Source organism: Narcine bancroftii, chromosome 10, assembly GCF_036971445.1.
Source record: "Narcine bancroftii isolate sNarBan1 chromosome 10, sNarBan1.hap1, whole genome shotgun sequence".
NCBI classification, from domain to species: Eukaryota; Metazoa; Chordata; class Chondrichthyes; order Torpediniformes; family Narcinidae; genus Narcine; species Narcine bancroftii.
Window position 1 is genome coordinate 12,968,032 of NC_091478.1, and position 528,377 is coordinate 13,496,408.

Here is a 528,377-nt window from a genome sequence, read left to right on the forward strand (position 1 = left end):
TTTCTTATTAAAATAAATGTTTAATAATAGTTTTGGATAAACTCTTTCCAGAAGCATTAACAAATGAGAAATAAAATATTCAATAAATAATATTTCTCTATAGAGGATTTGTCAAATGTTGCTAGTGTGCTGTCGAATAGTAAAATCTGAGGGCTATTGAGAATGTGGGAGAATAACATGATTCCTGAAACAATCCAATGGGTGACTGATTGTGGGCATGAACTCTAGCAGGGTTATTTGCCATGCCCTTTTTCCATTGGTACAGATATCCTTTGATTTACACACTTTTCAAGTTTTATGCCTAATGAGCTTGTATCCAGGTGCAGGACCATTTTTAACCAGGAATATATTTATCACTGTGACATGAAACTATTGGAAGATCGTTTTATCCTGAGATTAAAGTTCATAATCCTTACTCAGGCCTGTGTGCGGGAGGGCGGGGTTTGCTGGCGATGGGGTTGGACCACGACAGTGCGGGGGCATCGGCTCTCGCTGCAGGGCGGCATCTCGGGGGATCAGCGGCCCCGTCACCGTGAGTCGCGGGTCGGCCTGTGGCAGGGAGGGGGAGTGGGCAGCAATCCTGGCGAGGTCAGGCCCGAGGCCTCCGGTTCCGGGCGCTGGGAAGCCAGAGTCCACGGTGAGACCCTGCAATGTAAACAGAGGAGGTGGGGGCGATTAGCAGGCTGACGCCAATGCATTCTGGGATTTGTTGTATTACTGTGCATGTGCTATACTGGCGCGGCGGCCAGCGGGCCACCTCTAATACATTTTTGAAATAATCTTGTGGGCCAAATATAATTATATCACGGGCCAAATTTGGCCCACGGGCCAGAGTTTGACATGTGTGTTGTATCGTGTTTTTGTTTTCAATAAATGAAGAGTGATATGAAAGCCGATTTAGATTTGACAAGTGTGGTACATATCTAATCCCGAGTGGAGACATAGCTACATTCAACTTTAATGCTGTGATTCTTGCTGCCTTCATTGTTATCGGCAAGGTTGAAAAAGAGAGACCTTTCTGAATCTCCAAATGTCTGAATTTTGCCTTTCTGAAATGATGTGCAGTGAAAATTCCTCTTTTGATGCGTGCGGTTGCGCTGAAATGAAATGTTGAGTAAAAATAAAACATTTCCATTGCCAAACAAGGGTAGAATTAGCTTTTATTTACCATTATTAACATGAAAAATATCCCTAGAAGGGTCAATGTCGAACTGGCTTTCATCCCAAGTGACATTAACTTCTGGATGGGGGTGGGGGGGGGGGGGGGTAAATAAACCAGCGACAGAAAGATTAAATGCCAGAATAAAATGTTAAGAGAACGACGACTCCTGATTTTTGATGAAGGGCTGAGGCATGAAGCGTTGGTTATGTATCTTTATCCTTGCTACATAAACTACCTCCCGAGTTTCCTCAGCATTGCGTTTATATTTCTGTATATAATTTGCTGCTTAATTGATTCTACAAGACAAATTTACTGATTTGGTGTAACTGTGCATAATCTAAAGCTTGTTCTCAATGTCTAGTCTGTGTCTGTATTTAGTAGTAGTCGACCCAGTTTTGAACAAGTATATGGTACTGAAATAACAACACTGTATCAAAGACATGAAAGGTTCATTTCAAAATATTAAGATTCTTTATAGGTTTATGTATCCATGTTTAACCCATGGGTTCTTCTGGAAAGTAATTGTAGAATCTTGTATGTAATTTAGTTAACTGAAATGGTTTTTTCTGTTCTAGATGGAATTTTATCATGATGTTCCATGACTGAAACTGAATCCACCAACTTTGCTGGTTTTACCCAAACAATTATGACTGCTGCCCTTCAAAGGCAGATTTAAGCTGATTGAATATGAAATGCCCGTGGCTCTTGTTAGTACTTGGGGTGATTTTTTTTCGCTGAGGTAAATGACTAAATCATTGCCGTTTATAATGGGCAACATTATATCAACTTTCTATAGGAACTCTATCGAGAGTGTCTGGGCTGGCTGCAATGCACTGTGGTATGGTTGCTGCAGAGAAATGGAGGTCAGTCCACAGGACCAGAGGAGTGGCAGAGAGGATCACTGGAATCTCTCTTCCCCTCAACACCACCCCCCCCCCCACCGCCCATCGATGGGATAGTTGTCTGAAGAGAGCACGCAAAATCATTGAGGATCCCCTTCCACCCTGCACTCAGCATCTTTCAGCTGCTCCCGTCAGGGAAGAGATACAGGAGGATCAGAGCCCGCACCACCAGGCTGAGGAGCAGCTTCTTCCCACGGACAGTGAAAATGCTGAACAACCAAAGAAATTGCTTCCACAAACCATCTGGTACTCGTATTCATGAAATAATATTTATTTATTTTGATTGATGAAAAACTTGTCCTGCATAGGTATTGCTTGTCTCTATGTGAGCTGTCTGGTTGTATGTCTCCACATTTTGCACAGAGCGCTGTTTCATCAGGTTGTACTGTACTTTTATAATCAGATGACGACAAATTTGAATTGAACTTTAACATAAGGAACCTCAGCTGATATATTAGCTGAATACAATAGCAGCAATATCATTGGATCATCTCAAACGCATTTTCTATTGGATGAAAATTGTCATCAACAATAGATGAAGTGGGTAAATCTTCATTTTAAAAAAGGTTATTGTACTTGAAGTTCTCCTTCTTGAACATGAAAAAGCGAGGATTCAGTTTAGTTAACAGTGGCAAAATGACAGTGGCTTTTTGACAGATGAAAATCAAAAAAACTGGAGAAAATAACCTCTGCCATAGTTTGGTATGGTTGCTGCAGAGTGGTTGGTCAAAATGAAAGGTTTGCAATCCTTTGACTATTAATGCAAGTTCAAATTTGGTGTGTTGTTTCCAAATATTTCCTTTAATTTTTTTTGAGAATTGGATTTTTCTTCAGTTCATGAAGGGGGTGTTTAATCTATGTTACCCTTGAATATTTTAGAGTTTTATTTTCCAACTATCCATTAGTGTGGCTTCACCAGTTTGGCCTGTAATATTTTTTAAATTTTAGAGATACAGCACAGTTCAAGGCCCTTCCGGTCCACATGTCTGCACCACCCAAATATGCCCATGTGACCAATTAACCTACAAGTTCCCTATGGCTTTGCATGGTGGGAGGAAACCCACATGGGTCACAGGGAGAATGTTCAAACTCCTTGCAGACAGCACTGGAGTAGAACCTGGGTCACTCGCGCTGTAATAGTGTCGTGCAGGTAAGTATATCTTTAACATTCCCAATCTTAAACATTTCCTTATCTATTTGTGCTGTGGTGAATTTCAGACATTTTTAGTGCCCAAGGGTGGATTTTTTTACTACCAACTTATCTACTAAAATAATCACAATGTCCAAGCTCTTCTCTGGATGTGCTGTGATGTCTCGGGTATGCTGTGATGTCTCGGGTGTGCTGTGACGTCTCGGGTGTGCTGTGACGTCTCGGGTGTGCTGTGACGTCTCGGGTGTGCTGTGACGTCTCGGGTGTGCTGTGACGTCTCGGGTGTGCTGTGACGTCTCGGGTGTGCTGTGACGTCTCGGGTGTGCTGTGACGTCTCGGGTGTGCTGTGACGTCTCGGGTGTGCTGTGACGTCTCGGGTGTGCTGTGACGTCTCGGGTGTGCTGTGACGTCTCGGGTGTGCTGTGACGTCTCGGGTGTGCTGTGACGTCTCGGGTGTGCTGTGACGTCTCGGGTGTGCTGTGACGTCTCGGGTGTGCTGTGACGTCTCGGGTGTGCTGTGACGTCTCGGGTGTGCTGTGACGTCTCGGGTGTGCTGTGACGTCTCGGGTGTGCTGTGACGTCTCGGGTGTGCTGTGACGTCTCGGGTGTGCTGTGACGTCTCGGGTGTGCTGTGACGTCTCGGGTGTGCTGTGACGTCTCGGGTGTGCTGTGACGTCTCGGGTGTGCTGTGACGTCTCGGGTGTGCTGTGACGTCTCGGGTGTGCTGTGACGTCTCGGGTGTGCTGTGACGTCTCGGGTGTGCTGTGACGTCTCGGGTGTGCTGTGACGTCTCGGGTGTGCTGTGACGTCTCGGGTGTGCTGTGACGTCTCGGGTGAGCTGTGACGTCTCGGGTGAGCTGTGACGTCTCGGGTGAGCTGTGACGTCTCGGGTGAGCTGTGACGTCTCGGGTGAGCTGTGACGTCTCGGGTGAGCTGTGACGTCTCGGGTGAGCTGTGACGTCTCGGGTGAGCTGTGACGTCTCGGGTGAGCTGTGACGTCTCGGGTGAGCTGTGACGTCTCGGGTGAGCTGTGACGTCTCGGGTGAGCTGTGACGTCTCGGGTGAGCTGTGACGTCTCGGGTGAGCTGTGACGTCTCGGGCGTGCTGTGACGTCTCGGGCGTGCTGTGACGTCTCGGGCGTGCTGTGACGTCTCGGGCGTGCTGTGACGTCTCGGGCGTGCTGTGACGTCTCGGGCGTGCTGTGACGTCTCGGGCGTGCTGTGACGTCTCGGGCGTGCTGTGACGTCTCGGGCGTGCTGTGACGTCTCGGGCGTGCTGTGACGTCTCGGGCGTGCTGTGACGTCTCGGGCGTGCTGTGACGTCTCGGGCGTGCTGTGACGTCTCGGGCGTGCTGTGACGTCTCGGGCGTGCTGTGACGTCTCGGGCGTGCTGTGACGTCTCGGGCGTGCTGTGACGTCTCGGGCGTGCTGTGACGTCTCGGGCGTGCTGTGACGTCTCGGGCGTGCTGTGACGTCTCGGGCGTGCTGTGACGTCTCGGGCGTGCTGTGACGTCTCGGGCGTGCTGTGACGTCTCGGGCGTGCTGTGACGTCTCGGGCGTGCTGTGACGTCTCGGGCGTGCTGTGACGTCTCGGGCGTGCTGTGACGTCTCGGGCGTGCTGTGACGTCTCGGGCGTGCTGTGACGTCTCGGGCGTGCTGTGACGTCTCGGGCGTGCTGTGACGTCTCGGGCGTGCTGTGACGTCTCGGGCGTGCTGTGACGTCTCGGGCGTGCTGTGCTAGTGGGTTGTATTTTTTAAAAAGTCAATGAGTCAGCAAACAGGAGGGAGATTGAAAATTTGGCTGAATGGTGCACCGAAGAAATCCTTGCATTCAAGAAGCTGATTATTGGCTTCAGGAAAGGGAAACCAGAGGTGTGTGTGATTCAGTGATCATTGGGGGATTGGAGTGGAGAGGGTGAGAAAATGTTAGTTCTTGGGAGCAACTGTCTTGGAGGATCTTTCCTGGACCCAACACACTAATGGCATCATGAAGAAAGCATGTCAGTGCCTCTACTTCCTCAAGAGTTTGCAGAGGTTTGATTTGACATCAGAAACCCGGGCAAATTTTGACAGATGTGCGGTGGAAAGTGCTGACCAGCTGCAAGATGGTCTGGGCCAACTAATACCCCTGGACATCACAGGCAAAACCCTCCCCACCATTGAGAACATTACAGGGAACACAGCCGTTGGAGAGCAGCAGCAATTGTCAAGGATCCACATCACCCAGCACACGCATATTCTTTAAAACACACCTGCTGGAGGGACTCAGCAGGTCAAACAGTGTCCTTTATAGAGCAAAGGTAATTATACAAAACTGATGTTTCGGGCTTGAACCCTTCAAGGTAAATCAAGGAACATGGTCTGTTCTTGCTGCTATCATCAGGAAAAAGGTCTTGGTGCCACAATCTTGCAGCACCAGGTTCAGGAACAGCTGCTACCCCTCCACCATCAGACTCCTCAACGACAAACTCAATCAAGATCTCGTTTCAGGACTCTTAGTTTTGCACTTTATTGATTTAATTTTTTTTCTGTATTGCACAATTAGTTTCTTTACATTTCTTTATCTGAACATGTGTTACGAGATGTACAGTTTATTTTTTTTGCATTACCAATTAGTGGTAATTCTGCCAGACCTGCAGGTAAAAGAATCCCAGGGTTGTATGTGATATCATGTATGTAATCTGACAATAAATCTGAAATGCTTTTCAAATCATTCTTTGCCTTGATGTTGATAGGCCAATGGCATTTGTCCCACAAGAAAAAATTAGCACGAAGAAGCACAGGCAGCTCTACTTTTCAAAAAAATATCCACAGCAAAATCCATTTTTAATGTGTCTGTGTCTCTTTCAGCTTTTGTTTTCAACCCACTTTTAAGCTGTGGCAAATAATGAACCTTCTTTTAGAAGGTGAGGTTTGGATTGCAAAAGACAAGACTTCCTGTGCTGTTGGAAAGGGCATGGTGGTGGATATGAAATAACTTGCAGAGAAGGCAAGTCGGAATTTAATTTGAGCCGTGGCCTTTCTAGGTAGAAAAATGCAGGTGATGTCTCTGTATTGGACTTCTGGTTGAGATAAGGCAATAGTGTTTTTCTTTAAGGGATGCTGCAGTAATTGAAGGTTGAAATTGCTGGCAACCATTAGCACAGCATTGATTTAAAAACAACAAACAAGAGGAACAAATAAACATATCCTTTTGTTCAAAGAAGCACAAAGGAGTGATAGACAGCTCTGAACTACTAAGTTCTCCAATGACACACCATTTAATCAGGACTTTTAGTCATTCAGTCAGAGCTCCCCTGGAGCTAACTTCTTTCAGAGGTATTGAATTGAGGTTTCCCATAGTAACCCAATGTTATTGATGTGGCTCGTTCCTATTTGTTGGTAGGGGAGCAATGCTTTCCAAATTATCGTGATTTCATACTTGTTCAGATAAACCTAATCAACATGGCCCTGGTAAGTATTACTAGATCTGCCTCACATTTTGGTTTGTCATCCAGGTTTCCTGAATTACAACATCCTTTATCGAGGCTGGGCGATCCTGAAACAATTTCAGTACAGGGTGTTTCCACACGGTCAAGCCAAGGACTGTGCACCGGAAGATCTGCTTCTCAGAAAAATAGTGGGATGGCTTCAAAATTTAGTAAGAATTCATCCGAAAGGAGTGGATGTGGATCTGCTTCAGAGAATACATTAAAAAAACACAAAATGGAACAGCTGGATAACTGGAGGAAGCTGGATCGTTGGCTAAATCTCAGTAAGTGGCAATATTAAATTAAATTTTATTTATAGGTTGAGTTAAGTGTGCACCGTTTTGTGAATTGTATGTTTTCAGAGATGCATCTATCTACCCACACCGAAAATTTGAATTCCTATCACGTGTGAATGAGAAAAATACATGAAGAATGTTCTCTCAGAGCAATCAGAAAGAACAGCTCTTTAAAAAATGCTTCAGGAAAACCTTCCTTCCCAATCAGGGTGATTTAATCTGGCCATCGCTTCTTAAGATTCTGCACAGGCCACTATTGACAAAGCCTGCTTAAAATGAAATGTGATCAGGATGCTTTGCTAATGTTGTCTGATAACCCTTGGAGATGGGCTGGCGTTTGCTCTTCTCCTGAATAATGCAGGAACACAAATGGCGTATTCAAGGATCATACCCAACAGTGCTTGCCAACACTGGGGTTAATGGGAGACTACAAACCAAGTGCGGGGAAGGGATCTGCGCTGCAGCGTGCAACTTTGCCTGCTCATCACAAACCTTCTGCCCTTCGTTTTAGTGTTCTATAAATAACTTGGTTTGTGTAAAGATAAATGAGACGGCTGTTTAGGAATATAACTGGTAGCAGTATAAATTTACCTGAATCAGGATGTAACACTAGAATTTACATTTCCGCCTCTTTAGAGGGCATGGTCAGCACATACTCCACATAGACACGTATTTACCAAACTCGATTGTTAGCAAGAATGGGGTTCCCTCCTTCCCTTTCATTCAACGAGCTGCCTATTGTTTACTGACCATGACCATTGAACCAGTCTGCAGCTCTTCTGAAATGCCAAACGTGAGTGGCCTGAAACTCCACATTAACTTGTGAACGTCATTAGTTTGTTACCTCAAACGTACTGCATCACAAATGAAGAGTTTGTCTCCGAATGAAGTTTAAGGTTGCGCGGAACAAATGCAAATCACCAAACATCTACGGATATTCCTAATTTGTTTTTAATGTCGTTAAGTATGTTAGTTTTTGTTTATATTTCAAGATGCTTCAATTTTTTGACAGCCAGTGAACAAGATGGCAGCAAGTGCTTATCATTTCTTACAGCAGTTTAATATGTGAGGCTTGGTCCAGCCTGCATTAGCAATGCTCTGGCATTATACAAAGTCTAAACAATGAGGATTGGTTCATCATTACCAAGGAAGCTGATAACCGTAGATTCAGTTTAAACTGACCATGCAGGTCACTCACCTGTGTGAGGGCAATTCCCTGCTGGCAGCAAGTTCCGGGCCCTTGTGTTCCTAAATGAACAATGAAGCACAGGCGCTGCCTGCCTTTGACTTTTTTCCTGCACTATTTTTATTTATTTATTTTGTAAGGTGATTTGTACAAATGACGCTGCTGCAAAGCAACAAATTTCACGACCGGCTCATGACAATAAATTCTTGTGCTTTTTTCAATCCATGGTGGTCTTTTTGCAGATTACATACATGATATCACATATAACCCTGAGATTCTTTTACCTGCAGGTGCGGCAGAATTACCACTAATTGGTAATGCAAACTTAAAGCAACTAAACTGTAACCTCATATTTTATTCATTGGAAGCTTCAATTCATAACTTTGTAGCCCTACACATGATAATGATAACTTTTGATTTTGTTAGAAAAGCATTGGGCTTGTGACCCCAGAATAGTTGATTGTGATGTTCAAACAATTACGTTATCAAGACCTGGGACACAGATGAGACTAAAAATTGATGAGGTGAGAACTCTTTTTAGATTGTATATTTTATGTTGCAACGACGCAATTCTCAAGAAAATACTTCTTTAGGCAATGACAAATCTTGAATTGTTGTGGCAAGCTGCAAATATCATTGAGCAGTACAGTTTAATTATAAAATCTGACAACATTGAAAATGGAATTTTGCCTTTATCAAATGTATAGGGGGCAGGTGTCCTTAAAGCAACAGGACAGAAAATATTTATTGTATGGCAAGCGGGGACCAAAATATCAGGCAGAAGTTCATGCCATGAGAAATTTGCTCAAATGATGCACTGTATATTCTGTTCAATCCTTCGTGATAATTTACACTATTTCCTTGTATTCTTTATTTTAATCTATTAAAATGTTTTTTTTTAAATATTGGTGAGGTTCCAATGACCTGGAATAAATTCCCAGTGATATAACAAGGCACTGAACAATAAGGTAATAGGTGCCAGCTTTATATAATTGGCTGTGTATGAATATAACTGGTTTCAGAATAATTATGCCTGAATTAGGATGAGAAAGATATATGCTTTTATCAGGAATGGATGTCTTCATTGGCTGTAACTTCAGGACTTTCAGAATAAAAACTTTTGAATACATTTCAAATCATTGCATTTAAAGAATCAAGGTGTAAAAGAATATCTTCCACCTGTCTGGTTCCAAACAGTTCGAATTACATTGAAGAAACTTGAGACCTTCTTTGACAAAGCAGGTTACTCGATTTGGTACTTTAGTAACCATATTAAACAATCACTCCTCCACTCTCGCTTTTCGTGCATCTACAAGACCAGTAAATGGGAGACGGAATTTAATGCAGACAAGTGTGAGGTGTTGCATTTTGGAAGGACAAACCAAGGCAGGACTTGCGCAGTAAATGGTCGGGCACTGAGGAGTGCGGAGGAACAAAGGGATCTGGAAATACAGATACATAATTCCCTGAAAGTGGTGTCACAAATAGACAGGGTTGTAAAGAAAGCTTTTGGTATCTTGGCCTTCATAAATCGAAATATTGCAGATAGGAGTTGGGATGTTACAAAACATTGGTGAGGCTAAATGTGGAGAATTGTGTGCAGTTCTGGTTGCCTTTCTTCAGGAAGGGTATCAGTGCGATTGAAAGAGTACAGAGAAGATTTACTAGGATGTTGCCAGGTCTTCAGGAGTTGAGTTGCAGGGAAAGGTGAAACAGATTTGGACTTTATTCCTTGGAGCATAGAAGAATAAGGGGAGGTTTGATAGAAATTTACAAAATTATGAGGGGTATAGACAGAGTAAATGTGAGTAGGCTCTTTCCACTTAGATTAGGAGAGATAAATACAAGAGGACATGGCTTTCGAGTGAAAGGAGAAAGGTTTAGGTGGAACTTCACGTAGACAGTGGTGCGAGTGTGGAATGAGCTGCCATCTGATGTGGCAGCTCATTCTTAAGAATAAGTTGGATAGATACATGGATGGGAGAGGTCTGGAGGGTTATGAACTGGGTTCAGATCAATGGGACTAGTGAAATGATGTTTCGGCATGTCAAATTTGACTTAATCACATGCCCTCAACCTGGAAACTTATTTTTGCATCTTGATTGTAGGTGGGTCAAAGTTTGTAAATGCCTGGGTGACTTCCTTCTGCTGAAGGATTACAAGATTGCTGACCAATAACATTTCATCTCTACTGTTCAAATAGAATTCAAATACATTTCTTCCCATCTGAACTGGTTACATATTATGAATATTGTTAATTATTTTCAAACACTTTGGATACCTTGTGTCAGAATCAGAATCAAACCTTAACATCTCCAAACTGCAAGACATAGGTGACTGGTCCCCCCACCCCCTCCCCACTCTATACCTGGATCCTATACTTCAGACCTGCAGACTGTAAATAGCAAGAACTAATTAGGGTTTTTAGATTGTAGGCATGTAACGCTACAATCAACGAAATTTGCTGTTACTTGGGCAGTCTAAAAATTGTCTTTCATTATTGTACCAGGAGCTTCTGCTAATAAAAGCCATGATTATTGTTTGACCACATCGTCTTTGTCTACTTCATCAACTGGCACTTCAATTTTATTAGCAGAAATGGATGCAGCACTCAAGCCAGAGCGGCTGATAATCGACCAGTCTGCCCCGAGGGCCAGAGAAATTTTCAACCACTGGATTGCTTGTTTCGATTAGTACATGGCTCGAAACAACGTGGTCGATGAGGTGATACAGTGGGGCCACCTGAACTCTCTGCTGGGTGAGGTCCTTTTCACCATAACGCAAGGAGCTACCACTCGGGCTATAGCCTGGGAACGTCTGTCTGCTTACTATGCAGTGCCATGGAACGTGGTGCTTGCTTGACACCAGTTGCTGACTAGACGCCAGAAACCCGGGGAAAGTGATGGTGCCTATGCACTGGCCCTCGACTCGCTGACAAACGAATGTGATATCAGGGCAGTCAATGTGCAACAACACCACAATGCCTTGAAGCTGGATGCTTTTGTCAACGGGATTAACTCCAGTTACATCCGACAAAGGCTGCTGGAGACGGAGCCCTTAACCTACGACCGGGCAGTCACTCTAGCCAAAACACTGAGAAGTGCCATGCGGTCCAGTGAAATGCTAGAAAGAAACATCCAGGAGTGCTGGAACCCCGAAGGAAAGAAAAGGGTGAACTCCTGAAAAATGCTACCTCTGTGATAAGAGCTGGCACCGCAGACAGAAGTGCCCGGCTCGATTTGCAACCTGCAGCTATTGTGGGAAACTCGGCTACTTCGCTAAAGCGTGTAAAGCGAAAAGTACTCCCACTGATAAGAAGAAGAGAAGCACCAAGAAAATGAGTCCTGGAGCTGCAGGAATGGAAGACAACTGTGAAAAGGGGGAATCTTCAGACGAACAGGTTGAATTAACATCAAGTGACAGCGAGGTGAGATCCCCTGTGATAGCTCAATTGACTGTAAAGCTTGGGGGATGTTATGGACTGGAATGGTCGACTATGAAGGGGGAGGTGAATGGTGAGACTCCTGATTGCCTAATAGACTCTGGGAGTACTGACAGCTACATCCACGAGAAAGTTGCCAGAGTCTTAAATTTGCGGAGATATCCAGTGAACCGAAAGATATCGATGGATTGTAGTGAAATCTGTATGGGACAAGTGTAAAGTTACTTTAAATTTGCAGGGACATTGCCTTGCTGATGTTTGGCTCTTTATTATGCCGGAGCTCTGCGCCCCCGTGTTATTGGGGTTAGATATTCAATCTCAGATGAACAGTGTAGTGTTAAATTTTGGTGGGCCACTACCCACACTTACCGTCCCCCGCGCTAGTAACTGCAGTCTGTCCACATTAAAGATCAAAGCTCCTTTTCAGTGACTTATCCCCTGAGTGTCAACCGATTGCCACTAAGAGCCATTCTTACAGCAAAGAGAATTGTGAGTTTATCAAAGCGGAGACCCAGAGACTGCTTAAAGAGGGAATAACTGAACCTAGTAAGAGTCTGGCGGGCCCAAGTGGTAGTCGTGAAAAATCACACTAAGAGACGACTGGCTATTGACTACAGCCAGACAATCAACCGTTACACTAACCTGGATGCTTACCCCCTGTCACGCATCAATGAAATGATTAATCAGATAGTGCAATACAAAGTGTTGACCACTATCGACCTCAAAGCAGCTTATCACCAAATCCCCATTAAGAAAAGGGAACAGCCCTCTACGGCTTTTGAGGCTGATGGGGGGTTATACTAGTTTAAAAGGATACCTTTTGGGGTCACTAACGGTGCGTCGGTGTTTCAGAGGGAAATCGATAAGATTGTTAGGACGTATGAGTTACAGGGTACGTTTCCCTATCTGAATAATGTCACTATCTGTGGGAAAACACAGGCTGAGCACGACAACAACTTAAAGACATTTTTAGCAACAGCTAAAGAACTCAACCTTACATTTAACGAGGGCAAACGTGTGTTTAACGTGACAAAGCTACCCATTCTGGGCTACATTGTCCGCAAGAGCAAAATCCACCCTGACCCAGAAAGAATGGTCCCCCCTTAAGAAGTTACCACCCCCAGACTCAGCAAAAGCCCTTAAAAGGTGTATGGGATTCTTTTCCTACTACTGCAAATGGGTTCGGGTCTACGCCATAAAGGCAGGCCTTCTGTTTGACACTAAATTTTTTCCTCTCTCTCCAATGGCCTTGAAGGCTTTCGAGTGAATTAAAGCTGATATTGCCAAAGCTGCACTCTTGTCCATTGACGAGGATATCCCATTCCAAGTGGAAACTGATGCCTCAGATTGTGCCTTGGCAGGAACCTTTAATCAAAAGGGCAGACCTGTGGCATTCTTCTCCTGCACATTACACAGACCTGAACTTAAACATCCTGCCATTGAAAGAGAAGCCCAGGCTATTATTGAAGCTGTTTGCTACTGGAGACACTTTCTAGCTGCCAGAAAATTTACTCTTGTCACTGATGAGAAATCTGTAGCCTACATGTTCAGTACTAAACACAAAAGTAAAATCAAGAACGATAAGATGGCACGCTGGCGAATAGAACTCTCAACTTATAATTATGAGATCCAGTACAGATCAGGCAGGTTAAATGATCCATTAATCTGATGCATTGTCACAATCTGCTGCTGGTGCTCAGCTAGAGGGGCTAAAAGAGATCCATAGCAGACTGTGCCACCCAGGAGTCACGAGGTTCTTCCACTACATAAGGGCTAACAACCTTCCTTACTCTGGAAGAAGTCAGGAAACTGACTAAAAGCTGTCCCGTTTGCGCAGAATGCAAACTGCAATACTTCAAAGCTCCGGAGGCCACTCTCATCAAGGCAACCTGACTTTTTGAGAGAATTAGTTTAGATTTTAAAGGACCGTTACCTTTCAACAACAAAAATGTATATTTCCTTACTGTAATTGATGAATATTCCAGGTTTCCCTTTGCGATGCCCTGACATCTCGTCAGTGTCTGTCATTAAGTAACTTGACAGAATTTTCAGCATTTTTGGTTTTCCCAATTACATTCATACCGATAGGGGCTCAGCATTCATGAGCGCTGAACTGCGGCGAGCCCTGCTACAGAAGGTGATTGCCACCATCCGTATCACGAGCTACAACCCACAGGGCAATGGGCAGGTTGAAAGGGCTAATGCTACAGTCTGGAAGACTGTTAATCTTGCTTTAAAAACACGTGGTTACCCTGTTATCCGGTGGCAGGAGGTGCTGCCTGAGGCGCTACATTCTATTCAGTCATTATTGTGTACTGCAACAAATCAAACACCTCATGAACATATGTATGCCTTTCCTAGAAAACCAGGAACTGTGATGGACTGGCCAGCCTGTTTATCTGAGCCTGGAACCGTGCTGCTGAAGAGCCAAGCTCGGGCGCGTAAAACAGACCCCCTCCCTAGTCCAACCAGTTCAGCTACTGCACACCAACCCCAACTACGCTCATGTTAAATTCTCAGATGGGAGTACTGACACTGTACCCCTAAGAGATCTGGCCTCGCCTGGTTCACCCCTTCCTCACACCCCTACTCCGAGTGAGCCTGAGAGATTGGGCTCACCTCCCCAACCTGTGACCCCTAGTAAGCTTTCAGATGGCCATGTTGAGACTCCACTGCCTCACGCTGGCGATTCTGGAGTGGGTCCAGAAGTCAGTCCTTCCCATACTACAGACCCAGGACCTGTACCAGTTCCCAAGGTTGCAAAGGAGCCACCTGTTTTGAGAAGAAGCACCGGAATTTGTAAACAACCTGATAGGCTGACATATTCGTAAAACATCTCATTATATTTTGATTGCTTGCTAGATACTGGCGTAATTTGGCTGTTAGAATATTCTCAATCCCAAACATGGTATCCATGTATCGCTTGCTTCAGTCTTTCCTAGCAATTGTCCTTTTGATTTTAACCCTTCTTCTGCCGGGGGAGACTGTGGTGAATGTCTGCCAAGCTGCCTGTCTCCCCTCTGGCGAGCCTTGCTATACTAACATTGGCTGTGCATTATCTCTACTGTTACGGACACTCCCCTTGGGTATAACTGTGTCTACTCCTATTCTCTTTCATTATTGTACCATGAGTTTCTTCTAATAAAAGCCATGATTATTGTTTGACCACATCGTCTTTGTCCACTTCATCAACTGGCCTAAATCGCACTGCAAAACTCACCTCATGAATTCAATATCCAGATCAGGCAGGTCATGTTGCTCCACATAAAAGCACCGGGACTAACGCGCACAGGAACTTGAGGCATTTAGTGTAAATGACCATAAGGAGAGTAATTATGTTAATTTATGTCAAATCTTTCAGATTTTCCAACATTGCTGTCTAAAAAAACACTAATGACAACACTTCCTCCATGATAATCCTTAACAAAGGTGACCTGCAAGGCCATGTACTCAACCCTTTACAATACTCCCCACATGCTCATAGCTGTGTGACATACTGTTCTGTCTCCATCTTTAAGCTGGCAGATGACTCCACCACTGTAGTCCAAATCTCAAACGACGGTGAGATAGAAGATGCTTTCAGACAGCTGTTTCATTCTGGGAGATTTTCGGCACTTTGACGACATATTTGCTCTCTGAAAAATGCCGACCCAGAATGGGGAGGGGAGGTCCTTTCTCTGCTGGCATTAGACTGCCAGCAGACCTTGTCACAGCTCCTGAATGTCACATTGTGTGAAAGCTGCTTACTGGGACGAGCTCTGGTATGGAAGATGGCATTGACGCTATTGCGTCAGATGACCCTCCTCCTTTGGTCCAGGAATGCCAACCTTCTGTGTGAAATTGCACTCTGACCCAGCGTTTTGCTAACTTTGCTCAGTTCTGTGTGAATGACCGGGTCAAGCTTGATGCCGTCCTCCTTACGGCAATATCATGGCATTTCTGTGTGAGAATGGCTAGAGTTTAGTGGCAGTCTGTCAAAATGATCTCTCTCTCTCTCTCTCTCTCTCTCTCATTGTTGCAAAAATAAAAGACCTGAGGGGAGTGGGTAGTGTATGTAAATCGTGCTGCTGAGGCAGAGATGGTGGCGAGCTTCTAGTTCTTGGGAGTCAATATCACCTTGTCCAAGAAAGCACATCAAATACTCTATTTTCTCAGAAGCCAAAGGAAATTTGACAAGTGCCCAAGGTCACTTACTAATTTGCATAGATAGTATCCTGTCCAGATGCATCAGAGCTTGGTACAGGAACTGCAGAGAGTTGTGAATGCAGCTCAGGCCATCACACAAGCTAACCTCCCCTCTAACAAGAGTAAAACCCAAAAGTCTTTAGAGACTGATTGAAGTAAAAATTCAATGTTGGAGAAACTCAGCAGGTCAAACAGTGTCCTTTTTGTAGCAAAGATAAACTTCAATCTTGATCTTTGCTACATAAAGTATACTGTTTGACCTGTGGGTTTCTCCAGCATTGTGTTTTTATTCCCCTCTATCAACTCTGTCTGTATCTCTCGCTGTATCAAGAAAGTATTAAAGGATCTAACTGTGGTGATATGACCACCAGCCTACTGGAGGGGGCGATCTCTGTACCTGCAGGAAGACCACCTAAGGGGCTGACTCCACCTGGCCGGCTGTCAATCAGCCAACCTGAATATAGACCTGAGCCAGTCACACGGGGAGTCACCAAGGCTTGAAATGGTGTTCATTCCTTTACTGGAATAAAGCCTGTTGTACAGTCTTTTGAGTTTTGTGCGTGCTTGCTTGTTGCTACCTCAGCGCACCACACTATCTCAGACTGGTAACATTTTTCTTTCCCCGCCCTGTCACCTTCCTTTGATTTGGCAGAAGACAAACAAGCTTAAAAATAGCTCCAGGTTCAAGCGAAGGTTCCTTCCTGTTTTTTTTAATCAGACTCTTAAATAGACCTCTTATTGATAAAAGATTATGTCCATGCACTGCTTTAAGTGTACTTTATTCTTCACCCTGCCCTTTGTCTGTGTAAGACGATACCCTAAACTCATGAACTTAATACACCTTGCATTTTTATTATTGCAGTACCAACTGTAGTGAAGTATATATTCACTTGCCTGGATAGCAGCCAAAGCAAAGTATCTCTGTGCACATGGCAATAAACAGTTCAATTTAATTAATGATATCTGTCGCAATAACCCACACATTTTGGTCCATGACAAAGAAAGTTACCCATGGAAATCTAGTGATTTCTGCAGTTTGTATTTCTTGTTTACTGACTTCAAATACAGGACATCTGACATTAGGCAGGAGTGATGTTATCAGGCAGACCAGGGAGTTGATCAGAGAAGTAATTCTTACCGATAACAAACCAGAAAGTTGCAGGTCCTAACAACTAACCAACCTTTTCAACATTTTGAAGAGAGCAAAATAAAGATCGAAACACAGAATTAAAATAGAAACTGAAATAACATTTCAAAAAGTTAAATATAACTGCAATGGAATTTTTGAACAATTATTGTGGAGAATTGTAGTCTATTCATATTAAATTAGCTCTTTTAGAATTATTCAGCGTTACTAACTTTGCTACATTTTATCCGAAGAGGCATAATGTTTTCAGAGATTAATTTGCCATTGTAATAATTTCTAAATAGTTGAAATTCCCGAGAACTCAGCAATGGTGCTGGTTGCACCATGGAAGGTGGCAAACGAGCAAGACGTTCACTAATAGTAACTTCCAGATGCCATATTTCATTACGTACATATTCCAGAAACTACTGTCGGGTTTCCTCTCTTACAACTGCAAGTCCTGTTTATCTCACCACAAAATCTGGGTCAATGGTATTTTTTCAAAATCTCAGAATGGATTTTCTTTTCAGTAATGTACTTAACTTACTGAGGCTTTGCAGCTAGTTCATTTAATACTCTTGACCTGAACACCAAATTTGATTCAGCTCACAGAACTGATGAATCTAATCCTATCTATTCAGAGACAAAATAAATTGCTTCTTTGGCAATGACAGACCAGGATTTTCTATTATTATTTTCTGATTTTCAGCGTGAATACGCTTACTTCCAGGAAGATTGCTGGGCATCTTGCTAGAACAGAGACTGACTGATTTCTTTTCCCTCTCTGCTTATAATGAACTAGCCCAGAAGCAGCATTTGTAGCTGAACGATTTATTCCCAAGATCTATCAATTTGACCGAGATCCGCAGCATATTCAACACAAAATGCACTTAAGCCATGAACTGAGACCTCTCCTGTCAAGCAGTAGAAACAGGCCTCTTCGATGGAGACTTAATTTATAAGCTGGCAATCGTCAGCAATATGGAACTGACATATCAGCTGTTCTGACTTGTCTAAATGGAAACAAATGCAGCTATCTTAAAGCTTTCTGTCTGGCTGTAAAACTCAGAAGAGAGATGCTTTCAAGTGACAGGCATCCTGTGGTTGAAAGACATTGTGACCTTCTGAAAATAAAAACCAATACCATAATGATCTATAATTAAGGATGATGACAGGGTGGTGAAGAAGATATTAGTCAGGCTTGCTTTCATTAATCAAGGCATTGAGTACAGGAGTATGGACGTCATAATGTACAGGACATTGGAGAGACAGCCCTTGAAGTAATGTGCGCAGTTTGGGTCAGCCAGCTGTACGAAAGATATCTTTATGGCTGGAAGGGATGCAGAAAAGGTTCACAAGAATGTTGACGGGACTTGAGGGGGGGGTGGGGTGGTGGGGAGCTTGAATTGTATGGAGAGGCTAGGATTTTTCTCCCTGGCGCATAGGAGGCTGGGGTGGGGTGGGGAGGGGCGGGGGAACTTGAGAGAGGTTTATAAACTCATGAGGGGGCATAGACAATGTAATCATAGCCTTTTTCCCCAGTGCTGGTGAATTTAAAGGGCAAAGATTTAACATGAGGGGTCAAGATTTAAGAGACCTGAGGGACACCTCCTTTACACGGAGGGTTGTGGGTAGATGGAATGAGCTGCCAGAGGAAATGGTAGAAGCTGGGACAATTGTTGTGTTCAAAAGATATTTCGACAGACGTTCAAAAGCTATTTAGACAGACACATGGATAGGAAAGATTTAGAAGAATATGGCTTAAACACAGGCAAATGGGACCAGCTTGACAAAATGGGCTGAAGGGCCTGTTTCCATTCTATTGAAACCTGACCTGAAGGAGTTTATTGTCAAAGACACAAGCACAAAGTGCAAATGCACTGAAAAAACATTAAGTACAAGTTAAAAAGATGATTATAAAAGAATAGACAATATTCAGTTGCATACAGATATGATATTACAACAGTGAAGACCGATCTTCGGTGGCCCTGGAGTAATGTTATGGTTAGGGTTACAGAGGGAGGTGAGGAACCTGACTGCCATGGGGGAAAAAAATACTGTTCTTGAACTAGGAGGTGCTGGATTTTCTGCTTCTGCACCTGCCTGAAAGTAGCAGTGAGAAGAGTGCCTGACCAGACACTGGTGGCTGCCTTCCTGAGGCAGCATCTCACGTAGAAGTGGTGTCTGTGATGGACTTGGCTAGGTTTACAACTTTCAGCAGGCATTTGGATTCAGGATTTGGGTTTTCAAAACAGGGTGTGAGGTGATGTACCTTCCTTGGTACAGTAGAAGACTAGAGTATTCGGTGACATTCAAACCTTCTTGGCGTCCTTAGAAAGTAGATAAGTCGGTGTGTCTTGTTCACGGTTGTCCAGGAATGGGCACTGATATGTGGATGCCCAGGATCCTAAAGCTACTGACCAACTGTCCCATCAATGAAGGCCCTCCCCTTCCTGCAGAATTGTAGTTAACGAACAACAGCCTGACACAGATGTTCTTGTGATCTAACGCAGAGTGGAGGGAAATGAGATGGTATCATTGTGACAGGAACCAAATTGAGGTGAGATTGAACTGTGTAACATTAATGTTAACCTCAGAGGGAATTCAGTAAGGTTGGAAACAAGGCAGGGAATGGAAATAGGAATAAACTAAATAGCAAGAGAAAAGGCAAGCAGTAAATTGGGTCAAAATGGGAAAAAATAAAATGGTGAAGATTGTTATAAAGATTCCTTTTATTGAACAGGAATGTTTTAAAATTCTTCATCACTAGTTCCATCTGAAGATAAGTCCTAAACCTAAACAAAGGAAACTACAAAGGTGCAAGGAGAGAACTAAGACAGATGAAGGACCTTCAAGAAAGACCTAGTAACTGGATAATGGCTAACATTTAGGTTCAAATCCAGTAGTGGCAACAGTTATACATCCTGTTCTGACACCAAAACGCTAAAGGTAATCCAACCATAGCTTGCAATGAAGGTTAAGGATAGTGTACCAGATTCAAAGAGGAGTCGTTGAAGTGTTCTAGGAAAAATAGAATGTGGGTTGGGAGCAGTTCAGAATTTAGCAAAATAAAACCATAAAAGTGGTAGAGCAAAAGTGGAATCTGAGAATGAACGTAGAAGGAAAATAAAAACAGACCATTCTAGTGTATTGTAAGAAAAAGATTATCGAAGGCAAATAAAGGTCCCTTTTGCAATTAAATTCATGATGTGAAACAAAAAAAAGTACAAAAGCAATTACATTTGAATTTAGACCTACAGCACCGTAATGGGCCATTTCGTCCATGACGCCCAATTTATACCCAATTAACACACCCCTGGTACGTTATGAACGGTGGGAGGAAACCAGAGCCCCTGGGGAAAACCCACGCAGACACAGGGAGAACTTACAAACTCCTTACGGAGAGCGCGGGATTTAAACGCTGGTCCTGGTCGCTGATGCTATAAAGGCGTTGTGCTAACTGTACTGCCCTCTAAACAAATACTTTGGTTCCCTTTTCACAGAAGAGGGCACGCAGTATTTTAGTGCCTTCACCAAGATGACAAATGAAAAGAGAAATTAAATGAAGTTAGCCTTGGATTTAGAAAAGTGCTAGAGAGATTGATTGTTCCATAAACTGCTAAATCTCCAGGGCCACGTCATCTGCAGACAAAGTCGCAGTGAAAATAGTGAGGGTGTTGAATGTCAATTGCTAAACTTACATACTATAGAACAGACATGGATTTTGGAGGGTAGCAAATGAAAATTCATTGTTTTTAAAAAGTTGGGAAAAACAGTCAACTCAACATCATTTGTAGGGAAAATGTCTGAGAAAGGATGTGATAACATATAAACAGGGTTAGACTGTCGAATGGATTTAAGAAATGAAAATTGACAAACTTGCTGGAGTATATTTGAAGATCTGGCTGGTAGAAGAGATGAGGGAGATCTTGTGCATGTGGTGTCAATGGTATTTCAGAAGGCCCCTTTGATAAAGGCCTACTTAAGAGTTGGGGAACAAATTTAAATTCCATGAAAATGGTATAATGAACAGGCACTCCCCCAATCTAACTCCCAACGTGGCAGCAGGGATGCCGTGCTTCTGGAGTTCACCAGAATGCCGCTCCATCTGCTGTCACAGTGGCAGCTCAATGCGGGAGTAATGGCCGTCTTCGTCACCCATAATCCCCCATACAGCTGGAACTGCTCTGCATTTCCCTGGCGCTGGCACGTGGTTCCAGCTGCATGGGGGATTACGGGTAACAAAGGCACCCATTGAGCCAGCTGCCATCACCACCATGAGTAAGTTTTGTTTTAACAAAATATGTAAGTGAGTTTTAACAGGGGAGGGGAGGGGAATTTCAGCGCGAGTGCAAAATATGTAAGTTTTATTCGGGGGGGGGGTGGTGGCGCTATGTTCCCTAGATACGCCATTAGTGATCACTGAATATATAGTGATCTGAGAAAGCTAGCATAATTTTGTTAAGAATAATTGAGACTATTTCAAACTTGCCAAAACAGACATGCGGGGTCAGCCTCAGAAACTCTTGGGGGAGGGGGTGGGGGGGTGCCAGTCACGCTTCCCCTCATTGCTCAAGCACTAACGGTGTGCTGCTGTCACACTTCCCTCTCACTCACTGTGCATGCATGAGCTGGTATGATTTAAGATCCCTTTAAAATAAATGTTACAGTCCCTGTACTACCTTAATCTGGCACTGTGATTCTCCCTGCCATACTTATGATCCTGTGGATTGACCTCTGATCCATTTCTCTGCAGAAACCGTACCACACTGCGATCCAGCCAAGACACTCCTGTAGAAGGTTGAAATAATGGTGGCCGGTAGTCTTCCCCGCTTGTCTTCTCAGGAAGTGCAGTCACTGTTACGCCTTCCTGACAAGTGAGGAGATGTGGAGTGTCCACGATAGGACACTAGTTAAGTGAACTCTAAGAAACTCGGTGCTCTCCACACTCTCCACTACAGAGCTGTTGATGTGTAGTGGGGGGGTGGTTGTTCCTGGCCCTCCTGAAGTCAACAATCAGCTCCTTCGACTTGTCCACGTTGAGACTCAGTTTGTACTCTCACATCATTTCACGAGATTTCCCACCCCTTCTCTGTCCTGGGACTCAATGTTGTCGCTGATGAGACCAACGACTGTTGTGGCATCTGCAAGCTTGAATTGACGAGGAAAAATGCTTCATTTGGAAGAGGTGAACTTGAAGGCAGAGGACAACTTGTTGTATATACTTAAGGAGGAGTTAGGAACCCAAGGATCATTGGGAGTGAGCAGGTATATGGCACTGAGATGGAGCAGCCATGATTGGATTGAATGGCAGAGAAGGGGCAAAAGTGCTGAATGCCCCACTCCTGCCCCTGTTTTGCTGTTTCATATTTGAATCTGGCAAAGCCAACTGTATCGGCTCTCCAATGGAAAGATTGGTATTTGCTTGATTTGCCCCAGAAATTTGCACGTTCTGACCTGAATGCCAATTCTATTGGCGTACATTTACAATAATTACCTTGGCCTCATAATAAATAAAGAATGCTTTATTCTATTTTAAATCATTTTTGCTTTGATTTGATTGCGAGAGCAAATGTTCAATTTCAGTCATGGTTTCAAAAAAAAAACAATTCAATCACTAAATCAGTGGTTCTCAACCTTTTTCTTTCCACTCACATAGGACTTTAAGTAATCAGTGCTCTGTGATTAGTAAGGGATTGCTTAAGGTGGTGTGTGAGTGGGAAGGGAAGGTTGAGAATCACTGCTCCAGACCCAATTGTTACTGAAATATTTTCCTTGAGAAAAATTGTCATTGGCCTATTTCCTTTGGAGTTCTGAAACCGTGTACATAACGAGTCAATTAAGTACGATTGAAACAGTGTTTTTCAAACTTTTCCTTTCCACCCACATCCCACTTTAAGTAATTCCTTACTAATCACAGAGCACCTATAGCATAGGAAATACTTAAAGAGGAATGTGAGTGGAAAGAAAAAGGTTGAGAACCACTGCACTAAATATACTAACTGCATAAGTCGTAAAAAAACAACACAATCGGCAGACACAAAGTGTATTATTACAGTTTATGATTTAAAAGGTGACAGGTTTGAAAAGGACACCTGGCCCCTTAACCAGGGTCACGAGTTAGTTCCACGCTGGGGTCTCATTTCTGTGAGGGGTGCTTGACAGTGGTGACTCTCTGTCTTCTCTATGGTAGACAAAGTAAAAGCATTTCATATTACATTCTTTATTCTTCTTTGGCTTGGCTTCGTGGATGAAGATTTATGGAGGGGTACGTCCACGTCTGCTGCAGGCTCGTTGGTGACTGACAAGTTCGATGCGGGACAGGCAGGCACGGTTGCAGCGGTTGCAAGGGAAAATTGGTTGGTTGGGGTTGGGTGTTGGGTTTTTCCTCCTTTGTCTTTTGTCAGTGAGGTGGGCTCTGTGGTCTTCTTCCAAGGAGGTTGCTGCCCGCCGAACTGTGAGGCGCCAAGATGCACGGTTCTAAATGTAGTATTACATGACCAAATTAGAACCTTAACCTTAAATATTTAACTTTAGAGCAGCTTAAGGAAGGAACAGACCCTTATGTTAATTCCAGTTATCTGTATAATCACACTCCTTTAAAATGGGTTGTGTCTCAACGTCAACCAGAGTAGTATATTTGATATAGGCAAAAGTACAAAGTACTTGGCACTTTGAGATGCTAACAGTTAAACTTGCGTCATGCTGCCTGTTCATGGTATATGCAAATAGTATGTTTCTGATTTATAAGATGCTGTGGATTTGCTTACCGTTGTCTGTGAATGAATGTTAGGAGGAAGTCAAAATTAAATTTTCATCTGCAGAATAAGGCTTTATAAGCAGCATTTTGTTCAGCCTGATGTTCTATGTTTATGTTTCTCCCCTCCAGCTGCAATATGTCCTGCATGAAAAGATCCAATCTGGTGGATTTTACACTCTCAAACAGCTTTTCGAGGCAAATGACCCAACGGGTCGAGGCTGTCTGACAAGGTGAAGCACTGTACCATTTTTCCCGCAGTGTAAATTACTTTCAAAGAGAGTCTAACAGAGTAACTATTCTTCATTTCATGTAGCTGGTGACATATTTAGAGAGGATTCACCGATGTCCAAAACTCCGTCCTGTGCCGTACTGCCTGATTTATGCAGCAGGCAGCAAGAATCCAATACAACTTTTCAGTCTTATTCAAGTATTCTGAACTTTAAACTGTTCTTTTCCAACAGTATAGTTCAGATGTTTACACACATAGGAAGTATCCCTGCTAGTGGAGAAATCTGCAGGCCAGAGGCATATTTTCCTTTTGAAACAGAGCATCAAGAAGTTTTGATGGCAGCATTTTATAAACACAAAGCCCTATGTTTTCTTCTCATAATTTCCTTTCATTTGATATAAATTAGGGAATTGTGATAACGTTGAGGCCCTAGACGTGATGCTCATTCCCAATGACTGAATAGCAAAGAAATTTCAGGTGGAAACTTGATTTCCATGCTGACTGATGTTGAGGGGTGAAACAATTGCTAATTTCATCTCATCATAGTCGTAGAATCATTCTGCTTGGAAATGGGCCCATGTTAACCAAAAATGCACCACCCACACTAATCCCACACGTGTGCATTTGGTCCACCTATCCTATCCACGTATCCATCTAAATATTTCTTCTACAGTACTACCTGCCTCAGGTACTTCCTCAGGCAGCTTATTCCATACACCCACCACTCTTGGTTCCCTGCTGTCCACGTGGGCAGGATGCTGTGAAATGGAAATGTTTCAGTCATTTCACTATGAGTCATTATGGAGGTGAAAATAATATTTGTTTGGTATTAAATGCTCGTACATCTCTGCATCTGATTTTATTGCATTCTTCAGAGTCCATATTCCCAAAAGGTTCACCTTTAATGCTCTATTTTTGCTATTTTAATTTTTAGAAGTATTCCAGGTTGCTTTTAATTTTACAATAGGATCATTAGGGGAGCAGTGGTTTTCCCAGGGAACCTGACCTTTGCGAAGGAGGAAATTGAAATCAAGGCCATATTTTTGGTCTTCTAATTATCCTATTTTTGTTTCATGGTGGAATCTTTTGATCTTATCACTCGGTAACCTCCTTTCCTGGATCCAAGTTTGTACCTTGAGCTACAAACATGACAATCAACTAGCCACAGAAAATTGCAACCAACATCTAACATTTGGTGTAGCTTTGGGGAAGGGGTTGGGGGAAATTGACCCTTTTCCCCTTTACCGAGGGGAAAGTCACAGCCAAGAATGATGTCTAAAAGATTCGGACAGCGTAGCTTCCGGAAGAGGAAATCATGTCTGATTTATTGGAGTTCTTTGAGTAAGTATCTGAGGGGGTAGAGGAGAACCAATAGATTGAATGTATTTGGATTTTCAACAAGGTGCACATAAAAACTCTTTTTCATGACACTGAAATTCTTGGTGTTGGAAGTAATATATTTGCATGAATAAGTACTTGTCTAATTACCAAAAAGCAGCACGTAGTGAATAGGGAGGAAGTGGGCATTTTCAGGTCGACAACCTGCAATTGGTAAGGTGCTCCAGGGATTATACGTGAATGAGTTTGAGAAAAGATTGGTGTTGAGGTTACTGCAACACTATTACAGTGCCAGGGTCTCGGATTCAAATCCAGCTCTATCTGTAAGGAGTTGATATGTTCTCCACCTGTAAGGAGTTGATATGTTCTCCACCTGTAAGGAGTTGATATGTTCTCCACCTGTAAGGAGTTGATATGTTCTCCACCTGTAAGGAGTTGATATGTTCTCCACCTGTAAGGAGTTGATATGTTCTCCACCTGTAAGGAGTTGATATGTTCTCCACATGTCTGCATGTGTTTCCTTCAGGCGCTCGAGTTGTTTTTGATTCCCCCCCCCACATTCAAAAGACATAAGGGGTTAGTCGGTTAATTGCCCACATGGGTGCATTTGGGCAGGGCAGGTTTGTGGGCTGGAAGGGCCTGTTACCCTGCTGTACCTCTCTTTTTTAAAAAAAACTATATATAATATCAACAAATTTTGCAGATGAAACAAAGGTTTAGGGAAAGGAAGTTGAGAGAAGGATGTGGGTTAAAAAGTTGCCAAAAGGAGTCAATGAAGTTTCACTTTGGACAGATTAAACGGAGGAAGGTGCAGCACCAAGGGATTTGAGGGTTCCAACACAAAGCCCAGAAAGTAGTCACACAGGCAGTAGGGAGTCAGTGAGGGCAATGGAATGTTTGCAACATTTTTCATGAGGGTTGGAGTGCAAATGTCGGGAAGTCTTTCTGAAACAGTATTAGTCACTAGTGAGACCACAGAGTACTTTGTACAATTCTGGTCCCCTTAGTAAAGGAGTTCCGAGAAAGTTTACCATGCTGATCCTTCCTTGCTCTAGAGTCTAGATTAATTATTTCATAAGGAAAGATTGAACAGGCTAGTTCTTTACTCATTGCAGCCAAGAAGAATCGTATGAAATGTTATTGAAATACCATAAAACGCCTGGTATCTGGCACATGGGAATTAATAGATGCCGGATAAGTGAATTATCCGGTTCTTGAAGTGCGCCAATTTTAAACTTCCACGTTTTTTACCTATTTATTTTTTGCTAGTTGCTTGAATTCCAGATAACAGGAGTTTTACTGTATATCTGAATCTTTGGGGACTTGACGGAGTAAATGCTGGGAGAATGTGTCCCCTTACGAACGAGTCCAGTGCAAGAGGGCATCTTGTCAATAAAAAGATGCCCATTAAGGAAGAATTTCTTTTCTCAAAGAGTTGAGTCTTTTTAATCCCTGACCCCATGAAGCTATTGAGGCTGTATTTGTTCATAGATGAAATAGAGAGATTTGATCAGCACTGAATCAGAGTCATGGGGAAAAGGTGGTAAGGCTGTCTAGAAAAGCTGGATGCACCATTTACTTTCTTTAAATTTAGAGATGTAGCATGGTTACAATTCCAGCCCACGATGGTGTGCCACCCAAATACACCCATATGCCCAAAACATATGCCCAAATTAACCTTCTAACCCCAAGTGTCTTTGGAATGTGGGAGAAAACCAGAGCACTGGATGAAACCCTCGCAGACATGGGGAGAAGATACAAAAGCCTTGCAGAATCGAACCCAGGTCACTGGTGCTGTAATAGTGTTGTATTATATGGACAGTGCTACCCTAACCATGATCTTATTTGATGGACCAAATGGTCTACTCCTGTTCCTATTCCATACCTCAAGTGGTAATCATGAGTTTGCATATTTCCAGTAAGACTATTAGTGATAACCCATTCAGAGCCAGCTCTTCAGCGCTTGACGTCCTGCTTTGCGGAAACTGCCAAAATGTTTGGCCTGGAAGTCAGCCTGAAGAAAACTGAGGTCCTCCATCAGCCAGCTCCCCACCATGACTACCAGCCCCCCCACATCTCCATCGGGCACACAAAACTCAAAACGGTCAACCAGTTTACCTATCTCGGCTGCACCATTTCATCAGATGCAAGGATCGACAATGAGATAGACAACAGACTCGCCAAGGCAAATAGCGCCTTTGGAAGACTACACAAAAGAGTCTGGAAAAACAACCAACTGAAAAACCTCACAAAGATAAGCGTATACAGAGCCGTTGTCATACCCACACTCCTGTTCGGCTCCGAATCATGGGTCCTCTACCGGCACCACCTACGGCTCCTAGAACGCTTCCACCAGCGTTGTCTCCGCTCCATCCTCAACATCCATTGGAGCGCTTACACCCCTAACGTCGAAGTACTCGAGATGGCAGAGGTCGACAGCATCGAGTCCACGCTGCTGAAGATCCAGCTGCGCTGGATGGGTCACGTCTCCAGAATGGAGGACCATCGCCTTCCCAAGATCCTGTTATATGGCGAGCTCTCCACTGGCCACCGTGACAGAGGTGCACCAAAGAAAAGGTACAAGGACTGCCTAAAGAAATCTCTTGGTGCCTGCCACATTGACCACCGCCAGTGGGCTGATAACGCCTCAAACCGTGCCTCACAGTTTGGCGGGCAGCAACCTCCTTTGAAGAAGACCGCAGAGCCCACCTCACTGACAAAAGGCAAAGGAGGAAAAACCCAACACCCAACCCCAACCAACCAATTTTCCCTTGCAACCGCTGCAATCGTGTCTGCCTGTCCCGCATCGGACTTGTCAGCCACAAACGAGCCTGCAGCTGACGTGGACTTTTTACCCCCTCCATAAATCTTCGTCCGCGAAGCCAAGCCAAAGAAAAATTAGTGATAAAAGGAGCAAGGCCTCTGTTAGATCCTCGGCTCAGAACAGGTACTCCACATGTAAGTCAATAAATTGTCTAAGTTTCAAAGTATAGAAAGGAATAATTAATATTTGTGTCTTTTGCAGGTTATAAAAATCATTAAATAAATTTGCTTTGTTAAAATGCATATTGCAAAAGTTTAATGTAATGGAAAACAAAATTCTTCAAACACAGGTAGAATGTGTTTCAATTTATTTTGTGTGTTCCACCATTTTTTAAATTTTATAGTTCATCAATGCCTCCATTATCACTTTCTGCCTTTCTACTTCCTTTGCATTTATTTAGTTTTGTATTACAGGTCATCAGGTTGTCCCAGTAGTTTGCAACCAAATATCTCGATAAGTAATGTTTAAAGCAGGTCTTTTAATTTCCTCCCTTTATATTGGTTTGTTTCCTTTTTTTCTTTATATTGGTTTGTTTCCCTTTTTTTCTTTATATCGGTTTGTTTCCTTTTTTTTCTTTATATTGCTCGCATTAAAAGTTTCAGGTTTCGGGAATCTCTGCAATAAAAATAAACCAGTGACCATCAAACTTGTCAGTGTAGTAATGCACGATGTATCATGTATTCACTTGAGAAGGCAAATGGAATCTAAAGACCAGATTAGTACAAACTTAGTAACAGGCTTGATGGCCCGAATGGCCTACTCCTGCTCCTATTTCTTATGTTCTAAAAACCTGTGACCCAATGCAATTCAGCATTATAGAAGAATTATAGTTATTAAATGTGCTTATACAACACATAGAATAATATTCATTTTTCTTTACCTCAGGGAAGTGTTGTTGACGGTTCTGACTCAATTTCTGAAACGATTTATTGCTACAAATGAGTTCTATCATCTTTTGCTCAGGTACATCCTAACATATTAGTATTGTTGAAGTAATACAAAGAATTTTAATTTTTTATTGCACTGAGGACATGCACTAGTATGTGGTTGTAATCAAGTTTTATTTTTCCTATCATGTATGTAATCAATTTTGTACTTTTTTAACAATTGTACTGTTATAATAGTAGCCCACCTCACTGACAAAAGGCAAAGGAGGAAAAACCCAACCCCAACCAACCAATTTTCCCTTGCAACCGCTGCAACCGTGTCTGCCTGTCCCGCATTGGACTGGTCAGCCACAAACGAGCCTGCAGCTGACGTGGACTTTTTACCCCCTCCATAAATCTTCGTCCGCGAAGCCAAGCCAAAGAAGACTGTTATAATAAGTGTATGGAATTTTAAATAATATTTTTTAAAGTTTTATTTTTCCTAATAAATTGTGTAGATATTGATAATATGTGAAAACCTTTCTGTACATAAGATGGGTAATGTGAACTCTGATTCCAATCAGTTATTTAAAAAAAATCCTGTTTGTAAGTTTAGATGCTGGTGATGTAGAAGTTACTTTTATAACTATCAACCAACCTGGCTGGTACAATAGAGACATTTAAAAGCCTCTTAGACAGGCACATGGATGCAAGAAAAATAGAGGGTTATATGTGTGAGGTAGGGAAGGTTTAGCTTGTTGAGCAGATTGATATGGGTCAACACAACATCATGTGCTGAAGGGCCTATATTGAGCTGTAATATTTTATGTTCTACGTAGAAGAGCTAATAGGAACATAATCCAATGACAGAATCCAGATTGTAGGGTTCCTGTCTATTGTATGATTCAATGCTCAGCTTTTCCATTGATGGTTCAATATTGATCAATCACAGGCTTAAACTTCATGAAAAAGCCATCATTACTTTTGAAAACTTTTATTCGCATTTCAAAGAGCAAGAAGCGAAAGGTTACCCGGCTTGGATGGATCCTGTGAAAAGACCTAATGAAAGCAAAATGATGAGTGCAAAACAAGCTCATTTCCAGCTGGAAGCCAAGGTTAGGGAGAGGTAATATGACAAATATATCATGTTACATGGCATTATATGAATAATGGAAAATTATTGTCTTAATGATACATCAAATAAAATATTCCCGTTAAAGATGAGCTCCACCTTTCACGTTGTCTACTTTCAAATGGTTTGGTTTAATTAACTACATAACCATGAGATCCAAAGGCCTCTGCCATCCTATAAAGCAGTACATTTACAATAATGTTGAATCCCCATCAAGGATCCACACCACCCAGGACACGCTCTGTTCTCGCCGCTACTATCAGAAAAGAGGTACAGGTGCCACAGGCCCATACCACCAGGTTCAGGAAAAGCAGCGACCCTTCAATCATCAGACTCAACGACAAACTCAATCAGGGACTCCAACTTTTGCATTTTATTGATTTTTTTTCTCTCTGTATTGCACAATCAGTTTGTTTGCATTTATATATTTGTTTACATGTGTACATTGAGTACAGTTTTGTTTTGCACTACCAAAGTGGTGCAAAGTGGTAATTCTGCCTCACCTGAAGAAAAATTAATCTCAGGGTTATATGTGATGCCAGGTATGTACTCTGACAATAAATCTGAAAATCAGAAATCTTGAGGAATTGGCTCTAAAGTTTGCCAAACTGATTGTTTTTTTCTTTGTTTTCTTGGGAAGAAGCCAAACAAAAGCAGAAAAGGAAAGAAAACTGACACTAGACATTGAAAACTGGTTGAAAGAAAAATTTAGAGAAGGTTTCAAGAGCATGATGACTAATTTCTGTCACCAGGACCAAGACAATTCTGGAAAGGTAAACTACACTAATCATTCGTACTTCGCTCTTGGGCAATTTTCTTTTTCTGTTTTTTTCCCCTTGATTCCCAAGGAATTGTGAACATTAGATTTGAAGAAGAATTAATGAACCTCAGTACTCCTATGTAGGAAACATGATTATTTTTGTCCAATTTCCTTTCAGTTCATTGGGGAATGTACCAAGAGGTCATAACACCAATTTTCATGTAACATTAGAACAGAATGTGGACTTAAAACCCTAATTTCATAGAGTTATAGAGTCAATTCAAATAAATGATGCTATCTTTAAAGGAAAATATTGGAGAAAATGTTTTAATATTTGAATGAGTGCATCCAACAGCTATTAGATAGTAGTCAGATGATTTAAAAGTGCTATGACCACGATCTTTAATACCTTTCACATAATTTAAAGGAATCCCAGTTTTTGAAATAAACTATGGCAGCAAAATAAGGGTGATATAAAGAAAGGTTGGTTGAATCCAGTCTAGACAAAAAGGATAAATGTCTTGTGATTTATGTAAGGTAGAAGCAAATAATTCTGACACAATTCCCAATAAAGTTAACGTTATTTTGTTTTCAGGTAACCAGGGAGAACTTTTTGCGTGTCCTGAAAAACTTTGACCTACAACTCAAAGAAGACCAATTAAATACTTTCCTTGTGCGTTGTGGCCTTCAAGAAGATACACCAAACATAAATTATATACAATTTCTTCACAATTTCCAAGACAGAAGTGGAAATGGAATACCTCACAGGATAATAAATGATGAAGCTCACAGGTGAGAGAAGTAAGATTATTTATTACTGCATATTTATTTTTTTCTGCATTGCCCTGTGTGTTTGCATTGCTTTCTTTGTTTACATTTCTCTCTTTTGTTTACCCATCTCTTTTTTTTTCCTTCCTGAGCATGGTTTACAGTAGAAATTCTGCTTAGGCCACAGGACAAAGAATCTCAGGGTTGTGACGACAATAAATTTGAACTTTGAATTTGAGAGTCAGGTCAACACAGATATAACCTTTTCATTTTTAAACATTCTGAGCACAGTTCCTGAAATGGACCCTTACTGCTGCTTCAAGGATATTATTCTGAAATAATACAGTGCCTTTCTATTTTTGATCATTATCTATTGTTCCTCGCAGATTTAACAAGCTCAGTAGCTTTGGTTCTCGATCGTCAGTAACTGCTTTAGAAGCAAAGATAATGAACCTTCTGCATTATGAATTCCTTTCTCTTTTAGGAGAATTTCAGTAAGTCAATCTTATATTTCTATTAATAATCATAAACCAATATAGTAATTTATGTCTCCAGGAGATTCTAAATCATTTCAGTCTAATTAATAACTTTTAAGTTGGAATCACAGTTGTTAATATTTTGCAGGCAATTTATATAATCAAAATCCCAAACTGGGCAAGTAAGTTAACCAGTGGTTCTCAACCTTTTTCTTTCCACTCAAATACCACATGCCATCGGTGCTCTGTGATTAGTAAAGGATTGCTTACGGTGAGTGGGAAAGGAAGGTTGAGAATCACTGCTCTAGACCCAATTGTTACTGAAAATATTTTGCTTGAGAAAAATTGTCATTGGCCCATTTCCTTTGGAGCTCTGAAGCCGTGCACATAACGAGTCAGTGAGGTACGATTAAAACAGTGGTTTTCAGACATTTTCAGACACTCTTCTACTAATCACAGAAGCACCGATGGCATAGGGATTACTTAAAGTGGAAAGAAAAAGGTTGCGAACCTCTGAGTGAAACGGTTAGTTTTGCTGGAGTTAGTTGAGGAATGACTGTCGGCAGGAAGAACAAAGGTTTCTCTGCTCTCTTTTAAATGTTACTGTAGGATTTTCTTTTGCATCTTTAGATTTTTAACATTTGTCCAAAAGTTAGAACTTTTCCCAGTGACCCATATTGCAAATTTTTTTTATGATTCAAAGACTATCGTGTGAGCAATGTGATACCAGAAATCTTCATGTTCATATAACAGAACGTTACATGCATTTTTATAAACCAATAAGGTCATGATATTATCTTGCTTTGCAGCAAAAATGACGACAAGAAGCTGGATGTGATCAGTCTGCAGACCTTCTGGGGAATCTTGAACAGCAGGTAAATAATCAGATCAACTAAAGAATAGTTAACAATCCTTAAAAAAAAAATTGGAGGTTCAGCACAATTAGGTTTACACTACTGACATCTGAATTGTAAACTCTAAGATTGTGTACACAGTTTCCAAATCAAGCAATCTGCCTCATTTCAGTAGAACCTCTCAGTGATGGTTTGTTGCTTAAAATTTCATCCAGAATGATCGTGAAATGATAAAGGACAACAATTTTGCAAGAAGATTAAATTCCACATATTTTGTTTTGACCAACCACTTTTACAGCTGATGTGGTGGGCTTGTTAAATTGTTCATGTTCATCATCTGGGATGAATATGCTTCTCTACTCATCGAATCCCTGCACCAGGTGTGTAGGGGTCAGGTAATTAGGGACAGTGACTTACCCAGATCCTTGGAATGATGGGGAAATTTCTGGGTTATTCCAATTTTCCCATCTAGCCCTCAAATATAGCACCAATTCTGAAATATTTTTTGCTAGACCAACAGAGCAAAAGTTGTTATTTTGACCTATTTGATTAAAGAAAGAGGAATAATCAATGTGTACAATTTAACACCATAGAACTCTACAGCACAGAAATCAGGCCTTTAGTCCCTTCTAGTCTGTGCCGACCATTATTCCGCTAGTCCCAATGACCTTCTCCCATTCCGTAACCCTCCCGACCTCTCCCATCCACGTATCTATCTAATTTATTCTTCAAACTTAAGATCGAGCCACACCAGATGGCAGCTCGTTCCACACTCCCACCACTCTCTTGAGTGAAATTCCCCCTAAACCTTTCTCCTTTCACTCTAAAGCCACGTACTTACCTCCACCAATTGGAGTGGAAAAAGCTTAGTTGCATCCACTCTGTCCACACCTCTCATAATGTATCTTCTGTGCTACAGATGCCTGCATTATTCATTATTCACTGAAATGGATCTCTGAAAAGAGGTTAAAACTACATTGTATTTTAATATTGCAGTGTATATATATTATCTAATATGTGTCTGTCCTACAAGGTTTGGCATTAACATGACAGATGAAGAAATGAATTTCCTGAAGAATAGGGTACCACTTGATCGTCAAGGGAATGTAAAATATCTTGAATTTATGTCCACGTTTGACAGTTGGTAAGTTGGTCTTTGCTGTGATATGTTGTTAATGAGTAGAGAAGAGGATAATTTTTAAGATCAGACAAGCAACATAAACATTGTACCTGACATTCATTTCTCAATTTTGACCTGAATTGATAAGAATTAATAAATGTTGAAGCTCGCAGAGTTAACTGGTTTTGCTCTCGCTTTCTATCAAGTACATGAATGGATATCTCGCTCACCACAACTGATTTCAAAATATGATTAAAAATGGCTTATATTATGCAGTCAGTAGCAAATGATTAAAGCATGTCATTCAGGTCACACATGCCGACTTTCAGTTAATGAGTTTTTGATTGGCAGTTTGCTTTCAGATATCTGCTCCAGTGTAGTATTCTTTACAAAGTATTTAGAACAAGAATGAGCAGTGAAAGCATTACTCATCAACCAATCAGAGATGCATGCAGCGCGTCGAATGAACCAAAGACTTTTTAGCTCAAACCGAGGCTTTCATCAGCAAAAGGCTGGAGCGTAGTACAGCGCGGTCGACCAGTCCAGACTGACCTGGGTCTGGTTAGGGGTAGCCCTTTATGACCTGCCAGTAGGCGTGGCTACGACTCTCAGCCAATCACAACAGCTATAAGCAAATATATACAAATATACATTGGTGATAGGATCCTGTACTATTTCAATGCACAGTCTAAATCATCCTTAAAAAATTGGGGATTATGATGGGCCCCCTTCAAGCTGAACACAAAGATAATTTCAGATTTGATGCATCACATATGAAGTTGGAGAAACATCAAACCTTTATGAAATTTACTTCCAAGAACATCTGATCCAAGATCTCAGGAGGTTGTACAACAAATATGAGGATCCCCGTACTGAGTCACCAATATTGCAACAAAAGTGTAGCTCATAAGAGGGGGAATAAAGAGATGGGAAGAAAAAATGCAACATTATTTTGAGAATAATTTCTGAAAAAGATTGGGGGCGGCATGGTTAACGTAGCGGTTAGCATAACAACGTAGCGGTTAGCGTAAGGCTATGACAACACCAGTAACCCGGTTTGAATCCGGTGCTATCTTTAAGGAATTTGTATGTTCTCCCCGTGTCTGCATGGGTTTTCTCCAGGTGCTCTTGTTTCCACCCACCCTTCAATAAACCTACTGGGATTGTAGGTTAATTGGGTGGCGTGGGCTCATGGGCCAGAAGGGCCTGTTACTGTGCTTTACGTCTAAATTGTAAAAAAATTAAATTAAAAAATATAAACTCCTTATTTATCAGATTAAATTTTCAGTTACATTTAGATTGTCAGTTATTATTTCTCTTTCTGGTGTGCTTTGTGAGTCAGTAAAATAACGTGATGGATTAATATAAACATTAAAGACCTGTCCGTCAGCAAGTCAGTGAGACGGTTCAAGAAATGGGTATCTCTGACTTGAGTCTCCATGTTTAACTACATGTGTCAAATGTCGAAAATTGCCGTATAATACACCTTGTTGTTCAATGGTTTTTTTTAAACACTATCTTTGATGCAAAATCTTGGCTCAAATTATGGTTTTCCTTAGAAAATTACATCAAAAGTTATCTTTGTAGGCATCAAGTTTCAATCTAATAATTATGTAGTGCAATAGTGATTTTGTTTTTTGAACTCCATCATGAGGTGCAGTCATTCATTGTTATTAGCAGAGCTTTTGTGCAATGGTTCACCACTAAACATTGTTGTAGATGAACTACAGTCTAATGGGGAATACCATGACTTTAAAGCTCACAGCTTATAAAGTTGATATAGTCACGAAATACATCAATTGATCAAATTGCCATAAAATGGCTAGTGCAACAGTTGGTGCAATGCAATGACCTCACCTGAGACTTGGGTTTGAATCTGATATTGTCTGTAAGGAATTTATATATTCTACCTATGTCTGCATTGGTTTCCTCCAGGTGCTCCTGTTTTCTCCCACCTTCCAATGACGTACAGGTTTAGTAGGTGAATTGGTCACCTGGCATGTGCTTGTCACCTAGAAGGGCCTGTTACATCTCTAATTGTGTCTTTAATAAATAAATACAAATTCATAATACATCCAGCCCTGGTGATGTGCTGCCTTGCTTTATGCAGACCTGTGTAATTGAGAAGTCAGCCATGAATTACTGGGAGTATTGGTGATATTATACATTCCTATAGCCCTTTTCAAAGTGCTTGGTGGTTCTTGTTTGGCAGTAGGGTGTATTCGACATCTTGAGCTGGCAAGTAGTGAAGTATCAATAGTTGGTGTGTGACTTGAGCCAGGATTGGTATGTATCTGTTAATGTTAATTATTGATTACCCATGGTTTTAACTTTGACTTTGGTTTCATGTTCGGAGAATAGTCTTTGCATAACACATTGGGATGGTTTCATTGCAAGGACCCTGTGGTCTCAAGAACAATGAAAAGTGACAGAAATCAAATAAGTCTATCTATTTTATAACTCTATCAATTCTGAGGCAGTTAAAACAAACTGTCTTGTTATCACAACTTGTTGCACATTCACATCGCATTGAAAGACTCTTGTCTTGGATGTTCAACAGCAAAGAAGCAAAGAGCCTTTTGGGGGACAAGTCCATGATGACAAACCTCAGCAAGCAACGGTCTGCAAAGAGAGGACATAGTTTGGGAAGAACTGCAGATCAGGTAGAATTTATAACTTTTCGTTTGGTGCCAGTTTTATATTATCCTCTAAAATCTTGTAAAGATTCAGAGCTTAATCAACAAGTTTATTATGACGGTTATCACCCCCCAGAATGGCCAGTATCCAAGTGCATTTTATATTTAGATGAGCTCCATAAACTATTAATGGATAAAGTATTGTTGAATTCACACTTAGAGTATCTCAGTATGTGTCTTATTGGATTAGATTCCTGTGGTGAATGTCTGCCAAGCTGCCTGTCTCCCCCTCTGGCGAGCCTTGCTGTACTAACATTGGCTGTACATTATCTCTACCGTTAAGGACACTCCCCTTGGGTATAACTGTGTCTGCACCCATTGTCTTTCATTATTGTACCGTAAGTTTCTGCTAATAAAAGCCATGAATATTATTTGACCACATCGTCTTTGTCTCCTTCATCAACTGGCACTACAATTCCATACGAAGCGAGTGCGTTCAGTAAATTGACTCGATGGTGGAGAGTAATTGAAGGGGACGTGAAAAAGCTGCAAGTTAGATCTCAATGGTTTGATTACCAACTTTTGCTCAAATGAATGAAATTCCTAATAAGCAAAATAAATACTTATTTTTAGCCTGACTTATATAATCTGGCTACATGACTTTTTTTCTGTAAATGTGAAGAAATTTTGAGCTTGAGTTTCAGAAAGCAAGTGCAAACATGTATTTCAGAACCGAGTTTAGCAGAGTGTGATTTTAAAATACTGGGAAGTAATTGAGATTATAATATTTGCCACTCTATTTCATCAACACTAGATCTCAAAAATTATACAGAATCTCTTGAGGAAGCATTATGCAATGTTGGAAGAAAGGTTTAATAAGCTGGATACAATGAACACAAAGCAACTTTCTCCTGAATCGATGTACCAGCTATTGAAACAGTTAAGGGAATAGTTCCTTTATTGAGATGTATTTAACAGAATTGCACATTTCCTAGCCAGTTTTTAAAAAAAAAATTCCAGTAAATTGCTCACAGAGCATTGTTTTACACAGGTTTGACATTCATCCGCCAGTATCGAGAAATGAAGTCGGGAGACTCTGGAGGACTTTAACTACCAGCCAGAATAATACTTTGGATTTTCATCAGTTTGTCCGTCACTTTGGCTTCTCACCTAAATCAGCTTGTTTCCCAAATGCAAAAATCTGTCCACCAGTTAAAGGTGACAGTGACTTTCTGATTCGATCTAGAAAACTGAACTGTGACACCAATATCATTGAAGATAACCTGCAAGCTAAGGTCAAGTATATTATTGCTATAACTCCCATTTATACTGTTCAATAAGAATGCACTCAGATTCAGGAGACAAAATAGATGCCGTTGATTTTATTGTTTCTTTGATCTTGTCTGTTTTTCCACAATGCACCATCACCTTCTGCTGTCGATTGTAATTTGCAGGGAGAATGGACAAGTGAGGAATTTTTCTGCCAACAAGTATGGTGTCCACACTGCTATGAATGGATGAGATTGTTTCTATGCCCAGACAGCACAAGTCTGAAAAATCCAGATCACCCGAGAAGCCAGACTTCTCAAACTTTCAGCTTTGATGATGTTTGAATCACTCAGTTCCTCCTGTGTGTGCAGTCTTTAGGATAGGTTTGTGTAGTGGTTAGTACAACACTGTCAAAAGACAAAGGAGGAAAAACCCAACAGCCAACCCCAACTCACCAATTTTCCCTTGCAACCGTGTCTGCCTGTCCTGCATCGGACTTGTCAGCCACCAACGAGCCTGCAGCTGACGTGGACAAACCCCTCCATAAATCTTCGTCCGCGAAACCAAGCCAAGGAAAGGAGTACAACACCGTCTAAATTAGGGGCATGGCTGTCATAGCAGCTTTACTGCTGGTGAAGACCTGCAGAGAGCAGGGACAGAGCCACAATGCTCTCCCGCGGCGTCCAACTGTCCAGTCCTACTGCCGTTGGCTCGATGTGGACTTTAAATGGCCTATTAAAGGAGCCGACGGTGGTTTTATTGAAAATCCTGTGTACTCGGATTCTGGGCCAAAGATGGCGACGCCTATGATCGGCAGTGGCCCCGGGGGGTAGGGGGGGTGGGGGTGCAGACTCCGAGGAAGCAGAGGAGTGGTGCAGGCAGCAAGGTACCAGGAAATGGAGAGACAAAACCTTCCTCCCCCCCCCCCCCCCCCCCATTTCAGGAGGAAGCAAAGAAGACGACTCTATGGGGTGGTGACCACAGCGGTGGACCTGTGAAGGGCTCTGCAGCTGAGGGGCATTGTGTGGATGTTGTCTTATGCCCACACGTGCATTGCATTTGTGTGCGCATTGCTTAAGCGCCACAGATGTTGTGCTGGAGAATCCAGAAAATCTGGACCCACCCATTCACCGAGCAGTCCAGATTTTAAGACTTTTTATTTGAAATGTTTTAATACTATATTTACTCCATTTAATGTGAAACTACTCAGATTTGGCTGAACAATGTCATTTTTGTTTCTCTGTTCTGAAAAATCTGGATTTTTATAGAAGAGATTAGTGGAAGTCATAACCCTCATCCCATCAGTTATTGATTTACTCACTTCATCCTTCCATTAACAATTGGTGATATTACACCCAACACGGCACCTCTAATGCAAAACTGATTAATCAGTTGTTCATTCTGTTTGTGAAATTACACGAATCAATGCAACAAATCTTATCAAAAATTTCCACTAAATCTACCACCTTATTTTAGGTTCAGTTTGTGCTGGATGATCTTTGGACAAACTTTCAGGAGTTGGACCAATTTAATACTGGCTTTGTTAGCAAGGAAGAATTCAAAGACACCCTTATGGATCTTTGTGCGGCACTGAATGACCAGGCGTGTGAGATGATCACCAGCAAGTTTGACCATGGACAGGACAGGTTAGTGAACCTGCAGGTGACAAAACTATTTCCTCATCTGCCCTTCTCTTTCACATTAATAAAGTTTCACCAAAGACCTATTGTCAACAATAAATAAACAATGCCTTACAGCAATTATGTACGAATCTTTTTCTAAATTTAGCGATACAACATGATTAAGACCCTTCTAGCCCATGAGCCTTTGCTGTCCAATGTGACCAATTAGCCTACTAACCCTATGGAATGTCGGGGGGAACCAAAGGAAACCCATGCAGACTGCCAGATTTGAACCCACGTCTCTATATGTACATGACATTGCCTTTGTATGCTGTTAGGCAGACAGATTCCTCATCAGGACAAATTCTTGAAGTGCCTCTTACAGTCAGAGAAAAAGAGGCTCCTCGGAGTCACAGTGTCCGTGGAATCACCTCCAGCGCTTCAGCCACAGAGACCCCAGTCCAAACCATCGTCAACCTAAAATCCAGATCTGAACCTCCAACATCATCAGGAACCCTTCAGCGCCTCTCACATCCTAGTTCTGATATCTGATACCCCCTTCAGCCAGTCTCAAGCCAATCTCACATTCAGCAGCCCGTTGCGAGTCCCTTAACCACCATCTCCAGCAGCCTGTAGCCAGCATGGGTTCATCGTCTTGTGTCACCAATAGCCCACCGCCTGTGTGTTCCTCAGCCTCAGAGCTCCTTCCTGGCCTGCCACCGTGGTCACTATCCCTTAGGGTCATCTCCTCTGTTTCCTCTTCTCAAATGATGGGGACAGGGGATGGTCTCCTCATTTTCTGGTGCCCTGGAGTCTGCAATCCCTCATGGCCACTGCCAGTCATAGGTGTAGACCCTGAATACACCACTGCCATTTAAAAGCTCTACCGAAACATTGACAGTCAGACTGGGTGGTTGGATGCCGGGGGTGGGGGGGTTTGGTCACTGTGCCTCCCATCCCTCCTCTCCGCAGGTCTGTGGCAGCACCACCATTTTCTTCAGCGGTCTGCAGTAGCACCGCCATTTTCTTCAGCGGTGTGCTAACCACTGCACTAACCATGCTATCCTAAAGAAACACAGGAGACTGCAAATGCTGCTTGAATCAATTGGTGCTTATGAACCACTGCATCTGGGTAGCCCTCCTGGGACCCAGGGGCGTTAAATGGGTCAATGGTGCTCCTAGCACCTTTCAAAGTGGGGCGGGATTGACCCAGTAAATTGCCAACCCAGCGATTTAAGGGGGATCCCGCCCTCCCGTGATGACACAAACTATTGGTAAGTCTCTCTCCCCCACCGTTCCCCCCACCAGCTGTCAATCGCTCCTGCCTCTCCCCCCACCCCCGTAGCAGCTGACCCCTCTGCCCCTGTGGCATCTGCCCCCCCCCCCCCCCCGCAGCCTGCTGATCATGGCATCCCCCCCAGCCTGCTGATCGCGGGGACCCTCTGCCCTGCTGGTGACCCCTCTCTCCCCTTCTTCCGGCGATTCCCTTTGACGTCAGGTGCAAACACTGATGTCACAAGAACAACTGGGTCGGCCATTTTCATTTTCAAGGCACGGGAGGACGCGATCTGGGTAAGTTTTAATGGGTTCCCTGACTCTCTCCGAGATAGGGCATGGACCCTGTTGATTTCTGAAGTGCCTAACCGTGTCAGACCCTTTCAAACTGCCCTGTGAATGGGGTGCGAACTGGGCAAATTGCCTGGTTAACCCCATTTTACAGGGCGGTTTAAAAACACCCTCTGAGTTCATCCAGTATTGATGGGAGAAAAGGAAAGGCTTTATCATGGCTGAGGAAATGAAATCAAGATGCCAGAGTAAAGGCAACAGGGTGGGTGGGGTGAAATGTGACGGACAGAGGCAGAGGATTGGCAGGTACCAGATAAAGGGAGAGACATGTAAGGAAAGCAAAGGGATCTGGTGGAGGAAGATGAGACAGAAGCCCCTTTCACACTTGCATCCCAGTAAATTGGCCGTTCAGTGTCCCAGATAGGAATGGGAGTTTGGCCACTCGTAACCGGGACAGTGAACGCTTTCACACTTGCAAGGGTTTATCTCCAGCGTTTGGTCTGTCCTACCTTTAATAGAAAGTACCCCAATGTTGCTGCCCATTTCACACTAGCCTGATTGCAACGCCGGCATCTCTGGACGTCAGGGATTGTACTAGGGGTCGAGGCCGTCAATCCCCGTCATGAGCAGATTTTGCTTTCAGACTTGCCACTTTAAAGGCCAATTGGTGTTCGATTGCTAGGATCACTGGCAAGTGCGAAAGGGGCTGGAGTGTGGTGGGTGATGGATGAGAAGACAAAGTGCTGGAATCTGACAACTAGAGAAGGTGAAGTATAAAGAGGGAGCCAAGGGGAAGGAAGGTGGGAAGAGGCGAGAGTGGAAGAATCCTATCGCCAAGTGGAATCCGAGTTGGTCAGGACAGGTTCTCAGACAAAATATGATGAAAAATATATTAAAGTGTCATGCTTTTTTTAGGATGTTAGGAAAATATTAATTTCCAGAAATCCACGCATCTTTAAAAAAAAGGTTTTCTCAGATTGAACCTCAATTTTTGTAGCTAGAGATGGATGGAAGTGAGGTTTGTAAAACAGATGTTTAACTTGACTACAACCAAGGTTATTGGTTGCATTACTCCCAAAAATAGAAGTTCAAACAATTCTAGAAAAAAAGTATCAGTTTTAATGATTGTTTGGTTAAAATCGCAAACGTCCATCATCTTGTAACAAACAGTGTGCCTGAGTGAACTGGAAAATGCTCCCGAAGACAGGTTTTGGTGTGGGGCTTATCGCAGCCTTGGATAATAAGCGGAATTATTTCCCAATACACATCGTTATGTTCACGGCAATCCAGTGAGCCAAATGATCTACATGGTCATCAAAAAGTCCTAGTAATTGTTATATGAGCAAAAATAATTACAGTATCACTTTTGATTACATATGGTATGGCACACATCTTATTGCATAGCTAAACATGGTTAGTGTAGCAGTTTGGTGCAACGCTATTACAGCGATCAAGGTTTGAACCCGGCGCTGTCTGTAAGGAGTTTGTGCATTCTCTCTGTGACAGCATGGGTTTCCTCTGAGTGCTCTGGTTTCCTCCATGTTCTAGAGACGTTCAGGGTTAGAGAGTTAATTTGGTCATATGGGTATATTTCATCAGTGTGGGCTTGTGGGCCAGAAGGGCCTGCATATCTAAATGTTAAAAAATAAACGTGGGCGACATGGTCCAACATTAACTTTAAACTTGTATGTAGTTGTTAATTACCAATAACTTTGACATTAATTTCATTAACATTGTTCAGGATTTCCTATGTTGAGTTCCTCCAGCGATTTGAAGATCAAAGGAAACCATTTAAACTTGACAGCTTAAAGACTCAAAAACGGCGGCAACCAGAATTTGCGATGTACACAGAATCCATACACAAAGGTCTGGGCGCTGTTACAGAAAAGCTTCGGAGGAAGGTAATGGAAGGATTAGCAATGACTTATACTTGACTTTCTCAGCTATTATATGTGTTATCAAGCGAGGTATTGTCAGAGTTATATAAACACAAAAACAATCCCTTCGACAACAGTCTGTCAATCTGTCATCAGATTCACAGCACGTGGCAGATTCAAGCTGCAAATCACTTGGATTTGTAGCCATGCTGTTTTGATCAATGTGGTGGAACACGGTAGTGCGGGAGGTGACCTCACTACACTGTCGAGGCTGGCCTGCCTCTGACCCTGTAACTCCTCTCCGTAAGATTCCCAATAAAGGCTAATAGTCCTAGTCTCCTCCTTCTGTACGTGCCTTGGATCCAGGCCAGCAGCAGGTAAAAACGTGCCTTTAGTTTCAGGTTATTAAAGCCTTTAATCACTGGCTTTGAGTCTGCTTGTGGTTATTGATCGCGCTATAACTTAATAACCTGAAACTTCAGGCGTGTCTTTACCTGCTGTTGGCCCGGATCCAAGCTTGGTATGGAGGGAAGGAGACTAAAGCCCTAGTCTCTTCCTTCCATCCCTTATTGGAGTTATAGCGTCGGAGGTGGGCCAGACTCTACAGTATAATGAGGTCACCTCCTGCACTGTTCCATCACAATCAATCAATTATTGTGGAAAAACACCACAGTCTAAATATTAAAAGACTGTCATATCTAGTTGATAGGCTGAGCATTCTTCTTGTGATTGGAACTAAGCTAAAATGATATTCCCTGGAATAGCAAGATGTAAGCAACATTTTTCTTCTGTTTACCTGAATGACAAAATAATGCCATCCACAAGACTGTCCTTTAATATAGAGTGACAATTGAAAGTTTGAAAATGTTATATAAATGTATTAAAGGCACTGATAGGGTCAGAATATTGGACTGCCTGGCAGGGGTAATGGTTGAAGCAGATACAATAATAGCATTTAGAACATAAAACAGAACATTATAGTGGAGAAACCATCCCTAGGGGTGTGGATCAGCTGTAGCCAGCAGAATCTTAGTTTAATTTGTGCAGATGTTTGGCGCAAGACTTGAACCAAAGGACTGTTCCTCTGCTGTAGTGCTCTATGTTCTAAATGGACAAAGTAGTTTGCTCAAGTTTGAACAATGCATCAATCTGCCAAGTGAAAATTAGAAATTTGGAATAAATGAGGTGTATCCCAGGAACCTTTATTATTATTTACAGAAAGCAGCAACATGATAACATTGGACAACTTTTTTCAAAAGATTCGCTTCCAGAGCAAAAATTGAGGATTATGATAGATAACTTCAAACTGAACACAAAGATAATTTCAGATTTTCTGTATCACGAGGGAAGTTGAAGAAACGTTAAATGAACATTTATTGAATTGAGCACGTTTAATCGCATCGTGACGCTGGGACTGATCTAAAACAGTTTTACTGTTGATTTTCGTTTGTACTCAGCATCTGATGCCTCTCGTGTCAGTGTCCAACGATAGTTGGCCAGCACTGATGGATTCCAGTTACCCTGATACTACTTACCCGTGGTCGCAATGTCCTGGTGAAACCTTTTGCCGAGTTTGTCACGGACTGCACCCAGAGCAGAAGTGCAAATACAGCAAATGAATCTTCAAGGACATGCTGCACTTGGTAGTTTTATAGGCTTGAAGTAGACTTAGAACCTATTTTTGTGATTTCTTGTCATAGTTTATCTAAAAAATGGTACATGATAGGAAACTATTCGGGTGATTTTTCATGATCAGCAGCCCAAAATCCAGAAAATACACCAAAAAGTGTTCAGAAAGCAAAATCTTTGTTGTCCATTGTAACCTGTTAAACTGCTTGGCTGTTTCCCAAGTCCTGTTGCAGGATCCTGACTTCAACCATCGGCCATTTCTTTGCCTCTACAAAAGCCGAATTTCTCCAGCAGCTCATTTTGTACTGGTGTTTAAGATTCTTTTGTCCTTTCTCTTGCAGTTAGCTGGTAACTGGAAAACTTTGGACAGAGTTTGCAAAAAGCTGGACAGTGGGAGCACTGGATTTCTCACGCTGCCTGAATTTCGATCAGTCCTTCAACTCTGTAATGTAGTGTTGGATGAAGATGAAATGTACCATTTAATGTCAAAATATGATGAGGACATGGTTGGGAAAATTAAGTATTCAAAAGTAATCAACAAAATTTTCAAAGCTCCGTAAACAATGTATTTTAATTGTTTTAAACTGGAATATTCCACAACAGCAAAATAAATGGAAATCAAACAAAGATGTAAGAACATTTATTTCTGAGATATTTTGGGCTCTTTCTAACAACTGATTGCTGATATTCACTCAATTTTATATATAGAAAATAAGAATCCCACTATTTCTGGATTATTCGTGTGAAGAATATAGTTATTAGAGTGCCTTCCTCTCAGGTCTAGAGAGTCGGGCTCGAGCCTAACCTTGGGAGTGTCCATGTGGAGTTACATGTCCTCCCAGTGACCATGTGGGTATCCATCAGGAGATCCAGTTTACTCCTATATTTGGTAGGTTCCCTGCCCACAATATGGAGGTTTTGGAAGCAGTTGAATGGGAATGTGAGGAAAATATCTAATTTTTAATTTCTAATATAGTTTTTAAAATTAGGTATACAGAGCAATAACTGCCCTTCTGCCCGCAAGCCCATGCTCCCAAATACTCCAATTAACTTACAACCTCCCATACATTTTGAAAAGTGCGAGGGAACCCACGCAGACGGGGAGAAAATGTACAAATTCCTTACAGACAGCGCCGGATTTGAACTTGGGTTGCTGGAGCTGTAATAGTGTTGTGCGAAACACATGTTAATAATGAAATTAGCATAAACGGATATTTATTGCTTAATGGAGAAGAGATAGACCAAGGTGCTTCTTTCTGAAAGTCTCTAATATTTCATTGCATGTCAAGGTAACAGTAGAAAATATTGCATCAGCAAATTAGTTAGAGGACCCAATGAGAGAGGTGACATTTATGCTTCAAGGATTGTCTTTTAAATTCTCTGTAGGATTTTCCACTTTCATAGAAAATGACATGAATAAGATGAAGGATACAATCTTTAGGATTGCTCTGAGTTAGTGCATTGATGCTGGTGAACTTGGAGGGCAAAAGTGTACACGAGGCAGAATGAGGTTAATGGAATAGATCATATCACAACACCCACCCAAGGGTGCATAAGGAGCATGCCAAGGATCGGCAGGGGAGGGGGGTCCAGGGTGTGCGGTGGGGAGGCTGGTTCCGTGCATCTGATGGGGAGGTGGGTCTGGTGACTGTATGAAAGACAGGATGACATATATAGCACCTTGTTACAGGAAGACTGGATCTTGTCACCAACATGGATCACGAGGGAGAATGTTGACCAAGAGGTAGAGCAGTGGTTCTCAACCTTTTTCTTTCTACGCACATACTACTCTAAGTAATCCCTATGCCATCGGTGCTCAAGGTGGGATGTGAGCGAGAAGAGAAGGTTGAGAACCACTGCTCTAGACCCAATTGTTACTGAAATATTTTGCTTGAGAAAAATTGTCATTGGCCCATTTCCTTTGGAGTTATAAAACTCTACACATAACAAGCCAATTATGTATGATTAAAAGAGTGGTTTTCAAACTTTTTCTTTCCACCCACATACCACCTTCAGCAACCCCTTACTAATCACAGAGCACCTATGGCATTGGGGCTACTTAGAGTGGTACGTGAGTGGAAAGAGAACCACTGTTTTAATCCTTGATGTTTTCCTAAGCTCCAGGATATGAAGACTTCTTCAACTGCTACAGCGGTTCTCAAGCTTTCTTCACCCTCAGACAACCAGCTTAATCATCTCCGTTCTTCCATCGGGCCACCTATAACAAACTCCCTAAAAAACACCAATTGGGGTGGGGAAGGGATCAGTCAAGCTCAAGCCTCTTCACAGGACACTGGGGTTTCTGTCTGTTTTGGTAGAAAACTTGGCTCGAGAATTTTTTTTCTGTTTTCAAATTTACAGCTTTGTTTTGGACATTTGCCACGTCACCATGAATTATCCCAGGGTGGCCAACCTTTTAATTTTTAATTTAAACATACAGCACATTAACAGGCCATTTCAGCCCACGAGTACGTACCGGGGGTGTAGGTTAATTCGGCCACACGGACCCGAAATGGCCTGTTACCATGCTTTATGCCTAAATTAAAAGGTTGGCCTCCCATGGATCACTAGCGATTCTGCTGACCACAGCTTAAAAAATATCAGACATGGCCTCAGTGAAATGGATGCAAGATCCTGAGATCAGTACTGCCTACCTATCTCGGCAATGCCCCCCCCACCCCCCCACCACCAATCTGGACACTGAGTATGCGCAATAGTTAGTTCCAGCATTCCTTCATCTTTAAAAGTCATGGTTTAGTTTAACTTTTGAAATTACTCACCTCACATGGTAATGGGGTTCAGAGAAGGTGGGAAGGAAATCAAGACTAGTGTTCTCTAAACATTAAAGTTCTTACACAAGTTGCACGCATGAACATCAGCATAAACCAGCACCGTTTGGAGGATTTTTTTCATCTGCAATTCAATTTCTTGGCCACGATGTCTCCATTCAAGTCTCATCTCCATCACTTTGCCTAACGATATACTCATTCCATAAAATGCTTGCAACTTGGGAATCAATACAGCTGTTTTACAATTCCAATTGCATAATCTGTATGAGGCCAGCACCATCATAAAGATCTTGTAACTGTCTGGTATTAACAGATTAATTGCGATCTTGAGAGGAGATTTTATGTTTACATTGTTGAGGTGAGAAGTCGATGCAAGTTAATGTCCCTAGCAGTTGGCCCAGCAATAACTTTGTTTACAATCCTGAACAACTCAAATAGACTAATGGAGGAAAGATTAGATTAAGCGTGCTTGTAAAATTCTGTCTTATCAGATACTGTGCCTCGAAAAGAGTACATACGCACAATACTGGACAAGCATTCATCCTTTGGGGTCCACTACTGCAGACAATGGCAAATGGAGCCAGTTCATTAGCCCAGGAATGGGGAATCACGAGGGGACACACAAAAGAAACCACCTCCCCAGACGGTTCAGATTTGATGGCTGGCATTTGATTTTGCAGCAGAGAAGTGAAGAGTTAAGTACTCCTGCCTTGTCCACTAGGAACATGACAATGTATTCTCAGAGGAGTGAAACATGAAAGCCTGCACATGCTGTAATTGCAGTCAAAATACAGAAACACTGGAGGAACTCAGTGTGTCTCACAGCGTCCATAGGAGGTAATGTATGGACACTACAAGATTGGCTGAATCCCTCCAGTGTTTGTGTTTTGAATGCATTCTAAGACTCAGCTTTCCCCCCTGAAAGGAAAATAAAATAAAACTGAGTCCAGCACCTGGATGACAGAGCACCCATTGCAGTGGCCTCCGTCATATCTGATAATGCGCTATTTGTAAATTGGGTCTGAAATGTGTTGCTGTCATTTCAGGCTGGATCAAAATCCACTGATCCTGGGTCATGTCACCGTGGCAGAGTTTTCCCTTGAGAATTGAACTATGAATAAGTCATGGAGGCACAAAGGACAGCAGATACAGGTCTCAACCCAAAATATTGACTACCCGCTTTACCTCACAGACACTACTGCCTGGTTTATTGAGTTCCTACTGTAGCTTGTAGCAGCAGAGGCGGGAGACTCTATTGTGAGCTTTGAGTCAGAGGTAATTTTGCACTCAAACTTTTCTGACAGCAAGCTGCAATATTAGTAAAGGATATGGTCATGGAAAGGTTACTGATGGATTTTATTGGTATGCAACCAATGGAGGGGGATGGGGGAGTAAACTGTTGAGCTGCTATAATCCAATCTTGTGGCATTACACAAAATTAAAAATCCTGCACAAAACAGTTTAAAAGAGCCTCACATTTATAACATTCTTCAGCACAGCTTCATATAAAGCAGAGGTTTTCAAACTGCTCCCCCCCCCCCCCCAACTCACATTCCACTTTAAGTATTCCCTATGCCATTGGTGCTCTGAGATTAGTAAGGGATTGCTTAAGGTGGTAGGTGGGTGAAAAGAAAAAAGTTTGTAAACCACTTTAAATTGTACCTCATTGACTCGTCATGTGCACGGTTTCCGAACTCCAAAGGAAATGGGCCAATGACAATTATTCTCAAGCAAAATATTTCAGTAACAATTGGGTCTCAAACCTTCCCTTCCCACTCACATACCACCTTAATCAATCCCTTACTAATCACAGAGCACCGATGGCCTAGGCATTAGTTCAAGTGGTGAGTGGAAAGAAAAAAGATGAGAACTACTCTTCTAACATTAATCCTCTAATTGAAAATGTAGCACTATTGCCGGGAATGTGTCTCCTTGTAGCTACCCCCCTCAACCCCCGCTGTTTGAAGGCATTCCCTTCTGATCTCAGCTCCTCGATGCTCAGTAGTGGGAGGAGCTTAGACTGTGGTCCTTCCCCCCCAGTGCCCTCATGTTGGCTGAACCAAGCCTTATATAGACAATAGACAATAGGAGCTGGAGTAGGCCCTTCGGCCCGTCGAGCCAGCACCGCCATTTTACAGATCATGGCTGATCACTACCATCAGTACCCCTTTCCAGCCTTATCCCCATAACCCTTAACTCCTTTGCCCACTAGAGTCTTAGTACATCCCTCAGCACATACCTGTACTCCTGCAGCCTGGAGAGTGTCAGTTGGCAGCATTCCTTCAATGACATCTCAGTGCGCTTGAAGACCAAAAGGCATCTGAATGAATGATCTTCAGCAGCTCTGGATGTCTGCCTCTGCATGCATCTCTGGGAACAGCCCATAAATTAGAGAGTCCTCCTCTGTCACACTGCTGCTGGGGATAAACTGTGGCAAGGACCCTTGCATCCTTCTCCACACACACTTAGAAAATCCACAGTCTGCAATCGTATCACGGCAATGTACGTTCGGGTGATACAGGAAGGATCTGACCGGGAGGGTTCCTCAAATCACCAGCCAGGACAAGTCCTGGTGCTTATTAGTTAATTCTGCCAATAAGGCATCCCACCAGATGACATGAACAGTTTGCTTGGTAACCACCCACGTTTGAGTCTTCATCTTTCAGAGTCTGCAGGAAGTTCTATGCTGACCACTGCCTGATGGATTTATAGTTAAAGGTTTTAATTTGGAAAAACTTTTCCATGAAGGATAGGTGGTGTGTCAAAGTCCAGCTGACTGGGTCTTGCATGGCAACGAAGCCAGGCCCATCCTTCACTACACCTGGGACAGGTAGAACCTCAGCACATAGTGAGATTTAGCACTTGGATATTTGGCTCCATACACAGCCTGATGACTATGAAGAGGATGGTGGACCAGCCAGGCATTACCCGAGTATTGCCTTGTTCTTCTTCAAGCTTACCCTGGCACCTGACACCAACTCAAACTGGCCCCAGACACTGATCAGTCTGCGGACTGAACATAAGACGGTGACATCACCAATGCACAGGGAAGTATGACCTGAGTGCCTCCGCTGCCTGGCAATGTCACTCCTCATGCCCTTCTCCGTCCTGATGGATTTAGCCAGTGGCTCCATGCAGCACACAAACAAGACAGGACTTCAGAGGCAGAGAGCAGCTCATTTATGCACGTCCAACAAGAAGCCTATAATCAACTGTGAGGTGAATGATCAGTTATAGGATTTTGGGAAAGGTGACAAGGGAAAAATGATGGATAGAGGAACCTCTGAGAACATTTCTTTGAAAAGTGCTGTGTGGTCAACAAACAACTTTATCTTAAAATCTCATTCTGATGGCAATGTTCCTGCACTTTTCTACTTACTAGCTTATGTTAGGATCGTCCATTAATAGAGGGGGCTCTTGTCTTGTAATGATCAGAATCAGAATGAACCAAACTCAGATGTCGTAGAATTGATCCTAATTTGGACATAACAACAAACAGACTTTAATTTTCACAACAACAAGATATCTTACTTATTAAGGAGCTATCCAACAGATGGCATGGTAATCCTAACAACACCACAAGTGTCCACTTTTCCAATTCGGCTCATTCATTTCCAAGATGCATTGAAATGTCGGAAGTGTGGCAGTTACCATTGGGGTCGGTTTGCTGTGAGGCAATGAATTTATTTTATTCTTGTGCCTATTGTAATTTTAATCAGCTTTCATTAATAATGAAACATCAGAGAGACTTCAGATTGTTGATCACACCCAAGTATAAATCAGCATGGAGAACATTTAATTAGTTGATAATAATGGAGCATTAATGGAAAAATAGCAGGATGTTACATTGGTGCTTCAGCATTTAATTATTGAATAAATATATTTCACTCAAGAGCTGATGAATGTCAATAATATTTTGCTGGAAGAACTTGCATATTCACACATTTTGTAACATGAATTTACTTTACACGATACTTCACAAAGAAAACTGCATTATGCTAATAATCTACTCACTGAGGTGGGAATAGTGGTTTAACCAGCTCCTGGTTCTCTGATTACTGAGTGATGCAAAATATGTGTGAGCGCTCTTGTGAATGATAGCTACTGCCCGGCCACAGTAAATGACATAGATGTTGCAATAAATATTCTCTAAATGAGAAGACAGAGTTCAAACACTCCAAGCTCATAATCGGTGTGAGGCACGTCGGGAGACCTGCACTGCCACATGGGTGATTGAGCATCATTTTGTGAACATTGATCAATTTTTAAATGAGCCTCAATCATTTTTTACTAGCTGGGCTTCAAAGGAAGATAAAAGCTATCATCTTTTATTCCGCCATTAATCTGTAGCCTTTCTACCAACTCAGTGCCCTTCCTGCATCACAGGCTGAACCACAGCACTTACAGACACAACACCCTCTGTGATCAAGGACTAAGCTTCCAGATTCATTTTGTTTTCCACACAGAGGTGGCCTATCTCTGCCTTGAGTAACAGATGGAATGGAGCAGTTCCCAGTCCCTGATCGACACCATTCTTCAGACAAGCAAGGGGCAGATACAAAATGAAATGGTTATTAATAACTACAATACTATCTATCATCACCTCACACCAGCTGATTTAAGATAACTTCAAGACAACGAAGTCCTGACATAAGGGTGGCTCTACTTGGTGCTCTTCCAGCTGTTGCCGCCGTGTCTTTTCCATTGTCCATTTTCCCATCATCCTTTTTTTCTTCCACTAATATCCAATTTTTACATGGCTTTCTTCAGCTCATCTGTTATAATCTTCTTAATTTAGCCACTTCTGATTCCAAGTCTAGCTTCAGCTTTTCAGTCTGTTGAGTTCGCTTCCCTTGGAATTTTACTGTTCGATTCCTCTCGTGCCAAGTCTCACTCACTCCAACAGCCACAAGTAAAACACTTCAACTTCTGCAATTACACCACTAGGTCACCAGGGGTCATCCCGGTGACCTTATATATAAACCAGTCCAGAGCTACAGTCTAGCCTTCCAGGTTTGTCTTGCAGAGTCAAGACCTCTCGGTGTACATATTAGTTTATTAAAGCTGTCTTATACTCACCCTTTTTATTATCATGTGCTAAACCATTGATGCGAGCACATAGCGAGGATCCTGTAAAATGTCATCACCTTTCTCTCAGTTGTCCAAAGAAACATTTGAAGGAGGAAGAGAAGCAAGGAACTGTAATCCAGTAAGCCTCACATCAGTGGTAGAGAGTATGCTGAAAGTTAGATACAGCACGGTAACAGGCCTTCTGGTCCAAGGGCACATGCCCCCAAAATACACTAATTAATCTGCTACCCTGTACGTTTTGAAGGGTGGAAGGAAACTGAAACACCCGGAGCAAACCCACGGAGACACAGGGAGAATGTACAAACTCCTTAAGGATAGTGCCAGATCTGAACCCGTCACTCGTGCTACAATGGTATCACGCTAACTGCTACACTAAGCATGCCACCTGAAATCAATGCTGGGCATAGAACATATGAATATATGAAATGATACTCACATTTGATATGCGATGGAGTTTTTGGGACTTCTAAGTAGAATAGATCAGGGAGCGCCAGTTAATGTAATGCATTAGGACCGACTACAGTCTTTGAAAAGGTACATGTAATGTTGAAACAATATAGTATTGGCAGGGATTCTGATCTAACCAAGTTCAAAGCTTTATCATTCGAGAACTCCACCAAAACAACATTCCTTGTTTTATATACTTTAAACTATTGATTTCAGGTTCTTGTGCTGCTTTCATTCTAAACATCTTTCCTAAACTCCTCTCCCTTTCTTTCAGACTCTGCAGTACCCACCTATTTCACCAACTCTGCTTTGTTTTATATATTTGCTCATTTCACTTCAGCCAAGCTACTCAAATTGTATTTCCACATGAAAGCCAGAGTACATATACAAGAGAACCAGAGTAGAAGTCAAGTCAACATAAAGCATTTATATCTTTCAATTTAATTATTGTGATTTGCATACATTAGTAACCTATGTTGCTGGATCACAAACAGTAGTCATTTTTTTTTTCATCGTTCAACATTTAGATCAGATCCAGTAGAAGTTTCTCAAAGCAATGTGCTCCCATCTGCCCCTGTCCATTAACAGCATCTATTTTTTCAATACCTGTGCCACCAAGATACACAGGTTAAAAAAAATCAACAGTGTTTAATTCACAACCTTAGTATATTTGAAACACTAAATGATTCAAATTTTCCATTTATAGTGAAACCCCTGTTATCCGGAATTCAAGTAATTGGCAAAAATATAGAAAAATAAATAAAATTGAAATAAATAAAATATTAAATAAAAGTTTAAAATTGTGAAAGTGAATGTTCTCTGAAGCAACACATAAACCTCTGGTGAAGATAGGAGCAAATATTCAGCCAGAGGAGGGCCATGATCGTGTTTTGCTTGTAGTAGATGTTTGAATAAAGTTGTGTTTGAATAAAATGGCATCACCAGGATGAAGAGCTTTGCTCATAGCAGCTGTTTGAATGAAGTTGTGTTTGAATAAATTGGAGTTGCCCATCGATGTCGCCCACCATTGGGTTTACTCTCTTAATATGTCTCCATATCGCTGATTAGTAGAAGTCCTTATCTTTATTAGTATATTATTAAGTGTACTGTATTAGTCAGGCTTTATCTGTAAATTTGGAGGAGGGGGAGTTAATTCTAATGTTATTGTTCTTTTCGGGCAGATCTGTGGAGGGGAGGAACCTTCAGATGCATTGACAGTTTTCAAAGAATGTAACTTAAAAGTAAAATGCCTTAAAGTTTATATAAATTCATGCAAGTGAGGTTTGTTCAATGTAAGTACAGTTTAGTATTTTTGTCTCTTAAACTGTTTATTCTTAATGTAGGTGTATTAGATAGGCATTGTAAGAGTGAGCCTCAAGCAACCGGAAAACTCACTTATCCTGCATCTACCAATCCTCAAAGATATCAGGGATTTTACTGTATTATATTTCTTATTTCCAACATGCTGGAGAAATTCAGCAGGTCATCCAGCATCCATAAGAAATAAAAGGCATTGCATGGGAGACAGAGAAAATTCCATTATCTCCTCAAAATAACAAGCAATGTTAATGGTAATTTGATGTGGAATATACCAAGGTTACCCTGTTGGTAAACTGATACAGTAGTTTATTTTTAGTTTTTCAGTCCAAAATGTCTTCATTTTTTTCATTGAATGTCTTGTGTCAGTCAGGAAGGTTTCTTTTCTAAACTGGATCCAAGGAATATGTACATTTATTTTCTGTAAGAATTAATGTTGAATTTCTTGGTCATTGCGATGAATTAGATGTTGCTGTCTGTCGGCAAAGTTAGTTAGAAACATGGTCACATTTCGTCAGTCATTGTACGATAGACCCAGAATAAGACCAGCAAACGATGTAGCAGAGTGCCGCCAAAAATTTTTAGTGGCTGGGTAGAAGTATTGAGTCCTGGTCCAAAGACCACCACTGAAGGGGAAGGGTCCTCAAGGTTGTATTTGAACCACAGAAGGGGCAGAAATGGGAAACCAATGAGAACCATTAGGGAGTCGGGGGGGGGGGGGAGGGGGAGGGTCAGCAACCTATCTAATGGATGCTGGTAAGCACACAAAATTTCTGGAGAAATCCAGCATGTTCTGCAGTATCCATAGGAGGAATAGATATACAACTCATGCTTTGGGCCTGAGCCCTTCATTAAGGTATGAGCAAAAAGTAAACTGAAGCCTAATATTAGATGAAGGAGATGGATGGGGAGGAAAGGATTGGTGAAATGAACAGTCAAGGAAATGTATTTTGTTTTGAAGGTACTTTCCCTATGGTGCTGGTAAGATTGGAAACACACCAAAGGCATATCCATCATAGAATGGGAAATGTTCCTGATGTTAACAATTGCATGGTACTAATGCGATTTGCAGACAATTGGTGTGCAGAGACCTTCTGACTTTTCATGCCAGTTGGAATAAGGAGTTCCTGTCAGGTTTTGTGGGAAGTAACTCTACGATACAATTCATTACATCATAACACTAATAATAGAACTCCTTCTGGAAGACCCTGACATTTCAATGTCTTAGATCACAGCAGTAACTGATTACATTTTATTATTGGACATGGAGCTTGGAGGATATGGAACACATTGTAATAATTCCAGGCTTTTCTTACATAGAAATTAAACTTTCAACATTTGACCATGAAAAAAGGCAATCCCAACGGATACTTTAAATAAAATCTTAAAATCAAAATATTTAAGCATCTAGTGTTCACTACACTGGGTGAAATTTACCTCCAATTAGTCAATTCCTGCCTTATCCAGTGAGCTATTGCAATCATCTTCTATATTAGAATCGAATTTTGGTAAAGGCATGTTAAATCCTTCTTTGTTTTTGAGCCAGTATGTTGCTTGCGTTCCTTTCCCCTGAGGAAGAATACAAGGGAGTTACTTTATAAATTATAAAAATTGAAATGGAACTTTTATTTATGAATTGAGATATACACCTTGTCACAAGAATTAATTTTACCAAATGGAGTGGATGAGGTTCAATATATAACAATCATATCTTAATTTGTTGAAGGGAAATGGAATGCTAAGACTTTCTTCTTTGTCACTGGAGGATTCTTAGGTTCCAGACTCTGAGAAGAGGGAACTGCAGTGAAGGTCAAGATTGGGGTAAGCATAGCGGTTAGCGCAACGCTATTACTGTGCCAGTGACCCGGGTTCAAATTCAGCACAAACTGTAAGGAATTTGCACATTCTCCCCATGTCCGTGTGGGTTTCCTCCGGGTGCACCAGTTTTCTCCCAACCTTTAAAACGTACAGAGGATGTAGGTCAATTGGGTGTAATTGACCAGAAGGGCCTGTTACCTTGCTGTATGTATATGTCCAAATTAAAAATATACAAGTCCTTCATACAGTGTACTTGTCATGTATTTTATTGCAGGAAGGAAGGAAAAATGAGAAAGAATCAGCTTAGACCCAAGATTAATGATCTCGTTTAGTACATACAGACTTGTCAATCAGTTCACCATCCAATGCGGGTTATAGGTCAATTGCACAGCAGTTTCTGTGCCATGTGCCATTATTTTCAGACTGGACTGATATGGAAAGGACAGACAGGGTGGTTAGGTTCACCACCTTGGAGATCTGTAACAGATTGTTTAGAGGCAAAAGTTTTGTCTTCTGATTATGACAAATGGTACAAAATCAGCTTTGGAAAAAAAAAATCAGATATTCAACTAGCTATTACATTTGAATGAGGATCACAGTTTATATTAATATATTAAATTAATGTTGCAGAGTAGAGCTCAATGCAGCCATCTTATCGAACAAGTGCAGAACCATATGGAAATATGAAATCTGAACAACTATTAAAATAATTTTATGTTGAAAACAAACTTAAAACAATGTTCTAGAAATGTTTACAATTCGATTTCCAACCTTTACTTTTATTGTCCCTCTTTCCACTATTTCGTATCCTCCAAATCCTCTCAGTACATCAGCTGTGCTTTGCGACAAGTGTATTTTCATGGCTAAGGAAGCATAATATAGGCTGCAATTCTTAAGGATGAAAGACATAGCTTACATTTCCCAATGAGCATTCTATTAACTGCCATGTCAGCATGCCATTGTTCAGTTTAAGTGTGGGTAAATGTAATGAATGAAGGATTTCGTACTTACAGTTAAATACAAAAATCTGCAGATGCTGTGGTTGTAGCTTTAATATGCAAACATGCTGGAAAAACTCAGCACTTCTCTTTGGCTAAGATGTATAACCAACGTTTCAGCCCAGGGCCCTTTGACAAGGCGTGAGCAAAATGCAGGCATACCTCGATGACCTCTTTCCTGCTGGCTTGTACTCCATCCCTGACCCCCCCCTCCCCCCAGTTTTAATTCTTTATGCTGTTTGTTCATACCTTGAAGAAGGGTTCAGACACAAAACATTGGTGATAAGAACACTGCATGACATGCTGAGTTACTCCAGCACTTTTGTGCATTAAATTTCAAACAGGTATTACAAGTTTAACCTGTACTGAATGAGCCAATCTCACGCTCTGTGAACTACATTGGCTGGGTTTGCATACTTTCTGTTCTATATCTATTGAATACAGTGAATTTTTTTCTTCATTACAGGCACTACTGCCTTTGCCTTTGCCACCTCACTGACAAAAGGCAAAGGAGGAAAAACCCAACACCCAACCCCAACCCACCAATTTTCCCCTGCAGCCGCTGCAACCGTGTCTGCCTGTCCCGCATCGGACTTGTCAGCCACAAACGAGCCTGCAGCTGACGTGGACTTTTACCCCCTCCATAAATCTTCATCCGCGAAGCCAAGCCAAAGAAAGAAAGAAAAAAAGAACAGGCACTACTGAAACACATGCTGGTAATGAATATGAATGCAAACATTCTTAAAGGATTTCCCCATTAGATATACGCAAGCACAAGTATAGACTGCTTTTCACTCATTCACTAGTGCAAGTAACGAAGGTAAAAATTGAATTAAAGGGCAGTTGCTCTAAAATCAGAATGGAAATATAAAATTTTAAAAGCAATTGCCATTGAGCATCAATGGTTAAAAGGTTGATTACTTTTACATATAAATAAGACTCGGTTGTAAAAACTGCTTCATTTAATTTCTGAGGAAATCTCTTCCTAGATAGGTCGCTTTGAGCCCAGCTATGCTTCATAGCCCGAACCGTTCTGACCGCGTAGGTCCGAATGCATCGATTGGCTCGCCAACGCAATCTTTCTGCAAGATGCAGTGGGCAGTGATTAGACTGCAGGTGGCCTTACTGGCAGGAAATAAAAGCCCCTTCCATTGAAGGGCAGCACAGTTGGCATAGAAGTTAGCGCAACGCTGTTACAGCGCCAGCGACCGGGATTCAAATCAGGCACTGTCTGTAAGGAGTTTGTATGTTCTCCCCGTGGCTGCGTGGGTTTTCTCTGGTGGCTCTGGCATTGTTCAAAACATACCGGGAGTTGTATGTTACTTGGGTGTAATTGGTGTAATTGGGTGGCACAGGCTCACGGGCCTAAAGGGCCTGTTACCATGCAGGATGTCTAAATCAAAATTTAATCTAAACAGATCAAAACGGGAACTCTCAGACCAATGCTTCAGATGTGGCATTGTGACCAGGACGTTCGTGCACGCAACCTGGTCATGTGCCAAGGTGGGGTCCTTTTGGGTAGATATAGGCCAAGTCCTGGACAAAATTATAGGCAGGCGATTCCCACAGGACCCAGAGTTGTTCCTGCTGGGAAACATAATTGCCATGAGGCTTACAATGAAGCTGACAAATTTCAAATTGAATTTGTGTTAATCGCATTGGCAGTGGCCAGGAAGTGATTTTGGGAGACTGACTAGTCTTAGTATCGAATGACAGAACAGGGAAATGCAAAGCTGCGTTCCCCTGGAGAAAATAACTTATAACCTGAGAAACAAGCATGGTATCTTTCGTAAGATCTGGCAGCCGTACATGCACTACATAGGCGCGTGGCGGTGATTGGTTTTCCCGTTCCTTGCTGCGGCTTCATCTCCCTTGCACTGATCCCGATCAAGGAAAGTCAGGAATGAATATTGGCCCAGAGGCCACCCACTGAGCTGCGACAATCCCTGCCCCTTGTTATTTATTTCCCTGGTGTTAAAGTTTTGTTGTTGTTGGTTGAAATTTGGTTGAAATTTATTTTGTGTGTGTGTGTGTGTGTGGTGGGGGGGCTTGGTAGAGACATGGGCTTGTACATATAGTCATAAAAAAATGAACATATGCATCTTGTGAATGTGAATTGCCATTGTTGGAAGGACACTGTATAAGTTTGTGTGAAAATATAAATAAAATAGTTTAAAAAAATCATCCTAATGGCTTGTGCTGGGAAAGGGCATTCCCACCATTTCCAAATGTCCCTGATAAACATTTATAAACAATGACATTAAAAATAAGTCATTTAGACACATAAAACTGCTTTTAATTAAGGAAAGAAAAAAAAGTATACAATAAAATAAAGGGTAAGCAAACATTAAAAATGACAAAAGTGTTCAATGAAGATCACTGATGTCATTCAAATGAATGGGGCTGTACTATTTCAGCCAGTTATAGGCTGACATTAAGATTCAAACTGTGTCTGACCCCATGGCTCTGAAACCCTTGATGAATGCAGGGGCCAAGGGCAAAGTCCAATATGCCTACATCTAACCTCCAGGCTTGTTCCAACAATTATCATGGTATTATCTATCCTTGGCATTGCAGCTAGCGCACAATTCTCTGTGGAACCATACAGAAATGGCAATATACATTCTTCAGCTCAACTATTCTCTGGAGCCTTCCAGAACAAGGTGGTTGGCACAGAATCTGCTGCAACTCCTCTTCATGGAGGATTCCACATTTATATTACAGGAAGGACAGAGCTCTACCACCTTGTGCACGGTGCTTGCTCAAACAGAAAAGCCAGGTTTGTGTCGTGGACATGCTGGGAACTTGGAGCCACACACCAAGTGCAGGAGGAACTCAGCAGGCCAGGCAGCATCCAGGGAAAGCAATAGGCAGTTGAAAACCCTCAGCTCAAATCGATGACTGACTATTGCTTTCTATTCATGCTGCCTGACCCACTGAATTCTCCAGCAAAGTAGCTGCAATCTGTTGAGACTGCTTAATGTTTATAAAGGTAAGTTTTAGTTGTTAAGATTTTCGGAGATCCAAGTTAATGACCATGAGTCAGAAAGCAGGATGGAGATGAAGAATCTGGTTGTGTGGTGCCAGGACAACAATCTTGCTTTCAATTTCAATAAGATTCCACCTGCATTGAATTCGTCCATCATTATTGAATGAAGATCTACCGGGACCAATGCCTGAAGAGGGCGCACAAAATCAGTGAACCGGTGCAGGCTCGAAAGGCCAACATGGCCTGTTTCCGCTCCGTAAATGGTTATATGGTTATGTTTTGTGTTGTTCCAGGTTTGTGATTAATTTTATAGATTTATTTTAACAAAAAAGATATTTATATAAAAAAACCCCCAAAATTGGAACTCTGGATACTTTTTCCAAGTGAAGCAGCTATTAACTTGCACCCCTTTCATTCTAGGATACTAGACTTGTTGCTTTTAAAGTTGAGTTAACACAAGAAATCTGGGCTTGAGTGCAATACACAAATGTGCTGGAGAAACTCAACAGACACCTAACAGACAGCATTCACACTAACCTCCAATCTCTGTTCACCCCTTCCCCTGTGTTTCTCTTTCCCTCCCCCTCTCTCTCTCCTTTCCTCCAGCTCCCAACCCCTTCCCTTCCTTTTCCTATCGGAGAGGTGCCCCCTTCACCTATCACTCTCAGCTTTTTAAAAATCTTCTACCCTCCCACCCGTATCCAACTATGACCTCTTTCCTGCTAGCCTATGCTCCTCCTCCCTGCCCCTTCTCTTCTTCTCTCCTTCCTCTCTCTCTCCCCTCACCTTTTCTTCAGCTTTTGATCATTCCTCCCCATCTATTTCCCTTCATCTTAAAATTTTGGTTAATTGTAATGTTTTCCAGTTTTGATGATAGGCTACGGATCTGAAGCATTCCTTGTCTTTCTCTCTCCCCAGACACTACCTGATCTTCTGAGCATTATGGCTTTTTTTTAAGGAAGAAAGACTGAATACTTACGCAAACTGTTGCTTTCCATCCTTGATGCTACGTTGACAGTGTCTCCAAAGAGACAGTATCTGGGCATAGTTACTCCAACCACACCAGCAACCACTGGGCCTAAAGAAGCAAATCAACACTGTAGTGTAATTCAACATCCGTGATCAAACTACTTTCAAATCTATTTTCAGCCCAGATCAGTTTTGATGGTTGACTGAAATGTTGCAAGACCTTATTGGTAGGAATAGGCTACAGCAGGAGAAAGAAAGAAATGGTGTTACCTGTGTTGAGACCTATGCGAAGCTGTAATTGTACATTGCTGATGTGTTTTATCTTCACAGCTGCAATGGAGCTGAGAAAATGCAATGACATTGTGGCAATTTCCCCAGCATGCTGCATTCCGTTGCGAATTGGAAGTCCACTTGCTACCATGTAGGCATCACCTATTGTTTCAACCTATAGTCGTGATACAAATAGCAGAGGAATTAAGAGTGGTACGAATAGTAGAAACTAACCAAAGCAAACAGGTAACAAATTCATATTCTGCTTTTTACATTGGATTTCTACATTACAAAGCTTAAAGTACCAGGCCTGATTACACTATATTCTATGCTATTTTAACTTGCTGAGTGTTGTCATTGCTCTAGATACCATATTCAATTCAACAGCCGTTCACTGCCAATATTAGGAATGTTTAAATGCGGTGAGTGGTTACACAAGCCTTAGACAATCCTATTCCAGGTTTAAAACATTTTAAATAAAATCCCCATCATGACCTTTTAATTGGGGGTTCAAAATCCTGGACCTTCTTTCCCTGCATCACCCTGGAGTCCAGCACCATCACGCTGAACACTTGGCACACCTGAGGGCTGTGCTCAGCCCCACTCCTGTTCACGTTACTGACCCACGACTGCATCGCCAGATCCAGCTGCAACAGTGTCATCAAGTTTGCAGATGACACCAGTCGTTGGCCTCATCAGTAACAATGATGAGTCGCACGACAGAGAAGAGGTGGAAAATCTTGTGCTGCGGTGAGAGAGTAACAATGTGAGTCTCAAGGTGGGCAAGATGAAGGAGATGGTTGTGGACCAGGAGGTCGAGGAACGACTACCCTCCGCAACACATAAACAAGTCTATCGTGGAGATCACATAACCAGTGACCAATCATGGACACACAACTTGTCACTTGTCAAGGGAGGCACAACACTTCCTGAGAAGATTGAAGTGGGCAAGACTACTGGCCACCACTATGCCAACCTTCTACAGGAGCTCCAACGAGAGCGTTCTGGCTGGCTGCATCCCAGTGTGGTAAAGTTGCAGCAGGGAAATGGATCGGAGGTCAATCCATAAGAGTGGCAGAGAGGATCAATGGAGTCTCCCTTCCCCTCCATCAAGGTGATCTGTACCAGGATCATCGTCAGAGAGGGTGCGCAAAATCATTGAGGACCCCTTTCACCCTGCACACAGCATCTTTCAGCTGCTCCCACTGGGACAGACATACAGGAGTATTTGAGCCAGCACCACCATCTGAGACTCTCATATTCACAAAATAATATTCATTTATTTAGTTGTATAGCATATTATTTGTCTGTATGTGTTATGTCTGGTTGTGTGTCTCCGAGTTTTGTACAAAGGACTAGAGAACGCTGCTTGATTACCTTCCACATGTGGACTGTAGTGGTTAACAAGGGAACCCAACTCAACTTCTTCAAATTAGTGATTAGCAAACCCCACCAGTGATGTTCACATCCCACATATGAGTAAATGGTAGCTGGATTTATTGTAGACAAAAATAGTTACCATATATCCTCATGTAAGCATTGATACCATGTCATAGTTTAACCTCATTTTTTTGGCCTCAAATCCCATTTTTCATATGACCTGTATAAAAGTAGACCCCTTTTTTTTGGCCCCAACCTCCTGCCCACCTGAGATCCCGACACCCTGTACTGCTACTGATTTACCACAACAAATAAAGAGTACACTCACTCGTTTCTTACAGCACACCATGAAGTCAACTTTCTATTATTCACTAGACACAACCTTGCATTCTTCAATTCCCCAAACACCACCCACATAAATTCCTCTGACCTTCTCATTAGTTCTTTGCCACATGGGTGATCCTGAAACTCTCATTCTCCTCCTCCAGACGAAGGTAAGTGCATGACCACAACATCCCCGACTGACTGCCTGCCCATTCGAGCTTCTGACGCTCCAGTTACCCGCCCATCTGAGCTCCCAATGCCCCGACCACAGATCCTCTCCTTGGCTGCCTGACTTCTGGAGCTCCTGAGGTCCTGACTGCACATCCATCCGAGCTCGTGATGACCCAACCGCCCACCCCTCCAAGCTCCTGACGCCCCAACCAAGGAACCTCACCTCAGCTGCCCACCCACTGGAGCTCACGAGTTCCCGACCACCTGCCCATCTAAGCTCCCAAGGCCCTGAACGCAGTTTCACCACTGGATCATGGCCATCTGAGCTCCTGATGCCTTGGACGCTGCAGGTACTTACCACGGTCAAAATTTTGACCAGTATAAAAGTTAATGTCTCCAAAATTGACCTGAAAAATTGGACCAAACTTTCGACGATTATTCGAGTATAACAGTAAATATGATGGAGGAGCATCGTATCTTTATGGGTGAATATCAGTACCATTTGCCCAGATGCAATCATTATATTGTAATGTCAGCTTCAGAAGGACCAGGAATGACCACCCTCCACTATACATTAATACCTCTGTAGTGGAGAGAGTAGAGAGCACCAAGTTCATTGGAGTACACTTAACAAGTGACCTATCATGGACATCTCCTCACTTGTCACGAAGGTGCAACAGCACTTCCTGAGAAGACTGAAGCAGGAAAGGCTACCAGCCACCATCATGTCAACCTTCTACAGAAGCTCTACCGAGAACGTCCTGGCCGACTGCATCATAGTGCGGTACAGTTGTTGTAGAAAATTAGATCAGAGATCAATCCACAGGACTACAAGAGCGGCAGAGAGGATCACTAGAGTCTCCCTCTCCCCCATTGACGTGATCTACTGGGATCGTTGTCTGAAGGGGGTGCGCAAAATCATTGAGGACCCCTTCCACCTTGCCCACAGCATCTTTCAGCTGCTCCCATAGGGAAAGAGATACAGGAGGATCAGAGCCAGCACCACCAGGCTGAGGAACAGCTTCTTCCCATGGGCAGTGAGAATGATGAAGAAGTAGATGAACTGCTCTCAGTAGCCCTCCAAAGCACTACAATTTATATTAAACAGTGTTCTTGCTGTCTGATAGCCAACAGGTCACCCTTGGGCAAGGTGTTGTAGCTCTTTAGCCTCCTAATCAGGGTCATGTGAAGCCATGGGCTGCAGATGGAGTGATGGTTTTTAACAAGCAGACTCTACAAATCGGAATTTACTGTTGTAAAACTAAAAACGCTGGCCAGATGAATCTGCTGATCAACAGCCAGAGTTACCCATCCAGTACGGACACTGCAACTGAAGGCAGCAACGGGAACCCACTTCAGTATTTTTTCCCTTGTATAATCATGAACTCAACATTGACTACGGTCTCAGCTCAAAGATGGAGCCTTCACTGAAGGAGAACAGGGGAGACAACAACTACTATTCGGAGGGTCAGAGATCGTGACGGGTGGAGAGACATGATCACTCACGCCAAACAGCAAGGCACTTGAATGATTTATTGCTTGTCTGGATGTGTTTTATGGCAGGTTGTGTGCTTGAATGTTTTTGCACTGAGGACCAGAGAACGCTGTTTCATCGGGTTGTACTTGTGCAACAAGTTGGGTTGATTTAAAAAAAAAATTATCTGATGTGTCATGAAAGCATTAAAATTGGATTCTGAGCATCTAAAATGTGATATGAACGGACGATTGTGCAATTATACTTTTGGTTTAGGTTTACTGCAGAATGCGAAGAAAGGTCGGGGAGAAATTGCTGGCATTCACTCAACATTTTATCTCAAGAACATTATCCGGCAAGCATTCTCCTACCTTGTATACATCGTAAGACTTAATAATGTCATCAAATAAGCTGTATAAGTCATTGAGCACATCCACAACCTGCAGAGGCGTGCTGATGGAGCAAAGCTTCGTGAAGCCAACAATATCTGAGAAGAAGATGGTAACGGATTCAAAGAACTCTGGTTCCACGGCCTTTCCCAGAATAAGTTGCTCAGCAATGAAACTGTTGGTAAATAGAATGGCAACCATCATCTGGCGACTGCTCCATCACACAAAGATGATGAGAGCTTATTGAATTTCAGGGATGAATGTATGTGATGTCATGTATGTTCTCTGACAATAAATCTGAAATCTCATTGTCATATACACAAGTACAATGCAGAGATTCAGTGACATTTTGGTGGCTTCAGCTTCACAGGTACGTGAAACGGCCCATCAAAAATAAGCATTAATTAAATGATCACAATGTAGCATGAAAGAAAATAGACAACAAATAGATCAGGATAAATAGATAAATATTCACACTTGCAGTAGTGAATCAGTGAATTGTTGAAGTCGTGAGACCTGAAAGATTAAAAAGATGATCTTCAGGCTTTCAGCTCCACTATCAAGGGGATCAATAAAGACACTAATGTGTAATGTAATTAACTGGGAAGTTTGGGTGATATTTATGCCTCACTTGTAATTTTTGAGTCCGCATGCAGCAAGGGTGAAAGGTGACCGATGAGTCAAAGCTGAAAATTGTTGAAAGGTATTTAGTCATCCCTTGAAACAGAATGGTGCCTGGACAGACACATTAAACAGCTGGTGAATTAGTCAATGAAAGTTCTGATCCAGGTTCATGCTGCTGCCAAATTCTATAATTTACAAGGCCCCAGGCATTGTGTTCCACAGAATAGACTGTGTATGCTCCGAGAACTTTCATCTGCACACCTTGAAGGAAAATAGATGGTCTGGAAACTGAACACTGAGGGGATGGAGGTTAAAATGGGGATGGAGATGTCAGTCACTTGTTGGGGGTGGGGTGGGGCATGGACACTGAGGGTGGGCCTGGATGTGGGGGTGGGAGGTTGGAGTGGGAGAAGTTGGATGATTGAGTAGGATGTCCATCAATTCAGATGGCAAGACTTGGACTTTAAAATTTAAATTTAGACGTACAGCACGGTAACAGGCCATTTTGGCCCATGAGTCCATGCCACCCAATTAACCTACACCTCCTGTACATTTCGAACAGTGGAAGGAAACCAGAGCCCACACAGACATGAGGAGAACGTACAAACTCCTTACAGATAGTGCAGGATTTGAACCCCAGTCCCGATCGCTGGCACTGTAAGGCATTGCACTGTTCTGCCAACTGTGCTGTGGTGGGTGGGGGCTGTTATGTCAATACCCACTGGAGATGAGTGTGGATTGTGGGAGGTCCGAGGGAGATCCGTCAAGCAGATGAAGTGTTAAGATGGGATTTCCTCAGCCTGAAGCAGGCCTCTGCATTACAGTGCGAATGGCCCAATATCTGATCACGCAAAAATCCCAGAAGCTACATTCTGTTGGTCACACCTGCAGTCCCCTGCACTCCTCCTTGTGTTAGGGTATCAGATGCATGAACGGGATAGCTTGCAAACCAAAACTGCATACCTCTTTTAACGAATAGTAAAACAACAATTTCAATCACTTTTTTATTGCAAAGGCAATGAATTTGTATAATGAATTTGTATGTATATATGCCCATTATACCATATATAGCATGTTAAAATATGTACAAGAATCTGGGCTTAGAAACACCATTGGTCCCTTTTGATAGGCCACCAAAATCAATTGATCCTCCACTGAAAACCATGGTGGCTTCATGACCTTAAAAGTGCTCTGCAGATGTGCTGTGTATTGCAACCTCAAGTCTTATTGAATTGATTCCTACATAGTTAATTTTCCAGTTCACTCTTCCAGTAATTTACAATACAAATAAAAAGGTCTACACAAAGGAAGAAAAATCTAGCTAATGTCAGGCCCTTATAGGTGCCATGCTGGAGTTGGGGGGTGGGGTGGGGGGGTGAGTGGGAGAGAGGGGTGTGCGTGTGTGTGGTGTGTGGGTGCAATTTTACATGTGAAGGATTTAGGAGATAGACCAAATGCAGGCAAAGGGGACTAGCCCAGAATGCCACCTTGGGCGGCATGGATAAGTTGGATTGGGGAGCCTGTTCCATGCCTCTAAATGTGGTTGTGAAGTGACGGTGTGGTGTATTTCAGAAGGACCTGGTGCTCCTGACAGTGATGACATAATTATTCCCAGTTCCCCTCATATTATGAATAGTTTTACATACCATAAATAATAATGGTACGAGGATCATTTTGTGCATTTCTCTGATACCATAAATCCCAGAAGACAGTACCTTGGCAATAGGTTGGTCAACAGCTGGTCAATTTTCCCCTTCTCCATTTGGAGCTGGTGTGTTCTTTCTTCAACCACTTCTTCCAAGTGACTGGCATATTTTTCCAGTTTATCCACCATAGCATCGAGAACGTTCACTTCACTACAAGAAAGAAGAGGATATTTATTCAGAAGAAGAGTTGTTCCTGAAACTCGCTTAGTTTGTTTTTGTCTGTCTCACTGATTGGAATCCAAGGAGTACTGAATACCAATTAGTGGATCACATCCTGGCATATGTTGTCTGTTCATTGGCTGAGATTATCTTAAATTGAGAGCAATGTGATCAACTTTAGGATGTGTCAACAAGAATTCACAATCTTTCAGCTATTAGTCAAGTGAACTCCTAATATGTAATGAAATAAAAATACAAAAAAATATATTTTGGAAAACAGAATTTAAACTTGAGCAAAATACAGTCAGGAGGCCAGGCGGCATCCTTGGAGTGGGATTGACCCTGGTGACAAAGCACATGTGCCTGACCTAAACCTTCTAGGATTGGCTCCTAGAATGTCACCAGCAAGCTCATGTTTCCTTCGCATTTAGGCTGGAATGTGGGGCAGGAAACAGAAGATGCAGGTCCTCACTTTAAGGCACCTAAATGGGTGTGTTCAACATGTCCCACCAAAGAAGGCCAATCTGTCCATTTTTGTGTTTCCTCTCATGACCTTTGAGAGGTTAACCTGCAGATTTCTTTGCTGGTTTATTAAGAGAAAGTTTTGCAGAAAGATTCATGACCTTTCATCAGAACTAAAGGGCTGTCAATTTAAATCAGAGAAATTTCTTTAGCCAGAAGGAGGCGAGTCTGGGGAACTTGTTGCCTCAGGCGGCTGTGGAAGTAAGGTTGTTGGGTGTATTTAAAGCAAATATTGGCAGGTATTTGATATGTCAGGGTCTCAAGGATTACGGGGAGAAGGCTGGGGTTGGGTTGAGTAGGAGGATTGATCAGCTCATGATAGAATGACGGAGCAGACTTGATTGGCCGATTGACCTACCTCTGCTCCTAGATCTTGCGAATGAAAACATTCCACCTCATTCAGCAGTTGTTTTAGGCAGTGTATTACTGACAGAATTCTTCAAGAAATTAACAGCACAACAAGTTAACCTCCTTTGGACAAGAAAGGTGGAATAGCTTCTCAACTGCGATCGGAAATCATTGATTTTTACAGCGTTTTCGTGAACAATTAACTAATTACACTGGACAACGAAAATATTGCTTCCTGAACAGTTTTGGGTGAATTTTATGGATTTGAGCTGCTGATCATGAAAATCACCTTAAAAATTTCCTATCGCACACTATTTTTTAGATAGAACATATTTTTGTGCTTTCCTATCATATTTTAAGTCTACTTCAAACATACAACACCACGAAGTTCAACACGTCATTGAAAATTAATTTTCTGCATTCGCTCTTGGACGTCTTCCCTGCTGATCTTGGTGAAGTCAGTGATGAACATGGTGAAAGGTTTCACCAGGACATTGCGACCACAGAAAAGTGACATCAGGGCAATTGGAATCCGTCAATGCTGGCCGACTGTTGTTGGACACTGACACGAGAGGCATTAGATGCTGAGTACCAATGAAAATCAGCGGCAAAACAGTTTAGGTCAGTTGTACTAACGCAATCATTATGCGATTAAACATACCAAATTCAATAAAAGTTAATTTAATGTTTATCCAACTTCCTACGTGATACAGCAAATCTGAAATTATTTTTGTGTTCAGCTTGAAGTGGTCTAGCATAATCCCCAATTTATTTTCAGGAAGCAAACCTTTTGAAGAATATTTGTCGTCCAGTGTTATCGTGCAAATCTATACTCAACAGAAGCAAAAAAACTTCCATCAGAATCAGGTGATACATCTTTAAGACTCACCATTCAGGACTGTCCCTTCGCAGTGTATGTTTTATTGTATGAAAGCTTGGTCTTCTGTCTGCACATTCATCCCAACAGGCTTTTATCAGGGTGACAATTTGTTCATTACATTTTTCAGCTGACATTGTGGGTCTCAGCAGCTTCTCGGGGTTTACAATTTTACTGATAATTTCTAAATACAATCAAATGAATAGTGAATACTGTGCGAGCTATGTCAGATTTATTTCTTCAAACTTTGCCACAGGTTTCATTGACAATTTCAGGAACGAGAACCAGCGTTGAACCAGAGAGAAAAAAATGGGTTTGAAAATTGAGGTTAACTGCTTTTAAGACGCAGAGGAAAAGGACAGAAAAGTTAGAGGAGAAAAGGGAAGGGCCATATGGTAAAAGAGATATGTTTTTTCACATAGCCGCTGCGTTCCAGAAAATTGTTCCCAAAATTCTGGAACACAGTCTGTGCAAAAGGTCCTGGAGGTAAAATATCCAGTATTTTACCTCCTGGACCCCTAGAGAATTTTACGGAAAGCCTGCAGGCTAAACACAATTGCAGGCGCTCTTCAGCACCAATGGGATGTTAATAGATGACGCGAGACTCTGTAGGTTATATGTCATGGTTGACCAAAAATATCGCACCTCAGGTATTTAATGTAAATGCACAGCGAGATCTGAATTTTTGGCGTTCTGGTCATTCCAATGTGAACGGCCACTCCGGAAAGTAATTGTGATCATTTCCAATGGGAAAAAAATGTCAGTTATATGTAAAAAAACATAAGTGATTCAATGGCTACAAGGTCTGTGTGAGAGAGGGCGATAATGGCTCTTCAAATCTGTTACATCTCTAACAATGGAGTGAAACACGAAAGTCTGCAGATGCTGTGATTGCAGCAAAAAAAACACTAATTCTGGAGAAACTCCAGTTCTTGCAACATCCATAGGAGGTTAAGATATATTAACGATGTTTCGGTCTTGAGCCCTTCTTCAAGGTATGGAAAAAGCAGGTCGGCTCCGAATAAAAAAAATGGCAGGTGATAATTGGATTATGGAGAAGAGGCCAAGAGAAAGGAAAGGTCAGAATTGATAAGGAGAGAGGCAAAAGAGACTGAGGGAAAGGAAAAGAACTACAGGAAAGCAGACACAAGTGGTTGTGGGGAGGGGGGGGGGTTGATGTTAATGCCATCCAGTTGGAGGGTACCCAGATGGAATACGAGGAGTAGTTCCTCCAATTTGCAGGTGGTCTCAGTGTGGCAGTGCATGAGACCGTGGACGGACACGTCAGCAAGAGAATGGGGCGGGAAATTCAAATGGGCGGCTACAGGGAGATCCATGTTAATTGGGCAGACAGAGCCAAGTGCTAAACAAAGCAATCTCTCTGTCTGCATCCAGCATCTCCCAGTAGAGGATGCTATGGTCCGTAGCTCTGTCCCTCTACCTCCTTTGCATTCACAGAGCCAAACCCCTTTCCCCTATCAATTCTCACCTTCCCTTTCTCCTGGCCTCTTCCCAATATCCACTCATTAACTTTTTGTCTGTTGATCTGTACTCCTCTCCCTGCCATTTATTTTATTCAGACATTGCCTGTTTTATCCATATCTTGAGGATGGGCTCAGGTCCGAAACATCAGCAATGCAGTACATCTTTACCTCCTTCGGATGCTGCAAGACCTGTGTTTTTACATCTCGAACATTTCCCAGTTGCACTTACAGTTTATTACCTTTAAGTTGTTGCGGCAGCTACACTGCTAACTGAAATAACACACAACCAGATGTGTTGAGGTCAGTGAGCAGAACTGATTTATTTGAGGCTGCCTGGCTAGCCTAATACTTCCAGCCCGGACCTGGCTGAGATCCGCGCTAGGGGTGCTGATGTCACCAGGGAGTCACGTGGGTCCCCAAGCGCGGGCTTCTGAGTCCGGTGCTGAGGTTGAAGGGGAAACCCCTGACGGCACCATTTTGGCTGGCTGCCCCGCTGCGTGTGTTACAAGCGGGACCAGTTCGCCTGCCTAATGGCATGCCACCACACAGCCCCCCCAGAACCGGCGTTGATGTCCTTTATAGGCAGGCGGCCTCGCTTCTTGGGCTGGGCCACAACTTTTGGTTCGGTGGGGTCGAGGTGTGCTGGCTTCACCCTGTCCACTGTAAACAATTCCCTCCTACCCCAATGTCCAGCATGAACGTGGACCCTGAACGCTGGACGACTTTGTATGGCCCTTCGCAAGGCCTCTGCAGAGGTGCCGTGGATGATCCTCGCCGAATAAAAACGTACTCCACGGAGTGCAGCTCGCTGGGGATGTAAGAGGCCTGTGTGCTGTGTCTGGGCAGCGGTGGGGGTGCGAAGGAGCCCAACTGGGCCCAGAGGTGGGGGAGTAGCTCACGTGGTGATTGCTGGGGATTGTGAGGTGCGTTGACAAACTCACCGGGTAGTGCTAGCGGTGCGCCATACACCAGCTCAGCTGATGACACCTGTAGATCTTCTTTGAGTGTCGAGCGGGTGCCCAGGAGCACCCAAGGCAGTTCGTCCGCCCAGTCGGGACAGGTGAGGTGGGCCTTAAGTGCCGATTTAAGGTGGCAGTGTAGTCGCACGACCAGCCCATTGGCCTGCGAGTGATAGGCCGTGGTGCGGTGTAGTTCGATATCTGGGCGCCCCAATCGCTCGTGAGGTGATTCGGGATGCTGATCCGGGCGACCCAACCCTGCAACAGCGCTCAGGAGCAGTAGTCTGTGGAGGGTCTGGCATCGGGATCGCCTCGGGCCAATGAGTGGTGCGGTCCACCACCGTGAAAAGGTAATGGTTACCCCGGGAAATGAGTAAGGGCCTGTCGATGTCCACGTGAATATGGCTGAACCGTTCCCGGATGTGCTCGAACTCCTGTATGGGCGCTCTGGTGTGCCTGTGCACCTTGGAAAGCTGGCAATGGGTGCAGGTTCTGGCCCAGCCTGTGATCTGCTTCCACAGCCCGTGCCAGACGAAACGCTCTGCCACCATAAGGACCGTGGACCTGATGGAACAGTGCGATAGGTCATGGATATGGTGGAAGACTTACCTGCGCCACTGCTGGAGAACCACTGGTCGCGGGGTGCCCATGGAGACGTCACACAGGATGGTGCCCTCACTGCTAGGAGCCGGGAGGTCCTGGAACTGCAGGCCCGTGATGGCAGTCCTGAAGGATTGTGTCTCCTCATCGGACTTCTGGTCCTGGGGGAGCTGGTTGAAGTCAAGGCCGGGTGTCAGCGCACAGATGGCAGGTTGTGAGAGTGCATCGGCGACCACATTTTCCTTCCCCACCTTGTGCGGAATGTTGATGGTAAACTCCGACACGGAGAGGTGATGCTGCTGGCGGGCCGACCAGGGATCCTTTGCCATGAGTGAGGGGTTTGTGGTCGGTAAAGATGGTAAAAGTCCTTCCCTCCAAGAAATAGTAGAAATGCCGCACTGCTAGGTACATGCCCAGTAACTCACGGTCGAAGGCGCTATACTTGTGCTCTGGTGGGCGAAGAAGTCGGCTGAAGAATGCCAGTGGCTTCCACTGTCCATTCATTCACTTGTGGCTCCATGATGGTGCCGATGGCTGTGGCAGAGGCATTTGCGGAGATCGTCATATGCAAGTCAGTGTGTGGGTGGACGAGCATGGCAGTCTTCGCGAGGGCATCTTTCTTGGCCTCGAATGCCCTGCAGGCCTCTGGAGTCCAGGCAAGCATTTTGTGTTTGGCCACAATGAGGGCGAAGACCGGCTGCATGATGCGCACAGCACCTGGGATGAAACGATTATAAAAGTTGACCATACCCGTGAACTCCTGCAGCCCTGTGAGGTTGTCCGGTTGTGGGAACTCCTTGATTGTGGCGACCTTCATAGCGGCAGGCGTGGCTCATTTGGCCGTGATGGTATGGCCCAGGAACTGCATGGACTCTTTCCCGAACTGGCACTTGGCTGGGTTGATCGTGAGGCCAAAGTTGGCCAGTGGAGAGAAGAAGGTGCGCAGGTGGGCCTTGTGTTGCACCCGATCCCTGCTGGCAACAAGGATGTCATCCAAGTAAATGAAGATGAAATCAAGTAAATGAAGATGAAATCTAAGTCCCTGCCCACTGAGTCCATAAGGCGCTGGAAGGTCTCGGCGGCATCCTTAAGCCCAAGCGGCATGCGAAGAAATTCAAACAAGCCGAAGGAGGTGATGATGGTCATTTTGGGTATGTCCTCGGGGTGCACTGGGATTTGGTGATACCTGCACACCAGGTCGACCTTGGAGAATACCCTCACGTCATGCAGGTTGGCCGTAAAGTCCTGGATGTGAGGGATCGGGTAACGGTCAAGAACTGTCACCTCATTGTGTCCACAGGGGCGCCAGCCACCGGAGGCTTTCAGGACCAGGTGGAAGAGTGAGGCCCAAGGGCTGTCAGAGCGCCGAATGATCCCCAGCTCCAGCAGATGCGAAAACTCTTCCTTCGCCACCTGGAGCTTATCCAGCAGGAGCTGACATGCCTTGTCGTGGACTGGTGGGCCTCAGGTGGGGATGTGATAGAACACCCCGTGTCGCGGTGAGGCAGCGGAGAACTGTGGCTTGAGGAGGGCCGGAAACTCGTCCAGGAAACTCTGGAACTCGTCCTTGGGCGTGCTGATCTTGACCATCTGCGGCTGCTCTGTGCGGGAGGCGCTGAGGCAAATGGCCTCGTAGGTACGGGCATCTACCAGGCACCTACCCCGAATGTTAACCAGGAGCCCGTGGGCGAGGATGCCGGTCGGAAGGGACGAGGTGGTGAACCTCCACAAGAACTTTTGCCGGCCGATCTGGAAGTGGATGGTCTTGTTTCCATACGTCCAGATCTCCATTGCATTGGCTGCATTGAGGGGAGGTTCTTGAGGCCGGTTCCTAGACTCGATGGTCATGGCCGGAATGACGCTGATCTGGGCCACAGTGTTGACGAGGAAACGTTGGCCGCTGACTGAATCCCGCAGGTAGAGAAGGCTGTGTCTCTGGCCAGCCGCCGCAGCCATTAACATTGGCCGGCCTGCTCATTTCCCTGGAATGAGCAGGGCCGACGACACTTCCGACCCTTGGCTCCCCAGCGCTGGTGGTAGAAGCAGATGCCCGGAGCAGATGTTTTGCCCTGTAGGGACCAGGTGTTCTATCGCAGCGCTAGAGGAAGGCTTGGAGCAGTCGTGCCTGTGACTCGCAATCTGCCGAGCCTTCCAGCAATCACTCGAGCCATAGCTCTTGATCCTTCTGAGGAACCTTCCTCGGGTCAGCAAAGATCTCGGGCCAGTAGTGGCTGAATGTCCTCAGGCAGATGGTCGAGAAAGATGCGCTCAAAAAGTGGTCAGTTGGTGTGATCGCCCATGAGTGCAAGCCTCTCGTCCATTAGCTCAATTGGGGACCTGTCCCCCAAGGCGTCGAGGTGCAGCATCCGAGCTGCACGCTGGTGCCTGAATAGTCCGAGGGACCCAATAATGGACCCGTATTTATCTTCCGCGGGTGGGTGTTGAATGAGGTGCAGCACACGTTTGGCGGTGGCCTGGTCCAGGGCAGCGACCACATGGTAGAACCTGGTTGTGTCTGAGGAAATCGGGCAGAGGTTAAACTGAGCCTCTGCGTGGCTGAATCAGGTCTTCGGCTCCTGCACCCAGAAGTCAGGGAGCTTGATGGCTATAGCTCTGACCGAAGGGTTGCTCATGTTGGGTTCAAAGGCGTTTGAACCTGTTGGGGTCACCAATTGTAGCGGCAGCTACACTGCTAACTGAAATAATGGGTTGAGCTCAGTGAGCAGAACTGATTTATTGCAGACTGCCTGGCTGGCCTTATACTCCCAGCCCGGACCTGGCTGAGAACTGTGCTGGGGGCGCTGACATCACCAGGGCGTCATGTGGGTCCCCAAGCGTGGGCTTCTGAGCCCGGTGCCGAGGTCGAAGGGGAAATCCCCGGCAGCGCCATTTTGGCCGGCTGCCCCGCCGCGTGTGTTACAAGCGGGGCCAGTTCGCCTGCCTAACGGCGTGCCGCCATAAAGTGTTAATTGTTTCTCCCCTCAGCCCACGCTGTTCTGAATCTGTCCAACATTTTCTGTTTTAATATGGATGCCACATTGTGGAACATTTTGTACTTTTTTTCCTGGTTTTTCTAGCTGCTATCAAGTATCTACCTGCTTCCTATTTCTCTACAAGTACTTCTTGTGTAGAGGTTTTGTCCATTTCCCTTCCACAGCACAAGGACACCTGGTTTGGTTGGTCAATTGGCCACTGGAAGTTTCCCCAAATGTGGGTGCGTGCCTGAAGCTGGGGCCATTGATGGGATTGTGGGGAAAGTGGAATCAGATTAGTGTAGTAAAAGGGTGCTTGATAAGTCTTTGTGGGCTCGATTGGTTAAAGGTGCGGCTCTGGCACCGCATACCCTGTGACGCTAGGTGAAGACACCGAGCTCAGTTCAGCCTGCTCAAAAGAGTCTGAAAGATCCCATGAAGTAATCTGATCATTTTAATGGCTTTCTGGAGAGCTTTTCAGCTTTAGGGGATGCGCCTCTTATTTTGTGGATCAGAAATTTGATGGCAGGAAGTTGAAAAACTCATGGTCTTATTTAAGAGCATCGAAGGTTATGGGGAGAAGGCAGGAGAATGGTGTTGAAAGAAAAAAATACATCAGTCATTAATTGAAAGGTGAAGCTGACTTGATGGGCCGAATCGCCTCATTCTGCTCCTAAATCAACATTGGTCTACCTTGGGAGTGCTCTTACCCTGGGAGTGGTTGTTGTTGTCTTTTGTATGGAAAGCTCCTCAATACTAATGCATCTAACGTTATGCTAAACGTTAACGTTTAACATGCTGAAGCATTGTAACAGTGAGAAAGACAGACTGCGAGAAAGGTAAAGGAGAAATTTGGATTCAGAACAGGAGAGGCAGGAGGCATTGAGAGAGGGAAGAAAACATGAGCAATAGATGGAGAAGGGAGGGTGAGAACTGGATTGACCATGGCTACTGAGAGGATTATAATTCTCTGTCTACAGGCAGCGTATAGGGGATGTTCAACTTTTGCATGTCAGAAAATGGACAGCATAGTATCTTCAAAGTTCCAACACTTCCAAGCAATGGGAATAGTTTATTGTTTGTTTGTATGTAGCATTTAAACTGGAATATCAGATGACAAATGATAAGAACTGAGCAACACAGTTGCGCAGCCAGTGGAACCTAGCCTCACCCTGCCGGAGACCCAGGTTCAACACTGCCCTCGGGTGTGAATGTATGGGTGTTCTCTGAGCCTCCAGTTTCCTCCCACATTTCAAAGACATGTTGGTCAATAAGTTAATTGGCCACTGCAAATTATCCATAGTGTGTAGGTGAATGGTAAAATCTGGTGGAAGCTGATTAGATGTAGGGAGGAAGGGATTAATATAGGAATAGTGCAAGTGGGTGGGTGATGGTCTTTATGGATGATAGGGTGCAGGAAAATACAAAAGCTGCAGATGCTGGAAATAACTTGAGCTGGAGAAATTCAGCAGGTCAGATAGCATCCATAGGTATGGACCCTTTATTGAGGCTCAAAAGACTTTATCAAGGGTTCTTGACCCAAAATATTGACTATTATTCCCCATGGATCCTGTCTGATCTGCTGAGTTTCACCACCAATTCTCTGTCTTCTTTTCTAGACTGTTGGATCTATTTCTCGGCTATATCTCTCCATGAGATCCAAGAGCAGCACGGTTAGCAGAATGCTGTTACAGCACTAGCGACCGGGATTCAAATCTGGCGCTGTCTGTAAGGAGTTTGTATGTTCTCCCCATGTCTGCGTGGGTTTCCTCCAGTTGCTCCACTTTCCTCCCACATTCAAAAAATATGTACTGGTTGTAGGTCAATTCAGTGGCATGGACTTGTGGGCTGAAAGGGCCTGTTAACATTGCTGGATGTCTAAATTAAAAAACAATTAAAATGACTATGACTTTTAGAAAGGGGATTTATTTCTATAGAAGACAAAAAGCCAAAATAGATTCTGAGCAACGGGCATGTTAGCCAACACTGCATTATCTTGAAACAAAACAGCATATTGAAATCTATTGTAGCAATAATACGGGATATAAGTGGCTTAACCATTTTACCTTTTGAATCCATATGAAAATCATGGAAGGGGCCTTTTTCACCATGGTATATCATCTCTTTCATAATAATGGCAAAACTATAGACATCTCCTTTCTGGGTTCCATTGTATGGGCATTCTTCGAGGCGTAATAGTTCTGGGGCAGTCCAGTATAGATCTGGCAGAAGACAAATTGGATGCATGTGAGAACATACTGCAAATTTTTAAGTCCTTATTTTCTTTAAGCTACAAAGAGGTTATTTGTACCTGAATAATCCATATCTTCAGCAAAGATCATTTTCCTTTTGTTTTCATATTGAAGTTCCCAGAGTCCAAATCCAGATATCTTAACTTGCATTCGACTGTCTATTAGACAGGTTTTAGGCTTTAAGTTACCGTGAGATTTCAGTGGGCTATCATGTAAAAATACCATCCCCTAATTAAAATACAAAATGTCATTCGTTCTCTCTCCAACATACGTTAGAACAGTTGAATGTAATAAATCATTCGTGGTAGAGAATCTGAGAATAGCCAAGAAAAACCACAAAGATTGTGCAACTAAAACTTGAGTTAATTTGGAGTCATCGAGTCAGATAGCACAGAAACAGAATCTTTGACAAACTATTTCTGTGCCCAACATTTTCACAAATCCCATTTACCAGCATTATGTCTGTGGCTTTCTATGCCTTGGTGATTCATGCTGGTCCATATAATTTTTAAATGCTGGGATAGCATCATTTCAGGCAATTCATTCCATAGCTATTCCCTGGGAGAAAATTATTTTTCCTCAAATCCTTTCTAACCCTCTTACTTTGAACTTAAGCCATTTGTGTTTTGTGGAAAAGCTCCTGACGTTTACTCTATCAAAGTCCCTCATAATTTTATATACCTCTGTCCAGTTATCCTGTCAGCCTCCTCCGCTCCAATGAAAGTAAATTCAGCCTCTCCAGTCTCTCCTCATACATGTCCCATCACGGAAAACATCCTGAAAGATCTGCTCTGCATCTTCTTCACTGCAATCTTGTCCTTACTTTTCTCAATGTTCTCCAGGGCTTTACCATTTATAATGTATGTTGGACCTTTTGTAAACTGCCCAAGATACATCACCTCACATATCGGGATTAATTTCCTGAAATGTACCATCTGATCTACATAATTGGTAATTGAAGTCCATTCTCCTTACTGTCAATGCCACTGCAAATATTTGTGTTATCTGCAAAGTTACTAATCATCAGATTCAGAATATATCGTCATGAAAAAGTCATGAATACAAGCAATATTCATAAGTTGTTAATACACATGCCAAAGGATCCTGACACCAATCCTTTTCATATGCCACTCATCCCAGGCTTACAATTGCAAAATCAACACTCTGTCTCCGACCACCAGGCCAACTTTGGATCCAATTTGTCAATTTGCCTTGGATCCCAAAGTCTTGAAACTTCTGAACCATTTTCTCCCATGGACCTTTTCATAAGCCTCATTGAGGTCCATAAAAACCATATCAGTGGTACTGTTCTCATTAATATATTTTGTTATTTCTTTAAAAAAATTTACTCAAATTAGTCAGAGAGGATTTCCCTACCTCTCTAAGTGAAGATTAATCCTGTTCTTCAGAATTTTAAAAATATCTGACATTGGACTCATTGCCCCTGTAATCACCTGTTTTACAGTTGTTGGTGCATCTTGAATAAAAGTTTTGTCCAGTCATTTAGACCTCGTGTGTTCAGCAAAGATTTAAAATGTCATTCAGGGCTTTAGCACTCTTCTCCCTTCCCATAGAAACTAGCAAAGCATCTCATCAGGGCTTTGGGGAGTTATTCGCCTTTGTGCCAAGGAAAAGATCTGATACATCCTCTTTTCAATGTCAAGAAGCTGAGGAGTATCCCTGTACAAAGTCTTTGTCCTTTGTGAGAATCCAGATGAGAACTATTGATGAGACTTCATCGACATGGGCTCTCATGGATTCTGCTCTTTCCTCAATTTAGTATATTAGGATTTTCCTTAATCTTGATCTCCAGTGATTATGTTCAAGGTCATTTAAGCAAATCTGGGAGTTACTATGTTGGATGTTCTTACCTGGACCCAACCCACTAATGGGATCATGAAGAAAGCACATCAGGACCTCTACTTCCTCAGAAGTTTTCAGAGGTTTGGTATAATACCAGAAACCCTGCCAAATTTCTAAAGATGTGTGGTGGGAAGTGCGCTAACTGGCTGCATCACGGTTGGATGTGGGGACACCAATACCCCTGAACATAAAGCCTGGAAAAAGGTAGCCCAAAATATCACAGGTAAAACCCTCCCCACCATCGAGAATATCTACAGGAAATGCTGCCATCGAAGAGCAGCAGCAATCGTCAAGGATCCACATCACCCAGCACGTGCCCTGCTCTTGCTGTTCAGGAAAGGATATATAGGTGTCATAAGACTTGGACCACCAGGTTCATGAACAGCGGCTACCCCTCCACCATCAGACTCCTCAACAACTCAATCAAGGACTCTTTTTCACTTTATTGATTTTTATTCTTTCTGTATTGCAGTTTGTTTATTTGTTTACATGTACACACTGTGTTCAGTTTTTTGTTTGCACTACCAATAAAATGGTAATTCTGCCTCACCAGCAGGAAAAAGAATCTCAGGGCCGTATGTGATACCATGTATAAACTCTGACAACTGGAGCCCTTCTAATTTCTTTTTAAAATAGCTCCCTCTATCTTCGATTCTCCTGATTTTCAGTGCTTTTCTTTTCATCTTCAGATCTTTGATATCCCTTGAAATATCAATAGTTGGTGTAGCGGATAGCGCAACGCTGTTACAGCACCAGGGTTGGGGTCCAGGGTTCGAATCCCGCTCACCTTCCACAGGGGTGTAGATTAATTGGGTGTGAATTGGCAGCAAGGACTCGTGGGCCGAAATGACCTTTTACTGTGCTGTATGTCTAAATTAAATTAAGAAATCCAGGATTCCCTTACAGGAATCATTTAAGAGATGTGGGAGTGGGTTGGGGCTCAGTAGGGAGATGGTGGGGAGAATGGGAATGCAGAAGGACACGGCTGAAACTAGATCACAACCAGCCTTACTATGGTTGACAATAGATGAATATATTTGGTGAACATCACAGTGAATCTTTACTATTATCGAAATATTTCTCGAGGTACTCACGTTAATTATATCATAAGCGAGTGAGAACTTGAAAATCCAGTCTAGTTCAAAGTCTGTTTTTTTCAGAATATCCTAGTAAAAGAAAATGAAATGCTTTCAATAAACTTAGGAAATTGCACAGATTTTAATGCCTATTTTATTCATTGAAAAATTGACTTAAATGCTAAATATTTTGAAGCGTTGAGCATGCTTAATCAATCTCTGACCTCTGGAAGCTGTAATCAGTAACTCTGCATGGCTTTGTTCATTCTCTGCTTAAAACCACAACAAACCACACCCTGACATTATATACTTCAAAATATTAAAAAGAAGAATTTTAGCTAAATGGATAAGTTGTGGGTTCAGAGGAAGGTATGGGAGATTTCTTTTGGCAGAGAGGGTGAAATGAAGGAAATTTAGGTCATGAAGCAGATCACCTGAACTTTCAAGGACGGGAGGTATTAACCTGACATACACTCGAGAACACTCAGCAATTCCCAAACAACTCCCGCACACTTATTTGAAATTGCTTACCTTTAAATTTCCCCTTTTGCAGTATTGTGTAATGATAAACACTCTTGTTTCATTGATACACGCACCAAAGAAAATGACTACATTTTCATGTCTTAGTTCTCGCAACTGGGGGAAAAAAGCATCAATGATTCATATGTCTGACAGAAATCGAATGCATGTATTTTTCCTTCCAATTAAAAAACATGAACAAGCAAAGTTTCCCAGATAAAACCTTTCTTAGTGCAAATACCAGTATATCCAAATCATGAACTTGTCTTTGTTCTTTCGACTTCTTTGACATGTACATGGATAGGGAAGATCTCAAGGGAAATGAGCCAAATGTGGGCAAGCTTGGATGAACCCTTGGTTGGCATGTACCACAAGTTGAAGGGTGTGTTTCCATGCTGTAAACATTAGGAATCTAGAATTGCGCAGTGATTAGTGCAACGCTATTCATTAGCCTGGGTTCAATCAGGCGCTGTCTGCAAGGATTTTGTATGTTCTCCACGTGAGTTTTCCCTGGGTGCTCTGGTTTCCTCCCACTCTCCAAAAATGTACAGGGGTTGGCACATTAATTGGGTGGTATGAGTTTCAATGGGCAGAATCGACTTCTATCGTGTTTTGTATAAATTAAATTAAATTTCATTAATATAAACGATCTGATTTATGATTTAACTAAATGGAATGTTCAAATTTTTTTTTCCTCAGCTTGTTTGTGAAGTCCATCACTTCAAAGTTATCTGATAATTCTGTCCTTGGCCCCGATTTTGAAGGGAAGTTGGTGGGGATAATGGAGAAGAAAGGGGAGAGTGGAGGGAGATTGTTTTTGAAGTTACAAAAGACAACAGGAGAATGGGTGAGAATAACCAGAGTAAACAAAACTCGACTTTCTATTCCCAATCATTAGCTTGGGTTTCCTACTCCTTTTAATGGATCCTGTTTTATCTCAAGAGAAACCCGGCTCGGTGGCAGCCTGACTAGACACCAACACAAAGACCAGCACGTAGGCTGAAGTGGCAGGGAGCGAAAGAACTAGAGGCCAGAAAAGGTACACAACCTCAGAAGGAAGAAGGTGGACAAAGCAAAACCCTCAAGAAAAAACAAAGGCTTCTTGTAGCCACTTTTCATTGGGGTTTAATTGTGCCTTTGTAAATACAAACATGTTTATCATACCACGCGCATTTCCTGCAGTATTGAGTGTTTGCACATATCTGGAGCAGTTTTTCTCTCAAAGCTCAGAACTGTTACGTGACTTCCCTGTGGAAACATAAAAGAATAAGTGCAACAGGACTTGGGCCACCACAGTCAACATTTGTTTTACTTTCAACAAGAGTTTTGTCCGTGGACTTGACATTTCACCTGGGGTGGTGCAGAGGCAGCCTCATAAAATCCCATGATAATTGATAAAACATGTGTTTGCCACAGACCAACAGGAAGTAGACCTTGTCAGGATCTGACAGACATCTACTGTGTGTATTGTCATGGGAAGTTAACCACACAAAATCCTTTCTGAGAGACTAAATCCAATTTTCACCCATGTTATACGTGGAGTACTCTCTGTGCTTCCAGTTACATGAGAATGTTTAACAATTCTGAACTTTCATACCTGGACTTGTGGGCAGTAACTATCTACAAGAGGCAGTGTCTCAAGAAAGCAGTGTCTATCCTCAAGGACCCTCACCCCCCCCCCCCTCTTCTCACTGCCTCCATCAGGAAGGAGGGACAGGAGTCTGAAGACAAAAACCAAACAGTACATAAACAGCTTCTTCCCCTCTGCCAACAGATTTCTGAACCACAGACACCACTTCCTATTTTCCCCTTTTTTTTGCACTAATTTATTTATTCTCTTTAAATAATGTATTTGGAAATTTTATCTTTAGAAATTTTTCTCATATGTAATGTACAATGACGCTGCTGACAAAACAATGTATTTCCTGACACGTTCATGACAATAAATTCTGACTCTATTCATCTTCTGCTTATCCAGCCCCATAGGATCACGGATGACTTCCTTCCACTCGGATTTTGTGGCTTCTAATGTGGTCAAAAAGGGTGCAAATTGAGCTAAAGGGTCTTCCAAAGAGTAGGCAATAGGTTTTGAATTAGTATGGCTCATGTCACTGATGCAAGCCTTCTCTATGTTCCTGATGGCTGGTCACATGCTTCTCAACACCACCCCAAATTCATCTTTGCCACATTGTGTGGTACTGGATCAGTGATTTCCGGGCATCAGTGAGGGTGCTGCATCTCTTCAAGGAGGTAAATCCCAGGATCTCCTCCTCGAACTACCTTCACGTGACAGAAGCGGAAGGGTGAGTGTTTCCAGAGCATAGTGTTGGGTCCGAAAACAAAGTGCCCTGCCCAAAGTAGCTGGGAGTAGTCCGGGCCTTGATGCTGTAGAGGTTGACCTGGGGGAGGATGCTGAGAGGTTTGTTTACATATCCACTTTCTTGGAGAATTATGTGAAGAAAAGCAGAGTCTTGAAATGCCTGCTCTAGGTATCAGAACCATATAGGAGGATAAAGATTGCAGCTGACTTTTGCTAGCTCTCAGACCTTATTTTCTAATAACCTTTACCTCAATTGGCAAATAGACCTTGTTGATGGATTGAAGGCAGCAATTTCTGAGATATATGAGGTGGTCCATGCTTTCTAGGGTCTCACAATAAACCTTTACAGTTAGAGGGTGCAGTGGGAGCAGATGTTGAACTCGAGGCCTATCTTTCATGTTCATTGCAAAAATGTATTGTTGCACATGTTGGTGAAACCAACAAACCAGCAGACCACAAGCTGATGTACTCATTGTAGAGCCTCCAAAGATAGTGGAATCTATGTGAGATCAGTTACTATTTTGGCTGAAACCAAGCACTGAGGGTAATGAGAACAGGTAGCTTTGTAGAAAAGCCATCATGCTCCATCTACACAACTTATGTGGTGAAAGGCATTTTTATTTGGAAATGTGCCTAAAGAATGAACAGTGGCAATAATTCTAAGCTTGTGTCATCAAATTCAATTGAACAACATGATCAAGAATCTCTTGTACATTACATTTCCTGAATGCATCAAGATACTCCCTTGGAAATGCATGTAAAGGTGACACTGCCTCAACATGTAATCTACAACTGAGCCAGTACCATTCAATGGATCGATACAGAAAGGCTCAGAATGTTTCCGATTTCCGTAGCTGCAGAAACACATTCAGATTTATCTCAACCGTGGATGGCGTGCAGGCAGGATCCCCTTTGAACAATGGCAGCAAAGCTAAGTGGTTCGTTGTTGTTTCATATAATTTTGTGAACATTTTAATGACTTTGAATCGGGACAACTGCAGGCAAACGGGATGCACTCAGGAATGGATCTGTACTCTTTATGAGATCAGTTTAGAGTCTTTAAATAACTTTTACATTGGTGAAATATATTTAAACTATTTCTGAATGCCTTTGAATGTTTGGAGAACTGTGGAAGGCCATTTGATGACATGAGCTGCCAAGGTATTCTGGGGATGGGCTTCAGTTTGCCTATCTCTAATCATTGCTTGTGGGCTGCTCCATCTCCAGAACATTGGGAGCCACTAAAGGCAAGTGTAGCAGATGAATACAGCATGAGGGCTGGGTAGGATCCTTTTCACTGTGGCTGTCCATCGATAAATGTTAGCCTCAGGTTTGGAGCAATATTTTTTTCCCTCGATCATGCTGTTCCCAATCTTCACCACCAGGTGGTTCTGCTGTGCTTTGCTCCAATGCAGGCTTGTGAAGTAAGATCAGGTGGTGACCACTGGGCACACAAGGCTTAGAAGGCCTCTGATCAAATCCTTCTTTATGTTTAGTTCCTGGAAAAACTATGGTCGGCATTCTTTGGGAAAAACGGAAGGATTTAAGACACAGTGTTGCAACTTAGTAACTGCTAACCAGAGTCAGCACTGCCACTCGACAATCTGTCATCAATGACATGGAGTCATACAATGACACAGCATGACGACAGGCCATTCTGCCCAGCTCTTCCATGCTGACAAGTGGACACTCTCCTGTATTAGTCCCATCTCCCAGCACTTGGTCTATCGCCTTTTTAGTGATTCAAGTGTTCATCTCTAGACCCTTTTTAAATGTGTCAGTAACCCAGCTTCAACCATCTCTCAGCAGTGCATTCCAGATAGTCCCCTCATTTGAGGGCACCATAATGTTTGGGGCATCTGGCTTCACAGATGTATGTGATTTCTCAGGTATGTTTAATTGCTTCATTGGCACAGGTGTAAGAGCTAGGCTTGCTTCTGTGGTTGTCATTTTTTTAACATGAGGACCAGAGTTGTGACAAAGAAGCCATTGTATTTCTGTTCATAAAGTCTTCTGCAGACATTGACAAATCCACACCTGCCTTCTGAAGAGTGTTTCTGATCTTTTGAATCTACGTTTGGGGATTTTTCTTTATTACAATAAGAATTATTCTGCCATCAGCAGAGGAGCCTTTCTTGGAACACCAGTCCCTTTGTGATTACTGAGCTCACTAGTACACTCTTTCTTACTAAGGATGTTCCAAACTGTTGATTAGTGTAATCCTAACGTTTGGATGAGGTCTCTTACTGTTTTATTCTTGTTTATCAGCCTCATAATGTCTTCTTTGACTTTCATTGTCGCAACTCTGGTCCTCATGTTGAAAAATGACAACTACAGACTCCAGAGGTCATCAAAAGCTTAGAAACAAGCCTAGCTCTCTTATACCTGCACCAATGAAGCAATTAAACATACCTCACAAACACCTGTGGACCCAAATGTCCCAAACATTATGATGCCCGGAAATGAGAAGATTATGTATAAAAAGTGCTGTAATTTCCACAGGATCAAACCAAAATGTATACAAATACTCTTGAATAAAATCTGGCATGTGCACTTTAATGACACGTGAATTATTTGATTACAAATTTGAAACAGGGGCAAATAAAGGAAAAGAATCTCTGTTCCAAATATTACGGAGAGCTCCGTACGTGTGTTAGTTTTCTGTAAAAAAAAAGGGGCGCAATGTATATAATGAAAACGAAGTTGCTTTGTTGCTCATTAAATATATTTTGGAAAAAAATGATGTTTTAATTAAATTGGAGCAAAAAAAAGTTCTAAATGAAATTATTTTTAATATTTAGAATATCTTTCAGTAGTTTCAGAGAGATTGTGATCATCATTCGAAGTGAGCTGTCAAAAGAACATCAGTGGTTAGGTTCCCAAGTTCCACTCGTGAGCGTTGGTTGTCCTTTGTGGCCTGCTCCACGAGTGAATCACAGCAGCATAATTTCAAGGCTGCTTGAAGCCACACTACTGCCTGTGCAGGAATTCACTGGAAGGTGAAGGCAAGTGTGGGCTACGTTGGCCACATTAATTAGGATTAGATGAACTTTGCTTATCTGCCTGGAAGCGGGGTTGGGAATATTATGCAGGATACATTGTATTAATATATGTTAACAGTACAAGTGGAATATATTTGCATATAATTGTGATTGAAAATATAATTTCATTGACATGACATTCCAGCATTAAGAGCAGTTAACATCAAATAGTTAGTCACTATTGTTCAGTGAATAATGATCACAGTAGCCTTCTGGACAATGGTAGCTAACACATTGTGTACCATAAAATTTCCAAGAAGAAATAATACAAATTTAGATCAGGAAGCAGCCTAGATAAAGTGCTTGGAAAGTTAAATTAATTCAGGAACATGCTCAAACTGCATGTGGAACTGTGAAATACTTTACATGTGGTCTTTCCTTCATTCTCCAACTTGCAAGTTTCTAAAACCCAGGACAGGCCTTTGATTGTGAGAATACTTCATTTGTGTTCCTCTGACTGTTTCGAGTCCACATCCTGGGCTTTTCATTAATGAAAGAACTGTGGAGACTTCAGTGCTGTGTGCGAGGCGGTAAAACTCCCCGCAGGGTTTTCAACTGGGACATGTCAGCTTTTCAAAATTGCATCAAAAATGCTTGATGTACAATCTTTCGATGTATGCAAAATCTCATATTGTGAAGCCAACATTCCACCGGGATGAATTGGCGCACATTTCAAGGTTATGCTTTAAATACATTTCAAATACTATTTGAATCAAATTTTGTTAATCCTCTCTGGAAATGATCTGACCTTGAACAAGGAATACTTTTTATCAATGACGCAAGAATTCATGAAGTGAACTCACCTGGTAAAGTGCAACTTTAGTAAAACCAGTTTTGTTTTCCATTTTTTCTCTAATACCGCTATTCTGACGACTTGAAATGTTACTTATGGACCCATTGCTGCCACCTTCCATCATTGATCGAACCTCAACATTCTTCTGTGTATTAGCATTAAAAAAAAACGTTGTTGAAGAATATTGCATTGGTTTAAATCTATTTTAATTTAAAATAACAGCAAAATGATTCCATTTACAGCAGACTTTTACCTTACTATCTTTCAGAAAAATGAGGTCTTCATAATTTATTTTCCACCACGTATCCTGGAGATAATTCGGGGATTTGCGCTTGCGTGTCACTTGGAAACCAATGGCGAGAGCTGCAGTGAACGCTACGGCCACGACAACGATGATTAAAATAAGCACATTGTTACCTGAACAAATGAGGAGTAAACCAGATCAACAAACTGACAGTAGTCCCTGAGGATGAGTGTGCCCAGTGTGTGTAGCAATGCTATTGAAGGCTATATTATGGCAGGGGTAATTTTATCCCCCAGATACAAAGCTGGAGGCAAGGATGAGCTTCTCCATATGCATTATAATGAGAATATTGCTCTTCAATGATCTGTTCTCAAAAACGCCCTTCTTGAAATGATGATCCAGAACTATTTTTCTTCCTTTGGATCACAAATGTCAGTCTGCCTTTCTGTCGCACTTACTCTGCACTTTTACTTGGCAAAACCTATGGTACTCAGGATAGATTGACTTGCTTGGATAGCTCTCAAAACAAAGATTTTCACTGGATCTCAGTTCATGTGACAATAAACGGGATAGGAAAGGTGACAGATCAAGGTGGCCATTTTATTCAGTCCGTCATTTGCTGAGGTAAAGGTCTGCCTAGTGTTGACTGATGTAGATTGATCAATTTTAATTACTGCCCACATGCGCCTTGTTGCTTTGTGAAAGAAAGCTGGAAGGTTGTAAATACTTTAGAAAAGTGAGGGGCCCCATGACGTGTGTAGCCCGGCAACCCCAGCTTAGCTAGTAAATTTCCATGAGGGCAGTGGATCTCAACCTTTTCATTCCCACTCACATACCACCTTAAGTAATCCCATACTAATCTCAGAGCACCTATGGGATCCTAGGTCATAGGTTATCGATGGTTAATAAGGGATTACTTAAGGTGGTTGGTGTGGGGGGAAAAAAAGTTGAGAACCACTGTGATAGGTTAATGCTTTCTCGTGGGAGAAGACTGTTTTGTGATTCTTGTCAGATTGCAGCAGGGTATATAAACCCTGGCATTACTATGTTTGAGGAGATCCTAGACCCACTATGGGGGAGATGAACCTCGCAAAGCCCTGTGTATTAAATAAAGGGAATTGGCAATAGAAAAGCCTGAGTTCTCCATTCCTCAGGGAGTAAACTGTTGATTGAGATCTCACCCCAGAACCTAGATCGAGGATTGACACCGATCTTCCACACATTATGGTAGTTCGATTTGGGTGAATGCTTACCTAGCTCTTCCTGACAACTCTCATGAAGCCCACACTCAGGGAGGTCTTTAATTGGGCTTCCATCAGGCCATGCAATGTTAGCCAATTCATCAGTTGAGCTGAAAAATGAGAGAACATCATAACTTTACAACTTATTCTGTGTCACGGTTTTAAAATAATCTGCCTTGCGTGATATTATCCAGCTTTTCATCAAGACACAGGGCAAAAACATACCGATGGGTCCATTGAGTTTGCACCAACCGAAACAATCGAAATGTGTTTCACTTCACACAGAAGGAATGCAATTTTCTGGATGGTGGAAAAGTCAGGGTAAAAGGGAAGTGTGCCTGCTTATCCTACAAAGCCTCATAAAAACACAACGCTGGAGAAACTCAGCAGGTCAAACAGTGTACTTTTTATAGCAAAGACAAACATTTACAGTATAACTGAATTTTCGGGCTGGAGCCTTTCATCAAGGTAGGATGCCTACTCTAAAGAAGTTCTCCTTTGACTACTACAAAGCCTCACCTCCTGATTTTTTTTTCTGGGTTGACGTTCCATGTGGTGAATTGATACCAACAGGAAAGGTTGGTCAGGTCTGCTACCTGTGATATTAGCCTAGTTTTTTTCTCTCTCTACAGATGCTGCTGAGTATCTCCTGCAATTTTTGTTTTCATTTGAAAAATACCTACCCACTGTTCACTTAAGAGCCATTTTGCTCCATTCCTTTCAATGGAACTGCTATAGAGGGAGCAGGTTAAGCTGGAATGTTAAGCAAGTGACCCGTGATGCTCCCTGGACTCTACGAGTGGTTCTTCATCACAGAGCAGGTTTCCTGGGGGGTCAGTACACATACAGACCAGAAATCTATGATCAGAAATCCCAAGTTCCACCCAGTTAACCCTTTAAGAAAAGTTAGCGCGTCCGAGAGGAGGATGCGAGGGCGGAACAGTGAGCAGCACTCTATTACAGTGCCAGCGACCCGCGTTCAAATCCAGCACTGTCCGTAAGGAGCTTGCACACTCCATATCTGCGTGGGTTTCCTCTCACCCTTCAAAATGTGTGTGGGTTGTGGGTTAATTGGGTATTTGGGCGGCGTGGGCTGGAAAGGCCTGTTACCATGCTGTATGTCTAAAAATGCTATTCCCCATTAAAACCGCTGTACGCAAGGAAATGACAGGGATTCTGGCTGTGAAAATCATTGCTTTTGAAAGAACGCACTCTCAAAGAGCGTTATTAAATATTGACATCAATTTACCCAAAAGTCAAAAAGTCACTGTACATGTGTGAAAAAGAAATAGTGTATATCATGGCTAATGTGATTTATGGTGTGAAAAATAAAAAATTAAAAAAAAAAAAAAATCACTAATCATCCTGCACATTAAAGATTTGTTTGTAAATGTGCATGATGTGTGTTTATCACTGCAATTCCAAAGAAAGCAATTTTTCAATTTCAGATTTACTGCCAGAGAACATACATGACATCACAGACAATCCCGTGGGCCAGGCAGAATTACCATTTATTGGTAGTGCAAAAAAAACGGACTCAAAAGTACACGTGTAAACATATAAAGAAATGTAAACAAACTGTGCAATACAGAGAGAAAAAAACCAATAAAGTGCAAATGTAAGAGTCTTTAAAAAAAAAATTACCCAAAAGTCATTGGATCATTCAAAAGCAATATTACTGTAATCAGAGAGGGATAAATTAATTTGACAAAGGCTTTTGTTCTGAAGCCTTCATAGTGAAGAATCTTGGTTTTAACTTGGGTCTGGATATGAGAGAATGTTCCAACAATATTCACCTTATCCCATAATTAGTAAAACCTACCTGAGCAACTTGCTGCAGCTGTCATATTGCAGAACAGGAACAAACTTTGTCTCATTGGTGTACATTTGCATGTCATACACTGAATAATTCAAGTATCGTTTTCCAGAGCTATCAATATTCACCAAGCCAGTTAAACCTATTCACAGAAAGGAAAGAGTTGAATTTGTCTGCTTCACATGGATGGACTTCATGTCCTCTTCATTGAAAAAAAATACTTATTACTGTTGCACCATTGATACAAATATTGTTGCAATAAAATGCAATCCAGTGACATTTCCAAACATGAATGATACTCAGCAATTTATCGTTCATTCACGATGGAGCCTTCACTTGCAACAACAGTCGGAAGTCACCACTGACAGATGTGTTCGACAAGGCAGTGATTGGGAAACTGGGGACTTTGGGGAATAGTGGTCCTGTAAATAGGTGTTTGAGAGCTGGGTCTGGGAAACTGGATGACGGGGAAATTTGCCTCTGGAAAATTAGATATCTGGACAATAGGGTATCAGGGAGAATGGATCTCTACAAACAGAAAATAGATTGTGTGGACAGTACCAGTTCTCCTGTGGATACTGACATCATAGTCAATCCCTTATACAGCAAAGAAAAATGACCAGAAAGCAAATCTGGTGATTTAAAGATTACTGTGGAAGCCACCTTACATTTCCAATTGGATAGGATAGTAGTCATTACCAATAAGACAAAACCATGAGAATCAAGATACGTAATACAGCACAGACATAGGTCAAGTTGCCTAACTGAGCTGGTTCCATTATTTTGTTTTCATTTGGTCCAGGTCCCTTTTAATCTTTCCTATCTGTGAACCTGTCCAAATGTCTTTTAAATCTTATTTTATCTGAAGCTAGTTCCATAAACACATCTGTGTTGGCCCACAGGTCTTCTTTAATTCTTTCCCCTTTGACCTTAAATCTCTGGTCTCTCGACTCCCCTATCCTGGGATATAGATTCTGTAAACCTTGATAAGATCGCCCTCAGAATCCTATGCTCCAGGGAAAAATGTCCTAGTCCCCAGTGTCTCCTCATCATTACAAAGCCTCACCTCCTGATTTTTTTTTCTGGGTTAACGTTGCATGTGGTGAAAAGTTGATCAGGTCTGCTACCTGTGATATTAGCCTAGTTTTTTTCTCTCTCTACAGATGCTGCTGAGTATCTCCTGCAATTTTTATTTTCATTTGAAAAATACCTACCCACTGACAGTAGTCCCTGAGGATGAGTGTGCCCAGTGTGTGTAGGAATGCTATTGAAGGCTATATTATGGCAGGGGTAATTGTGAGGCCAACAGTAACATCCAAGCCCCAGTCACATTCGTGTGAATCTTCTCATGCCCCCCTTTTGAGCTTACTCATCAGAACTGCACGCAATGATTGAAACTTAAAACCTGCCCTGTTTCATTTCCGCCAGGCATGAGGTACTTGGGAGTTGGAATATCTTACCTTGAAAGAAAAAGGGCCTTTCAGCCTTTGACTCACACCTGAATGCAGACTTACACAGTGTCTACAGTCATGTGGGTTTTATAACATTCCTCCAATCTGCAGGCAACCCTCGGCCCATTGAGCTTCCACATGGAGGTAGCCCAACCCTAACCCTGACCCTGACCCAATGAAATAGGTTTTGTAGATATGTATACTTGTCGATGATATTGCAATTCTGCTAAAAATATATTAATCAAAATATTTTTCAATCAAAGTTTTTAAAAAATACATTCTGAGCCAAATGGATACAGAGCAGAATCTGTATTCCATGCTTAATAATGCAGTACAATCTGCTGCCATTTTAAGGCAACAATAAAATACAAGAAACTTATCTAGCTATTTCAATGGTAAAATATAGTTTGCAAGACTTTCCATGGTTACTTAAAAAGAGTAACTAATAGAACATTATTCCTATAGAAAGTGAATCTGGGATATCAATAATGGAAAAAAGTAAACAAAGATTTTTGTATTAGGTCTTCCACATGGAGAAATATAAATAGTGGTAATTAGGGAATTGAAAGTTACTGATGCAAATTGGAAATGCTGTGCAGCTAAGCAATTGTAGAAAGGAGGTGTTAATTTTTTTTTAAAAACTTACCATAAAATTGTCTTTTACCATAACCTTTCAAATTCTTGACAAATGTTCTTCCATCTCGTGGATCCATTCCTGCTTCTAACATTTCTTGAACCCCCAAAGCATACAGCATTACTGCATCATGAAGGTAAGCTGAATCTGAGCTCATCTGCAATAAAACAACACAACGATGAATTCAAACCACTTCATTTCTCATTCACTTGCTCCCTCTCTTGTCTCTTTTCAGTGAAACCTGTTGAATTGTCTGGGTCATAGTGTGCGGCAAGGGAGAGGTGGTGAGAGGGAGCAAGAGGAACAGACTTGGTGGTGGAGGCTGGTGTGAACAGGAAGGGCCCGATGACAGAGGGGACCCCCCGCGGGGGGGAGGGGGTTGGGGTGGTGAGCAGACTGGAGCCAGAACCATTACGGAATTATGACTGGAGTGGCATTCATGCTCAATTCTCAACAAGAGGCTATTGCTATTATTGCTTACATTTTGACATTTGATTTGCCTGTTAAGTTAATGCTAATGTTAAAGTTAAATGCAATTAATGACATCTTTTTACTGATTGCTGTGAAAATATTTTGTGGATCCAATGTCACGGTGGATCATGACAACCTTTTGTTACCTGCTGGCATGGCACGCAAAATGAGGCTTTTCACTGTAACTTTGCACACGTGGCAAAAAAGAACTCAATTCATTTGTTCTGGGACCTTTGCTCTTTTGTGATTTTTATAAATGACCTAGATGAAGAAGTGGAAGGATGGGTCAGTAAGTTTGCATATCATACAAAGTTTGGAGGAGTTGTGGATTAAGTTGATGGTTGACATAGGTTACAAAAGGATAAAGAGGCAGATGGAGTTTAATCTGGATAAACGTGAGGTGATGCATTTTGGAAGGTCAAATCAGAAGGCCTAGTACAGGGTTAATGGTTGGATACTTAACAGTGTAGATGAACAGAGGGATCTTGGGGGTCCAAATCCATACATCCCTCAAGGCTGCTGTGCAGTTTGATAGGATAGTTAAGAAGGCCTATGGGATGCTGGGCTTCATTAATAGGGGGATTGAGATCAAGAGTCAAGACATCATGTTGCAACTCTACAAATCTCTGGTGAGACCACACTTGGGAGTATTGTGTTCAGTTCTGGTCACCTCATTGCAGGAAGGATGTGGAAGCTACGGAGAGGGTGCAGAGAAGATTTACCAGGATGTTGCCTGGATTGGAAAAAAAAAGTCTTACGAGGCAAGGTTAGCATAGCTGGGACTTTTCTCATTGGAGCATCAGCTGCCTTTTCCTTCCCATGGATGGTGCGTAACCTGCATAGTTTCTCCAGCACTTGTGTATTGCATTAAAACCTCAACATCTGCAGGTTCCCTTGTTTAACTCTCATTAAAAAGTAGCTAAGTGACAAACAAATAAAAATGTTGGTGGACAAGATCATGAAAGTTGTTTTAAATGCAAAATATTGCAGCAGCTGAAACTCTGAAATAAGCAGACGTATTTGGAAGGCCTCCGCAGGTCAGGCAGCGCCTTGGAGAAAAAACAAAGTCAGCGAACTTTCAACTAGGAAAATATGAAGGTTAAAAAAAATTTAATAGGAGGAGAAGAAGACAATAAAGAAGAGGCTCAGGGATTAGAATCTATATGACAGATGGAGTGAATTGAAAGAAAACTGTAAAGGCACTACTGCATAACAGAAGCAAGATCATTTTCCAGTTCGGTTTTCTCTTCATGAATGCTTCCTGACGTGCTTTCTCTGTATTGTTTAAAATTCATTTCCTTTCTACTAAGGAATAAAATTGTTTTATAACAATGAAAGTAAGTTTAATTATAAACCTCGGTCACTGAAGACAAATTACTATAAAAGGGATGTCCTTTAGATCGCTGGTAGACTTCTTGTAAAAAGGCATAATACTCATGTTCGTTGTATGACTGCAGAGCAATTAGAAACACAGGCTCATATGCCCTAAAGGTCACCTCATTCTTCTTATCCACCAAATCTGACTTCCAAAAGTTATCCTGTGGAGAAAATGAAAGCATTAAATCATTCTCAACATGTTTAGGGTCAGCGATATGGAAATAAGTAAGAATTAATCAAGTTGCAATTACTTTTGTGTAACAGACTTACCAAATGTAACAGAAGCCTGATAACAGGTTGAAGATTAGAATGTCCACGATTGTATCACCTTCAATCTCTGCCATTATCAACAGCTGTCCAATAGGATCGTTACACAAGTGCAAATGGATACAGAGCAGAATCTGTGTTCCATGCTTAATAATGCAGTACAATCTGCTGCCATTTTAAGGCAACAATAGAATACAAGAAACTTATCTAGCTATTTCAACGGTAAAATATAGCTTGCAAGACTTTCCATGGTTACTTAAAAAGAGTAACTAATAGAACATTATTCCTATAGAAAGTGAATCTGGGATATCAATAATGGAAAAAAGTAAACAAAATTTTTGTATTAGGCCTTCCACATGGAGAAATATAAATAGTGGTAATTAGGGAATTGAAAGGAATGAAACAAATTGAGGAAATGACAATCAATGGGTGCTGAACAAATTGCTGGAACTCAGGCCTAACATGTCCTTGGGTCCTGATGAACTTGGTCTCTGTGCCATAAAGGAAACAGCTAGACTTAAAGGGTTTAATTTTGCAAAATTCCTTTCATTTGAGATTGGAATTGAGCAAATGTAACTCCATTATTTAAAAAGTTAAGTTAGACAGAAAATAGGAAATTACTGGCCAGTTGGTTTAGCATTTGTTGAAGAAATGTGAAAACTTTTATGAAAGATGTTACAGCAGAGGGAGTTAGAAAAGTTTCAAGGTTATCAGGCAAAGCCAATGTTGTTTTGTGAAAACAATTATGTTTGACTAATTTATTGGAGCTCTTTGAAGAAGTAAACTGTGCTATTGACCAAGGGGGATACACGATTTCTAGATTTTAGAAGACAAGATAAAATGCCTTCTGAAAATAAAAGCTCATGGTGAGGATGTAACACATTGGTGGGATTAGACAAGGAATTGATTGACAAGAAATAGATAACTAACACGAGTGCCTTTTCTGGTGGGCAAGGTTTGATGTGCGTTGTGCCACATGGTGAATATTGGGGCCTCAACCTTCCATTATCAAAATGACATAGAGATGATATAGTAGCTACGGTTTATCCGTATAACAAAAATAGGTAGGAAATTTAGTTGTGAAAAAGCTGCAGAGGGATCTAGATAAAGAAAGTGGGAAAAGATCTGGAAATGGAGAATAATGTTGGAAAATATGACATTTTGACTGGATAAAAAATTGTAATCCATTTAATTAGGTTACTTCAATCAGATCACAATGTAAATGCACACATTAATTGAAAACATTATTTGCGATATGTTTCAAGTTCAGAGATGGAATCTTACAACAGGTGCTCTCACTGGGTTTGCGCTATCCAGGAGGTTAGTATATAATGACTCTTAGGAATAATTTTGACATTGAGTGATAATGTTAAATAGGCTATATTGGATGATCTAATAGAATATATCCACAAAATTTAATCAATAAAAAAAAATCCTATGTGGAAGGACTTATGTATTCATCCAGGTTTCACTCTATCATGAACTGAACAGCAGCAATCAAGGGTTGTTTTGCATGCACCGCTGAACATTTGGTTTACTTGGAGAAAATGATGGATTAATAAGCTTTCGTTACAAATACACCATCAACTCTGTGGCTTTGAGATTCTGAAATGATGGGAACAACCAAAATCTCCGATTTGCCGTTTCATCATGAGTAATGATTCTCAACATACAAATTATGTTAACATGCTAATTGTCATTACAAACTCATTCTCAACATGTACTCACCACATAACTGCTGAGTTCAAACAGCTGAATAATAAAAAACACGTATTTCCCATTTGCCATGCCGAGACGATACGCTTCCAACATTATGGACTTTGCCACCCCAGGAGCACAAATTAAAATGATAACTGGAAATTAAATGTGAAATGGTGTTAATTATAATCATAAGGAAGGGCCTAGCACATTATTATAATACTTGCACTGACCATCATCCAATTAGTTTATCTTTTAAGTTTTTATATCCTAAATAATCTTTGAAATCTTTAACCACGTTAAAGGTTGGCACAGTTAGCACAAGGCTGCTACAGTAACCTGTGTTCGAATCCAGCACTTTCTGTAAGGAGTTTGTACATTCTCCCTGTATCTGTGTGTGTTTCCTCTGGGTGTTCTGGTTTCCTCCCACCCTTAAAAAATGTACAGTGGTTGTGTTTAATTGGGCAGCATGGGCACATGGGTCAGAAGAGCCTGTTACTGTGCTCTAGATCTAAATTGTGCCACAGACTAATTAGAAATCTATACATGGGCAGCGTGAGCAGTACGGAAGTTTTTTGGGGGGGGGGGGGAAGGAAAAACAAATGGGCAGAGGAAGCCTCAATATAACGCTGCAAATAATGCTTTAGCTTTTGACAAAATCCCTAATGGCAGGCTGATTCAGAAAGTGCAGATGCACAAGACCTAAGCTGAGCTGAAAGTCTGGATATAAAATTGGCTGGCTCATAGAAAACACACTATCATGATGGAGGGGTGTTATTCAGTCAAGAGGCCTGTTACACAGGGATTGGGACCCTCTCAAGTATGTGACATGTATAATTGATATGGGTAAAAAAAAGGTTTGTAATTTTTCAGGTGATGCAAAGTTTGGTGGGGTTGTGGACAGTGCTGTGGGATATCAAGAAATACAACAGAATAATGATCAATTACAGATATGGGCAATACCCCCAAGCAAAAAGCCCTGCAAAAAGTAGTGGGTAGAGCCCAGGACATCACCAGCATATCCCTCCCCACCATCGAGAACATCTATTGGGAACACTGCAGCAATCATCAAGGATCCACATCATCCAGCACACACTCTGTTCTCACTTCTACTATCGGGAAAGAGGTAAAGGTGCCACAAGACTTATACCACCAGGTTCAAGAACAGCTGCTCAGGATTCTGATGGTGGAGGGGTAGCAACAAACTTAATCAGGGACTCCTTTCAGGACACTAACTTTTGCATTTAATTATGTAATGGGGGGGGGGGGTGGCGGTTGTATTATACTGACTGCTTTTCTTATATGGAGTTGCTTGCTATTGGCTATGGCTTTAGAGATGCTCCACTCTACTGGTAGAGCAGATGGAGATGCTTTTCCACTGGCCAGTATAGTGGTGGCTGAGAGTCTGTTAATAAAAGCCCTGTATTAGTATAACACTTGTCTGGTCCATGTCTATGGCATATCAATTTTATTAAGTCAGTTGTTTACATTTATTTGTTTACATGTGTACAGTTTTTGTTTTGCACTACCAGTAAGTGGTAATTCTGCCTCACCCACAGGAAAAAGAATCTCAGGGTTGTATGTGACATGACAATGTATGTACTCTGACAACAACTCTAAAATGGCGGAGTTTAATCCGGACAAACATGAGATATTGCACTTTAGAAGGTCAAGTGTAAAGGGAATGTATAGTTGATGATAGGGCTCTTAAAAGTATTGATGTCCAAAGAGGCCTTGAAAATGGCCGCGCAAGTAGACAGGGTGGTAATGGACACATATGGTATGCCTGGCTTCAGTGAGCAGGGGTTTGAGTATAAAATTTAGGAAGTCAAGTTAAGCAATGTAAAATTTTGATTAGGTTGCATTTGGAATGCTGTACGTAATTCTGGTTGTCTCATTACAGGAAGGAGATAGAGGCTTTAGAAAGGATAAAGAATAGGTTTCCCAGGATGTTGCCTAGTTTAGAGCATGTGAATTATGGGGAGAGATGGACAAACCTGCAGTGGAGGAGCCTGAGGTGAGACATGATAGAGGCTGCAGGCTGATGGGTCCTGCTTTTGGTTCCAGAAGTTTCTTTTTCATTGTGACTGGGATTTTTAGCCATTCCTACCTGTTATTTGTAATTACCCCAGCTGTCCAGATACATAGACAAGTCATCATTCTGAGATGGATAAAGTGCGGGCAGTGTGGAGGCAGGGTGATGTTACCTAGGTGGAAATGGGCATTCATAGTGATGGGATAGGTATGTGGCTACAGTTCAATTTGCAAAAAATCAAAGACGATTGCAAGGAGAAGAATATAGTCAGTGATTACAAATCTATGTGTGAGCTAGGGAACTATATTTTTATGGCCACAATCAGGGTGGATATGGTCAGCCTGTGTATTGAGATTGGGGGGGGGGGGGGGCGGGGAAAGAGAAAGGGGAGAGCAAACTACTCATTTAGAAGAAGGATGTCTAAAAATATTTGTCTTTAAATGCAAGGTATTTTAATTTTCTTTTTAAAATTGTGAGAGATCAATTTACTTATCTTAATATTAAAATTACAAAGAGTTATAAACATCTTTTTAAGGAAAATGTTCTACTTTACTTAAACATATTAAATTATTCTTAACGAGATGGTCACTTGTATCTACTTCTATGATTGGTCCCATTAACTGTATTAAAAATGAACATTTTATCTAAATTAGGAATGTTGGTTTGGCATTTCCTAATTTCAGATTTTATTACTGGGCAGTCAATATACAGAACTTAATTCTTTTATTACAATTTGATAACCTATAATGGCTTGACATCTCTTATTTATGACAAACTGGCTGGTCTAAGACAAGCCCCATTAATTAAAATCAAGCATGCCTGGGAGCAGGATTCGAACCTTTCACTGTCCACTGAAGTTTGGAATTCTATTTTTAAACTGATTAACACTACATTCCTTTGTGCACAACATTGTTGCAATGCAAAGTGGTACACAGAGCACATATGTCTAAAATTAAAATGCCTCATTTTTATTCAGACATAAATCCCCAATGTGATAAATGTAAAACTGGTTATGCTTCTTTAATTGATATGTTCTGGACCTGCCCTAGCTTAGAAAATTTTGGAATCAGGTTTTTTCAAACATTAGCAGTGATTCTCAATTTAAAATTAGAACCTAGGCCTTTAATTGCACTTTTTGGAACATTCCGAGAAGATAGGGTGTTACTAACTTCAATGCCACATTTTATCTTTTACTTCGTTGATAGCCAGACATGCAATTTTGATTAAATGGAAAGATAATACCCCACCAACACATGCACAATGGCTAAGGGATATTATCCCTTGTTTAAATTAGATGTGCAATCAATGATTCAAATATTAAATTCCAAATGATTTGGGGCTCATTCGTGGACTACTACAATAACCTTAAGATTTACTGTTGATCTGGAATCTTGGCATCGTGTTGTCATTCTCTAAGATTGTGCCATTTGGATTTACGAACGTTAATCTTCACCTTGTTTAGGGGAAGGGGTTTTGATTTTTTAAAAATTATGTTCTATTTTATTATCCTGATTGGAACTTGTACATGTGATCATTTTTATAACATTTTTCTGGTCTTGTAGCACACTCCGTAATTGTATTGTTTAACTTTTATTATTGTAAATAAAAATCAATAAAACCTTTTAAAAAGGATGTCTGCTTCCATCACCCATGTTTCCATTAAGGTCATGGCATCAATGCAATCATCCACATTAAGGTGGAGAAGTCCAAGGCAGTTATCCATGACTGAATGGAAGGAGGGAGGTGTGGGGAGGAATGATGGAAGCAGATCCACATGTGGAGTCAATGATACATTGCTGGGTGAATCAGTAAGGAGTCTGATAACATTGATTCTTCATGGGTGGCTGGTCAAGAACGTTGGGGTGGAAATAGTTGAGACTGCTGCTCAGAAGGAGCAGACATCTTGTGTGCACATTGATGGAGCACATGCCACAGTGGGGGTGTAACTTTTCATTTGTCAAGCAGAGTGTGAGCAGGAACATTCCGAAGAAATCACTTGCATCCATTAAAAGTCTGTGTCCACTCTGTGCTGGATTAAACTACAAATGATGTGAGGCCTGTACTGTTGGTGGACTGACTTCTTCTTGGAATGAACTCAGGAGTCAAAAGGCCAGCATGGCTCCAGAGTGAAACACAAAAGGGTGCAATAAAAACACACAGAAATGCTGGAGGAACTCAGCCAGTCACGCAGCATCCATATGAGGCAAAGATTCGAGCCTGAGCCCTTCTTCAAGGTCTAAACGAAAAGAAGACAGGCATCTTAATTAAAGAATAGATTAAGAGGGAAGGATGGAAGGGGGAGAAGCCCAGACCAACAGCCAAAAGATGTTAATGATTCCAGAGTTGTTTTTCTACTTTCCCTCTTAGACTGCGCTGGAGGGAGCAGTAACGTCACTATCGCTGGCTGTTTATGCAGATATAATTGCTTTTATTTGTGGAATGGGAACATTGCAGGAAATGCTGGCATTTGTCGTCCGTTATTAATTGCTCTTGGACTGAGGAGATGGTTAATGAGTTCACCACTTTAATAGGTCTGGAGTTACATGTAGGCTAGATGGGTAAGGAATGAAGGTTTCCTACTCTAAAAGATATTGGTGAACCTGATGAAATCTTACAAGTAAAAATTAGTGCTTTTAAGAATATCATTCAAATGACAAACATCTGATCCAGCAGTTCTCAACCTTTTTCTTTTCACTCACATACCACTTTAAGTATTCCCTATGGCATAGATGCTCTGTGATTAGTAAGAGATTGCTTAAGGTAGTATGTGGGTGGAAAGAAAAAGTTTGAAAACTGCTGTTTTAAATATACCTAATCGACTCATTATGTGCATGAGTTCAGAACTCCAAAGGAAATGGGCCAATGACAATTTTTCTCAAGCCAAATATTTCAGTCACAATTAGGTCCAGAGCAGTGGTTCTCAACCTTCCCTTGAAGTTTCTCTACTCTTTTTGAAGGGAGCCCCTCTCTTGCTGCTCCCACCCCCTCTGTAATTTCCTAATTCTCACCCTGACTACCTCACCACCACTTCCCACCCACGGCTCCACTAATCTCCTTCCTTCAGCAGCTATATCTACCTTCACCCTCCCTTCCCTCTCTCTGCCTCCATTTTTCCCCCCTTTGTCTGCTTCCACCTCTTGCCATCTCCCAACTCCATCCCAGCTGGTTCATCAGTCTACCATTCTTCACCCCACCATGCTGCACCTATCACCTACTGACCCCTTCTGGTACAATCTCATGCTGCTATCTTCGGAAAGAAGTCCAGCACCTCTCGGTTTCTTTCTGATAACTATCAGGCTCTTGATCCTCTGGTTACTAGACTGATGGCAAAATATTCTGTCTGTCTGCACTACTGTAATGCCACCTTTTGCTTGCACAATGATAAATGTAAATATTATCATCTTTTTGTATTTATTATCTTTTTAATTTATTGTAATTTTTTAACGCAGTATCTGTTCAATTGTAGCAAATATGAATTTCAACGTATATGACCAGTGTACAATACAAATGACAATAAACTCTTCACCTATCACTTACTTCTCTGCCTCTTTTCCATCTCTTTTCTTCGTCCTGAACCAGGTTTTCAACCCAAATCCATTTTCCTCTACCTGCCCTGCTGAACTCCTCCAGCAATTTGGTTCTGGTGCTGCCATTTCAATTGGTATTGTCTCAAATGTTTGCATTTCAGGAGTGCTCTCATGTTGCAGATCGTTTTTTTTTAAAAAATCTTAGAAGGCTTTGATGAGATTGATCATTTCAAAGCAGGAGGAAGAACAGGTTAACAATGTACGGGTTCTTATCATCAGTAACACTTACTTCTGGCTAAAACGGCAACTTTCTTGAGCTTCTCCCGGTGAAGGGCCGTGATGCCACTGTCATATCGGACTTGAGCTAAAATGGTGAAGTTTGCTTCCAGCTCTTCCACAATGATTTTCCAGAGCTGGTCAGTCATGTCCCATGCAGATTGCTCAGCAGATCCCCCCAACAGAGCAACATTCTTCCAGCCAAAGAAGTGTAATGTTTTAGTGAGGACATTTCTCATGTTCTGCAGTGAGGACAGCAGATTCACATAGGTGTCGTACACATAGAGATCATCAAGTGCCTGACCAGCAAATCCAAAGATGGGGATATTCCACTGAGAGGCAAGGAGGCCTGTAATCTAAACAGCAAATCCCAGGCAAGGTTAAAGGACTGATCAAAAAAGTCAAGCTCAGACAGAATAGTAAATGATTTAGTTCCTTTGCAATGATGGGTCAATTCCGTGCGGCTCCTTCATCTACCGATATTTCTCTAACTACTTTAAATGTTCTCCTTGACTGTGCATTAGAGAAGAAAGAAAATCAATGAAGTGCAACGAGCCCCTGATTGAATTTGTCGTGGAGGAGTCTGGTGGTGGAGGGGGTGCAGCTGTTCATGGACCTGGTGGCGCGAGTCTTGTGGCACCCAGACCTCTTTCCTGACGGCAGCAGCGAGAACAGAGCGTGTGCTGGGTGGGGTGGATGATTGCTGGCTAGCCTCTGACGGCAGCGTTCCCTGCAGATGTACTTCTTTAGTTAAACAGTCTCTAATCATTCTTTGGTCATTTGCAGAAGAACTCTCCTCTTTAAACTGGTCCTCATTCCTTCTTTCATATCAGCAAATAATTACAAGGTTCAGGATGTTGCATCAGCCACATGACAAAGGAAGGCATTTCAATTTCAGCATCTTTATTAAGATAATAAGAGCCACCAATGCAGCACCCTTTTAAAAATTCTTATTTTCAATTTGATCAAAATATTAAAAAGTTAAGATTTGATTTTCCTGCTCGAATACAAGATGAAATACAAGATATTTGGTGAATCTTTCAATGAAATAATATTTATTTATCTTCATTTTTCAAGAGACAACATTTAACAGAATATCATTTATTAACTACTAAACATGAAATGCACTGCAACCGATCTTACCTCTGACACATCTGGACAAGCTGGCCCAAAGAGAGCAGAAATATTGTACTTCTGAACTTGGTATACGAACTCACGGAGGGATACCTTGGGGTCGCAGTCACTGTCGGCATACACAAAATCCAACGTGTGATTCGGCAGGAGGAGGGGGTCTGAATTTATTTTGTCTATGGCAATCTGAATGGCAGATCCCAGTCTCAACGCACTGAAGGGGAAGGAGATGTTTCTGGGGACCTGCAGTCCTAAGTAGTATTTAGAAATCCCAACGCAGTTATTGGGACAAAGAAAATAGTAAATTAAAAGGACAAAGAAAAGTGCAGCGGACATAATCTTTATGTGCTGATCACAGTAAGGATATAAAATATGGAATGCTTAAGAATAATCTCCCAACTATTGAATAATGAAACTAGTTTGGTTGGGCATCACAGGCAATGATAATACCAGAATCACTTGTATTTATAATAATCCACCAGGGCATGGATTAATCCTCAAGTGTCTTTGGCAGGTCAGATTTTGTCATTAATTAACAAAACTTCCTGACTTTCATGCAATGACTTTGATCTAAGTGTTTGGCTTAGGTTAAAACTAATAAGCTTCAGAAAGTGCACCTGGGTACAATGTTATTTCCCCCTGGTCCAGTCTGTTCCTCTGCTTCTCTGATCATTCCTGTTATCAAGTTCAACTTAATGAGACTTAACTGGTTACAGGTTCTTCCAGAGACATAATCAATATGATGGAGTGAAACAAATCACTTCATTGAGCACCTTTGGTCTGTCCGCTGTAATAGCAGGAATCTTCCAGTGGCAACCCATTTCAATTCCACGCCCCATTGCCATGCCGACGTGTCTGTCCATGGTTTCATGCGCTGCCCAACTGAACCCACCTCTTACTCCATCTGGGCATTAACATTGACCTATTTTTGTTAGGCTCCCTCCCCCCTCCCACTCACTATCCCTCTTGCCTCCTTTCCTCTAACTCCCCATCCCTTGTTTCCCCCCTCTCTCTTTCCCTATCACCTCCTTTCCTTTCGCTCTCCATCCCTTGTTTTCCCCCCCCCTCTTTTTCCCTATCCCTCTTGCCTCCTTTCCTCTAGTTCTGCATTCAACTGCCTCCCCTGATCAATTCTCATCTTTCTCCTCCTGTTCATGAAGGGTTGCTTGGCTGTTGATCTGTGCTCCTTCCCCTGCCCCTTCTCCCCCCCCCCCATTACCTTTTTTATTCAGCCACTTGCTTCCTTTCTGTGCACATGTTGACAAAGGGCTCAGGCCCGAAACATTAGTTATATATCTTGGCCTCCTTTGGACGCTGCAGGACCTACAGAGTTTCTCCAGCACTTTTGTGTATTAATCATCAGCGATGGGTTAATTGGCCTTGAGGCACAGTCATACCCTTTATGGTATTGTCTTTAAATAGTATTCATTTATACTTCGTATTCTCCCACATTTCACCACCTTGATCTATTTCCCTTTAAACCTTGGGATTTCCTTTTATTGTGTGCTTACGAATAGAGTCTCGTGCACCCTTCTTGCCTTTACAATTTAATTTTTAGTTTCACCCCGACCCCTTTTGTCATCCTCCAGCTCTCCTTTTCTGCATAAACTTTCTGTCTTTGATTAATCTACCCCTCGCCATCCAGGGCAGACTAAAATGATTTCAGTTAACCAATTCTGCAATCATCCATTTCTTTATTTTTATTTGTACAGAAAGTTTAAAATTAAGCTGAGCTCACTTTTGTTGACTGGGCGATTTCGTAATAAAAGATTATATGGATCATTTTGCATTGCTGATTATGTGCTTTCATTTCTACTCCTCTCACTTTGGTAGAATGCAGTTACAATCAAGCTCAAGAGAAGAATCAGGGGTAAAAATTTAAATGTCCACGCTTAGAAGAACAGCTGACCCTGTGATCCAACTTATTACCAGGGCAACTCCTGCTGCCATCATGGATACATGGAAGATTTATCACTGAGGTAGAAGTAACAGACAAATCCTCTTTGCATGACTGGAAAGGAATGTGTGGACAAGTAAATGCAGGTCCTAAAGTTGGGACTCGAGCACAAAATCAGTGAGAAATTCTTGCAGTTATTTATTTTTCCAAGGAACACTTTCCATTTGAACTCTTGAAGGAATTTCCTCCCAGCTCCTCTCTCTGTTCAGGATGGACAGCATGAGTGGCAGATATCATAGAGTCGTAGTGCGAAACAGCCCAGAAACAGGCCCTTTGGCCCATTTCATCCTTGCAGACTAAGTTGCTGACCTGAGTTAGAAGTTTGAAGCTGGGAATGCAGCCTGTGGTACTAAATAACAATAAAAATAAATGGACCAAAGAAAATGTAGAATGAGTAACAGAATGATCCAAAAATAGCTCAAACAATAATAACAATGGATATTGTTGTTTAAAAAGCAAACTTCCAGCAGGCATTAGTTCATATGTGAGCAGTGTAGTTTTATATTTAAATGATTTTACTAGCCTTAGTGAGTGGTGCATTGGTTACCAAAGCCAACCTATCTTATTGTAGCAATATAATAGTTGCACTAAGAACCATCTGTACCTGCCTCATATCTGCAGCTTGTGCTTACCTGTAGCATGATGCAGTGGCATCTGCAGACTACCAGAAGAACTGACTGACAGTGAGGCCGAAGTCCTCATTGATAGCACCACGTTCCCCCCCACCCCAGTTTCCATTCATTGAATAACCAAACGTGAATATTCCACAGTTTGATCCATGAATTAAGTCCCCTCCTGCCATTTGGTTCTACATGCACTTACATTGCCATTTTATTTTGTGACCTTTGCCTGCATTAACAAGTTCTCTTTCACTTTGCACTTAAGGGATCTCCTATAACCTTTTTATCTTACCTACTCTTACAGTAATCCGGTAAAGATAACAAAGTTAAGAGTCTAGATTTATTTTGCTTTGGTGAATAGAAACTTTTGGATCGTTAGTAACTAATTAACAGCAAACTTTCATTCAGTGTTTGCAGTCATTGCAAAATAAGCCGAACAAAGGGTAGTCCATTAGAAAACGTGTACAAAATGAAGCAAAGTGCATTTGGACAATAGGAAATGACAGCGAGAGTCCGAGAATGTGACTTCACAACCGGAAAGAGGAGCTACCAAGTAAATCAAGTGAGTAACAAAAGCGGTCTTGCCCATTTTAAATCAGCTTATTAATTAAGGGAAAGAATGAAAGTTGGGTCATGCACCAGTACTGCAGTAAGTGGGAACCTGTAGATAGGACACTCTATTTTCTCCATCTGCACTCCTGCAGATCCAGATTCAGAATCAATGACTGTGAAGTTTGAGGCACTCTGAAATATCAGGGAAGGGGAAGACGATAGTTTGATCTCGGGTACAGATACACTTAATTTATAGATGTCTTTAATTTTTTTTCTATGCTGGTTTATAGTTTAAACAGATATCAGTTTTAATAATTAAATTTGGGGATCTGTGCATGACTTTATTTGTTGGAATGATTCCACAAGCTCTTTAAATTCCAAAGGTTCACTTAAAGCAATCTCTTTGTGCTTTATCAGTGGAATGGATTCATACTTCAGTGTCCATTCAGATATCCCATGATAATGATGCAACAAGATATCAAAGAGCAATGTTGCCCAACACTACGTTGTCCTTAGATAAAATTTCACACAACCATTATTTTTCCCCGATTCAAGTAATTCAGTACAGAGAAAGAAGACCTTTATTTATATTTTTTATCTTTCATGACCTCAGGGCATATTAAAACATTGTACAGTAAATGAACAATATGTGGCATATACAGTAAAATCCCCATTAACATGGGTGTCAGATATGCAAACTTTCCAGTTGACTGAGACTCAACTCCAATGCCTAAGTCAGACATCTACATTAAGACTATACCATTTAAAAGACAAAAGATGTGTAAAATGACAAATGATTTGGGGAAAAGAAAATCAGTATTGTAGCCTTTAATTATGTAAAGTTCGCTTTAATCAGCTAATTCCCGTAACTTAAAAAATTCGAACCCCTGGCCCACTGGCTAGCATTATGCTAGCCACCACATTAACCCTGCCGCCATCATAATTAGCCCCCTACCCTCATGCTGACAACCTGACTCACCTCCATGCAAGTGTCCTAGTCAAAGCCTTGGTGCACCTTCATTTGAATTCACTGGCGCTGTAACAGCATTGAAATAGCGCTGCGCTAACTGTGCTGCTGTCATATAATTAACCCTCCTTCCCCTAAGTTTATAGATAAAGCCGCAACATTTTCAGATACTTAATAATATACTAATAAAATTAAAGACTCTTACCAGGCAGGAATAGGGAGATACTTTGGAAGAGTTGCCCAGTGGCGAGTGGTCATCCTGGTTCCGACATTTTATTTAAATACAACTTTATTCAAACAGGTGCTGTGGGTGGGGGGGGGGGGGGCACGAACGGGGCACTCCACTGTCTGAACGTTTGCTCCAAAGGGGCTGTGTGTTGCTTCGGAGAACATTTACTTTTACAATTTTAAACTTTTCTTTAAAGCTCCATTTATGTATTTCCTCGACATTTTTTGCTGCCGGTTGAGTTTCTGATTGATGGAGTGCCAAATACCAGGGATTTTTACTGTATTTACTGTCTTGAAGAAGGAAAAGTGAAAAGCGACAAAAGGATGCGATGAATATATGTGGCGGCTCACCACTAGGCAGGCGGACCGGCCAAGCAGCGGGGCAGCCGGCCAAAATAGTGTTCCCTTCCTCCCAGCACGGGGCTCAGAAGCCCTCACTGGGGGACCACATGACACCTGGGCAACGTCAGTGCCCTCCAGCATGGTTCTCAGCCAGGTTCGAGCTGGGAGTACAAGTACAGCCCAGCAGCCTGCAATAAACTAGTCTGCTCACTGAGCTCAACCCATCTGGTTGTATGTGTTCTTCCAGGAGCAGTGTAGCTGCCGCTACACTTGGTGACCCCGACTGGTTCAAACGTCTTTGAACCCATCATGAGCGATCCTGGGATCAGCGCTATAGCTGTGAAACGACCAGGCTGGCTGCTGTTAATGGCTGTGGCGGCTGGCCAAGGACACAGCCTCCTCAACCTACGGGACTCAGTCAGTGGCCTGCGGTTCTTTGTTGACACGGGAGCCCAGATCAGCAACAACCCGGCCACAGCCATTGAGTCCAGGAACCGACCTCGTGGACCTCCCCTCCGTGCGGCCAACGCAACAGCAATCCGGATGTACGGAGACAAGACAGTCTACTTCCAGATCGGCCAATGAAATTTCGCGTGGAGGTTCACCATCTCGTCCCTCCTGACTGCCATCCTGGGTGCAGACTTCCTTCTCACACACGGGCTTCTGGTGGACATTCGAGGTAGGCGCCTGGCGCCTCCCACTCAGAGCAACCGCAGATGGCCACGATCAGCACGCCCAGAGACTAGCTCCAGCGAATCCTGGACGAGTTCTCAACACTCCTCAAGCAACAGTTCTCTGCTGCCTCGCTGCGTCACAGGGTGTTCCACCACATCCCCACCCAGGGCCCACCGGTTCACGCCAAGGCACACCGGCTCCTGCCTGATAAGCTCCAGGTGGCAAAGGAGGAGTTTTGGCACCTGTTGGAACTGGGGATCATTCAGCGGTCTGACAGCCCATGAGCCTCGCCGCCCCACCTGGTCCCGAAAGCCTCCGGCAGCTGGCGTCCCTACAGAGACTATCAACGGCTCAAAGAGGCAACAGTTACCCCATCCCTCACATCCAAGACTTTACGGCCAACCTGCAATGGTGCGAGGGTTTTCTCCAAGGTTGACCTGGTGCGTGGATATCACCAGATCCCGGTGCACCCTGAGGACATACCCAAGACAGCCATCATCACCCATTTTGGCTTGTTTGAATTTCTGCGTATGCCGTTCGGGTTCAAGAATGCCTCTCAGACCTTCCAGTGCCTCATGGACTCTGTGGGCAGGGACTTGAATTTTGTCTTTATTTATTTGCATGACATCCTCATCGCCAGCAAAAGACCAAGTGCAACACAAGGCCCACCTACGTGTCTTTAGCTTCCGGCTGGCTGATTTCGGCCTTACCATCAACCCAGCCAAGTGCCAGTTCGGGAGAGAGTCCATGCAGTTCCTGGTCCATATCATCATGGCCGAAGGAGCCACGCCTGCTGCTATGAAGGTTCCCGCCATCAGGGAGTTCCCACGCCCAGACACCCACAAGGGGGTGCAGGTGTTTGCGGGTATGGTCAACTTTTACAACCGCTTCATCCCGGGAGCTGCGCGTATCATACAGCCATTATTCACCCTCATCGCAGGCAAACACAAAATGCTTGCTTGGAACCCAGAAGCCTTCACCGCATTCAAGGCCCCCATGCTCGCCCACCCACACATCGACCTGCATGGCACTCTCTGTCGATGCCTTTGCCACAGCCATCAGTGCCATCCTGGAGCAGCAGGTGAATGGACATTGGAAGCTGCTGGCATTCTTCAGCCGCCTGCTTCACCCACAGGAAGGCAAGTATAGTGCCTTCGACCGCGAGTTACTGGGCATGTACCTGGCAGTGCGGCATTTCCGCTATTTTTTGGAGGGGAGGACTCTTACCATCTTCACCGACCACAAACCTCTCACCCAGGTGCTCGTGATAGTAAGGGATCCCTGGTCGGCCCGCCAGCAGTGTCATCTCTTCTTCGTGTCGGAGTTCACCACTGACATTCGGCACAAGGTGGGGAAGGACAATACGGTTGCCGATATACTCTTACAACCGGCCATCTGCGCGTTGATGCCCGGCCTCGACTTCGATCAGCTCGTCTGGGACCAGGAATCTGATGAGAAGATGAGGACCTTCAAGACCCCCATCACGGGCCTGCGGTTCTGAGACCTCCTGACTCCAAGCGGTGAAGGTACCATCCTGTGCGATATCTCCATGGGCACTGCACAATCAGTGGATCCGCAGAAGTGGCGCAGGTAGGTCTTCCGTCACATCCACAACCTTTCACATCCGTCCATCAGGTCCATGGTCCGGATGGTGGCAGAACGGTTCATATGGCATGCGCTGCGGAAGCAGATCGCGGGCTGGGCCAGAACATGCACTCATTGCCAGACGTCCAAGGGGCACAGGCACTCCAGGGCACCCGTGCAGGCGTTCGAGCACATTCAAGAATGGTTCAGCCACATTCTCATGGACATCATCGGGCCCTTACCTGTTTCCCAGGGAACTGTTACCTGTTTACGATAGTGGACCGCACTACTTGCTGGCCTGAGGCGATCCTGATGCCAGACGCTTCCATCGACTCCTGCTCCCGAGCACTGTTGCATGGTTGGGTCGCCCGGTTCGGTGTCCCGGGTCACCTCACCAGCAATCAGGGCGCCTTGTTCACAGCTCGCCAACAGGTTGGGGATCTAGCTACATTGCACCACGGCCTACCACCCGCAGGCCAATGGAACTGGTCGAACGTCTGCACTGCCACCTTAAGTCAATATTTATGGCCCGCCTCACCATACACGACTGGGTGGACGAACTACCTTGGGTGCTCCTGGGCATCTGCTCCACTACCAAGGAAGATCTGCAGGTGTCATCTGCTGAGCTGGTCTACGATGCGCTGCTGGCACTAACTGGTGAGTTCATCAACGCACCTCACAATCCCCAGCAGTCGCTGTACGAACTACTTCCTCATCTCAAGGCATGCTTGGACTTGTTCGAATCCCCACCGCCACCCAGGCATGGTACCCACCCGTCTACGTTCCTGGCGAACTGCTTTCCGCGGAGTACGTTTTGTTTAGTCAGGTCCGACCACAGCACCTCTGCAGCGACTGTACGAGGGGCCGAACAGGGTTGTACAGCGCTCCGGCTCCATGTTCACGCTGGACATTGGCAGTAGGCGGGAGCTGTTTACCGTGGACAGGCTGAAGCCAGCGCACCTTGATCCCACTGAGCCCATGGTCGTAGCGAGGCCACCCGGCGAAAAAGGACATTGGTGCTGGTTCTGGGGGGCGCTGTGTGCTGGCTCACCACTAGGCAGGCAAACCGGTCCCGCTTGTAAGCCATGCGGCAGGGCAGCCAGCCAAAATGGCACCATTGGGGGGGGGGGTTCCCTTCCTCCCAGTATGGGGCTCAGAAGCCCCAAGCTGGGGGATCACGTGACATCCAAGCGACGTCAGCCCCCTCCAGCACGGTTCTCAGCCAGGTCCGGACTGGGAGTATAAGTACAGGTCAGCAGCCTGCAATAAACTAGTCTGCTCACTGAGCTCAACCCGTCAGGTTGTGTGTGTTCTTTTAGGAGGACTGGAGCTACCGCTACACACACATATATATAAATACCACAACTGAGTATTATTGATTAACCATCCAAAAATCTCTAGGGTGGAGAATTTCAAAGATTCTCAAACTTATGAGTCAAGAAATTTCTCCTCGTTTGCTTGCTTATTCTAGATGACAATGCCCTGCAGTTATAGGAACTGCAGATCGGGGGAGCATCTTCTCAACATTTTCCCTATCAAATATTTAATGAGTTTTATGTTTCAATGAGATCATCGCTTATTCTTCTAAATTAAAACAGTCCATTCTCAGCAATTTCTCCTCAACGAGCATAAAATCTAATTGATCTAATTTTAGTATAGTATTAGCAGATCCTCATTATACTGCCTTCATAAGAAAAAACATCCTGCCTTAGAGATGCTGATCAAAACTTCACCAAACCTGTGGATTGCAATATTTCTTCAAACCTATACTTCAACAAGTTTGCAATAAAAGTTAACCTAATAATGGTCTTCCTAATTGGTTGCTATATCTACAGAGTAACTTCCTTTGATTTGTTTCCAAGAGTCCTGAAGTATATCCGCAAGCCAATATTTACTCATCGTTCCTCACTGACACTTCATTCTTCTTAGATAAGTGGACAATTTCAAACTTCCCTGCATTATATTCGAATTGCTATGTACAGCTTTGCAGCATCTTAATGTCTTCCTCTAAGAATATGTCCACACCTGGATTTGTATTGTCAGCAAATATGGAAACATTACACTCATTCTACTCACTTGAACCATTGATAGAGACTGTAAATAGCTGATGTCTGAGTACTGATCCTTGTGCTGCCCCACCAGTTACCCATGTGGATCTGTACTAAAGTCATCCTGGCTAAAAGAGGTTAAAGGTAAATAAACCACTTAAGATTAACTTTCCGATTGAGATAATGTTGCAATCAGCCTTGTTTGAGCTAATTGAACCTTTGAACTCATCTCAGCAGAGGTTCAAAGATTATCTGGGTGCAGTGGCCTTTTTAATTGAAAGTCGACTACTGGAGTGAAATTCCACTCTGAAAGAAATGATCTTCAGCAATTGCTGTGTGAGCAGTATGTCTATATATGTATACAAATTTTAAACCCAAATGATTGCTTACAGTACCTGCCACAAAACAACTCCAGCAATAAAGATACGAGGCTCAGACTAGTGTTTGTCTTCTATTTCAAGTCACAGTTATTAACTGTTCAACTAAATAGGTACGTAAAATTGCTTTCTTCCTGTTATTTTAATGTAGCATAGCTAACCTTCTACGAATAATCCCAGAATTCTGACATTTTAGTCCAATGGTCATAAGAAGTATGGATATTTTTTCTTCTGCTCCTTCTCGTTTTGATTTAACTCAGCACTGCATATATGTGGCATTCAAAGGGTTTTTTTCCTGGGCTGAGGGAAATATTTTCTTTAAATGTAGCCCTTCAGTTCCAACAAATCTAATTCTAACTTTAAGATCCTTTGCCCGAGATTTTGAGTTCATAAAATTGTATTGACATGTAAAATCTAGCCGTAAAGTTTTAAATCTTTTTGTAATGGCAAATATCAGGAGTCACGTTAACAAAATGTTGATGCCCGTTTGCCTTAGTGTGATGTTTTGGGAAAACAGAATTACGATTGTTCAATGTTTAGATTAAAAGACTATAATTATCAGAGTTGGATTCCATTGTATTAATATAGTATTGTCTGAATATAATTGGCAAACCAAGCAAATGATTTATGACAAAAAAATTATACAAATGGTAGAATTGTATAAAAACTCCAAAATTGCTAACTCCACATTAAACTATTTATTTTGATGTTCTTCTTTGTCAAAGTAATTACCTAAATTAATTGAGATACTGTCTAGTAAAAACACTATCAGACATATCCATGCACGGCTCGCAGACAATTTTTTGATTTCTTAATAAATGTGTTCTATTGGTTTTTGTTCTTGGTAAATATTGCGTTTGCTTTTACTTTACAGCCTTAATTTTAAAATGTATCTCTCACGTCTGCTTTGGTGTAACATCAGTACACTAGACTGGAACATGGGTTGCTTTCAGATGTTTTTTCTAACAGTATGTAATCATTGCGTTTTTAATTTGTAATACACAAAAGCGCGGAGAAGCCCTGCAGAGCAGGCAGCATCTATAGGAAGTCAAGGGTAACCAACGTTTCGTGTCTGAGCCCTTTGTCAGGGCCATTTAGTTGTGCACCATTTATGTCCACAATCAAAATCTGTAGAACAAATTCTCATCAGATGAAATATATTCCTTGCTGGATTGCAATGATTTTTAAAGTTCCTACTTTTATCTTGAAGGTATCTTTATTTTTACTTTGAAAGGTTTGCATCAGTGAAGATTTCTAACTGACTCTAGACTTTTGTGCCACATTGTAATGTTTCATAAAAATAAGCCAATGCCAGTAATTGAATCTTCTGTCAACAGAATACCAAGATTTTGTTCTCTGAGCTTTGCAATTGGTGAAGCTTAAACAATGACATAACATATCTGGTCATCTCCACTGAAATAACATACATGTAACTGATTACCCTTTAAGTAAAACTGCTATCGCAAGCCGACGATCAGTTAGGCACAATTTTAAGAGCTAAAAATCAAAGTTTTGATTTACTTGGATCTAGTTTTATTTTGTTGACAGAATTTTGAGTTTGCTCTCAGCACATTTGCCGCTGTTGGCTCTGTCAAAATTTCAAAAGTTTACCTTTGTGGTGAATGAGTTAGCCAATCAGAATGCAGATCTTTTATCTAACTGCTGAGAAATGGCACTCCATATGAACATCAGGGCAAGGTTTAAATAGAGATTGTTTTTGTAAATGTTTGAAAAAACATGACTAGAAATGATGACTTTATTAAAGGAATTTGAAGTAAGTAAATAAAACATTGTGATTGCACAAAGTATTTCTCATTAGGTTTCATATGTCATGATCTATTTTACGATTATATTATTCTTTAAGCATTGAAATTCTTTTCAAGGTTTTAACACATTTACCATCTTGGATCATTTTCCTTTTGCAAACACTTGTGTTCTATCGATATTACAAAATCAATAACGAGGCGATCTGGAGAACCGTGGAACCACAGCACAGAAGCAAGCACTTTGGCTGTTCTAGTCCACATGGAACTATTTATTCTGCCTAGCTGGCACAATCACAATTTAAGGGTGGGCTGTCATTTTGCGGGGCTGATTGGCAGCCCCATTCCTAGCTGTGACGGTAATGGAGGTGTCGCAGGGGCTCATGCTGCTCCTTCTCCCCCTGCCTCCCCCCTCACCCACCCTCTGCTCTGCCCAGACCGCTTGCGGCATAGCCTGATAGCGGATGCATGGCACCGGCCATCTGACAATCCACTGGGCAGCGAGCCAATGAAAAGCGAGCTCAGTGCCAGCCCGGCCAATGGGAAGTGTGGAGGGGTGGGGCCACGATCATTCGGAGGGCCCTTGCAGACTGAGCATGTCCAAGTTAATCCTTGGCCTATGTCTTAAGGATGGATTTTATCTTGTATTTATTTCAAGAAGCACAATACGTGAAGGCCAAATCAGATCAAACAATTTTATTAACATTAGTTTTCCCGTATTCCCACGTCCCATCCCCGTGCAACTGTATTTGAATAGAAAATAAAAATTCCTGGTGTATGGGTTATTTATACTTATCTGTGTTATGATAACAATTGTTGGAATTAATGCTATAAGGACAATTAGGTACATAGTTACGGACAGAAGGCAGGTGACGACAGGCAGGCACGTTTCCCTTGTCTCACTCTCACAAGTGGTTATTTCAGAAATATTGTGTTCGTTGAGGAAAAAGAAACCTTCTTGTGCAAATTAGACCATTGGACAAAAACATGCAAAGGGGAAGGAATTTAGGGAAATGTTTTAAGGGGAGGGGAAAACTGGGAAAGGCATTGCCGTTAATTGTCACTGGAAGTTGATAAAAATAGTAAGTGTTCTTGCTGAAAACGTCCTACTTTATGGAAAGTGAATGTTTAAAGGAGGTTAAGCCTTATCTTTCAATCTTTTTATTGCAAGATACATTGGTACAACAGTGGAACCAATATATAGCATTAGCCCTGTCTGTACAAATGTACTGCATGGGCTGGCCCTCCCCTGGACCTGTGACTCTTCCCCCAGAAATCCCCATAAAGGTTGTTATGTACACACCCCTCCCTCAGTACCTGCCTTGGAACTGGGCCAGCAACATGTGAGCTGTGCTGATGTCTTATGGTGATTAAAGCCATAAGATTTAATCACAACTCACAGTCTAATGTGGTTAATCGATAACGCTACAATTACAGGTAGGAATAAGAATATTAATGTAAATTAATGTCAAGTTGCAAGCATCAAATTTCAATGAACAAGGTACATATGAATCCATGTTATTAAATAGGAAAGGAAAGAGAGAAAAAAACCATATATTCCTAAATTAAGAATCAAATTCCACCGCTTGAGGGCTTCTGGCCAAGTTAAGGAGTCCACCACTAAGAGTAATAATAACTAAGAGGTTATGGAAAAAAAAGACCAGAAATAATTAATCTACAAATTTTGAAAGTAATTGAGAAAAGGACCCCAAAGAGAAAGAAAATTAAGCTCCACTTCAGTAGCAGCAGACTCAATTTTCTCTCGAGACAGGTATGCCATCACATCCGACAACCACTGAGTGTGACTGAGAGGGACAGCATCTTTCTATCTGAGCAAAATGTCCTTTCTAGCGATAAGGGAAGCAAAACACACTACTGGGGATTGTGAAAAGGTTAGTATCAAATCCATTGGCCCCACTCACTCCAAAAATAGCCATGAAAGGACTAAGAGTCAAGTTAACGTTAAGAACCAACGACAAGGTGCAAAATACCCCTTGCAGGAAATTAAAGAGAGAATTGATAGAGCCAAAACATAGATACAAAGTACCTTACTCAGTTATGCATTTATCACATTTAGAGGAGATGTTAGGATAAAATTCAGCTAACTGAACCTCGGGACTTTAAATTGAAATAATTAATGGCTAGCACAAAGAGATGATGAGTGAGCACGTTTCAAAAAAAAAAAATCTCATGTAGGTTCGGCAAATGGCTGTTAAAAGTCTGTTCAGCCATTATCTTTCTGAGCTACACTTCAATCTGCTATCATGACATCATGGTTCCAGTTATTAGAATGCACAACATGCCAACATTCATCAATTACAGAGCTTGAAGTGGGGGGTGTTCAAAATACTCAAGAGATCCATGGACTTTTTCAGTGGTGGCAGCTCAATGAACACTTGTAACTTTTACAAGTTACTCATCCTGCTTCACTCGACTTTTATGCTCTTTGAAGATCATGAAAACTGAACAACATCATAAGATTTCCAAATTTTTGTGTTTGGATGAAAACAAAATTAGGTTCCTTGCAAATCAAGATTGGTAAATAAAGTGAGAATGTGGATATTGTAAAATGATTGAGTGACTGTTTTGTATGCATGTATTACAGCTACAACTTTGCAACAGAACTTAAGCAATGGTCTTCTTGTTCCTGACCTCTTCTGTGCCAATTCTCATCTTGATTGGTACCATTCTTTACTGGCTGAGAGCCAAGTCTAACCCTGTCAAACCATTATGTGATCTCTCCAGGCAATCTGTGCAAACGAAGGTGAGTGGAACAAAACTTGCATGATAAATATGACATGTGCAGATAAAAGGGCGTTTAAGGAGTTAAGTGTTGCCTACCAATAACTTCTCAGCCATACATAAATATTACTTATTGAAGTCAGTTTTAATGTCTCCACCCCGGAGAGTGCTTTTTCTTAATAACACGGATTCAATCTTGGTTAATATAATTTGTTATGCGCATTAAGTGATGAATTTGTGTATTATGCTGAGGATTTTTTTCTTAACTTTAATATTTTAATACAGTGGGTTTGTTCTTTTTCCTCCACTGGTAGGTGAAGGAGTTAAGGAGGATACAGAGGGGAAGGGGAATGGCTTATCACTCTCAACATTGAATTTATTCTGGTTAAGGTTGTGTATGAAATATTTTATCTCCATCAGGCAGAAGGTTTTTAACTTCAGCAGACTCTTACAACTTTTCTGAACTCATTGGGATGCTTAGAAGATCTTTCTTTTCTTTGGCTTGGCTTCGCGGACGAAGATTTATGGAGGGGTAAAGTCCACGTCAGCTGCAGGCTCGTTTGTGGCTGACAAGTCCGATGCGGGACAGGCAGGCACGGTTGCAGCGGTTGCAAGGGAAAATTGGTGGGTTGGGGTTGGGTGTTGGATTTTTCCTCCTTTGTCTTTTGTCAGTGAGGTGGGCTCTGCAGTCTTCTTCAAAGGAGGTTGCTGCCCGCCGAACTGTGAGGCGCCAAGATGCATGGTTTGAGGCGATATCAACCCACTGGCGGTGGTCAATGTGCCAGGCAACAAGAGATTTCTTTAGGCAGTCCTTGTACCTCTTCTTTGGTGCACCTCTGTCTCGGTGGCCAGTGGAGAGCTTGCCATATAACACGATCTTGGGAAGGCGATGGTCCTCCATTCTGGAGACGTGACCTACCCAGCGCAGTTTGATCTTCAGCAGCGTGGATTCGATGCTGTCAGCCTCTGCCATCTCGAGTGCTTCGATGTTGGAGATGAAGATTAATGAATGTTGAGGATGGAGCGGAGACAACACTGGTGGAAGCGTTCTAGGAACCGTAGGTGATGCCGGTAAAGGACCCATGATTCGGAGCTGAACAGGAGTGTGGGTATACGCTAATCTTTGTGAGGTTTTTCAGTTGGTTGTTTTTCCAGACTCTTTTGTGTAGTCTTCCAAAGCCGCTATTTGCCTTGGCGAGTCTGTTGTCTATCTCGTTGTCGATCCTTGCATCCAATGAAATGGTGCAGCCGAGATAGGTAAACTGGTTGACCGTTTTGAGTTTTGTGTGCCCGATGGAGATGTGGGGGGGATGGTAGTCATGGTGGGGAGCTGGCTGATGGAGGTCCTCCTTAGAAGATATAAACTGTTAAAAATTGTAGTTAGTCTTCCAGTCATCCATTACATTTTCTAGATTTGTACGATTAAGAGGTGGTAGGGTTTTGTTTCATCAGAGCCCACTGTTAGCTGATCTGGGAGGGCTCCTAGTTAATTTTTAAAAAAAATTTTTAATATCTGATACATGATAATGTTTCATGAAAGGAAGCTTATTTTAATTCTTTTTATTTGCAGAAAGATGAAACTGTAAGAAGAAATGCAGTGTTGAAGAACGATGATGTGATATCTTACTTTTACGATGATGTCCGAACACTTTATGAAGCTTTCCAAAGAGGTTTACATGTGTCAGGTATTAAGATCCTCCGAAAACTCTGAATGCGACGACTATTGCGCTTTTTTATGCTTTTTCACTATTCAACAGAATGAAATGTTTCTCCTCTTGTCAGGTAATGGACCTTGTCTGGGTCACCGCAAACCTAACCAGCCTTATCAGTGGCTCTCTTACAAACAGGTATATGTTGAATTAATAATATCCGGGAAATAGCACCCAAGTTCAAGTTGCGGGTGAACTTGGGGAAATGGGACGACATGATTTGCAGTCAATTAGGATTGGATATGGATTCAGAGAAGGTGATAAATAAGAATTTTTTAAATATATGGCGGAAGCAATTATGAGCTGCCATCTCTCATCAGCTTGTTTAGATTCATCAAATGCTGAGGGACCTGATTCACACTGAATTATATTTGATTTGCAAAGGTGTGCAGTTGAACTTTGGACCACAGCTTCCCTTTGCACGAGTTGCAAAATGACTGTGAAGTAAAAGTGAATAATGCCAATATAATGTATCCAAAGTGCCATGGAAAGACCAAAAATTCCTATTCATAAACTTAATTAGATTGAAGCTGTCATTAAGTAGAATGTTCTGGTGCCTCTAATGGCAATGCTACATTTCCATAGTAGATGCAAATAATACATTCCCATTAAATAGGATTCCATTGTGCTGCAGTGAGACACCTTGCACTTTGAAGGAGGGTGAGGACAGGGCCAGGGTGGGGTGGGGGGGGGGGGCGTAAGGAGGGGCTGGGGTGTAATTACAAGAGCATTTCACCAGCTCTAAGAGCTTTGAGACAAACGTTCACACTCCATCATCCAACCTTTCATCAAAACTTATTCACTGTTCACAGTTCATACAGTCTTCTACCCTCATCCTAATCCTTCTCACTTTCTTCTCTTCTGCTGCCAATATTAGAGCCAGTACCCCTCCTAGAGGACGATAGAACACTATAGCCCAGAACCAGGCCCTTTGGCCCATCTAGTCTTTGCCAAACTATTGTTCCAGACCACATCCCTCTGTACCCCTCCCGTTTGTGTACCTGTCCAAATTTTTATTAAATGTCAAAAAATGAGCCAGGGTTTACCAATTCAGCTGGCATCTTGTTCCACACTCCCACCAGTCTCTGTGTGAAGGAGTTCCTCATAATGTTCCCTTTAAAATTTTCCCCTTTCACCCTTAACCTATGTCCTCTTGTTTGTATCTCTCCTAACCTCAGTTCTTATAAACACTCAATTATTTTCCATCATACTACCAGTACCATCCTTTCTCCTCTCCTTGATTCCCATCTTCCCTCCCCTGGTCTCTCCTGCTGTTTAACCTCTTTTTCTGCCTATTAACCACATGTTCCATGGTAATGCTTTCCTCCACACTTAATTGAATCTAGAGGCTCAGACCTTTTCAAATGTCGCATTGCTAGTGGCCTCAGTTGGCACCCCTTCCTTTCTAATTTAGGGTCAGGGAGTCTCATTCTTTGCCTTCTTCCTTTTAACTGCAACAGTTGACAACTTGGACATTGGAAACAAATTCAGGGCAATCTTGACATTTGTCTTCACAGTTGCTGGGTGGAGCCAGAGGGCCATGCTTAAATGTGGGACATTAAATATTGACAAGATATGATGTAGCTGGGAGCAGCAGGTTGTCTAATGCCTAATGGATGGAATGGGGGGGAAAAACATGAACAAGTGTTCCATGTAGACTTAAAACTCTTATTTACCTGTAGGTGTCCGACCGAGCAGAGTACCTCGGATCAGGCCTTTTACATCGTGGATGCAATCCATCCCCAGAGCAGTACATTGGTGTATTTGCTCGGAATAGACCCGAGGTAAAGAATAGTGGAAATATGATAGTACAATGGTTCAGCATCAATAAACTATGCTTCACGGACCCATAGTAAAGGGCTTTATTCGTTTTGGGCAAGTTGTAGCATTTTTCTGAAGTGGACGTTGCAAATTCTCCCTGCCGTTAAATTATAATGTATAAGATTTAATGTACAATTTCCTCTCATTGACTTCCACTTCCACTGTAAATTGTCTCAGAAACTTGAAAGGTCAATGGTAACTTTAGCCACCAAGATAAGCGGGAAAAGTACATCATTTGAACTTGAACTTGCGTCAATATTTTCCTTTCAAATTTGAGTGAATAATAGTCCATTTTCTACCTGTAACTGATTAAATGAAAACAGATTGGGCTGTATTCTGTGTTCATGAATAGTTAGCAGATAAGACAAATATAGGCTTGTTTTTTTCCTCCTTTAAATAAAGTCTTCGTGCGAAAACCTCAAATAATATTGCTCTTAAATCTTGTTCACGAGAGGCAATAAAAGCATGAGAATAACTTGGTCTCCGTGGCCAGGATTTTCACAGGACTATAACAGAGATCAAATATAACCCTAAAAATAATTTAAAAGGTAATAGACACTTAAACCCTTCAAATTTATTTCCAAATCTCAGAAAACTTTGCTTTTTCAGATGTATATGCATTACATATACCTACTCACATAGCCCTATTTGATGAATATTTGGCTATTTATACCTTCCTGCAGCAAATATTTTTATCCTGAATAATTGGACTTAGGCCTGTTTTCAAAACATTGTTTTCAAGACATAGCCTGTATATCAACAATTTTGTCTTGAAATTGACAACCAAAGCAGTTTCTTACTAATTCCATTGTAGAAGACAGGTTTATAAATGAATATAATTACATTTCAGGCCCTACTTTGGGCATCTAATGCCATGCATTTTACTTTTTTCATTAGTGGATAATTTCTGAATTGGCTTGCTATACCTACTCCATGACGGTGATACCTCTGTATGACACTTTGGGACCTGAAGCCATTGTGTACATTATTAATAAAGGTAGGTTGTAAGTGAAGAACAGTATCAAAATTATTTTTGACTTCATCAACAAAATTTAAAGAGGATTGTGCCAAAGATTGACGTTCCTATGGATAGTTATACAGCAAAACCCCTGGTATCTGGCACCTATAGGGATGCCGGATAAGTGCTTTTCTGGTTGCTTGAGACTAATTCTTACAAGGCCTAACTAAAGCACCTGCATTAAGAATAAACAGTTTAAAAGACAAAAATGCAATATTGTGCTTACACTGGACAAACTTCACCTACATGAATATATAAACAAAGCATTTTACTTTATTATCAGTCACATTCTTTAAAAACATTAAACCATCACTGCATCTGCAGGTTCCTCCCCCTCCATGGAGCCTCCAGAAAGGCAAACAATAACTGCCATGTTTCTTTTATTACAATAAAGAAACCTGGGTTCTTTTTAAACAACACTATTTATTAACTAAAGCAGAACTTACTCAGACAACACTTCATGGAGGCATCCATCTTGAATCTACCCAAGATGCCACAAACTCATCTCCAACTCCCCCTAGTGGCAGTCCTCTACCACTACATTACAGATAATTAACCCCTCCCTCCCCCAAGCTGACCAGGGTTGACTCCTACTCAGCAGGGATAAGCAGACACTTGACGAGAGACACCTCAACGGTGAGCAGCCTCCACCAGCACAGCTCTTCATCTCGGGCGACACCACTGCTTTTGTAGCAACTGCTACAAACAAAGCATGACCAAGGCTGAATATTTGCTCCCATCTTATGTGCCACCTCAGAGGAGATTCATTTTACAATTTTAAACTTACTTCATTTTAACTATTATTTTATTCTCATTTATTTTCATTTGAAAATTTATTTTCCACAATTTTTTTTGCCAATTGCTGGTTGCTTGAATTCTGGATACCAGGGATTTTTACTGCATTATATGGCTCTGTGCCTCATGACCTGCTCCTGAGCTTGTATCCGCCAGCTGAAGCAAGTGAAATAATAAACGATTGACCAATTTATTGCAACATTCAGGGCTGATCAACTTATACTTTCTTTTACTCAAAATCTTTTTGCAGCCAATAATATGTGGCAAAGGAAGAATATGTTTATGTATGGAAGCAATGGATAAGGCTTGTTGCAGACAAAACCAAAAAAAAAATTCTCCCTCTGTTCCCAACTGTGAAATGGCTGAACTCCAGTAAGATTACGATCAGCATATTTGTGTGAAATTTAGTGGCAAAGATTTTTGTCAATTTAATAAATGGTCAATTGATCAACACACTCTAATGGTTATGGAGCTATATTATAATGACTGATAAGCAAAAAAAAAGTGGTGAGTGCTGGAAATCTGGGAAAAAAAACACCCCAGAAATACACAGCAGGTCAGGCAGCATCTGCAGAGAGAGAAAGAGTTAAAATTATAATTTGATCACTTTTCATCATAACTCAGTATTTCTGAAAATTTAGCCCTTCCGGCCCAAATGCCCCATATGACCTACAGCCCCCACATGTTTTGAAGGGTGGGAGGAAACCGGAGCACCCAGAAGAAACCCAAGCAGATACGGGGAGAACCTAAAATCTCCTTACAGACAGTGCCGGATTTGAACTGCGTTCACTGGTGCTGTAACAGTGTTGTGCTAATTGCTAACCTTGCCATCGCTATAAATAATTTAGTAAGGTTAGAAATAAAGCTTGTTTTAATTTGCAGAGAAGGGTGTTTAGAGAGAAGGGGATAGATCTGTGACTGAGTGAAAACCAAGAGAGAGTAAATGACACATGTGGTGCTGGTACCTGTTGAGAGAGGGTGGTGAAGGCTTGTTAATTGCAGATGATCTCTCAGAATGAGATAGGATTAGAAGGATCTATATATTTATAACAGTAGAGAAGGAGAGAAATAGAATGAAAACTAATGCTGGAACTGGTAAAACAATGTTCTGGAGTAGGAAAACATTATGGATGCTGGATATCAAATAAAAACAGAAGCTAGTAAATGCTGAACAATTCAAGCAGTAACTGTTGATAAACTATATTAGCAGAACAGGTTTTTACATTTAAAATATTAAATTTAGACATACATTCGGTACAGTAATAAGCCCACAAGCCCGTGCTGCCCAATTACACCCAAATGACCTATAGCCCCCAGTAGATTTTGAACAGTGGGAGGAAATCGGAGCCCCTGGGGAAAACCCACACAGACACTGGGAGAACGTAAGTTCTTCTTATAGACAGCGCGGGATTTGAACCCTGGTCTTGATCACTGGCACTGTAACAGCGTTGCACTAATCACTACGCTAACCGTGCCTCCCCTTGTTCATGGGCTTTAATCAAAACTTACACATACTGAGGACTGGAATATGCCAAGTCACTGGAAGAGGTGCTGTTCCTCAAGCCTATTTTGGGTTTTGTTGGAAGGGTGAAAGAGGCCAAAGGTTAGAGAGGATGGAGAATTGAAGGGAGAAGTAACTGGAACTTCAAGTCAACCTTGTGGACTGACAGAAGTTGTTTGACAAAGCAGGCACTTAGTTTCTCCAATGTGGAGAGATTACATCATTAGAAAGAAATGCAGCACTCTAAATAGGAAGAAGTAAGTGAATCGTGACTTCACCTGGAAGTCTCTGGATAATGGGAAATGACGACATTTTTAAATTAAATTTTTTTTCAATTAAAAATTTTTAAAACATTTAGGCATACAGCACAGTAACAGGCCATTTAGGCCTATGAGTTTGTGCTGCCCAATTAACCTATGTTTCGAACGGTGAGAGGAAACTGCAGTCCCCAGGGAAAACTGACGCAGATGTGGGGAGAACATACAAAGTCCTCACAGACAGCGCGGGATTCGAACCCCGATCGCTGGTGCTGTAAAGGGAGTTGCGCTAACCGTTGCACCAACCGTGCCAACCCCCCCCAACTTTTCACCCTATTGCTGACAGGTGGAAAATAATGTTAATTTTATTCGATTTCTTAATTGCAAATATGAAACGCAAGTCATCACACTTACTATCAGTCAGGACACTAGGTGATCAGCATCTTGCTGTTCTTTTGAAAGTAGAAAGGTTAATGACTAAATTAATTTCCATTTAACACTTGAGCAGGTGCCTTAACTGCCAACTGCATTATACAGCGATTATTCAAAACTCTAATTTGGTTATGAGTTGTCTGGAGTATTTTATGATGAAGTGAAGTGCTTTAAAATTTAAATTTGCTTTATGCAGCTGAAATTCGGACTGTGATCTGTGACAACATGAGTAAAGCAATCAGTCTGTTGGAAAGCTGTGAAGCAAAGCTCACAAAATTGTTGTCAACAATTGTTCTGATGGATACACTCGATGATGCGTTCAAAGAACGTGGAACAAAATGTAACGTTGAAATCCTCACCTTGAAAGAAGTTGAGGTAAGACTGCAAAACGTACACAGGGGCTGGTTTGAGGCGACTGTGGGCAACTTCAACAACTGTGGCATCCTCGTCGGGGAAGAAGTGTTGGGGACACCACAAAGACCATGTCCTCTGAGTGAATTAAGTAAATGTATTTAACTTGACAATTCTTAGCTCAATTTATTTGCCTTGCTTCTTTTCTCGAATCTCATTAACTGTCATGTTCTGACTCTCGAGCGGCAATGTGGAAGCTTAATATGATTAATGTGTGTTTTTTCATAGGATCTTGGGAGGGAGCATCTTAGAAAACCTATTGTAAGTATATTTGAGAAATATACTGTGTTGCAGGGCAGTTGTTTATAATCCTTAATCCCTTTCGTCTGGATTTCTCTTGAGATTTGTCACCTCATCGAAAGATTATTTAATGCCTAAAACTGCAATGTGATTTGAGCTGTGACAGATCTTGAAGTACTGGATAAAGAAACTCACTCAGTCTAAACAAAAATATGACTGTGACTGAGTCACTGGGATGGAAACTGCTGGTCATGAGTGGGGACAAGTGGGGACTCTTTTGGAAACATTCTCAGTGGAATCTCTCCAAAATGGTTTCAATACAATTTCTGTAACTTCAGTGCTATAATTTTCTTTAGTATTTTGATTCTGACAAATGGTTCAGTTGAATTACATATTTATAAATTTAAATTTTAAATTTAGACATACAGCACAGAAACAGGTCCTTTTGGCCCACGAATCTGTTCCACCCAATTGACATCAAATTAACCTACACCCCTGGTACGTTTCGAATGGTGGGAGGAAACCAGAGCCCCCGGGAAAAACCCACGCAGACATGGGTTGAACCTACAAACTCCTTACAGACAGACGGGATCCGAGCCCAAGTCCTGATCGCTGGCGCTGCAAAGGTGTTGTGCCCACCGTGCTGCCTCTATGAGTACACTGCAACCTGACAGCACACGTCTAAATTAAAAAGCACCTTTGCTGGGACAAAGTAATTTACATCGATGGTCTAAAAAAGCTTCTGAGGACAATGAACCCTGACACCAAATTAGTGTTGTGAGGCAAACTTTCTGGATGTATAAATATCTATTATTGATAGACAGTTCAAATATGTTTGATGTACCAAGTGACAAAATAAGTCTGGTCTGGAACCTTCCTTGATCTTGGTCACAATGGTGCAAAATGACTTAGCTCAAGGTGTCTGATGCCTGGTTTGATTTTTCTAGGCCAATTAACATAACCCCTATTGCCCGACATGATGCTAAGGTTTCAGTTTGCAAATTATATCTCTTGAGCAGTAATGCTTTTTTAACTCCAAAACTCATTACTGCTTGTAGCTTACATTAAAACATTTTTAAAAAAACGCAGGGTCACATTTGTATAATGCCTGCTCTCCACATAATCCCTCAAGGATATCCAATGTCTAACAATCCCTAACAAATGCACATGAGCAAATGGCTCAACCAATCAATGATGTTCATCCACATGAGCATTAATAATGTTCTAATATTCTTTACTTTGTACCTATATTTCAAGCCCTTCCATGACATAGTCTAGTTATATTCCTATGTGGCCTGTTTTCTTTTTTCTTGTCACAAATCAGTTGCATTTAATTTGAAGTTTAGCATTCTCTTTTTTCACCACCGGAATCAAGTCTGTTTCCAGGAGTCTTGCATATACAGTGTATCATTTAAATATATTACGATCAACTTATCCTTTAAATTACACTGTTCCATTAAAATACTCTTAAATTTTCCTTTTAATGCCTTATGCTGAATTATCTGAGAGAATTTATTGTATCCTTTCAATTACCTCTACATTCTTGCAAGCAGAGGTCCAAATTGCAATGTTTAACAACTGTGAAATTACTTAGATTATCAAGTAGATCTATCATTGCATTTCATTTCTATATTCTGAATTTTTAGGCTGAAACCTTTGATTCAATTCATTTTTTGTAAAGGGCTTTATCCTAATGTTAATGCTTTGCCTTTTTGCTCTTGATTTGAGGGAATGGTGGATTATTTATTGAGGTCCAAATGCTATCTTTTTTTCTAATATCTTGTCAACTATTCTTTTGGAATTTCCTTCTGGGTTCTTGTGTCTTTATCTTAAAATTTCAGACTTGATTCCCAGATGAATCAAAGAAATGGTTTATTAAGTTAATGATTAGATGTCGTGCTGGAAAATTCCTACCGATTCTTCCCTCAACAATCAGTTTTATGTGTCCCCCACATTCTCCTTTACATATATATCATCTTATTTATCTTTATGAATATCACCATGCAGTGCATCTTCATTCATCCACAATATGTTGCTATACCGTCTAATCATTTTATAAAGATTCCATACGTAGCCACATTCCAAACCTGTGTTACAAGTGGAATGACTAAGTTAAAATACATAGTTTTAAGTGCATCATCAGATAAACTAATCAAAGAAATGTAGCAAGAATAATAAAAAATATCTACACAGGAAACAGACGAGTTACATTACTGGGAAGTTAATAGCTTTCAGCCATAAAACTATTCAGGTGCATTTAAAATTTGCTTCTGAGCTCATCATTTTGACCTTTTACTTGAAATTGATGAAATCGTGTTCCACCACATCAATTAAAATAGATCTGCGCCCTTGATTCATTATACGGCACATCTCCAAACGAAGCCTCGACAGTGTTTCTATTACTTTCCGGACAGTAGTTTCAAGTCTTTTTCCAGAGTGTTTGAACGCAAAATCTCAACTGCAACTCCAGTACACTATATCCAGTGTGATTATTGAAGGTCCAGTCTTTCAGATGAGACAGTAAGGAGGGACTCCATGGGTGCTTGTGTTAGTGTGTTTTACATAACAGGGAAGTCATCTCTGTGTCTTTAGATTAATGGTAACTTAGCACTTATTCAAATATCTAATCTTTTTCTTCTATTTTGCTTGTATTGACCCTTTGTTTCTCCCTCACTGAATAAAAACATGAATAGTTTCTTTGTGATTCTACTTATTTTAACTTGTATTTGTTATCAAGTTCATATTTCTGCTGGTTCTCTTTTTACAGAAAACTTTTGCTTCACATTCCTGATATTTGATTTGGGTATAAAGCAACACAGTTTTGTTTTATTTCAGATGAAATTTATTTTGATCCAACGGGGTCTCTCTTCCATCATTCCACCCACAACACCATGTTTAAGTGACCATTCTAGATGTTTGCAGGGAAATTTTTACCTTCTTGATCTTTTATCTACCTCCAAATTATTCATTACATTCTTTATAATTCAGAGTTGTTATTTTGTTGCTTTTTCATTTTAATTAAGTTAATGAATTGCTTCCTTTTTAAGATCAATTTTAGGCAGAGAGTAAATTGTATATTTAATGTTTCTTTTCAAAAGAAACTTTACTCGCTGTTTTCTAGCCACCAAAACCTGATGACTTGAGTGTTGTATGCTTTACAAGTGGAACGACAGGTATTTAAATTCTCAAGTTCAAGTGATTTCTATCATCAAAGCTTAATGTCTTTTGGTTGTAACTGCTTATATGATGGGATGATCACACGTTCCTTGGATTCCAAGAAGCTTGATTTCAATCTAGCCAGGATACTTGCTAAGCTCTATTTGGAACGATTTGGGGACGTTGATCTATTTCCATACCTCATCAAATTAATATCATTTGGTCATGTGGTTTGAAGCTCAAGGCTGGTAAAAGTTAACTATGGGATTTTAGCATCATGGAATCCAAGTCTCAAAACAAAATGCCAGAAATCAATCAATGGAAGTGACACTGCTTGACTTTAAAATTGAGCTCCCCAAAGTTCTACAATAGCATTTGAGATTGCCCCATTTTTTGAGGATTGTGGATCAGTTTGGAAGAAGACATTTCCTTCTCGTCAACTTATTTAAAACAAAAAATAAAAACAACAGCAGGTGCTGGGAATCTGAAATGAAATCAGAAAAATGTTGGAAAACCTTTCAGCAGGTCTGACAGCATCTGTGGAAAGTGAAATGGTTAATTGTTTCAAGTTTGTGATCCGACATCAATTCAGAAGCTTTACTCAAAGTTTCTCTTTCCACAGGTGCTGTCTGAACATTTCTAACAATTTCTGTTCTATTTTGTAAACAGATTTTAATTTCTCTGCTACGCTGGGCAAATGTATAAATTAAAATAATCCACCCAGATCTATGAAAGATACTTTCTGACATGAATAAATTTGGGTATGGAGAAGAGCAGTCCTGTGTAACGGAGAGTTCTTAACTTGCATAAAGGAAAACATGGATGGTAATATTTTGTACTTTCTGAAACAGGGGACCCTAAAGGAGCAATGTTAACTCATGGAAATGTGGTGGCCAATTCAGCAGCGGTGTTTAAGATAATGGGGGTAGGTAAAATGAAATTACAGAGGTTCAGATATCTGTGAAAGTTCAGCTTTCAGTAGTCAAGGATAATTTTGCAATGATATTTTGTGGAATTTAGGATAAAAAATGTATAATGCTTCATGTCATGCTCTGGTTTGCTTCTTACATACTCCTTTGAATTTACATCTGACCTTCTGTTTGATATTTCCCCAAACTTTCTTTTCAGGTTGCGTGGTACTGCTTACCTAAGCCGCCTCTTGCTTTCTCCTCTGCAGCTGATGGTGTCTGTCTCTATCTAGTGGAATGAGGTCCCTTTAGATATAAGGGAGAGGCAACCCTTACAAACCCTGAAAGAAATCCAGAAGCATGCCTTCAGATGGTCAAAGGCTGTGTTAGAACATCATCCCTGTTTTGAAATCTGGCAAATTGTTGGCCCTTATTTCACTTTCATCAAAGCTATTGACAAGTCTTAGGCTTACTCTACATGCCTGACTTAAAGCAGATTTTTTTTTCTCAATACTGCAAATGGGTTTGATTTGGAGAAAGTATGTGGCTGCATTTAATCCATTAATTCCCGTGTGAAGAGCCGCAGCTGTTTTTAAAGTACTCAGACTCTGAATTGATTAATTTTTCTTTGAAGGATCTCAAGCTGATAGGTCTTGAAAATTGACGTTTCTCTATATTCTAATGACCTTCCTCTTATCTGTACAGTCCACCTTTATCATCAACACTGAGGATATTGCGATCTCCTATCTTCCCCTTGCACACATGTTTGAAAGAGTGGTGCAGGTAAACATATACATTTTCTTGCAATTTCTAGGGTGAGATCAAACCTTAATTCTCCAGCAATCCAACAGTCTTGAGATAAAAGGGGCTAATTTTGTGGTGTTAAAATTTAGAATTAATATTGTTTCAAGGATTACAAAGAACAGCAATACTCTAAAATGCTGGAAAAGCTCAGCAAATACCTCTTTGAATGTGGTAATGAGCTAACTTAGTTATTCATTTGAATTCAGTAGCTTTAATGTCCCGTTCAAAGTTCAGATTTTTTGTCAGAGAACATGACATCACATACAACCCTGAGATTCTTTTTTTTCCGTTGGCGAGGCAGAGTCACCATGTATTGGTAGAGCTGTACTCAAGAAGTGTAGATAAGATAAAATAAACTGACTGTGCAATACGAAGAGACAATAATCAATAAGGTGCAAAAGTAAGAGTCTTAAATGAGTCTCTGATTGAGTTTGTTGTTGAGGAATCTGATGGTAGAGGGGTGCAAGTCTTGTGGCACCTGTACCTTTTTTCTGATGGAGGCAGTGAGAAGAGTGTGTATGCTGGGTGGTGTCGATCCTTGATGACTGCTGCTGTTCCCCTGTAGATGTTCTCAATGATGATGAGGGTTTTGCCTGTGATATTCTGGGCTGTGTCCACTACCTTTTGTAGGGATTTCTGCTCAGGGGTACTGGTATTTCATACCAGACTGTGATGCAGCCAGCCATTTTGCATATATCAGTACCCTTTTTGACAGTAGTAGAAATCTAATTATGGGATCTTGCTGAAAATAGCTTATTAAATGGATGTAATTGCATTGTATCAGACAGCACTGTACTGCAGTGGTTCCAGAGTGGGCTTCTTCCAGGGCGACATTCGATTATTGCCAGATGATATGAAGACCCTCCAGCCTACAGTCTTTCCTGTTGTGCCTAGACTACTGACCCGAGTCTACGATAAGGTTTGAAACATGAAAGTCCGCAGATGCTGTGATTGCTGTAAAATCACAAAAGTGCTGAAGTTACAAGACCTGTTGGATTCCTCCAGCACTTTTGTGTTTTTACTGCGATAAGATTTGTTCTTTTTATGGCATGTCATATGGAAGAAGTTGAATATCTTAATTTTCAAAACAATGATAAGAAGGACTTTGCATTTCCTACCTTCTCTTCCCCTACCACTCTCCAATAAATGCCACCGGGTGGACAAGTTTTCTCAGACCAATGTCTGATCTATGTCTTCACCCTACCCACCTTTTTGTTTTGTTTTTGTAACCTCTATTCTATTAATATGATTTCAAATCTTCAATTTCTTGGCAAGCTCAGAAGATCTCCAGGTCGCTACAATTATTTTAAATTTTTAGCCATGCAGCACAGTAACAGGTCATTTTGGCCCACAAGTCCATGTTGCCCAATTACACCCAATTAATCTACAACCCCTTGTATGTTTTGAATGATGGGAGGAAACCAGAGGTCCTGGGGAAAACCCATGCAGACACGAGGAGAACATATAGACAGCGCAGGATTCGAACTCTGGTCCCGATCACTGGTGCTGTAATGGCCTGGCACTAACTGCTATGTTGATTATGTTGCGATGTTTTTCCTGTCTTCAGCACTGAACGACCTGGAGATTCCAATTTAACGTTTCGGTTCTGGCTCTAAACATTCTCACCACATTCACAGCTTTTCTCTCTATAGTTAATCAACTCCTTTTTAATCAAATTAAACATCCAATTGAATCATCTTTAATGTTAACATTAAAGGCCTTTCATTATAAATTATAAACTAGTTCTAGTTAAACAATAATTGTGTGATTTGTTTTTGAAGTTCTAAAAGTTGATTACACCTTTTATCTGTTAGGATTTTAATTTTTAATTTAATTTAATTTTCAATTAACCTTGAAAATGATCTGTTCTTTTGGTAGATTTATTTGAGAAGGACACACATTTCTTTTTAGGTTGATGATTTGCAATGTTTCAGGCCCCTCAAACAATAGAAAAGAATTGTAAATGTGACATTTTATTAAAACCTTTATTGTTTATTTCTTGCTACTTGAAATTAAAGTCCCAAATTAAGTTACTGAAAGACTTGCATTGAGAATCAAACACTTATAAATTATGTTGCTTTTGTGGAGAAAATTGCTGACCACTGTTATTTTAATAGGGCATCTATCATTCAAAAATAATGAGCCTACATTGTGCTTGATCCCACCTGCTCCTTGCACACCTTGGTCGCTTCACCAGCCCCTTCTCCATGCTATTCGTGTAATTTTGCAGCCCCACAATTTATGGAGGCCCTTCAAAAAAGCTGAGTGGGTTTGGAGGGAGTGCTGGGCTTTGGCCAGTGGCTCCCAGACTGATCTGATGATCTGCTGCTGTCAAACATATGAACAAAGATGACGATTGGAAGCAGATTAAGCCCCTCAGTCCCTTGACCTGTGCCACAGATGAATAAAATGATTAATAACCCAATTGCAGGCCTGTCTGCCTATGATAACCTCTCACCACCCCACCTTGCTTATTAAGGATCGATCCATCTCTGCCCTTCACCAGCCTTGTGGATTAAAGTTCCAAAGACTTGTATTCCTCAATGTGGAACATCTTGAAACATCACTGTCTTAAATGAACAATCCTTTATTTTTAAACAGTGAGCCCCTTGTTCTGGATACTACCACTAGTGGAACTCATCCTACCTATTCACTTTTTATGCTGTAGAAGGATATCATTGGGTCTGCTCCAGTCCTCGAAAGAGCAATTCCATCTGCTTATTTCCCTCTTCTCTCATCTGTGCCCAGCAATTCCCCCTATATTATTTTGGCATTTAACGACACTAAGGAATAATTTACAGTCACTAATTAATATACTGGCACATTTTTGGCATGTTGACAACGGGCAACTTGGGAGAAATTCATACAATTCCAGGGACAAGCAAACTTCACACAGGCAACACTTGATGTCTGATTAAATCTATGGGGTTTGAGCTGTAGCACCGAGTGGCGTACCAAGTAGTACCAGTCCGCCATCCTGTCAATGACCCTGTCAGAGTCCTCATCATCTAATCTGGTGCTATTGTTCCCCTTCTCTCTTGTAAACCATACAAGCCTTGTCTCTCTAACCTTTCTGCCCACCTGCTAAAGGTATTAGTTCAGTTAGACTTGTCTGAACTGCTTCCCAGCACATTAACATCATTCTTTAAATAAGAAAACAGTGTCTTGCAGATGTTGTCCCACCAATGTCTTATTAGAAGTATTCAATTCCCCTCAGAAGTTAATTGCATAACTTGGAAATAAAAATCCTCTTGCATCTCCGATCCTCCAATCTCTCACAACGTAGATAATTATGCTCCTTTTTTTTAACCTTTCTGCCAAAATGGACAATTTCACATTTTCCCACGTTATGATCCATTTGCCGTTCTCTGTGCTGTTCTAGATTTTCTTGCAGCTTCCCAATGTCCCCTTCATAACTTGCTTTCCTACCTTTCCTTTGTCACTAGCAGTGTTAGCGAACCACACCTGGGGCCCCAGCACCGATCCTTGAGGGACAACACACTTTGCAGCTTGCCAACCTCCAACTTCAGCCAACTCTTTGTTTCCTGTTAGACCAGGACTCCTCTATCCACACCAATGTCTTACCTTCTACACGATGGGCTTTCTCTTTTTGAAATAACCTTTGATGCAAATCTGACTATAGTGTATTTATCAATCTCTCTTCGTCCTCAGTAAATATTATTTCTTGGTAGGACTCCAATAAATTGGTCAAACTTGATTTCCCTTCCATAAAATTTTGATGATTTCCTCTGATTACCTTGAATGTTTCTAAAGACTTGAATACTCAGATGCATTTGAAAAAAAAAACCTGTTGCATTTAATGCCAATAATTACAAATTCCTCAAAAAAAAGTTTAAATGTTTAAAGTTACAGAAATTAATTTAAACCACTGAGCAAAATTATGAAAGAATACAATTTTCCTTTTCAACCCATTTAGGTGACTCCTGTCAAATGAGTGGCTTGTCCTCTCTATGCCAGCTATGGCAGGTCCAGAGTGAATAGGCCACCTGCAATGTGTGTCCAGCCCCTCAGTTCAACAGGGCAGAGCTGTGCCCCCAATCTAGTGCAACTCCTGACAGTGATGGAGTTCTGTTAAGAGTTAGATAGAGCTCTTAAAGAGAGTGGAGTCAAGGGATATGGGGAGAAGGCAGGAACGAGGTACTGATTGTGGATGATCAGACATGATCACAGTGAACGGTGGTGCTGAATGGCATACTCCTGCATCTATTGTCTAATGTCCATCATGCTCCTTATTCCATAATAAAGAGAACCCATTGGATAGCACAGTTCAACTTAATAGCCCTCTTCACCTGCTGACCTGTAATTGGATGCCTATTTTTCTTTCTTCTCTCCTTTGATTTAAGCTGACCTAAGTGTAGTACAGGAAGACGCCCCACAAACTGATGGCTTCTTCCTCCTTGAAAATTATCCAGCTATTTCTTTTAATGACTACTTGAGGGAAATTAAATTGCCCCCTATTTCAGAGCTGGTGTTACGTTCCATTTAATCAAATGTTAGTCTGGCCATTCACTGAGCACTTAATGCTGAATCTTCGTGCAATTTTTAACAAAATGCAACTTCAATGACCAGAGTTTCTTCATTCAAAATAGCATTCTTCATTCATGTAAATTACACATGATTGAGTAATTTTAAGATTCGATACGCCATGTAAAAAGGTCTGATTTTATTTTATGGTTTAACTATCATAGGTACAAAATGAGTTTCAATCCCCTTTAAGGAGATGGCTGTTAAATATTGCTGTTGGCAGAAAACAAGCTGAATTATCCAAAGGGATAATTAGAAATGACAGCTTCTGGGACAAACTGATTTTCAACAAAATTCAGGTATGTATATATTCTCTTACGATGACCAGAGCAGAAGATAACTTAGCTGACATTTGTTTGGTTATAGGAATGATAATGATAACTGCTGATAAAAATGGTACCTTGTCAGAGTTCTGTTGTCCTAAAAGAACACTGACACATATATCCAGATATTTTTGGTAATAATGAATGCAAGTGCTTGCAAATGTGTTTTTTTTTAAATTTCTAGCAGTATCTGAGAAAATATGATGTAGGTAAGGTTTATTTAGATCTGCAAACATTGTTTAGCAGTAACTAATTCACCACAGGCTTCATGGTAGAGTAAAAGCAAACTGCTCCAAGATCTCAGTTGGTCGAGCAGCACCTGTGGCTGGTTGACTTTGGGTTGAGAGCTCACCGAAGGGCTCAGCGTTATCTACTTGTTTTGCTAAAATTTCTGGCATCTGCAATTACTTGTGTTTTTATAGTAGAGTATGTTTTATGTGCATCAAAAAGGAGTTCGTTAAGTAAAGGTAAAGCAGATTAACCTTTCCCTGGAACATCCAGGGCACAAAACCTACTTGTCTGTTTGCCATTCAAAATGTGTCCATAATGAAGTACAGTAAAACCCATGGTATCCGAAATTCAAGGAATTTATGGCAAACAGACAAGTAGGTTGGGTACACTGGATGTTCCAGGGAAAGGTTAATCTGCTTTATGGCAGCCTCAAGCAAGCAGCAAAAAAAATTTGAAAATAAATTTTCAAAATTAAAATAAATAAGAATCAAATAATAGGTTAAAAAGATGTGTTTAAAATTGTAGAAGTAAATGTTCTCTGAAGTAACACAGAAACCTTTGGTGAAGATGGGAGCAAATGTTCAGCCAGCGGAGGAGGGCCTTGGTATACTGGCTGTTTGAATAAAGTTGTGCGAAACAGCAAAGGTGTCGGCCAGGATGAAGGGTTGGTTGGTGCTGCTCACCATTGGTGTGACTCTCTTAAAGTGTCTCCTTATCCCTGCTCAGTAAGAGTTGCCCCGTCAGAAGCTTTAAATGTAAACTTTGGGGAGGATGGGTTAATTATCTGTAATGTTATTGTTTGTTTTTTGGGCAGCTTGTGGAGGGGGAGGAGCCTGCAGATGCAGCGACAGTTAAATGTTTTCAAAGAATTGACCGAAAATAAAGTAAAACTCATTAAAGTTTATATATTCATGCAAATGAAGTGAGTACAGTGTAGTATTTTTTGTCTTTTATGCAATTTATTCTTAATGCAGGTGTACTAGTTAGGCATTGTAAGTCTCAAGCAACTGGAAAATACACTTATTCGACATCCCCCAAGTGCTGGATGTTTACTGCACAAAGAAGAGATAGATTTATTTATTGATTGTAAAATCTCTGCCAATGGATGATTGAACAGGGAAAGGATCTTTTTTGTTGTAATCATACTTTTGCTGCTAAATGACAATTGATGACTCCTGTTCAAAATATGAAATAGCGGTTATTTATCCCAATGCATTCAAGAATGTCTTTTGAAACTCTTGACAATAGTCGGCCTGTACCATGTCCACAGTTCCCTTCTTCACTGGCTTGTGGCTTACAATGAGACAAAACTTCACTAGATCTCAGAAGAATGCTCTTCTTGAAGTTGTAATAACTACGGTCAATTGAATTTTGGATGCTGAATGATATGGGGACAGTATGGGAAAGTGATGTTGAGGTGGAAGATCAGTCATGGTCTTATTGATCACTGGAGCAGACATGAGAAGTTGAATGGACTTTTCCTACATCTCTTTGCTTATGCTAACCAAATGTTCTGCAAACTTTGCCCGACATTTACCCTATGAAGTATCCTCAGATTTACAGAATATTGATTGTCCTATATAAAATTGTTTGTAGGGATTTCACAGCTCTTGGACTGTATTCCTTGGTGTTCAGAAGCATTGGGGGTGGATGGGAGGGGGTGTGCAGACTTCATTTTAGCATTTTGCATGTTGAAAGCCTTGGACAGAATAGATATGGCAAAGTTGGTTCACATGGTAGGGGAGTCGAGGACAAGAGGGTACAACTGCAGGAATGAAGGGTCCCCATTTAAAGCAGAGATGCGGAGAAATTTCTTTTTCCAGTGAACCTCTGGAATTTGCTACCACGGTAGGCTGTATTTTAGTCAAGAAATTGATAGGAATCTGGATAGTCAGGTGATTAGAGGTTATGGGGAGAGTGCAAGGGAATCGGCCCAAGTGGGAGAATGGAAAGGCGGAGCAGACTCAATGGGCCGAATAACCTGTTTCTGCTCCTATATCTAATGGTACATGGATACATCGAGAGCTGTAACAATTTCCTAACATCTAGAAAAATACTATTAACTGAGAACTCATTGCATACAAGTTGCAGTATTTAATCTAGTGCTGAAAGAAACAACTCATTGTGTCTTTATTTGCAATAAGCATTTAAAAGGTTTTTTCCTAATTCATTTGTATGCTGAAGGCAACCTTGGGAGGCCGTGTCCGGATGATGGTGACGGGAGCAGCTCCAATTTCCCCTGCAGTTCTCACATTCCTTCGAGCAGCCTTGGGCTGTCCAGTATGTATCAATTTATAGCCTGCGCTCTCATTTGAGTAGTTGATTGGCTTTTACCTCACATTTACATTCTGGCCTGCAAGTGGTTTAATAACCTTGGGTCTGCAAAGTTTTCATGTAAGATGTTTAAATTGGGGAAGCTTTGGAATAAAATTTAATGAGGTGACTACATGGAGCACATTGTTACTTCAAATAATCACACATCTGTTATTTGATTTTTTTTTTAAAAAAAAGCAGATGAACTGGGATCTGGTTTGTTTATCTTGATAGATTTTTGAAGGGTACGGGCAAACTGAATGCACTGCTGGATGTACCTTCTCAATGGCTGGAGATTCTGCTGCTGGTAACTTGTTTATCCCTTACTCTCCTCTTTCTCTCAAAGGAGTTAATTATCACCTTCCATCCTCATTTTCAAATATTTGACAAAATCTGCACATGGATATGGTTTGTCCAACTTACAAATGCTTACCAATGACCAATGAGACGTCTGCGGGGGTTACAACTTCAAATTTAAAAAGTGATGGCAACTCTATGTTCTCAGAGAGCTGAAATAATGGATATTTTGGAAGTGAAATTAGATCTTGGTTCTCTGAGTGAGGAGCTCTTTTATCTTTGGCTTTCTTTTAATCAGCCAAACAATGCGGTGATGCTAATAATAAGGGTTGGTTGTGACTGAGCTGGCATTTGGGGAAACTTAACTGTTTCAGAAACTGAAGCTGGGAAGGCAGATATGGTGACAGCAAAATTGGTCTCATCAAAAACAAGCTCATGGATGTTCTTCAACTTGGTCACACCAGTGAAGGGATGTATCCTGCAAGGAGGAGTTAGTGGCGGTGTTAAATTGAAAGCAGAACCAAAGCTGGCAGTTTAGTATGTAAACAAAACACAACCCGTTGGAAAAGAAAGAGAAAAGGGCTGAAATAAGGGCACCTGAGTTCATAAAGGTGACGGAAACTATTGGGAGGGAATGATGGAAATGGAAGCAGTTCTAGATACCCGAATGATGTATTGTTCTAAATCTGTCCCCACTTCCCGCTGGAAGATAGAAACCATGATGAATTTCACCAATACTTCTACAAATAAAGTCCTAGATTGCATAGCTATCTACAGTTATTATCCAGGCCACCCAGAATCCAGACTGTCAAAACCTTTTAAATTTAGCGGGTTTTTGTGTGGGCTTGTGCATGAGCACCACAGATGAACAGTGGCAACAAGCAACTGTGCTTAATACAGATAATCTTATCACAAAGAAATTCATTTGTACACTATAGTTTTCTTTCAGTTTTAAACATTATTTTAAGAAATAGACACATTTTTGCAGTGAAAAAAATTATGTTTACATTTTTGTCAAGTGTTGACTTTATTTTTCTTTAAAACTGCGCATTTTGATAAACGAAGCATGGTGTATTTGGTCATGAATCAACTATCAACATTTACCTGTTCATCTCTTCTTTATCCCTTCCTTAAATTTGAATTTTAAAAGTACTGCCCAAGAATCTGGAAAATCCTAAAATTCAGACTGACCCAATCCCTGACAGGTCCAAATTTTAGGACTTAAATGTTATCTGCCATAAAAGCTCAGTATCTTTTTCATGAAGAATTAAAAAAATATGTAGAGCACTAATCTACCTTGAGTACTAAAAATCATCAAATAGCCTGATTAAGAGTCTCATATCACCTTTAAACATTGATGTGAGATCCTGCCAGGTGGTCTGCTTCAAGGGATGATATAGTAGATGATGTGATCATATCCACTCAGAAATCAATTGGGCAGTGGATTTTGGCAAATGACGAACAAACATAATCAAGAGGATTTTCCCAGTGCACTAGATCAGGGGAAACCAAGGCACATTTAAAGGGGGGGGGGGGCAGCGAGGTGGGGAAGGCATGAACTGAAATCATAAATTTTAAAAAATGTTTTCTATGTAGTCGGTAGAAGTGTGGAAGAAACCATCTAAATGACCTTCACAGAGAAGGGGCCCCATAAACTTTGAGCAGAGTCCGAAGGGGGCCATAGCCAAAAATAAAACAGGTTGGGAATGGCTACACTAAGTGTCCAACTTTGGGGAGATTACAATCATAAGGCTTTCTTTTTTTTAAATTGATCCAACATGCACGATTTATTTTTCGTTGTAGGCCATGTTGGTCCACCACTTCCTTGCAACATTGTGAAATTAGTTGACGTTGAAGACATGAATTACTTTGCTGTTAATGGGGAAGGAGAGGTAAAGGAGAACACGCTGTCATCTGCTTTGATGTGCGTTTATATACAAATCTGCAGATCCTAATGAGCTCTTCCATTTCTAGATCTGCATCAAAGGCACAAATGTGTTTAAAGGTTACCTGAAGGACCCAGAAAAAACATCTGAAGCTATAGATGCTGATGGATGGCTACATACAGGGGACATTGGAAAATGGCTACCTGTAAGATGATTAATATCTCAGAAAATATCTCAGATGAAAAAGTTTTGCATTTTTTGAGTAATTAATAGTTTGTGCATAGCCTTTTAGAATCCCTGCTCTCTTGTCTGTTTTCAGAACAGACTCTTAAATGGCCTGAGATTGACTCACTTTGGACATATTTCAATTGGTTTTTAATTGTAGTCAGACAATTGGCTCACCTTTTAATTAAGAACCTGTTGAGCCACCATTTCTGTTTCTCCCTTTAGAAATTTGTCCAAAATGAAAACTATAATTGTTTGTACCATTTTTTTAATGAATGCTAATTTGTCATATTTTCCATTAATTCATTTTACTTGCTATGAGCTTAATGGTTAATTTTGCTTGACCTAAAGTCAGTGCAAGAACTGGGAAGTGGGGTGAGGGGAGGAGGTGAGGATGGGGGAAACAAGTATTCCAAAGTGTTGCCTAAATCATATCTTGACTAAAAGCCAAAAAAAAAATACTCAATGGTGCTTTTAATCAAGGATCTCTTCTGAGAATCGCAGATTTGAGAATTATGAAGGATTGGAAAAAGATTTGACCTTAAACTTTGTATCTGGCATTTATTTTTGATCTCAACTGAATTAATGCAGAGTCATTGCACCGGAGCTAATTATCTCCAAATGCGGAAGGAAAAAAAAGCTTTTTGTCTAAATCTGATGAATCGATTGCTTATTAACTGTCAAAGGAGCTTGTTTGGGCTTGGACAATTAACTGATCCCGTGGATGTAGTTGCAATTCACTTGTTCAGACATGTTTAGGTCCAATGAGTGTTTCATCATTACATAGAAATTAATGAAGGATGGCAATTGAAAAAGTTTTGGATTTGTTGAGGTCATGAATGATTTGCGCTGCTCACATTTCTAATTTTAAGAGTAAATTGTTTTTTTTTAAAAAAAGGAGAATCTTCAGCTTTCTTGTCGTTTCAGAATGGAACTCTGAAAATAATTGACAGGAAGAAGAATATATTTAAACTGTCACAGGGTGAATATATAGCACCTGAGAAAATTGAGAATGTGTACATTCAGAGCGGAATGGTAGCCCAAGTTTTTGTCACTGGAGACAGCTTGCAGGTAAATCTTTATTTCTTACATTTTATTTCAGTTCCATAACCATTTTAAACAAAAGAGTGATGTCTATACTATTATGCAAAAATCTGACCTTAATCAAAAGTTTTTAAACTTTTATAGTTGAACAAAATGTTTCTTTATAAGTTGATTTAATTTTGGAATGAACACCCTTTCTCGTTTTACCAAATCACATTGTTAACTTTTTCTCCCCCCCCCCCAGTCTTATTTGGTTGGGATCGTGGTGCCTGACTCAGAGGTGCTTCCAAAATTTGCTGCAAGTAAAGGATTCAAAGGATCTTATGAAGAACTATGCCAGATTCCGGTACAATTAAAAAAAAAACTTTTACAGTGCCAGCGATCAGGACCGTGTCTGTGTGGGTTTTCCCTGGAGGCTCAGGTTTCCTCCCACCGTTCAAAATGTATCAGGGGGTGTAGGTTAATTGGATGTCACTTGGGTGGGCTGAAATAGCCTGTTAGCTTGCTGTATATCTAAACTAAAACCAATTATTTAAAAAAAATAAAAAATTATACTTTCAAGATGTTTATTCACCAAGATAACTCATTTTCATAGATCTTGTAGTCTGGTTGATGTATAATTTCTTGGGTGCTGTGATTGTTAAAGGATTTATATAATATATTGAATAATATAGTATTGAAGTAGTTACAACCATCCTTACTAACACAGAAGGGTTGCACCAGGAATTAATTTAGCCCTTTTTAAAACTGGTGTGAATTGTGTGTGGATGACATTCTGTCTAGTATTGCAGGTAATGAAGATGGTTGTCAAAGATTGCAACAGGATCGATTGACTGTGTTGGTGGGCAGAGAAATGGTTGATGGAATTTAATACTGTGAAATGTATGTTTTGAAAGGCCTAACATAGGTAGGACCGATAGAGTGCAAAGTAGAGGGATCTCTGAGTACAAGTACATTGTACCTTGAAAGCACCTTTACTAGTAGATAGGGTCATCTAAAAGGCTTTCAGTGCAACTGGCCTTCATTAGGCAGAGTATTTGAGTATAGAAGTTGAGCGGTCACATTGTAGTTGTAAAAAAATGTTCAGGAGACTCCATTTGGGGTATTGTGCTCTGTTTTGTGTTGCAGGCAAGTTCTAGAGGGTACAGAGATAATTTGCGTGGATGTTGCCAGGATTTTGGAAGGCCTGAACTATAGGGAGAGGTTGAGCAATTTACGGCTTTATTCTCTTGGAGCGCAGGAGGATGGCAATCTCAAATAATGAGAGGAATCGATTGGGTGAATCCAGAGTCTTTTTCCCAAAATAGGGGAATTGGTAACCAGAGATTATGTATTTAGTGAAATGGGAAATAGATTTAACAGGAAGGGTAACCTTTTTACATAGAGGCTGGAGAGTGTATACAATGGGCTACTGGAGGGGGGGATATGGGTCAAATGAAGGCAGAAGGGACATCTGGGTGAGCATTTTGGTAGGAATGGGCAAGTTGGGGTGTTGGGCATGTTTCCAGGCGTATGACTCCATGTAGATATTTGTAATTACTAGACCAACGTTGTTCTGATTACTTTTAAGAAAATTATATCAGGAAGTTTACTGTTTGTAAGTTATATTTGTGACACTGAGTATTTTATGATTTTTTTTCCAAATAAATTGTCAGTGCAAAAATTCACAGCACATCTTTAGACATACAGCATGGTAACAGGCCCTTCCGGCCCACAAACCCGTGCCGTCCTATGATCCTGATATGTTTTTAAGGGTGGGAGGAAACTGGAGCACCTAGAGGAAACCCATGCAAACTCCTGGAGAATGTACAGATTATTTTCAGACAGCGCCAGATCTGAACCTGGTTTTCTGCCGCTGTAATAGAATTGCGCTAACTGCTACACTAACAGTGGTGCCCAAGATAAGAAATATCTGAACCACCATGTTGGGCAAAGTACAGTCAAATCCCTGTTATCTGGAATTTAAGCAACTGGAAACCTCAAGCAACCGGCAAAAAAAAAAATCACAGAAAACAAATTGGTTTCTTTTTACCTATCTTTAAAATTGGCAATTGTTTGCCAATCCATGCAAACTCAAGCAACCGGAAAATTCACTGGGATTTACAAATCTCTGTAGGTGCTAGAGACTAGGGGTTTTACTGTATAATTAAATAGGCTAATGTAATTTTTTTCCCTGTTTGTTCCCACCCACGTTTCAGGAAATAAAGAAGGCTATTCTAGAAGATATGGTTAACCTGGGAACAAAAGCTGGACTACAATCATTTGAACAGGTTTGTAGCAAAATAGGCTACTGTGTGAACTAGTTATGGTGGCCAACAATTATTAACACTGCCTTGGGTTAATGATTGGGTGTTTTTCAATGTACAGAAGACATTACAAAATCAGGTTTATTGTCTTGAGCATGTATCACAAAATTTGTTGTTTTGCATCAGTGTTACTGTGCATTACAGACACAAAAATTGCTATAAATTACATATCTGTAAATACACTCTGATATTAACTTAGTTATTTACATATGCACCATTCTATCCTGTCTTCAGGCTCTAAATTGAGTGTCAAGTACCTATTAAATTCTAATAGCTGCAAGTTCCTTTTTTATTTAAGGCCAAATGATATCTTCGTAAATTCAATCTCGTACTAATCACAATGTATCAGTAGGGACAGAGGTTTTCTCATGTCTGTTAAACTTGATCGACTTTTCCAGTATCATAAATGAATTCATCTACAGAATTTCATCTTGTATACTGTTGACATATTCCTGTTGTCCCATGGCAATATTTGTGAATGCATCTCGTCTTCCATTGACTGTACATCCATATCCTAGCCTTTAGCCATACAAAGTGGAGATATCTTGCCTCAGGCTTGATGACTTTAAAAGAACCTTTCAGCTCTGCACTCCTCACAAGCTTGTGTTTATAACAAAGTACTCAGAGCCACAGAAAAGCTATTCTAATGGCTAATGTGGACAAAGAAGAACTAGTTAAAGATGAATGGCAAGCATTTCCTTCTTCCACTTGTATTTTAACACCTTTTTAAAAAGTTGTTTAAAGATTCCTTTCTTTGTTAAATTCAGGTTCAGAACAAAGTGTTATTTCTGATGAACTGTATGAAATATTCCATATGTGGTCTCATTGTACGCTTTTTTTGATTTTGCAAAAGCTCCTCCCATTTGTCTTCCAACTTGCGCGATCAATTTTAATTTAAACATGTTAAGAATATTTTTTTAATATAATGTACACTTGTGTTGAGTATATGTATCATTTGTCTGTAAATGCTTTGGAAAACACTGTTTTGTCAGGATGTTCTGCTACAATTGGATGAACTTGATAATTTCTAGTCTGAAAGATTTCTTGATTTTTTTTTTAAAAAGGTAAAGAACTTGTATCTGCATGCAAATATGTTCACTATTGAAAATGGACTCTTGACCCCAACTCTGAAGGCCAAAAGATCAGAACTCAGCAAATTTTTCAAAAAACAGATTGATGAGCTCTATGGAAACATACAGGCATAGCATCATTCAGTTACAATTAAAACCATTGGATTTTTATCCTGGCCATATCGTAATGTTAAAAAGAACATTGAAATGTAGCCCACAATGCTAAATAAAAGACTTCCAAAAACCTCTTTAGTTGATTTTTGTTTTCCAGAATGAAATGTTTGTGCTTGAATATTTCAAAACACATTTGTTAGAATTGTAGCCCAGTAATGAGTGAGGTTAATTAGGGGCAGCAGGACTTGTGATGCACAGGAACCCAGCAGAGTTTACATCCCTGAACTTTAAAACTGAATGACCTTGATCCTATGTATCAAGGAGGTCTGATCAAGCAGAAGACCCCAAGAGATGGGCAAGTTTTGGGACATATACCATTGAGCCCCATCAGAAAATGTCTTGACAGCCTCTGATGGGTGCTTGTTGTCAAAGTTTTTGAACTGTTTTCAAACGTATCGTGGCAATTACATTTTGGATCAAATTTGAATTGCTTTTAAATTGTGTAATTTCAGAACACCATTTAATTGTTAAAGACTGCTTATCCACAGGATTACTGGTGATGTGCTGCCTGGAGTTGGTATCAAGCTGAAGTACCAACACAAATCCACCTGATACTGGAAAAATCCAGATGCTGGAATCTGGAGCAAGACCACCACCTATTTGAACTTGGAGAAAATACTTCTCTCCAGCTGATGCTGCCTGACCTCCAGCATTCCTCCAAATTTATTTTTTGTTCTTGATTCCAGGCTCTTGTGTCTCCAGTTTATTATTCCACTGCAAGTCTCTTCTAGGTCTGCCAGCTTTGAAGCATTCCTCTCTTTGAAGGGTGTTCATCAGCTCCCCTCTCACCGTTTCTTCTGCTCTCTGAACATCATCTGACCAAGACTTGCTATTACAACGATGTGGCCTTCCTCAGTGCTCATCTTTGCTGCCTTGACAACCATTATTTTTCTCCTGCTGCTGCAATTTTTGTTTTGGTGTGAAATGCATCTGGTTCTTCAATGCTGAGTCAGTAGCTGAGTTTTTGGGTGGCAGATGGTAAGCTATTAGTTTGATTTTGGCCGAAGGAAGTTCATTCTTACCAAGCTACTTCACCAAGTGAAGTAACTAAATGAATGGATCATGTTGTTGTGGAAGTGCAGCAGTGTCCTACCCATCAATATTGCGTTCTAATTCTGTTAAGGACACTGCATCAGATTTCAGAGGAGCTTTAGTCCAATTGAACTAGAATGACTTTAATGGAACTGTAACATTTGGAATGAGACTGCAGCCTACCAAGTCTGTCCCAACAATCAAGTACCCATTCAAACTTGTTCCTTTTTATTCTCCCAATCAACCCCTCCTCCCAATTCTACCACTGACTAGAGGTCATCTATAGTGGCCAAATAACTCATCAACTCACCTGGAAGGTCGAGAGTGCCAGGATCAAACGTGGGTCTCTTGAGCAGAGGCAAAAATTCTACAAGCTGTGCCTTGATACTGCTTTGGAAGAGAATGGCGCAGAAAACTCCACTGGCCCAAGGAATTGAAGAACCAAACATACAAAATGTACAAGGAAGCAAACCCAGAAAAAAAATCTTGTCAATTGTCCCCAGAAGTAATGTGAGCATACGTACTGGCCAAATAGTTAAGTCATCTTTGAAAGCTGGGTTGTATTGGAACTGAATGTTTATATTCTCTTGTAACTCACTTCCCCCAAGTTCTGTCACCTAATATTAATATAGATTCGAAGGCCAAATACACCAATATTTATAAAGTACCAATGAGACAGCAACAGTTGTCTGTGAACCAATTCTCAACCCACACTGAACATCAATGCTACAAGCCCCATTTTTTGGAAAGTACAAAGTGCATTTTGTAAACTTTAACAAATATCAAAATATTTCAATTAAGCTAGAAATCAGTATTATCTATCAAGATTAAAAACAATAATGGGGTTATGATCTTGATGGGCCAGTTACAGAATATTTAGCCATGGCCTTGCTTTGGATGAGACAGCATTTTTTAAAAATTGGGAATCAAAAGTAGGGAGACAGATTTGGTGCAGCAGATCTTCAGCTACCTACTGATTTCATACAAGTAGAATGGCAATGAATTACTCTTATTCCATAGTTTCACAGCAAAGATGGATCATAAATCCATTTGAAAGGAAAGACTATTTATTATTTTATAAATCATGAATCACCTCTCACCATTATTAGGTTCTTCCACAAACATTGAAAATCAGAAGTTTTTTTTAGATTATAAAAGAAATGCTCCGGAAAACAATTACATTATCAAAACTGGTCAAGTACAAATTAAATGTGGAAAAGAAATTTTAAAGCAAAGGAAAAGAGAGCCTGCAGTAGGGCATCAACTCTGCTGTCAAAAGAAATGGTGTCAATAACTATCAGAAATTCTTTTTTTCCTCTTCTGTTCTATCTGTGGCAGGGCTGTTCAAGTATTTCTCTACACATTTTCTTGGGAACCAGCCTCGTTCATGCTTTCCAACTGTTTAAATAAAAGTTGAGGATTATTGAAAGTAATTTAAATGTCAAAAATAGCACATCTTGCTCTCTCCTCCAAGAAATTTAAAATTTGGGTGTAATTGGGTGGCACTGGTTTCATGACATGAAGGGCCTTCTAGCATGTTGCATCATTAAACTAGAAAAAAAATTGGCGTTTTTCTAGATTTCTATGTACTTTTTAAAATTTGAAACACAGTTTCTGGTTGCATAATTCTTCCTAAACTTCTCCTTAAGAGAAGCAAATTATGGGTTGACACCTAAAACAAAGTGATAAAACATTAGGGTTTATTGTGCAGGACTACAATTACATTGCAGGTAGGCAAAATATTTTAGTCACACTTCAAACAATTAGAAATGCAATGAAGAGAATCAAATTTAGAAAAGGCTTTTCCAACTGTCAAATGTACTTACCATGGGCATTTTTCTTCAAGTTCTTGTCACCATACATCCAGTGCCTGAAGAGAATTTTTTTATTGAAAGAAAATTAAAACGAAAATACTATTTTCCCCTCTCTTGTTTCAGTAACCACTTAGTTTGCAATTTTTTTTAAAAAACTTCAAATATTCTGCATTTTATTTTGCCATAAGTATTTCACTTCAGCTAATGTCAAGGATCAGTGCAACATTAGAAATTACTTGAGTTGTCCAGAATGCTTAAAAAACAGGACTAGTACAGGTAAAATTACCAAAGAGTACAGCACAATTACAGGAGACCAAAAAGTGGAGATTTGCAGATACTTGAGTGTATGCAAGGACGAAGCACACTTTTGATGATCCTAATAATTAAACCAAACCAAAAGGAATGTAAAATGCTACTGATAATAAAGATGTTGTAAACATCTCAAATACAAATAGGAAATTGACAATTAAGTTTATAGCCCCATTAAATTCCTTTTTATTAACAAAGTAACATACCATTCCTTATCAACATAACTCCACTAGCATCTACTATTATAAATAATGTTCTTTATCTCCTCCTGCCCCTGGTCACAATAGCTACCACGGATCCACACAGTGGGTCTGTAGATCCTTCTGCCCTTTGCCCAAGATTACATTCATGTTCAGGAGTCTCTAGAGAGGGAACACCCCATGTCCACTGCCCGCTGAATTCCCATTGAGGCATCTTATTTATTAGTACTTTTTTTTTAGTTCTTTGTTTGACAAATTTCTTAGATTTAGAATTTATTGCATTTTCAGAATAGTGAATAATAATGAGATCCCACAAGAGATCTATCAACCACTGAAATGTGTTAAGACATTTGGGGAACAAAATGATTGTAATGGTGGGGTTCCAAAAAGGTGAAGGCTAACAGAATACTCTTGTAATTCAAACACAGCGAGTTGCAAGTAGAGATTAATTAAAGCCATAGCAATAATTTTTTTTACATTGAGTCAGTTTGCAAGTTAAAAAAATAACTTTACTAAAGCAAACAATAGCTTGTAATTGTATTGCACTTTTAACAAATGCCCACAAGAGATCAAATCTAACAGAAAATTTATGCCTGGTGCCAGAAGTGGGCAAGATACTAGATGTGTGCATTGCATTAGTAATCACCAAGGAAAAGGACATGGAGGGATTTCAAGGTCTGAGTTACAGGGAAAGGTTGTACAGACTGGGGCTTTTTTCTCTGGAGCGTAGAAGATTGAGAGGGGACTTGATAGAGGTGTTTAAGATTTTAAAAGGGACAGACAGAGTAAATGTGGATAGGCTTTTTCAATTAAGAAAGGGGGAGATTCAAACTAGAGGACATGGTTTAAGATTGAAGGGGGAAAATTATAAGGGGAACATGAGGGGAAATTTCTTTACGCAGAGGGTGGTGGGGATGTGGAATGAGCTTCCGGCAGACGGGGTCGAGGCGGGATCATTGGTTACATTTAAGGAAAGACTGGATCGTCACATGGATTGGAGGGGACTAGAGGGTTATGGACCGGGTGCTGGTCAGTGGGACTAGGAGGGTGGGGATTTGCTAAGGCACGGACTAGTAGGGCTGAACTGGCCTGTTCTGTGCTGTAAGTGGTTATATGGTTATGGTGGTGAGATCAGAGAGTGTGCTAATATCAACGTGCTATTGAGTCTTTTGAAGAACACAACCGAAACATTCCCACGGCCTGATGGGATCTTTCCCAAGTTAGAGAGAGGCAAGAGAAAGATTTAAATGATTTGACAGATCTCCAGCGACAGATGAGGTGGCAGAAGATAAAAGAATAGCCAGTTGTTTCTAGAAGGGCAATAAAAACAAACCGGGACATTACTGGCAGCAAAATTATTGGAAGATTGAGGGCTCGGATTTGCTCACGCCCAGTAATGCATGGTTTTATGAGGCAGCTTTATGTGGAGGAAGGTTACAAGTTTAACTTAATTTGAGGTTTTTGGATGATTGAGCGCAAAGCAGTGGATGTTTTTTTTTAAAAAAAAGGACTTCAGTAAAGCATTCAGCAAGATTCCAATTGATAGACTATCGAGAAGATGAAGGCACATGGTGACTTTAGATTGGATTGAAAATTGGCTTGGTAACGGAAGAGATATTGTTCTGATTGAAAGTGTGACCAGTGGTGTTCCACACGTATTTGTTCTGAGATCTATTGTCTGAGATGTACCAAATAGTTTGTGGGAATTTAGGTCAGCTGATTGTCAATATGCATGTCATCAGCAAATTGGCTTAAGTTGTGGATTGTGAGGAAAGTTGTGAAAGTATATAGCAGGATATTGATTGGTTGGAAATATGGGTCAAGAAATAGCTGATAGAATTTCAACAGGAAAAGTGTGAGGAGCTGGACTCTGGGAGGTCAAATGCAAGAGAAAAGTACATAGTAAATGGCAGGAACCTTCAGACCACTGGTGTACAGAGGGACCTTGCAGTTTGCCCAAAGTTCCCAAAAAGTGGCAAAACAAGTACCAGTAGATGGGGTGGTAAAAGTAGCATATGGCATTCATGCCTCTATCACTTATGGCACAGAGTTCAAAAGTTGGTAAGGCACAAATTTTATTTACGCCACATTTCAAGCATTGTGTACGTTTTTGGTCACTGCATTACAGGAAAAGATGTGGGGTCTTTGGAGAGGGTGCAAAAGAGGGTGATGCCTGGATCAAAGCATTTTGCTTCAAGGTTTGAAAAAAAATTTGAAAAATTTTACTTGGAAATTGGAAGCGGAGGGTAGACCCAGCTGAGATAAAAATAAGTGGAGGGGTTCGAAAACAATGAGGATTTTAAAGATGGCAAATTGCTTTGTGGGAAGCCTCTGGATACTGAGCATTACTCTGAACAGGGCTTGTCACAAATAGAGTTCTGGATGATGTAATTTACTTAGCATAGAGAGTAGAAAGCAGTCACCTGACCACATTGGAAAAAGAGCTTGAATGCCAAATTTTTGCTACAAATTCCACGTCAAATAACTTTTGCTCAACTTACCGCAAACCCCTTGTGGCCAAAATCAATTCTCCTTTTTTGAGCTGAATTCTAGGCTCTTCAGTACATGGTGTGCTATAAAATGCTTTGAAACCTTTGGTTATAGGACAGCAAGCTCCATTGTAGTCTTCAATTGCTCGGTATTGAACCTATTAGTTATGAGACAATTACAAATCAAACTAAGCAGATTTTCAGTGTGAACTGATAAACAGATCCCAACCGGTCGGTCAACCTACCTATAAAATACATTAAATTTGTAAAAATTGCAACTATAGGTCTAATAATTGAAGACCATTTGTAGATTATTGCAGTGACATCTCATGGTCAATAGTTACTTGTACAAACAAGGCAGGCATTTGACAGTTCTCAGGAAGTGAGGAGAGCGACTGTTCAATAGATGATTAAATAATTCAAGGCAGGTCCCCTTTGCTTTTCCAAAATTGTGCCTCTTGCCTTTTGTAAATAATACAACTCCTAGCTACTTTCACTAAAGCTGTTCTCAGCTTTATAAAACCATGCTCCTAAACTAGTTTAGTCCTTTAGATTAAAAAAAAATCCTTATTATTTTAATATAACCATCATTATTACAAGTAACTATTAATGTAGATATGCACACTTTATTACTTACTCGTTTTTTCCTCTCCCTTTGGTATGTATTTACCTGTATACAATTGATTCATGTAATCATCATTATGTATGCTTTTTATGTTAAGCTCAATAAAAGTGTTAAAAAGAAAACCATGCTCCTTCAGCAGGCAATGGATCAAGTAGTAGCCATTTTGTTTATGTCTCCAAATTCATAAAAGGGAAGATTTTGACAAGATTTGTTAAGGAACCTGGGACCATTCCTTCTCCTGCCCTGTATTCTCTTTCTATAACCTGCAATCCAAATCTGTGGTGAGCTGAACCATCGCCTTGCAAAAAAAAAAATGCTGTGTTCTCAACTTAAGGATTCAAAGATTCAGTTTATTTTAAGTCACCTTTATCAGGAGTAAAACTCTGTAGACATCATGGTTGAAGTAAAAACATGAAATGCTGGAGAAGCTCAGCAAGTCAGACAGTGTCCTTAACGTGGCAACGGTAAAGATACAGAACCGACGTTTTGGGCTTGAGCCCTTCATCAAATTATGAGAAAATCCCTCCTCCCCCTCATTGCTGCAGTCCCCTCCCTCCTTTCACCACCTATCATCTCCTGCCTTTGTCACACCCCCCTCCCCCACCCCAACTCTTTTGTTCGGACACCTGCCGGCATTTTCTCATACTTTGATGAAGGGCTCAAGCCTGAAATGTTGGTTTTATATCTTTATCACATAAAGGACTCTGTATGACTTGCTGAGCTTCTCCAGCATTGTTTATGTTTTTACACCTTTATTTATCATTCATACCATAACTATTAATAGCTACAGTAAATTTGAGACAGCATTTCTCCAGGACCATGGAACAGATTTACATAAATAGGAATTACATAACAAGTCATAATTTAAAAAAAATCTTAGGATATACTAGCACACACACATTAAGAAGCCTGATGCCTTGGCGGATTTAAAAAAATGTTGCACAATCTGGAGTGTGGGCCCGAATGCTATGGTACCTCCTTCCAGACAGCAAAAGAAAAGGGGTGTGTGAAATCCTTCACAATGTTATTTGGCCCTCCGCATGGATCACGTCTTATAGATGTCCATCAAGGTAGGAAGACAGACCCCAGTGATCTTCTCCGCTGACTTCACTATTGTCTGAAGGGTCTTACAGTCAGAGGTGATACAGTTTCCAAACCAGGCAGTGATGCAATTGCGCAGGATGCTCTCAATACATCCTCTGTAGAATCTAGAGGATGGACGGTGGGAGATGAACTTTCCTCAGCCCTCACAGGAAGTAGAGGCACTGCTGGGCTTTCTTGGCTATGGAGCTGGTGTTGAAGGATAAGGTGAAATTCTCTGCCAAGTGCACACCAAGGTATGCACTTGGTACTCTTGAGGACCTCAACGGTAGAGCCATCAAAGGTCAGTGGGGAGTGATCGCCTGGGCCCTCCTGAAGTTGATAACCATCTCTTTTGTTTTATCAACATTCAGAGACAAGTTGTTGGCTCTCCACCAGTCTATTAGCAACTGCACCTCATCTCTGTACACTGACTCATTATTTGTGCTGATAAGGCCCACCATGGTTGCATTGTCAGCCAACTTGATGTGGTTCGAGCTGCGTTTTTACAGGAGTCATGAGTCAAGAGAGTGAACAGCAGTAGACCAAGCACAAGGCCCTGGGAGGCCCACCTGCTCAGTGAATGGTCCTGGAAGTGCTGTTTCCGAATCAGACTGTCTGAGATCCAACAGGCTCAACTTCCCTATCAGGTATGATTGTGTTGAATGCCGAAATGAAGTCAATAAACAGCATTCAAACATATGTGTCCTTATTTTCCCCAATGGGTGAGGGCTAGAGGGAGGGTGGTGGCGATGGATCTGTATGCGAACTGTTGGGGCGGGGGGGGGGGGGGGGGGGTGGAGGCAGTGAGGAGGGCAGCAAGAACTTAATGTGCCCCATTTCTATACTGAAGCCACAGCATTCAAACCTGCCATTACTCTCTTCTGCCACATTTTCTTTGTCATTTAAACTCCGATTAATCAACCCACAAATTATATTTTAATTTCAAAGGAACATCACAATTGGTAAAAGCTATCACCCCTCCCCTTTTCCTCTTATCCTTCCCTCCTTTATTCCCCAATGACTATCTCTTGCCTATGCTTCTCCCCTGCCCCCCCCCCCCCCCCACCATTTTATTCACAGGCATCTGCCTACATTTTGCTCATACCTTGATGGCTCAGGCCTGAAACACTGGTTATGTATCTTCATCTTTGCAGCTTAAAGTACACCGAGTTTCTGCAGCATTATGTTTTTACTACCATCACTCTGTCTGCAGACTTTTGTCTTTCACTTCACACAACTCATTACTACTTGCTTTTTGATTTTTTTTAAAAAACAGGACAGCATTTCATTCGTAACTTCCCAATTGCAATGCAGAAGTACTTATTCCTCAAAACTAAACCCAAATTGGGAAAATTAATGAGCCTATAACGTTACGAAGTTCACTCAACATATAGCAGCAATAAGTGCCAGTCTACTTTAGCAATTTGGAGGAGGGCGGCGCAGAGTGCAAGTTTACTGACATTCATACTAGGGCATGCTGCCACGGTGTTACTTGAACTCCACAACTGATGTAGAAAGCTTGAGCAAGTGAACAAAAACTTTGGCAAACTAGTTTAGTGAAGGAAAGTGAGATCGTGCACTTTGATTGGAGGAACTAAAAATTAGATGAACTAAATGGATGAAGACCATGAGAAGAATACATTGGGATCTAGGTTTTCTTGGTGCATGAAACAAAATCATGCGGGTTAGCATTTAAATAAAAATAAGGAAATGAAGTGTGTTATTAGTAAGAATAGATGGCAAGTTTTAAAACTGAGCATGTTCAGATTTGCTTTCCAAAGGAGTTGAGAGATTAGGTGTTCTGGTTATCATCTTCTAAGTATTCTTGATTATGGAATTGTTCCTGTGGATTAGATGGTAGAAAACATGATTTTTCCAAATTCGGAAAGGGGGCAAGGAGAAAACAAGGAGCTATCAACAAATTAGCTAGATATTAGTGGTTAAGCAAATGCTGGAATCCACAATGAAGGAATGTGGTAACAGAATACCTTAAAAGGATGTGACTACCAGAATGGAAAAGGGAACCAGCAGATGTAGTGTATTTCAACTCTGGAAGGCGTTCCATATGATGCGGTACTGGTTGGTCAACAAGCTTAGAGCACAGATTAAAAATCCACTTGCAGACCAATCAAAATACAGTAAAACCCCTGGTATCCATCACCTATGGGGATTTGTAGATGCTGGATAAGTGAATTTTCCTGTTGCTTGAGACTTACTTTTACAATGCCAACTAATATACCTGTATTAAGAATAAACAGTTTAAAAGACAAAATACTCTACTGTACTTACACTGAACAAACTTCAATTGCATAAAAATATAAACCTTAAAGCATTTTACTTTATTTTCAGTCACATTCTTTGAAAACATTTGACTGTCGAAGCATTTGCAGGTTCCTCCCCTTCTATGGAGCTGCCCGAAAGATGAACAATTACATTATAGATAATTAACCCCCTTTCCCCAAATTTACAGATAAAGCCTCTGACCGGGGCGACTCATACTACGCACGAATAAGGAGACACTTTAAGAGAATCACACCAACAGCGAGCAGCATCCTGGGCGTCGCCATTACTGCTTCACATAACTTTATTCAAACAGCTACTACGCGCAAAGAATGACCAAGACATGCTGCTTCACATAACTTTATTCAAACAGCTACTACGCGCAAAGAATGACCAAGACATGCTGCTTCACATAACTTTATTCAAACAGCTACTACGCGCAAAGAATGACCAAGACATGCTGCTTCACATAACTTTATTCAAACAGCTACTACGCGCAAAGAATGACCAAGACATTCTGCTGGCTGAATATTTGCTTCTGTCTTCAAAGGTTTATATGTTACTTGAGAGAACATTTACTTTTACAATTTTAAACTTGCATTTTTAACCTATTATTTCATTCCTTTTTATTTTAATTTTTAAAATTTATTTTCTTCAAATTTTTTTAACCGGTTGCTTGAATTACGGTTACTTGGGGTTTATCTGTACAAGAATGCATTGATTATTCTCATTGAGGGGGGCAGGATATAGTGGGGCACCACAGTGGTCAGAACTTGGGGCTATCTATATCATATTAGCTGAGGGGTGGGAAGAAATCAAATCTCAATTTCAAATCTGCTGACAATACTAAATTAAGTGGGATTAGGAGTATTAAAGCTTCAAGGGAACATGAAGTACTGAATGAGGAAAGGAGAACATGGTGGAGAAATGAAGTCATCCACACAGGTGCAAAATAGTAGAGTTTTGTCAAATGATGTGTGAATGGAAAGGGTAGATTTTCAAAGTGACCAGGTGCACTTGCACAAGTGTCTCTGAAGGTCATTTAAAAAAAGGTGCTGCAAGAAACAGGAGAAAAGTTGGCATGCCAGCCTTTATTACAAGAGGATTTGAATACTAGAGTCTTTAAACAATGGAAGGAAGCTACTGGAATTATACAGGGAATTCTTAGAGTCTTGTGCAGTTTTGGCCCCTTCATCAAAAAAGGAAGCAGGCACCCAGAGTAGCCCCTGGGATGTAGGTTTTTTTTGGCACAAGGAGAGATTTAGGAAACTGGGATCATATTCTACAAAGTTTACAAATGAGAGATTTCATCAAAACATTCTAAATCCTTAACAGACTCGATAGACAAGATAGAGGAAATCAGCTTTCCCTGGCACGGTTTCAGTACAAGGGGTAGACCACTCAGGATGAGATGAGAAATTACTTCAAAAGGGCGGTGAACTGTTCAAATTTTCTTCCCCAGTGGCTGTTTCAAGGTTATATGATAGTTGTGGGAAGGGGTGGGGAAAATCAGTTCAGATCTTAATGAATGACAAAGCAGGTTCAAGGGTCAGGTGCCCAACTCCTGTTCCATGTTTTTATTTATTCATTTTTTAAAATTCCTATAGAACCAGTTTCTAATCTCCTTTTAAAGAACCTATAAGAATGAACATTGTCCCATTGGTAAAGGATGCCCCAGCATGATTTTAAACTGTAATTTTCTCTATACCCTGCATTGCCTTTAACACTGGGCCCTGCATTGCCTTTAACACTGGGCCCTGCATTGCCTTTAACACTGGGCCCTGCATTGCCTTTAACACTGGGCCCTGCATTGCCTTTAACACTGGGCCCTGCATTGCCTTTAACACTGGGCCCTGCATTGCCTTTAACACTGGGCCCTGCATTGCCTTTAACACTGGGCCCTGCATTGCCTTTAACACTGGGCCCTGCATTGCCTTTAACACTGGGCCCTGCATTGCCTTTAACACTGGACCCTGCATTGCCTTTAACACTGGACCCTGCATTGCCTTTAACACTGGACCCTGCATTGCCTTTAACACTGGACCCTGCATTGCCTTTAACACTGGACCCTGCATTGCCTTTAACACTGGACCCTGCATTGCCTTTAACACTGGACCCTGCATTGCCTTTAACACTGGACCCTGCATTGCCTTTAACACTGGACCCTGCATTGCCTTTAACACTGGACCCTGCATTGCCTTTAACACTGGACCCTGCATTGCCTTTAACACTGGACCCTGCATTGCCTTTAACACTGGACCCTGCATTGCCTTTAACACTGGACCCTGCATTGCCTTTAACACTGGACCCTGCATTGCCTTTAACACTGGACCCTGCATTGCCTTTAACACTGGACCCTGCATTGCCTTTAACACTGGACCCTGCATTGCCTTTAACACTGGACCCTGCATTGCCTTTAACACTGGACCCTGCATTGCCTTTAACACTGGACCCTGCAATTGTTTTATTTTTGCACTTCCTGGGTTGACCTCTGGATAGCACGTTTTCAGGGACAACCAACACCACATATACTCAGTGTTCCCATTTTCCAGGACCAGTTTTATACTCAAATACCAACTGGTTCATACTGTTGTTTGTACTGTAGCTTACCCATGAACCCAATCTGGAATATACATTATGAAAGGTTAAAAGTGGCAGAGTTAAAGTACAAAATATTTAGAAAATCTATTTTGTACTAGGAAACACTGCCACCTGCCAAAATCTATAGGTACTGCAATACTTACACTTCTCACTCTTTTATCAGCTTTCTGTTTCAGCTGTTCTATCTGTACAAAAAAAGTTAACATACACTGTCACATCAGCTTATTCACCATTAACTGATATTAAGTGCAGAGAAGTTATGACAATATAGCAATGTTGTGGGTAAAAGTTCAAACATTTGCTATTCAAATTTCAACAACAATTCTTCCCACTTTCATCCTAATACTATTTCAATCAGAAATTTAACCTGCAGTTGACCACAAAAGAAAATGAATTTTGTGCATTGATGCTTTTAATATGCAAATTGATCATGCAGCAAGAAATAGATTTGCACTGTTAATTCATGTAGTACACACAGGTGTCAAATGAAGTCTAAATGTTTTTTTTCCTGGGTAAAGTGGGCTTGGGGGAAAGGAATTTTAACAAGTTTACAATGAGTTGTTCCCTTTGGTATTCTCAACCAGCTGGTTCAAAACCATCAGAACACTTCTGATAATGCAGTGTTACAATTCTGAAATGCAGTAGGTCTCTTATTGCAATGCATCCCAGAACAACGCTCAAGCATAGAACGCAACATGATTTCAAAGTATTACCAAGTGAGCCGATTAGAGTTTTTAAAAAAAATACAAAACTAAATTAAAAAACCCAAATCAAAGTGACATTTTTGAAGTGTGCTCTAAATGGCTGAAAGGATATCTTTTCTTTTTAAAGTTCAAAATTCAATGCAATAACATTTTAATAATTACAATATTTTATTGTATAATTACATTAGCTAATGCACCAAAATGCTTACTTGTGCCGAAGATACACCAACTACCATAGTATAGATTAAATCATCCCAGAACAAAAAGAGACATTAAACATTAAAGAAAGATAAATATTCAGTTTTGAAAGGGGTCACCGCCATAATCATAAAATCTGGACTGCTTAGGGATCGAGTCCGTCTGGATTCTCAGACAGTACATCACACATGTCATGCATGCATGCAAAAACTGCAAGTTTGAGAAGTCCAGATTCGCAGGTGGCCCTGATTTCAGGCATCTGGATTTTTGGGAGTTTTACAGTATTTGCCAGTGAACATTTTGTGCAATTTTGTTTCCATGGCCTATTAAAAGAAACAAATTTACCGTCAATGTGAATGGGTGGCTGCCTTCACGAACAGGCCAGACAATTCCATCCGTTTCAGGAATACCAGACCACGTAAACACCTGCCTGAAGTTCTTCCACTTGCTTCCAAGGTCGTATGGAAAAATGAACTGCTCACCAGTTTGATAATACTGGATTCTGTCTTTTGCCTATGAAGAGAGAGAATTGGTAAACTTTGACAACTTAACTTCCCAGTAGCTTCAGATACATTTCTTGAGAAGTGGGTATCTGAATTTTATAAAGTGAACCACTCAAACATGTTCCACAGATGACACCATGCACTGATTTCCACTTTGCAGATGTAATGCAACATTTACTATCACTACAATTAAGAGTTTAAAAATCAATCTGTCAAGTTTAAATGTTTAATATAGAAAATACCACCACTACAGGCCCTTCGGCCAACTATGTTGTGCCGACCCATATACAACTACCAAAAAAAACCTCCCTACCTCGTAACCTTTTATATTTCTTTCATCCATGAACCCAAGAATCTCTTAAATGCTCCTATTATACCAGCCTCCACCATCACCCCTGACAATCTATTCCAGCCACCCACAACTCGCGGTGTGTAAAAGGGGTGTAAAAATCACCCCTTAACTTTCCTCCCTTCATTTTGTACAGATGTTCTCTGGTATTTGCTACTCCTGCCCCGGGAAAAAGTTGCTAAAAGTTGCTGACTTGTCTACCTTATCTATAACTCACATAATCTTGTACACCTTTCGCACGTTACCTCTCAGCCTTCTTCGCTCCGAAGGAAAAAGCCCGAGCTCTGCTAACCTTGCCTCATAAGACGTTTTCCAATCCAGGCGACATCCTGGTAAATCTCCTCTGCACCCTCTCCATAGCTTCCACATACTTTCCATAATGAGGCAACCAGAACTGAACATAAAACTCAGCTGCAACATTACCTCATGAACTCAATCTGCCAATTAATGAAGCCCAGCAAACTCGTACGCTTTCTTAACTGTCCTATCAATTTGCATGGCGTCCTTGAGAGATCTATGGATTTGGACCTCAAGGTCCCTCTGTTCTTGCTTATTGTCAAGTATCCAACCATTAACCATGTACACTACCTTTAATAAGGAACTTGGAACTAGAGAAGTCTCCATAAAACTACTGCATTAAAACCCAAACTGGTTAACATATCCCTCAGGAGAAGGAAATCTGCACCTGTACCCAGTTTAGCTGACATGAAATACCAAGCCTATTAATATGCTGGACTCTCAAATTCCCTCTGAAATATGCAAACAAAGGATTGTACCATTATCAGTGAACTGAAAGGAGAAATAACAAAACCATACAGACTAGTCAGCAGTACAACATTGAATTCAGACATGACATCAAAATGAGCTGGGAAATGTTTCACAAACATCTGGGACTGTTGTCTAAATTGGGGAATAAATCTGCAGTGGAATCAGGCAATAACTAGTCACAGAATCATATTTTTACAATCAAGCAAAATTCTCCATCATCATTTCCACATGGAGGAGTTCTACTCCAATAAGGCAGACCCACCAGAAATGGCAGTTGTGGAATAAAGGAAGATTGCTGAAGGGATTCTCAACTATTACTCGACATCCTAGGAAGATTTAGAGCATCCAGATCAAATATGGGTAACTACAACTTATTAACCATTCTCAGCTGACGAAGCAGTGCTCTACCAGGCACTGAAAATAGCAAGGGTAAGGGACTTGCTTTTTTTTTTTTTTTTTTTAAATTTTTTTATTTTTCACACCATAAATCACATTAGCCATGATATACACTATTTCTTTTTCACACATATACAGTGACTTTTTCTCCCCCCCCCCCTTTCCTCCCAAACCACCCCCCCACCCCCCCCTCTCATCCATTTTAGGTATACAATCTAGGTTGCATTAAGCCAGTCAGACAATGTTGTCATTCAACAAAATTACACCAGAAATTCTACTGAGTCCATTCTTTTCTTTCCTTCTCCTTCCATCAACTTAGGTAATGTTTGTCCCCGGTAGGTTTTCGCTATTGTATTTAATGTAAGGCTCCTATACTTGTTCGAATATTTCAATATTATTTCTTAACCAATATGTTATTTTTTCTAATGGAATACATTTATTCATTTAAATTTGGTAGTTTCTTCCTTTTAATTTGGTTATGTATTCCATTAATATTTAAAGACATATAGTTCAGCGTAGCCCTTTTACATTTTGTTTATCTTCTCTTTCCGTTTTTCCATCATTACCTTTCCTCCTTTTCCATTTCTGTTTTCTTATTTTCAACTCTTTATAAGACAACATTCCTACAACATCTAACATTTTCCTTATTCTCCTATTTCTATCTTATTTATCCCCAATCTCCCCTTCACCTCCTGAGTTGTCCTTTATCCCTTGTCGGACAACCACATCTCCCCTCTCCATTTGGATTTGCGAATCCACTCGCAAGCGTCAACTGATTTTGCAGTGACCGCTATTTCCCCCCACCCCGCCTCCCCAAGAAAAGATTTCACTTTTCATATGTCACAAAGGTCCCTCTTTTAATTCCCTCCTTATTCTCTCTATTCCATTACCTTCCCTTATTAATTCTTGTCTATACTATCTATATTTTCCTCTAAGTACAGATACATTCATGTATGCTCATTGTCTCTATTCACTCTTATACCTCTTTACCTGCATACATATCAATCGTGATCATTTTTACTCTCATTACCCGTCTTCATCCCTCAGTCTATTTTTGTCTTTACCCACATACATATCAGTCGTGATCATTTTAAATCTCATTACCCGTCTTCCTCCCTCAGTCTATTTTTGTAATTGTTCTGCAAATTTTCGTGCTTCTTCTGGATCCGAGAATAGTCTGTTTTGTTGTCCTGGAATAAATATTTTCAATACCGCTGGATGCTTTAGTATAAATTTATACCCTTTCTTCCATAAAATCGCCTTTGCTGTATTGAACTCTTTTCTCTTCTTTAGGAGTTCAAAACTTATATCTGGATAAATGAAGATTTTTTGCCCTTTATACTCCAGTGGTTTGTTGCCCTCTCTTACTTTTTCCATTGTCTTCTCCAGTACCTTTTCTCTTGTAGTATATCTTAGGAATTTTACTACAATAGATCTTGGTTTTTGTTGTGGTTGTGGTTTAGAGGCCAATACTCTATGTGCCCTTTCTATTTCCATTTCATGCTGTAGTTCTGGACATCCTAGGGTCTTAGGGATCCACTCTTTTATAAACTCCCTCATATTCTTGCCTTCTTCATCTTCCTTAAGGCCCACTATCTTTATGTTATTTCTTCTGTTATGGTTTTCCATTGTATCTATTTTTTGAGCTAGTAGTTCTTGTGTCTCTTTAGTTTTTTTATTAGATTTCTCCAATTTCTTTTTTAAGTCTTCTACCTCCATTTCTGCTGCTACTGCCCGCTCTTCCATCTTGTCCATTTTTTTTCCCATTTCTGTTAAGGTCATCTCCATTTTAATTATTTTCTCTTCTGTGTTGTTTATTCTTTTTCTTAAATCCTTAAATTCCTGTGTTTGCCATTCTTTAAATGACTCCATGTATCCTTTAATAAGAGCAAGTATATCCTTTACCTTGCCTATCTTTTCTTCTTCTATTTCACCATACTCTTCCTCTTCTTCTTCCTCTGGGTTGACCATCTGTTGTTTCTTTGGTGCCCTTTCCTCCTCTTCTATCTTGTTTCTATTGTCTTCTGTGGTCTCTTCTTGCTGCAGGTGTTCTGCAGCTGTCGTTGCCGGCTGTGGAGATCGACTCCCCAGCTGGTCCCCCCTCCCGTCGGTGTGTTTTTTTTCATTCGCATCGCGCATGCGCGAAACTTCGCGCATGCGCGGTTGCGCACTTTTGCTCGGCTCTGCGAGCCATTTTTGTAGTCCATTATTTACCGACCTGAGGGAGCGGGTTTCTCTCTCTGCAGCGGGCCTCTTCGGACAGGTAAGGCCTTCACCTTTTTCCTCCTTTGTCTTCTCTTCCTCTCTTCTTACCGTTGCTTTCGACTTTTCTTTTTTTGTCGCCATCTTCTTTCCACCTTTATACTCACTTTTCTGTAACTTTTATTTCTGTGCCTTTGTGTTTTCTCTTGTTTTTCCCGACTTTTCTGGAGAGGGCTGGAGTTCACCGTCCGGCCACTACTCCATCGCGTGACTCCCCCGGGTAAGGGACTTGCTGATGCCATGCTGACCCTAGCTCGAAAGGGCTTCGAGCAGTTGACTCCTAAGGCGACTTGCCTGTATACCACCGATTGTCCTGGCCCAGCCTGAAGGACATAGCTGCCAGACCAGGTCTAACAGGAAGCAAATCAACATGAAGAATAAATCCACCTAAACTCTTCCTCACTAATCTATCTGCTGTTGATGCTCATAATAACAAGGGCTGGCTGAAGTGACTACCTCTCAAATCCCTGTGAAAATAAAATCTAGCCTTCACATTGAGAATGCCCATCATGCTTGCAGGACTATAATTAGACTGGCACAGAACAGATCCAGCAGCTCATAACTGGGTGTTCATGAGAAGCATCAACAGTAGAAATGTTCACCATCATTCTATGCAAACCTTTTGGCCTGATTTGACCCTCAATAAATCATTGGAATGATGCCACGAAATCAATACCAACCAGCACAGTTAGTGTAGCAGTTAGCGAACACCAACAACCCCAGGGTTTGAATTCAGTGCTGCCTGTAAGGAGTATGTATGTTCTTCCCGCATCTGGGTTTTCTTTCACCGTTCAAAAAAAAACATACTGTGGGTGTAGGTCAATTTGAGTCTAATTGGGCGGCATGGGCTGAAAGGCCTGCTACTATGCTGTATGACTAAATTAACAAAATTAAATATGGAGCTCAAGACAAAATTAAAATTGACCACCCTTTCATCAAGGAGTTTTAGTAAAATGGAAAGCAAACAGGTAAAAGGGAAAATATTTTTAATAGATTAAATCTCAAACAAAAGCAACATGGATGGGAAGGTTATCCTAACCCCAAGACGGTACCGCAGGAGTTACGCATGATCAATCTTTCTGCTACCTCTTCAGCAGAAAGGTGGGCATATTCATTGATATACAATATTCACAGTTCTTGCTTACATTCACCACTACTCAGAAGTGAACAGTTCATACCTATATGCAGTGAAACCAGACAGCCTTCTACAAGTAATATTCATGTCATGAAAATACCAGACTAAGACCATCTAATGCAAGTGAGAATCTAACCTTTACATTTAATTACATTAGTGCCACCAACATCCTGAAACGCCCACTAACCTGAACTGCATATAATAGTCACTGCAGAGATCAGTGGCTGGATATGACTTTATTACTGACAGGAGTTAGAAAAAGCTCTACACTTCTCTACTTAACAAGATCCATTAGTGCTCAGCTTGATGCACTATACAGGACAAGCAACCTAGAATGAATGACACTGTCTCCCATCCTAAATATTCCTTCCCATCACCAGCAGATGACAGCAATTGCAGCGTACAATCCATAAAATGCATGGCCACGCAAACAGCACCCCTAAAACCAATGACATCTAACACAAAGGAACACCACTGCTTGAGCTTGGGAGTACATTGCTGTTCTTTCATTAGGTCAAAGTCTTGGAATTCCTAACCTTGGGAGCACTTAAAAGAAAGATGCTCATATAATAGATTTTAAAGTTATTTATAAAGAGCTCCACGTAGGCCATTAAACATTATTTTTCCCCAAAATATCTTACATTTTCAAACTTAATTTAAAACTATCGTTTTAAATGTTTTTAAAAAATCATACCAAGTCAAGGAGCATGTCATCTATTACTTTTCATTAATTTTGAGAGAGGAGGATCCATAAAGAACTATTCGTGAAGAATCTACAGGATTCGCTGCAGCAATGAATCAAGGTGACATTGGCAACATACAAATGCAAAGTGGGCACACCTACCTTTTCTTCTATCCAAACTTCAATTGATGTTTTGTTTCTTAGAATCACTTTCATCTATAAAAATGGAAATCAAATAATGAAGCAAACACCGATTGTCAAAGTTTAAAGTTAAACAACAGCAAGTCTATTGAAATATAGGAAATTCACTAATAGGCAGCAATTTTTAGTAGAGTTCAAGGATTTGTAAATTTTTTTGCAATGGGAATTGATAACTTGTTAGTAAAGCAGCTTTTAACATAATTAGACTCCAGAATAATGTTCACTGGATAAGCAAGACTTTTGGTTCCCATTTTCACATTTTGGAGTATTTAATATTTAAATTTAGACACAGAGCATGGTAGCAGGCCCTTCCGGCCCATGAACTCGTGCCACATAAATACCCCAATTAACCTACAACAACTGTACGCTTTAAAGGATGGGACGAGACTGCAGTCCCGGTGGAAACCCATGAATAAACTGGGAGAATGTACAAACTCCTAACAGACCGCGCCGGATTCAAACCAGGGTCACTAGTGCCCTTCAGTTACACTATTCCTCAAGAAGGTGAATTCTTGGATGTTGATCAAATATTTTTGTATTTTCAAACTTAAAAAAAAGTGACCTTAAAATAGTGAGAGTTTTAATGAAATGGAAAGATGAACTCTCACCGACTCGTGTCATGTCATATCTAAGCTTAGAGAAAATTAGGAATAATATTAAAGATAAAAAAAGTTTCAGTTTGGAAAGGTATGGGGCTCTAATAGAATACTATCATAATTGGTGGTTTCAGGTGATGTGGGTCTTCTCGCGCTGATCCATCGGTCTTCTGGAGTCGCACTTGATTCACCTTTGTATTGTAATCTTGATTAGAGGGAGGTGTTAGATTAGTATTAGTTTTAGGGCTTTTTTTCTTTTAGATAAATGGATTTATGGCATTTAATTATGATAATCCTGGATAATATCCCTTTTTTTCAGATTTTATTATATGTTTTGTTATTTAAATGATTTATACATATAATTATTTTAACAATCACATTTAATAATAAGGGATGAAATTAAAATTTGTCAAATTGTGCATTTACTTTAAATGTTATGCTATGCATGTTATTATTTTGCCTTGCTTTATTAATAACTTGTTTATGGATTATGTTAAACTCAATAAGAATATTTTAAAAAGAAAAGTGAGAGTTAACTACATTTAATGTGACTAGGTTAAAAAAAAAAATTCAATCTAATGTTTCAAAGCATTTCATTCCAAATTATACCTGAATAAAAAACAACATTCCGACAGCAATTGTTGTACCAATTGCCAAACCTAATGCAAACAGAGAGGCAGCAAATCCGTAAATTCCAAAAGGGATGATAAACTGTGGATTGTTTCGAGCCATACTCATGTCAATCTTTACAGAACTCCAACCAAATGATACCTGCAATAAAAATCATGCAAAAACTATGAATAGTTTTCAATTCAATAGTTTAGCTTTTTCAATCAAACATTCAGACGAAGAATTTCTTCAGCTCAAATTGTGCATGCAAAGTGCTTTCCCCCCACCCCCCCAAGATCCTAAAATGCCATTTATTACCACATATTGAGATATATTTGGAATTAAGCAATGTATTAATTACTTACCCTGTTATAAAGCTGTGTGTACATTGTCATAATTAATATCGCAGAAGCATGAATACAACCCAATGGTGCCAACATCAGGAACAAGGTAAAGTAGCCATGGTTAAAATTACCACAGCAATTATTGATCCATGGGCAATGATGATCCATCTTCATCACACACCTACGAGGAGAGAGAATTAGGAGATTACAAATATAATCTGTCAAACTAAACTACTGGTACTTACAGGAATTTTGAGAAGTTACATGTACAATATGCTAATGTATTAAAATCTTACATAACATTTAATTTGTTCAGTTGCAATTTTATATTTTTCATCGAAAGATCTGAACAATTTGAGCATTGTATTTTATATACTGGTTTTAGACAAATTAGATACAGTAAAATCCCCAGTATCTGGCACCTATGGGGAGTAGATACTGGATATACAAATTTTCCAGTTGCCTGAGACACATTCTTACAATCCTTAACTAATAGTCCTGGATTAAGAATAAACAGTTTAAAAGACTAATTTGAAAATGAAATCAGTATTACAGTCCTTAATTACACAAAGTTCACTTTAATCAGATAATTCCTGTAACTTACAACATTTAAATTCAATCCATGGTTGCTTGTGCTGCTACAATGTTGTGCTAACTATGTCAGCACCATAATTAAACCCCCCCCTCCCCCAAGTTTACAGACAAAGCCTTACTTTATAGCAGGGCATGACCGAGGTGCTCCACTGACTGAATGCTTGCCCCCATCTTCAAGGGGTTGTGTGTTGCTTCAGAGAACATTTACTTTTACAATTTTAAACTTTTACTTAAATTTTTATTTATTTTAACTCTATTTATTTATTTCCTCTTTTTTGTGCTAGTTGTTTAGGGATGCTGGTTGCTTGAATTCTTCATACTGGGGATTTTTCTGAACTCAAAAACTGAAAGGCAAATACCAAGAGAAAATTTTCATGTTTACGATGAAATAATCAATAGATTTTTTTTTTTCAAATTTAAATATACAACACGATAAGAGGCCCTTCTGGTCCACAAGCCCATGCCACCCAAATACCCTAATTAACCTACCACACCCCAATACAATTTGTTTTTGAATAGTGGGAGGAAATTCACACATGTATGAACTCCTTTACAGACAGTGCTGGATTTGAACTTGGGTCCCTGGCTTTGTAGTAAAAGTTCCATTATTGTCACGTAATGCTACATTTAGAATGCAACATATATGGAATTCTTTAACTTTGTCTACCCTAAGGAAGACAAGAGTCGCCACTTTGTCTAGCCCACCTCACAGAAATGAGGCCTCAGCGAGGAACAAACTCACAAGCCCTGGTTTACAAGACCAGTGCTCTACAACTGAGCTACCAAAGCCTTGTGCGAACTACTACATTAGCTGTCCCACCCAAATCTTAAATATAGAAGTAGATTTGAATTAAAGTGATTTTATCATGTAGAAAATAGTTCATTAATGGATTTGTCCATGGCAGTAAAACTTTTTTTGTTTACATTATAAGAGGCTGCAGTAGAAAAATCAATTACAGTTGGGGCAGCATGGTTAGCATGGCAATTAGCGCAACTCTTATACAGCACCAGCGATCGGAATTCAAACCCTACACTGTCTATAAGGAGCTTGTACATTCTCCCTCCATCTGCGTGGGTTTTCCCCGGGGACGGTTTCCTTCCACCATTCAAAACATATCGGGAGTGTAGGTTAATTGGGTGTAAATTGGGCACATGGACCAAAATGGCTTGTTACCATGCTGTGTGTCTAAATTTAAAATTTAAAAAATGTAAAACTAACATATCATTAGTTTTCTGAATTGCTTGCTGCACCCAAAATGTTAACTTCCTGTTGTATGCCAGGACATCAAAATCCCTGTTTGCAAGTTTCTCACTTCACTCTGCTTATCTTTCTCCTTCCCCATAAAGTGGATTGTTTATATGATTTTTTTTCCACCAGTTACTGTTTTTTAAAAAAAAATTTAAATTTAATTTAAGAAAATACAGAATATAGGACTCAATTAATATAAAAAAACCACTGAATATAAAATCATAAAAATATTCATAAGATCTGGAACAAAAAAGGAGAGCACCTCTTCTCCCAGCTCCCCCTCCCCAGATTCGAAAAAGGGGGAAAGACAGCAGGGAATAGAGGGAGATAAAAAGAAAGAATATAGAAAAGAAAGAGCAACAGGAATAAGGTTCAACATCTCAGGGTCACATCCTTTCAAGTATTAAATTTCTAATAAGGGAGTGCACTAATTGACAAATATCAAAATAAATTATACGATCTGGCCATTTAAATAATTTTGCCATATTTTGACGAACATACTACATCTATTTTGAAGACTAGAAGTAATCTTCTCAAGGGGAATACAACTTTGCACTTCCATGTTCCAAAGATCAGTGTGAAGTAGGGAATCGGATTTCCATGTTACCACTCTACATTTCCTGGTTATTGACAATGCAATTTTAATAAATTTAGATTTACTTCTGGAGAAGTTAACTTTTATAACTGCCAAATTTTCCGGAAGAAACAATTCCAGGTCCAGAGGGAAGTTCACCCCCACAATTTTTGTCAACACTTCCCCCAATTCTATCCAAAAGGGTCTTAACTTTGGGCATAACCAGGTGGATTGTAAACAACTATCAATATCTATACCACACCTAAAACACCTATCAGAAAATTCTTGTTTATTGTTATGTATCTTTTGTGGTGTGAGATATAATTAGTGCAGAAAATTATAATGAATCAGTCTATATCTAGAATTAATTAAGATAGTTTCACTGATTACTGTTAACCACACTACATTCATTTACAACCCTCCTAGTGGAACTCCATTGAACTGAAAGTATCTGTTTAAATTTACTTAAATTTTTTTAAAATGTAGACAACAGTACGGTAGCAAGTCTGTGATGCCCAATCACACCCAAATGACCTACAATTCTTGTATGTTTACAAAGGAAACCAGAGCATCTGGAGGAAACCATGGGGAGAATGTACAAATTCCTTACAAACAGTGTGGTGCTAACCATATCGCCCCAGATGATTAACTGTTTTATCAGTTAATCAATCCCCAATTCATGCTTAAGTATGAGCCTAATCTAAATATTTTAGCAACCTTATCTGACATTTAATACTTTTGGAAAATTCACATTGACAACAGACTCATTTTCCTGAAGCGAGAGTTAATTGCACTGATGATATTGAATTCGCCCCCTAAACTCTTGCGCATGCACCAACCAAACTCCAATACGTGAACCCACTGCGCGTGCACCAACCAAACTCCAATACGTGAACCCACTGCGCATGCACCAACCAAACTCCAATACGTGAACCCACTGCGCATGCACCAACCAAGGGATCACAACTAGGACAGACAGGGAGATGCAGTGGATGTTGTGTATTGTAAGGTAAAAACATCATGAGGTGGGACCGGAGAAGGAGTCACCCAGTACTAAGGAGTAACAGAATGCAGATGTGACCTTGTCCACTCAAGATAAGCTTTGCACTAACAAAAATGATGTGCAGCAGACTAACAGAGAAGGATAGCAACAGTTTATTCATTGGACAATGTAATGGTATGATAATTTACTAAGTGCGTGTCCTGGGGTATAAAAAAACACCACTTGCTGATATCGGGAGAATGCGCCTTCTCCAACTAACACTGTTAGTTGCAAGTGTTACAATCCGGTAATAAAGAACAAAGAACCTTGATTTCGACTCAGTCTGGTGTCTGACTCACTCATTCATGAACAAAGCAGACCTAACAGTATTTGGACTTTCAAAAGGCCTTCGACAAGGTGCCACACATAAAGGTTGCTAAACAAGAGCCCTTGGAATTACAGGAGACTCGTGTGGCTAGAGCACTGGCTGGTTGGCAGGAAACAAAGTAGGAATAAAGGGATCCAATTCTTGTTGGTTACCAGTGGTGTCCCACAAGGTTGAGTTGGGGTTGTTTCTCTTTACGTTATATACAAATGATTTGGATTATGGAATAGATGGCTTTGTATCTAAATTTGCAGATGATATCAAAATGGGTGGGAGGGGAGGTGGTGCTGAGGATATCAAAAGGCTGCAGAGAGACTTGGATAGATTAGGAGAACAGGCAAAGCGATAGTAGATGAAATACAATGTTGGAAAGTGTATGGTCCTGCACTTTGGTAGAAGAAATAGACAGGCAGACTAACATTTAGTTGGGAAAAAATTCAAAACTCTAAGATGCAAAGGGACTTGGGAGTTCTTGTGCAAGATACCCTAAAGGTTAACCTCCAGGTTGAAGGCGGCGAATGCCTTGTTGGTATTCATTTCTTGATGAACAGCATAGAAGAAGAGATGTTGAGACTCTCTCAAGTATTGGTGAGACCTCATTTGGAGTACCGTGTAGAGTTTTTGGCACCGTATTTGAGAAAAGACAAGCTGCCATTGGAAAGGTTTCAGAGATTTACTAGAATTAAATCAGGATTGAAAAGGCTAGTGTATGAGGTTCTTTGACTGTATTCCTTGGAGTACAGAAGGATGAGGGGGGGAAACCCGAGAGGCATTTCAAGTGCTGAAAGTCCTGGACAGAGTAGATGTGGTAAGTATGTTTTCCATGGTAGGGGATTCTAGGACAAGAGAGCATAATTTCCGGATCAAAGGGCATTTGTCATGGTGCTATTGCATTGAACCGGCCGTGTGACATCAGTGTGTGATGACGTCATAATAGGTTGATTCAGGCTTTTAAAAGATTGCGCAGGTGATGAAAAGTAAATCTGTCTGATTCACTCTAAAAACGCCTTGTGTGGTTATTTCATCATGCCCACTGTGATTCCAGTGTCTACACATTAATTTAAAACACAGAAGCAGAAAATTTATTTTAGTCAGATGGTTATGAGTCTGTGTCATTAGGTGTTCTTAAGGCAGAGATTGACAGGTATTTGATAAGTCAGGGCATCAACAGTTACGGGGAAATGGCTGGAGAATGGGGTGGATGGTTCAGCTCATGATTAGAATGGCAGAGCTGATTCAATAGGCCAACTTCTGCTCCTAGATCTTGTGATCTTGAGCTGAAGGGTTTCTTTATGAGGCATTAAACTTATGGCTTTGAGGGAAAAAAAGTCTAAAAATTGAATATTGACTTTGTTGCTAAAATACAGCATTTCTGAATAATACCTGTTTCGCAACACATGCTGTGTTAACATACCTGTTACATTTTCGACAATGATGTGACCGAGGTGCCTTGTAACCATGACAGATTCTGCAGTCCTGCAGATATATGGCATCATAAGGATTTTCCTTGAATAGAACATGATAATTATATTATTTCCATTTTATCAAATTTAATAAATCTAATATTTATAGCAAAAGAAAAAAATAAATGAATGACTTCAATTTCATGTGATACTAATTTTCTGCATTATTCAGAGTGTTAATGTTAGTTGATAAAATTATTGCTTCAAAAGCAAGGCATGTAAATATTTAGCATGGTCAGTAGTTTAAATAGCTAGTGCTTGTATTTTATTTTTTCCAATTATAGTAACCATATCTTGGCAAAAGAAAACATCAATGATAGAATATTAAACAGAACATCTCAGGAACAGGCTCTTGATCCTACGTATCTGCACAAACAAGTGTCCAAGTTAAACTAAAACTCTGCTGTTTCAATAGAATACATACCCCTCTATCTCGGCATATTCGTATGCCGAGAAGTCCCTTAAATTCTACTTTGTATCTACTTCCACCACTACTCCTGGAAGCATGTTCCCAGTACCTGCTGCTGAGAAAACTCTGCTCTGTCCATCTCTTAAACTCTTCTCCAACTTCTCACGTCAAAAACTTCTGTGATATGTGACTTTCTCCCCAGGGAAAAGATTCTGACCATTTACCCTATCTTTGCCTCTCATTTATCAGCTCTTCCCTCATCCTCTGATGCACCAGAAAAAAAAAAAAACTTGTGTTTCCTTCCCCTCCTTGTCGTTCATACACTCTCATCCAAGCAACCACCTGGTATATCTCTTCTGCACCCTTTCCAATCCTTCTTGTGATGGAATACTATACAATGCTGGTCACCCAAAGTGTTGACTAACCAAAACTTTATATAATTGCAACATGACTTCCTTGCTTTTATACTCAAAGGTCTGTCCAATGAAATCAAACATACCAAGCCTTCATTACCACCCAATTCCCCTTACATTTGATCTCCAAAGTTGATCACAACACTTTCTACCCATATCTGTAACTGATTACATTCTATTGCATTCTTTGATAACCTACACAATCCACAACTCCAGCAATCTTTGTGTAACATGCAACTTTAACCCACCCACTTTTAAATCCAAGACATTTATATACACCATGAACAAGATGAGCTCCAACACCTGCTGGAATGGCCCCCTTCTATCAGCAATTCAGAATCCAAATAATGAACACACCTTGGATCTTATGCCTCCAGGTCATCTTACCACGAGGGACCTTGTTAAATACCTTTAAAGTCAACACAAACAACGTGCTTACCCTCAAACTTCGGGCACCTGCTTACATTTTGTCATACCTTGAAGCAAGGCTCAAGCCCAAAATGTTGGTTACATATCTTTAACTTTGTTACATAAAGTACAGAGTTTGACTTGTGGAGTTTCTCCAACATTGTGTTTTTACTTCAACTACAGTGTCTGTAGCCTTTCACGTTTTACATCCATTTAAGCAGTTTTCTGCAGTAGAAAAACCGTGAATGCCAAGGATTAGAGCACACATGTCAAACTCAGGCCCGCGGGCCAAATTTGGCCTACAAGATCATATCAAATATGTATTAGAGGTGGTCCGCTGGCCGCCGTGCCAGTATAGCGCATGCACAGCTCAAACTACAAATCCCAGAATGCTTTGCAAATGCATTGGCGCCGGCCCGTCAGCCCGCTAATCGCCCCCACCTCCTCTCTTTACTTTCATTGGCATCTGTGACCTGTCGTCCAACTCACATGTAATAAACCCCTTACGAAAAATGGCCAAACGAAAGACAGAAAACAGGACCTTTCAAGACAGGTGGGAGGCAAACTCTGACCCCACAGTTTGATGAACTTGCATCCAAGGAGAGGTGCCAAGTATCTGGTGCATCAGAGTAAATCACAGTGTAGCAAGCTAAGCTTGGATTCATATTATCTTTGGTTAACTTTGGACTGTTCATAGTTGAAAGATTGGATTTTCATTGAAGCAAGTTGTTATTTTTTTGACTTGTTGGCTTGTGAAAAAAAATACATTTAAAAGGAGCTTAAAGGCTAGAGAGAAATATTATTTATTGAATATTTTATTTCTCATTTGTTAATGCTTCTTCTGGAAAGAGTTTAACCCAAACTATTATTAAACATTTATTTTAATAAGAAAAAGTTTAACATTGCATATGTTGAAAGAAGAGAAAACATGCAGATGTTGTTGAAAATTTTCAATAAATATTTAGTTTGGCCCAAGTTTTTAATTTTGGCCCTCTGTGAATTTGAGTTTGACACCCCTGGATTCGAGTAAAAGAGACAAGTTCACTCATCCTTCATTGACTCGATGTGTCACAACGTTTCAACTGATGTTTCTCAAGTCATTATTTTGTCCGAGTATCCCTAATCTTTCTGAAGCCAAGATGTCTCTTCACTCATGATTCTGTCCTCGTGAGAGGCACAAAACCTAGAAAGTGTCGTGCTGCAAACGATTTCACCATCGTTTCTAGGATCTAAGCATTCAAGGCCTCATCAATAAAAATGACCTCGTACTAATGACCACAACACAATTAATTTATACACTTGTTAAATTAAAAAGAGGTAATTTTGCTTACCGGCTTCCACCCAATTGGCACATAGCCAGGACCAACAAACATTGCATTAAAATAATTGTAAAGTATAAGAACCGTCCAGTTTATCAACATAATGAAATTTATACTTCCACCTGGAGTATCAAGGGGCCAGTACCACAGTACCGAGTCTATAATGGCCATTGATGAACACACTGCAATCACAGAAAGGGCAATTATTGGTCCCCAGTGACACATTCTTCTCAGTTCGTGAAGATTTTCAAATCTGATAATCGAACACATCGTGCTGGAGCGAAGACCTTTTTTTTAAACTTAATCAAGTTACTAAAGGGTCAAACCACATCACCCAGGCGAAATGTCACTCCGAGCTGGAGCGAGAACGAACAACGACCCTTGCGGGGTGGAGACGGGGAACCAGGCTCATGCTGATTTGCAAATGGCTGGGACTTTCAGTTCTTGCCTCCAGCAACTCAGATTCACTGCAGCATTTCGGTGACAGGGAGGAACACGAACTTGCTCGAAGTTTTAAGGAGGACAGAAGCCAATGGCTGCCTTCGATTTCCGCTGGAGAAATCACTTCACGCGACTCCTCTGGAACTTCTGGAAGGAGATGCCAATGAGGAGAGGAAGAGTTCTGCAGGCAGCATCCGTGCATATGGGGGGGAGGGGAGGAGAGGAAACCTCGGCGGACAAACACCCACGACTCGGCAGCAGCGCAGCCGCTCTCATCCACCGCACCACTTCCTCCTTCCGCTCACCTCCGATTCACGACCCGGAAGCGCATGGCGGCCCCGCGTGGACGAGGTCACGAGGGAGCCGCGACGGCCTGACGGAAGGCGGGCGGGGGCGACGCTCAGGCACCACCCCTCCTCGAACGCGCCAATCGCGGCGCCCCTTGCGTCACTTCCGCCGGTCGCCTCCGCCCCTTCCCTCTCTGTTTACATGCTGTCATCGCCGTTCAGGTGCGGCGGGACTTTCATGGTGTTCCCCCGTTAACCCCTCTGCGGTCGGACGCCGCGGCAGTCGGGGAGCCCCCCCCCCCCCCCCCCCTTCTCCGGCGCCGGAAGGAACGGCCGTGGCCTCACCCTTCCCCTCACGGACGCTTCTGCGGAAAGATGGCCTCGGATTTCGAGGTATTCGAGCCGGATTTCGGAACCCTGACAGCGGACATCACCAGTAAAGTGGCGAGAATACCCAAGTTGTCTGGAGGTGGGGAAGCCCGGTCTGCGTGATTGATGAATGCAATAGAATGTAATCAGTTACAGATATGGGTAGAAAGTGTTGTGATCAACTTTGGAGATCAAATGCAAGGGGAATTGGGTGGTAATGAAGGCTTGGTACGTTTGATTTCATTGGACAGACCTTTGAGTATAAAAGCAAGGAAGTCATGTTGCAATTATATAAAGTTTTGGTTAGTCAACACTTTGGGTGACCAGCATTGTATAGTATTCCATCACAAGAAGGATTGGAAAGGGTGCAGAAGAGATATACCAGGTGGTTGCTTGGATGAGAGTGTATGAACGACAAGGAGGGGAAGGAAACACAAGTTTTTTTTTCTGGTGCATCAGAGGATGAGAGGCAAAGATAGGGTAAATGGTCAGAATCTTTTCCCTGGGGAGAAAGTCACATATCACAGAAGTTTTTGACGTGAGAAGTTGGAGAAGAGTTTAAGAGATGGACAGAGCAGAGTTTTCTCAGCAGCAGGTACTGGGAACATGCTTCCAGTAGTGGTGGAAGTAGATACAAAGTAGAATTTAAGGGACTTCTCGGCATACGAATATGCCGAGATAGAGGGGTATGTATTCTATTGAAAGAGCAGAGTTTTAGTTTAACTTGGACACTTGTTTGTGCAGATACGTAGGATCAAGAGCCTGTTCCTGAGATGTTCTGTTTAATATTCTATTATATTGGTGTTTTCTTTTGCCAAGATATGGTTACTATAATTGGAAAAAAATAAAATACAAAGGCGGGTCGATCATGGGGAGGCTCTGAACCGAGTCATTTTTAGCCACTGTTGCTTGTCTTTCCGAAGGTCTCCTGTGCGGTCCAAAAGAAACCGCGGATTGCGGGGTGGCTGGTTCGAAAGGCAGTGCATTCATTATTCACAATTCATTTGATGTACTGAGTTGCTTTTATTTAATGTAACTAGACCGGGCATGGGTGAAACTTGTTAAGTGGTTCACTTGCGGAAATGACGGGGTTAGTAATGGAAACTTATTTTGCAATGGATTTCAACAAAACGACTGCTCGTTCCCTGGAAAGAATCAAATTTTCACTGACCAATTTCAGTCACAAGGTCACCTTGGTCGACCTTATTCAAGTGATAATTTAGCAAGATGAAGTTTGCAGCTTCAAATGAATGTGCATGCAATTGGTCTAATTAGTATTAACTGCATTGCACTTGCCTGGACATAATGAGGTAAAATGATTTTCTCTTTCCTTTTCACCCATCCTGTTGTTCAATGATTGGGCAAGAGTTCGCTGTACAGTCCGGAAACAGGTCCTGCGACCTGACTTGTTCGTGTCAATCAAGAAACCCCACATCTCTCAATTCCTTTCCTATGTGTATACCTGTAAAAATGCTTTTTCAATGTTTTGACTGTACTTGCCACTACCACCTCTCACTAGTTACCTAATTCCCTACTGTGTGAAACAGTTGAAACTTCCTTTTATTCCCAAGCCCAATTTTAAAACCCTATTTCTCAACAATGTGCATCTAATAATGACAGTGGGGTGGGTGGGGGGGGGGGGTGGTGAAGAGAGTTGGGGGAATGGAAGTTGGTGAATGAATTGCAGAATGTGGATAGAAATATATAATAGGAGAGTGTCAATTAATAAAGTTGTTCAACATTATTATTTTGAGCAGAGCATTGCTACTCAAAATTCAAGAGCCCAATCATGAGAACGATCCAGTAGATGGATTAAATGACAGAAATGTTTCTTGGTTTCATGAAGGAAGGGATGAATATCTTGGCAACATTTAAGAAGCACATGGGAGAAGACATGCTCAATATCAGATTGTTCTTCACTCCATTGAGCTAAGTTTCAGTTGCATTGGAAACGTGAGAATAAAGAATCTCGAGCAGAAAATCAGCTGCTGGGGCAACTCAACAGATCAGGCAGTAACTATGGAGGCAAAGGAACGGTCAATATATTGGGCCATTACTTTTCTTCAGTGGCATTGCTTCACAAGGTGGATGATCATTACAAAGGTAGTATTCTGCAAAGTTCAAAGAACTTGGGTGTGGATTCCCCTTTTGTGGCCCAATGGAATGTGCATGTTTGAAAGGTGATGGTTTGGGTTTGAGCCCTTCTTCAAGGAATAAGCATTCGTGTTTGATGATGGGACCAAGGTAGAGGAGGATGCAAGATTTAAGGGCAATGAAATGGGGAAAGAATGAACAATAGTACCTCTGCTTATGGACAGGTGGAATCCCAAACAGTAATCAAATCATGAAAATCGCATGTAGTATAAGATAGGAATTTAATTAATTTCTAATTTTAATTGTAATATCTAGCTGTTTAATGACATAAACCTGGTGAATTTTACTTTGGAAATTAGACTTTCTTTTTGACAAACTTTACTCTTCCAGAAAACATGGCCACAGTGGTGGTGCATGAGTAAGAAACTTGAGGCAAAGCCCATATACAAATTGAAAGCTTGGTATATCTTTCAATGTTGGCAAAATATGGGAAGGATCGACATTCAGATGTGGCATGCAATCACCTTGCCTTTGCCGGATTTGTGAAAAATTGTGGAGCAAGGGTGGAGTATGAATGAACCAGTCAAAGAAAACTAGAAATGGTGTATGCTGGATTGAATGACTTTCTTCAACACACACGTTAGGGATGTGGAATACTCTTAATTAAAATAATGCAGCTCCAACTGAAGTAAAAAAGCACATTCAGAACTGTTGATATATATTTCATTCAACACCCTAATATTCCTTCCTTCCACCATTGATGCACCAACTGTAAAACACTTTGTGTTTACTTGCTTAGTCACTTTGGGAACTCGCCATAATCTGTTTTCAGGAAGGTCAAGCACAGCAGATGCCTGGAACACCACCGCTCCTAGGCTCTAGCCCAGTTTGCAAAAGATTTGCAGATTTATTGCCATTCCTTTGATGAATCTGATTCCTCTCTCTCCCATCCCAACAGTATGGTGGTAGTATCTCTAAGATGGGTATTAAATGTTGGCCTTGCAAGCAGTGTCTACATCTGAAAAATGAATAGCTAAATATCAACCAGTTATGTTGATTACAATGCTGCCAATTGTATCTCGTGTATGTAATTGGAAAGAAAATAAGTTAAAGGTGCATATCTAATAGTGCTCAGTCATATTTTAATATTTGTAATATAGAAGCTGGCATGGTGTGGACTGCTGAGGCTTGCAAATCGTGCCATACTTGGTGTGTTCAACCTTCTTAAAAATATAGTCTTGTCACAAGGTGAAATGCTGTAATGATAAAAATTTGTGTTGACCATTTTGGTATTAAAATTGAATGGTATTTAATGCATGGTTTGGAAGTGGTCATAATTGTAAGTATTAAAAATCTAGCACATTACATCGTAATTGGATTAAAGACGGCAAGAGAGAAACTTGATGGATTTTCATGCTCTTTTCATCAATTTGAATTTTCCTTGAAAATCAGAGAAAAATGTTCATGACTTTGTCACTCAGAAAGGAATGGCTGATGAGGAGAGAGGATGTGGCACATTTTAATTAAATAATGGCAGTGTCCTGTTCAACAGCATCCAACAGACCAATGTGGCTACTGTGGATGTCTGACGACAAGTCACAACGCCATGGACCTGAATCGATGCGAATAAGATGAAGGAGAAACTTAAAGATTTGAGGGGGTACAATGCTTATGACGGTGAATTAGGAAATGTGGGTGTGAGCAGTGGAGAATTTGAATTTCAACATTAAAAAAATAGAAGCAATATCCACTACTCAACATCTTGTGCTTGCTCTGATCTTCAATACAATCATGGACGATCATTTATCTCAGCACATTTTTATACAGTAACACAATATCCTTTGATTCTCTTAATAGCCAAAAATCTAGTGAAATGCGTCTAGAATATATTCAGTAATGTAACCTTCAGTCTTCTTAGGAAGAGAATTCCATTATGTTCTGGATGTAGAAATCTCCGATCTCATCCTGATGGTAACTGTTGATTTTGGGACTGGCTTTATACATCTTTTCTACATCTTAACCATTGAGCCTTGTTAGAATTTTGTAGGCTTCGCAGGGTCTAAGCCTTGGAAAAACACTCATGATCCTCTTGCCTCACAAAGAAAGTTAAAATATATTTAGCTTCTTTTATTTCATGGTGAGTTTGCCTAAAAGGAGGGGGTGGTGGTTAATGTTATTTTCCCTCTTACCAGCCGTCACCCCAACTCAGGCTTAAAATCTTGAGTTTAAAATATGGATTTGTAGAAGCACCCCACCCCCCCTTCAAATCTTTTCTGTGGAAGGTCCAATATTTTATTCTTAATGACAAGCTAAAATAAATATATGGTAATGAACATGTATATGAGAGGTGAGGATCTGATATTGAACACAACACTTTACCACCTCCTAGCTGAGGGGCTCTGTTATTAAAGAAAACAGTAGAATTCATTTTTACTTTGTTAATGAAAAGAATGTTAATCAAAAAATGAATCTAAATGTTAAAAAATGTATATATAAAACATTTTTAAAAGGCAAAAAGAATATGAGATGTAAGAATGTTTTTTCCTATAGTTAACAATGCAAAAGTTCTGAACATTGTTAACTATATATTGTAAGCTGTAAGGGCAGAAGTGTGTGATTTGAGAATAAAATAAGATTCCTTTTGTCATAACTAGACAGGAGTTTCTTTGGAATGTGACTAATAAAAACAGATTTCTGGAAGGTTATGTGGTTAAGGCTTTTGCTGATAGCTCCTTGTCTCCTTTGAGATAGAGAGGATTAAGTTAGTAAGATAAATGTGCAGGAATAGTTACTATGATACTTTTGGTTTTCTTATTTTATAAAACTAAATTAAATTACAAAATTCTGATTTTAATTCTTGCATGAGAGCAATATGTGTTCATTTTATGTTCACTGTTTAATGCTTAGTCAAGGTTACAAGCTTTAGTTGTCTAATTATTGTAGGTTTTAGCATTTTGTTTTTAGGGTGAAGCTTAGATCAGAAACTGCTATTTTTTTTCTTTTAAAGAGCTTATTTCTGTTGGCTCACTGATACAGATATTAATTAACTTGGAACTGAATCATCGGGAGTGATTACATTGGAACTAATTCTTATATTATAGCTGTTCTCCCTCAATGTGAAGCAAAACAAAAAGACACTTCCCCCCCCCCTCCTCCTGTCCATAATTGGGAGCAGAAGAGAGATTTTGTTTACTCTCCCTTTAAATATCAATGTTTGTATTTTTCTCTTCCATTCTGTCTTGCATTTGGAATAACATTAAAGTTTGTTCAGCTCATCAGATCCTACATACAAAATCCAAAAACCCTTCCTACCTCATAACCCTCTATTTTTGTTTCATCCATGTGCTTGTCTGAGGGTCACTTAATGCCCCTAATGTTTCAGCTTCGACCACCGCCCCTGGCAAGGCATTCCAGGAACCTTCAACTTCTGTGCATTTAAAAAAAAAACTTACCCCTTGATGTCTCTCCCCTAAACTTTCCTCTCTTCCCATGAGGTCTTCTAAGTCAACTCCTTGTAACCATAAATCCTCTCCTCAGAAATGCCAATCAACGCCTATGTTTCTTTTTGCCATTAACCTACATGCTGAGCACTGTCACACTTCTCCTGTTCATGCTACTAACCCACGAGTGCATCGCCAGACCCAATTCCAACAGTGTCATCAAGTTTGCAGATGACATAACGGTCGTCGGCCTCATCAGCAACAATGATGAGTTGCACTACAGAGAAGAAGCGGAAAATCTTGTGAAATGGTGCAAGAGAAGCAATCTGGATCTCAACAAAGGAGACAATTGTGGACTTCAGGAGGACAAGGAGCAACCACCATCCACCACACATCATCCGCTCTGTAGCGGAGAGCATCAAGTTCCTTGGAGTTCACTTAACTAGTCGCTTATTGTAGGCACTCATCTCCTCACTTCTCAGGAAGGTAGAGCAGCAATAGCACTTCCTGAGAAGACTGAAGCGGCCAAGGCTACTGGCTACCATTTTGTCAACCTAAACGAGCTCTAACGAGACCATCTTGGGTGGCTGCAGAGAAATGAATCGGAAGTCAATCTACAGGACCGTGAGAGTGGCAGAGAGGATTAATGGAGTCCACCTTCCCTCCATCAACATGATCTACTGGGATCATTGCCTGAAGAGGACACGCAAAATCACCGATGGCCCTTTCCACCCTGCACACGGCATCTTTTAACTGCTCCCTGAGATTCAGAGGTAACAGGTAGCTGAGGACGCTGAAAGATTAAAGGAACTGCTCACACTAACCACCCAAGACACTCTCATATTCACGAAACAATATCCAGCTATTTATTTATTTATTTGTGTACATAATACTGGCCCTATATATGTATTATTTGTATGTATGTAAGATCTAGTTGTGTGTCTTGCTCCAAAGATTGGAGAATGCTATTTTGTCATGTTGATCTTGTGCAATCAGATGCCTATAAACTTAAGCTGATTAAGGATACTTTAATTCACATTCAATTTACCTCCATATTGGTTACAATAGCCACTGACCTCATGAAAGGTGAAACTAGAAATACTCAGCAGGTCAGGCAGCATTCATGGATAGAAAGGGATAACTGAGTGTTTTGGCTCAGGACTCAAAAAAAAAAGGTCCTGAAATGTTGACTACAATTTTCACCAAGGATGCTGACTGACCTGTTGTGTCTTTCCTGCTTCTCTTTGTTTGCTCCAGATGCTAGGTCTTGTGTTTCTCCAACTTGCATGAAGAGGTCATTTTCATCTTTGGGTGGAAACCAGAATACCGGGAGGCAACTAAAGATGTCATGAAGAGAACGTGCAGACTCTGCACGGACCATTTGGAGGGGGAAAAAAAGGGTTGCTCTCATTCCAGGAGCTGTAGGGCATTTCTTCTATCTCAGAACTAATACCATTCTGTCAGGGTCACAGTGAGCCCTGAAAAATGCATCTTGAGAGCCACCTCTCAGTGATAAAAAGCATCAGAGATGAAATTCACTATTTTCTTAATGATGTAGCACAGACTTTTGTTAATTGATGAGGAAAGGGCTATTTGAAGATCAATATCTCGAAAGTGGCACAAAACTAATGTCAAGCAGCAGTGATGTCTGGCTTCTGTGTACTTAAGACAACTTTCAGCAAGTAATGGAAAGACATAGTAGCATATTACTGTGTTGCTTTGCATCCCAATAAACCTTTTTTACAGTGGTGGTGGTGTTTTCATTTGGTGAGCAGATGCGACTTTCTCAGAAGCAGCAATGTTTTGGAAGGGTTTTTAAAGATTGTTGTAAATGTCGATATGTTCTCCCACCCCCCCAACCCATGCAGCCCTCCCATCTTGTCCTCAGATTTATCGGATTTGGCTCAGGATGAAGAAGGTTGTGGAATCATATTCAATTTCAGAAATTTAAATTCAAAAATCTGGTGTAATACAAACAGAATCCAGCTTTTTTTCTGGACACTCCCATGTGTCCATGAAGGACAACACAGGGCTAGTCTGAAAAAGATGGAAGGGATTATATTTGGTGCCCTGTTTAACAGTAATCCCTCTCAAAACTTTGTCAATGTATTATTTGGTTGTCATCATTTGCCGTCTGTGGGTACTGGCATGCAAGTTCCCTGCTGTGCGTTCCCTATTGATTACACTTCAATTTCAAAGTTTCAAAACATTCAAAGCACCATGTTGTATCTTAAAACGGATGAAGAAAAATGTGTATTAATGCAAATTTGCTATTGACCTGTGATTGTTTATTAATCAAATCGCAATAATTTTGAGACTTTACGACAATATATGGCTCAGTTATAGCGAACAAATATAGTAAGTCATCAACTTGGCTGCAAGCAGGCAAGTTGTTTGGCAAAACTTGGACACATTGACTTGTTTCCAGTCATTTTGGTCCATGGATTACTTAGTGGTAAGGTTTTTTTTTAATGTTTCTATTCTAATTATGCAGCCTCTTTACTTATAGCTGTCAGCTAAGTGACAACTAGTGTGGCAGGACCAAAATAGTCTTTTATTAATTTGTGTTTTTTTTTTCATTTCCTTATGGGTTATGTCCACACCCTAATTTCCTTTGGATGGAATTGCTAAATAATTGCTGGCCGTGTCCTTGACAGTGAAGGTTCTAGGTTTGGGAGGTGCTGTTAGAGTTACTGCAATGCACTTTATAACTGGCACATTATACAAGACGAACAGTGGGAATAGATTTTAAAATGGTGAGAGCCAATCACATAGAGACTGCTTTGTCTTGGGAACCCCTCTGTGTTGTTGCACTGATCTGCCTGAAGACAAGCACTCGATGGCACAAGGACAGCTTCTTTCCAGCTGAATCATCAATGAACCAAAGACACTGCCTTACTTTTTGTGCCCTATTATTTAAATTTTTTAAATATTTGTAAGATGGTCATAATATGAATGTTTGCGCTCTGACACTGCTGCAAAACAATGAGTTTCACGAAAATAAGTTCTGATTCTGACGCCAATTCCATCTGGTTGGAGGGTGCCGAGATGGAATAATAGCTGTGTTCCTCCAATTTTCGGGTGGTCTTAGTCTGGCAGGGCATGTAACCATGGACAAACAGGTCAACATGGGGGTGGGGCAGGGAAATGAAATGGGGTGGCTACTGGGAAATTCCCGCTGTTGCACTAGACAGAGCTGAGGTACTTAACAAAGTAATTTCCCAGTCTGCATCCAGTCTGTCCGATGAAGAGTCCACAACCGGAGCACCGAACGCATTAGATGATCGGTGCAGATTCACGTGAAGTGTTGCTTCACTTGGAAGAACTGTTTGGGACCCCGATTGGTGGTGAGGGAGGAGGTTTGGCTGCAAATGTAGCACTTCCTGCTGTCACAGGTAGGTGCCAAGGGGGAAATTGGTGGGAAGGGAGGAGTAGATAATGGAGTCATGGAAGGAGCAGTCGCTGTGAAAGGAGGAGAGGGGAAGATGTGTCTGGTGGTGAGATCATTTTGTAGATGTCGGAAATGGCAGAGGATGATGAAAGGTAAAGATTCCATTATTGTCATGTAATACTGCATTTAGAATGTAACGTAGATGAAATTCTTTAACTTTTGTCTACCGTAAGGCAGACAGAGAGTTGCGATGATGTGTTGGATGCAGAGATAAGTGAAGATAAAGGGAATCCTGTTCTTGATGCACATCGAGACGGAGGGGGGCAAGGCAGATGTGCAGGTAATGGAGGATATGCAAGTGAGGTCCAAGTTGATAGTAGTAGAGGGGAGGACATTTTTATTTGAAGCGAATAGAATTCAGATTATCTGGCACGAAATACCTTGGTGAACAGGCTGTTGGGATACCAGTTGCTTGGGCAATAGTAGAGTAATAAAATAAGAATAGAGATAGATGGAGGGAGCAAATGTTTCAGGTAGATGAGCAAGAACTGGCAGGTTGGCAAGTCTATCAACTTTCTCCTTCATGGCTCAGCTGACTTGTATTGCAGGCTTTTGTATTTTTTGCAAGAGTTACTTTTGGGGGTTGGAACAGGGAATTACACCTAATTCAAAGGTGTAAATGGTATTACTGTTTTCAATTGAAAGACTATAGCAATGGATGTTTACTCAAGAAGACTTGTGTTCAAAGAGAAGACCATAAGCTTATGACACAGGCTTTTCGGAAATTGAAACTGAAAACCAGTATTGATCAAGAAGGTCATGTGATTGAGACATGGACAAAAAAACCCAGCATTTTAGTTCATCAGAAAGCAATCTGGAAAGAAGAATTGGAGTGACTGGTAGAGATGGTAATTTTTGATTGACTCATATCTGGGGAAAGGAAACAGGATCAGTCCTGTATTTGGATCATGACCATTTTAATGGCCATTTAGTTTAACTCTTGCTTGGGTTCGTGGAAGCATTGCATCGTGGAAGTGACAAGTTTTGTAACCTATGCAAGAAAGAGGGGAGTTGAAACAAATCCTTCATATGAAGAAGCATTTCAACAAAAACATTTGAGAGTTTTGATAAGTCTGATGACTTGGCATCTCACCTACTTTACTTTTGAACATCACTTTAAAGCAGTGGTTCTCAACCTTTTTTTTCCACTCACATACCACTTTAAGTATTCCCTATGCCAAAGGTGCTCTGCGTAAGAGATTGCTTAAGATGGTATGTGGGTGGAAAGAAAATGTTTGAAAGCCACTGTTTTAATCGTACCTAATTGACTTGTTATGTGCACGGTTTCATAACTCCAAAGGAAATGGGCCAATGACAATTTTTCTCAAGCAAAATATTTCAGGGGGAGTCACGTGATGGAGTAGTGGCCGGTAGGGTAATACCAGCCCTCTCCAGAAAAGAAGAAAAAAGACAAAGTTCAATAAAAGCAAAATATAAAAAATAAAAGATAAAGTTATAGAGAAAAGAAAGAAAATGGCACCCAAGAAGGAAAAAGTAAAAACAATGGGGGGAAAAAAAGAAGAAAAGAAGCCGGAAAAGAAAGGAGAAGGCCTTACTTGTACGAAGAAACAGGGAGCCGTGGTGGAGAAGAGCGCCTGATCTCCGAGGTTGGTGACGGCCCCATGGAGTCGCGACCCCCCGACTGCAGGACTGCAAAAATGGTTCTCTGAGCCAAACAAAAGTGCGCAATCTAAGGAGAAGGAAAACACCGACAGGAGGGGGGAGGGGGGCTCAGCTGAGGAACGGGCAACCACAGTGCGACCAGCTGAGGGATGCCCGACACCAGGGCTCTCAGCTGGAAGAAAAGGAAAGCGGCAGGACAGGGAGTGAAGTACCAGGTGAGAAGGAAAGTCGATGTGGTGAAAGGAAAGAAGAGCAGCAGCAGGAGGACCAAAAGCAAGAGGCCAAGCAAGAAGAGGCCCGACAAAGTGAGACAAGCAACTCATCAGGAAAGTCAGAAGAGATGCAGATACAAAGAAGAAAAGAAGACACAAACACAGGTACAGACACAGAAGAAGAGGAAGAAGATGACCAAGATCCTCACAGAGAGATAGAAGGTAAAGCAGATGGACAGAATATAGATAAAGCTTTTTTCAAGAACAAATGAGAGCATTAAAAGAATGGTTGTCATTAGAATTTAGTACAATTAAAAGAAAAATGAAAAGTACAGAAGATAAAATGCAGATTAGAGCTAGTCATGACAGAAATAGGGAAAAGAGTAGAAAATGTGGAAAAATGAGAAACGGCTGTAGAAATGGAAGTAAACGACAAGAGGAAAATTGGAAGAAAGTGATTTAAAAAAAAAATTAAAGTCACAAGAGTTGTTAGCTCAGAAAATTGATATGTTGGAAAATTATAGTAGGTGAATAGTGGGGCTAAAGGAAGATGAAGAAGGCACAGATATGAAGGAATTTATAAAAGAATGGATCCCGAAGGTCCTGGGAATGACAGAAATGCAGGAAGGAATGGAAATAGAAAGGGCACACAGAACACGAGCTCCGAAACCACAGACACATCAAAAACCAACATCCATTTTAGTAAAATTTAGTAAAAGAGAAAATGTACTGGAGCGGGCAAGGAATAAAATTAGAGAAGACAATAAACCATTGGATTACAAGGGTCAAAATATTTTTTTACCCAGAGGAAGGAGTCTAATACAGCAAAATCGATCCTATGGAAAAAAAGGTTATAAATTTATGTTAAGACATTCAGCTGTGCTTAAAATATTTATCCTTGGGGAGCAAAACAGACAGTTCTCGGATCCGGAGGAAGCACAAGAATTTGCAGAACGCTTGCAGGACAGAAGAAGAGATGAAGAGTTGTAACAAGAATGAAGAACGACGATAAAATATATATAAAGATGTAAAAACAATGTATATGTAAAGAACTAAAGAAGGGAAGAAAGGAAGTAAGGGGAAAAAAAGGGAGAACTTTGTTATGTGTTTTTTTTTTAAAAAGTGTTTTCGGTGGGGGGGGGGTTGGGGGAAGAGAATAACCGTCACTGTGAAATCAGTTGACTCTTGCGAGCAGGTTCGCAAACCAAATAGAAAGGAGAGTTGTGGTTGCCCGGCAAGGGATAAGGGGAAACTGAGAGGGGGGGGGGATATTTGGGGTTAAGGGAATATTGGATGAGGGAGTTGTTGGAGTATTTAATGTTTTAAATATGTTGTCATACATTGAGTTTAAAAAGGGAAAACTGAAAGATGAAAATGGGGAAAAGGGGGATGGTGGTGGTGAGGAAGCAGAAATGAGGTGTAAACAGGATATGAGATGGCCATATTGAACTATATGACTCTAAATATTAATGGAATACATAACCAAATTAAAAGGAAGAGGCTATTAAATTTACTGAAAAAAGAAAAAAATAGACATAGCATTTGTGCAGGAAACGCATCTAACTGAAGTGGGACATAACAAATTAAAGAGAGACTGGGTAGGGCACGTAGCGGCAGCATCATATAATTCAAAAGCTAGAGTAGTAGCCATATTAATTAATAAAAATGTACCAATCAAAATAGAGGAGGAAATAATAGATCCAGCAGGGAGGTATGTAATGATAAAGTGACAGATATATTCAGAATTTTGGAATTTGCTCAATATATATGCACCTAATGAGGAGGATCAAAAGTTTATGCAAGATTTTTTTTGAAGATTGTAGATACACAAGGAAATATTGATAGGAGGGGATTTTATCCTTAATTTGGATCCAATGTTGAATAAAACTGCACAAAAGACTAGCAAAAAGAATAAAGTGACCAAATTTATGGTTAAATCAATGCAGGAAATGAAACTTATGGATATATGGAGGAGGCAGCACCCAAGACAGAAGGAATACTCATATTATTCAAGTAGGCATAAAACATACTCAAGGATTGATATGTTTTTGTTGTCGGCCCATATTCAAGGGAGAGTTAGGAAAATAGATGACATTTTCTTGTTTATTTTTCATTGTGTGATGACATTGTTTAATGGTTTTATTGTATATGTTGAATATTTATTGGTTTTGGAGGGGGGGAGGGAAGGTTGGGAGGGAAAAAGGGAGAAAATGCCACTGTGTATATTTAATGAGAAACATTTGTATATATTTTGGTTGATATGGTTCACAGTATGAAAAATAAAAAAATTTAAAAAAAAAAGCAAAATATTTCAGAAACAATTGGGTCTGGAGCAGTGATCCTCAACCTTCCCTTCCCACTCACATGCCACCTTAAGCAATCCTTTACTAATCACAGAGCATCGATGGCATAGGGATTACTTCAAGTGGTACGTGAGTGGAAAGAAAAAGGCTGAGAACCACTGGTTTAAAGGTTCCGAGTTTTAACACAGGATTTGTAAGACTGAACTTTGAAATGACTTTTCAGAATTGTGCCTAAACTGTAATGGTTTTGGTAATTGTTATGAACTAACCGACCCCTGTTGGTATTAACACAAGAATAGCAATGGAAGATTTGCCAGACAGTGGTAAATCCAAAATAATAGTTTTTATTAACCACATAACAGTTCCCACTTATTACTTAACTTACTAAACTTAAAATCCCACTATGCGTGAATGTAATTGTACAGATGTGTGTGTGTGTATTAAAGTCCAAACTATTTCAGTTTAAACTTAAGTCTGAAAAGTTAGTTTTAAGGCCCAGTATTTTAAAGTCTGGTTAAAATTGAAGTCTATTAAATTATAGTTCAGAAGTGATTACAAAACATTAAGTTTTTTTAAATTGTTGCTTAAAGCAATAATGATGTGTTTGTTAACATTGATTCAGTCCTTAGACTATTCAAACTCACAAATCTTGTTGAGCTATTTTCCCAGAAAGAGATTTCGTAAACTCTCACACTGGTGATCTTCAACTTCCTCTTATCTTCTTAAGAGTTCTGGAGTTTCTTTCCATGATGAGGCTGCCCTTTAATAACAAAGAGACAGTCATAAGTGATATTACTTACTCTAAAGCCACTTAGAACAGGACCTCCTCCTTATCCAGAGAATACTCAGTCTTTTTCTGGCTGCTTCTTCTGATATTCTGGGCTCTAGTTGCCTCTATCATATGAAATTACATCACCAACGAGGTCAGTTTTAATTCCTGGAAAATTTATGATCAGTTATCCGAAAGATAACCTCGCTTCTGTTTCAAGATACTTAAGTATTTCACTCAAATGGCTCTGAGTTTAATTTCTCTTGATCAAAAGGCCTTAATTGTTTTTAAGAACCACACCTGGTATTTGAGTTTCAATCAAGAACACTTCTGTTCCATTATGGTATTGTTCTAGAATTGACTCTTTGCTCTGAGTGCAATGATATCTTTGCAAAGTTTCTCACATGCCCAAATTGCATTGACTGTCATTCCCATTTCCAAACCACAACATATTTATAAGAAATGTAGTTTAACCTGAACCTGAATATTACTATTAACACAGATCCATTACAGAACAACACACACACACACACACACACACACACACACACACACACACACACACACACACACACACACATAGTGGGGTTGCATTTTATTATTAATACTTAATAATAATGTTTTAAAAATACCATTGTCTTGGTGAATTTCTATTGCTGCTGGTCTATGATGTAACACTTGGTTAGGAGAACAGGGCACACAAGTGATGGAATCTGGTGTAAAACATAATATGCTGGAGGGCCTCAGTGGGTCGAGCAGCATCAGTGCGAGAAAAAGAATTGTCAATATTTTGGTCTCGAATCCTTCGTCAAATCTTGATCTTGAAGTTCCAAATGTATAATTCTGTACCCTTGTCAATTTGAGTTCTTGCCATTGGTGCTGTACATTATGGAGCAGTGACAAATATGCTACAAGCTTTAAAATTTGAAACAAATAACTTTCTGACTGGAGAAAGATTAAAACTGTCATGGTCGCTTGGTATCCTGCAATAACATCCTGTACTTTTCAATGGTCTTGATTGTTAATGATTTGATTTCAAATTTAAATTGTTATATATATTCATTTATGTATATTCATTTGTTTATTTTCTAGATGACAAGAAAAGTATGGTTGCAAATGTTGAAAAGCAAATGGAAGAAGCTCGAGAACTGGTAAGTATGTTTTGTTGAATTGTAAATTTCATTGATTCTTCATGAAATATTGTTAAATTTGAACAGGAATGTGTACATTAAAATATTTTACACTACCCTAGTGGTTCAACTTTATGTTAATTTAAACAAGAAAGTCAAATTGTTCTATTTGCAATGAGAATAAGGTGTTTGAGTGTAATTTAAAACAAAATTTGTTAAACTCGCTTGTTTAATTTGTATGCTGTGGGATATTGCATTTTTGCTAATTGAATCCCAAACTACTTCCAGAAAGAATTGCTGGCAAGACACAATGGAGAGTTTTAGTGTAGGAAGAATGAAAATAGATGTGTTTGAAAGGTTGTTTATGCCTTATTTCTTGATCTCATAGTAGCTATCAAAGTGTGATACTGCATGGAAATGGGTCTTTTGTCCACCAGCTTTGAAGCACCTAGTTACATTGCCATGCTATTCTTCCTGCATACCCACCATCCCCATCTCTTCAGATTCTTGGCATTAACTCATTTAAGAGATCCAGATCAATGCAGGAGGGGTTTAAATCGGAGATCCCGATCAATGCAGAAGGAGAGGTTTAAATCCAGAGACCCCGACCGATGCAGAAGGAGCAGGTTTAAATCCGGAGACCCCGACCGATGCAGAAGGAGCAGGTTTAAATCCGGAGACCCCGACCGATGCAGAAGGAGCAGGTTTAAATCCGGAGACCCCGACCGATGCAGAAGGAGCAGGTTTAAATCCGGAGACCCCGACCGATGCAGAAGGAGCAGGTTTAAATCCGGAGACCCCGACCGATGCAGAAGGAGCAGGTTTAAATCCGGAGACCCCGACCGATGCAGAAGGAGCAGGTTTAAATCCGGAGACCCCGACCGATGCAGAAGGAGCAGGTTTAAATCCGGAGACCCCGACCGATGCAGAAGGAGCAGGTTTAAATCCGGAGACCCCGACCGATGCAGAAGGAGCAGGTTTAAATCCGGAGACCCCGACCGATGCAGAAGGAGCAGGTTTAAATCCGGAGACCCCGACCGATGCAGAAGGAGCAGGTTTAAATCCGGAGACCCCGACCGATGCAGAAGGAGCAGGTTTAAATCCGGAGACCCCGACCGATGCAGAAGGAGCAGGTTTAAATCCGGAGACCCACAAGATCACAGGAAAATTATGTAAACTCTGCATAGACAACATTGGAGGTCAGGATTGAATACAGATCGTACCATCCTTCAAATGAAGAAATTGCTACTTCTTTAATAGTCTTACTCTGCAGGATGGTAGACATTGTCTATGTGGACCTTGGCAAAATCTTTGTCAAGATCCCACATGGCATTCTGGACTAGAAAATAAGAATACATGGGATTAAGGGTGAGCTTGAGAATTGGATACAAAGTTGGTCTGGTGGTAGAAGGTGGAGAATGGTAGTACAGGTTTGCTTTTTAGATTAGAAGTCTGTGGCCATTGAAATGCAGTAGGAATAGGTTCTCAGTACGCTGTTGTTTTCCATCTGTAATCATAATTTAGTTAATCTGGGATATTGATCAAATGGGAAAGATATAATTTAACTTGGACAAGTACGAAGTGATGCACTTGGTGAAATGAAGATGTATACCTTGAATACCAGTGCCCTTGGGACTGTTGATGAACAAAGGGACCAAGGGCACGAATACATAGTTCCCTGACACAAGTATGCAGGATGATGAAGAAAGTGTATGACATGCTAAGGTACTGAATACAAGGGTTGGGATGTCTTACTGCAGTAGCACAAAATTCTGATAGGATTGCATTTGGAGGATTGTGTGCATTTCTGGTTGCCCTCTTAGAGGGTGTAGAAAAGATTCACTAGGATATTGACTGACTTGAATGGTGTATATTAGAGTGAAATATTTGATTGACTGGCACTGTTTTCTCTGGAGCTAGAGAAACTGAGGGATGAACTAATAGAGGTTAAGAAAATCATGAAGGATAGTTACAGTCTTTATCGTGGGGGAAGGGATCTAAAACTAGAGGGTATAGGCTCAAGGTGAGAGGAGAAAGATTTAAAGTGGATCTGAGGGGCTAGATTTTCCCACACAGAAACTGGTGGATATATGTAATGAGCTGCCAGAGGAAGGTATTTAAATCCGGAGATCCTGATCAATGCAGAAGGAGAGGTTTAAATCCGGAGATCCCGATCAACGCAGAAGGAGAGGTTTAAATCCGCAGATCCCGATCAACGCAGAAGGAGAGGTTTAAATCCGCAGATCCCGATCAACGCAGAAGGAGAGGTTTAAATCCGCAGATCCCGATCAACGCAGAAGGAGAGGTTTAAATCCGCAGATCCCGATCAACGCAGAAGGAGAGGTTTAAATCTGGAGATCCCGATCAATGCAGAAGGAGAGGTTTAAATCTGGAGATCCCGATCAACGCAGAAGGAGCAGGTATGACCTACAATAAGCCATCTCCCAGGCAAAGAGGAGATTCCGGATGAAAATGGAAACAACAAAGGACACCCGCCAGCTGTGGCAGGACCTAAATGCCATAACCTGCTACAAAACCACAACTGGTGCAGTAGCAGATGGCAAAGCCTCACTCCCAAAAGAACTCAGTCCCTTCTACACTGCATTTTTACCACAGAAACAGCGAAGAACCACTCCTCCGTACCCCCATGTCCCCTGATAATCCCACCCTGTCTGTATTCAAGGATGACATGCAAGCTACCCTCAGGAGAATGAATCTGAGGAAGGCATCTGGACAGAGTACCTGGCCGAGTATTAAAAATCTGTGCTGACCAATTTATCAATGTATTCACGGATATCTTCAACTTCTCATTCTGGCATCCACCAGTTTCAAACAGGCATCAATCATACCCAAGAAGAGTGTGGTAACCTGTCATAATGACTGTTGACCAGTAGCACTTACATCAGTGTTTTGAAAGACTGATGTTGAAGCATTCAACTCCTGTCTGAGCGGTGACATTCCAGTTCGCCTCGTGAAGCCACATGTCTATGGTGGAGGCTATCTCACTGGCTCTACACAAACCCCTGGAACTCCTGGACAGTAAAGCTGCATTCATCAGGGTCATCATCAACTACAAAATTGATCAGCAAACTCTTAAGACCTGGGATTTAATACATCATTGTGTAATTGGATGGTCCTACAGACCACAATCGGTGAAGATTGGTAAGAACATCTCCCCCACGATCTCCATGTGTACTGGCGCATGACAGGGCTGTGTTCTTAGTCCCTGCTCTACTCACTTTACACTTAGAACTGAGTGGCTCGGTCCGACAATGAGACATTCTACAAATTTGCCGATGATCCCACGGTCGGTAGAGGATTGTAGGAAGAAAGACCATCGTAGGAAGGAGATGGAGAACTTGGCTGAGTGGTGCACCAACAACAACCTTGCACTCAATGTCACCAAAACGTCATGGTTGGCTTCGGGGGTGGCATGGTTGGCCAACCCTGGAAAATTTCGAGTGGTGGTAAGTGTGTTGATTGTTGGGTCACCAATACCCCTGAGCATAAAGCTCTCCAAAAGGAAGTGAACATAGCCCAATACATCACAGGCTCTCAAGAACAACAACAGGGAATGGTGCTGTTGGAGAGCAGCAAGAATTATCAAGGATCCACACCATTTGTACCACTAGGTTCAGGATTAGGTCCTACCCCTCCACTATCAGACCTCAACAGCAATCTGATTCAAGGAATCATTTAAGGACTCTTACTTGTGCACTTTATTGATTTAAAAAAAAACAAAAAAAAAACTTCTTTCTGTATTGCACAGTCAGTTTGTTTACATATATATGCTATCTACAGTTTTTTTTTGCTCTACCAACAAGTGATTCCGCCTCGTCTGCAGGGAAAAGGATCTTCGGGTTGTATGTGATGTCATGTATGTTCTCTGACAATGAATCTGGGAGAAGTAGATGCAATTTCAATGTTTAACAGACATTGGGACAGATACACAAAAGCAAATGGAACTATCTTAAATAGGCATCCTGGTTGCATGCTTTATAACTGCAACTCTTTGCAGTGGAAATTACTTTTTAAAAACAAAACTTTGTACATTTAGAGAAATAGAGAATGGATGACTAGTGATTGGTTTTTGTTGTAGCTGAAATTGTTTTGCTTAAAAATAGTCTTACAGCAATGTTTCCCTTTCTTTATTCATCTTCCATAACAGCTAGAACAAATGGATCTTCAGGTACGTGAGATACCACTGCAGAGCCGTGGCCTATTCAGCAACCGAATGAAGAGTTACAAGCAGGAACTGACAAAGCTTGATCGGGACTTTGTAAGTTAACTTCTACTACTTATGGAGAAAATAAATGCACAAATGTCACCTCTTTAAGAAGATGAAACCTCTTGATATATTTGAATATTCAAAATTTTGCATAAGGATATGCAATTATTGCTAATCTGGTAGTGTTATTTTTAATTTGAAATTTGTATTTACTTTAGAGATACAGTGTGATAATAGGCCCTTCCGGTCCACGAGACTGCACCACCAAAATATGACCTAAAATCTTGTTTTATCTTGCCAAAAAGTTTTTGAAGTTTTTGTTTCCTTTCCATGATGTGAAGTTGGCATTCTTCTGATTTCAAACAGCAACATGTTCAGAAATGGGTAATGAACATTTCTCATGTCTTGTATATGTGCAAACAATAAATTGTGGTTTGTCCCATTCTGTGGCTTTCGGGTTGAATGTATATTACTTCATGAGATTTTCACAACCCAATTGGAATCAATATTTTTACTGGGCTTTACCAACATTATATTTTGCTTCCTTCAGTGCTATTGGAGTAGTTAATGAGAAGCTGGATTTTATATAGCTTGACTGAACAAGCAACACATGTTTTGTGAAATGAACATTTAAAAAAAAAAACTAAGTTCTCACAATCTGAAATAAAATTAGAACATTCTGAAAACACTGAGCAGGTCAGACATCATTTGTGGAAAGGAAACAGTTAATCTTTCATCAGAACTGGACAAAGTGTTATGATAAAAGATCCAGGACCTGAAATGTTTATCTTTTCACTGATGTTGCCTGAACTGCTAAATATTTGGCGGTTTTTTTTTTTGGTCTTGATACGAGATATCCTTCTGACATAAGACAGAGGCACACAACATCATCCTCTAATAAATGCAATGCTGGCAGTTTGCTGCTTTTAATGTCATTTTTTGGTAAAGTTATGAGGCATGCAGTCCTGAATGTGCTTGGTGTCCTAATGTATCAGGGGTGGCTAAACTTGCTTAACGTAAGAGCCACATATGCTAAACTTCAGATGTTTGAGAGCCGCAAGACATGTAAAAAAATTATATGCCCATTTTTACTCTTACATGCATATCTTGTAACAAGAATTTCATAAAGTATTAAGAAATATACGTAATTATATTTATTTATGTGGTTTTTAAAACCGTTAATTTGCAATACTTTCAATAATCAAAAAGTATATGTATAAATGCCAAATATTTTCAAAATCCTGACTGATTTTCTGTGGAAGTCTCTGCCCAAGGAAGTTGTAGAGTTTGCCTTATTAAACATACTTGTAACACAAGTCTGCAAGCTACACATTTGTGTCAAATTTGGCTTGTGAGCCATGATTTGGCCAGCCCTGTAATATACCTTGAATTCATTCAAAATAATCATCTTTTGAAAATTGCTTCCACACTGGATCTTTATCTTGAAACCATATTTCTGTAATTCTTGCCTCTTTAATTTTGCTCTATAACCTTGGCTATGTTTGGTTCTAAAACACTTGAATCGGAAACAATAGAAGTGGTGCTGGTGATCTCTGCATTCAGGCTTGGTAGGAAAATAGGTCAGAAAGCCACTATATGCTGTAAGAGGGACACATGATTTTTTTTTTGTGGAGTGCAATAGGTTGTTTATATTAATGTTTAGGATCGCAATGAACATGATTAGTAGATGACATCAAAATTGGTGGTTGTGTGAACACCTGAGATTGGATTTCCAAGTTTCAAGATCCAAGTGGAGGTTGTCCCCCTCTACCACCACCCTCCTCCACCTGGCAGAGCTTGTCTTCTAAATAAATTCTCCTTTAACTCATCTCACTTCCTCCATATCAAAGGAGTAGCCATGGGTACTTGCATGTGTCCCAGCTACACCTGCCTGTTTGTGGGTTTTGTGAAGCAATCCATGCTGCGAGACCTGTCAACTCTTTCGGTATATTGATGATTATGTCGGGGCTGCCTCATGCACCCACAATGAGCTTGTCAACTTCATTTGCCACGGCCAGCTTCTAGCCTGATCTCAAACTTACCTGGTCCATCTCCGACGACATTCTCCCCTTCCTGGATCTCTCTGTCGACATATATTACAAACCCACTAACTCTCACAACTATCTTGACTTCACTTCCTCACACCCTGACCCCTACAAGGATTCTATCCCCTTCTCTCAATTTCTCTGTCTCTGCCGCATCTGTTCCCAAGATGAGGCCTTCCAGTCCAGATCTTCCAAAATGTCAGCCTTATTCCACAAACATGACTTCCCTTCCACCACCATCAACTCAGCCCTTACCCGCATCTCCTCCATTTCCCACTCATCTGCCTTGGCCCCCACTGCCTCCAGATGCCACAAACATAGAATCCCCCTCATCTTCACCTACCACCCCACCAGCCTCTGCAACCAACACATTATCCTCTGGAATTTCCAGCATGTAACAGGATCCCACTACCAGACCTATCTTCCCCTCTCCACCCCTCTCTGCCTTCCATAGGGACCACTCCTTCTGTGAGGACCTCTCCTTCCGTGACTCCTTCATGTACTCATTCCTCCACACAAATCCCCTCTCCAGGCACCTTCCTTTGTAGCTGCTGGAGGTGCCACCCTTGCACCCACACCTCCTCCCTGGGGACCCAAACAGGCCTTTCATGTGAAGCAACACTTCACTTGTGTATCCCTTTGTGGCCTCCTCTACATCAGAGATACTGGGCACAGATTGGGAGATTGCTTCGCTTAGCACCTTTGCTCCATCTGCATCAGTGACAGAGACCTCCCAGAAGTAAACCATTTCAGTTCTGTGTCACACTCCTATACTCACATGTCTGTCCATGGCCTTGTTTTCTATCCCACCAAGACCACCTGCAAATTGGAGAAGCAACTCCTGATTTTCCATCTGGGCACTCCAGGCAGATGGCATTAACATCGACTTTTCCGTTTTCTGCTAACCTTTTCTCCCCTTTCCCTCCCTGTTCCCTTCCCCTGTCCCTCCCTCCCTTCCTCACCTATCACCTCCTACCTTTGCAACCACACCTCCCCCTACTTTTTTCCATACCTCGATGAAGGGCTCAACTCTGAAACATCAGTTATGTATTTTTGCTTTTGCTATATAAAGGACATTGTTTGACCTGCTGAGTTTCTCCAGCATTGTGTTTTTACATCAACCATAGTGTCGCTCGATTTTCGTGTTTTACTATCTAAATTTATAACCAGATCTAGATTGGCTTGGAAGGTGGGCCAAGGAATGGCAAGTGGAATTTAACTCTGAGTGAGTGAAGTATTGATCTTTGATTAGTCAAACTAGGGTAGGACCTGCACATAAATGTAAATGGAAAGTGCTATGGAATAGAGAAAACTAGTTCCAAGAAAGTGGCAACCCAAGTGAACAGGGTGGGGTACTGAGTACTAAAGTTGGGACCTTGTGATGCAGCCGAACAAGGCATTGGTGCAACCCCATGCTTGGAGTACTTTGCAGTTCTGGGTTAATAAGTTGGAAGGGTGCAGAAAATAATCACCGAGCGGGCTGCAGCCTAGACTGAGCAGACGAGGTCTTTCTTCCCAGGAGCTTGAGGCTAAGGAGGGACGTTTCAGAGAGGCAAAAGTGAATGTTCACCGTATTTTCCCAAGAGTAGATGATTCGACAACTAGAGGTTTAAGATGAGAGGGGAGGGATTTAAAGAGGGATCTGAGATGCAACGTTGTCGACACGGAAACTACTTGGAATGAGCTACCTGAGAAAGCTACTGAAGTGGGTACAACTATGACATTTTAAAAGACATTTGGACAGATATATAGACAACGGGATTAGAAGGATATGGACCAAGTGGAGACAAATGGGACTGGCCCATAATTCCAATTTGGACTGGATGGGATTATCAGATTTCCTTTATCTATTTAGTTTTAGTCGTGGCTAAGAAATGTATAGCACTTACTTGGAAAGATAAAAATATATTAACTTTAGATAAGTGGTATTTGGAGATGAAGTTCTGTTTGACTATGGAAAGGACATCTTTTTCAATTCAGGATAAGATGTCTTTTTATAAGTTAAAGTGGACTCCGTTTGCTAATTATATGCATTTAAGTTTGATTTAAATATATGTTTAAGCGTGATATTTTAGTATTGATAAAAAATTTTTTGTTGTTAGAATTTTTTTTTAGGTTAAGTTTTATCTTTTTTTTGTAAGTGGGTATTTTTTTTCCATATATAATGTTAATTTTATTAACTCTTCACTCTTTATTTTGGGGGTGGGGCTGGACTAATTTTAAGTTAGATTACTAATATTGTGTTACAGTAAACGGGGGGGGGGTTATTTTGTGTAGTTTTCTGATGTAATATTGTTATCATACCATTTTAATTTTTTTTAAATTTTTCTTTAAATGTAATTCTCTATTGTATTCATGTTATAAAATTTTAAATAAAGTCTTCAATTTGGACTGGATGGACGAGTTTGGGCTGAAGGGTCTTTTCCATGCTCAGTAAATTTGTGAACCTTTTTTAGGTATTCTTTAGATTGTGTTTGTTGAAGCTGGGTTCGGGATGACCTGGAATGAGATTGGATTTTCTCTATTACATTAATAGTGACAGTGGCTGGAGGGAACCATGTGTTAACAGCTCTCTGCTACAAGGTGGGATTGTGTAGATTCCATTATTTCAGTCAAAGGTAGTAATACTTTGTTTAAAGAATTAGGATCTGAGTCATTACCTGGTTAGATAAGCAGTGAGGTAATTTACCCGTTTTCCATAATACTCACTGAAATTTAGTGTTAATTGTGTGACTCGGTAACTTTTTTTTGCTTCATCATCTTATTTGGGATGTTTGCCCTTTCCCTATAAATTCATTTGAAAATGCACATAATTGTGATGTTCCCCATGTTTTTATAATAATCTTTAACAAATCAAAATATTACTAACATCTCGTGATTTTAATGATTACCAGAATGGTAGAAAACCAGTTGTTTTTTTAAACTTTTTTTTGATGGATTTCTGCCCATTAAAAATATATGTGCAATGTTCAATGTTGGGAGAAGTCTCAAAAAAAGGCAGCAAGGGTGTAAAACATTTTTATCATCTTTTATGATTTAAAAAAAAAATGTAATTGTTACAAATTTCCAAAAATTACTTTAACTTATTTTAATTGAAACTTGTTCCTATGAAAACGTCTAGAATTTTGGCTTTTTTGATTGTTTTCTGGACTGCAATGTAATTTCCTAGTTAATTATTTCTGTGCCAGAGCAGGAGGGTGCTAGCCACATGAAGATGTATGTTGTGTCGGTAACTTTTTCGATCATAATAACATATTGCTGCAAAGGTGAAGATTAAATTATTGGAACCAGTTGGCAAACAATCAACAATGAAGTTTTAAAAGGCATGTCATTTGGAGGTTAGTTCTGTCATGTGGTGTTTTGCGTCATATTCGGTGTGGCTGACTATATCTGCTTGTTCTAAGGTGTTAATGACGCTTCTCTCGGTGATCTCCTGATTTATTGGTCTGCCATTGCAGACCAAACTTGGGCTAAGAATTGGATGGCTTGTTGGACGCATGCTATTTTTGAATGTGTCGGCAGCAATGAAGTTGCTCTTGCTTGGATTTTAAGGTTTGATAGCTGGTTGTGAATGAGAATGATCCTCACTAGGTGGCAGTGTTTTCAAGTATTGCCACTAAACTATATTTTTCATTTTGATTATTTCCTTTTTTTTTTGCCCAAAGGATACCATTGTAAAATGGCAACTTTCCCTGTTACCTGTTTATATTTAAAGATGAGCCCTTTAGATCCAAACTGTGAATAATAGTAATAAATAATAATAGTAATAAATAATAATAGTAATAAATAATAATACAGTGATAATTAATATGAATACAATTTTAGTGGCCAAAGTGTCTCTTTGTGGGGCCCCATAAATGTGCACAATAAAGTCTTGAGGTAGCATGCAGGGTCTGCCTTTAATCTATCATGCATAAATCTCAATGAAGGGAGTCTCAAAAGTGCAAATTTCTGGGTTAAAAGCAAAGTGGTAAAACTATCAGTTAATTTGATCCACTGGGCTTTCCATGTTGCTGATCCAAATAGCATCTCAGGATTTCAAATGGGCGTTCACTTCCATTTAGTCAAGAAAGATTGAGGGCCTGTTTGAAGTCATGACTGCTGTTATCTTCAGCTTGTGCTGTCCAACGTCTCCCAGTTTGTGCCATCATCTGGTTTCACCTTAGCAATGAACTGATCTACAATCCTTACAGAGAGACTGTAAATTGGAAGGATTTTTTGATTCTCAGCATTTCAACATTGTACATAATTAATATATTTTTTAAAACATACATTTTTAAGGATTTGGGCTTTTAAAACCGTAAACATTGTGATTAACTTTAGAAATTGAGAATCTTTTGATCTTAATGTTGAGTTCATTAAAGATGTTAAACTATATTCATTTTGTTCTCAAAAAAAGAAAATTTTCTTTGGCCTGTTATTATTGATCTTTAGTTTTTATTTGCTTATTTTAATTTTTGTAAAGTGTTTTTGGCTCTGCAATATACTAAATTTTTCTCAAGTTTTAATATTTACATTTTAAATTTAAATACAGTACAACTCCGATTATCTGAAATGGTTGGGACTGGGCCTATTTTGGATAAACGTTTTTTTTGGAGAACTAGTCATTTTTTTAAAAAACAGCCCAGTAGCAACAGCAAATCACTTGTAACAGTGTTTAAACAACAACAAACAACAAGGGAAGGCTTTTTAAGCTTTAAAATAATGTTTAATACTCACCCAAAAATGCTGGCTGCTATCCGAGGCCTGAGGTTCCCGCTCCTGCTGCTGGGAGTCCGAGGTCCCTGGTCAGTTCTGCTCTGAAAATTTTTGATAAATAAGGATTTCTGATTTGTTTCGGATATCCTCATTTATCTGAAATGTTTAAAAAATTTCAGATAATTGAGGATTTTGGAGAATCCGATTTTGGAAATCAGAGTTGTACTGTATTAAAACTTGAGATTTCCTGATTGTACCTCTTCAGTAGCGGTTGACTTTTGTTGGCAAACAGAAATATGGCTGGCATATTAATTGAACTATTGTTTGAAATAAATTGGTAAATGATGATACAAAATCTCCATAAAAGTCTGGAAAACCTTTGAAGTTCTGGGGAGCCAGTATGGAGAAGAGGAAATTAATGATCCATTTTGTTTTGTGTCTGATTTATAATGATGATGAGTTTATTTTCATACTCAGAATTTTATGTGCATCAAAATTCTTTCTTGTTGCAGCCAAACAAGTACAGTAAAACCTCTGCCTATCCTGCACCTAAGGGGATTGGTAAATGTCAGATAAGTTGAACTTTCCAGTTGCTTGAGATTGCGTGTTGAGTGATTGGCAAACCAACTGTAAGGGGATGCCAATTTTAAACTTTGTATTTTTTTTTTAAACCTATTAATTTTCCACATTTTTGGCAGTTGTTTGAGGCTGCCAGTTGCTTGAATTCTAGATAACGGGGATTTTACTGTACTTTGTTTTAAAAAAAAAAATCAACTTCAGTTGCATATTCTAAATTACAGAATGGAAATAGATAATAAATATGTAAATAAATACAAAAGATAGCTCAATTTACAGTAGTGCAAGAAAGAAAAGTGGCATTTCATTTGTGTTGGCAGGACTTTTTGTGGTGGTGAGATAATTTGATTTTGGTGGGAGAGATTCAAGAGCCTGACAGCTGTTGGAACAAAACTGATCTTGATCTTGAACTTGAAGCTTCTGTACCTTCCTCCCAAAGGTAATAGTGAGAAGAGGTTGTGACTTGAGTTATTTATGATATTGGCTGCCATCCTGAGGCAGCGCTTCACATAGATGTCTTCAGTGGAGTCTGGAGCTTGTGACAGATTTGGCTATGTTTGTTACCTTCTGCATTCAAATTACCAAACCAGTCCATAAAGCAATCAGCCAGTGTACTTTTCACAGTGCATCTATATAAGTTTGATAGAGTGTTTGTTAACATGCCAAACCTCCTCAGACTTCATAAAAGTAGTGGCGTGGCTGTGTTGTCTTCATGGTTGCCTTGGTGTGCTGGCACCAGGAGTGGTCTGTGGACTCTCATGAAGTACTGTTGTTACTGATTATAGTTACGTATGAACTTTGTCTCGATTGTTAGAATGCTGAAGCTTCATGTTAGTAGAATTGATCAAACAGATAAAAATATAAAGAAATGGAATTTGGATTATTTACTCAGACGTACCAGTCACCGGTAATGATACTTGAACAGGACACTCAAGAGACTGCAGATGTTGGAATATGGAGCAAAAACAATCTGAGATGCTTGAAGTATTGCTCTTCAGAGAGTGACTGTAGCTGGACTGAATGACTACCGTCCACTGGCACTAACCTCCGCATTCAGGAAATGCTTTGAGCAACTGGTGATGGAGCACATCAAAGCACACCTAACAGCAACAATGGACCCATTGCAGTTTGCCTATTGCCCAATCCAATCCACAGACGATGCAATGGTCCTGACCTTCCACTCTCTCCTGACCCACCTAGAGAACAATGTTTCACACACCAGGCTGTTCTTCATTCATTTCAACACGGCATTCAACACCATCATACTTCAGAGGCAGGTGGATAAACTGTCCTCACTGGGGCTCAGACCACTCTTGGCAACTGGATCCTGGACTTCTTGATTGAAAGACCATAATCTGTCTGGGTTGGCTGCAAAACATCAAGCCCCATCACACTGAACACTGGCGCACCTCAGGGCTGCGGGCTCAACCTGCTACTATTCATGCTGTTAACTCATAGCTGTACTGCCAAGTACAGCTCCAACAGAATCATTAAGTTTGCAAATGATGCAATCGTAATTTGCCTCATTGGTATCAGTGATGAGTCGGCTTACAGAAAGGGGATGGAAGGCTTGTACAGTGATGCAAGAGCAACAGCCTTAGTCTCAACGTGGGCAAGACAAAGATGATGATTCTGAACTTCAGGAGGACGAAGGACCACTCCCTCACTATATATCAGTAGCTCCGACATAGAGACAATGGGGAGCACAAAGTTCCTTAGTGTCCAGCTTATCCTGGACCCAGAACATCTCCCCATTAGTTAGGAAGAGGCAGCAGAACCTACACTTCCTAAGGAGATTGAGGAGGGGGAAGGCAAGCGATCATCGCAGAGTGGCGTGGCTGCATCGCAGAGTGGCGTGGCTGCATCGCAGAGTGGCGTGGCTGCATCGCAGAGTGGCGTGGCTGCATCGCAGAGTGGCGTGGCTGCATCGCAGAGTGGCGTGGCTGCATCGCAGAGTGGCGTGGCTGCATCGCAGAGTGGCGTGGCTGCATCGCAGAGTGGCGTGGCTGCATCGCAGAGTGGCGTGGCTGCATCGCAGAGTGGCGTGGCTGCATCGCAGAGTGGCGTGGCTGCATCGCAGAGTGGCGTGGCTGCATCGCAGAGTGGCGTGGCTGCATCGCAGAGTGGCGTGGCTGCATCGCAGAGTGGCGTGGCTGCATCGCAGAGTGGCGTGGCTGCATCGCAGAGTGGCGTGGCTGCATCGCAGAGTGGCGTGGCTGCATCGCAGAGTGGCGTGGCTGCATCGCATCAGATTGGAGCTCATTGTGAAGGGTGATTTAAAACTGCTGAGAAAATCACTGAGGTCTCCCTTCCTTCTATTGACAATCCACAGTGAGCATTGCTTAAGGAGGGCTTGGAAAATCATCGAGGACCCTGCCATCAGGCCCACAATATGTTTAAGACACTATCCTCAAGGAAGAGATACAGGAGCATAACCAGGACTGCCAGGCTGGGAAACAATTTCTTCATGCAGAGAGTGAGACTGTTGAACAATCCTAGAAACCTGTAAATTATTTTGAAATGTATTTATTTTGGGTCGCTATGTACATACTGCATGTCTTTTGCATATTGGGTGTATAGTGTTTGGTGTGTGTGAAATATGGGCCACAGATGCGCGGTTTTGTCAGGTTGTATATGTACAATTAAATGACAGTAAACTTGAACTTGATGTGATGAAGATATTACTGTTATGGTGTAAGATTCAGATTTATTGTCAGAACATACATGACATCATATACAACCCTAAGGTTCTTTTTCTTGCGGGTGAGGCAGAATTACCACTTATTGGCAGTAAAAATAAACTGTACTCAATGTGCACATATGAAGAAATGTAAACAAACTGCAATGTAGAAAGAAAAAAAATCAATAAAGTGCAAAAGTAAGAGCCGAGATATGAATCCCGGATTGAGTTTGCCATTGAGGAGTCTGATGGTGGAGGGGTAGCAGCTGTTCCTGAACCTGGTGGTGCGAGTCCTGGGACATCTGTACCTTTTTTTTTGTTGGTAGCAGTGAGAATGGAGTGTGCGCTAGATGACGTGGATCCTGATAATTGCTGTTGCTCTCTGACGGCAGCTTTCCCTGGAGATGTTCTTGATGGTGGGAAGATGTTCTGGCTGGTCCCCTATGTTTTGCAGGGCTCTGATGCTGCAGCAGCATACTTTCCACCAGCACACCTCTAGAAATTTGCCAGGGTTGCTGATGTCGTATCAAACCTCCGCCAACTCCTGAGGAATTAGAGGTGCGAATGTGCTTTCTTCATGATGCCATTAATGTGCTGGATACAGGAAAGATCCCCTGAGATAGCGACTCGCAAGGACTTATTTGCTCACGCTTTCCACCTCTGATTTCCCCCCAATGATCACTGGATCATACACTCTGGTTTTCTCTTCCTGAAATCAGCCATCAACTCCTAGGTCTCGGTGACCTTAAGTGTGAGGTTGTTGGTGCACCATTCAACCAAGATTTCAGTCTCCCTCCTGTATGCTGATTCATCACCCCTTTTCATACAGCCCACATCAGTAAATTTAAGGTATTTCTGTACTGATCGACACCATCATAGGTGTAAAGTGAGTAGTGCAGGGGGTGAACAACACAGCCCTGTGGTTTTGCAGTACTGATGGAGATTGTGGAGGAGATGTTCTTACCAACCCTCACTGATTGTGGTCTGGAAGTGAGGAAGCCCAGGATCCAACTACATGATGCTTGGATTATACAGTATTAGGTTGGAAAATCAAGGATTTTGATCCAGTAAAGGCATGTGAAATTTTGATCCTGTTCAAGAAGTCTTGGTGAGTTGTCGCAGTGGATCCCTATAAACTCTGTACATCGCAGCCATGCTGGTTATGGAGGAAGTGAATGCTTGAGGTGGTGGATGAGGTGTCAGACAAGCCTTTGCCCTGGTTGGTTGATATTGAAATTGCATTAATTCAGGCCAATGGAGAGTGTTCGACTACCGGTTTGATTTGTGCAGATGGTGGTCTCTGATCTGTCCTTTATAAGCATGATATTTAATTGTCTGGTCCAGTTAAGTGCCTGGTCAACAGGAGGCTTCATGACGTTGACTTTAGGAATTTAAAATTTTTATAATTTTAATTTGAGACATACAGCATGGTTGGTTAGCAGGCCCTTTTGGCCCATGAGCTTGTGTCCCATTGACTTACACCCCAGTAGGTTTTGAATGGTGGGAGGAAACCAGAGAGCCCAGAGGAAACCCACGCAGACACGGGGAGAATCTATAAACTCCTTACAGATAGCGTTGAATTTGAATCCAGTGGGTGGTGCTGTCACATTGTTGCGCTAACCACTACACTAAACTGTGTCGCCACGTGGCAGGAACACTGTAATCTACCAACGAATTGTGGTATGCTTTCTGTTGTTCAAGATGAACATGGCTTACACAGTGTACTGCTTGTCAGCTGATCAAGGATTTCCAGCAACCAGGCCTAGTTTACATAATTTTTTGAAAGGTTCAGACACTAGAGGTGAAACCCATTTAAGATCTCCCCATTTCTTTTGCCTCCATACATACCTGACCACTCTGATCTTTGAGGGACCAATTTTGTCCCTTACTATCCTTTTGCTCTGAATAGAACTGAGGAAACGCTTAGGATTTTTTTTCCTTCTCATTTTCGGCCAAAAAATCCTCATGACTTCTTTTGGCCTTCCTGATTTCTTGAGGTTTCTCTTGAAATTTTTTATATTCCTCAATAACCTCATTTGCTCTGTGTTGCCTATACCTGCTACATACCTCTCCTTCCGAACTAGATCCCCAATATCCCTGGAAACCCAAGGTTCCTTATGCCTGCTAATTTTGCCTTTAATCCTGACAAGAACACACAAACTCTGTACTCTCAAATTGTCACCTTTTGAAGGACTTGTACTTACCTCGCACATTCTTGCCCAAAAACAATTTCTCCCAATCCACACATTCTGGATCCTTTCACCAAAACATCGTTCCTCTCATCCCACTGATTTGCACCCATTCCGTAACCCTCCAGACCTCTCCCATCCATGTATCTATCCAATTTATTCTTAAAACTAGTGAACCCACATTTACCATGTCAGATGGCAGCTCGTTCCACACTCCTTCCACTCTCTGAGAAGTTCCCCCTAATGTTTTCCTTAAACGTGTTTATCTCTCCTAATCTAAGTGGAAAAAACTTACTTGCATTTACTCTGAGTAAACCTCCATCAAGTCTCCCTTCATTCTTCTACGGTCTAAGGAATAAAGTCCTAACCTGTTTAATCTTTCCCTGTAACTCAACTCCTGCAGACTCGGCAACATCCTAGTAAATCTTTTCTGCACTCTTTCAATCTTACTGATATCCTTCCTTTGGTTTGGCAACCAGAACTGCACACAAGATTCCAAATTTGGGCTCACCAATGTCTTACACAAACTCACCATATCATCCCAACTCCTATACTCAGTACTTTGGCTAAGATGCCGAAAGCTTTCTTCACAACCCTGTCTACCTGTGATGCCACTTTCAGGGAATTATGTATCTGTATTCCTGGATCCCTTGTTCCTGTGCATTCTCACTTTTACGATGTATGTCCTACCTATGTTTGTCCTTTCAAAATGCAACACCTCACACTGTCTGCATTAAATTCCATCTGCCATTTTCTGTCCCTATTTTCCAGTTGGTCCAGATCCCCTTGAAAGCCTTCCTTGCTGTCCACAATGCCTCCAATCTTAGTGTCATCAGCAAATTTGCTGATCCAATTTACCGCATTATCATCCAGATCATTGATATAGAATTCAAGCAATGGTCCCAGCACTGATCCCTGAGGTCCACCACTAATCACTGGCCTCCCATATGAGAAGCAATCATCCACTACCACTCCGTCTTCTCCCATTCAGCCAATTTTAAATCCAGTTAACAATCTCTCCTAGTGTCTGAACCTTCTGAACTAACCTCCCACATGGGACCTTGTGGAAAAACCTTACTAAAGCCCATGTAGACAACATCTATGGCTTTTCCTTCATCTACTTTCTTGGTAACCTCATTTAAAAAAAATATTGAAACTAGTGACATTATGATCACCTACCCAAAACGTTCTGCACATACTTTGTCACCTCATGTCTCCCATTCCCTAATAGGAGAACCAGTATTGCACTCTCTCTTGTTGGTACCTCTATATATTGATTTAGAAACCGTATCCAAAGTGGTATTCTTGTTATTGATGGGAATGGCCACTGGGGTGCCCTGAACTGCCTGCCTGTTCCCTTTCCCTCTCCTGACTGTCATCCATCTACTCTTCTCCTGCCTCCTAGGTGTGATAATGTTCTTTGTAATTTTTGTCTCTCACCCCCTCCCGAATGATCCAGAATTCTTCCAACTCTAGCTCCAATTCCTTGACTCAGTTTGTCAGGATCCGCAGCTGGATGCACTTCTCGCAATTGAAGTCATCAGGGATACTGTTGGCTTCCATGATGACCTTTATTCTGCAAGAGGAGCATTTCCCTGCCTTGGCTGCCATTCCCATTGTCTATGACGAGAGGAAAAAATATCTGATATATAAATCCTGCCCTTGCATGTGCCTATCTGTTGAATCCTTTTTGATCTTCGAATAGGGTAGCCCTTTCTTACTTCAATTCCTGCACCACCAGCCTCTTCTCGACGAAGCACCTCGAGCCAAAGCCTTTCCATTCTGTCCACTCCTTCGACGATAGTGGAATGTTTTACCTCAATTCCAACAGATTTCAATTTTATTGGATTCTTTATTATTACATGAGAAGCAAAAGTTGCCTCAGTGTCGTACACTGTCTTGATGTCATCTGGAATTCAACTCTTTCTTTCAAAGTTTGGACAAGAATTGGGATGAGGTCGTGGACTAATTAGTCCATATGGAATCCAAGCAGAGCATTTGTAAGTACCATTTTATGCTTGCCTTCAATTTAAAAATTGATTGACTGATGGAGGTATTAATTGGCCTGAATTATGATTTACCCTGCATTTCTAAAGCACACTTTAGAAAATTTCAGTTTTGTTGGGCAGTTGTCATTATTGTAACTCCAAAACAACAGGTTGGATTGAGTAATAGAACTCAGCATCAGGATTTATTGTCATGAACAAGTCACAAAATTCATTGTTTCGCAGCAGCGTCACAGGGAAAACATTCATATAAACCACCTTATAACAATAATTCCAAAATAATGCACATTATCTTGTTCTTTGGTTCATTGATCATTCAGGCAGTGGGCAAGAAACTGCCCTTGTTCCTCATGTTTAGGCTTCTGTACCTTTTTCCCAATGGCCTGGGTGCTGGGGGTCCTTGAGGATAGAGGCTGCTTTTTTTTTAAAGACATTACCTCTTGTAGAAGTCATCAATGGAGTGAACTCTGGTGCCTGTGATGCCGCAGGGTGATTTAACATCTCTTGTGAGTTTTTTTTTCTTGAGCATTGGCTCCTCTGTACCAGACATTGATGCAACCAGCCAGAATGCTCTCCATGGAACACGGTTTAGAAGTTTTTGAGAGTCTTCAATGACATACTGAACCGTTCCTTGCCTGTTCTTTCACCAAATGAGCTGTGGCTGAATGAAAAACAAGCTGGGGAATAAACTTAAGGATTTTGGTGGAACGTTATACTGCTGATGCCCAGAGTGTCTTGTGGATACTGTTAGGTAAAAACATCATGAGCTGGGAACGTAGAAGGAGTCACCCAGTGCTGGGCCATAACAAGATGCAGTTGTGACCTTGTACTCTCAAGATAAGAGTGGGGATGACAAATTGATGTGCAGGAAGCTAGCAGAGAAGGATAGAAACAGTTTATTCATTGGACAATGTCATGGTATGATAATTTACTAAGTACGTCTCCTAAGGTATAAAAAAAACACCACTTGCTGATAACGGCAGAATGCGCCTTCTCCAACTAACACTGTTAGTTGCAAGTGTTACAATCCGGCGATAAAGAACCTTGATTTCGACTCAGTCTGGTGTCTGACTCACTCATTCATGTACAAAGCAGACCTAACAATACCCAGTTTTGATCTGCTAGATCTGGCGATGTTTCCTTGATTAGCCTAATCACCTGAGGAAATTTAGCATGTCCCTGACGTCTCTTTCCAGCTTTTATAGGCACATCATAGAAGGTATCTTGTCCGGATGTATCACCTCATCGTACAATAAGTACTCTCCAAAAACAGCAAGAAACTGTAGAGAGAGGCAAGCACTCGTCAGGCCATCACCAAAACCATCTTCCCATCCATTGACTCTTGCTATCACGAGATAGCTGACAAAATATTAAAGGACTCATCTCCCCCTGGTTATATTCTCTTCTTCCCCCACCCCCAACCTCCCTTTCCACAGGTCGGAAAATATGCACGCTTGAGAGCACAAATCTCCAGATTCAAGGACAGTTTTCCCCTGCTATTATATTCTTTATTATCGATGAGTTTGGTGTATGATGCAGGAATTTGGTTACCTTGGAGTTGGACGTTGGGCAAGCAAGCTCTCCACCCACTTCCTTCTTCTGTCAGAGACCTCTGTCTCTCTCGCATTACTTCTCAGCTTCTTTTTTCATCTACCTATCCACCTCTTGCTCCTCCTTCCTCCCCACATAATGATTTTCATGCTAAGCTGAGCTTTTGAGAGCTGGTCAACTCTTTTAAGGATGATGTTGGGCAAATGTGTTGCCTTTGTAAGTAGATTTAAAGACTTGGTTTGAGATGGGCATGAAATAAAGGAGTGCTTGAAGTTCAGAGGTAATAGGTGACATTAAGTGAGTTGAGAAGAAAAATTGTGATGGCCAGTGAAAAGTGGCAGCATGCTGATGCAAAGATCTCAAGGGGGAAAAAAAAAATAGATGCATCTCAGTAGATTGAGAATTCTGAAGGTGGGAGAAAGGATTCGAGTGGAAAGGTGATTTAAGCTCCAGTTATAGATAAGGATCATGTGAGGGGATGAAGTAAGATCACTCTGAGAAAGTGTTAGAGTTTAGAGGGGTGATGGGTTGAGAAGGAAGGAATAGTAAAAATACATGGGATAGAAAGAATGGGGTCAGGAAAGTGAAGAGGAAGAAGGGTCTAAATTAGTGTTGGTATCAAAGTTTGTGATCTTTTAAACTAGTGGTTCTTAACCTTTTTCTTTGCACTCACATACCACTTTAAGTATTCCCTATGCCACAGATGCTCCGTGATTGGTAAGGGATTGCTTAGGTGCTATGTGGGTGGAAAGAAAAAGTGTGAAAAGCACTGTTATAATCGTACCTCATTGACTCGTTATGTGCACGGTTTCATACCCCCAAAGGAAATGGACCAATAGAAGTTTTTCTCAAACAAGATATTTCTGTGATTCTCACCCTTCCCTTCCCACTCACACCTCACCTTAAGCAATCCCTTACTAATCACAGAGCACCGATGGCCTAGGGATGACTTAAAGTGGGATGTGAGTGGAAAGAGAAAGGTTGAGAAATGCTGTTTTAAAACCAATAAAAAGAAAAGTTTTGAGTTAATATTCTGGATGTGGTTAAATAAGCAATTGAATAGTGGATCTAGATCAGACTGAGCAAGTCAGTGGGGCTGAGTTGAAAGGATGAGACCATGCATATCATGTTGCATGGGTCACAGTGTGAGACAAGAGCAGTGCTGGGGATATCTGTAATCACTGGGATATCGAAAGCCATTTCAGTGGATTTAAATCTGAGATAATGATTATTGCTGAGGAAAAAGATGTAGCTTTCAAAGTGAACATTGGTGAAAATCTGGGCAATGCCAAGAAGAAAACTGAAACCAAAGGAGCTGAGACGAGTTAGAAACAAATGGAAAACCTATGATGAAGAAGAGAAAAACAACTTCAAGGTAAGTATTCCTGGAAGAGATGCAGCAATGTGCCTAGGATTAGCATAGCACAAAATACTCCAAATTGGAGATATCTAGAATTGAATTGTTTATTGTCATGTGTACATCTGAAATATTTTTTTAAAAACTGGTTGAAATTTCTCAATCAAATCAATATTTGATCAGGTGAAGCTGCAGAAAAGGGAAGCGGAAGAAACTGTAAAAGGGAATATTTATAAAAGATCAGGAGGTGATGGGAGGCATTGAATGAAATGATTGTTCAATCACCTAAGGAATGGTGATTTAAGTAATTTTAAAATTGTCTTGGCAAGCTATAAATGGTACAAGCTGTATGTTCCAAACAAGAGATGATCTCTATCTCAAACTTGCGATAGCTTTAATGAGAATTTCTTGCGACATAAAGGATGTACAAGCAGAGCAAGAGTTGGTGGATAATTAAAGTGACAGGTGAAGTAAAATGTTTCATCTAAATCATTGGTTTCAAATTACCCCCCCAAATTCACATTCCATTTTAAACAATCCCTATGCCATAGATGCTCTGTGATTAGTAAGGGATTGCTTAAAGTGGTATGTGAGTGGAAAGAAAAAGGTTTGAAAATCACTGTTTTAATTGTACCTAATTGACTCGTTATGTGCATGGTTTCATACCTCCAAAGGAAATGGGCCAATGACAATTTTTCTCAAACAAAATATTTCAGTAACAATTGGGTCTAGAGCCGTGATTCTCACCCTTCCCCTCCCACTCACATCTCATCTTAAGCAATCCCTTACTAATCACAGAGCACCGATGGCATAGGGATTACTTAAAGCGGGATGTGAGTGGAAAGAAAAAAGTTTGAAAAGCACTGTTTTAATTGTACCTTATTGACTCGTTATGTGCGCGATTTCATAACTCCAAAGGAAATAGGCCAATGACAATTTTTCTCAAGCAAAATATTTCAGTACAATTGGGTCTAGAGCAGCGATTCTTAACTTTCCCTTTCCACTCACATACCACCTTAAGCAATCCCTAAACAATCACAGAGCACTTACGGCGTAGGGATTGCTTAAGGGGGAATTGAGTTTAGGGGGCTGCTTGAAAACCACTGATCTAATTGCTTTGGATCCAGGGAGGTTGGAAGCGAGGAGATTCGCGGATAGATGTTGCTTCTCTAGCACTTGCATTTGACGATGCTGCGGGATGGAAGGGGAGTGTAATTAACGAATATAATTGGACTTTCATTGTCACACTGTTTTAGGAGATGAAGATTAATGTTACACTTTGTGTGATCGATATCCATCGCAGTCACTGTTCATCCATTGCACATGCTCACTCTTTTCCTTTTCTTGGCGATCTTTCTTTTGTTTCAAATATACATCCACTTAGAGTTTACTTGAAATTCTTCCCTCACTTTTCTTGTGTTTGAAAACATTAACGATGGTCAGAAACAAGGCTGACTTGAAGCATTCATGCAGCTAATTTTTCAATGAAAATATAGCACACTGCATAGTCAGACTTCAAAGTTTTTTTTCTCAGCTGATACTCTCAATGATACAAGCTCGTTGAATAAAAAAAACTGATGTCACTCAAAGACGCTTGCTGCAAAATGTTTGCTAATTCTCAAACTTGTTGGAATTGGTGTTTTCACTCCTTTACTCTTTATTATGAATATTGTGTGACTGTTGTCATTCACAGCAAATTATCCTTTGGTCAGATATATTAATGAAATGTTATTTTGACTAAGTGGTTACAAATTCTGAAAAAAGTTCTTCAGACACGTGCATTTTATCTGAAGAGAGATGACATGAAAGGACAAAGATTTTTTTTTGCCAGTAGTTCTAGCCTCAAGTTGATTCTCTAAATTATAAAATGGTAGTATCAATGAAATTTGAGCACTGTTACCTTGCCAGGCACATTGAGATCCAATTAATGAAAATGTGTTTGCACCTACTGTAGCAGCTTAATGTGCCAAGGTGTGTCGCAATGATAGTGGCTCTTGGAGGGAGACTAATAAATTGAACCATGACGGAAATATAGAAGAATTTGATTGAGGAGTTGACATCTTTATGCCCCTTTCATTAAAAATGCTGCTTGTGATGGTGACGAGTGATGCTCTGCTTTCTCCGGGAAGCCACAGCATAAACTAATGCATGTCAACAACTTGGTGAAATTGATGTTTTTGATGTGCATCAAAGGTTGGTGGGAATTTGAATGCCTGGTCTTTTAGATGCCATTCTAAGTGATTATCAGTGAACCTGATGAGTCTATTTATCATACGAAGTGTATTTAACAATTGGGTGCATGGTTTATGTGAAACTACAGTAGCTACTTTACAGCATGTTTTGGGAAACCTGTTAAATCATTATAAACTGGGAGTGATTTATGTGTGATCGCTATTCTAATAGAGCTTGCAACACTACTGTATAACATAGCAGTGATAACTGGAAGTAGAACTCTTCCATTATTGATTGGGTTTAAAAATATTCAACAGTTCATTCCCTGGGATGAAGCTAATCATGCATTGTTTCTTTAATTTCATGTAAAATCATGCAGTTTAAATATGGTGCACGGAAAGAATTTAAGGATTAGTTGTCCATTTATTTTGTTACGTACCAGTCGTCAGCCAATAGAAATGAGCCCAGATATTTAAAATGATATTTTTAATTATTAATTCAGAATCAGAATTTATTGTTATGAACAAGACATGAAATTTGGTGTTTCCAGCAGCATGATGGTGCAAACATTCATATTATAACCATCTTGCAACATTTCTATAAATAAAAAAAAATAGTGCACGAAAAGTAAGGTAAGTGTCTTTGGTTCATTTGTCATTCAGGAATCTGATGGCATCGGGAAAGAAGCTGTCCTTGTGTCGTTGAATGTTGATCTTGAGGCTCCTGTACGTTTTCCCGATGGTAGCAGAGTGAAGAGGGCATGGCCTGGGTGGTGGGGGTCTTTGAGGATAGAGGCTGCATTTTTAAAACACCGCCTCATGTAGATGTCCTTGATAGAGTGGTCTAGTCCCTGTAATGTCACTGGCTGAGTTAACAACCCTCTAGAGTTTTTCTTGTCCTGAGAGTTGCCACCTCCATACCAGGCAGTGAAGCAACCAGCCAGAATGCTTTCCACAGTACACCTGTAGAAGTTTACAGTGACATATTGAATCTCCTCAGATACCTCACAAAGTATAATGGTGGGTGAGCCTTCTTTGTGATTGCATCAACATTGGAGGCTCCAGGACAGATCCTTGGAGATGTTGACACCCAGGAATTTGAAGTTCTTGACCCTCTCCACTACTGAGCCTTCAATGAGGACTGGCTCGTGTTCCCCTGACTTCCTTCTGAAGTCCAGAATCATCTCCTTGGTTTTTGCTCATGTTGAGCACAAGGTGGTTGTTGTTGCACCATTCAACGAGCTGATCTAACAATATACAGGTGCCTAACCTTTTATCCGGGATCGTTGGACATCTGCTGTTGTTTGGAATCTTCGGGATTTCAGAAACATTTTGATTTCTGTCTTCAAGCTCACCGAAGCGGTGGTGGTCATGGGCTGTTGGGCCTATTTCTGCATTGAAGGTCTTACAACTAATTTTATTTTCATTTATGTAAATTTTGCTAGAAATCAAATCAATTGCCTTTCTGCACCAGCCTTCAACAAATCCAGCTTTGCTGTGAAAATATGTCGTGTGCTTTTAATTGAATCCGTTAATAAAAGATTCAACCGAACCTGCCCCACCTTGAGTTACTGGGTACAATTTATCATCCACATCTTTTTTTGCCTTGATTATGCCTTTCTTTTCCTGACTGGCCTCACTTTCCACCTTCCCTTATGTCATCCAACAGTTTGCTATCCACAACACAATTCATATTCTCACATGAATTAAAAAAAAGCTTTACCTTTAAAGATTCTTAAAATTTCCTTTGCTGCCCTTCCTGAATCTGTAACACCTGCATGAAGTTCAAGGTCATATTTATTATCAGAGATGACGTGCATTACTTTCAGGAAATACAGGCACATTACCATAAGTGGCAATTATTGCATTGCCCACAGGAAAAGGAATCGCAGGGTTGTATGTGATGTCACGTATGTACTCTGACGATAAATCTGAATCTGAAATCACATACGACCCTGCGATTCTTTTTCCTGCAGGCCGCGCAGAATTTCTATTGGTTGGTCGTGCAAAATATTGGACTCAAGAAAGATGCATAGAAAATAGAGAAATGGGAACAAAGAAAAAATGTGCTCATGTTTAATTTGGTGTGACTGTCACTTTAAGGGTTAATACAGGTAGCAATCCTTCACAGTTGTGCTAACACTGGATGGCACCATCAAGTATAAACTATACACAAGATTAATGTTCTGGAAGAGGTGGAAAGAACAATGGTTGTTTATCCAGGAACATGGTGGGGGGAGAGAGTCATGTGAGTGGGACACTCAAAATGATTTCATTATTGGCCACCAGCCATCTTATGAACATAGAGGTGGGGTGACTTTGTGTGAAATGAACAATTCGGCTGATTCTCCTTGTCAGGGGAATTATTGAACCACCGTGACCAAAGGAAAGGTCACTTTAATTTAATCTTATCTGGGTAAAGGAAGCAGAAGAATTGCTGCATTGAATCGTGACCAAGGCGATGGTGATTTCAACTGACCGGTGCCTGGGTTTGGAAGCATCATGTTTTTTTTTTCCCCTACGCAAGGAACAGGGGAGTGGAGACGACTGTTTGCCCAAAAGGATATTTCTCAGCAAGAAACTCGACAAGGATTCATGAGTTTTCAGCAATCCAGACACTCAGACTCTTCCCACCTCCTTCGTGATTACTTCTGGAGATCAGTTTAAAAGTCTGTATTTCAAAACCTGAACTGTGGACTGAGTTTCCAGAATTCTATTATGAGTAGTTGTTAATAAATATATTGTTTTAAAAGAAAAACAATAGCATCCTCTTGGTGAATTTCTATCGCTGCTGGTCTGTGTAACATTTCTGATTCTCCAATCTGGCACAATATACGTTATTTTCATCCTTTACTTCCAGCTATCTGGATTATAGGTTCAGGATGCCCTCTCCCCCAACTTTTGTCTCTGTATATTTGTCTTTATTCTTTACTTTAAATGCCTCCTTGCTACATTTCTATTGACCTGTATATGCAGAAAAGAGTAGACCAAGTTTGACAAGACTTTTTATTTTATCATTTGTTTCAAATCTATTAGTGTAATATTTGATCGTTTTAATTTCTGTGATTTGATATATCTGAAGTTGTATAATGACAGGCTCTCCCTTTGCATTTGCCATGAAAACCTTCATTTTTATGTCATAAAGATTATGGCCCATTTTATTAGCTGCAATGATGGCAGAGCCATCTCTGTTCACTGCCATTACATCATGAAACTGACAGCAAATTCTAAAGAAAACACATGCACAGTTAGATGTGAAAATTCAAAAAAAAAAATGCAGTCACTGAACCCCTGCTCCCCACAGAGAACACGGCGTTGTCGTCTTTTCCAACAATAATCAAAGGAAATTGATGATCTAATGAAAACTTAGGGTATGATTTTTGTCATCTTTTTCACGAAATAAGGTCTGTATTATTGTTCTGTTCAGAAATTGTTTTGTAAAGGTAAAATAATTGAGCCTATGGAACATGGGAGTGGCATGCACTTTTAACCATAGACACCTAATGTCCTGTAAAGGTTGTATTTTGATGTTTGAAGTGAAAATAATATTTTATTGGCAAAACTACTGCTTTGCAAGCTGTAACCTTAAAGTTGTACATTTGTATTGCTCACCATTTACATTTTAAATGAGTGACATGAATGATAATATTAAAAATTAAGACGCTATCGTGTTTAATCTTTAATGAGACAGAGAACTATAAATCTTAAAATAGTGATTTTTTTTGTAAAATTTGAATTAATGTGGCATGTTGTTGGAATCTTTTTGGTGTTCTTAAAGAAAAAAAATATCACCAAGTTGTGTTATGTAGGAAAAACACAAGTTGTTTTTGTACTCCTCTATTTGCAGTAGCTTTCATTAAAGACATAGAGGACCATAGAATGCTACAGCAGAGAAACAGGCCATTTGACCCATCTACTCTGTGCTGATCATTAGTCTGCTAGTGCCAATGACCTCTCCCATCTATAATCTATCTTATTTATTCTTGAAACGTAAGATTGAGCCAGCATTCACCATGTCACGTGGCAGCTCGTACCATACTCCCACCACTCTGTGAGTGAAGTTCCGCATAAACCTTCCCCTTTCATCCTAAAGCTATGTTCTTTCCTACTTCTCTCCCCCAATTGAAGTGGAAAAAGCCTAATCACATCCACTCTGTCTATACCTCTCATAAGGGCCTTTTATAAAACAAAAAAATCTGAACGTAAAGGCAGAGATTCTCTGCCTCACGTCGGAAAACGTCACTTCGTAAATGGTCTGCAAGGCGGCGACTCCAGTCCCTCTCCAAGGTAGTGCTAGAGGTGGAGCGATGTGCTCCACCTTGCTGTATAAAGGAACATCTGCTGCTAGTGGCTGGCTTGGGGCAGGGTGTTGACGCTGTCACCCCGTGAACCAACTCACTTGCCCCTCTCTCTGCATAACCCCCTCAGGGCAAGGGGGTTGGCAGGAGCCGTCAGGGGGAGTCTGGGACGGGCTGTCGTTGGTACCAGTGGCTCAATACGTGGCAGAGCAATGGCCCTCTCCTCTCCCCATAATCCTCCAAGCAGCTGGAACAGCTCTGCGTTTCCTAGAATGGAGGATTATGGGTAGGGAAAATGGCTATTGCTCTGCCACGTATTTATGATGAGTGTCAGAACGTCAACAGTCGCCCCGCCTACAGACGATCTGGACGACGCACCGGGATGCAGGTCCTCATAAAAGCAGAGCTGGAGCAGCCTTTTCGGGCTGCTCCATAAGCAGATAAGTTTAAAATTTTAATCTGTGTTTGAAGCTGGTCTCGAAGCAGAGGACTGGCATAAAAACACATTTAATCTTGTAAACCTCTATCAAATCTTCTCTCATTCTTCTTCATTCTAAGGAATAAAGTCCTAACCTGTTTAATCTTTCCCTGTAACTCCACTCCAGAAGACCTGGCAACATCTTAGTAAATCTCTGCACTCTTTCAATCTTATTGATATCCTTCCTGTAGTTAAGCGACCAGAATTGCACACAATATTCCAAATTTAGCCTCACCAATGTCTTAAACAACTTCAACGTAACTTTCCAACTCCTATACTCGTTAATTTGATTTATAAAGGTTAAGATGCCGAAAGCTTTCTTTACAACCCTGTCCAGGTGTAGAAATGTTATACTCTGCACAGCCATCCTGTTTTGATAATACCCCTGAACTTTGCAATATTCAATTGCAATTTTTAATTGAAACATAACAAGCCACTCTTTCAAAAATAGTGATAATAAATCCCGATAGCCATTTGGAAGATGGATACACAGAATCATTGCTGTAATCCAGAATTCAAGCAACTAGCCAAAAAAATTGCAAAAAATAAATGGGTAAAAAAAATACACAAGTTCATAATTGGCGTGTCTCATGGTTAGTTTGCCAATCACACAACAGGCAACCTCAGAAAACTGGAAAGTTCACTTATCCAGCATCTATCTATCCCCATAGGTGCCAAATATAAGGGGTTTTGCTCTATATTGCACTTATTTTTCATTTACAGATGGAAAAAGTACAAATTTTAAATAAAGACTTTCTCATCCCTGACAAACCCAATCCTATTTCATACTCGTGTGAGAAACTGTTCGTTTGATAACAATCTATGATGACATTAAAAAATAAAAGCCTCTTCCATTATTTGGAGAATTATGATTATAAACCCATATTCCTGAATTATAACATCCCACAGCAATCCAGTATAGAATTGCTGCTGTTTCTTCAAGGTTGAGTCAAAATCTAGAGAGTTTAATAATTATCACCTTTAGATAATTTGAAATAATCCTAAAGAATCCAAATAGATACTCTGGAAAACATGTTAATTTTATAAATCTGTTCTCTTTTGTGACCATTTAAGTAATTTACATTCTTGATTAATACTGTAGTGGAGGGAGGGTTTGATGGTGCAACTTGTGGTAAACTGCAGCAAACAAAATGTAGAAATCCCACAGACGATGAATCAAACCAATTATCATCAAACTAACTTGTTTGATCTCTGTTCGGCATCTGAGTAATGGCCCAGTGTAAAGAAAAATGTTGATGGACCCCTGAGATTAAATTCATTAAATGGAATAAATGTTTGTACAGTATGTTGAAATGTTCTCGTATTATTATTCATCAACTGTCAAGAAAAACAATATCTGGATATCTGCTGGAAATTTAAAACTTTAAAAATACCAACCTCATCTTTAAAAATTAAAATTTAAGATGTGTCTCCGTTAATTTAAATGCACAAAACTATAATGAAAAGCACCTTAAATTCAGTAAGCATTATACGAAAACATAATTCTCATGGTGAAACAGGTCATTTGAAACATTTTTTTTCATGTATTCATCATTTATATTGAAGTTTGCAGCTGTTTTAAATTTTATCATCTAATGAAGAATTTGAGTCAATTGCATTGAAACATCTTTGGTGAAATACTAAAAATAAAGAAAACACTTTAACCTAAACATAGAAATAATTCATCTAGAATTGTAAAATAAACCATTTAATCCTGTAGTTTCAAGCATATTAACATTTTATTGTATTGATATAAAGTGTGCATGTTTTAATTATGTAGGCGATTTAATGTCATTGCAATACGGTACCAACTTAGAGCTCTTGGGGATATGCCTTTACAAAGTATTGTTCTGGCTGTTTCTCTTCATTGGCCTAGAAACTGCAATCAGCTGGAAGACAAATGACATGCCTCTTAGCCATTCCTTTTATCTTTGAGACGAGTATCAACATTGTATGCTTCCTAATGGAAATGTAATTTAATGAAATCTATTGGGTAAACATACTTCAGATGTTCAAAGCAGGTGACAAAGTTTTTGCTGCCAGCTGAACCTTGGCTGGATTCCAGACATCTATTTACTATGCATATGGCATTGAGTGAAGCACTTGGGTTAGGGACACATTTTAATTCGTATTGCTTGTCTTGATCTGTATGAATGTATGATTGTACAAGCATAAATTATGATAGTATGTGCTTTTTGAATTGAAGAATAGATGATTCCGAGTGCTTTATTGATCTTGCACTCTTTATTCTTGTTGGAGATGTCACAGTATTGTTCTACTTGTCAGAGTTTTTGAATCTCCAAATACATCATCCAGTAAACTAATTGCAGTGAAAATGTAATTGAAAAATAATTCAAATTCACATTTAACATTAAAGTTGACTTTGCTTTAGAATGTTGCTTTTAACATAATTTAACAGATGTATGGTTTAATCCTTTTCGATTCTGATAAAATAATGATAAACAATTCGTGAAAATTTGGAATTAAAGTGAACATTTTAAATAATGCAGAGTTAAAACAAAATGTAATTTAAACAGTTTCAAAAATAGAACCTTTCTATTTCAGCTTGTGGTGAAAAAAGTAGAGTAAACCAGTTCCTGTAAAATGTATTCCCATTTGGGCACACATTTTTCAATGGGGGAAAAATATGCGTTTTTTGACAGGAAAATTGAAACTGTTCTCTGCGCTGTGGAAGTACTGTGAATGTAAGTTAAAATATTTGTGATTAAAGTAATTAAGAGTTAGGATAACAAGGAGGTTCCTGGTAATAGATTTCTTTGTCATTCTTAAATATGTAAAAGCATTCTGTGTCTATTTAAAAAAAAAACCTTTTGCTGTTTGCCACCAATTATAGCACTTTTACAGAGTTGCAATGAACCGCTTCTCGAGAGGGTGCCCTGTTTGTGGAGGATATCAGATTTGATTAGGATTGCTTTAATCTAACTGAAAGAATCCAGTTCATTTCTGCATATTGATGTCTACGAGCGGTCAGTATGATTCAGAAAAAAACCAGTTTGATGTGGGAAATGTCACTGCATTCTATATCTGCATTTTTTTTTAAATTTGTAACTTGCATAGATAGACTTTATGTTAATACATTTTGTCATAAAGAGATTCATTTAAAGCTGACATTTTATTGGGTACTGTATGTCTTTGGTTTTTAAATACGACACCATTTTTGATTGTAACCAAGACTGCCCATGTACAGGGCCTGTATAATGTTTCAAATTTGTTTACCTGGAATTTGAGGAAATGATAGCTGATGTTTTAATATTTGGCAATAAAATAATTTGCCAATGGTAAACTTTGCTGATACATTGCAATTTATATATTAGAAAATATAAAACAACAATAAATCATAGAACAAGAAACCATTAAAATTGTGTTGGAGCAGTGTAAAATACTGCAATAAAGTTCTAACAGTTTTGGTTCCCTTATTAGAGTAAAAGCATGAGAGTTCAAAAGAGGATTCCAAAAACAATTAAGATTTGAAGATATTGTCAGAGCTGAAGAAAGCTGCAGTTTTTATTTTGGATTGGAGAAATCTGAGCTGTATGAAATTGAGGGGTTTAAATAGAATAGATTAGAAAGACCTGCTTTCCTTGGCAAAGATGCCAGCAACACAAAGGAACAATGATTTTAGGAACATACAAAATGATGGAGGAACTCAGTGGGTCAGGCAGCATCCATGGAAGGCCGCAAACCTTCATCAGGAATAGAAGCCTGAATAAAAAGGCAGGGGCGGGGTTATGGGTGGTGGAGAATATGGGTCGGGAGGATATTGGCAAATGCAGTAGGAGTGGGAAGAAATGGGTGGGGGCGGGGGGAGCGCGGGGGAGTAAGAAGCCAGGAGAAGAATCAAAATTTATTGCCATGAACATGTTATGAACTTTGTTGTTTTGCAGCAGCGTTCCAGGTCCACAAATTGCTATAAGTTACATTTCAAAATTAAATAAAAGTACAAAACAAGTGAAAGTGAGGTAGTATATGTGGTTCATTGTCCATTCAGAAATCTGAGGGGAAGAAGCTGTTATAGACCTACTCTGTGTTCATCTTCCGGCTCCTGTACATCCATTCTGATGACACCAGTGTGCAGAGGGAATGGCCTGGGTAGTGAGGGTCCTTGAAGATGGAGGTTGGTTTCTTGTGTCTCCACCTCCTGTAGATCTGTTTGATGGAGTGAAGATTGATGCCCATGATGGTGCTGGCTGAGTTCACAACTCTCATCTTTTCCTGTGCAATGGCACCTCCATACCAGACAGCGACCCAACCAATCTGAAAGGAGGAAGAGACATGGGACTGAGGAAGATTCCCTCGATAGGAGGACATTAGGCCATGGAATAAAAGGAAAGGTGTAGAGCTAAAGGAAGATGAATGGAAGGTCGGGGGGGGGGGGGAGGGGGGAGAGAGAGAGAGAGAGAGAGAGAGAGAGAAAACAAAGCGGGGTGGGAGAAGTATTAGCAATTCAAGGTCTATATTTAATTCTATCTGGTTGAAGACTTCCAATAAGGTGCTGTTCCTCAAATTTGCATGTGGCCTCGACTTGGCTGTAACAGTATGGTAATGGGAAGCAAAATGGAAGTGGTTGGATACTGGGAAATCCTGGCTGTTGCAGCAGACAGAGCCAAGGTGCTGAATGAAGTCCCCCCCCCCTTACTCTGCATCTGCTCTTCCCAATGTCGAGGAAGCTGCACCAGGAGCTCCGGATGCAGTAAATGATCCCCATAGGTTCACAGGTGAAGTGTTGCCTCACTTGGAAGGACTGTTTGGGGTCCTGAGTGGTGTTGTTGAGGGAGGAGGTTTCGTTCCAGGTGGAGCATTTTTTGCTTTTGCAGTGATTTAAGTACTGGAGGAAACTGAGGAAAGAGATGAGTTGGGCAAGTGAGTCGCAGAAAGAGTGATTCTTACAGAAAACTGAGGAGAGGTGAAGGTAAGAAAATGGAGGGTTATGGGTGGTGAGAGAGTGAAGGGTTTGATTGACAGTGGAGTAGTTTATGTAGGGTGGCACAACATCCTTGGCCGAAGGGCCTGTACTATTCTTTATGGCTGTATTGTTGTTTTGTCACGTTCTCACCTTGTTGTAAAATGCCTCATGAATGGTTAGTACTTGTGCTTCTTGCCATTTGCTTTAACATCTCTATCTCTCCCTTTCAATCTGTACCCAATTTCTGCCTCCCATGCTCTACTTTAAAAACTGACACCCATCTCCACTTCTCCCAGTTCCAGGAAAGGGCCACTCACCTGAAAATATAACTCGTTTCTCTTTCTGCAAAGGCAACTTGAATTCTTCCTGCATTTTTCTTTTTTGCTTCAGATTCCAGTATCTGTGGTTTTAATTGTTATCTCTATCCATATGAACTTGTTTTTAAAATTACTAGGAAAAGTTGGATCCTTACATCAGAAAGGGTTGCAAAATTCTGGATCAGGATAGATGTTTGGAAATTTTTAAAAAATAGTTCTTGTCCATGTATTCGTGACACCAAAAACATTGAGCTTTGTGTAATACCAAATGCTTTTGTTTGGTGTCAGTAGAGATTTGTCATATGTGATGATACTGACCAAGTGACCCCTGGATTGATTTTGTGTCCTTTCACATCAATGATATCCGAAGTAACCAAATAATTTTTTTTGGATGTTGGGTTGAGAAAATAATTTTTGTAAGTTGTGTTAAAGTTTAATTAAATTTGTTGAGTGAAGTGCACTTAACAAAACTTTATTGGACACGTTGAACAGCATGTAAAGTCTGAAATACAGAGCAACGATCAAGAAATTTTTGATCATGGAACATAGAATTTCTAAGTATTATTTCTCCGAAAAATGTGACGCAAGTATTCATTTTCTAAAATAAATATTGATAAGTACCTCCACACATACTGAAGGGAACAACAAAGGTGATGCGCATATTGTGCTTGTAATCTTGTGTTTTTAATTGTAAAGATAAGGACTGGCAGTTTACTATCCTGACCAGTAAGAAGATAACTCGCGACTACAAAAAAGGATTAAACAATTTGTCCCAAAACATTGAAGCTTCTATGATTTGCTTCACACTGTTTAGCATAAATAGCAAAATTAAGTACTTCAAATACCTGAAGTGCATAATTTTGTTTTCCATTATGATAATTATTTCTTTTCCTGCATTTAAAACTGCCCAAAATATATTAAATTTAATTATTTTACCCCCACATTTTTACTTTTCATTGGTGATTAAAAAGGGGTATTTGGGCTTTTATCTACAAAGGTCAAAGGTACCTAATTGCAGTGTTACAGGGGTAGGAGTGCATTTTTTCAATTGTTGATTAAAAATGTGAACTGTGTGATCCTATTGTACATTAGTTGCAAACAAAGGAATGCCAAAAAGCTTCAGACTAGACTTAAATTAACATGCATTCTTTATCTTTTCTAAATAAAGGCAAAAACATTTGTACATTCATATTTTCTCTTTTGAGTTCTGAAAAACTGCCTTTAAATAAGTGAGAAAATGCTTGCCTCATCACCAATATTTGATCATGTATCAGTATCTTTTTCTTTTGATGCCCTAGTTCAAATTGCATCCCTTTTACAGTTTAATTAGTTTGGCGTGTTAATTTTTAAGCCTCAATCCTAACCTGGATCTGTACAGAGTATTCATTTGGAGAGCGATTCAGTGTTGGATATGTCTAAAATGAAAGCTGGAGAAAATCCAGGAGCAAAAACAAATGCTTGTTCTTGCACATGATGACAAGCAGGGTGCTCTTCCCTGAAACTAGTGTGGACCTTTGGTCCTCAATGATTTGAAATGATAACAGGTTTCCACAGAGGTGAGATTTGCAAATTGCTCTTATCCCCTAGCTGTTGATAGAAAGCCGTGATATGTGAAGTAGTGACCCTCTGGGGTCGATTTTGACACTTACTGGAATACACTGTACCACAGTGCTGATAGCATCTTGGACTGGCAGCGGAAGTGGGGTGAGCTAGGATAAATGGTTTGAGCTGAAGGAATCCAAGAACACTCAGCTTATCTTCAGGCAACAAATTGACGATCGTAGGCAGGTTGACAGGGTGTCGGTATTGCTTGTTGACATGCACTGTTTAGTTTTGCAGATGTGTTTGTTTTGAGGTTATTTTTCCATGTTTTACACAGTATTCATGAATCCTGTTCCAATTCATTAGCAAGTAATATCCTGACGCAAACACGCTTTTAGCCAGAGCCACTGACTATGATGAACAATTGTTCAATGTGTTCCAAATATTTTTGTGTGTTTTGTATCTCTTTTCAGATTTGAAAATGTAATGTGCCGCCTACTCCATTATAATTTGTTTTAGCTACAGTTAGTCAGATCTGACGTTAGGTTGGAAATCACCCTGAATAATCAAAATCATATGAAAACCTTGTTCAGTGAACACTGATTTATCAAAAGCAGGAAGCGATCGATTTAACGCAAGGAGATTGGAGAGGAAAGTTTTTGCACAGATGGAGGAGGTCGTAGAGTTGGATGCAATAATTGCATTTAATATGCCAGCACTTAAATAGGTAAGCCATGGGCTAAAAGATTGGTTGGGGTGAGGTTGGCTGAAGGGCCTGTTTTTGAGCTGTTAAACACGGATTATCCAAAATGGTTAGGACGGGCCTATGTTGGGATAAATGTTTTTTTTTTGGAGAACTGGTCATTTTTAAAAAAAAACAGCCCAGTAGCAAATCACTTGTATCAATGTTTAAACAACAACAAACAACAAGGCAATGCTTTTTAAACATAATGTTTAATTCTCGCCAAAAAAATGCTGATCCCTGGCACACCCCCAATGCTGCCACCGATCACCGAGACCTCCCTACTGCCACTGCCGATTTCCCCAATATGTCCCCACCACTGCTGCTGATCTCCACGAAGGTTTCTCGGGCCGGTGGAACATTCACTAGCCCCAAAATCACATGGAAATAATTGCAGGGCAAGCTGAACCTGGACTCCTGATTTTAAGGCGGGGGGGGTAGTCCTGCCTCTAGCGATGGCGTCGCGAGTGATGTATTACGTACGGCGCTCTGACAACCAGGTGACTGCATAGTGACATTTCACAGCTTTTTTTAAAATTAAGGATTTTCAATCAACATGGAGTTACAAAACAAACAAAATCAAAGAAACGTAACAGATATATACAATGAAATACAAAATCCGAACATGTTGATATACAAAAAAAGAAGAATCAACACATTATCACGATTATCAAATTAAATACATGCCAATCCTTCAAAGAATCCCTCCAGCGATTATTCTGTACATTAAAAAGAGAAAAGTGTTCCATGGAACAGTACTCACAATTTTTACCTCTTGCATTGGCAAAAACATTCTGCATGTATCAGCAATAAAAATTTGGTATGAATAAGGATATATAGGGTTATATAAGTAGGGCTGTCTGATTGCGGCTGGCCACTCTGTGAAATATACCTGCCAGACTGACACAAGGCACTAACGTAACTAGTCGTACCTGGTAGGACTGGTTGTCGTTTCACACCACCAGAACTCTGCAGAGTTGAGAGCTCGGTTGAAATTGACTCGGTTATTTCTTTTCACACTGTGTGATTCCTTTGATTCGACCCTCCAATTTGGAGGGTTAATTCACATGCGCTTGGTAGTGTGAAAAGGTCTGCTCGTGAGTCGGCAGGCTCCTATCTCCCCAGTCACCGGAGCTCCTGACGCCCGAGTCCTAACTCTAAACCCTCCACTAGGCCAACTGCACACACGCACCGGAGTCTGATGTGAGTGGTCTGAGGGGAGGGTTCAGAGTTGGTGTTGGGAGCTCCGGTATGCTGAGGAGAGGAGGAAGGGAAGAGAGCACCCGAGGTCCTGCTCCTGCCCGGGAGGCGGCTCTCCTTGATGACGCCAGAACAAGGGAATCTTCTGATTGCTTGCGGCTCGAGACGGTGATGCACAGTTTGAGAGGGAGAGTTGGAGAGAAAAGTCAATAGGGGAAGGTAAAGAAGAAATGGAAAGAGAGAGGAGGGGTTTACCTGAAACGAGGACAATCGTCGTTCAAATTTCATGTCCAGTGAATGCTTTTTCAACTAGTGAGGTCAGATCAGCTTCAAAAAAAAGTTTTGATATTCTCATTTATCCAAATTTTAAAAAAATTGGATAATGAGGATTTCAGAAGATCAAAGTTGTACTGTATATTACTTTCTGATTCTATAAACATTGTCATAAATGTGTTGGGTGAAAGAAAACCTATTGCGATACTGAAAATTCAATTTTTTGTTAAAGGTCAGTCACCGACTGGATTCCTTTTGAAAATGAGCATCTTGATAACCACTTGTGTAGATTTATAGAATAATTACACTGTAAAAGGAGGCCATTTGGACCATTCAACTATGACCATTTTTTTTGTTGTTGAGGCAATAAGACCCAGATGCCTTTATTTACTTGCAAATGTTTTTCCACTGTTGTTTGAAAGTGACCATTCAGTCAATTGAATTTTACTATACTTTTTGGCTGCGTAGTCAAGAGCAAAAATAACTGCTTGTATTAAAAAAATCCTTGCATCGTTCTTGGATCTTTTGCTTGTCAGTAGGTGACCTCATCAAAGAGGGAGATCTTTTTTAAAAAATCTTGACAAAACCCATCATAATCTTGAACATTTTTCTATCTCCTCCCCTCTCCCCCTCTCCCCCTCTCCCCCTCTCCCCCTCTCCCCCTCTCCCCCTCTCCCCCTCTCCCCCTCTCCCCCTCCCCCCTCCCCCTCCCCCTCCCCCTCCCCCCCTCCCCCTCCCCCTCCCCCTCCCCCCCTCCCCCCTCCCCCTCCCCCTCCCCCCCTCCCCCTCCCCCTCCCCCCCTCCCCCCCTCCCCCCCTCCCCCCTCTCCCCCCCTCTCCCCCCTCTCCCCCCTCTCCCCCCTCCCCCCCTCTCTCCCCCTCTCTCCCCCTCTCTCCCCCTCTCTCTCCCCTCTCTCCCCCTCTCTCCCCCTCTCTCCCCCTCTCTCCCCCTCTCTCCCCCTCTCTCCCCCTCTCTCCCCCTCTCTCCCCCCTCTCCTCCCCCTCTCCTCCTCCCCCTCCCCCTCCCTCTCCCTCTCCCTCTCCCCCTCCCCCTCCCCCTCCCCCTCCCCCTCCCCCCCCCTCTCCCCCTCTCCCCCTCTCCCCCTCTCTCCCCCCTCTTTCTGCATGGATTGGATATGATTAACAAATAGTCATCATGCTCTCTCAGATACGTCAACACCATTCGTGTCATCTCTACAATTTAGGCCCCTACCCTATCACAATCACCCCTTTTATTTTCCCTACCTCTCCTGCTCTGCAACTTATAATGTTTGTTTCCTTGCTTTTTCAGTTCTGATGAGAGATCAGTCACCTGAAATATTAATTCTGTTTCTCTCTTCATGGATGCTCTCTGACCTGATGAGCATTTCCAGCATTTTCTTTTTTGATATGTGGAGTAATTTTTAACCTAGGAATCCTCTTGGCAGGTTTGAAATGCAGCTTTATGAAAAGAGCAAAGGGAAGAACAAGGCTTTTGTAACATGTGTCTGTGTTACCCCTGATGATTATCTCAAAAATCATTCCAAGCAATTAGGCCTGTCAGTCCATTCTCAATTATTTGAAAGACAAGTTCACAGACCTTCATAGTGGAAACCATCAGACAAAGAGGTTTTATTTGTGTCTCGTGGATACAAAACATTAGGTAAAACATCCACTGAACAATGAGGTACAGTAATAAGTGAAATCCATTCAATGCTGCTACCGACTGGCAGATGATAAGTCCCGTGGCAAAGTTGAGAGTCTTTCAGCAAGAACTTTTACCATAATGTACATATTTTAAAATATGTTGTCTGAGTGGTATTCTGTGAAGCAACCAAAGAGAATAATCCCAGTAGTTATAAGCAAGAATTATTAGTTTTAGCTGCAACTTGAAAATGCAGTTTCGTGGAGGAGTTCTGGTCCCTGTTGGTCTCTTAATAAGAGACGATTGCTCAATTTTGTTTAACTTTTTAATAAAGTTTATATATTTAAATGAAATAATTTTATTAAAATCTAATGTTTAAATGTAAAAATAATGTCTTTGTATTTCAAAATAACTTCTTTAATACTTCAATTGAGATAAAAAGCAAAATTAGAATGCAATCTGATGTATATAGATTTTTTTTTAAATTATTTCATGAGTTCTTGATTGACATTACTTACTGAAATAACATTGATTCTGAATAGTTATATCAATGATCAGGTACAAATGGTAGTGCAACATCATAAGATAATCATCAATAGGGAAGGCTGTACCCTTATTTCACCCATTCTGAAAGACAGCAAGATCCCTCCTTACAATATCAAATGCTTATTAAATAGTTAAGGGTTTTCCCCTTCTCTGCTCGACCTCTCATCTATATAATCTGGATATCTTTACATGTTACTATTCTGTCGAGAATATTTTCCTGATGCTAGTCCTGAAATTTGAATGAGTGCCCTTTTGATCAACTCTTCAATTTTATTCATGAGACTATATGACACAAGAGCAGGAATGGACTATTCAGCCCATTGAGCCTGCCTTACCATTTAATAGTGAGCTGATCTATTTTCCCACTCAGCTCCACTGTGCCCAGCCTTTTCCCCATCAGCTTTTGATGCCCTAGTTAATCAAGAACCTATCAATCTCTGCCATAAATACACCCAATGACCTGGCCTCTACAACCACCTGTGGCAAAAAAATCCCCAGATTTACCACCTTCTTGGCTGAACACATTCCTACGCATCTCTGTTCCAAGTGGTCATCCTTCAATCCTGAAGTTGTGCCCTCTTATCCTGGAATCAACCTTTCCACATCTACCCTGTCCATGCCTTTCAACTTCTGAAATGTTTTAATGAGATCCCTCATCATTCTCCTAAATTATAATGAGTATAGGCCAAGAGCTGTCAAACCCTCCTCTTCTGAACCCTCTCCAATGTCAGCACATCCTTTCCTAAATGAGGAGCCCAAAACTGCTCACAATACTCCAAGTGAGGTCTAACCAGTGTATCATAAAGCCTAAACATCACATCCCTGTTCTTGTATTCAACTCCTCTTGAAATGAATGGCAACATTGAATTTGCCTTCTTCACCACTGACTCAACATCCAAGTTATCCTGCATTAGGAATCCAAGGTTATTCGAATCTGGGTATTTTCAATTTCCTCCCCATTCATAAAATAGTCCACCCTTTTATTTTTTTTTACTGAAGTGTATGACCATACACTTTCCATCATTATGTTTCATTTATCATTTCTCTGCCATTCTCCTAATCTATCTATCCATCTGCAGCTTCCCCATTTCCTCAACATGACATGTTCCACAAAGGCATTCATTCCATAATCTGAATCAGTAATATATAGTACAACTTGAAAGGAAGTGGCCCTAACACTGACGCCTGTTGAACATTACTAGCAACTAGCAGCCAACCAGAATATTTCTGGTTCCTATCAATCAGCCAATGCTCTACTCATTTAAGTATGGCTCCTGTTATACCACAGGCTCTTATCTTGTTAAGTAGCCTCATGTGTGGCACCTTACCAAAGGCTTTCTGAAAATCCAAGTACACAACATCCACTGCATCTCACCTAAATCCATTTGTGCACACACTGTTCCTTTCTGAGGAGTGGGGTATCCTCATATCAAACCCCACAAGCTGAAAGGAACAATCATCATCCTAGGGGATGGATTGCCAGAACATTACGTGAAAATAATGGAACCTTTACCTTATTACTCCATGACGTTGCTTCACCTGCAGTCCCTTCACCTCCTCATTGTTTGACCTTGATAGATTATGGACGATATCCGTTCAGACTCCTCCTCCAACGTGTCCAGTTTTTTTGGATGTCAATGGCTTAATACATCTCATTGAATGGATTATGAATTTATGCCTCTGTCACATTTCTTCCTCACCTAAGTCAACTAGGCCAAACCTCTAATGTTTCTATCTGCTCTCAGCAATGAAGCTCTCCACAATTTTTTGAATCAGTTGTAGCTACCTAAAGTAGGGAAAACCTTAGCCAGAGTTCTTACTTTCTGTCAAAACAGGTTCAACCCTCCCCTGAGCCTGGTGCTGAAAAGCTTTAGTCATTCAGGACATCCTGATTGTAGCAAAAAGTAATTTATTTCCTCTTAATTTGTTGACGTACTTGACCACACCAGGATGAAGAGGAGTGGAAACAGGAGGTGAATTGTGTTGATGCACCTCAGGCTGTTTGACTTCTTCCATTCTAGGTGAACACAAATGATTGGAATCACTGTTCAAGTACATAGTAGAAGATAAATATGAGCTAGAATAATAAAAAGGTTCATATCCTATTTTAAGACTATCGCTGAAATTGCTTTTGAAGAACATTGTGAAGGTAAAGGCAACACCATTTTCAGGCAGCAAGGACCCATGAATAGAAATGAGATCGGGGACCAGTTAAACTTTTTATTTTGTTGGGTTTGAGAAGAATCATGTTGGTCAGATACCATGAACATTTTCTGCTTTAGTGCCCTAGGTCTTTCATCATCTGTGAAGCAAGCATCTCATTTGAAGGAATGTAACTTTAACAAAGTATAGATTCAGAGATGAAAGTACCTCAAGTACTAGCTTGATAATAGAAGACATTGTGGACTAAATGTGAATAGGATTCTGAAATGAGAATATTTGAGAGATAAATGAGAACTTAATTTCAATGGAATAATGTAGGCCATCACAAATACTGGAAAATAAAGATGATAAATATCCTTTGTGTGGGTGGATTAGAAGTCACTAAAAGTAGCAACTTCATTATTATGACTGGAATCTTTCTTGCCTAGGACCAATAAACTTACTAAACAAAACTCAAAAGTATTTATGGTAATATTTTGAAATCATTTGAGTTAGAATGTGATAATGTGTACTTTTATTAGAATAAATGATCTGATTGAAGGGGATATCTGTTGAATTAAAGAAATCTCTAACAAGGGGGAGAACTGTCAGAAGTTACTATCAGGTTCTTCAGCCCTTTAAAAATGAGTTTTTAGGTTCGTGTGGTGGTGAATGTGAACGGAGTTTGAAGTAATTCTTTGGCATGTCAAATGATTGAGGCCACTCGCTCTCTCACAAGAAATATAGGTAAGTACCTAAAAACACACAAGATAAAAGCCTAACAGGGCAGAGGAATTAATTTTAGATTACCCTGGCAACGATTAGATACAGATATGATTGGCACAGTTGAAATCTTTCTTTTCATAAGCTACTGCAGCAGGACAAGTGAACATTGGTTCATGGTTGTGAATTTGGGATAGGTATTGGGAAGTAATTATCCACAAGAGATCAATGGCTGAAATGGGCTGTCAGGAAGGTTGCTCGAAGCCACGTTACAAGACTCATTTAATAGCAGCTAGATATTGTAATGGGATATGGAAAGATGATCTGATTAGTATTTCTGGAAGGCAACTGAAATTGTTTTCTGATCTTTCATTTAATCATTGAGATATTGTGAAGATGGGAAGGCATCATATCACACCATGTCTTATTTTTCCAATTTAATATTAACTCATTGGAGAATTGCAGTATTCTTTGGTTGAGCATGGATTTCAAGTTATGATCATGACTACTGTTAGTCCCCAATAATAATCCTTCAGATTTACAATTTAGATCTGTATTTTGAATGTTGTGAAACTACTATTTTTCTCTTTCTCAGTCATTTCATTTTATGGCAATTTGTTTGTCTCAGAGAGAATGAGAAACCAACTCTCAGGTGTCACGTTGCAAATGTCTCTTTATTTTCGAGCGCAGTGTAGCTGAATAACAAGACTTGCTTCAGTTTTCCTACAACCTGTAATGAGTCCTCTCTCGACAATAATTCTGTGAAATAAGAATTCAGCAGCATGTGAAATAAAACCTGTGTCTCCTTCATGCAGTACCTAATGTTCAAGAGTGTGACATGACATCCACATTTCAGGTTTGTACAATACTATTATCACCAGGCCACAGAATTGTGTTTAAAACTATATTTTAAGAATACATGAAAAAAATATGGGAAATATCTAAATGCTGAAGCAAAGAAACATAACTATTTACAACTTGTTTCAAATAACTGTGCAGCCATTTATTTCCCTGGAATGTGTCAGGCAGTATATAACTTTCCCAGATCAAATACAAAATCGCATATTGCCCCACAAGATGGCGTCATTGATCTCTATTGAAGCTTAAAAAGTAGCCAGTCAGATACATGGCTGCCATTTTGAGAGAAACAATTGGGCTTTTTTGCTGAGGAGCAAATTAACAATTTTGCAAATTTTCTCTTCATCATTGATTGTAACAAATTGTATGTGCCAAGAATGGGTTGCTTTAGTAAATATCATTAATTCTGGGAGACATTTGATGAACTGATCACAAGTGTTGGATATTCATGAGTTTAAATTCAGTTCCCAACTGTTTATTTTGGTTATTTCTTAATTGATTTGAAGTGCAAATATCACAAAAATTGCTGCAGCTGAAATGAGCTATAGGTTGTGGGACATATGTTCTCAACAAGGGTCTGATTCTCATATGGAACAAGTGACAAACTAACTTCAGATTTTATTTGTCTGTGACTAATCTTTTGTTGACTAATCTTTGACAATGACTTCACACATTTTAAAAATAATTTATAGATCTCCTGACCAAAGGTTAACACATTGGATTTGAGTTAGAGCATGTCTCAATCACAATACATCAAATCCATCTGAATGTATTTTGATGAAGATGGGATTGTGAACCTGAAATACTTGCCAGAGAAAGTCAACTATCATTGAATTGATACAAATACTTAAAAACACTCAGCAAATCAGGTAGTATCTGGAGGGTAAAAAAGGTAACATTCCAGGTCAGATATTTTATCAGAAAATTCATGAAAGGTCATCAATCTAAAATGCTCAGTTTCTCTTGCCACAAATGTTGCCAGTATTTCCAACATTTTTTGTTTTAATTTCTGATATCCAGCACATACAGTATTTTGCTTTTCACCCTCAATCCATGAAGTAATCTGCAAGCAAGTTAATGAACACCTTCAGAGGTTGTGAGATTGGTGAGGTCAGAATACATATTTGGCCAGTCTCCAGCGGTCGACAGCCTGGTGCGAGTCCCTTGACCTCCGTCTCCAGCAGCCCGCAGCCTGCAAGGGCTCCTTGCCTTGCATCATCAACGTCCCTTCAGCCGCAGAATCCCTCACTGGTTCACTGTCGTGGTCACTGTCCTGTGGGTCGTCTCCCCATCTGATGTGACAGAAGAATAAATAGATATACAAAAGAATACTCTGTCCGTCAATGATGGGTAAGAAAAATGGATTAAGTGAACCAAATGTACATTCCAATGTTTTTTTTTCCTGCTGTGATACAGTGAGCAACATTTTGGAAGGAATTTGGGGATGTTCAACCTAAAAATTATAATTTATCTAATAGATTTTGAACAGATGTCCTTGACTCTGCAGTATAGTTAGAGGAGTTCATTTAGACCTTGTTAAAAAAAATTGTATTGAAGGCAAAATATTGTAATTGGATACTTTTGCTTTGCCAGGGGATGGCCTGCTTGCAGATTAAATCACTGGGGTTTTTGACAGCAAACCATTGTTTGGACAAGGGGAAAATTAACATTGAATATATTGGGCCATTCACATCCTGAACTGCTCACTTGGATTTGAACCACAGGAGACTACATTCCTAGGTATTAACATCTCCAAAGATCTGTCCTGGAGCCTCCATGTTGATACGATCACAAAGAAAGTTTGCCAGCATCTATACTTTGTGAGGTGTCTGAGGAGATTCGGTATATAACCGAAGATTCTCGTAAACTTCTACGGGCATATATTCTGACTGGTTGCATCGCTGCCTGGATTGGAGTTGCCAGCTCTCAGGAAAGAATAAAATCCAGAGGGTTGTTAACTCGGCCGGTGACATTACAGGCACAAGATGTCCTCCATCGATCCTCCATTGAGGACATCTACATGAGGCAGCATCTTAAAAAAGCAGCTTCGATCCTCAAAGACCCCCACCACCCAAGTTCTACCCTCTTCACTCTGCTAACATTGAGGGGAAGAAAGGGACAGGAGCCGAAAAATGAGCACTCAATGGCACAAGGACAGCTTCTTCCCTGCTTTCATCAAATTCCTGATTAATCAATGAACCAAAGACCATGCACTAAATTTTTTTATATATACCAATGTTGCAAGATGGTTATAATATGAATGTTTACACTCTGATGCAGCTGCAAAACACCGAATTTCATGACTTGTTCATGACAATAAATTCTGATTCTGATTTTAAAGTTATGTATTTGAAAGACTTTTGGAGAAGTTGTTCCATTAGATGATGTGTATTTTGGCAATGGAAGTGAGGTGTGTGCAAAGGCAATGAACATTGTGATAATGGAATCAAAACAATCATAGAGAATTATGCTGTAAATTACTAAAGTGTTAAATTCGACCCTTGTATGGTTGAAGAATAGAATAATTTTGTTAATTTTCAGTAATATAACAAATAGCCATTGGTTATAATTTTATTACAGCTGTTTTTTTAAAAAAATCCAACTTTAGGTACATATTTCTATATTTGAAAATATTTTGTTAGAATCCCTTTTGTGTCCCAGAACTTTAGTATTGCCTTTGTAATTTGATATGCACAGAACCCCAACAAAGGCATCATGAAGAGGAAAGATTGAAGCTCTAAAACTGCCATGAATTGTCCCATATTTAAAAAATTGTAATTAGAATAAAATGCCTGAATTAAGAATTTGAATAAGATTTACTTGAGTTAAATGTATGCTTATCCTTCCATTTTGTAAAGGATATTTCTGATAGTTTCCCTTTTTTTATTTGCAGTTTGAGACCATTTATAAGTAATCTAATAGGTGGCCTACCTTGTAAAGGATAGCCTTTTGGTTCCTTACAGTGCAACCGAATCAACTCTTGATAGATCTCCAAATTTCGTGAGATGCTTAATACCACTTTAAATAAACAATGATAAACCTTTTAGATCCATTGGATTGGAAGTAGTTAAATGTTAAATTGTAATAGCAAACCATTAAACTGAGATGACGATTTAAAAATACTCCATTATAGATACAGAATATGTTGATACAATCCAGTGGGAGGAATTCCGGAGAATGCTTCATCGAACTTATAAAAGCCTTTCACAGAAATGTGCATCTTCACCAGAGAAAGGTTTATATCAAAGTTTAGAAAGCGTGTAGCATTTTTCCAACCTCCAGGTATATTCTGATACAGTATTGGATTCATGTCAGCTTGTCAAAGCCATTCCAGAAAAATAGTAGCAATTGGATGTTGAAAAGGCATCCGATTAGTAATCGCCAGGTTCAATTGCAATGTTGCATTGGTAAAAGTTCCGTTGTTGCTGGGCTAATGTATTTGTATAGTGGAAGTAAAATATTGCATTGTACTTTTTTCATGGATGTCAAATAATTAAAATATCCGATTGATCCCTTGGCATTGTTCACAAGGGGTTGTGTATGAACGGGGTTTTGCAATCTGACATTTCCCCATCACATGATAGAATTTTTCAGCATGGATAGAAAATAAAGGAGTTCAATTCCAAACTCGTGTCTGCAAAGCACGAAGAGTGAATTGACAAAGATAGGTTGCAGAGCTTCATTAAAAAGTGTAATGGGGAATATGCAATGATAATATTTAAGTATTGAATGCAGGAAATGCATCAGTTACTCATTTCTTTCTGGAGCAAAAGCAACTCAGCTGTGCCTTAGGAAAAATGTTCAGAATAAATATCTGAAATAGAAAGAAGGCATATAAAGTTGCCTGATGATCAGAAGCAGTTAAAAATGAGGACAAATTGTCCAAAACTGGAAAAATAGACTGAGAGTAAACTTGCAAGGAACATAACTCTAAACTATAAAAAAAATTAAAGTGTATAAAAATATTTTCTGGTTACAGCCAGAAATGTGAGAACTTAAAATGGTGAACAAAAGGGTGTTAGAGCAGTTAAACAAATACTTTGGTTCTGTCTTGACAGCCGATTTCCAAGAACCGTTGAGCCAGAAGAAGGAATTAAAAGACATTACTAGAAAACAAAATGTCCTGGGGAAATTAATGGTACAAATTAGATAAATCCATAGAACCTTGCATTCTGCATCCTAGACCTTAATAAATATCAAGGTTCATGGGTGCACTGTAGAAAAGTGCTGGAGAAACTCAGCAGGTCATGCAGCATCCATAGCAAATATATTGGGCCTGAGGCCTTTGTCAGAATGTATCTGCACAGTATGAGCCCTTTACCCTCTGTTGGTTGTTATGCCGAGCTATAAAAACCGAGCACTCATGGAGGGGTTTCTCTGCCGCACGGCATTCTGGGAAGTCAGGCCTGCCATCACTTTTTTCAAACTTCTTTATTGCGTTACCAACTTCCCCACACTGTTTAAAAATTGTTCGCTATTGCTCTTTATTTCCTCTCTCCTGCTGCCATTTTCCCACAGTGAAGTTTATACCTTAATTTTAATCTTCCTTCATGTTCCTGCACTCATGCAAAAACTTGGGTAATTTCTATCCCAGAATACAATTGCCCGTTCTACACTTGCCTGATTGCAATGTCGGCAGACGGTGGGGATTGTACTAAGGAATGAGACAGTCTTTTCTCCAGTGTGAGATGACATCATCTCAAGCTGGCGTTGAGATTTTCCTTTCACATTAGACCCTTTTTAGGCCGAATGGTCGTTAATTCCTGGGACCACTTGCAAGTATCAAAAGGACTTAAGAGTAGGAATAAGTTGGACTTTTCCAGTGTGGCTGAAGGTGAATAGATATAAACTGAATGGATCTGTGGTAGATCCCCAATTTTATGTACAAGCTACAATAGTGAATTGGGTGAGGGAACAAAATTTTTTTTAAACATGTCATGATAGTAAGTTGTGAAGAAGGGAGAACAAGACTTAAAAGTGACTTGGATAAATTGACTGACTGGGTCAATGCAGTAAAACATGGATAAATGTGAAATTATACATTTTGGTTGGAAAAATTATATAATTTAAATTATGACATTGAGATATGTTGAGATACCTTGGGTGTCTTTGTGCCTGGAGATGCAGCAAGCACTTAAGGGGGCAAATTTTATGTTTGTCTTTGTTGTCTCATTCCAGGCTGCAAAGTAGGTTAGGTTGATGTGGGGGTGGGGAGAAAGAAATGCATAAAATGGGAGTTGTGTAATATAGCTGGAGTGGGGGAATCTTCTGCAGCCGGGAGCCAAGAAAATTGTGGAGGAAGGAATACAGTACCTTTGAATGAAACTAATGAGCTTAGGCCTGGAAAGGTAGCTTATTTATAGTACCAAGAGTTCAAGGAATAATGATGGCAGCTGCTTAAGATTTTTTTTCTTCCAGATTTGAATTTGCTTTGGATGACTAAAGGAACAGCTCTGCAATCAGAAAATTGGAATGTGCAATTCAAATGGCAAAAATAGTTTGTAAGTGGTTGAGAGCAAGGAAGTGAATGACAGAATCAGTTTATTGAATAACACAGCAGAGGAGCCCATTGAATTCTGTGGCTCCAATTCTCATGCCAATCCAATATCCTTTTGTTATTGACCCTTCAGCCTGATTTTCTTTATTCAATCTACTGAAATACTTGTCTATCCTTAGCTTTCTGTTTATATAAAAAAAGCTATTTTAATTCATAAACGATATTACACAACTTTGGAAGCAATCTAGTAAACCTTTTTTGGATCCTCTCCAAAGCTTTCATTTGCTTTCTGCTGTGTCAATCCATGGGAGCTGCATCTGGAAATGTATTATAATGAGAGAACTGAATTCCTGAAGTTGTAATTTATTTGGGTAGTTCATACTTTGTGCAGTAGTGTAAAACTGAGAACAGCATGCCAGCAACTTTTTTTTTGTATTGACTTCTTTGAAGATCCCTTTTATCCTCGAGAGAGGCTGGGTGTCAGGATGTACTATGGCATGGAAAGAAACCACCAGAGAATCTGGGTTGCTTTTGCCTTCCATCTCTCTCTTGCACTGAGGTAAAAATGGTAGTATGGAATAAATTATGTTTCTGACAATGACTCCTGCTTGCACACACAGTAACTTGAATTATACAAGGTTTTGTTTGAATGGGATAAAATACTTTTTGCCTAGCAAGGAGATCACACACAACATGTTTACCTATGGTGAAGTGAGCCAGTGGGCACAATATGTCACTACCTTTACGATCTGATTAATGAATCCTCCTCACACACCGTTCTTTTATAGTTGATAGATCTTTGGAACTGTATTTTCTAATACACAAATGAGTGTTAATCCACCAGGGAAAAGTTCTTCTTGTGGAAAAAATTAGGAAAATACTATATTTCAGCCTGAAGAATTGAACTAAATAGTTTAACTGCAGGTATACTCTGCTTTATGAAACTAAAGCTTTCCTACGGAACTTACGTAAGCCAAAATAGCGTAAAGTGAAGAAGCGATTGCCATCAATTTCTATGGGGGAAGAAATTTTGAGCATTCCCAAACCCAATGCATAACCAGATGGCTGTGCACTGACAGCCACCAAATCATATGAAATAACATATAAAACCTAAAATAACATTAACATGTACATTAACAAGCAATACATGTCAAAAGAAGTCATATGGTGTGCTTGTTTTCAGAGGTTTGGGCAACCATCAAATTTATTGTCAGAGCACATACATGATATTACATACAACCCTGAGATTCTTTTTCTTGCGGGCAAGGCAGATCTACCACTTATTGTACTCAGCGTACACGTGTAAACAGATAAAGAAATGTAAACAAATTGACTGTGCAATACAGAGAGAGAAAAAAAGTCAATAAAATGCAAGAGTCCTTAAACGAGGGAAAAATGGACAGACCTCTAGAAATCCAAGTTCATTAATATTCTTTGCCATTTACTGTGTATTTTGTATCCCAATTTGACTTCCCAAAATGTACGAGAGTTTATTGCCATCCGCAAATAAATATTGTAAGATGCACTGAAATTCTTGCTTGCTGCATCTACACAACTACAATAGTTTCAAATAAATTACTCCAATGTGCCATTAGATAGGAAAAAGACATAATAGATATAAAAGGACAGAAAAATAAATATTCACATTTGGAGTTAGTGAAAAGAAAAGGTGTCGTGGCAATAGTGCAGACAGATTTGTTGGTGGTCCTTGAATAGTTTATGGTTAGGGTAGCACGGGAAGGTTCGCACACCTGATAACTATTGTCCAATACTTGTTCTTGAATGTAGTTATGGAGGAACACAATTCAAATGTGATTAAATTCCTTTATAGATAGTGGCAAGAAGAACTATAATTAGGAGAAAGGGAGTATAGGAGTAAACATAGAAACATAGAAGATAGGAGCAGGAGTAGGTCATTCGAGCCTGCTCCGCCATTCAACGAGATCATGGCTGATCTTAAATAGACAATAGACAATAGGAGCTGGAGTAGGCCATTTGGCCCGTCGGGCCAGCACCGCCATTTTAGATCATGGCTGATCATTACCATCAGTACCCCTTTCCAGCCTTATCCCCATAACCCTTAACTCCGTTACCCACAAGAGTCTTATCTAACTCTCTTTTGAACATAGTCAGCGAATCCGCCTCTACCACCCTCTGTGGCAGAGCATTCCACAGATTCACACTTCTCTGGGTAAAAAAATGCTTTCTCATCTCCGTCCTAAAGGGCCTACCCTGTATTCTTAAACTATGCCCTCTAGTCCTTGTCTCCCCCATCATTGGGAACAAGTAATCAGACTTCACCTTGTCTATCCCCCTGATGATTTTATATACCTCAATCATGTCCCCCCTCATCCTTCTAAACTCCAATGGATACAAGTCCAGTTTTTCTAGCCTTGCTGCATATGACAACCCTGCCATCCCTGGAACTAACCTTGTAAATCTGCGCTGCACACCCTCTATAGCTAGTATGTCCTTCCTCAAGTTTGGAGACCAGAACTGGACGCAATACTCCAGGTGGGGTCTCACCAGGGCCCTGTATAACTGCAGAAGGGCGTCTCTGTTCCTATACTCCAATCCCCTCTTTATGAAAGCCAACATTCCATTTGCCTTCTTCACAGCTTGCTGAACCTGCATGCTAGCCTTCAGTGACCGGTGAACAAGTACACCCAGATCCATTTGCACTTCCCCACTCCCTAGCTTGTCTCCATTTAAATAATACTCAGCTTTCCTATTACTTCCCCCAAAATGAATAACCTCACATTTGTTCACATTGAAATTCATCTTCCATTTAGCCGCCCACTCCTCCAGCCTGTCCAAGTCCCTCTGCATTTTCCTTACATCCTCCTCACACCCCAGACCGCCACCCAGTTTAGTGTCATCTGCAAATTTGCTCATGTTATTCATAATCCCCTCATCCAAATCATCAACATAAACTACAAACAACTGAGAACCCAACACCGATCCCTGAGGCACTCCACTCGTCACATCCTGCCATTCTGAAAAAGACCTATTCACTCCAACCCTTTGTTTCCTATCTCTTAACCAATTTCCTATCCATGTCAGCACCTTACCTCCAATACCATGCTCCCTGATCTTGCCCACTAGACTCCCGTGCGGTACCTTATCAAAGGCCTTCTGGAAGTCCAAATACACCACATCCACTGGCTCTCCCGAGTCCACCCTCTTTGTCACATCCTCAAAAAATTCCAGAAGGTTAGTCAAGCATGACTTACCCTTAAGGAATCCATACTGACTAGCCCTTATACTATTATTACTGACTAAGTGTTCTGCTATTTCTCCTGTTATGATGGACTCCAATATCTTCCCCACCACTGATGTCAGGCTAACCGGTCTATAATTTCCCGTTTTTTCCCTCCCTCCTTTCTTAAAAAGCGGCACCACATCAGCCACTCTCCAATCCTCAGGGACCTCCCCGGAATCTATGGAACTTTGGAAAATGTCGACCAGTGTCTCCACAATTTCCATAGCCACCTCTTTAAGCACCCTAGGATGCAGCCCATCAGGCCCTGAGGATTTATCAGCCCTCAGTCCCAACAATTTACTCATAACCTCCTGCTTCTGGATCCAGATATCCATTAGATCCCCTACCTCCCCAGTAAAGTTCCCCAAGTCTCTTGGTACCGCATGACCACTACCCCCTAACTGACTATTACCTATATCCCTATATCCTCCTTGGTGAAGACAGTTGCAAAGTATTTGTTAAATTCCTCTGCCATCTCCTTGTTTCCAGTAATAATTTCACCCTTGCCCATTTTCAAAGGGCCAATTTTAGACCGAACCAATTTCTTCCTCTTCACATACTTAAAAAAGCTTTTGCTATCCTCCGCAATATTATCTGCTAATTTCCTCTCGTACTTCATTTTCCCGTCTCTTATGGCTTTCTTTGAAGGTTTCGCAATCCTCTAATTTCCCACTCCGCTTCGCTATCTTATAATTACTCCCTTTGGACTTGATAATGCACTTGATTTCCTTAGTTAGCCAGGGCTGCCATTTGCATCTCCTAGAGCCTTTCCTCCACTTTGGAATAAATTTGTCCTGAATCCTGTGAAAAATGTCCATAAAAACCTGCCATTTTTCCCCAGTTGTCCTCCCAGCTAGTGTATCTTCCCATTTTATTTTGGATAGCTCCTCCCTCATAGCTGCAAAATTCCCTTTATTTAACTGAAGTACAGATGTTTCCGACTTCCTTTCCATTTCCCTTTCTAATTGCAGCTTAAAAGTAACCATACCATGGTCACTATTCCCTAATGGCTCCCCTACATCAAGGTCACTTATTAAGTCTGCGTCGCTGCACAGCACCCAGTCCAGAATCGACTTCCCCCTGGTAGGTTCCTCCACTAGCTGTTCCAAGAAAGTATCTCGTAGACATTCTATAAACTCGCTCTCTTGTGTTCCTGCCCCCGTCTGATTATCCCAGTCCACCTTCATGTTGAAGTCCCCCATAACTACCGTATTGCTACCACTTTGACATGCCACTCTTAATTCCTGATTTATACTACTACCGATATCTGAGCTACTTTTCGGAGGCCTGTAAATGACCCCCATTATATTCCTCTTGCCCTTGCAATTTCTTAATTCAATCCAAACAGACTCAACCTCACCTGTTTCAATGTCCTTCCTTTCAAACGCCTGAATCTCATTTCTTACCAACAGAGCTACCCCACCTCCTCTTCTTAACTTTCTGTCCTTTCTAAAGGACGTGTACCCTGGAACATTTATTTCCCAATCCTGCCCTTCCCGCAGTTCAGTACCCCATCCCCGTCTTCTCTCCGTAACCTTTAATACCCTTATACTGAAAAAATGTATCTAATTCCCTCTTCAATATATTTAAGAAACCTGCCTCTACTGCCCTCTGTGGCATTGAATTCCACAGATTCACCACCCTCTGGGTAAAGAAATTCCTCCTCATCTCGGTCCTAAATGGTTTGCCTATTATCCTCAAACCATGGCCCCTGGTTCTGGATTTTCCCATCCTTGGAAACATCCCATCTGCATCCATTCTGTCCAGTCCTGCCAGAATTTTATATGTCTCTATGAGATCCCCTCTCAATCTTCTAAACTCCAGCGAGTACAATCCCAATTTGCGCAATCTTAAGGAATACATTATCATTGGAAATCAAAAATCATTCTGCAGATTGTTTCAGAATTTGGAACAGGCAACTGTGTCAATTGGACTGCAGAAATTTCTGCTGAAAGGCAGGTGAGAAGATTTGGGGAATTGAAGGTCAAATATAATCTGCTGGAGGAACTCAGCAGGTCGAGCAGCATCAGTGGAAGTAAAAGAATGGTCAATATTTTGAGCCAACACTATTCATCAGGTTTGATTGAATGTAGGTCAGTTTGGCCGACGTCAGCAAAAGGCAAAATGTTAGAACCTTGTCATCCTGTGATAGAAACGGACTTGGAAAATAATGACATGTATAAGCAGAATCAGCATAGATTTGTGAAAAGATAAATGTTTTCTTGATTGACGAAGTAGGATGGAATGTGAGGGAATTTTTATTTAAAAAAAACTTCAAAGAAGTTTGCACAAAATATTGCACAAAATAGCAATTCATACAATTGAGGTTAAATTATTTTAATAAATTTGGTGTAAAAAGATAGGAATAAAAGAATCATTTTTGGATTGATAGATTATCCCCAGTGGTGTGTCATGAAGTGTCAGTTCTTAGTTGTTTATAGCATTATTGAGCAAGAGAATTGAAGTAAATTTGGTGAACAAAGGTAAACTTGGAAAATAAGATGCAAAGAGTTTGCACATGGTTTGAAAAGAAATATGTAGATTAGCATATGGAAATTTTAACCTACACTTAATCAAAACGAATGAGGGAAAAAAAACAAGATTTTTTTTAAAAAGGATGCAAGAAGCTGAAGTGTTGGTATTCAGAGCAAACTGAGTGAACATTTTGTGAATTGTTTAGAAATGATCATGTGGATATAGCAAGCTTTTAGGAAGACATGTTATATAAAGCATAGAACATTGTGGCACAGTGAAGGCCCTTTGGCCCACAATGTTGTGCTGACTGATGTAAACCTCATCTAATCCTTAAATCTATTCCTTCCCCACCTCACGCCCATAACCTACCAACATTTTTCTAACATCTCTGTGTCTATCTCAGATTCTTGTAAATGTTCCTTTTGTACCAGCATCCACCATCACCCTGGCAATGCCTTCCAGGCACCCACCACTCTCCATGTAATATTAAAAATTTTCCTTTGACATCTCCTCTAAATTTTTCTCCACTCACCTTAAACAGATGATCTCTGGATAAATTAGTCTTTATTCTGATGAGACTGAAATGTCTGAGTAGATAATTCTTCCATGCTTTTAATAAGTCTCGGTGGACCACGAGGAGTGAGGTGGGCAGTTTTAATCTCCTAATTCAAAGAAATTGTAGTTTGACTAAGTGTTACAAAGATGCATTAAATCTAGATTCTGTGATCAGAAGGCCTTCTTATTTTTGATTTAGTAGAGAAAGCTATATTTCCTTGTGTTTAAAAGAATGAAAGGCCATCATCTTGAAATATACAGGTACACAATCCTTTATCTGGACATCTAAAATCCGGAAAGCTTCAAAATCGAGCAAGTGGGGAGAGAGACGGCAGCGCGAGTCAGGCGGGTGGGAGAGTGGGGAGGGGAGACCAGCAGTGCGAGTTGAGCGGGCAAGGGGGGAGGAGACCAGCAGCGCGAGTCGGGAGGGCAGGAGACCGGCAGCGCGAGTCGGGCCGGCGGAGGGGAGAGAGACTGGCAGCACGAGTTGGGCCGGCAAGGGGGGTGGGGGGGGAGATCGGCACCGCATGTCGGGCCAGCGGGAGACTGGCAGTGTGAGTCGGGCCTGTGAGAGGGAGAGACGGGCAGCGCGAGTCGGGCCGGTGGTGGGGGGATGTGTCGGAGAGACGGGCAACGCGAGTTGGGCAGGTGGGAGACTGGCAGCACGAGTCGGGCCGGTGAGGATGGGGTGGGGGAAGATGGCAACACGACTGGTGTGTGGGTGGATACGGCAGCACATTTTGGGTGGGTTTAAATCTGGCTTTCCGAAATCCGGAAAATCCGAAATTCGGAACACACTGTCCCCCAAGGGTTCCGGATAAAGGATTGTGTACCTGTATAACATTTGTGGAAGGATTTTCAATTTAGCCCTACAATTTCAGCCCACAAACGTGCCACCCAATTAACCTATAATGCTCATGGTGCATTTTGAATTATGGAGGGTCCTTGAGGAAACCCATGCAAACACTGGGAGAACACACAAACTCCTTACAGACAACGCTGGGTTTGATCTCCCAGTTGCTGGCACTGTATAGTGTTGTGCCAACTGCTACACTAATTGTTGACAGAGTAGATACTAGAAGGGTAATTTCACCACACATGGGAACCTCGAACTAGTCAGGTTTTCAAAATAAGGGATCAGTTACTAAGGACAGAGATAACCAGAAATGTCCTTATTTAAAATACTGGTTATCATTGAATTCTCTACCTTAGAGAATCATGGATTCTTTGAAATTTACAGTATGCCTCTGTCAGGCAGAAATATTCGCAGAGAAGAAAATTTGTACATCCCAGTTTTCACTTTCTTTCAGTCAGTTTGTAGGTTGTGACCTTAAAATGTCGTCCAAGTATATAATTGTAAAATGGATATTTGCCCCATCATCCTTTAAAGCAGTGCCTTCCAGATTTCCACCCCTTCTCCTCATCATTCCTCTAATTCTTATTGTTATTCTTTGCTAAAAGAGGTTGAGGCCTTTCATATTAAGCCCTTGAATTTATTTTCCATGCTGTCATTTAATCTACCTCAAATGAGGCAAATATACTCCAACCTTGTAAATTTATCTTGACTGCTCTGCAGTCTGGTGTTGCCAAATACTTTTGTGCAATTTTGCAAACTGGAATGTACTCAGTACTGTAACCTGTTTTCTAATTCTCAGGCAAAACCTTCTTGCTGTCATTTTGGAAGTCTGTGACAATAAAGATACAAATTGTGTACAAGCCTAACAACCTTATCTACCAATTTTGCTGTCTTGACAATCTGTGAGTGCAGATCCAAGGTCCCTGTGTTGTTCATTAACCTAACCTTTACTATGTACAGGTCAAATACCCCTTATCCAAAGATCCAAAAACCATTTTTTTTTTACCAGACATGACATCACACCTTGGAAAAAAAAAATCACCACCTGACTTGCCCATGTGGGACTCTGATGCTCTGTTGGTGCCAGTTTGGTAACAACAGAGCTCTGTAATACAGAACAAAATATTTGCTTCTGGCCGGGAAAATGCCAAATGGAGCTGGTTCCAAGTCTTCAGCATGGGCTGCAGCCATAGTTGACGATTCCATTATCAACATGGGGTGCGGAGCTGTCTGCATCGAAGAATTTGCTTCAAGCTCATGGGCAGGAGCTGGGACCTCGGGCTCCCACACAGGAGTGGAGGCCGTAGTCAGGGATTGGTGGCAGCGGTGGGGAGGTGTTGGGGTCTGGCAATGGCGATGGGGAGATGGTCAGAGATAGTGGGTTTTTTTGGTAAGTACTAAGCATTATTTAAGGTGAATTTTCCACTTGTAGCTTCATGTCGGCAGTCAAAAAGCCTGACATTGTTTCTTGTTTAACTGGTGATATAGGTATTCTGCTGATGCTACTGTGTTGCTTAGTTCCAAAATCTGAAAAATCCCAAAAAACCGCAAAACGTCTGGTCCCAAGCTTTTCAGATAAGGGGGTGCTCAACCTGTTTTCTCTTGTTTGCTTCTCAGCACCTACACCATCAAATTCATTTTGTGATATTTCTCTGAATTGAATTATATTTGCCACATTTTTGCTTTCCTGACCAAATCATTGATACGTTCCTACGATCTGGTACTTCCTTCTTAATTGTTAACTACCTCACCAGTTCTGGTATCATCTGCAAACTTCTTTAATTATAGCTCTGATATATAAACCAGGTCTTTAAAATTAGCCACAAAGCCAGAGCACACAGAACCTAAAACCTGCTGGTTTTTGTTATCCATGCTGCATGTAGGCTCCCAGTCACTGAAACTCTGGTTAACCATTGTCCATTGCATTCTGCCACACAGCCAACTTTGGATCATACCTGTTATTGGCATTTAACCTATTGATCATTCTGCCTTTAGGGATTTTATCAAACTCTTGCTATAATCAATGTGGATTGACTTATTGACTATATATTTGCACCTTGAATATATTCATTGACTGAGAATCTCCAAGCTTCAGCATGGATTTATGAAGGGAATATTTTAACTGAAGTAACCCTAGTTACCTGAAAAATTTAAATAGGGTTACATCAGTCAAAATATTCCCTTCATAAATCCATGCCGAAGCTTGGAGATTCTCAGTCAATGAATATATTCAAGGTGCAAATATATAGATTTTTGGATAGTATGAGGTAAATGAGATATTAATTAGAAGAACAAAAGAAGTATGAGCAGATGTAAGCCTGGATGGCTTGCATTCAATGATATGGTGGCCTCTTTCCTGTATTAAACTGCATTCCTAGATTCTCTTCGTAACTAAAAATCTATTGATCTCTGATGTGAATATTTCAAGCAAATGAATCTCCATGTCCTTCTTAGTGAGAAAATTCCAATGATTCTCTCTCCACGAGCAGCAGAAATTTCTTTTCATCTCAGACTGAATGGTAAGCCCCTCATTTTGATTCGATGACCTCTGGTTTGTGTTATCCTTGCCAGGGAAAACATCAAGTCTGGACTGACTTGCCAAGCCCTGTAAGAACGCCTTTAGTTCTAATAATACCTCGAAGTCAAGTTTATTGGACAACTTGGCGAAACAGCATTCTCTGGTCCTTGGGGCAAAACATGCAGGCATCCAACCAGACATACATACATACAGACAAATAATACATATGATGGACAAGTATTTTAATCTATAAAATAAATATTGTTTTGTGCAAATGAGAGTATTGGGTGGTTAGTGAGAGTATTTCCTTTGATCGTTCAGCATGCTCATTGCCTGTAGGAAAAAGCTGTTCCTCAGCCTGGTGGTTCCGGCTCTGATACTCCTGTATCTCTTCCCTGACGGGAGTAGCTGAAAGATGCTGCGTGCAGCGTGGAAGGGGTCCTCAATCATTTTGCATGCCCTCTTCAGACAATGATCCCGGTAGACCATGACGATGGGAGTGAGGGGGACTCCAGCGATCCTCTCTGCCACTCTTATGGTCCTGTGCATTGATCTCCGATCCATTTCGCTGCAGCAACCGTACCCCTCTGTGATGCAGCCGGCCAGGATGCTCTCGATAGAAGGTTGACTCAATGGCAGGCGGTAGCCTCGCCCGCTTCGGTCTTCACAGGAAGTGCAGTCTCTGTTGCGCCTTCTTACACATGAGGAGATGTTGAGTGTCAACGATAGGTTACTTGTTAAGTGAACTCCAAGGAGCCTCCTGAAGTCCACAATTATCTCCTTCGTCTTGTCCACCTTGAGACTTGGGTTGTTATTCTTGCACATCCATGAGATTTTCACCTCTTCTCTGTAGTGCGCCTCATCGTTGTTAATGATGAGGCCAACTACTTCAACAGTTGAGCCAATGGGCTATTTGTGTGCTGTGTCCCTCTGTGACTGTCTTTGCAGTGATCGACTCAGTTTGCTTTAGGTTTCCTCATACGACAAACCTGTCCTCCCAGCAATGAAACTGGTGAAGGTTCATAGCACCTCCTTTGACATGAGTATATTCTTTCCAAGGAAGTGAGACTGGACATGTGCATAGAATTCTGGATACAATCTCAACAGGGCCCAAATCCTCTTGGGCAATGAAGACAAACATATCGTTTGCATGATCAAGCAGAAATGACATTTGTCTAAAAATAGACAATAAATACACAAAAATAGATAATAAATATTCACAGTTATCCTCGTGCAAAAATAAAGCGACTAGTGCAGACAATCCTTTCGTGGGGTTGGGGAGTCCTTGATTAGTATGACAAGGGGAGGTTTAAGAGCCTGATAGTTGATTGAGAGATGCTGCTCTCTCAGCTTCTGTAACTTAAAAAAAAATTTTTTTCACACTGTGAACCATATCAATCAAAATACTTACAAACATTTCCCTCTTAAATATACACAGTGGCATTTTCTCCCCTTTTCCCCCCACTACCTTCCCTCCCCCCTTCCCACCCCTCTCCAAACCCATTAAATGTTTAACATATACAATACAATAAAACCATTAAACAATGTCATCACACGATGAAAATAAACCAGAAAATTGTGTCATCTACTTTTACACACTGGATCAAGTCATTTTGTCTTCTTATCATTTTAGGGGGTGGAGGTCCGAGGCAAGCCCTCTCTATTGTGATCCATGTACGGTTCCCAAATTTGTTCAAATAATGTGACTTTATTTTTTAAATGATATGTTATTTTTTCCAATGGAATACATTTATTCATTTCCATGTACCATTGCTGTGTTCTCAGGCTCTCTTCTGATTTCCAAGTTGACATTATACATTTTTTTGCTGCAGCTAAGGCTATTATAATAAATCTTTTTTGCGCTTCATCCAGTTTGAGGCCTAATTCCTTACTACTTGTATTACTTAGAAGAAAGATCTCTGGATTTTTTGGTATGTTGTTTTTTGTGATTTATTTAATTCCTGATTTAGATCTTCCCAAAACTTTTTCACTTTCTCACATGCCCAAATTGCAAGTACTGTTGTACCCATTTCCTTCTTGCAGCGAAAACATCTATCTGGTAATGTTGGATCCCTTTTTTAAAAAACTTTTGGGGCATGATATACAGCCTGTGTAACCAATTGTACTGTATCATGCGTAATCTTGTGTTTATTATATTCTTCATAGTTCCAGAATATAACTTTTCCCATGTTTCATTTTTTATCTTTATGTTCAAATCCTTTTCCCACTTTTGTTTGGGTTTAGAGCTTATTTCATCCTTTTCCTTCTCTTGCAGCTAGATGTACATGTTCATTATAAATCTTGTTATTATCATTGTTTCTGTAATCACATATTCAAAGCTGCGTCCTTCTGGTAATCTCAGTCGTTTCCCAATTTATCCTTTAAGTGGGCTTTCAGTTGATGGTATGCAAGCATTGTACCATGAGTTAACTTCTGCTTGAAGGTAGCAGAGATAAGAATTTGTGATGAGGGTGCTGAGGGTTCTTTATGATGTTGACTGCCTTGCTGAGGCAGCAGCTCACATGGATACATTTGGTGGATGGGAGGTTGGAGCCTGTGATGAACTTGATAAATGCTTGTGTCTTCTGGAGCTTTCTGCGTTCCTGGGCAGTTGAATTCCCAAACAAGGCTGTGATGCAGTCAGTATACTTTTTATAGTGCACCTATGGAAGTTTGTGTTGTGAAATCACCTCCGACCGCTTTGAAAGTATAGGCGTGGATGTGGTTTCTTCATGGTTGCCTCGATGGAGAGGCTCCAGGCCTGCTGACCTCCGGCATGTGTTAAAAGTGTGATCAAGTTCTCTTCATGGATTGTACCTTCCAAAATTCTCTTCCATATTCTTACATTTCTTCAAATGTGGGCTATCCAATGTCTCAAATAGCTGCAATATAACTTCTTGATGTTTATACAAGTTCCCCCTGCTAATTAAGGCAAACATTCCAGAAACCTTCTTTACCATCCTATCTACTCAACACACATACTTCCTCATTTTTCCAGTTCTGATCAAGGACCCTTGACTTGAAAAACATGATCTGTTTCACTGCTCACTGATGCTGCCGACCTGTTGATTCCTCTCAGTATTTTCTGTTTAGTCTTGGATTTTCAACATATATACTTTTTTTTCCCCATTAGATTTTAACGTGTTCAAGGCAGGACGTAGAAATGAATGCTTGATTGTCATAGACACTGTGGAGTTTCCTGTTGTATGGATGCTGTAGTATAATGTAAATGTGGTACAAATGTTTCACTTGTCAGTGCTTCAAGGTAAGATCTTGATGAGGTCACATGAAATAATTGTTCAGAAGAATTAACCTGTGCATTGGCTATTACCCATTTCAGGATATTCCAAAAAAGATTTTTGGCCAAACATTTGAAGAGTGCTCAGTGGCAAGGAAAATAACCTCACATAAATAAAGCTCATCTTCAAAAGTCTAAATGGAACAGGGATTATCATTTCTAAAACTTAGATATTACTATTGGGTGGTAAATAGATGAAATCTACTTTTACTGTTACATTTTGATAAACTAGTGAACTGCCCTCCTTAGGTAGAAATGGAATTGAATTTCTCTGAAAATTCACCAATGTTGGGAATTTTAGATTCCTTTTTACCCTTTTCCTATTCTAAATTGACACATAATCTGATAATGAGGAATAGGTTGAGAATATGGAACAATTTAGGAAATTATTTGGCTATAATAGTTTTTCTCTTGCTAGTCCTATTATAATCTTTTTCAACTTTCTTTGTTAGGTTCAGGTTTTAAAGAATGGTTTAGATTAGGTATCAAAAATATAATGATCTTTTTATTCCAAAGAATTTTGCTTCTTTTGAATAGTTGGAAGCCAAATTTAAGATTCCAAATAGACATTTTTTTTAGATATTTACAAGTTAGGCATTTTGTTCAGTCTAAGCTTTCTGATTTTCCTCAAATTTCAGAAAAAATTCTTGATTTACTTTTTGATTTGCGGTTATCCCGGTGAGGATTAATATCAATTATTTATAATAACTTATTAGATATAAGATCAGCCTCCGTGACTGGGATTAAGAATGATTGGGAACATGATTTGAATATATAATTTTCATTCCAAGATTGGAATTTCACTCTTAACTTGATTAATGACTCCTTATTTTGTGCATGACATTGCTTGTTTCAATTTAAAGTAGTGCATAGGATACACATATCCAAAGTTAAATGATCTCATTTTTATGCAGATGTCAATCCACTATGCGATAAGTGTAAAATCTTTGAAGCTTCTGGGAGTACCCTAATTTAGAAAAATTCTGGAAAGATATTTTTCAAACTTAATCGATGATTCTAAAGATCAAATTAGAACCATGCCCTTTAATTTCTTGAGAAGTGGATATATTCTTGACTTCAACCCGAGACAATTTTAGCTTTTACCTCATTGATAGCAAGATGAGTAATTTTAATGAAATGGAAAGATGACTCTTCACCCACTCATACTGTGATTACATAGTGGCTACATGATATTATGTCCTATTTAAGCTTGGAGAAAATTAAATACAACATTAAAGATGTAAAGTTTCAATTTGACAAGATATGGGGCCCATTCATAGATTTCTATCATAATTGGAAGGTTTAAGAAGTTTGGATTCTCCAGAGACACTCTGTCTGATGTCTGAAGGTAATTATTCAATCCACATCTCACAATTTTTACAAGTTAACCTTGGTTTGAGGGAGGGGTTAGATTAGTCGGAGGATTTTTTTGGTTTTCTTTATTTTATTTTTTTTAAATCTTTTTGAGATTAATTAGCTAAACATGGGTTTAAATATGGTTTAAGATAAAATTTACCCTTTGTTTATATAAAGCGATTGTTTAATTTTGTTTTATCTATTTTCTATCTAGAATTTACACTGTGATATATTATGAGAAAGGGATAAACTATTAAATACCATATTTATAGAATTTGATGTCTTAGAGAAAGTCAAATAAAGAATTATGGATAGGGTTTTGATTGGCATGTTTAATACATGAGATGTATATGATTTGACCTATTGTTTGTTATTATTAGATGACTTTGTATGATTTGTATTTTAAACTCAATAAAAATATTTTAAAAAGGAACTGGATCTAGAGATGCAGTTGTGGGTCAGTAGCATTAACATGTGCGGGCTGAGCACACAGCCCTGAGGTGCGCCAGTGCTCAGCATCATGGTGCTCGACATAATTGCTCCCAACCCGGACAGACTGTGGTTTTTCAAGAAGTTCAGGATCCAGTTGAGTCCTTGTGAGTACAGCTTCTCCACCTGTCTCTGGTGGAGAACTTGTCAATGAACAGCAGCCTGGCGTATGAGGTATTGTTCTTCAGGTGAGCAAGGATGAAGTGAAGCAACAAGGCTATCGTGTCATATGTAGAATGGTTTCTTCTACTGGCAAGTTGAAATGGATCTAGCGCCCTGGGAAGTATGATTTGATGCGTTCCATCTCCAGATGCTTGAAGCATTTCATAATAGCGGAGGTCAGTGCCACAGGGTGGAACTCTTGAGGTCTGTTATTCCCACTCTCTTGGGTACCGGGATGATGGTGGCTGTCTTGAACTTTCTGGGGGTTTGGAGGGATCGAGGTAATGGAATACTGGATAGAAGAGATAAAGGAAATACTGAAGAGAAAGAGACAACAGTTGGGGGGTGGGGGGTTAAGGTTTCAGTTCAGAGAAGAGAGAATGGGAGCAGGTAAAGAAGAGATGGAAACAGATAGAGGTGGAGATGACCTAAAGTTAAAGAATTAAGCATTCATGATGTTGTGCTTAAGGATATCCTGGAGGAATACAATATGTTGTTCCTCAAGCTTGGGTTTAACCACATCCTGGTAATGGATGAAACTGAAGACAGTGGGAGTGGTCATACTGTATCTATTGGAATGGTGAGAGGAATTAAAATGGCTGGCAACCAAGAGTTCTAACTTGGACATTTGTATTCTGCTGTATGTTTGGGGAAATGATTGCCCAATCTGCATTTGTTCTTGTGGATATAGAGGAAGCCACATCAAATGCATTAGATTAGGTTGGACGAGATGCATGTAAGGTCTGTTTATGGACCTGGATCTAGGTGAGGGGGGAAGATGTAGAAACCAGTTTTGTATTTTCTGCGGTGACAGTGAGTTGTGCCCAAGGGGTCCCCTTTGTACTCATTGGAATTTGGAAGTACAAGAAGAACGATTGAAATATAAGATTCCGAAGAGTGCTGAAGGTGAATGTAGAGAGGATATTTTCTCTTGTGAGTTAATTGAGAACCAAATTAAGTATTTGCACATTAAAAGTATAAAATAGGTGAAGGTTTTTATCTGAGGATTGTGAGTCTTTGGGGCTCATCCTCAAAAAGTGATTAAAATAAAACTCTTGGATTAGTTTTAAGGCGGAGTGAATCAAAACTTGATAAGGATGAAAGGCAATAATGGATAGACAATTTGCTGAGCAGATGTGTGGGCCCTAATTGCCTACTTTTGCTCCTCATTCATATGTTCCTACTGTTGCATATTTTTGCAATTCTTTTCATACATATATTTTATTTAATGTTATATTTTAAATTTCTCATTGTTCAAGTTATTATGCGGGCACTCATGGTGTTTGCACATATCCATGCATAATACTCCTTATAAATCAATAAAAAATAACTTAAATACATAATTATTGCATGAATGATTAGGGTGTTAAAATAATGCTATTTAACTATCATTCTTTCAGGTGCCTTGCCATTTGGCGTAGGGTGATCATGTCTCTCCATCCAACACAATCTCTGACCCTCCGAATTGTAGTTGTTGCCTCCCCTGTTCTCCTTCAGTGAAGGCTCCATCTTTGAGCTGAGACTATAGTCAATGTTGAGTTCATGATTATACAAGGGAAAAATACTGAAGTGGTTTCCCGTTGTCTTCTTCAGTTGCAGTGTCTATACTGGACGGGTAACCCAGGCCATTGATCAATAGATTTATCTGCCCAGAGTTTTTAGTTTTACAAGCATAAATTCCAATTTTTTGAATCTGCCTGTTAAACCATCCACTATCTGCAACCCATGGCTTCACGTGACCCTGATTGGGAGGCTAAACAGGTACTGCACCTTGCCCAAGGGTGAACTGTAGGATATCAGTTGAAAGGAGTGCCTTAGACCTCTTTTTCTGAGCAATGACACCGATATTTAACTATACTTACTAATAAAACCAAACAGAAAAAGAGGTCTAAGGCACTCCTTCCATTTAATATAGGGAACAAAGAGAAGTTGGAGGGACTCAGCAAGTCAGGCAGAAACCATGGATAGAAATGGTCATTGTTGATTGACCATTTCTCTGATCAGCCGAGTCCCTCCAACTTCTCTTTGTTCACTCAAGATTCCAGCTTTTGTCATATTTCTCTGTTACATTTAAAAAGTTCTTTTTGATTCAGTATGTACCTATGCATAATGTATTTATTTACTTGAATGAAGTGTTGAAGTCTTTCAAAATATACTATTCTACTTTTTTAAAGTCTGGAGTAAAAAAAATATAGATTATTTTTTTAAATTTCAACTCTGGCACAGCCAACATTTCACTGACTATTGGAAAAGCATTGACCTTTGAGATTAAGGCCAATAATGTTCAGTGATTGTCCAGTGATTGTTAATGCTCAAAACAAAATCAAGTTGAACATGGAACTGAAATCATTTGAATTAAAAAGGTGGATCAGATGGGAGAATTGGTATCCAACAGATGAAGACTTTTTTTCAAACAGCATTCCCAGTTACTCTTGTAGCCTTAATTATATGTGGTAGTAATTCTGACCCTTGTGCTATTTCCATCGATAGTATTGGTGGATTCCTGAGTAGCATTATCTTTGAAAAGCCCACGATTATCATCTTTTAGTTCATGTTTATGTGGATGGGGATTTAAAAACTCAGTAGGAAAATGTATACCCTCATCAATGTCTGTCACACTGTTAAGAGATTTGTATTGTACCAGTTGTCCAAGAAATTTAGAAATAAAATCTTTATTCACAACCTGCACTCCATTACTATTGGTGCTATAATTGCTCTTTTCTGCAACAGCTGGTGATTCAAATCGTGTTGAGTGATAGCTTGTATCAGTTCATGAAGTTGTGTACCATTTTGGCCCAGATTTTTCATCAAAATCATTCCTGTTATATCTTCATGTTCAATTTTTTGTTTCCTTATTTGTGTACATTTGAAATGAACTTTCTTGTAGTTGGCTTGCCTTGCCATATTCGCCTTCATATGCAATTGTTTAACATTTCCCCTAATATATGATGCTTTAATGCAGTTTCACTGTTCATGTGTTTCAGTAGCTCATGAAATTACTGGATGGATTTGACAAAAATCTCAATTTTACACCTCCCATCAATTTATCACGTTCAACGAAAATGTCGAGCACCCAAAGGAACTGTTCACACTAACCATTTGTGACTTTTGTATCCATGAAACAATGTCTATTTATTTGTGTATACAGTGCCCTCCATAATGTTTTGGACAAAATCACATTTTTGTTCCTTTATTTGCCCCGTGCTCCACACTTTTAAATTTGTAATCAAACAATTAGTGATTAAAGTGCACATTCCAGATTTAAGATTATTTGTATACATTTGGTTTGAACATGTCGCAATTACAGCACTTTTTATACTTAGTCCCCTCATTTCAGGTCACCATAATATTTTGGGCGCAGCAATGGTGTGTATGAAATGATGCCTTTGATTCATGGATATCACCAGGTGCTGAGTCTCTTCTCTGGTGATGCTATGCTTCTCTTCAGCATTTGGAAGGCAGGCTCTTGGCCATTTTCCAGTTTTTAGTTTTGAAAAATTCTTTTGTTGCTTTAGCAACATGTTTGGGATAATTGTTTCACTGTAGGCTGAAGTGGCGCCCAATGAGTTTGGGGGAATTTGCTCAAATTTGAGCAGCTAAGACATTTCTATGCACCACAGAATTAACTTTGCTTGTACCATCAGCAGTTACATCATCAGTGAAGATAAGGGTGCAAGTATCTGTAACAGCCATACATGCCCAGGCCATAACACCCCCACCACTATGTTTCACAAAATGAGATGGTATCCTTTCGATCTTGGGCACTTCCTTTACGCCTCCACACTTTGTTCTTGCCATCACTCTTAAATAAGATTAATCTTGGTCTCATCTGTCCATAGGACTTTTTCCAGAATTCTGCAGTACTTCTTAGCAAATTGTAATCTAGCCATGCTGTTTCTGTGGCTAACTCGTGACTTGAATCTTGCAGTGTATGAGGTCTTCTCTGGACAGTAGTCATTGACACATCCCCACACCAGCCTTCTGGAGAGTGTTTCTGATCTGTCGGATAGGTGTTTGGGGATTTTTCTTCCTTATGATGAGAATTCTTCAGCAGGGGAGGTCTTCCTTGGCCTACCAGTCCCTTTGCGATTACTGAGCTCACCAGAACACTCCTTATTAATAATATTCTAAACAGTTGATTTTGGTCATCCAAATGTTTGGGCACTTTCTGTTGCTATTTTATTGTTTTTCAGCCTCATTTTGGTTTCTTTGACTTTCATTGGCTCAACTCTGTTGAAAAATGGCAAATGGAGACTCCAAAGGTGATCAAGAGCTGAGAGGCAAGCCTAGCTCTCTTATACCTGCACCAATGAAGCAATTAAACATACCTGAGTCCTCACAAACACCTGTGAAGCCAAATGTCCCAAACATGATGGTGCCCTGAAATGGGGGATTATGTATAAAAAGTGCTCTAATTTCTACATCGTCAAACCAAAATGTGTACAAATAACCTTGAATAAAATCTGGAATATGCCCTTTAATCATGTGTAAATTGTTTGATTCCAAATTTAAAACTGTGGACAAATAAAGGAGTGTCTCTGTCCCAAACATTATGGTGGGGACTGATTGCTTATCAATTATTTAATTAATTAGTTAATCGTTTGACTGTTTGCGTATTATGTCTGTGCTTTTTGCACTAAGGACCAGAGAACGCTGTTTCAACAGGTTGTACTTGTGCAATCAAATGACAATAAATGTAACTATTACTGTATTGTAAAAACCAGTGATGTTATTTCCTTATTTATTGATGGAAAATGAAAAATAAAATATTTTTTAAAAACTATTAATGTATTGAGGATTTTGCAGTTTTCAGACTATTCCTCAAACATTGCTTTTTGAGCCATTGCTGGGTATTGGAAATAATCCGTTCATTGTCATATACTCAAAATACACATTTCCTTTGTGCATTCAACTGAGCAAATCATTCAAAATATTTTAGTTTTTTTTCTTTGCAGTTCCTTGATCAATGTTACACATTGGAATCTCCAAATTCATCAAATTTAAAGGGAGTTTAAAAACCTTCAAGTGTTGACTGACGAACATGTTTTTTGAATTTTAGCCAAAATTAGATTAAGAATAATTGTTTTTTTTACCATTTCAGTATAATGGGAAAAATTATTCATTGTGAACAACCTATATAATAATATTTAAAAGTATCCACAAATATCCTTCAGTCCACAAATTTTTAATTTCTCTTTGATGTTCAGGTACACCAAAAGTACTTGAGAAATATTTACAATCTCAGAATAGATATGGCAAAATTAAATTTTAATGGGGAAAATTAAAATTGGGTCCCTTTTGGATCAAGGAGTGCATCCTACGAGTGCCACATCTCGCTTGCATGCAAAACCTCCAATTTCTAAGTTGCTTCATGACTGACATCTGTTGCACTCATGCACTCACACTTTCACGCCTTTTCTTGTAATGCCCTGAACTGTCCCATTATTTTCTGACAAAGCAATGATGGACATAATTTTGAATTGAGAGAAGTACATTTAATTTCAAAATATCCAACTCAAAAGAAAATCTCTTGCAATATATCTCAAACATAGATGACCCATTACACGGATTTTAGGAAAATTAAGAGTGCAGCGCACATTCTTTTGCTGAACCTAACTTGGTTGCAAAATTTCTGAAATCCAGGTTCTATCATTAAGTTTTCTCTGGCACGTATGAACATACCACTTTGTCATACATTTCTAGGTAAAATGATTTCACCAATTATTTGTTAGTTTTCATATCTCATTACATTTTTCATGCTATGAATATTCATTTGGCTGGCCTGACACGACAACCTCCAGACTTTTATCATTATTTTTAACTACCTCAGTCTGAGTTGCCCAACATCGACTCAAAATATCTTTATTTTTATCCTGTAAAATGTATGGAAAGAAATAGTTGAAAAGAAAAAGCGTCTAGAAGGTGCAAAGAAAAAAAAATGAAGCCAGCACATGGTGCTTCCTACAAAAAGCTTTCTGCCAGGCCTCAGCTCTGACCAGAAACTGCAGCTGCCTTTTCATTTTAACCTGACAAAATAGTTCCTTACATGTGCTTCTCGCAGTCAGGAATATTTTAAAATGTGTCTTCCTCCTGATGGATGATCTCAGAAAAGCAATTAGAAAGAAAATATGTATTTTTATTCTTTTGTTGGTTAGTTTATGTAATGGAAAACAGACTAATACCAGTTGAAAGGAAAATTTATTTCATTCATTGCCTTGGTCTCAAAATCCCTAGTAATTTTGAAGCTGACTTGGTGCATTCTATTACAGGTATTGTGTCTTCAGTAACTTCACAATGCTTTATCAGCTCACCATTTCTGTTGATAAATTGTTATAGAATTACAGCTGCATGAGATATTCATAAAGATTTTTGTTAATTATGTTCTATTTCTCCTAATAGTACTGAATGCTTTGTTCAGGTTGTCGTGACATTATACATTGCAACACAGGATTGAGAAATGTTCATGTTAACTATTTTACTCGGCTAAGATAGGACTCCCATAAAATATAAATCGATCCATGTTTTCAGTTGGAAACCTTGCAATATTTTGTAACTATTTTCTTAACCTTTTAAAATAAATATTAGACATGGTCAGCCAATTTAATTTACTATGCTTTCTAGCCTACTTGTACAGTTCTTTTTAATGCATTATACCTTTTGCTTATTCGTCTGTTTTAATATTCTGTAGTAATAAAAGCAAAAATGCTAAGGAATAGACTAATTCTGAAGATCCTTAAAATGCAGTACAATTTCAGACATTATTCTGACTAATAAACATTTTTAGATATTTTGTGTTTGCAAAGGCAGCTACATTTAATGAAATATAAATGATTTTGTCATGGTGTGAACACACTGTTGAAAGATTTGTATTGCCCATGTTATTATTTGTTATACCACTCGTTCATCAACAACTTTGAAAGTAAATGCAATACATCCTGAACAGTTTTGCAAAGATTTAAATTGTCCACTGTTAAAATAATTTTTTATCAAATAAAACCTGCGGTTCTTTTTATCTCTTCCCTTCTCCTCCTCCTCCTTCCATTTCCTTGCAGCCCAGATAAATGTTCTGTGAGGAGCAGATCTATAGAATAAAACCAACTTTTCAAATAGTTGTTTGTTGAATCCTGGATGCCAGGTCCTTTGTCTCTCGACCTACCATCGCACCTTTTCAAAAACAGTTTTCATACATGTTGCTAAAACGAATATGTTTTGTGTAGATGATCCATAAGGGGGCTCTGCTGCTGTAGGATGTCTATGCTTAGAGTCATTCGTAAGAGACTTTCTAACACAAGTTTTGCACTTTTCTTTTTGTTTCCAGAAAAGGTCACGGATCGCCTACAGTGATGAGGTAAACCCGCGAAATGAGCTCCTAGGGGATGATGGGAATACCACGGAGAACCAGGTAGGGCCACTAATCAGCATACCCTTGTGGGTGGCTTGAGGGTGATGAAGGTCAGCAACTAGTGCGTCTTCTCAAGCTGCTCACTAACAGCATTAACAGCAACTCAAGTGGAAATACATTGTTCAATGCTAAGCAGCAGCAAACCTCTGATTTAAACCATTTAAGTTTTAATCGTAGTGTGCACAAGAAGAGTCTCCAAATTTTACTCGAGAGATTTTTGTTGATTTCAGAAGCAAATTTACAGCTTAAAACAAAATATTCAAGATGTCAAAGTTTGCCTCCAAGTTTGTTTATTTTATGAATGCAAATAATATAGCAGAACTCTGTGAAGTTGTGAGTTCTAGCGATAATGCTATGGGGGCTTTCTATGCAAGAAATAGACCAGACTGCAGTTTTAGCACGGGGGTTGATGCCGGTCAATTTAATTCCCGAAGATCTAACGGAGGTCAGTATCATCTCATATAGCCCTGGCAGAACAGATCATTATGAGCAACAAATCTGTTACTTGCATGGCATGGATTTACAGCGAAATGAATGGCGAACCTTTATAAGTTCTGAAAATTGTGTGTTCACCTAGCGATAATGTGTAAAGGACATTTAATAGAGTTCAGCATTTATTCGTTATCTGTATGCAGGCAGAGAAGGAATTGGCGTTATCGCTTTTCATAATTCTGTCGTTTTGTGCGTCACGTGGTCTTCACATACTGCGGCGCAGTTTCGATTTCAGTCACAGCAGCAGTCTGGCCACTAGAGATTCTGCCGGTTCAAACCAGCGCGTACCAGATTTTTCAGGTTACAAAGAACAGATTACTACTTGTATCGAATACCATATTGAAAATCTTTGTTTGAAAAGCCCATGATTATCATAAATGAAATGGCAGGATCCTGTTCTTAATGATTATAATGAGGGAAATGCAAAATGTAATCGGAAAATTTCAGACTGTACAGCGCTTCCTGTATAGCGTTGTCTGGTTAATACTTTTTTGTTCCTATGAATCAATGTGTTCTTCGACCTGGTGCAAAACAAAACCTAAAGCCCATTGCAAAATCATCCTCAAATCCGTGGAGAAGGTTTAAAATCGGCCAGGCAGCACAAACAAGATAGAGTGCATTTTGTTTGGATTCTATTATAAAACAGCTGCGCCATGCTTCATCGTACTCCTAGTTCTGACCAGAAAGCCAATCCTCTCTACTCAGCTTTGCACTTTGGCCCATTGAACATTCTGGCCATTTTGAGGTGTCGATTTAAAAAGAAAAGATGGAGCTATCTTGCAAAATAAGGGACACTTTGAGAGCCCTATTTATGAATTGTAGTTATTTAATTTCTAAACGATAGTTTACAAAAAATATTTTGAGTTTAGGTATTTCTTTCTTTTCACTCTTTCTGTGCTTTGCCATCTCTTTCACACACATTTTCCCGTTTTGAATTTTGTGTTCTTCAGAAGTTTTTTTAAAAAGTAACAATTTTACGTCAATAAATTAAAGAATTAAAACATCAAAATTGGGCCATTTTGACCCATTGATAAGATATAATTTCTAAATTAACACTGAATTTAACACGATTGTAACTATTAAATAGATCATTGCAATTAGGATTCCATAGCATCAACTTGAAATAATGCTCCAGTCTCTCCTTGCCTCTTTAAAATCATTGCCACGAAGCCCCTCTTTCTCTCTTTGAAGACTGCAGCAAACATACCTCTCGCGTACTAAATAAGAGGCAAATGATTGTAACAGTCTGCTTTGACAAAGGAAAAAAACTAATCTTTGTTCTTTCAAAAAATGTGATTTTTGAAAATTCTCTTTGCATGAGCCTTTTTTTTGGAGTCTTTAAAGAGGTTCTTCTATGATTTCTTAATACAAAGTATGTAAACAGATAAATTGTCATAGTTAATGTTATACCCAACTGTATGACAGATGTTTCATCCCTGCCATTTCTTTCCTTTTTATCTTTCTGTGCGTTCACAGTTGATAAAATTGCGTGAAGAGGTGAGTGCATCCTTGTTGGTTGTTAGGTATCTGTGTTTGTTTGGAAAATATTGGTGTTTTCTGTCAACTGCTAATTTTTTTTGAGAGCTGTGTTGCAAACCCTACAGGATTTCTTTACCTTGCAAAATATAAAAATAAAATATGAAGTATAATTTATCCAAAACAAGTATACTCACTATTTGAAGAACCAGATTAATTAGTATAGATTGTTATTGCAACGTGCCTGACCTTCACATCAGGTCCTATCTGCGTTGATCTGAACACATTGTTCTAATAATTCTGAAAAAAATTTCAAGGGAAGCTTTGAAGTGGCTTTAGCTGCTGCGATCTGCTGGCCACATCTCACAGATATGTCACCTCTGCCAGGAGGGAATAGGAAAATCACGTTTCGAATGGTAATGATAACATTCTAATCACTTCTTCTTTGAAGATTGAAGCAAGATACACTGTCAGTATCCCAGACTGTCAGTGCTCAAGGCACCAAGGCATCTTGGTCTAGGTGTATTAGCTTAAGTGAGCATGTCAATACAGCTGCATCAGGGAGATCCATAGGGGCTCATTAGAGCAAGGCAACTCACTTCTATGGACATGATTCAGATTGTTCATATGGCACCATTTTTATTAGAAAGTATTTCTCCAATTTTAAGTGACATCTGTCAGGGAAGAAAGTTCTTGGTGAAGCTTTCTGACTGTCAAACTTAAAATGGTCTTGAAATGTGGTAGCCCCTCTTGTTTTTTTTCCATGTGATTAGTTTGTATGCCTTTTGACAGCATGAATAGAACTTGGATGACAAACCAGGGTCTAGCCTTTTTTCCCCTGAAAGAATATAGGATTAAAATTCTCTAAAGAAAAGAGTTGATGGGTGCAAAGTGTAGGAAGCAACATTGCAAGTAGGAATCCTGTCCTATGCGTGAAAGCCTTTCTGCTCTTTTTTTTCTCTCTCTGTGCATTAGTATTTCTTCCCAAAATGTATTAATAAACCACACATTCAAAACTTTCACATGTCTACAGCAGGGAATGAAAAGAACAAATAAGACCTTTCCTTCAAGATTTCAGTTATGTTTTTCTTTCCCCCAAATTCATTCACCTACATTGTGTATTTGTTATCCGTGTATCTTGATCCAATCAATTAAAGGTAATATATTTGGACTCCTGCAAAATACAGAAGCTGGTATCTCCTGAATAGCATAAATCAAAGGCTGGTCTGTGCTTTTGACAATTTTCTGTTTTACTTGTGGGGGGAGGAAAAAAAATCTTCAATTTTCATGCTTAAATAATTACTGATTAAACTGATTAAAGGCATTTTCATTTTTAGTCAGGTCGTTTAAAAAGTCTGTGTATATTAACGATGCAATAACAATAAAATGTGGAGATGCTTTTTGTTTAAGATATGATAATTTTGCTGCAGCTCAGCTTATCTGAAATTCTACTTATTATACAGCTATTTATTTCAACTTGTGTGGCACACTATTGGAGCCTAATTATTCAACAGAGCATCAGTTTAAATAAGACTCCTGGCATTCATATTGCTGTAATGAGCACAAAATCCCAAGTGAAATTCTGTAGGATCTCATAATTAGACAGGTTAGGAAAAAATGCAAGTAAAAACTATTAAAGATCAAGACGATCATATGGTTGTTCCAAAACTGCAATGTGTATTGCTAGTAATCAATAACATGTAGCAAATCTAAATCTTGTGTTAGTCTCATCTCCGAAAATATGGCACTTGGGTTGGTGAAAGACCATTGAAATGAACTTTTTGTAAATGTAAAAATCTGTGGATGTTTTATGAAACAAATTTTTATTTGCAAATGTAATTGTACATATTATCATTTGAAATTATTTTACGAACATGTATTTATGGGTTGAAACCTGATGGTTAAGATGGAGTTGTAGAACGTCGTGTTCAGGTAAATTTTTCTTAATTTAGACTTTATGATGTTTTCCTTTGTTCATGATCTTAAAAAAAAAAAAATCCAGGTTTAATTAGTGCCATAAAAAGAAATAATTTTAAACTTGTAATAAAGAATTAACCTTAAATTAGGTGTGTGCTTTCAGTACCTTATTCTATCCATACCTATGAGAGTGTCTCTGTACAAAGCAGGGTTTCTTTTTTGTCTTTGGCATGTTGTTCAGGTGTTTATTTGTATTTTTGTAGATTAAATGGTATTTCAAATTTAGCCTTGTCTAAATTCTAATTTTTAAAAATAGCTTTTTCCTAGTTTATCAACCTGAATCTCATTTGCTGAACATGATGCAAATGCGTATTTGACTCAATTGAAAATATCTGTTTCTCGAAGAAATTAAGTTATCTGAACATTTTTTTTAAAATAGATTTTTATTTCTCCATTTATTGCTTAGCTCTTCGTTTTTTAAAAAAAAACTGTTACACGGCCTGATTCCAAAATTTAGCAATTTTGCCTTTATGGTTCCTTGACTATAAAATTAAATATAATTGTACCTCATGCTTAAGTGTTGTCTCTAATCATCTACAATTTTGTTTCAGAGAGCATGCCTGTTGGATAATACTGAGCGATTGGAAAGGTCAACACGGAGACTGGAGGCTGGATATCAACTGACCGTTGAAACTGGTAAGGACTTTGAGAGGGAGCAAATTATCTGCGTTGTGTGCAGTAGTGATCGTGACATTTCTGGTGCCTTTCAATGGTGAGGCACATGGAAATATAACATCTATAAATCTATCTTATAAATTGGCATGGAGTTCATGAGTTTGTCTCAACTATGTTTATTGAAATAATAGTGGTGTATGTAGAGTGAAATATTTACTTATTACAAAGTATTTGCAAAAACAAAAATTCTATGCAGAATATATAATTTCTTTAAAAATTGCCATTATTTTTAATCCTAATTTTGTTGTTGTACTTATTGGATGAAAAACTTGAATTTCTCTGCACGTACTTTAATGAAGAAAAGATGATGTAAAAGGCAATATTAAAGTAAATTGCATTGACTAAGGGCTGAAAATAGAAGGTGGTTTATATTTTATAGGCATATACAAATGAGCAATTTGTTCATCGTTTTACAGTTAGACTTTTAACAAATCATGTAGTTTTATTTGTGTTCTGGTTATTTATAGCTTTTTTTTTGAAGGGAAGCTACGAAATTGTATGCGTCAAGCTTGGAGTCAGGTGGGATGATTCTTCAGCACCATACTGATGACACTAGACAACAAATTTTTTCAAAAAGGTTTATGCCTTAAAAAAAAATTGGGGATTATGTTAGACAACTTTAAGTTAAACGCAAAGATAATTTCATATTTACTGTATCATGTAGGAACTTTGAAAAATTTTAAATGAACTTTTATTGTATTTCGCATTAAGCATATTCGCGTTACAAACTTAACAGAATGTATCACAGCTGTTGCGACATTGATGAGACATTTCTGCTGTATTGAATCTTCTTGAGGATAATAAATGCTATTGTTAAGTGCAGGTGGTTCCCAGGTTCGGTTACCTCGGTCTGTCCATAAGTGGAATAGATTCTTGCATTTCTTATTTCATGAGGAAACATTATGTGCATTATGCGCAAATTAGGGAACAGCCCGTTCATAAGTACGAGCTGTTCGTAAATTGGATGTTCGTAACCCAAGGACTGCCTGTACACCCATCGTGCTATTGCCTGAAGAACGTGCATCAATATGCATTCCATCCATATCAAAATAACATACAGCATCTGTATATGTGAGCTGCTTTCATACTATAAAAGCCACTCACATATACAGATGCACTAAGCATGCCCAGGCTTAAGTCAATATTTGCATATGTAGTGGGTTTGCACAGGGCATAGAAGAAGAAACGACTCATGGAATTGTTTTCCAACATTTATTCGCTCTCCTTAGCAAGGTAGCAGCAGTGTGAGAGACAGGAAGGGAGGGCTTAGGAGGTGCACAAAAGATGAACTTAGTCCCACCGGAAACATTATTAAAATAACAGTAAATACAAGTGACTCATTGAGATAAAATTCACAAATATAGAATTGAGAATAAAAATTATTAAAGCTCATGTTTAACTCTGTTACACATAGCGCCAGGTATGCTTGAACTGACCAAAACAGTTTGCTTTGTGGGCAATACACTAGTAGACTTAAAATATGACAGGAAAACACAAAATAGGCTGTATCTAAAAAATGATGTGTGGGAGGGTAATTTTAAGGTGACCCCAGTGATCAGCAGCCCAAAAGTGTTCATTGTCCAGTGTAATTAGGAGATATGGAATGTCCCATGTTAGGAAAGGCAAAATTAAACAAATATGAACTATGGAATGCACAACATGATACTAAAAGTAGTAGCAATCGCCAAATATTGGGGCAGAATAAGCTCATAGATATTGGAGGAAGTTGTACATAGAAATTTTAACAGGAAGGAGATACAACCAAAAGAACCTTTTGTAAGAGAGACTTTAAATGAGAGAACAAAGAGGCAGGTTATTGTACATTCAGAGATTAAGTAAGACACCACGAGAATGATTGCAGATTTAGCTTAAAATATGTGTAAACCTTTTGTGGATCAATCTAGAAGGAAAAAAGAAGCAAACTACAGTTATTGAGCAAAACTTTATTATGGACAATTTAGTTAAAATAGATTAGGATCAAACAGGATGATTTTTTTCACACACTATTAATGTAAGAGCAAAAGACCTAATGGTACCTAATTTTGTTAAATATGAAACTCTATACAGTAGTACGAATTTGCAACTATTTTGATTTTCTGTTTTGGCATTATGTCGAGTATATTTGATGACAACCATATGTAGCCAAGCATATTGCTGAGATATACTGACCAGAATGAAAATGTAAATAATCCCTACATTGTATTGCATTTGTAAATCTCATCAAAGTGGATTCTTTATTAGGTCTCTGGAAGGTAAAAATCAGACCGAATTCCATCTTCTGATTGCTATCCAATAGCTCTGTTGGAACATTGTGCTTGTTGACAACATTAGGCTCAGAGAAGATATCCTTCTAGTAGAATTGCAGACTGACATCTGCCAAAGCTTTCATGATAGCCATTTGGGCGTTTGACAAAATATTGATAAATGGGGCATCTCCAGAGATGCAACTCAGCAAAGGAAAATATATTGGTAAGGGGAATAAAAGGCACAAGATCTAACACCAAGTTTTCATGGTTAAATGCACCAAAAATCAATAGCAATCTTTATCAGTACCTCAATTAAGCTGAAATAGCTCTTGTTAATGCTTTAAAATGGGGAAAGTAAATTCTTGTTTATAATAAGATTTTTACAGAATTATTTTTTAATGCTTTCCATGGCCCCAAGGTTTAAAACAAGACTTTTTTCACTATATTTGGAGCTTTTAGACATTTCCTGCTGAAGTTTGCATCTTCAGATAGCAGTTGTCAGCGGGTTCACTGCATTTTTTTTTGTGTAGCTGTGTTTTGTGACTAGTTGACAGAGTTTTACAAGTATTCATTATTCCAAACCTTGGATAATAAGCAGTTAGTTTTACCGAGAAATCAACCACCCTGCTTCAGAGAGATGTGACACTTCTCTATATAGGTTAATAGATGGCTTATGGTCAGATTAAAATGCTGCAGTTGAGTTGAGGGGTTTTGATCATTTCAGAATGTTAAGGAGTCGTGAATTTCTCTGCTTTTTTTGGGATAAAATAACTTTCTATTTTTTGGGGTAGAGTGCAACATTTATTGATTCAACTAATAATTGTTGCATGCCAACTAATGTGTTTTTTTTTTGGCTTGTTTTTAACACCTATTGTTTGAAATTTACAAATTTGCATCAGAAAGAAGCTTGAAGACCATCTGTGTCAAAGGCATTTGCTTTTAGACCTTTTTTTTAATTGTGAAAGGATGGCTTGTCGTGTATATTTTAGTCAATGGGAGAGTGTTCTGTTCTTGACCAGAAATTAGTTTTCCCATAGGGATATGTCATATAATGATGAGGAAGGCTCTCCAAAGATGTAGAAGGAAATTCCAGAAATGAATGCCTCAGTCGCTGAAAGTACTGCAACTATAAAGGTGCAGCTAAATTTGGGAATGATTAACAGTGGATTTGGATGAGAGCACAGCAGAGAATGAAGGTGGGGATGAGGTTAGTTATATAGATATTTGAAATCCAGGATGATTCATTTAAAACATAGGCACTGATTAACTGGGGGCCAGTATAGTTCAACGAATGATTTGGGATATTTATATTGATATTGCAGATGATCTCTACTCCACTGAAGGGAGAATGAAGAGGGTATGCATTGAAATAATGATGAAGTAACAAATACATGGATGACCGTTTCAGTAGAAAATTAGACAAGAGTTGAATCAGACAACGTTATGAACAGATATTTAGCCTCGTGGGTAATTCAGAATCATAAATGACTCCAAGGTTGAAAACTGTATACTTTTATCCTCAAAAAAAAATGGCCTGAGAGAAGGGTAGGTTACAAAGTTTGTGAAAAGACCAAAGATTTACCTCTTCTCAATATTCATTTGTTAGATATTGCTATTCAGTCAACCATGGATGTCAATTATACAAGCTGATGGATAATTCATAGAAGGTTGAGGTTATCAAAAGAGGTGTTGGAGAAGTAGAGCTGTTGAAGTCAGTATCTGTAGAAATAGGCACTGTGGTTGGATTCAACTGCAAAGAGAATTATTTGGAAAAGTCAGAGGGACCAAAAGATAGATGCAGTAGAAATGGCAGAGTCAGTCGAAGATAGAGTAAATGAAGAGAATAAAATAGTGTAATAACTTTTGCAACATTGCAGCACTGTATTATTAGAAATATAAGCCATTATTTAAAATAAGCATTGAACAAAAGTCTTAATCTATTCACACCTGTGCATTAATTAAGCATGAATAGAAGCTGTACAGATGGACAACCATAAAATTACTGATGTTTTCCTCTTTTGGTGTGATTTTTGATTTTTACAAGTAGGGAATATTACATTTTTAAAAAGTTAAATGATCATTCAGAACAGTCCAGCTATGGTAGAATATTGCACTAGTAGAACTGCATTTCATGGTTAAGTTGACAAATTGTTTGTAGTTTGAGTGCTGAGATTACAAATTAAGTACAGACAATTAGCATAATTGAAATAAATGTTCGTGGTGCAACATATTGGGTTTGTGGATTCCATACTGATGATTTTATTTTGAAGGGACATTGTTTTTAAAAGAAATGGAGGAAGCTGGATGAACTAACCAGATTCTGACAATATCAAAGGAGATATATCCTTGTGATCTTTTCCATTTGTGTAATTCATTAGAACCTCAGGCAATAGTTTATATTTCTCTGCCTAGATAGTGTTGTCTGTTACTTAGGACTGGTGTGAAATGCTGTTGCAAAAGAAAATAGTTTCAATGGAATAAGTATTTGTGTGCGAGTCTGGACGGTTAAATGGGGCATTTTGAGTTCCAAGCAAAAGAAAAAAATAACCATTGGAAATAAAAAAAAATCTCTCTAAACAAATAGATTTTCACATTTCAGCCATTTTGCTATTTCTGGAAGGATTCAGCAGTAAATGGCTCCTGGTACCATTAGACTAGCCCTCGAGGCTTTTGCTCCTGTAAGTTCATTGAGCTTGGGTGCAAGACCATCACTGCAGGCCATCAGCTTTATTAATGTGCAGATAAGCTGATTAGGCTACGTCAATCAAAGGTGCCAATATCTCAATTGAGAGGCTTTTTTTTCCCCCCTTCCTGAAGCATTGAAGTTGCCAACAAAGTGATAGATGTATGGTACACAGAGCTCAACTTGTCATCCAGCGAGACACAAGATGCTGTGATGATGCACCGACTATATTAAAGAGTACATCAATTTGTTTAGCTTGTTTTGATTTTTTTTTCCTGTGGAATTAGGCAGAGAAAAAAAATCATGGTTACAGCTTCACTGGAGAGCAGAGGGTCTTGGAAAAAAATAATCGGTTCTCTTTGAAACCTATTGGAGACTTTGAGATCTTGCTGTGCCAGACGATGGGTATTCAAGTACTCCTGTAACCGTCACACTCTGATCTCTCTCTCTCTCTCTCTCTCTCTCTCTCTCTTTCTCTCTCTAGCCTCTGGTAACTTCACTATGGATGTTTTGGTCAACAGAAGTAAAACTGAAGAGTCTAACCTGGTTGTCCTTGCAATAATTGTCCTGGTGAAAGAGAATCTAGCAGTTAGAACCACCTAATGATTTTAATCGAGCATTGCTGAAAAATAGCATGCAGTTGGGATGAAACTGACCTAATTCTCAGTCTCCTTTTAATGCAATGCGTTCAAAATGTTTAGCATCTGCTGCAAGAATTCCATGAAGTTGATAGCATTTATGTAGGTGTAAAATGACTTAATTATTTTATTGTTATGAATCTGGAACTCTTATAGAATGAATAATAGCATCAATATAGTCTTGGCCTTGTCCCGCATCGGACTTGTCAGCCACAATCGAGGCTGCAGCTGACGTGGACTTTTACCCCCTCCACAAATCTTCGTCCGCGAAGCCAAGCCAAAGAAGAAAGAAAAGAAAATATATTGTGTATCTTGGCTCACTCACAGCTTCCCAATCTCATTAGCAAAGAAGCTGGAGTATTTCAAGAAAGTGCCGTGTTTTGTTAACTACCTAATCATTTTTTATTCTTCTGCAAAATCAGCATTGAGTGAAGTTATCTTGCATCTGGTAATGCTGAATGAGAAAGAATATTTCATACTAGTTTGTGAAATATGCACATACAGAGGTAATTTAATCAAAGCCAAATACAGTGCACCAAAAATACATTACAAAATCAGGAATTTAGTAGCAATAAAAGTCAAATAAATCTATATTACTGAAGATGAATGTAATATTCAAGATATTTTCCTGTTAATTAAATAGTTTGATGGCAGCAAAGACTTTTTATTTGCTTTTCTGGTATCTTCACCTTTTCTCTCCCCTAAGGCTCTCTCCTGTTTATCTCGCTATCCTGTCGGAAAAAAAGTGAATGTAATAATAATTTTTTCCCTAATCGAGGCTTGTCAGGGAAGTGTCTTATCGTTAAAAGGAAAATGACACCGATGATATCGTAAACAGAGCTAGTGTCACAGTGTTCCAATCACAGCAATTCAGGCTCGGTATCTAGTGCTGCCACAAACACCTAGCAGCGTTTTCATCGAAACATCAAAAACATAGCAGTCATTAAAATTGCACCCGCGTAGAATTGCAGGGATCAGCCGCACTAGCGCAAAATAGGATGTGGGAAACAGGCTTCTAAATGTGCTAATTCCAACACCACGTGCTTGTGGCTTATTTTAATCAGTAGAAACTTGCACATTGTAATAAATCAGCATTATTTGTTGTGACACTAAAGGACACAGTTGGTTCAAGGATTTAGAGGGTCGTTTGGCAACAGTATGCGGTGTGATGGCAGAGTATTTTACGCTTGAACTACGGTAGCTAAGGCCCAAACCCCAAATTATCCCCCAAACAAAGCACACAATCTACACAATGGTCAGCTCAACATGCAACGAACTTCATCATGATATGGCCAACAGACTGTCTAAAAGAGAACAGGGCTTGAAGAGAATTCAATAGTTTGTTTTGGGTTTTCTTTGCAAAAACTCTTCAAAAAGAGAAGAGTATTGGTGATTAGAGAAAACAGATGTCGCCAGGCCTTGCGACAGTTCAGCATCATTTATTCCTCGCAAAAAAAGTGCATTTCTGTTTTATAAGATTCTTTATTTATTAATGTTTAATTTTATTAATTATTTAAGGTTTTTAGTACTTTTGTGGGGGAAATTGTTTATTTAACATCTGAAAAGATTACTTCGTGTTAAGAAATTGTGTTCCAAATATTTTGTACTTTTAAAATAATGTTTGCAGTTTAAAATTTGACTGATTTACACACCTCTTCAATGAAATAATGTTTTTACTGGAGTGCACTGCTCTTTCACATTGATGTATTTCATAACAGAAGAATAAAAAATGAATAAAATATATGTACATTTTAAGGGAGCTAAAAAGCATCCTTTTTTCCGCACACATTCTCTACTCATCACTTTTTAAAGTTTATTTTGCTCATTTTTGACACACGATAAGAACAGAATGCTTTAAAATGCTAATCATTACAGAGTTAAGTATGTTTTCAGAAAACACAGAAATTTCCAGACAAAGTTAAGAGTACGTGCTTCTTTTAAGTACTCAGATTCCAATAAAGTGAAATTTACTTTTAGACCCTGCGAGTATATTTTCAACTGTAGCTGGTAAACAATGAAATCTCGTAATCCATTGCTTCAAAATGAGATTAAGTGCTAACTATTAAAATGCAGGGCACAAGTTTTTTTGAATCTATAAAAAGAAACCTTAACTGAAATTTAAATACAATAATATCAACATGACATCCCTATAATTTCTTGTTGAGAATCTGCTCATTTTGTTAAATAACTTGATTGACATCTGAAAACTTTCTGATCCAATGGTTGGCAATGCATTTTGAACCATTATGATGGTTGAATGTCCATCCTCCAACACAATCTTCCCTTTTTCCTCCTAAAGGACAAATAAGTGCATATATTTATAAAATTAAATATATTGCAAGATCTTCATGTGGCAAAATATCTAGCAGCACCTGGTTATGCATTTGTTCTTGCTATTAACTGTTGTGGGATTTCATTTGAATTCAAGTTTGATCGATGAGGACTGAGTTTTTGCTGATGCTTTTTTCTTCTGCACCTTTAATAATGTGGGATCAAATTCTGGAAGTAGAGTGAAAATAATTATTTAAGTGGTTATTACAGAGACAAATATATTTTCAGAAAACACCAACTTTAATCAGAAATAAATAGTTAACCTTGTTTGCAGTTCATAAGCAATCAAATACAGTTGACAGACTTGAGAATTGAGACATAATCTCGAGCTTACAGGCATATGTAATTATTTCTAATTAGTGCAATATTTTGCAAACAATATATTATTTGAAAAAGATTTTATTTAGCTACTGCACAATTATATTTTTAGAATGACAGGAATCAATAGAGTGCTTTGGTGTCTTGTGTCTGTGGTTCCAAATGCATTGATATAATTCCATTTACGGAGCACACAGAAAACAACAGATGTGGTGACTGTTCTGTGACATTCCAAGCGTAGTCTAAATTCTGCTTAATATGGTCTGCAAAAGGAAGTGGAAAACAAAGAACAGAAGTGGGAGTCAGGAAGTTGCTTTTGTTGAACTTTGAAGAGTTGACAAATTTGTTAAGAGGTGATGTTCTGATGAAGGAATTGTCATTGATAAGTTATGGATGTAAAACATGTTCATGAAAAAAAAATTGGGGTTATTTATTGTGAAGATTAATAATCATAATTTGTTGGTAAATTGCAGAATTCAGACACATGATGAATATTATTTGGATCACAATTCTGATGAATTCAGGTTGTCAAAGTATGATTTAAAATGACATAGATAAGGTAACACAGATAGGCTGTGCTCTTGAGCTGTTTGTAAATTGCACCATCTTTCTCTTACCACCTTTTTTGCTTGACTCGTGCACAATTCAGTAGCATTATGTTAATTCACTAGTAATCTAGAAACCTTAAACATATGAAAATCTGGAGCAAACAAAATGTAAGCCACTGTTAGTACTTCAATTGTAATCTAATATAAAATGTGCCACCTTTATCAACTGTTCCATGACTGATTTGTATTAACAGATAGGAGAAAAGTTGTGAAGCTCATCTTGTTCACTCTTAATTTTATAGCATAAATATTTTTATGAGAATTCAGATTCCAAAGTTGATATTTTAAATAACTTATTCACACCTCACTGACAAAAGGCAAAGGAGGAAAAACCCAACACCCAACCCCAACCAACCATTTTTCCCCTGCAGCCGCTGCAACCGTGTCTGCCTGTCCCGCATCGGACTTGTCAGCCACAGACGAGCCTGCAGCTGACGTGGACTTTTACCCCCTCCATAAATCTTCGTCCGCGAAGCCAAGCCAAAGGAAAGGAATTTTTACTGAAAGACGAGGAACTGATTATTGTTTCAATTCACATTATGGCAAATGTATTAAATGCCACATCAGCTCTTTAAACTATGCAGATAAATAATTGTCTCTTTGATTATGTTTTTGAAATTTGCCTAGATTCTTGGGAAAAAAAACACTGATGGTTTCATAAAATATAAATTATCCTAAGAATTGCAAGAATAATAATACTATTAAAACCGACATCATCAGCCTAATTATGTCTTTCCTTGTACCAAATTGTGATGCTTTCAATGTGTTTTTATCAACGGAAGCAGTCACATTATTTATTATAAGCTATGAACAAAATATTCATTTTTAAAAACAGTGGATAAAGCAATATAATTAAGAACAGTTGGCCATTTAGTTTGCTGTTTTATCCACTGAAGGGAAATAAAATGAAAATCTTATTTTTGTTTATGATACTGTATTTCTTCTGTCATTTTTCACACCAACTCGCGTCATCTTTATCCATACAGGAAAACTAAATTGTATTTTCTCGGCAGTCATCTTTGCAGAGTAAGATTCAAATGAACAGCATTCTAAACATAAATGGAGTTGCCACAGGCTAAATTAAGAATGTTATATATGTCATGAATGAGATGGTACATTTTTGAAAGAATGTTTACATTCATTCGTTTATATGTATGTGCACACATTTTTCACATTTCTACAGAAATTGTAAAAGAAGCAGATCATTTAGATGATGTACAACTTTTTTTCATAATGTATCAAAATGAAATTAGATGTTGAAATAAAGTAAACTTAATACATTTAAGAGGTGTGTGTAAACTAAGGGCCATTGCACTGTAATTTTAACAGGGTAAATCCAGAAATGCACTGTAATTTTAATTTGGTCAATGTGAATATGCAGAAGGTGTGAAGAACTAAAGTCCTTGAGCATATTTTATCTCTTATGTTTTCTGATTATTATAATTGAGTTATAACTAGGTTAATTAATTTTTAAAAAATAGCCTAAAATAATAAATTCTATTGTATCTTTTGATACCTGCACCTAGAAAATCTGAAATGAAATAAGAATTCCTTCTGACTAAAAAAACATGCTACATAACATAATGCACTTCCATAAAATGAATTATGAGCTATTTTATATTAGAAATAAGTGCAACTGATGTTCATGTTTCCATCCCTTACTATTGATATTAAGTGCTTTGTAATGTATGTTATTATCCTGCACTGTAAATCATTTTTATGGTAAATGCTCTTCAATCTTAACAAGCTACAAGTCAAAGCTTTCAGTTCACTATATTTAGTAACAATATAAATGGCTTGCTGTTCACACATTGATTACGTGGGCAGGAAAAAGGCATTATTGGGACCACAGAGGGCTTGAAAAGATTATTATAATTTGGCAGTTCTGTTAATGGCACCTGTTAGAGGTGTGACAAAAAGGACAATGACAGACTGTGTAATTCAATAATTACTATCTTTGTGTAGTGTCAGTAGGTCATTTTCTATACGCTTACAATGAGACCAGTGTTAGAATAGTGCAGACTTTGTCTAGTTAACAGGGAATATGCAATGGTCAATGCAGTCTTTCAGGAGGAAGAATTGAATGTTGGGGAGAAACTTGGGTGGGTCAAAATAGATAGACAACCCAAAAGCTGTGCAGTCTTTTGCTGCCTCTAGATCAGAACAGAATACTTTAAGAACAGAGGTGCTCTCTATTAGCAGTTTGCAGTTTTTATCAGTACAATTCACATTTTTCATGATTCTACCTCAGAAACGAACAAATAACAAAATTGTCTTTGCATTGGGTTTTTGTTTCAATGTGTTTCTAATTATTTTTTCGTGACATTCTTTAAAAATATCTATCTTTTACCATGTATAGCTTTTAATCAACCTTTTGCTTTATTACAAAATTTGTGGAAGAGATAAATGTTTTTTTTTTCAAGAGAATTGTCATGGGATTTTGTTTGCAATCAATTTTGTGGCACTTTCATCCAGTTTACGTTGATATGAAACTAGTACTTGTTAATATTAGCTTGTAAGTCATATGCAAATTCAAGGTCAAAGCTATTAATTATCAAAGTATTAATTTTGAACAGCAGTTTACCATTTGCTGTTTTTTTAATATGGCGCTTTGGCATAGAAAACAAAATAAAATGAGCTGGCAAGAAAGTTCTGTTTTTGGTACAGTATTCTGAATAATTATTTTCAACTGCATTAATAAATAGTTCAGCTTTGTTTTTAGAATGTAATGTAACCTTCAGCCCCCAGAGTTGTTTTAGCCATGCCACACTGCGTATAAAGCATGTTTTGAATATAAACATTTTTCAGTAAACTGTGACTTTTGAATTAAATAATAGCATTTTAAAATGAAATTGTGATATTTCTGAATAATTGCATTAGCAGTATGCAGTTACCATATATTTCTGTTTGCCTTTATTTTGGAACATCCTTCTTGCAACCAATTGCATTTTATTACTGTCACAATCCACATCAAAACATTTGTAGAAAATAAAGTACATCGGTGCATGTAAATCATTCTTTGAAACTATAGGAAATTAATCCAAGACCAGCTAGAGATATGAAGAGCTATGACCTATTTGAAAATACTATCTGTTCTTCCATATAATGAAATATGTTTCTCTATTGAATTTGTTTTCTCCAAACCATTTTTCCTCTTTGGGACCCACAATGCATGAGCTATCAGACTTCCTATTTTCCATACAACATAGAATAAATATGATTCTCAGAACACTAAATTAAGTATAAGGTAGAACCCATTTCTCAGGAATGTTCAAGTAGACTTGTATGCAGTCTGTATGAATGAGATGCAACAATTTATGTAATTATTTTGAATAAATATTAATGGATTTTCATGGTAGGACATAATTATTGATATCACACTTCACACCCTTAATAGACACAAAAGTATCAAGGTAAAAGCTGCAACATGATTTAGAAGAAAATATTTGTATCGGTATTGTAGAAGTAAATCTGAAGCATATGTAAAGCTGAGATTAATCGGCATCATTTAGACAATTCAAAATGAACAACGTTTAGATCTGTAGTCATTTTCATGGCTGGGGCTTTTCATCTTTAACTTTGAACTGCTTCATGTTTCAAGTCAGATTTAATAAAGATGCAAAAGTTACTAAAGTCAATTTTCTGTATTTCTTTAATTTGACAATGGCTTTGTAGATGATTGCTCCTTTTTTTGGGGGGAAGCAAAAAAAAAATATACGAAGAATTCTGCAGTGGCAAAACTCAAAACAGACTTGTTAATTTCTGAAAAGGCAGAATCCCAAGTGAAATGCAGAAACTTAAAAATAATGCCGCGACCCAACAGAGATTTTAAAGAATGTGCTTCCCACATGTTCTTCAGTGGTTTATCAGGAATCAGAGCTTTTCCTCGACATTGGAGTGCGTGTATTCAGCAGAATATAAAGTAATGCTGAAATCAAGTGATTTTAAAAAATGCATGCATTTTGAGATTCCCAAAAGGGAATCAGTGGAAGAATGTGTAACGGATAATGACATAGGTAGCGTCTAAATTAAACATTCATGTATTTTTGTGTGGCAGTTTACTAAAATATTTATATTGGTGTATATTTTCATCTTTTTTGATTATTGGTTGAGTAGCATGTGTCTCATTTATTTATTTCTATGCGTTTAGTAAAGTAAAAGCTTAATGTTTTTATATTATTCAGTTTACTAATTGCTCTTCCCTCCAAACTCTAACATATTTATCATTTTGGATGTCTTATTAGGACTCCAAAAGCTGAAATATCTGCAAAAACATAACAATTGCAAGATAAATTCAGACTTGTTGATGTATATGTTACTGCTATATGCTGCATGCAAGAGAAGTGGGAAAGTTGTGAGAGGGGACAGGGAGGTAAGTGGGGGAGTGGAACAAATGGGGCTGGTCGGAGAGCTGACATAATTTGAATAAAAATATGGAAATATTCAAAGATTCATGTGGAAATCTGAAAGTTGCTGGCCTCCTGTGGTCCACACTTTTTGTGAACTTCTGCACTGGAACTGAACAAAATCAGTTGATTAGACAAGAATACAATCTAGCCACGTGGAATAAAATCCTGAAAAGTTTAAGGGAATCGAGTTGAGTTTTTAACGATAAACTGATCCCTAATTCTAAAGGAGGACATTCCCTGGCCCAAAAAGATTAATTGTGTCAACTTAATTTCCCTCTCATAAATATTTCAAAAATAATTAATTTTTTTCACCTTTTGTGGTGTCAAAATTTCAATTTAATCTTGTGCATCTTCAGTCTTTATTTAGTAATCTATCAAATACATAAAAAGATTGTTAAACACTTTTCCACCATACTGTATTGCCTGTGACAATTCCTTAATATGTTTAACTAATGATATCATGACTAATTATGTCATGACTACTGAGTGTGTGCCGTGGATGTCAGAAAAGGATCAGAAAAGATCTTTATGATGTGCTTCATGGACAGCAGTGAAGCATCATGTCCATGTCAGTAAGCTTTTAATTAGAAATTTATAATTTAATTCACCATTTTTGTCTGTCTCTGTTTTTTGTTAAAGCTTGCTTAGGTTAGAATGAGTCCATTTGTTCACCGAAAGCTTCCTGAACGAAGATACTGTGCTCAACCATATGAGGGAGCTAAATTAACATACAGAGTTGAAATTCCAGTATTTGATTGTTACAATACATTGGAATAATACTTGCATGTCTATTCATCTTGTGCACCACTGAGGTGGGTAAATATTAAAACCAAGGTATCTTCGCATTGTGAGCATTGATGTGTTTTAAACCATGATTTATCTACTTATAACCATATAACCATTGTGGTATCATTTACAAATATTTAAAGATTACTAAAACTATTGACATATAGTCTGAACTTTGATTTCTTTGCATATAGTATGCACCCTTGGATCTCCTCTCATTGTTCACAAAAATATACTTCATAGACATAAACCCAGGAAACAACAGATAGCAAATTACTGAAATACATTGACCACAAATTATACATTAAAAATAGTGGATTTCAAATATATGCAAAAAAAATTAGTGCAATCCTGCAGTCTTTTGTATAAGCAAGCAATAATTCTACAATTCTGCAAGCAAGCATGAAAGGGAATATAGATTAAGAAAGTAAACTGGTACAAAATATATTTTTAAAATAATTTTATAAAGCTGGAAAAGAATGCAAAAGAGAACATAGAATCTTTGGAAGATATGAAGGGGGAATATGGAAATTACGAAGGTCTCGAACAACTATTTTGTGAAGGTCTTCACGGTGATCGATACATGTAACATGCCAAAGAGAAATTTAATGGATGCAATGGGAAGTGAGAACCATGATACTATCACTAAAGACTAGTGCTGAGAAAACTAGTGGGCCTACAGGTAGATAAGCCCGCTGATCTTGATGGACTACATCCCAGAGTACTGAAGGAAATGGTGGACATTATAGTGCTATAGTAATATTTTAACAAAATTTTCTGGACTCAGTGAATGGGTCCCAGTGGTTTGGAAAACAGTAAATATCACGCCACTGTTTAAAAGGGATGTAGGAAGGTAGCTTAATGTCTGTAGTGAGAGAAGTGCTTGAGTTATCATAAACAAATAGCATGGGTGGGTTAAGATATGGGACTAATGCAAGAAATGAGGAGGTGATAGGAGAAAGAAGCTAAGAGCTAAGGAAGATGCACCCTGATAGGAAAGGACAGTAAATGATGCAAAGACGGGAAGGTGTGAGTGGCGGACATATAGAGGGTGTAGGGAGGAGAAGGAGGAAAGGAACTCGATGGATCAGGGTGTTGGAGGCGCAGAGAAAACGACGTTCTGGAAATTGGAGGTTAATGTTGATGCTGTCCAGTGGGAGCATGCCAAGATGGAATTAAGGTGTTGGTCTTCTAATTTGCATATGGCCTCAAATTGGCAGCAAAATAGGGAATGGGAAGTGGAATTAAAATAACTAGCCACTGGGAGATCGTAGGTGACATGCCATTCAGATATTTTGTATGTTGCTCCAGTTTTCCAGCATCTGCCATTTTTCTTATTTGTCTCCCAGATCCCTTAGTTTGGTTATATATTTTGCCGATCTGATGGTGTTGAACGCTGAGCTGTTGTCAAAGAATAACAGGCTGATGCAGGTGGTCTTGTGGTTCGGGTGAACTAATACAGAGCGGAGGACCAGTGAGCCATTGACCTGTTGTGACGATCGATGAATTGGAGTGGGTCTAGTTCCTTACTGACACAGGACTAGCTCTGCTGCAAGAACAATCTCTCAAAGCACTTCAGTAGATGTAAATGCCACCAGTAAAAGTAGACTTTTACTTTTTGGGGGAAATATTATAAGTTGTGCCTTTTGGCAGACTAATGCTGGAAACCGTAGAGGGAAGATCTGACACTTTCAGCATCTCACTTCAGAAGTTCATTGTCACCACAGGGTTCAAAGCACCTGCTGTGCACTCCTGATGCTGCCACAAAACAACAAATTTCGTGACTTGTTCACGACTATAATTTTTGATTCTGTCGACTTCCTGCTCCACTGCTTAGAGCAAATGTTGATTAAATGCAGACCCTTCCATCTGCACTGAGAGTTTTCATCAATGATTCTCACCGAGTTTGTATCCCTCCCAATGCCGATTACAAACAGGCGCTTGTAGAGCTGCAAGATGCGGTCATTAAGTTTGTTTATTTGCCATTTGATTGTGCCAGTGCAAAACAGTCCTCGGTGCAGGACAGTGCAAAACATGCATGCAGATGTAACACACATACAGACAAACGATACATATACATCTATATACATGCATATATTAAAATAAATATTACTGATAAATAGTAGAATCAAAGAGAGTTATTTTTAGCAGTCATTCAACAATCTCATTGTCCATGGGAAGAAGCTGATCCTCAGCTTGGTGGTTCTAGCTCCAATTCTTCTATCTTTTTCCCACCAGGGGTAGCTGGAAGATGCTGTGTATGAGGTGGTCGGGTTTCTCCTTGATTTTGCAAGCCCTCTTGATTAAAAACAATCCCGATAAATCCACTTGCTGGGAGGAGGGAGATCCTAGTGATCCTCACTGCTGCTTTTATGGTCCTGATGCTCCGCTCATAACCAAACCACATTGTGATGCAGCTGGTAGGATGCTTTCGATAGATCTCCTGTAGAAAGTTGACTGAATGGTCACCGATAGCCTTGTCTGCCTCCCGCTTTCTAAGGAAGTGCAGTCACTGTTGTGCCTTCCTTACAAGTGAGGAGATGTGTGTCCAAGAAGGGTCACTTCTTAAGTGGACTCTGCGGAACTTAGTGCTCTCAACTTTTGCCACTGCCAAGCTATTTTAAAAAATATTTTATTTTTAATTTTCCAAAGACTCGTGTGAGTCCAATAAACAAAATACTACATTCTCTTTCCACATGTTATGATTTACAGAGTCTCTGTTTTTCCCCTCCGTACTCCCTCCTTTCCCTACCCTTAAATTATACAAATACCAAAATATGAGAATACAAAGGTTAAAAAAAAACCACATAAATACCGACAAAGACAATGATCCTCCTCAAGGCTATAGGACCCTGGGTGTTAAATAAAAACAGGTAGGGGTAAAAACACGTCATCTCCGCCACATTCCCCATTTCATACTCTTAATCCTTTACCTGCTGGGATGGACGTAATGGAGGGTGGACATCTCTGTCCTCCTGAAAACTACAATCATCTCCTTCGTCTTGTCAATATTGAGAACAGCTTGTTTTTCTTTCACCATTTCATGAGATTTTCCACCTCTGCTCTGTGACTCATCGCTGTTTCTGATGAGGCCAACTACTGTTGTGTCATCTGCGAACTTGATGACACTGTTGGAGCTGTGTTGCAGTCGTGGATCAGTAGCATGAACAGGAGCGGACTGAGCATGGCCCTGAGATGCGCCATTGCTCAGTGTGATGGTACTCAATGTTCTGCTTCTGACCCAGACAGATTGTGGTCTTTCCATTAGATAGTTCAGAATCCAGTTACAGAGAGGGATGTTAAGTCCCAGCGAGGGCAGCTTCTCCACCAGCCTCTGGGGTATTAAATGCAAAGCTGAAATTAATGAACAGCAGGTGTACGAGACATCGTTCTCCAGGTGGGTCAGATTGGAGTGGAGAGACAAGGCTAGAGCATTGTCAGTGGAACTGTTCAATCTGTAGGCGAATTGAAATGGGTATAGTGTCTCTGGAAATTTTACTTTTGATACATTACATTAACAGAGGTTCAAAGCATTTCATAAGAGTGGAAATCAGTGCCATAGGGTGGAAGTCATTGAGAGCCTTGTTCCTGTCACCCTCTTTGGTACCAAGATGATGTTTGCTGCCTTGAAACCTGCAGGAATGATGTGTTGAAGATCACTGAGGACCTCAATCAGCATGGTCCTTCAGTACCTGGATGGGTATATTGCCTGGTCCTCAGTAAACAAGAGGCATCCCACCTCTACACACAACAAATCATAGTTGGTGACTTTAACCAGGCCTGTCTTCAGAAAACCATGCCCAATTACCATCAGCATGTACCAGAGGTCCCATCACACTCAATTACTGTTATACCAAGATAAGGAAGGCCTACAGTTCTTTACTGAGTTCATATTTTGGTTGGATCACCTGACTGTGCTCCTTCTGCCATCATACAGACTTTTTTTTAAAAAAGAGGCCCCAGACATCAGGACTGGCAGAAGATTGTCGCAGAAGGCTGAAGAAGAGATATAGAGATGCCTTCAGATAGTGGATTGGGTGGTGTTAAAGAAAGCTAAGACTTTGAATGATTACTCTAGGGCTGTTATAGACTTCATCAAAACAACTTTTGATGAGTGTGTCCCCTCAAAGTCATTCAGGCTTTTTCAAGATTCCATTTATTGTCATAGTAATAAAACTGTTCTATTACATGAAATTTCTTTTTGCCTGCTGCAAGGCTGACAGATTCACCACTGGCAGGAATTACCTAAGTGCCCTTACAGACTTACAGTCACAGTCCCCAATAAGAAGCCCTGGATGTACAATGAAATCTGGAACCTGCTGAGAGCCAGATCACAGGCATTTCAGTCCAGAGTTCCAGAACACTACATAAGGAGCAGGTAGAGCCTAGGAAATGCAATGTGAAGATTCCGGATGAGAATGTAAACAATGAAGGATACCCAACTGTTGTGGCAGGGCCTAAATGACATAACTTGCTGCAACCTTAAATCTCATGCAGTAGGAGACAGAAAACTTAACTCTCAGGCAAACTCGAGCTTTCTACGCCATTTTGGACCACCAGAACAAGGAACAACTACTGCGCACCCTCATGTCCCCCATGATCCTCAACACTCAGTATCCAAGAATGACGTGGGCTGCCTGCAGGAGAGTGAATCCAAGGAAAACATCTGGTTCCGAGGGAGTACCTGAACGAGAACAGTAAATCTATGCTGACTAACGTGTATTCACAGATGGTTCCAACCTGTTTCGAATAGGCCTCAATCATACCAGTGCCCAAGGAGAGCATGATAACCTGCTAAGTGACTACCAATCGGTGGCACCATAGTGATGAAGTGTTTTGAATGGCTGGTGTTGAAGCATGTCAGCTCCTGTCTGAGTGGCAACATGGTGGTTGGTAAGGGATTGCTTAGGGTAGTATGTGAATGGAAAGAAAAAGGTTTGAAAACCACTTTTAATCGTACCTAATTGACTCGTGTGCACGGTTTCAGAACTCCAAAGGAAATGGGCCATTGACAATTTTTCTCAAGCCAAATATTTCAGTAACAATTGGGTCTAGAGTGGGATTCTCAACCTTCCCTTCCCATTCATATATCACCTTAAGCAATCCTTTAGTGAGCACAGTGCACTTATGGCATAAGGATTGCTTAAAGTTTAGGGGGGCAGTTTGAAAACCACTGTTTTAACGGACAACCTATCCTGGTCCCACAAATCCTCCTCATTAGTCAGGAAGAGACAGCAGTGCCTGTACTTCCTAAGCAGGTTGAGGAGGGCAAATCTATTGACGCACATCCTAACAATGTTCTCCAGGAGCAAAATGGTGTCCTGCCTGGCTGTATCATAGTATGGCATGGTAGCTGCAAAGCAACAGATCGGAGATTAGTACAGAGGGTCATTAAAGGTATTGAGATGACCACTAGGGTCTCCCTTCCCTTGATTGCTGTTATCTATAGGGGTTATCTAAAGAGTGCTCAGAAAATCATTCAGGACCCTGAAGTATATTTGAGACACTATCTTCATGAAAGAGGTACAGGAGCAGAAAAACCAAGACTGCCAGGCTGACAACCAGCTTCTTTCCACAGTCAGTGAGACTGTTGAACAATGCAAGAAACTCATAAATTATTTTTGTATATATTTATTTTGGATTCCTTTGTATACATGTCGTTTGTGTGTACTGGTTGTGTGTGTGTTTGTGTGCGCTATGGTCCAGAGATCCACTGGTTTGTCAGGTTGTATATGTACAATCAGATCACAATGAACTTGAACCATAGGAACTGGAAGTGAGTGACTATTGGAAATCAAAGCTTAAAGTTAATTGATGCAGAGAAGATATCAGAGAGCTGGCATCATCCTCTGCAAGATACAGGTCAGCTGATATTTTTCTCTCTCCACATATGTTCCTTGTCCTTTCGAATATTTCCAGCAATTTCTGTTTATATTTCATGTTTCCACCATCTGCACCATTTTACTTTTGTTTTAATATCAATGTCACATTTATCTTGAGTGAACACACTGCAGCAAATGAAGCATTTTGTATGACATATATCTCTCAAGATGCCAAAAGTACGGTGATTTGAGAAATTCTAAATCTCTTGGTTAATGGTAATTTTGCACAGATATTTAAATTTTACTTTATTGCAGCTTTCTTGAGAGAACAAGACTAATTTGTGGCCTTGTGTCAACATTTATTACCTGCTTACTTAATTTTAGGCTGAAGTTTCCATAAATACACCAGAAAAATATATTTTGCCTGCAGCTTTAGTCCTAAATCAAGATTTGTGACAGACCATTGTTCTTGTTCTTGGTTAATTAATTCAAAGAAGCTTGTGAAAGGTTGCCCTCCTGCTCTGCTTTTTGTTTTCAGCAGTTAGTTTAAGGTTGAATACAAAAATTCCAATCTGAGAGGCTACTTTGAATCGTAGCAATCGGAGGAAGCATGTCCTTGATCTTCATTCAAAAGTGATTTTTTTTTTTCTTGACTTGCATCTTCATTTGTCGTTGAATCTGTCACAAAGTCATCAAGAAATTTAATTTTGGGACCTGAGGCTTAATTTCAGCTTGTGGCCAGCGCTGTTTTGCAGGAGGATCATTGTGGCTGGTTCTTGTGGTCGACTGGGAAACACACGCTTGCAAGAATAGTGCCAGGGAGGGAGCAACTTGCCCGTAATCTCATACTTCAATATGACATTGAATGGACTCCATATATCATGAAATGGAGAAATAACACATGATTTCTTATGTTTTTAGAAGTGTTCATAACAAATAATATAAATCAATTCTTGGGATGTTGATTAATTCGTAAAGTCTGAGCAAATTGAGTATTCTCTGTAAATAGTCATATTTAAGGCATATTTTTTTCATATTATTTCTACAGAAGGTCAAATGCTAGGGTTGACTATTATACTTCAGTGATTCTGTTTTTTTCAGTCAAGAGAAATATGTTTATCTGTGTCCACTCAGTGTACCCTAAGGATGCTTTAAACAAGAGCATGTGCTCCAAATGTTCTTGCTCATTAGCACAGAGTAAGGTTGCAAGAGTGCAAATTAAATAACTAAAGGTATGGATCTTGGGTCCTTATCAAATTCAAGTTTATTGTCATCGGATTTTATAAGTACAACCCGACGAAACAGCAGTCTCCGATCCTTGGTGCAAAAACATGCAAATTCACAGTTATGACAACTGACCTATCTATATCCAGTCAAATATTGGTCATAAATATGGACTTGAATTTTCCTTAAAGTAATTTTTTTACCCAGATAAAGAGCTAAATATGGTATCCTCTTTGGCTTGGCTTCGCGGACAAAGATTTATGGAGGGGTAGGTCCACGTCTGCTGCAGGCTCGTTGGTGACTGACAAGTCCAATGCGGGACAGGCAGGCACAGTTGCAGCGGTTGCAAGGGAAAATTGGTGGGTTGGGGTTAGGTGTTGGGTTTTTCCTCCTTTGTCTTCTGTCAGTGAGGTGGGCTCTGCGGTTTTCTTCAAAGGAGGTTGCGGCCGGCCAAACTGTGAGGCGCCAAGATGCACGGTTGGAGGCGAGATCAGCCCACTGGCGGTGGTCAATGGGACAGGCACCAAGAGATTTCTTGAAGCAGTCCTTGTACCTCTTCTTTGGTGCACCTCTGACTCGGTGGCCAGTGGAGAGCTCGCCATAGAACACGATCTTGGGAAGGCGATGGTCCTCCATTCTGGAGACGTGACCCACCCAGCGCAGTTGGGTCTTCAGCAGCGTGGATTCGATGCTTGCGGATTCTGCCAGCTCGAGTACTTCGATGTTGGTGATGAAGTCATTCCAATGAATGTTGAGTATAGAGCGGACACAGCGCTGATGGAGCCGTAGGTGATGCCGGTAGAGGTATAATGAGCTATTAAAGCCACGTATAATGAATGTAAGTTGATGTTTTGCTTTGCTAGCTTTGGTTCATGTTGCATATCAATAATAATGCTTGGATGGTACCTCCGTAGTACGATGCCATGATATTTGGTTTATTTTTGGCAGTGCGATCTCTGCAGTAAAAATTTCCAGGCAGGTCCCATTTCAACAAGCTGAAATGCTGTGGAGTTTCTTCCCATGTGACAAAATCAGTTTGTCACTTTATTAAATGCTGTGCATCAAGGCAACGTGAAAAATTAGTTACCATAATTTTCAAGATATCAGCCTACAATTCATCACAAATCTGAAATATTTTAATTTTGTTGAAACTAGTTAATTTTAAGTGCCATTAATTTCTTTGTCTTGAATATGTTACTTCTGTGGAAATATCTGAAGCAGTTTTGACCAATTTTGAAATGCAACTATCCATCAAATACAGGAAAATATATATTGTAGGCATTCGTAGAAAATTCTATGAATGTTGAAATCAAAACTTTTAAATTAGTTGAAATTTGCAAGGACGGATTCATTAAGGCAACAAAATTGTTGCTATGTGATTGAAAAACTGAAAGCCTAGTTTCCTTGGAGCAGAGCAATTTCTGGTCTGAGCACTCATTGTGTAAATTGCCTTCTCATTTTCAGGTGGTGTGTTTGTCCTCTAGCACTTTCTTACTGTGTAAAATTGCCCCCCCCCCCCCCCCCCCCCCGCCCCCAGATTAAATCAACAATAAAGTAACACAGAAAGTTCAACCACAGTGAGATTTTCAAGCTTATTGAGGCCTTATGAGGCACTGGTGAGACCTCACTTGAAACATTTTGAATGTTGAAAAGGCATGGACAGGGTAGTTGCAGAAAGGTTGTTTCCCATGTGGGAGAGTCTAGGTTAAGGGGACATCATAATGTTTGAAATGTACTGGGGGGGGGGGGGGTGTAGGTTAATTGGGTTTAAATTTAAATTCAGGATGAAAGGGTGTCCATTTAGAATAGAGATGTGGAGGAATTTCTTTAGCCAGAGGGTGATGTCTGTGGAATTTGTTGCCATCGGCAATTATGGAGGCCAGGTCATCAGGTGTATTTAAGTCAGAGAGTGCCTGGTTCTTGATTAGACAGGATATCAGAGATTATGGGAAGAAGAATGGGCAGTGAGATTGAATGAGGAAATGGATCAGCTCATGATTAAAATGGCAGGGTAGACCCAATGGGCTGAATAGCCTAATTTTTGCTGCTATGTCATGGTCTTGTGATCTTCTAGATAAACAACTGTTCATATTTACTTGCAGAACTTCCAGCATTTACTACCATTTCCTCTTAAAGAATGCTATTAGTAGTGCTCCGCTTGCACTTCATTCTCTGTCATTCTCATGGCCATGACTTTTTTCTAATGCTGCTGCATGCACTTGATAACAGACCTCAGCAATGGTGGAAGTTGATATAGTCTAGCGACAGAAAACTTAAGTTAGTTGGAATCATCTGATTTCCTGTTGGGAAATGGAAGGGACAGATGATAGGGTTGGACCTTTGTGCTCATATGCTCCCTTGTGCATTAATATGCTGTTGTTACTTGTCGCCCAATTTCTTGCCCACAGCTGTTAGTAAGTTGCAGCTGAGATTGGTCTATGATTATATCACTTGGACATTGTTATCTGCTATTCATGCTTGAGTCCAAGTTGCTTGGCTAATTGGCAGGAGTCTGCTTTTCGTTTGATTAGTTGCATTTTTTCCAGACCAAATGGGAGAACTTCATTTTACATGATCTTCAATGCAATAAAACCAGCATGGTCAGCAAGTGAGCACCATTTGTGTAACTCGGGTTTGGATATATCTCAAAGCCCAGGTTCATTCCCAGCATATCCTTGTGAAATGTATGTTGCTGGATTCAGTCCATTTGGAAAAAGAACAGACTTGGAACAATGGTGCAGGTTGCCAAATGCTACTATTGATACTGAATTATTCCAAAGACACCTCAGTCACACAAACACAGCTGGTGTTGTTCATTTGGAGTTCCTTCAACTGATTTCATCATTGATTGTTTCTGAGGAGCAGCCAAAGAGAACTACTGTTTGCTATCAGAGGAATCCTCAATTTGCATTGATTACCTAGAGAGACGGGTAGTTGCACAGCATAAAGAATGGAACTCGGGATAGATAAATGCGATGCTTCAAGAAATGCTGTAGAATATGTATGTATTTGATCCTGGGTGGGTCTGAATAGTAAAGGATGAAGGAAATGAGGCTGTCAAAGTGAATTTGGGTTAAAAAAACATTGAATGTTAGAAGAGAAAGAAACCACTGAATTGAACAGAGTAAAAGGATCAGATGGAAATGTTCCTGCAGAAAAGAAAGATCTTCCAGATTTGCATTCCTGGAAGAGAAAGGAATGTGAATTCAATAATGAATGAATTTTTAAAAAAAACAATGCCAAAAATCTGAAATAAGAGTAGAAATATTTACCGGGGCAATTTGTAATGGCCTATGAAACTATCATTCACAAATTTGTGACGTGAGGTGAAACAGGAGCTCTCGGAGAAAACGCACACATTCCGAGAGTCCACTTGCAAATTCCAGACAGACGGCACCGTCAGGATTGAACCTAGGTTGCTGGAGCTCTGAGGCAGCAATACTACCAGCTCCACCACTATATTATCTATAATTCTGAGGGTAACAGGGCATGAGGAGGTTACAAAGAGAAAGATGTCCCCACCTGCCTTCCAAAATTGGCTAACTTGATTATCCATTAGCCAAGTTGATAATTCCCAATAATTTATCTTTGTCGTTGGCTTTTATAATCTGTTATTGACAATATTATAACTATTTAGAAATATTGTGAACAATATTAGATGTAGATATTACTGTTGTGTAATTTGGCCTTTCCTTTTCCCCCCAAACAAACCTTTTTCATCCAATCATGTTTTCAATTACAGAATTAGGTTTCATTAAAGCCATGATTTATTGTATAGTAGATTTATCAAAACACTGACATTAAATTTTGTGAATGTGTTTTGAAAATACACATCAATTATATTCACTAGGTAAGTATCCTACCTTATTTTATTTACCAATTTCCTGGAACTCTGCAAAGTGAACTCTAACTTGAACCTTATTGCCTGGTCATAAAGACTAAATGCTGCATATTCTCCAACATTTCTTTCTAAAATGTTATTTAACTGGACAGTTTAACTGTCCTGTTGTCTACTTGCTAACTTGTTTATCTGTTCAAGAAATTTTTGAAAATCACAATTAATGGTTGTCACTCTTTTCACTTGTATCTTTGACAGATAGGAAATTTGTTTCAACGGGCCCATTCTTTGACTTTCTTTAAAACGTTTGTTTCCATAGCCTTCATATCCTGGATACTTCACTGCAGTACATTCCCAAATGCTATTAATTACCATCCTTGATTCACATTCTCTAATTTTTATAACAGAGCTAAAATGTAAATTTTCGTTTATTTTCCTAATGTTGGTCTGAAAAAAGTAGTCTTCCTTTGTAACTTTTCACAGCTGTATTTGACAGGCTATAAAAAAGGAACAGGAAGAGGTAAGACTGAAATAGTTTGGCTTTATGACAAACTGTCTGCGGATAGGTTCTACAAAGCTGCCAACTCCCACAATTACCTTGAATACAACTCTTCACATCTTGTTCCTTGTAAAGATTCTATTCCTTTCTCTCAGTTCCTCTGCCTCCATCGCATCTTCTCCCAGGATGAGGACTTTCATTCCAGCAGATCAGAGATGTCATCCTTCAAAATATGTGGATGTCCTTCTGCTATCAACTTGGTCCTTGCTTGAATCTCCTTTACTTCCCGCGCATCTACCCTGGCCCCCTCCTGCCCTCGACAGAACAAGGGCAGGATTCCCCTGGTCTTTACTTACCACCTCACTAACTTCTGCATTCGACATATTCTCCGCAGTTTCCACCACTGTGGCTGGAAGGATCAACAGGCACATCTGCCACTCAATGTTTTCCCGCAGGGTCTACTCCCTCTAGGACACCCTCATCCATTCATTCCCTTCTCACGAATCACCTGCTTGGTATTTACCACTGTAACCACAAAAAAGAAGATCATAAGATAAAGGAGCAGTAAACCACTTGGCTTGTTGAGTCCTTTCCATCGTGAGCTGATCTATTCTCCCACTCAGTGCCACTCGTGTGCCTTCTCCCATAAAGTTTGATTCCCTGCTGTGGGCACAATGCAGCACTTGCTCCCACACCTCCTCCCTCACCATCATTTGAGGTCCCAAAGAGTCCTTCCAAGTGAAGCAGCATTTCACTTGTGAATTCATCTACTGCATCCGGTACTCCCATTGTGGCCTTCTCTACATTGGAGAGACTGAGAGATAATTTTGTTGAGTACCTTCGCTCTATCCACTGCAATAACAAGGACATCCCAATAGCCAACCATTTTAATTCTACACACCATTCAAACACAGATACCCATGGACTCATGCACTTCCAAACCGAGGCTACCTGCAAATTGGAGGAAGAACACAATATTCTGTCTTCATATGCTGCCTGGTTGTGGAGTCTGGACACTCCCCAACCAGACAGCATTAACACTAACATCTCCCTTCTCTCATGTCTCCCTCCAGCTCTTCAACACCTTCTTGCTCCCTTCAGTGCTTCCCCCTCCCTTATCTCTTTTCAGCTTTATTTTCTCTTTTCTCCACCTACCCATATCCACATATGACCTCTTACCTGTTATGCTTTACTCCTCCCCTGACGTTTACTCCCTCCTCATCTCTCCCCCCCCCCACCACCTTTTTATTCAAAAGGCTCAAGCCTAGAACGTTGGTTACCCTTTACTTTCAAAGGATGCTCTGTGACCTGCTGAGTTTTCCAGCACTTTTATATATTGCACCACAAGCACAGTATCTGCAAACCTTTCTGTTTAATTCCGATGAAAATCAGGCAAAGCAAAAGGGTTGCAGTGTTAGGAAAGGTGCTTTGGCATGAAGGCCTTATCAGGCAGGTCTTTGTCTTTGGAAAGAGTAATTAAAACTTGGTATAATACAGCTAACTGATGGTGTATTAAAATACTTGTTTAAATGATCTGATTGTTATCTCTGCAGATTTAATTTGCAGATACCAAAACTAGATATCTTCAAATTTCTTGTTGATCATCACCAGTGTTTCCTAGGGTAATATTATCATTAAGTGGTATCTCTCAAAGCAAAATACCTGGCTATTTTGAGAGCGTAACTGGTTCCTCTGCAGGAGTTGACAATTTTGAGCATCAAGCAGCCAGGGTTTGAAGTCGGGACCTCTGAGTTTGGAGGTGCACTTCTTTATTTTCCTGATGTTTTTCTTACCTATGCTTATGGCTAAATATCTGCAAATTGAACCTTTTGTTTTCTACAGCAAAGAGGTCTTTACTGCTGTATTGTAGACCTCAAACTTGGCAACTGGAAAGCTGAAAGGACAACCATACAGTGAAATTGCCAATGGGAGTGATCCTGTATTCTTGTTTCTGATTTGCACTGGGAGTGGAGAAACATTTGTTATGTCATACAGTTTTTGATAGAAACCTACTTACTGTTGTTATTTTTGGGTTTTGGAAATAATGAACAGTTGGAATGAAGTTAAAACTTAGTTTTATAAGTATAACTTTTTGTCACTGTTAAAAATGTTAAATGTTTTTCTATCAGCATATGAAGACTCATGAGAGAAACTACTGCCATTTACCATTTAAGCCCCAAGCCCTGTTTCCATGCTGCTGTTTTCCATATAGTTCAGTTAAAGAAGAATCAGATGAAACACATCTAGTGTACTTTGCTATGTAATTATTAAGCCATAATAAACTTGCCTGCTCAGTTTTTTTCTGTGAGCATCTTTGAATGAGATACTTGAATTGATAATTGAGCTCTGGCCGATTTTTCTGTATTAAAAGCAGGGTTGTAATTCAGTGGCATCAGACAAGCAAATAGTATCTGCACTCCAGATTAACTGTTGATCCAAAACAGAAATTGTTATGAGGCCATAAGATACAGGAACAGAGAGGGCATTTAGCCCATCAAGTCTGCCCCACGACTCATTCATGATCTGTTCAATTTTCTCACTCAGCCCCACTCCCCATAACCTTTGATGCCCTTAATTACACCCAATGACTTGGCTTCCACAACCGTCTGTGGCAGCAAATTCCACAGATTAACCAAACTCTGACTAAAGAAATACCTCCACCTCTTTCAAGCAATATTTTCCCTTAAGAAAACCATTCTGACCTTTCTATCCTCTTTGATATTATTTGCTGGCCGACTTTCCTACCATCTTTTCACTCCATATGAATTTTTTTAGTTACCTTCTCTAAGTTTATAAAAACTTCCCAATCCTCCATCTTCCCACTAATTTTTGCTTCCTTGCATGCTCTGTCTTTTGCTTTTATGTTGGCTTTGACTTTCCTTGTCAGCTACAGTTGACATTTTTTCCCTTTTTTTTGGTCTGTATTTATCCTGCACCTTCCTCATTTCTTTCAGAAACTCCATCCATTGCTGTTCTGTCATCTTCCCTATGGTGCCCCCTTCCGATCTTCTTTAGCCAGTTCCTCTCCCCTGCCATTGTAATTCCCTTTACTCCACAGAAATATCAACACTTTGACTTTAGTTTCTTCCTTTGGATGTGTTCTATTAGTCAGCAAAATTAGGTTTGATTTGCAGCCTTGATTCATGTACAGTTTTTCCCATTTGTTTAAACTATTGATTATTTTTTATACTTCCAAAAACATTGCTTTCTTTGCAACACTTAATAACCTTGGAGATGTTGCTTCTGCTTCCATCATCCTGGCATTAATAAAATAGAATGAATTGTTGAAGACCAAAACAGATGCTGACAATTTGTGTAATTACCCATTATCCCTACCCGCTGTCTCCTGTCACTCAGTCATTTTCTAAGCTGGGTCAGTTAGTTGCTCTTCTAATTATATCCAAAATCATAATATCCAAAGGTATTGCTGCTGTGTGTATCAGTCATTTCAAAATATTTAGGTTTGTTGGGCAAATCCTTCAGTCTGGAAGACTATCTATTGACATCCTTAGTTATAAATGTTTGTATTTTTCTAACATCAGATGTTAGGTTAAATTGTCTTGAATGACTTGGTTTCGATCCTTCCCTGGTTAACACAAGCAGTTATATGCTATGTGTCAATTTCTGGGTTAAAGGAAGAAAACTCTGGGGAAATTTATTGTTTGGGTACCAATAGTTTTCACATCCACTTTCTTTAGAATCTTGTTTTAGGCATTTATTACACTTCAACACTATTATTTTATTACATTTCTACACTATTATTTTATTACATTTATTACACTTCAACACTATTATTTTATTACATTTCTACACTATTATTTTATTACATTTATTACACTTCAACACTATTATTTTATTACATTTATTAAACTTCAACTCTATTATTTTATTACATTTATTACACTTCGACACTATTATTTTATTACATTTATTACACTTTGACACTATTATTTTATTACATTTATTACACTTTGACACTATTATTTTATTACATTTATTACACTTTGACACTATTATTTTATTACATTTATTACACTTTGACACTATTATTTTATTACATTTATTACACTTCTACACTTATTTTATTACATTTATTACACTTTGACACTCTTATTTTATTACATTTATTACACTTCGACACTATTATTTTATTACATTTATTACACTTCTACACTATTATTTGATTACATTTATTACACTTCGACACTATTATTTTATTACATTTATTACACTTTGACACTTATTTTATTACATTTATTACACTCCTACACTATTATTTTATGACATTTATTACACTGACACTATTATTTTATTACATTTATTACACTTCTACACTTATTTTATTACATTTATTACACTGACACTATTATTTTATTACATTTATTACATTTCTACACTTATTATATTTATTACACTTCGACACTTATTTTATTACATTTATTACACTTCTACACTATTTTATTACATTTATTAGACTTCTACACTATTATTTTATTACATTTATTACACTTCGACACTATTATTTTATTACATTTATTACACTTTGACACTATTGTTTTATTACATTTATTACACTTTGACACTATTATTTTATTACATTTATTACACTTCTACATTATTATTTTATTACATTTATTAAACTTCTACACTATTATTTTACATTTATTACACTTCGACACTTATTTTCTTCCTTACAGTCATTTTGTTAATTTTCTGAATTCTCATTGCTCATACTTGTTGACATCTATTTGAAATGTGACTTCTTCCTGACATTGATGAGAATAAGTAGATAAGGCAAACTGCTACTTAGTCAGAGGTGGGAATTTTACGTATGCACCCTTAATGCAGAGATGTGAACATGTGGTAAAAGCAGATTTTACAGGTATTTTAACCTTTATGTGGATTGGGATAAGAATACTAAACCACGTTGGAAAGGTATTCATAATTTTATTCTGGATAGATTTTGGCAACAATTTATTGCAGAGCCAGCAAGAATGTGGTGGATAACAATAATTAATCACCCAGAAAAATAGTCAGAAAGTTTTGGATCCGAACCCTTTATCAAGACTAAAATAACGTCAGTAAAATTACATATATGAAGAGGGAGTGAAGCTGGGGAAGGGACACTAAGATGTAGGAGAAGAGGTGTAAGAGGTGGAGATACAGGAAAAGGAAGAAACCATTGGAGGGGGTAGAAGAAAAGTTGGAGAGAAAGAAAGAGGGTAAAAGTAAGTACAGGAATGGGTAAAGAGGTGGAAACCGTATTATCAGGTGGGGGATTAGCCAAGTGTAGAAAAATCAAGGTTCATGTCGTTAGGTTTAAGGCTGTCCAGGTGGAATATGAAGCATTGTATCTCGAGTTTACGTTTGGATTCACCCAGTCAAAGCTCTATATGAACAAAAAATATGCTCTTCTGGAACTTTTAAAAACTAATATATAAAAGTTCAGTATGGATACAATTTTTCATGTGTTATAATAAAAGCAATCATTCTAACACCTTAATATATTTAACTCACTGTACAGTGATTTGTGGTTAGGAATCAGCAAAGAGCTACTTGTCTTTGACAATGTGGTTCAAGTGATCTTGAAGTGTATAATCCACAGAAATTACTGGCGAACAATAAGATATGCATTTAAATCTCTCTGTACACTCTTAATTGTTCAAAGTTCATTCGGAATTTCCCATAAAATGCATACATTTTGAAGCAGAGCTGATATTTGCCCATGTCTGAGATTATACTGATAACATAGAAGACTCTGTGACCCTCTCCTATTTTAGACATTTACTGGGTCAGATCGTTAAAATTCTGGAGAAAAAAAACCCCTGAAATTCTCCATTACGACGCAAACCTAGCTAGTCTTTAGTGTTCCCAACGCTGGGCCTGTGCTAAAAAGAATGGATATTTTTGCAATCTTTGTTTTTCGAAATGTAATTATTCTTCAACCGCTAAAAGGAGGTGCAGGAAAAGGTATCAATGCTTGAGCCAAAGCTTAGCAGTGCAGTAGTATATGTGCTTTCTGCCAATATATTGAGTAACTTTGTGACTAACTTTTTTGAAATATGCATTTTCTTGGTGTATGTTGTCTTCACTAATATTTCATTTAATTCAGTAACTCATTCAAACAAAAATTGAACATCAGCTTGGATTCTGACTGCATATCTTGGGTACATTTGGCATAAATATCATAGCTACATATTGATATGGAAATTAAAGATGCAAATATACCTTGATAAAGAAAACTTTATGGTGTATTCTGTTCTTTCTGAAAAGAGAGCTTCATGGCTCAATGACTGAATGACTTAGAGGTTTGCTTGTCTGACTTCTTGCCTCTTCATAATGAATACATAGATATTATTGAGAATATTGATATATTTATATCAATACAGAATTATAATAACCTTAAATCTGCAAATAATATGACAACCTAAATTTGAATGGTTCTTTTTTTGCCCCTGGTTTATAGTTCTTGGAATTTTATAATAATTATTTTGTTAATCCAGAAGTGCAGATTCTCAAATAAGTTGTTTGGGCAAGTTAATAAGAAATGATTTTTTTAATATTTTAATTTTTTTTCTTAATTTAAAATTTTTGTAAATTTAGACATACAGTATGGTAACAGGCCGTTTTGGCCCACGAGCCCTTGTTGCCCAATTTACACCCAATTACGTTTTGAACGGTGGGAGGAAACCAGAGCCCCTGGGGAAAACCCATGCAGACACAGGGAGAACGTAAAAACTCCTTATAGACAGCGCGGGATTCGAACCCTAGTTGTGATTGCTGGCGCTGTAAAGGCTTTGCGCCAACCACTACACCAACCGTGCAGCCCTTCACAGAGATGCTACAGGCATAAGCCAAAAAGCTCCTTGCTGTCCTCTAAAATTCTTTAATGTGATCGTACAGGAGAAAACTACCAATTAATTAAATTGTTTATTTTATCAGATTCCACCATCTCTTCCTATTTAATGAGTTAAATATCTGTTTCTTTGTTTGGAGTTTTCTGGTCAAAATTTAAAATTCTGAGGTTCAAAGGGACTTGGGAGTCCCCGTGCAGCATACCCTAGAGGTTAACCTCCAAGTTGAGTCAGTGTGGAAGAAGGCAAGTGCATTCCTATCGAGAGGAATAGGATATTTAATTTAGACATACAGCACAGTTACAGGCCATTTCAGCCCATGAGCATGTGCCACCCATTGCACCCAATTAACCTACAACCCCTGGCACGTTTTGAGTCGTGGGATGAAACTGGAGGCCTCAGGGAAAACCCACGCAGACACAGGAAAACAAGCTCAACTTTCATTTAGTGTGACTGTCACCATTCACAATTGTGGTGAGACTGGATAGCACCATCAAGTACAAACTATAAACAAAATTTACATTTTGGAGGAAGAGAAAGAGCAGTGGTTGTTTATCCAGGAAACCAAATGGTGAGAGAGTCATATGAGTGGGATACTTAAAGAAACAGGATTTCATTATTGACCACCAGCCATCTGATGAACATGGAGGGAGAGTGACTCTGTGTGAAATGGACAATTTAGCTGAATTTCCCTGCCAGGGGAATTATTGAACCACCATGACCAAAGGAAAGGTCACTTTGATTAACCCATATCTGGGCAAAGGAAGCAGAAGAATTGCTGCATTGAATCGTGACCAAGTTGATGGTCATTTTGACTGACCTGTGCCTAGATGTGGCGGATTAACCATTAGGCTGACTAGGCTGAAGCCTATGGGTGCAGCTGGTATTGGGGCCCAGCAAACAAGAACAGAAATAAGAGATACAGTAGAAATGTTGCTTTAACAATGCCAAAGGGAACCAAGCCACAATATTAAAAATATTGTATAATTGCAACAACTTGTAGCTTTCAATACTCCTGATGATTGGATGTCACCTATTCACTGAAATAAAAAAAAGCAACGGGTCAGCTTAGGCGGCAGCGACTCAATGCAGGATCAGTGGCCATCTTTGTTACCCACAATCCCCCATGCAGCTGGAACTGCTCTGCCTGTGAAGACTAATGCAGTTTTATATATAACATATATATACATACACACACATCCCTCCCCCAAACAATCGGCAATGCATCGCAAATAAATATAAATGCACAGATTGCTGGTTTAACAAATAAACAACACAAACTTGTAAATGGAATTTGAGATTTAAAATTCATCAGTCTGCCCCTGTCTGCTGGAGACGCCTGTCTCGCTCGGTTGGTTTTGACTCAGTCAGGAACCAACAGTGAAATCACACATACAAAATCCAGCACCATGAGTAATTAGATTGCTAAAACACTCCCGTTCATTTCTATATGAGAGGATGAGTTCTGTGTAAACAAGATGCATTATCAATCATCCAAGCTTTAAAAAAAAAACAATCTTATTGCCAAGTTGTATCATTTCCTCGCGTTGGCTACTTGCAATGAAATCACCAGTGCCTATCAGCAAAGTAGGGATGACCTGACACATCCCAGAAAGAGAGAAGAGAACAACATTTGAACCATCCCTCCCCAAATAAAGCTTTTCAGAATTAAATCCTTTCAAAGAATCCCACCCCCAAAAATCAGTTGTAAGCAAACCTGCATTAACATTTATAAGGCATGTATTTTTTTTTTAAAAAATCATGCCTTCAAAATTGCTGATCAAATATTGGTTAAAATATAAATGCATAATTTCACATTATTACGATGCTCAGTGATGACGGTACATTATGAATAAAAACTGGCTTATCTAGACATGATACATACAAATGGGTAACACTGAACACAAAATTAACAAATCTGAACCCTCTCCAATGGCAGCACATCTTCCTTAAATATGGAGCCCAAAACTGTACCCCATATTCCAGTGCCTTATAAAGTTTCAACACCACATCTCTGCTATTACATATGGCGGCACAGTTATACTGTATACTTATGTGTGTATGTGTAATACCCAAACCATTACAGTTTAGGCACAATTCTGGGAAGTAATTCCCAAAGACCAGTCATAGAAATCCTGTGTTGAAACTCAAGACTTTTAAACTGATACCCAGAAGCAAATTATGGTATTAATTTCTCATTCATTTGTGCGTTGGAGGGATATAGATCTCTTGCAGAAAAATGGGATTAGCCCAGAAGACCATATTGCATTGACTTGTTGGGCTAAAAGGCCTGCACCATGCCATTTGATTTTATTAGCCTACCATCCAATATGTCTTGTACCCAGAAGCACTATTCCCAAAGTTTACAATGTACAATGATCACTGCATGGAAGGTGATGCATCATTTGTTCCCAATGTGCACCATTAAATTTATATTCCTGTAGTTGGTTGACAGTTTGAGCAACGTGGATAAGAGAACTATGTTGGAAGGTGCTCCACTGTTGACTTTCGGATGAGTTGGTAGAGGCAGGATCTTTCTCCGTGTCAGATGTATTTAGATCAGTGGTTCTCAACCTTTTTTTCCACTCACATACCACCTTTACTAACCACAGAATGGCATAGGTGGTACACGAGTTTAAAAATGTTGAGAACCACTGAGTTAGATAAACTCTTGAAACAAGATGAGATGGAAAACCGTACAGGGCAGAGCATGGTCTGCATTTAGCATGAATACGGCAGGCCAATACGTGCTGTGGTTTGCGTTGAGGATCCTCTGCTCTTCCACTGGCAGCTGGAGTGGGGGGAAATCTTCCACTGACAGTAAGAACGGGGGACAGGGGCACGTACTGTGTTGGGTCAGAGGTTCTCGGCTCATCGTAGTGGATCCAAGCAGAGCAGCTGACGAGCCATGGATCAAGGTGAGCGGCCGATGAGCAGGCACGGTGAGAGAACAGCTGCCTGGGAAAAGCTGGAGGGGGGGGTCTTGTGGCTCAGGCAGCGTCCACCCATCATTGAAGGGTGAACAGTGGAGAACATGGAGGATGCATTTAGAATTAATTCACCCACCCATTCTCTCCAAAATGAACAGTGACATTGCAATACTAACCCAAAAGAATGCTAAATCATAGAATAACTTTAAAGATTGAAACTGATATGCCTCAAATTTGACATTGACTAAAATCCTCTTAATTGATTAGCTTATTCCACCAAATCTGATACATATCTACACAAAATATAAGCTTCAATTTAAATAGCTGAATCTTCCAGTTAAAACACACGAGCATTGGAACTACAACCAATTAAAAGTCATTTCCCCCAAACCCCCCCCCCCCCCACTGCCCTTTCTATTTACTTCCAAACTTAAATTTACCATCACAATGCACCGATTTGTTCTTAAGTCTATGGATTCTGAAAATAATTCCATTACAACAGAAATGTCTGCAGATGGCAGCTGATATCCCTCTGGCCGTTTCCATACCTTCATTAGCACTGATCTATATCCTTGAAACTCCCCAGCCAACATTATTGTGTTAGAAGTGAATATATTTATTTTTATAAAAGAAGGTTGGATATGTACATGGAGGTGAGGAGGCTGGAGGGTTATTGGCGGTGAGCGGGGGGGGGGTTTGGAACCGGTGCGGACTCGAAAGGCTGACATGGCCTGTTTCCGCTCCGTAAATGGTTATATGGTTAAACCAGCCAACAAGCTGTGGCATACCCATCTTCAAGTGAATGTGTGTGAGAGAGAGGGATAGAATAGTCTGCAAATGCCCCCCCCTCCCCGATGCTGACCCCGGGGGTCCTTAGTAAAGTGCAGCCTTGGGGCCTGGGTGGTAGTTAATCTGCCACTGGTGCCTGGGTTTTTGATGCATCGTGGAAGTCGTTTGTTCTGTTTCCCCTAAAGGGGAGTTGCAGCAACTATTCATTTGAAAAGATATTTCTCAGCAAGAAACTCAACAGGAATACGTGAGTTTTCAGAAGTCTCTTTTTTTTTAGATATTTTCAGATTATAAATTTCTTAAATACCCTATTACCAGACTTTTTATTTGTACATGCACCAGAACTAGTTGATAATACTTTTCAATTGAATCCTTTTCAGTAAGGATTAATGGAATTATATATGATAGATTATTGAAATTAAATTATTGAAATTACGTCCAGTACTTCACGACGAGATTAAAAAGGCTTGGGAATTGGAACTTTCAAGACCCTTATTGGAGGATTTGTGGGACAAGATTCTTAAACTGCTGAATACATCTTCAATATGTGCCTGACATTCAGTAATCCAATTCAAAGTGGTGCATCATGGTTTGTATCTTTTCTAATATTAATCCTACTTGTGACAGATGTAAATTTGATATTGCTACATTGACACATATGTTTTGGTCTTGTCCATCCTTCGAAATCTTTTGGAAAGAAATTTTTAATATCTTTTCAAATGTATTTCAAGTATTGTTGGCTAGAAGAGCTATCTTATTCAAATGGAAAGACTCTAGATCTCCAGCAGTGTTTCAATGGTTCTCTGTTTAAGTTAAGAAAAAATTTGATATCGTGTATTTGATTCATCGGTGAAATTTGAAGATAGATGGCGACCATTTATGTCTTATTTCCATTTGATGTAAATGTTTTTAATGTGATTAGATGTACTCATTCTTTCAGATGAAATATCGTCTTATCTTTGTTTTTTGATTCAAAATATATGTAACCCTCAGATGTTTTATTTTTGGTTAGTTTTCTTTTTATTAATAGAGTAGTTTAGGTGAGGTTTATATGTGTAGGATTTTTGATGTCTTCTTTCTTCACCCCAGTGCAGTGGAGAGGGGACCGAGTTTATACTGTTTAAAGTTTTATCTTGAGACGCACACGCGCGCGCGATATTGTATTTTCAGTTTTGTTCCTTTTTTTACATTGTGCTCTATTTATTATAAAAACTAATTAAAAAATTGAAAAGGGAAAACTCATTCTGTCTCTCCCACCACTATTGTGATTGCTTCTGGGTATCAGTTTAAAAGTCTTGAGTTTCAACACCCTATGACTGGTCTTTGGGAATTACTTCCCAGAATTGTGCCTAAACTGTAATGGTTTGGGTATTACACATACACACATAAGTATACAGTATAACTGTGCCGCCATATGTAATAGCAGAGATGTGGTGTTGAAACTTTATAAGGCACTGGTGAGATCTCACGGAATATGGGGTACAGTTTTGGGCTCCATATTTAAGGAAGATGTGCTGCCATTGGAGAGGGTTCAGACAACATTCACAAGAATGATTCCTGGGATGATTCCTGGGATATGAGGAACTCCTTGGAGTTTAAAAGAGTGAGGGGAGACCTCATACAAACATTTTGAATTTTGTTAGGCCTGGACAGAGAAAACGTAGCAAAGTTTTTACCCATAGTCGGGAAGTCTAGGTCAAGAGGGCACAACTTCAGGATTGAAGAGCGCCCATTTAAAACAGAGATGTAGAACAACTTCTTGTGCCAGAGAGGGTGAACCTGTGGAAGCCAAGACGTTGGTGCATTTAAGGCAAGAGATTGGTTGAAGCTCAATGGCTTCAACTCCTTGAATGACATCTTATTTTTACCCTTGTTGATAATGATTGAAACAAATTGCCAATAGGAATTTTAATTGATTATCTATTTCAGAGCATAAAATTATAATAAATATGTGAATTAAACATTATAGAAATACATTTTATTTTAACTTGCATAATTTGAACCTGAGAATGAATGGGTGTCCAGACATATTGCAGGCTGGAATTCACTGCTCTGACCAATGTAACATCAAGCAATTAAAAAGACTACAGTGTTTGAAGACTTTTTTTAAAATAAGAACTTGCAACCTAAATAATACATGGTTGTGAATATTTCTGTTTTGAGATATACTTTGGAAGTACATAGATAATTACAGGAATCTAATTTATTTGATAATCCCTTCCATGCTATATTTGATTATTGAGGTTGATTTGGGGTGTTCGGTAATCTCAATTTTTTTCTTTAGTAAATTTGGTGCAATTAATGTTTTTAAACTCAGAAATAAATTCTAATATTGCAAACGAGTTTTTAATTAAAGATTAAGGATGACGTTTGATGGGTTAATTTAAGTCAGAGTTAATTCAAGTTAAGTGCTTAATAGATTAACCTTTGCTATATACAGAGGAGCTCACAGCGAGATTTGCAATAAACCCGACCACATACAACTTTATAAAGGCTTATGAAAGACAATGTGAGTTGTGTGTTTTATCTTGAGAGCAAATAGCGCCTTTGGAAGACTACACAAAAGAGTCTGGAAAAACAACCACCTGAAGAAACACACAAAGATCAGCGTGTACAGAGCCGTTGTCATACCCATGCTCCTGTTCAGCCCCGAATCATGGGTCCTCTACCGGCATCACCTGCGGCTCCCAAAAAACGCTTTCATCAACGTTGTCTCCGCTCCACCCTCAACATTCATTGGAGCGACTTCATCACCAACATCGAAGTACTCGAGCTGGCAGAGTCCGCAAGCATCCAACCCACGCTGCTGAAGACCCAACTGCGCTGGGTGGGTCACATCTCCAGAATCGCCTTCCCAAGATCGTGTTCTATGGCGAGCTCTCTACTGGCCACCGAGACAGAGGTGCACCCAAGAAGAGGTACAAGGACTGCTTCAAGAAATCTCTTGGCGCCTGCCACATTGACCACCGCCAGTGGGCTGATCTCGCCTCCATCCGCGCATCTTGGCACCTCACAGTTCGGCCGGCAGTAACCTCCTTTGAAGAAGACCGCGGAGCCCACCTCACTGACAAAAGACAAAGGAGGAAAAACCCAACACCCAACCCCAACCCACCAATTTTCCCCTGCAACCGCTGCAACCGTGCCTGCCTGTCCCGCATCGGACTTGTCAGTCACCAACGAGCCTGCAGCAGACGTGGACATACCCCTCCATAAATCTTCGTCCGCGAAGCCAAGCCAAAGATTTGTAATTAGATGGTGTGGAAAATCAGAGTTTACTCTGGCTATTTTATCCACCCTCAACATTCATTGGAGCGACTTCTTCACCAACATCGAAGTACTCGAGCTGGCAGAGTCCGCAAGCATCCAATCCACGCTGCTGAAGACCCAACTGTAATGCACCGATTTGTGATATATGAATTTAATTTATGAACATGGATTAATCTTTAATAATATTTAGTTGGTGCCTGATCTGGCATCTTTATTTTGTGTAATAATTGTCTTTGCACCTTCTACTTGCTATTGTGCTCTCATTTTTAATTAACACACTTTATTCAAATGAATTTCATTTTTGTAACGTGTGCTAGATACCACAAATGAACACATTTTGTTTTCGTGTTTAGAGTGTGGTATTTGTAAGAATAAATCAATGTTATGATTTAGGGATTGGGGTCTTTGAAGAAAAGTGAAAATCCTACGTGTACAGAAATCCTGTTAAGTATCCTGTAATAAAGTTAATGAGCCTCATTCGGTGTGTAAATGTTGAAATGAATGGCTGATGACACTAACTGGGGAAAAAAATTAAAAACTGTGGCTTTATTTGCACCTCATGCCTGTCTCCTGACAGGCGATCTGCACAAATGCTGGCATGCAAGGCCAGGGCAAGACCTACTGCCATGCACCATTTAGGCTCTGTCAGCAGCTTCAGTCATGACTGGTTTAAACTGTTCAGAGTATTCTGTCGTACGTCACCCTCAATTAGACTCAGCTTGTTGCACTTGAAAATAGCAACAGCTGGAGTTATCTGTTTGAGTATGAGTACAAATTGAATATTTCATTGTGCAACAGAGTAAAACATGTATATCAAATAATAATGCATTAAGAACATGAATAATGTTAAGAAATGTAGTGAAGGTGCTTCATTCTCATGTTTATAAATTTAAAGTGTTTGGGAACACATAAAACATTAAATTGGGAAAATCCCTATATTGGCTTAGAAAGTTAGAATTTCAAAAGCAGGAGGGCTTGGATTTTGAAGGTTGTGTGACTATTCTAGATTCTATATAAGGGATATTTCTTGTTGCAAAGAGTGTTTATGTCTGGGAGTAATTAAATTCATTACAGTCTTCAAATTTGATCTGTGTTCAATGCTGAATGAGTTGATTTTTCCTGCATCAGTTTGTAGCTACATAATTGATCAAAACCAGTGACAAGGAAAGAAGAAAACTATTCAAGGGTTTGAATCTATAACCATTGGTTCCTGCTAGAAAACATTCAGAATTGGGGATGAGAGCATAACATTATTTTAGAAAAGGAAAAATGTTAATCAAACTATTTACAAAAAGATATATAAATTATTTCTTGGTTGAACCCTTCTTTATTTCCCTCTCCTCATTTCACTGCCATTCTGACTGTTATAGATGACTCTTTCCTTATTCTAATATATCCTAATTTCAAAGTATCATCTTCCAAAATCATGAGCTACAATATTTCTGAATTTTGATCTCTTTAATCCAATAAATCAAGCTGTATGGCTGCTGCTTTATGTAGTTTTAATTCGTTGATAAACAAATTTAAAGAGACAAAATTCGAAGAAAAATTTCATATGCTCACGCTTCCTTCACATGTTGTCCAATAATGAGCAAGTTGTTAGTGGCTGGATGGATATTGTAGTGTCACTATGGTAACACTACAAACAATGATCTCTTAAAGAGACAGGCACAGAAAATTAACAAAGACTTAAAAAAAACACAAGGTTTTAACCTTTACAGTAATTGCCTGTCTATTTAAAGGAATTCAAGGTTTCTTTCCTTGTTCCTCTCATAATAGACCAGTATTATATCTTAAACCTAATCTCCATCTCAATAAATATTGTTCCATTTTAACAAATATTGTTCTGTCTTCCTTTTAAGCCATGCTATCTTAATCAGTTATCTTTTCTAGGATTCTGTTCCACATGATTTTATTGTTTATTCTCTCTTCTTTCACATGCATCTACGCTCTGTCCGTAATGGTCATTCTGAGGTCCTGGTTGCATGCCATTTCAACTCCCCTTCTCAGTTCCACACCAACCTGTTGTTCCTTGGCCTTCACTGTCAAAAGACAACACCTCTTATTATGCCTGGGCAGTCTGTTGTCCAATGGTATGAGCATGGATTTTTTCCGATTTCAAGTCCCTGTTCTTCTGGATTAAAACTCTGATTATCCAAAATCAGATTATCTGAAGTCATCAATTATCCTAAAAAAAAAATTGGACCCAGAAGAGATGTCTGGTTGGCTCCGAAAAAATGTTTCAGATAATTGAGGATTTCAGAAAAACACTATTACAAATGATTTGCTGTTGCTACTGGGCTGTTAATAAAAAAATGACTTATCCGAAAATATTGTTTATCCAAAATAGGCCCGGTCCCAACCATTTTGGATAATCAGAGATGTACTGTATTTCCATTCTTAGTCCTTTCTCACCCAGCCCCCACTCATTCTTACCCTCCCTCTTTGGTTCCTTCCTCTTCTACCCCCTTTTCACCCGTTGGATTCTTCAACTCTCTTCCCTTCCCCTCTGGTTCCATCTGGTCTATCACTATTGTCACCATCAGCTCGTCAGGTTTTAGCGCTGGCAGCCCTCCTACCTACCTATCACCCACTCCACCCCACACAACTCCTCTTGCTTTGCTCCTCTCCTTTTTCCCTATATATGGCATCTGCCAGTTAACTCTCTCTGTTTTAAAAATAAAAACACACCAAAATGTTGGAGGAACTCGGTGGTCTTTTCAGCATCCATAGGAGATAAAGATATATTCCTGACATTTCAGGCCTGAGCCCTTCTTCAAGGGATGCCTACCCTGAAGAAGTTCTCATCCTCTCTTTGAATGTAGTTCTGTGAGAAGTGTCTCTCACTGCTTCCCATCTGCACTCCCTGATCCTTGAAGAAAGGCTGAGGCCCGAAACGTCGGCAATGTATCTTTGTCTCCTATGGATGCTGAAAAGACTGACTGAGTCCCTCCAGCACTTCAGTGTGTCTTTACTACAATCACAGCATCTGCAGACTTTTGTGTTTCACTCACTACCTGTCTGTCTGTCATCCTTCACTTCCTCTCTCATATTTACCTCAGTACCAAAACATTGACCGTGCTTCTTTTTCCTCTACTGATGTTGTACAGCCTGTTAAGTTCTTCCAGTAGGTTGTGTTGTTCCAGATTCCATTCCTTGCACTCTTTCGTGTGTCTGCTGCTCTTTGTTCGTGCTGTGCAAACATTGACAAATAGTAGATAAGATATAGCCCACACTTGACTTTTGGGACTCTTTCAACCCCGGCCAGCTGCCCATTCCCCATCACTTTCCCATCCCATCCAATCTCCTTCCATCCTAAACAACCTCCTTCCATCCCAAACAACCTCTGTCACTTTGCTAAGCAATATTGTAAATCATAATTGTTGGACCAAAACGTGAAAAGTTATCATCCTTTCATGAGAGAAGGGGAAGTACACCAGGAATAATGCAATCTCGTACTGAAACAAAGGAAATCATGTAACTGCTCACCAAAAATGTTAGTTTTTGAAGGCACTTAAATCTAAATGTTACTTGCTTCATAATACCCCTGTTTTGTAGCCAAGGTGCACAATTGCTGTAGATTTAGGGGTATCTGCTTGATTCGAATGGCACACCATAACCAGTGAAGGATAATAACAATTCAGGTGTAATTATTGTCTTTGGGCAAAATGGATTTTTTTTTGCTGTCTTTAAAATTTCTTGAAAAGTTCAGGCATTTAAATCTGAGGGCATCAACTCATTCAGCATGCACGCTTTAAATCCAGCCATGGCAAATTTATTATTAAATTCTTTGTTTAGCAGAGCATTAGAGGAGTTATCCAAGGATTATGCAGATATGCTTGCTGAAGGAGTATTAGCTCCACTCTGATGTTTACCTAAGGATTGCAGTTGTTGAAATCTTTGCAGCTGGTCTGATTACTGAGAATTTACTAATAGTGGCTGCCAGATAGACTTGATGTATATTAGACCTGTGTTTTGCTTTAGAAAATACCATTCACTTTTGAGAACCCTTGGGATTACAGGATCTAAAAAAAAGCCTTCAAGGAATTTAACGAGTGTTGTTTTAGTCTAGTTTAGGCTCCACACTATGTCTGTAGCATCATCTTGTGTGTTCTTACTTTACATGATGTCTCAGTCAAAACTTGAAAACTTCCTTCATTGAAAGTTTGAAGAGCAAACTGTGGTTTGAATAACAATGGTTTGAAACTGCTGACATTGAGCTGTTTAAATGGCAATAGAACATAGAACAATGCAGCACAGTATAGGCCCTTCGGCTGGGATTTCAGACATGTGCCGACAAACCAACAAAATCTATGGTTCCAGACTATGAGAATTTCTTGTCCGTGACTTTGCTATGCTGCTGGATGCCACTTGGAGTTTAGTGGCAGAGCCCATTCTTAAGGGATTGCCCATCATCTATAGCCTGCTTGCAAGTGATCCCAGGAATTAACGGCCAATCAGCCTTTAAAGTGTCTAATGCGAAAGCAAAATCAGCTCAACGCCAGCGGCGCCAGATAACATAATCTCACGCCAGGGATTGATGGCCTCAACCCCGAGTACAATCCCCAGCATCTGGAGACCCCGGTGTTACATTTAGCCAAGTGTAATTGCATTGTGGGATTGAAATGACCCAAATTATTGCATGAGTGCAAGAAAAATTAAAATGAAGGTATAAATTTTGCCATGGAAAAGTCACAGCAGGAGAGAGAGAATAAATAGCAATAACAGACAATTTTTAAACAGTTGGGAAAATTGGTAGCGCTAGAGTGCACATTTTATACAGCGTGGGAAATTTGTTAGTTTTTTCCCACGGTCTGTATAAATTGTGCGCTATCGTGTTACCAACTTTCCCATGCTCTTTAAAAATTGCCCACTATTGCTATTTATTGCTAGCACTTTCCCACAGTCCCTTATAAAGGTTAATATAGGTCGACACGATAACAACAGGGGCTGAAGGGCTCATACTGTGCTATACATAATGCTATACATAATATACATAATTTCATCAGATGCAAGGATCGACAATGAGATAGACAACAGACTCGCCAAGGCAAATAGCGCCTTTGGAAGACTACACAAAAGAGTCTGGAAAAACAACCAACTGAAAAACCTCACAAAGATAAGCGTATACAGAGCCGTTGTCATACCCACACTCCTGTTCGGCTCCGAATCATGGGTCCTCTACCGGCACCACCTACGGCTCCTAGAACGCTTCCACCAGCGTTGTCTCCGCTCCATCCTCAACATCCATTGGAGCGCTTACATCCCTAACGTCGAAGTACTCGAGATGGCAGAGGTCGACAGCATCGAGTCCACGCTGCTGAAGATCCAGCTGCGCTGGATGGGTCACGTCTCCAGAATGGAGGACCATCGCCTTCCCAAGATCGTGTTATGTGGCGAGCTCTCCACTGGCCACCGTGACAGAGGTGCACCAAAGAAAAGGTACAAGGACTGCCTAAAGAAATCTCTTGGTGCCTGCCACATTGACCACCGCCAGTGGGCTGATAACGCCTCAAACCGTGCATCTTGGCGCCTCACAGTTTGGCGGGCAGCAACCTCCTTTGAAGAAGACCGCAGAGCCCACCTCACTGACAAAAGGCAAAGGAGGAAAAACCCAACACCCAACCCCAACCAACCAATTTTCCCCTGCAACCGCTGCAATCGTGTCTGCCTGTCCCGCATCGGACTTGTCAGCCACAAACGAGCCTGCAGCTGACGTGGACTTTTTACCCCCTCCATAAATCTTCGTCCGCGAAGCCAAGCCAAAGAAAGAGAAGAATCATATTATAATTAGGCATCATTAATTTTGTTCAAATATAAGATCATAATACACTGATCAGGATTTAGGGAAGGTCCACCATCACTCGATGCGTCACGGCATCACTGGTAGAAGGTAGAACAGTCCTAACCCCGGGGATGGCTCCTTGCAAGTGTGAAAACGTTCAGTTTCCCAGTTAGGAGTAGTCAAATGTGAAATGCCAAGCCCCCATTCCTATCCTGGGACACTGAATGGCTAATTTAGTGGGATGCAAGTGTAAAAGGGGCTTATGACTGACCTAGCAAAAGATCAGAGACCCATTAATTTCAGTGAGGGCAGTAGCGCTGTAAAATGGGAGGTAAATGATTTTTTTTTTCTTTTCATAGTTTAGCATGTTTAAGCATTCATTAATGTCTTCAGGTGATTTTTTTAAATTCAGGTTTTTGATCATTTTCATCAATTTCACGTGATTTTTTAAATTCAGGTTTTTGATCATTTTCATCAATTTCAAGTTTTTAGATTTTTTTGTGTTTGAGAAACATTTAAACACGTTAATTGCACTCACAGATTTTATAGCTGCATAAGCTGGGGATGGTTTTGCTGGCGATTGAAGATTTCAGAGGTGTGCTGCCTGAGTGGGATTTTCTCACTGAGTGTTAGTAACTTGCTGCCACCCACACTCTGGAATTTGGGAAGCTTTGGGTCAGTGAGATAGACCTTCGGCATCTGGACCAGGTAGTTATAGACATAGGTGAAACGTGGGTGATGATTCCAGAGGGAATACCTGACAGCGAGATGTGTCCATTAATCATTTAGAACGAGATAATAAAAACGTGGACTGAACTCTGTTTGGCACAGTTATTTGAAATTCAGTGAATCTCCTTCTTATCCGTGCACCCATGTCATTGTTAAAATTCTGAATTGATGTTCCTGAAAACAATTAAAAAAATAAGGCGTAGTTCACGGAGGTCGGAAAAGTTCAGGTCATTCTTGAAAAAGTAGGGAACGGTATAGTCCAAACTGTGCTGTTTAGGTTTTGCACTCAAGGTATCAAGTCACTAGCATAGCTTTCGGGCTGATGCTTCAACTCAGGGAGCCCGCATTCTTTGGAGGTTTCTTTCAAATGAAAGTTTAATCCATTTTCTAATTCAGGGGGATGTAAAACATCTATAAGAAGAACAGAAGTGTTCTGCATGGTATTTTAGCTGATATGTATCCATTAAACAATCTAAATAAATGATAGTCACAATGGCATGTTTGTGGAATCTTGTGTGAAGATTCTCCTTGATATTCCCAATGACTAAACTTGAAAAGTACTTCATTGAAAAGTACTTCAAAACATTATAAGCAAGTGGAGAATCTGCTGCCTCAGCTCCAGATCATATTCATTTACAGCCTTGAAATGAAACGATCTCTCAAGAAAATGGAACAAAGGTGAGAATTTTCTACAAAGTCAATACCAGCTCTGTCTCCGGGAACCAATTTGGACGGCTTGACCAGTGTGCATTTTAAAAACTAACTTCCAGTCACTGGTTCAGACTCGGCAGTTTCACAAGAAATATTTTGCTGTTTGATATTTTACTCAGTCCATGTTTTCTTAATTTTTGGGTGTATGGTACTTTTCAATATTTTTATAGCCTTCTATCAATTGCCGCCACCCCCCCCCCCCCCGTTTGATATTCTAATCAAAAGAGAAAGATTTACAGGGCAGCGTGGTCAGCGTAGCTGTTACAGCGCCAGCGACTGGGGTTTGAATCCGGTGCTGCCTGGAAGGAGTTTGTACGATCTCTCCGTGTCTGCACCGGTTTTCCCTGGGTGCTCCATTTTCATCCCACCCTTCAAAAACATACCAAGGTTATAGGTCAATTGAGTCGCACAGGCCCGTGGGCCGAAAAGGCTGTTACCATGCTGTGTGAATGTCTAAATTTAAGTTTATCACTGGTTTGTTTGTCATTGGGGCATTGAAAAATCACACAGACATTTGGAAAGATATTTGGATCCTGACTGCATTCAAACATTTCTTGTCCCTGTGTCTTTTGTCCAAATACTATCTGAACTGAATCAGGAGTATCCATTTCCAAAAGGATTTAAATCCACAGAACAAAATTCCTCACAATATGACAATTTATTTGTAGACATAAAAAGTGTCCAAGGATGGTAGGAGAATGAAAAGATGCAGATTGGATGACAGATATTATGCAGTGTACAGAGACATTGCAGTGCTATGACAAATGAATTTATGAGGGCAAAATTCTGGAGGGACTGAAATTTTAATATTTCTGAAATTAAAAAATTTGATACCAAATCGCATATATTGAGAATGAAAATGAGCATGGTTTTCCATTCCAAGCATTTTGATGGGAAAGAAAAAGGGAAAATATACACTTTAGGAATATTTTAGATCAGAACATAGAATTTGATTTTATTATCGAGGCAACTGCCATTTCAGTGACTGTGCGAATGGGCATAAAATGGTAGAAGCTAAGAATGAATACGAAATGTTTTGACCCAAAGTACATCTCTATTTCTCTCCACAGATGCTACCTGACCAACTGATTTTGTTTTCACATTTCAGAATTTGCAGACTTGCCAAATGGTAGATGTTCAGCTCATTTTGCCCAAGTAATTTAGGTTTAATGTTAGTTTAAAGTCCCTGTGATTGAAATATCCTGTTCTCTCACTGACTTGCCTTTTCCATTAGCTGAACTATATTTCTTCTTTACTACGCACATTAAAACAGTTTATAGATAAACTTTGCTGTAAAGTTTTAATGTTAATAAAGGGTGATCAATTGCATTTCCTGACTACTGCCTAACAGGTAATGTTATATAGTAATGCTTCTCCAACATTAAATAGCACCATCTTCTATTCAGTCTTATTCAATCTTTGCTTTTATTATTTGATATTATTGAATCTTTAGTATTCTATGTTATAGAATCTTTGTCATGTGCTTCAAATCTATACTTTCTTAAAAGGCTAAGATTGAATCTTCAACCAAAGTTGCTGAACTTTCTAAGGTCCAAGATATAATGAATGCATGCTAACATAGTAATGAATGTTTAAAAACCTGAGTATATCTCTTCCATTTTATTGCCAAATTTATGCTGCTTCCATTGCCATTAATAAACCATTCCACTAACCTCTTTGGTAATCCTAGTGAAGCTTTATGCATTCTATATTTGACTCAGTTTATTAATGAGAACAATTCATATAAAGTGAGAGCAGCAACATCATCTTATGAACATTTAAAGTGTAGACATTTAGCAAAGGATAATTAACAACCAGTATTTTACAAATGCAGTTTGTTTAAGTATTGTACTTTGAGAGAAGACATGCCTGGAGTTAAAAATGTGCTTTATGTGTAATCAATGCAGATATAAAAGTTGAATGTAATTAACCTGTCATTATCCTTCATGGCAGTTGGATATGGCACAACTTGTATATAATAGCATTGGTTCAGATTGTGCACTAGAGGGAAACAATGACACTTTCAGCTCTTACTTGTTGTGAAGTTAATTGAACAACTGCACCAATCTATAATAAAATTGTTTTCTAATGTTTTGCTGCATCTCTGTAGGCTTCATTGCACAGACATCCCATAGGAAAATTGACCTTCAGATGCATGAAGGGTGAAGTTGAAGTATTTACTCACACCCACTGAACTTGCCAAGGAAAGTTAGGACTAGTCCATTCAAGTGTAAGTCCATTTTTAATGATGTGATTAGTCTTAATCACTACTGAACAACCTCTCCTGCCCTGAAAATTTTCATCTATAATATGGTGTTTGGTTCCTTCAAGTTTTAATCACTTTTAGTTGTTTCCTTTTTTATTCTATTTTATTTCACTTCCTTTATTTATTTTCTGCCTGTGATTTTGCATCCCTATTTTAACAATGAATTACTTCCCTGGTCTCCCTCAGTAACATGGGAGAGATCCCTTCTGGCCTTGACAACTGCTAGGAATTCATTTTGTGTTCTTTCACAGAAACATGTTATGAATTGTATCTCAAAAACCTGACCAAACTAGGGCTGAAAGCAGCTTGGTTCTGCATCATGTGTTTTTAAAAATATTTAAACACAATTAATTTTCCTGCGTCCACGCTACCCTTTCCTCTTGGTTTGAAGTCTTAAGTTTTAGAGTTATTGGAAAATAATTTTTTGAGCTGGAGTGCATGATTTTCTTTACTAAATTTGAAGGGAATTCAAGAATTCACGATTGTAAATAAATCAGAATTTATGCAACTGTATGCCACCTAACAGTTTTAACCTTTTAGTTAAACTGCGATGCAAAGTTTAGTTTTCTCATTGAGATGCTCAACACATTTGGTTTTTTTTTACTTAGCTGAAAATGCTTAGGCTAGCCATACGAGACAACTAATGGGACAGAGATTTGAACTGGCAGTGCGTGGTTTCGTAGGTAAATGCAATACTACAGAATAGGAAGTCTTGAGAAAATATTTATAAAATAAATTGACAACATTACAATGTTGCCAACTCGCGTATCTACATTGCTTTTTTCCCTTTCTTTTATTGTTTGCTAATTATCAATATTTCAATATTTTCTCCAATTACATTACCCCAATATATTCAAGTCAATTGTATCAGACCAGATCATTTCTGAATTTTATCTCACTCAGAAATTTTCAATCAATAGAAAAGTATTATTAAAAAAAAAGCTCATGGGCGTTGATGGTGGGATGGTGAAAACAGTTTAAGATTATACATACTATCTTCCATTTTTTTTAAATCAACATCTATCCAATACAAGACCGAAGTGAGCAAAGGACATAGAGTCATTGCCTGTAGACCACCCATGAACTTATTGTACTTTTGGGTCTTGCAAGTTTGAATTGGTTGTATTTACAATATCTCACTTGCCATTTTCCATGCAGAAGAGAAGTCACAGAAGCTGCTCTTTGAAAGAAAGCAGTGTACATTATATTTTCTTTGTCTGCTACTCATTGACAATTTTGACATGTTCACCTTATTGCTTGCACACTACTTTATGGGAACAGAGCATCACCTCTGCTATAAACCAGCAAGGCATTCTATTCATAGTCTAGCTGATATGCATACAGAGGAGGAAAAAATAATGGAGGTCATTCCTTTCATATATATCTACTTCTTTGGATACATTGTTCAAAATTTAATTAGCTTTTAGTTGTTATGCACTGATTGAAACTGTTCACCATCATGTCAATTATAACTGCAGAGTCTTTCCAGTCATTAATCTTAATTATTCCTCTTCCCCATTTGCAGTACACTATCTGTTATAGATACTAATATTGCCAATAATAGTTGTTTAAGTTAAGTTCAACTTTATTCATCACAAAATAGCTCATACAGTGAAAGGGGTTCTTCTGCGAGCCTACTAGCCTGCACTTGTGTAAAAAGAACACTTATTGAGTATAGGCTTGTAGTGAAAAGAAAGATCAGTTAGCGGAAAGCAAGAACAGCATAATACCGCTATAGTGGGTTCATTCAGGAGCCTGATGGCTGGGGAAAGAAACTCGCTCCACCTATTGGTATGCCCTTTCACACTCTTAAGCCTTCTTCCTGGTGGGAGGAGGGAGAAGAGAGTGTGTTCAGGGTGTGATGGGTCCTTCAATATGGAACCTGCCATATCGTATGTCTTATTGATGAAAATTTGAGAAGTCCAGAGACAGAAGGGATGTTTGTATAAGAAGGCTTGGCAGCAACCATACTTTGTGAAGTGTTTGAGGAGATTCGGTACGTCACTGAAAACTTTCAAAAACTTCTACAGGTGTAACATGGAAAGCATTCTGGCAGGTAGCATTGCTGTCTGGTATGGAGACGCCAACTCTCAGGACAGGAATAAACTCCAGAGGGTAGTTAACCCGGTTTGCAACATCATAGGCCCCGGAGTTCACTGCATTGAGGACATCTACATGAACTGTTGTCTTATAAAAGCAGCCTCTATCCTCAAAGACCCCCACCACCCAGGCCACACCCTCTTCACTCTGCTACCATCAGGAAAAGGTACAGGAGCCTAAAGAGATGCTCTCAGTGGCACGACAGCTTCTTCGCCACTGCCATCAGTTTCCTGAATAATCAATGAACCAAAGACGCTGCCTTACTTTTCGTGCACTAGAATTTTAATTTTTTTATTTATGGTAATTTTGTAAGATGGTTATCATATGAATGTTTTCACTCTGATGCTGCCACAAAACACCAAATTTTATGACTTGTTCATGACAATAAATTCTGATTCTAATCTACATTTATTTCTTCTGCACCTTCCTATCTTGAACAGAGCTGCTCTCTTACCACACTCTGATGCATCCCAGAAAATATACTTTCAATGGTGTGCCTACCAAGTTTGCTGAAGAGCAAGAGCAAGGGGACACTGAAGTTCATTAGTCATCTGAGAAAATAGAAGTGTGGGTACGCATTCTTAATTGTTGAGTCATCGTGTTTGTCCCAGGTCAGGCCATAAGAGACCTTTATTCCTCAGATCATGAAGCTATTTATTCTTTCAACTTCATTGCCATTAATGTACACGGCGGTGTAAATACTTACGTTTTTTAGATAGACTTTGAGTGAAGAATGTCCGACATCTCAGCATTGTTCACACACAAACAACCAAACCTCCAAATCCCTGTTTCTTTATGCAAGTTTAGACAGCATACCAGAAGTAAAGAGGCAGGACATCGCATTCACTACCTCATTGTTCACGAAATGCCTGTAGTTCACTTTAGACTGCAGGCTTTCTGGGAAATCGTCAGAGTGGGAATGGCACCCTCATTCCAGTTCCGAGCTTTTTACACAGCACGTGTTCCAGGAAAATGGGAATTTTTCCTGGTATGCAGTGGCTGTATGAAAAAAAAACATAGCTGACTCGTCTCCTGAAGACATCTGATCATCTCTTATGTCTGTGACTTTTCCCCCATTTTTTAGTTCATTTTATTGTGTGGGACTGTCCCTTTAAGACAACAGATTTAACATCCTGCCAGCAGGATTTGAAGTGTCTGAAAATAGCAGCAAGATTTGAAGATATCGCATTGCTTACTGGATACATTTGAAGAGAAGCAAGGCAGTGTCTCTAAAACCCAGGTACAGAGACCATGTGACCAACAGATTAAGACTGAATACACAGGAGTAGTTGGAAGCCATTTTGAGGAAGCAGCACAAGAGTCAACAGCTCTGCGACCTTTCTTTGTGGGAATGGGAAACTCACTTGGCCTCATTGTGTGGTTATAGACAGAATTGTAAAATTTTCTCCTTTTGTTTACAGAAGAATTAGAAATCCCCTTCTACTGACCCACAAAAGGGGTCTTAAAGTGCAGAAGAAACATGGCACTCTAATGTCCCACGAAAAGGGTTCTATTTGCTGAAGAAGGCACTCGTCTAAAAAGGACATTTCTCTGGAGCACCTCAATGAGGGTGTCATGAATAATCAGCATTTTGTCACCCGCGGTCACTTTCACCCACTTCAGGAACTGCTAACTTCATCTAAGGCCTGCAAGCCTCAACCATCTTAAAGCCTATGTGCCTCAGCCATTTAAGGCCTGCGTATCTCACCATTCTTCTAAGGCCTGCGTGCCTCAACCATCTAAAGCCTGCACATCACATCAATCTCAAGCCTACATGTCATCGCTGAATTTCTGTACTTTGAACTACCTTCCCAGAATTGAGCCTTGAGCTGCAGTGGCTTGGGGTATTCCACACACACACGCACCAATATATTTGCGCATAGTTAGATTTTAGGTTAGATAATTGTATATAAATGTAAAGTTTAGATGTTAGTTAAATTAGAGAAGGTGTAAATATAATTGTTGATTAATTATTTAAAATATTACGCCATCTTTATTGCTGCAGTTGTGTATGTAACATGTCTTTATTGATGAAGATTTGTTAATGAGTTGTTAATGTAGTTGCTGGATTTCATTTGAGATTCATGGAGCCCATGGTGCCAAAAATCATATCTTTTAGGATGCATAAGCACAGGAGAATTATGTCAGATAGTTGCCGGAAACTGCCAGTATTCTTGGAGACATTTCAACAGGCTTTAAAATGAATTTTCCCCTTCCTGTTTTGTAGGCTCTAATAATTCGTCAAAAACACGAGAGCTATAAAACACTAAGGATTTAATGGGACATTAGAGAATTATGGTTTGAGCAGATGTTCTTCCCAAACTCTGCCCACATAATTATGATTTATGTCATTTATCCCAGGAATGAAGGGTATTGTGTTAAATAGGATGATGGTGGTATAATTAGGAAGATAACTATCAAGATTGTTTGAATAATCTTGAAATCTTGTTATGTTGATAGGCCGACATTGCAGTAACAGGCAGTTTTCTGTTGGCATTCACATTGGAAAGTTTGGATGAAAAAAATTCCTTCTCAAAGAAAGTGAGAAATTGAGCTGATTTTTAGCTCATAGTGAACTCTGTTCTTCCAGTGAACTGTGGAATTTCTACCATTATCCCGCGAGGTGAATGTAAGGACTGTTTCAGCATATCCATCAAGTTCAGGGACTATTGACGGATTTTTGGGAGAAAATGTTGAAACTTCTGCATGGAATTGCTGCCATTTCCTATTGTAGCTGTTAGGATATTTGGGACTGCCATGCAGATGTGCAGGCTTCCTGAAAAATATTTGCTGGCAATTTCCTGACAGTGCTACATCAGAGGTTGAAGTCCAACAGTGGAGTGATAGCATCCTGTAGTTTCCCAGTAGCTGCCGTAAGAAATGTTTCTGCTAAATCTGCACCAGGTCTTGGCACAGTCAGTGAATTTGTTTAGTTCATTAGAGTCAAATGAATGCAGGAAGTTTCAGAAGATTTGCATTTCCAAAAATAAAATTTCTTAAAATTGCTTTGCAAGTAATTTTTAAAAAGATTGTGAATATTAAGGAATGATCTTGGTAGTTAATCTTCCCTTTTACATCAGATTATTTGACAGCCAGTTAGGTTGAAAGCATGGCTTAGCGGTCTGTCAATACCTTTATGTGAGGGCAGAGTTTGTTCAAAGAGTTCCATATCATACCATTTACAATGAGCCCAGTGTTGTGCAGGGCCTTCTGAACCAGACTGGGGCCAGCTTTGTTCAGCAAACTGGAATTTAAAGATCTACTTCAGGTAAGTGTGGATTCACCTGTAGAGGAGCAATGCGGGTGAGCAGCTCACAGCTGTCAAGAAATTATGCATCATCATGTTAAGTCTAATTAATTATTCTGAATCTTCAAGTTTTGTTTGGCAGTCAAGAAATAGCTGAACTATTCAGAATTGGTGTCACGGGCTTCTGTTATTTTTCATCTTTATTGTATTTTATATTTTAGTGGGTTACTTTGTTGGTTGGACAGGGAAAGGCACACACATTTTGAAACTCAGATGCAAAGGCACCTACGTTCAGAGTCCTAAAACCAGCATTATTGTTCTCAATTGAAAACCTGAAACAATGAAACTCAAAGAGACATCTGTTTAAACAGAAGGGGTCATCTGCTTGTTGACTCGTGTTGGAGAAATGAAACGAAAACCATATTGCTCAGCCAGCCATGTGATTAAGACACTTCAAAAAGTAGCTTGAGTATCATCAGCCAGATTGATCTGAAGTGGCAATCTGTGAGATGGACACTGCTGTTGTGTTCTCCTTGCCAGGGGGAAACAATGATTTGCTGTGGCTATTGTTACAGTCACCTGTGACTGACCCATATCTGAGTAAAGAATCAAGATCTTTTTTTGCATTTGGATTGTGACCATTTTGATGGTTATTTCATCTAAAGCACTTGCCTGGGTCTGTGAAAGCATCGTGGAGGTCACACGCTTCGTAACCCTAACACAAGAAAAGGGGAAGTTGTGACAGATCATTCGTATGAAGAAACATTTCTCTGAAAGCAACTCGGCAAGAATTTGTGAGTTTTGAGAAGTCTGATGACTCGGTGTCGCAACTGCATAATTACTTCTGAACAATAGTTTTAAAAGTTCTTAGTTTCAACAGAAGATTTCTATGACTAAATTTTTAATTTGACTTTGAATTGCACCTAAGCTGTATGGTTTGTGTAATCCATACACACACATATATATTTGTTCATAGTTGGAATTAAGTAAAATATATTATTAATAATTATTTATAAAAAATTGTTTTGAAGATAGCATTGTCTTGGTGAATTTCTACTGCTGACATAACAATTGGTTACGGTGGTTGTGACGTCAGGGATGTTTCCAAATGGTTACAGGACCAATTAAAGATTCCTTTATTGACATGTACAAATACACAAAATGTAATAATACACAAAATTCATCAACTTTTGTTTGTCTTGAAGGTGAACAAAGGGATGTCACTAACATAGCCCAGCATCCCCAACAATAAGAGAAGGAAAAGCAAATGATAGTATGTACCTACAGAGTTACCGAATGTCTGTGGATTTACCTCGAATAGCTGCACAGCTTCCTGTTCTCCCACCCCTCTCCCACCCCAGTGCCCTGTCCAATGATTTCCCCGGTCTGCAACCTTGTGGTCTGTTGCCAAGAATGGGCACCGACCGGCATCTTGGGGATGAACCGCTATCAGTTCCAGGTGTTTTTTTTTTAAAAAGCAATTATGTGATCTCTGATGGAAGGGCACATTCTGTAAATTTGATGAGATGGGCTGATGCATGGTTGGATTTAACTGTGATTTCTTCCCACCTCCTCCTTTTTCGCTCAGGATAAAATGTGCATTGTGAGAAACTGCAGCAGGACAGGAAATACAGGGATGTTATTTGAAAGAGGACTCCTGATCTAAAATAAACAACAGCACAAAGTGAAAATGCACAAAAAAAATTTGGAGGAACTCAGCCAGTCTCGCAGCATCCATGGGAGGTAAAGCTATATTACTGAGATTTCGGGCCTGAGCCTTTAAGCCCATGCTGCGTGGCTGACTGAATTTCCGCAGCACTGCTGTATCTTTTTACTACATTCACAGAGTCTGCTGAATTTTGTGTTTCACTCCAAGACAAAGTGTATAGTCTATGTATGGATAAGAGATTTTGTTGACTGGTTCAGGGCTCCATTGCTTTTAAATCAGCTCCAGAGAGTCATTAAGTTTTACAGCATGAAAACAGACCCAGCTCTTTCATGCTGATAAGTTGCCTTCCTGAGCTAATCCCACTGTCTGCTTTTGGCCCATGTTCCTCTATGCCTTTCCTCACCATGTATCTCTCTAATCCCACCTCTTCTGCTTCCTCTGGCAGCTCATTCCATATACCCACCACTCTCTGTGTGGAAAATATCATCCATCAGGAACCTTTCAACTTAAACCTCTGCCATCTAGTTTTAGACTCCCCTACCTTGGGGAAAAAGACTGACACCATTCACCTTATCTATGGCGCACAAAATTTTAAGTGCCTCCATAAGTCACTCCTCAGTCTGCGATGATCCAGGGAGAAATATTCCAGCCTCTCCTAATAATGTAAGCCCTCCTCCTCTCCCTGAAACATCCTCGTGAATCTTTCATTCATCCTTTCCGACTTAATTATATTATTCCTGTCGCAGGAAAACCAGAACTGCACAATATTCCAAGTGTGATCTCATCCACATCTTGTATAGATTTAACATGACGAAGCAACTCTTGTACTCAGTGCCCTGACCAATGAAGGCAAGTGTACCAAATACCTTCTTCACTGTTTAGAATGTTGCAGGGGAAACTGTTCCAAAGTCTGAAATGATTGTCCAGTAAAGTATTCAAATCAACTGGCAGATGTATTCACATACTTCTCTCATCTCCTTACAACAAATCAAAGTCCCCACTTACTTCAAGAAGGCCACTGTCACATCAGTACCGAAGGAAAGCTTAATAATGGGTCGAAATGACGACAAACCAGTGGCTTTGGATCCACCATCATGAAGTGCTTTGAGGGGCTGGTCATAGGTTATATCAGTTCTCACTTCTGACCCACTTCAACTTGCCTACCAACTAAACAGAGCCATCTCACTAGCTCTTCACTCAGCCTAGAACACTTGGACAGGGATATCCATGTTAGATCTGTTCATAGACTACAGCTCTGCCGTCAATACCGTAGTTCCCAGCAAACTCATCCCCAAACTATTATGTAAGCCTCAGTACTCCCCTCTGCAACTGAATCCTAACTTCCTGTCTAACAGACTGAATCAGTGAAGATGGGTAACAACATCTCCATGATCACGCTCAACATTGGCATTCCTCATCAATGTGTACTCAGTCCACTACCTTGACTGTACAGCAGAGTTCCAACTCCATCTTCCAATTTGCATATGGTGCCAAAATAGAAGGTCTGGTATCAAATAACAGATGGATTTGAGGGAAGAGATTCAAGTGGCATGGAGCCAACATGAAACCCTCTCTTTCAAAGTCAATAAGATGCAATATATGACGATTAACTTCAGGAGAGGGGGCAGAGTTCACAGCCCTATCCATATTAATGGTGCCGAAGCCAAAAGAGTAGATAGATTGATTTTTAAGATTAATTATCTCCAACAACCTAACCTGTGACAAGCATATTGACACAGTGATCTCAGTAGTCACCAATACCAAAGAAGATGGATATTTGCCATGTCCACCTTGTCCCTCAACAACTTTGCTGGGATACATCATAATGTGATAAGGCAGCTGCTCTGCTTGAGATTGGAACAACCTACCAAAAGTAGTTAATGTAGATCACAAAAACTTCCCCTCTTACATCTCCCGCTGCCTGGTAAAGGCAGCCAGCATGCTGAAAAATGCATCACACATCTGATGCAGTATCTTCTCCCATCGGGAAGAAGGCTTAAGAGTTTGAATGCAAGCACCAACAGGCTTGAAGTCTATTTCTTCCCTGCAGCCTTTGGACTTCTGAATGACCCCCATAATAGTGGTGTCATACTGCCCTTGCTTGGTGTCGATTGATCTTCCTATCATTGCAATCCAACACTCAGTAAATTATGATGCTTATACAGTGGGTTGAAAATTAGAGATACGTTCCTGGTCTGCCCAAAGTGTTTTGTGTCATGTAAACTCTTTAAAAAGGCAGGATAAAAAATAATTGGCGATGTGGAACCCAAAAAGTGATTTTTAACGTCTGTATATAGTAAAAGTCCCAAAATCCGAACTGCTTGGGGATAGGTTCAGTCTGGATTTTCCAGATTCTTGGGCAGTACTCTTAAAATTCATATTTAAAGAGAATAAACAGATAATTTTTGATAGTTTATTAACAAAACAGTTTTCCTATTTTTTTTCCATCTAATGCACACATGGACTCTTGCACTGAAAAGCCGAGAGTTTTCCCAGAGTCCGGATTGTTGGGTGGATGGGATTTCTGGCATCCGGATTTCTGGACCTTTACTGTACAAAATCTTCATTACAAAAGAACACCCCCCCCCCCCCCATTCACTTTTTCTAACAATGTTATTTTTTTCCCAGGCCCTCTCTTCAATTCCCCGTGACCTTGTTTAGGGTGATAAGATAGTTTGGTTGATAACTTGGTCTCAGGCACTTATTACAATCTTCATTCTGCAAGATGAATTGAACCTCTATTTTATAGCAACTTCAGTGAAAACAAGAGTACAATACCTACACTGCAAATCTCAACTTTTTGCCTAAAATTTTAACTATAACTACCCAAGCCTCAACACACAAATATTCAAATGACTAGTCCACTTGCATTTCGTGTATTTTACATATATGCACAGCTATACTCTATACATTTCTGTATTTCCATTGATCATGTTTTCTCAGGGAATGCAATAACATTAACATTGTCTTTTATTGCATACTATTAAATGGAATTTAATGTGTTACAAAACTATATTTTCAAAAATAATTGGGTTTTAATTTGTAATTTTAATATGAGCATAAATAAATACAATTGTGGTATGTGTGACACTCTTCTAATTAGCTGTGTTTAAAATGAGGTTGCACAGATTTTGTGGACCATTTGTCATTGATCTTATGCAGGCCTTTAGTCTATCCATTGACAGCTAATAGTGAAAGAAGCCAAACCCTTCAACTTAAATAAAATGCGATTTAAACTGTCAAATATTTTGTGTATTTAATAGAACAGCAACCATATCATACATTTTACCTGTAGCTAAGGGCATTTTGTTACTTATTTTCAAACAAAATTGTTTGGAGGATATCAGAATTTTACTTAATCATCAGCTTGGAATTTACAATATACAGTTGGTACAGTTGCAGCATTATATTGGGGTATTATATGATATGTTGTCCCTGTTATATTTTATTTCAATAGATGTGTAATTTTCCTGGTAGAAATGTAATAATGACTATGCTTATTATCCCATTCGGGTTTTCCTTCTCCACTGAATTCATTTGAAGTGGAATGTGAAGAGTAAAATAATTTAAGATTGTAAAGGAACTTGCGTTTTAATCCCCTTGGTCACTGATATATTTTTGCAAGATTTTTTCCCCTTTGCATTTTGGCTTATAATTTATGTAGCAGCTGGTCTGAATTTAGGTTTTAGCATGAAAAAATATTGAGTAAGTTTTATACTTTTTCCTTTAATAGAGACACCAATTTGTTTAAAATATTTAGTGTTCTAAGGAAATGAGCAGACTGTCAGGTGATTATGCAATGAGTAAAGAGTGCCTTGGTTATTTTTTGGACAACAGTATGGCTTACTATAAAAGAGCAAATGCTGATATAAAATAATGTGGTAAAGACATAACTTTTTAGTTAGATGTGGTTGGAAATCAGTGTTTTATGATTTTTTTATTTGATAAGATTTCTGAAATTTGACACATTCTTTTAAAATTATTTTTATTGAGTACAACCATACATTATAAGTCCATATAAATTAAATATAATGCACATTTGGATTGGTATATCATATATAAATAATAATATATGGACTCATATTCCACTCTAAGCATATAGTGAATAGTTAAAAAGGAAAGGAAAGAGAAAAAGAAGTTGATTATGAAGATCTAACCCCATCCACCAACCAAGGTTAAAATTGATATTCAAGCAGACTTGAAATCGAGCAACGGCCTCCGGAGATCTGACGAAACTCTTCCATTTACTGCATCCCTGCACCTTGATCATTCCAATTATGAAAGTAAGCTATAAATGGAACCAAGTCTTATCAAAAGAGATCTTAATCTTCCTAATATTATGCTAACTTTTTTCCCAACTTAGAAAGGGCAAAATATCTAGAAACCATTGTCTATGGGTGGGTGGAAAGTCCTCTTTCCATTTCAGCAATAATGTAGAAAATGCTAATACCTTTTTTTGGTTAGACATTAAATAGACGTTTACATCACGGGAGAACCGATCAACGGACATGGTTCTCGATTGATCCCAAAAATGACTGAATATGTTCTGAAAATAGCTATCCAAAATTCTGCTAAATTGGGACAAAACCAATACATATGTTTCAAAGAGGCTTCAAATCTTTTACATTTTTCACACAATGACATGGTATCTGGGTAGATTTGAGTGAACTCAACTTTAGAAAAATGTTCTCCAAGTACCACTATAAATTGAATCAAATTGTGCCTAGTGCATAGAGATGGATCATGGATCCATGATCCTTATCATGGATAAGGGCCTAAATTGAACTCCAGTTTTCTGAAATAGATATAATAAGATCGTTCTCCCATTCAATTTTGATTCTAATTAAAGACTTTTTTTAATTCAATATTTTATAATATAGGGTGGATATTATAAAATTTGGATATGTAAAGTATGGAAATACTGAAAGTTTAGAATGAATAAAATGTCTTATTTGATAATATCTAAAAAAAAAGTGTCTGGCAGATTAAATTTCCTCGTCAATTGTTGTAAATATGCAAAATTTTGTTGGATAAAAAGATTGTTAAAATTTTTTATTCCTATATGATTCTATTCTTCATTTTTCATCTAAAATAGTGGGTTAGGATAAACAATTGAGTAGAATAGGACTCGTAAATATAAATCCCATAATTCCAAAAGCTTTCCTAAATTGACACCAAATCTTCAATCTAGGTCTTATTATTAAATTCTTTGTTAGTTTTGCAATAGAGAGAGGTAAACGTAAGCCCAATAACGTCCACAAGGAGTATTATTAAGGATTTTCAACTTTGTTTCCATCCAATTGGGGCAGCCATCTCTATTATCAAACTGTAAGAAAAATAACATATTCCTTATTTCATTGCCCAAGAATAAAATGTAAAATTAGTCCTCCATCATTTCTTATGTTCTGAAGATAAATTTTATTTATTCTTGGTTTTTTTCTTGCCATATAAAGAAAGACAGAAATAAAAATTGGCAATGATTGAAATAAATATTAAAAATTTGGTAAAATATTCATTTTAATTGAATTAATACAGCCTATCATTGTTAGAAAAAGTGATGACCATCCAGGTAGTATTGTTTTAGTCTGATTAAATAAAATTACAAAATTTTCTTTAATGAGGTTTTTTTAATTCTCAATTATCATAATACCTAAATTGATATTTAAATTGATCCTTCACTATTTTAAAAGGGTAATTAGAACATAGAGTAAATGGGCCTTTTAGTGGTAATAGTTTGTTCTTATGCAGATTAAGTTTATATCCTGTGAATTTACTAAAGCATGTAAGTAATGACATGCAATGTATACAAGTATAATGTAATCCATACAAGTAATGTATGGATATGCCTGGAGTGGATACAAAAAGTAAAAGGTCATCTGCATGTAGGGATAATCAATGTTCAATAGGTCCTTTAAACAAGCCTCTAAAATCTACTTTGCTCATATAGCAACAGCTAGCTGCTCAACCACTAAATCAAAAAGCAGAGTGCTAAGGGGGCAACCCTGTCTCATTCCTTGCTGTAATTTTTAAAAATTTGATTGTGGAGAATTAGTACAAATTGATGCTATTGGAGATGCATATAAAAGTTTTAACCATTAAATAAAATCTGATCCAAATTCTAATTTTACTAAAGTGGCAAATAAGTATTCCCATTCTACTCAATCAAACACTTTTTCAGCTTCTGAGGAAAGTAAGGGTAAGTAAAAGGACAATATATAATATTCCTTAATTTATGAATATTATGATAAAAATATGTATTTTAATAAAACCCATTTGGTCTAAATTTATCATTCTTGGTAAAATATTCTCTAATCTATGTGCTAAAAATTTTGACAAAATCTTCATGTCCTCATTGAGTAAAGAAATCGGTCTGTAGAGTGCACAATTATCAGGATCTTTCCCTTTTAAAAAAAAAACAGAAATGGCAGCCTTGCTTAAAGAAGAAGGTAATTTATCTTCTTGAAATGAATTACTCAGTACTAGCTTTAGATGTAGAATAAACAAAACTACACTGGAAATCCATCTGGACCTGGAGGCTTGCTTAATTGTAGGTTTTTACAGTTCTTCTTGTAAAATTGGAGCTTCCAAACTTTGTTGGTTTTCCTTGGATATCATTGGTATGTCTAAATAATCTAAAAAATATCATTCATTAGATCATATTCATTGTTAAATTCAGAAGAGTAATGTTTAAAATAGAAATCTCTAAAGATGTCATTTATTTTAGAATGATCAGTGGTTATTGTACTCTTCTTTCTTTGGCTTGGCTTCGCGGACGAAGATTTATGGAGGGGGTAAAAAGTCCACGTCAGCTGCAGGCTCGTTTGTGGCTGACAAGTCCGATGCGGGACAGGCAGACACGATTGCAGCGGTTGCAAGGGAAAATTGGTTGGTTGGGGTTGGGTGTTGGGTTTTTCCTCCTTTGCCTTTTGTCAGTGAGGTGGGCTCTGCGGTCTTCTTCAAAGGAGGTTGCTGCCCGCCAAACTGTGAGGCGCCAAGATGCACGGTTTGAGGCGTTATCAGCCCACTGGCGGTGGTCAATGTGGCAGGCACCAAGAGATTTCTTTAGGCAGTCCTTGTACCTTTTCTTTGGTGCACCTCTGTCACGGTGGCCAGTGGAGAGCTCGCCATATAACACGATCTTGGGAAGGCGATGGTCCTCCATTCTGGAGACGTGACCCATCCAGCGCAGCTGGATCTTCAGCAGCGTGGACTCGATGCTGTCGACCTCTGCCATCTCGAGTACTTCGACGTTAGGGGTGTAAGCGCTCCAATGGATGTTGAGGATGGAGCGGAGACAACGCTGGTGGAAGCGTTCTAGGAGCCGTAGGTGGTGCCGGTAGAGGACCCATGATTCGGAGCCGAACAGGAGTGTGGGTATGACAACGGCTCTGTATACGCTTATCTTTGTGAGGTTTTTCAGTTGGTTGTTTTTCCAGACTCTTTTGTGTAGTCTTCCAAAGGCGCTATTTGCCTTGGCGAGTCTGTTGTCTATCTCATTGTCGATCCTTGCATCTGATGAAATGGTGCAGCCGAGATAGGTAAACAGGGAGCAAAATCCTATTAATTTGTTTTTTCAGTTGATTGGCTAGTAATTTGCCAGATTGCTCTCCATGGACTGGGAGATTGCTTCGTTGAGTACCTTTGCTCTGTCCACATCAATGACAACCTTTTCAATTCTGTGCCCCACCCCCGTGCTGACATGTTTGTCCATGGCCTCATGAACTGTGAAACCAAGACCACCTGTAAATTGGAGGTGCAATACACTCCAACCAGGTGGTATTAACATCAACTTCTCCAGTTTTTGCTAGCCTCCTCCATGTTCTCCCTCTCTTCACCATCCCTCTGTTTTCTTTCTTCTAGCTCTCCACCCTCTCCCTCTCCATTTACAGAGCCACCCCCCCCCCCCCTCCTCCTGGTTGTTGGTGTGCTCTCCCTCCCTTATTCACCTATTACTTCCTGCATGTGGGACTGTGCTCCTACCTCTCCCCCACACTATTTTGTTTGCACACCTACCTTGATGAAGGGCACAAGTTAGAAACATTTGTAATGTACCTTTATCTTTGCTTTATAAAGTACACTGTTTGACCTGCTGAGTTTCTCCACCATTGTGTCTTTACTTCAATCACGGTGTCTGCAGACTTTCATGTTTTACTCCTGGCATTATTTCTGAATGAGTTTTAAGGCAGAGATAAGGAGTTTGACCTTGATGAAGGGCTCAGACCCAAAATGTTGGTGATACATTTTTGCCTCCTATGTATGGTCTGGGAACTGCTGAGATTCTCCAGCACTATGTATTTACTTCAATCACTGTGTCTGCAGATGTTCTTGTTTCATTCCAGAGATGAGGAGTTTGTTCTATAAGGATGATGTATTTTTAGAATCCTGAAAAGGTAGAGTTATGAAATATATACAAGGATAATTTAGACAGACTTTTGTGTTAAAGGAAGGTCAGAGTTTTTGAGGAACTGAAAAGAAAGTGGAGCTGAAGGCAATATGAGATCAGCTATGATCTTATTGAATGGCAGAGCAGGTTCAAGGGGTCAAATAACCTGCTACTATTTATGTTCTTATGTCTATTGAAGGAGTGTGGTAGGTGTGAATGAAGAGTCAGGTCTGTGTTAAGGGCTTCTCAAGAAAAAAATAATTATAAAGCAGGTCATATTATAATCTTTAGCCTTAATCTGTCATTGCTGGGTGCTTTATTCCAATATAATGCAATCATTTATTTAAAAACTTTAGAATAAACCATTTTCCTCTTCAGCTCTCAATCATTCTGGTTTCTATTAAATTGGAATAGTTTCAAAATATTTGTATTTAACTGCCAAGCAACTGAATTAATAAAGATAATCACACAGATTTTCCAAGCAGCATCACATAAATGGCTCTTGCCATTCATGATCAGTAACCTGGCAAATTTCTACAAATGTTTTCTGACTGGGAACACCAATACCCCTGAGCGTAAAGCCCTGCAAAAGGTAGTGGACACAGCCCAGGACATCACAGGCAAAACCCTCCCCACCATCGAGAACATCTACAGGGAACGCTGCTGTTGGAGAGCAGTGGCAATCGTCAGGGATCCACACCACCCAGCACATGCTCTGTTCTCACTGCAGCCATCAGGAAAGAGGTGTAGGTGCCACAAGACTCGCACCACGAGGTTCAGGAACAGCTGCTCCCCCTCCACCATCAGACTCTTCAATGAGGGACTCATTTTAAGGACTCTTGCATTTTATTGAATTTTTTTCTTTGTTCCGCATAGTCATTTTGTTTACATTTCTTTGTTTACATGTGTATGTCGAGTACAGTTTTGACACTACCAATATGTGGTAATTCTGCCTGGCCTGCAGGAAAAGAATCTCAGGGTCATATGTGATGCTATGTATGTACTCTGGTAATAAATCTGAACCTAATGATGCTGACAGCTGACCGTGGACATCAGGTGGGTTTTTTATAATGGTAATTAGAGATCCATTTCAGAGGAAAGATCTCTAGAGTGGGCTAAATTAAAAAGTAATACACAAATTTGCTTGTTTTTAGTTTAGTGTAAAATTATATATGTAGATTGTTCATGTCTCCAAAGCATATCACTGTTCTGGAGTTTCAGTAAATTTTATTCAGATGGCCAAAGGTACGTCAGGGACATTAGAGGTGGACATAAATTTCACCATTCGTGTCTTCCTTCACTGAGAAATGGCTCCCAAGATATGTAGAGTGTTCCATATTTTCTAGGGTTATTGTCAGGGGACATTGTTGTGCAGCAGGGAAGATAAAGAGCAAAAGGATGTTCAAAAATCAAGACCTCAGATCGGATGCAAGGTTCATACCCAACCAGAAGTACCAGATGGTACTTTAGAAGTACCATCAGTATTGTCTCTGCCACATCCTCCAAACCTACTGGAGGATCAGCAACTTATTATCTCCAGCATAGAGTTCTTAATTTCCTTCCATGGTCTGTAATGAGTGATACACAGTGTTATGCCAGTCTCCCACAATTACTGCGAGGACTCAGGAAATACAGGTACTTCAAGAATGATTTCAAAGCCTCCTTGAAAAAATACAGGTATATCATCAATTCATGGAAATCACTGCTCATGACTGCTCACAATGGAGAAGCATGGGGAGCTTGTCCTGAGAACACTAAATATGTTTGTGGGAAGTGAAAACAGAGGAAAGTTGCTCCATTACCATGTGGCAGAGTTAGCAAATCCCATATTGGCTTCATTAACTGCCTCAGAATACACAGACCTGAAATTCAAGCAGCTATCCTTGACCTCAAGGCATTTTCTCAGAAGGAAAATGATATTCAGAAAGTAAAATTGAAAAGAATTGGTGAAAGAGTGTGTGTGTTTGTTGTGTGAGAGAGAAAAAATGAGGTTTAGTACAAAAGGAAAATTTTTCAAAAATATCACGGTATGGACCAGGAGAGAGCTGGGAGTGGAGACGCGGCGCTCCCCTGCGGGATCGTACTGCCCAGTCCTACTGCCAACGGGTCTGTACAGACATTAAACGGACTGTTAAATGAACCAACAGTGTTTTCTTTAAAATCCTGGAACTGCGGGGTCTGGACCCAAGACGACCTACATCCTGCAGTGGCTATCAGTGGGTTATCGATAGCAAGTAGAACAGCCCCCAGTGAGAAGGAGAAGCAGAGGAGTTGACCCTCAGGTCTGTGACCACGGTGGTGGTCGAGGGAGGGGCTTTGTGGCTGAAGGGCCCAAAGAGGCGATGAGCTGTTGGCGACTTGCAGGTGAGAAACCCACAAGATCTGTGGGCTGTTGGCAACTAGAGGCCAAAGGACTCACAGCAGGCTGTGTGCTACTAGAGACTGGCTCTTGAGGGCCTGGATTCAGAACCAGGATTAAACGTTGCTGAGGCAAGAAGGGCTTGCAAAGGTCCCTGGTGATGAAGGCTTCCTCATCGTGTCAGAGGTTTGGATCTGAGTTTGGATTGCCAATGGTTTGAACTGAACTGGAGTCTAATGCAGCTGCAGTGGTTGTCGGAGTACTGGAGGTGAATCTGCAGACACTCAGTTAGCCTTTAAACACTGCTGACAAGCAGTGACCCTACATGGACCAGGTGAAATTGCTGGGAAGGCAGAACCTCCTGGGCCTTTCACACCACGGTCCAAATTCCCTATAATTTTCCCATCCTGGCAATTTAGGGGGAAATCCCACGCCCAGTGACAATGTGTTATGCACTCACAAGAGTAAGTGTAAGTTCCCCCCTTTCAGGGCTACTTAGACTCAGCACGACATCGACACAATGCGGGATCAATGGCCGACTTGGTTACCCATAATCTCTCACACAGCTGGAACCACTCTGGAAAATGCAGTTGAGTGGGGGATTATGAGTAACAAGGACAGGCATTAATCCCGCATTGAGCTGCTGTCGCAATGTTGTAAAGTGGCCCCGAAATGGCCTGCTGTTGTCAGGATTTCTGTGGTAAGATTCTTTATTTTACTCGCCTATATGATGCAATATGCAAGCACTGATGACTCTTCCCCTGCTTGGTCATTTGACTTTTCACACCACAGGGAGAGGATGGTCCGGGAAAATTACCCGGGTCCATGGCTCAACTAAGAGGAAGGGCCGGGGACCTGGGTTATTTTCCCAGGCTGGCATTTTCACACAGCCAGTTCACAGGAGGGTTCCCAGGAAAATTCCCCATTTTACACGGCAGTGTGAAAAGGCCTACTGACTCTGAGGGGACTCTCTTTTGCTTTTCCTTCTCTGACTCTTAAGGGGCAATGATAATGGTGAATCTTTGTTTGACTTAAGGCAGACTGAAGGCAGTGTTATGTAATATTACATTTTTCTTTTATTACTTAGCAATAAATAGTATCTGATCTGATCTGATCTGCTGCATGAATTAAAATCTGAAATTAGACTCCGTACCCAAAATTGAATGATAAGAATTGATGCGATTGTTTGAACATTGTTAATTCTTGAATAAACAGTCCCTAATTTTTGACACTGAGTATGATAGATATAAAAATTCTGCAACTTCATGGCCTTCACATATTTCATGCTGAATTTTGCATTTGGGTATAATGGAGTGAAGTTTTTGGAGAACTTGCAGAACAACTTCATAACATTGAGTGTTTAATTGCATTTGTGTGGACGGGTGCTGATTTTCTCCATAAGAATACTGAGCATCATCTCACTGTCATTTTTTAAAAATCTGTGCTTACAAACAGAATCAAAGTGCACAGCAAGGGGATAAAATATGCAAAATGTTACTTATGCATGGAAATTATGGTCTCTATAATTTATTAGAGTAGGGAAGGGCAAAATATTGTTTATAAAAAGAGTTTTATAGCATTTTTCACTGAAGCAATGCATAAATTAGATCTTGAAACTAATCAAGTTCAGGCAACTGGGAATGTCCACCATTCCTTCCAGAGCTTTACTGATCCTACTACAGTGGATTGGTTTCCAATAGGCTGCTTTTATCTTCTAATTTCTTTAATTCATTTGCATTGCATATAACTTTGATTGCATTGGAAAAATGTTTTTCAAATATGCGGCTTTAAATTTGGTGTCAGTGTAGGGAATCCTCAATGAAGGACTTGTTCTGTTCCACAAGGAAATTTCAGGTAAAGAATGATCAACATTTTTATCATGACCAATATCTTTTTAACATTTTAAAAAATTTTCTTTCATGGGAGATTTGGCTTGGCAAAAAAAAAATTAAAGGATTTTCTAGTGTTTGCCTTGGTTGCTGTGATATACTTATTTCTTTCAGGTTTTGCCATACTGTTCATTTGTGCTGCATAGTCTTATTAAAGTCATTTACAAATATATTGATTAACATCTTGTTTTCAAAATTATGTGATTAATTCTGCTATGGTGTTTTATTATTAGATGTACAAAAAATAATAAAGTTAGACAGAAAATTAATATCAGCAAGTCAGAAAGTATTATAATGACTGGCCCAATTCTTAATTATGATCATAAACCATGCAACAAGAATGTCTGCCTCTTTGCATTTAATTAAGATTCATTATATTTTTAACATTTTATTCACAAGCTATAACTCATAAAAACCTGAGTTAGTATGTATGTTCTACTATTTATAGTTAATTTGGTCAAGAATTTTTCCCTCTTCCATAAGTTGTAGCAAAAGAAGTGGAGTCGGTGGGCTCTCTGCAATTTGTCCTGTCATAGGTGGTGCTGTATTTAATTTCTTGAGTATGACAAATGGCTCAAAAATAATGCGTCCAAGAAGAGAAAAATACATAATTTCTCTGACACTGGAGGTAATCAAGCACAAAACTGGAAAATCTCATTCCAACATGATTCAATTTCACCATGTTGTAATTTACAGACATATGCAATCCGACCTGACCAATAACCACTCAGCTCAACATCCAGTATAAGCCTATGGCTTAACAAACTTCAAACACCACTTCACAATCCTCAGGCAAAACTAAATCTTAGCCATAAGTAAGGGTTTGAAAATCATTAAATTGTTTGGTGAAAAGGAGCGGTGTTACCTTTCAGTGTATGCTATAAAATGTTTAAATTGTAAGATAGACTTGTTTTTAACTATGCTTAAGATAGAATTTAGCTCACACTTGAAATCTGGCAAAGAAACTTCATCTATTAAGTAGTTGCTCTCTAGCCCATTCCAGCTGTCTCTTCCTATGTACAAAATCAGATGGAGAGGCACATGATCTTTGCACCCCTGGTCGTGTCATTCCACATTTGACAACAAATAATATTTAAACAAGTTTCTATTTCATGTATTCCATTTCCTTCTCTTCACTTGTCCCTCAATCTATTACTCTCATCAAATGGACTTCACGGTCTCATTTCTCATATTGTCTTGTGATAGGAGGAAGCCATTCAGCCTGTCCAGTCTGTATCAGCTCTGAGGACATTGCCACCAACCCTATTCTCCAATTTATTTCTCCACAATTTAATCTCTCCGACATGCCCGTCAACTTGAACCTGATTCTCCTGCAAATGCCAATTAACCTGCCATTACATCTTTGGGATGTGGGAGGAAACCAGCGCACCTGGGAGGAAACCAGGGTCAGAGGCAGAATGTACAAGATCCACATAGACAGCACCTAAAACCCATTCACTGGGAGTGTCTGGCAGCAGCACTGCCCACAGCATCACTGCAATCCTTGTAAGGCACTTTATTGAGTGTGTTAACATATTAATATATATACATTGCAATTAACTTCAAATAATGACTCTGAATTAAGGGACTAGTGTATGACATCAGAACCATGAAGTTACATTTACCATTCAATGTACTACCTTGTAATATTTAGCAATATTTTGGATGTTGTTGACCAGCTTTGCGCTTACCAGATTTGCAGAATCAATATTGTTAATGATAAAGGAAAACTAATCAGTGTTTAATATGGTTGCACAATCTATTGATGACTGCTTTGCTTTTTCTGGTTAACTCAGTGATAGATTTATACTTTGCCTATTGTGTTGTCAAAGCAAAAACAAAAATCACAACTTGTTTTAACATGAAAGTTTATTTTCCCCATGTGTTTTTATTTTGAATTTTCCTCTCTCTCACTCACTCACACACACACACACACACACACACACACACACACACACACACACACACACACACACACACACACACACACACACACACACACACACACACACACACACACATCTCTCTCTCTCTCTCCTGGCTTTTGCATCTGCATTTTCACTCATTTCCTACAATAAATATTTTATACAGCTTCTACCAAATAGCAGTAGTCGGTTTTAACACACTTGGAAACAGGGAATGAGGTTTGCAAATGATAAATGGGGAAGTTGACTTACCTAACTGATAAAGATTTGTCTTAATCAAGTATGATTTGTCAGAACAGGAGCGCATCAGGGTCAGGGCAGAAGCGATGAATAATACAGCATTCACAGGAGAAAAGGAGCACAGAAATGTGTAATAAATATTCTGTGATTACCCACTGCTAATTCATATTCAGAGGATGAATTATTTCAGACCAGTCACAAGGATGGCAAGCCCTCCCAGCCCTCATGAAACTATTTAAAGATGATAAAGTTTCTTTCTTAATAATTATCCTTTCATCTGTTTATCTTCAAGCTTGCAGTTACCTTGAAGAGAGCTATTTAGGAGGTATCGCTCGAGTGTCATCTATGTCATGGCTGCACTTTCTGCTTCTGGGTGTTCTTGTGAAAAGGGCCAAAGTTCGTCAGTTGTGCTGCATACTGAATAAAAAAAAACTCTTGCAAAATTGATGATAGCCCCAATTATTTATCGGTGCAGACAGTGAGAGTGAAGCAGATGCCGTTGTGCCCCACACCAGGATGAAATTAATGTATGATGTTTTGATCCCTATGTGTCAAGACAACAATTCATTTTGTGATATTCCAGCGGACATGCTTCTTTTCCTTGTTTATTGACTTCGCTAGTCATTGACTATGAGGAAAAAACACAATTCATCAAAGTGACAATGTTTTACCCTCAATTACTGTCTGTGGCATTGTCACATTTGCTGGTAGAAATAGATTGAATCATTAGAACCAAGGTGAAGATGTCAACTTGGCAGCCAAACGAAACAGAGAAAAATCTAATTAACCAACCTGCTTTGAATCAGCAATATTTAATGGCATCTGTTTTCCTTTTTTTTCTATGGGAGGGTGTACAAGATCATCTTAAAACATTCGTCTCATTGCATTCTTTTTATCATAGAATTCTTAAAATGCATTGAACCTTTGGGGAGGCATTATGCTATTGAAAATCCCATGAGACAAACCAGCAGCAAAGAAATACCTTAATGGGAACATCAATTTAGAGTCAAATATCTAAAAAAAATTATCCAGCTACATCCGTCGTTGTTAGCTTGAGCATTTAACACTTTCACAAACTCTATACAATTTTGTTTAATATTTCTTAATTGTTTTGATTAAATTTATCATATGTTTTGGGAATATATCATTAAGCATTTCATTTTCGATGCTTCCTTATTTGTGAAGAACAAACTATTAATTTTGATGAGAGAATTCTCTAAATACTCCTATTTATAAATATCTTCAACAATTTAATTGATGGTCAAATTTTTATGCGAGTTCACATAAATACGTTTGCTTGGAATGTGAGAGAAATAAATGTTTGCACAATTCAGCTGTAATTATGAAGTTGGAAGTTTGATGCATAGCTTCTTTCTTCCTATCTTACCAACACCTTTTCTGATTTATTTATCGTACTTGATTTCTTTTCTAAAAAAAAATCTGTTGTCCTTAATCTTTCAGTTCTCGAAAATTGACCTGTGCAGTGAAGCTAAAATTATATAGAAGGCAATTTGCTTTTTTGCAGAATTTCACACATTCCTATTGTATCGGCAGAAATTGGTTGTTGTCATGGAAGTTGACCACGAAATTTATTTTGTTTCTGTGAAACTTTGAAGGTTGTGGTCTTATAAGTTCAGTCTCGCTGCTTTTGGACCCAAAAGAGACATTGATGTTTATCAACTTTTCACATGTGGTGTAACTTATAGCGATTATTCTCATTGTTGCAGAACAAGTTGGGCAGGAGATCCTGGAGAACCTGCATCATGACAAAGAAAAGATTCAACGAGCTCGAGAAAGGGTGAGTTTAGAATTGCGTCACTGAGGTGGATTTCACCTGCTCTCTGCAAAAAAAAGTGGAAAAAAACAATCAAATTAGAAGCTTTCAAGAACTTTTTAAAATGAATTTGTAAAATTTTCCACAGGTAAATACATATTAATTGCTAAATAGAGAAATCCAACTTTCATTCCTAATTTAGATTGATTTTAAGATTTGTCTGTCAATGTGAAAACCAATAAAATTAGTGTTCCTAAAGCTTGTATTTTTCACTCTTTCTGAATTGTATCTCATTTCCAGTTTGCTTTCTTCTGACAGCTTTGGATTAAGAAATGTCAGTTAGCCTTTTCCATCTGTGGTTTATTGCATTTATTCATCTGCAAATAGTACATAATAAAAGTGGCTCACTGTTTGGATATTATGATTTTTTTTTAAAATTCCTGTGGATTACCAGGCCCGCTCCTTCTCTTGATCATGTAATCTTTATTCAGGATTTTCATACTTCGGTTAAATTGTTTGAATAAATTATTACTTGCATCTTATGTAATTTTCATACCCATGCAAGGTGATCCATAAAAGAGCACTGGACAGTTTTAATATGAATTATTATTTTAAAATTTTTATCTGTATTTTCTTCAATTTTTCTAATCATCCCCCATTAGAGTCTTGGTTGAGCTGTACTTTATAAAAGATATTATCTAATTGATGTAATGCCACAGTAATTTACTCAGGTTGATTGTAGACATAATCTTTGATTATGATTGGCCATTTGTAGTTGAGCAATCTATGCATCTAGGTTTTCCAACTCATAGATTGTAAGCATTTCACACCCAGAGCAAGAAAATAGTTATTAAAAAAATTCCTCTTTGTTCACTCCAAGATACTAACTTCAAGAGCACAGTTCATTGTTTTTATTTTAATGATTGCATATTTCCACAGAGATAGCAAAACAGATCAATGCAAAAGCAGCATGGTAGCTTTTAGACTGTCCAACAGATTGGAATGTGCACATTTGTGCAAGAGTAAAAAAGAAAGAGTAATTTTTTTCACCTAAAAGAGGAAAAGTAGAACAGAGAACTCTCATTTTCCATAGAAAAATGTTATAAATGTGAAACTTTTGTGAATTCTGAGTCAACCTTGATTGTTCCGATCTATACCCATGTTCACTAAATTATTTCATGAAAGTTAATGTCCTTTTGCATCAAGGATATAAATGATTAAAGTTGTCTTCTTTCAAGATAATTCTAAACTGCTAATGTTGAAAATGTACAATAGATATGTCATTGTGAAAAACTAGCATGGGTTATGTTGAGAGAGTAATGCTTTCTTGGAACTAGAGAAGTTTTTATTTGAAGTTCTTGTCTAGCCATAATTTTTTCTCGATGAAATGTGAGTGTCTTTCTTCTAAAAGTACAAAAATTCATTGACAGTGGAAAATTGTTTTCAGTTTGAAAGTTGAAAGTCTGAAATAACTATGTAGTCACGTTCTACCAGGCAAACCGTTGCTTTCTCATTTTCTCTTTCAGCTGCGTGAAACTGATACAAACCTGGGTAAGAGCTCCAGGATCTTGACAGGAATGTTGCGAAGGTAAGGTCAAGGTAGGAATCTGTTGTGTTTTTTCTCCAAGTAGCCTTCCCTTCCCTTGAATTAAATACTCACAATGCAGAACTGTTAAAGAATTGAATTGAGTTTCCTTCTACGTATTTGTTTTACCATTTAAGCTTGATTTTTTTCAATTATGTATGCAATTCAAAGCATGTATAAACTCATCTCTTGTAGAACAAAATATAAATTGTCTAATTGCACATCAGGTGATATTGTTTCATGCTAACTACACTAAAATAATTCCCAGGGTACACTGCAGCTTGTGACTATGGTCAAATTGTTCTTTCAGGGTAAAGCACTTAATGCACATGTGATTTGTGATATTTTTAAAAGTTAATTGATGCAGGGTAGGATGACTAGTGCCAAGTTTGAGAGAGACATTGGAATCTGAAACTAATGAAAAATCAGAATTCAACTCTGGCAACATTAGTTTTAAATTGTCTTTCCTCTCTCTTTTGCCTACCTTTTGCAATAATAACTAGTAGTTTTACAAAATTGGCATGGTAAGTCCATCCAAAATATGATGGGTCTATTCTAGATTCTTTTAAGTGTTTTCTGACAGGTATACTTCGTGAGGAGCTTCTGGCAAATTATAGGCTTGACGTGTAAAATTTCAGGCAAATCAGATGCTAGATTTGTGCTTCAGTCCAATTTCTCTGGATGGACTTGTGTATCCTTCAGTCAGATTTCCCTGGCAAACCTTGTGAAGTCCTTTGGTTAAATCACTCTGGTTAGACTCATGGAGTCCTTGAGGTATATCACACTGTAAAGTTCTTGTGATAAATCACCGGATGGCACAAGAGGAGGAGAAAAGCAATCCCAAAAGGAAGAAGCAAGCAGGAGGTGGAATGCTCGAAAGATTTCTCACTCTCCCAACAGCAACTGAAGGTGTAAAGCAAAAATATTATGCACACACATGCACCCCTCTGAGGAGAAATGGATGTTTATCCTGGAGTTATCTCAGGAACCCATCACAGCAGTCAAGGTGACTGGTGAACTCAACATTTTGACTGTGAGTTCCTTTAAAATTTCCAGGGAGATCTGCAAGATCCATTAGTCTGCAGCAAACACTTCCGAAATGTTCATGATGAACACCTGTGAGGCTCAGTATAAAATGTAGTAGATTCAACTACCCCAAGTCTGATGTGTCATAGATTGCACTTGGAGGTTCCTTTGGAAAGTTTGATTGCCCTGATTTACAGTGACTTACCGTGGTGTATTCTTTGGCATATTCTGCTGATGGTCATATATCATTGAAGTGTGGAGGCAAAATACTGCAATGTTGCATTTCAGAATTTAAAAACAATAAAATGCACAAGTCAGGCAGATTTCGTGAAGAGAAAAAGACACTTTCTTCAGTTCACAAGGGTAACTTCAATTCTTCATCTCACTCTCACTCCGTCTGCTTTTGTCTGCATACATTTCTTTAACAAAGCTCGATGCAACCTGAAGGAACAACATCTCATTTTCCACTGAGGCTTATAGGAGCCATTGAGTCATGCTGGGCTCAGTTTTAAATCCAGTGTTTCAGATAATCACTTGTTCCAACCTTATCTCTCATATTTCCAATGTTTGGATGTTTTTCTTTCTCCTTTTCTGGTAAATTATTTACGTGACTTTTTATATTTACCATCTCTTTTTATGTCTTGACATATAGTGGTCATTTAATTTAAACTATTGTAGTTGTGTATCTTGTGTACTGATGTGGCTGCAGCAGTAAGAATTTCAGAACCACGATATGTCGTACATGAGTACACGACAAAAAAAAAACTTTGATCTCATGTTCAGATTTCATTTTAGACCTTTTCTCCTCACATTCATCTGGAAACAACACCAGTTGTGTCATTCAGTCTTTCCTGGTCTTCAGCCTTCCATAAAACCTCTTTTGATTTTGTTGAAATGTTGATCATAACAATCTTCAATGCACCTGATACCATGTTGGTACCAGGTAGCCAAGATTCCAACACAAAAGTGTTGGAAAAACTCAGCAGTTCCTGCAGTGTCCATGGGCGGGGAGATAGATAATCAACGTTGCGCCCTGAACCCTTTATCAAGGTATGAACAAAAAGCAAGCAAGCGCCTGAATGAAAAGTTGGGTGGGGATAGAAGGGGGATGAGCACAGGTTAACAGCCAAAAGGTCATGTTGACATTGATAGGAGAGAAAACCTGAGAATGGATTGAGGGAGGGGGTTATCTCTGAATGCAGAACTGGAAGAAAGGAGACCGGGAAAGAGAAAGAGGCAAGGGATCTGGAGCTAGAGGAAAGGAAACATAGGGATAGGGAAAGAGAGATGTGGGGGGGTCCTAACAGAATCTGAAGAAGTCGATGTTAATGCCATCTGGTTGTAGGGTGCCTATACGGAATATGAAGTGGTGTTTCTCCTGTGCCCTGATGGTCTCAGTTTCGCATTGCATGAGGACCTCGTTTCTCTCTCCATTTCCTACAACTGTTCAGGTCCGACCTTTACCAATTCTGGTCATGTACCACGGATCTGAAACATAACATTTGCTCCTCTATCTACAGGTGTTACCTGGCTGGTGTACTGAACGTTTCTAGCATTTTTTAGTTTTATCGCAGAAAGGTCTACTTTGTTGTCAGTTCTCATTAAACTATCAGTCTGGATTTTCTGCTCCTCTGTAAAGTCACCACGTTCACATTAACCTTCACGGGAACCTCCAGCAAAGGTGTCATCAGTGATCACGTGAAGGTTGAAACACATCCAATTTTGTTTGAATATTTTGTATGTTTTAAGAAAATACAGAATATAGGACTCAATTAATATAATAACAATAATAATAATACAAAATCATTTTAAAAATTCATGAGCTCTGAAAAAAAATAAAAAGGAAAGGAGAGTCCCTCTTCTCCCAGTACCCCCTCCCCAGACTCGAAAGAAAAGGGGACAAACAGCAGGGAATAGAGGGAGATAAAAGCAAGAAAATAGAAAAGAAAGCAACAGGAGCAAGGTTCGACATCTCAGAGTCACATCATTTTAAAAGTATTAAATTTCTAACGAGTTTTTGACAAATATAAATTATGCAATCTGGGTATTTAAGTACACTAAATAAGGTTGCCAAATTTGGATAAACATACTATATCTATTCCGAAGACTAGAAGTAATCTTCTCAAGGGAAATACAACTTTGCACTTCCATATTCCAGCGATCAAAGTGAAGTAGGGAATCGGATTTCCATGTTACTGCTATTCATTTCCTGGTTAATGACAACACAATTTTAATAAATTCAAATTTACTTTGGGAGAAGTTCATTTTTATTTAAATTCCCCAGAAGAAACATTTCAGGGTCGAGAGGGAAGTTCACCCCCACAATCTTTGTCAACGCTTCCCCAATTCTATCCAAAAAGGTCTTAATTTTGTGCCTAACCAGGTGGAATGTAAAAATGTACCAACATCTATTCTGGTTTATTTTTATGTATCTTTTGAGGTATGAGATTTATTTATAATGAATTAAGGTAGTCATACTATCTACACGTATTACTAAAGCGGCAGACGATGCCGCTTTAGTTGCCCATTCAGAGCCAGCTCTTCAACGCTTGACGTCCTGCTTTGCGGAAACTGCCAAAATGTTTGGCCTGGAAGTCAGCCTGAAGAAAACTGAGGTCCTCCATCAGCCAGCTCCCCACCATGACTACCAGCCCCCCCACATCTCCATCGGGCACACAAAACTCAAAACGGTCAACCAGTTTACCTATCTCGGCTGCACCATTTCATCAGATGCAAGGATCGACAATGAGATAGACAACAGACTCGCCAAGGCAAATAGCGCCTTTGGAAGACTACACAAAAGAGTCTGGAAAAACAACCAACTGAAAAACCTCACAAAGATAAGCGTATACAGAGCCGTTGTCATACCCACACTCCTGTTCGGCTCCGAATCATGGGTCCTCTACCGGCACCACCTACGGCTCCTAGAACGCTTCCACCAGCGTTGTCTCCGCTCCATCCTCAACATCCATTGGAGCGCTTACATCCCTAACGTCGAAGTACTCGAGATGGCAGAGGTCGACAGCATCGAGTCCACGCTGCTGAAGATCCAGCTGCGCTGGATGGGTCACGTCTCCAGAATGGAGGACCATCGCCTTCCCAAGATCGTGTTATATGGCGAGCTCTCCACTGGCCACCGTGACAGAGGTGCACCAAAGAAAAGGTACAAGGACTGCCTAAAGAAATCTCTTGGTGCCTGCCACATTGACCATCGCCAGTGGGCTGATAACGCCTCAAACCGTGCATCTTGGCGCCTCACAGTTTGGCGGGCAGCAACCTCCTTTGAAGAAGACCGCAGAGCCCACCTCACTGACAAAAGGCAAAGGAGGAAAAACCCAACACCCAACCCCAACCAATCAATTTTCCCCTGAAACCGCTGCAATCGTGTCTGCCTGTCCCGCATCGGACTTGTCAGCCACAAACGAGCCTGCAGCTGACGTGGACTTTTTACCCCCTCCATAAATCTTCGTCCGCGAAGCCAAGCCAAAGAAGACTATCTACACGTGATCTGACCAGCATTGTGGATCGATTGCAATGCCCTAATCTCTCCTTTGATCTATGTAGTCCAGATTTTGGGCTTTGATCTTGGATCGGAGCATATATATTAGAGAAAAATTTTGTTGCATTCCCCATTCAAATTGAATTTCCCTGTCTGAGTGCAATGGTAGGACCATTAATGGTCCCCACTTTTCCCTCAAAAAAGATCGTAATTCGAGATAGCAGAAGAATGTGTTGCTAGGTAAATTATATTTATTTTTAAGTCCCACAAAAGACATAAATTGCTTCTGTGATCATAACAATCTTCAATACACCTGATACCATGTTGGTACCAGGTAGCCAAGATTCTATTACCCAAAGTGAGTATTAAACTCTTTTGAGATAGAGACATCTTTGAGGATAATCCCTCTTTTAGTTCCACAAATTATTTAATTTTAATCCCAAACGTAAAATACATGTTTCATTAATGGGTTATTTGCTTTTTTAATAAAAAAATGTAAAATACCATCTATAAATAAATAATTTTGTTACGAGCTATGTATTTTGTTTCATACCTCAAGTAACAAAATATTTTAATTTCAGAGTATTTCACAATGAGAATATTTTGAAAATTCCAAAGCTAAATTGACTAGTTTCTGGAGATTGGGCAATAGGTAGACTAAAATAGCATACCTGTGAAAGAGCAGGTGATCATTGATGGTAACCTATGAACTATTACACCTAACAGTGCATGTCCTTACACCTGAACTTCTTGCTTTCACAAGATAATGATGAAGTATACTGTCAGTCTTCCTAACGTTTCATTTAAGGCTTTATCTTCCCCAATTCCTCCCCACTCCAACCCCAGTCCACAGTCTGCATGCTGCTTCGGAAGAAGAACCTGCTTCTCAACCTTCTTAGAAGCCTTGACACCTAGACTCGGCTAGCTGTAAACTTTATCAAGCAAATCTACGCCATCAGCTATTTCATTGCCCAGACATTGCCTGGGTCTGATTGTTTTATATAGTAATGGCTATCATGATGGCATGCTGTATATTCTATATTTTGTATAATGTAGCTGGGACAACCCTTAGAGTCCTTACTGGCTAGATTCCTTGGTGTGCACTGAGTGGCTGCAGCACTTATCTGGAATCAGAGCTCCTTGGCAGAAATATTTGAAGAGTGTTTCATCCGAAGACTCTTCGAATATTTAAATGCCTGAGTTTTTTTTTCCATTCCTGTTTGAATATCGTACAAATACCCCATTTGGTCTGGATTTAAATGACAGTAACATCATCTACTGCAGGAACATTGTTTATACCCAGTGATTTTAATGAATTTCGTCACTTTACTGACATGCAAATGTGTATGCACCAATTACACTGGACACTGGAGATTTTGCCTCCTGAACACTTTTGCACGAATTTTATGGATTTTGAGCTGCTAATCATGAAAATCACCTTAAACCTTTGCTCTCACATACAGTTTTTTTAGATATGACCTATTTTTGAGGTTTCTTGTCATTTTAAGTCCACTCCAAGAATACAAAGCCAAGAAGTGCAGCGTATCATTGAAGATCCATTTCCTGCATTCAGACTTGATGTCTTCCCAGCTGATCTTGCTGCAGTCAGTGACGACGAACCTGGCAAAAGGTTTCACAAGGACATTGCAACCATGGAAAAGCGGCATCAGGCCGACAGGAATCCACCAATGCTTGCTGTTGGACACTGACGCAAGAGGTATCAGATGCTAAGTACAAACGAAAATCAATGGCGAAACATTTTTATGGCAATTATGCGATTAAAGATGCTAAATTCAATCAAAGTGAATTTAACATTTCTCCAACTTCCTCTATGAAACAGCAAATCTGAAATTATCTTTGTGTTCAGCTTCAAGTTGTCTATCATAATCTCCATTTTTTTCAGGAAGCAAACCTTTTGGGGGAAAAAGAAAATCATTGTCCAGTATTATCGTACTGTGTTAGCCCAATTTAGCTCTTTTGAGTGCTTTATAGCCTATGTGCTTTTCACACGATGCTTCTTTAGTGGTTCCAGTGTATAAGCTGGAAGGCTGCTGTGACCGATTTGAGTAGTCTTTAAGATGTTCATGGTTAGAAGCTTAACCATAGGCTAAGATTAGCCTGGTCCAGCTGACTTACTCTTGATAGGTTGAGAGATTGGCAAAGGGCCAAAAGAGCTGTTTTCCTAGAAGATGTTTTATTATTGTAGTATAAGTGCACATGCTCTCGGGAAGTGCTTTTGCTTTCCAACTCGGACTGTAAACCCCCTAAGATTATCTGGAACTCTACTCACATGCAGTGGGTAAAATAAAATTCAAATGGATTATTTAATAAAGATATATTTTCCATTTACTTTGATGACTATTTATTGGTTTCAAGAATGTTGGAGGGGGATACGAGAAGCTGACTGAGAGTTTTATGGTGGGAACTCTCTGTGTAAATCCTTGGAATACCTCCAACCAGAGTTGCCAGAGCCCCTCACATTTGGCCTTTCCAGATGATATCTGTTGCCAGTATTTCCTGCCCTTTCTTAATGCTTGATGGTAATGTAAAAGGCATGGTTATTGTATTGTACATTCTGTGCGTGAAGCAGTAAGTTTAGTTATGTGAGTATATCATAATTGGGAAAACACCAAGAAAAAAAACATTAGTGCAAACTGAAGGATACTGCAGGGAAATGTTCTCGACTGATTTGATTGAAAGGATCCAGTTTTGGAAGAAAGAGTTGATGACACTGGGTCTGAAGTCGTGTGACTGGGAGATATAAACACCAACGGTAATGTTAAATGAAGCCTTGACTTGATTGTTCGATTGACGTTTTCTATAATTCAGGACTTTCTTATAAGGTGCTACATTAATCTGCTCAGCCACCAGATGTCATGTTCAATAGGTGATTTGACTGGCTTATTTTGAGCTAGAAATTCGATTTTAGAAGCATCCCATGGAATTCATACTAGAATTACAACATTTGGAGTGATGTCACACTGCCTGCTGTTTTGTACTCATTCCTCTAGTCATTTTTCCACTATCTAGAAGTCACAAGTCAGGAACATGATGAATTATTCTCACCTGGGTAAGATTAGCTCCAATAATGTTCAAGTAGCATGACACATCGAGGACAATACAGCTTGATTGATTGGCTACCCTGAACATTTATACCCTCCACCACCAGTGCACCAATTGCAGTAGTTTACCCTGAAAATACATTGCACACTTGTGACCTTTACCATTGAAAAGCACAAGAATATCAGGTGCATGAAAACAACACCAACCTCACTTGGAAATAAATAGCTGTTACTTCATTGTTGCAGAATCTAAATCCTGGAACTGCCCAACAGCATTGCATGATGACCTTCATCCAAAGGACTGTTGCAATTCAAGAAGTTGGTTAAATCTTCTCAAAGGCATTTAAGGATGGAGTATAAATAAAGGCCTTGCAAGAAAATCCACATCCTGACAAGTTCAGAACATAGGCAATTTAGAACTGTGCAAGATTGTAATCTTCTTCCTATTGCACTTCAAATACTCTTGTCAACAAGCTGCTCTGAGCAGTGCTGTTCAGTTTGGTTCTCGTGTTCTTTTCACATGAGATCGGACACTAGAAGTCGTATGGCCAGAGGAGACACTCCAGTAATTTCCTATCTACTGCATCAACCTCAGTACTTGATTTAAAGGGAAATACTTCAGCCAGTCAGAAGTTCAATAAAATAACAACCAGGATGTTCAAACTTAATTAAACAGGATGTTGCAATTGTTAAGAAGCCATTGTACATGTAAATATAAATAGTATTGCCAGCATTTATAAACTCCATATAATATGAGAAATGCTACACTTTATTTTGTAAATGGAAATGCCTGGCATTCTTGCCATAATCGCTGAACATTTTTCATGAAGAGGGAGTGTACATTCAGAATGAATTACTTAAGTACTTAGACTTGTTTGATTCACTCCTTTCAAACGTGTATTCCAACTGTATAGTGATTAAAATGCTTCCTCCATAACTCCCATGATTAGATTTCAATTCTAACTTTACCTTTCCCCAAAGCACGTCAAATGCATTAGATTTGTCTGAGCTGCTATGTGGGATGTCCCAATTTTTGGGGGAAGGGGAGACTAAAAAGGATATGTTGCCAAACATGTGTTTTCTGAACATTTTGAGAGAATTGGCCCTTTGTTTCAATGTAATTTAGGCAATCTGGCCACTTTCATAATCCACTCAGCAATTTATAATGATTTCCATTTGAGGTATTTTCATCCACATATATGTGTAGTTTACTCCATTGCAGCATCCATTTTATATACCTACCAATACATTTACTCTAAAGTCTTGAAGCTCATGCACAATGTATGACATTAGATTAAGCAAAACTGGACTCATGATAACCACTTCAAAATGGATATTAAGACAAATTTGATGATTTTTATGGAGACGAAATGTCATTTTTAGAACATTTAATGTTTCCCTTCGATTAAAGATTGTTGCGGGATACTCCATACTTTGGTGATGGTGAACAAAAATAAGGTTTAAAAAAAAAGTTAGAAAAACAAATAGATGAAATAAAGTGAAAATTAAAGTGTCTTGCGCATTCAAAATGTAAGCAGGTTGCAGAGTAATACTGGCAGGGTTAAATCTGTCAGCGTTCTGTTTTCTTTCAGTAATCTTACAACACTGACAAACATTGACAAAGATTCTCTTCACTGATTGTCATTGCTTCAGTTTTACTGAGCCCTCAGAATTCTGTTTGTTAACCGCAACGTCGAAAAAAAAATCTGATTACGAATAATGTGTAAATGCCTTTAAAAATGGCATTAGTTTGATTCAAGATTCAGAGGAAAAGGAAGTAGGAATTGAAATAGATGCTTCGATGCCTGCAGACAATCAAAAACAAATGCTGTCAAAGGCCCACAATGACTGTCTCAGGAACAAATATTCTGCATATGTCTCCATTTTGTCAAAACTCATTAAATGGTCTGCCTGCATTATGTCATTTGGGGTGTCAACAAATCATTCATCATTTTTTGTGCAAAAATAACGTGAAGTCATTTAAATAATATCATATTAATGTTAAAGTTCAGCTTGAACTCAGCTGTCATTTAATGGCATAGCTTAATCAGACATAGGATTTAGAAAAATGTGGTCTTCACGGGTACATTTGTTTTTAGGCTGCTGGAATCAAATCAGGATTTATGATACTCCATGCTGGCAAATTTTTACCACTTTTATTCTTGACGTGTCTCAGATTTGCTTCTGAAAGTATTTACAGTAATTTTCAATAAAAATGAACCATCCATGAGTAGTTTCTTTGTACAGATTTTGTAGTAATTTAGTTAGACAAGGGCAGGAAAAATAAAACATCAAAACCTTTTTAAATTGCTTGATAAATCAAAACTTTTTTTCTAAACTATAGGAAAGATCCGTCATTGTAAATTGGCTTATTGTGTACTATCTATGAAATATATTTATCCTTCAGACCAATTAAATAAAATACAGTGGGAAATTAATTTATAACTGCAAAATGCTGGTTCCTTTAGGGCATAAAGAGGTCCTGGCTGTGTTACAAATATTGAAACATGTGTTTATCATTATACTTAGTGATAGAATTAACTTAACTCAACAAATTTTTGCTTCAAGTCATTTTAACCTCCATTTCTTCAATAGTAGACTTGTGTACTATGACGGGCGTTATCGATATCTATATCGATATCTCGTGTACTATGACGGGCGTTATCGATATCTATATCGATATCTCGTGTACTATGACGGGCGTTATCTATATCGATATCTCTTGTACTATGACGGGCGTTATCTATATCGATATCTCTTGTACTATGACGGGCGTTATCTATATCGATATCTCGTGTACTATGACGGGCATTATCGATATCGATATCTCGTGTACTATGACGGGCATTATCGATATCGATATCTCGTGTACTATGACGGGCGTTATCGATATCTATATCGATATCTCGTGTACTATGACGGGCGTTATCGATATCTCGTGTACTATGACGGGCGTTATCGATATCTCGTGTACTATGTCGGGTGTTATCGATATCTTTTGATGAAATACGTTAATCATAAATTTAATGATGGTCAGTCTTCTATATATAGTTTTAGAACCAATGTTATCACTTCAAAGTGCATTCTCAGAAAATTCAATTGGATGGGAGCTTTGAGTGAACTTGATTGTTTTTAAGTATAAATGGTCAAAAAAAGACAGTGGTAAGAAAATGTACAGCTTCCCCAAATTAATTCTGAACCCCTGAGTATAAAGCATTCAGCTAAAACACACGCGAGACCAGAAAGCATCCTCTGTCTGAACTCTCAAGTGTTACAGATGCACCGTGTCTCCAAACTCTTCCAACAAAATGCTGTAGCTAATCAATCGAAATGTTAAATGAATCATGGAATCTTTCTTATTTTTCCGTTCATTCAAAATAAGTTCAACCTGGGAACAGGTAACATTTTTTTTAATCAGGGCTGAGATGTCACTTCCCTCAGAAGAGTTTGTGATTGGGTGGTAGCAGCACTTCCTGGTTCCATGTGGAAATTTTGCTGCAGTGTGATTTGAAGTATCGCCTTACTTTATCATTGTAGCCTTTGTGAAAATGCTGTGATTACTTCATTGGTTAGCTGCCATTAGAATTGCATTGTGCAGGCAACCTGAGGCCTATGCTGCGTCTTAGGAACGAAATACTCCTTTAGATATAGTGGAAGCTGCTTCTCAACTAAGGGTCCCGTATACCCTTGTGAATCCTTTCAGATTTAATTTTATTTTATCTTCAATGATTTGGAACATTTTAAGGTCAACAATTCTCTAAAACAAACAATTGATTTTATAAATGGAAAAAAAAGTTGCTTAATATTTTGTATGCATAATATTTCTTTTGATCCCTTCTTCATAAAAGGAACTGCCTTTTTGTAGCATGAATAAGCCAAGGGAGTTGTAAACATGAAAACATAATGTGAGTTTGTAATGTCCATACTGAAAAAAAAACAATTAAAATACTTGTGGAAAAGTTAAGGTTGCTTGTTATCTCAGTAGAATAATTATTCCAACCTTGGACAAAGATGTGGATCTTATATATTTATTTAGACTGTGAAAATAGAATTAAATATTACACAACAATAGTATGTGTATTTTCGGGGGATAAAAATGGAAGATAATCAGAATATATCAGTATTTATGATAAATAACAATGGCAAATGGCTAGAAAATATTAATAATTAGGTTTAAGATGCTCTCATTAAAATGTAAGTAGAATAGTGACTCAGGAGGGCATGGTGGTGAAGAAGATATTTGGCACACTTGAAGCAGCTGTAGAAGGCACTGGTGAAACCACTTTTGGAGAACTGTGTGTGTTTCTAGTCTCCTAGGAATGATGTCAATAATTGGAGGTTTACCAGGATGTTGGTAGGACTGGGTGGCTTGAATTATAGGGAGAGATTAGATAGGTTTGGACTTTATTCCCAACCATAGAATTGCCATGAACATGTCACGAAATTCGTTGTTTTGCAGCATTACAGGTCCAAAATTGTTATAAATTACATTTTTAAGAAAAAAATAATTCGTGCAAAAGAAGTGAAAAAAGTGAGGGAGAGTCTGCGATTCATTGTTCATTTAGAAATCTGATGGCAGAGGGGAAGAAGCTGTTTCTGTACCGTTGGATGTTCGTCTTCAGGCTCCTGTACCTCCTCCCTGATGGCAGCAGTGAGAAGAGGGCATAACCTGGGTGGTGAGGGTCCTTAAGGATAGAGGGTTCTTTCTTGAGACACCACCTCATGTAGATATTCTTAATGGAGTAAAGATTGATGCCCGTAATGGCACTGGCTGAGTTCACAATTCTCTGTAGCCTTTTCCTGTCCTGTATATTGGCACCTCCAATATCATTGTGTGTCGTGGATGATTATTCTGGTTTTAATATTGTGAAATGGCATCAGAAGCTCGTCAGTGAAGTAAAGAATTGTCAGATGCTGATAAAGCTCTATATTTATATGACCACAGTGGTATAGCAGGTTTAAAACTCTTTGCCCAAGCATTGATTTATCTTAATATGGTGAACTGTTCAGGTAGGTTTCTATATTATGGTTCTGCAGTACACATTACAGATGAACATGATGGCTTCTGGCCAAAAAAGCTCAATGACTCAAATTGGAGAGGCTTAGTCAAGTAGCTCCAGAGTACACACTCTGTATTCATGTGTGATTCACAAGTAATGTGACAAATTTCTTAAGGTGTCCTTGCTTTACCTCTTGTATATTTGGTCATATTGGAACAGTTTTCCAACTGGAAAAAATTTCTAATCTTTTCCATGAATGCCATTTCCAAAGAAAAGTTGTGATGAAACATATGCGCATGCTTGATCTGAAAGTCAAGAGTGTGATTATTTGCAAACAGTTTTTACTTCTGCTTGTGAATTAAGCTGTTAAAGTGGTTTGTAGTGGTTAGTTTTAAGTTGCATTACAACTCAAAGCTACCACACGGTTTTACTTGCTTTCACATCAATAGAACATCCATGTTAGATGTTGATATTGTGGCCAATTAGATAAAAACCCAATACTTTTTTGAAATCAGTTGACTTAGTTGAATAAACAAGAACATGTTACAAGGAATATTTCAAAGGAAATAAAATTTGAATCACAAAAGACATCATTCACTTTTATCATTTTATATATTTAATGGAATCTTCCTTTCAAACTGGCTTTATTGAATTCCAGATACTGATCTTTAACATTGATTCTAATCAACGTGGAACCATTTCCCTCTACAGGTATATTTTACACTCAGAATTCAATCATAAAACTAGTACATTTAATATCAGGATCTGAATTTCTCGTGAAGGCTGACATTCCAGTGTATTACTCAGAGAGTGCAGCGTTTTTGGCTCTCTTGTCATCAGATTCATCTGTTAAGTTGCTGGTTCAAGTAGATCTTTCAGATCTACTTATTTGAAAAAGCACACACTTTTTGCAGAGTATCAGGCAATTTTATGAATTACATAACAGTTTGACAGTCAGATGTCATTGATATCTGGAGGGTCTTGCCTGCAAAATAATTATGTTTTTTGCTATATAGCATCAAAACATTTAATTTTATCTGAAGTGCTTTGAAATCTCTTTGAGATTGGTTAGAAATAGCCCAAATGGTTAACTCGCACAGTTATCTGTGGCTCCTCAAGTAAAACTTCGGGGATTACAAATAAAATAAGATTTTTAAATAAATATCCCTTTGCTTTTCCAATAGGACAAGATATCCACTAACGTTTCTTTATTCAAAAATAATAGCCTTGTATCTTGTGATATTATATCAGATAGTATTTACATTTACTTTCAAATAGAACATTTTAAACACCATGTAGTCATTCTCTTCTTATTTTCAAGTTCCAGCCATTTTGCCTCACTATTCAATTTGTCAAGAATATCAACTCTCAGTACTGCCATAATGTTCTCCCTAATGGAAAAACTGAACAACCCACACCTATCTTGTACATTCCTCCATTTCACCTGTAGCACCTCACTAAACATAATTTCCACTCCACCAGTAGCAAAAAGTGGTTGGAGTAGTGGATCATCTACAAAAGGCACCGAGGTTATTTCAAAGGTGCAATCTCCAGCACCCACAAGTAAAGGGAATCAGGAACACCAAAGCCTGTATGTTTCCCTCCACACGCAATCCTGTTATAGAAATATAGCATCATTCCTCAATTGTTTTGGAGTCTAAATGCTAGAATTCTCTTCTCAACAGCAAAGCTTTTTTTCCTCAAAGTGATGGCTGCAGTTTTGTGGGGAAATTAAAACTCAGCACATAAAATCAAATGTGCTGGCTTAATTTCATTCAATAAAATGACAAAATATAACATGTTCAAATGAAATGCTGATTTTTGTTTTGCATTTTATACTTAATTGCAATTATATTTATAATAATCAAAGAAACCTTGAGTTGTATTAAAGGCCCTCCAAAAGCCAGCGGGAATTAGAGGAGCAAAAATGCAGGGAGATCCTAGATTCGAGACCTGTCGCCAGTGGTGTACTGAAGGAATCGGTGCTGAATCCACTGTCATCTTTGTTAACGACTTGGATGACAATATATAGTACAACTCCGATTGTCCAGAATGGTCAGAATCAGGCCTACGTCGGATAATTTTTTTTCGAATAACTGGTCATTTTTTTAAAAATAGCCCAGTAGCAACAACAAATCATTTGTATCAACAAACAGCAAGGGAAGGTTTTTTTAAGCATTAAGATAATGTTTAATGCTCACCAAAAAAATGTGGGCAGCAATGCCACCACCGATCCCTGAGACCTCCCAATCCCCTCTGCCGATCCCTGACACATCCCCACCACTGCTGCTGATCCCCAGGGAGGCACCCCAGGCCAGTGGAACCTCACTGGTGAAACGGCAGGCTCCTGTCTCACCGCTCACTGAAGCTCCCAACGCCCGAGTCCCAGGGAGTCTGATGTGCGTGTGTGGAAGTAGGCGAAGGGGAGGGTTCAGAGACAGCAAAGTGGGAGGGAAGAGGAGGGGGAGGAACACCTCTGAGCCCGAGGTGCTGCTCCGGTCTGGGAGGCAGCTCTCCTTGGTGACGCCAGGACAATGGATTCTTCTGACTTCTTGGGGCTGGGGACAGTGGCACGCAGTTTGAGAGGGAGAGTTAGAGAGAAAAGTCAATAGAGGAAGGTAAAGAAGAAATGGAAAGAGAGAGGGGAGGGAGTCACCTGAAATGAGTGAATTTTTTTTCCAACCTGTGAGGTTAGTTCAGCTCCAAAAAATTTCTGGATAAATGAGGATTTCTGATTTGTTTTGGATATCCTCTTTTATCCAATTTTCTTTTAAATCTCAGATAAATGCAGTCTTCGGAGAAGTTGATTTTTGATAAGTAAGTACGATTAGTTAGTTTGGATGATATCAAAATTGATTATAGCGAGGACAGTGAAAAAGGCCATCTGAAATTAAAATGAGGTCAAAGAACTGGGAAAGTGGGCCAATGAGTGGCAGATGGAATTTAACTCTGTCAAATGTGAGGTGATGCACTTTGGCTGGTTAAACTAGGGCAGGACTTGCATAGTGAATGTTTACAGCTGAATCTCACTCTGACTTTACGCAACAACTGATTTTAGACACTTCTCCCCATGCTCATTCTCAGTGAAAAATTTATTGGATGTGATATTGCTGATACCCAAATGTTTAACACTTAAGAAATGATGGATGGTATAAGTAAATACAAATTCAGAAAGTAATCCAAGACTCTAGTTATCCTATCAAGACAGATTATCAGACCTCTCATGACAAAATAAATACATTTGGTAAATGAATCTCTCAGGCCTCTCACTTAAAATGAGCAAAAGTGCCTTACCAGGTGGTTTTTATGCCTTTATTGTTTAGTTTATTCTCCATTGCGAGATGGATTATATTGTGACATTTGAAATATTCACTCTTCTCTTGTCACCATTCTGTTCTGAATAAAATCTGAAGAATCCATCCTTCTCCCTTACCCTGTCTCCAAACATTTCTCGGATTTTACTCATAACTTTCCTCTCATATGTTTTCTCTCTCTCTCTCATCATTGCTTTAACACCATATCTTGCTCCCCTGATTTAATTTTGTCCAAATTGCTAATCACCCAATTTACCTCTCTTCAGTGGTCTCACTTCATCCAATGTGCTGCTAACAAGTTTTCTTCACATATAAAGACTACTTCAAGGCAGATAGTTATGGTCCACTAACTGCTAATACCCACATTTAAGTGTTTTGGAAAGGCACTCCCAGTATATCATATGGTTGAGTTTCAGGAACATTGCTGATAAATGTCATTAAGATTTTCATCCCCCCCCACTCCCCAATTATGCATTTTAGCCATTTCTTTTAATGCCAAGGGATAACATTATTGGATTCAAAATTAGGAATTAAAATATCAGGTGATGGAGATCTATATATCTTATAAATTTAATCCTGTCATTTTACAGAGCTCATTTGATCTTAAAATTCAGCTGCACTGAAGTGTTCTTATTTCTATCAACATTACATGTGTTTTCATGTTTATTTTTACAAATTGCAGGTCATTTCTCATTGCCTCAGGGCTGGGGGAAGTGTGAATGTAAGACTGTCTTTATCAATGGCTTATTGAGTTCATTTGTAAATGCTGTAATTCAGGTACTGTTCATAAATTCAATTTTGGCTACAGTTTGAAGGTGGAAGAACACATTTTGGTCTAAACAGCAGCTCCAAGGGGTGTCACTTCATTTATGCTTTGCTAAAGTAATGATGATGTTGTGATTTGCACTTAGTGTGCTCCCCAAGGTATGGGATGTTGCTGCTAGAAATGAAATTTTGCTCTTTTTTAAAGCTTAATGCCCACATGCAGCATTCCCAGGTTCAATAAAGTTTGTCCAGATGCAGAGTAAAGCTCCCTCTTCTCTGCCTCAAGATGTCAGTGTTGGAGCCGTTGCCATGTTGGCTTCGACTTGTTGCTACTCTTCCTAAGACACTAATAACTGGTTCCATCCCATCTTGTAAAATCATGTTGTTCACACCTGGTAGATTAGACATTTCTATTAAGTATGCTTTCACGGTAAACCCATTTCAGTTACAAGCTGCAAAACGGCACGAGATTATCACTCTTAAATGCAAGGGATTAAACTAGCTATATTCTATTGTTAACTATTTTTTCCTCGTTCATTCAGGATTTTGTTTCTGATTATTCAAATAAATTTGAGCAAAAACTTCAACAGTAACTTCAGTTTTGAAAATAGTGTGTGTTTAAAGGCAGCGTATGTTCGGAGTCCACGCTGCTGAAGATCCAGCTGCGCTGGGTGGGTCACGTCTCCAGAATGGAGGACCATCGCCTTCCCAAGATCGTGTTCTATGGCGCGCTCGCCACTGGCCACCGAGACAGAGGTGCACCAAAGAAGAGGTACAAGGACTGCCTAAAGAAATCTCTTGGTGCCTGCCCCATTGACCCCCGCCAGTGGGCTGATCTCGCCTCAAACCGTGCATCTTGGCGCCTCACAGTTTGGCGGGCAGCAACCTCCTTTGAAGAAGACCGCAGAGCCCACCTCACTGACAAAAGGCAAAGGAGGAAAAACCCAACACCCAACCCCAACTCAACATTTTTCCCCTGCAGCCGCTGCAACCGTGTCTGCCTGTCCCGCATCGGACTTGTCAGCCACAAACGAGCCTGCAGCTGACGTGGACTTTTACCCCCTCCATAAATCTTCGTCCGCGAAGCCAAGCCAAAGAAGATGTTCGGAGTACTTGTTCCTGAAGCAGGAACTGCCAGCTTTTAACAAGCTGGGCTGCAAACGAGAACATCAACATCATCAATAGACACAAAATAGAAAGTATCATGAACTCTGAATTTTCAGTACTGCTGGAAGAACATGATTTAACAGATTGGACAGATGTTAGTGGAATTTTAGCATGAGGGACTGTGAAGTGATAGGTGGATAATGTTATGAATCTGTAAATTGCAAATGCAGAGGTGATAACCATGGTTAAAATGTTGCAAGAAGCCAGTGTACTTTTAAAAGAAGTCGAAGCATGATAAGGAAAATGACAGACATGAGGCTAGTTTTGAGAAGGATTAGAGACTGGGGCTCTTGATTGGAGCAAGGCAGGGTGATGATATCTCTGACACAATCAAAATTGAGATGTTTGGATAAAATACACGGGGTAAAAGGACCATTTCTTCTAGTCATTGTCAGTAATTAAATGCCTAAATTTAAAATAATCTCCCAATTATTGAAGGGAGAGTTAGGCTATTTTCTTTCATGCAAAGGCTTTTATTGCACAAAATGTCCTACTAGGAAGAAGAGTGCAAGCTGAATCTATGACAGGTTTTCAAAAAGGACTTAATAATTATTTTAAAAAGGAAAATATAACTGCAGATGGGTAATGGGACTAATTAGATCATTCTTGCCGAGAGCTAACATAGTTGTGATTGGCAAAACTGCATCCTTTTGTACTGCAAAATTTTGATTTTATTCCAAGTGTACTAACTTTACCCTCCACTGTATTTATACTATTTTTTTTTCTTATTTCTTACATTGTGGCCAGTCTGAGAAATAGCACCAGTTAGTTTCAAATTGAGAACAGTTATCAGTTGTGTGCTGTGTCAATTGACTAAATCTTCAGTAGGTAGAACCCCATACTCCTATGCAGAGATGGTAGACAGCCGACTCGATTCACATCGATCAGAATCATATTTGAGCCCAGGGGCCATACCTTGAAGAAGGGCTCAGGCCTGCCTCCTCTGGATGCTGCGAGACCTGCTGAGTGCCTCCAGCATTGGTGAATGGCTAACATAGCATTTAGCATGGCTGTACAACTTTCACCTTTATATGTATTTTTTTCTAATAATGCAGTAGACATTTTCGCCTTGCACAATCCACAGAGGCTAACTGACTGCCAAGTATTGTTCCATGCTCACATTCACGTTCATGTTGGTTGGAACTAGAAGTAAGAAAAAGTAGCAGGAATAGGACATGTGGTTCTCGAACCTACTCTGCCCTTCGATAACACTCTGGATTATGACCTCGATTCCACTTGTCTACCTGATCCCCGTAATCCTTGTTTATGTGGAATCCAAACTCTACCTACACCTGGAATATTGGGGTTGATGTTGCATTGGCATCTCTCCAAGTTTGAGACACAAAGGTGCTGGAGAAGCTTGGCAGGTCATGTGGCATCCATTGGAAGTAAAAGGTAACCAATGTTTTGGGCTTGAGCCCTTTGTCAGGAATCAGAACAAAAAAAATGGGGGGGAGAAAGGGGTGGAGCATAAGCAAACAGGTAAGAGGTAGTAGGTGGGTACAGATGGGAGGGTAGAAGAGAAGGAACCTGAGAAGAAATAGAGGAGAGGACAAAGTGCTAAGAAGGGCAGGATTGGTGAAGGAAGAGAAGGGGGTGGGGAGCTAGAAGAAATGAGTAGGGAGAGAGAGACCAGGATAACAGAAATTATCATATGAAGATTTTCCTGTTTAACTCTGTTTGAGAATTCTGAAGTGTCACAACCATCAAGAAATTCCTCTGCATTTCATTTTGAATTGGATGTACACTTATCCCAAAAATAGGTCTACAGGGGTCCCCAAATGTTTCAGACCATCGACCCCTTCATGGAATACTTGATCCCTCATCGACCGCCAGGCATGGAATCCTGGCGCTAGATGGGGGAGGGGGGCACTACCAAAGTTACAAAGAACACATACATCTTTCTACTGCGCTCAGTCAGTCCTTCTGTTCACTCTCTACTTATGACAAGGCCCAAAGTCAAATACAACACGGCGGCCACCAAGGCCTGCTCTCTGGAGAGGTTGGCCACTATTGCCATAGGCACTATTTTCTGTTGATCCGCCTCTGCTTTCTACTGTAAAAGTTCAATCGACCCTCCCCGGCGTTATTGACCCCTCTCCCCTCCCCCCCACCTCTTTTGACACCATGACGTTTATTGACCCCTAGGGGTCGATATCAATCACTTTGGAGAACCACCAGGAAATACATTCTCATAGCTTTAACCCTGTCAGGCTCCCCTCTGGATCTTGTATCTTCAATAAGATTACATTTTGTTTTTTTTATATATTATGTCTTTGTGAGCCCAGTCTATAATCTTTCTTCATAAAACAACTCTTTCATTCCAGGAAGCAACCCAGTGAACTTTCTTTACAAAGCCCCCAAGGAATACGAGGATGGAAATCGGAAAAGTGACAATGACTTCTTGTATACATTACTGCTAAATTTTCTTGATTTTTACACTGAGCATATTATGAAGGTTGAACTAATTAGCAAGTAAAATTGATGAAGGCATTCTCGAATTTTACTTTCTTTACATTATTACAATATTAATGTGGAGAAATGGAAAACCAAATTGAGATAAATGATATTTTTTTAATTGTATAAAAAGCCAGCTGAGAAGAGGGTTGCTAGAGATGTAATTAAAAAATATAACATGAGCAATAGAATCGAGAGAAACCTCTTATTATTTTTAGCCTGGGAATAGTCACAGCAGTGTTTATCAGACAGAAGGCACCAGAAAACAAAGCAAAAGCATGGCTGAACCTTTACTGATTTTCAACAAGAACTTCACATCAGTGATATGTGATCCATAATTTCAGCTGCATTGAAGTTCAGTGAAAAAATTTATGCTGTGGTGTTTTCTCTCTCTCTCTCGCTCTCTCTCTCTCTATTTTACATATACACACACACACACACACACGTATGTGTGTGTGTATATATATATATATATATATATATATATATATTTATTATATGTGTGTGAGATATATGAATAATATATAAAATATATATTTCATAGATATCTCCTCAGGCAGTAAGTCTGCCATCCCTAGACCCAATCTAGTGAATCTTCTCTGTACTTGCTCTATGATAAGTGCATCCTTTCTTTGATAAGAAGAACAAAATTATGCAGATTACTCCAGGTGTGATCTCACCAAAGCCTCATGCAATGGAATCAAGATCTCTTCATTCCTACATTTAATTGTGCCAAAGGCTATAATTTGCTGCCTTAATTGCTAACTGTACCAGCATAAGGACCTTCCATGACTTGTGTGCACACATAGCAAGGTCCCTTTGAATATCAACATTACTCAGTCTCTCACCATTTACCAAATACCATAAAACCCCTGGTAAATGGCACCTATGGGATTGATAAGATTCCAGGTAAGTGTATTTTCCGGTTGCTTGAGACTTGCTCTTACCATGCCTAACTAATACACCTGCATTAAAAATAAGCAGTTTAAAAGGCAAAAGTATCATACTGTACTCACACTGAATAAACTTCACTTGCATGAATATATAAACCTTAAAACACTTTATTTTCAATTATATTTACTTGTCACTGCATCTGCAGGTTCCTCCCCCTGCACAGAGCCACCTGAAAGATGAACAATAACATTATAGAATAAACCCTCCTCCCCAAGTTTACAGATAAAGGCTCTGGCCAGGGTGATTCTTACTGAGCAGGGATAAGGAGACACTTTAAGAGAGTCACCCCAACGGCGAGCAGCATCAACCTGCTCTTCATCCTGGGTTACGCCATTGCGTTTCACACAACTTTATTCAAACAGTTTGCTACAAGCAAAACACAACCAAGGCGCTCCACTGGCTGAATATTTGCTCCCATCTTCATCAAAGGGTTACGTATTACTTCAGAGAACATTTAATTTTACAATTTTAAACTTCCATATTTTTCCCTGTTATTCTTTAACTTATTTTATTTTTTTTAAAAATTTCACTGCAGTCACGAGACAGCTCGCCAGCGGCTATACTTTTGATGAGTTTGAGGACATATGGTATGAACAAATTTCTGCAGGTGTACAGGGAGAGCATTCTGACTGGTTGCATCACTGTCTGGTGTGGAGGTGCCAATTCACAGGACAAGAAAAATTCCAGAGACTTGTGAACTCATTCACTGCCATCAGTCTCCACTCCATTGTGGACATCTACAAGAGGCTCTATCTTAAGAAAGCAGCCTTTATCCTCAAGGACCTTCACCATCCAGACCATGCCCTCTTCACAATGCTACCATCAGGAAGGAGGTATAGTAGCCTGAGGACAAACACCCAATGGCACAAGGACAGCTGCTTCCTTCCCCTCTCCCATCCGGTTTCTGAATGGACAATGAAGCACAGACACTACCTCGCTTTCTTTTATTTTTAAATGTAATTTTATAGCAATATTTGTATTGGCGCAAAACAACAAATTTCACAACATGTTCATGACAAATTTTGATTCCGAAGCGTACCTCATTTGGTATTGATAAGAAATGTGGAAAAAGTCTTTTAGTCCCCTCAGCCAAATCATTCTAATGTAAAAGGCCAGGGCCTAACCACTGACTACCCCACCCCAGTACCCTACTGTGATTATTTTTTTGCCTTCTGCTTTTTATCTGATAATCAATTCTCAATCCACATTAATGTGTTATTCCCAATGCCACAAGCTTTATCTTTCTTGGCTCACTTTATTGAAAGCATTTAAAAATTTCACATCTATGGATTCCCCTTTGTCTATTTATTCTACTGGTCACATTGTTAAAGAACTAAAATTAGCAAACGGAGTATACAGTACATATCATAGAGGAGCTTTCTGATTTGTTGAAACAGAATTATCTCCAAAGACTCGTGTATCTGATGGTACCAGATATTTACAGCCTTTGGAACAACACTTTCTGCTAAATGTCCATGCTTTGCTCAAGGCCTTGAAGCTCTCTACAGCTATTTCTCCCTATGAATTTGTTTACAACTTTAGTGGAATCATTCTCAAAAATCTCTCAGCTGCTAGCAGACAGGTTTCTCAGCTGCTAGCAGACAGGTTTCTCAGCTGGTTGGTTGATGGCTTGTTTGCCAGTCAAACTGAGCAGACACTCAGGTCAGATGCACTGGCTGTCATCCCACAGAGGCAGGAATTTAATGGACAAATAGAACTTAGAAAAGTACAGGCCCTTCACCACAAGTAAACCTACTCCACAGTAATCTAACTGTGGAGTATATTATATTATAGGAGCATAGCCCTCTATTTTTCTAATACTAAACATCCACAAACAGGTCACTCAGGACAATTCATCAAAATCAAGAGCATGCGACTGCTGTTTGACTGCCATTGGATGTTTATATAAATTTGCATAAGGTGCACCTATGATGCTTTTAATCCATGTCATTTCACTCCTCTTCCTATTTTCACACTCTAAAGTGGACTGTGGCAGGCTGGCGGCCCAGAGATGAGGGATCCCCACTTAAAGTTCACTCCTCTTCCTATTTTCACACTCTAAAGTGGACTGTGGCTGGCTGGCGGCCCAGAGATGAGGGATACCCACTTAAAGTTCACTCCTCTTCCTATTTTCACACTCTAAAGTGGACTGTGGCTGGCTGGCGGCCCAGAGATGAGGGATACCCACTTAAAGCACTGTCATTGGCAGGCTTTGTGGAAGTTAATAAATGGCTTCCAAGAGTGATACATTGAAGGCAATGTGTCATTGATCAAGCTGTTGGCCTGCAATGGACTAATGTGGAGATGCTGGACAGTACTCATCAGGACCATTGTGGAATTTAACACCTGGGCAACAGCAAAGAGGTTTGAACTTGCAGGAGGATCAAGGTACAAAAAAAACAGCCTCATCGAACAAGTTTGATGAGAAAGACAAAATGTTGGTGGAACGCGATGCCGCCTTTGCTTCGCCCAGGACGTTCTTTTTATTTTAAGTTTCATATGTTGGATATGCAGATGCTGCTCCCCATCCTCCAAAAAAACATCACTGACCCTTTTTCCTCTGGTTCTGTAAACACTTCATATTTCTTGAACATGTACTATTAGTCAGCATTGTTGTGTCCTGTTATTCATTCTACGTGAAGCACACAATAGCCACAAGTAAGAAAGACCAGAAATTAGTGGAAATAAATAATATTTGAGGAGGTCACAATTGGAACAAAGCTTCGCAGTTTAGCACTCAGTAACTTACGCATATGGATAATGTTATACTCACAAATGGTGAAATCCTTCCAGCTTCAATTGATAAAGAGCCATGTTGCTCCAATCCCTATTCTGGTGGTTGAGATGCTCTTGGTCTTTGAAACCAGTGAGGGATCTGCCATAAATTGCTCCTCTTCATGAGTCCAGAATTAGACTCAGCTACAAAGTAGAATGTGGAAAGGGGTTGATATGAATTGGTTAGAGTAAAAGTATATGGTCCCTTTAACCATCATTCCTCTGTTGGCTCACTTGTACACCACTGCTCACAATGAGCTAATGTGATTCTTGGCCTAGAGCATGCATCCTATTTATGGTCATGCAGAATGCCAAACTATGACCTGCACTTGAAGCTTCATTCAATTCCTCACACTTTTGAAAGGTAAAAGCCTCATTGCAAAGTTGTATAATGTCAAGTTTTTATGCTTGAGATGGTCTACATTTAGCTCTTGTAAGTCTGCACAGTGTGGCTGGGACACCTGCCAGCAAATTGCACATTCTTGACCTCTGCCAGAATATATCCCGCTCAGTCATTCCCGAGGTACAGCTTGTGTGTCCAGCTGAGCCTAGGTTGGAAATTCTTGTGCCCTCTGTAGATTCTTCACTGCTGCTACAGTCCCTATTATCTTCTTTATATTTTTACTCTATAAAAATGTATTGTCATGCTGAAGTAACAAATAGACCAGCTATTCTACCTCAAAGTGTCTCTTTCCATTTTTGCTTTTCTCCATGGATTCTTGTCATTACTACAAAACTGGAACTGTAGTACTTGTCCCTCATTGTGCTTTCCTCCTGGTCCTCCTGATATTTAATTCATCAACTTCCAAAGGATGTACTTCATTGGGTCCATTTCAGCATTCTTAGCAGTGATGACCAAAGATAAATTTCTACTGTAATATCTCTAATAAAATGCCTTTTACTCCAGTACAATTGTGGATATGCCTCATCATCAACACTGAATGGAATGAACCTTAATAAAGGAGTTGCTACTAAATGAACAAAAGTTTAGTGAAAAATAAATTGTAATAACTGATCTAAACTGTACTCAATATTCCAGATGCATTCTCATCCGTACCTTATTAATTCTACCAAGACATCTCGACTTGTGTGTGCTCAATTCCTCTTGCTGTAAAGTCCAACATAACATTTGCCTTCCCAGTTTCTTGCTATATTTGTACCTTAGTGTTCAATGATTCATGTAGCCGCCTCTTGAATACCAGGACCTTTCAAATTCTTATCATTTAAGGTACGGGTTCTCAACCTTATATTTTCTGTTACTTATCACAGATGAGGGGGTTGGGTTGGTGTTCCACAAGGATCTGATCTGTGACCCCCTGCTCTTTTGATTTTTATAAAGAACATGGACAAAGAAGTGGAGGGGTGGGTCAGTAAATTTGCAGATGACACAGAGGTAGGAGGTGCAGTGGGGAATGTTGTCATAGATTACGATGGGAAATAGGATGCAGAGTTGGGCAGAGAAGTAGCAGATGGTGTTCAATGCAGAAAAATGTGAGGTGGTACACTTTGGAAGGTCAGCACACTCTACATGAGCTCAAGCCCCATCTCAGACCAGTGACCAAATTAATGTTTTGTTCCAGTGGGAAATTTTCTTGAGAATTTTGGGGTTTTTTTTGCTGTCAAATCTGCACCAATATTTTGCATGTTATTTCTTCATTATATCAGTAACATTTACAGCGTCCTCCAAAATGTTTGGGACAAAGACACTTTTCTTTCCCTTTATTTGGCCCTGTGCTCCACAGTTTTAAATTTGTGATGAAACAATTCATATGTTATTAAAGTGCACATTCCAGATTTTATTCAAAGTTTTTTGTATACATTTTGGTTTGACCTTGTAGAAATTACAGCACTTCTTATACATGGACCCCTCATTTCAGGACACCATAGTTTTTGTGACATTTGTGAGTACTGCACTCAGGTATGTCTAATTGCTTCATTGATGCAGGTATAAGAGAGCTAGGCTTACTGCTAAGTATTTGATCACCTTTGAAGTCTCTTGTTGCCATTTTTCAACATGAGGGCCAATCAGGTGTAATAAGGCTCGTGTGCCAAAAGGGTCTGTTACCGTGCTGCATGTCTAAATTTAACACCCCTTATATTTTGATTGATGGGAGGAAACCAGAGCACCCAGAGGAAACCCACGCAAACACAGGGAGTATGTTCAAACTCCTAACGGAGAGTGCTGGATTTGAACCCAGTCACTGGTGCTGCAGAAGCATTGTGCTCACCACTGCATTAACCGTTCCACCCCATGATTCAAAATAACTTGTTGCCGTGCCCTTAATAATAGAACCAATTATTTTCCTGCAACTAATGTCAGGCTGTAGTTCCCTTTTTCCATTCTCCCATCTTTCAAAGTGGCATTACATTTGCGACCTCTCAATTTGTGGAAGTAGTTCCAGAATCAGTAGAACTTTGGAAAATGACAAGCTATACATCAACTATCTTCTTCAGAAGGTAGGACAGTGGATATGGTGTGTATGGATTTTATAAAGTAATTCGTAGGCTCATCCAAAAAGTCATGTAATATGGGATCTGTGGAAACTTGACTGCGTGGATTTGGAATTGGTTTGCCACAGAAGGCAGAGAGTGGTGGCGGACAGAGTGATTTCTACCTGGAGGCTGGTGACTAGTGGTGTTCCACAAGGATCTGATCTGTGACCCCCTGCTCTTTTGATTTTTATAAAGAACATGGACAAAGAAGTGGAGGGGTGGGTCAGTAAATTTGCAGATGACACAGAGGTAGGAGGTGCAGTGGGGAATGTTGTCATAGATTACGATGGGAAATAGGATGCAGAGTTGGGCAGAGAAGTAGCAGATGGTGTTCAATGCAGAAAAATGTGAGGTGGTACACTTTGGAAGATTGAACTTGAAGGTGGAGTTTGTGGTTAATGGCATGATTCTTTGCAGTGTGATGGAACTTGGCGTCCATGTCTAAAGATCCTTCACAGTTGCCCGCAAGTTGATAGGGTGATTAAGAACATGTAGAGTGTGCTGACCTTCATTAGTCAGATTGAGTTCAAGAGGTAATGTTGCAGCTCCTGTAAAACTGGTGAGACCGCCTCAGAGAATTGTGTTTCAGTTCTCTTCACCTCATTATAGGGAGGATGTGGAAACTTTAGAGTGGGTTCAGAGGAGATTTACCAGTCTTATGAAGGAAAGTTGACAAGCTAGAACTTCTCTCCTTTGAGTGACAGAGGACAAAAGACGACTTAATAATGTAAGAGTTTGGGCAACCGAGATGGATGGAGTGCCAGCACCTTTTCCCAAGGATAGCAATGGCCAATGCCAGAGGTCATCTGAGATTTAGTGAAGGAATATTCCGGGGGGAGATGTCAGAAGTAAGTTTTTTTTACACTGTCTCTCATATACTGCTCTTGTTTAAGATGGTGATTTCAAAATAAATGACTCACTTTCAATTTTCATGCAAATCCTTTACTGTAATATGATCACTATTGCCTAAAGACTTCTTAACCACCAGATTATTAATTACTTATTTCTCATTGCACAGTGCTAATTCTAAAATAAGTGTTTGCTCATTGGTTCCTCAATGCAGATCCAGAAGATAATTTCTTGTACGCTACGTACGCTGAATAACACCTGTTGCTGCTTTATTTGATTTGTGGCCTAGTTTATATGTGGATTAAAATCCCCCATTATCCTTGAATTTCTTTTGTTGCCTCTCTCACTTCCTGATGTATACCATATCCTGCATTGTTTGTGGGTCCTGTGTACTTCCAGCAATATTTTCTGCTGTTTCTCCACTCCGGCCAAAATGATACTGGTATCTCTTGATTTTCTGAGCTATAATCTTTCCTCCCTATTCTATTCTTTTATTGGGCCACCCTGTTTCCACCCCTCTTTGCGTATCCCTCTGAATAGTTAAATATCTGGAATACTCTCGTAGTAAGTTTGCAGCTGAGCACAAGCTGCTGGAGAGGAACTCAGCTGCTCAAGCAGTGGAGAAGAAGAATGGTCGATGGTTTGAGCTGAAACCTTTCAGTTCCATCTGGTCTCTCAACCATCATTCTCACCGTCACTTTTTGTCAAATTCCATCACTGGCAGCCTTTGCCTTCTCATCACCCACTCCACCCTGTATGAATAAATTCCTCCGCCTGACCACTTGGTTTACTTGCCCCTCTCACCCTTTGTATTTTATCTGCCAATTTTCTTGTCTGTCATGTTTCATCTCTACCTAGTTCACCAATCTCATATTGGGGCCCACGTGTCATCCTTCCAGCCCTGTCCTCTTTACATCTGCTTCTCCACTGCATTTAACCAGTATCGTTCAAGGGTTGTGTCTCGAAATGTCAACCGTCCTTTTTCTCCCAAAGATGCTCCCTGACCTGCTGAATTTCTCCAGCAGGTTATGTTTAGCTCCAGGTTCTAGCATCTGGAGGCTCCTGTATATCTTCAGTCAATTTGCAATTTTATGTGTGGAAGTAAATCACAAAATTCTGTAGACACCGTGGTCGAAGTAAAAACACAAAATGCTGGAGCAGCTCAGCAGGTCAAACAGACTCCTTTAGGTAGCAAAGGTAAGGATACAGAACCGACGTTTCAGGCTTAAGCCCTTCATCAAAGTTTGAGAAAATGCCGGCCAGCTTCTGAATGAATAAAAGAGTAGGAGAGGGGAAGTGGGTGAGGGGGGGGGGGGGCTGGCAAGGTAGGAAATGATAGATGAGAAAGGAGGGAGAGGACAGCAGCATTGAAGGGGAGGGGGATGTCAGGGCTGTGTGGGTGAAGGATCTGGAAAGACAGGAAGAGGGGAGGAGGGAAAAGAAAGGGCGAGCTGATTTAATGTAAAGTCAATATTAATGCCATCTGGCTGGAGGGTGCCCAGCCGGAAAATAAGGTGCTGTTCCTCCAATCTGCGGGTGGTCAGGGTGGAATAGTACGTAAAGGTGTGGACAGACTTGTGAGCACGGGAATGTTAGTAACTATTATCAGTTGTATTTTCCTAATTTCTTTCTATTTGTGCTGTGTGCATTCAGATGTAGTGCTTTCAGTTTTGACTTTATACCTCTCTCCCAGCTCTTGTGTTCACCATCCCATCCTGACATTCTAGTTACCTGTTTCCTTGCCTTTTGAGGGCTGTGGCCAGGTCAAAGATGCATAATGTAACTTCAATAATCTATGATCCCCGGTGATGCATTATAATGGATTTTATATGTTGGTAGAAATTCTTTTTGAGGTATTGAAATGAAAATATGTCAGTATTTCAGACATCATGCAGATCCTTTCAAATGTCATTGTTTATTCTGTCAAAAGATTAGAACAATAACTTCATTGTGTCTGATTTTCCATCATTTTACAGAGCTTACAGTCAGTATTTCCTAACTAACCTGCTTTATTAGGGGTAAGGTTCTTTTTCCTTGCAGATTACACGTTCCCTGAGGAGACAACATTTAGTTAGTTCATCATTGCTAAAAGCAAGATTTGAAATTGCATGTAGAGTTTATTACAAGTATTATTTGCAACACTACCACCACCTCGGAATCCAAGACCTGTGTGAAGTAACATTACAATTATAGAGCATTTCGAGATGAGCCAAAAGCAAGTAAAGGACAGGATATTGCATGATTTCCCTTGACATTTTTACATGTAATGTATATCAGTTCGGAGTTGAAGACCATTTTATTGGCTTTTCTCAAAAATCAAGTAAGCATTTTGCTTAATTCAATCAGTAAATCAAGTATTGGGTATTGCTTTGCATTTCCATATCTTTTGAAACTGTGGTATCAAATTATTAGTGATTCTCCGATAATATGATTTTATCGTGGTGGAATTGTCTACTATCTCTAATTTAGCTGTTTGAGTTTTAAAAACATTTTGACCTATCTAGCTAAGATATTTTATAAACGTAATGCTCTTGAAAACATTTAGTCATAAATCACGATATGTCAATATGGGTTTATCAACATCCTATTTAAAACTATTCTGTAATATAGGGACAATTTAATTGGTGACACCTGCTTTATTTACTTATTTTCATTGAATAGATTATCGTCATTTTGTAATGTGGTAATTCTGTTTAAATGTATATTTGCATGTGTTCTACTTCATCAGTATACTGCTTACTAAGCAATTTTATTCTATCCTAAGGAAAGTTAGGCTGCTTAATTCCCATTCAACTGCCATGTGATTAACTACACACCCTGGGTTACTCTAATCCATCTCTAAGATCTGATTGCTGCAGGTGTTATACTTAGTTTATTCTTTGCACTTCTAAGAAGTGCAAAGAATAAACTAATTTTGGGTTTAAATGATCTCTTCCTTGAATCGTTATGCGTTTATTTTGTTCCCATTTCCCCCTCCCTTCCCTTAATCAAGCTCTTTGCTTGAAGCCACAATTTAGGGGACAGTAGAGTTTTAGTCGGTTCAGTATGCTGTGAAGCAGGTTAGCAAAACTTCGCACATTGGTAAAAGATTTCAAAGTAGTGAGTGATTTGACAGAACGTTCAAATCAACGAGATCCATCATTTAATTGATGCCACACTCAGTGTGGATTAGCAATGTGGATTAGTAACTCTACACTTGCTCTTAACTCTGGGAACCATCAGGTGACAGGACCGATTTTTGTCGTCTTGAAATACATTGAAGATGAACTGGGGCAGGTTTTGCTTCTTTGTTCATTGTTTGGGACTAGGTAGGCTGGCAAGACCAGCATTAATTGTGCACCCTTAATTGTCCATAAGAAGGCTCTCCAGTGAGGGAACTCTGAGTAGCATGTTCCAGGATTTGGTCCCATTCTAATTCCTATTTGTTTACGTGCTTATTCTGTGTACAGTTCATTTTTCTGCACTACCCATTAATGGTAATTCTGCCATGGCTGAAGGAAAAAGGAATCTGAAGGTTGTATGTGATGCCGTTTATGTACTCTGATAATAAATCTGAAAATCAGTCACAATATAGGACCAACAGTCTATTTCCAAGTCGTCGTCCAGCTTGGAGGGGAGCCTGCAGGTGGTGGTGTCCCCGTGCGCCTGCTGCCCTTGTCCTCCTTGGCCGTAGAGGTCATGGATTTGCGTGCTGTAAGAGTAGTCTTGGCCAGTAACTGCAGTGTATTTTGTAGATGGTAGACAGTGCAGCTGTTCTGCACCAGTGATGAAGGAAACAAATGTTTAGGGTGGCAGATGTGGTGTCAGTGAGGCAGGCTGTTTTGTCCTGGATAGTAACTAACAGCTCCTTGCTGTCTTGCAGCTGCACTTAAACCCAGGCCAAATGAACAAATAGGTTGGCAGAGTGGGGATGACTGTTGGGTGAAACAACACTGTGTTACAGGAGAAACTGTCTCCAAAAAGTCCGTGCTTTTTCCCCCCCAAACTTCAGTTTGGCTTTTTATTGCCTGTATCTTGCTTTCTGTACCTTTTATGAGAAGAATATTTTTTCAGCATTCTGTACCATTTTTCCAGTGTGAGGAGGCAGGTTAACTAACCTTAGTATCTGTCGTCTTCTTTCTTGAAAAGTGCCCATATATTTGAATTTATCCAATTCTCTGGAACCTTTCCAGAGCAGTGTAGCCACTCTCTGCAACGACTTCTTTTGAACAATCTAAGTGAAAATGCCTGCATATAACCGTTCAATCCTAATGATCATTTGCAACATAGAATGACGATGGCTACAAATAATAAATAATCCAGTTGGCAAGCAGGAATGCAAACCGCTACGTGTACTCTTTCTTTTGAGACAAATCATTAAAAAATACAGATCTGTTTGCAATGAAGGGGACCATGTTTACTTGAATGGTTCATTCAAATTGCATCCTGAAACCTGGAAACAGGCCCTTCGGTACATATTGCCATGCTGATGAGATGCCCATCTACAGTAATTCCATCTTTCCGCATTTGGCTTATCTTATTCCTTTCCTATCCATGTACTTGTCCAAGTGCTTTTTAAACAGTTTGATTGTACCTGCCACTATCACCTCCTCTGGCAACTTATTGTATGTACCCACCATCCTTTGTGTGGATAAACTTTAACTTCAGATCTCTGTTGCACAGTTCCCTTCTCATCTTGAACATAAGGTGTCTAGTTTTAGACTCCCCTGACCTTCGAAAAGACCGTGACTACCCAATACATCATTTTATAAACCCTCTCCTGCACTCTAGTGAGAACTATTCCAATCTCTCCTTGTAACTAAAGCCTTCCATTCCTAGCAAAATCTTGGCGAATCTCCTCTACACTGTTTATAGCGCTACCACATCCTTTCTTAATGTGGTGATTGGAATTACATACAGTATTTGAAATGCAGCCAAACCATTGTTTGGTATTTTCCAACACTTTCCCATCGCAAGGTCCCTTGGTTCATCATTGCTTCGAAGATCCCTGTTTTACTGTCCATGCCCTGCTAGTACTATACAATTCCAAATGCTTTTCCTCACACTTGTCTGGATTAAATTCTATCTGCCAGCACTCAACCCAAACTCCCTGCTGATTTATATCCTTCCTCACCATCAACAACTACACTAATTTCTATGTCATCAGCAGACTTAATTATCAGGCCACAAAAGTTTGCACTATCTGTCTAAACTTAAATTTAAAAAATGTAAACATACTCATCCAAATGATTTAGATATCTTCTTCTGGCTATCCATCCCATAGGATGATGATGGTTCTTTTCAGTTATTTTGTGGGGTTTGATATGAGAACACCCCACTACTCAGAAAAGAACAGCATGTGCGTGAATAGATTTAGGTGAGTAGGGGGTTGCGCAGATCCAGACCTGCCCATTTGACATCGCCTCCCAGATCCAGTGGCATGATGAGGTCCAAGACACCTGGGGGAAGTTCTGTTGCAGTGAATGGCCAGACCAAGCTTTGATGCAAGGAATGCCATTTCTGTGCTTCATGGCACGTGTTTGCTAGATGGACATGGACCCTACAAGAGGCTTCGTCCACCCTTTGACAGATCTTGTTTTTCATCCTGCAGGGTGTCTAGCCACCCTCTGCACCATGCAACCCTGGTGGGGGAGCCAGTTTAGTCACCGACCACCCAACTATGCGACAGGTAGTTCTGGGTTACATGGTATCAGTAGCACTCAGACGAGTGACCTATCATTTAGAGATATGACATACAGGAAAGGTCCCAGAATGGATCACAATAAACAGGCAGGTTACGATCGTCTACATGACAGACAACTTGTACTTACGGACAGTCTGCGCACAGCTTCAGCGCTTCATCGGTTCAGGGAAGGAGAACGCTGCTGTTGCCTGTTGATTCATAGTTAAAGAGTTTCCCCAAGCAAATATCAGAGAAAGAGAGATATCAGAGCTCAGAGGGTGATAGAGCTTCATGATAAATGAAGAGAAAGGAAGCAGTGTAGATTATGGAGCAGAATGCAGGAGCATTTAGCCTGCCTGGGACTGACAGCAGTGTTCAGCCACAACCACCAGACCAGTCTCTGTTAAAATGTGGCCTCATTCAACGTCGGCTGGACGCTGGCTGCCAGCATCAGAGCAGTGCTGAAACCATGCAGGACCACTCCTCCCACAGGATGCTACATTGGCATGCCATTTAAAGTTGGCGTGACCTGTGTGATGTCATCAAGTGCAAGCCTCGAACATGGAAGGATGAATGCGCCCTGTCTACCACATTAGGGAAAACAAATAAAGCTCTTCAAAAATTGCCTACATGAATTTGCCATGGATGTTAAAATACCATATACTATAAACTAAGACGAACACTTGACTAACTGATGCTAAATAAGAACCGTATGTACTTGTTCCCACTCTTCATACACAAAGACAGTAATCTACAGTTAATGCTGAATAAATTCTCAGACGCTGCTACACTCTTTGGGCTCTCCATTGACCTGAACAAAACTGAAGTACTCCATCAGTCTGTGCCAGAGCTGTGGTCATCCCTTCTCTCCTATATGGATGTGAGACCTGGACTCTGTACCGATGTCGCATCAAACAACTGGAGAAATTTCACATGTACGTCCTCCATTCTATCTTGGCGTCCTTTGGTAAGACCATGTCTCCAACCTGGAGGTCTAGAGTCACACAAAGTCCACCAGCATTGAGTCCCTGATCATGAGAGCCCAGATGCGGAGGGTAGGACACGTCATCACAATAGACAACCACCATATGTCTTGCCAGATGTTCTAAGGTGAGCTGGAGACCGGAAAGAGACCTCAAGGTGTTCGTGCAAGAAAGATGATGTGAAGGAAATCCTATGCTACTGTGACATCCAGCCAAGAGAACTAGAAGCTACATCAGTTTTGAAGACAACCACTGCCAAAAACTGATGGAAAGCCATGAACAGTGTCATAAAGCAGCAGCCACAGTTAATACAACAACAGACGTCCAGTGGCCCCATTGTGCTAGACTCTGTGCTTCCAGACCAGGAATGCAAAGTCACCTTTGTGTCCACAGATGAACTGCACAACCACTTCTTCTTTGAATTGAAGATTTACTGATAATAATACACTAAGACAAACATTTGACTGTCTGACACTAAATAAGAACCTCTTCCGATTTACCCTCAAATTCGACTTAGACAAACTTAGGAACGGATTTTGTTCATAACTCAGGAACTGCCTGTACCACAGTTTACAGACTTCCAGTCAGAAAAGCAGCCCATTTCCCTCTGCCTCCAATCGCCAAATGAGTTTTAGATCCAGTTTACCAAAATCACTTGTCTCATGTGCTCTAGCTTTCTGGACCTTGCTGAAGTCCACCTGTACCAGGTCAATTTTCTCAAGATCCTCCTCAAAAGATACTCAATCAGATTTGAGAGCTGGATTTCCAATGAACAAAGCCATAATGTCTCTCCCTAATCAGTCCCTGCCTTTCCTAGGAATGTTTTCCAATAGTTTCTCCACCACTGAGATAAGGTTGTCTGGCCAGTACTTTGCTGACTTACCTCTACTGTCTTTCTTGAACTTGCAGATTAATGTTAGCACCCTGCCAGTCTTCATGTTCAGTAAAAGTCCAAAAATCAGGATGCCAGTACCCCAGACCACTTGAGAATCCAAATTTCTCAAACCTTTTAAATTTAGCGAGCTTTTGTATACATGCATGCATACATAAGTGCCACAGATACACAGAAATGAACTAATAATTTTTTGGGGTACTTTATTTTACATGAAAAAATGTTTTGTTAATAAACTATCAATATTTACTTGTTCATCTTTTCTTCATTTCTCTTAAATTTGAATTTTAAAAGTACTTTCTGAGAATCCAGAAAAGCCGGACCAACCCAATCCCTGAGCAGTCTGGATTTTAGGACTTTTACTGTTCCTCACTTGTAGTTAAGGATGACGCAACGATTTCTGTCAGATTCCCCACTGTTTCCTCCTTTGCTTCCTATAATTCCCAGTTTATCTAATATTTGATCATTTCGAGCTGAACAATTTATAAAAACTCTGAAGTTCAAAATAGCATTGACTGAAAATTGTGTTGTTTGGCAACTCTGCTATTTAAAATAGCAAGCTTTTTATTACTCAATTTTTATTTTTAGTGTGCATGTAGCCACCATTGTAAACTGGGAGGCTCCTACTGTTTGTGCAAATTATCGATGAAAATATCCAAGCTGATCGCGCAATAGTCCACTGAAGCTGATCCCAGTCCACGTGGACATGTGCAGTTGACCCTGGGTTCAATCATTGTGGGTTTAATCTGGAGTGAACTTTGAGGTGTTTGCAGGATTGGGTCCTTGGCTGTAAATGGTGGGAACCACTGCATCCTGGATAAGTCAGGTGAACAGAAATAAGGGCAAAAATTGGTACATAATACGAATTGTTAACCAATTTATAAGTCCAATACATTTACACAGCCTAATTAAGCCTAGCCGATACAATGATCTTTCATTTAAAAATGTGTTTTTAATTATATTTTCCAACAAACCCCGAGCCAACGTGAAAACACTTGACACACACTTTTCCAAATTTTCATGTACTAGGTTCTGACCGTGGCATCACCCTCCAGCTCCCAGAGTTCACCTGGATCTTCAGCTTTAGCACTGACAGCAAAGAACATGCCAGGTCATTTGGTTTATAAGTGCCAGCCTTTCCCTCAGAAAATTCCAGGTTTTAAAGAGCTCGGGCATAAACTTTCCAACATTTTTTGATATCTTTGAAAGCAAACTGTAACTCATTATTTCCCAACTGATCTTCTGCAAATAAAGTCAGGAAGTAACAGTTGGGGGAGCCACACATTTAGCTGAGAAGTAAACTGGCGGGTACCTCAGTGGAAGCTTTATGTTCTGCCTGTTTTATTTGTGTTTCAATTCTAAAATCTTTTATTTAGGAAAAATGTTAGTACAGGGAGTTAATAAATTCTTGAATAGTTGTTTTGTTATTTCCGTTCAAATTGGAAATTAAATATTTGTGGGGGGAAAAAGGTTAAATTAGTCTCAATATTTATGTTTTTTTTAAATCTTACTTTTCAAGATAAACAACCTGAACAGAACAATTAAAATAGATTTTGATTACAAGCAAGGTATTTGTGTTTTATTTACCTACATGTAATGATGAGAAAATAGTTGATATCCCAACAAAAGAATTCAGGACAATCCATTTTTTTTTTAAACTTATTTCTCTGGCAACCTGTACCCCTCTTCCACTTCTCTTGTAGAGTGCAACGTTGTGACTCATTGAGAGATTATCCCTTGAAAATTTCAGTGGGTTAGTGAATGTATGTTTCAAAACTTTTAATAGTCTAGTTTCCAAACAATGCTATTATTCGGTTTTAAGTTATCATTTATATTCTCTTGTGATAAGAAATAAATAAATAACATACTACTCGCAAATAGTGAAATTATTTTTTTAATATTTTAATTAAAAGTTTCAAAACCACATCTATAATTATTAAAGGAATAAATTGATTTAAAAAAACACATGTGTGGTATATATTATATCCCCTTATCCCTCCCTGCCTTCCTCCCCAACCACCCATAAACCCCTAAGATAAAAGAAAAAAGGAGAATGTCAAAAACGAAAATCTAACCTCAATTCAATTACCACTGGAATAAGCTCTCAAACTTTCAAACCAACATATTTTAAGCATGAGCTCCATATCTTCAAAAAGAAATGATATTTATTACGTAGGTTATGTTAATTTTTCAAGTGGAATACAAGAATGTAATTCAGCATGCCATTTCTGCATTCCCAAATCTATATCCGATTTCCAAGTAATAGCAATGCATTTTCTAGAAATAGCTAATCAGATATTTAAATAATCTGTTTACCTATTATTATGAGCAAAAGAATATATACGGAATAGTGGCATTGGTGAATACAGTGAATTCGACATCATGGAAAATTGCAAAAGCCCTGAGCTATTGTCATGGAATGCATCTGGAAGTTCACATAATGCAATGCACCATACTAAGTTAAATAATATAAAATATACTGTAATTAAAACTGCAAAAGGTAAATGTAATTAAACCACTTGGTTGCTTTCTGGTTGTGTTCGGCAAGCGTGAAAATGTGTTGTAGATTCATTTGAGCTCAACAAATTTCTTCAAATATCTTGAAAGCTGCCTTTAATTCTGTTTTGTAACAAACATTCCAATCAGCATAGCTGATTTATGGCTTCTGCTTTCCTATGGAGCTATATAATTTTCAAAATATTGCTATGTTTCAAATTAATTACACCACCTCGTTACTTGCTGAGAAAATCAGATGCATTAGCAAGGCATCCTTTTCTCTCTGTGGTGAGTTAATTAAAGCAGCAACTGGTAATTGTCATTTTATAATATCAGAGTTAATTTTGATCTTTGCTTTCAGGTGCCTTTTTGAACTGTACTTTTGTTGAAAATTTTTGAATAATCTGTGGCCATTTCAGAATTTTGTAGGAATTTTAGCCTTTGCAATGATAGCACAAGCTGTAATATAAATATCACATTCAGGGATTCGGTGCTAGTGGATTTGAGCATTTAATGTACACTGTGAGAACAGATTATATTCCAAGTGAAACCATTCTATTGATTACTGATTCACTTACTTAGTGGAAGTATTTTTAGCTGTTTAAAGTGGTGTATATTTCCACAAAGGGACAAATTGTGTTCTTTATTTTAAGTGTATCCGACCTTGGCAAAATAAAATCTATAGCAATTTAGTGGTTTCAATATTACAATCATGCTTTTCATTGAATTACTGTGACATATCTAAAGTTTTCTTAGGAAATATTTTCATTAAAAACGTTGAGGTTTTCCATCTGCATAAAGACTATTTTAATGGTCTCTGGCATAATTTGGTAATTAATTCAACAAAGCTTATGGATGCATCTGTAAACTATCATTCCATGCTTGATGTTCTGTCAGATGTTGCAGTAATTAATTACAGATGAGCATCAGTAGATCTGAAAAGGTATGTATTTTGTGTTGTAGCAGCTGAAATTTTATATACATGTATTAAGGCTCTCTGCTTTCCAGCAGTTTGATTGAGTAAAAAGGACTGGGATTTGTGTATCGCTATAACATTTAATGACTTTTGGTTTACTCCCTTCTCGGAAAAAATTTTGGGATTGATTAAAAAATGAGGCTAGCTTTTTAAAATGTAATAGTTTTGTATATTTTCTTACAATAAGAGGAGATAGTTTTCTATCTCCTCTTTGAGATTGAGTTCTTAAGCAGTCCTCATCAGGGACATTATTGAGGAAGTGGTTGTTTTAGTGAAAGGGTAGTTTCTATTGGTAATTGTGTCCTTGTGTAGCCTGATCTTCCCTGTCTTTCTTATTTCCTTTGCAAATGCTGTTGTTCTTCCATTACCCCATAGATATGTATGGATAGTTTAATGAAAGATGGGGAGAAGCTATTTTCCTTGCTGAAAATGCTAAAAGGCAATGTCGTACATCTGCCAAGAATTTTCTAATTGCTTCTGTCAAATCTGATGATTCAGACAAAAATTAGAATCTTTAGAAGCCTGTAGAAGAACTGCTTCTTAGTTTGACAAGCTGTTAGGCAACTTCTCCCTCTTACCTAAAAGTTTAGAGTATAGGAGTTATGGCGTAAGATATGGATTTTTCTGGACAGTAACTTAAGTACCATCACTTCCATATTACCTTTAAAAGCATTGGTGAATCATCTGACAACAACCGATAATACCATTCCATATTACCGCATTGAATAGCCCATATCCAGTCTCCTGTATGAGAAATGCGTCAGTCTTGTTCTGATACTGCACAAGCACCATGACCGTGGAAGACAAAACAGACTGCAGATGTTGGAATCTGGAACCAAAAACAGAAGTTAGTTGTTCAAGCAGCTCTGTGGAGGCAAAAGGTGTATGTGAATGTTTTGGTTTGAGAACCTACATCAGGATTGAGAAGAAAAAGAGAACCTTTACTACACTTCTGCCAGAAGCCTACCTCCTCGACTATTAAACCTAAGACCTTCTAGGACCAGGGGTCATTAGCTTTAAGGGTAAGAAGTAAGTCACTTAGGACTGAGATGAGGAGAAACTTCTTTACTCAGAGTTGTGAACTTAGGGGACTTCCTACCACAGCAGGTTGTTGAGGCCACTTCATTAGGTATATTCATTTGGGAATTGCATGTGGCTCTCGTGGCTAAAGGGATTAAGAGGTACGAAGACAAAAACAGCAATACGCTACTGAACTTGTATGATCAACCATGATGGTTGTGTAGGCTCAGAGCACTGAATGGCCTTCTCCTGCACCTATTTCCTATGATTCTATGACCCCTCTGCTCTATGGTTGTGCTTACCTAAACAATTTATCAAGGGAGCGTTGTGCAGCCAATATTGTTTAGCCCTTAAATATATTTAATATTATATTAATATTGATTACAGTTTAGAACCAGACCAGTAAACTATTGACCAGAAAGTTACATTAGTGAGCAATACAATGCAGTTATGTCTGAAGCTGAAGGCCATAATCATTGCTTACACCCAGAGGGACATTTATCTGAAAGATGCATATGGTATTAGTTTTATTATGCATTGCTACATCCAGCAATAACATTATATGTCTGGGATGGATTTAGTTACATACCTATACCACATTCACCAAAATACGTTGTTGAATAATTTGCAATTTATTCAGTGTCGTGCAGTGCACTTTGATCTGAACACTTCTCATCCTTGATTCCCTGCCTTCTGTCAACCCTATTGCCCATATCCTTTGCTAAGAAAACTCTCATATTCCTCCTTTCAGATTTATTTTCAATTTTCCAGCATCCTTCTCTCAGGATCCACCAACAATTACTTCTGCTTTTGTTAATCTGCAAGAATATTCAATTGCCTTTGACTTCTTTAGTCTAGATCCTGCCAGGTTGCTCACTACTGGCAACACAGAAATGTCAAAGGATAATAGTACACAAAAAGTAAAACATGAAAGTGTGCATCGTGATTGGAGACCTGCATCCATCCACACATATGACCATTTTTTTTATATTAGAAAAAATATAAAATTTACACTGTTTATATTGTACTTGACAAACTATAACAGGAACATATGGCATGTAAGAGCCAAAATGTGTGTACTAACCTTGTTAGTCGGTGACCCGGGGTCCAAAGGGTGGGCATGGCCATCTTGGTTCCTGTCCGTATGTGTGAGTCTTCAGTAAACGCATGCACTGTGGATTTGCATGTTGAAGTTTGGTTGGCACATGCGTGAGAGTTAAGTGCCCCAATGATATTGAATTCGACTCCTTAACCCTCGCACGAACTTTAATGCACGAACCCACAGCACATGAGCCTCCTGAAGACTCGCACATGCGCACAGGGACCAAGATGGCCATGCCCAGCCTACGGACCCCGGGTCGCCGACTAACAAGGTTAGTACGCAATTCTGACATATGTCCATTCCAAGATACGACCAGTCATCCAAAACGGAACATGGATGGTTATCGGGGATACTTTATATTGCAAAGATAAAGTTACATAACCAACGTTTCAGGCTTAAGCCCTTCATCAAGGGCGCCCAAATACGAAGGGCTCAAGCCTGAAACATTGGATATGTATCTTTGCTATATAATGTTCTCTGTTTAATAACCTACTGAGTTTCTCTGGCTTTTTGTAATTATTGTATACAAGGAAGACTGTGTAGTCCATACTTCAACAAAGTCAATAATTATTTCAGAGCTGTTGCTGCCATTTATCTATCTGGATTTTATATATTGATCACTCAGCATAAAGAATTTCATGACATCAGTTCCTAAATTTAGAGTCTATCTACAACCAGGTCGATTCACTCCATGGCCCATCATGACCCGACGAAGGAACTCAGCGAAAAAGAATGCTTGCTGCTTTTGGCCAAAATTCTTCATCAAGATTGAAGACTCTCAAAACCTGATGCATTTAGGCTTGAAACATTGACCATTCTTTTTTTCTCCCATTGACTTCCTCTTGCAGATTGTTTAGCTTAAGCTTCCAGCATCTGCAGTCTGCTATGCGTCTTCAATTTACTCCATATTAAGGAATACCTGAACAATATGTTTAGAAATAAAGGCGATGATTCCTGAAAGTATCCTGGCATTTATGTTAGTTATTTGAGCTCCAGACCTATCTTTGCCTATGGTTGAGCTGTTCCAGTACACTGGCATCTACCCATCGACTTGGAACCATGTTTAGATTTATGGTTCCACGAAAAAGAAGGCAAACTAATTCACAGTTAATGTTCCATTAGCCCAGCATCAGTAAAGTGAGGAAGATGCTGCCATTAGTTAAAGTAAGAGGCAATTGCTCATTTGTAAGTAATCTTCTCAGTAATACTCATCTAGTGTTCTACCAGGATTACTCAGCTCTAGATTTCATTATGGCCTTGTTCCAAACTTGGACAAAAGTGATTAGTTCAAGAGGTGAATTCTTTTTGGCATCAAGACAGTACCCAACAATGACACCCAATAGCCTAAATAAAATTGCAATCAATTGGAATTAGAAAAGCTCTCCTTTATCCTCTAACCAGTACAGAGGAAAGTTCCAAATGAGAGACATCAATCTTCTCAGCCTCAAAATATCACTACAGGAATTCTTCGGGCAATGTTCTGCATCAAAATATCTTTTGTTAATGATCATTCTTCTGTAATAGGGTAAGAAACTGAAATGAATTGATGAATTTCCCTACTTAATTGTTCATGAAGAGTCTGTACATGTAGCAAGATCTGCACAAAATCTAGGCTTTGTCTGATATTTATGCCACATAAGTCCCAGGCAATGAGTCTCTCCAACAAGATCAATTCTCCACCTCCATTAATATTTAGTAGCCATAGTATTGTTGAATACAACCATCATTGACATGATGGAGGTCAACAGTGATTATCAAGTTACTGGACTAGTCACGCACACACTGTGGCAACAATACAGGTCAGAGGCTGGCTAATCTGTGGCAAATGATTCTGCTTCAGAATCTCCAAAAGTAATTAACCAGGTATAAAGGTGATGTCAACACAGTGATGACGTGATTTGCTGTTTCAGAAATATTTGAGCACCACCTTAAACATTTACTCCCTGCACTGTCATTGCCAATGGACTCCAGAATCAGAATCAAAATTTATTGTCATAATTACGTCACAAAATTTATTGTTTTGCAGCATTATAATGCAAAAATTGCACATTAAAAAAAAAATTAGTGCAAAAGAAGAAAAAAGTGAGGTCGTGTCTGTGCTTCATTGTCCATTCAGAAACCGGATGGCGGAGGGGAAGGAGTTGACCACGGACAGGAAGTACGATGGCTGAAACTGCATGAGAGTAGTGGTCACCCCAAGTCACACATCTTCCTGAGTTGGATGGGCTTCCATTGTAATGTGTATCATAACCCTGGAAGTCCCTGCCCTGCAGCATGGTAGGAACACCTTCTCTACGTGGTCTAAAGCTGATCAAGAACCAAATGTATTGACACCATTTCAGGAAAATTACCACATTTGATGAGTAAAGTTATCATCTTTAATGTTGCAAAGGAATACTGTAGGAATTCAGCAGATAAAGATGTATTACTGATATTTTGGGCCTGAGCCCTTCTTCAAGGAATGAGCAAAAAAGCAGGAAGACACCTGAATAAAGAGACTGGGGGAGAAGGGAGAAAAGGGCATGAGGGGTGGAAACACAGGCCACTAGAAAAGGTGATAATTGCACATTGATAGGAGGATAGGAGAGGAATTGACTGGGAATCCAGTGCTAGGAGAAAGGAGACAGAGGCAAAGGGACAGAGAGAGAGAGAGAGAGAGAGAGAGAAGAAGGTTGAAATAAAGATAAGGGAAGGGGAGAAATGGCCGGGGCTGGGAGTTTTGGGAGGTGGTGCTAACATAAACTGGAAATGTCAGTGTTAATGCCATCTGGTTGGAGAGTGTCCAGATGGATGATAAGGTATTATTCCTCTAATTTGTCAGTAGTCTCAGTCTGGCAGTGCATGAGACCATGGATAGACATGTTGGCAAAGGAATGAGGCAGGGGATTGAAATGCGTTGCCACTGGGAGATGCACATTATTGCAGTGGACAGAGTGAAGGTGCTGAACAAAGTGATCTCCCAGCCTCCATACAGTTTCTCTGATTTAGAGGAGACCACAACGGCAGCATTTGATGCAGTAGATAACTCCTTCAGATTCACAAGTGAAGCATTGCTTCACTTATAAAGATTATTTGGAACTCTGAATGGGGGTGAGGGAGGAGTTGTGGGAGTAAGTCTTGTGATCATATGGTTAGGTGCCAAGAGGCCGATTGGTGGGAAGGGAGGAGTGGTCACGGAATTCACAGAGGGAGTGGTTCCTGCAGAAGGTGGACAGGGGAAGATGTATCTGATGGTGGGATCATATGCTAAGTGGTTGAAATAGTGGACAGTGCTATGTCAGAAGCTAGTTCCTCACAAGTGGAGTGTTGCTTCACTTGGAAGGACTATTTGGGACCCCAAATGGTGATGGGTCAGACTGAGAGATTGCCTCATTTGGCATCTTCACTCTGTCCGTTGCAATTGTGAGGATTTCCCAGTGGCCGCACACTTCAATTCCCCCCCACTACCCATCGTCATGCCAACTTATTTCTCCATAGTCTCATTGACTGCTACCCTGTCACCACCCACAAACTGGAGGAACGACACCTCATATTCCATCTGAGCATCCTCCATCCAAATGGCATTGACATCTACTTCTCCGGTTTCCATTTTCCCCCTCCCCATCATCTCTCCCTGTTTCTCCTTTGCTCTAGCTTTCTCTTTCCCTTTCTGTCTCCTTTCCCCCAGCTCTGTATTCACAGAGCCACCCCCTCCCCCAGTCCCTCCCTTCTCCCCTAGCTTTTTTATCCACGCTGATGCCTCCTTTTGACTCTTACCTTGAGGAAGTCCTCAGGCCTGAAACATTATTTATATATCTTTACCTCCTATGAACGCTGCAAAACCTGATGAGTTCCTCCAGCATTTCTGTGTTTTTACTACAATCACAGTGTCTGCAGAATTTTGTGTTTCGCACCTTCTACGTTACTGCCATATATCTGCTGAGATTCCCAGCCATGCTGCCCTTAACGCTGTGTCCTGCACTTTAAGGACTTCCCTTGTACATTGGTGCTCACCAACACAGACTGCACTTAAATAGGCTCCTTCTCATGTAAAAGCTTATAATGCTGTTTGAGGTCATTGTTTTTGGCTATGATATTCAATATTCTGTGGCTTTGGTGATTTCAGCATTTCATTAGACAAGCTTTAAATATATTTCAGTTATCGTTCAGTATAATTCTTCACTGCTGTATCACCCTTCACAGTACCTGTTGCTTGTCTTTCCCGGTATGCCATTATTCAACACTGCTACATTCAAAATCATTTGTCATTATTCTGCCCACTTACATATTTTATCCAACTCATTCTGTAGTTTCTAAGCTGATTCCTCCAGTTCCACCAGTCCCATTAATTTGGTATCATCTACATATTTCAGCATTGCTCATTGAATTTCTGAAATCTGATCACTTGCCTGCATCAAGAGCATGCATTATTGAAAATTGATATTCTTGCACATCTTAGCTCTTCAGTCAATTATATCTCATATTTTAGTGAGAGTATAATAAACATGCAGTACATATTTACATTAGATGTTCAAAAATATTGAGTTTTGATGAGATAAATTGCTGAAGATGCTGAGTTTATCACAAAAAAGCTTTCCTTCCTTCCCCCCTCCCCACCCCCCCCCCCCCCCCCCACTCTCTTCATTAGTAAGATATCAGGTTTGGAGTGAACACCAACTCCACTGTTGATCTGGAGTAACTCCCTTGTTCTTACTTTATTGGTGCTTTGAAATTTTTTAGTCAAAGAATTCAGGATTTAATTTCTCATTTGAATGCAACACTCATGATGCCCTTAAACACTGATCTAGATCAGCCATTTTAACCTTGGTTTGGCTGTGGCCCTCTTTGAACTTCCTTGTGAAGCAGTCAGGTTTAGTTGGTTTCTTCCATACTTCTACTGACTGCATAAAAAAACTCTATTTCAGTCTATGCCCCCCCCCCCCACACCCCTAAATGTGCTGTGGCCCCCCAGATTAAACTGTAGAGGCCCCATTGAGAATGGTTGACCTGGATTATGCACAGTATTCTGGAACACTCCTAAACTCGTCTTTTTATTTGAGGAAATTTGGGAGAATATTTGATAAATGAGTTTGGCAACGAAAAGGCAGGGAGGTTTGAATAGTTAGGCACAATCATACTAAGTGTATTGTCCTGATATAAAATCTTATAACTATAGGCCTGTGCAATTAAATGTATTGATGTGGAGCTATTAGGTAAAGGACAAAATTTGGTGATTAAAACAATATGTTATGCTTTTAGAGTGGTCTAAGTAATAAGTATGCTAAAATCTCAGAGATAGACAATTGTTTTCCCTCAAAGATCTAGATCTGCGTCGCAAAGTGGTTTCATTTGATTATTTAAGAATAAACTTGGCACAACACTTTTCACTTCTACTGATGCATCACCAAACATTTTGGATAATTAGATTTCAATAGAACAGTTGCCAGAATTTCATTTCATTACCATTTGACAAGAAAATGGATTGCACTGAGCATTTCCTGTCAGTTTTTCCCAGCCTCGTGTTTACTTTTGCTTTGGGCATTAACAAGTAATTATTGTTCGTTGAGTAACTTCCTTTCCCCTTGTCGAGTTAGACATAACATCGTTAAGCTAAATAAATAGGGTGGTCCTCCACATCTCTGCTGAAGGTGACATATCTGTGGATTCACTAGCATATAATAGTTTACAATATTTTTGTAATAATAGGAATTTAAATATTTTAAAAGGAGATTTTTTTGTGAAATAACTGGAAGTTTTGTGCATTTCCAGGAGATAACCTGATAGCATTAAGTTCAGTGTTACTTCACGGAAAGGAAAAATTATGATTTAATCACAATGCAGGTAAAAACTTACAGTGTTGTAAACAAATGCATCACAGAAGTCACCAAATCCACTTGTCCTTCAATGTGCCTTCCCCTCCCCTCCCCCTCCAAAATATTCCCCAGCAGGGTCACAATATTTGGAACTTCTGATAGTGATTGTATCCAGCCACTTAATAGTGATTAGTCTTCCTGTGAAGCAACATGTAATGAGTCTAAAACATCGCACATAGACTTGTTCGCTAATTGTCATTGTTAGCGGATGGGATTGAAAATGACCATCTGTGAAGAAGAAAAATGTGCTTTTAAATGCTTTTTGGTGGTTTTCATGTCTATTCATTTAATCACCTCAAAAACATTGAATGTTATGAAGATTAAAAAGAACAAAGAGGCAAGATGCACCAGTGTTGGCGAGTGTCTTGAATTTTGGCTAGAATTACCACGGCCATAGATTGACATAAATAAGACTGAAAAAATTGAAGAGTTCATTGCAAAACTAAGGAGCTGATTGTTGACTTTAGGAAAGGAAAGCCAGAGGTATACAATCCAGTGATCATTGGGGGATCAGAGGTGGAGAGGGTGAGCAAATTTAGGTTCTTGGGAGTCACTATCTCGGAGGGCCCAACACACTAATGACATCGTGAAGAAAGCTCGTCAGTGCCTCTACTTCCTCAGAAGTTTGCCGAGGTTTGGTTTGGCATCAGAAACCCTGGCAAATTTCTAGAGATGTGGTGGAAAGTGTGCTGACTGGCTGCATCACGGTCTGGAATGGGAACACTAGTAACCCTGAGATTAAGGCCCTCCAAAATATAGTGGACACAGCCCAGGACATCACAGGCAAAACCCTCATCTACAGGGAACGCTGCCGTCGGAGAGCAGCAGCAATCGTCAAAGACTCACACAACCCAGGACATGCTCTATTCTCGATGCTGCCATCAGGAAAGAGTTACAGGTGACACAAGACTTGCTCCACCAAATCAGAAAAGGCTGCTACCTCTCCACCATGAGAAAGGCAAACTCAATTAGAGACTCAATTAAGGACTCTTACTTGTGCACTTCATTGATTTTCTTGGTTCTCTCTGTGTATTGCACAGTCAATTTGTTTATATTTGTTATCTGTTTATAGTTCTTTTATTTTTTTTTACAGGTTTTACGCTGTGTACATTTTATTTTTTGCACTACCAATTAGTGGTAATCTGCTGCGCCCACAGGTAAAAAGAATCTCAGGGTTATTTATGTGATGTCATGTATGTACTCTGACAATAAATCTGATAAATATAAATCTAAAATCTTTCTAATAGCTTGGAATAAAAAAGAATATTTGAGATGCTGATCTAACTTCTCAAACTTTTTTTTTCGACTCACACACCACCTTAAGTAATCTCACTAACCACTGAGCACCTGTGGCAATATGATACCATAGGTGCTCTGTGGTTCGTAAGGGATTACATCGGGTGGGATGTGAGTGGGTAAAGAAAGGTTGAGAACCACTGATCTAAGGGCTCACAGAATGAATTTCCTTTCTCTAATATCCACACAGCTTTGGGATTTGCAACCTTTCTTACGATTCATACCAGAGATTTTCACTTGCGCCCACCCCTAACCACATCACATGATGCATTTGTATGACTTACTGACAACCCATAATTTTCAGAAATATTCCGTTTATACAAAACGTTCAGTAAGCTTTGTTGTTGTGAGAAGAAAAACTGTGGATCTAAATTTCAAAAACCCACTTTGGCCACATGGCTTTAAGTTTTTCCTCATCAAAGAAGCAAATTGGTAGGTGAGTTAGAAAATCAAACACATGTCAAAGACACTCTATGGATCTCTGTTGTTGAATACATTCCAAATTGATTCGAAAAGCATTAGTGAAGGCCCATGGGTCCTGAGGGCATGCATTGCCGCCTTCAACTTGTCATGTGGCTGATGAAGGCTTGACTACCGCTGTTGGCTCTAGGTTGTTGCAAGCAAAGAAAATTCTTTCACATCCTCTGATGCTGATCAATACTAATCAGGATTGCAACCTCTTCTGCAAAAAGTAATGCCGAATTCTGCTTTAAAAATAAAATCGAGAGCAGATTATATTCCAAAGGATGAACAGCCAGAGTGCCTTCATTCTGATCAGTTTGCTTATCGACACAAATGATTCAAACCATCCAAACTATAATAGTCTACAGTCACTACCATTATCTCAAGGCAACTGTAGACAAACATTTTAAAAAAAAACCTGATTTACTATGTGGTGCAGAAGATAAATGAAAAATAACCATCACTAACCTGGGTGGAGCTTTCAAACAGTACAAGAAAAAAATCAAAATAAACATGAAGCGATTTTAAGGCCCAATCTGAGGCAAAGCTTTAAATTCCAAGCAATAATCTACTCTATTTAATACCAAGCTTCCTGGTACTACAAAATAGTACCTTGAAGAAGGGCTCAAGCCCGAAACATCGATTATATATCTTTAACTTCTGTGGACGCTGCGAGACCTGCTGAATTCCTCCAGCATTTCTGTGTTTTTTATGCAATGTCTGCAGACTTTTGGTGTTTCACTCTCCTGTTAGTACTATGAACCAGGTGTAAATTTTCTGGTAAGTAGCAACTACCACTACAGAGGTAAATTTAAGTAAAACACCAAAGTCTACAAACCCCATGGTTGAAGTAAAACACAATGCTGCAGAAACTCAGTAGGACAAACTGTACAGAGTAGAGATAAAGATACATAACTAACGATTCGGGTTTGAGCCTTTCATCATAATTCAGCCAGTATTGGGTGCTAATGAGCTCCCTGATGCAGTACCAGTCCCTGTGTCTTGGGTGGTATCTATGTTATAATAGCGGGAGACCATCCGTCAGGGGTGAGGGCAAAAAGACAGTGAACTCCAACTTCTCTGGAACATAGAAATCTACAGCACAGTAGGCCCACATTGTTGTGGCAACCTAATAACCTAGAATTTCCATATTGCATAACCATTTTTCTCAGTTACATGTACCGGCCAAATAGTATCTTATAAGATCTTAATGTACCTGCCTCCACCACAGTTGCCAGCAGTGCATTCCACAGTGTGGAAAAAACTAACCTCTTATATCTCCCCCCCTCCCCACCCCCCCCCCCCCCCTGTACATCCTAAAACTAGCCCCCTTGCATTTAGGTGTTTAGGAGAATCATTGTTTCTTCTGGCTCTGCTATACTGGAAGCGTTGGGGGTATAGGCAGCATGGTGAAGTCAGAAGTGACTTGAACCTCAGAAGTCTATGTGATGAACTTGATCCCACAATGGATCGAGTTAGGATGTTCCAGGAATTGGATGGAGGGAATGAAGAAGCTTCAGGTCTGTATAATAAGAGGGATAACTTCAGAGTAAAACTAGAATTTGTGCCAGAATTCTTCATTGAATGTATTTATTTATAAGAGAAATTATGTGGCTGGCATTCTGTGCTTCTTTTAGTCAACAGATGTAGAAATATAATGTTAATTACAAGTTTTAGCATTCTGCTACAGTACTCAGGATAGCTGTCATGTTGTTACTTCTGAGAGGTCAAAAAATAAAATTGTATTCTCGAAGTAAATGATTCATTCTGTTTCTCCAGTGACCATATTATTGGTCCATGAACAACTTTTTTTCTCATGATGCTTTCAGTAATATGGGCTCTTGTTTGATGTTTTTATTCTATCTTCCTGCGAGCTTCAAATAGTAAGTACTGAGGCGCATTTGTATACCTAGTAACATTATTACAAAAATTGACATTCTTCCCTGCTATTTTACTGTAACTTACTGACCAACTTTGAACAGTCAAGAAAGATTGGAGGATCATTCATCATGGATATTATATTTGAGGATCTGTGTATCTTTAGACTTTGACTGATTTCATACACAATGTCAATTTTCCTTCCACTATAAATGCACATTTATCTTTAGCTCGATTTCCCAACTGTTTTAAATACAGGGCAAATTGTGGTCCCTGACCTCGTGGTGCTATTATATGCAGATCAAAGTGAATGATGACCAGATAGCTTGAGCAATGGAATCAAATTCACCCACAAATAAACTCCAGTGCTTCTGCATACAGAAGCTCATCCCCCCCACTCACTCCACTCCCAACATGGGTATTGTAACAAGGCTCTTCGTTTGTCAGTGGAATGAATTGAATCCAAAGAGAGCGGAAGATCAACTATAATGTAGGTAAGGCCACAATTTAATGATTTAGAAATGCGTAACTAAGATTTGTCACTCTCCAGTCTTTTAATGGTTTTTATTGACTGCTAAACCTGTTGCATCAATATATCTTAATTGAATTTTTCATTAATAGATGCAATATGTTGGAATTTCTACTGTTAGGTCTGCTTTGTTCAAGAATGAGTGAGTCAGACACCAGACTGAGTCGAAATCAAGGTTCTTTATTACCGGATTGTAACACTTACAACTAACAGTGTTAGTTGGAGAAGGCGCATTCTCCTGATATCAGCAAGTGGTGTTTTTTTTATACCTCAGGACACATACTTAGTAAATTATCATACCATTACACTGTCCAATGAATAAGCTGTTGCTACCCTTCACTGTTAGTCTGCTGCTCATCAGCTTGTTAGTGCCAAGCTTATCTTGAGTGTACAAGGTCACATCTGCATTCTGTTACTCCTTAGTACTGGGTGACTCCTTCTCTGGTCCCATCTCATGATGTTTTTACCTTATACTAATTATAATAGTAAAAATAAACACCATTTAAATTTAGGAGTGGCTTCATTATCTCCAAATTACTAACCTGATGTATTTCAAGTGGGGCATAGATTTTTCAGATCTATAGTGTAGAATAAGAATCTACCCAACTGTTGCATACAGTTCAGTATTTAGACCTGTGGTTCCAGAAAGCCTCCAATAACAATCGCAGAAGTTAAGATGTGGAAAATCTTCCTAGAAATGATCACTTTCCGGTTTTTCTTGCTTTTAAACAGTAATCAATTAGAAAGGAATGTTACCGGAGGGAGTGGGGAGCACTGAAGATCTAAAATAACCGGCCCGTGTCCCACAGCATTTGCGTTGAGCAGTTATAAACCTTTGAAGAGTAATCATTAGTTGAAGGGCTTGCAGTGTTCTGACATTTCTTGGAAGCAGTTAGCTGAGAACACAGCAAAATTAGGCAGGGATTACTTTAAAAAGAAAAAAAAAGACAGTTCCAGTCAGTATGTAAACATACCAACTACTGTATGTTGCAATCAATGGTGCCAAATGGACACCCTCTTTGAAGGTCTCTCAGCTCCTGCTTCCACAACATTTTGAACTGTCATGCTCTGCAGAGGAGCCCTTCAACTGATGATTATACTTCAAAGATGCAAGTCTGTTGAAAAGCAAATGCTATGGGGCACAAAAAGGGGGATAGTGCTTTACTCTGACAGTACTTCTCCCTACAGTCACATTTTCCTTTAAGGGTCATTTTAATGGCTTCATAGGCATTCATTATCCATCAACAGGGTTGCATTCAGCATACATTAGCATGTTTTCATGCTAGAGAATCTTCAGTGTATTGCCAACACTTGTGAGCATTTAGCATTGACTACTCTGAGCTAAATTTTATTGGCAATTTCAAATATTGTCGCAGCAATATCCGTGGCATGTGTGAGCTCTGTCATGGAGTGAGTTTACAGTATAGTATGAGTGCATGCAATACCTGAATGTTCTGAGGTGAACTGCTTCCATGTAAGGCAGTGAGATGATGAAGTTGTTTATAGATCTTTCCTTAAAAATTGTCGTACCACCTTTAAGTAACTACCACTTTTGAAAGAGATTGTGTCAAATCAATAACTAAAAAAAATGTTCACTTAAATGATCTTGTAACTATGGCCAATACTTTACCTGAAGTAATAAATTCATTTCAGATTTTATTGCTGTTGTGGGATTGGCAATTTGCAATTGTCTCTTTCCAATATTTTCATTGAGTTTTTATATATATATATATAAAATATATATTTGCAACAATATGTATATCCAACAAAGTAAACATATATTAACAAATAGATGTCAACAACCTATGAAAGAGGTTCTACTGACTGGAACTGTCTGTTTTTTTCTTTTTAAAGTAATCCCTGCCTAATTTTGTGAGACAAAAAATGTATATAAAACAAAAACTATTCTAATAATCTAACCCTTCCCTTGTGAAGTTATGATTAAACATTAATGCATGAAAGAAAGGACAAGCAAACCGTAAAATAGGATCCAATAATCTTATAAATTCTGAAAATAGTTAAGGAAAGGACCCCCATAAATTAAAAAAAATTAAGGTTCATTACATTAGTAGAGCATCTCATTTTTTTTAACAGTCAAGCATGCATCAGTTAACCATTGAATAGATGTAGGAGGGACAGGATCCTTCCATCTCATAAGTATAGCTCTTATGGCAATAAGAAGAGCAAAGGCAACTATACAAATTTAAATCAGCTGACTTACTTATTCCAAATAAGGCAAAATAAAGGAATAGGAGCCAAATTAATATTAACTAAAGGCAAGGTATGCACGACACTTTCCCAATAATTGGAAAGCAAGAAACATGACCAAAACATATGAAATAATGTACCTTCTTCAGTCTGCAATTTGCAATTTTAACTGTGAAGTCCAACACCCCAAGGACCTACTTAGTTGCACAGATTGCAAATAGCTCTAAACTTGTAACCTAAGCAACAGATAACACAACATTTTCTCACCTGGTGCAGGGAAAACTAAAATTGACATGTGCGCTTGTGGAGACAAAATCCCTTCTTCAAGCAGAGGACACGCTCCATAGTATGTAGCATTAAATTGGGAAGAATTTGCCCCACAAACTAGTGAAGCAGCAGCCAGATGCACAGACAGCGTGCCAGACTCCTCTATAACGATCCCTTATTGTGTCATGTTACACTGGTGGGACGGAATCTCAGAATTGACAATACATTCAAGAGGAAGTAATCCTGGGAGTCGGCCATACTTACTCCTAATCCAGTGATATCTCACGGCACCAGTTTGAAGATAGGCAAGGAAAGCATTGTTTATTTATCACCTTCTGTACTCCCTCGGCTGATGAATCAGCGCTTTGCCGTGTTGAACAACATTTGGAAGAAGCATTGAAAGGAGCAAGGGCACAGAATGTACTCTGGATAGAGAAAATGAATGTCCATTGCCTGAAACACTTTAATTGCACTCTGACTGACAGAGCTGGCCAATACAGAAGGATATGGGGACCAGATTGAGTCTGCAACGGTAATGAGACAACCAACACAGGGAATAAACCTACTTGACCCGATCTTCTCCAGTCTTCCTGCAAAAAAATCATGTCCAATTTGTAGAAGTGACCACTGAACAGTCCTTTGGGGATAAAATTCATTTTTCATACTGAAGACACTTTTCAGCATGCTGTGGTTTTACAGTTGTACTGCAGTAAAAAGGATAGATTCAGTACATTACTGGCACCTCGATATGGGACATTCATGAGGGATGTTGGACCTAACAACTGCAGCAGAAATGAAGACTGCCACACATGTGTCATCATCCCCTTGCTCTTCCTTGACAAGCAAGCCAGAGAATCAGTGCCCATTCAGTACTGTGCTAAAAAGCAGGCTGGAAAAGATGTGGTGCCAACTTAGTGCAGTCGCAACTGCATGTTCAGTTGGAAAACCCCATGCAGGAGACAAAGTTATCCCACACCCAACAAATCATATCAAAGCTCTCACTTTTGCAACATTAATTGTTAATAGTGGACAATTTAAGACTTAATGGTGGGGGCAGGGGAGGAGGAGGCTCCAAAAATATCCCTATCCTCAGTAATGATGGAGCCCAGCATGTGAGTGCCAAAGACCACACTCAGGAATCACACCGTGCTTAGTCAGAAGTGGCAAGTGGATAATAAATGTTCTCATCCTCCTGAGATCATCAGATCAGAATTCCATTCTGTCCCTTCTAATGTCAGGCTGAGAACACTGGATACTCCAAAAGCTACAAGACCAGCCAACCTCAGCACTTTAAGACCTGTGCTCCAGAAGTAGCTGTGCGAGCAAGCAGTTCTAGCACTGTCATAATGTTGGCATCCACCTGACATTGAGGGGCGTGACCCAGGTATGTCCAGTTAGCTAAAAGCAAGACAAATCTAAACTAGCAGATTACTGTCTAAATAAGATCCTCTTGATTTGCAGCAAGGAGGTGGAAGGCTAACAACAACAGTGCATCCGAGAATCATTTGGCTGCTCACCACTGACCAGTTTCCTATTTCACCAAGACCACTTCAATCAAAATCTCATCAGAGCTTGGACCAAAGAACAGGATTGTTGAGATCAGATGAGGTTGACCTACAAGTCATCAATGGAACTGATAAAACTGATGTTATGTGGTTATATGGATTATTCAAAGTTCAGATTTATTGTCAGAGTACAGACATGACATCACATACAACCCTGAGATTCTTTTTTTGATGAGGGTGAGGCAGAATGACCACCTACTGGTAGGGCCAAAAACTCTGCTTGGTTCTCTTACAGGGGTGGCTTAAGCACGACTGTTTTCTTCAACCTTTGATCAACTTTTCATCATAAAGCCAGATGTCACAACGAGAATTGCATGACATTTAGTTCTATTCTCAACTTCTCAGCAAATGAAACAGTCCATGCCTCTGTGCAGCAAAATTTAAGACAAGTTCGGCTTTAGGTAATAAATGTTGTTACTCCAAAAGTGCCAAGCAAAGATTATCTCCAGTAAGTGAATTGTAACCAATCGCTCAGTGGCACAGCCATTGCATCAACAGCATTTTCCCTTGCAAACGCAGGAGATCCATATAACCATTTACGGAGCGGAAACAGGCCACGTTGGCCTTTCGAGTCCGCACCGGTTCACTGATTTTGTGCGCCCTCTTCAGGCATTGGTCCCGGTAGATCACGTCGATGGGGGACTGATGATAATCTATGAGGACTACACGAGCTTGAAGGTTACATGGAAGTTGGAATACAAATGATTAATAAATCAAACCTTTAATCCTTGTTCATATCTTCTCATTTTTGAGTTTTCTCCAGTTTGTTTTGCATTATTAATTGCAACCATATAGATCTGAATTCATTCTTCCAGTGTACCTTGCAATCCAGCAGTATTCACCAAAACTGTGCTTGACCATCTCTGCTGTTTCCATTGTCCAGGGACCCCAGCATTTTTCCCAGATTCACTTGTCTGTTTTCCACTGTAATGTACTGCATTAGTGCTCCTACTGTGACCTCCCCTCCACGCATGAAAAAACTAAATGTTGATTGGGTGACTCTGAAGTTCAGGTTGCCTGCCACTTGAGTTCTGCACTCAAATCTCACTCTAATCTCTCTATCTTTATCATTTTGTATGATTCCCACTAATCCAAACGTGGGCTGAAGGACAACATCTCCTCTTCCAGGTTACAATCCTCAGGTTCAACACAAGAGTTGCAGACCACTAATCTTTCCAATTTGTTTCAAAGCTGGCTCATTCTAGTACGAGCCAACTGTATCAGCCTCTAATGTTAACTTGGTTTTCTCTTTCAACAAATATCTGCTGGATATTTATAGTTTTTTTAAGATTTCTGATTTTGAATCACCAGCCTGTTTTCTGTTTCCATCTTCTGTCCTCACTCATCTTCTGCTTACACCACCTCCTGACAGATCATTTGTGATTACTCAGTCATCATCATTCTCTCTCAGCGGCACACTAATTTTTGTGTCATGTACTTGGTCTCCACTCTATCACAGACATTTTCTTTTTCCTTACCACTTCACCCTCTTCTCTGCAATTTAAAACAGGCTCAGCTTCTAACTTCGCCTTGATCTTGTAAAAGGATATCAACCTTCTACTTTTCAATGAGAGTTGAGAGACATGGCTCACTCCCTCCACCCCCGAACATGCAGCCTGACCAGAAAGCTTCTCAATTCACTGAGTGGATTGCACTGCATCAGCAGGAAAAGCAGTAGGTAGAGGTGTTCTTTTTTTCTTTTCAACACCAACCACATAGTGCTCGACTGTGGTGGTCCCGGCTAGCTCCTGCGCCCTGAATCTGGAATACCTAATGGTAAAGTGCTGCCCTACTACACCACATCAGTAATACTGAGTCCAGGACTATATCAAGCTAGTACAAGATGAGCTATCCACTCCAGCTGCAACCTCAAAACAAAATTTCAATCCCATTTATAATCGCTGGAGATTTAAACCAAGCTACCCACAAGAACATACTCCCTAAGCTCCTGCCCCACCTGCACACCTCCACATCCATGCTTATCATTCCAATCCATGCCTACACTTCAGCAAGTCAGATGACTGGGCTGTGCTGATGCTTCCTGCAAACAAGTATTGCTGAAGAGGTTTGGCCCAGTGAAGAAAATCATTTATCGATGGTTCGAGGGTGCAATTGCCATCCTACTTGACTGATACAATTTGGTGGACTGGTTCATATTCAAGGATTCTGCAAACGTCTTGATGCAATGCTGTCACTAAATGTCATTAGCAATAATGTCGACGACTACATGACCAAGAAGACAACAAGGTATTCCCAAATCAGAATCCATGGATGAACGGGGAAGTCATCCCACTGGTGAAGGCCAGATTAGTGTTATTCTCGTCAGGAGACCTCACCCTCTGCAAGAAATCCAAGTACAAGCTCTGCCAGTTGTGTCCCAAGAGAACATTGCAGATGCTGGGCAATTATGGCAGGGAATGCCTGTTTTCGTGGGATACAAAGCAAAGACCAGCAGCACAGAATGCAGCCGAGCAACGCTCCCCGCTGAGTTAAACTTGTTCTGTGCTCACTTAAAATAAGGGCCCAACAGAGAGGTGATGCCCACATCAATAACTACAAACGATGTCACACCCATGGTTACTGGTGCTGAATCAGGGTGGCTTTTCTGCAGATGAACCTGCAGAAAGCAACTGGGTCAGCCAGAGTACATGTCCTGAGAGCCTGCATAGGTCAACTGGCAGATGTATTATTCACAGACATCTTTTGTTTCTCCCTTCAACAGACCACCGTCCCACTTGCTTCAAGAAGGCCACTATGATACCAGTACCAAAGAAAAGCCCAATAACAGGAATAATTGACAACTAACGGGTGGCTTTGACCTCCACCGCCATGAAGTGCTTGGAGAGGCATGTCATAGCTCATATCAACACCAGCCTACCAGCCACGTGAAACACTGTCCAAACAAATCCCCACAGTAGATGCCATCTCCCTTGCTCTCCTTTCACTTTTGAACACATGGCTATCAAGGACATCTACACTAGAGTACTGTTCAAACACTATTGCTCTGCCTTTGTTTCCATAGTTCCAACCAAACCCATTTCCAAAATACAAGATCTTAACCTCAATGCACCCCTCTGCAGCTGAATCCTTGACTTCTTGTCTAACAGTCCACAAGGTGGATATCAATATCTCCTCTATGATCACACTAAACACCCCTGTGCTCCTCTTCGATATGTACTCAGTCCCCTACTGTAGTGCCTGTACTCCCAGCTAAATCCCATTTCAACGTAGCAGCTAGCACAATGCCCCTTCAGCCAAAACATTTTTTTGCCTAGTCCCACCAACCTGCACCCAGTCCACAGCCCTCCATACCTTTCCCATCCATGTATCTGTCCAAATTCTTCTTAAATGTTAAAAGTGAGCCCGCATTCACCACTTCAGCTGGCAGCTTGTTCCACTCTCCCACCATTCTCTGTTTGAAGTTCCTCCTCATGTTCTCGCTAAACTTTTCCCCTTTCACTCTTAACCCATATTCTCTGATTTATAGTTCACCAGCCCTCAGTGGGAAAAAGCCTATCTATGTTTACTCTGTCTAACCCCACCCCCCTCATAATTGGTTTATAGTTCACCACCAACCCTCAGTGGGAAAAAGCCTATCTACATTTACTCTGTTTATCCCCCCCCCCCCCCCCCCCCATAATTTTAAATCCATCAAATCTCCCTTCATTCTTCTATGCTCCAGGGAATAAAGTCCTAACCTATTTAGCCTTTCCCTGTAACTCAGTTCCTGAAGTCCAGGCATCATCCTGGTAAATCTTCTCCGCACTCTTTTCAATCTTATTGATATCTTTCCTGTAGTTAAGCAATTGAAAAAAGCTCACAATACTCCAAATTTAGCCTCACCAATGTGTTATACAACTTTACCATAACATCCCAACTCCTATACTTTGATTTATGAAGGCCAGTATGCCAAAAGCTGTCTTTACAACCTTATCCACCTGTGACGCCATTTTCAGGGAATTATATATCTTAAATCCCAGATCACTCTGTCCTACTGCAACCCTCAGTGCCCTACCATGGGTTTAGTTGGAACTATGGAATTAAAGGCAGAACTGTAATTTTTGAACAGTAATCTAATGTAGATGCCCTTGACATCCATATGTTCAAAAGCTGAGAGGAGAGCAACGGAATGGTTTGTCCTTCTAAAATGCAACATCTCGCACTTGTCTGCATTAAATTCCATCTGCCATTTTCAGCCCATTTTTCCAGCTGGTCCAGATCCCTCTGCAAGCCTTGAAAACCTTTACTGTCCACAAAGCCTCCAAACTTAGTGTCATCTGCAAACCTGCTGATCCAATTTACCACATTATCATCCAATGGTCCCAGCAATGATTCCTGAGGCACACCACTAGTCACAGGCCTCCAGTCTGAGAAGCAATCATCCACCACTACTCTCTGGCTTCTCCCATCCACCCATTGTCGCTACTTCAGCATGAATACCTAGCGTCTGAACCTTCCTGACTAACCTCTCATGTAGGACCTTATTAAAGGCCTTACTAAAGTCCATGTAGACATCATCCACAGCCTTTTCTTCAACTTTCCTGGTAACCTCTTTGAAAAATCTATAAGATGGTTAAACACGACTTACCACACACCATTGGGAAAAGGTACAGGAGCCATGTTGACTATCCCTAATAATTTTCTGGCCGTCCAAATAATTGTCTATCTGATCTCAGAACACCTTCCAATAATTTACCTATTACTGACGTCAGCCTCACCAACCAATAATTTCCAGGTTACTTTTGGAGCCTTTTTTAAACAATGCAACAACGTGAGCTACCCTCTGGCACCACGCCCATGGCTGTTATTGGACATGACAAGAAATCACAAAAAAAGGTTATATCTAAATAAACAGTATGTGACAGGAAAATGTTAAGGTGCTTTTCGTGATCAGCAGCCCGAAATCCATAAAATGCACCCAAAAGCATTCAGGAAACAAAATCTTTGTTGTCCAGTGTTATGTGTCTATATCTTAATATATAGTGGAAACATTCATATTATAACCATCTTATACCATTACTATAAAAAATATAATAATAACAATAATACTGCTCGAAAAGTCAGGCAGTGTCTGGTTCATCGATTATTCAGGAATCTGATGGCAACGGAGAAGAAGCTGTCCTTGTGGCGCTGAGTGCTCATCTTTAGGCTCCTGTACCTTTTCCCAATGGTATAAGAGTGAAGAGGCCATGGCCTGGTGGTGGGGGGGGGGGGGGGGGGGGGTGGTCCTTTGAGGACAGAGGCTGCTTTCTTAAGACACAGCCTCATGTAGAGGTCCTTGATGGAGTGAAGTCTGGTGCCTGTGATGTTGCAGGCCGAGTTAAACAGTCCTCTGGAGTTTATTCTTGTGCTGAGAGTTGACGCCTCCATAGCAGGCAGTGATGCAACCGGCCAGAATGGCACACCTGTAGAAGTTTACTAGACATCACTATATCCTAATTTTTACAGAGTTCTGAGGCTGCCATAGATTTTCAGATTCATTCCTTCCATTTCAAATTTATTTGTGGAATCACTTATCTCTGTAACCTGCTTCAGCTTTATTCTCTATGTTTTTATTTGATATTAATGCTGAAATGGGCACTGCAGTATACAATTAGGCACATTCCCCCGACATGCATTGTTACCCCAGCACCTGAATGGACCAATTTATCCCAATTCTGCCTCCAGTCTTGTTAGGAAGCTGCAGAGTGCACAACGCTTAAATTGCATTCCAATTCAATTAATTGACTTTTATTTTATTTTCTAATTATTGATAGTAATAAGGATAGATTGTGTTTTTTTCGCAACAGAAAGGCACTGTAAACGCCTTGAAGTCTGAACAGAAAATGCTGCAGATACTCAGCAGATCATGGGGTGCCTCTGCAAGGATGACCTTTCATCAGAATAAACCTGAAGAGTTAACGATGCTTCTAACTCCACAACTACTGCTTGCCCTGCTGAGCAATTCCAGATTTTTCAGATAATCCTTTCTTTTCCCCTGCTGCCATTCATTAAATTGAGGCAAATTTGGAAGCAAATGTTGCAACAATAAATTGAAACCGTAGAAAAGTAGCCCGATGCACAAATCTTATTGGACAATTATTACAGTACAGGATTTTTAATGAAGGAAGAGATTGATAGCTCTAGACAGTCAGAGTATCAGAGGTTGTGGGGAGAAGGAAGGGGAGTGGACCTGATGAGTGGGAGAATGGATTCGCTCATGATGGAATGGCAGAGCAGAATCGACAGGCCGAAAGGCCTACTTCTGCTCCTTTATCTTATGAAAATGCTTTAAAACAGCATGTGAAATGGAATTGGGGGCTCAACAAAGTGGTGTTTAAGTTGTGACAATAAATTCCCATTTAAGGAAAGCTTGAACTCTTGCCAGAGAGAGTTTTCTGTTAAAGAGAGGTTGCATAATAACTTTTTTGTCATATAGGGTTTCAATTGGTCTCTACAGATCGAGAAAAATGGACCCCACAGCTGTCAAGCCAGTCTATCAGTTGATACATTTGTACCCTAAGCTTGAAAGCCTCTAGATTGGTGGTGGTGTGGGTACAAGCAACTGAGTGTCTGTGAAAACACTGAGCATTCAGTATAAAGCTTCCAATAAATGTTCACTTTGTCATGAAAACACTGGATCACTTAAGTTAAGGGTGTAAGTCAACCTTTTTAGGTCTTCTGCATATTTAATCACAACGTGTTTAACTAGAAACTCATTACCAATGTATGTATAAAAATCCCTCTTGTTGACAAGTTCTCAATGCAGATCTAAAGATGAAACCTCATTTAGGTTATATTAAAGTGCTTCTACCCCTTCCCTGTCCCCATAATTGCTCTATCCTTTCATTTGTTATCTCAGTGTACTTCATTATGGATTTCATCTGGGATAACCAACCAGTTAGAACCAAGGCCATTGAGTAGCTGCGATTGTCTGTGACAACTCTGTTCTAAATGTGAATAAGCTGCTTGTTCGGTTTGAATTGTATGAACAAATAAATTTTGGCAGTCAACCACTTTTTTTGGCTTTTGCTGAGAATTTACGAGGAGAGATGAGGAAGATATACCCTGATATCCATGCCAGGTGGGCGGTAATCAAATTATAGAGTCTGCAGATTTATCAGTATAATAAAAATCTTAAAATCCAGAGAATTCGGAGAATGGGTCATTCCACATTTTCCGGATTGTCGGGCTGTACATCTGTGGTGCTTACTCAAGGCACGCAAACAATGCACGCATGCAAAAGCCAAGAGTTTTCAAGAAGTCTGGATTCTGAGATGGTCCAGATTTCTGAACTTTTACTGTAATTTTACCAGAGGATCTTTTTGATGCTCTCTAGCCTGTAATAATCCAAAACTGATCATTCTTTCTCACGAAGAGAGGACAAAAGAGTTGAGATGTAAAATAATAATGATATTTTTTGTCACATACAGCAGTGGGATTATGGTACTATTTTCACAATTGGGTATGACATTTCAATTGCCTGTTCACAGTGATGTGAAATCGAAAAGGCAAGCTTAATCATGTCGACTCACTCTGTGTAGTATTCAAAATGAACACGTATCAAGATCTCTTAAGTTACAAAGATCTCATCACCAGAGGGTATTTTAAACTCTGAAAACTCTCCTTTGTCTTTGGTCCAATCTCAGATGTATGGTATAGTTCATGCCCATCTTATGACAACTTGAATGCACTCTCTTAGGTGACTCCATCAGTAGTACACAGTTTGGACATTTCAATTCATGTATTGGATAAATGTCAGAATGAATACCAGAGAACTAGGGGAAACCAAGAAACTGAATACATGTAAGAACTGTGCATTGAAGAAGTGATTACATTTGTGAAGTAATGTTCATGGATTAACTGTTCAAAGATTATCATCCCTTTACTTTTCAAAAATGTGGCTCTATTTGCTTATCATACATGTGGAGAGGATTTTTGGAATATCCTTTCCTCTGCCTTGAAGCCAGTGCATTTAAACTGCACTAGAGGTGATTTTTGAGAGAAGTTGAAATGCTTTTAACTTTAGTAAAAATTTCAGTTTGTTTCTCATTACTCCTTCATAAACTCATTGGAATTTACAAGATTTGTTTTCATGGCACAGCTCATGATGTAACTCAATTGAACGATTTTTTTTTAAATTTTACTTGAGAAACTTGTATGTTTTCCAAATGAATTTTCATTTAGCTGTGTATGCGTTCAGTGCCAATTGTGCAATGGTCTGAGTAAAGATGAGGAAATAGAAAATAAGTAATTTGCTCTTTGTATGCAACTATCTTATCAGGAAATTGGGCTAATAAAGAAGAATTAAATTGCATTGTGCAGATTTTCTAATGTTAAGTAAATAGGGGTTTCCTTCTCTACTGGTTGTGAAAGGTTTCTCGGTCTTTTTTTTTGAGGGGGGAAGGGCAGTGTTGATAGTGGTCTACGCCTGGTCTGTAGGGATTATTTCGCCAGCTGTGGACCCATGAGGGACTGATTTAGTGTGAGAGCTGACTCTGAGCCAGTGGGCCTGATATATCACTTCCTGTTAGTTGACTAATGTTCTTAGCTATTTTGACATGTGACCTGTTGCTGCTGGCAGTCTATTATAACACCAGCCTCTCCCTCTAATTATTGTGGGCTGTACATTACAGCAAGGCAAGTTTCAGATTGCTTATCCCAGGCTGATTGCCACCATTTGCAGCTGCTTCTACTGGCCAAATATTTCCTCTTGATGAGAGATCCCATATGTTAAGAAGACCCAAGGTGTCTACTTTTCGGAACTAACTGCTCTAGGCTTAAAAGCCCCTGTGAGATATGGCACAGGAATGTGACAAGTATTACTAGTTGAATTGAACGTTGAGCACCGTGTGTTAAGATACACATGACCATTGTTTTTTTTTAAAAAGTGGTATATGAACTTGGAAAATCAGCTATGGAAAGGAGAAGCTCTTATCGGAACAATTTATCATGTTTTGTTGTGTTTAAGTACATTGCATTAGTGCATAATAAATGACCTGTTACAAACTTGTTTAGGAGCTTTCAAAATAAGGGCTGCTGAATCTTTGCCAGGTCACTTAATTAACCCTAAAACTGACCTCAACCACACAGACTTGTGTAAAGTTATTGTACTGAGCTTGCCAAACATCTGGAAAACTTTCACTCATTTTGACTTGTGTTTTTGAATTATCTGTCATTTTTGTTTTAGAAAATATGTGGTTATTAATATTCAAGTGGTTGCTTTGGCCTACTGGGCAGAGAAAGCCTTCCTTAATAAAACATTCTTAAATACTTTGGATTTTCTAATGCAAAACAAAAATACAGGCTGTTTAAAGCATAGCATTTTCCCATGCACAGATCTGCCTGATGGGTTGTGGACCATGTATTTTTCAGTCATGCTACTCAAACAATCTAATGAACCATCACCCTGTCACTCGAGGGTTTTCCCTGCTCCTTCTCCCAATATGTTATTCTTGACAGTTTAAATCTTGGAGCAGGAGAAATTCACAATCTTAATTGCAGCGTTAATGAAACAGAAAATTCAAGCTATATTTGCTATGTCACCATCCTGTTTGAACTTCATCAGATGAGAAACCATCCAGATTTGATGTTGCCAATCTGAGAATTACTTCAGTACTTAAATGCAAACTATAAAACTTGCAGACACATTGTGGACTCAAAAAATCTGGAATCTAGGTTGGAATCTTAAACAGGAAGTTGGGTCAAGTGTACAAATTTCAGCTAGTTCTGCATATGTCTTGGCATTGTACTTTCAGTGTAAAACAGGTGTTTCTCCACGTTAAATTCAAACAGGAAACCCAATTTCAATTATGCTTAAAAGCTGTTTCTTTTCCATACTTAAACTATGAGGCATTTTCTGGCAAATTTCATTTGTTTCTTTTTAGAACAACTTTTAAAAATGACTAATTTTTTAGTTTAATTGCAGTTATGATTATCAGTAGATTTTAGAAAAAAATTGCTTCATGAAGTCAATCGGATATTTTAAAGATGAGAAATACTTACAGGATGGAACAAAGTTTTGTCTGCGAGTGAAAGCAAGGGTATCAAACACAAACAGTCTGCAATAATTGGCATCCTGTCCATGAGCTTAAATACTCCTTTGAAAACAAACCATTTAACTGGTATGCACAATATATTAGCTTCTACAGCTCATTAAAGTCTCCTTCAGCAGTACCTCCTAAATCTCAGCCTTCACCAAAGAGAAACTCATGCGTTGCAGGTGTACGAGAATACCATCACATCCCAATTTTCTCCCAACCCAGACTGGACACATTTTGCTATTTCTTTATTATTATCGGATCAAGTTGTGGATCACTGAGTTAAGTAACATTTTATAAGAATGTTTTTATTATGCATTTTCAGTGCATCTTGGCATCCTAACTTTTTTATTTATTTGGACTAACTGCAAGTTTTGTTTTTGAGTGGCAATTGTAGATGATCTTGTCAATAGTAGATGATAAAATGCAGTAGCAGAGAATGTGATGGAAGCTGATCAAGCTATCCTGTGAATTTATATCTCTGATGTTCCTTTGCTCATTGCATAGGCTTCATTAAGCCAGGAAATTTCCAAATTCATTTACACTAGAATCAAGAGTATAATACATCAATGCTGAGCAGTAAGGTAAATTTTCCCTACTGCCTTGCTCACCCTGCTTTGAGCACCATCAAGATTAGAATCCTCCTGATTCCCCATTGTGCTCCTCTATGTTTGATGGTCTTTCAGCAATTATCTTCTGTTCTCTGGAAAATACTTCCTAAATCAGTCCCACTGTTGCTATCATTAACCTTTTCAAAATTGTTTAAACCTTTAGACCTTAACCCCAACTCCTTCCCCAATGTGTTCTGCTGTTTAACAGAGCGTTTTGAGATGTACAGTATTTCTCTATTTGAGAAGCACTGTTCAACTGTATTTTCTCATGTACCTCTGCATTTAAGCTATTTCAGCATCCAAAAATATCAAAATTCAGTTGGTAGGGCACAAAGCAGTGAAAAGGCAACATGTTGCCACACCACACTAATAACTTCTGTTGCCTGAATATCAGAAGTGCAAATCCAGCTCATCCTCTGTGCTTCTCTCTTTGCTTTTACTATCCTGAGATTGTAATCATGACCAGTACACAAACTGCAGTCTTTTGTATAAAAGCTTACAATGCACATTACTCTCAGGAGATGAATCCATACTGGGTTCACTTAAAAAGTAATCTGCTGTGTAAACATGGATTAAACCTCCCCATAAATCATGCATATATTAAGCTTAAAAACCCTTTGAACATCTTGACTTTCAAATATACAGTATATCCCTGAGTTCGGTTCAAGTCGCTCTGCTCCCTCTCTCACTCTATTGTACACTTCATTTGGTTTCGACTTTATGCAGTGCTAACCTGTGCTTTAGCTGCCACATGGTGGTTAACCACGGATCTTGGAAAATGCAGAAGAATAGATCTTGAGCCTGTGATACCCTTCATTAGAGAATCATCTCAGTGATCATGACTGGGGATCTGAAAATGCTGAGACAAAATGGGAGACAAAGGGACAATAAAGATGGAATGGAATCACTAACACATGGACCAATCTCATTGCACCATCTAAGAGTGCCTGGCCAAGTATTAAAAATCTGTGCTGACCAACTTACCAAAGTATTAACGAATATCTTCAGTATCTCACTTCAGCAGGGCATGGTACCCACCTGTTTCAAGCAGGAATCAACCATACTGGTATCCAAGAAGCGTGTAGAAACCTTCCTTAATGACTGCCAACCAGTAGTACTTACATCAACAGCGATGAAGTGTTCTGAAAGGTTGGTGATGAAGTATATCAACTCCTGTCCGAGTGGTGATATGGACATGTTCCAATTTGCCTATCATAGCAACAGGTCTCCGACAGATGCCATCTCACTGGCTCTACAAAAAGCCCTGGAACATCAGGACAGTAAAGATGCATTCATCAGCATTTAACACCGTCAGCCCCTCAAAACTGATCAGCAAACTCCAAGACCTTGGACTCAACACCCCACTGTGTAATTGGACCCTGGATTTCCTCACCTCTAGACATTAACAGTAAGGATTGGTAAGAACTTCTCCTCCACCATCTCCATCAGTATTGGAACACCACAGGGCTGCGTTCTTCGCCCCTGCTCTGCTCACTTTACACTTAATACTGTGCAGCTCAGTACGGCAATAACACCACCTACAAATTTGTTGACAATACCATTGTAGTTGGTTGTATAAAGAAAGGTGGTGATTCAGTGTACAGGATGGACCAACAACAACCTTGCACTCACTGTCACCAAAACTAAGGAGCTGATGGTTGACTTCAAAAAGGGAAAGGTAGAGGTATACAATCCAGTGGTCATTGGGGGATCAGAAGTGGAGAGGGTGAGCAAATTTAAGTTCTTGGGAGTCATTATCTCCGAGGATCTTTCCTGGACCCAACACAGATGGCGTCATGTAGAAAATATGTCAGCACCTCCACTTGCTCAAGAGTTTGCCAAGGTTTGGTATGACACCAGAAACCTGGCAAATTTCTACAGATGTGTGGTGGAAAATGTGCTGACCAGCTGCATCGAGGTCTGGTACGGGGACACCAATGCTCCAAAAAATAGTGACACAGCTCAGGACATCACAGGCAAAAACCTCTCCACTATCGAGAACTTCTACAGGGAATGCTGCTGTCGGAGAGCAATAGCAGTCAGCAAAGATCCACACCACCTTGCACACGCTTTGTTCTTGCAGCTGCCATCAGGAAAGAGGTAAAGGTGCCACAAGACTTGAATCACCAGGTTCAGGAACAGCTACTACCCCTCCACCATAAGACTCCTCAACCACAAACTCAATCTAAGAACTCTTACTTGTGTATTAAATTGATTTTTTAAATTCTCTCTGTTGCAGTTTATTTACATTCGTTGTCTATTTACAGATCTTTATTTGTTTACATGTATACGCTGTGTATAGTTTTTTTGCACTACCAATAAGTGGTAATTCTGTCGCGCCCGCAGAAAAAGAATCACAGGGTTGTATGTGATGTCACGTACGTATTCGAACAATAAATCTGAATTTTTGCTTTGTAGTGATTTATGCTTGGAATTATAGTTTAGTTTTTTTTTTAACAATAAATCCTCACTTTACATTTGGGTGGTAAGGAAGATCTTCTGGAAGATGGGACACTACTCTTCCCAAGTCGTGTTCAGCCATAATTTTTTTTAAAGGGACAAGAACTTCAATGGCCTGTGTCTAAACCTGCTGATTTTCTCAGATAATTTTAACAAATAAGTGCTTACATTTATGAAGTGGAAGATGGTGCTGTATTTTTTTTTTGAATTGCTGATATTCTAGAATTCATTGTGAATTTGTACCTGCAATTATTATGTGCTGTTTGCTTGCCTTGACAGAAGCAAATACAACAATTTAAGGGCAAAACTATATGTTAGGAAACCCCTGAAAATTGTTGACCCAGGCATTTGATGTCTTTTTGGCTTTGGGCTTGCACCTACTTGAACTCCATATCTAATGTAGGCCTCTGTGCTTTTTATGGAAGTGTCATCAGGTGTCTCGAGTACTTCGACGTTAGGGATGAAAGCGCTCCAATGGATGTTGAGGATGGAGCGGAGACAATGCTGGTGGAAGCGTTCTAGGAGCCGTAGGTGGTGCCGGTAGAGGACCCATGATTCGGAGCCGAACAGGAGTGTGGGTATGACAACGGCTCTGTATACGCTTATCTTTGTGAGGTTTTTCAGTTGGTTGTTTTTCCAGACTCTTTTGTGTAGTCTTCCAAAGGCGCTATTTGCCTTGGCGAGTCTGTTATCTATCTCATTGTCGATCCTTGCATCTGATGAAATGGTGCAGCCAAGATAGGTAAACTGGTTGACCGTTTTGAGTTTTGTGTGCCCGATGGAGATGTGGGGGGGCTGGTAGTCATGGTGGGGAGCTGGCTGATGGAGGACCTCAGTTTTCTTCAGGCTGACTTCCAGGCCAAACATTTTGGCAGTTTCCGCAAAGCAGGACGTCAAGTGCTGAAGAGCTGGCTCTGAATGGGCAACTAAAGCGGCATCGTCTGCAAAGAGTAGTTCACGGAGAAGTTTCTCTTGTGTCTTGGTGACAGCATCAAGTCCACGCTGCTGAAGATCCAGCTGCGCTGGATGGGTCACGTCTCCAGAATGGAGGACCATCGCCTTCCCAAGATCGTGTTATATGGCGAGCTCTCCACTGGCCACCGTGACAGAGGTGCACCAAAGAAAAGGTACAAGGACTGTCTAAAGAAATCTCTTGGTGCCTGCCACATTGACCACCGCCAGTGGGCTGATAACGCCTCAAACCGTGCATCTTGGCGCCTCACAGTTTGGCGGGCAGCAGCCTCCTTTGAAGAAGACCGCAGAGCCCATCTCACTGACAAAAGGCAAAGGAGGAAAAACCCAACCCCAACCAACTAATTTTCCCCTGCAACCGCTGCAACCGTGTCTGCCTGTCCCGCATCGGACTTGTCAGCCACAAACGAGCCTGCAGCTGACGTGGACTTTTTACCCCCTCCATAAATCTTCATCCGCGAAGCCAAGCCAAAGATCAAAAAAAAAAGATCAGGTGTATCTATTGTTCCAAAATAAATTCCAGCAGATTTTTATTCTGTTGTATTCTAATGGCACATTTTCATATTAAGTTAAAGAAGCAGAATGTTTTGGGTATTGGTCTAGACTGTATAGCCTGGGGTTCTTTTTTTGTATAGTAATCCCAAAAGCTATATCCATAGATAAATTCCCTTTAGATGTTTAATAATAAATGGGCTTTCGTCGTTCTGTTTGAAAAGTACATTTAAAGTATTGAATCCTTACTATGTTGAAAAACAAACAGTTACAATGCATTACATCTGCATCTGTTAATATGCTACTTTGCATACCCAACTGCCAAAAGCACTAAATAATGAAAATTCGCAGGACCTGTCTGTGCATGCATCTTCTGGCAAAGATAAAGCTATTTGTCTATTAGAATAAAGCACCAAAATACACTGGTCTTAAATTTGAGAGATAAGAATGCTAGTTATTAAATTAGTTAAACAAAATCTGAACACATGCAAGCCTGACTTCTAACAGCTATTTTTTCTTGCATCATTAGGCCTTTTCACATTGGCAACTCCCTAAATTGGCATGTGAATGACCCGTTTTGAAAAACCGTTCAACTGGGCCAAGAAAAACAGGTTCTGTGTGCCCTTTCACATTACCAACCCGGTATTGTGGAGCTAAGGGGAGCCAAACCTCCGGCGATGACATCCTGAGTGGCATATTACGTACTCACAGACAGAGCTTTGTTCTATAAGGAGATTACCCACACCTCACTCCAGCCCCTCACTCTCCGGGATGGAGGGGGTGGGGGGGGCTGGGTGTGTGGGTGTGTAAGTGTGTGTGTGTGTGTGTGTGTGTGTGTGGACGTTATGAGTGAGAAAACTGATCCGATGGGTCTCAAAAGCAAGGACTCTGAACACAGTTTCGTAGTAAGTGATTGTATGTACAAAAGACGGTAACAGAAATAAAGCACACAGTTCATAGTGTGGGAAAGTGGTAGCGGGAATAAAACACATATGAGCGTGGGAAAATCGCACCGGCAAGAAACATGCACATAAAAATAGTATCTTGCCACCCAACAATCAGAACTGCAAGAAGTAATTGAGGATTTATTTTACTCCATACCACAATTCAATTTGATGAACAGCATGTGGACTATTTGTAGTCATTCCAACAAGTTCCTGATGTTGTTCTCATTCTGCACTCTTTCCATATGCTCGGTAACTGTGTTGTCTGCTGTGATCTCACCTTTTGCTCTTTCCATTCCCTGTCTCCCTAAGAACCTTCCACTCATGCAAGAGCATTATCAGCATATCACTGAGACCCAGCATACTGGGTTGCCCATTCACACTGGAACCAGGTTGAAATGATCCTGGCTTTGATACTACCTCCCTATCTGTGTGATCAGTTTCCCTTCATTTCCTCTGTCCTTGTATTTGACTAAATGCCTCTTAAACATCATCCTAGGCACCACATTATAGGCACCAACAACTACGTAAAAAACGCACTTGTTTACACCCCTCCTTTAAAACTTTCCCCTTCTTATCTTGTACCTATGTCCTCTAATATTTGTCCTACCCACTCCCGAGATAAAGACTGGCTATCTACCCCATCTATGCCTCATAATTATTTAAACTTCATCCCTCTCACCTTAAACCGATGCCCTTTAGCACTTCCATACTGAGAAAAAGAATCTGACCTTCTATCCTATCTTTGCCTTTCATAATGTTATGTTCTTCTGTCTCCTAAGCTCTAGTGAAAACAATCCAAGTTTGTTCAACACACAAAATGCTGGAAGAAATCAGCGGGTCATGAAGCATCCAATGAAGACAATGGGCCGTCATCATTTCAGGCTGCAACCCTTCATCAGTAATGACATGAAGAGAGCAGAAGCCTGAATGAAATAGTTGGGGAGGGGGAAGTGCCTGAGCTGGCAAGTGATAGGTGAAGTGGGAGGGTGAAGAAATGGGGTTAAAAGTGTAAGAGGCTAGGAGGCAATAGGAGGAAGAGTCTGAGTGCTAAGAAGATCCATTCTAATAGGAAGACAGTAGATCGTGGAATGAAGGGAAGGAGTGGGGGGCTAGAGGAAGGAAGGATGATAGACAGGCAGTTAGACAGGGTAGGGAAGGGGGAAGAAAAGGGAGGAGGAATATGGCCAGAGAGATCAGGGAATCTAAGGAGATGTGAAGAAAACCAGCAGGGAGGTTACCAGAAATCAGAGAAATCATTGTAGATGCCATCTGATTGGAGATCTGTGACTAATGGTGATCTGCAACGATCAGTGCTGGGACCAATATACAGTGCCCTCCATAATGTTTGGGACAAAGATGTATTTTTCCCTTTATTTCCCCCTGTGCTCCACACTTTTAAAATTGTAATCAAACATGTGATTAAAGGTTATTTGTATACATTTTGGTATGACCATGTAACAATTACAGCATTTTTCTATGCATAGTTCCCCATTTCAGGGCACCATAATATTTGGCTTCATAGGTGTTTGCAAGCTGTGCACCTGCCAGTGTGTGCTCCTCCCCTTGTCTCCCACCCAATTTTTTGGGGCTTCTGCCCTCTTTCTTGCCATTCCCAATGAAGGTTTACAGCCTAAACTGTTGGCAATCTACGGCCTTCCTTGGATGTTCCCTCCAGCATTTTGTGTGTTGCTCCAACTTTCCAGTTTGTCCAACTTCTCCTTGTAGCTAATGCACTTCAATCTGACAAACATCCTGCTGAACCTTTTCTGCACCTTCTCCATAGCTTCCATATCCTTCCAATAGTGTGGCAACCAAAACTACACAAATTCCAAATATAGCTCAACTAAAATTTTATACACTCAGCATGACTTCCTGACTTTTATTCTCTGTGCCCTGACCATTAATAGAAAGCATTCCATAAACTTTTACAACCCTATCCACTTGTGTTGCCACCTTCAGGGAAGCATGGGTTTACATCCCAGGATCGATCTATGCATCAGTTCTCCAAAGAGTCCTACCTTTATTTACTTTATTTATATATTTGAACTCCCAAAGTGTAACACCTCACACTCATCAGTTTAAACTCTATCCGTCCAAAGTTCCCTCTGATCCATATCCAAAAATGGTGGATCATGAGGAATGTTGTCAAAGGATATCCTGCTGTATCCTTTGACAACGTTCCTCTCGATCCACCATTTTTGTGTCTGTAGACAAGCTAATCATACCAGTTACATTTTCATCCAGATCATATAATGATTTTTTTTTTCCTTTTATTTGCCCCAGTGGGCCACAGTTTTAAATTTGTAATCAAACAATTCACGTGTGATTAAAGTGCACATTTCAGATTTTATTCAAGGTTATTTGTTTACCTTTTGCTTTGACCATGGAGAAATTACAGCATTTTTTATACATAGTCTCCTCAATTCAGGGCACCATAATATTTGGGGCATAGCAATGGTGTGTATATTAAAGTAGTCATGTTTAGTATTTGTTGCATATCCATTGCATGCAATAATTGCTTAAAGTCTGTGATTCATAGGCATCACCAGGTGCTAAGTATCTTCACTGATGATGCTCTGCCAGGCCTCTGCTCCCCTTCAGTTTTCTTTTAAGCATTTGGAAGGTGTGCTCAATTGGATTTAGATCGGGTGACTGACCTGGCCATTCAAGAATTTTCCAGTTTTTAGCTCTGAAAAACTCCTTTGTTGCATTGGCAGTATGTTTGGATGAAGTGCCATCCAATTAGTTTGAAGTGATTTGCTTGAACTTGAGCAGATAAGATGTTTCTATTCACCACAGAATTCATTTTGCTACTGCCATCAGCAGTTACGTCGTTAATGAAGATAAGTGCGCCAGTATCTGTGGCAGCCATCTGTACTCAGGTCATAGCATCCCCACCACAGTGTTTCACAGATGAGGTGGTCATTATGATGAGAATTCTTCTGCCATCAGCAGTGGAGGTCTTCCTTGGCCTACCAGTCCCTTTGTGATTAGTGAGCTCACCAGTACACTCTTTCTTCTTAATAACAGTTGATTTTTGTAATCCTAAAGTTTGGATGATGTTTCTACCTGATTTATTCTTGTTTTTCAGCCTCATAACGGCTTCTTTGACTTTCATTGGCACAAACTCTGGTCCTTGTAGGAAAATGTCAACTACAGATTCCAAAGGTGATGAAAGCTTAGTGTCAAGCCTAGCTCTCTTATACCTGCACCAGTGAAGCATTAAATATACCTGAGTAATCACAAACACCTGTGAAGCCAAATATTATGGTGCCCTGAAATGGGGAACTATGCATAGAGATAGTCCATACCTGGTCATACCAAAATGTAGACAAATAACCTTTAATCACATGTTTGATTACAATTTTAAAAGTGTGGAGCACAGGAGGAAATAAAGGGAAAAATACATCTTTGTCCCAAACATTATGAAGGGCACTGTATATTGGTCCCAGCACTGATCGTTGCAGAACACCATTAGTCACAGACCTCCAATCAGAGCAACACCCTGCTCCACTACCCTCTGACTACAGTCACATCAATTTTGTATCTACCTTACCAATTCACCATGGATGTATTGTAAGATGCTGCACTAGCCTACCTTGTCAAATGCTTCACTAAAGTCCATGTGAACAAACTTCACTGTCCTCCCTTCATCAGTCATCTTTGTCACCTTCCTCATAAAACTCAACCAAGTTTGTGGGACAGGAAGCCCCCCCCCACCCAACACAAAGCCAAACTAACTGTACTTAACAGGTCTATGCATTTCCAAATGTTGATAACATCATATGAGAGTTCATTTTTATTTACTGCAGTCACACATGTACGTAAGGGGATAATGACTAAAAAAGGATAAATACGTGAATATTCATAGTTGCTCCTTAGTACAAAACAATGAAGTTTTAATGGATCTCCTGGTGGTCCCCACGTAATTAACAGTACGTTAGTCTTGAGAGGTTCAAGATCCTGATAGCTGTTGCGGAAAAAAAACAAATAAATTGAAGAATAATTTTCTCCAATTCTGGGACCTGACCTTGAAATACAGAAGCAATCATCATCTGATTGAATTGCGTCATAGGTTAAAGTGGGTCTTTCTGTTCAGATGTCTCTTTGCTGAACTTCATCCACAGTGGCTTGACAGGAATATGTTGCGACTCATCCTGTTTTAAAATGCAATTTAATGTCACCACACTTTAGTGAACAGAAAGGCTCTAACGAATGAAAGATGTTGTGAAGCAGCTGCATCTTTATCTGTGCTTTTTCTGGTAATATGTATGTAGTGGCTAGGAATTACTTGGTTGTCCCCCAGTCAATGTGATCTAACAACCAGTTTGGTGTGTAGCATGTGCATATCTCTCTCATGCCCATAGTGAAGCATCTCTGACTCATCACTCAAGATTCCCGTATAGGTATCCAAGGTACAATTCTGAAACAGGCTTTAGGTATTTTGAATATACAAAGAGAGGGTGTTGTTATGCATATTTTAGTCCCCTATTAATGGATTGCATATCAAGCACATAATCTTAGGAATGACCAGCAGGATATGGTCCATTCCTGGCCCAAATCCCTATTTTAATGTATTGAAAAAACTATGTGCCAAAGAACAAGACTCTCAGATTGACGTACTTAGGAAGAAGAGATAAGTTGGTGGAATTTGAGTTCAGATTCAAACATTTGGGCAGGAAAGACTGAATTAATTAATCCTGAAGAATTAAGAAATGCCCATTTTTCTTCTGAGATGGCATTGCAGTGCTCAGCTCAGTCAACAAAACACTTGTTTTGGGCACTGTGATTATTTAAAATATTGTGATGCTATTCCAAATGGAGATTGTGGGTCATGGTCCTATATTTAACAAATAATCTAGCTGTTAGGATGTGCACCATTCAAATTCTTGTATAGTAATGAATTCTTGCACACTGGCAAAGTGACATATTTTGTATTTTGTCCTATATTTCTGCTGATTCAAAGTTGGCCATGAAAGAACAAAAGAACCATTTGGCTTTCATCACAATGTATTTTGCACAGTTGTTACAATTTGCCAAGCCCCTGCAGAATAATCTGTGGAATAATTGCTCTTTGCTAAGCAAAGTTTTTCTCTTGAGGGAGTGTGGAACTTTGTTTGGGAATATCAAAGATGAAAACACAGAACTATGGGACTTGGGGTCAGCTGTACTTGCTATATTACATAACGACTAGTTTCACATATTCAAAGAGCTCCTTTTCCATTAATGGGAGATGGGGGTAATGACACAGCCAGCTTTAACCACCCATCTCCAAATGTCCTCGGAGGCAGGGTTGAGCTGCTTTAGCCCTCTTATAAAGTTACATTATAAAGATGCTAGTTAGTTGGAGTTTCAAAGTTTGCCGTCCAGATCAGATATGGTTGAAAGAAGATGTTTGCCATCTCTATACTTCAGATTGATTTCTTAGGATCATTCTATTGTCATGAACATGTCATGAAATTTGTTGTTTTGGGGCAGCGTTGCAGTGCAAGTATTGCTGGACTGTAATTTACTTCAAAAATAATTAAATATAGGAAATCCCTGGGTTAAATTCGAATTCTGTTACCTAGGACTGTCTAACCCAAATTTATATTTAAGTTGGAACCAGTACATATGGTCCTTATTTAGCGTCAGTTAGTCAAATCTTTATCTTCGTATATATTTTATCTTTATATGCATAAAATACATCCCAATATGCTAAAACTTCTTAAACATAATAATACACTACAAATAATGAAGTACATAATAATAATAATAATATAGTACTCTATGTAAAAATAAAATTACAGTCACAAGATCATGATTAAAAGTTTACACTTAGAGGAGAAGATGATGGAAAGATGGAAACAGTACACATATTTTCATTTTTTAATTTTGGGCCGGGCTCCTTTCCTCCCCCTCCCTCCCTCTCTCTCCCCTTCCCTCTCACTCCATCTCTGTCTCTCCCCTCCCTCCCACTCTCCCTCTCGCTCTCTCTCTGTCTCTCCCCCTCCATCTCTTCCCCCCCCCCCCCCCCCCCCACCATTTTTCAGGGCTGAGCAATGGCCCCAGCCAAGCCATGACAGTACTGGAGACAATGGTGCATGCTGCTGCATCTTCTCACCCTCGCCCACCCGCTGTTTTGCCCAGGCCACATGTGGCGTAGCCTGACAGCGGATGCGCGTCACCGGCCGCTTGGCGATTGACGAGTCAGCAAGCCAATGAAAAGCAAGCTCCACTCAAACTGGAAGTTGAGTGGTTCTCCTTCCAGTTGGCTTGTCGGTTCATAACTACGGGTTGTTCATAAATTTGACATTTTCAACCCAGGGACCAGGGGCCTGTAGTGCAAAAAAAATAGGTAGTGTCTGTGGTTCATCATCCATTCAGAAATCTGGTGGCAGAGGGGAAGGAACTGTCCTTGTGCTGCAGGATGTTTGTCTTCAGGCTGCTGTACCTTTTTCCTGATAGTAGGAGAGTGAGGGTAGTGAGGGTCCTTGAAGATAGAGGCTGTTTTCTTAAGACACCGCCTCTTGTAGATGTCATCAATGAAGTGAATACTGGTGCCTGTGATGTCGCAGGCTGAATTAACCTGTTCCTTTCCTGTTCTGTACATTGGCGCCTCCACAGCAGACAGTGGTTCAACCAGTAAGAATGCTCTCCACAGAACACCTGCAGAAATTTTTGAGAGCCTTTGGTGACCAACCGAATCACCTCAAGCTCCTCAATAGCATAGCCGCTGGCGAGGCTTTTTCGTGACTGCATCAACATGGAGGCTCCAGGACAGATCCTCAGAGATGTCGACACCCAGGAATTTGAAGTTCTTGACCCTCTCCACTGCTGACCCCTCGATGAGGACTGGGTCGTGTTCTCCTGATTTCCCCTTCCTGAAGTTCACAATCAGCTCCTTGGTTTTGCTCACATTGAGTGCAAGGTTGTGGTGGTGACATCACTCAACTAACTAACCTACCTCCCTCCTGTACTCTTCCTCATTGCTGACCAGTGATTCTGCTAATAACCACGGTCTCATCAGCAAATTTGTAGATGACATTTGAATTGTGTCTAGCCACACAGTCGTTCTTTTTTGTTCTTGTATTTTTCCCCTTCGCTGTCTTCAGAGAGTTTACTCTGTTCATTTTCCTCTTTATGTGCTCAAATTAATAATTTATTTCAGAATGAGATCAATTTTTTCACAAATAAAACTTGCTTATTTCTGTAGAACTGAACTTTATCCAAATTTGTAACTTGTGACACAAAAGTAATTTGAAAAAAAATTGAAGTTTCCAGCCCTATTGAAGATTTCTGTGATGTTTATTCACTCTGCCTTTCTCTCTTCTGAAAGTGTGAGCATTGCTTGCCAATATTGGCAGAGATGTTGGCTGCCATTCAGAACCTTATCCAAGTGGCCATTTCTCCTGCACAAGCCAAGCCCAGAGATGTCAACGGTTTCTTGAACCAGGGAAATTAGAGCCAGGTTTGGTCCTGTCCTTGAATGGTTATTTTGCAGCAGCATTTTGAGGTTCGTATTTCGGCATGAGAATTTTATTTTAGCTTGAGATAGGCTGTGCCCAATTGTTGCTTTCTGACTCTCACTTGCTTCGAATTCGTTCACCCAGTTCATTTCATTTGGGAACGTCTTGGTTTGTATGGGTGGTTTCCACACCCCTCTGATATATGTAGTAACCAATTGACCCATTTCTTTGATTACGCTTCCTCCACCTGAGTAAACATCACAATAAAATACTGTTTCTCTCAGGATAATTACACTGATAATATTTTTTAAAAGTTTTTTCATAAATTGAGCCAGGGAATAAATGGTCAGCCTGAAAAACATTGTTATTTCCAGTGTCTAGTGCCTTGATGGTTTTATTATCATGGATTAATAAGTTAGGAAAATCGTCACAGTCACCTATCAGTCACCTCCTCCAATCCTGCATTTCCTCTTGCAATTGTATTTTAGATTTCTTCTCTTTGGCTTGGCTTCGCGGACGAAGATTTATGGAGGGAGTAAAAAGTCCACGTCAGCTGCAGGCTCGTTTGTGGCTGACCAGTCCGATGCGGGACAGGCAGACACGATTGCAGCGGTTGCAAGGGAAAATTGGTTGGTTGGGGTTGGGTGTTGGGTTTTTCCTCCTTTGCCTTTTGTCAGTGAGGTGGGCTCTGCGGTCTTCTTCAAAGGAGGCTGCTGCCCGCCAAACTGTGAGGCGCCAAGATGCACGGTTTGAGGCGTTATCAGCCCACTGGCGGTGGTCAATGTGGCAGGCACCAAGAGATTTCTTTAGGCAGTCCTTGTACCTTTTCTTTGGTGCACCTCTGTCACGGTGGCCAGTGGAGAGCTCGCCATATAATACGATCTTGGGAAGGCGATGGTCCTCCATTCTGGAGACGTGACCCATCCAGCGCAGCTGGATCTTCAGCAGCGTGGACTCGATGCTGTCGACCTCTGCCATCTCGAGTACCTCGACGTTAGGGGTGTAAGCGCTCCAATGGATGTTGAGGATGGAGCGGAGACAACGCTGGTGGAAGCGTTCTAGGAGCCGTAGGTGGTGCCGGTAGAGGACCCATGATTCGGAGCCGAACAGGAGTGTGGGTATGACAACGGCTCTGTATACGCTTATCTTTGTGAGGTTTTTCAGTTGGTTGTTTTTCCAGACTCTTTTGTGTAGTCTTCCAAAGGCGCTATTTGCCTTGGCGAGTCTGTTGTCTATCTCATTGTCGATCCTTGCATCTGATGAAATGGTGCAGCCGAGATAGGTAAACTGGTTGACCGTTTTGAGTTTTGTGTGCCCGATGGACCTCACCAAAGCCTTCGACACCGTGAGCAGGAAAGGGCTTTGGCAAATACTAGAGCGCATCGGATGTCCCCCAAAGTTCCTCAACATGATTATCCAACTGCACGAAAACCAACAAGGTCGGGTCAGATACAGCAATGAGCTCTCTGAACCCTTCTCCATTAACAATGGCGTGAAGCAAGGCTGTGTTCTCGCACCAACCCTCTTTTCAATCTTCTTCAGCATGATGCTGAACCAAGCCATGAAAGACCCCAACAATGAAGACGCTGTTTACATCCGGTACCGCACGGATGGCAGTCTCTTCAATCTGAGGCGCCTGCAAGCTCACACCAAGACACAAGAGAAACTTGTCCGTGAACTACTCTTTGCAGATGATGCCGCTTTAGTTGCCCATTCAGAGCCAGCTCTTCAGCGCTTGACGTCCTGCTTTGCGGAAACTGCCAAAATGTTTGGCCTGGAAGTCAGCCTGAAGAAAACTGAGGTCCTCCATCAGCCAGCTCCCCACCATGACTACCAGCCCCCCCACATTTTAGATTTAAGCCTTTAAATAAAAGTCAAGGCTCGAAAAATATTATTTTCTACCTTAACTTAAAACAATAAATTTAGAATTTGTGTCTCGTTGGTAAATTATATCCTGATATGCCGTGACATCATTTCAGTGGTGCTAAAAGCAAATCCGTTTTTTTTTGGAATGACTATCTGGTTGCTATGGCAACAGCTCATATTATTGGCAATTTTTATATAAACTTCCGGGCAGCGTCCCACCTGGCCAAGGATACCAGAAAGGTAATGAGACTCCTTTAAATATTTTTCAAGTTTGCCCTATAATTTAATTGTGGCTTTCATTGGTTTGATCAGTGTGCGTGAGAACATGATCTTATTTCGACAAATATCATACCTCCTGAAATGTATTATGCTTAATACATAGCTTATCTCATCTCTGCATGACGGAGCTAGTTTAAGCTCAGGCATAATCAAATTAGCCCTGTTTCAAATAAAATAGGAACAGGACATATCAAATATTTGTTTTTTGTAGCCTGAACATATTGGCTGTGTGCCTTTTGTCCTCACAAGTTTCCTCTCTTCATCTGCCTCTTCTTTCTCCGCATTTCCTTTCAAAAGCATTGACTCCTTCCCCGGCAGTGGCATCATCGGCTGCAGAAAAATTTCAGTGCTTCATTGAAGCAAGCATGCATACTTCAGATGTGAATTTTTAAAATCTTTTTAAGTGACCATAGTCATGACGAACCCAAAAAATCTGTTGTTAAAAATTCATCTGATTCACCAATGTCCATAAAAGGTGAAAATCTGCCAACCTTGCCTGGCCTACTTGTGACTTCTAACCCATCCCACATAGTTGACTCTGAAATAAGTTCAAGGAAAATTAAAGATGGGCGTTGAACTCAATAATATGTGGCAATGCAGTTAAACTCTACCCTGGTGTGACTCAATACTCATACTCCTTTTGGAGTCATTAGTCAGTGATCAGAACCTAATAATACTGAATGATTTTTTAAAACATTTGTTCCTTTTCAAAGACTACTCAAACTTCCAGCTTCTCACTCATTTTTACAACACCCTATACCCTCTCGTTTGCTTTTATTTTGTCTTCGAGTCCCTTGTCAGCCACAATTGCCTCACCCTTCCTTTAGAATGCTTCTTTTTTCTTGGGACGAAATGATTCCACATCTTCCACATTATTCCCAGACATTCCTGCCATTGCTGCTCTACCATCTTCTCTGCTGCTAATTAACTTTGACCGGCATCTCTCTCATGTTACATTTTGCTCAACTGTAATACTGGCACGTGCGATTTTTAGCTTCTCCGTCTCAAACTGCAGGGTGAATTTTGCTCAGCCTTAACGATTGGAAACCATTATAATATAGTTGCAAGCATGGAGCATTTTTGCTATTTATTGAATTAATAGGAATTTGAATTTTTCGAGGTAGACGAGTTTGAAATGGAAGACAGGCCCTTGGATGATTCATAATGGGATCCAATAAGAGTTGATTTGAGAGGAGGTAGAAATTACAAATTTTAATAGGCTGTTCGCTCTTAACTAACAATAGAAGTGGAAATGTAGTCATATTTTGTTCATAATCTGTCACTTGCCCCTGACGATGAGCAAACCCAAAAGAAAACAGGGAAGAGCCTTTTAGCTCCACTAAGCTAATTTAATTTTTTTTTTAGAATTTGGGCAAATTTTCTTTTAGATATAGTTTAAAGTCTTTTTAGGGGGGTAATAGTATCAGCTTGCTTCATTGAAATTACTGGCCTTTAATCGTGCTCGAAAATCAAAACTTATTTAACCAAGAACTTATGTCCACTAATTTGCAATACCTCAAGATTTGTGGGAAAAAAAATCTCTTTACAAGTTACCATTCATTTGCATATCATCAACGAGGCAATTAGTGCCTCCAGTGTTTAAAAATGTAATTTAGAAAAATAACTGCTTTAGAATCATTGAAATGTTTGTGCAGTAATGATATGATCTAATGGAAAAGAACCTAATTGTTGCAGTGTTGGTTTTCCACCCATGAGTAACATGGTAAAAGTAAACTTACATCGAGGGAGAAGAAGAAATTAAAACAAAAATCCTGTGAAAAATACCACTTAATGTCCTTGTGCCAAAACAGCCAGGTCAATTTTTTGGGCTTCCTTGAAGGCTTGTAACAAGCACAATTAAACCTAAACCATGATGGTGATTTTGGGTGGGGCCAGCTCTACCACCATGTAGATTGTGGAAACTGAATTAGCACTGAAAATTATCGGCACATCATGCTCATTTTAACAGATTGGTACAAAGAAGCACAGTGAGAAAAGTCTGCTACATATATCCTAAACACTGATGTTGACTCAAGTTAAATAAAATGTTATATAAACTGTCAACAAAGTAACTGCATTTTAAAAATTGTCAGTGGAATACCATATGCCAATAACTGAGTAACCTGAATTTTCCATAGTAATATTACTTACAGGCTTAGTACACCATCAAATTGTGGTTTCATATGAAATGACAATGCTCTATCATTAAGCATCAGGAGAAACCCTCAGGAAATACCACTTCTGTTGTTAAACGGATTGCAGATAATTGATGACTGTGGAAAAGATCTGCTCAGCTTTGCAGGTTCCAAGACAGCTTCCACTCCTGAAAATGAAACCTGGCAGCTGCTAATCCAGGCTTCGGTAAATAGTAATGCTTTCTCTGAGTTAGAATGATAAGCATCCTGATTGATACATGGACACACAAGCATGGCACTGTCAACATTTCATCATGTGCTTAAATGAAAATAGACTCTGTTTATAAAGTTAAGGAGAATAGGCGTTCTGTTAATTCTTATATGTCTCTTTTTGAATGTTAATGTTTTTTTATGAGTTAAAAATATGCCGAACATGTCATTTTAAAATAGTTCCACCAATTCCAATAAAATTCCACCTCCAAACGCACCTTTACCACCTCCCCCCACCCCCTGCACCATCCTCTTTCAGTATTTCCAAGGACTCAAACACTCTTTTCAGGTGAAGCAGCAATTGACTTCAGTATTTCTTGTTTTTCAGATATTCACAATGTGATCTCATTTACTGTACTTAGTATAGAATTAGACTTAAGGCAAGAGGACTGAAAGGGTGCAAGTTCTTCACCCAGAAGGATGGTGGGTCTATGGGATGACCTGTGAGAGGAATTGGTTGAGACAATTATGATGTAGCAGGTTCATGGATAGAAAAGGTTTAGAGCAGTGGTTCTCCACCTTTTTCTTTCCACTCACATACCACTTTAAGTAATCCCTCTGCCATCAGTGCTCTGAGATTAGTAAGGGATTGCTTAAGGTGGTATACAAGTGGGAAGGGAAAGTTGAGAATCACAGCTCCAGACCCAATTGTTACTGAAATATTTTGCTTGAGAAAAATTGTCATTGATCCATTTCCTTTGGAGTTATGAAACCGTGCACATAATGAGTCAATTAGGTACAATTAAAACAGTGGTTTTCCAACTTTTTCTTTCCACCACATACCACTTTAAGCAATTCCTTACTAATCACAGAGCACCTATGGCATAGGGGTTACTTAAAGTGGTATGTGAGTGGAAAGAGAAAGGTTGAGAAACACTGGTTTAAAAGCATATGAGCCAAATCAAGCAAATGAGACTGGCTCAGGAAGCTTTTTTGATCGGTATGATTGAGTTAGACCAAAGGACCAACTCTAATGCTCTATAACTCTATGACTTGGTGTCTCTGGAAATATCAAGCACAGATTGTGTGATTCCATTGTGGTTCACCCATGTTCCATTTGCAGAGGCAATCATGTTGCCTGTTACTTTAATACCTGTACTCCATCTGACTACCCCGGAGTTCTCCAGCAAGACCAATGCAGGTTTGAGGATCATCTGTTGTCCAGGCACGTTGCCGTCTTCCAAGCTCAGTATGGAATTCTCCAACTTTGGGTAACTCATCTTTTGCTGTCTGTGTCTGGTAATTTGACCTCTAAGTCATCCATTCATGAATTTGACATGGTTATTTTCTCTCCATTCGTAAATGTGTAAAATTTACAATACGATAGAGCCGATTCCATATGTTGAAACCTGTGCCATCTAACTGCACCTAATTAACCTACAACCTGGTACGTTTGCAGAAAACTGGAGCACCCAGGGAAAACCCACGCAGGTCGCGGGAAGAATGTAAAAACTTAGAGACAGTGCCAGATTGGGACCTGGGTTGCTGGCACTGTACTAGCATTATGCAAACCGTGCCACCCCACCTTACTGGGCCTGCTTCCCATCTTTATCATTAGATACACTTAATAGAGAAAGGTACACAATTATCCCCTACTGACCAATGTCAGTAGGGGCTTCATCCCTATGACCAATGTTGTCCTTGTCCTTGCCTTCCCTCCCAGCACCTTCTCTCCTACTTTAATCTCTTTCCCAGTTCTGATGTAGGATCCTTGACCTGAACTGTTTAATGTTTCTCTTTTTCTCTCTCTTGAATGTTTCTATCATTTCCTGCTTTTATTTTTAAATGTGAAAAATATTCCTGTTGTGCCATGGCACAATCAAACCACCACATTGACTGATTTGGCAGGGGGAGGGGTTAAATTGTAAATGTAATGGTGCTTACTTCATTTGCCACAAAATTCCAGGGCATGCCAAACATGAATCAAATGAGTTGGCAAGAGGCAAAGCAGACAGGGACGGTGGGTGTACACTTCTAGTCATCAATGATGTTTTGATGCTAGATTCTGAACTTGGGCAACAAACTTTTACAAATACTGTACTGATTGTCAGAATTGAACATAGCCATTTGCATTTTTGTGGCAATATAGATGTACCAAAATTAGAGCTTTTGAGGATAAGAAACATACACATTAAAGTAACTACTGAATCCCCACAGAGATTTAATCAGTAAGACTTAAGTGTTATTTTCCACATATGGTATGTTTCATTAAAGTTGTTTGGAGAAAAATCCATCGTCATGTTCCATTATCTTTGTTTTATTGGGCCAAATTGGATTATTATAACACACAGTTCTGTTTGTCATATAAAACGCTATTTGAGATTTAACAACACAGAGTAAGATGCTGGATCTCCTTCTCTAGATATTTTGACGAAACTAATTGCAAACAGTTTGCTTTTGTAGCCACTACACGGGGGTCAGTTCGTTGAAGATGTGGGATTTCAAATTCAAGTGGAATGTAAATTTTTAATTTCTATGGAGATAGTGGAATGTTTGTTTCTTTTATTCATTTTGGCATCGAGTTTAATATTGACACGAGTCAGGAGCTGCCTTCCTATTCAAATACCTGCTGCATTTTGCTACCTCAGGAAATCCCATCTCTGTCCTTCACTGACATCTAATTAGTTGTTCCATTTTAAGCCTTTTTTTCTGTTGTCACTGTTTTTCCTCCTCCATCATTGATTAGCTTCAGCCAAAAGCTCCATTTCTTGTGGATTTTTTTTTTAACTTCCCCATTTCTCATACAATTCGCACAGAGCTGCAAGATGACACTTTGAAATCTCCTGCCTGTAGCTCAGTTGTTGGGACATTGTTACCTGCAGGTTGGTGCATGGTTTCTCATCGCTGAGCATTCTCCCCAGTGGACGGAGAGAGAAGAGAGTGTGTCTGGGGTGTGATGGGCTGCTTATAGGTCGGTTGCCTTTCCTAGCGGCGGGCGGGAGAAGTGCATGGAGTAGATGAATGTGGAGGAGGGAGTTTTCTTTGTTCTGAGCTGCATTCGGTCCCTCCAGTACCCTTTTCCCATTTAAAAAAAACATTTATGATTTTCCAAACATAAACAATCATCAACATTATCAGTGTCAGTGTTAACATTGACTACAATTTACAATTATCTATACAAAATCTCTGCAGAGTTCAAGCTCTTTCCCTCCCCCCCCCCCACCCTCAACATTTAACACTTAACTAACCACAGTTACACACAACATTGAAGACACCCACAACAAAGGTGTGAAACATATATCAAGGGTTTATGGATTTGTCACGTCCCAGCAGCCAGCGCTCAGGCTGAGCTTTTTCAAATCTTGAGCAGAGCAGCTCCCATACACCACTGTGATCCAACCAGCACATAAGCTTTCAATCGTGCACCTGCAGAAACTTTAGAGGGACATGGGGGCGGGGAGGGGTGGGGCATTTTCTATGAAAGTAAAAGCAAGGGCGAGCTTTCTTGACTATCATGTCAATTGGTCCAGGTCAAGTCTTTGGAGATATGTATTTCCCAAGAATTTGACCTATATTTGAGACACAGCCCTGCACATCACAGGCAAAACTCTCCTGCCGTCAAGAAAATGTACATGGAACGCTGCTGTCAGAGAGCAGTAGCATTCCTCAAGGCTTCACACCACCCAGGACATGCTCTATTCTCGCTGCTGCCATTAGGAAAGAGGTGTAGGTTCCACAAGTCTCGTACCGTCCAGTTTAGCAACAGCTGCTCCCCTCCACCATCAGACCCCTCAACAACAAACTCAATCAGGGACTCATTTAAGGGCTCTTACTTGGCACATTATTTATTAATTTTCTGCATGACACAGTCAGTTTGTTTGCACTTTATTTATATTTCTCTCTTTTGTATATGTCCTTCAAGTGAATACAGTTTCTTTGCACCACCAATAAGTAGAAATTCTACACATCCCACAGGAAAAGGAATCTCAGGGCTGTATGTGATGTCTTGTATGTACTCTGACTATAATTCTGCACTTTGAACTTTCTTTCCACTTTATTGATGTGGACAGGTATGTGGTCTCTATCCCCTTTCTTGAAAGCAGTGATCAATTTCTTCATCTTACTGAAGTTGAGAGAGAGGTTATCTTGGCATTCTTCACTTCGACTGCATCATGAAATATAGCAGAGTACTGGAAATATACAGCAGCTCAGGATCTGAATGCATCAAGGGAAATAGACTTAACTTTTTGAGTAGTCTAGTAAACATCTCCAACAAGACACAGTACAGAAGTGCAGATATTGAGAGAGAGGGGGGAATCAGTAGATACTGTGTAATGGCAACATAATCTTACAATTTTATGGTTCAACTAGGAGTCTTATAATGGCAGGAAAGAAACTGTTTTTGAATCTAGTAGTGTGTACTCTTTAATCTTCTTTCTAATGGGTTGGGGGGGAGAGTCGTGTGATCACGATGGGATGAAACGTTTAATAATTTAACAGCTTTTCCAAGGAAATGGAAATTACATATGGAGTCAATGGAATGGAGGGGGGGGATATATGTAATTATCTGTGCCACATTCACTACTCTGTCGTTTCTTTCAGTCTTGGACAGAGCAGTTCCCATTTGCAGAGTGATGCACCCTGACAGGCTGCTTTCAATGGTGCGCCTGTATTCATTTTAAATACAGCACGGTAACAGGCCCTTTCAGCCCACCAGCTCATGCTGCCCTATTACACTCAATTGACCTACAGCCCTGGTACGTTTTGAAGGGTAGGAGGAAACCCAAGCGCCTGGAGGAAACTCATGCAGACACGGAAAGGATGTACAGACTTCTTACAGACAGCGCAGGATTCAAACTCCGACTGCTGGCACTGTAACATCACTGCTGCGCTGTGTTGTTAAGGGACATTGTTAATGTTGTTAAGGGATGTGCCAAATTTCGCCAGGGTTATGAGGAAGAGGAGGCCAACTGGGTGATCTGGGATAAGTCACTGGAGCTATTTCCCTAATGAACAAAGCTATGTACTATCACCACCTCAACATCATTAATGCAGACAAGAAAATGAACTCGGCCTCCTCCTCGAGAAGTTTATAACGAGCTCTTTGGTCTTGCTGACATTGCTAACCTTATTGTCCTGCAAGCAAGCCACAAGATCCTCTTGCTCTCTCTTCTGTACTCCTCCTTATTGAGGTTACCATGGTGGTGTGACCTGAAAATTTTGAGATTGAGTTGGAGATGTGTTTGACCACACAGTCTTCAGTTTACAAGGGCGATGAATAACAGAGATGAAATAAATGAAGCTGTTTATAATCTGGGCAAAGTTAAAAAATCTTTCCCTTGCTCCTAACCTCTTATTTCTGATGAAATGCCATCAATAATCCACAGAGCATTTCCAGCATCATCCAAGATTTGACTATCAAGATTATTTAACTGCAATGTCATGAATTGTACTTTACAGGGCATTTTCTTCAGTCTGACGTTCTTTCTCATCTGCCATCTATGCTCTCTTTTAATTTAATTCAGTTTTCCTGTATTTTTTTTCCGGTGGGGTAAGATTCCATCGAAGGTCTACAGACAATCATTCTTTCTTCAGCTAATCACCATGTTTGCCACAGCTCGTAGAGATTTGACTTTCAGACAGCTTTGGTGAGATCGACTGAGCATGAATTTGAGATTATTTATACTTGAACACAACCAATGCCTGAATAAAGTCGATGTCTACACAAAGCAATGAAAGTTTGGCATGGGAAGGGCAGGGTGAAGCCTCATCATTCAACATGCTGGTTTGGTTAAATGCTTTGTTAAAATTTGTATATTTATATTTACAGAAATATTTTTAAACGCTTTAAATCCGATTGTTACTACTTTTTAATCTAATATCTGCTTGAAGATGTTTCTTCTCTAAAAATAAACTTTATTCACAATAAATTATTTCCGAAGGAAAACTGTTCAATCTTTTCACATCCTTGGTGTCATATCCATACAATTCCATCACTCTTCATTGTTACATTAATTCTCCGCTGTGCACCATTGGCACCACTGTGGCCTCTTGTAGTTACTCCCTGGTCTGTTTGAGGGATTTCCCCTCCAGTCTCGGCTTCAATTTTTTTTCCAAGAGTAGACTTTATTTGCAATAAATTGTTCATAAAAAAGAAATCCATTCAAAGTCTTTTCACACCTATAGTGTCAATCACATCTATGCATTCTATCAATGTACATTATTAAATTTGTTCTCTTAATACAACATTACTACCTCTGTGGCACCTTGTCACTTCTCCCCCTCTCTGTTGCCTGAGGGAATTCCCCCGGTTTCAGCCCCTCAATGCCTGGTAATGTGAGGACTCTAGACTGTGGTCTTTCCCCACAGTGTCCCTCGCGTTGACTGCACCAAGCTTCTGTACTCCTGTAGCCTGGAATGTGCCAGTCGAAGTGAAAGATCATGTGCTTGCTATTCAATGCCCTTTTACAAAATTTATAAAATAATGAAGGGTATTGGAAATAATGAAGGGTATAGGCAGTGTAAATGCGAATAGGCTCTTTCCACTTAGATTAGGAGAGACAAATACAAGTCGACATGGCTTTAGAGTGAAGGAGGAAAGGTTTAGGGGGAACTTTTTCACTCGGGATGTGGAATGAACTGCCATCTGACATGGTAAATGCGAGCTCACTAAGAATAAATTTGATAGATACGTGGATGGAGGGGTCTGGAGGGTTATGGAATGGGTGCAGGTCAGTGAGACTCACGGAATGATGTTTTGGCACAGACTAGAAGGGCTGAATTACTTGTTTTCTGTGCTGTACCATTCTATGGTTCTAATTCAAGGGGGCATTAATATTTACCATATATGTTGTGAAATACCATGATGCCAGCTGGATTATCAGGGTATTAGTTTACTGAAGTTTTAATGCTTGTCAAACTGTCAGTATTTGAATAATAGTACAAACCAGTCCCTTTCTCTCACTTGCATTCCTAGCCATGTTTAACTGTAATGTAACTTGTAGCTTTTAACATTGTCTCGAGTGTGCTAAAAATGTGTATTTACACATCACTAGTTTGTGTTTATTTAACATGAGTTTATTTAATTCCTCTTTTCCCATTTCAGTCACATTCCAACAGCATGCTCCAGTTAATAATTATGCACAGCAGCCAATTGCTGTTAATATTCTCAGCAATTGGCTACAGAGATCTGTACAACTGCAACCTTGAAAAACTTGTCCCAGAGTTTGTCGCGTATATCCTGTAGATAAACATTCATCCTTTGCTTGTCGTAGCATCCCTCTGAGACTTTAAACTTTCCAATCTCGTACAATAGCTTACATTCTTAGACATGCTGCACTCACTGCTACGTCATCAGACTGATGTGTTTTTCTTGTTTCAATAGTTTAAACACTCTATTTACAGTAAACTGCCTCTAGATGTCTGCCGTGGCGTTTCATACTTAACAGGCTCTAAAGATCAGTTTGCATCAAGATGGTCAAAACCGAAAGTGAAGTCTCCAGGGTTTTTCTCTGGGGCTTTACTGATTGAGTTAATGTTTCAGTCGGATTGAATTCCATTCCCTACCTATTGCACATTCTGAGCTGTTTGTCTAAAAGGAAAATAGAACTTTTGTAAGGGGGAGTTATTCTAATTTTTTAAAAATCAACTGTTGTACAATGCTGGTGCAAAGGACAAGCTAATCCAGACTGTCATCAATTTTATTCTGAAGCATTTGAACCTAATTTGTAAAGAGCAAGAGTGAATAAATCACTATCGGAGTCTAAATTTGCATTAACTCTTGAATTCATTATTTGGTCGAAATATTAGTCAGATTCAATCTTGTTCAAGATCCAATCAGTTTGTAAGCAACTTATTTAAGAGGGTTAGCTTACAGTGGTTTTTATGGTGAATGTACATTGTTCTCAGTCAGTGACTGCTTTCCAAATGGTATTTATGGTAAGATTATCCCCTTCCCATTACTTCACTTGAAGCCATGCAGTAAATGACAGCCATAATGGAAGATAGGTATCTACACATCAGAAGTTGCAGGCGGAGAGTGCTGCATTGAGTGGCATAAATTGACAGCTGCAATATAAGTTAAGAACTTAAATGACAAAATTGTATGGTAGCAGAAGTCTAAATTGCAAATAACAAAAATACAAAAATTAGGTACATTGTAAAAAGAGAAATTTGCATGGATTTTATGATTTTAGGACATTGATTTCTTTCAGGCATGTAATCAATTTTCATCCATCTTTTATCTATCGAAACAGCAATGGGCTTTACTCAAAATACAGATTATTCTATTTCTTTGAATTTTTTCTTGGTGATTTAGTAAAGCAGAGGAAGACATTACATAAAGGCACCTGGTTAAAAAAAAAAAGATGTTGGTCTCGAGTTATTCGTCGTAAGATTGAAGAATGCAAGGACTGCAGAATTATAGTGGTTATCGACTATTTTCTATTCTCGACCAGCTATTCTCAACAGGGAATACAGACCGCCGGAGGGTGGGGGTGCATAGATTGAAATACTAAAGAAAAGGGAGCCCAAGGTATATAGGGGGCATGGAAACTGAACTGCTTAAACATTTTTTGAGGAAGGAAACATCTTTGCTGCTATATTGACGTCAAGCAACGCGAGATTTTTTTCAAGGTTGGAGGCATTTAGCGTAAAATGATCTGGATAAATGTGGAAAATTAACAATGTTTTCACGGTGTTCCTTACTTCGACGTGATTGTGTTTGAATGGCATAGAACAAGTTTTGGCTAGGAATAGCCTTCCTTGCAGTTTTCCTATTCTGCTCTATTGCCTTCAATTCTAGGAAATATGCGTGCAGGTCAAAAGGTTTTGCTCCATGTTTTTCGAAACTAAAACGTGACAGAAATTAGAAAAGGGTCTTCTTGCATCTTACAAGATAAATGAATTAATTGCTAAGATTGGAAATGCTCATAATGTCATTGAGTCACTTATTTTGCTTCCGTATCCATAATAATATCTGATATTGTGAACTTAAATGCCAAAGAAACTGTTCAGGTAATTCATTTGAATAATTTCACTGTTTCTAAAAGAATTGAATGAAATGGCAGGGAGATTAAAAAAACAATTAGCCATTTCCTCGAGTTTATGCTTAAATTTAGACATACACATGCAGGCCGTTTCAGCTCATGTGTCCGTGCCATCCAATTAACCTACACCCAGTACCAGAGGACACTGGGGAAAACACAGACTCCTTACAGACAGTGCGGGATTCAGACTCCAGTACCAATCACGATCTCTGGCACTGTAAAGGCCTAGAGCCAACCGCTATGCTAACTGTGCCACCCTAAAGTTCTCAAATGACTCATTATGTACAAACCATTGCATTCTCAAAATCTTTTTTTTAATTTTTCTGTAACTGTATGTTCTTGTTTTATTCTTTCCTACATGTTCAATAAGAATGATTCTTATTTGTCTGTTTGTTCTAGAATCACAAGCCACAGTTGTTACGCTCAGAGTAAAAGTCTTGTTTTCTTTTCGCCTCATATAACAAATTTTTTAAATGCTTTTTATGTAGTCGTTAGGAGAGAAGTACAGAAGAAACCACAAAATGATTGCTTCACCGGGAAGGGAACCCATAAACCTTGAGCAGAGTCCCAAGAGAACCATAGCCAAAGGACGGTTGAGAATGGCTGGTCTAGGCTGTGAGTTATAGGTTTATTATCTCCTCCCAATTCATCCTGTATCCTTTTGCCGAGTTTTAATGGTCATCCTCTAGTACTTGTCTCCACGTGCTGAAATAATGACTGACAGGGACTTTCAAGAATGTTTCACTAACATTATCCCAATCTGTTCAAGTCTATATACTTTCCAGTGAAGATTGCAGAATCAGGATTGCACCAGCCTTCTAGATTTTCTCACAGATTTCAAGGAACTGGGTCAAAGTCTGGCACCTTTTGCTTTACATGGTACATCTTGCATTCATTTGATGATTGTTCATTTAATTTCAGAAAGTTTCTCCTGGAATCTGAACTTTCTTTAAACTGATGAGGGGCATCCAGAAATTTAAATGCTAACTGTACAGCACAATGAATTTTTATGTCATCTTCCAAAATCTCAACCAAACTTAATCAAAGTGCTTTCTTATTATTTTTCCTTCTCACACTTCCCAATTCAATGCACTGAATTTTGCTATTTTAATATGTAGAATCAAATTAATCTTGAGGCACATAGTTTAGGGGAACATGTTTTTATAATAGTACATTGTGAGCTTACTTGCACAGTACTCCAAATATTTTAATCCAGCTAGCATCCACAAGCAGGCACCCTTTATTTGAGACAGATACGACTTTCTAGAGAAAAAATAAATACCACTCTCTGTTTAAAAAAGAAGGCAGTCTAATTCAGTCTGGAGCCATGCAGGTAATTTTCCCTTCAGCATTTTTGCTTGGCTAAGACAGGTTGGGCTGTGATTGCAGTCGCCCTGTCTGCATGATGTGGCATGGCTTACATACCAGGGGCACATTTTGTTGCAGCACAGACAGGAAGATGATCTGATTGGCTTGGATCCAGAGCATGTTCTCAAAGGTCCCTTTGATTGAGTCATTTGGGCACAGTATATGAAATGCGTGCTCCCCTCATTCAAAAATGGGCATTTAACTTGCAGGGGGAAAAAATGAATCAGGTTAGGCATGGATCCAATTTTTGAATTCTCGTTTTGAAATATTATCAGCCATATCAATATATAGAGACTAATATTATCCAAATATGAAAGAGAGGGCAAGTATACACCCACTGCTACAATTAAAAGAGAATCACAATAACACCATTGTCTTTGGTGTACTTTTAAATAGGTGGAGTAAAGCCACAGATTTAAACATAAAAAATTTTTTCTGTATTCTTATAACACATATAACTGTGCCAGCTGCCTTCAGCTGTATGTGACAGTGTGAAAAAATTAAATTCGACTCAATTTTGATTCATTTTATTTTTTAAAAAAAGCAGTAGAGTTTGCATGTCATTTTCATCAAAATTAAATGTTTGTTTTTGTCTTACTATAGCCATGATTTTGACAAAAGTTAAAGATTGGGTCAGCAATTTGTGTATTGAAGCCCACCTTGTTGAAAAGTAATTTAAAAATGTGAGGAAAAGGCCAATTTTCAAATTTGAATACTGATGTAAATTCATCCTTAAAAGCCATATTCAAGCTGTAACAAGGTGTTTCGGGGAAATGTGGTTTGAGTTGGATGTCAGAAGCGTATTTCCACAGAAAATACTTCAAATGAAACCCCTACAGATTGTATTTTCCGTTAAATAAAGAAAAAAGAAAATATATTCACATTAATATTGTGCTTTATTTTTGTGATGTGATATCAATTGGTAATGACATCGTAATTAAGTTATTCACTGTAGATGCCATTACTTTCAAAGACTTCCATTTTTATCAAATAAATTAATGATTATATAATTGATTTAAAAATTATGAAAGTACTGTCTTGATAGCCTAATTAAAAAAATGGTATCAAAATTCACTAATTTATTAAAAATGCAATGCTGGAGAAACTCAGCAGGACAAACAGTGTATTATTGTTACAAAGATAAAGATGCATCACTTATGTTTTGGGCTTGAGCCCTTCATCAAGGTATGAAGAAAATGTGGGCAGGCGCCCAAACAAAATAGCAGGGAGAGAGGGACAGGGGGAGCAGTACAGTCCCACAGTCAGGTGCTAATAGGTGGTTGTGGGGTGGGGGGGGGGGGTGGGGCAGAGCGGAGGGCACACCAGCAAACAGTGGGGAAGGGAGGAGGGGAGGTTGGCTCTATGAATGGAGAGGGAAGGGGTGGAGAGCTGGAGGAAAGAAGACAGTGGGAGGGGGAAGAGAGGGAGAATGGGAAGTAGGCGAGCAGAAACTAAAGGCGTCAGTGCTACTGCTAACAGGTTCGAGAGTGCCCAGATGGAAAATTAGGGGTTACTCCTCTAATTTGCAGGTGGTTTGGGTTTGACAGTTCATGAGGCATGGACAGACATATCTGCGCGGGAGTGGGGCTCAGAAATGAAATATTTGGCCACTGGGAGATCCCTGTCACTGATGCATCAGACCGAAGATTATCAGCGAAGCAATCTCTGCGTCTAGTCACTCTGATGTAGAGAAGGTTGCATATTTAGTGTCAAATTTAATGTAGTTTATTGTTAAGCCACAGATTGAGTGATACGTTGCAGCAGATAATTGGGGCAAAATGCATTACCTTTTTTCATAGTGAGATGAGTGATTAGTTTGTGGAGTAAATCCTACAGGAGTTAGATTAATGCTATAAACCTGGATTTTGCAGTTGTGTGGTGCATGAAGAATCAGTAGTTACATCCACTGCATTGTGATCTAACAATGTCTCCATAAGTGCTCGCATGTACAGTGGAAACAGAAATCCAGACAGGGATGCCAGCGATTCACTGCGTTTCTCAAGTTTATACCCTTTTCAAGACAAGTCATCTTTACTTATCATTCATACCATGCTCTCACGGTAAAGACGAGATGGCGTTTCTCCAGGACCATGGTGCATATTTACATAAAGATAAATTAGATTATAAGTTAAACGCATTGAAATATTAAAATATTTAGACATATACAGTAAAGGTCCATGGTACACTATCCACATATGTTCTGGGAATTCAGGTGCCTGTTGGCTTCGGGGGAAAAAAAAACTCTTGCCCCCCAATCTGGACATAAGGACCCGAGTGCTACGCCAGCTCCTATCAGATTGCAGAAGGGAGAACAGTTTACATGAGGGGTGTGTGGAGTCCTTCACAATGTTTATTTCCTTTCGCCTGCATTGAGTGCTGCAGATGTCCATCGTGGCAGGAAGAGAGTCCCCAATGATTTTTTCGGCTGACTTCACTATCCTCTGCAGGGGTCTTGCGGTTTGAGGTGGTTCAGCTTCCAAACCAGGTGATGATGAAGTTGCACAGGATCGTCTTGATACATCCTCTGTAAAATGTAGTGAGGATACAACCTTCTGCAGTGTGATTTGCAGACATCAATGAATTGACAGAACTTGTGGCATTAAACAGGCCTCTCTCTCTAAATTGTTGTGCCTGAAATGTAATTGGTGATATACCAAGTTGAATTTAAAGAAAGTCGTTTCTCTCAGAAATCAATTAGATTTCAGCTTTTATTTTTTAAACTTTTATTTCTGCTGCTACTTTAATCAAGTGAAAGTTCTAATTAGTTGGCAATCTGTGAAATATTTTAAATTGCAGTTAATTGCACTATTTCCTTTCAGTTTGTTCCATGACAATTTTTCAGTGTGATGAGCTACTCTAGTTTGATGGCATTACTGCTTCAGGACACCAGGAGGGACTCTCTAGACCAGTCATTCACAACCTTTTGTTGCTTTAGCTCCCTTGGGACTGCTCAAAGTTTATGGGCCCCATTCCCTTTGAAGCCATCAGGTCTAGTTGGTTTCTTCTGTACTTCTCCCCTACCAACTACATAAAAAAATATTTAAAAGTGTCTCGGTTTCCATTTATGGGCTCCCCCCCTTAAATGTGCTGCAGCCCCCAGTGGGAATATGGCCCCCCACTACCCTCGTTGAGAATGGCTGCTCTCAACTAATCCCTGACAGCAATGGATGTGAAAGGCAGAGAAGCCCACACCACTAAGAAAACTAGACTTTGTGGGCAGCTCCTTTGAGGGTGATGTGAAAGTGTGAATGCCATTACTTTGTGGCTGAGTGCAAAAAAAACCAATTATGTGTAAATCCCTGCAATGGTGCATACATTCTCATGTATTTTATGACTGTGCCACATAGTTTGGTCTTTGAAATATACAGCATGTTGGATTTATTTGTATTTGAGGTAAACAGTGTTTAGAACAAAAATAGAATGGCTGATTTTAGTCTGGGCCTGATTGATGCTTATACAGTATTCCTTTTTCAGATATAATCACATCTCAGATTTCATAATTTTTATGTAGGTTGCTGAATAACTTAAGTTAAAGTTGACACCAGATTTTCAATGAAGTGTAAAGTTGGGTGTATCTCCTCAAATTAAGTAAAATACATTGTAGTGATAAGAGTAAAACACAAAGTCTGAAGATGCCATGATTGAAGTAAAAACACAATGCTAGAGAAAACTCAGCAGGTCAAACAGTGTATTTTATCATGCTCTGGTATGAAAACACCAATACTTCTGAGCGTAAAGCCCTCCAAAAAGTAGTGGACACAGCATAGGACGTCACAGGCAAAACCCTCCCCACTATTGAGTACATCTACAGGGAACGCTGCCACTGGAGAGCAGAAGCAATCATCAAAGACCCTCACCAGCCAGCACACACTCTCTTCTCACTGTTGCCATCAGGAAAGAGGTCTAAGTGCCATGAGACTCACACCATCAGCTTCAGGAACAGCTGCTATCCCTCCGCCATAAGAATGACAGACTCAATCAGGGATTCATTTAAGGACTCTTACCAGTGCACTTTATTGATTTTATTTTTGTTCACTCTTTCTTTTAAAATTATTTTTATTGAGTTAATACAATCATATTATTATGTCCATATAAATGAAATATAACATACATTTGGATTGGTGTCATATCATATAGAAATAATAATACATGGACTCGTATTCCAATCTAAAGATATAGTGAATAGTAAAAAAGAAAAGGAAAGGAAAAAGAAAAGGAAATTGATGAAGATCTAACCCCATCCACCATCCAAGGTTGAAATTGGTATTCAAGCAGACTTGAAATCGAGCAACAGCCTCCAGAGATCTGACAAAACACACCCCTTTACTGCATCCCTGCACCTTGAACATTCCAATTATGAAAGTAAGCTACAAATGGACCCAAATCTTATTCTTCCTAACATTATGTCTGATTTTTTTCCAAACATAGAAAGGACATAATATTCCAGTAACCATTGTCTATGGGTGGGTGGAAAATCCTCTTTCCATTTAAGTAATATCCTCTTCTAACCAGTAAGGTAGAAAATTCTAAGACCTGTTTTTGGTTAGACGGTAAATATACATTTACATCACTGGAGAAGCCAAACGTTGCAATTAACGGACAAAAATGGCTGAAAATGTTTTGAAAATAGCTGTGCAATATTCTGCTAAATTGGGACAAAACCAAAACATATGTTTCAAAGAGGCTTCAAATCTTTTATATTTGTCACACAATGAGATGATATCTGGGTAGATTTGAGCGAGCTTAACTTTACAAAAATGTACCTTATGCACCACTTTAAATTGAATCACATAGAGATGAATTGTAGATAAGGGCCAAAATTGAAATCCAATCGTCTTCTAAAATAGGGTAAAATTTAGAATCAGAGTCAGGATTTATTGTCATAAACAAGTCATGAAATTCAGTGTTTTGCGGCAGCTTCACAGTCCTTTCATATTATAATCATCTTACAGCATTACTATAAAATAAAATAAAATAAAATAAAATAGTAATAATAGAGCTCAAAAAGTAAGGCAGTGTCTGGTTCATTGATTATTCAGGAATGTGATGGCAGAGGGGAAGAAGCTGTCCTTGTGTTGCTGAGTGCACGTCTTTAGGCTCCTGTACTTTTTCCCCGACGGTAGCAGAGTGAAGAGGGCATGGCCTGGGTGTTAGGGGCTTTTAAGACGCTGTCTCATGTGGATGTCCGTGATGGAGAGAAATCTGGTGCCTTGTGATGTTGCAGGTCATGTTAACGATCCTCTGGAGTTTATTTTAGTCCTGAGAGTTGGCGCCTCCATACCAGGCAGTGATGAACCAGCCTGAATACTCTCCACGGTACACCGATAGAAGTTTATAAGAGTCTTTGGTGACACACTGAACCATCTCAAACACCTCACAAAGTCTAGCTGCTAGCGAACCTTCTTTGTGATTGCATCAACGTGGAGGCTCCAGGACAGATCCTCGGAATTGTTGACACCCAGAAATTTAAGGTTCTTGACCCTCTCCACTACTGAGCCCTTGATGGTCGTGTTCCCCTGATTTCATCCTGAACTCCACAACCATTTCCTTGGTTTTGCTGAATGTCAGCACAAGGTTGTTGTTATACCATTCAGCGAGATGGGGGTCGACTTTTACATGCACACTACCTTTCACCGGGTTAAGTACCTGCATCACTGGGGTGTTGGAAGATCAGGTTGCCGGGCAGATGAGACCGGGCTGTAACTCCATGTCTGAGGCATCAGGAGCTCGGATGGGTGTCCGGACGGGGCCAAGAAGAGAGTCCACAGTTGGGCCTTCGTGAGTTCGGATGGACGGGCGGTTGGGGTCTTGGTGAGAGTCCGTGGTCGGGGCGTCGGGAGCTCAGGTGAGTGGGCAGGCAGGTGGCCGGGGCCTAGGCGAGAGTCTGCATTCGGTGCATTGGGAACATGGATGGGCAGGTAGCCAGGGCCTGGTTGGGAGATGGCATTCGGGGTGCCAGGAACTCAGATGGGCGGGCAGTATGCATACCACATATTTTCAATTGAAAGCACACACGCCAAAACTACCATTTGTGAGCACTGGCTCATGCAATTCCTGTCTCAGCCAACATATTTCCGCAAGCTGCACATTTTATGTCAAAGAGCCGCATATGACTCGTGAGCTGCAGTTTGGCCACCCCTGGTGTTAGCAACCTGAGTTCGAATCCGGTGCTGTCTGGAAGGAATTTGTACGTTGATCCCGTCTTTCTGCGTTTCCTCAGGGTGCTTCACTTCCCTCCCATGTTCCAAAGACATATGGGGTTCATAGGTGAATTGGTTACATGGACATAATTGGGTGGCAAGGGCTCAGGACTCAGAAGGCGCTGTTACCTTGCTATAATCTCTCAATTTAAAAAAAAAATGGAATTTGTCTAAGAAGTAATCATTAACATTTTGCTGGAGTGTCTAAGGCAAAATGTTGCTTTGGCTAAACCCTTTACCTGTCTCCTTCAGCTCAAAGAAGGAGTAAACATGCCAAACTTGTTGAAATAATTTATAAGCTAATAATGACACGGGAAAGGTAACAGAACCTAAGTAAACAAAAGGATTTTAAGATTTAGCTTTCCATTAATATCGATACAGAAATTAAATTCTAAGTATGAACGAATAAGTCATTTTTTACAGATGTGATCATTCTTAATCCTTATCACCAATATCTCCTGCCCAGAAAGTGAATACTGTATAAAGAATGCATTTAGAAAAGATGATTTTTTAAAAAATTATTCTTTGATGTCCAACGGACTGTCCATCATGTCCATTTTACTTCCTTTCTTGCTTAATCCACTATTTTCCCCTTTTCTGTATATTTTTTGACTCAAATTTACTTACCTTCTTCACTTGTTTTTTTTTGTATTGCTTTCTATCTTCGACAGTCCTTCAGGATCAAGAAAGACTTTGCTTCCTCTCCACTCCTCTGTGCTGTAAAGTGGATAAAGGATGCTGAACGGGATCTGCCACTAGTAGACAGGGCAGTGTGGGTCGGGTATAATGGAATGTTTGCCCACCGCTGTTGAATGCTCCTGTGAAATAGACACACGGTTGTCATTGTCTTCCAGGATGTTCCTTTCCCATTTTGAGTGATCACCAGCTTGGGATTCCCAAGAGTAAGACACCTTATTGCTTGACCCCATTTTGCACAAGGATTGGGTGTGTGGTCAACCCATTAGCTTAGATCACAGCATGTCACCAGGGAGCAACCTTTGGAGTAAAATTAATATCTGAGTGCACAAAACTTAATGACGATTTTCCATAATTCCACCCAGTTAACAGAAAGGTTTTTGTGAGAAGGAAAAAGATCATGTTCTGTAGTTCTTGTCTCAAATTGTTCTTGGATTTGTCGCGGGGTGAATCCCATCCATTGTTGTTTTTGATGCCAACAAAAAAAACCATTAGCAACCTTTTGGCTACTGAGGTCATCAAGAAGGGAAGGTCCTTTCTTGTAGATGATCATAATTTTGATATTTGACATGACGAAGGTAAGTACATAAGTACTTCTTCACTCTGTTTTAGTATTTCAATAGGGATTTCATCTGCACCAGAAGCCTTGTTGTCTTTCTATGCTATTTCAGCAGAAAGCATGCTGTGGGATGGAATCAAGGTTAGAGTCTCAGTTGAAGAGATCATAGCTTTGTTATTGCCCATTTTCTGCATCCACTATGATCTTTCCTTCCACCAGCAGGTCACCGATCATTTGATGGATCTCAGCCATCAAGTAACTGAAGATGTGTTCTTTCCTCTTCATGTTAGTCTAAGAACACATTGTCTTTGCCATGAATTAGTTCTTGGATGACTTGGTTGTTCTCGTGAAACCAGGAGGAGTTTTTTTTCTCTCTCTCTGGAAGAGAAGCCAAGGGTCTGGATTTCTGAATGGACACTACCTCACTTTCTCCTATTTTCTCGCTCTATTTTGAAATGTAATTTATAGCAATATTTGCACTGCCATGCTGCCTCAAAACAATTAATTTTGTGACATGTTCATCACAATAAATGCAGATTCAATTATGGTGGCCTTCAGGATAGACCAGGATATTCAGTGGCAACTTTGAATATCCAATGTTCCACCAATGCAGACAGATAGTATGATTCACTCGTGTTGCCTTTCACAAACCAATCGCCGACATTTATGAGATAAAATAATCTGGCGCTAAACGTTATCGAATTTGGGCTAAAACTGTGAGTCCCTTTTGTAGTTCAGTTATTATTGATATACTGGATTGTTAGGAATACATTAGTAAAATCTTTGAGAAATAATGATGAAAATAACTAATGTCAGAAAGATGTTGAAGTATTCTTTGGCACATTGGTAACTATGACAGACTGGGATTCTTCTGTATGATGGCATTGCAGAAGGTTGCTGATCTCCCTCAAGGAACAGGGTACCTCGTCTTCCTTACTTGCTTATCATTCCTTATTAGAATTATATTTGTGGTGTCGTATTAGCACAATAAAATCTAATGTTGCATGTTGGGAATTTTTTGTTTGATTGAATACATGAATAGTCAGCTTTGTTGCCTGAATTAACCTAATTTCAAAAGGCTAGTCCACTGATTTCTGTCTGTACAGTATTAACCCTTTAACTGCTAGTTTCTCAGGATGTGACCCAGGAGAGCTCACTCAACAAGGTCACTTCACTGCAAACTTTGTGATTGTAAACAGCCCAACTTTTGGTATAACATTTGCAATGTAGCCTATTGTAAAACAATTTATTTCTAAGTATGTTATTGAAAGTTCCAATAATTCCTTTCTATGTTTTTGTCTTGCTCATTTTTATCTTCATAACTGGGTTCAGTTTAAAAAGAGCAGCTTAGCAGCACTGAGGCAGCAGTTTTCAGCTGAGGTTTTAATACAATACAAACAAAGATTACATTGCTTTCTTTTTCACAGTATTTTGCAACATTTTCCTTAATGAAAGGGATGGGCATATTTCAGAATTTGGCTCTGCTCAGTCACTCATTCTTTTTTTTAAAGAAATAAGTTCTGTAATACCATCTACATACAGCCATGTATGTGTGTACTGTCATGTGCTGCATGTGGTACCCTTAGTGGGGGAAAAATGCTTTTAATTACTGTCTTACAGTTCAGTTTGTATCCCATGAGAGCATTTGATTGCCATAGATTTTATTGCAGAACCTGGCACTATTCCAGCTATGGCCTGGAATTTGTTAGTCTAATGGGGTGTAAAGTCTATTGATTGTGGCCTCCAGGGTAACAGCCAAATAGAACAGTAGCAACAAGTCAATAGCATTGTTGTTTCAACAAACTCTATTCATTTGTGGTGCTAGATTATTTTACAATGCAGAGCATAGTTACCAGAAAATCTGTATGTTTGACATGCTTATATGGTGTTTTTTTGTGTGTGAACTTCTTAAAACTTTATACGAATGACTGGAAATATATCAAAAGAAAGGAAGACAAAGGATTATGAAGTTGAGTTCCAGTAAACCAGCCGAATCGACTACAAAATCATAGTGAGTAAACCATGAAGCACAGGGCAATGTCATGTGACCATTTGCTCATCAAATCAAATATAATCATTGTATGAAAGGAAATAGATGTAGCCATCAGAAAATTGTTTGTGTTTTAAATTTCTGCCATCTGAAATGCCAAGTATTATTTAGCAGGTCCTTAGAAGTGACACTAGAAATTGTTAATGGATGTCTTTTCATAGTGTTGTGACTTATAATGTCCCCCATAATGTTTGTGACATGGGCCCTTTTTCTCTTTATTTGTTCCTGCGCTCCACAGTTTTAAATTTGTGATCAAACAATTCAGATGTGATTAAAGTTATTTGTATACATGTTGGTTTGCCCATGTTGGCTGAATGTGGTACGTGAACTTTAATCACTCGTGAATTGTTTATTACAAATTTAAAACTGTGGGGCATTGGGGCAAATAAACGAAAAAAGTTTCTTTGCCCCAAACATTTTGGAGGGCACTGTACAATCGAGGGAAAATCTTCACTCATCTTACAAATCTATGAACATATAAATTAGCAGCAAGAGTGTCCCTTTAACCTATCCCACCACCTGACTAAAATCATGGGGTTGATCCAGCTGGAACCTTAACTCCACATTCTCATCTCCCCACAGGAAACCCCCATGTTTATCTAGAATTCATCATCCTCTACCTTAATAGTATGCAAGGATCCTCTGGGAAACAAAGTTCCAAAGACATGCAACACCTAGAGAGAAAAGAAAGCAGCCTCTGTCCTAAGCAGATGATCTCTATTCTTTAAACAATGATACTTTGTTCTGGTTTTTCCCACAAGAGTTTTCCACATCCACCTTGTCATGGCCCTTCAAGATCTCCCATCATGTCACCTAAACCCTGAGCCCAAGCCTCATTCCAGATATTGATCTGGTGAACTTATCTCTGTTGTTTCCATTGCATGAACATTGTTCCCGAAACAAACAGATCATTACTGTATATAGTACTCCAGATAAGAAGCATTACCTTCTTATTTTGTGTTAAATTATCCTACATGTTAATGATAACATACTAGGATACCCAGATCCTGTCACCAGACACCTTTCATGTTATAAATGAGAGGCATCTGGTGTACAAGGACCAAACTTTATTGTGGGCGTGGGTGTGTGTGCATTCCCTGTGGTGTGGCAAGGGCATAAAATTGCATCCAATGTTTGGTTGCTTCAGTGTTTGAGAACTAAGCCTATGATTGCATAATAAACTACAACCTGGGCTTTCCTCATTCAAGGCCTTAGATAACGTTACAGGTTTTCTACTAGGAAAGAAAATATAGCCTTGAAGTAATCTTGTGCACATTACCTGGCAAATACATACTGGGAAAAGGTTACAAGCCCACACTATGCTAGGATGTAATGAAAAGCTGAATAGAGAAAGGAGAAATGTCTGCCAAGAGCTCTGAGAAAATGACAGGAATTCCAGGTATTAAAAGACTTCATGTCTTATTTTTAGTAAGTAAGCAATTTCTGAATACCCTCTACTGGGTGACATGGAGAGGACCCATTCCCGTTCTTTCTAATTATTGCTCTCAACTAATGTAAAGTTTGCTATATCTGGAGCTGCTCTTCAGCGATTATAGGTGGAGTTGACACCACAGGCCTCACCCTGATGGCAGCCTGCTTTCAGTCAGACTACGCACCACCCAGCAGTCTCGGTTCAAAGCCCAGATTAACTATTTCTTAAAATGAATTTGTTTATGTGGAAGAACAGAGGATTCCCCTTTGAAGTCTAGTGAATGTTCAACTTTCTACAACTTTATTCATCTGAACATTTTCATGCCAAGTAGGAAGTCTCATCCAGGTTTGAACACTTTCTCAATGTAGTAACTACAAAATCAGAAAAATAATGAAAAAAAAAGGCTTCATATTTGATTTTGCGTTGGTTCCCTGGTTTAAACAGCCGTTCAAGAAAATACTTTCTAAAAATCTCCACAGTTATTGTTGTGGTTCACACAATGCTTTTACAGTGCCAGCAATCAGGACCAGGGTTTGAATCCCATCTTGTCTGTACGTTCTTCCCATGTCTGCCTGGGTTTTCCCCAGGGGTCCCGGTTTCATCCCACCATTTGAAATGTACTGGGGGTGTAGGTTAATCGGGTGTAAATTAGGTGGCATGGACTCGTGGGCCAAAATGGCCTGTTACCTACCATGCTGTATGTCTAAATTTTTTTTTAAATTAAATAATGATCGATTTATCACATAAAACCAAGAGCGAGCAGACTGTGGCTTATGTCCTTTGATATTTCATTAAATAAAATGCAATAGGAATATTTGGGACTATTGAAATGAAGGAAAAAAAATCTATTTTAAAATATAACTTGGTTTTGTTTGTGATAGAAAGGGTTCTGCATGGTTTGTTTCCCACTTAATGCCGTATTTATTTGTGCTGGCGTTAACTTCTAAGCAAAGGGCGGTCATTCAAGTGCAAACAATGCGATCAAAACAAATTAAATGATATATCACATGACACAAATTGTCCAATGTAATATTTTTTGCATAGTAACTTATTACACTTCAAATTTCATTCACACTGGCAATTTGAGTCTCATAACCTCATGGCCCCCAAATACACCAATTAACTGACAAACCCCATACATTTCTTTTTAGGTTGGGAAGAAACCTGAACACCCAGAGGAACCCCATGTGAACATGAGGACAGCACATAAATTCCCAATCCTGGTGCTGTAATTGCATTGTGCTAACCACTTTCCAATTCTTTTGGGTGGACTTGCATGTGTGAATAATTAACATTCCTTTGGCATCACATGGCAGTCAAGTAAAAGTGATCTCATTGCCAATAAACAAGGGTTGATCTTTACTGTACTGCATCAAGTACAAACTCCTTGAATTTATAGTGTATGAGGTGTAATGACACCTCCAGAGTAAATGTGCACTGTTTCTGTGTCCTTATCTAAGAAAGGAAATACAGGTATACCCTGCTTTATGAATACTTGCTTTACGCAAATTCACTTTTACGAAGAAACCTGTTTTGCTATCCGAAATTTGAATGGGATTTCACTTAGCTTTCAATGGTAGTGAATGGCTCTTCTCTTTGCACCATTTCGGCTTACGAAAGGTTTAACTCTACTTTCATAAAGCGGGATATACCTGTGCTTGGATTAAAGGGGTTGCAGGAAGATTGATTCAGACGATTGATTCCTGGGATGAGGCCATTGACCCCATGAGGAGAAAGACCCAGCTTCTCAGCAATTTAGAGCAATGGTAGATAATTTGATGCAAGTGTTCAAAACTCTGTTGTTGAAAGGCAATTTCCCTAGAAAGGAAATTCTAAAACAACTCACAAAGTGGTGGACGAAATCAGCGGGTCAGGCAACATCTGTGGAAAGCAAAAACCCTTCATTGCAAATGTCAAGAACCAGAGACCCGTCCACTGGGGTCTCGCAATTACTGCGCCCTGGGCTAGCCTTTTCTTGCTTGTGGTTGGATGTCAATTTAAGGGGAATGTAGAATAGTCCAGCACAGGAACAGACCCTTCGGCCCACAATGCCTACACCAAGGATGCACCTATCAGAGCAGCCTGTCAGAATAAAAGATTTCAGGGCTACAAATCACAAGAGGGAAGCGCATCTTGTAAATATTACGTGGCATGTTGAACAAGGATTGGAACATTTCTGACCAATGTGAAGCTGAAAAATCATGTAGATTTATGATTTCTCAAACTCTTTTTTATCTATTTTAAATTTATGTGAAGAAATTACAATCCATGTGAAATTTGTGTTATTTTTAGAAGTAACTATTTAGCATGAGACATTCAGAAATTTACTCAGTCACTGATCCAACAAGGTATGATGTTTTCAGGGTGTTTAACAGTGAGGCTGGTCTGCAAATACCTGAAATTCTCATCTGTTCAATTAATTTTGCCTTCTTTTAAAATGGGGAAGGTTTGAAGACAGACAGAGAATGGGCAAGGATCTCGAGTGACAGCAACATTTTGCTTTCCATGTAAAATAATACTTCCAAGGGTGTTGAAATCACATCCAACATGGAGGTTGACGCCTTGTTACAACCACAAAGCTTCAACCAACTATATTTCAAAATATTGAATTTCCGCCACTCTCCCCCCCCCCCCCCTCCCAAACTGTTCAAGTATAATAGCAAATCTTGAGGTTTCCCCTTGTGCAGGCAGTTCAGTGTCCACAACACATTAGAGTATAACCAGCTGTAAATTGCACTGTGCCTCAACTAACCTCAGCTACAATAACTACAGTGCAGCAAAATGCTGCCACAGCAACTTCACCATAAAACTTCACAGACAACACACTGAAAATGATTAGTTTTGTTGTTTTCAGATCTCTGAACACAATCACCAGAATTACTGAAGCGTTTCAAAAAGAACTCTAAAGGCATGTACTGAAATGCAGGCACAGAATTTTAGACTGTAACAACCAGAAAATTGCACTAATCATTCATTCTTTTACAATGTTCCCATTGTTCCTCGAAGGAGCTTATTTAGAGCAGCAATTGACTGAGTATGATTTAACTCTCAGAAAGGGAAAGAGAATCCATGGCGACCATTCAATCTGTTACAGACTTGCACTCAGTAAATAGATACCTAACTCTAAATTGTATTGTCAACTGTCAAACTACCATCTTTTATTTTTCTCTCTTCTATCTCTTGTCCTTGCCACTGCCCAACACTTTTCTGGTGAAGGCAACTTAAAATTTACCTTCATCTTTACTGTTGCAGTTTACACTTCCAAATGTGTGCAAGGTTAGGAGTAAACTGTGTGGCCAATCCCAGTTTAGAATCAAACTAGCTCTTTGAAACTGAGTGTGATATTGAAGGAAAATAAATTTCCAAGACATTTTATTTCATGGTGTCACTTAAATATGATGGCCAAATTTAATGTTATGATTTTTTCCCCACAAAGAAAACTTTATTAGAAGATAAAGGATAACAAATGATGGATTCTCAGTGTGGTTGAAAGTATTTTGTGGTTAATAAAGTATCTTTGAAAAAGCATTCCCTCTTGAACTGTAGTGAATCAAAGCAGCCAATTACCACATGGTGTAGTTGCATAATCACAATGTAAAAGCGCCCATATAGTGTGCAGTAGTAATGTTGATTGGCATATTATTATTGCCACGGACACTGGGAAAGAGCCTGCTCTTCCTTGAATATTCCTTTATGACTACCTGGTTTAAAATCTCAGCTTCGAACTCCAGTTATTCTGCAAACTGGTGGATCAGCAAACAATTGAGTGTCCTGTCTGGCAGCATCATTGTGTGGTCTGGTGGTTGCAAAATATCCTACCAAAAGTCAATACAAAGGATCAGCAAAATGGCTGAGAAGATCACTGGGGGTCTCACCCTCGTCGGGTGACAGGAGCATCAATATCAGGACTGCCAGGCTAGGAAATAACTTCTTCCCACAGGCTATCAGATTGATGAACAGTATCCTGAAACCAAATAAATCATCCCAAACTATTTAAATTATATCCCTATGTTGATACATGATTATTCTTTACTGTGTATGTTTGTGCACTGTGGCCCATAGTATGTACAATCAAATGATAAACAACTTGAACATGAATATGTGCAAGAAACTGATGCAGAGGGCCCAAATCCTGCTTATTAACCACATTCTTATTTGAGAAGTTGTTGGGGAAATGTCTATTGTACTACTTAAAGTAATCTCAAAATGGGAATTATACTTTGACAGCAAACTGGAAAGAGAGACCAATGGCTAAGATCAAGTCTTATGTTTACCAGTGCTGCTTTAAATGTGCTGCAAGGTTACAAACAGGCCACATATTCAGTGACAAAAATGCCAGCTGATAATGAATAGCACACAAAGAAATGTGGACGGAGTCTATTCCATTTTGTACCCAGCTATCGATCTTACACCTGATGCTCTCTTGTCTTCCCTCACTCCATACAAGGTCAATGTGTTTTTCATGGTGTGGAGAGCCTCAGTCACGAGCTGTGGGAATAGCTTCATGATAACAGAGGACCATGCTGAAGATGTTAGTTACAGTGATGTCCATGGCCTGGTGTGTGGGGGTTGGTTTGGGAGGGTGTTAGTGTTTTCCAGTTGAGGTTGCAGCTGGTGGTAGAATTCAATGACAGCTCCCATGATGTAGCTCAGGCAGCATGCTTATTGCTGCTTAGTGAAGTTAAGACATGAAAGGTTCAGCCTGAGGGATGACTCCTGCACAACATCCTCTTCTTCTTCCGCCACTGCAAGGTGTCTTTACAGTGCATAAAGTGGAAGGGTTTTTCCCCCTCAAATTAAAGCCCACCACAGCATCAAGCAAAATGTCTCATGCATTACCCATCCAGGTTTTAGTGTTGACAGTGTACAGTTACTGAACAGTTTCATTTTGAATGCAAAAGTACCGACCGTGAATTCAACGCTGGGTTTATCCGCTTAGTTGAGTTCCAATATAAATTCTGCCTCCGCATTGACACCTAAAGAACTCTAGACACCAGAAAATGCTATGTTAAATCTTTGAAAGGTTTTTTTCCAAGTCCGCTGCATTTGCTGAAAAGAAACAACTCTTAACAAGCATTCACAAAACTAAATGACTCTGGCTAGGTACCTCAGTGACCCTTAGCTTCAAGTATTGGCTGTACTTGCTAAATTCATGGCTTTATGCCACATTAAAGTGTTTTTTTGGGAAATCGTACTTCAAAACTTCAGAGGAAGTGTCTCAAAAGCTATGACTCGCGCAGCAGAGTGGATTCATCATTCAGAAAATATTTCCATCCCTTTCTGTTTATTTATTTGGTGAATATTGTCTGTATGTAAATAAGATGGCACTGATAAGGCAGCGCTGTGTTTCACAGTGTATTGTTTGTGTATGTTATCGCGGAGCATCTCTGGTTAAACTCGGGACCTTTAATTAGAACTCTCAATGCAAAATCTTCTCCATGTTTCTTTCTTCACAGATACTGCCTGACCTGAGTAATTTTAGCATTTCATGATGTTTTATTTCAGATTTCCAACCATATTTTATTTGATTGATTGTTTTATTTATCACTCATTCTCTTACGTTTTGAGATCATCCAATCAATATCTGTGCCAGTAGGAGTATTCCCTACAGTAGGATTCAGGATGTTGAAATAGTTCTGGAACTATATTTTCTTTCTCATTTTTTACGGCTAGTTGGAGAGAGAGAGAATCAACTTCGCAGAACTTGGCAAGGATTTGACAGGCGTAGCATTTGAAGGATTGTACCAGAAATGGACTAGAATATGTATGATGGGTATAAAAGTCAGATGTAAGGAATTTGACCCTGAAATTGAGGAGGCAAAGTTGAATGAAGGTGTGCTCCATTGATAAGGGTCACAATTAATATCTGATAATTATTTAAAACAAAATAAATTCAAGGAAATATTGATGTATTAATGACATGCATGTATGTCATTAAATTTAAAAATTTTCCTGTTGTATCTGCTTAAGTTTTGGTAACTGAAGATTATTTTACAAGTCTAAACGGACCTTTTGAATGTACAAATGAGATTAGATCTTTTTGTGAAACATGTATTTTTAAACTCCTGTCCCATCTGTTCTCTACTCAAGTACTGAATAAAATAAAACAAATATTGACTGTGGCTATCTACCAATGACTGTTAAGTTACAGCCCAAAGTACAGAATGAATCTTTAGGTTTCACCACTGACCTCAGATTTCAGCTCTTAAACACATCTCTAACCCAAGGTTATGATGTGCAAAAGTGGCCAGTGCTTGGAGATTATTAATAAACAATAGAATTGTTGAGCACCACAGAAGAAGGTAATTTTAGCATGTAAATTGGAGACACAGAGGAGAATGAAGCTAAACACACTCTGCTGGAAGAACTCAGTGGGTTGAGCGCATCAGTGAGAGAAAAACATGGGTGACGTTTCCATGAAGGGTTTGGCCCAAAACATCGACCATTCTTTTTGGCACTAATGCTGTTGTGTTCCTCCAGCAGATTGCATTCAGATTATACCACGTAATTTGTTCTGATATGAGGAGTTTTTTTTTCCTCTGCACTGATATGCAAGTGTAGTGTACTTTGAATGTGAAGTTACCCAAATTGAATTTAGGAAGCTGATTGATACTAAAACCCTACCTTAAAAGATAGCTCAGAAAGTTTCCTGGGCAGAAGTTAGATACAAACTTTTTAGAACTCTTTTGCTGATCCTTTTAATGCGAACAAAGGACCAAATGTTCTAAATTTAGATCTAAATTTAAATTTAGACATATGGCATGGTAACAGGCTATTTTGGTCCATGAGGCCGTGTCACCCAATTACACCCAATTATCCTACAACCCCCCCCCCACCCCACCCCCCGGTACATTTTGAACAATGGAAGGAAACCAGAGCACCCGGAGAAAACCCACGCAGACACGGAGAGAATGTACAAACTCCAGTCCTGATCACTTGCGCTGTAACAGTGTTGTGCTAACTGCAAGGCCAACCGTTTTTAGGATGCTGATCAACAGAAATTGCTTGCTGAACATGCACTAAGCTTTGTTTTTTTATGGCTGAGAGCAGAGTTAAGTTAGCAATGTACCCTAGGACTGGCATCATCTTGAAATAGTTGCTATAATGTTTCAATAAATATACCCAAAGAAGCCATTGTCATTTTACTGCCAAATAAAAGAAAAATGTGTTTTTGGTGCCAAAGTCCTGACCACTGGAGTATATCATTAAATAACAATATCATATGATATGCTGTGTTGTAATAATTACTTTATTTTTATTTTTCTTTAAATGTAATTTTCTTTGTTTTATTCATGTGATAAAATTTTTAAATAAAGTTTAAAAAAAAACCAAAAAAAAAAACAATATCATATGACTATAATTTTAAAATGTGGTTCTCCAGTGAAGAGATTTATTATTTGCTCTCATTTCCCAGGATTCTCAGTACAAGGCTGACCACAGCTTTCTGGCTTTATAACACGGAATCGGTCATTTCTGTACTCCCTGAGGCCAATATTTTAAATTGTTTGTCTTTAACATTTTTTCAAACATATTTTTGATGAAAATGGCTCCAAAACCTGAAGGGGGACTTGAATAACGTCAGGCCTCAAAACCTAGTGTGGGTATCAAATTCTGTACAACTGTTGAGCAGATGCTGTAGTCACAGTGGATGTTGTATATCTGCAGAAGCCACAAATATGAATTACAGCTGAAATGATAAAACAAAGTCAGACTGTTACGTGATAGCATGATGTATCGGTGAATTAGAGCGCAGCAAATCCTTGCACAGTAGCGTGACCTGCACCTTCACCAGCAGTGCACGTCCTTGCTGAATTCTTGAGCTCCCCTATCAAGGAAGGTCACAAAGTACGGCAGAATTATGACCCCTAATGAGATTTCAATGCTTGGCAAACAATAAAAATTTATGAACTGCATAGTTTCAAGGAGTAGTTGCATGGTTATTGTTACACCCTTTCAACAAACATTGGGAGTTGAGATCCAGCTGTTCCACAAAGCTGACGGATTTTATTTTAAAGAGTCTGAGTGAATACTTGGAAAGTTTGCCAGCTATCTTTAGCTTTATTTGTGTTGAGTTTTGCAGACATCATTGCTGCAAATGATTTCTCACCAACTTTGTCAGCTTTTCACCCACTTACTCCAATAATTGTAACTCTCAACATTGACCAACAACTTTTTTTGATTGACTTTGAATTGTTGCCTCACTGAATTTGGTGAGAACCTCATTTATGCACCATCTCCCTTTCCATTATTCCTTCCGCAATAATTCTTCTGCCATGGTGAAGTAAATCGCTTGTGTAATAGAGATATCTGCTGAACTAGGCCAATCCGTCAAGATATCCCAAGATATGCCTGTAGTAAATTGATATTTGTCCTGTTGAGAAGAGGTCAACAAAGAGTTGTGCAACAACAGGGTGAAAACTGCTCATCTTAAAAAAGAAAATGTTAAAATGATCACCATGGATATAAGGATGAGAAAATAAGGATTCTGTAAATCATATTATGTTGGAAGAGAATTTATTATTTTGTTTATTGGATTGGCATGAGTCTTTGGAAAATCAAAAATAAAATATACAAAAAAAAATGATTGCCGTGGAAAGTGATATAACATTAGAGTATAAAATTCAGTGTTTCAAAATGAGACACCAATTTTTGATGTAATAAATATGGCCACTACTTTTTGCCCGTGTGGAAATGGTTTCATTGATGAGAAATGGGATGCCCTGTCTTCATCATGTTTTGTCCCCATTTAAAGAGGTCACCGTGACAGAGGTGCACCAAAGAAAAGGTACAAAGACTGCCTAAAGAAATCTCTTGGTGCCTGCCACATTGACCACCGCCAGTGGGCTGATCTCGCCTCAAACCGTGCATCTTGGCGCCTCACAGTTTGGCGGGCAGCAACCTCCTTTGAAGAAGACCGCAGAGCCCACCTCACTGACAAAAGGCAAAGGAGGAAAAACCCAACACCCAACCCCAACCAACAAATTTTCCCCTGCAGCCGCTGCAACCGTGTCTGCCTGTCCCGCATCGGACTTGTCAGCCACAAACGAGCCTGAAGCTGACGTGGACTTTTACCCCCTCCATAAATCTTCCTCCGCGAAGCCAAGCCAAAGAAAGAAAGAGGTTACTAGCCAAAGTGGATTCCCAGGTGTTTGTTTCAATCGTTCTGATGCAATCCAAAATATACACGGGCAGGGTGTATATTTAAGCCAGTTTGTTCAATGGTTTTGAAAAGCAGTGAAACCTAACAGCAATATCATTTTGCTTTTATTTATTCATCCGTTTGTGCTGGTCGAAAGGATTTTTCTTTTAGTAGATGAAAACGGGAATAAATGATAAGTATAAGCACACTGCTGGAGAAAGTCAGCAGGTCAGATAAGTATACGTTATATAGCAAAGATAAAGAAACAAAACCATTGTTTCGAGCTTCAGCTCTTTATCATCAAGGTATGAGCAAAATGTTGGCAGGTGCCTGAACGAAATGGTGGAGGGGCAGGGGGAGGAGCACAGTCCCATAGGCAGGAGGTAATAGGCAGTTAAGGAAGGGAGGGCACACCAGCAAACAGGAGGAAGGGAGATGGCTCTGTGAATGGAGAGGGAAGGGTGTGGACAGCTGGAGGAAAGGAGACGGTTTGGGAAGAGAGAGAGAGAGAACAGGGAGTGGGTTAGCAGAAACCAGGGGTCGATGTTAATGCCATCTGATTGGAGAGTACCCAGGCGGAGTATTAGGTGTTGCTTCTCCACTTTACGGCTGTCCACTCTCCCCCCCCCTCAACAAACTACACTTCCCCTGATTGCTGGTGTGCTCTCCCTTATCCACCTCTTACCTCCTGCCTGTGGGCCTGGAGCTTTCCCCCACCTCCCCCTTAACCATTTTGTTCGGATGCCTGCCTACATTTTGCTCATACCTCGATGAAGGGCTCAAACCCGAAACATTGGTTATGTATCTTGATCTTTGCGATATGACATACACTATTTGACCTGTTGAGTTTCTCCGGCGTTGTATTTTCAATTCAATCATGTCGTGTTTACTTTAGAACAAATGATAATATAGCTTCGGATTCCTTTTAAAAACAGAGAATGAGAATAGAGCAATAAACAGGAATTTTTTTAAGATGTAAATTGCCCTTTTCTGAAACGTTGGATTCAATTGTGATCGATCGATGTAGTGGGGAAGCAATCTTCTCTACCAGCAAAACCTGCCAGCCCAAGCTTGCTGGCTGTCTAAGGCTTTTGAACAGTTTTTAAATGTCCCTGAGTCATTCAACAATTAAAATAGATTTTTTTTAAAAGCTCCATGAAATAGAAAAAATCTGTGACGTAAAAGTGAATTAAGGAGCACCCTTTGTGCCTCCAAATACATTCAAATGATTAGGATAAGAACTTCAGTTGCTGAAATTTTGAGCAAGCAACGAGCAGCTGGAGGGACCCAAAATGGTGATTGGCCATTTCTCATCGTGGATGCTGCCTGACCAGCCGAGTGCATCCATCTGTTCGCAGTGTGGACAGGATTGCTCTTCTTAATCCCGTCCCTCTGTGCATGGCTAAGGGCTGGATGCTTGGCAGCCTCTCCAGTGCTGGGTTCAATGGTTTGCCAGCACAGGAGCACCAGCCTTTGCCCTTCAGGTCATGCTGGGCTTCCACATTTTCCACGGCTATGTGGTTATCCAAAACCACCTCAAATGGCTGCCTTTCATGGTTTACATGGGCGGCATCTACTGAACGTAAGACCTGTTACCAGAAGTGAACTGTGGAGTGTGGCAGAAGAGTGGGATTTGGGAAAACACGTACATAATTCCTTGTAAGTTGATAGATAGGGTCATAAGGAAAGCTTTTAAAAATTAATCTTTATAAATGAAAGCATTAAGTACAGGAGTTGGGATGTTAAGATTTTATAAGATGTTGATGAGGCCAAATTTGGAGTATTGTTTGCAACTTTGGGTCACCTACCTACAGGAAAGATGCGCAGAGAAAATTTACAAGACCATCGCCGGCGATTGAAGAGCTGAGTTGCAGGCAACGGTTGAAGAGGTTAGGACTTTATTTCCTGGAGTGTCGGATAATGAAGGAAGATTTGATAGAGGCATCCAAAATTATGAGGGGTGGAGATTGGGTAAATGCAAACGGGCTTTTTCCACTGAGGCTGGGTGAACCAAGAATGAGAGGACGTGGGTTGAGGGTGAAAGGTGTTTAAGGGAAACATCAAGGGCAACTTCACTCGGGGCGATGAGAGTGTGGAACGAGCTGGCAGCAGAGGTGATGGATGCTGATATGATTTTGACACTTATGAGAAGATTGAATAGGTACGTGGATGGGAGGGGTATGGAGGGCTATGGTCTGGGATCAGGTCATTAAAACTAGGTAGAATAAATAGTTCAACATGGATTAGAAGGGCTGAAAGGCCTGTTTCTGTCATATAGTGTTCTATAGTGTTCTAGTTCTAGGGTCCAAATCATTTAGTCCTTAACCAGATCGTGGAATAGTTTTACAAATGAAACAAAGGCTTGATCTTAAACATTTGGTTGCATGTATTTGTTCCTATGTTTTCTGGTAATTAGAAGTTTGAAATGTCTTGGAACTCCAGAATCACCATGTCTTCAAGTTGTAGGGCAAGGTTTAGATCTTGCTGATTTATAATGGATGTTCCAGCAGTCATTTACAAGGAAACCTGACCTTGAAAAGTCAGGCTTTTTTTTATAAAGTAAAAAGGAGAAATGCTTTGTATTGAAACAATCTTATTATTTACCTTTGCACTTTTGTGGGGATGGACAAATGATGACTTTTGGGAGCTGTATTGTTTTGTAAATGCCTAATGTATATTGATCCAAACATGGGCAATTCATGTATTTGAAATTCTGTGGGTAAATTTGCCATGCAGTGGAGACTTGAGCAGACATTTAAATAGTCTGGTTGAATATCTTGCTGATACTCATTGCATCAAGAATTTTGACCAGTTCTTCAGCTGCTTCCAGAATTGCATAAGAGCTCAAGGATGGAGTGAACCCCCACACCCCACCCCTACGTGAAAACTTGAGAATTACTTTTGACAGTTTGTTACTCTTCAGGAATGTGTGGAGATGGAGATACAATGCATTTCTCTATAAAGTGGGTTAGAAATAGAGCATGAAATCCAGTAAGTTATAAATCCACAACATATTTTGTGATTTGCATTTATATGAGCTGCAGTCATTGTTTCAAACCAAGTTAGCAGCGTGTGTAACAAAAGGCTTCTTCAATTTGGTCCAAAAACTGCAGGCTTTTCCTCAGTCGCTGCTGTAACAGTGGCCAAAGAGTTGTTCCCCAAACCATCATATGGAGATAGTATGGACACAACAGCATCATCCACAGTACATGGCCTTCCTCAGCCTCACTAGATCCTTCAAATACCGTCAGGAGGGGATGTGGAGCACAAATCTGGTTACCTGTGGAAATTTGGCTTCTTAATAACATCTACGGTGTGATCCTAACCTCTGGATCCCAATTAGAACCCATCTCAGTGCAGGCCCACGCCAAATAAAACTGCATCTTCACTCTAATATAGTCTATCAAACTTCTTATGGCCATGCAGCATCTCACATCCAACAAATTGTCAGGTCGAGTGAAGCCAGTCTGCAGGATCAAGAGGAAAGGCTTCAGGAACTGCACTACAGAATCTGTACACTACACAAAGACACCCAAGCTGAGTGGATACACTGAACTATACAGACAATGGGGTGTATGTGGCTGTCCCATGACCGAGTTCCAAGTCATCCTTGGCTTCTCCTGTATATATATTGTTTGTCTGTAATGTTTTGGTTGTATGACTGCATGTTTTGCACTGAGGACCGGAGAATGCCATTTTGTCGGGTTGTACTTGTGCAATGAGGTGTCAATATACTTGACTTAAAGAGTAGGAGTCTTCAAAACAGAAGACAGTCCACAAAACTAAGGAATTCATACCAACTTGCACCTACTGTACACTGTCGCCTGTCGAAAATAAATGAGTCTGTGGACAATTTTCCATATTTCCATATCACCTCTCACTGATGATAAAATTCATCATTTCCTATGGATGACTGAGAAAAGGAATGTTTGACAAGTAGGCATCTTAAATCACTGGGTTGGTACTGCCAACATTATCTCTGCAAAATCCTTCCAGTCACCTGGAGAGATGAGCCGACCAACATCAGCATCCTCTCCCAGGCTAACCGCTCCAGCATTAAACTATTCATTATGCTCAGTCGGATACTGTGGGCAGGACATAGCATTCTAATAATTAACTCCACCTTCCCTTTGCAGACACACTATTCCAACCTGTTGTAACAAGAGTTTGTCAGATCACTGGAGAGAAATATTCAAGGACATTTGCAAAACCTCCTGGAAGAAATACAACATTCCCATTTACTCCGAGGTATTGATAGTTCCTTGGTAAAGAGGAAGAATCATTATAATCACAAGTCTTGTTGATTATAATTATTGATGTCCTTCTATAGGAGGGTCTTTGATTTGATTGTTGTCTATGTATTGGTTACCTAACCTCAGGGGAGAGGTAATGCACAGCAGGTTTTTCCATTTCTCAGGCTTGGGGGAGACGCTGTCGACTTCTTTCTCCCTGGGGCATCTCCCTGTAGTCTCCCAGAGTCTGGATGTGCACCCGGCTCTGGTGCCCTCAGTGGAATCTTGGATTGCAACACAAGGCCATGGAGCTGTGAAACCGGAAAAGGAGTTACTGGGCAGATATTCTCCTCCTGTGCCTGGAACAAGAATTTTTGTGGCCTTAAAAATTACTAGAAAATAAGATGGGCTTATAAAAAGTTAGTGCTCATTTCCATGTGATTTTTCTTTCATCATCTTGCCTAGGTGATACAGTGTTATTTGGTTTAGGATCAGGAAAGCTTTCTCCGAAAGTCATGAATTAGTACAAGGAATAATTAATGTTGAAGATTAAAAGGAAAATATTCCTTCTTTTTAAAATATGGTGTTTACATTAGAAACAATTAAACAATACAGTATGTATTTGTGCTATAAGATTCGAGAGAAAATAATTATTGCAAAAAAGTTTCCTCATGACTGAAAAAAATTCAGACCACAATCATGCTAAAAATATAGAATTTAGCAGCACTCAAACAAAAAAAAAACATTTATTCAAACCCCTTACCACTAAGCAAGGTTAAAAGTTAACATGTAGGAATCTAGTGACAACAATTTGGAAATCAAAGCTTCAGAACAACCCTAATTCTTAAGATTATGATAATAGTCCCTAAATGTCTTTTGGAAGTTAATATTTGAATCCTTGATGCCATATTTAATTTTTTCCAAACTTAAACGAGACATAATATCGCTTAATCATTGTGCATGTGTAGATGGAGTATTGTCTTTACATTTAATCAAAATTGCACGGTTGGCTAACAATGAAGTAAAAGATAAAATCCAGTTTTGAATTGAAGTCAGTAAAAATCATCTTGAAATGATCCAAATAGAGCAATTAAAGGGCAAGGTTCCAATTTGAACTTGAGAATCACCGATTATAGAACATAGAACAATACAGCACACCTTTGGCCCTCGATGCAGTGCTGACCTATATATTCTTGAAAAAAATGTTTGAAAAACACCTTTCCAAAATTTTTGTAAGCTAAGGCAAGTCCAAAACATGTGAACCAAAGAGGCATCATCAATTTTACATTTGTCACATAGAGGATTTATATCTGAATAATAGATTTCTTAACATTTCTGTGAGTTCACTGTATGGTCATTAAAGTATAATTTACCTGGAGTCTATCTTGATAGCCTCAGGTGCAGGGAGACCAGAGCAATGTTCTGGTTGCAGCTGGCCCATCTTTTATACCTGTGAATGTGATCCTAATACACTGCAGAAGGCACATTCTGACCGTGGTTCTGATTTAAGTCTGGTCAAGGAAGAAACCTCAGTGTCATCTGACTAATCACTGGGGAGATTCCAAGTTTGGAGATCAACTAATCTGCCCTGTATTGATAAGAAAGAAACCAACCACCTGAAAGGTGCTGGGAAGCTAAATGTGCTGCAGGCACTACTAAAGTTCCCAGAATAAATAGAGAGAATAGTCCATATTAAGATGTTTATGTGTTTTAAAAAACTTTCTGCAAATGGTTTTAATTTTTTCACTGACACCTGACCAGCTTATGAGCTGGTCATATTTAGGAAAGCTCACTTTAAAAAGAAGCCATTTTACAGCTCTTTTGCTTGTAATGCTATAATTTTTTGTTCAATATAATACATATTTAAGAATGAATTTAATCGGGGACTGAAGTATAGCAAAATGGCACTAATTGACATTGGCATTTTGGTCCATTTCACCTCCTCCCACATCACGAGAATGACAAGCATGTACAAATGTTTCAAACTTTAAACAGTGAGTAAATCAACAACCCCTTAATTCCAAAGGCGTTGTTGTATAAGACTTTCTGCTCTGTAACGCCATGCTCCCTTTTCTTACATCCATTTAGGGCAGATTGCTGTCCTTGTCGCTGGAATTTTGCTTCCTTAGCAGCAGTGCAACAAAAATTGAACAACTACTGTTTGAAGGAGGTGGAGTAGATTTATTTAGCTTGACTGCACACAGCAGTCTTATTCTTTCCCCCTCCTCTCACAGGCTCGAACAAGCACAATTAAGAGATTTATCTCGATCGGCATTCCAACTCCATCTCTTAAAAATTAGAATGAACGGTTGCAAATGCATTTTTGTTCCCATCACAGTCCACAGCAAAGATGACTAAAGGAAGAAGTGTACAGAGTGGCTCTATTTTATCACAAATCTCTTATTACACATTTTTTTTTTGTTATCCCATTTGGCTCTATGTAAAAGGAGAAAGCAGATCCAGTCCTCCGGTGTCAGTACTTGTAAACTGACAGCAGAGCCTAGCTTGTGGTCTTTGTCTGCTTTTGCTACTTACTTACACCACGTTAAAAATGTAATCATTTCCCACTGAGGGTTAATTGGACACGGCCGCAAAGCCATTGTATGTAATGAAATTTGTTTTCATACAAAATAAAAAAAAGGACCTTCACCAAAATTTTGTTTTGTTCTATACATCTGTGTTCATAACAAGCAGTTTGGAACATAAAGTTTACAGTGTGCATGAACTAGTTGAAGAGTCCCGTTGTGGTGGTGTGAAATTCAACTATTAAACTCCGTCAACTGCCAGTATAAACCTTTGAATTATGGTCAGATTGGTAGGATTAAATGAGTGCATGATGGCCACTTTTGTTCTCTCTGTCCTGGGTTCTTGGTTTTCAAACAGTATTGAAATAAACAATCTAAGATTTCCATCTTCACACTTTGTCAGTTGTGAATAAGAACAATTTTGTGTCTGAGGGCCACCACCCACCCCACCCCCATCCTCCCAAGTGAATGAAAAGCCACAGGTCAGGTCTTTTTGTGAATCGTGTGTTCTTTATCTCACAAAGCCAACGGTGAAATGTCTCTCAAGAGAACAAAACAACACACCTTGCTGACTTTTCTTTTGGACACAAAATATCATGTTACTGCATGGGAACAATCCATTATTTGCAAATTTAATTAACAAGTTTCTCTTCCAATCACATTCTTCTGCTGCAATAATGCAACCTATTCAGCCAACTTAGCATCAGTGGGACTGAAGCACCAAGGATTTCTGCCTCTTGGGGATAGAATGAGCCATGAAGATTTATTCTAAATCTGAAGCACCAGCAGGCTAGGTAGCGTTATGAAAATTAATGTAAAATTAAAAGCAAAAAATACTTCATGTAAAGTAAAATGTTCACTTTCAGTCCACATATTTTTCAATTTCCAAAGTCTGCATCCATTAGTTACGATTACAGATGTAGTTGGAAGTTTAAGTAAAGTTTATTTGGTTGCATGGTGTTTTTTAAACACCGTGTTCCAAAAGCAAGAAATATTTGGGACTTTTTCCATAGACACCTGCATTTCTTCTTTAGGCTCTAAGTCCAGATGCTTTCTGACCTAGGCTGAGGGCTACCAAGTCCATTCCTCTTCACGTTCCAGTCACAATATTGGCAAAGACCTGGGACCAATCAGTTTGCTGCCTGATCTTGGCTGAGAAATGTTCATGGACCAGCAGGGAAGGGAGGGAAAACATCTCCAGCCTTGGAAACAGAAGCAGAGGATGCCTGGTGTTCCCAAACCAGATGTGAAATTTGGGACTCTTCAAAAATGAGCTGAGTAAAGCCAACTGCGTGGAACTAGGCTGCGTAATGTACATTTCACCTCTTTTTATTGATGTCAGTGGAAAACATTACAGCACACAAGAGTTTTGAGAAAATTAATTTTCTTACTTTTCTCTGTGTGTGTTACCTTTCTCTGTATTTCTGTGTGTTATCATTCTCTATGTAGCGGTCCCTCCCATTCCTTAAAAATCTACACTATTACTGCAATATGTTTATGGAGGAGGATACAGCAGCTAGTATTTTAAGCCAACTTTTTTTCTAAAAGCAATTAGATGGACAGATTTTGATTCATTTTAGCCCATGGATTCCACTGATTCCATTTGAAATTGTAATTTTAAACATGGTGTTTAAAAGCAGGCACATTAGCTGACCAATCTACAAACTATCTCTGCTGTTCAACCAAAAGTGGTGGCTTTTCAGTCCAAAAATGCCAGATACTAGAAAGCTGCAGTGAGTAGCCAGATCCTTAGCAAGCCATGGTGAAGATAAATGGGGCCTCCAGCAGAGTCCTGGGGTTATCTGTCAGAATCTAATGGACAGGACAGACCATGATGCAGCCTTTATGAAGGTGGGGTTTATTTTTGAAGAAACAGGGAATAAGAAGTGGGCATTAGCCCAAACAGCAAGATCCTTTTATAGACGATGTAAATTCTAACTGATAAATTATCTAAAGATAAACTCTACCACATCTATATCTGAGCCAGAAAATTATGGTCAATCCAGCTGCACTTTGTATTGTGTTAACATGAACAAGAAGCCCTTTTCCCAGTAAATTTAACAGGACTTTGAAACAAAAAACTGCTATAACAGTGAGAATATTGAATAATTACACAAGAAATGTAACCCTTTTGTAGATATCTCCCACATTTCATTTACACAAGAAATGTAACCCATTTGTAGATATCTCCCACATTTCATTTTGCAAAGTTTTTTTGCACTCGTGAATCCTGTGTCCATTGTTTGGGCAAATTTATCCCTGCATCCTTTAGCTTTAATGTCTGCAGAGTCATGGGAAGTTTCATCCAACAACGTCACATTGAGGGAAACAGGATCTTTGGAACAGCCATCAAGAGATTGACTTAACCAGAGAGATTTAAAGATTGGGAAACAAACAACAAAGAATAGAGGAGAGTGAGTTAAGTGGATTAAAAATGGTGTCTAACCAAGTGCATAGAAAGAACGTAAGATTGAGAGAAAAATCAGACCAGATCACCATCAGTGAAATTGGGAAGAACTCCACAATCTCCATCATTACCAGAGCACCAAAGGGCTGAGTTCTTAGCCTCCTACTCTACTCACTTTACACCTACAGCTGTGTGGCTCGGTACGTCAATAACACCATCTAGAAATTTGCTGACGATACCACGGTAGTGGATTGTATAAATGGAGGGGTTGAGTCAGCGTACAGGATGGAGGTTGAAAATTTGACTGAATGGTGCACCAACAAGAATTTTGCACTCAATGCCACCAAAACGAAGGAACTGATTGTTGTCTTCAGGAAAGGAAAACCAGAGGTGTACAATCCATTGATCACTGGGAGATCAGAGGTGGAGAGGGTGAGCAAATTTGAGTTCTTGGGAGGCACTATCTCGGAGGATCTTTCCTGGACCCAACACACTGATGGCATCATGAAGAAAGCACACCAGCCCCTCTTTTTCCTCAGGAGTTTGCAGAGGTTTGGTGTGTCACCAAAATCTTGGGAAATTTCCACAGATGTGTGGTGGAAAGTGTGCTGACTGGTTGCATCACAGTCTGGTATGAGGACACCAATACCCCTGAGCATAAACCCCTACAAAACCTAGTTGACACAGCCCAGGATATCAGAAGCAAAGCCCTCCCCACTATTGAGGGGTCATCAAAGACCCACACCACCCAGCACATGCTCTGTGCATCAGGAAGGAGGTCTAGGTGCCACAAGACTCGCACCATCAGGTTCAGGAACAGCTGTGTTCTGGGTAAACTTGTACCTCTCACTTTGTTCGTTTTAGATTGGTCACAGTGTTTGAGCTACCGAAAGAAAATAGACACACACGCCGAGAGCACTTCAGTTTATACAAATCTTTATTACAAATTCTAAAGCTGATATCAATCTACAATAAGCAAGCCCTTCCCAATTATATTTATCAACGCCTGGACTGGTCCCAACTGCCGAGGCGAGGCAACGACTGCACACTTGTAGTAGGTTGTCGGGGCACCGGTAGCAGCTTCTCCCCCTCCCCGACCGGGACGTTGGCTGGGCTCTTGCTGAGAGATGTTGCCACCAGTCGGAGAGTCTCAAACTTCAGCAGCAGGACCATGGTTTATATTACCCAAAAACTACTTACTCAGGCACCTATTCCCAGCACAGAAAGAAAGATAAGTGAACGAGCTAGCATGCCTTGGCTTCTGTCGAATAACACAACTTTCCAGCTTATCACTTTGAATACAATGGTTTATTTTACGTCAAGGTTAGGTCTCTGCCTGAAAAACTGTGACCAAAACAAGCAGGAAGATTAAATGTTCTTGGTACATAGATGTCTTTTTGTCAGATAACTGCATCTCTGGGCCCCAAGGTGGAATTTAGCTGAGTTTGCTGAGTATCAAGCAGGTTACTGATTCTCAGCCTTGCAGGAGCAAAAAACATGGTTTAAATCTTCCAATACAAGTTGCTACCCCTCCACCATCAGACTCCTCAACGACGAACTCAATCAGAGACTCATTTAATGACTCCTACCAATTGATTTTTGTTTGTTTTCTCTGTAATGCACAGTCAGTTTGTTTACATTTATACAGGTCTTGTTTACATTCTACGCTGTGTGCAGTTTTTTTGCACTATCAATTAGTCGTAATTCTGCCATGCCTGCAGGAAAATGGGATCTCAGGGTTGTATGTGATGTCATGTGTGTACTCCGATAAGAAATCTGAAATAAAAAGTAAAGAAAATTAATTCAAATGTAAATGTTACTTCTTTAATATCTTCCAAAATAATTCACAGTCAAAAGGAATGAGTGATAGATTGAATAGTCATAACAATTAACACATGTTTAAGAGGTCCTTATGTTATTAATTTCAAAAATGGTTTGTATCAACCATGCAAATTTTCAGTCACCTCAACATTGAAGCAGGCATCAAAATACCACTTTCATAAAAGCATCGGAGTGTACGGCAGGTTGGGAGAGGAACTCTTACTCTTCCATTAATGACATATTCTCCTTCCTGTGCTATTGCAGATAAACGTACCACGAGTGTAACTTTGTCAGCAACATCTGAAATTATCGCTCCTTCTCCAACGGATCATGATGGAAGATGCTTAAGTGTGTCATTAACAGTAAATAAAAATCTGGCTTGTAAAATGGTGTACAGATATTTTTGTTTGGGCAACTACCTGCATTCTGGTCATACCTTGATGAAGTCGAAGCGTTGGTTCTGTATCTTTATCTTTGCTCTATAAAGTACACTGTTGAGTTTCTCCAGCATTGTCTTTTTACTTTAATGCAAATACACTGGCAGGATATGTTTCTGAGACACACATAGTTTCCTATTAGCATGGACACAATCATCTTTGGTTCAGATAATCATTTAGACTTGGGTTCCAAAACTAACCCACTTGAAGATTTAGATTCAGCGAGTCTGAAAATCGAACGTGACGCAAATTTTAGTCTTACTGAGTTTTAGCAGTTTAATTAAAACCACGAAGATGTAATGTAACTCTTTAAAGTATTATTTCCAATCGCTTGAACGCAAATCTATTCACTTTTGGATTTCAACCTTTTATCAAAATGTTTTGAGAATCGGAAGGATTTCCTGGCAGGTAACTATTATCCAAATATAAGTTGCACTCTTGAGCTGGTAGATGGCAAATATACCAGCAACTGTTTCCCTTTTACCTCCACCTTCCTGTCAGATTAGTATCAACCCTGTGCCTTATACACCTACCCCAGTAGCCTCTGTTCCCTTTACCCAGCTGATGACCAGGATCAGGAATTTCCATTTGTAGCTCTCATGCACAAGTTTATACCTAACCTCTCAGTGGACAGACAGCAACACGCTGTGCTGCTTGATTTACAGTTCAGTAGCTTGCCCTTATCATCGCAGAGGAAGTATGCTACCTGCACAACTCATTCTACTTGCATGAATTTTAACAGGCATTTCCCAGGGCTTCAATGGCTATTTTTCTGATGAATTATCATGTTCATGTACGGCATCAAGTACATGTTTGATATTGGCATACTTTGTTATCAAGCCATTTGTGAATAAATCGATCTGCCTGTCATTTTTTTGTGCTTTTCTGCAACGGATATTTCCAAGACATTGTTGATTTGTTCTGGCATAAAGATTGATTTCTGTTATATCTGCCATCAATGGCCTTGAATTGAACTGATGATACACAAGAATGCAAAGCATGCTTCCTTCAATAAGAAATCCAGCTGCACTCAGGATTTTAACGACGTCTTTGTGGAAATGCTTGTTGCCTAAAGAGCGTCCTGAGGAACTGATTAAGCTGCTCTTATTCATCCTGTGAAAGAAATACTAACACAGGATGAGAAAAACAGTGATAAAGTCGTATATTTTAATTGACCCCATGCCATGTCCTTCAATCTTTCTATTTGCTATAATTCTCACTTCAAGTCTGCTTAAATGGGTGAGTTGCTGTCTCCAAACTCCAAATGGGACGATGACAAGGACGTAAAAATATAAATATTCCTTGCAGAATAGTGAGGAAAAGTAAATTAAATTTTTAATATACAATGTAAAGAACTACCTTCCTGTTTCTGATTCAGAGTGAAGCTCCCATAATTCTATCCAGATTTCTTGTCTTCAGACAAAGCCATAACTATTTAATTATCGCTGTGGTAAATTGATTTTATATCAACTATTACAAGGTGAAGGTGACTTTTTTTTAAGACCTTGTAAAAATTGAAAGGCTAAAATGTACATTAAAAAATACAGAAAGAAAAATAATGCAATACCTGTCATTTTTCTTTCTACATTTTTAATGTAAATTTGGCATTATAATATATTTTCAGCATTGTTTGTCTTTTGCTTAACATGTGCTTTTTGAAATGTCTTCATATTCTAGCTAGCCTAACATAATTTATTATTACTTACATTTAAAATTGCATTTACATAGAATGCTCTAAAGCATTTTTTGCGGTCAAAATTCTCTTCTTCAGAAGCTGAACTGTTTGTACTTTGTGTATCAGAAAAGACAGCAACTAAAATCCTCAAAACCTTGTAGTAAACATGTAATGTCCAGGGGAGGTTTTTATGCAGTTTGATACACTTGAAAGTCAGCAATATAAGGCAGTAACAGAGATATCGGAGCATTAATGGAGCAATGCTTCCTCTTCTTTCGTCCTTTTCAACTTGTGGTTTGGTTCTGGGAGTGTTTTTTTTTCCCTGAAAACAACGCCCCAGGTCTGCAGGCAGGTTTCATTATACTGAAAACTACGAGCATTTATGCACTTGCTTTGTTGTTTCTGTGGTCTGGGCATAAGCTGGCTAGCATTGGGGGTTGTTGAAGGTTTTGTGTTGATCCTTGCTGGCAGAAGTAGTCAGATAGCAAAGATGGATCCAGTGCTTGCAGTGAGTGATGAATGGCGACAGAGGTGGTCATTCATCTCCTGCTTAGAATGTGGTCAAAAACTAAAGCAGTTTTGCGGAAGACATGTCAGCAAATGTGATAATTTTGTAACCTGTCAGTTGGATAGAGAGCAGCCCCTTTGGAGCTTCGGGAGGAGAGTATTAGTGATTTGACATGTATTATTTGCAATCTAATCCAATTTCTGCTTATTTGCTGAGAAATAATACCCTTTACTTACACTCAACTTTTTCTTTCATTTGCTTCTTTCCTGAATACTCGATATTAAGAAATAAAACCCAATAACACAGGAAATGCACAGCAGGTCTAGCAGTAACTAGAAAGAGAAAAGTCAGATTAATATTTAAAGTGTGCCAACCTTTGATCAAAACTGATGTGCCAAAGGTTCCACACCTGAAGAGTTAACCTATCTTTAATTTTTTTGGAGATGATAGTCCAGACCTGCTGTGTATTTGCAGTATTTCCTGATTTTATTACATATTTTCAACACGTGCAAATGTTCTTCTCTACTGGGCATTTAAGAGTCTGACATCCACATAAACGCCGATAATTGCATGCTTGGTACCTTTGAGCACATGTTTTTTTAAGAAGTGCAGTATACTTGTGGATCTATGCTTTTATGTTTGTTTAATGTACAATTTGAAAGTAATTTTCAAACCATTGCTATAATCAGGAGCTGACAGTGTTCAGAAAACAGCAGGAATTATATCCTATATGTGTATTTTCATGTAGAAATGTAAAAGTATAAACGTGCCTCTATTTGATGTTACTCCAAGCTTCAATACAATTCAGAAGTTACATCTACATGAGCACCTCCAGTCTGCAGACTGACATCTTTGATCACTGAAGTTAGCTGAATAAAGATTTTATTTATTGCAGTTTCTAATGTCTTTACTCCTTTTTTTTGTTTCCTCCCTCTGCCCCCTTCTTTAAACTCCCTGTCTAGGATCATCCAGAATCGGATCCTCATGTTTGTCCTGGGCACCATCATTCTCCTTACCATTGTGCTGGCCATTACTTTTGCTGTCAGAGGCCACTGATACGTCTCTATTCTTCTGTGATTAATAACGACAAACTGCTTGTTCAGTGTAATTAGGACAAATTGGTCACATGAATCATCTTCTCGCACTGACAAATTCTTCTCTACTGTTGCATTGACTCTGGCTCAAACTGTGTATAATTTTTTTTGTATCATTGTTCGCTGATTTATTTTTTCTTCTTGGAAAAAGTGAGACTGGGACCTTGATTGAAAGAAATAAAATGTAGAATCGTTGCTGTGATGGGGTGTATGTTTATGTGCTACAGTCCTTTGTGTGTGTGATATATATTTTATATATAATATAGATATACATACATATATATACATACACACAGTGTGTATATTTGAATGTGTGTATATATATATTTTTTTGTGTGTGTGTGTATATATTTTGTGTGTGTGTCTATGAGATCTGTCAACAGCTTGCAGGTTAAATCTACAGGGGATAAATGATGGGAAACTGGAGTTAGCTTTTAAAAAACAGCCATAGATTAATGCAGTGACATGCACAACACCCAGGTCCAAAGGACAAGTGGATTGCCCAATTCCTGTCTTCACTTTGGTTTAGATACACACCTAATTAATGAGTGTGACACTCCCTCCTTCCCAAATATATCATGTAACTTTATGGAAATTACATACATATTCAAAATAAATAACTGGAAATAAATGAGTAACCTCGGGCTCTACTCGCAGTACTAATAATATGCAAAATAATTAAAAATAAAGTTAGAACTCAAAAGTCGACATTCTGAAAGCTGCGGCTACAGTTTTAAATGCTTCATGTAAAATCAAAAAACCGAGAGCATGCCTGACGTCAGTGCACAGCTACATGATGAGGAACATTTGATATTCTGTTTAAGGCAGGCTGAATTGTCTTATTTTGGAACAGCTTGGTGGGGGGCTTTCTTTGCTTTTGCTTCAGAGCTGAGAGCTTCAAAGGCAGAAATTAACAGTGAACAAAATTGTGCAGATCTGACCATCCCAAGTGAGTAGAACCCATTGAGGTTATCATTATCTTAAATTTTACCAATTCCACAAACCTCATCAGATGATGACCTCTATAGTTTTTCATTACCATGGCAGCACAGATAGTCTAGCCCACCGTTAAAAAAAAATGTGCTCTCTTCACTATAATTTTTTTCTCTTTTTTTTAAACCTGTCAGATCATTTCAGTATTTCAAACCTGAAGAAAACAGCCTGCCTGGAAATGTATTTGAAGTTGTAATAGTGTCAAAAAGTCACGGTTGACTGACAGATGTCAGTCCCAGTGGACCTCATTAAATCATAAAAACTTGACAAGGAAATAATTGTGCATCACCAACAACCTGGCTACTGTTTAAACATTTTATTTTGTTTCATTATTAGGATCAACTATTTTGTTCATTAAGAAATTGCATTAAACAACAGTTTTGTGGCTAATGATCTGTTCTGGGCTTATGTCTGTTTTCTTTAAACATCAGCTGCGTCATGTGGTTTCTTTGCAGCCGTGCTATCATCTGGCAGAAATCCACCACTCAGAGCTGCGGGTGCCATTGGAATATAAAATGGATTATTCATTACCAACCTCCTTGTGACTTAGTTGGTTTCATGTAGTGGTTGAGGGTTTCGCTGTCTTCCATGGAGAAGATGAAAACTTGTCAAAAATAGGTTATATCTTATTCTCGGGGCAACAAAATCAGTGGGTACACACATGCTTCATTGTTTAATGAATGCAGATTTTAACCCCTTTACATGACTTTGACTGTGAGCTCCACATTGACAATGAAACCTCACTTTAAGAAAGAACTGATAGTTAATTGGCAACCTGGAAGTGTGTCATGATTTATAAATTACTACTAACTTTAGGTTATATTTTCTAATAATGAGATATTTCAAAAAAAAAGTATACATATTCATGTACTCACATTTTGCACACATTACAGAAACCAGGCTTAATTATGTGTGAATTTTGCTGTTATTGTAATGACCATATGCAGTAAAATGTTACCTGCTCACTTATTTATTTCATTGATTTTGTACAAAGAGCTATGGAATCTGCCTTTATGTTTGCTTTCTCGTTGCTCTGCATTAGGTCTATGGAATATGTATGTTATTTAATATATCAATGACACTATTACATTCCAAAGGAATAAAGTGTGTTGCTTTTGACTGTGCAATACTGAGTGATCGCATTTCAAAGTCTGCTCTGTATGATACCTAAAGTGTTTTTTTTCTTCAGATTCAAGGATTTTGATAACCCAAGTGGATATATGCTGTCTATTGATTTTTTTTTACAATGACTCCTGGATAACCTATTTTCTCATTCATTTTTAAAGTGAGCTCGTGAGATTTTAAAGCAGTTCTGCCCAGACTCTGAAAATCAAAATCCCTTTTTGACCCCTGAAATTCTAATCCCACCATAGATCACAGGTGTTGAATATTATCTTTTTACAAAGCTGGTAAAACAAAAATGTCCAATTCATTGGATACAGTGGGTCATGACTGCAATTCTAATTAGTAAAGCAAAGCATCATTCTACATTATCATTTAAAAATGCCAACTATTTGTACTGAATTTATTTATTTAGGTTATTCAAGACTTTAGATGTAAGTAATTTTCCAATGAGAAAAATTGTTATTAACTGAATTACTAAAAGAACCTTTGCTAATCTTAGCGGTTAGCGCAACACCTTTACAGCGCCAGCGATTGAGTCCAGACGGCGTTCAAATCCTGCACTTTCCGTACATTCTCCCCGTGTCTGCTTGGGTTTTCCCCTGGGGCTCCGGATTCCTTCTGCTGTTCAAAATGTACTGGGGGTGTAGGTTAATGGGTGTAAATTGGGTGGCATGGACTCATGGGCCGAAATGGCCTGCAACAGTGCTGTATGTCTAAATTTTTAAATCTCACTGAGTGAAGTCTGACTTTTGTACAAGCCTGTAATAACTACTCTAGTGATTGTGTGACACCATTGGCTTGTAGAATATTGACATGGGGAGCCTGATTGCCTTTGATGTAGCCTGCTGCCCAGATTTCACTCCCCACGATCCACGCGACCTTTATTTTTGTCAATCTGTAGGGCCAAATGAACCGGCCCTCGATATCTGAAACCTGTCCTGCACAGGAGACCTGGCTCCAAGCAACAGGAAGGCATAAAGACACACTCCCAGAATGCATTGGATATTTCACTCATGACTGACAGGCTTTTGAAATATTTTTTGTTTCTGGTAGTTGGAGACATCCCAAATTGTTCAAATTGATTTGAATAATTGCAAGTATATTTAAAACATTTAAGTTTTAACAAAGTATTTTGCCACTCAAAGTGAATTATGCATTCACTTGTAGTTACTGTGTGCCAAAGGGAGAGCAATTCCTTTTGAATAATTGGGATGGATATCAACCCTCTCCAGCATAAAGCTCAGGATTGGGTGTGAATTGCATCTGTCTTCTCAGTTCAGCAAAGCAGTGTTTGGTCGGATTCAATGGTGCAGAGCAAGAGATCTTGGAAACGGAGATGTGGATAGGAAGGACCTAAATGGATAGTACCAACTGCAGGCAAATGGGACTGGCTGAGAATCCCAACGTCCCAATATGGATGAGTTGGGCCAAAAGTCCTATCCATGGTTTATCACTCATGAGGTCAGATAAAATTGCATTTGAACAGTGGGACATTTCAACATATCAATTTCTTTTTGAACTTCTGTTGCCAAGTAAGCACAAATCAGCCAAAGTTTGCAGAATTGATTCATTGTTTTGCTATTCAATCCTCTCAGCCTGTTCCACATTCAATGAGATGACAGTCAGAAAACAATCGCATTTGTCATTGAAATTCACCAGTGTGTACACTTCAGTGTAAAATACACTCAACCTGATGCCATTTAATCCCCTTGCAATGTTTTACCAGTCATGTTTATCTTTCAGCAGATGGAGGAATGCTTTTCACAAGATCACAAAATGAACCAGACCATGGTAGACTCAGCCCATGCCCCATGCTGTGTCTTAAGTTCTACCAGATCATGGTAGACTCAGCCCATGCCCCATGCTGTGTCTTAAGTTCTACCAGATCATGGTAGACTCAGCCCATGCCCCATGCTGTGACTTAAGTTCTACCAGATCATGGTAGACTCAGCCCATGCCCCATGTTGTGTCTTAAGTTCTACCAGATCATGGTAGACTCAGCCCATGCTCCATGCTGTGTCTTAAGTTCTACCAGATCATGGTAGACTCAGCATGCCCCATGCTGTGTCTTAAGTTCTACCAGATCATGGTAGACTCAGCCCATGCCCCATGCTGTGTCTTAAGTTCTACTAGATCATGGTAGACTCAGCCCATGCCCCATGCTGTGTCTTAAGTTAGTCCCATCCCCACATATCCTCTACAATGTTGCTGCAACACCTCTGTGAGGCAGGGCCTAAAGTGACATCTTTGACCTTCCTTGCAGTTTCAACAATGATTAGAGCCTTTGAAATGCAGATTACAAAATACTTTCAAAAATAGAATTTATAAATTTATGAAAGTAATGTATTCATTCAACCAAATTAAACATGAGTGTATGCTTAATATTTTTTTGAAATGAACAAACTACTTGCATTATTGTTAAGCAAAGTTTATAATCCACTCAGAATATTCTGTAACACTCCAGATATAGTTTAGAGCTCAGAAGCAGCTGAGAGCTCAGATGTGTTGCAGAAATCTAGAAGACACCAACCTACACATTGCAGCTGGCTTCTGATTCTCTATGGAGCTGCTGGCTAGCTGTCAAAGTGATCCAGTCCAATGAATCACCATAGATTCCGACTGAAAAGATCCCTTCATTCCATGGGCATAGGAAGAGCCCAACCACTGGAGTGTAACCAAAGTGCTGAAGACACCAGAATTCTGAAGTAAAAATGAAAACTTCAAGGGAATCATTCTAATGAAAGACCATTGGCCTGACATTTTAACTCTTCACAGACATTGTCTGACTAACTGGCTGTTTAAAGCAGCTTCTGTTTTAGTTTGCTTATTAATAATTACGTTTTAACTCACAATCTTGAGCAATCCCTCAACAATCTATGTCTTCTGAAAGGAATGTGAATAGTTTTGCGTTGCACGTATGATTTGAGTGGAGAATAAATATTGTGGATTATAGCCCACAAAAGATCTGATATCCACTCTTATTTGCCCTCTCTAATGTCTGCAGGTCATGTTAGAGTGAACAAACTTGATAGCTAGATAAAGGACATCTGGCCCATTATTATCTCTGATATTTGAGCATCCAGTCTCCAGCCTTTCCCTGAAGAAATATTTCTGCATTACCATTTTAAGAAACTCTGTTTTAATGTTCACTATTGTTTATGTAAACCCACATTAAATACTCTTTTGGCAAAATAAAATCTTTGTTGATTTGTTTTTCGATGATTTCAAATGTATATTCTCCAGTTATTGATTCCTCAATCAGACCCAAAAAAATCCCCAATTATTCAGTTCTGTCTGGACTTAACCTTCATTAAGTAAAATGCCTGTTTGGTTGTCTGTCCTTGTGTGACTAAAGCTTGTAATCTCTGGAATCATCTGGGTAAATTCCATCTGCTTCCATTCCATGACCTTGAAATACTTCCAAAAATAAAGCAACCAAAATTGTACACTATATTCTAACTGAAGCATATCGATAAATTTAGAATTGCTCCTTGCTTTTCTATACCATACTTCTATTTATAAATTCCAGCAACCCAAGTGCTTTTGCACGGTTTAATCAATAGGTTTGTGTATCTAAGGCCTCACTGTCTCAATGCCTTTTGAAGTTTTATCATTCAATGTACGGGCCCTCTCCTTATCCCTTCTCTCAAAGTGTTCCACCTCATGTTTCCCAGCAGTACATTTCAAAATTATCTGTGTGTGCTGTCAACCAACCTCTTCACAGTTAACTATACTTCTGCCCTGTAGCTAAATTTTGGCATTAATCTGGGGGAAAAAAATTGTCATAAATATAGCATGAGTTTTGAGTTGCATCACATTTTGTCTTGAGTAAATTATATGCAAGTGATTTATTAAATTCATATCATTGCTGCACAAGAATTTTCATGATCATCTGTGCCTTTCCTCATTTTGATTCATTGTAATCCCACTCAGGTCCATCACTCAACACCAAAGGGACAGAAGATATCAACTTACTGTATTTTTTTTAACCAATCTTGAAAACCAAAGTTACACCTAGAATTTTTGAAATGGCAAAGTACAAATCTTTAATGCTGGTGTTTAATTGTGATTTTATTTTGTTATGGTATTTTCAGTATCTTGGAATGCTTTTCCTATAATATTAGATTATGTTATACAGATACTGTGACCTATGTGACTTGTTACCAAATTTTTTTCAATATAAGAAAAAATATAAAATTTACACGGATTATGTTGTATTTGACAAACGAACAGGTAAGAGCCAAAATGTGCGTACTTACCTTGTTAATCGACGTCCCGGGGTCCATGGGCTGGATTCAGCCCTCTTGGTTCCTGTGCACATGCGCAAATCTTTAGTTGGTGTATGCGCAGTGGGTTCGCATATTGGAGTTTGGTTGGCGCGTGCGTGAGAGTTAAGGGCACGAATTCAATATCGTTAGGGCGCTCAATGCTCGTGCATACACCAGCCAAACTCCAATACGTGAACCCACCAAGCCTACTGAAGACTTGTGCACGTGCACAGAAACCAAAATGGCCACGCCCAGCCTATGGAACCCGGGACGCAACTAACAAGGTAAGTACGCGATTCCGACATTCGTCCATTCCAAGATACGACAAGTCATCCACAATGGAACACGGACATAAGTCGGGGACTACCTGTATGTGACTAAAATTACATTTTACTAAAAATATCATTGGTAAGTTTGCAATGGATCTCTGTGTATTTTCTGCAAAATCACAACATCGTAGAATTTTCAGCGTAAGGTTACATTCAGATCCACTGGATCCATGATCTTTAACAACTAATTTTTAAAAATTGCAATAGAACCCTGCTCTGTCTATAAAACTTGCCACACCTCCAGGTTTTAATCACCATTGGGAGTTTTCACTAATTGTGCTTGTTTGCAATCCTTTGATGAAGCTCTTAAAATTCAAGCTGGTTATTTTAGTTGCAAGCATTTTGAAAGCTTTAATTTTTCAAAAAATAATTTCAATATAACTATCAAATACTTCTGAATATTAAGTCATTTAAAATGGGCTATTTTGATGCAATGAATTGATATGATGCTTAAAATGACCGTAACTTTTAGTGATAAATCTATTTTTCAGCTGCATTAATCAACCTGCAACAGGTTCCACGATTAAATACCATCAAGGGATATTTTTCAGAGCAGTATTTAAAATTATTTAAAGCTCTGCCCAATTGCATTTGTACATAGCAGGTTTTGTGCTTGGCAATTGTCGGATGGGTTTCAGGGGAAACTCCAAAGAAACAGCACTTCAAAATGAGTATAATTTTCAATGCCGGCGACACACATTTTGCATAAACGATACCTGCTTCAGTTTAATTTTCTTAGAATCAATGGGACGAAGAGCGACACAGAAGATGGGCAAGGTGAAGGCTATTTTACACTTTGGTTGTACCTGTAATAGAAAATTAGGAGTATGCCATTTGGCCTCTCTTTTCTGTGGCTGATCTGCACCTTATTCCTATCCAATTTATCATGCCTACGTTTTAGTTTTGGTTTTCATTCTTAAAGTTCTCAGAAAAGTTAAATTTGCAATTTGACGAAAGGGGAGTTTTATGATACCAAGTTGCACGAGGAGGTTATCTGAACATTAACACTGGTAATCCATGGATAGCAACCCCCTCCAGTTCATAAAAAACTCCATTCTTTAACAATAATAGCTGTCATTCAGCCAACTTCCCAGATAAATTGTTATTTGTTTTAAATATGTGTTCTAAATGTTACTGTCAAATCCATTTGTTATTATCAAATCCATTTATCCATTAAAGTGGTTGAATTTGATTCATCTCATGTTGATCACCATAAAGTAGTTCATGCCCTTTCAGTCTTACAATAATCTTTACACGATGCCACCGTGGATCGTATATTTTTTTCCCTTGATTGAATGGGGCTCATATGATCCAATTTTCATAATCCAAAACATTTGCAAGATGTTATTTCCTCAATACTAGGAGCTGGCAGCATTGTCACTTTATATTCCAGCAATTTTTTAAAAAATTTAAGTTAAATCTTAAATTTAGCACAGTGACAGGCCATTTCAATCTAGGAGTCTGTACCGCCCAACTTAAACCCAATTAACCTACACCCCCAGTACGTTTCAATTTCATCCAAATGAACAAACAGTTACAGCTATCCTCCTGTTTAGTAATTATCAACCAACACTCTCGATTTCAGTCAGAATTTACATTTTTTTTCAGCATGTCCGTGCGCGTCCATGTTTAAACTTAAATAATGAGGTGCTCATTGCCAAGACGGGAACTGAGGGCTGGTGTCATTCACAGAATCAAAGAGAAGTTGCGAGGGGAAGATGGGAAGGTGGTTGATTTAGCAAACGAGAGAGTCTGAAATGATTTAAAATTGCACTGTATGACAAGAAGCCCAGGTCTACATTGCATCGTAAATTGAAAACTGATAACTAATGGAGTTTTTACTCGAAACCTGGTCACATTTTAGAACTTGTTTAGCATGGGAAGTAGCTATTTGGTGCACGATATCCATGCCAGCAGTGGACACTTAAGATTCAAGTTTATTGTCAGAGTACATACAGTCACAACACCAAGATTCCTTTTTCCTGCAGGCATGGGAGAATTAATTGGTAGTGCAAAAAAGAAACTGTACACAGCATAAAATATGACAGCAAACAAAGAGCTGTAAACAGATAACGAATGCAAACAAACTGACTGTGCAATACAGAGAAAACAAAAAGAAAATGAATGAAGTGCCCAAGGAAGAGTCCTTAAATGAGTCTCTGATTGAGTTTGTCGTTGAGGAAACTGATGTTGGAGGGGCAGCACCTGTTCCTGAACCTGGGGGTGTGAGTCTTGTGGCACCTAGACCTCTTCTGATGGCAGCAGTGAGAACAGAGCGTGTGCTGGGTGGTGAGGGTCTTTGCTGCTACTCTCTTAACGGCAGCGTTCCTTGTAGGTGTACTCAATAGTGGAGAGGGTTTTGCCTGTGATGTCCTGGGCTTTGTCCATTAACCTTTGGAGGGATTTACACTCAGGAATATTGGTGTTTACATACCAGACTGTGATGCAGCTGGTCAGCACACACCACACCTCTAGAAATTTGCCAGGGTTTGTCATACCAAACCTTCGCAAACTCCTGAGGAAGTAGAGGCGCTGACGTGCTTTCTTCATGATGTCATTAGTGTGTTGGGTCCAAGAAAGATCCTCCAAGATAGTGACTCCCAAGAATTTAAATTTGCTCACCCTCTCCATCTCTGATCCCCCAATGATCTCTGGATTGTACACCTCTGGCTTTCCTTTCCTGGTCAACAATCAGCTCCTTAGTTTTGGTGACATTGAGTGCAAGGCTGCTGTTGGTTCACCATTCACCAAGTTTTCATTCTCCATCCTGTACGCTGACTCATCCCCATCCTTTATACATCCCACTACCGTGATATCGTCGGCAAATTTGTAGATAGTTATTGTACTGAGTCCATACTAATCACATTTTCCCAGCACGTCCCCCAAGCACTTATCTGGACATTTATTAAATGCTGTAATTGACTCCCCTTCCACCACTCTCTCAGGCAGTGCATTCCAAGTACCCACCTCTCACTAGATTCAGTGGAGACTTGCGTCTTCCTAAGGATGGGATGATTGCCATTCTGATGCAGGGCCTTGATCCAAAGTGTCGCAACCATAGATGTTGCTCAATGTGCTGACCTCCTCCAGCAGTTTGCTTTTTTTTGCTGCAGTTGAATAGATTTCCTCATGCGCAAGTTCTTCATGATGCTATCACACCTTGGAGGCAGGAGGAAGTGGCTGGGTGACTGCCAGGAGAGGGAAAAGGATCGTGCAGAGCAACCCATAGCCGTTCCCCTCATAACAAGTATACCCTGTTGCAAGGGATGACCTAACAGGTACAAGCCATGGCAATCAGGTCTCTGGCACAGAGTCTGATCTGGTGGCTAAGAAGGGAAGGGATGAGGAGAGCTTTAGTGATAGGGGATTCCATAGTTAGGGGAGAGAGAAGAGGTTCTGTCAAAGCAATAGAGAATCCTGCATGGTATATTGCCTACCTGGTGGCAGGGTTGGAGAAACACTCCATCTCAGATCAAGTTCACAGCATTCTCATGAGAGAAAGAGATCAGCCAGATGTCATGGTTCATGTAGGGACCAATGACGTGGGTAGCAATGGGGATGAGGTTCTGCAAAGAGAGTTATGGGAGTTAGGCACTAAATTGAAGGACAGGACCTACAGGGTAGTGATCTCAGGATTACTGCCCATGCCACATGCCAGAGAGGTTAGAAATAGGAGGATAATGCATCTTAACACATGGTGCAGGAGGGAGGGCTTCAGGTTTCTGGATATTGGGTTCTTTTCTAGGGTATGTGGGAACTATTCCGATGGGACAGTTTGCATCTGGATTGGAGGGGGACTAATATCCTTGTGGGAAAGTTTGCTGGTCTGCTCTGGAAGGGGATTTAAAGCAGATTTGCAAGGGGATGGGAACCAGAGTGCCAGAGCAGGAGGCAAAATATAATGTGAAAATTATATGTAACATTAGAAGTCAATGGGTTGAATGTGGTAGAAATGTTCTCAGGAGCATCTATTTCAATGCAAGGAGTATTGAAGGAAAGGCAGACAAAATTAGAGCATGGCACATGGAATTATGACTTGGTTACTGGAGCAGCAGGACTGGCAGCTCAATGTTCCGGTCTCACATTGCTTCAGATGCAATAAAATGGGTGGGGGAGGGGGGTAAGAAAGGGGAAGGAGTGGCATTGCTCATTAGGGAAAATATCACAGCTGTGCTCAGGCAGGCCAGATCATAGGGCTTGTCAACTGAGGCTATATGGGCGGAGCTAAGGAGCAGGAAAGGTATGACCTCACTCAAGGGGTTATATTTTAGGCCATCCAATAGTCAAGAAGAATGGAGAAGCAAATCTGCAGAGAGATAGCAGACACTGCAGGGAACATAAGGGCGTGATAGGAGATTTTTAACTTTCCACATATTGACTGGGACTCCCATACTGTAAAAGGGTTGGATGGCTTGGAATTGTCAAATGTGTTCAGGAAAGTTTTCTAAATCAATATTTAGAGGTACCAACTGGAGGGAGTGCAATACTGGATCTCTTATTAGGGAACATGACAGGACAGGTGACAGAAGTACGTGTAGGGGGACATTTTGGGTTCTGTGATCATAATGCAATTCCTTTTGTTAATTTCAGAGAAGAATAGGTCTGGGCCTTGGGTTGCAGATTGCAATTGGAGAAAGGTCAATTTTGAGGAAACAAGAAAGGATCTAAAATCCATGGATTAGGAGAAGGTGTTTTCGGGCAAGAATGTGCGCGGTAAGTAGAAGACCTTCAAAGGTGACATTTTGAGAGTACAGTGTTTGTATGTTCCTGTCAGGATTAAAGGCAAGGTTAGCAGTCATAGGGAACCTTGGGTTTTGAGGGATATTCGGGATCTGGTTCGGAGGGAGAGGTGTATAGCAGATAGAGGCAACATAGAGCAAATGAGGAACTTGAATGTAAAAAATACAAGAAAAACCTCAAGAAAGAAATCAGGAAGGTTAAAAGAAGACACGAGGATACTTTGAAAGGCAATGTGCAGGAAAGTCCTAAAGGTTTCTACAGGTATATTAAGACCAAAAGGATAGTAAGGGACAAAATTGGTCCCCTTGAAGATTAGAGTGGTCAGATAAGTATGGAGCCAAGAGAAGTTTTTTAAAAATCAGTATCTACTCAGGAAACAGGCACAGAGTCAAGGGAAACAAGCAGTGAGGTCATGGAACCTATACAGATTAGAGGAGGAAGTGCTTGGTGTCTTAAAGCAAATAAAGGTGGATAAATCCCCAGGGCCTGACAAGATATTCCTTTGGACCTTGAGGGAGGCTAGTACATAAATTGCAGGGGCTCTGGCAGAAATGTCCTTAGCCACATATGTAGTGCCAGAGGATTAGAGGGTAGCTCATGTTGTTCCGTTGTTTAAAAAAGGCTCCAAAATTAACCCTGGAAATTATAGACTGGTGAGGCTGACTTCAGTGGTAGGTAAATCTTTGGAAGGTTAGGGTAAGAGATCAGATATACATATATTTGGGTGGCCAGGGACTGATTAGGGATAGTCAATGTGGCTTTATGCCTGGTTGGTTGTGTTTAACCAGTCTTATAGAGTTTTTCAAGGAGGTTACCAGGAAAGTTGATGAAGGAAAGGCTGTGGATATTGGCAACATGGACTTTAGTATGCCCCTTCACAAGATCCCACATGGGAGTTAGACATGAAGGTTCAGGCGCTCGAAGACAGAGGTGAGGTAGTGAACTGGATTCGACATTGACTGGATGGGAGAAGCCAGAGAATGGTGGTGGATGATTATTTTTCAGACTGAAGACCCGTAACTAGTGGTGTGCCTCAGGGATCAGTTCCGGAACCATTGTTGTTTGTTGTCTAAATCAATGTTCTTGATGATACTGTGGTAAATTGGATCAGCAAGTTTGCAGGTGACACAAACATTGGAGGTGTTGTGGACAACAAGGAAGGTTTTCAAACTTTGCAGAGGGATCTGGACCAGCTGGAAAAATAGGCTGAAAAATGGCAGATGGAATTTAATGCAGACAAATGTGAGGTGTTGCATTTTGGAAGGACAAACCAAGAATGGACATACACGGTAAATGTTAGGGCACTGAGGAGTGCGGTAGATCAGAGGGATCTGGGATTTAAGATACATAATCCCCTGAAAGTGGCATCACAGGCGGATAGGGTTATAAAGAAAGCTTTTGGCATTTTGGCCTTCATAAATCAAACTACTGAGTATAGGAGATGGGATGTTATGGTAAATTTGTATAAAACATTGGTGAGGCCAAATTTGGAGTACTGTGTTCAGTTTAAAATTTAAAATTTAGACTTGCATCACACCAACAGGTCATTTCGGCCCACAATTTACACACAATTAGCCTACACCCCTGGAATGTTTCAAATGGTGGGAACAAATTGGAGCTCCCAGGAAAAACCTATGGAGATGCATGGAGAATGTACAGACAGCACAGGGTTTGGTCACCTAACTACAGGAAAGATATCAATAAGATAGAAAGAGTGCAGAGAAGATTTACTAGGATGTTGCCCGGACTTCAGGAACTAAGTTACAGGGAAAGGTTAAACAGATTATTCCCTGGAGAGTAGAAGAATGAGGGGAGATTTGATGGAGGTATTTATAATTATAAGGGGGATAGACAGAGTAAATGTAGGTAGTCTTTTTCACTGAGGGTAGGTGAGATACAAACCAGAGGAAAGGGTGAAAAGGGAAAAGTTTAAGAACATAAAAGGGAACTTCTTCACACAGAGAGTGGTGGGAGTGTGGAAGGAGCTGAGAGGTGAAGTGGTGAATGTGGGCTCAATTTTAACATTTAAAAAGAATTTGGACAGGTACATGGATGGGAGAAGAATGGGGAGCTATGGACTGACTGCAAGTCAGTGGGACTAGGCAGAAAAATGGTTCGGCACAGACTAGAAGGGCCGAAAGTGCCTGTTTCTGTGCTGTAATGTTCTGTGGTTCTATGGATAAGTCCCTGCTAGTTATCCAATCTTGCCGAGCAAGCCATACTCCATCAGCATACCACATAAGAAGTGAGCGTTGGACTGGAATGGAAAATGATCGTGTGGTCCTTCTATGTTCATGCATAAAGAATGGAAGCACCAAGCAGCTACTGGAATTCATTAACCAGGCTCAGCACCTCCAGACAAGAGTTCAATAAAGTTAGGTCTTTCAAAAAAAAATTAAGGCAAGCTACCCTCATAGTTGGCTACATTCCAGGTGGATATTATTCTTGTTTGTAAATCTGTTCTTGATTCAGAGGGGATATCTGCTAAATATAAAATGCCAAACAAGGTGTTTCTATGAGAAAAAAAAAAGTTTAGAGGTATGGTGTTTGTATCAGCAGATCAGCCTGTAGCTAAATACAAGTTCATAGAGAGTTTCCAAATTGCACTGGAAATTGCTTTGCTACACTTTCCAATACACTTAGTTGATTTAAAATCTTCAATGAGCTGTTACAGTCAAGCAGCATAAAAGAACCTAATTTTTTTAAATCAAAATATTAGTAACCTGGTCCACTTATTAATGCATCTCGAATTAACTTTCCACTAAGAATAATGATTTTAACGTGGTTAGCAATTTAAAATCGCTGAAATTTATCACATTTTATTAAGCCATTTACTTTCCTAATTAAGTGAAGTTGTGTTTGAAGTAAATATTATGAAGCCGGGCTACTTGGCTGAACAGGAATAAGTGCAACTTAAAGAGCCTTCCCTAACCAATGGAACTGGGCAGGTCCCCTCCTCTGATTTGGGGGAGTGGGGAGATGTTGGCGCAGTGACACAAACAGTGGCACAGTTTAGACTGAGAATTCCTCACGCAGACAGGCGGCTGATGCCCTGACGATACTAATATTACCAGTGTCACTCCCATAATTTATGTGTGACCCTACATTGGAAGATGTTAGGTTCCAGAGGGAGACAGGGGCATAAAATTTATGTCATGCTCTGTGCCTGACAGGTTCATCATAACTGTGGTGTTCTACAATGAGCAGGTGGCTCCGATGGGAGTCATTGTGTTGAACGATGCTTCAGTGTTTTGTCCACATTCCCTTGACAATGCAATGAATAATGTGAACATGCACTGGAAATTAGAAACCAGCCTTCAACCCTCCACGAGAGCGGGCAATGAAATGCCGCCAACTCCACTTCAAATGGACACTGATATTATTGCTTGCAACGACATCTATCACTCAAATCTCTTTGCTTGGAATGACTAGAGGTATTGTTGGTCACGGGTGGACTTTCAGCAAGTAAGCTGTTTAAATATTTACTTTCTATAAAAAGCATGGGAAAATAGCCAAGAAATTGCTGGATGCTTGATGAAGTGTCAGCTATGGTTGAGCTGACAGTACTCTTGCATTAGAGGGGGTTCCAGCTCCACTACAGAAACGGTGACACAAGAATCGAAGGCGGCATCCCGCCCTGCACCCCCTGGATCTGCTACCTTTCAAATGAGATAGCAATCCAGTATTGCCCTGTATAATTTCTTGGGAGTCACTATCTCAGAGGATCTTTCCTGGACCCCACACACTAATGGCATCGTGAAGAAAGCAGGTCAACATCTCTAGTTCTTCAGGAGTTTGCAGAGGTTTCATTTCAAATCGCAAACCCTGGCAAAATTCTACAGATGCTGACCGGCTACATCACTGTCTGGTATGGGGACACCAATACCCCTGAGCATAAAGCCCTGCAAAAGGTAGTGGGCACGGCCCAGGATATCACAGGCAAAACCATCCCCACCATCGAGAGCATCTACAGGGAACCCTGCCGTTGGAGAGCAGCAGTAATCATCAAAGACCCAAGCCACCCAGCACACGGTCTGTTCTCGCTGCTACCATCAGGAAAAAGGTATAGGTACCTCAAGACTCGCTCCACCAGCTTCAGGAACAGCTGCTACCCCTCCACCATCAGACTCCTCAACAAGTTCAATCAGGGAGTCATTTAAAGACTCTTGTGCCATTTTTTTTTTACCTCTGTATTGCACGGTCATTTTCTTTATTTGTTGTGTACAACTTTTTTTGTGCAATACCTCTGCCTCACCTACAGGAAAAATAATCTCAGGTTTGTATGTGATGTGATGTGTGCACCCTAACTATAAGTCTGAAATCTATTAATGAATGGTGGATAAACATGTCAAGTCTTAATTGTTCACAATTAGTCACCATGACGTAAGCTATTGTCGTTCAATGGGGAAATTGGGCATAGTGATTCAATGTTAACCAGGTAGTAAATTTGCCGATGAAATTCCAAAGTATGGCCAATTTTTAACATGGCTGGACAGTGTGAAGGAGCAATTTATCCGTTCAACAGATTTGTCTGTTGCGGCACTTTGGATAATGCTGCCACATCCCCTTAACACACTCAGAAGGTGCATGATGGTTGGACAGCTAACAGCATTCCCTACAAGGAATCATCTCTGGTGTCTGAATTAGATGAAATGGAAAATGCAATTTGAGAAAGTAAAAGATGTTGAGCAGAGTTGTGGATTTCAGAAGTATTCTGTACCAATTCTCTCGCTGCCTCTTCATTGTCTAAAGGGATTAAAGGACCACTTTGGTGACATGAACACAAAAATCTCAGCTGATGACAACTTTCAAATTGGACATTAAACCAAAACCCTCCACCGCGCACTCCTCCTGGGTATACGAAAGCAAATCAAAATTCCAAGCCACCTTGTCCCTGACCCCCCAAATCTATCCCTCAACTGTTTGGAACTGGTAACGATTATGCGATCATTTCCACTTGACTTGTGGCAGAGCGCTGTGTACAAATTGTTTGCTTGTGTTTTTTTAGGTTACAGCAATGACTACACTTCAATGTAAAAGAAGGATGAATATTAGGTCCTGGAAGTCTGTTGTTAAGGTAACATCTTAAGTCTGTATAGAAAAGGGGAACTTTATTCCAAATTTTTAAAAAATGGAGATCTTATTGGTGTGTAATCAACTGAATTATATAAAATAAACTCTGTTTTTTTTTGAGACCACAAGATACAATTAGGTACCTTCTGGTATAACTTGATACTGTACACCTTCATTCACCATTGGTAAAGGTTTGCTTCTTTCAGTGGACAGGTCAGGGAATTATAGAGGATAAAAATGAAATCCAAACACACAAGATAGAACTGGAAAGGTGGATTAAAAGTAAAATACAATGCTGGAGAAACTCAACAGGTTAAATAGTGTCCTTTATATAGCAAAGATAAAAATACATAATCGACATTTTGGGCTTGAGGAATGGAAAAATGTCAGCAGGCGTCCAGATAAAAGGGTAAGGGGAGGAGGCGTGGTCGCAAACGCAGGAGTTGGAGAAGGGAGGGAGAGCACAGCAGCAAGCAAGGAGAGGAGAGATGGCTGAGTGAATAGAGAGGGAAGGGGTGGAGAGCTGACAGGAGGAGAGGAAGGGAGGGGGGAAGGAGAGCAGGTTAGCAGAGCCAGAAAAGTCAATGTTAATGCCATCTGGCTGGAGAGAGCCCAGATGGAAAATCAGATGTTGTTCCTCCAATTTACAGGTGGTCTTGGTGGGATTGTACATGAGGCCATGGACAGACATATGAGTATGGGAGTGTGACACAGAACTGAAATGGTTGGCCACTGGAGGGGGTGGGGGAGGGGGTCCCTGTCACAGGTGCGGACAGAGCGAAGGTGCTCAGCGAAGTGATCTCCAAGACTGTGCCCAGTCTCTCCGATGTAGAGAAGTCCACAAAGGGAGTGCCGGATGCAGTAATTCAGTGCTGTGGACACACAAGTGAAACGTTGGTTCACTTGAAAGGCCTGTTTGATGCCCCGAATTGTAGTGAAGGATGAGGTGTGGGTGCAAGGGTGGCACCTCTTGCAGTCAGAGGGGAAGGTGCCGGGGTGCGGGGGGGCAATTAGTGGGGAGGAATGAGTACATAATGGAGACATAGAGGGAGTGGTCCCTACGGAAGGCAGAGCAGGGAGGATTGGGATCCAGTGCTAGAAATTCCGGAGGATAATGTGTTGGATGTGGAGGCTGGTGGGTGGTAGGTGAGGACAAGGGGAATCCTGTGTTTGTTGTGTCTGGGGACAGAGGGGGCCACAGCAGATGAGCAGGAAATGGAGGAGATGCAGGTGAGGGCTGAGTTGATGGTGGTGGAGGGGAAGCCACGTTTGTGGGAGAAGGATGACATTTTGGATTGGAAGACATCATCTTGGGAACAGATACAGTGGAGATGGAGAAATTGAAAGAAGGGAATAGAATTCTTGCAGGGGAAGGGTGTGAGGAAGTGTCGTTGGAAATGTAGTTAAGCTAGTTGTGGGAGATGGAGACAGAGAACCAGGGAGGAGATGGACCAGGTGAGTTTGAGATCAGGGTGGAAGTTGGCTGCAGTGATTGAAGTTTAGAAGCTTATAGCTGGTGCATGATGCAGCCCTGATGTAATCCTCAATATAACAGAGGAGTTGAGTGCCTTGCCTATGAAGGCTTGCAGCATAGATTACTCCACAAAGCCCTCAAACAGGCAGGGAGCTGGGTCCCTGATTTGGAGGAAGGAGGTAAGTTAAAGAAGAAGTTGTTTAGAGTGAGGGCAAGTTCTGCCAGGCAGGGGAGGGTGGTGGTAGTAGAGGGTGACTGGTCGGGGCTTTGGTCCAGAAAGAATCGAAGTGCTTTAAGACTTTCTGAATGGGGGAATGGAGGTTGAAAGGGTTGGAACATCCATCATTAAGATGAGGTGGTCCAGTTCAAGGTATCTGGTGATTGAAGAGATGGAGGGCATGTGAAGTATCACAGGAATAAAAGTGTAAGAAGCTCCTTGAGAAGCTGTTAAAGATATTAAGTGTGGGGTGTTGTGGGGGGGTCGGGGGGTTGGGATTCTAAAGAGGTTCGGATGGCTGGCCCATGGAAATGGAAGCGGGGCACATGGACAGAAGAGTACTTGTGTGTGGGAAACAGAGTACTTCTGAATCGGATGAAGCCATGTGAAACTGAAACCAAGCATCTTCAGGTTGTTGCTGGGAGACGAGGGAAGCTGGTGGGGCCTGAGGTGGGCTGGAATTAAACAAACCATGGGGCTTGAGACAGGTGAGGATGTGGGGAGATAAGTGGGAAGATTCTTGGTTTGACTGGGTAAGAGGCCGTCATGGAGGCATATGATAACTGGTATTGTGAAAGTACAAACAGAACAACGAAAAGAAACTCAATTTGGGATTAAACTACTCGACATTGGACATCACCCGAAGTTATAGCTGATAGGGAAAAGAAGAAAATATTAGAACCATAGAACATTACAGCATAGAAAACAGGCCCTTCTAGTCTGTGCTGAACTATTAATCTGCCGAGTCCCACTGATCTGCCCCCAGTCCATAACCCTCTATACCCTTCCCATCCACGTACCTGTCCAAATTTTGCTTAAATGTTAAATTTGAGCCTGCACTCACCACTTCAGTTGGCTGCTCGTTCCACACTCCCACCATGCCCTGTGAAGACATTCCCCCAATTGTTTCCCCTGAACTTTTCTCTCTTCACCCTTTATCCATGTCCCCTGGTTTGTATCTCATTGACCCTCAGTGGATAAAGCCTGTTCTGTCTATACCCCTCATAATTTTGTACTGGAGCTGAAGGAGCAATCAAATTATAAACACAGGCTTTTCCAATTGCCCTTTGAAAACCCTGGATGACTCCATTCCCAACACCTTGCGCCTTCAAAAGCATGGAGTCACACAGGAGACTGCAGGTGCTGAATCCTGAAGGTAAACACGGTCTGCAGGAACAACTCGGTGAGGCCAAGCAGTATCAATGGGAGGAAAAGTACTTTCTTACTGAAAGACCTCTGGCCAAACATCAACCAGTTTTCTCCCACTGATGCTGCTTGACCTACTGAGTTCAAAATCGTAGCAACTCTTTTGGTGTTAAAAATAAACTTTTTCCTCATGTTCACCTTGTACTTTCATGGAAAACTTTAAATCTGGGCATCGCAACCATCTGCTCATGGGAACGACTGTTGAAACCAGTCGTGATCTTTACCAGAATCCTCTCACAAGTTTCTTTCTTCCAAGAACTTCAACCAGCTTCTCCAGTGCAGCTGAAATCCCCCCTTGCTGGGATATTTTCTGCTCCTCTTGCGATCACTCCTAGTGTTGTGACCAAAATTGGAGGCAGTACTCCAGTGTGGTCAGACCAGCATCTTGTACTGATTTAACATAGTCTTCCTCTTTCTGAACTCTGTGCGTCATCGGGCAGCACAGTTATCATAGCAGTTCGCGCAGAGCTATTACAGTGGCAGCGACCTGCGTTCTAATCCGGTGCTGTCTGTAAGGTGTTTGCGCGTTCTCCCCGTGTCTGCATGGGTTTCCTCCAGGTGCTCAGGCTTCCTCCCACTGTTCAAAATGTACAGGGGTTGTAGGTTAACTAGGTGACGTGTGCTCATGGGCTGAAAGGCCTGTTACCGTGCTGTCTATCTAACTTTAAAATAAAAATTATAATTTTTTTAAACTTCTGAATCCCCCGGATCCCAGATGCTTTACCCAATCACTCTCTTAACATGCTCGAGCACTTTCAAAGATATATACGGATAGCATTGTTTCAGAACAATATTTTGGATACAGCCATTTAGTCTACACTATTTTCATTATTTAATCTGTGAAAATGCATCACTTTACACTTTCACATGGAACAGCCACCTCTTTATTAACGACTCTTTCTCCTTTTGGGGGCATTTTCTCACCCTGAGGTTCCTTATTTTAGTCTGCGTCTAATCAGTGAAAAGAAATTTATTAATAAGTTGACTTTTGATAATCCACTGATGATTATTTTACAGCCAAATGCTGAAAGCTGAACCAGTTTAATTCTTGGGGATTCCTACAATGTTTCCTCAATATGACCAATACTGCCAATGTGTCCTTGGAAGAGTAATGTTGGAAGGGAGTCTTTGTGTGCTTTTTGGAGCCCAAAGGTCCCCAAAACCCAGCAGCAATAGATATTCACCATGACAAATGATTACTTAAACAAAAGTTGTTTTTAATGATCTTAAAACATGAAAACATTATCAAACTTTCTTATCACTATTAACTTAACTACCTCAACTTAATCCCCTTCTAATTCTAAGCACACGTGTATGTGATGTGTGTGTGTAAATTTAAGAAAGTTCTTTGGTTCACAGTTCACTCTCACTTCTCCTTCTTCTAAGTTCTCTGTTTTCCGGCAATTCTTATACTGTGCACAGAATTTAACATGTATAAAGTTCACCAGCCTTTGGTGCTTGAAAAGTAAATGTTTACCGCTCAAGAAGATTCTTGTAGGTTTGCAGAGAGAGACACGTGTTGTTCCAGGATTTCTACAATTGAGGTACCACCGTGTCACCTCAATGTCTTGCTGATTAAACTTGCCCCATCAGGGTTCTCCAGATGATAACCTCTTTCTTTCAGGCTATCACAGAGTTCCTCTTATTCCAAGACAAAACATCAGACAGTTATCACTTCCAGCCACCCCCCACTCTGGAGCTTCTGTTTCAGATCCAACAAGCTTCTCTTGACTTGTTACAATTTTTTGTGTCTCACACAGTCAAAGACTCCCTTCTGTCTCTCTCTCTCCATCTGAGATTCAAACTGCCAGCAGCATGTCCTTCTCTCTCTCTCACTTGCAAAAACCCCCGACCTTCTCCAGCAAACAATAGGAGCTAGTCTTCTGTTTCATCTATTATTTTAGGTAAACAAACCTCTCAATGACCTCTGAGCACTTTGCAGAAACCCTTGCAAAAAGGTCCAGAACAGACAACCTGGCTCTGGTTGTTCTTCCAAGACAATAATCCATTCATTTCATGACATCATTTCAATTAGCTCCTACTTGTGAAATGTGCATAGCATTCTCCATAGTTTCTGTAAAGTCACTGAATATGAATTCTTCATTATTTCAAATAAGATCTGTTTTCAAGTGTGTGTATGTATGTAACCCTCTCTAATTTTACCAATTTATCTTCCAAAAACATTCCCAAATATTCCATCACCTATTTCCTAATTGTAGTGTTAGTCTACATCTGCCCTCCATATTATAAAGCAGATACATCTGAATACATTTGTGTTGTTGAGCTAGATGCACCACCATTGGTCAACTGTATCATTGTGAACTTACCTCTTCCTACCTCTGCCTTTCCATCTGCAGTGACTCATGTCTTTCCCCTAACAAACATGTAACACACCACTTGATGGTGGCTTTGATTCCACAGAACCAGTTCTCAATGATCAGAAATGCTACGTACAGATAGCCATGCAGTAATGTGTGATTCAAAAATGCAAAAGATCCATCGCATTCAAAATATTCATTTACACTGATGGTGTCTTTAAATGTACACCTGCTGGGCTTGGGACAGGTATAGGTCAGCATCAGGGTTTCTGGTGTCATACAAAACTTTCGAATGGAACAAGCAATCTGTCCTTCCAGAATTCCATGTACATCAGTGCTTCTATGGTTTGAAGTGTGGATTTGAGATGAGGCATCTCAGGGATGGAGATGGGAGAACTGTTGAAGCCTCACTGTTTCAGCAACCCAGATTTGCTCTTGACCTCTGGTGTGTGGAGTTCGTAGTTGCCTGGTTTTCCCCCTCGTCCCAAAGTTGTGTGCATCGTAAGCCAGAGTAAAGTGCCCGCCACTAGGTAGCTGAGTGGCGGAACCTGGGGAAAGTTGACATGAAAGGAGGGAGAATAAAATGAGGTGCGTGTCAAAGGATGTTTGTCACCAACTCAGTGGACGGAAGGGCTTATGTTTCCATGCTACATGAAACTTTTATCCTATGTAGGACAAATATTTTAAGCTGAGTTGGCAGAGAGAGAGACTCACGTGACTGCTCTATTCGATAAAGTATTCACCTGAACATGTGAATACTGGTTCCCCGCCAGGTCTTTTGTTGAGCCCATTCATTCTGCAGATTTTGTACGTGAACATTATAAATGATTATGAGTATTGTAAATATTGTGATGAGATCATATACTGAGGCTTAAACAGACAACTTCTGGCTCTCAGGGAAGAGTTCAATCATTGACCCAATCTAACAAGGCTGAGTTAGATTTCAGATTGCAGGTTTATTGTCAGAGTATATATATCGCCTTCCCAAGATCGTGTTATATGGCGAGCTCTCCACTGGCCACCGAGACAGAGGTGCACCAAAGAAGAGGTACAAGGACTGCCTAAAGAAATCTCTTGGTGCCTGCCACATTGACCACCACCAGTGGGCTGATCTCGCCTCCAACCGTGCATCTTGGCGCCTCACAGTTCGGCGGGCAGCAACCTCCTTGGAAGAAGACGGCAGTGCCCACCTCACTGACAAAAGACAAAGGAGGAAAAACCCAACACCCAACCCCAACCCACCAATTTTCCCTTGCAACCGCTGCAACTGTGTCTGCCTGTCCCGCATCGGACTTGTCAGCCACAAACGAGCCTGCAGCTGACGTGGACGTTACCCCTCCATAAATCTTCGTCCGCGAAGCCAAGCCAAAGAAAGAAGACATATATGACAACACATACAATCCTGAGACTCTTATTCCTGCGGGCGAGGCAGAATGACCACTTATTGGCATTGCAACAAAAAAAAACCCTTAACATCGTACACCTGTAAAAAAAATAAAGAAAAGTAAACAAACTGACTGCAGTACAGAGGGAAAAATATCAATAAAAGACAAAAGTAAGAGTCCTTAAATGAGCCCCTGATTGAGTTTGTTGTCAAGGAGGGGTAGCAGCTGTTCCTGAACCTGGTGGTGCGAATATTCATATACATTTACAATGTTCACGTACAAAATCTGCAGAATGAATGGGGTCAACAAAAGACCTGGCGGGGAACCAGTATTCACAGGATTGATTCCATCTATAGAAGACTGGGCTCGAAATTCCTGCTGGGACAGAAGTATAGGACAAGAAAGCTTTTGCTATGTGCATTCCGAACAGAAGAGAAATATAGATATGGAAATGTCAGAAACATTAGCTATGGCTAATGTTCATTGTCCAGATGTTTATGTAAACAGCAGAGTATCATGCTGTTCCTGGGGGTGGGGGAGAGTTATATCCTCTTTTAGTTTGTCAAGGAGCCAGTGAGGCCACTGCCAATTCTACAATTAATACCTTATATCGATTCAAATTTGGAGAAGTTTCAAAATGCTTTCGGAAATAATAATCATAATATTTAATTGTATTTTGGGTCTGTGTTCTGCAGGAAATGCCAATCAATCCATGATATGCCAACACATTTTTGTTTCCATGCACGTGGACAGGGAAGGCATAAGTTTGCTGGTTGCACCTCCTGCATGTGACGAGTGGCAATGTGGGCAAGTGTCCTGCTCGCCTCTTCCAGGTTCGCTGAAGTCTCCTGCACCAGGTAAGAGGCAATAAATTAGTCTCTTCCTCGGGTATCAAATGGAAGAGAACCATCCTGAGAGGCTCTGATCACTGAGATTATATATATTTTTTAATATAGACAGACTTTTGGAAAGGACTCTATTAATCTTTCTGAATTAACAAAAATCTCGAATGGATTTCGTGGTAAGCCATCTTTAACGAACCTTAGACAGTTTTTTGAGGAGGTTACCAAGAAAGTAGATGAGGGAAAGGTTGTCTCCATGGACTTTAACAAGGTCTCACATGGGAGGTGAGTTCAGAAGGTTCAGACACTAAATATCCATGGCGAGGTTGTAAACTGGATTTGAAATTGGGAGATTGCTTCTCAGACTGGAGGTCTGTGACAAGTGGTGTGCCTTGGGGATCGGTGCTGGGACCATTGTTGTTTGTTATCTACATCAATGATCTGGATGATAATGTGGTAAATTGAATCAGCAAGTTTGCTGATTCAGCAAGTATGACTGGAGGTGTTGTGGACAGCGAGGAAGGCTTTCAAAGCTTGTGGAGGAATCTGGACCAACTCGATAAATGGGCCAGAAAATGGCAGACGGAATTTAATGAAGACAAGTGTGAGGTGTTGCAATTTGGAAGGACAAACATAATAAATGTTAGGGCACTGAGGAGTGTGGAGGAACAAAGGGGTCAGGGAATTCAGATACATAATTTGCTGCAAGTGCTATCACAGGTAGACAGGGTTGTAAAGAAAGCTTTTGGCGTCTTGGGCTTCCTAAATATTGAGTACAGGAGTTGGGATGTTATGGTGAGGTTGTATTAAACATTGGTGAATCTAAATTTGGATTATTGTGTGCAGTTCTGGTTGGCAAACTACAGGAAGGATATCAGTAAGATTGAAAGAGGGCAGAGAAGATTTACTAGGATGTTGCTGGGTCTTCAAGAGTTGAGTTACAGGGAAAGATTAAACAGGTTAGGACTTTATTCCATGGAGCGTGGAAGAATTAGGGGAGATCTGATAGAGGTTTACAAAATTATGAAGGGAATAGAGAGAATAAATGTAAGTAGGCTCTTTCCACTTAGATTAGGAGAGGACATGATTTTAGGGGGAACATTTTCACTCAGGAAATGGTGAGTTTGGAATGTGCTGCCATCTGATGGGGGCTCACTCTTACGTTTTAAGAATAAATTTGATAGACACATGGATGGGAGAGGTCTGGAGGGTTATGGAATGGGTGCAGGTCAATGGGGCTAGCAGAATGATGTTTTGGCATAGACTAGAAGGGCCAAATGGCCTGTTTTCTGTGCTGTAGTTTCTATAGTTCCATGTATTCCTAATTTAAAAGTTTGAATGTTTACACATCTTTAAAAGTGTGTGAAAACCTTTTAATGTTAGCTTTTTAAAAGTTTTTTTTTTAACTTTCTTGCTACAGTCATTTTTTTACATGTTTAGTTGTTTCCTAATGTTTTGAATTTTCATGAGTGTCCCGGAAAGATTCAGAGCATTTCAAATATTTGAATGACTTTGCAGTTCCAGCCAAGTCAGGGGACAGCTGTTAAAATGTATTTTCCTCCTTTACGTGGGCAGGACTTGCTCTAGCTCTTCCTCAATGATTTCACCTTGCACTTCATCATTGAGGTTTCCTCCCAACCCTTTCTCAAAAAGTTTCTGCTGGGAGGATCGCCCAAGGCAAGTTCAAATTTACTTTTGAAGTGAAAAGACTTGCCAATAACATGCACATCTCTCAGACAATTTTTTTTTAAATGTACTTGCAGCAAAATGAAACTTAAGAATATAAAAATGACGAAGCAGTACTATATTTTAAAGCAGTGGATTTTGGATTTTAAGCGTCAATTAGACCAAGGAATGTTTGGAAGAATTACAACAAACATTTGCAAACACTTTTGGCAAAATTGGCAAAGTTTGTTCCAGCCATATTTATAAAAAGGATTAAAAGGAAATTAACTTGTTATGTCTGGATAATAAGGAAAAGTAATGTGATTGAGCGAATTTTAAACAACCAAGTCAATAGCTAGAGTTCAAGTTTACTGTCATGTTCGTTGTATGAGCAGCTCAGCAAATCAACTCAAGCATCATACAGCAGTACAAAGCAGGAGCGAGAGCACATCTGTATGTAGTGTGGGAGTGGAAGATCAGTTGGTACTGACCAAGCAGCGTGAGGTTTGGAGGGAGGAGAGGGAAGATTATGTGACGTTCCGAGCTACATTCATCACCTCCTGCAGCGTCTTCTGACCTTGGCTGGAGTGGCAGTCAGACCACACTGCATCCAGCGAGGATACTTTCGATGGTGCATTTTGGAGACATCGTTGACAGGCAATGGGGGGGGAGGGGTAGGGGCGTAGGGGAGAACATCCTTAACCTTTCAATGAAGTCAAGGAGTTGGTGTGTACTTTCTCATCACCAAGGCCATGCTCTCTCCTAACTACTACTTTCAGGCTGGTGCAGACACCTGGTCCAGCTCAAGAACAATATTTTTCTAACAACAGTCAAGCTCTTGAACTTTCCCATCCAAGACCACCAAAAGATTTGTCTCCACCATTGAAACATCACTTTTTTTTCTTGCTCTAACTGAAACTGTGGATATTTATCTATCCTTTTATATTGATTATCTCCTTCTTTGCCTTGCACATGGTGGTAATTTTAAGTACACCTTTGCAGTTGGTGTATCGTTGGATCTGTTGGTTATAGCAAGCAAGAATTTTGGTGAATCTGCGCATCCCTGGACTTGTGGAATGATAATGAATCCACATCGCCTCTCATGTTCAGCACTGAAATTGTGAGTGCGCCCATTTCTCGGGGATTGCAATGGTTCATGGAAGTGGTTCAGCACCACCTTCTCAAGGGCAATTAGGGAGAGCCAATTAAATGCTGGCTCAGCTGACATCCTTGCATTAATAAAAGAAAAATCAGGCTTTCCAGGAACTGCTTGTTTGAATTTCCGAGATGCATTTTGTTGCAGTTAAGGTGTCTCTTCAAATGCGTAAAGCTTGGAAGGAAAAGAATCAGATCATTAATTTTCGAGGCAACAGTTTGGGCCGTGCCCTGGATGTCAGGGCTGACCAGCCCTGCACTATTTAAAGGGATCATCAATTATTTGCCAGCTTGTTGGGGACTTGATGGGAGGAGCAGTTACCGTACCTTCTTCACCTTGCTTCTTCACCAGTGGTGTAACATAAGGCCAAGGACTTCTTCATGTGGCCTAGCTCGCTGGTTCATGTCAAAAGGATCACGTTATCCAAACCACACTAACATCTCTCACATACCTTTTTAAGCCAAGAGGTGATACCCAAAAGAGCACCAATTTCACACATTTTTATCTATTGGAGTATTTCAGACATTTGACATTTACAACCGGGTCTTGTTCTATTATTGCCTCCATTTAACCATCCTTCACCCCATGCTAATCAAGTACCATTGACAGGGTTCAATTTTTGTCTTAATAGTATTTGTCTCTAAACTGACGTTCACCATGTCTAGGTGCGGGTTGTATCTGCCACTGAACATGTTCTTGCATCCCCGTAGATTGCCACAATGGGTTGTGCTAGTTGCAATACCCTGAGTGATTCAATGAATTCTAACTCACGAAGCTCTTTAATAATTCACACTCAGGAGTGTAAAATGCGGAGCCTCGCACTCGTGGGATCACATTGCTCTCATACTATCTGGGGAGGAAAAGACGGAAACGGGAAATGACCTGAACAATGTTTTACCACTATTTCTGATCTAAAATCTTAAATACTATCAGCCAAACAGCAGTCAAAAAACATAAAATATTTTTCATTTCTACTTTGTTCCCTGCTGTGATCTTACATCAAACACCTAAGACGTTAACTCATTTATGCATTCACACAGCTAACTCCTTCAAGGAATCAAGCTGGCACAGCCCAAGGGTCCTATGTTCTAAAGCAGTTGCTGGGCTTTGCATGTTGGACCTAATTCATTTTACAGCTTTTAATTACTAGAGTGCAAATGATATAAAATTATGATCAAGTTTTAATGGCAAATCTGGAGAGTTATAATCATCGTGCCAATTCATAGAAGCACACAAAGGCAAGATATGGAAATGCTTTTTATGCTCCAGAAATTGGAGGCAATTAATGATGAATTCCTGCAGTTATTTCAGCACACATCTTTACACAGTTTTCCACACCAGAAATGATGTATCACAGCAATTATTTCTCACAGCCAACTTCCCTGTGGACTTCACAAAGATTCTCAACTGGGATGACTTATTTTTAATTAACCTAATACCACCGTGTCTGCTTATGCTTTTAAATGTTATTTATTTGAGCAGTTTAGTGTAATAAGGTGTGAGATATGGCACTTTTGGAAGTGAATCTTCCAAACAGGAGGCACAATCAAAGTGGACAATGCAGAGAAGTGAACTTGTTAGATAGGTAAATGCATTTATTAGTTTTGGGATACAGGCCATTAAAATCGATCTCTCGCACAGCATAAAAAGACTAACAGGAAACTGGAAGGACCTTATTGCACGTTAGTAAGGAAAGAAAAGCAGTTACTCCTGCATTTTCGCAAAGCATTGTTCAGCCTCGTGTGGCTTTAGAGTATCAAGCTTTCCTTCAGTAAAGGAGCCTAATTCCAGAAGGTGGACTCCACCAATGGATGCAGGGAGGGGGAAAAAATTGCCTTCACGTAGAGGGTTTGTGCGAATCGAAAATACCCAGCCTAAGTAGTCATTGGATCAGAATCCCTTGCGGCCTTTCCAAGATCTCAGGAGATTGTAGGAGAGACGAATGCTGTATCCTAACGGATTCTGGGGTTCCTGCAATTCATTGCACTGGATCATTCAAAATAATTTATTTAGCTTGGTGTTTTGTCGACACACAAGGTGATTATAAATATTTCACAAGATGGACTTAATCTACAGATCTGATACATTTATCACTACAAGAAAACCTTCCTTTGACGTTACCATCGGTGGAGATTTCAACATCAATGCACTCTTCCACATTTTAATCTGCAATATTATTGATTCCATTGTCACCTGTTATTCTTTGATGTGAGAGCGTTCCTAGTTCTGCCTACTACTGCAGGGACATATCGGTAACGGTGTAATTGTACCTCAGCACCTTCTTAGCTGTTCCAGGAAATAGGAGCAGCAACAGACATAAACATAATACACAGATGTAATGAAAGTCTTTTTTGTTGCCGCTTCCCAGGTACATAACAACGTATAGGAAGAGAATACAAAAGAAAATAACATATAAGAAAGAGGACAAAGGAATAAGTGAACGCAAACCAGTCGACTTCAGGGGATCAGCAGTGGAGAGGGTCAGGACCTTCAAATTCTTGGGTGTCAACATCTCTGAAGACGTATCCTGGGGCCAGCACCTATATTTCACGAGGAGTTTGAGGAGATTCGGTACATCACCAAACATTCTTCCAAACTTCTGCAGGTGTAACCGTGGAGAGCATTCTGACTGGTTGCCTCACCGTCTGGTATGAAGGTGCCAATGCACAGGGCAGGAAAAGGCTATAGAGGGTTTTAAACTCGGACAAGCACCATCAGGGGCATCAGTCTTCACTCCATCTTTAAAAAGTGGTGCCTCAAGAAAGCAGCCTTTATCATCAAGGACCCTCACCACGCAGGCGTGCCCTTTTCTCACTGCTACCATCAGGAAGGAGGGCAGGAGGCTGAACTCGCACACTCCTTGTTACAACAACACCTTCTTCCCCTCTGCCATCAGATTTCTGAATGGACCGTAAACCTATGAACACTTCCTCACTTTTTCTCTTTTTTCACTAATTATTTATTTTAGAAATCTTGTATGTATGGAAATGCAGTTGATAGCAATGTTGCACCTGTAATGTACAACACTGCCAGCTGCAAAACAGCACATTTTCTAACACGTGTTCATGACAATAAACCCGATTCTGATTCTAATTCTTCAGACAAAGTTGGAAATAATTCACGATGCAGAAGTGTGACGTCACGGGCACCCGTCTTCTCTCCATCGAGGACGTCTACATGAGGCAGTGTCTTAAGAAAGTAGTTTCCATCCTCAAGGACCCACACCACCACCCAGGCCACGCCCTCTTCACTCTCCTACTATCGGGAAAAAGGTAACGGAGCCTGAAGACGAGCACTCAGCGGCACAAGGATAGGTTCTCCCCCTCTGCTGTCAGATTCCTGAATGGACAATGAACCACAGGCACTGCCTCACTTTGACTTTTTCCTCTTGCCCCATTTTTATTTATTTTGCACGCCGCACGATGAATTTTGTGACAATAAATTCTGATTCTGATTCTGGGCTTGTGCAGAGTCCTGAAGTAGGGGCAGTGTGGGGGAGGTTCAAGAAAGCTGACAGATCTTCATCAATTGTACCAGTTCACACCTTTGCGCTCCAGCGTGTGATTTGCTTCATTCATACCAACAGCCCCTCAACCTGATCCTCAGCACAGAATCATACAGATGAATTGCTGCTTCCCATGCAGCTGACATTGTATTCTAATGTTATGGCAGTGTGCTGTGCTTCCACTGTTTGGTACAGAATAAGCTAGTGGTTGATTGGCGTCGAGCAGACCTGACTATTGTCTGCAGCTCCCGATAACTAGTACCTCAATGAACTCATGCTGACAGAGGGAAAGTGAGCTGGATGTAACCTTATGCTATCCATATAGGGTCCACGTTGGAACCAAAATGCCCAATTGCCTCAAACAACGAGTCAGCAATTCTTCGTGTGCGTTCAGGAGGGAAGAGTCTGTGAATTAGCTTGCTGCCGTGTGCACGAGAGAGAGTGAGAGAGAGAGAGTCATGGCATTCAGATGTCCTCACAGCTAAAGGCCAAGGAAGCTCAGGCCAAGCCTAGCTCAGTTGGAAGGAAGATGCTGACGTGCACTGCAGCCCAACGCTGCCACTGGCACTGAGAGCACTGAACAGTGACTACACGTAAACGTGTAACTCCCTTTCACTTCATGATGGACATACATCGGCACATAATAGTTTGGAGCATGAGAGTTAATTATTATATGCCTAAGTCCAGATGCATCGAAATTAGGAGCAGGAGTAGACCGTTTAGCTCCTCAATCCTACTGCACCATTCATGAAAATTGCAGCTAATTTTTTTTACCTCAGCATTGCTTTATATTGCAAACTTCACAGCCCCCAATTCCCTGAGTGTCAAGAAAACTTTCAGTCAGTGTATTGAACAAACATGTCTGAGCCTCAATAATTCTCCAGGCCAGAGAGATTCACCTTCTCTGTCCTCAGCAGCCTTGTTAATTTAAAACTGTTCCCTCTGTTTTCGACTCATCAGTGAGAGGAACTATTCTCCCTGCTCTCTTGAGCCCTTGAAGAGTTGTTTCAATGTGAGGATCTCTCATTCCTGTAAACTCTAGTCTTCGTCGACGCACTCTCTCCTCATGAAATTGGAGAATTGTTCTGGAATAGACAAGCATCCTCCTGAGTTTAGAGCAGATACTAAGAGTGCATTCGTGGCAGTCCCATTCCCCTGCATTTTCCCCCATACCCAACAAGTTACTCTCACTTGAAGTGCAGGACGGTAACAGGCCCTTCTAGCCTGTGCCATCCAAATACACCCATGTGACCAAATAACCTTCTAACCCCATACGTCTTTAGAATGTGGGAGGAAACCAGAGCAGCCAGAGGAGACCCGTGTGGACACGGGAAGAACGCTGTCTGCAAGGAGTTTGCACGGTAGATTCGAACCCGTGTTGCTGGTTCTATAATAGTGTTGTGGTAACTGCTACCCTGTAATATGTAACAGGAGTGGTTTTCCTCCTTTATCTTCTCTAAACTAGTCATCACCTTCAACACCACATCAAATCCCTTCTTCAGTTTCCTGAGTCCACTGAGAGTAAGCTCAGCTTCAGTCTAACCTTTGTACCTGGAAACATTGCAATAAATGTTTGATTCCACAGCTAGATATGGGCTGTGTACACCTTCAAGGTTCACATTATGCATCATTCATTCTTCAGTAATTGAGCCCTCTTTGATGTTATAAAGCATTCCTTTTCAAAACCACTATCTGTGCAACTCTCCCCGTGGCCACAAGACTGACCCTCTCAGAATCAGTTCCTGGTTCTCCTTTTCCTCCACTGCCCATTTCCAAATCAGAATCAGCACTTATTGTCATAAGTGTGTCACAAAATTCATGGTCTTGAGCAGCATCTCAGTGCAAACATTTCTATAAGGCATGTAAATAAAAATAGTGCAAAAAAAGACAAAGTGGGGTAGGGTCTGTGGTTCATTCAGGAACCTGAAGGTCCTGGTGCCTGCTGAGTGCTCGTCTTCATGCTCCTGTACCTTTTTCCCGATGGTAGCAGAGAGAAGAGGGCATGTGGGGGTCCTTGATGATCGAGGCTGCTTTCTTAAGACATTGCCTCTTGTAGGTGTCCTCGAAGGAGTGAAGACTGGTGCCCGTGACGTCACAGGCCGAGTTAACAACCTTTCACTGAACACACTTTTCCCCAGTTGAAAACCCTTGGCATGCACTTACAAAGAGCACTTCAGAAGGTGAGAGTGAGCTGGGTGCCACATGGATTATTTTGAGAGAAGAAAATATAACTCTGTCTTCATCAACACAATTAGTAAATTGGGGAAGCGGGGGTGGGCAGTGCCAAGTGTGAGTTCAAAGTGTAAGAAATATACGTTAAACTTCTCTCAATCATTGGTTTTTATGTGTATCTGGATATTTGTAACCACAATGTCCGCTTTATGAAAGACGTGTGGATCATAGGATGTCGAAAAGATCAATTAAGATGTTTGTTAGAGTTAGGGACGACAGCTGGATTGATTGACCTGAAAAGTTAGGATCATTTCATTCAGAGGAAGGGAAGCAAGACAAAATTTGATGAAAGTGTTCAACATCATGAAGTGAATGAAGAGAAATAATTTCTGATGACAGAAGGGGCAAGAACCAGTGGAGAGAGGCTTGTGGTAACTGTAAAATGAACCAAAGCTTTTTCTCTCAGTCGGAAGTGACGCACATTTGAAAAAGATAGTGGAAGCAAAGCTAATCATGGCTGGCAAAAGGGAATTGGGTGCTTGAAGAAAAAGTACATTTAGGGCAAAATGGAAAGAACTGGGGAATTGTATCTTAGCCTTTATAAATCAAAGTATTGAGTATAGGAGTTGGGGTGTTATGGTGAAGTTGTTTAAGACATTGGTGAGGGCAAACTTGGAATATTTTGTGCAGTTCTGGGCACCTAACTACAGGAAGGATATCTATAAGATTGAAAGGGTGCAGAGAAGATTTACTAGGATGTTGCCAGGTCTTCAGGAGTTGAGTTACAGGCTAGGATTTTATCCCTTGGAGTGAAGAAGAATGAGGGAAGATTTGATAGAGGTTTACAAGTATAGACAGAGTGGGTGTGAGTAGGCTTTTTCCATTTAGATTGGGGGAGATAAATAAAAGAGGTCATAGTTTTAAGCTGATGGGGGGGAAGGTTTAGGGGGAACATTAGGGGGAAGTTCTTCACTCAGCAAGTGGTGGGTGTGTGAAATGAGCTGGCTTCCGATGTGTTGAATACAGGCTCAAATGTGTGCTTTAAGAATAAATTGCATGGGAGAGGCCTGGAGGGTATTGGAAATGGAGCAGGTCAGTGGGTCTGGGGAGATGATGGTCAGCACAGACTAGAGAGGCTGAATGGCCTGTTTTCTGTGCTGTCGCATTCTATGGTTTTATGGAGCTAAATGGATAATTCTTCCTGTAAATCAACACGAGTTCAGTGGCCTGCATAAACCTTCCCCAATACTGGTACAATTCGGAATCAACTCTCATGACAGACTGTTTAAAAAAATTCAGTTCAAGATTTTTTTTTAATGTAGTAATTGCAAACTGGTACTAGTAATAATTGACAAAGCCACCAGGTTGTTAACAATCAGCTGTTCTGCTAATTGCTTTTAGGAAAGGAAATCGGTTGTTATTTGAGATGGTGGCAGGGGGTGGGGGGGGGGGGGGAGGAGGGGAGGTACACATTAAATGGACATCTCCCAATCCCCTTGTTCTGAAGAAAAGCATGATCTGTTCAGTCCATCCCCATTTGTTGAAATCTAAGAGTTGTGAACTTGAATCTTTGTGGTGGAATTGTGGGCAAGTGCTTTAAGCCATTGCATTAGGTATTTTGTGACAAATAAATCTAACTGATTGTGATCTGTGAGTTTCCACCATAAGATATAACTGACCAAAGTTCTCAACATACAAGGAAGATAAGATCATACCATAAACAGACTTCCACTCAGGTTTGCAATGATGTAGCAATACCTCTACGTTATTAAACATTAATAGACAATAGATCAGTGGAAGTGTTACAGTTGAGGTTAATCCTCCTCCACATGCGCGCGCGCGCACTCTCTCTCTCTCTCTCTCTCTCTCTCTCTCTCTATCTTGCAAGATGGTTGGAGTACAATATGAGTTTATATTTTGCCCACTGATGTCTCTTTTATTTGTGAAGAGGCTAATTGCTTTTGACAGTTCTGTTTCATACATGGACTGTGAATAGAATAAGATTCTGGCTGCATCCAAATTCTTTTGGAAATGAAAATCATAACAGATTGTAAAACAGCGAACAAATATCAAAACTGTGCCTTGGAAAAGTGTTAGTAGTGAATAGGAGAGGCTTCCATCAGCCAGTTTCCCACCAAAACTGTACATGATGATAAGGTTTCTCTAAAAATATTCAATCTCTCTTCAATTGATGACTCAGTCATTCACTCAGGACTCTCTGGGGATTTGTACTCCATAAATGGTATTTGTGTGACTACCTCCTGTTCTGCACAGATTGATAGTGCCCATATTGTTAATTTGCTTCCAGTGTAGCATGGAGCTTAGATAATAATCTACATTTGTGTGATTTTATTTTATTGAACTCCAGCTTGTAAGGCAAGGGTAGTTCAGGACCACATTTTTGACATCTTTTCCAGCAGAGCCAAATAAGATTTTTTTCTTAAATATTAAGGCGATTACGATTTTATTGGAGGCTCTACTCACTTCAAGAGTTGGCGTAGCGGTTAGCGTAACGCCTTTACAGCGCCAGCGATCGGGACTGGGGTTCGAATCTGCGCTGTCTGCAAGGAGTTTGTACATTCTCCCTGTGTCTGTGTGGGTTTTCCCCAGGGTCTTCGATTTCCTCCCGTCATTCGAAACATACCCGGGGGGGGTTAAGTTAATTGGGTGTTAATTGGGCGGCATGGACTCTTGGGCTGAAATGGCCTGTAACCGTGACGTATGTCTAAAATTTAAAAACATTGCTGAAAATTATTTCCCCTTGTTTCTTTACTTATAGTTTGGACTAAGGCCACAATTACTAGGTTATGTTTATAAAGGACTCCAGGTACTGTCCCTTCCTGTTGATCATAAAGGGGGGAGGGACTTTTTTTAAATGTTTCAATGAGTGTTCTTTTGTGTTTTGGTTATTTATTTTGATTGACAGGGTAACTCATGACTGCTTCGTGAATTCATTTTTGTGACTGGACACTTATGGAAAATGTACATATTCAAGTTGACTTCTTCCCTGATGCTCTCGCCCCTGAATAAATAAATAGATAGATAGATTAAATAAATCAATAAGCCCCTTCTGCTCAATCTTACAGCTGGATAGGCGTCTGCATATCTATAAAGTGACCCTAATCCAAATCCCTCTTGAGCCTGAGTACCTATAGAGTTGTCTAAACTCAACTCAGACCTAAAGCATTGCATTAACACTGGTATCAAGTCCAACTTGAAATCCACATGAGGCAAAAGTCTGGGTGAAATGTCTTGTCAATGCTCCGTTCTCCCTCTCTACACAGATGTCTCCATCTGGGCAAGGCAGCCAGGAAAGTGTTTTCCCACTCCAGAGTAATGTTTGCTCCCCCCCTCTAACTTGGGCAAGGTTAGGCTTGGCACACACAGAAGTCCCACTCCAAGCCTGGTGCAACCCCCATGGCATTCACCAAGATAATCTAGATTCAAGTCAAGCCTCAAGCTGGGGCAATTCCCCTGCTCAGAAGTATCACATCTGGCCACTCCCCGCAGCCAGATTGAAACCCCCACCTGAGAATGTACTTAATACCCTTTTGCATCTTGTCACGAACACCAATTCATATTCAATACTCACCTTCCTCTTCCAAGTCATCTCCCTAGTCCAATCCTTTGTGCAATTCCCAATGAACACAGCAACCACACTGTGAGACTGAGTGTACAGTCCTGGACCCGAACGTTCCTGCAGGATCTACACTCAACCCTCCTTGAACCATCACCTTCAGGTGGTTTCCCAGTGGGACTGGGTCAAGTTGTCATGTTCTGCTGTGAAATCTGGTGTTTGCACAGACTCTGGTTTGTCCTTAAATAGTGTTTGGCCGAAGAGTGCAAAAATTTTCAGCTCTGATGTGACTTGTGGGAAATGGTGTAAAACTCTTTGCTGCACCTTGTTGACGTCTCCTAAGATTAGTTAAGGCACTGGTGAGGTGCAGCTGAAAGGAAACGCCTACATTTGAGCACTGCGGGATTAGTCTAAATAGATGGGTCAGTATGGGCAGTGGACTGAAGGGTGTGATTCTGTGCTGTAGTTTGTACATTCTCCCTGTGGGTTTCCTTTTGCTGCTCCGGTTTCATCCCACCCTTCAAAATGTACTGGAGTTGTAGGTTAATTGGGGTATTTGGGTGGCACCGGCTCATGGGCCTGTTACCGGGCTGTATGTCTAAATTAAATCTCTCTGAGATTTAACAGCAGAGTAAATGGGGATGCCTGTTAAATATTGGATTGAACATTTATTTCCTTAAAACCCTGTAGTTGGAACTTTGAATGTTGAGAACATAAGAAGATAGCAGGATTGGGCCTTTCACTCTGCCTACCATTCAGTATGATTATGGATGATCTCATCTCCTCCTCTAGGCTAGTTTCCCATAGTCTTCAATTCTCAGATCCTACAAAGGATATCTACTTCCTCTTTAAATATCTCCAATAATCTAGCCTGCACAACTCTGCGCAGCGGAGGAATACAGAAATTCAGCACCCTCTGTGAGAGGAGACAGTAATTCATGAGACTAGCTGGATCAGACTCTAATGTGGTAACCAGAGTTCTAAGTACATTGCCACCCTTGCCAGAGCTCACTGATATTGGAATGCCCACCATAATTTCCAGAAATTATTTGACCTCCCCATCAACTGCTGTAGAAAATAAGTCCAGTCCAGGCCTTTATCAAGTCTCTCACAAAACATTTCCAGTTTAAATTTCAGTTTTTAAAAAATTTTGAGCTACAGCATGGCAACAAGCCCTTCCGACCCACAAACCCAATTACACCCATATGTTTCGAACAGTGGGAGGAGACCAGAGCACCAAGAGGAAACCCACGCAGGCATGGGGAGAACATACAAGTTCCTTATAGAACATGCTGGATTCGAACCCCGGGTCACTAGCGCTGCAACAACATTTCGCTAACTATGCTGCTCCAGTGATACAAATGCAGCAGTGAACATGTATGTAATGTAATTTAGCACAGAGAGAAAGCTTACATCGCTTACTTGATGCAAAAAAAAATCACTTCTCTATTGGCAATACAAGCAGATGACTATGGTCTTTTCATTCCAGGGAATTAAACAAATGATTCAAGTTTATGAGAGTGGTTGAACTATCATGCTTTGACATTGCTATCAAGAGTTAAGTTCCAAGGAAAATGTGTGAGTGTGGTGTCACACCACTGTATACTGTTACTTGGTTACTGGCACTGAGTGCCAGTATGGCTGGCCCGCCTTCCTTCAGTGACTCCAACCCTGGAATCCCTTAATAATGGCAGTAAGTCAAGGCCCTCCCTCAGTCCGAGTCCTGGGATCAGGCTGGAACAGGAGCACGGTCCAAGCCTTATGGTATTGGTCGTCTTGCAACTCCAGCCTTTTGCATTTTATTGATAGTGTATCAGTGAGCAACAGACTATTAGTCCCTCCCAAGAAAGTGCATCTTTATAGTTCTTAAGGCGCTGATTTAACTCAAATTTAAATCTTGGCATCAATTCCATTGCAATTCTAATGAAGACAAAAGTGGAGTTTTTCCTCATCGATTCACTGAGTTGTTGGTACATTTTTTATTGACAAATTGGCTTGTAATTTTTGGTTCAAGGTATAATCTTTTCATATCATTAAATGTTTATGCTCTCAACATTCTTCCATTTGTGCCTCAGTACTATTAACACTTTGACAGCAAATGTTTTTATTTTAAACAGCTTCCTGGGCAATGCTCCCAATGAGAGCAGATCTAAAGGAACAAGATCAAAGAAGCCACCCAGCATGTGGTGTAGCTGGTCAGTAAGACAGAGCAACTGGTGAATTCATTATCCAATTTCAAATCCCATTATTTTCAATAGGAATTGCTCGGCAGGTGCAGTGTAAGTTTGACATAATGCTAAAATGATACCCCATTTCACAGCTAGGGTACAAAATGAGCATTGTAGAAAACTGACCCCATATCTTTAAGGATATTCCATAAAATTAACACGAAAATTACAACGATTTTGGTGCCATCAATCAGTGAGTATTACAAACTGAGTGTCTGATGAAAATTTGCTAATTTATTTTAACTAATTGCTTATTTTATACAGGAATACAACAGTTGATGGCAACAAATAGACATATCAGGATCTGGTTGTTCTTAAAGAAAGCTAAAATTGGCAATGAGTGTTATTTCATTGAATCATAAAGACTATTTATTTAATAAATCGAATTACAATTTGGAACTGACTTGAAGTGAAACATAAGATGCTTCATTTAATAATTATCCCTTTTCCCTTTATCTGTTTCTATTATTTGCAAAGTTTATGTTTGATTCCACCTACATCAGGGCAGGCCAATGCTTTAACAAGGATCTGAGGTCTCGGGTTTGAACACGTAAATGGAATAATGTCTGCTTCATGTAAAGGTAAAGGTCACTCTTATTTGCCCTGAGCTTTTATGGTGGCCTTTACACCGCTGATCTGAAGTGCGAGCTTGTTGCTTGGCTCAGGAGGCCAGATAATGTGAGAGAACCTGAGGTTATTGCAGCCAATTTTAACCCTGACTCTCTGGAAGTTGGCAGAAGAATCTCTAAAATTCCCTCCCTAAATTCATCCCCAATGAGCTATCGGTGACATTGAACCTTGGAGGCAGAATACAAGATGGAACCAATGTCGTGTATCTGCCTCAGCTCAATCAATAGGAGATGAATTTCAAGGCACACTTTTATTTCTGCCTTTAACACCTTTGTTAGAAATTACCTTTTCAGCTAAATGTTTGCTAATGCAGGTACTCCCCGAATTACGAATGTAATTGGGACCAAAGTATCTCGAAATGTTTGCAACTTGGAATTTTGCCCGCGTGCCTGGAGTATTGACGTCTTAAAACAAATTTTTTAATCAAATCCTTTTTCATCATAGATTTGACATTAACAACTTAAAGCTTCCTGAATTTGTCGATCAACCTTGGCGAATCTTTCCACATTCTACTCCGTGCTTACCTTGTTAGTTGGGGTCCCTGGGTCCGTAGGTTGAATGCAAACATCTTGATTCCTATGTGCACATGCGAGTCTTCGGTTGATGGATGTGTGTTGGGATCGCCTATTAGAGTTCGGTTGGCGTATGCACGAGAGTTAAGAACTTGTGCCCTTATCTCTCACACATGTGTCAACCAAACTCCAATACGTGAACCCATTGTGCATTCCCCAACTGAAGGCTCGCACCTGCGCACAGGAATCAAGATGGCCACACCCAGACTTCGGACCCTGGGCCGCCCACTAACAAGGTCTTCTTTTCTTTGGCTTGGCTTCGCGGAGGAAGATTTATGGAGGGGTAATGTCCACATCAGCTGCAGGCTCGTTTGTGGCTGACAAGTCTGATGCGGGACAGGCAGACACGGTTGCAGCGGTTGCAAGGGAACATTGGTTGGTTGGGATTGGGTTTTGGGTTTTTCCTCCTTTGTCTTTTGTCAGTGAGGTGGGCTCTGCGGTCTTCTTCAAAGGAGGTTGCTGCCCGCCGAACTGTGAGGCGCCAAGATGCACGGTTTGAGGCGATATCAGCCCACTGGCGGTGGTCAATGTGGCAGGCACCAAGAGATTTCTTTAGGCAGTCCTTGTACCTCTTCTTTGGTGCACCTCTGTCTCGGTGGCCAGTGGAGAGCTCGCCATATAACACGATCTTGGGAAGGCGATGGTCCTCCATTCTGGAGACGTGACCTACCCAGCGCAGTTTGATCTTCAGCAGCGTGGATTCGATGCTGTCGGCCTCTGCCATCTCGAGTACTTCGATGTTGGAGATGAAGTCGCTCCAATGAATGTTGAGGATGGAACGGAGACAACGCTGGTGGAAGCATTCTAGGAGCCGTAGGTGATGCCGGTAGAGGACCCATGATTCGGAGCTGAACAAGAGTGTGGGTATGACAACGGCTCTGTACATGCTGATCTTTGTGTGTTTCTTCAGGTGGTTGTTTTTCCAGACTCTTTTGTGTAGTCTTCCAAAGGCACTATTTGCCTTGGCGAGTCTGTTGTCTATCTCGTTGTCGATCCTTGCATCCGATGAAATGGTGCAGCCGAGATAGGTAAACTGGTTGACCGTTTTGAGTTTTGTGTGCCCGATGGAGATGTGGGGGGGCTGGTAGTCATGGTGGGGAGCTGGCTGATGGAGGACCTCAGTTTTCTTCAGGTTGACTTCCAGGCCAAACATTTTGGCAGTTTCCGCAAAACAGGACGTCAAGCACTGAAGAGCTGGCTCTGAATGGGCAACTAAAGCGGCATCGTCTGCAAAGAGTAGTTCACGGACAACTTGCTTTTGTGTCTTGGTGTGAGCTTGCAGGCGCCTCAGTTTGAAGAGACTGCCATCCGTGCAGTACTGGATGTAAACAGTGTCTTCATTGTTGAGGTCTTTCATGGCTTGTTTCAGCATCATGCTGAAGAAGATAGTAAAGAGGGTTGGTGCGAGAATGCAGCCTTGCTTCACGCCATTATTAATGGAGAAGGGTTATTAGTACGCACATATTGGCTCTCCATGCCTGTATCCCTGCTATAGTTTGTCAAATATAACATAATCCGCGTAAATTTTATATTTTTTCATTATATTTAAAAAAAAAATTCAGTGGTATGGGCCGAAGGACGCAAGTCTAATAGTTCACAAGTCAGGGAGTACCTGTATACCTTTATATCCTTTTTACTGGCTCATCGACAAATTTGATTTCTTGATAGTGGTTGTGAAGGAAGTGCAGAGTTGCTCAGGGAATATTGACAGGCTGAATGAATGGGCAAGAACGTGGCAGGTGGATCGGGGATTGGTTTACAGTAAGTAGGGGTAAATCGGGAATTTTCAGGATTTCAGTCCCAGCTAGCTGGGACTAATAGGGCGCCACAGGTGTTGATGCTGAACCTGTCAGTTGCAAGAGGGAACTAAATGTAATGCATCCGAGTTCGCTTATTATGCAAGGGTGAGAGCCATCTTAGGTTGTTCACAAGATACATAGTCAGTTCAGGGAGATCTAGACAGGTTAAGTGATGGAGCAAAGACACAGCAGATGGAACATAAAGTGAAAAATATGATGACATTCACTTTGGTAGCAAAATAGAAATTCAGTCTTTTGAAAAAGGTGTTGATATTTGACCTGGATATGCTTGCAAACAATTCACTGAAAGCTAACGTGAAAATACCCCAAGTAATTAGGGAAGTAAATATTGTATTGGCCTTGATTCCAAGAGGAGGAATAAATCACAGAAGTCTGCAGACGCAGTGATTGAGTAAAAGCACAATGCTGGAGAACTATGCTGGTGGGTGGAAGGACAGAGAAGAGATAACACAAGATGAGGAATAGATTTATTAAGGAAGCTGAGGGACTTGTTCAGGGTTTTATTTCTGTTCATGGATTCCATTAGATTTCTGCTCATAGATTTTCATGGATTTCTCTTTCTTTTTAAAATATTTTTATTGATTTTAATAGAAAAACCCTTTATACATGATTTCTAACTGATTACATAATTCAATTAAATTCATATATATATATATATATATACACACACACACACACATATATATATATATATATATATATATATACATTTCACTTGTAATGCAGAATATAAACCATAGTAATGTACGTATGGGTTCTCCACCTTTTTCTTTCCAATCACATTCCACTTTAAGTATTCCCTGTGCCATAGGTGCTCTGTGATTAGTAAGGAACTGCTTAAGGTGGTATGTGGGTGGAAAGAAAAAGTTTGAAAACCGCTGTTTTAATCGTCCCGAATTGACTCGTTATGTGCAGAACTCCAAAGGAAATGGGCGAATGACAATTTTTCTCAAGCAAAATATTTCAGTAACAATTGGGTCTAGAGCAGTGATTCTCAACCTTCCCTTCCCACTCACATCCCACCTTGAGCAATCCTTTACTAATCACAGAAAAATAATAAGAATTAAGAATACCATATAAAGACTACAAATCTTCATCCTATTCTATAAGTTGATCATTAATAATTATCTACTACAGCCTAGTTTTCTCCAGGAATAAAAAAGGATTTTCATGGATTTTGCCATTGATTCCTGATGCATCTGTGAAATCTATGAAGGTGGCAGAATGGTGAATAAAACAGTTATGATGAACTGGGGATCTTCGATTTCAATCATATAATTCAAAACATGAGATGTTTTGCTAAATCTAACAATATTTAGCTAAAAACATATTGTCCTGATCTGGGCATCATTTCATCATGCAAGTGAAGTCTTTGGAAAGAGTACTGAAGGGACTTCCTCCAATGGTCTCTGAATTAGGCATTTGGGGTTTTAAATAGGCTGGAGAAATAGAATTGTTTTGTATAGAAGGGAGGTGGCCAAGAAGAGATTTAATCAAGATTGTAAAGCTGAAAATAAAATTAAGAGAAAGATAGAAATTCTGGCTGAGTTTTCCTCCCTTACGGTTAGGTGGAACCAGACTTGACTGTCAATTTTGAAGAAAATTCTTTGCTTACCGTGGATCAACGGCCTTGGAATTTTTCTGGTCTCTGCAGCTCATTGCTTCAATCATCAACCCAATGTGCCATTGCAGTAAATACAACTGCTTTGATCTCACTTTTAAATGAAGTTTATAATAATTGCTGCCACTTACAGGGAAGAATGATAATATTTGACCCCTGCTAAGGCTCTGCTGTGCTTTAATCTCATTTTGATGGATTTCAAAATACCAGCATGCCTCTTGCAACTTGAGTGGAATAAATTGTTTTGTAAAGGTTCCATAATTGTCGCGTAATACTACATATAGAATGTAATCTACATGAAATTCTTAAGCTTTGTCTACCGTAAGGAAGACAGAGAGTCGCCACTTTGTCCGTGCCCCTCACAGAAATGAGGACCCAGCGAGGAAAGGACTGGCAACCCATGGTTTACAAGACCAGGGCTCCAACCACTGAGCTCTTGAAGCCTCACTACCTTGATTTGGTTTGTCTATATGTTAGCACTCAATAGTGTAAGCAATTTTTTAATGTAAATTCCATCCTGATGCTTTTACACTGCACCTCGAGCAGAAATTTTCCTGAAATTTTTTGCTGTTCAGTGGTTATGTAAAAATGCCTTGTGATAAGTTGTTAATGATAAGGTAGCAGGATTTTCCCAGCAGTCTAAGCTTATGCATCGAGGATAGGAAAACAAAACAGCCAAGGGATTTAAAAAATCAAAAATGAAAAATGCTGGGAAACTTAGCAGGCCAGGTAACACCTGTGTAATAGTCAACTTCTACAGGTGTACCGCGCAAGGAGACCATTCTGGCTGGTTGTATCACTGCCTGGTTCGGAGGCGCCAACTCTCAGGACAAGAATAAACTCCAGAGGGTTGTTATCTCAGCCGGTGACATCACACGCACCAGTCCTCACTCCACTGAGGCCACCTACAAAAGACACTGCCTTACTTTTCGTGTACTTTTTTTAATATCATAATGCCATAAGATGGTTATGATATGAATGTTTTCACTATTGATACTCCTGCAAACAACGAATTTCAGGACTTGTCCATGACAATAAATCCTGAATCTGATTTTAAGTGACTATCCACCCTCTTGATGAGACCTGAGAAAGAAAAATGCCCCTTTAGTCAAAGATTCCAGTTTGGGTCCTTTATAGCAAGATTCAGTTCCGAAGTGTTGACCATTTCTACCCTGGATGCTACCTGACCTTCAGAGTTCCTCAACTTCTCAGCCTTTGCTCACATTTCCAACATCAGCAGTTTTTGTAAAAACACGCAATGTCTTCCTTCCACACCTCGATGAAGGGCTCAAGCCCGAAACGTCGATTATAAAGGGCACGATTTGGCCTGCTGAGTTTCTCCAGCATTGTGTGTGTTTTACTTCATCCACAATGTCTACAGATTTTTGTGTTTTGTTTCTACAGTTTTTGTCTTTTTTTTCTCGCATCTCTCTCGTTTCTGTTGAAGGGTCACAAACTCAAAATGTTGACTGTTTCTCTTTCCACAGATACTGCTTGACCTATTGAGTTTATCCAGCATATCTTGTTATGTTTCAGATTTCCAGCATCTACAGTTCTTAAGAGTTTAAGTAGATATTATATATTCCTTGATATATCTGATGAATTTCTGGTCCGACTCATTCAAATTTCTACAATCTCCTTCTAATTTCAGATTAATGTGCCTGATCCACTACACAGTTAAAGTGACTTTATGCGCAACACTAAATTAATAGCAAGAGTCGAAACAACACATTTTTTTCTTGATTCGTTGACATTTCTGCTTTGGGAAAAATGACTATTTAGGCCACTGAGCAGGAGCAAGACTGAACAGAAATGTCCCGCAAACTAGTCGAGGTAATTACTGACATGAACCAATGGATGAGTCTACTTTGAAATTTACAATACCACTTTGTATATCTAGGTAGATGGCTGCATCTCAAGGCACACAGGCCATTCTGACTTTCTCAAGATAGGAAAGTGCTTCTTTGCTGGGAAGTAGGCTCGATACATAAGTAAGAGGCAAGGATTCGTGCCATTTCATCCAGATGTTGCCTGTGTCCTTCTGTTACACTTGGTGGTGGTACACTGATTTGGGCCTTTGCATGCATAATGCTCGTAAGATAACACAGCACCACATTGAAGCGACTGAATTTTACCAAGAACATTATAAAAGCGTATGAAGCAGGTTACATCATACTCCAACTATTAATTGATGGGATTTCAAGCAACTTTATGATGGTTAAAATCATTTGGAATTGAGTAAGAATTGTAATATTAAATCTTAGTTTTGATTACAGCAGTCCAATGGACTGGTGTGTATATTAAATCTCTAAGAGGGTGCTCACCAATAATCCGATTTGCCACGGGAAGGGTAAAAACTTGGAAAATGGCATGACTGTGAAATATTCATGAATTCGATGTATACTGCTCAAGATATCCATATGGCTTTTTAGGTTCAATGCATGGAATATAAATTGCTGTTGCCTTGCAGAGCCGGTATGTTTCATAAATAAGGTCATTGTTAACCATATAGGTTCCTGTTGGGCAGAAATAAAAGGATATTTTACGTGAACATTTTGTTTGGGTGAAGCAGCTGTGTGGTTATATTTTATTTATACTATGTGTGTGGGCTGAATACCAATGCATTATTTGTGGGGAAAGACTGGTTTCCACTTGGCACTGTCCCATTACGATGAGGCTGTGCTTGGGAGCCTGTGGCATGAAGCTACATTATTTTGAGCCCTGATTTCTTCTTCTTCATCACCGATTGGATATACTGTAAATACTTAGACTCATCTTTGAGATGACTTCGCTCATTAATTTTTTTTTGCAATCAGAGGGCTCCAGTGTTGAAAGTTTACCATTGTTACTTTGGCAAAAGATGCAAACTTTCCCTGCAGATGTCAGGTTTTCATGAAGGCTAAGCCTGGCCATGTGATTCTCAGCTATGAATTTGAGGGAAGTCCCGTATGTTACATATCTAGTTACATATTCAAATTTCTACGCCAATTCTACTTTTATTTCCAAACCCTCCTGAACATTCCTATCTACCACCAAGAAAAGAATATTAGAGAAGCAGAATGTTCACAATGCATTTATTCACATCAGGGGACCGTCCAATGTTCAGTTAACAGCAGGCAACTACAATAGTTATCACCATTCACTGGCAGGTACAGGAGGTGAAAACAATCATCTCTGTCAGTAAGGATAAAATACCGCAGATGCCGGAAATCTGAAATTCAGATTGAAAATCCCGGATAAGCTCAGGCAGCAAAGTGGAAAGACAAACAAGTTTATGTTTCAGGTTGACGACTTATCATGAGACTTGGGACATATTAGAGAGCCCTTCTTGCTCAATCCCTGGTTCCGATGATAGGATGGGTGTCAAGAAATTAAATGACAATAGGGAGAAAGGTGCTGGCAAGAAGGACAATTCCACTCAGAATTCTCCTACTGGAAGCAAGGTAAGTAAAAAAATTGGGCTGGAGATATTTAAATGGAATGAGATATGCAGCACAAAAATAGGCCCTTTGGCCCATCTAGTCTATTGTGACTATCAAGCACCAATTTACATAGATCCCATTTTTAATCATCCCAAATTCCCATCAGCACCCCACCAAATTCTGCTACTTACACGTATATCTGCAGCAATTTACAGTGATCATTTCCCTCTGAACCTGACTGTCATTGGGATTGAGGAGGAAGACAGAGACACCCGCCCAAACTATCACTGCTGGGCCGGTTGCTGGAGCTGTGAGGCAGCAGGCGTACATTGTACTCATGTCTATGATAATAAACTCAAAACCATTGTCAGAAAAGAAGGAAGCCGTGGCTCTGATGTGAAATGATCGCATTTAGCATTTGAGTCCCGGAAGGCAGTAAGGCACCTAAATAAAGGGTAACCCCAGTCTATTGGATCAACATAGGATGTCAAGGAGAGACATTAGTGTGGAATGAGATGGAGAATTAAAGTGACAGCTAACCAGAAGTTCAGGTTCAGACTTGTGAAGGTATGATTTAATCAGTATGGAACTGGCTGCCAGACAAAGTGGTTGTGGTCACTGTAATTTTTAAAAGGACATTTAGGTGGGCACGTGGATTGGAAAGGTTTTGAGGAATATGGTGTGAATGCAGGTAAATGAGACTAGCTTGGGTAGACAGCTTGGTTGACTGAAGGGCCTGTAAAACTCCATGAAACCACCCCTCGCCCAATGCATGTTTCACCTCCCCGATTTAGTGAGGCTAGATATGGAGCAGGGAAGAGGTGGCGCAGCTGTCTCACAGCTCCAGGGACCCAGGTTTGGTTCTCGTGCTTTCTGTGTGGCTTTTGCACGTTGTCCTTGTGACTTTGTCCAGTTTCCTCCTATGCCCCAATGGCATGCTGGTGGTAAGGTTAATGGGCTACTTTAAGTAGCCCCTGAGGTAAGTGGGTGATAGAAGAATCAGTGGTATGTTAATGACAAGGAAAAAATATAGAAATGGGATTGACAGGATTGCTTTGAGAGACAGCATAGATGTGTTGGGCTAAATGGCCTAAGTCAGAAGGAAATATGAAAATGATAACCATTAGCATTGAGAGGGAAGGTATATAGACCGATGTATAGAACAGCTGCATTTACTCCACCCATCCAAAACCATTGAGTGTAAACTTAAGTACCCATGTACAGTAAGCTGAAAGGAATGTAAACAAATTGGCTTACAGGTTACAAGTTACAAACGATCTTTCATCATAATTAAGATCTTCCAGACTTCACAACAACCCCACAGATTTCTCCCAGACTCATCGGTGGCAGAGGGTATTCCTTCTCTTTCCTTCTTCTCAGATGCTGCCTGGCTCTCTGAGTATTTCCAGCATTTTCTGGTTTTCTTTGGGGCAGGGAGTTCTGTAGATTCACGACCCTCTGAGAATAAAAAAAGAATTTTCACCCTAAATAGGGATCCCCTTGTTTTAGATTCCACCAGGACACATACCCTCCACATTCACCCTCTCATCGAGCCTCAGAATGTTATGTATGTCAATCAAGATCACTTTTAAATTCTAGCGGCCACAGCATTCCTCATAACGCAGCCTGATCATTTGTTTAAAATTTAGACAGACAGCACAGTAACAGGGCTTTCTGGCCCACAAGTTTGTGCCACCCAATTCACCTACACCCCTGGTACGTTTCGAATTTTCATTCTTTTATTTATTAAATCTTCTCTGAAGCAGGAACATTCTTCCTTAAATACGGAAATCAAATCTGTGCGCATATGGAGTCTCACCAATGACGTATAGAACTGAAACATTATCTACTTTTATATTAGTTTCCCCTGGCAGTAAATAGTTACATTCCATTAGTTTTCAAATGACTTGCAGCTCTTCATACTAGCCTCTGAATCATTGCCTGCTTTTCAGAGCTTCCCAATCCCATTCTATTTAGATTGTACACTTATATCATTCATTCCACGTTATCTCCATGTGTCACAGCTCCCTCATCCCAACTTAATCTACCACTATCCCTTTGTAACTTCTTTATAAGCTCTCCATCACATTCTTTCTACCTATCAGGGTACCATTAGCAAAATTAGTAACCATGCCTTCATCCCTGTCGATCACATTAATTGTAAAAAGTTGAGACCCCAACACCCACCTATTATTTCTTGCCCAATCAAAATAACAACAGTTTTCCCTAAAGATTCATGCATCAGAGGTCATCTGTTTCCTGTTAACCAGCAAGCCTTCTATCCACACCAAAGCATTTCTCTCCTCCACCATGAGCTTTTATTTGCCACAATAACTTTAATGTGGAACTTTATCAGATCTTAGCACCTCCACAATTTCCCTTTATTAACTTCAATAAATTGATCGCACATGATTCCCCTTTTACAAAACCACGTTGAATTTGCCTAGTTACCTTGAACTTTTCCCAGTGTCCTACTGTAACATATTTAATAATCACTTTTAAATTGCCCCTCTGACAGATGTGAAGCTAACTGCCCAGGATTTGCCTGCTTTCTGTGTCCCTCACTCTTTGAATAAAGGAATTGCTCTTGCTATTTTCCAATCCATGACTAAACCTAAGAAATAGCGAACAATTAAAACCAATGCATGAACATTCTCTCAATAGCCACATCTTTTCGGACTCCAGGATTAAGTGCAGCCTATTCGGCCCTGGTGATCATAATTTCCAGAGTTTGTCCCTCCGTTCCAATTTCCACCTTATACATCCATTACTAAGAAGCCTCTTGTGTTCACTTTTGAGGCAAAATGCCTCTTTAATTCATCTGCCATCTTTTTCCTTAATTCCAAAGATTTACTGTAGAAACATACTTATTAGTTTAGTTTAGTTTATTTATATAGCAAATTTAGGACAATTCACGTTGACCAAAGTGCTGTACAGATCATAAATTACATCTTAACTTCAGCAGCTATTTGGGTACCCGAGGTTTAGAATTGTACACAAAACATGGTAACAATCAACCATCACTTCCAAATGCTTGTGAGTAAAAATCCAACCAGCCTGGATTTAAAAGAGTTAAAGGAAGGGGTTGATTTGATGGAGGGAGGAATGTTGTTCCACAGTTTGGGGGCTGCAATAGCGAAGGCGCGATCTCCCGAGTTTGTGATTTGAGGACGGAACAACCAAATGCCTTAAATTGGCCGATCTGAAGGGGTCTTGAAGTAGAGTGGGGCATTAGGAGATCGGTGATGTAGGAGGGGGCTAGTCCATTAATGGCTTTGTAAACAAACTGGAGAACTTTAAAATCTATCCTGAGCCGTACTTACTCTTTTATATTTACCCTTTTATTTACTTATTAAGGCTGCTCTTTCCCTTACTATTCTATTCCAGAATCAGAATTTATTGTCACGAAATTAGATGTTTGGTTGCACCTTCATAGTGTAAATATTCATATTATAAACCATCCTACAACAATAATATTAAAAAACTAAAATAGTACTACACAAAAAGTAGGGCAGTGTCTTTGGTTCATTGATTATTCAGGAATCTGATGGCAGCGGGGAAGAAGCTGTCCTTGTGCCACTGAGTGCTCATCTTTAGGCTCCTGCACCTTTTTTACCCGATGGTATTAGAGTGAAGAGGGCAGGGCCTGGGTGGTGGGGGTCCTTGAGGATAGAAGCTGCTTTTTTAAGACACCACCTTGTGTAGATGTCCTTGATGGAGTGAAGTCTGGTGCCTGTGATGTCACCAGCTGAGTGAACAACCCTCTGGAGTTTATTCTTGTCCTGAGATTTGGCACCTCCATACCTGGCAGTGATGCAACCAGCTAGAATGTTCTCCATGGTACACCTGCAGAAGTTTTTGAGAGTCTTCAGTGACATACTGTATCTCCACTAGTGAGCCTTCTTCATGATTGCATGAACGTGGAGGGTCCAGGACAGATCCTCGGAGTTGTTGACACTAAGGAATTTCAAGTTCTTGACCCTCTCCACTACTGAGCTCTCGGTGAGGACTGGGTTGTGTTTCCCTGACTTCCTCCTGAAGGTCACAATCATCTCTTTGGTTTTGCTAAAAGTTGAGTGCAAGGTTGTTGGTGTAACACCACTGAAAGAGCTGATCTCTCTACCTCCTGTACACTTCTTCATTTCTATCACCCTTTCTCGCATTCAGTACATACTTCCAGTTTCCTCACCAAATCAAGGCTGCTCTCTCTCTTCCACACCCCCCCCTCCACCCCACCCCCACGCCAGTCTGGCCTTTGTTGCTCTTTCTCTCCCTCTCTATCTTTCTCCCCTCTCCTGAGCCTGTCGACCTCACTTGGGCAGCACAGCAGCCAGAGTTATTGCCTCACACTTACAGCAGTCGGGGTTCAATCTCGAACTCCACTGCTGAGAGTGTGGAGTTTGCAGGGTTTCCCTGTTACTGCGTGGGATTCTGATCACCTCCCATATCCCAAAGACATCTCAGTTTTGTCACCCATTAATTGCCCTTAGTTTGGAGAAACTGGTTGGTGGAGTTGATGGGAATAAAATGGGTTAGGGTAAGATGAGTGTAATTGAACATTGATGGTTGGCCAGACCCAATGAGCATCAGGTCTGTTAGTGCCCTATCCATGACTCTATGATTCAGAAGTTAGCATAACTAAAGGTAACAATGAAACTCATTGTTGTAACACACCAATATCCCTCTTGGAAGAGGGATCCCCATTGGCCCTTTCTCACTGCCCTTAAAAAAATGGGAATTAACCACTTCACTTACCTGTGTAAATGTGATGGACATGGAATGGGGGGGCTATTTTCATCCTGGTAATTACCTGCCGAGGTAGGTAATATCAGGGCATCAGCTCCTGTGTAAAAGGCTTACCCGCCTTCCCAGGACGCCATCGCTGTAATGCTGCAGGTCCCGCCACCTTTTTCACCGGGATGCCAGGTCCCTATGTAAAAGGTCACACTGAACCAGCTTTACTTGGCTCTAAACATGAGTCATTCACACGCTAATTAAATGGGATCGCTGTGTAAAAGGAGTAAATATCTCCTTCAAGATCTCCCAATCCTCTTCTTGTAATTGATGGAGTATTGAAGTTCACATAAGTTTGTTCCTCATTCTTGGTTCTTTCACCACCTGCAACAGAACCAGTTTGATGACCATCTCTCTCAAAACTTGCCCAGCCAGGTCATTGGTGGTGGTACCAAATTACACCTGGTGGTCCAGTGAAATATATTACCAGAGCCATCGATATGTTCTCTTTCCAATTGGCCAGTTGAGGGGGGGTTAATAGGCGGTATTAATAGGCAGTTAATAGGTGGTTAATAGGTGGTATTGTCCTGCTGGACAAGTTCTGAGAGAGAAGATCATCAAACTGGCTCTGTAGCAGGTGGTGAAATAACCAAGAATGAGGAACAAACCTATGTGACTTTCAATACTCCATCAATTACAAGAAGAGGATTGGGAGATATTGAAGGAGATATTTACTCCTTTTACATAGTGATCCCATTTAATTAGCGTGTGAATGACTCATGTTTAGAGCCAAGTAAAGCTGGTTCAGTGTGACTTTATACATAGGGACCTGGCATCCCGGTGCAAAAGGTGGCGGGACCTGCAGCATTACAGCGATGGCGTCCTGGGAAGGCGGGTAAGCCTTTTACACAGGAGCTGATGCCCTGATATTACCTACCTCGACAGGTAATTACCAGGATGAAAATAGACCCCATCCCACGTCCGTCACATTCACACAAGTAAGTGAAGTGGTTAATTCCCATCTTTTAAGGGCAGTGAAAAAGGGCCAATGGAATAACAAGAAAATTAAGAAAAGGGGCTAAGGTAGAGAGCACACTAAAGGAAATAAAATAGAAGACGTGTTTGATATACAAGGAGATAGAGAACAGCAAAAAAAAAACAGGCAATGAGAAATTCTGTGGAGAATAATGGCAGAAACATCCAACAAGTATTTTTATCTTATGCTGAAAACGTAATAAATGTGACAAAAAATGAAAGGAAATCAATGTCGAATGGGAGAACGAAACTCGAAGTCATCAAAATTGCTAAGGTAAGATCAGAAAAGAGCCTTGGACCTGTTACCCTCATTGCCAGGATTTTGAAAGAAATGGCTGCAGAGATAAGAAATACATCGATACTGATCCTCCAAATTTCCCTGGATTATGGGACGATTCCATTAGATTGGAAGGTAGTCAATATAGTAACTTAGTTTTATGAATGGAGGGATAGAAGATAGAGGAGCTAGAAACCAGTTAAACTGACATATGTTATCAACAAAATGTTGGAATACCTTATGAAAGCCGAGGCAATAAAGCATTTGAAACTCCCATTGTGCTCAGGTAGAGTTCACATGTTTTTTATGAAGGAAGAAATGTTTGGGAATCTTCATCCAGCACAGTAGGTAAGTGAAAAATCCGAGCTGGATTATAAACATTTATTTGATGAGATACCTTACAAAAGTTTGTTACATAAAATAAGACTCAAGGTTTGAGAAGAAATTATGAGCATGGACAGATTAAAAAGTAGAAATAAATGGGTCATTTTCGGATTGGCAGAATATTACTAGTTTAAATTTTTTGGTGCCGTGGAGATCAGATCTGAGCTCTCAACAATTTATATTCATGACTTAGATGAGTACTTTAGTGATAAAGATATGTGGGAGGAAGGTCGCCCAACTATCGGATAGATGCCGCTAAACCGGAAGGAGTGCAAAGAAGCAGTTAACGTAGTGGTTAGTGCAATGCTGTTACAGCACCAATGATCCAGGTTAGAATCTGGTGCTGTCTGTAAGGAGTTTGCATGTTCTCCTCGTGTCTGTGTGGGTTTCCTCCAGTCACTTCAGTTTCCTCCTACCGTTCAAAAAACATACTGGGGTCATAGGTAAATTGGGTGTAATTAGGTGGCACAAGGTCGTAGGTCAGAAGGGCCTGTTACTGTGCTGTCTGTCTCAAAAAAAAAGATTCACAGGGATGTTTCTGGGCCTGTGGTGCTTGAGTTACAAGGAGAGGCTGATTAGGCTATGACTTTTTATTCTGGAGCCAAGAAAGCTGGGGGGTGACCTTTTGACGGTATATAAAATCATGAGGGGTATGGATAAGGTGAATGGTTACAATGTTTTTACCAGGGTAGGGGAGCCAAAAATAAGAGGCCATATATTTAAGGTGATACATGGAGAGGAAAGGATTAGAGGGATATGAGCTGCCTGTAAGCAAATGGGACTAGCTTGGTCGGCATGAACAAGTTGGCCAAAGTGTCCATTTCCGTGCAGTAGAACACTCTCACTCTATGAAATGGAAAGGAATTAAAGGGGAACTAAGGAATACATTTTTTTATACATTGAACAAGTGAAAATTAGAGAGTTTGAACTATATTTAGACAGGTACATGGATAAGAACGGTTGAGAGAGATATAGGCCAAATGGAGGCAAATGGGACTCATTCAGGTAGAGAACTGTCAGCATGAATGAAGTGGGCCAAGAAGTGTTTCCAGGCTATACAACTCTATCGCCAAAGGTTGGAAATGTGTCCTCGACAAACTGAGGAAAATGTGAATTTATGCACTTTAAATAAAATGGGTTTCCTAGAAGTACTCCGTTTCAGTCTCAGTGCAACTTAGGCCTAAATCAGGGGTGACCAACCTTTTACATTCCTCGTGTCAATTTTTTTACGCATGAGTTCAGATGTGTGTATTGAATAGTTATGGAACGACTGCAGAACCAAAGTCCTTCTTTCCTAGTTTGACTCAATGAACATTTTTTTAAATTGAAAATGGATTAATGTAAAAGAAGATGACATTCACCAAAAGATGTGCATGAAATGATAAAATCACAAAAAATAATTGCGAAGATTTAGGTTTATTCTCAGTAAAACTCATTTCTAGCTCTAAGCTACTTGAATTCCTGTTCTGGATTTTTTTTCTACAAATCGGTTGAGTAGGCTTACTTTTTTATTATTATCACTGGGTTCAATGCCCCACTTTTGGCACATGTGCCATAGGTTGGCCATCCCCGTTCTAACCCTGGTCTAAATGGTAACAAAATAGTGACCGAGTGCAGCAGCAAAGTCAATGGGAGTCGAGGGAAGAGTCTTTGATGATGGGAAAAGATATTCAAATAGCAGGATATTGTCTTCAGGATATTGTCAAAGAAGCTCAGTATCAAATCTTTGAGTTTGGAACTATTGAGATGTATTTTTAAAAGTCAAAATCTTGTGCTTTCTCATTAAATCATTCAAATATTACACTAGATCTAACTTTACCAACTTTGAAACTGGTCCCCTCCCCATGATTACATCAGAAGACAGGACTTTGCTGGTGTTTACCTATTTCAATTCCTGATGCAACTATAATAAAGCAATGCCTGCAGACGTGCATGAATTTCTGGGTAATAGACGTGGGTTGACAATGAACATTCCTGCCACACAAATACCAGACAATAGCTAGCACTAAGGAAAGAGTCCAACCACCTACACTTGGCATTTGATGTTACTTTCACTGATCCCTACTGTTAAACTCCTAAATAAACCCCAACTTGGCCAACCCCTGACTACTGTAGAAAGAGGTTAGGCCAGAGGCTGGGTATCCTGCAGCAAATTACCCACTTTCTCAGAGGCCTCCAGATGGTGGAAAGGCTCCATACTCCCTAAAGCCCTTCCACCATCTGGAAGGCACAAGTCAAGAGCAGAATGGAATCGTCTCCACAATGCTTACAGATTCAATTACACTCAAGAATCTCCACATCATCCAGAAACACATTTACAGCTCTTTTAAGGAGTGCCCGATCAAATACCCCAAACACTGGACAACAAAGATTTTGCTTTCTGGGCACTTTTGGGTGTATTTTATGGATTTTGAGCTGATCATGAAAATCGCCTGAAAAATGTTCTATCATGTACTGCTTTTTGTGACTTCCTGTCATCTTTTAAGCCTACCAATGTATTGCCCACTAAGCAAGCATTTTTGCTGGCCCACAAATCAGGCACATTATCAGTGATAGGCACTTCGAAGATCTGCGAGTGAGGGCAGAGAAAGTAACATGGAAGGTATTTAAAGAATTTAAATTTTCTTGGCAACTACAGAGCGCCAAACTACATGCTTTCAAGCATCCAAAACCATGACGTGCAACATGTCATTGAAAATTTATTTTTTGCATTTACATTTGGACATCTTCCCTGCAAATCTTAGTGCTGTCAGTGATGAACATGGTGAAAGGTTTCACCAGGACATTGTGACCATGGAAAAGGCCTATCAGGTCAACTGGAATCCATCAATGCTGGCCGACTATTATTGGACACTGACATGGGAGGCATCAGATGCTGAGTATAAATGAAAATCAGGGAAAAACATTTTTAGGTGAGTTGAATTAACACAACGTGTCAGCATCATTATGCAATTAAACAACCTAAATTCAATAAAAGTTAATTTAATGTTTCTACGTGGCACAGTAAATCTGAAATTATCTTTGTGTCCAGTTTGAAGTTGTTTATCATAATCCCCAATTTTTTTCAGGAAGCAAACCTTTTGAAAAAAAATTGATGACCAGCATTTGTTTGCTGTCTATAAAATGCTCTCCATTTCTTGACCCAGACATCTTCAACAGTATCTCAAAACCTGTGGCTCTATCATTAAGAAGGACGTGTGTCGCAGGTGCATCAGCACATCACACACCATCCAAACTTAGAAATATATTGTTGTTCTTTCTCCAGTGCTCGGCCTAAATTCAGGATCACCCCATTCAACAGCACTACGAGAGCACATTCACCAGCAGGTCTGTAGCAGGTGAAGAAGCTGGATTACTATCAACTTCTCAAGGGCAATTCTGAGGGGTAATCAAAAGTGATCTTTTCAGTGATGTGCATATCCCATAAATGAATGGGGAAACGTGTGTGTGTGTGTGTGTGTGTGTGTGTGTGTGTGTGTGTGTGTGTTTGGCAAAATTTGCCTCCAACATCTTTACTGAATGAATGTAAACTAAAAACACAAGAAAATCTTCAGCTTGGCATTTAACCATATATAACCATATTACAGTTTACAGCATGGAAACAGGGCATGTCGGCCCTTCAAGTCCGTACCGGTTCACTTGAACAACTCCACTAGCTCCTCCGCAAACTCCTGAGGAAGCAGAGGCTTTCTTCATGATGCCACCGGTGCGCTGGTTGTCGTTATCTCAAAAATTTTACTAAGATGTATCTTGATTTTTGATATGCCTGTGGTTTTGGAGCAAAGTAGTCTTTGGTGGTTGAGCCTGCAGTATACATCCTTTGAGAACAATTAGGATTTTAATACTGGGAGAAGATGAATGGTGGATGTTTCAGTTTGGAACCCTCCATCAAGACCATTTTCATGGTCCATCACACGGCCATTTTCGGTGTCACCTACAAACTTACTAACCATGCTACCTACATTCTCATCCAAATCATCTAAATATATGGCAATCACATATATGGAATAGTTATTTCTTTTTTTAAAAACTAAAGGGCTTCCATAAATAGTTTAGAGAAATGTGAGGAAAACCTGGATTTGGATTGGCCTGTGTCCATGTTCTCTTCATTGCCTCTTCCTGAGTTCTCTTCAATTCGCCTCTATTGACCTTGGCTTTGCTGCTTCACATAGTTCTCCTCGCCACACTGGATATGTTTGTCGCATTCTGCTCTCAATTCATGACTAGTAAATATACAATAAATCCCACACATAATTATAAAGAGATTCCTTCTTTCGTTACAAATGTTCTGTTTCTCTCTTTTGCCTTGCTATTTCTCGTCCTTTCTTTCGTCCCCCGGTCATTTCCGCACCACTTGCCCGTTGCTAATACAATCATTCCCCAGAAGCTGATGGAGAAGCTGGACTCAACATCCCTCTGCCTGGATTCTGAATTTCCTAATGGAAAAACCACAATCTGACTGGGTTGGTAGCAGAATGTCAAGCACCATGACGTTGAGCACTGACACACCTCAGGGCTGTATGCTCAGCCCACTCCTCTTCACGTTACTGACCCACAACTCCATCGCCAGATTCAGCTCCAACAGTGTCTTCAAGTCTTCAGATGGCACAACATTAGTTGGCCTCATCAGCGACATTGATGGGTCACTCTACAGAGAATAACAACCTGAGTCTCAAAGTGGACAAGGCAAAGGAAATGATTGTGGACTTCGGAAGACCAGGATTGACCAACCTCCACTACACATCAATAACTCTGTAGTGGAGAGAGTAGAGAGCGCAAAGTTCCTTGGAGTCTACTGCACTAGTCACCAATTATGGACACACAGCATCTCTTCACTTGACAGGAAGGTGCAACAGTGACTGCACTTCCTGAGAAAAATGAAGCAGCAAGGAGTGGAGAGCTGGAATATGTCGTTTTACCTTCTTATTGACTTGTTAAACCGGCTTGCTAACATTTGTGAACCATTCACTCATGTGCAGGCTTGCTTTAATTAGGTAACTATCTTGGGATTCCTTTTATGAAGTGCATGACGTTATACTTGCCCACACTGAACTTCATTTGCCAGGTTTTCTACCAATCACTCAATCTATCAGTATTCCATTTGCAGAATCAAATGTCCTCATCACAACGCGGCCCTTCTACCTATTTTCATTGGTAAACTGGGAAACCTTGGACTTTGTTCTCTCCTCCAAATCATTCATGTAAATTGTAATCAATTGAGAGGCGAGAACTGTCCCTAGTTTTTTTCCTTCTAGTCACTTCCATCCCTGAAAAGAATCCAAATGTTACAACTCTATTTTTTTTATGTGACAGCCAGTTTACAATCCATGCCACTATACTTCCTCCAATTCCTTGGGATCTTAATTAGTGCACCAGTCTGTTATGTGGCACCTTGTCAAATGCCTTATGGAAATTTACTGCATATACACTACATCTACAAGTTCCCTCTATAATTTCTCCCATCTTGTCCTTAAAGAATTCAAGCAAATTTGTCAAAAATGATTTTCCTTTTCATAAAACTATTAATTAGGTTAGATTAGATGCAGCTTTCCTAAATGATTAATTATTTCCTCTTTGATTATTTACTCTAACATCTTGATGTTAAACTAACTGGCCTGTAGTTCCCCGCCTTCTATATTCCACCCTTTTTGAACAAAGCAGCCACATTGGCTTTTTTCCAATCTTCTGGAAGCCTCCTGGAATTATGCAAGTTTTGAAAAATGTCAACCAAATTCAAATTTTATTATTATCTCTGTATCAACTTCCTTTAAAAGCTTTGGGTGCAGACCATCAGATCCTGGTGTTTAGCCCTGTGAGATTCCCTCATGCTTTTTCCTCTGTAATTAGGATATTATCTCCAGTTATTTGAAATTATCCCATCTGTTACTTTAGAGGCAGTAATATAGTGTCCACCATAGTGATCAATAAACCATAACCTTTTTAATGTATCTACATTTTCCTGTTATTAATTCCCCAGCATTATTTTCTCAAGGTTCCACAGCTACCTTCCTTCTCTTCTTCGCACGTGTGTATACATATATATGGTTTTTTTTTGGCGCATAACCCCCTTTTTCAGCCTCATTTTAAGGGTGTTATGGGATATCTGGTGCATAAGTCAACCCCAATTTTCTGGTTGCTTGAGGTGCCCCATTGACCAGCATATAAGTCGACCCCCAAAGTTCATGATGCCTGAGATGGGCCATCGACCAGCTTAAACGTTGACCCCCATAGATCGCGCAGATTGATCTGCCTGGCGTTGGCGGAGGTGATTGCTATCATGGAGGGTCCCTCAAAACAACGCAGCATGCGATGAAAATATGAAGCGAGCTTTAAGTTGAAAGTGATAGAAATGGCCAAGAAAACCCACTACCGCGCTGCTGCAAGGGAATTTGATGTGCATGAGAATTTGGTGAGAGATTGGAGGAAGAAAGAAGAGACTTTAAGAAAACTACCAAAAAGACAATGTTCTTTGAGAAAAGGAATTATTTGTTGGCCAGAGTTGGAAAATCACATTGCAGAATGGATAGGTGAACGGAGGCAAGATTACTACATAATCACCTGAAATAAAGTAAGATCATTTGCACTACAGTGGGCCAAGTCTCACTCAGAGCTCAGTGATGAGTTTGAGGCTACAGTCGTCTGGTGCAATCGTTTCATGAACAGGAAAAATTTGGTATTACAACAAAAAACAAAAATTGCTCAGAAACTACCAAAAGATCTTGATCATAAAATGGTAAGTTTTCACCAGTTTATTATACGGAACCAGCGGAAACACCAGTTTGCATTGGCAAATGTCAGAAACATGGATGAAGCCCCCATGAATTTTGACATGAGAGGCAATAGAACAGTGAAATGGGAAGGTGTTAGAAGTGTACAAACCAGAAGTACAGGCCATGAAAGGACCAGGTTGTGCATGGCCAACAGGTCAAAGTTAAGACCCATGATAATCTTCAAACACAAAATTAAACCAAAAATGAAATTCCCTGCAGGTATTTCTGTCCATGAAAAAGAATGGAAGGATGATAATGGTGTAAAACTATGGATAGACAATGCGTGGAACAGTTGGCCAGATGGTTTATGCAAAGAATGGAGTTTGCTGGTTTAGGATACGAAAAACCTAAAAGTAGATTAGCACAACATAATTCTTACCTGGCGGTTATCCTGGGTGGTTTGAAGTCTACATTGCAACCTCTAGATGTCTGCTTGAACCAGCCTTTCAAGGACCATGTGTGCAAGGAATGGAATACATGGATGTCGAGTGCTGAAAAGTCATTTACAAAAGGTGGGGCAATGCGTGCTGTATCATTTGATTTGCTGTGTAACTTTGTGCTCAAGGCAATAGGGCAGTGATAAAATCGTTTAAAAAGTGCAGTATCTCTTGTGCAATTGATGGGACGGAAGATGATTTCTTGTGGGACACTGACGATGAAGCTGAAACCACCTCATCAGATCCAGACTGGGTCCCATATGATGACTGTTTAAAAAGTGAGAGTATGGATGTGTTCGCTGCCGTCTTTGCTTCAGATGATGTTAGCGAGAGTGATTTTGAAGGGTTCTAAATGTGTTCTTGCTTTTAGACCATGACAGGGATTTTAGAGTGTTGATCCTGTTGTTGTTTTCAATAAAAATCTTAATGAAAATCTGTCGCAGTTGGGGATCCTTTTTTCAAGGATCGACTTATATCCCAGATCAGCGCAGATTGGATTTTGAGCTGAATTTAAGGTCTCAAGAATATATCTGGTGTATAAGTCGAGCCCCATTTCTGTAGAGATGACACACACTCACACTCATAGTAACTTACAGTTTCTTATGAGTTTTTAAGTCTCTCACTCCTGGATGCTAAGAACTTGCCGTTCCTCTGGCTGACTGTATCACTGTCAGGCCATTCTGATGAATTTCCATTCAATGGAGGAGTGGGAGCTCTAGATGTAGTTACTCATTCATTCGTATCAGTTGCTCGACCTGAGAGTGCTTTGTAACCCCAATGATCCAGCGATCATTGGGGGATCAGAGGTGGAGAAGGTGAGCAAATTTATGTTCCTGAGACTCACTATCTCAGAGGATCCCTCATGGACCCAACACACCAATGGCATCGTGAAGGAAGCACGTCAGTACCTCTTCTTCCTCAGGAGTTTTCAGAGGTTTGGTATGTCATCAGGAACCCTCTCAAATTTCTACAGAGGTGCAAAGTGGAAAGTGTGCTGCATCATGGCCTGGTACAGGGACACCAATAGCCCTGGATGGATAGCCCTGCAAAAGGTAGTGGGCACACCCCAGGACATCACGGGCAAAACCTTCCCAACCCTCGAGAACATCCATGGGGAACGGTGCCATCGGAGAGAACCCAGCACTCGCTCTGTTCTCGCTGCTACCATCAAGAAAGAGGAATGACTCGCACCACCAGGTTCAGGAACACCTGCTACCCCTCCACCATCAGATGCTCAACAACAATCTCAATCGGGGACTCATTTAAGAAATATTACTTTTGCATTTTAGTTATTTTTTTTCTCCCTGTATTGCACAGTCAGTTTGTTTACATTTCTTTCTTTGTTTACATGTGTACGCTATCTACAGTTATTTCTGCACTCTCAATAAGAGGTCATTCTGCATCGCCACAGGAAAATGAATCTCAGGGTTGTACGTGATGCTGGAATCTAAACTGTATAATCTCTACTGTTTGGGGTGTGAGTCTCCTCAGTTTGCTTATCACTTTTTGCGAAAGCCTTTGATCTGGCTGGCTTTGTCCAGAGTAACGTCACTGATTTCTGCCAAGCCATCTGACTTCCGAATACAGGCTGAAATTCTCACACTGTTTCTTCCCCTTTTTGGTTTGCAAGTTCTCCTGTTCTTTTCGAAGCCCTGTACTGGGCTGTCATGAAACCTAAAATAAAATTAGAATCTGCTTGAAACACTCAGTAGGTCAGGTTGCATCTGCAAGGTAAGCAGAAAAAGAGTTAATAGTAAAGCCATTGTCCTGAAATATTTGCAGTATTGTTTTTCTCTCTCGCCAATTGTCAAAGGTCACCTATTTGAAACACTAATTTGTCCTTTTTCAGGAGATGCTCCCTGACCTGCCCAGAGATTCCTGCTCCTCTGGTTTG

General features: G+C 40.0%; 5 protein-coding genes and 1 long non-coding RNA gene across 22 annotated transcripts; 3 read left to right on the forward strand and 3 right to left on the reverse strand.

The window, feature by feature from the left end:
- The first annotated feature begins 1,742 nt into the window (after positions 1 to 1,742).
- On the forward strand, positions 1,743 to 45,271 carry LOC138744178 (EF-hand calcium-binding domain-containing protein 6-like). 2 transcript variants are annotated; one of them, XM_069899887.1, is made up of 17 exons: positions 1,743 to 2,310; positions 6,711 to 6,967; positions 8,592 to 8,689; positions 23,808 to 23,908; positions 28,955 to 29,032; positions 29,888 to 30,061; positions 30,708 to 30,840; positions 31,423 to 31,619; positions 31,982 to 32,089; positions 32,881 to 32,946; positions 33,959 to 34,069; positions 36,606 to 36,708; positions 37,496 to 37,620; positions 37,733 to 37,976; positions 39,427 to 39,596; positions 42,880 to 43,039; positions 44,986 to 45,271. In XM_069899887.1, exons 1-17 carry the CDS (start codon positions 1,991 to 1,993, stop codon positions 45,202 to 45,204), a joined length of 2,664 nt encoding a protein of 887 aa, XP_069755988.1. In that variant the 5' UTR covers positions 1,743 to 1,990; the 3' UTR covers positions 45,205 to 45,271. The 2 variants fall into 2 exon arrangements, 1 of the variants encoding a protein (XP_069755988.1); XR_011345344.1 differs by lacking the exons at positions 1,743 to 2,310; positions 6,711 to 6,967; positions 8,592 to 8,689; ... (11 more) ...; positions 39,427 to 39,596; positions 42,880 to 43,039 and adding an exon at positions 43,652 to 43,785 and having other exon boundaries at positions 44,986 to 45,076.
- Positions 45,272 to 53,378: 8,107 nt separating this feature from the next.
- gucy2g (guanylate cyclase 2g) lies at positions 53,379 to 104,229 on the reverse strand. The gene is made up of 22 exons (XM_069899908.1): positions 103,366 to 104,229; positions 102,236 to 102,578; positions 96,415 to 96,539; positions 94,398 to 94,580; positions 92,584 to 92,728; positions 90,493 to 90,628; positions 88,683 to 88,780; positions 87,439 to 87,602; positions 87,196 to 87,330; positions 82,196 to 82,279; positions 81,044 to 81,148; positions 80,531 to 80,602; positions 77,633 to 77,801; positions 77,388 to 77,543; positions 69,319 to 69,490; positions 67,410 to 67,550; positions 65,053 to 65,245; positions 61,333 to 61,507; positions 61,073 to 61,171; positions 56,878 to 56,969; positions 55,726 to 55,857; positions 53,379 to 54,764 (listed from the first exon to the last, which is right to left on the reverse strand). Exons 1-21 carry the CDS (start codon positions 103,687 to 103,689, stop codon positions 55,732 to 55,734), a joined length of 3,237 nt encoding a protein of 1,078 aa, XP_069756009.1. The 5' UTR covers positions 103,690 to 104,229; the 3' UTR covers positions 53,379 to 54,764; positions 55,726 to 55,731.
- Positions 104,230 to 105,014: 785 nt separating this feature from the next.
- Positions 105,015 to 174,415, reverse strand: zdhhc6 (zinc finger DHHC-type palmitoyltransferase 6). 5 transcript variants are annotated; one of them, XR_011345345.1, is made up of 11 exons: positions 173,663 to 174,415; positions 171,053 to 171,144; positions 165,876 to 166,035; positions 165,511 to 165,672; positions 164,267 to 164,320; positions 158,355 to 158,522; positions 157,251 to 157,292; positions 150,531 to 150,676; positions 147,533 to 147,576; positions 122,203 to 123,119; positions 105,015 to 105,659 (listed from the first exon to the last, which is right to left on the reverse strand). XR_011345345.1 is itself a non-coding variant. In XM_069899894.1 (11 exons), exons 1-10 carry the CDS (start codon positions 173,918 to 173,920, stop codon positions 129,742 to 129,744), a joined length of 1,182 nt encoding a protein of 393 aa, XP_069755995.1. In that variant the 5' UTR covers positions 173,921 to 174,415; the 3' UTR covers positions 124,909 to 125,230; positions 129,696 to 129,741. The 5 variants fall into 5 exon arrangements, 4 of the variants coding, with proteins under 4 accessions (XP_069755996.1, XP_069755997.1, XP_069755995.1 ...); XM_069899894.1 differs by lacking the exons at positions 105,015 to 105,659; positions 122,203 to 123,119 and adding exons at positions 124,909 to 125,230; positions 129,696 to 129,797; XM_069899895.1 differs by lacking the exon at positions 122,203 to 123,119 and having other exon boundaries at positions 105,020 to 105,659.
- On the forward strand, positions 106,384 to 144,744 carry acsl5 (acyl-CoA synthetase long chain family member 5). Of its 3 annotated transcripts, XM_069899890.1 has the most exons (22): positions 106,386 to 106,492; positions 112,719 to 112,816; positions 117,072 to 117,230; positions 118,779 to 118,893; positions 118,991 to 119,055; positions 120,600 to 120,701; positions 121,636 to 121,735; positions 124,938 to 125,116; positions 125,381 to 125,413; positions 128,514 to 128,565; positions 129,400 to 129,473; positions 130,162 to 130,239; positions 131,045 to 131,179; positions 134,970 to 135,104; positions 137,544 to 137,639; positions 137,907 to 137,979; positions 139,773 to 139,861; positions 139,944 to 140,060; positions 141,008 to 141,151; positions 141,369 to 141,470; positions 143,323 to 143,394; positions 144,495 to 144,744. In XM_069899890.1, exons 3-22 carry the CDS (start codon positions 117,099 to 117,101, stop codon positions 144,633 to 144,635), a joined length of 2,034 nt encoding a protein of 677 aa, XP_069755991.1. In that variant the 5' UTR covers positions 106,386 to 106,492; positions 112,719 to 112,816; positions 117,072 to 117,098; the 3' UTR covers positions 144,636 to 144,744. The 3 variants fall into 3 exon arrangements, with proteins under 3 accessions (XP_069755992.1, XP_069755991.1, XP_069755990.1); XM_069899891.1 differs by lacking the exon at positions 112,719 to 112,816 and having other exon boundaries at positions 106,384 to 106,492; XM_069899889.1 differs by lacking the exon at positions 106,386 to 106,492 and having other exon boundaries at positions 112,592 to 112,816.
- A 116-nt stretch (positions 174,416 to 174,531) lies between the features above and the next one.
- Positions 174,532 to 472,659, forward strand: vti1a (vesicle transport through interaction with t-SNAREs 1A). Of its 10 annotated transcripts, none has more exons than XM_069899899.1 (9): positions 174,534 to 174,847; positions 189,732 to 189,790; positions 193,938 to 194,048; positions 260,723 to 260,806; positions 262,775 to 262,795; positions 265,303 to 265,387; positions 337,699 to 337,769; positions 339,272 to 339,333; positions 472,560 to 472,659. In XM_069899899.1, the coding sequence occupies exons 1-9, from the start codon at positions 174,754 to 174,756 to the stop codon at positions 472,642 to 472,644; spliced, it is 672 nt and encodes a 223-aa protein (XP_069756000.1). In that variant the 5' UTR covers positions 174,534 to 174,753; the 3' UTR covers positions 472,645 to 472,659. The 10 variants fall into 10 exon arrangements, with proteins under 10 accessions (XP_069756007.1, XP_069756000.1, XP_069756003.1 ...); XM_069899902.1 differs by lacking the exon at positions 472,560 to 472,659 and adding an exon at positions 381,939 to 382,099; XM_069899901.1 differs by lacking the exon at positions 472,560 to 472,659 and adding an exon at positions 359,491 to 359,632.
- Positions 272,779 to 282,477, reverse strand: LOC138743890 (uncharacterized). The gene is made up of 3 exons (XR_011345097.1): positions 282,379 to 282,477; positions 278,972 to 279,030; positions 272,779 to 273,492 (listed from the first exon to the last, which is right to left on the reverse strand). It is a non-coding gene; the product is annotated as an uncharacterized lncRNA (long non-coding RNA).
- Positions 472,660 to 528,377: the final 55,718 nt, after the last annotated feature.

Excerpts from the sequence above, each read along its gene's own strand:
- LOC138744178 (XM_069899887.1), top strand. The coding sequence starts at position 1,991 with ATGCACTGTGGTATGGTTGCTGCAGAGAAATGGAGGTCAGTCCACAGG. Across the intron at positions 2,311-6,710 it reads TTGCTTCCACAAACCATCTG|GTTTCCTGAATTACAACATC; the intron begins GTACTCGTATTC and ends TTTGTCATCCAG. Across the intron at positions 6,968-8,591 it reads GGATCGTTGGCTAAATCTCA|AAAAGCATTGGGCTTGTGAC; the intron begins GTAAGTGGCAAT and ends TGATTTTGTTAG.
- gucy2g (XM_069899908.1), bottom strand. The coding sequence starts at position 103,689 with ATGTCCGCTGCACTTTTCTTTGTCCTTTTAATTTACTATTTTCTTTGT. Across the intron at positions 67,551-69,318 it reads CGAAGGGACAGTCCTGAATG|TGAAGTGAACGTTCTCGATG; the intron begins GTGAGTCTTAAA and ends TCTTTCTTGTAG. Across the intron at positions 65,246-67,409 it reads TTGACCAACCTATTGCCAAG|TTTCATTGCTGAGCAACTTA; the intron begins GTACTGTCTTCT and ends ATTTACCAACAG.
- acsl5 (XM_069899891.1), top strand. The coding sequence starts at position 117,099 with ATGGTCTTCTTGTTCCTGACCTCTTCTGTGCCAATTCTCATCTTGATT. Across the intron at positions 117,231-118,778 it reads GGCAATCTGTGCAAACGAAG|AAAGATGAAACTGTAAGAAG; the intron begins GTGAGTGGAACA and ends TTTTATTTGCAG. Across the intron at positions 120,702-121,635 it reads TTGCTCGGAATAGACCCGAG|TGGATAATTTCTGAATTGGC; the intron begins GTAAAGAATAGT and ends TTTTTTCATTAG.
- zdhhc6 (XM_069899893.1), bottom strand. The coding sequence starts at position 173,920 with ATGTGTTCGATTATCAGATTTGAAAATCTTCACGAACTGAGAAGAATG. Across the intron at positions 157,293-158,354 it reads GCCACCCATTCACATTGACG|ATAGAACAGCTGAAACAGAA; the intron begins GTAAATTTGTTT and ends TTTTTTGTACAG. Across the intron at positions 147,105-147,532 it reads CTTGAAGAAAAATGCCCATG|TTGGAAAGCATGAACGAGGC; the intron begins GTAAGTACATTT and ends TTATTTAAACAG.
- vti1a (XM_069899898.1), top strand. The coding sequence starts at position 174,754 with ATGGCCTCGGATTTCGAGGTATTCGAGCCGGATTTCGGAACCCTGACA. Across the intron at positions 174,848-189,731 it reads AATACCCAAGTTGTCTGGAG|ATGACAAGAAAAGTATGGTT; the intron begins GTGGGGAAGCCC and ends TTTATTTTCTAG. Across the intron at positions 262,796-265,302 it reads TGATAAAATTGCGTGAAGAG|AGAGCATGCCTGTTGGATAA; the intron begins GTGAGTGCATCC and ends ATTTTGTTTCAG.